Source organism: Ovis aries, chromosome 3 (assembly GCF_016772045.2).
Source record: "Ovis aries strain OAR_USU_Benz2616 breed Rambouillet chromosome 3, ARS-UI_Ramb_v3.0, whole genome shotgun sequence".
In the NCBI taxonomy this organism is placed as follows: domain Eukaryota; kingdom Metazoa; phylum Chordata; class Mammalia; order Artiodactyla; family Bovidae; genus Ovis; species Ovis aries.
In genome coordinates, this window is record NC_056056.1 from 37,667,202 (window position 1) to 38,220,000 (window position 552,799).

General features: G+C 46.1%; 8 protein-coding genes, 1 long non-coding RNA gene, 1 other non-coding gene and 1 pseudogene across 37 annotated transcripts in view; 6 read left to right on the forward strand and 5 right to left on the reverse strand.

Annotated features, from left to right (window-relative positions):
• Positions 1-56,129: 56,129 nt before the first annotated feature.
• On the reverse strand, positions 56,130-276,041 carry GALNT14 (polypeptide N-acetylgalactosaminyltransferase 14). 2 transcript variants are annotated; one of them, XM_012167384.4, is made up of 16 exons: positions 275,883-276,041; positions 132,661-132,830; positions 109,330-109,428; positions 100,743-100,810; positions 98,327-98,392; positions 98,080-98,201; positions 90,428-90,515; positions 89,621-89,705; positions 86,386-86,489; positions 75,612-75,738; positions 73,428-73,520; positions 68,548-68,631; positions 67,926-68,070; positions 57,908-58,027; positions 56,603-56,714; positions 56,130-56,413 (listed from the first exon to the last, which is right to left on the reverse strand). In XM_012167384.4, coding segments are annotated over exons 1-16 (1,614 nt in total). In that variant the 5' UTR covers positions 276,012-276,041; the 3' UTR covers positions 56,130-56,411. The 2 variants fall into 2 exon arrangements, with proteins under 2 accessions (XP_012022774.1, XP_004005849.1); XM_004005800.5 differs by having other exon boundaries at positions 56,130-56,714.
• Positions 276,042-285,161: 9,120 nt separating this feature from the next.
• Positions 285,162-300,507, reverse strand: LOC132659576 (uncharacterized). Of its 2 annotated transcripts, XR_009600136.1 has the most exons (4): positions 300,164-300,507; positions 299,594-299,799; positions 289,615-289,688; positions 285,162-289,371 (listed from the first exon to the last, which is right to left on the reverse strand). It is a non-coding gene; the product is annotated as an uncharacterized LOC132659576 (long non-coding RNA). The 2 variants fall into 2 exon arrangements; XR_009600137.1 differs by lacking the exons at positions 285,162-289,371; positions 289,615-289,688 and adding an exon at positions 291,842-296,446 and having other exon boundaries at positions 299,512-299,799.
• Positions 300,508-306,101: 5,594 nt separating this feature from the next.
• On the reverse strand, positions 306,102-347,020 carry CAPN14 (calpain 14). Its single transcript, XM_060413849.1, has 21 exons — positions 346,963-347,020; positions 334,780-335,051; positions 333,489-333,558; positions 332,513-332,631; positions 332,262-332,398; positions 331,671-331,845; positions 331,003-331,068; positions 328,811-328,896; positions 325,309-325,383; positions 323,663-323,826; positions 322,132-322,310; positions 319,568-319,773; positions 318,130-318,166; positions 317,342-317,398; positions 316,426-316,483; positions 313,766-313,830; positions 311,972-312,040; positions 310,698-310,776; positions 309,775-309,891; positions 309,341-309,396; positions 306,102-307,464 (listed from the first exon to the last, which is right to left on the reverse strand). The coding sequence occupies exons 2-21, from the start codon at positions 335,002-335,004 to the stop codon at positions 307,438-307,440; spliced, it is 2,067 nt and encodes a 688-aa protein (XP_060269832.1). The 5' UTR covers positions 335,005-335,051; positions 346,963-347,020; the 3' UTR covers positions 306,102-307,437.
• Positions 347,021-365,510: 18,490 nt separating this feature from the next.
• EHD3 (EH domain containing 3) lies at positions 365,511-397,468 on the forward strand. The gene is made up of 6 exons (XM_004005802.5): positions 365,511-366,238; positions 378,837-379,013; positions 382,864-382,961; positions 390,796-391,208; positions 391,907-392,071; positions 395,275-397,468. Exons 1-6 carry the CDS (start codon positions 366,012-366,014, stop codon positions 395,800-395,802), a joined length of 1,608 nt encoding a protein of 535 aa, XP_004005851.2. The 5' UTR covers positions 365,511-366,011; the 3' UTR covers positions 395,803-397,468.
• Positions 397,469-449,451: 51,983 nt separating this feature from the next.
• On the forward strand, positions 449,452-456,937 carry SNRPG (small nuclear ribonucleoprotein polypeptide G). Its single transcript, XM_004005803.4, has 4 exons — positions 449,452-449,570; positions 452,320-452,342; positions 453,029-453,153; positions 456,760-456,937. The coding sequence occupies exons 1-4, from the start codon at positions 449,539-449,541 to the stop codon at positions 456,808-456,810; spliced, it is 231 nt and encodes a 76-aa protein (XP_004005852.1). The 5' UTR covers positions 449,452-449,538; the 3' UTR covers positions 456,811-456,937.
• Positions 456,938-457,468: 531 nt separating this feature from the next.
• Positions 457,469-471,387, reverse strand: PCYOX1 (prenylcysteine oxidase 1). Its single transcript, XM_004005804.6, has 6 exons — positions 471,241-471,387; positions 469,921-470,127; positions 468,717-468,891; positions 461,808-462,019; positions 461,305-461,457; positions 457,469-460,871 (listed from the first exon to the last, which is right to left on the reverse strand). The coding sequence occupies exons 1-6, from the start codon at positions 471,359-471,361 to the stop codon at positions 460,213-460,215; spliced, it is 1,527 nt and encodes a 508-aa protein (XP_004005853.4). The 5' UTR covers positions 471,362-471,387; the 3' UTR covers positions 457,469-460,212.
• A 19,727-nt stretch (positions 471,388-491,114) lies between these two features.
• LOC105610456 (glutaredoxin-related protein 5, mitochondrial-like) lies at positions 491,115-494,110 on the forward strand. Its single transcript, XM_015094290.3, has one exon. The coding sequence runs from the start codon at positions 491,143-491,145 to the stop codon at positions 491,473-491,475; it is 333 nt and encodes a 110-aa protein (XP_014949776.2). The 5' UTR covers positions 491,115-491,142; the 3' UTR covers positions 491,476-494,110.
• A 7,314-nt stretch (positions 494,111-501,424) lies between these two features.
• LOC132659524 (phagosome assembly factor 1-like) lies at positions 501,425-507,593 on the reverse strand (annotated as a pseudogene).
• Positions 507,594-507,729: 136 nt separating this feature from the next.
• On the forward strand, positions 507,730-507,800 carry TRNAG-CCC (transfer RNA glycine (anticodon CCC)). The gene has a single exon. It is a non-coding gene; the product is annotated as a tRNA-Gly (tRNA).
• A 334-nt stretch (positions 507,801-508,134) lies between these two features.
• The window catches only part of TIA1 (TIA1 cytotoxic granule associated RNA binding protein), a 53,107-nt gene continuing 8,442 nt past the window's right edge, over positions 508,135-552,799 (forward strand). The window contains exons 1-14 of one of the 23 annotated variants that reach the window (XR_001037475.5): positions 508,135-508,363; positions 518,849-518,951; positions 521,582-521,680; positions 523,658-523,712; positions 523,883-523,915; positions 525,170-525,257; positions 528,410-528,485; positions 534,668-534,776; positions 535,158-535,253; positions 535,353-535,437; positions 535,814-535,937; positions 536,758-536,903; positions 542,970-543,112; positions 543,217-546,413. Coding sequence is in view for 16 of the 23 variants with exons in the window: in XM_012167439.5 (XP_012022829.1) it covers positions 508,338-508,363; positions 518,849-518,951; positions 521,582-521,680; positions 523,658-523,712; positions 523,883-523,915; positions 525,170-525,257; positions 528,410-528,485; positions 534,668-534,776; positions 535,158-535,253; positions 535,353-535,437; positions 535,814-535,937; positions 536,758-536,903; positions 537,828-537,954 (1,167 nt within the window). In the remaining 7 variants the exon portion in view is untranslated. Of the gene's footprint in view, positions 508,364-518,848; positions 518,952-521,581; positions 521,681-523,657; positions 523,713-523,882; positions 523,916-524,021; positions 524,647-525,169; positions 525,258-527,632; positions 527,699-528,409; positions 528,532-534,667; positions 534,777-535,157; positions 535,254-535,352; positions 535,438-535,813; positions 535,938-536,757; positions 536,904-537,827; positions 546,414-552,799 lie in introns of those variants that run through there. The other 22 variants (XR_009599793.1, XR_009599794.1, XR_009599795.1 and 19 more) reach the window with 22 other exon arrangements.
• The window catches only part of C3H2orf42 (chromosome 3 C2orf42 homolog), a 35,857-nt gene continuing 32,296 nt past the window's right edge, over positions 549,239-552,799 (forward strand). For 2 of the 4 annotated variants that reach the window (XM_012167419.3, XM_042248058.1), the window contains exon 1: positions 549,239-549,327. The gene's annotated coding sequence lies outside the window, so the exon portion shown is untranslated. The remainder of the gene's footprint in view (positions 549,328-552,799) is intronic. The other 2 variants (XM_042248057.1, XM_004005808.5) reach the window with 1 other exon arrangement.

The window sequence follows — 552,799 nt, forward strand, 5'->3', positions numbered from 1 at the left end:
TGCAGTAGTCCTGAAGAGCAATAGCTCACAGTCTCTGTGAAAACCAGCAGCCTGGTAGCCACCAGGGCAGCTACTTTGAAAATAACTAAAAAATATAGATAGTAAAAGAAGTGACAAAGGACTTAATTAAGGTATACTATTAGGAAATATTTAACACAAATGACGCAGTAATGGAGGACTGGAGTAACAAAAAAGATATGTAAAAACAAATAGCAAAAGGCAAATGTAAATAATACCTCTTTAGTAATTGCATTAAATGCAAACAGATTTAGCATTAAATATAATTAGTAAACTCCAATCAAAGGGCAGAGATTGGCAGAATCCATAAAATATAATCCCACCATATGCTGCCTACAACAGACTCACTTTAGATTCAAAGACATACATAGGTTGAAAGTGTAAGGATGGAAAAGACATATAATCACACAAACAGTAATCAAAAGAGAGCTGGAATAGCTATACAGTTATACCTGTCTTATTGTGCTTCACTTTATTGCACTTTGCAGATGCTGCGTTTTTTACAAATCAAAGGTTAGCGGCCACCCTGCATTGAGTGTGTCTATTGGCATCATTTTTCCAATAGCATTTGCTCACTTTGAGTATGTTTTCCATTTTGGTAATTCTTGTAGCACTTCAAACTTCTATTGCTATATTTGTCATGGTGACCTGTGATCAGTGATCTTTGATGTTACCATCGTAATTGTTTTCGGGTGCCATGAACTGTTCCCATGTAAGATGGCAAACTTAACTGATGGCTGAAATGACAGCAAAGGATTTAGAATATTACACAAACTTAGTTGATAAAGCAGCAGCAGGGTTTCAGAGGATTGACTCCAATTTTGAAAGAAGTCCTACTGCAAGTAAAATGCAGTTAAACAGCATTACATGCTACAGAGTAATCATTCATGAAAGGAGAAGGTATTCATGAAAGCAAAAGTCAATCAATACAGCACACCTCACGGTTGTCTTATCAGTATTTTAAGAAATTGCCACAGTCACCCAACATTTAGCAACCACCACCCTGATCAGCCAGTAGCCATCAACACTGAAGCAAGACCTTCCATCAGCAAAAAGATTATGATTTACTGAAGGCTCAGATGATGTTTAGCATTTTTAGTAATAAAGTATTTTTAAGTTAAGTTATGTACATTTTTAGACATAAATCTGTCACACACTTAATAGGCTACAGTATACTATAAAAATAACTTTCATATGCAGTGGAAAACCAAAAAAATTGCGTGACTCCTGTTACTGGGATATTTGCTTTATTGTGGTAGTCCGGAACCAATCCTGAAATATCTCTGAGGTGTACCTATACCTTTTAATTTTTTTTAAACTTCAGTTAGTCAGTTCAGCTGTTCAGTCATGTCCGACTCTTTGCAACTTCATGGACCACAGCATGCCAGGCTTCCCTTAAAACTTAATTTTATTATATTCTTTTTGGCCACACCACGCAGCCTGTGGCATCTTTCCTGACCAGGGATTTAACCCGGGCCACCACAGTGAAAGCCCCAAATTCTAACCACTAGGCCCCAAGGGAAGTCTGAGTTATGTCTGTACCATTATCAGAAAATAGACTTTAAAACAAACATGGTTACAAGAGACAATGAAGGACATTGAAATATAAACACTTACGCACCTAACAACAGAGTTCCCAAATGCATGAAGCAAAATATATGACAAATTGAAGGGGAAAATAGACATTTTAATAATAACAGTTGGAGTCTTCAATATCCTACTTTTAATAATGGATAGAACAACTAGACAGAAAATCAATTAAAAAATAGAATACTTCCCTACACAGAACAGCACTACACGCCAACTAGACCCAACAGACATCTACAGAACTTTCTACCCAACAAGAGCTGAATAGACATTCTCCAGACATATAGACATTCTCCAGGATAGACCATATGTTAGGCCACAATACAAGCCTTAATAAATTTAAAAGGATTAAAATCACACAGAGTTTGTTCTTCATCCATGCAGAATGAAATTAGAAATCAATACAAAAGGAAATTTACTAAATTAACAGATGCATGAAAATTAAACAACAAACTCCTAAATAACCAATGAGTCTAAGAAGTCATGAGGAAAATTGGAAAACTGGGAAGAAGGAAAATGAAGATATAATTTTCTAAAGCCTATGTGATACAGCAAAAGGGATGCTTGATAGAAAATGTATAGCTGTGAAGCACTATACGGAAAAAGAAGATTTCAAAACAAAATCCTAACCGGCTACCCTAATTAAGAAACTAGACAAATAAGAATAAACTAAACTTCAAGAAAGGAGAAGGAAGGAAATAATAAAGATTAGAATGGAAACAAATAAAATACAGACTAGAAAATACTACAGAAAGTCAATACAATAAAAATTTGATTATTTGAAAGAAAATCAACAAATTGATTAATTTTTAACCAGACTGGTAAAAAGGAAAGAAGACTCAAAATACTAAAATTAGGAGGCATTGCTATTGATCTTATAATAAAGAGAATTATAAGAGAATACTATGAATACGTGTGGGCCAACAAACTAAAAGACAGAAAAAATGAACATGTTTCTAGAAAGAGACACATTAATTTAGGAGAAATAGAAAATCGGAATGACTTATAATGAGTAAACAGACTGAGTTAATAACAAAAACAATTCCCACAAAGAAAAGCCTAGAAGCAAGTGGTTTCACTGCTGAATTCTAAAAATTTTGAGAGAAGAATCAGCACTAAGCCTTTTATAAGTTCTTCCACATAATAGGAGGGGAAACTGGAAGCTTCATACATTACTCGTAGAAATGTAAAATGATGCAGCTTCTTGGGAAAATAACTAGTCTGGCAGTTTCTCAGAGGTTAAACATTGAGTCACCATGTGACTCTGCAGTTATACCCTTCAGTATAGAATGAAGAGAAATGAAAACATCTTTGTACAAAAACTCGTCTATGAATGTTCATAGCAGCACTGTTCACAATAGGCCACAGGTAGAAGCAACCCAAATGTCCATCAGCTGATGAATGGTTAAACAAAATACGGTGTATACATACCAGGGAATATTGGAGAAGGAAATGGCAACCCACTCCAGTGTTCTTGCCTGGAGAACCCCAGGGACGGGGGAGCCTGGTGGGCTGCCGTCTGTGGGGTTGCACAGAGTCGGACATGACTGAAGCGACTTGGCAGCAGCAGCAGCATACAAGGGAATATTGAACCATGACAAGAAATGAAGTTCTGATGCATGCTACGACGTGGACGGACCTTGAGAACATTATGCTAAGAGAATGAAGCAGACCCAAGAGGCCACATATGCATGATTCCATGCAATTTATAGAAAATGTCAAGAATAGGCAAATTCATAAAGACAAAAATCAGATCTGTGGTTGTCGGGGACTTGGGAAAGAGGGAAATGAGGAGTGACCGCTAATGGATACAGGGCCTCTTCCGGGGATGAATATGTCCCAGAATTAGATAGGACTAATGCTTGTACAACTTGTGAATACACTGAAAACCAATGAATTGTACACTTTAAAAGGTATATTTTATGACACACAAATTTTACCTCAATAAAAATTTAGTTTATGCATTCTGACCAAAAAAAGACAGAGCAAAGATAATAAGAAGACAATACAGTTTTTGTACTTCAGATGGTAAAGTGCCAGTTCTTCTACCAAAGAGAAATTATAAATTCACAAAAAACTAAATCACAATAAACAGAAAAATTGTATCAAAATGCAGTTCATAGAAGGGCATATGCAGATGGCACAACATGTACTCAGTTCACTGATAGTCATAAATTAAAATAACAATGAGGTATCTTCTTGTACCCACCAGACCAGTGGAAATTAAAAGGAACTATCATATCTATTGCTGGCAGCGGTACAGAGAATAAAGAGTGTCCTCAGACACTGCTGGGTAGGATAGTGATAAATTTACAGCTTTTTGGAAGCTAGAAAGCAACAGTCATTAGTATACAAAGTACATATATTCTTTGACCTAGCAGTCTAACTTCTGTGAATCTAGATTATATAAATAAAAAGAAAAGTTTCTAAGGACACAGACATAGGAGGAATATATATATTGTATATATATACACACACACGTGTGTTTACTGAATTGGTTACTGATGTTTACAGTGATCCCAAGCTGAATAGGCTGATACAGCTATACTGTGGATGATTATGTAACAAAAATTATGAATTGCAGAACTACTAGAAAACTTAGGGGAAATTCCATGTGTTTGGCTGAATGAGAAAGGAAAGATACAGAAGGATGTGTATAATGTAATCAATCCCCTTTTAATAAAATAATTACAAAGAACAATATATATATACATATGCATATAGTAAATACATAAATCTATATATGATTCTACTTTTAACATACCTATAATGCAGAGGGGAAGAGATCACTTTGGTGGTACTAGTGGGGAACTTGAAGTAGATGTTACGGAGACTCGTTGGGAGGCTCCTGCAATAGTCCAGGAGCCACGTGATGAAGCAGTTCAGTCGTTTAGTCGCTAAGCTGTGTCCAGCTCTTGCGACCCCACAGACTGTAGCCTGTGGGCTTCCTCTGTCCATGGGATTCTCCAGGCAAGAATACTGGAGTGGAAAGGCCTTGACTAAATCAAGGTCAGAGCCCAGAGTTACAGAGCACATCTCAAAAGCTCTGCTGGAACATCCTCTCTGGGGCTGTCTTTTGGATATTGTAGGCCCTGCTGGCCTTTTCTCCTGCAGATCATGTAACAACCCTTCTTGGTTCCTGCTCTGCAGCCACCACCTACTCCATCTTAGATTTTCTTTTTTCCACAAGGCCAGCAGGAATGAAAGCATCTTCCTAGCTTCTCCCTCCCCCACATCCTGCACCCTCATGGTCCTGAGCATGCCCTCACATACTTCTAACGCACTCCATGAATTTGGACCATGGAATTCCCCCAAAACACACAGGGTCATCAATAAGACATCCAGGATCATAGCCTTGGACTTTTCTCTGCATTTATCCTCAGTCTATGTGGATAATAAAACATCCAGTGGTGACTTTCCTTTACCTCTTCCCTGCCCTCTGAATGTTTTCTGTCTTCATTCTCCTGGGAGTCACCTTCACTCCTTTTCCAGCTTCACTCCTTCTTTAAAAAATTATCTAGAACTTCTGAGTTCTCCTGGAACACCATACACTCCTCCATTCTCCACACTCTCTCGTGTGCAGACCTAGACTAAAGAGTCTCATGTTGGGGGTGGGTGAGAATGTCAGAATCTCGTGGAAAGATTTTCAAAAGACATGCCTACCACTCACCACTCTGCTTCCCTCCCCCATGTGTCATAGGTTCTTGAAAAATGAGCTTTTCTTTTTTAAGTGATAGTATTAAGATGCTACCATCTGCTGTTTTCATTTTACAGACAATGAGGGTAAGTGATCTTCCTAACACCTTCCTTGGTAGTAATAGCACATACTATTCTAGCGCACTCCTAGCTTTTTAGGGGAATTCATCAAAGGCTCTGAGGAGGTACCTTTACTTCTCAGAGGAACTCTTGGGAACCTAATGCCCAATAGCTTGTTTGGGTTTTCACTTTTTTGCAAACAATTGTTGAGTTTCTAATATATGTCAAGCATTATAGAAGGAGTTCCAGGAGAGATACAGAAATAGAAAGATGAACAAAACAGGGCAGCTGCCTGGTAGAACAAAGCCTGCCGTTTCCCATGACTTTCGAGGGCTCTGCATGAACCAGGATGCCATGATGTTTTGACAACAAGGTCTTAGGATGCTTCCCAGGCTTGGGCAGACAGAATCAATGTATGAACACACACATAAAGTGGGTGGGTCTTTAAGGTATTTATGCAGTGAGAGTGATCTTATAGGAAAGAATAGGGGTTCACCAGGTGAAGGAAAAGAAGAGATGAGAATTCTGAACAGGAGAGGAGTGTAAGTGGAGGCAAAAGTTCGGAATGCTTTCAGAGTCACAGATGACAGACTCTGGAGCTAGCCTGCCTGACTGTGAACCCCACCTCTGCCATTCCTTAGCTGTGTGGTCTTGGGCCACTTATTCAGGAAGAGAAGGATGTTTCTGATTCTGAAACAGAGAGGTATTTGTGGGGAGGATGTGGAGGAAGTAGTGATGCTCAAACTGTAGGTTGGTCCAGACTGTAAAGGATCTTACATGAGTCTAGGCCTTAGCTGGGAGCTAGAGTAGATTTTTAAGGTGAGCACTGCAAGGGCAAAAAGATTATTCTTGCTCATTTCTTCATAAGTCCCTGGTGGTTTCCTTACTTGGCAGGGATTTGTGTGAAGCATTTGAAGAATGTCTGTGCGTGAATCAGCCACAGAGTGACGGCAAGAGAAACACACATCTGACATGGGCTGAATCACATATCTCTCCAAAGCAGAGTGGAACCCAGAGAAGGTGGGAGGTATTCCAGGTTGTGGGGGGTGGGGGTGGGTACAGTGGCCCACAAAGCCAATGCTTGCACAGTTTCTGCCTTTCGGGCCCAAGAACTTCTGAAACCTCTGCTCTCTCTCTGCATTTTCAACCTATAAAAACTGCCCCTTTGATCTAAAAGGAAAAAATGGATTCAGCCTCTAGGTTAATGCTGTTGGGTAAGTACTTCAGAGAGGCTATATGACTTAAGCACAAACAGAGAACTAGGCATCAGAAGAAGCAGCTGTGGAGTAAAGGCAATCCACTTAAACTCTATGAATCACAGCGTTCTCATCTATAAAATGGGAGATATAACCCCTGTCCCACACTCCTTCCCAAGGAGGGGACACAGAAGGTCATACAAGGCGAGTCTCCCCATCACTTATCTGTTGCCACATTAGCGATGTTGAACAAAACCCTCAGAAACCACAGCGGCGTACACTGGTAAACACTGAATTAGCTCAGAAGCATGTGGCTTTCAGCTGATTTGGGCTTGGCTACTCCCACTGTGCTTGGTCATATGACTGTGGTCATATGCTAAATGGCCTTCAGGTCACAGCTAAATGGCTCTGCTGATATGAATGAGCTCATTCATATTCCTGGGAATTGGCTAGCCACTGCTGACCTATGATGGTCTTAGGACAACTTGGCTCTGTTCCACAGGTATATTCGATGGCAGAGGGTAGGGCTGGATGAATGGAAATGAGCCTCTGCTTATGTCACGTCTTCTGACAACTCATTAGCCAAAGCAAATCACATGGTTAAGCCCAACATGCAAAGTACGAAGGCATAAGGTGAAGATTCAGGAAGTAGTGAAGAATTGTGGCCATTTCTTGCCATCTACTATGGCCTCTATAAACCATAAGCTATGCAAATAAATGTAAGGTAATATTACTATCCAAACACAATTTAATCAGTGTGTGCTTGTTGAATTGATTTATATGGCCATTGGCCTGTCTCAGACCTGATTACTTCCACAAGTTTTTCCAATTGCCTCATAGTTTTCGTAGCTAGAATAAAACTCCATTTAAAAACTATCTGTAAATTTTTCTTGGACAGCTGAAGCTCTCTGCTTTCTCTCTGTCTGATATTACAGTGCGGGTATGTGTATGTGTGGGGGTGGTGGGTGTTAGTGGTGATTTTCTGTTTCCATTTAGCTTAAGTCATCAGCGATAACTTTAACTTGGCAGTTTCATCAGGGCTGTTTCTAAATGTGCTGACATTTCAATTAAATGTCAGTGGCATCATTCTGTTTACCAGCTGGAAAGATTTGTAATGGGGACTATGGGTAGTGCCAGAGACTAGAGATTTCCATTTGGTGAAATGCCAGCCAATGTCTTTGCCTCTGCTCTACCCTGAGGGTCCTCTCCACATGTGCTTGACAGACTGATTGCTCCTTCAATATGTCCCTGGTGCTCTGGGTCAGGAATTTCAAACTATTCCCCAAATCCTAATGGGAGTGCTTTAGGGGCTTGGTTATTTATTATTTTTTGTTAGAACCTGGAATAAGACTTTTCTGCCCTCCCAGTTTAATTAAGGAATAGCCCAAGTTTGCAGGGCAGGCAATTAAAATTTATTCTCTACAACTACATATATATATGTAGTTGTAGAGAATAAATAAATAAATACACACACACACACACACACACACACACAAGGCTTTTCATTGGGAGCTGCAGAAGAAACTAGTTACTCCAATCCTGGATTATGGATCTAGATTGTCTGGATTCGAAACCCAGCTCTGGCCATTCCCCAGCTATGTGATCTTGGGCCACTTAACCAAGTGTTAACCAAATGTCTGGGTCTCTATTTCCTCCCCTGGGAATGATAATATAATCTGTTAAGGGTTCCGAGGCTTAAATGAGTTAAAATACTTGAAGTACTCAGAGCTGTGCTGAAGTATTAGTTGTTATGCATTATTAATACAACTCGAATAAAATACAGATATAAATCAGATACTGAAGTTGATATAAAAATGCAACTGTCATCCATGGTTCCTGATTTAATCTTATTTGTTAATCAAAACAGTCTCAGTGTTGTCACTGATTGACTTCGAAAAAAAGTATTATTAATTATAAATTATAAAGTAAACACATACGTTCCAGATGTGATTTCATTTGGGGGAAAAAAAATCCTCTGCTGCTTAGAAATTTTGAAATCCCTGTTCTTCTCCATCTCACATGATTCTGAGTTAGAGGCTTGAAAAGCAAATCAGGTGAGTAAGCTCCCAGCCTCCGTGGCCTTGGAGGACAGACCCCAGGTCAGTGCTGAAGTGTAACAGTCCAGGGCTGAAGTCATTCCGCCAAGGCTTCCACTAGCACACCGGGCTGAACTAAACAATTTGTAAGAACATTCGGGGACAATAATCTTCTATGGAAATACACAGTAGTAATTGCCTTGTGCACTGACCAGGGTCTGGAAATTGTCCTCTAAATGGTTGCTAAGGCATGAGAAGCCCCGAAGGTATGTGCAGCTATTAACATCGTTGCTAAGCCCAGTTTTAATATTCTGGTTCAGCAGAACCCACATATACAGCAGGACTCCAGGGGGAGCCATGGCGGGTTCCTGCCTCCCCAAGCCTGCCACCTTGTGGAAAAACTGCTACATAACAACTTGATTCCTCAGGTTAAGGCCGAACCTGGTGGGTGGGTGGGCAAATCCAAGCGGTAGTGGTTGGCCCCCTTTTCTGCCTGGCTGCCATGTGGAAGCTGCCCTAACTCTCGCTGTGCTTGGAGAAAGCCCTGAACAATGGAACAGCAGGGAGACACACTCCAGGGAATGCTAATAGCTACCCGTTTTGCTCAAGGCAGCTCCTCAGTAGATGGAATCCCCCCCCCATTTAACAGATGGGCACCCGGAAGTCTCAGTGACCCAGCAGGGCCTTGAACTAATGGTTTCTGACTCTAAGCCCATTGTGCTTTTTTATTCTCCCAGCTACCCTGAGGGACCGCTTCAAGGAGAAGCTGGCAAGTACTGGAAACTTGAACTTAAAAATGAATGCAAAGCTTGATTAGCTCACATTTTCACTGCTTTTGTTGTTATTATTATCCTGGGGTCCATTTCAGCCATTTCTGGTTTTGCTCAATGCTGTATATGCCCACGACACCTCAGGGAGATAGACTCTCTCCTCTTTCAGTTGTGCCCTTTGCGGGAAGCCGCATACTCCCCTGTCACGGGCTCTTATTTGCCTTTCAGTGGCTTTATATTAATCTACAGAGTAGAAATACTTTATTCTTAACATTTCTGTTATGATGACCATGTATGTTGTTTTTACTTTTTACTGTAATGTATATTGCTGTAATAAGCATCTTTGTGTTTAATGCCAAAACACCTTTGTCAGTATACAGGTATGCAATTTGTGTGTGCGCGTATATGTATATATTCACTGTGGCAAGAAAAAACAGCTCAATTCTGAGAGTAGAGAAGGAATGCAAGCACTGAACTTGCTCAGACACCTCCTTTGACTGAGTGGAGATGAGGGATGGTGCACAGAAGGTTGGTACCAAACTGGGTCAGTGGGGCTTGGATGGCAAATGAAGGCATTGTTACTTTTTATGGGAGAAGGGGTGACACGTGCAAGCTGAGTGGGGATGGGACTGTACATCTGAGGTCAGAGGGTGGAACTGAATGGAGCACAAAAACAAAGGGTCAGGCCCTTACTGCTGGAGTTCTGACAACTCTCTGGGTCTCCGTGTCCTTGTCCAAGAAATGATTGGAAAGGTTAAGGTACAGAGGAAGAGTCCCAGTCTCAGAGCCAGGTAGACCTGGATAGAAATGCTAGCTCAGCTCCTTACCCATCTGTAAAATGGGGAGAATTTTATATATCCATACAATTATGGTGGAGAGAACACAGACCAGTGGTTGCATAAACCTGGATAAGTAGTAACTCTTTCATCCTGTCAGTTTTATGGACTGGAGGTTGCCTAAGCTGTTTTCTAGGTCAGATGTGCCTTGGTTCTATTATGTGATGAGAAAATAATTTAAAAGAATAAGAGCTTAGAAGTTAAATTACTGGTTAATGGATTCATGCTTTAATCTATTTTTAAAAAAATCCTCTCCTGGCAAGAACCTAAAGAGAAAGAATAGTTAGTAAAGGTCCAAACATTTCACTGAGGAAAAACTAATGTTGACTAGAGAGGTTTTCTTTAAAGTGTGTTTAGGTCATATCACTTGATGCCATCCAGGCCTTACAGGTCAGTTCTCACAGTTTCCAGGAGAGGAATGCCATGACATGAGGAATACACCTTGAACTACTTAGATGATAAAAAAAAAAAAAAAGGATTAAAAATCAATAGGCTTTCTGCTTCAAGTCTTCCAATTTTGTTTTCATCTCCCTTCTGTAAAAAGAAGCATAGCCACTGAAGAATAACTGATGCATCTGGGGGTACCTGGTATGTTTTGCCAAGATTATAAGAAAGTTTCTCTGAGCATCACCAACAGCAAACTTCCACTGCATCCCTATTTGGCAGAGGCTGTGATGCTGTACCCTGGGGAAGAGAACATGCCAGAGCTGTGCTGTCTGACATGGTTGCCACTAGCCATGTGAATTAAAACTTCTGCTCCTCAGTCACACTAGCACGTGGCCACATGTGGCTAGTGGCTATTGTATATTGCAGAGCGGGTATAGAGCATTTCCACCATTGCAGAATGTCCTGCTGCCTAGCGCTGCCCCATAGACTAGTTTGCTGGTCCAGAATCCAAGTGTCTGGCTACTGGGGAGCCCAGAGGGCTGGTAGAGATGGTCCAGTCCTGCCCCCAGACCAGACTAGGAGGCAGAAGACAGAGTTCCAGTGCAAGCTCTGCTGTTAACTCATAGGTAGTCTTGGTCTTCAACTAGGGATCACCTAACTTGGTTTACTCATCTATAAAATGGGTTTAAGCACTCATTGAGTCCGTCAGTGAATTATTCGTTTAGCATCTACTAAGATGAGGCCCTATGATACCTATCTGTTGGATTTCTAGCAGCTGATTGAAATACTGCTGTGTTACAGCTCTGCGAGTGAGAACCGCCCAGATAAAGCGCGTCAAGTGCCTTCCCCTGGCCTAGCACAGAGGAGGGCTCAGAGTGCTGGCTGTGCCGCCAGAAACCACTGAAACCAAGTGGTCTTTTCAGAGAGAGCTTTTCAGCTCCCTGCTTCACATTGTGCTGGTCTTCTCACACACTTTACAAGCTGAAAAAGGCTTAAGAGAAGAGACAGAGCAGGGCTACAGAAGCTGTGTGTCTGGTCAAGGTGTGGCTTTAATCTCAGACTACCTCCCCACCTTCCCACCCCCATCTAGTCAGGTTACAGGCTCCAGGAGCCCATGGTAAGAAGCAGTCATTCAGGCTCCCACTAGAGTATCTGATATAGAGGGAGAAGCTGGAGGAAGTGTCTTCACTTTTCATCTTGGCCCAACAGCATCCTAGCCATTCCAGCATCTCCTGTTTGCATGCCGTAGGAGGTGGATGGAAGAAGTGAAACCCAGGCAGGAGAGATGACCAACAACACTCAGAGTCCTTGGAATCGCTGGCACTCAAGCCTCCTATGGTACCCGGGATGAGGATAGTGGTTCAGGTGTCTGACCCTCATGCCCATCTCAGTACTGTCTCCATCACATGTATGCCCAGATGAGGACACCTGCACCCCACAGCCCTGTGCTTCCAGAGGAACATTCTGGGCTGCAAGACAGGAGACCCAAAGTCCCATCTCAGTCCTACCGTCACCCTAACTGTGTGATCTTGGGTAAGTCAACCAACCTCTCAGGTATGTGTATCAGTAAAATGATGATGCCCGTCTCACTTGTGTGTTTTAATGAGAATCAGACTTTTGAAGCTAAAAGGAAAGACTGTGCACAAATTAAAGCCTTGGGCAAAGGTATAGATACTTTGTGTGTAGGATGGGTACACTGGAGAAGGACTGGGGATGCCTGGAGTAAGATCCCAAGTAAGGAATCTGCAGCTTCAGGACCACGGAGAGAAAGCCAAAAGCTAGGATAAGGTTCTCAAACCTTTCCCCTGTCACTAATCTGCAGCTTGCGTGAGTGCCCCAGCTTTCTTCCAGAGCCCTCTGTGGTCATGGAATCTTGGGGACAGTTGGATCCCAACCTTCACCTGTGGTTGAATATCCCAGATAGCATCTCTGCAGATCGCATAGCCTGTGCTTGGATACCACCAGTGACTGAGAGCTCACTGCCTTACAAGTCTGCCCATTTCAACTCTGGGCAGTCCTAGCTGATAAAATAGCAGGACAAAAGGGGTTCTTTTTGAGAGCAGTCTCTAATTTATTGTTAGTGACTTCCTGGACAAGTCAAGTAAAGGAGGATGCTGAGGCTGTCCAGGTTTGGTGGTAGTGTGGTTAATTAACCTTGTCTGCCATGGGTATCCAAGAGGGCAGCTATGGAATGGATGCAACACATCTGCCCCCAGTCCTAAAAGCTCTTCTTTCTATGAGTCATTTCTGCCTCTACTATTGGTCCTTGTTTTTCTCCATAACAAACAATGTCTGTGGTCTTTAGTTTTGTTGTTGTTTGGTTGCTAATGCATGTCCAACTCTTTTGCAACCCCATGGACTATAGCCCTCCAGGCTTCTCTGTCCATGGGATTCTCCAGGCAAGGATACTGGAGTGGCTTGCCATTTCTTCTCCAGGGGATCTTCCTGACTGTGGGATTGAACCCGAGTCTCCTGCATTGGCAGGTGGATTCCTTACTGTCTGTGGCTTTGCCAAATGTCAATCCCCTTCCTTCCTTCCCTGTCCTGCCATGACTTTCTCCCCAGTATCTCGGAAGAAGCTGACCTCTCAGCAGCTCCAGGTAGACCATGATTCGCCTTACCTAACCAGAGTAATCCCATCCTCCCTACACAATAAGTAGTTTACAAATGAGCACGTGGCCCAGTTCCAGCAATGAGATCAGAGATATTCACTGGAGGCTTCTAAAAGCTTTCCTTATTTTCATGAGAGTTAGAGGAAGTCAGCTCTTGCTTTCCTATCGGAAGAGAATAAGAGAGCATACAGCCCATAATGCTACTGGCATCCGTCATAAACATTCTGGAGTCACCAATTCAGGGTAAGGCTGCTAAAGAGTGGAGTGGAGCAATGGAAAGAACCTGAGGCCTAGATTATGTCACTGAGCCCATGAATCACCCGCCCTCAAAGGCCATCTATCTCTGCACCTCCAGTGATGCAAACTACTGTATGCCCTAGCTATGGGAACCTGTTAGAGTTGGGTGTTCTGTTGCTCGCACCAAATTCATCTCCCTTGGGCCATGTAGACGTAACACATCAAGTTCATCTTGGAATGTCCAGCAATGGCCTCTCTGCTCCCATCTTTTTTCCAGGTTCAGCTTCTTTAGTTCTTCATCCACTCCTCACATGGAATGAATGAGAGAGTGATACTCAGTCATGTCCAACTCTACAAACCCATAGACTGTAGCCTGCCAGGCTCCTTTGTCCATGCAATTCTCCAGGCAAAAATACTGGAGTGGGTTGCCATTTCATATGGAATGACTGAGAATATTTCAGCATTTTGGAGACTCTCTTCTGAGTACATTCATATTATTTTAAGTAATTCTTCCCTGGTGGTGCCAGTGGTAAAGAATCTGCCTGCAAGGCAGGAGATGAGGCAGGAGACTGGGGTTCGATCCCTGGCTAGGGAAGTTCCACTGGAGAAGGGAATGGCAATCCACTCCAGTATTCTTGCCTGGGAAATCCCACGGACAGAGGAGCCTGGAGGGCTACAGCCCATGGGGTTGCAAAGAGTCAGACACGACTGAGCTCACTGTACACATTAATGTAACACCTGATACTAGTTTCTGTTTTCCATGCCTAGGCATCTGTGAGGCCAGTAGAAAAGTGAGCACCAGCTGTATACTCTGCCACTGCCGCCTACCGCAGCCCCAGGAACCTGTGCGCTGCTAGTGGTCACATGGGGTTTCTCTTTGCTTGGCTTGGCTAAGGCAGCCAAGTTCTTCCTGGCTTCTGGGTAAATAACTCATGTTCTCGTCACTGCGCGTCACAGATAGAGAGTTTTCAATGGGGTTCAATGTAATTGCTACCATCTATCACTTTAATAGCCTAATGAAGGTAAGATGTAATTAGAAAGGGTGTCAGCGGAATATGGAGTTTGTTTTACAATTATCTATACAGCCAGGGGGACCATCGGCACAGAACATTGCCTTTTAAAAGCCCGAGAAACATGTGGCATAAATGTGCATTGTTGAGTGACTTAAAGGGACCTGTGGTTTTTCTTGTAGCTCCTCTGAATACTGATGCAGGTTTGTTTGCTTTGGACAATAGATGGGCTCAGAAGAAAGTTGCATAAAAAGTGAAAGTGAGTTTTACGAAATCAAATCATTTCCTACATTAACATTGCAAAGCTGTTTCACTTGCCCTGTCATCCCTTGAGTGTCTTGGCTGCCCCTTCTTTGATGAGCAGTTAATGATTTCTAAACAAACATGCTGATAAACCTAGACAGCATATTAAAAAGCAGAGACGTTACCGACAAAGGTCCATCTAGTCAAAGCTATGGTTTTTCCAGTAGGCGTGTATGAATGTGAGAGTTACAAAGAAAGCTGAGCACCGAGGAATTGATGCCTTTGAATTGCGGGGGTAGAGAAGACTCTTGAGAGTCCCTTGGACAGCAAGGAGATCAAACCAGTCAATCCTAAAGGAAATCAGTCCTGAATATTCATTGGAAGGACTCATGCTGAAGCTGAAGCTCCAGTACTCTGGCCACTTGATATGCAGAACTGACTCATTGGAAAAGACCCTGATGCTGGGAAAGACTGAAGGCAGGAGAAGGGGATGACAAAGGATGAGATGGTTGGATGGTGTCACCGACTCAGTGTACATGAGTTTGAGCAAGCTCCAGGAGTTGGTGATGGATAGGGAAGCCTGGCATGCTGTGGTCCATGGGGTCATAAAGAATTGGACATGACTGAGCAACTGAACTGAAACAAATATTATCATCACCTAGACTCACTAGTGAAAGGAACTGGTAGCATAAATTCCTTTTCTTCAAGTGAAGCATTTCTCCCTGAGGGCTTTTTGTTATTGTCATAAAATATACATTTTATTACTATACATTTATAGTAGTAAATATACATTTACTACTATAGGGAGGCCTGGTGTGCTGCAATCCATGGGGTAGCAAAGAGTTGGACACAACTGAGTGACTGAACTGAACTGAAAATATACATAACATAGGATTTACCATTTTAATCATTTTAAGTGTACAATTCAAAGGCATTAAGTATATTCACAGTGTTGTGGAAATGGCACTATGATCAATTCCAGAAATTTTTTATCATCCCAATCAGAAACTCTATCTGTAAAATATTAATTCCCATTTTGCCTTCCCCTTACTCCTTGGTGACCTGCATTCTACTTCTTGTCCTTATGAATTTGATGTTCTAGGTACATCACAGAAGTGGAATCTATGGTATTTGTCCGTTTGTGTCTGGCTTCTTTCACTTAGCATAATGTCATCAAAATTTATTCATGTTGTAGCATGTGTTCCGATTTCCTTCCTTTGGGGGCTGCATAATATTCCACTGTGGGTATACACCAGCTTTTGTTTATCCATTCATCCATCAGTGGACACAGGGGTTGCTTCTACTTTTTTGGCTATTGTGAATAATACTACTATGAACATGGTATACAAATGTGTTTTAGTCTCTGCTTTTAATTTTGGGGGGTATGTATCCAGAAGGGGGATTGCTAGATCATATAATTCTATGTTTAACTTTCTGAGAAACTGCCATATGGTTTTCCACAGTCACTACACCATTTTGCATTCCTATCAGCAATGCACAAAAGCTCTAATTTGTCCACACTCTCACCAACACATTTTATTTTCCATTTTTTAAAACAATAATCATCCTAGTGGGTATGAAGTGTAGTCTCATGTGGTTTTGATTTGCAATTCTCCTCTGGGTTTTCAATCTCCAAGTCCCTCAAAAGGAGCTTACAGGTGATAGTACCCAATGGCAGCAAGGCCTCAGAATTGGGCGCAACTAGAATCAATGCATAGGAGCCTCCCAGAGCCTCAGCTGCCTGGGATGCAAGCCAGGAATTTTCACGTCTCTGTAATAGACAGGTTAAAGCACCACACTAAGAACTGATGCTTTTGAACTGTGGTGTTGGAAAAGACTCTTGAGAGTCGCTTGGACAGAAAGGAGATCCAACCAGTCCATTCTAAAGGAGATCAGTCCTGGGTGTTCTTTGGAAGGACTGATGCTAAAGCTGAAATTCCAGTACTTTGGCCACCTCATGCGAAGAGTTGACTCATTGGAAAAGACTCTGATGCTGGGAGGGATTGGGGGTTAGGAGAAGAAAGGGATGATAGAGGATGAGATGGCTGGATGGCATCACCGACTCGATGCACATGAGTTTGGGTGAACTCTGGGAGTTGGTGATGGACAGGGAGGCCTGGCATATTGCAATTCATGGGGTTTCAAAGAGTCGGACATGACTGAGCGACTGAACTGAACTGATACTCTAATTGGAATAGGGGAGAGAGCCCCAGACTTGAGAATAACCAGACATGGCCCTCAGCACAGTCCTGTCATCAGAGTGGTCTTGGGTTGGTCATTCAACCTCTCCAAATAGCAGTTTTTCATCTGTAAAATGTGGACATCTTCCTCTCAGATTGGTTGTAGAGTGTTAAACAACATAATGATATGGAAGCGCCTGGCACCATTTAGCACATGTAAGGCCCTCAATAAATAGAATCCACCTACAGAGCAGTTCATGATTGTACCTTGACTTCTGGGCTCAATCTGTCCAAAAGTGAACCTTAGTAAATCCCACGAGGGCACAGACTGAATCACACATTCCTCTCAAATCCCACAGGCTAGTACAGCCTCAGCTATATAGGACTCTCAGTTGGTTGCCAAGACTCGTTACTTGTACCATGGCTTTCAATCTAAGACCAAAAGAGGCAAAGTAATAGAAAGAAGGGTCTTCCCTGGTGGCTCAGTGGTAACAAACCTGCCTGCCAAGGCAGGAGACATGAGTTTGATCCCTGGGTCGAGAAGACCCCCTGGAGAAGGAAACGGAACGCACTCCAGTCTTCTTGCCTGGGAAACTGCAAGGACAGAGGAGCCTAATGGGCTACAGTCTATGGGGTCGCAAAGAGTCGGACATGGGAGAGACTGAAAAACAGCAACAACAATAGAAAGAAGGCTAGCCTCTAAGTCAACAGGACGGGTATGGGGGACAGTGCAGGGCAAGCAACTTGACATCAACCAAACCCTAGACCTGAAGAGGAACAGCAGTAGCTCACGTGTGAAGAGCACTGCATCGTCGCCACGGCGTCTCTAAGACACGGTATTATAATCTCCCCTAAGCCTCACAGCAGCCCCTGAGAAAGGGGTCATTCCCATTCTCATTAGGCAGGGGAACCAATCAAAGTTCAGAGAAGTTTAGAGACTTTCCTGAGGTCCAGGATCCTGGAGTCGGTGGGGTCTTCTCATGCAGGGGGCCAGGACCAGCTGATGATAGTTCATTCTGAGCTCCTCAATCAAAACCCATTTCAGATTCCAGTCTGATGACAGGAAGGCAAGCAATAGAGATCAAGAGGCTTTCACCTTCCTCACACCCAGAACTTCATTATCCAGGGAGTTTCCTGGATGATCTGTTCCATTTATGTATAGAAGTTTGCTAAAGTGGCAATGAGGGTTCTGTATCCTCCCAAACATTTGTCAGAATCAAAGCTCAGGGCGGTTTCTCTGGCTCAGCTGTGAGAATGACCTCCCCCTTAATCACCTTCTCTCTCCCCACCCCACCCAGTGCCCCTGCTGCCTTGGGTCTGATTGTGGTTCAACCCTCAGGAAGAAATCGGCAGCAGACAGACCCCTGGATAGCTGAACCTTATTTAAAAGATACTGTCAGAGGGATGAACATCGCCACCAGATAACAATCACCGCAGCTAGATAAATGCCAGGGCTTGTCTCCTGATGGATGCTGTGTGAGGAAATAATAATCACTCACCCTAGCTTTGTTGGATTGCTGCGGGCTCACCCTTGCCAAGGGGCATAGGCACCCTATGGGGACTGAGCCGCTGGGGACCAAGAACAGCCTGTTTGATACCCAGTAGCCCAGACCATGGAGAAGGCAATGGCACCCCACTCCAGTACTCTTGCCTGGAAAATCCCGTGGACAGAGGTGCCTGGTAGGCTGCAGTCCATGGGGTCGCGAAGAGTCGGACACGACTGAGAGACTTCACTTTCACTTTTCACTTTCATGCATTGGAGAAGGAAATGGCAACCCACTCCAGTGTTCTTGCCTGGAGAATCCCAGGGATGGGGGAGCCTGGTGGGCTGCCGCCTATGGGGTCGCACAGAGTCAGACACGACTGAAGCATCTTAGCAGCAGCAGCAGCAGCAGCCCAGACCAGGAGACTGGAGGTGCTAAACGGGCAACGGGGAGGGAAAGAGGCTCCAGCTCCAAACTGCTGTGTGACTGTGGGGTGCTTTGCTGATCTGACAGTGCCTCAGTTTCTCCAGCCTGGACTACCATGGTTGTTACTTGCCACCCCAGGCTGTTTCAGGTGTTCGAGAAACACTTGAAACCAACATTAGACTGTCAAATGGCATTCCCAGCACTGGTGAAGCACCTACATCAGCTCCGTTTTCACAGCTGGCAGGTAGCAGGGGCAGGAGGGTTGGAAGGAGAGATGATGGGGTGGGAGAGAGGCTTAAAATGGGGTTGAGAGGTGATACCCCCTCTCAAGCAAGTGTGAGGATACTGGCAATAAAGTAACTCCCAGGACAACACAAAGCCCAGTTTTCGTTTCTGGATAAAAAGAAGATTTGGAGTCAGATGGTCCTGGATTCCATTCATTAACTGTGTGACTATGAGCCAGACAGTCCTGTTGACTTTCAATATCCTGATTTTAAAATGGGAATATGACCCTGCCCAAGACTGGATTATTGTAGTAGCCTCCTAACCGGTGTCCTGGTTTCTGCGGCACCTGTCTTAAATCAGTTTTTTAAAACTCTGATCAGATCCTACACCTGTGTACTTCATGCCCCCTGTGATTACAGCTTCTGTTCCATAGAGAATAAAACTCAGTCTTCACGCCGACCTAAAAGGCCTCCTGGGATTGGGTCCCATGTTCCCTCTCTGACCTTCCCTCCTTTCACTCATTCCGTGCAGCTTCCATAGCTCCTCACTGCAGCTCAGCACCTTTGCACTGGTTGTTCCCACTACCTGGAAAACCCTTGCCCAGATATTTGTCTGACTCACTCCCTCATCTTCCTCAAGTGTTTGCTCAAAAGTTTGCTTTATAAAAACACCCACTCTCATCAACCTTTTGTGCTCAATCCCCTGCATCCTTCAAGCTCAACCCCTTCTGACTTTCCCAATTCACCTTATCTCACTGTATTTTTCTGTAGTATCTGCTACCTTCAACCACACTAGATACTTACTGTTAACTCCGTAAGTTACAGATATTCATTAGGTTTATTGCTTGTCTCTTCTAAGAACATTTTACTACAGAAGGTGCTGGGATTTTGTCATTTTTATTCAGTGCTGTATCCGCAGCATCTAGAGAAGTGCTTGGCATGCAGCAGATGATCAGTGAATATGTGTTAAATAAAGTGAGTGTTGAATTATGCATGTTTTTCTGGGCTTTGTAGAGGACCAGAAATAACAGGTATAAAACACACAGCACAGGACTGTCCCCAGGCTATGATCTGTCATCATTAGTATTAAATGTGCATGCAAGGGGTGTGGATGTGCTGTGTGTGGTGCTTTAAACTCTGCCTGCTTCATGGATCAACACACAAGACTTCCGGGGACTCATCTGTATATCAGCACAGAAGGTCTTACAAATGCTCACAATGACTCTCTGCACAATGTAATATTATAATAATTCTCACTGGAGATGAGACAAGAGCCTCATTTTGTCAAAGTTACACAGTTGGGGTTCTAATGGAACCACTCCCCACTCCCTAGCTCCCAGTAAGGGGAATAATTATATCTATTTTTCACAATTGGTGGCTCACATTTTAAAAAATGTTTCTTGTTGAAACATTTGAAAATGAACATAAAGAAAATTGAAATCTCCCAACAACTACCACCCAAAGCAAGTAGGATCAACATTTTAGTATGTACCCTTCAGGCATTTGTTTTATATATGTATAAATAAAATTAATATTAATAAAAGTGTGTTCTGTACTATAAATATCATGTATCAACTTGCTCTTAAAAAACTATATTACAGATATTTTTCCTATCTTTGCATTCAGATTGAGTTCATCCTTTTTACTGACTGTGTAGTATTCCACAATCTTAACCAATCTATTGATAGAATTTAGTTTTTCTCCAGTTTTTCCCCATTACAGATAATGCTGCTCATCCTTGTACATATTACTATTTTTGTGGGCTAGAAACCTAGAAGAAGATATTCTAGACTGAAGTACAGGCATATTTTAAATTTTGGTTAAGAGTCTTATTCTCTTATTAGTGAACCACTGAAGCACTTGGACCAGTGAACAAAGTTTCTGTCCAAACTCACCATTCATGGGGAATTTTTCCACACACTTCTCTCTTCAGTTTGAAGGGGAGGCAAACACTTTAGCCTGAGAACATATGTTTAGAACATCTTCCCTGCAGTCTCAGATAACTAACCAATAAATGCCCCATGACCCATTAGGTTCCTACTAGAAAAGCTCCCTGTTTGGCAGCAGATTCTAATGCTTAATAAGCATCCAACATTTACAACCAAGTATAATGTAAACCATAAAGTTTTTACCCATAAAGTTTTAATCCAAAAGAAATTCCTTTCCCTGGGTATTATTTCATTTTCTCAAATTCTTTTTCAACATCTGCTGAGATGATCATATTATTTTTCTCCTCTGTTCAGTTAATGTGATGAAATATATTGATTTTCAAATGTTGAAATAACCTTGCATTCTTGGGACAAACTCCACTTAGTCAAGATGGATTACCTGTTTTTCTGGATGTGACTTGCTATATTTTGTTTATGATTTTTGTCCCTGTGTTCAAGAGGGCTATCATCTGTAATTTTTGTAGAAGCTTTGTCAGATTTTTGTACGAGGCTTATGGTGACCTCATAAAATACAGTGGGGCGTGCTCCTCCTCTATTTTCTGAAAGCATTTATATAAGACTGGTGATAAAACGAACAATAAAACCACCTGGATTTAGGGAGTTTATCGTGATTTTAGCTTTAAGATTTTAGACAAATCTAATGACTTTAATACAGGGCTTTTCAGATTCTCTAATTTGTGTCAGTTTTAGCAAACTTGCATTTTTTAAGGAATTCATTTCATCTAAGTTATCAAATTTACAGGCATAAACTTGTTTATATCTTTATTATAATTTTTATGTTTGTGGGATCTGTAGTGATAACAGACCCCTAATATAGTTTGTGTTTCTCTTTTTTTGATCAATATAGCTAGAGGTTTTATTGATTATATTAATCTTTTAAAAGGACTACATTTATGGCTCTGGTTAGTTTTCTTTATTGTCTGTTTTATATTTCATTAATTTCTGCTCAAATCTTTATTATTTTCTTTCTTCTATCTACATAGGGTTTAATTTGCTCATTTTTTAATGGTAAAAATGTAGATAATTAATTTTAAACCTTTCTTCTTCTCCAATGTGGGTATTATATCAATGAATTTCCCTCTAACTGCTGCTTTAGCTGTATCACACAGTTTTGATACATTGTATTCTTATTACTATTTAGTATGAAATATTTTCTAATTTTCCTAGTGATTTCATCATTGACTCATGACTGATTTAGAAATGTATTAATTTCTAATTATTTAAGCCTGGGTATATATCTTGTATTAGATTTCTGATTTAATTCTGTTGATATTCTAGAAGAATTAAATCTTTTGAAATGTATGGAAATTTATTTTGTGGCCCAGGATGTTTTGGGCCACTGATTTAGAAATGTAGTGTTTAATTTCTAATTATTTAAGCCTTTATATATATATCTTATCTTAGATTTCTAATTTAATTCTGTTAATTCTCTAAAAGAGTTCAATCTTTTTTTAATTTATTTTTTATTGAAGGATAATTGCTTTACAGAATTTTGTTGTTTTCTGCCAGAAGAGTTCAATCTTTTGAAATGTACTGAGATTAATTTTGTGGCCCAATGTATGTTTTACCTTGGTGACTGTTCTCTGTGCACTTGAACAGACCCTGTATGCTGTTATTGAGGATACTATTCTATAAATGTCAATCAAATGGTTTGTAGTGTTGTTCAGATCTGTGTCTTTGCAGATTTTTGTCTCCATTTTTGCCAGTTACTGAGAGGATGATATTGGATTTGTCTAGATCTCCCTTTAATTTTGATATGCTGTATTTTTGTTCCATATACGTTGAAGGTCTGCAATCACAATAAAGGTCTGTGTTTGTGCATACAAATTTATTATTGCTATGTTTTCTTGAAGAATTAATTCTTTTATCATTATGAAACATAGTATTGTTTTACTGTGAACTCACTTTGTATGATATTAATAGAACGACTTCAAAGTTCTTTGATTAATAGTTTCATGCCATTCTGGACTTCTATTTTCAATCTGTTTCTTAATATTTAAAATATGTCCCTTGGTGGATGATATATAATTGGGTGTTGATTTTTATCCATTCTTACAACCTCTTCCTTTTATGTTAAACCATATAATTTTAACTTATGTCAAAATTGATATCATTGAATAAGACTACCACTTTGATATTTTATTTTCTGTTGGTTCGATCAATTTTTTTTTTCTGTTTTTTCTTTCCCGTCTACTTTCAGGCTAATTGAATATTTCTTATTATTTCATTTTAATATCTCTACTGATTTTTAACTTGTACCTTTTGGCAGAAATTTTCTAGAGATTATAATGGAATCTTTAACTGCTCACAGAGATTAAATATTGCACACTGAACGTAAAGACTCTGCAACAGTGATTTTCTTCAGGGTGCTCCTCCCTCTGCCGTTCTTTGACTGTGTGTGCCATGTAGCATCCTGGCACCGGGTCAGTCAGTTTCAGGTATCATAGGCATTTGGTTTGTTCCAAGATGCTAGCTCTGCCTGGCTGCATGCATGCTAAGTCACTTCAGTTGTGTCTAACTCTTTGCAACCCTATGGACTGTAGCCCACCAAGCTCCTCTGTCCATGGGATTCTCCAGGCAAAAATACTGGAGTTGGTTGCCATTCCCTTCTCCATGGCCTCTTTCTGACTCAGGGATCAAACCCGCATATCCTGAATTGCAGGCAGATTCTTTACTGCTGAGCCACTGGGGAAGTTCCGTTTCCTGTCTCGTAGAGATCAAGTAAGGCTTCTCCATGGAACAGGGGCTGCCCATAAGCTTGTGTTTCCTCAGGTAAAGAAAAAAACATAGAGGGACCTGGAGATCATCTTGAAGATCCCCCAAAATATACAAATGGGGTAGTGACCAGGTTCCTCAGGGTCTAACAATAACCTCTGAAGGGCTGAGGACGCACGACATCTGAAAGTTCTGAAGAATGTGCACAGGATTAGGACCAACCTGATCGGATTTATGAACATCTAAAATTAAAAACTAAAGGATAAGTAAGGGGGTGATTCTCTCTCTACAGTAGGACTCCCCATAGGGTTCCTTTAAGCAGTGAACTCCTCTACTGCCATTGAAACATTATTTGGTTTGCAAAATTTTAATTAGACCTTACATTTCCAGAACACATTTACTGTGCCCCCTGGCTACTTTGATTTGATGTAGATTTCATTTGTATTTATTTGAGCATTTAATGTCAGACACTGTGCTGGGCGTTGTGCTCAAGAATACTGAGGTTAATAAGACTCAGTCCCTGACCTCCAGGAGATAGTGCTTCATGGAGGAGCTGGGTGTGTGCCCAGCTAGGTAGAATGCAGCAATGCAGATGCTGCATTACTCTGAGGCAATGCAGAGAATGCATTGCCTGAGGACACAGGCAATGAGGACACAGAGAATGAAGCAGTGACTTCTGCGGTGGTGAGGACATGTATACTGGGAACCTTAACAAAGGAGACGATACCTGAAAAGGAGTTTCAGTCAACTATGAAGGTCACAAATATTTAGTGAGTCCCTTCCTTGTGTCAGGCGGTATGTCAGCACCATCGGAATGACAGTCAGATTTCCTGCCTTCATGGAGCCTACACTGCAGCTATGGAGATAATGAACAAGTAAACAAGATAATTATAGACTGTGAAACGTGCTAAGGAAGAGGAAAAGAAGCTGGTGATCATCCATATGTAGGAGAGACCTATTTTAAATCCAGTGAGTTGGGAAGTATTCTGGGAGGTAGCACTTGAGCTGAGACTTGAAGGATGACAGTAAGTCTCATAGAGGAAGAGCTGGTGGAAGCTCCAGACGGAGAATCAGCCAGTGCAAAGGTCCTGGGGTGGGAAAGAGATCAGGTATCCTGGCATCTGGTCTCGTCACTTCATGGCAAATAGATGGGGAAACAATGGAAACAGGGGAAGACTTTATTTTCTCAGGCTCTAAAATCACTGCAGATGGTGACTGCAGCCATGAAATTAAAAGATGCTTGCTCCTTGGGAAAAAAGCTATGACAAACCTAGCTGCTGCTGCTGTTGCTAAGTCACTTCAGTTGTGTCTGACTCTGTGAGACCCCATAGACGGCAGCTCACCAGGCTCCCCGTCCCTGGGATTCTCCAGGCAAGAATACTGGAGTGGGTTGCCATTTCCTTCTCCGATGCATGAAAGTGAAAAGTGAAAGTGAAGTCGCTTAGTCATGCCCGACTCGTAGCGACTCCAGGGACTGCAGCCTACCAGGCTCCTCTGTCCATGGGATTTTCCAGGCAAGAGTACTGGAGTGGGGTGCTATTGTCTTCTCCATGACAAACCTAGACACCATATTAAAAAGCAGAGACATTACTTTACCAACAAAGGTCTGTAGTCAAAGCTATGGTTTTTCCAGTAGTCATGTATGGATGTGAGAGTTGGACTATAAAGAAAGCTGAGTGCCAAAGAATTGATGCTTTTGAACTGTGCTGTTGGAAAAGACTCTTGAGAGTCCCTTGGACTGCAAGGAAGGAGATCAAACAAATCAATCCTAAAGGAAAATCAACCCTGAATATTCATTGGAAGGACTGATGCTGAAGTTGAAGCTCCAATACTTGGCCACCTGATGTGAAGAACTGACTCATTGGAAAAGACCCTGATGCTAGGAAAGATTGAAGGCAGAAGGAGAAGGGATCAACAGAGGATGAGATGATTGGATGGCATCACTGACTCGATGGACATGAGTTGGAGCAAGCTCCGGGAGTTGGTGATAGGCAGGGAAGCCTGGCTTGCTGCAGTCCATGGAGTCTCAAAGAGTCACACACGACTGAGTGACTGAACTGACTGAGGGACTGAACTGACTGATCCTGGGAAGAGAAGGAGGTTGCTATGGCTAGAGTGTGCTGGGCAATGGGGAAGGCTGCAGTCACAGGGTAAAGAGTTATCTTGCTGCTTTTGGGATTTGGGGAGGTTTTTAAGCAGGAGGAGAAAATTCAATTGCTTTTAGGGTTAGGGTAAAGAATTCTCCTGCAATGCAGAAGACCCCAGTTTGATTCCTGGGTCGCTCCCTGTAGAAGCGATAGGCTACCCACTCCAGTATTCTTGGGTTTCCCTTTTGGCTCAGTAGGTAAAGAATCTGCCTGCAATGGAAGACCTGGGTTCGATCCCTGGGTTGGAAAGATCCCCTGGAGAAGGAAAAAGCTACCCAATCCATTATTCTGGCCTTGAGAATTCCATGGACTATTTAGTTCATGGGGTTGCAAAGAGACAAAACTGAGCAACTTTCACTTTTAGGGTTAGCAAGAGGTGCATCTCCTGGGAACAACCTCAGCACTTTCCATCTAGTTTAGGGCAACTCCACTATCTGATGGATCCCATTGATAGTACCTTGACCTAAAGTTTTGACCTTTTATTCCTTGTACATTTTTGCTTGTACATTTTGTTTGATTTTTTTATAATATTGTTTTAGAATGTGATTTCTCTTTATTACTGAATTCTTGGCACCCCTGGAGATTTTATGCCTGAGGTGAGTGACTCACTCTCACCACCCTAGTTCTAGCTCAGTTTTCTAAGCCCTCACCCTCTTTCTCAGAAGCAGCTCAATGGGAAGGAAGTTGGCTCAGCTTTTATTTTCCTGCCAGCAATTTTAACACCTCCCACCCTGCACCTTTCTCTGGCGTATTTATCATGCCAGCACAGAGGCATGGCTCTTCTCCACCATCTAATCGTTCTCGAACGCAGAGGCTGGAAAACCAGCAGCCATCCTCAGAAACTGGCAACCAAGGAAGGCTTCAAAGCAGACAGACTCTCAGAAACTTGGTGACAAGCCCCACTCTGCAGACCCAAAGAATCTGGCTGGAGTGCCCTCTGTCCTTTGTGGGGACCATCAGTAGTCTTAAAGAGGGGTTTGCTTTCTACTTGGAAGAGATAAAGGAACCGACAGAGGTCTGGCCACCGGCAGAGAAAAATGAAACATTTTAATGAAGTGCCTTTGGTAAGCTTTTAACTCCAAGCCAGGTAGCCACTGGCATGTGAACCTGGCACAGATTTGAATGCCTTTATCTGGCTTCTTCTGAAGCCCTGGCATACTTTCTGATGCTTGGCTAAGTAAGATGCCCTGTGAAATCGGAGCCTGGATTTAAGAGGCTCAAATCCAGGGAGGAGCCCCGGATAGGTAAGGGCACTGGGGCTCAGTTCTATGTGACCTACTTGGCCACTCCTGTTTCACACCTCTAAGCCTCTGTGATAAAATCTGTTTTGTCATTCAGTCACTAAATTGTGTCCAACTCTTTTGTGACCCCCTGAACTGTAGCCTGCCAGGCTCCTCTGTCTATGGGGTTCTCCTGTTGGGTCTTCCTTATCCCCTACTGGACTCTGAATCCTCAAGGGCTTGGATTTGTCTTAATCAACTTAAAAAAAAATCTTACCTGCAGCAGACAGCATATGCCTGGCACACAGTACACCCTTAATAAATTTGGGGTTGACTGAAACTTTGAATGATGCCTAAGATTTAAAAAGAAAATTACCAATGGTGACACAAAGTCCTATGGCAAGGAGGGAGGGGCCAAAAGCACCCTGGGGCCCCTTTAAATTGTACTTAACTTATCAATCCTTGTCTTCTATTCTCTGCCTTCTCGACTGGATTTATTCTTACTAATGAACTCTTCCTCCCATCAGAGTCTAGATTGGAAAATTCTTCATTGTTCTTGAAGAACTTTGAATAACGTCTTAAGTACATTTATCATACTGGAGGGAAGGTTAGATTTACGGAAGAATATGGGTTTCATGCATTTCAGACCTAGTCTTGGAAATTGCTTTTCTTTAAAAAAATGATTTCTTAAGTATGATGTGAATTTTGAGTGCATGAGATATGCATTTACGCAAATTCCTCAAACTCTTGCCACAGTCAGTGTTGACCTCTTTATGGGAAATCCAGTGGGTAAGATGTTGTGTGAAATATTTTTGTGGCACTGATTTTACAAGTCCTCTCTGAGACTGTGGCATTACTCTCTGCTCTTCCTGACACCTTCTCCTCTCCTGGTTTCCATGACTGCATCTCCTTTCTCTGCCCCTCTCAGTCAGTCTTTGCTGTCTCTGTCTCCGTTCCCTCCTCCTGCCCCTTAAACACTGGAATCCCCTGGATTCTCTCCCAGGAGGATCTCACTGCCCTCATGCACTGTATCAATTCCACATCTTTCCTTCCAGCTCCCATCTCATCCCCGGGCTCCAGGTTCAAATATCCAACCTCCTTAGATCACACCACTTGGGTTCTTACTGTGCCTGAAATTAAATTTGTCTGAGAGAAAACCATTTGCCTTTCCTCTCATCTTCCCTGTGGAGAAGGTAATGGCACCCCACTCCAGTACTCTTGCCTGGAAAATCCCATGGACAGAGGAGCCTGGTAGGCTGCAGTCCATGGGGTTGCTATGAGTCGGACACGACTGAGCGACTTCACTTTCACTTTTCACTTTCATGCATTGCAGGAGGAAATGGCAACCCACTCCAGTATTCTTGCCTGGAGAATCCCAGGGACGGGGAAGTCTGGTGGGCTGCCGTCTATGGGGTCGCACAGAGTCGGACACAACTGAAGCGACTTAGCAGCAGCAGCAGCATCTCCCCTAACCTCCTCCCTGACCTGATTCTTTGTCTCCATTAATGACCTCACCACACATTTAGACATGCAGAGCAACCTTCAAAGCTTCCTGCCTGCTCATCTCACATATAGATAAACATTATGGGTTGTTCTTGGGAATGTTTCTTATCTGTGTCTTTGTCTCCATATCCATTATTCCTGCTCTAGCCAAACGCTCACTTTTTTTTTTTTTTTTTCTCTTGCCGAAACACTGCGAAACTCCCTCACAGGTCTTCCTCTCCTTGGTCTCCTTTACCAATCTGCCCTCCACTTCCTTGTCCGTTGCACTGCTGTTTCACTGTCTGGAACCTGCTGCTGGGATCACTGTCCTTCCCCAGCCCAGTGATTGAACTTGAGGCCCCACAGGTTTGGCGGGTGGCTGTGACAATGCTTCCCCTCCCCATGCCCATGACCCACAGATTGCCTCTCCCTTCCCCTGCCTAGGGAGGTGGCAGAAGAGTGTATGTAGCCTTCATCCACACTGGCATGGCAAGAGCTGACAATAAATCCTCCTTTGGCTTTTCTTTAATATATATATATTTATTTATTATTTATTTGGCTGTGCTAGGTCTTTGTTGCAGCATGTAAACTCTTAGCTGTGGCATGCAAACTCTTAGTCGCGGCATTTGGGATCTAGCTCCCTGATCAGGGATCGAATCTGCGTTGGCAATGTGGAGTCTCTGCATTGGGAATGCGGAGTCTTAGCCACTGGACCACCAGGGAATTCCCTCCTTTAACTTATTACCACTGTAAGCTCCCATTCAGTGGGAAACAGAAAGCCAGCTCTTAGGTCCAGCTTCAGAAAACTAAGATTGACAATTTCCAACATATACGGAAATAGAAAAGTATAATAAATCCCAATGAACTACCATCCACCTTCAACCATTTTTAGCTCATGGCCAATCCTGTTTTTTCTCTACTCCCTGCACCCCACCCCCTTCCCCCTTCTCAGCCTGGGTTGTGTGCTCAGTCGTGTCTGACTCTTTGTGACCCCATGGACTGCAGTCCTCCAGCCTCCTCTGTCCAGCCTGGGTTCTTTGGATACAAATCCAAAAGTTGTGTTTTAACAGAGCAGTAGCACCAGGGGTAGGAGTCCTCTGTGAATCACAGCCTTGGTGCCCATGTGGCAGCTCTTGAGGTAAGGGCTCTACCAGGGACTCTGGGATGCAGTCACGGCTAATCAAGGCTCATGACACTTGTTCCACTCTCATCCGTGGTTGACACCTTACAGTCTATGTGGAAACTGAGAGAAGTCCTTGGGCCCTCATGCCAGGACTCCCAACACTGGGGGTTCCTGCCAAGGCCTCCAAGCACTGCCCTCTGCTGGTGGGATCTGGAAAGAAAGTGAAAGAGGAAGTCGCTCAGTCGTGTCCAACTCTTTGCAACCCCATGGACTCTACAGTCCATGGAATTCTCCAGGCCAGAATACTGGAGTGGGTAGCTTTTCCCTTCTGCAGGGGATCTTCCCAACCCAGGGATTGAACCCAGGTCTCCCGCATTGCAGGTGATTTCTTTACCAGCTGAGCCACAAGGGAAGCCCAAGGATACTAGAGTGGGTAGCCTATCCCTTCTGCAGCGGATCTTCCCAACCCAGGAATCAAACCGGGGTCTCCTGCATTGCAGGCAGATTCTTTACCAACTGAGCTATCAGGGAAGCCCAGTGGGATCTGGAGCAGCCAGCAAAGCACTGCTCTCCACCTACCCACGCGGAAGGCCTCACCAGCAGTACAGGGTGCTCAGCTGATTTCTCAGAATAAGTTAGAATCCATTCCTGAGCTTAATGAAGGGCTGAGTGAGAAGGAACAGCAGCTTAACAAAGGGAAGGAACTCAGATTCTGGGGAGTTAAAGTAGAAAAGATGCTATTCAGCTTCCTATGGATCCCTCAGAGGGACCCGTAAATATAGTTAGGGGCAGGAACAAGGGTGACCAGGTCACTGGCGACACAGCAAGGCCATTGGATGAGAGGAGTGTCAGGCCAGAAACTGCAGTGGTGTGCTTCCCTGGGGCCTCAGCATAGCTCCTTTTTTTTTTTTTTTTTTTTGTAATCAAAAACATTTGCAGGGCTCTGGGCTCAAGATACAAATTTGCATATTGCTTTACATAAGTCAGCATATGGAGTTCGCTCACCCCTAACACCAAGAAAGGCAAATTAAATTCAATTAGATTAATTAGTGCAACTGATTGCAAATTGTTTTCAGACCTAATATTAAGGGTGCTGCACATAGGAAATACAGAGTAGATTTTTTAATTGGGAGAGGGGTGACGGAGGGAGGGAGCCAACTTGGGCCGCCCAGCCAGGTCTGCTAGAGAGGAGTGAGGGAAACAGCCAGGGTGGGGAGATGGCATGCCCCTCTGCTTCTATGGGACATTTTAGCCCTCTATCTCCCTGCTCCTTTCTGCCCTCCCCCTTGTACACAATGGCTTAAGACTAGGGCAGATTAACTCCCCTGGGAGATGAAATTTCCAATACCCAATGTTGCATTTTCATGTTTTGAGAGAACCCCCCTCACCAAACTGAATTTTAGGTCCCTGAAAACCTGTATCTGCCCCTGGTGAAAGTGAAAGTCGTTCAGTCGTGTCCAACTCTTTGCAACCCCATGGACCATACAGTCCATGGAATTCTCCATACCAGAATACTGGAGTGGGTAGCTTTTCCCTTCTCCAGAGGATCTTCCCAACCCAGGGATCGAACCCAGGTCTCCCGCATTGCAGGTGGATTCTTTACCAGCTGAGCCACAGGGAAGCCCTCTGTCCCTGGTACTTTCCTGTTATTCCCTCCCTCCCACCCTTGTTGGTTTGCTTCTCTTTTTCCCTGCCTTGTTTCTTGGAATTCAGAGTGGGAGTAAAGGGCTCAAGGGAAGAGAGGTCTTGGGGGTGGGTGTTAGGGACCACCCCTAACCCGTGAGACAGTCCTGATTTCCAGCCAGGCACACACTGGTCTCCAGGCCCCCACCCTGGTCAGGAGTTAACTAGCCCACCCTTATCAGATATCTGCCTGGGCTCGGGGCCAATCCCATGCCTGGGACCTGTTTGGGGCCTGCCCCACCACCAAACACCTCCCTCTCCCCTCCAAAGCCCCTCCTCCTGCCTCCAGCTTGCTGGGGTTGCCCAGTGTACAAGGGGGTTGAGCAGCTGCTTTATGTCCTGGGGTGAGAGGGAACCCCCTGACAAGAGGCCCAGCTCACCTGGCTGGGCCCTGCCATCCTGTAAGCCCCCTGAACTACCAGTTCTGCCTGGCCTTCTTCTCAACTGACAGAAGACGGAGCCTCCCCTTCCCTAGTGGCTGATGTTGCTGAGGTCCCAGCATACCTAGGACAAAACTGAGTCAGGTTCAGTTTTGATAAAAAGAGACTTTCCTTATTTTTGCTTTCCAGGCCTGGCTCCTTTGATGAAAGAGCAGAAGGCCAGGTATCATACTTCCCAGAGCCTCTGCCCTGCTGCCCTTTCATATACTTTCTTAACAAGATGTGATAGAAGGGCTTTCTGTGCGATTAAGTCACAGCTGGTGCACAGGGGTTCCTGGCTGGCAGAGTCCTAGACTCTCTTCCACATGACTCAGGTTAGAAAAGTTCATTCATTCATTCAATAAACATATAATCATTTTGCATGTACAAACACCCTGAGCTGGTGTGAAATGGTTTAGTGGTGAGCCCATCCAGCCTGGTAAGGGAGGTCAAGTCCAGAAATAACCATGATTTGTGACAGAATAAGATAAGCCATCAAGAAAGGCATAAAAAGGTCCTAGTCTGTTTAGGCAGGGAGGGCATATCTGGTGGACAATCAGGAAAGACCCTGAAATGGAGACCATGTTAACTGGCCTCCTGGTGGGATAAGGGGACAACAGGTGGGGCTGGAGGGCAGGGCCCAACATGGATGGGGCAGAAGCCATCGCAACAAGAGATGACGAGAGTCTCGCCTCTGGAATGGCAGCCGTTCAGCTCACCCTTAGGGTTTGGGTAGGGAGGACACGGACAAGTTTGGAGAGCTTAGGAGAAAGAGAAGCCGAGGAAGGAAGAGGGGGAAGAGAGGGTGGGCACCAAGGGGTGCAGTCATCAGAGGCCTCTTGTTCCTTTTTACAAATTCCTTTCCTTTCCAGCTACTCCTAGATGATGGCTAAGAGGGAGGTTGGAAGACCTCAACTCCAGGCACCCAAAGCTTCACTCTGCTCGGTCTGCGCTGAGGCCTCCGTGCATGTTTCATGCCAGCAGCAGGGGGTTCCCGGAAGAGCCCCAGAGGTCCTTCCCTGGGCCTCGGGCTCTCTGAGCCCACTGCCCTGGGCATCTGAGCAGGGCCAGTGGCTCTCCACTCAGGCCACAACCTGTTTTGCAGAATGACGCACCTGCCACGACGCTGCTCGTGGCTGGCTTCTAATAAACCCCATGCTGGTGGGTGCAACGCTCGAGGTAATAATCGCTCTTCCTGGCTCCCTCAAGCCATAGTCAGAATTATAAAGACGCATGAATCAGAGATGGCAGCCTGTAACAAAAGCTTTACCTCCAGCTGTTTTGTTCATTTTCTGAACAACAACAGAACATTCCCTCCATCTCTACCCCTCCCGCCTGTTCCTTTGTGTTTGGGATCCATTATCAGCCAAATGCTTTCATCTAAAGCTCCAGGCTCACACAAGCGGAGGGAGGGAGGCAGACCAGGGACAGCTGAATCACAGGGGCTGACCTATGTGCCATAGTTTCTTGCTTTTGCCTCTCCTCACTGAAAACTGCCTTCCTGGAAAGAGGACCCTAGGCTCTTTTGTGCCCCGTTAAACACAATCCATTTCCCCTGCTGGCTCTGCCCTTGACCCTTTCCTGGGGCTACACCTACTTGAGGAGCCCTGCGTTATATGCCAAGGCTTCACACCAGACCCCCTGGCTGATAACTCGGCTACCGCCTTGTACCAAAGACATGGCCCACATCACTGATACCCCTGTTCAAGTACCTGAGAGTCTGCCTTGGCCTCTGCCTGGCTCCATGGTTGTTCTAACTTCATTTTGTTGTTCAGTTGCTCAGTCATGTCTGACTCTTTGAGACTCCATGGACTGCGGCACACCAGGCTTCCCTGTCCATCACTACCTCTTGGAGTTTTCTCAAACTCATGTCCATCGAGTCGGTGATGCCATCCAACCATCTCATCCTCTGTTGCCCCCTTCTCCTCCTGTCTTCAATCTTTTCCAGCATCAGGGTCTTTTTCAATGAGTCCATTCTTCGCATCAGGTGGCCAAAGTATTGGAGCTTCAGCTTCAGCATCAATCCTTCCAATGAATATTCAGGGTTGATTTCCTTTAGGGTTGACTGGTTTGATCTCCTTGCAGTCCAAGGGACTCTCAAGATCCTTACTTATTCTTTTTTATTTGAGCTTAAATTCATATGACATAAAATTCACCATTCCAAAGTGAGCTGTTCCGCGGCACTGTTCATCCATGCACTCATAAAGCTGTGCAACCACTACTCTGTTGTTCCAAAACATTTTCATCACTCCAGAAAAACAAAAACAAAACCCCGTACCCATGAAACAGTCACATTTCATTTCCTTCTGCCCGCAGTCCCTAGAAGCCACCAAATGTCTGCCTCTATGGATTTACATTGCCTGGAGGATCCCAGGGATGGCGGAGCCTGGTGGGCTGCCGGTCTGTGGGGTCGCACAGAGTCGGACACGACTGAAGCGACTTAGCAGCAGCAGCATGGATTTACCTGTCTTGATATTTCACACCAATGGAATTACACAATATGGGACCTTCTGTTTCCGGCTTCTTTCACTTAGCACAGTATCTTCGAGGTTCATCCCCATTGCAGCATGCGTCAGTACCTCATCCCTTTTTATGCTGCAATAATATCCCATTGTGTGTAGACACCACAATTTGTTTCCCCATTTGACAGTTGGTGAACATTTGTATTGTTTCCACTTTTGGCTATGGTGAATAGTGCTGCTATGAATATGCAGATGCATGTATTTGTTTGAGTAGCTGTTTTCATTTCTCTTGGGTATATATTTAGGAGTAAAATGGCCAGTTCACGTGATTACACTCTACGCTTAACTTTTTCAGGACCACCAACCTGTTTCTCATGGTGGCTGAACCATTTACATTTCCCGTGTGTTATGTAATACAAGGTACAAGTGTTTGATTTCTCCATACCCTTGTCAATACTTGTTTTCCGGGTGTTTTTTCTTTGGTATTATTCTTCTTATTATAGCCTTCCTAGTGGATATTAAGTGGTATCTCATTGTGGTTTTGATTTGCATTTTTCTAATGACTAATGATGCTGAGTGTCTTTTCATGTGCCATTTGTGTTTCCTTTGGAGAAATGTCTACTTTATTCCTTCACTTATTTTTTAGTTAGGCTGTTTGTCCTTTTATTGTTGAGTTGTAAGAGTTCTTTATATATCCTGGATGTGTGTGAGCTAAGTCACTTCAGTCATGTCCGATTCTTTGTGATCCCATGGACTGTAGCTTACCAGGCTCCTCTGTCCATGGGATTCTCTGGGCAAGAATACTGGAGTGGGTTGTCACGCCCTTCTCCAGGTGATACTTCTGACCCATACTACACCCTTATTAGATATATGATTTTCAAATATTTTCTCCCATTTTATAGGCTAGCTTTTCACCTGCTTGATAATGTCCTTTGATCCACAAACCTTTTAAATTCTGGTGAATTATTATTTATCTATTTTTTTCTTGTGTTGCCTGTGCTTTTGGAGTCATAGTCAAGAAATCATTGTCAAATCTGAGGTCATGAAGATTCACCCCTGTGGCTCCTTCTAAGAGTTTTATGGTTTCAGCTCTTATATTTAGGTCATCATTTCATTTTCAGTTGCTTTTTGTATATTATGTGGGATAGGTATTCCTAACTGTTAACCCCTGCTCCCAAGCCCACTTCATCTTGCGATGCAATCTGGGTCCCCTAGCCTGCTGGCAGCTACCCTTGATGCCTGCCCTGCTACATGTTACTTGCCCTGAATTATCTGTTGGTCTGGGACACTCCTTCAGCCTATGTCAGCTTGCATGACAAGCATTGCTTGTCTGGACTGTTACTTCTTGGATTGGATTCCATTAGATAGGACCTCATCTCAGCCAACAGCTAGATGTGTTCCTGCTGGCCATCCCTGTCATAGGTCTAACCCAGGCCCTCTCTCTTCCCTAAGACTGAGCTATCCTGAGATTGCATCATACCACTCTAGCAGTCTTTTGCAACAAAGTCAGGTTCATCAATACGATGCAACTGCCAAGAGCATGGACTCTGGAACTAGAGATCAGTTCCAAGCCCTGCCACTGACTACATGGGTGATTACAGAGAGTTATTTACCCTTTTGTGTGCCTCAGTTTCATCATCTGTGAAATGGGGGAGATTATTACATCTATCTCACAGGGCTGATGTGAAGTTAAATGAGTTAATACATAGGAAGTGTTAAAAAGAGTGTGCCCAGGAATGGATAAAGACGATGTGGTACATATGTATACAATGGAACATTTAGTTCAGTTCAGTGGCTCAGTCGTGTCCGACTCTTTGCGACCCCATGAATCGCAGCACACCAGGTCTCCCTCTCCACCACCAGCTCCAGAAGTTTACCCAAGCTCGTGTCCATACAGTCAGTGATGCCATCCAGCCATCTCATCCTCTGTCCCTTCTCCTCCTGCCCCCAATCCCTCCCAGCATCAGGGTCTTTTCCAGTGAGTCAACTCTTTGCATGAGGAGGCCAAAGTGTTGGAGTTTCAGCTTCAGCATCAGTCCTTCCAATGAACACCCAGGACTGATCTCCTTTAGGATGGACTGGTTGGATCTCCTTGCAGTCCAAGGGACTCTCAAGAGTCTTCTCAAACACCACAATTACTCAACCATACAAAGGAACAAATTTGGGCCATTTGTGGAGATATGGATGGACGTAGAGACTGTCATACAGAGTGAAGTAAGTCAGAAAGAGAAAAGCAAATATGGTATATTAATGCATATATGTGGAACCTAGAAAAACGGTATAGATGATCTTATCTGCAAAGCAGAAACAGAGACAGATGTAGAGAACACGGATACCAAGGGGGAAACAAAGGCTGGAATGAATTGGGACATTGAGATTGACACATATATGCTACTGATACTATGTATAAAATAGATAGGGCTTCCCAGGTGGTGCTAGTGAACCCACCTGCCAATGCTAGCAGACGTAAGAGACCTGGGCTCAATCCCTGGGTCAGGAAAATCCCCTGGAGGTGGGCATGGCAACCACTTCAGTATTTTTGCCTGGAGAATTCCATGGACAGAGGAGCCTGGCAGGCTATAGTCCATAGGGTCGCAAAGAGTCAGATACAACTGAAGCGACTTAGCACACACACATGCATGACATTGGTAACTAAGGAGAACCTACTGTATAACACAGAGAGTGATGGTGACCTAAATGGGAAGGAAACCTAAAAAAGACGAGATACACGTATACACATAGCTGATTCACTTTGCTGTATAATAGAAACAACACTGTAAAGCAAACTATATGCCAATAAATATTAATTTCAAAAAAGACTGCCCAGTTCGCGGTAAATCCTCCATGAGCATCTGCTCTTCTTAAGAATGTCTGAAAGACCACTGGTCACTGGGAAGGCTCTTCCAACTGATTAGAACAATATTTTAGTTTGAATGAGCTCATCGTTTTCCTAGGTCTCAGGTTAGGAGGGGTTACCTACCAGACCAAGGAGGACAATAAACCTACTCGTGCCAAAGGCCAGGGCGAGCAACCAGAAACAAGGAGGGAAGGAAAAGAGAATGAAGTACAGGGCCCCGAATCGATCTTGCTGGTTGCAAAATTCTGTCGGTATCTCCAGGTTAGATAAAACCACAGCATATTCAATGCATGATACCTGTGATCTAATAAAAGCGGCATGAACTGATTCTGCTGAGTTGTCCTAGGTTGTTCTATTTTTTTTTTTTTTTTCTTTCTCCCTGATTTGCCTGCTATTGAGCTCTGGGGTAATCTTGTTACATCTGATGTAATCACGACAGGCAGGTTTGTGTCCCGGGGCCAGAGTCTCGAAGTTCCCCCAGAGTCACCTGTAAAGAGCCTGAGAGGAGGCCCCCTCCCTGTGGCCACCCCTGTGGCTGTGTCCTTTGCAGAGTTTTGGATGATTCATCCTCGGGAGGGAGGTTAGCCACCAGATTTATTGTCTGTCTGAACAGGCTATGTGCAGCGTGACCAAAATGAAAAGGGAAAAAAGAGCGTTGTCTCAGCAAAATCTGCTGAATCAGAATTAACAAGAAAATCTTGTAACTAATGATCAGAGATTAAAATGTACTCGGGAGCTGCGGTGTTTAAGTGAATAGCAGGGCTGCAGGGTGAGAATGTGCAGGATAATGGGACTTGGAATGGCTTCTGTTCTGCGGTGGGAGACTGTTCACAAGCTAATCAAACTAGGAAGGCGGGCTGGTTCCCCAACAACCTGGGGTAACATCCCTGGACAGAATGGCCTTCTCCCCTCGCCCCAGCCCTTTCTTTCTATCAATGGGGCCTCCCCTTTCTAAATATGCCTCGGTTTACAGTCTATGGCCCATTGGATTCTCATGACAACCTCAAGGGACAGGTGAAATGGCATAATCTGACATCTTGCCATTGTACAGAGATGTATACTGAGGTGCAGAGAGGTTATGCCAGGAAGTGGCAGGGCCTGACCTAGGATTCAGGTTTTCAAATTACTGCAATTTCTGCACAAAGGCATCCTGGTAAACACATAAATAATCTCCTCTAGTTTAACTTTTCTGCAAATCTAGATCTTCATGGATTGTGCACTTATAGGGCCACGCATGCTGAAAAATATTGGAGTCTGAAGTGCAAAAGTGAGATTGTTTCCCATATTTTAAATGATAAAAATTGCTTTCATTAGAACTAAAGTCAAATCTTTTCTTGCTTGCCTAACTCTCAAAGCACTTAGTAAGTTTCACAAAGTCATTCAGATCTGGGGCTGCATCGAACCATGAATGTTTTTAGTCTCCGGGTAAATGTCTCAGAAAGCAACGGGGAATGAAAAAGGGTGTAGAGTGAACCGGGCTTTCAGACAACTCTCAGGGCCGCCGAATTACCAAGATCACCATTAGCCACAGTTCACCTACCAGAATAATGGACGCCCTCAAGGGAGGAGCCTGCCTGCAGGTCTACACGCTGAGGGGGTGGCGGGCAGGGGGAGACAGCGTGATTTGATTTGAGTTTTATTTGCAAATGTCTCCCTGGGAAGACAGAGAGGAGGCTGCTGTTCCCAGAGGGGAGAGCTGCTTTCTTTAATTACAGGGAAGCAGCAGGAGCAAACTGCAAGGAGAAAAGAAATCAGTCGGTAGACTGGGTTGCCAGTCTTTCTCTTAGCACTTGGTATTCTTGGGGTCTGGAAGAACAATTCTCCTCTGTGCCTCATTTCCTACATTTCTAAAATGGGGATGGGGTCTTTCCTCGTGGTCCAGGGGCGAAGACTCCACGTTCCCAATGCAGAGGGGTCAGATTTGATCCCTGGTTGGGAAACTAAATCCCACAGGCCGCAACTAAGACCCAGCACAGCCCAGCCAAATAAATAAATAAATGAAAACATTGAAAATAAATAAGTGAAATAGGGACAACCATGCCTCTCTTGTAGGGTTGTCAAAAGTCTCAAATAATATATATAAATTATACATACATATACACACATATGCAGTGCTTATCATAGAGATTCATTGATAATATATGATTATCAGCAGGAATAGTGGTAGTAGTAGTACTTGTAATAGCAGGAAACGTTTGACAAGAATATCCAAGACTTGACTTCACTCTCCTCTAGAAATGCAAAAACATTCTTCCACTAAAGGTCCAGCTGAAACCCCATCTCAGTGTGATGCCTCCCTGAGATGCCAGCCTAAGGTCATCACTTCCTCCTCAGTGCTCTTTGTCTGCAGTGTTCATTAGACCAAATGGCATAATACCCCGTAGCATCCTTTCTAGTTACAGGACCCAGAGCTCAGGCAGATCCGGGTGGGCCAGGGCAGAGTGAGCAAGATACCGGACTTGGGTGTACAGAGAGTGGTGGTGGATGACAGGGAGGGAGGAAATGAGCTCTGGAAAGGGCAAATCAGCCCTCCTGAGTCCAGGAGGCCAGTGTGAGGATGGAGAACAGCCAGATGGGAGGACCACAGCTGAGGGGGGATGCAGAGTTTAAGGTCTGGGATTTAGGCCCTGGCCAGCCAGGGCAGTGGGTTGGTAGAGGTTGGAATAGGCAGGTAGTTTGACTTAGGGACATGTGGCCCAGGGACCCCTCAGCTCCAAATTCAGGCATTCCTTGCATAGGGCAAGGGTGTGCAGACCCTGTCAACTAGGAGGGCCCCAGAATCACTTTGGCGGTTTTCTCAAAATACAGATTTTCAGGCTCCAGAGCTGGGGAGATTCTGATAGAGTAAATCGGAAGAGACGATGGGCCCTCCTGCTCTGTGAGTGCCTGAGCTTACCCGGTGATGACTAAATAAGCCCTCCTCACAGCAATGACCTTGAAACTCAAACGCTTGATGAAGGTTCACCAAAAGGCAGGAGGACTTCAAGGCGTGTGGACCAGATGCTCAGAAAGTGAGCCTGATGAGCCTACAAATACTTAGTGAAGAACATTTTTAAAAAAGAAGGGTTCCAAGAAACCAGGGTAAAATTACATAAAGAGAAAAAGGAAAACAGTCATTTCCTGAAGAAATCTCTGGGAAGAAGTACCACCACCAGGATCCCAGATTCTCTCTTCAGGGTAGTACATCAGACACCCCCCTTCAAACAGACCCATAAAGAATGACCATGTTTGTGTGAGAGTACAGTATGAATCAGGAAGTACTGAATCATATATCCTGTTGGTTGGATCCATTTCCAGGCATTATAATTTCCTCCATGTGAGAAGAGGAGGCTCAGGCTCTAAGCTAAGGCCTGGCCCCTCAGAGGCTGGGGATGAGGGCAGGACCACCGGGAGGACAATAGGGTCAAGGTGCAACAGGTAACCAAACGTATTTATTTCTTCTCCTTCGTAAACATGCTCTCTGAAATGTGGCAGCTCTATTCCCTTGCCTTACTTCCAGAAAGCTAAGCCTGGCATAAATCTCCCAGGTAGGAAACCAATAGACTATTTTCTAGAGAAAATATTAAGAGTCAAGAGCAAACACCTACTGATTTTGACAACTGGAAACCCCGCCCCCCCCAATGAAAAGGCCAAATCACCCTTGATTACCCTGTGGTTCAGCCCAGCAGGTGGCATGCCCTGGCCATAGATACAGAATTACCAGCTGTTTTAGTCTCTCATTCTTAAATAGACTGTTACATCTATAGACCGTTGGAAACGATGAAAATCCTCCAACTTGAATGACAAGGCAAATAAATCCAAAGAAAAATAGAGAATTCCCTGTGGGGCTACAAAGGAGAAGGAGACCATCTAATAATCAAAGGGATAGTATAGAGAAATCTCTAGAAACATATGATATAATAGTCTCCAAGCTGATGTTTGAAATTTTAGAAGATGATCCAAGGGCTTCCAAGGGTGAAATAAACTACAGACAATGGCTGCGTGGATGTTGGTGGATGCTCGGGAGCAGTGTGGGGAGCTGGGAGGCAAGGAGACACTTTGCCATGTGTCTCTTGCCTTTCCGAGTGTCTGATGAGAGAGCTGCCCTCTGTTTTGGATGCACTACCTTTCCAAGCATATTTGAAGAGTGAACAGCTTTGGAAGATATAGTGTTTCTGTCCAGAGCAAAAGGCAGGCACACCCGTTATGAAAGATTTGGATTCCCTAAGCTCAGGGTTCCTCTCTTGTAGCACAACCATTCCTGTGTGTGCAGGTGTCTTTCGGTTCTCTTTGTGCCCTCTATGAGAACTGGGGTTAGGAGAATAGGTGCAAAACTTGCTGATATTCTGGCTTCTCCCACTGCTGTGAGTAATATGCTGTCCTGGTGAAACTGACAGCTAGCTGCTACCTTGCAAGGAGTGTAAAACTTGACCCTTCACAGTTCTGGACAGCGATGCCTTCAAAATTCCGAAGGAAAATAATTTTCATCGTAGGTTTGCATACAAAACCAAAGTAGAAAACAATTGTGAAGTAGAATAAAGACTTTTTACAACTAAAAAGTAGGCCTGTACAAATTCAAAATTAAAAAATACAATGCACCCATTCTTAGGAATGTACTCTATGATGCTGTTCAGTAAAAAAAAAAAAAAAAATGGAGAAAATTAAGAAATAAGAAGATATATGAGTCAGAAAAGAGGGGAAGCAAAATTAGAGGCTGGAGAAAAAAGTTCCGCTAAGCAGCATGCAATGAAATCAATGTTGGAACATTTGAACAGAGGGCGTCTAAGCGAAGACTCTTCAGGAAAACAAAGCAAAAGAAAACAAACAAAAAAGCAAACAAGGAAATGAGGATTTGTTTGAAATTATGGAAAGTATTATGACATATAGAAAAAATTGAGGAAAGGGTGAAAAATTCACAGAAAACCAGGTAAATTGACAACAAATGAAGCAATTATTAATGGTAGGCAAACGAGATTGTATGAGAAAGGAGTTTGGTTGCATTTCACCATTTGGCTCAGTGTGTCAGGGCTGATTATTGATCTTTGCCAAAAATTATTTTATAAAATATGTCACAGGGATAAAAGGAGAGAAATGTAGGCAGCGGTGTGGAAAAATGAAATCTTTATCTACCATGGCCCAATCAATCAGTTCAGTTCAGTTCAGTAGCTCAGTGCAACCCCATGAATCGCAGCATGCCAGGCCTTCCTGTCCATCACCATCTCCTGGAGTTCACTCAGACTCACGTCCATTGAGTCAGTGATGCCATCCAACCATCTCATCCTCTGTCATCCCCTTTTCCTCCTGCCCTCTATCTTTCCCAGCATCAGAGTCTTTTCCAACAAGTCAACTCTTCGCATGAGGTGGCCAAAGTACTGGAGTTTCAGCTTTAGCATCATTCCTTCCAAAGAACACCCAGGGCTGATCTCCTTCAGAATGAACTGGCTGGATCTCCTTGCAGTCCAGGGGACTCTCAAGAGTCTTCTCCAACACCACAGTTCAAAAGCGTCAATTCTTCGGCGCTCAGCTTTCTTCACAGTCCAACTCTCACACCCATACATGACCACAGGAAAAACCATAGTCTTGACTAGATGGACCTTTGTTGGCAAAGTAACGTCTCTGCTTTTCAATATGCTCTCTAGGTTGGTCATAACTTTTCTTCCAAGGAGTAAGCGTCTTTTAATTTCATGGCTGCAGTCACCATCTGCAGTGATTTTAGAGCCCCCCAAAATAAAGTCTGACACTGTTTCCACTGTTTCCCCATCTATTTTCCATGAAGTGATGGGACCAGATGCCATGATCTTTGTTTTCTGAATGTTGAGATTTAAGCCAACTTTTTCACTCTCCTCTTTCACTTTCAGCAAGAGGCTTTTTAGTTCCTCTTCACTTTCTGCCATATCTGAGGTTATTATCTGCACATATCTGCATATCTGAGGTTATTGGTATTTCTTCTGGCAATCTTAATTCCAGCTTGTGCTTCTTCCAGACCAGCATTTCTCATGATGTACTCTCCATAGGAGTTAAATAAGCAGGGTGACAATACACAGCCTTGACGTACTCCTTTTCCTATTTGGAACCAGTCTGTTGTTCCATGTCCAGTTCTAACTGTTGCTTCCTAACCTGCATATAGGTTTCTCAAGAGGCAGGTCAGGTGGTCTGGGATTCCCATCTCTCAGGATTTTCCACAGTTTATTGTGGTCCACACAGTCAAAGGCTTTGGCATAGTCAATAAAGCAGAAATAGATGTTTTTCTAGAACTCTCTTGCTTTTTCCATGATCCAGCGGATGTTGGCAATTTGATCTCTGGTTCCTCTGCCTTTTCTAAAACCAGCTTGAACATCAGGGAGTTCACGGTTCACATATTGCTGAAGCCTGGCTTGGAGAATTTTGAGCATTACTTTACTAGCATGTGAGATGAGTGCAATTGTGCGGTATTTTGAGCATTCTTTGGCAGTGCTTTTCTTTGGGATTGGAATGAAAACTGACCTTTTCCAGTCCTGTGGCCACTGCTGAGTTTTCCAAATTTGCTGGCATATTGAGTGCAGCACTTTCACAGCATCATCTTTTAGGATTTGAAACAGTTCAACTGTAATTGCATCACCTCCACTAGCTTTGCTCATAGTGATGCTTTCTAAGGCCCACTTGACTTCACATTCCAGGATGTCTGGCTCTAGGTGAGTGATCGCACCATCGTGATTATCTTGGTCTTGAAGATCTTTTTTGTACAGTTTTTCTGTGTATTCTTGCCACCTCTTCTTAATATCTTCTGCTTCTGTTAAGTCCATAACATCTCTGTCCTTTATCGAGCCCATCTTTGCATGAAATATTCGCTTGGTATCTCTAATTTTCTTGAAGAGATCTCTAGTCTTTCCCATTCTGTTGTTTTCCTCTATTTCTTTGCATTGATTGCTGAGGAAGGCTTTCTTATCTCTTCTTGCTATTCTCTGGAACTCTGCATTCAGATGCTTATATCTTTCCTTTTCTCCTTTGCTTTTCGCCTCTCTTCTTTTCACAGCTATTTGTAAGGCCTCCCCAGACAGCCATTTTGCTTTTCTTTTCCATGGGGATGGTCTTGATCCCTGTCTCCTGTACAATGTCACGAACCTCCGAACCTCCTTCCATAGTTCATCAGGCAATAGATAATGTCTAAAACTGGTATTTCAAGAAGTAGCAGGATGATTTCAAATGACAGAGGTAAATGCCAGGGGGAACCCCTGGAAATATGAGGAATGGTTTCTCTGAGGGGAGGAAGTGTGTATAGAATGGGGAGTTTCTTTATGTAAACATTACTTAAAGTATTACTTTGATAAAAATTAACAAATATAAATTTGAGTTTTACAAAATGACATAGACAGCTGGCCCAGCCTTTCAGTGGGCTGGATCTTTTTTCAGCCCAACTAGTCATCACATCTCAGCTTTCTTCATCATGAACAAAAATGACAATTTTTAAAATGTGCTATATTTTGAACTCCTTAGTTACACTATATACAATATCATGTTGTGTCCAACTCTTTGAGACTTCATGGACAGTACAGTGCATGGAATTCTCCAGGGCAGAATACTTTCCCTTCTCCAGGGGATCTTCCCACCCCAGGGATCGAACCCAGGTCTCCTGCATTGTAGGCAGATTCTTTACCAGCTGAGCCTCAAGGGAAGCCCATATACAATATCAGTTTCATGTTTTTCTTGATTAGATTTTAAAGTCAGACTTTCTTGGAGAAAAAAAAGGAAAGAGAACAGGGGCCTGGGATCTGGAGTTAAAAGATCCAGCCTTGCCTGTCCACCCCACCCTCCTTACTTGCTGTGTGTCCTTGGGGAAGGTACTGCACTGCTCTGAAACATATTTTCCTGCTCTGCAAGCAGAGGCAAACATCGCCCTCCTCACAAGGTGGTTACAGGCGGGCCTAGGTAAGTACTAAGTCGCTTCAGTTGTGTCCGACTCTGTGCAACACTACGGACCATAGCCCCCTAGGCTACCATGTCCATGGGGATTCTCCAGGCAAGAATACTGCAGTGGGTTGCCATGCTCTCCTCCAGGGGATCTTCCCGACCCAGGGATCGAACCCGCGTCTCATGTCTTCTGCACTGTCAGGTGGGTTCTTTACCACTAGCGCCACCTGGGAAGCCTGGTTACAGGTGGGGAAGAACATTTCACTTCACCCTAGCCTCAGCAAACCCTGACTTCTTGCAAAAAGTAGGCACCACTGAGTACTGATTTGATTTGAGCAAATTAAGAGTGGTTTCTGAAGGCATTTAAAAATAGAAGTAAATGGCTGCTATGATTTGGGGACAGGCCTGCCAAGAAGCTGGAGTTGGATTAGAAATGCTCTTTCAAAGTTCTTTTGTGCCCACTATGCTAGAATTTTCTTTCCTTCTGCCATGAGAATACACAATGCAAGGCAATGCAGTTGCAATTAGACTGGGTAGAGAAGAGGCACCAGTAATTGTACCTATTTCTCCACAAGTGACTTGGTTTCATACTGGAGAATTCAGGTTCGGCCTCACCAATTCCCAGCCGATGCTTCCACATGGGAGTTTCTGGTTCTAGAATCTGAACTATGTCCTGTGGTTGGAACATGACTGCTGGTGCCCACCTTGGTGTTCCTACAGGTTCCCCTTCTCAGGCAACACTTCACAGTCAGCCATTACCCTGAAGCTGAGTCAGTCTGGATGTCCTAAAGCCACCTGCCTGGGGGAGGGAGGTCAGTAGTCACCCCTCTAGGCTCTTGGCCGACTGCCCTGCCATTCTAGAAGGGCCAGTCCTGCTCAAGGCTGAATAGTCCTCGAAGACCTCGGAGCTCCTCGAGACAGTTCTGAATGTTCCAAAGCCCCTGCTGAGTCTGTATTGTCAGTCCGCAGGGCCTCAGTGCAGAGGCCCCCGACTATCCCTCAGAGGTTTTCATTTGCCTTATGATCCAACTAGGGCCTGTCAGTGCTGCTGATGTTGCAAGGGCCTGTTCTGGACAGAAACATGTCTGTGATGCTGGCCTGACTGGTGGATATGGGACTAACCCAGGGAGCAGCTTCACCTGGAAGGTCTAGTTTGGTCCATGCAGGTGGTTCAATTCAACACATACCCTGGGAGGAACATCCGAACAAATGGGAGTGAGGGGCCAGGTACCCGTGCAGGCCATGGAGTAAGTGTTGCATCAGCTGTGCAGAGGGTGCTGTTCCCACAGGAGGACCTGGAGACAAAGCCTTCCATGGGGACAAAAGGTATCATGGGGATGCAGAGGGGATATCTAGTCTCCCCGAGTTCTTCCTGCTGGATGGCCCACAAAGGGGTTCCTAGGAGATGCCTCAGCCTTCCTGCCATCCCATGTTGTCTTCCAACTTCTCAATGAAGTTCATAAGGATAATGCCCCATCTTCCATGACTGCTGGGGCTGAGCCAGGGGCTCTGAGACAAACTTGGTGCAGAGATGCAAACTTGGGTTCCTGGGTCTACAATCCCGCTTCTCTTCCTCTAGTCCCACTGGCCTCACAGCTCAGCCATCCCAGCCTCTGAAGCCTTCCCATCCCTTCCTCTGTGCCCCTTGCCTTCAAGGGATCTCTTACAGCCATAGTCACACTGAGCCGTACACCCTTCCCGACCCTCCCCCGACTCTCTACCCCTGCAGCCTTCACTCTCTCTGAAATAAAGCTCTGTTCTATCCTTCACTTGTTGTCCTTGAGGGCAAGGTCAGTGGCCAGCTCCTGGCATAGCACCTGTCTTATGACAGGTGCCCAGTAAATATTTATTGCTTAGTGATTATCACATGCATTTGGGGGCTGAATTGCTGTGCTTTGAAGACAGCATGGTCACTGAGAAGAGGCAGACAGCTTTGCCACGTAACGGTTGGGCAACCTTCACTTGTTATTTCATTTCTGAGACTCAAGTTCCCCATCTGTAAAATCGAAGAATAACCTACTTCATGGGATGCCGTCAGCATTCCACAAAATAGTGACTACAGAGCCCATAAGCATATAGTTGGCACATAACTATAGCTTCTTAAGGACTTCCCTGGTAGTCAGTAGCTAAGACTCTGTGCTTTCAGTTCAGGGGGCCTGGGTTTGATCCTTGGTCAGGGAGCTAGCTCCCACATGCCGCAGCTAAAAAAAGATCACCCATGCCACAACAAAGATAAAAAATCCTGCATGCTGTAACTAAGACCTGGGGTAGTCAAATAAATAAATAAAAAATAATTATAACTCCCTTAACACTAATTCCCTTCACCCATCCTACCTCACGGAGGATGACTGATGGCTGCATGAATCCGAGGGTCAACATGGCTCACCAGGTGTTAAAGATGTAGAACTACTTAGTTTGAAAACAAGTGAGCCCACTAGGGAGTCGCGCACGAGGGACTTCCCTGCATTTGTAGCCCGTTCTTTCTGGTGAGGAAAGGAACGCCTGCTATTCTGTCCCTTTAGTGAGAAGCAGCATAGCCCTGTGGTTGGAAACCCCAAACCCTGGAGTGGATTTCTTGGACTTGAATCTCACTTCCCCTGCTTATTAACCTTCTTGGCTCTCAAGTCACTCACTTGTAAGATGGAGATAGTAATAGCTGTTATTATATTATGTCACTGCTATTAGGAGGATTAACTAAGTTAAATTCTTTAAAGCTCTTAGAACAATGCCAAGCACAGAGGAAATCGCTGTGTAAGCTGTTGCTATGCTACCAGTCTTCTGTATCTGCAATGTTTTATAATTAAATAATTAAGCCTGGTTATCAGATACTCAATTAAACGTGGGCCCACGAAGGCACTTGCTCAGCAGGCAGAGCAGAATCCATCTGACATGAAGGCCCTTCTCCCGCCTTGCTCCGTCTCCTCTTCCTCCTTCTCCTCCCCTCCCACTCCCACTGCTAGAATCTCCCATAACTGTTGTCTGTTTTCCTCTCTGACCGAGAGTGACATAGCTCAGGACTCATACTCTCTAGAGGCTACTTCTGGAATCTCCATCAGGCTCCTCTTCACAGAATCTCATCCCCAAACCATCTTACCCCAGCTCTGCCATCCGGCTTCCTCCTCCTCTTCCACCCTGGCCAATGTTACTTCCTTGCTCCAACACCTTCAGTAGCTCACAAGTACTTACCCAGTTAAGTTTAGCATCTTCTGCCTGGCACTGGAAGCCCCCTCTCTGGCCTTAACTGACGCCCCCCTCCCCTGGCTCTCTGCTCTCTTCCATGTCTTCTATACCAGCAGCTAGCTGACCTGCCCCACACTCTCTGAAAAAAAGCCCCATCCTTTCCTGCTCCTGCGCTTCGTTCAGGCTGTTCTTACCACCCCTCGAGTCCACCATTTTGAAGTCTCAGGTATGTTTCAAGTTCTTATCACATGGGCTCTTCTCTTCCTTTGAACCTCATGGCTCTTTACTGGAACCTTTTCTCAGATGCGACGTTCTGTCTGAACTGCTTTGGGCCCTTGACATCCTGCCTCCTTGCTCAAAACTGAGTGTCCCACGAAGCCGGTGGGGTGAGATAGATCAGACCCCACTCCTGGAGCAGGGGACCCCACCGGAAGGCAGGTGGAAGCCTGGGGGAGTGAGCACCGGCAGCCACTCTGGTCACAGCGTCCAACAGCATCTGGGGTAACACTAAAACCGAAGGTCACGCCAGGGCCACGCAGACAAGGGAACAGGGGCAGCGTTCAGGCATGACAGCTGAACTCTTAGGGTAGAATGAAGATTCAAACAGAGGCTTGGAAGCCAAGCTGGAGACATTCCTCGGTGTTGGGGGTGTGGCATGACCACCCCGCGGGGGTGGAGGGGGCTTCAGGGGGTGTGGGCCAGGCTGGGCTTCTTCTACCACACCTGACTCACATGCCTGTCCCCTGTCCTTGTCTGTGACACTACGGGTGCTCTGCACAGCCTGGCCTCCCGCGGAAGCCATGGCACACGTGGGGCCTAGCACACGGGTGACAGAGTCATCAGTGTGCACGTGTGAACAGTGAACACACAGGCTGAGGCAGTACCGGGAAAGGCAAATGGTGAACTGCAGGCAACGAACGGCCGAGACCAGCGAGGGTGGGGGAAGCGGGGCGGGGACTGCCATTCCCTCACTGTCCTGGCCGCTCCTCTCGGCTTCCTCCCCTCCTGGCCCATCACCAATTCGGCACCAAAGAGCAAGGTTGTCAAAGGGTTCTCCTGACAACCCCATAGCGGGTCTCAGGCCCCAGTTTGACTTCTAAGTGACCTCTCGAAGACTGAGAGTCAGCCCTCCCCACTCCCAGGCTCTGCTCTGGAAGCTAGTTCTCACAATTAGACCTATGACGATGACCGACACTTTTTGATATAACATGTGCCTGACACCATGCTGAGAGCATCCCATGAGTGACTTCATCTAATCTCACAATAAACATGTACGATAGACCCAACTATTAGCCTGATGTAGAGAGGAGAAAATTGAGTTCAGAGAAGTTAAGTCATTTGCCTCTAGTCACACAGCTGGGAACTGGAAGAACCAGGATCTGAACCCAAGTCCAAGGAACCAGCTACTGTGTTTTAGAGGGGCATGTTGGACAAAGAAAAAGGGGAGACCAGGGTCAAGGGAAGGCTTTTTTCTTTATATCAGGGTAGGAGAAACCAGGACACTATTCAGTGAATGGGGAGCAGGTGGCAGAGGTGAAGTCTTACTTGTAGGAGTGAGAAGAGAGGAGGGTCAAGGCACAATGAGGGGTCGACAAAGACGAGGGGGAGGAGAAGCAAGAGGAGGCGGTGAGCCCTGGGGGAAAGAGGGGGACCTCAAACCCCTCCACTAGCTGAGGAGAAAGTTTTGAAAAGCAACTGAAAAGTGCAAGGCAGGGCAGGAACTCCGCCCTGGATGGATGGATTCAGTCTCTTGGCTGTGGGGCCAGGCACTGCCTCAAGCCCGGGCCAGGTCTGCAGGATGGAATAAAAGGCCCAGAGGAGCCAGCTGCCTCCCCTGCTCTTACCCCTCAAGGGTGGTAAACAAGCACAGCTTTGGCAAGAGCTTGGTCTCTCCAGTGATGCCTGTTTAGCCCCTGGCTTTCAGCTCATACAGGGAAGGGAGGGGCCTATTCTTTCCTCCATACTGGAGACGACTGAAGCCCCTCATTGGTGCTGCCACTTTCTCTTCCAGAAGGAAGGGAGGTACAGGGCATGCCAACGCCTCAACACCTTGCCTGGCCATCACCAGCAGCAGCCCTTCACCCCAGCGCTGTAGCTGGCCTGGGAGGGCTGTGCTCTTGGAGGCTGGAATTTCTCAGGCCATCAAGCGAGCCTTTTGCAGGGGTGCTCCAGGCTCCTCGCTGAGCTGGGCAGTGACTTATTGCAGCCTGTTATCTTCAGCAGCAGGTGGAACATCCTGGGCTGTGCTCCTTCCTGCGAGCAAAGCCAGGTAATATCTACTGCCTCCAATGAATAAGGTAACCAGCCCTTTCATAGCACAAAGGGTGCAGCTCTCACCCAAGGTTTTTTTCCTTTTCCTTTCTCCTTTCTTTCTTCATTATGTTTGTAATTTTGTTTTATTATTTCCCATTGGAAAGCTGTGAAATGAAAATGATGCAATCTACCGCTGTGAAATAATGTCGTGCTCGAGTCCTTTTCCAATAAGCCCTGAGGTTTGCTCTGTGACGGCTTCATTAAATTAGTCAGCTCCATGGCAAATGGAAAAGCGCTCGGAGCTGGGGATTTTGCTAATCTGAGCCAGGCTGCCTGAGACCTTAGACCACCGGGGAGCTCAGGAGGTTGGCTCTGTGTGCTCGGGGGTGGAGGCTCCCGCCCACCGCTGGGGGTGTCCCAGAGGCCGCCACGTGTGCGCGGCTGACAGACCTCTCCTGCAGCACTTCTCTGTGCTCCTCTGTGTGCCAGGCGCTGCCCAGGTGCCATCATGTGCCAAGGGAACAGATAAGTCATGGCCCTGTCTCCAGGAGCAATGTAGGGGGTGGGGAAAGGGAAGAGGCTTATCTCCCACGCAGGTAGACTAGGGTGGAGTGCAGGTTAAAGGGGAGCCTCTCCTTGAAGGCCAGTGGGACCCAGGTTACCAGATGCCAGGTGAATATACCTGAGATGCTTGCAGGGGAGATGCGATTGCACCCCGCTTACCCTCCCACCGCCATCCCCCAGAGTGTATGAGAACAGCGTCTCTCATGCCAGGCTCTACCGCAGTATTAAAGATTTCCATTACTGATAGTTCTTTCCAGTTAGGACTTTCAGTATTAAACTCTGTCATTATGAAGTAAAATATGCACGATCCCTAAATCTATGTGTATTATAACGAGATTTCATTGTTATAAATTTGTCTTCGCAGTCCTCCATCTCTGCCTTTGCTGTCTTTTTAAAACTCTAATGTCTGGTAGCTATAGCCAGGAGGTAATTGGGAAGTGGTACTAAAGAATCACTGGCTTATTCTTTCACTCACTCACAGAAATTTATGGAGTGTCTACACTAAGATATGGTCCCAGAGCCAGTGGGAAAGACAGTGTTGACGGCTAATTACAGCACTAAGGAATTTTGGTCTGAGCTGACACAGGAAGCTCCCTGCCACAAACACATATAAATATTGGATAAAATACAATAAAACAATTTGAAATCACAGCTGCATTTGAGAGGAAGAAAGGAGAAATTCCAGATTCTGAAAATGAGTGGGAATTCAAAGTCAGCGTGGTGAATGAGAGCTAAAAGGGAATTGAAGCCAGATATCTGTTATAACCAGGGCTGGGGTTTCAACACCCAAGAGCAGGCACATAGGAAGCTTCATGAGTGGCTGGGGCCAGAGACGAGACTTAGGTACCTGCTTTAGAAAGTAAAAGTGTTAGTCACTTAGTCATGTCTGACTCTTTGCGACCCTATGGACTGTAGCCTGCCAGGCTCCTGGGTCCATGGGATTTCCCAGGCAAGAATGCTGGAGTGGGTTGCCATTTCCTTCTGCAAGGGATCTTCCTGACCCAGGGATTAAAGCCAGGTCTCCTGCATTGCAGGCAGATTCTTTACCATCTGAGCCACCAGGGAAGCTTTAGAAGAGCTAAACAAACCCCACCTACCTACTAGTTGGCAGGGAAGCAAGACAACAATCTGGGTAAAGATAATCTGCAAAGAATCAAAATCCAAGCCTGTGACAAGCTTAGATGTGGGGTTCCACATCTTTCAGTGGAAACCACAACAGGAAAAATAAGTGTACAAACTGGTTTGAATTCAATGGAAACCAACAGAGGCAAACTTGACCCTTCCCCGAGGTGTACTTCCACAGCCCAGAGGAAACGACGCCCGCTGAGATGAGCTTACACAGAGCAGTCACACAGCACATAAGAAAAGAAACTGCCAAGAGAGTGAGCCTCAGATTCAATATGGCACCCAGCTTGGCCACCTATGCTGACCCCAGGACTACTGAAAAACTTCCATTTCCGCCCATCTACTCAACACCGTCATCCCTCCAACTCTAAACCAGGTACTAGAGAGTTCCTGAAGGGCCTGCCTCTCTCAGGTTCATCAGCGTGTAAAATGCATGCATGAATTTCCTTTCATTCAGTTCACACACCACACCATTTACTTAGCAGCCCATACTGCTCACATCTGTCTGCATTAGCCAGATGTGATCCCTGGTGAGGGGTTTCTGCCACACCCAGTCACCTCCTCACCTGGCAGCGTAATGAGACTGTTCCAGAACAGTGACTCTTCAAGCTCAGTTTCAGGTCTCAATCTTGCAAGCCTGGAAAATGTGAAGAGTAGGGGTCTCTTCTGTTTTCATACACTTGTATCATTAACGAATATTCACCCACAACCACCAGTGACCCACAAAGTGAACTCTCCAGGTTCCTGAAATCTGACATTCAAGCTCAATAATCGGGTTGACCGAGGCCTCTAACTCAGCGCCTACCTAAAGACCTGGCCTCTGGGTAAAGCTTGGCCACACATGCTCTGCCGTATAATTGTAGGATGCAGGCATCTCAGACTGGGGCAGGTTGCTGTCCTATCCGGGTTTCATCAGCTTTGCCTTGAATTGGTGGAGCTTTGGAACTGCTGCTATTCTTGCTTTTAAATCACAAATTACTCTTACTTTGGCTTCATCAGTATCAACTTAGTGAAGAGAGGCTGTTTGGATAACCCTACACAGTCACAGTGATATAGCTATTTATAAGCAGCTATTTGCATCAGTTTTTAAATTCTGCTTTCCACTAAGGAGGCCTTATGATGCACACCCTGCAGCTCAAATGTGAACCTTTGGTATCTCCATTAGCAGAAACTGCCCAGCTCCTTCACAGTCTTTGTTATCATCCTGGAGTCTTTCACTAGGAAGAGGAAGGTAACCCAGAGACTAAGCTTTTCTGCTACATCAAAGCAGCTGCGATTTGAAAAAAATGTTTGCTCCTCTGGGATTCAGTTCAGTTCAGTTCAGCCACTCAGTCATGTCCGACTCTTTGCGACTCCATGGACTGCAGCACACCTGGCTTCCCTGTCCATCACTAATTCCCGGAGCTTACTCAAACTCATGTCCATTGAATCGGTGATGCCATCCAACCATCTCAGCCTCTGTCATCCCTGTCTCCTTCCGCCTTCAGTCTTTTCCAGCATCAGGATCTTTTCCAATGAGTCAGCTCTTCGCATCAGGTAGCCAAAGTATTGGAGCTGCAGCCAGGACTGTTTTTCCTTAGGATGGCCTGGCTGGATCTCCTTGCAGTCCAAGGGACTCTCAAGAGTCTTCTCCAACACCACAGTTCAAAAGCATCAATTCTTCAGTGCTCAGCCTTCTTTATAGTCCAACTCTCACATCCATACATGACCACTGGAAAAACCATAGCTTTGACTAGATGGACCTTTGTTGACAAAGTAATGTCTCTGCTTTTTAATATGCTGTCTAGGTTGGTCAAAACTTTTCTTCCAAGAAGAAAGTATCTTTTAATTTCATGGCTGCAGTCACCATCTGCAGTGATTTTGGAGCCCCCCAAAATAAAATCTGTCCCTGTTTCCACTGTTTCCCCATCTATTTGCCATGAAGTGATGGGACCAGATGCCATGATCTTCGTTTACTGAATGTTGAGTTTTAAGTCAACTTTTTCACTCTCCTCTTTCACTTTCATCAAGTAGCTCTTTAGTTCTTCATTTTCTGCCATAAGTGTGGTGTCATCTGCATATCTGAGGTTATTGATATTTCTGACAATCTTGATTCCAGCTTGTGCTTCATCCAGCCCCGCATTTCTCATGATGTACTCTGCATATAAGTTCAATAAGCAGGGTGACAATATACAGCCTTAATGTACTCCTCTCCCGATTTGGAACCAGTCAGTTGTTCCATGTCCAGTTCTAACTGTTGCTTCTTGACCCTTATACAGATTTCTCAGGAGGCAGGTCAGGTGGTCTGATATTCCCACCTCTTGAAGAATTTTCCACAGTTTTTCGTGATCTACACAGTCAAAGGCTTTGGCATAGTCAATAAAGCAGATGTTTTTCTGGAACTCTCTTGCTTTTCGATGATCCAATGGATGTTGGCAATCCTCTGGGATAGAGGCCTCCATTTGTTTCCCTACATCCTTGGGTGTTTGAGAAAGACCTATGGTCACCTACACTGTGACTTCACAGGGCGAGTAAAAAAGTAATGCCACTTTATCTTGGACAGGAAATAATGTTTCCAGTCACCATTTAGGAAGACCTTCACAGAGAGTGTCATGTGTCAGGCCCAGCGCTGGAGCTGAAGCAAGGCACGGGTCAGCCTTCCTGGCACCAGGGAAGTCCCAGATAGGTACAGATATGGAGGGAGACAAGGACTCAGATGAGGACAGCAGCAGCTCCCTTAGCTATGCTAGTGTAGAATCTGCTCCCCTGACTTAGGGGAGAGGGCACTGGTGAAACTATCTGTTCTTCTCTGCAAGCCTGGTTTAAACCCCATGGACACATAGCTTAAGGAGCCAAGAGAACACGTCTTCTATAGGTGTCTTTACTGTGGGCTTGTCTCCTTTCCACAGTGGGAAGTGACACAGCCCCATAAAAGAGCCAAACTGTAACTAAACATGGCAACAGGCGACAAAGCGTAAACAAATCCAGTCACCAGCGGAGATGCTGGGTGTGCACTTTCAGCCCTTGACTTTCCACAGTAACAGATTTTATAATGAGCAGCTTGAACAGCATCACCGGAGGCTTTCTGGATGAAGGGGAGACAGACACCTGTTTAGTGTATAAGATGGAAGATGGATTCTAAAACAGATCCCAGTGACCCCCACCTCCTGGCACCAGCTCTCTTGTGAAATCCTCTCCCCTTGACTGTGGCTGGGCCTATGACTTGCTTCTCTCAAACAGAATGTGGCACAAGTGATGGAAGGTAACTTGTGAGATGAGGCTGGAAAGGGTAGTCTCTTCCGTCTTGCCGGCACCCTTGCCTTCCTGGCTTGCCTGCCTCCATTGCTGGGCTGGAGAGGCCTATATGGCAGGGAACCGAGGGCAGCTTTGGGCCAACAGTGAGGAACCAACAACCACTGCGACACCTTGATTGCAACCTTTGAAGTCAGCCTGAAGCAGGAGACCCAGTGAGGCCGCACCTCATAGAAACTGTCTGATCAGAGATGCGCTTTGCTTTAAGCTGCTAAGTTTCGGGGTCGTTTGTTACTTGGTGATAGACAGCTAAGACCATTACAAATTGACATGCAGTGAAGTTACCTTGACTGAGTTTCTTTTCTTAAACCCCAGTTACTAAGAATGGATAACCACAGAACCAATTCCCAGACCACACTGGGGGTTTGTTAGCGGAAGAAACTCCTGAACCAATGGCTACAGACTATAAAGTCATCAGAGCCCACAGAGATGCCTAGGGCAGTGATTCCAGCCAGGGAGGAGCCTGGATCCTGCCCTGGATCCACTGCAGCAGGGTCTCCCCAGGCAAAGCCTGGGGTCCCTAAATAGTTGCAGCACCCCTGGGTGAGAGAGACTGTGCCTCCCCTGGGAGGAAACACTGCAACTCCCCTACTTGACATCATAGGAAATGAAGGGTCAGAGAAGTTCTATCTCTTTTCAAGGTTGCACAGGCTGTCGGTGGTGCAGGGTTCCATCTCCCTGTCCTCCTCTTCAGCCACGAGTCCCCATCAGCCCCACGTCCCAATTCAAAGGAGAACTTAACCTAGCTCCGAGCTAACGTAAGTGGAAACAAAATAAGAGACACACAGACAAAACTTCTAAAAGGTTCTTTATTTGTTTTGAAAACAACCTCCACTCTTCATCTTTCACTGGAGTCCTGGCCTAGTGACAAGGAAAGCTGTTCTTCTCTGGCCTCTTTTGTAAGACAGGGGATAAACATCAACACTTGCCATCAGATCTCTGTCTCCAGACACCATTCCGGGGCTCACCTGGCCAGGACTGGAACTTAATGGCATTGAGAACACGGGGATCTGTCTCTAAGTTCCTCCTGGCTTGCATCTTTGCCTGCATCCTCCCTGAGACAACCGCTCCCATCCTGGGGGGTGGGGGGGAGTTCTGCGTCCATCTCCCCATTCAGGGCTTCTGCTAAGCATACGGCCACGTGCAGCCTGGTCTCCAGTCTGTGTCTTACCCAGGGAAGCACCACCCCATGGCCCCTGCTCATTCCAAACGCTTCCTCAAGAGCTCACCAGGTCCCAGTGCTGGCTCATGAGTGAGGACTCACACGGATTGATGACGACTTCCCTGCTAGTTTCAGTGCCATCGCCAAACATGTCTGTGTCCAGGCAGAGGTGGGATGCCATGTGCTCGATGCGGGAGCCAGTCTTGGTCCATTGCTGGAGAATTGGAGAGGGGAGAGGATTAAGTGGGATTCTCTGACTAAGGCCCTAGGTCCTAGCAACAGTATCACGAGTTCCAGTGTTATCAAAAATGTTGACACCACAGGGCTAGTGTCATCCAGAGACTTGACTTCACGGTCTCAAGGAGGAAGAAAGCTGCAACTAATTGCCTTCCCAGGTATTGTTGCTGGCTTTTTAAAAAAATGAATTAGAAAAAGTAAAAGCAAAATCAATATGTTTGCTAGGAAAACTCATTAGAAGGCAATAACTTTCCAAGCACTAGGCCAGAAAATGTGAAGCAAATTAGTCACAGAAGCAATGAAAGAAATGATCCACACTCGCTATCCACACTATCATGAAGAAGTGGGAGAGAGTGACTGGGGGGAGAGGGGCAGCTGGTGAAGCAGGAGGGATGGAAGGGCAGCTCCCTGTGCCTGAATCTCTGCTCCTCCAAAGAGCTTCAGCACACAAGGGCCCAAGCAGAGAGAAGGTCTTGTGTGGCTGCATCCCACACCTCACCACACGAGACAAGGAGGGAGGGGATGGACAGGTACGGGGGAACTACCGCTGACTGGGTGTCATGGATGGATGACTTGGTGAGCTGCTTTAAATGGCAGCCCTGTATGATATACATCACCAGCCTCATTGCACAGAGGAGGAAACTGAGGCTCAGAGACGTCCACGAAGCTGCCAAGGCTCACAAAGCTGGTGAGCCATAAAAATGGGCATTCCTACCTAACAAGACCCAGTTGGTGGGAACTGGGTGATGCCAACGACTTTGCCCCCACAGGAACCAGGCATGCCATGCACCCAGAGTGCTATGAAATTTGTGGGACGTTCTGCCAGAGCCCTAGCAAGGCCCCTGAAGGCAGAGTTTCGAGTCTTGCTCATCCTAGTGGCCCTGCAGCCTCTGTCCCTGCATGCTCTGGGATCCTGGTGGGCGTTTGAGCAGGACTGGGCAGTACAGGACACACGTGCAAGCAGAGGTCCGATGCGGTCAACAGGCTTTCACATGGCAGCTGATGGCTGCCTGGGCACCACAGATGGGACCAGAGTTCCCCTCCTCTCTCCTAGCCAGAAGGATGTCTTCTTTATCAACTCTCCCTCCTCTCTGGCCTCTTTCTTTCCTGCACACAGACTCAGACCTACACAGGTGGCCACCTTCCAGGGTGGATGCACTGAGCACTTACCTGTCTTTTATCTCCATTCTTGCAAAGGACAAGAACCACTGGGGCACCAGGGAACAAGGTGATAACTGACAGGCACAGCTCCTCCTGCAGGATCTGCTGGGTGTAGGTGAAGGCCCAGATCTGGAGAGAAGAGGCCAGGCAGGGTCAGCTCAAGGTGCTTGGAAGCCACCCTGGTGGGACACTACTGTGCCCATGTGTGACAATTAGCACAGCTTGGTACAAAGCACGGGGGTGGGGGTCCTAGGAGGACCCCACTGTCAACAGATCACCTGAGAAAATGCCACTCAAGAGTCAGAGACTCTCAGGTCACACCTCCAGGGAAGTCCTCGACCCTACTCCAATGAAGGGGACCAGCCTAGGGCAGGCAGGTCACCTCTGGGAGGCAAGGGACAATTCTGGGCTTGGGCAGGAAACTGAGCAACACCCCAGCTAAGCGTCACAGCCTCCAGTTTCTCTGTTTCGACGCGTGTCCCTTCCCCACACTTGACATTTAAAGCAGCCACCTGGCAGGTGACCAGGGATCCCCCCACCCCCTGCAGTTGTGTTTAGAACATCTCTTCTTTGAAAAGATGTCCAAATTGGTGCCCTGAGAACATGAGATCTCTGACAACAGGAAGACAGAGGGACAAAGGGAACGAGGAGGTGTTCCGACGGAGGGGTGGGAGAAGAGCAGGATGGAAAGAAGGGAGTCACAAGAAATAAAACTGTTCCAAGAGGGCGCACGCACACCAGTGCTCCAGGGGAACCCAGCACTCAGCCCTGGGGCTCCTGCAGCTGGAGGAGCTGAGGAACTGGAAGGACGAGCAGAGATCTGGTGGCAAATGGGAAGGGGCATTCAGTGAGGCTCATTATGAGAAGAGAGTTCCAGGTGCCACAGACCAGACAGCAACCAGCAGCTCGGGCCACTACCTAGCTCTTAAATCAGGGGCAGGAATGCTGGCATAATAGTTGTCAAACTCGAACCTTCAAGAGGTTTTTCCCCAGGTTGTAAAACAGGGATAGCATCTGTCCTTTGCCTTCATCACAGGATAGAGATTTGTGAATTGGATGCCCTGAGGGGAGCTGCAGAGAGGACCCCAGTAAGCGCTGTACCCCTCCTCTTCCATGACACCCCCACTGTCCAGCCGATGCTCTGTTGCCATAGCAGGCCACCGGTGCCAGGAAAAGACCTAGCCCAGAAAGTCCTCCTGGGGAGTAGGATGGACATAGAGACGGATGAAGACTGGCTGTGAACTGAAAATTCCTGAAGCCTGGCATGGGTCCACGGGGGTTCTTCATACTCCTCCAACGAGTCCTATATCTATTCAAAACTGTTTTATACTAAAAACATTAGGAAATGCATAATACTCCTCTGGCCTTGTGAAATCACCATCTTATGCGTACCATTTGCCTTCCTCCAGGGTTAGCTGAAAGGCGAAGGCACCCACATGCACGGAGGTGACCAGAACCATGACGATACGGCTAATACCAGCTCGCATTTCTTGAGCACTTAGTGTGTACCAGGCGCTGTTCTGGGAGCTTTACACATATTAACTTAATCGGCGACTCCAGTTAGGTAGGTACTGTTACCATCCCCCTTTTATAGACGAGGAAGGTAAAGTCAGAGAGGTCACCCTAAGTCAGTTACAGGAAGTGGCCCTGCATCCACTCTCCCCAACCTCTCTGCTGTTGTTGCCGCTGTTGCTGGAATCATGTCTGGTTCCAGGGCTCTTTTATTCAACTCAATCTCTGGAGAAGATGTCTGTCTCTGAGAGTCCCTCCTCCAGGTTGTAAATATTGCAACTAGAGATCAGTTCCTCCTTGAAAGGAGACAGCTGGTTCTTCCTCTTGGCCAGCTTCCAACAGTGGCCCATATGAGAAGGGAAACCAAGGTCACACCCCATGTTGGGGGCTGGGGAGCGGGGAGACCTGACATTGATGGGAATTGAGCAAGAATATGAGTGGAGGCCTCCTCTCCGCAGACCCAACAACAGACCAGGGAACCTACGCAGCTCTGGCTCCCAGCCTGGGCTGCCCACTTTTACTTCCTACCTTGCCTCTGTCCCCACCATGAACTCCCAGCCTGCACCTCTTCACATGGTCACTCCCCTCTAAGGGGTCCCCTTGGGCCTGGATGTGGGTACTAAGGACACAGTCCATCCTCTGCAAAGGACCCAGGGAGAGAGATCCACATGGGTCCTGAATCAGGCTCAGCAGTGGGCTCTAGGGTGCGAAACATTTGGGGAGAGTAATGAAGAAAGTGGACACAGGTCCTGGGTGTGAGCCCAGACAATCCCCTGGCCAGTGGAGAGGGGAGAGAAGGGCCGTTGTTTATGGGCAGGGCTGCCCAGGGGCCATTTGCCTAGGTCCACGGTACAACTGGCCTCAGTGTTAGACTTCCGCATTGTCGGGAAATGAGGCTAAACACACAGTTAGCGATGCAGAAAGATGAAGCTCATCGCTCTGTCCTGTTACCCGACCACACAGCTTGCAGTGAACCGTGAATTAGCATTTAAAAAATAAACCCTGTAATTATCTTATGATTACTATAATACACCGGCTTTGTGTTTTTTTATATTAAAAAAGTTAACTGATTAAACACAAAAACTTAACACATACCACAATTTCTGGAAACCCATTTTGGCATTTCTTTTTAAGTATCTTAGGGGCTTCAAAACCCAGAAATGCTGGGGATGGCAGGCGGGAGGGTGGGGAGAGGTGGTCCTTGTGCCCCGAGACACCTCCCATCCACAAATGCCTTTTGGGAAGGAACACACATGGTACACTGTGGGGCTGGGGGCTGAGCCGACCAACCCCCAGGGAGGTCAGACAAGGATCGAAGCCCTCACACCACGTGGACTTTCCATTAGCTGGTGCTTTACTGGCATCAGAATAATCCATTCTTGCATTTTCCCAGAGGAGCGCAGAGAAGAGGAGAACGCTTAACGGGAAGCACAACACAGGAGCAGGCAGGGCAGGAAGTGAGGAGAGGGTTTCCAATTCCCATTCTGCAGCCTGTCTAGCTTCCCAGAATGGCCGGTGATGAATGGGCTTATTAAATGAATCTCAGAGTCAGAAATGAATTCGAGAAGGCAGCACTGGTGGCTCAGGCTGGCCTGGCCTTGATCGCCAAGCACTGACAGCTCCTTCTGGGGGACTGGAGAAGTCCCAGCCCCTAACCCAGTGCACACAGACAGCCGTATCCATGGGAAGACCCCAGGGGCCATCCTGGAGGCGGTGTGGGCCACCTTGCCCCACTCCAGGACAGACTGATGAGGAGCTGGAGGACGGCATCTCCTCCTGGCCATTGACCTGCTTTGCTCCTGCCCTGAAAGATGGGGACTGATGATGGTAAGGGTATGGTCCAGGTTGGACCACCTGCCGGCCTTCCATGCTCAGAGGACATCGCTGGAGCTGCCAGTGTGAGTGGAGATGGTAGTGCCTGTCAGTGGGGAGCAGACCTCTCTCTAGTAAATGCCCATCTGGCCACAGCGCTCAGCCTGGGGCTCACCATCCTGCACTGGATGGAGAAGCAGAGAGGGAAGAAGTTCTCATGAGGAGATACCTGAAGGAGCAAAGTTCTGAAGGAAGCAGGCAAGAAGCTAAGTCAGGGGCTCAGCGCAGGGTTTGACTCTAGAATGGTCCAGAGTCACCTCTAGCAGGTAAGAAGCAATAAGTCTAGGGTAGTATTTCTCAGCTCAGGTGCTTTTGCCCCCAGCCACCTACCCAGGAAACATTGGGCTGTGTCTGAAGGCATTTTTTTACTACTACGACTAGGTTGGGGATATTACTGGCTAGTAGGTGGGGCCAGGAATGCTGTTAAACATTCTACAATGCACAGATAGTCCCTACAATGAAGAATCATCTAATACCAATGCCAATAGTGCCGTGGTTGAGAAACCCTAGCCTGGTCTAAGAGCTTGGTCTCTGGAGGCAGGTGGCCCATGTCCTGCTTTAGCAAGACTCTCATATGACCTGGGTAGCCTTGGTCAGTCTATCTAAGCCTTGCTTACACCATCTGTGAAATGGGGGTACTGACATGGTTCAGACGGTTGCTGTGCAGGTGATGTAAGAAGACGCACGTGGAATACCGAGCTACGGGCCTGGCCCCTGGAGCAGAATCTCTGCAAACAATATTTTCCCGACACGTGGGAAGGAGGAGTGGTTGGGTGAGGACAGAAAAAGATTCCCAAGTTGACAGAAGTTAGGGGGCTGTGTTTTCCTTTAGGCAGAAGTGCACCTCATTTTCTGCTGGTGGTAAGTTTCCATTTCAAAAATTCCCCCATGTGGGGAAGAATAAACAATGGAGAAGAAACAGAGGATGGGAGCCAGCCTTGCTGGCCATTCTGTGGTTCGGCAGCCACAATTACGTAATGCCGAGGGGTGCTCCTGTTCTAGGTCTTCCACTTTCATTGTCTACAAGACCCTCACAGCCACTCTGGGAGGCAGGTACGATTTGATGGGAGGGGGACTGAGGTCAACGGTTGCTCTGGGCAATGCCAGGGGACCCCCTCAGTGAGATGGGATCCAAACCCAGCACACCTGGGGCCATGGGCTGGCCTTGAACCTCTTAGGCCACACCAGGCATCATACTGGTCCATCAAACATGCCCTGGAAGCCCACTTCAGACAAGATGTTGGGCATGAACGGGTGGATTCAAGTGAACATTCAGTTTAGCTGACCTCTTGATACACCTGTATAGCTGCGGGATCCCCCAAATGCACTGATCAGCCGTGCTGGGACTCTCCACCACCCGCAAGGACAGAGCTCAGCCACACCCAGGTTGGGGCCCTCTGACCAGGGGAGGCTCTGGGACACGCTCCCCTCCTTTAGTGAAGTTGGGATCTTCACTAGACTTACTCTGGAGTCTTCGTTTCCGATCCATCCTGTCCTTTCCTCCCTCGCTGTGAGAATACACCCAGGACATACTGTGTTGGGTCCTGGAGTGACTGCCGGGGCAGGGATCCTGGCTCGCCTGTTTATGAACCCCCAAACCTGGATGAGCTACTTAACTCTGCGCCTTAGTCTCATCTGTGACATGAAGGTAACAGCAGCCCCTTACATGGAGGGTGGTGCACAGACATGTCCAGATGGTGCTGGCCACGGACCAAGAGCTCAGTTACTGCCTGTTGGCTGTGCTGGTGCAGGACCCCGACAGGAGAGACGGCCCTGGAGGGCTCCCTTTGGAAAACTGCCTTTGCTTTACCTCCCAGGAGTGACATTTGAGAGGCAGTCATGCAGGGGCCACGCACAAGGGTGTGCTGAGAAAGCTGGGGAGGAAGGGTGGTGTCAGGTGGGGAAGTGACTGCTGGCAGCCTGTCCCATGTGTAGACTCATGGAGAGGCGCCAGTGCGAGTGTGGGCTTGCGGGGAAGGGCTCTGATCTTCATCTCCAGGCCCCCCAGCTGCCTGCCTGAATCCTTCACAAGCCGGTAGCCTGAACTGTTGGGCTTCCAGGTAGAAGGACACACTGCCAAGTTTTATGTTTTCCCCATTTCTTTAAATTGAGATATGACTAGATTGGTACATCTGTCGTTTCCTATCCTTCACAAATATTTTCCTAGGGAATCCAATAAAATTGACGCGAAACTTATTACCCAGGAGGCTCCTGGGGCTTCACATATTTACAAACTGATGGTGTATTTCTCTCACTCTCTACCCAAGGTACCAGGCTGCCACCATCTTGAAAACACACTCAGGTTAGCTATTTTGTTCCCAAGGTTGACAAACAAGCGAAGAAAGGAAGGTAAGGCAGGGTGAGGGATGGATGGGGCTGGGGGTAGAGCAGGGTGGTAAGCCGCTGTTGGAGCCAGAAGATAGCCATGGTCACATGGACTTCTCTCAACATCACGGACACCCACGTGCCCGGGGACACGCCACCTGCAGAGTGAGTGGCCAACTGGAAGCAGAGTTCAAGGCCCCAGACCCCCATGCTCTGCTCACAAGTCAAGGACCCCAGAACCCACCACCCAAATGACCCGAGCCCAATTCAGGACGTGCGTGGATCTCTCTCCCTGGGTCCATTCCAGAGGATTGACTGAGTTCCTAGTACCCACACCCAGGCCCTAAGGGGACTGTTTGGAGGAGAGTGACCACATGGTGAGATGCAGGCTGGGAGTTCACAGTGGGGACAGAGGTGAGGTGGGAAGAAAAGGGGGCAGCCCAGGCTGGAAGGCAGAGCCGTGTGCGTCCCCTGGGCTAGTGTGGAGTCTGCAGAGAGCGGGCCTCCATTCACATTCTTGCTCAGTTCCCGTCGATATCGGGTCTGCGCGCTCCCAGGTCCCTGACGTGGGGTGTGACCTTGGTTTCCTTCTCATAGGGGCTGCCACTGGAAACCAGCCAAGAGGAAGAACCTCATGCTGGCTATCTCCTGTCAAGGAGGAGCTGATCTCTAGTTTTAATATTTACAACTGGGAGGAGGGGCCTCAGAGACGGACATCTTCTCCAGAGATTCAGTGGAATAAAAGGGCCCTGGAACCAGTTATGACTCGAGCCGCAGTAGCAGCAACAGCAGATGTAGTGTGGTGGCCAGATTTTCAAATCCTGCCTTCCTTACTTCCTAGCATCTGACCTAGGATCATCTCTCCAGACCTCAGTCTCATTATCCGTAAAATGAGGATAATATCTACATAACTGGGTTTTTATATCGCTTCCTTGACGTGGTCTCTCAGAGGCAGGAGGGAAGGTGAGAGAGTCCGGGTCTGAGGGGCAATGCGACATCTCTGAACGGCCAAGGGATAGGAGAAGCCAGAGACGTGGGAAGGGGGAGGAGGAAAGGAGGGCAAGGGCATTAGCAGGAGGGGTCGGGAAACGGGAGGACAGCTCAGGGAGTCTACGCAGGAAGGAGGAGCAGACACTGAAAGGAAGAGAAAGGTAACCTAAGTCAATCCCACAAGGGTGTACCCTCCATGCACACTCGGGCTCGAACACGCACACACCCAGAAACACATGCATGCACCCCCAGGCACACGCCTGGGGGACCCGTCTGGCTGAAATAACTATGTGGATTTCTCTTCATGGGTTCAACACCTTCAGAATACTTGGACAGGCACCCCAGGCCTGCTGTTGGCTGTGGGCCCTGCTAGGAGAGAGCTGTGTCTAACCTGCGCTTAGTCCCACCTTGTACCCCAGCACACAGCCTGGTGCCCAGGGCACCACACACACTCGGCAGGTGTTATCAGTTGATGAAAACTGAACATCTTCCTAACTCGTGTATTCTTTCCATTTCCTGAATTCGAACTGCTGCCACACACACCCAGCTGTTCTCTCTGAAGCAGAGAGGAGTGACAGCGTGGCGAGATCCTCTAGAAAAGAACTCTTTGCTCACTTGAAGACTGTTTCCATGATAAGCCGTAGTTTCCAACAATGACAGCTCTTTCCTCTCCCCTTCCTCACTCCACCATAATGTCAGCCAGAAGAGGGACCTTTCCTTTCCAGTTAAATGAAGGCCTGGCAGCATCTTCCTTGGCCAGGTTACAGGGGTTGGGGGGACTCCTTCCCGAGACCCAGAGAGCCAGTGGCTACCCGCTGCCACTTCTTATGCAACCAAAGACGGAAGAACCCCTACTCTGCTACAAACAGACAAGGCAAACTTCTGTTCCAGGGAAAGGGGGGCAATGACATTCTGGCTGTTTGCAATCCCCCACAAGCAGGGCCCACACACAGAATCAGAAGAGAGCGATGTGTGTTATCTCCTCACACATTTTATAAAATGCCACTGACAAGCGGTATCATTCTCAGCCATGCTGCCACACTTCAAGCACAGTTGACACCTCTGTCTCCTTCCCCCTTTCCTGTCTGACTCAGGCAGCCCCCTCCCATGTCCTGCTGGAGCAGAGATGATTTTTGGAAAAATCTCGGCAATCTGGAGGCTGGGGGTGGGGGTGTGATGCCTCAAGTGCCAGGCCGAGGCCGTGGGTTTTTGTGGCAGACACTGGGGAGCCACTGAAGGCTGCATGGGGATGGGGAACTATGGTGTGGTGACTACAGGTTACTTGAGGCAGTGGCCATAATCTAACACAGTGGTTCCCAAGCAGAGTGGTCTTGTCTCCCAGGGGCCTTTGGTAAAGCCTGGAGACAGCTTTGATTGGCATGACTGGTGAGTGTGTGGGGTGGGGATGCTACTGACATCCAGTGCGCAGGGACCAGGGGAGCCGCTAGACAGCCTACAGCACACAGGATGGTCCCCACCACAGACTGACCCAGCCCCAGCTGTCAACAGTGCCTGAGGGCTGCTGATCTGGCATGAAGAAGTGAATGCCTGGGCCAAGAACAGCTATTCTGAGGGGAGGAGGGCTGGGTCTTGCAGGAATGGGGGATGTAGGAGAAACAGGAGCCACAGGAGATGATGCACAGGACTGGGAGCTCAGAGCCTGGGAAAGGTGACCACTCAGAGAGAATTAGGGGACGGTGCAATGGCTGGGGAGCCTGATAGGTGCTTGGAGCCATCTGTTGGCTTGAGTTTCAGAGGGGTTTGTCATGGCCGTGGACTGACTCGATCGCCCAGTGTTTGAGAGGGAGAGTCTGGGAGGGTCAGCTAAGTGTAAACCTGCCAGCCTCCATCCATCTCCTAGGCTTGCACAGCTCCTACTCCTGAGGATAAAACTCAACCTCTTCAGCTGGGAAAAGAGGCTGTGATGATGTGCCTCTTCCTCTCCGGCCTCACCTTCATAGCTCCCTCACATTCCACCCCTCTGACTATGTCTTGAAAGGCACTCTGCCTCCCAGGCCGAGGGCGTGGTACACACTGGACTTCCCCGCCTGCCCTTTCTCCCCTTCCTGACTCGCGTGTTTCTACTCATCTCTGAGGACACCACTCCTGCTCAGGTCCTCTGGGAAGACTTCCCAACCCTCATGCAGAGGTTGGACACCCTCGCTCTGCACTTCTACAGCATCACGGACCAATCTCTCTCCAGGGCAGAGATTAGATCACAGCGGCTGCTGACTTGTTCCTTTCTGTGTTAGATCCCTCGAGGGGCCACTGATGCCCATAACATGGCCTTTTGTCTGTCCATCCCCACAATCAGCAGAGAATGTACATGTTTGTTGAGTGAATGAATGAATGAGTAAATTCACGGATGGGTGAAGACACTGAATTTGTGAATCAGTAAGACAGAGGAGGTTACTAAAGCTGAAAGCATGAATAAAATTTCCAAGAAACCACTCGCAGAGAAAAGAACAGTGAATTGAGAACCTTGGTGAATATTCACCATAAGGGTCTGAGAGCTGGGGAGAGGAGCCAGCAGTAAAGACAAGCGGCAGAAAGAACAGAAATGCAGGACAATCGGGATCATCCAGTGTCCCCAGAGCCAGGAGGGAAGTTACAAGATGGACAAGCTCTAATGCATCCAGCAGGCCAAGTGTTACAGAGGTTGAGACAGGCTGTGAATGGGCCAGTGACTTTTAAAAGAGCTCGATCCTCAGAGGGCAGAACACTCACAGAGTGTTGATGAATCAGCTAAGGCACAAGGAAACCTTTCTGAGAAGGGGCGACCGAGGTCCCTCTGGACCTGGGGGATGCAGGAGAGAGCAGCGGTGGAGCCACAGGCCTGCAGAGGGCAGAAGAGCGATGATCAAGGGACCTGCCCAGAGACGGGAATGGTGGACGATGGGGAAGGCCGTACTGCCACTGATGTGACTGCCTGTAAGACAGGGTGAGATCAGCAGGGAGACTCATAGAGCAGGTATTCCATCCTGGAGGCAGTGGCCTTTCTGGTGGCTGTGCTGCCCACCCTGCCTGATCCAGCCCAGGTTTACCAGCAGCAGCTTGGACATCTTCATTCAACTCCTGCTAATTTAATGGTTAATTCCTAGAGGTGCTAAGTTGTCCGGGGAGGCATCGTTAAGAGAAAGCCCATGCATTTGGAAACCTAGCGGAGTGAACCCAGTCCCAGAGTGAGGGGCACTGTGCTTCTCCTGTTCTGATGCAGAGCTCCAGGTATAGCTAGACACCTGGGTCATGCAAAAGCAGGAAGCAGAGGCCAAGCACATTCATATGTTCAAGTATCCCCAGCCATTCAAGTAGTCCCAGGTTACTTTACCTGGGACTTGGCATCCTTGCCTTCGGTCTTGACACAGGGGCTTAACTTGAGGCTGGAGATCTCTTGGTCTTTCTGCTTCTGAGCCTCCAGGCACTTCTGCCTCTGTCGGATACTGCCCTTATGGATGGAAGAGTCCTTGGGCACCCTAGAGGAAGGCCATGGAGGGATGAGAATCCGCGGTTCTTAGGATTAACAGTAACACCAGCTGTTGGAGAGGTTGGGCAGTGTCTGGAAAATGGCAGGGGCATGTCGCCCTGGCTGTGTTACAGTGACTTGTAACAGGGCCTGAGGATGGGAGAGGTGCCACTAGGAATGAGGCAGCAAGGAATGACTCAGGAGTCTGGAGCCTGGAATCAGTGAGTCCATGCCCTGAGGTCACACTCCAGAGCTCAAATCCCAGCAGCTGAGAAATGCTACCAGAAGCCAACCTCAATCCCTCATGCCACCAATGAATAAAATTCTCTCTCTGGTTTCCGGGATAAGCGGAGCCAACTGGTCATTTCAGAACTCCACCTAGTTAAAACCCCTCATACAGATGGCCACGGGCAGTCCCTTCTCCAAACCAAGTTAGCTGAGTGTCTCTCTCTGCAGGCAGCAAAGGCTCAAAGCACAGGGCGGATACCTGAGTTCTGGGTAGACATTCTCCAGGTACCACTTGAAGCTCTGGCATTGCAGGTTCTTCCTCAGGTTCAGTCTGCTCTCGATGCTGGGGTGGCAGAGGCGGGGAGACACAGAGACAAAACACAGCTGGTTGGAGACAGGCTGGGAGGTGCCCCGTGCAGCCCGTGCCCACTCTCTGCACCCACGAATCTCTGGAGGGTGCTGGAGAAATTAACTAAGAGAGATGTTGGGAGCCCCAGAGAGAGCTATGGAAACACTTGGCAATACCTCACAGTGGAGCAGTGAAGACACCAAAGATTTGTGCTTTTACTTGGAAATAGAATTTGGGGCTATTTTTACTTTTCATTAAAAATAAAGCTATAAGAATATTTGGCGTGTTGTTAATAATTCACTGTCAGGGCTCTGGGTCTACTTACTCACAAATCCCTCTTTGGATTCTGCTCTTAAAATACCACCCTTATTCCCCCACCTGCTAAACCCCATCCTGGCCAAGCCAGCCTCAAAGAATTCTCTTTAGCTGGTTCTGGGTTTTGGCCATCACATATTTCATTTTAGTTCAGTTCAGTTGCTCAATTGTGTCTGACTCTGCGACCCCATGAATTGCAGCACGCCAGGCCTCCCTGTTCATCACCAACTCCCAGAGTTCACTCAAACTCACGTCCATCAAGTTGGTGATGCCATCCAGCCATCCCATCCTCTGTCACTTACTGAGTACCTAGTATGTGCCAGGCATTGTGCCCAAGAGGGACCTGATGGTGAGCTTTCAAGCATGAGAGACAGGTAATGAACCAGGTGCTCACAGCCCAGGGTGGATGTGGGGTGGGTGTGCAGGGGCTGTGGGAGCACCTCAGGGGTGGCCCCTTGCTTATCAGGTTGGTGGTGGTTGGGTGGTGATGTGGAAGCTGGAAGGAAAGTGGACATTGTCTAGACAAACCAGAAAGAGGGTAAAGTGGGGGCCCCTGGTAGTGGCAGGGGAACAGCAAAGAGAGATTAGTGCATGTGAAGGGGGAAGGGGTCTATTGGCGGTAGCAGTGGTGCAGGTTAGAATGTGTGTGTGTGTTGGGGGGCGGGTGCGAGAGGGGAGGTGAGCAAGAAGAGAGGTGAACGTGCAGTCATAAAGGTCCTGTGAAATACCAAGAAGGAGCTTGGCCTTTATATTCAGGGCAATGGGCTGCCACAGATGGGTTTGAAACAGAGTATAATGTGGTAGTATTATTCCTTTAAGAGCATCTACTGATGGTGCCAAAGAATTGATGTTTTCAAACTGTAGTGCTGAAAAAGACCCTTGAGAGTCCCTTGGACTGCAAGGAGATCAAACCAGCCAATCCTAAAGGAAATCAGCCCTGCATGTTCATTGGAAGGACTGATGCTGAAGCTCCAATACTTTGGCTACCTGATGTGAAGAAATGACTCACTGAAGACCCTGGTGCTGGGAAAGATTGAGGGCAGGAGGAGAAGGGGACGAGGAGAAGGATGAGATGGTTGGATGGTATCACCAACTCAACAGACATGAGTTTGAGTGAACTCTGGGAGATAGTGAAGGACAGGGAATCTGGGTCTGTGGGGTCTCAAAGAGTTAGACATGACTGAGCGACTGAACAACAATAGCAACTGAAGGTTAATGAGTTTGGTGCCCAAAGCTGGGAGAGCAGTTAGGAGATCACTGTCGAAACCCAGAGCTGACCATGCTTTCTGGCAGGGGAGTAGGATGGGGATGGGAGAGAAGGGACAGGTTTCATTCTCTCTACTCTTCCACCAGTACACCTGATTTCCACATACACCCTGTTCTTCCTTGGCAGCCACACAGAACCAGCCCTGCTTTCTCAAGCCTCACCTCCTTCCACCCCAAAGACTGGACTGGGCGCCCTCATGATACTGGAACTTCTTATACAGCATTAACCGCATCTCCTCACCAGATGCTAAGCAACATGAGAATAGGAATGACATCATTTGAAAAAGGCTAAATGTTTAGTATTTGCAATAATCCAGATGATCAGTTTACGAGTGAGGCAGGATCTCTGGGACTTGGTAATTGTTTAGGTGTCGGAGGACAGGGAGGGAGAAGTCAAGGTTGACACTCAAGATTTCTGGTTTGACAACAGGATTCATGGAAGAGCTAAGGTGGGGAATATGGGGAAAGGAGCGAGTTTAGGAGCAAACAGGAAGAGTTCAGTTAGAACTTGTTGAGTCAGAGGAGCCTGGGGGGCATCCAGGCAGAGATGTCCAGTTGCTATTTGGACATAAGGACTGGAGCTCAGGAGAGGTGCAGGATGTGTTTAATCGCTCTGTTGTGTCCAACTCTGCAATCTCATGGACTGTAGCCCACCAGGCTCCTCTGTCCATGGGATTTTTTTGGGCAAGAATACTGGTTGGATTGCCATTTCCTTCTCTAAGGGCTGGAGCTCAGAGGAAAGGTGCAGGAGAGGGATAGAAACGTGCTTATCAGCAGCACAGAGGTGGCCGATGGCAGGGAAAACCTGGAGTAAAACAAGGGTTTATGACAGGTCCTCAGAGAAGACCAACATACAAGGGTGGGCAGAGAGGGTGCAGCTTGCATCTCAGGATGAGAGCCAAGACTTCAGTTCTAGAAACTGAGATCAGAGGGGTGCCTGAAGAGGTTTGGGTGGGAGAAGACTCATTATCAATGGAGTAATCGAGGAAGGTAAGGGTCCCAGGGGGCCATGGGTGGGCCAGGTGGGAGTGATCGTAGGGGATGGAGGCCATGGCCTCAGCTCACAGTCAGAAGCAGGGAAATGGGAGCCACAGACAGCAATGTGGCAGCTCTTTCATGAAGCTTGGCTCTGAAGGAGCAGAAGACAAGGTAGGTGATGAGCAGCGTTGGATTGAGGGAGAGTTCTTATAGTTTGTTTTCTTTCCTTCTCTGTTTCATTTTTTAAAACATATGTAAGATACAGAATAAATTTAAATACTAATGGGAGCCATGCAATAGAGACAAGAGTGGGGTGATCAGGGAGCGTGAAGGCACAGGGTGGGTGAAGTCCCCTGGAACAGAGGCTCCCACACTGTCTGCAGGTTAGAGTAACCTAGTTGGGGGGGGGTGCATCTTTTACAAATTCTACAGCCCAGGACACAGTCCAGACTCAGTCTACTCTCTGAGGCTGAAACAGAGGCAGCAGCAGTTTTTGAAGCTCCCCGGGTGACTGAGACATGCAGAGAGTCTGGAAACCATCACCCTGGAATTCTGCTCCTTGAGTTGAGGTCCTCAGACCAGCAGCACAGCACCACCTGGGGCTTGCAGAAATGCACGCCTACTGAACCAACATCCACACTGTAACAAGATCCCCGGGAGATCTGTGTGCACATGAAAGTTTGAGAAGCTGAGAGGCAGGAGGAGATGAATCCAGGCAGTGGGAACTTGATCAGTACTGATTTATGAATGAATGCAGGAGAGAAGGGTGCATCTGGGGAACAGGTAGAGGGCTGGCCTGCCACAGCGGGAGGCACCCCTTATTCTTCCAGATAAAAGAGACAGGAGGATAGCGCAGGCACAGGGTGGTCAGGCTCAGGAAGCTGGTGCTGTCTATTTCATCTATAGAACAGAGGTGTCACGTGCTGAGTGGGAGCAGGGCGGACTCCGCAGCTGGGGAAAATGGAAAAGGTACAAATGGAGGTTGAGGGAGAATGTCGGCAGGCAAGGGGGCAGGATTAAGAGCCCCGCGGAGGGCCTCCCTGAGCCGGATGGCCACAGAGGTTTAGCAGCACCAGCCAATACTCCCAGAGCTGTTCAGCAGCCTGCCCACAGTGGGAAACGGCACAAAGTCAGGTTCACCCAAGGTCAAGAGGGAGGCCTGGGAGGGCAGGTAGATGCCCAACATGGCAAGAGATTCAAGGACAACATCTTTTAAGCACTCTGCTTATGCAAGAAAGTAGAACCCAAGCTGGAGAGGGAAGGCAGTGAAGAAAGGAGGGGTGGACGGACATGGCCAATGAACCAGAGGTAAGCTGAGGACTCAGAATAAACACTGTGGGAGGCTCTGAGGAGAAGCGGAGACCAGCGTGGGTGTTCAGTTTCAGAAATGCAAACACTTTGGCAGGCTCGTGATTTAATCTACCTGGGAGTGATGGGCTCGATCGATGGCATGTAGGCTGCAAACATGCCATCTGTTCCACAGCCTTAGTACGACTGAGGGACATCAGATGACAAAAGCCACCAGTTGCCCCCTCTCAAAAAAGATGAATATAACATCAATCAAGTTGCCATTTTTCTCTACTCAAACCAGCCTTGAGTTGGGGAATGCAACATCACAAAGTTTGGGGATCAGACAGGTGTGATTTGAGCTTCTCCTATAATGGTGTGATCCATGGCAAGTACCTGAAGCTGTAGAAGCCTCAGACTCCTTATCTGTAAAACAGGGGTTATTATACCCATTTCTCAGTTTGCAGAGGACTAATGAGGCATCTCATGAAATGGCATCTGGCCCTTAACTCCTCTCCCTGTCCTCTTCCACCCCCATGAAGCTGGAGCCCTGCTCTAGAGATCTACACAGTACTATTCCTCCTAAAAATAGGAGGATTAAGGCTTCAGTAGCTGAGGAGGAGGAGGAGGGAACTCTAATCTAGAGGGAGCAGAGCTGCTTAGCCCAGCATCCCACCTTTCTGTGAAACCTGGAAACACCAGTCCACTGTGCAGGGCATGCTCTACCCACTGAGTGGATGGTCCAGGCTGCCAGGGTCTCCCACAGGCGTGGCCTGGGGCCCTGTGCCCAGGACTAGGCAGGAGCAAGAAGAAAGACATAGGAGGGGAGAACAGGCCCAGCCCTGGGTCTGGAGGGGCTTGGCGGCCTGGGAGACCCTCTCGCCTCGGGCCAGTGAGCTGGGGCTCTGGGCTGTCTGCACAAACCAACTAGGGGAGACACTTACTTGCCAAAGGGCCTCTCCAGGGCGAATGGCCGGGAAGCATAATAGTACTGCTTGTATTCATCCATCCACACTTCAGCTGTCCGCTTGGTGTTCCTGGGGAGACAAAGAGTGTCAGGGACAGGCTATTTGAGAGGACCGGGGACATATCTAGGTAAAATACACACATGTGACAAGTGGGCAGTGTCACCCCCATGGGAGCCACCACGGTCCAGTAACTTTATTCTCCCCAGGGTGCTGAGCCCACCAGTCTCCAAAGGGGCCTCTCCCCCAAGACACAGGATTTTAGTAGTCATGACATACCCTCCTCCCAAAAGGCATAGACCAGAGAAATTATACCAGAAATTGAACTTCCCATGGCTCTCAGAAAAAGAGAAAAAAAGCCAGGAGGAATCTCGTGTGCTCCTTTGGTGCCAATACAAGAGGGGAGAGTGTTGACCATCTCATCTCTGGTCATCTGTGGGCTCCTGTTCTAGAACTCTCCCTATCAGCAAAGGGCGCAGCTCTCCAAGGGGGAAGCCAGTCACGCACGAGATTTGCACAGGCATCTGATTAGCTTGGCGCAGGTGTAAAGAATGAAGTAACCAAGCCATCTTGGTCAAATGTTTGCCAGGACTCTGAAGTTTTATTTATTTATTTTTTAATTAGCTATCTGCAGTGAGTCTGACCCCAAAGGTCACAGAAAAAGAGACAGACATGGAGGATGTTGTCACTCAGCTATCCGGGACACCAGGGTACCAGGAAGAAAAGACACGGGAAAACAATCAGAAGCCCGAGCAGCACCTCCCAAGGCTTGAGTGCATGGACTCGGGGGTGTCACCAAGAGGGCATGGCCTGCCCTTCAAGCCCGTGGACCTGAAGGAGTTTTGCACATGCAGTCCAGCTTTTGGTGCACTGAAGACAGCTCCTTGCCAACTCCCTCCACTGGCCTAACCATCAGCACACTGGATGCTGCCGAGACCACACTGCCTCAAGTTTCCCCTCAACTCCACTGGTGGCAAGCAGGGCCCAGTCTCAAATGCAAAGAACTTTCTAGAGCTCGAGGCTTTGCCCCGTACTCCCCGGCTGGCCCCCACTCCACATCATAGCCCCTTGACTTTCCTGCACCAGGCATCCCAGCTCATCTTTCCCTGTCAAGACCCCAGGCAGCCCTGCCTTTGCTCCAGTCCCTGCTAAGGGGGTTCTCATGACCCTAACCTGCCCAGCATAAGGTCACTGGTCAAGCCTACAGCTCCCCTACACCTGTCCACACCCACACCTGTCCACACGTGCGAGTAACTGAGGAGGAGAGAACCCAGAAGAAAACACTGCAGGGGAAGAAAAACCCTCAAAGAGGCGCTCTGCTCCCCCTCCCTGGACCAAATGAGGGGCAAAGGGCGAAGGAGGAATAAATGGGGAGTGAGGGGGTCAAGTGACAAGAGGACTGGAGAGGAGAGGAGAAGAAGCTGGAGGAGAAGACGAGCAGCAAGAGAAAAGAAGGACAGAGGCATTTCTAAAGAAGAGAAAACAAGCTGAAGAAATCATGAAAAGGAGGCGGGTGTATGGAGGGAGCGAGGAAGCAAGAATAGGCAAGTGGGAGTCGCTGGGTCACTGAGACCCTATGACCTTCGTCCTGTCCCTGGGCAGCAAGTGGCGAGCCCCAAGAAAGGAGCCCAGGGCCTCAGGGACTACGCCAGTCTGGCCGTTTCTGTGCACCCGCGAGGCCCTGGAGCGGTCATCTGGGCTGTATCTACTTGTGCTTCCCCATTCCCGAATCTTCCCCAAGCGCCTTTCCCCTGGTGACCCAGCCTGAAGGTGATCCCTGCAGGGGATCTTCTAGAACTCAGGGGCAAAAGTGGCTGCCCTCCCCCTGCCCCAAAGAACACAAAATACCCAGAGCCCTGAGCCCTGCAGGAGGGTGCTGCCCAGTGACTCGAAGCCCCGAGGCCACAGGCAGGGCCTTGCCAAGCCTGGGAGAAGTCAAGGGTGGAGAAAGGCCTCAAGGCCTCCAGCCTGGACCTGGATGGGCAGGCCTGACCTCTCTCGCCCAGGCTGTGGCCCAGCAAGCATAACACGCAACCCCTGTCCATTCACGACACCCGGGCAGCCGAACCTACCAGAGAACCTGGGAGAGCAACAGCCTATCACCAGAAAAGCCCATGGCCATGCCACCCCCGGGGAATCCGAACCCCCGCAACACACACTCACTTTATATACGTGTTGGCGTTGCCATCTGGGAAAACATACGGGTGCTTCTTCCGGAAGACATGGCCCACTCGGCTGCAGGGGATGATCTCCAGGCTGCCCCCGCACATCCACACCCTGAAGGAGATTTCTGCAAGACAGCGACGCCCCCTTCACTGCTCTGCCTCCTAGACTGAGCAGCACAGGCTGGCAGCACCGAGACACCAGGCGCCAGGGAATCCCAGGTCCCAGGGCGAGGGGAGGGCTGCCAGCAGCCTGCCTGGGGCGCCGACTCCACAGCCAGACTGTGTGCTCCACGGGCCTGCTACCTCGGTTTCCCTGCCCACCACGAGGATGCTAATAACTCACACCTGGGAGGGTGGTTTGCCTTAACAAGGAAACTGGCAGACACAGGGGAACACATGGAGGGCTGTGCCTGCGCCTTTGGAACACTCTCAGGGGCCAGCGGCGTGGGGGCCTCTGTGTGATGCTTTGGCCTGGAACAGAGGAGCTCAGGGACTGAGAGAACTGCTTTTGAGTATATGGAAGGTTTCAGGGTGGAAGATGGATTGATTAGACGAGCTCCTATGACCCTAGAAGGTCAGAACCAGGACCAAGGAGAAAGACTTTTCCACTAGAGACTCTGGGAGAATTTTCTGCTGGTCAAGGTGCAGATAGAAGGGGTTGTCATGGAGTTAGTGCATTTCCCACTCTGACAGGCTGGCAAGCCACATGGCCAGGATGGGACAGACAAGACCAGTTCCCAGGAGGCACCTGGACAAGGTGTCAATGCCGAGAGGCCATTCTATCTCCTGCAAGGACATCTGAATCATAGCCCGGAGAAGGAAGTCTGAGCCATAGCCAAGAGCTGTGAACAACCATAGAAAGTGCTGGAAGCCTCGAAGCTGTTGCTGGGGTGCTCGCCTGGGTAGGGGTTTGCACACAAACCCATTTCCCCGGTTGGCTGCTGAGGCAGGGACCTCGGGGAGGGCGGTGAGGTAGAGTCAGCAGAGGTGGGTGGGCTGAGACCATGCTGGCCGGTGCCCTTCTCCCTCCAAGCTGCTTCCCGCAGGCTTAGGGCAGCGGTCCTGCCCGAGAAGGAAGCGGTGCTATACCAGGGTGGTGGGGGCGGACCCCCTCACTGCCATTGTTCGAATGCTGTGAGGGCGTTCCATTACTGCTTGTAACTTTTCTACAGGTGGGGCACCCCTTTACTGACTGCAGCCAGTGCAGCTGCCCCCTGCACCCCGCTGGATATGCCACGAGTGGGAAGAGCCAGTTTCACATCTGGAATGCCTGCCTGGGCCACGCTTCTACAGTCAAGCTGAAGAAAGAGGAGTTTGCTTCTGGAAGCACTCAGGCTGGTGGGCGACTGCCTCTGGAAACAGACTGGTGTCCACGAGCAGGGACCAAGGATGTGGGTATTCTACCACTGCCCACCACATCTGATGGGCCCTGCCGCTCCGCACCTTGAGCCCCACCTTCCTGGATTTCCTTACCATGGGGTCCTCTCCCTCAGCCTCTGTCCCTCCCATGTCCTACTGTCTTTCTCCCTTCTTTTCAACCCTGCAAGCAAGGGCTTGGATACAAACTCTTCATCCTGATCCTCACCTGCTCTCTCACCCTCTCCCTGTCCCCTCCTGACTCCTGTCTTGTGTCCCTGGGAAAGTTGCAGGCCACGCTTCCTCGATACCTGTCTCTACCTGCCCAGCAGGATAGAGCTCATTCCCAGCTTGCTCAGATTTCCCTCAGAGCGGGGGCAACATGGACACGAGGGTGAGGAAGGGACTTCTCAAGACTGCTGACAAATGATGGCAAGAACATATGGTGGGGAGAGACAGGAATAACTTGGCCCTGAGTCTGCAGAAATCCACTAGCCCCGTCCCTGGGGAAACCTACCTGACCTAGTTGAGGCTGGGCTTCTTCACCTGTCAAATGAAGATCATAAAAGTACACCACAGGGTTGCTGTTAGTATCATTAAAGTAGAACTTCAAGAGTAAATGTGAAAACTCTTAAGTGCAATGGAAAGCTCAGTGACACAAAACACTCCTCTTTAAGTCTCTTTAAGACATGGATGCCAATGACATCACCTGCCTGTGTCCACTATCAACTTCCTAGACAGTTTACAGCTTTCTGCTTCTGCCACAGGAGACGCTTGAAATCTGTGGGCCTAACACTGGAGATTTTGACTCCCCACAGAAGTCAATGATATATGGTAACCTGGCGTTTGGCTGGGGCACTGGTGGAATCGTGGGCCCCAACCTAGTGTTTGCGGGAGATGATGAGTGAGCTTAGCTGATGGCCAACATCCAGCTCTCCACCTTGTAGTGATGCTCGGATGGGTGGGAGGGCTCAGTGCAGCCAACTATGATGGTATGTGTGTGAATTTAGTCCCCAGGGCTAAGATCTACTGGACTCCAATCAACTCCTCTCCAGGATCTCAAGACAGGGTTCGCTCTAGCTCCCAGAAAGGAAAACTCTCACACCCCTCAGAAGTTGAGATAGAGGCCTTGCTTATGGATATAACCTGTGAATTTTTTGCAAGCTTTCTTCCAAAAATATGCATACGTTTCTGTGGTCGCTTCCTTACTTGCATTCAAATGAAACATATGTCCCTCCTCATTTGCAAAATGAATCCCTCCAACCTATGCAGTCTCCACACCCTCAGCTCCCACTAAACCTGTTTCCCTGTGCTTCCTTCACCCACCATTTTGCTTTGCTCTGAATCGATTGCCCCCCCTTCTCCTCTGCCACCATCATGCAGAAATCCCCATCTCAGAAAGTACTGACCCCTGACCCTGGTCCTTCTCTACCTTCCATCTGGGCTCCTGGCATTCTCCACCTCAAGGCTCTGGGTCTGAGTGCCTTGCTGTCCCTGCTTCCTCATCTGGCCCAACCTTCCCTTGATGCTGAGGACTCATTCCCATTCTGCCAGCCCAGCTCTCCTCCGGCCTCCAGGACCAACTCCCATGGCTGCCTGTGGCTCTGTCCAGATGCACCGGATGCCCTGAGATGCAGTACATCTTCTACCCATCAGCTTCCTCCCATAGCCCCCTGCAGCCTGCCTCCTCTCCTCCACCTCTAAAACCCATCATCCCTGCTTGTTTTCCTGTGTCTGTGCTTGGAAACATCTCAGTTCTGCAGACACAAGCCTCAGGAGGAAAGGACCCCTTCATTTACTCCTGGGCTGGGCTTTGCTGGGTCCTCTTCCAGGTAGTAACTTATGAGCTGTCCCAACAAGCCCACTCATGGTTGTGGATGTTATTTTTCAAAGCAGAAGCAGTCCTGATGGGCAGCTAGCATTCAAAGCGCATCTCCCCAGGTCCAAAACTCCTGCCCCTGCCCTGATCCCACCTCCCTCAGTGTGAACACCCACCATCAGCCAATATTGCTGCAGGCACAAAGATACTGACTTCAGGGCACTCACGGATGAACGAGAGAGGCCAATCTATAACCAGCTGTCCCATTTCTACCTCATCTACTCCTTCATCCACTCCTGACAGTTGCCTGTCTCACCTCTCCTTCTGGTTAACTGATGTCCCCAGAGCCTGCAGCCTGAGATGCAGTAAGATCGTTTCTGCTCTGGAGTCCAGAATGTCGTAACCAAGATGACCTGAGCAGCGTGCCTTGCTGTACTGCGGCCAGAGTCAAGGCAGTCTGAGTGAGGAAGCTTGAAGTGTTCAGAGAGGTGTGAGGATGTTTGGGTACCACAATGTGAAGTATTTAAGACCTAGGACATCCCTCTAGTTATCCTATGAATATCTACACCACAACTGCAGGATAACGCTGTGCATCCTCCCAGGACTGGGAGCCAGGCCCAGTGACTCCCAGGTTTATGCCGAAGCCTCTGGGAAAGCCTTGTAATTCCAAAGCCCCAGGCAGTGGGGGCCATAGACCGAGACATAAAGCAGCAGGCTCCCCAGGTACAGCCCTGATCCTCTACTTGTCATCAGCTCCTGCAAAGTCATCACTTTCTCATGTGAAGGAGCAAAAAGACAATGTAGGGAGTTTGGGGGAGGAGGTGGTTCTTACTGAGTCAGCACCCGCATACCCCAATGACAAATGTCATGCAGACCTAAATCCGCTCTGAATTCCAGGCGGGGAGATGTGTAGTTATTCCATCCACACTGGGGGTGCTGTTACCTTATTTTCTTTAAACTTCAGATTAATATTTGGGAAGAAACTGCCCTCCTCACCCTCTCTCTGTTCTCAGCTCTTCCCTTCTATCTCCACATCGACCGATCAGTAGCTTTATCAGTACTCATAGAACCCCAACCCTTTGCCAGAACCAACGTCCACCTGACAAGCCGTGATGGTGGACAGGAGTTCAGGCGAGAGGAGACAGCTCCCTTCCCCAGAATCACACCAAATCCTCTGCCACTTGTCAGCCATACAGGTCAAGGCTGGAATTTCCTCTGATAGCCTGGTTTCTGGACAAAGGCCAAGGGAGCATTAGACCCGGCTCTACTTGAGGCATAAGCCTATATTGAGTGGAGCCTCACGGACTGTACACAGATATCTTTTAATCTAACAGCATCAGCCACTTGGCACTGGACAAGGTGAAATCTTGTGAGGACAAAGGGATTGGGGTGGATAGTGATGAGCAGAAGGAGACAGTCGCTCATAAGTCCACAGAGACAAATGCGATGACAAAGATTTTCCTTTCAAAAAATCTTTACGTTCTTTGGGCCACTTGGCCAGAAACCTCTGTTTTTATTTTTTAATGAGTTCACAGACTTGAGTAGAAGCAATCTTATTGAGCCACAAAGGATAGGCTTGAACCTGAGAGTGAAACTGTGCTTCACATCACCGGGGACAGCCAGGGCTGCAGCCAGGCTCCCAACTTCTGAGGTGTAAGCACAGGCTCACTGCGGTCACCACGGGCCATTCAGCGAATGTCACGGCACACACCCTTTGCCTCTCCACCATGCCTCTGGAAATGGGTGGTCTTAAGGGACCGCACCTGGGTCTGGGGCTTGGCAAGCAGCCCCACCTGGAGGGAAAGATGACTTTTCATCAGACCTGGATGCTCGTCTCAGGTGAGGCCACTTCTCTTCTCTTGAGCCCCTGAACCTGGAAAGGGTGAGGCTGAAGAGAAAGCGGGAGGGATCCGCTGTCGCTGCGGGTCTGACAGGGCGCTCCTCTGACAAGCCTGCTCACGCAGCCCAGAGAGGAGGCAGGCGGCCCTGGGAGCTTAATGGTTTCCACTGCTGCCCTAACAAATTACCATACTAGCCTGGGGTGGCGGGGAGGGCAGGGGTTGGGCGGGCCCTCTGCTGAGGGTCTCTCAAGGCCAAAATCAGCAGGATCGGGCTCCTGTCTGGGGGCTCTGAGGCTTTCCAGTTCACTCAGCTTGTTTGCAGAACCCCGCTGCTCACAGTTGTAGGACTGAGGTCCTCTCTTCCTCCCTGGCTATAGGTCAGGAGCCCCCTTCTTCCTTCCACGCAGTCCCTTCCTCGTCATACCTGGACAATCCTTCCCAGGCTGTGAATCTCTCAACTGCTTCTGCTCCATCTCCTCTCTCTCCAGGCAAAGAAAGTTCTCTGCGTTAAATGGCCCACCTGATTAGACTGGGTGCCCCCGGATAATCCGGGCTGCTATCCTAGCTTAGGACGCAGTAGACATCTGCAAACTCAGTGAGGGAAAGTAACTTTCCCAGGGACACACAGCCAGAGATGACCACAGGATTCACAAGTAGGCCTGTCTGACTGCACAGCCCACGTTGACACACACGTGACCCTCCAAGCCTGACACAGCCTAACGTCCCTGACTACATTCTGGGGATGGGGGAGGTGGTGGCAGCGGCTCCTCTCTGGGACCCACCTTGTCTCTCTTTCCTCGGTATTGTCTGTTGTATCTGCTACGCTTTGGAAGCCACCCACTTCCATTTTAAATCCAGAAATCCCATATTCTCCCCTCATATATGTACCAAGGCCTCCACTTTGGAAATGTACACCTCTTCCCACCATGCACGCACACACACACACACATACGCACAGAGACACATGTATACACACATGCATGTGCACACACACACACACACACACACATTTCTACTGGGCAATAGGTTCCTTTCATCTCTAAAGACCAAAAGCTACAGTGAGTAGATGTATTAGATATTTTTCATGCATCCTGTGTTATGCAAATTAGAGTTTAAACACACAATATTAATGCAAAACAACTTCTGGGGGAAAAAAGGCTAAAAGCCACATTTCCCTAAAGCCTGCTTCTATGTTGAACTGCAGATGTAATTATCAACACTCTTCAGTTCCTCTTAGAAACGCTTTGTGGGAATAATGGCACCAGGGTCGGGCTGCTTGAGTGCATAGCAGGGCTGGCATTCAAGTGGCTGCTGAGGTCGCTCCCAAACGATGAAAGTGAGATGGGCGGGTGAGGCAGCACGCCACTGAGGATGGTCCCAGTCACCGTGGCCGGAGCCTTGTCCAGTGATCTCATGGGCCTTTGTGCTGTGAAATCAAATCAATGCAACAAAAGCAACCACACCTGGAACACAGAAATTTCATGTCTTGGGAAAGAAGAGATATCTCTTCCTGCTGTTATTCCCCACAAAATGAGATATATGGATCAAAGGAACAGAATGGAGAGCCCAGAAATAAACCCACACACCTATGGTCAATTAATCCTCAACAAAGGAGGCAAGAATATACAATGGAGAAAAGATAGTTTCTTCAGTAAGTGGTGTTGGGAAAGCTGGATAGCTGCATGCAGATCAATGAAGTTAGAACACATCATACACAAAAATAAACTCAAAATGGCTTAAGGACTTAAGTATAACACATAGCTCCATAAAACTAGAAGAGAACATAGGCAAAACATTCTCTGCTATAAATAGTACCAATGTTTTCTTAGGTCAGTCTCCCAAGGCAAAAGAAATAAAAGCAAATATAAACAAATGGAACCTAAGCAAACTTATAAACTTTTGCACAGCAAAGGAAATCACAAACAAAATGAAAACACAACCTGTGAACTGAGAAAAAGTATTTACAAACAATGTAACCAACAAGGGCTTAGTTTCCAAAATATACAAAAAGCTCATATAACTTGATATATTAAAAAAAAAAAAAAAACTCGATCAAAAAAGGGGCAGAAGACCTAAACAGACATTTCTCCAAAGAAGGCATACAGATGGCCAACAGGCACATGAAAAGATGCTCAATATCACTAATAATTAGAGAAATGCAAATCAAAACTACAGTGAGGTACCACCTCACACTGGTCAGAAAGGTTATCATCAAAAAGTCTATAAATAAAAATGCTGAGGAAGGTGTGGGAAAAAGGAGCCCTCCTACACTGCTGGTAGGATTGCAAGTAGGTGTAGCCACTACGGAAAACAGTGCGGAGACTTCTCAAAAAACTAATAATAGAGCTACTATATGATCTGGCAATCCCACTTCTGGACATATATCCAGAAAAGATGGAAGACTCTAATTTGAAAAGATCCATGCACTCCATGTTCACAGCAGCACTATTCACAATATTCAAGACATGAAAACAACGTAAATGCCATCAATAGACAAATGGATAAAGAAGACGTGGCGCATATATGTATATACATCTATACATAGATAGAGAGATATGTATATAGATATATATACACACATAATGGAATATTACTAAGCCATAAAAATCGAATGAAATAATGCCATTTTTGCAGCATGAATGGATCTACTGATTAACATACTAAATGAAATGTCAGACAGCAAAAGACAAATATCAATGACCACATATCACAGATGTGGAATCTAAGAAGATTATACAAATGAACTTATTTACAAAACAGAAACTGATTCACAAACATAGAAAACAAACTTATGGTTAACAATGGGGAAAGTGGAGGGTGGGGGAAGGATAAATTAGGAATTTGAGATTAATATCTATACATGACCATATATGAAATAGATAGCCAAAAAGGACCTACCATATACCATAGGGAACTATATTCAATATCTTACAGTAAGCTATACTGGAAAAGAATCTGAAAAAGAATCTATAGGTATACGTATAACTGAACCACTTTGCTGTATACCTAAAACTAACACAGTATTGTAAATGAACTATACTTCAATTTTTCTTGAAAAAAAAAAAAAAAGCATTGCTTTTTCTGGCATGTAAAATGCTATAAAAAAAAAATTGTCCAGAAATGACTTTTAAAGTGCTAGGAGCTGGCTCTAACAAATGGAATGTTGGAATTGGAGAAAACAGTATTTCCTGTGATAGCTGTCTGCAGGGTTCTTTTTTTTTTTTTTTTTTTTGTGGTTTAAAACATTTTGTGATGATTATAAAATGTCTCTCCCACATCTCCCCTGAAGTCTCTCTCTACTTTCCTGTTCCAATCAACACTTGTTAATGCCAGGCCACTGGGAAGCCAACTAGAGGGGATCACCCTGGATGTGAGTAGATGTGTGCCAACACTGCTATAAAGAGATGGTACTGGTGGCTGGGGCTTCCCAGGTGGCACTAGTAGTAAGGAATCTGTCTGCGAGGGCAGGAGACATAAGGGATGCGGGTTCCATCCTTGGGTTGAGAAGATCCCCTGGAGGAGGGCATGGCAATCCACTCCAGAATTCTTGCCTGGAGATTCCCATGGACAGAAGAGTCTGGTGGGCTACAGTCCATAGCGTCACACAGGGTCAGACATGGCTGAAGTGACTTAGCGCAGACGCACTGGTAGGTTGGACCAGAATGTGACATCATTGAAAATAACATGCTGCCTGCATCTACACACGGCTGCCGTGGTAAGGAAGGACCACACACACTTTGTGAGGGTCCACAGGGCAGAACAAGGCCCAACAGATGGAAGCGGGGCTTTGGTTTGACCTAGAAGATTTACTAACAATTCAACACAAACATTCTCAATGACAGAACTTGCCAGATTATGAAGCAGCAAACACATCGTAAGTAGCATTGGAGTGGACACTGGATGACTGCTATCTATCAAAAGAGCTGTAGAAAGGATTCTGTGAATGGGAAGAAAGGCTAGAGCACACCACGAAGAATCATGAGAGGTACTGTGAACATCAGGACATCTGATGGGCTCTGTTCAGAGAGAGAGAGATCTCGTCCCCTTTGAGAACACCAAGGGTGTACCTGGCTCCAAGTTCTCCTGGGCTGATGCAGGGAGATCCCACCTCAAACTCTACTCCAAAGACCCTCATGGGATCCCAGGACTGAGTCCCAGGCAGGATATTTGGTTTGTAGGAGCTGGGATTTTCTTCTTTGTTTGCGGAGTTTCCAATCTGGCCCCCATATGGCATAAGACGGATTTTTCTGATGGATTTCTCTACACGGCCCGGTTTGGGAGAACAGATGTGGCTGGTCAGGCCAACAGCCATAGATTTCCGGGAAATGACTCTTGGTGACTGAGGAAGAAAGCCATAAAGCAGCCTGGAGGCAGGGACGGGAGAAAACAATGGCAGAGGACAATGTCTGGCATTACCACTGAATGCCAGGACGAGCCCCATGGGTCATCCTCCTGGCTCGCACCACTGGCCGGGGGGTGACTGTGCCAAACACGCTCCCTGGTGTCCAGAGAGGGGAAAGCGGCCCTGATATCCCAGACTCTTCCTCTTCCTCTCCTCTGGTTTATGCATCAAATAGTTACTGAAACCTCCTTCGCAGAAGGCACCGTACGGAGCTTGCCAAGAACAAACAGACCAAGTCCCTGCCTTGTACAGCTTACATACTGGTCATCTCTTAGGTCCCACCTGCCGGAGGGAAGGAACAGTAACTAACACGGACTGTGTCCATACGGTGCCCAGAGCTTTTACAGACGTACCTGCATGGATTTCCACAACAACCCCCACGCACCCGTGTGTTACACTTCTAACACATGAGGAAACTGGAGGGTCAGTCAGTGTCATCAGCAAGACGGAATGGACCTCTGACTACTTTCTCCTGTATCTGTATATGGCAGCCCTATGCCACTGTGGCCACAACTGGCCATCCGTTTGCACAGTTCTAGAGCCTGGAACCCCGCTCTTCCATCCCCTTCACTTTGCATCACTTTGCAAGAAAAGGTAAGGGCAAGTTGCCTCCAGAGCTTCTGTAGCAGTCACCCAGTTCTGATTGTTCAGTCGCTCAGTCCTGTCTGATGTTTTGTGACCCCATGGATTGCAGCACGTTAGGCTTCCCTGTCCTTCACTATCCCCTGGAACTTGCTCAAACTCATGTCCATTGAGTAAGTGATGCCAACCATCTCATCCTCTGTCGCCTTCTCGCCCTCAATCTTTCCCAGCATCTGGGTCTTTTCCAATGTGTTGGCTCTTCGCATCAGATGGCCAAAGTATTGGAGCTTCAGCTTCTGCATCAGTCCGTCCAATGAATATTCAGACCCTCCTCATTAACCCAGGCTATACCCCTAGAGCAGCCAACAGATGTGATCCAGATGTTAGTGGCAGTGCTTTCAATCTTCCTCATACTTTATCCCCAGTCTCCTTCCAACTCTAAATTTCCAAAGTTCAGCACTCCTAGCTCAGGTCTGCCCCCAGCCCACCCTCGGACTTGGCGCTCTTCCTTGGTCCTTCTGGCGTTTGCGTCTCAACTTCTCCCTAAGGGTCCCCTGGGCATGTTTCCCTGGTCCTCAGCATCCATGTGGCCCCATGGAAAAACAATCTCCTTTCCTCCCCACTTCCAGCAACCACTCCTCTGATGCCCCACCTGGTCTTCCCCCAAAGGAGTGACCTGCTGCCCCTCTCCCTGGCCCTTATCACAGGCCCAGGTGATCCAAGGACATGGAGACCCCTGAGCAGGCCCCAAGATGCAGAACCAGAGACTCACCGAAGTTCTCCCCGCCCCAGATGTCCATGTCTGTGTCGTATTTCCCCAGGTAGTAGAACCAGGATTTGTCCATCACAAAGAGCCCTCCAGCTATGATGGGAGTCCTATGCAGTCGGAAGGAAAAGAGAGAGGGTCAGTCAAGGGAGGGGGACCACGGTCATGTTCTTCTGCCCTTTCGGTCCTGACGCTGAGGCCATATTCTTCCTGTTTCTGCTCCTCTTCAGAAAGACCCACACATGGTTCACTTAGCCCAAACAAGAACACGCTCTGGGACTTTTCCCATTGACTGTAAATCTATTGACCCTGCAGACAGGCTAATTCGGTCATCTGCACACCTCCTGTGGGGGGTTTCCGAATTTGCTCAGTCCAGCCTTCCCTGCCTCTCTCACAGGCCCTGCCCAGCGGGGATCTCCTGGGAGCCCCACAACGGAGGGCAGGGACTGTGGGCCACTGACTGGGCACAGAAGACGGGCTGGGGCAGCAGTGTGAACGGCACATCTGTTTCTTGAGACTGGTCTCTCTCCCCTCCCTCCCCTTTCCCCTTCTGCTACAGGTTGAATTATGTGCCCTGAAAAATGTGTTGGGATGTTAACCCCCAGTGGGCTTCCCAGGTAGCGAAAGTGGTAAAGAACTCGCCTGCCAATGCAGGAGATGCGGGTTCAATCCCTGGGTCAGGAAGATCCCCCTGGACCCCAGGAGGAAAGCATGGCAACCCACTCCAGTATTCTTGCCTGGAGAATCCCATGGACAGAGGAACCTGGTGGGCTATACAGTCCACAGGGTCGCAAAGAGTCAGACACGCCTGGAGCGACTTAGCGTGGATGCAACCCCCAATACCTCAGAATGTGACCTTATTTGGAGAAAAGGTCTTCACAGAGGTGATAAAGCTAAAATGAGGTCATGGGGCTGGTCCCAATCCAATAGGACTGGTGTCCTTAAAAAAGGAGATACTCAGCTGCAGAGACAGACATGCACAGAGAGAAGATGAGGTGAGGAGACAGAGAGAAAGTGGCCCTCTGCAAGGCCAGGATGGGGTCCGGCACAGCCCTCAGGAGGATGTCACCCTGCTGACACCTCAAACTTGGACTTCTGGTCTCCAGAACTCAAGACAGCACATTTCGATGGTTTAAGTCATGCAGCCTGTGGCGCCCTGCTGTAGCAGCCTTCATCTTCATTCTCTTTCCTTGGGGGCCCCTCCCACCTCCCCTTTCCTTGACTGCTGAGAGAGATTCCAAAGAAGCTACTTGGAAAGGAAAGGGCTACAGAATCCAGTCAAACAACCCAATGAGCACAAGGACGGGTATCTGGGCTGGGGGTGGAGGGTGAGCCCCTGGGACTAGGTCCCTCATTCAGCGGGTCCAGACAGAGAAGGGAGCTTCATGTCAAACAGTCAGTTGATACGGAGCAGGTCAGAAGCTCGGCCTCCCGATGCCATGACATCCTACTGTCCTCTGACGACTGGAAACACTTGTCCTCTGATGAGCAGAGGCATTCCCACAGGAAGAGAACCGGCCCCGAGAACCCCACCCCGGGGACAGAGAAGGGAAACCAGGGCCACCCTGTCCTTGCCTCGGCCTACTGTACATCAGGTGACTCTGGGAGTGTGGTGAGTCCCCGGGGCACCACTGCGCTGCATGGCCCTCAGGATGATCAGAAGGCTCTGCTCTCCCTCGAGGAACAAGGGCTCTACCTGCTGTGCCACGTAGCTCCCATCTCCCTCTCAGCATCACTCCAGATAGTGAAGGCTGGAGGAGGGAGGAGGGTCCGGCTGGTGCTTGCGACAGAGGTTCCACTGCAGGGTTCTCCCAATCTCCACTGTCCGTCTGTCACCACTCAGTTCTTCACAGCCCTTTAGGTCTCTATTTGACTTTAGTTAGTTCATTGAGAGGGCTTCCCTGGTGGCTCAGATGGTAAACAATCCACCTGCAATGCGGATGACCCAGGTTCGATCCTTGGGTTGGAAAGATACCCTGGAGAAGGGAATGACAACCCACTCCAGTATTTTTGCCTGGAGAATTCCTTGGACAGAAAAGTCTAGCAGGCTACAGTCCATGGGGTGGCATAGAGTCGGACACGACTGAGCAACTTACACACACACAGTTCAGTGAGAATGATCAGACATTTATTCAATGCAGGCCCCGAGATGCAGAGGTGTCCCCGAGGAGCCCAGGGCATCTCTGCATTTCTCCAGAAGGAGCAATTCTAGTTCCCTGGTCTTCTCGCCACATCCTCAAGCACTTGCTGGCCTCCTGAGGCCCCACTGGAGATAGATAAGTTTTGGCTTGGAGGTTCCCAACAGGCCTAGGACACGTGTACCCTCCAGTCTTAGGAATATCAAGGCCACACACATGATGCTGAGACCATTACATGGGCGGCCAAGCCCTCAGATGAGCCCGAACCCCAGGCAGCCATCCGACCACTGTGCTGTGGGTCACAGTGGGGGCTGGAGGTGAGAATGTAGGTCAGGACAGGGCCATCTACAGCACCACACAAGCAGCCCAGAGCTGATGCCCCTGTGGTGTTCTCCCATGGGACACAGCAGTCATGTGTGTGAGCACGCAGCAGTGGCCACGCCGTGACAGCAGCCCCTACCCACAGCAATGGCTGACGACCCATCGACCCTCCTGGGCTGAATCCTGACATCCAGGACCTGGAGGCTGAGGAACCTTCTTTCCCCTTGCCAGAGGCTCAAATGGGACCACGTGGAACACTCCAACATTTAGCAGCAAGTGTAAGTACATCAAGGCTTGCCAGGTGGCGCCAGTGGTAAAGAGCCCACCTTAGGAGTTCATAAGAGACATAAGGAACATGGGTTTGATCCCTGGGTTGGAAAGATCCCCTGGAGGAGGGCATGGTAACCCACTCCAGTATTCTTGCCTGGAGAATCCCATGGACAGAGAAGTCTGACGGGTTATGGTCCATAGTGTTGCAAAGAGTCGGACACGACTGAAGCAACTTAGCGCACATGCATGTAAGCACACCATGGCAGATGTGAACGATGCTGAGCCAGTCCTCAGCACAAGTCTCTACCGGCCCCCATCCCTCCAGCAGAAATCTCCACGAGGACAGAAACCTCCTAAAATAAGGGCAAAAGTGGCGCTGGCCTGGCAAAAGGTCCTCTTGGTTTCCGGCCAATCTTATGAGCCTCTCCTCTGGACAGCTTCCCTATAGCATGCGACTGAGGGAAGGGCCAAGTGGTAATGAATCTTCCCACCCCACCCTTGCCCTGACTCACCTAATGGGCTCAGTGGGGTCCAGGCGTCGAGCCTTCTGCTCTGGTGTGAGCTGCTCCCACTGGAAGTGCAGGCTCCAGTCAAACCCTGAAACACAGCATCCACGTGGTTGACTCAGTCTCTCTGATGCACCTGCAAAGCTTGCTCATTCAGGCTCATGAACATATCCAGTTTCCGAGGTGGTCCTGGGATAAGAGGTCTCACCCAGGCCGGTTGGCAACAGAGCTGCCTGATTTCCCTTCCATGGCTTCTTCTCTTTCTCTAGCCCCTCCTGCCTCTCTGAGCCTTCTCTGCTGGGTGGACTTAGGGAAGAAGGGCAGAGGCTACAGAGTGGGAGTTGAGAGACCCCAAGAGTGGTACCCAAGGGGGACATGATGGACAGTTCCAGAGTGTGGCCCTTGGCCATGAGTCTTGGGAGTGGAGGTGTAAGCAGGAGGTCTGTGAGGGGTTGAATCACCCCCGATCGGTCTTTGGGAGCCAGCTGTCAGCCCTGGGCACAACTGTGGTGGGCCTCAAGGAGAGAGAGGCACCCAGTGCTGAGGTGTCAGAACAATGCAGGCCCTACAAGGTGGCGCAGAGGAGGGCCCTGCTTCCCTCCCATCCTCAGGCCCTGGGGTGACCTGCCCCTTCTCCAATCCTTCCATGCACAGTCCCCGTGATCAGGGCCACCCTGCAGCTACTGACATTACAGGATGCAGGACTGGAGGCTCCAGAAAAACCACTAGGAGACCTTTCCTCTCTCTCCCTTGGCAGCAATGACTAGGAGAAAAAAGTCCCTCTGGACGAGGGCATTGGCTAGTCCCACTCACCCCCTCTGAGCTCTGAGGCCGACTCAATGTAGTTGAAGGTGTCCAGGTGAATAATGTCAATCACGGGGCACACCACCCGCGTGTAGTCCTGGAAAACAGAAGGCCTTCACTCAGATGGTGGCATCAGGGAGGCAGGCCTGGGATGGGGGGGTGGGTAGGGTTGGGGAGAGCCGGAGACTGGTTTCAGGGCCTTGACCAAGCACTTCCCTCTCTGCATTTCAACATTTCTCTTGTATAAAGTGGGCCACCAGACACTTTCCTTTACTCCTGAGCGCCTTCTCGTGGCCATGTAGGCATGGTGGGGACACGGGGAGGCTGGCTGGAGTGCGCTGCTCACTGAGGAAAGGGATGTCAGGGAAGAAGGGGGCCCTTCAGTGTCACGGGGCTCTCAGGAGGCAGTGGACACAGTCAGCTGGGAAGGTGACCTCAACAGCTCCCCTCACAGTGAGAATTTCCCAGTACTTAACTTTCTATGCCTATGGTTCATGGGCAAGTTGAGAATAGCGTCTCCAGAGATTCTTAACTTCACTTGTCACCTATGATACTCGAATCTGTAACTTCAGCCCCGATATAGCTCCTCACTTCCCGACTCAGCACATCTAGTACACCAGCCGCCCCTCCGTGCAGATTCACAAAGCACCGCAGGGGCGCCTTCACCCGCCTCCCGGACACGTTCCCTCCCTTGGTTGCCTACTTCTGTCAACACGTCCCCCTTCCTCTCCAGCACTAACTTAAGAAGCCCCACCTCTGCCCATCAACTGGATCAACCCTGCTGACTGTAACTCTAAAACTGCTCTTCTGAATGGAACCTCTCTCTTATCCCCTCACCCCTGGAGTACAGGCAATGGCAATGAACTCCTGGCCCTCCCCCTCCCCCTTCTCACCCCTTCCCCTGTCATTCTACAGGTGGCTGACACACTTGACTTTCAAATCTCATTCTGCAGCTCAACAGCTAAAAACCTGAACTGCCTTGAAAATAAGGTTCAAACTCCTTAGCCCAGCATCCAAGACCGTCAATAATAGGCCGAATCTAGTTTCTGCTGGGTTTCCCAGGTGGCTCAGTGGTAAAGAATCCACCTGCTACACTGTAGGAGATACGGGTTCAATCTCTGGGTCTCGAAGATCCCCTGCAGAAGGAAATGGCAACGCACTCCAGTATTCTTGCCTGGGAAATCCCACGGACAGAGGAGCTTGGCGGGCTACAGTCCCTGGGGTTACAAAAGAGTCTACCACAATTTAGCAACTAAACAATCTAGCTTTCAAGCCTTAGCACTTGCTCTTTCCCCCAGGCTACCCTGCTGATAAGCATCAAAGTCATCAAGGGGATAGTTTCAAAATCTGCAAGACAAATCTATTGGTTCTCAGGGGCCATCAAGGCATTACCTGTAGTTTTAAAAGGCTCCTTACTGCTGGGTGAACACTCCAATACTGATGTGGAGGAGGGGAAACTGGGCCCCAAGGGCAGGATGAATGAGAGTCCAGGAGCTGGGAGGAGCCAACAGGCCTGGACCAGCCAGGCAGTACCACTTTTCCAGTCCCCTGCCTCTCCCTGTCCTGGTCAGCATGGGCAGGCACTTCTGTTTCTCTTGCAGCGATTTAATTTCCTGGTTCAATCTCTCCCCTAAATGAGGCTGTCTTCTTATTTTAAGCTCAGAATCACTGAGTACCTGCCTTGATGTTCACAGACTTAATCTAGCCTCGGTCTCTATACAGGACTCATTCCGATGGTGACAAGGTGCCTTTGAAGCCAACTGGCTCCCGTGGAAGGAAATGCTCATTTTCGGTGCATCGCTTCCCCCTCTGCGCACAGATGCTTCCAGTACAGTCAATGCCGTATCTGACTGGCTGCCACACTGCTCTGGAGCCACTGCCATGGTGTGTCCAGGTGTGTACACACACTGCGTGCACAAACAGCCACCCCCACTCACACCACTGTCTACACAGAGACACAACCCACTCCCGACTTGAAATCTGAAATGTTCTCAGAAGTTCAGAGACTGACTTTCTTCTGTGGGTCTGACAAAGTCCTCTTTTTGCCTTTGTCTGCTGGGTTTGGCCTCTGCAGCTTCACCGAATCCTTAGGTAGGCCCTGGTGTAGCAATGGACTGACCTAGAGATATGCTTAGCCCTTGCCTTAGCCCTTACCCAACCCCTGAGAGGTATCTTCTAAGCCCTTGACTTGTTCTGCTTATAAGAGTCTCTGTTTACCTGGGAGCCCTGGGCTATATCAGACTCTGCTGACAAGGAGATTTGTGGTGAGAGCCTTGGGCCATGTGGTACCAACTCAATTTAACCTCTGGAGGGGCATGGAGACCGTGGCAGTGATCAGTCATGTCTACACGACTGACCTCCAATAAAAACCCTGGACACCAAGGCTGAGGTGGGCTTCCCTGTGTGGCAGTTCTCCATGCGCGTTGACACACGTGCTGGCGGCAGGAAGCAAGTGCTGGCCACACACCAGCTCTAGGATGATCACGCCTGGAACTGTCCCTATGTACCTTTTCCTGCTGCTGCTTTTAACCCATACCCTTCTGCGGTAACACACAGCAACCATGCGTGTCTAGTGGATTACTGAACGTGAGGGCGGTCTTAGAAACCCCAAACTGAAATCCTGTTTTGTTTTTTTTAAAACTTTCTCCTCAATATTTGGAAAGTGAAATGCAAAATAAAATGCTGGTTTTATATGCTCCAGCCACAGACTTCCCCAGAAGCCACCCACGGGCACAGCCTCTGGGGCTACGACAGGCTCTTGGGTACTCTCCTTTGAGTTCTGAGGGTTTCTGCTTGCGTGCGTGCCAAGTCGCTTCAGTCATGTCCGACTCTTTGTGACCCTATGAACTGTAACCTGTCAGGTTCCTCTGTCCACGGGGTTCTCCAGGCAAGAAGACTGGAGTAAGCCGCCAGGCCTACCTTCAGGGGATCTTCGGACCCAGGGACCAAACTTGCGTCTCTTACATCTCCTGCACTGGCAGGCAGGCTCTTCACCACTAGCGCCACCTGGGAAGCTCTCTCAGAGCATTTCTATCCATTATTCCCATCACAACTTAGCTGTGGCAACTTCTTGGTTCAGACACAATGGAGGGCCAGTTAGGCAGAGAGGGATGTTTGGGGCTAAGTGATGTGTGGAGCCAAGACCTTAAGAGGGGGCTGCAGGGGATGTTAGACGTGACCTCTTAAAGCCAGGACACAAGCTTCTTGAATGACCTCAGGGGTCTCATCTGCTCCATTTTTGCATTCCTCAGCAGCCCCTGCCCACCCCCCAGTCCAGAGCCTGCTGGGCAGCAGGTGTTCAGTTGGCACTGGGTGAAAGAGGGCAGCTATGAACTCCCTCTGAGGACACTGTCAGTGGCTGGAGACAGAGCAGGTGGGCCAATTATGGCTGAGCAACATGGCCTCGCCTTCTGTAGGCTCAGAGATGGATGCTGCTGCTGCTGCCAAGTCACTTCAGTCATGTCCCACACTGTGCGACCCCATAGACAGCAGCCCATCGGGCTCCCCCGCCCCTGAGATTCTCCAGGTAAGAACACTGGAGTGGATTGCCATTTCCTTCTCCAATGCATGAAAGTGAAAAGTGAAAGTAAAGTCGCTCAGTCGTGTCCAACTCTTCGCGACCCCATGGACTGTAGCCTACCAGGCTCCTCTGTCCATGGGATATTCCAGGGAAGAGTACTGGAGTGGGGTGCCATTGCCTTCTCCAGAGATGGATGTACTCTCCATAAAGATGCCCAGATCCTCGCAGGCTCCCGCCTGTGCGCCTAGGTGGCTGTATCTTCAAGGCTAGGTCCACAGGTAAGCTCCAGTAGCATCTGGTGGAATGCCTGATAGATCCAGAACAGGGCCCTGCCCTCTCCCCCACACAAATCCAAGCCCACCTCCCACCCCCACTGAGAGCCGATGGCCATCAATCACCCCTACAGTTATGTATCTTCTTTCTCCACCATAATTAAAACCACATTGTGAATGGGCAGTCAAGAGACTTCCAGAGATGACCGTTCACTCATTGCATCCACCAGCATTACTAGAGCACCTATGGGTTAGGGACTGTGGTTGGCACAAAGATGATTAAGACTCTGCTGTCTGGGGAAGGTGGTGCATAGGAGAGCAGAGGATGACAGTGTGGGGTCTCTGTTAGTCTGGAGGGAGGGATGCGGGAGCAGGAGCAGGGCCAGAGACCTGGGTTCCTATTCTGGTTCTGCCATGCAGAATACATTTGACCTTAAAGCAAAGCAGCAACTCTGAGGAGCTCTGCTTCTTCATCTATGAAGCAAAAACAATCTATAATGTGCAAAACTATCCTGCCATCCTCACAGGGCTTTTGGAAGAAAACAAGAGAGGAAAGCATGGGAAAGGGCTTTGAAGCTTATGTAAGCCATTATTTATATCAACTTGCCAAATGCTATTGGGATGGAAATTTCTTAAAAGCTTTTTTTTCCTACTAAAGGAATATGTAGATAAGGAGAAGAGGAAAGAAGACTCTGTTTAAAGAAACCCAACAACGTGGTGCTTGCTTCAAGTATCATCAAGTAATTGAAGAGAAGGAAGGGAAATCAAGGAGATTTTCCATGTGGAAAACACCAGCTGAGGACAGCTTCTGACAGCTCAAGCCCAGCCTCTCTCTTATCTCTATTTTCGAAAATCCCAAACTCCAATTACAGCTGAAAATTTCCACTTGCACTCACAAGATCAAATCATGTCTTACTCTGAGATGAGACACATCCAAAGACATGGAAACAGAGGCTGACACACACCCACACTCCCCATCCGGAAAGGGGTGTCTCAGCAGAACCGTTTCATCATCAAGAGTCGGGGTCTGCAGGGGCAGGGCGGGACCACAGTCAGGGTTTGTCTGAGCAGTCCTCCACTATGGAAGTGTTAGGTCAGACAGCGATGGGGACTGGGAGCTTGGCCCTGGGAGCTGAGCTCACTCCTGGGCTGTATGACCTCTACAGGAGGACGGCTGTGCAGGTGAAGCTGGCCAGGGATGCACAAGAGGACGTTTTTCAAAGAGGGTTTCTGAGGTGGACTCAGAGCCACAGGGAAGGGAACGGCCTCCAGGTTCATTAAGGCTGCCTGAGGATGGCATCCTGCAGGGACACATCAGCTTGGAGGGCCCTACAGATCCCACGCTGAATCACCACCAACCCAGGAATTCCACTCCTTGGTATGTCCCCTAAAGAACTGAAAGCAGGTGCTCAGGGGAAACCTTGCACATGAATGTTTGCAGCAGCATTATCCACAATAGTGAGAAGGCAGAAACAACCCAAATGTCCATTAGTAGATACGTGGATGAATAAAATGCAATATACACTGTGCTGTGATATAATAAGAAATATATTTGGCCTTTGTTCCTCTTAAAACTCTCGGAAGTTCTTAACTAATTGGGGTGACGGGAGGGACTTCCCTGGTGACTCAGAAGTTAAAGAATCTGCCTGCAGGAGACCTGGATTTGATCCTTGGGTTGGGAATATCCCCTGGAGAAGGGAATGGCAACCCCCTCAGTATTCTTGCCTGAAGAATTTCAGCAAGCTACAGAAATCCAGACAGAAGCTATAGTTCATGGGGTCGCAAACAGTCGGACTGAGCAGCTAACACATTCACTTTCACTTGGGGTGACAGGAACATCTTTTCTTCTCATAATGAGCCTCTTTCATTATATCTAAGTTTATACTAATGAGGTGACTCTCTGAAGACGGAGGCTGGTTTCTAGAGGAACCAGCCCTGTGATTAAAGGGCTGGAAACTTCAGCCCCACCCCCAGCCCTCTCACATTTCTTTTCCCATTGACCTCCCTTCTTTCCACCCCCAAGGAGAGGAGAGACTGAGCTCAACTACATAAAGAAGTCTCTATAACAACCCTAAACAACATGGTTTGAAGAGCTTCTGGATTGGGGAACTTAAGCAGGATGTGGATTCCTTTTAAGTGCTCCATCCCCAATTCTTCCTCAAAACCCTGCCCAAAACAAGTGTTCAGTAAATACCCGTTCATTAATTTACAGTCAGGAAGCAAGCACATTTTCCTCCTATTCCAAGTGTATCACTTCCCACTGCATCTAGTTTCTTGTTATCATTCCAAACACTGAGCACCTTACTCTAGGACCACCAGGAGGTGACTGGTGCCCTCTTTGGGTTTGCAATCTGTTAGAAGAGACAGAGTGCTAAACCCAGAAAAGGAAATTGTGGGGCCAAATGGACAATTCTTTCTGGGAGTGATCCTAGCTAGCCACACAGTCAGAAAAGGCTTCCTGGAGGAGAGGAGACATGGATGAGGCCCTGGAGAGCAAGGGGCGGTGAAGAGGAAGGGAAGGGCATCCGGGACAGGAAGGACTTGGTGGGAGATGAAGCACTGGGAATGTCGGGGCACAGTCAGCAGGAGAGAACAGCCCAACTTTGGAAGAGTATTAGGCCCAGGAGGCTGGCTGCATTTACAGATGGAGCACAAGGGAGGGAAAGCTCGGAAGGGCCTCCAGTGCCTGCTAGGCCCCTCGATAGATTGGTCTGCTCATAACCTACCGTGTCTCCATCCAGACCTCTTCACCATCACACACGTGTATGAGCCCTCCCAACTTTAGGGAAAGTGGCCGTGGGATGGGTTGTAACATCGAGGCTCATGTGTGAGAACTCTGTACATCCAGCTAGGTTCTCTCATCGGATGAACAAAGTTGGAAAGGATTTCTTAGTAATCTGAGTAGTTCACGTGTCTCAATTCTTCCATTGCCTGACACTGTCACTTTGCAGGTAGGAGTAAAGGGGTCACCTCGAAGAGCGAGAAGGGAAATAACCACAGCACAAAGCACAAAGGAGATGCTGTTGAGGCGACACTGAAGGTCTCAGGGCTGGTGGTACCAGCTAGGGAATATCAGTCCAAGTTATATCATTGTCCCTGAAGCCGCACCCTCATCTGTGAAACGTATATGTTAAAAAATACCTGGCCTCCCACTTCACAGAGCAGCTGCAGAGTCAGTAACTCAGGGGGAAAATGAGCAGCATGAATGCCAGTCACAGACACTGGCATCTAAAAATGCAGGGCCTTCTGTAGATAGGGGTGGAGGGTGGATAGATTTCGGGGGATATAAAATATTGATGGGAGAATTAAAAAAATTTTTTTTCACTTTCAAGAGGAATAAGAGACACAGAGAGAGGAAGCAGACAGAATTCTAGAATAACATAACAGCAGACAGAGGCAAGGAATTCAGGTCTCTTGGCATCTAGCCCTCTGTGTCTTGGTCTTTGGGTGAAAGTGACATGGCTGGAGGTACAATGGGGGCCTCAGGAACTGGGTAACAAGGCCCTGTTAATTCTTCTGCCTCCTTTTCACAAACGGCACGCATCAGGGCTCCCTTCCTGGAACCTTCTAACATCTGGGAAAAATTGATTCGGGCCATTCTCTTGCCCAGGAAGCTGTGTGCATCATTTTCCAGCTGTTGGTGCCCCACCTGCAGGCCTGCGGTAGGTGACACTGTGAGGTAAAGAAGACATCCTGGGCTTTGTTCCATCACTGTCTGCTGCATGACCCCAGGCAGGCCGCTCTCCCTCAATCTCTTCATCTATAAAATGGGCACTGCAATCTGCTCCCCGCTCCACTTCCCAAGGGACTGTGGGTACATATGAAGCACTGAGCTGGAGAAAGGGGGACACGGAGCACGCCTCGCTCACCTCTTTGACCCTGTGCAGCAGGGGCTGGAGCCAGTCCCTGTTCACTTCACAGTGGCTGTCGAGGAAAGTCAGGGTGGTGCCCTGGGCGATGTCAGCACCTCGGATCCGGGACCGCACCAAACCTGCAGGAGGGACAGTCGGCCAAGGGAGTACCCCCGTCGCTCCATCATCCAAGGAGACCACCTGAACACATATCCAAACATGTCCCCACTCCCTGCCCCGGGCCCACTCAACAGTGCAGACCTACCTTGCCGCTCATTATTGCGTAAGCACTTCACCTTGGGCAGTTTGATGAGCTGTTTGCAGTCCTCGGCTACAAAGACAAGAGGTCATGTGACTGAGCGCCCGGGGCTAGGGGTGAACCAGCAGGGTAGGTGAGGCACCCTGCCTCTCGTCCTCACCCCCAACCACACTGCCCTGTCCTGACTCCAGGGTGCTGTGGGCTTTGGAAGGTGCTGACTTACCACGGCTAACCACATACAGTATGGCCCAGTCTCTGCAAAGTGGCTGTAAGGGACCTCTGGAGAAGGTAGTCACACATTGGCACTTGCGTACTTGCTAGAACACTGCCGGATGGTCACCTGGGGACAGTTCTCCTTTTCTATAGCTTATGTGAAGCATGAGGTGGGAGTCTTGTTCACTTTGGTAGGGTTTAGGAAAAAGATGCTGAGCTCCCGGAGAATGGATGAGACAAACTATGGCGTTTCCTTTCAGCTCACGGACTCATTACAGGAGACCCTATTTATCAGAGTATCTCTCCAGTATATCCATCACGCAGAGCTGGGTCAACTCTCCACGTGGGGGAAATGTGTGGGGCTGAGCAAGAGACCCATCCTGGGCACTCAGCCTGGGTTGTCCTGGCTTGCCTGCCTACCCCAGCACTCTTTTGCCTTACCAGTTCTTGGCTCTGAACTCCGTTATCATAAGTTGTGGTTTTGCGTCGCTGGTTTTACCAACCTTTAGCGTCTCTGCTTGGTTCTGGACTCTACAGAGTGACCACAAAGACTTACAGGGGCTTCCTCAGAGGCAGGTACTGGTCTAAGCACTTACATGTATCAACACATTTATATCCTCATATAAACCATACACATGTTATTGTTATCTCCATTTTATATGGAAACCGATGCACGTAGAGGCCAATAAGTTGCCCAAGGAACATAGCTAGTAAGTGAGCCAGTGACAGGTCTAGAATTTGAAGCCAGGCAGCTGGCTCCAGAGGTGATGCTCTAACTACTGAAGCTGTTCTGCTTCTAAGTAAATTCAGCAGTGTTCCCAATCTCCAGCCTGAGTACCAGCTACCTCCAGACACGGTGAGTGGTTCCCTGCCTCCAACCCCTTCCACACTGGGGAAGGGAGATCAGATCACCAAGTTTCAGAACTCAAGTCCGATATGATCGCCCTGAATCTGGTGCACGAGCCACTTGTGCAGAACTCCCAAGCTCCTAAGGCTATGTTAGGTGCATGGGTTTCCAGCCTTCCGACAGTAGACCCCTGTGTGGTAGTGGCTCCTACTCAAACTTTCAGCCTCAGGGCTGGTGCGGAAAGACTCCACTCCCTTGGGACTCAGAGCTGTCCCAAGAGGCCATCACCTGCTTCCCCTGGTTCATCACTAAGAGGCAGTTCTGCCTGGATGTGGCTGACTGCCTGCAGTGGCACCCAGGCTGTGACGCCAGCTCTTGGGCAGGAATCAGCACTACCTGATTCCTACACACCTAAGCACTACATACCTGAAGTGTCACACTTCTGCAATGGTTGTACCTGTCAAACTGAACACACAGGCATCTGAAAACTCCCGCACGCTTTTCTTGGGGAAAGTGGACTTGGACTGTGAACTTGGGTGGGACCCAGGTGCTTGGGCAGGATAGCTAGGAGGTGGGTAATGACCAGCGGTCGGAAAGTTGGAAGGCAGCTGCTCACTGTGTCATGGCCAAGTGATGGGATGTCCCAAAGACAGAGCCCCCTCTACCCCACAAGTCCTGCCATGAGAATGAGAGGAAGAGGGTAGGTGACCTTGCTCATGCTGGTGGATTATCAGAGCACAGGAGTTGGGAACCTCTATTCACGGGTATTGCTTTAGGGCTTGGGGGCTCTCTGAAGGTGCAGTGTCTCTTCAAGTCCAGGAATGCATCAACAGGTTGGGGGCAGTGAGACACATGCATACACATACCAATCCCTTATACACAACCAAGTGTGTATAAGTCGCTTCAGTTGTGTCTGACTCTTTGCGACCGTATGAACTGTAGCCCACCAATCTCCTCTGTCCATGGGATTCGCCAAGCAAGAATGTTGGAGTGGATTGCCGTACCTTCCTCCAGGGGATCTTCCCAACCCAGGGATCGAACACACATCTTTTATGTCTCCTGCATTGGCAGGCGGGTTCTTTATCACTAGTGCCACCTGGGAAGCCCACCGACCCCATTAAGAACATACAATTCAGATCTGGTTAGGTCCTCAAAGACTCATAGCAGAGGACCTGAGACACTGTTTCCCAAACATAAGGTCATGGACTCCTTGACCCGCAGGGACGCTCAATGTCCTCCACATCTACTACAAACCCAGGCTTTCCTCCATCCCCAGGGAACCTGCAGGTTCACCTTCGCCCATGACACAGAGCCTGGGAACAGACACTTGCGTCCATAGTCCAGGACAACAGTGGTACTTACGGTCATTGCTGAAGTCATCCACTAATATGATTTCCTGGATGAGATTCATAGGGGTGCGGTTTAATATGCTGTGAGATGGAAAGAGGAAAGATCACTGTGACTTCTAGAGTCAAATCTACGTATCAACCTGAGCTTTAAGTAGACGCCATTGTATCTGAAGAATAAAGACTCCAAGCAACCCCAAAACTTGTCTAGTCACATGCTCACCTTTGAGCCACCGGGATATAACTGCGTTGTCTTGGTGAATATCACCAGCACCCACCTAGCACCCAGAGCTCCAGAGCCACCCTCAGTAACCCTCCCTCTCCCCGAAATCCTGAATCACACCAATGACCAAGAATGTGCTGGTTCTCCTTGAAAATATCACTCAGATCACCTTCACCTCTTATGCCTCCATTCTGGTTCAGCCTCTTTTGCCTGTTTTTTTAAAACACATATTTAAAAACAAAAATTTATTTCTTGATTTTTGGCTGTGCTGGGTCTCCTTTGCTGCAGGCAGGCATTCTCTAGTTGTGAGGATCAGGGACTACTTTTCCTTGTGGTGCACAGCCTCACGTTATGGTGGCTCCTCTTGTGGAACATGAGCTCTAGAGTGCAGCAGGCTCAGTAGTTGCAGCGCGTGGGCTTAGTTGCTCAGTAGCATGTGGGATTCTCCTGGACCAGGAATTCGAACCTGCGTCCTCTGCACTGGCAGCCGGATTCTTAACCACTGGACCACCAGGGAACAGAACACTGCCTGTTTATTCTGCAGTAGCCTGACCTGCTGCCAGGCCATCCTCCTGCGACCTTCAGAGTGAGCTGTCTGAAGCACAGATCTTCAATCATGCGACTTCCCTCACTAACGCAAATAGAGAAGTTGGCAAAAAGGCTCCCCACGAACTACACCCCAAACCCTCAGCACGCTCTTCAAGGCCTTTCCCAGTCTGGAGCCAGCCCCCCTTCCAGCCTTCTCACGCCCAGTGCCTTTGTCTGGAGACATCCTGCATCTTACAACTGAGGCCCGTTCCCCTACTGCTGTCACAGCGTGAGATGCCCCTCGTCTGTCACAAGGACCCATTCAGATGTCACTTCCTCTCTAACAGCTTTCCAGTCCACTTAGTGAGAATGAATTGCTTCCTCCTCCAGGATCCCTCAGCCGTTTGTATCTGAAGCTTCCTGCATCTCTCACGGCAGCCTGACTCTGAGGGCTGGTTTCCTGGCCCCTCCAGATGGTCACCTCCCAGGGGCAGTGGCCTCGTCAAGCTACTCTCTGTATTGCCAGAGTGCAGCTGCACCTTAGCCCATGACCGTTCCCTCCAAGGATGTTTCGTGCACACCTACTTTGTGCTAGGCACTGCGTACGTGATACGGATCAAGGGAGACGTGAACCCGGCCCTCAGCAGCTGTGGTCTAGGAGCTACTTACTACAAGCTGTGTGAACTTGGCCAGGTTACTCTCCTGCTCTGTGCAGTAAAGTATTCCTATCCGTGAAACGGGGATAATAAGAGTAGTATCCATCATTCATAGGGCTGTAGGAAGAATTAAAGGGAACGTTTCTAAAGCATTCAGCACAGCCTATGCTGATAACAGTGATAAAAAGCTGTAACAGTTATTACTGTTTTCTGGATCAGCGGTGATTTTTGAACTGACTTCATCTCCCTTCCTGAGCTGGGAATCTGTTGCCTCCAGGCAAGACTAGTTTTCCGTGTTTATTCCGAGTCTCAGTCCTGACTGAGATGGCTGCATCCTGCTTCTCTAAACACACCAAACCATGCGGTTCCTCAGAAACACTCCTGGGCCATGCCACCTACCACAGGGCACCCAGAGCCCCATGTGTAGTGGGGAGGGGTTCAGACAGGCCTGGCAGAAGCGCTCACCAAGCCCTGTTTCTGGTGAGCCGTCCTTTCAAAGCAAGATGCAGAGACTTCCCAGGAGGAGAACTTCCCCTGGAGCTACCTTTATTTATGGAGCCTTAATTCTCACCATGGCAACTAGAGTGAGGTGGAGAGAGGAACCCCAGCCCCAGCCCCTGAGCCCACTGCTGCTGGGAGGTGAACACCCGGAGAGCAGGAGGTGGTGCGAGGGGAACCTCACCACCATCATCGAAAGCAAACATGCCAAACTCAACAACCAGCCCTCCAATCAGAGGGTAAGGGGAGAGGGAGGCAGAGAGAGAAGGAAAACTTGCCGGAAGAATACCCTCTAATGAGGTTTGATTACGGCTGTAGCTTCTCATGCGATTTGCGTCCCCCTCCCCCTGAATCCCTGCCCACTCTTTGAAATTCAAGAGTTCTCTTCTGTGAACATCAAAAGGTAAATCGCGTGCAGCTCTGCGCTGGTTGAACTGAGAGATGATTAGCGAATAAAAAATGTCCAGAGTGTAAAAAAGGAAAAAAAAATAAAAGAACGAAATCGTCAGCAGTAAGTGCTAATTAGACTATTTCCTGGTAACACCTGGCTGGTTTTTGCTCCTCTAAACAGAGCAATTGGAGTGATGGGGGGGGGGGGCGGGGGGTGGTTACCAAAAAAGTGGCTTAGGGCTGGGAGGAACTGAGATGGGCAGGGGCTTTGAGCGCCTGGGGTGGCTGGAGAAGGAGAAAGGTCAAATCCAGGCCAGGGGACCTGGCTTGGGTCCCCAGATGGTCCCCCTGGGTCCTCTCTTCTGCACACCCTACCCTCATCCCTGCCACCCAGACCCTGGGGGCTTACACCTCCCTCCCTCCTTTGGTCTCACCAGTTCTCTGACAGGACACCTCACCAGCCCCTCTGCAGCCAAGCCAGCCCTCCCTTCTCTCCAGGGCCCAGTTTTTCCCTTGCTTCAACCCCACTCTGGCTGTTCTGTGCCCCTTCCTTTCACAATCTCACAGGGAAGTGGGTGCTCGTCTCACGGGCACATCCCGGTCACGCTGGAGCCTGGGAATTATCCAGGAAATGAGTTTCCTATCCACAGCTCACTCTCTGCCAGAAGGTAGCTGCCTGCAGGGTCTACACCTCTGCCCACTGCACCCTAACCACAGCTTCCCCCGCCCTAGCCCCCCAAGAGGCGGCTGGTTACAGCAGCGTGGGAGGCCATGGGGCCTCCACTATCTACGACTGTGTGATCCTGAGCGGGACGCCAGGCAGCTCCCAGCCTTCATTTCCATCTGTAATTACATTTTCCTTGTAAAGGCAGGCGATATTAATACTTGACCTACTTCACAGGCTTTTGTGTGTATGAAATGAGGAAATGTATTTGAAATTGCTTTCTGAACTGCACGGGGCTCTATGCAGGCAGCGTTTATCAGACGCTCCATAAATGCCAGCTGAATGAAGACCTGAGGCTGGTTGACAGTTGAGTTTAGTCATTCTGGAGTCAGGCCATCTTGGGTTCAAGTGCTGTGTCTGGGTTCAAGTGCAGTGTCTATGTATTTGCCATTCACTAGCTGGAGACCTTCAGGAAATATGGAACCACCAGCATAAGCGCCTCAGCAGCAGGAAACACAGGAAACGAACTTAGCACCCTGCCTGGCACGCAGCAGCCGCTCTTGGAATCTGGGGCTTGATAATTGTGATGATACTGTCTCCCTGGTGGCTCAGATGGTAAAGAATCTCCCTGCAGTGCAGGAGATCCAAGTCCAATCCCTGGGTCAGGAAGATCCTCTGGAGTAGGAAATAGTAACCCACCCCAGTATTCTTGCCTGGAGAATCCCAATGGACAGAGGAGCCTGGCGGGCTACAGTTCGTAGGGTCGCAAAAAGTCAGACACAGCTGAGCAACCAAAACTTCACACTTCACTTCTGGTTCTCAGCGTGTGATCCTGGAGCTACCACAGCCCCAGTGTCACCTGGGGACTTGTTAGAAACGCAAATTCCTACTCTAGACGTATTCAGTTGGAATATCTGGGGGTGGGGCCCAGGAAACTGCATTTTGACAAGCCCTCCAGGGGATTCTGATGTCCACTCAAGCTTGGGAGCCATGGCATTGGAACCCTACTGTCTCCCTGGGCTGGAGGTGCCTCATGACACACGCTGTAGCCCGTCCAGGCTCACTCTGTGCCAGGCATTGTTCCACGGCCTTTAACCACCTGCACTCCTTCACTCCTCGCCACAATCCTCTGAGGCTGTTATTAACAGTATTCCTGTTGTGCAGAAAAGGAAACTGAGGCAGAGAGGTGAAGAGGTGCCCAGATGTCACACAGCTGGTAAGGACAGAGTAGGAATATCTGGCCCCAGCATCCAATTTCTTCACCACTTTAATCTGAGAGACTGCTCCTCTAAATCTAGATTATTACGAAAAGCCACAGCGAGGAGAATCAAGATATAAACTGGCCATGTTCCAGAGCTCCCATGGGAGGCAGGGGGCAGGAGGATGCTCCAGAAGGAAAGAGGAGGCCCTAAGTCTCAAATATACACAAGGACTCGTGGCAGCAGCAGTCAAGAGAAACTGCTGTTCAGGGCTTTTCTCTGTCCTTAAGTGAGAAAAGTGCCCTCACTCATCAAGACCGTGACTCTCTCCCTCCCCCCACCGCCCACCCCATCGTGCCTCTGCCTGGCTCTGAGTGGCCCCGTGAGCACCTTCCCAGCCCCCTCCCCTGGCTAATGCAGGAACTTGGGCAGGGATGGGCAGAGGGACCAAGGCCTGGCCAGGTGCTGGGTGGGAGGAACCAGAGGGCAACTCAGTCCTCCCCACCCAGTTCCTCAAGCATCTTTCCCTTGCCAGAGCCTGGCAGCAAAGCCATCCACATTCTAGAGAACTAAAGATGAAAAATGGTCTTCCCTGGTGGCTCGGATGGTAAAGAATCTGCCTGCAATGCGGGAGACCCAGGTTCGATCCCTGGGATTTGGAAGATCTCCTGGAGAAGGGAATGCATACCTATACCAGGTTCTTGCCTGGAGAATTCCAGGGACAGAGGAACCTGGTGGGTTACAGTCCACGGAGTTGCATGACTGAGCAACTCACTCACTCGAAGATGAAAAACACCTTAGAAAAGATTCTTCCATCAATGACAAAAGTCAGACAAGAAGTGCTCTTCATTCAATTCCCTCCCAGTGGCTAGTGATTTATCTGTGCGACAGAACAGGGACTACAAGGGAAGTTTGGATTCCCAAGGCAAGTGACACCTGGCCGTGGAAGTTCCCAGAAGTAATCTTCCTCGCCTCCACCCCTAAAAGTCACTTCCACTCTGCCCACTGATGATGTTAAGACCATCTGTTCACACCTGGCTCTTGGGCCCCCATTTTGCAGTTTTCATGGACCACAGGGTCTGAAGGGGGAGGCTGGCTCACACTGAAGTTCCGGAGAGGCAGAAAAGAGGTCCTGGGCTTGGCCAGCAAGGCACCCAGCAGAGTGTGGTGTAGTGTCTGGCAGGTGATGGGGCCTTCTGGAAAGTATGCCCTCCCCATCCAGAGTGCAGGGCACCAGGGCCTCTGGGGAGGCCCTCCTTCAAGCTGGTGGACAGAGACACTGGGGCAGACCCCTACTGCCCTGGATTCCCCCCAGGAAGCCAGAAACCTGAGTCCTGGCTCTTTCACTTCCCAGCTCTGTGGCCTTGGCCTCCATTCACTATGTGCACCCTGACTTCACAGACCCTGATGGGGCTCCAAATGAAGTGCGAGATGGAATGTGTTCTGTGGACCATAAAACTCAGCATTAATATTAATATATTAATATTGTTATCATAAAGTATCATTATTACTATTATAAAGAGCTGGAGGAACAGCAGGAAGAAAAAGAGAAATACGTCTTAGAGCTGAAAGGGATGAGTCTGGGGGCAGTGCCTGAAGTGCCCCCGAGAACTTAAACACAGCGTAAGGGAACATGGGGGGTCGGGGTCCTCACATTATAACAGCCTCCAAATATTCCAGGGTAATGTCTTCATGTGGGAAATGTGACAGAACTTGAAACATGAACAGTATTTTTATCATCATCAATACCAGTGTGGCTAACAACATGCCCAAGATCACAAAGCTAGGAAATGGTAGGGTGGGGGCTGGACACAGGTCTTCAGATCCCAGGTGGTGTGCCCCTTTAAAAGTGCTCCAGAGCCATACAGACCCAGGAATGGCTGCTCTCGGCCAGCACAGTTCTCAGTCTTTTATCCCAATTAATCAGGGCAGCTCTAAGCTGTAGGACTGATCCAGATGCAACAGGGAGGGTAGGTAAGACATGAATAGGATACAGGCCTTCAGCAACAGTTCACTGAGGATTACGTCTGGGAAAATGCATTAAGAGTAAGAGTTGAGATATGCAGAGAAGGAGCCCAGAAGAGATCCCTGAGGGAGTGTGTGTGTGTGTGTGTGTACTTAGCGGGATGGGGGTGCATGGCCAGCCTAGAAGGTAGGGAGCCTCTCTCGGATGTTCTGGTGTCCTCATGGAAACATCCAGCAGACATGCCCAGATGCGACCTTGCATGGTGGGGCAGGCTGTGGTCTGGCACTGTGGAATCACTTCCCTCTGCCCCCCATGGACCTGGTTTGTCTGCAAGGTTCAGAAACTCCATTCTCCCTTCAGCAGAAGCTGCTGCTAAGTTGCTTCAGTTGCGTCTGACTCTGTGCAACCCCATAGACGGCAGCCCACCAGGCTCCCGCGTCCCTGGGATTCTCCAGGCAAGAACACTGGAGTGGGTTACCATTTCCTTCTCCAATGCATGAAGGTGAAAAGTGAAAGTGAAGTTGCTCAGTCGTGTCCAACTCTTCGAGACCCCATGGACTGCAGCCTACCAGGCTCCTCCATCCATGGGATTTTCCAGGCAAGAGTACTGGAGTGGGGTGCCATCGCCTTCTCCCTTCAGCAGAAGAGACTAGGTAAATCATCAATTGAACCACCGCTGAGCCCTGTGCCCCCACACAACTGCACCAGCTCACAGATCACAAAGGCAGTTTATTAATCTACGTCCAGACTCACGGTGACACCTGACAGTGACTTGGGACATTTTCTTGTCAAAAGCTGAAGCCTTGATGGGAAATCAAATTTGAATCAGGCAGTGGCTTGTGGGGTGAATGCAGAAACCAGGGCAGATGGGACAAGCAGCTGGCAGGAGGAACCAGTCAGTCTGTGGCCAAGGATAGCTGGGCACGGACAGCTGCCCCCAGAGATGTGGGACGTGCCAGGTTGAAGACAGCTCATTTGGTCTGTGCGCTCTTGAGTTTCCAAGGGACACTGCGGCCCTGCATGGTGGACATGCATCATGAGTGACAGGTGGTGCTGAAGACACTGCCCACCATCAGAGTCAGCCTGTTACCAACACCCTCCCAACACCCAGACCGCCCTGCCTGCCCACAGCCATGCCCGTACGGGAAGGAGAGCAGAAGGTGTGGCTTGGTGATGGAAGTGGCAAGAGTTTGGCTGTGCTTGATCGTACTCTTGGCCCACATTTAATCTCACCTCCTTCTCTCTGGGATCAGCTGACCATGTGATGGGCTAGCAGATCGGGACGGGCTGTAAGGGGCTGTGTCCCAGGGACGTGGGGCACTTTACCCCAGGGCCAGCCCCCTGCTCTGCAGGAAGTGTGACTGGGGGCATCCCGGTGCCAACTCCTCCCCCATAGAAGCTGAATGCCACCTCTGGGACTAGCCTTGCCCTGTCAGGCTGCTGAGAACTCTGAGGTCAGAGTGCAAGGGTCGAAACTCTGCCTCACTGTCGTCAGCTGAGCAGCAGCAGGCCTTAATTTAGTGTCTCTGAGTCTCAGTGTCCTCCGCAGTGGCCAGTCCCTGAGAGCACGAGCTCAGGCGCGTCTGTCTTCCAGGGGACTCAGTGACAGTGGTGCCACCTAAGGGGCCAGTGATGCTGAGGACCTGAGTGAGGGGGGCGGGCCAGGTGATGCTGGAGGGAGGGCGGCCATGGGAGGGGCTCCAGAGGAGAGGACGGGGTGCAGCATGGGGAAGGGGAGCTGGCACGACCCGGGTCTTCTGAGAGGCAGAGAGGTGAGGCTTTCCTGGCCAAGTCTCCAGGGCCCCACTGCGTTCTAAGGGGAGTTCTGCTGAGGGCGGGCGCTGCATACTGAAAATCCACGCGGGCCACACACAGCGAGAAAACACCAATCAGAGCAAGGGCCTGGCCCTGATGAGGAGCCGAGGGTGGACGGAGAGGCCTGAGGGGGACCGGGGCTGGAATACAAGGTGACGGGCAAGAAAGCGGACATCAGCTGTTCCCTTCAGGCTGATCTGACCTGCACCACGGTCCCTGGTGGGGATGCGGGAGGCAGTGGAGGGGCAGGGGCTGGGCTGGGCACACCTCGCAGACCAGAGTTCTAACCCCAGCTGAATGCTGGGGGTGGAGGATGTACTCAGCCTCTCAGGGCCCCAGCTTCCTCGCTGGCTGTGAAAATGTGAACTTCCGTCCTAGAGGCAACCTGTGCAGTGGTTAAGGACAAGTGCCTTGGGGTCAAGTCCTCTGACTGTCAGTGACCTTCCATAAGTAGCCTAATGCCTCGGCCTCTGTCTTTCCTCCCATATAACAGGATAAAGGCCACCCTCATAGGAGTGTGAGGAGTGACCACCCTAGTGGACACACGTGGAGTGCGCTGAGCAGCGCCTGGCGGGTGCTTGGAAACACTTGAACCAGTCCCCAGTAAGCAGACACACCCTTACCGAGGGCCGACCCGGAGGCCGACAGACAGGAAGGCTCTTACCTGCGGATGGTTCTGAGCAGGGTGGAGCGGGCCTCGTTGTGGAAGGCGATGATGATGCTGGTGGGAGGGAGGTCTGCACAGTACACCAGCAGGGTGCATCTGGAGAAGGAAAGACAGCAGGGCAGGAAGGACCTTAGAGACAGAGCAGACATAAAGGGCTGGAACCGTGGGCATCACTGGAGTGGACAGATGCCTGGTGTCTGGTGGGGCCACCGCAGCTGCACAGCACCACATAAGACCCCAGAGCCTCACCTGGTCCTACTGCATGGAAAGGAAGCTCTGAGAATGATTACAGCAGGATCTCCTACCAACCTCGGGGAACTTGGGTCAAATTAAGTGGATATACAGGCCATTCTGGGGCTTCCCTGGTGGCTCATATGGTAAAGAATCCGCCTGCAATGCAGGAAATCCAGGTTCGATCCTTGAGCTGGGAAGATCCTCTGGAGAAGGGAATGGCTACCCATTCCAGTATCCTTGCCTGAAGAACTCCATGGATCGAGGAGCCTGGCGGGCTATATTCAATGGGAATGCAAAGAGTCAGAGACAACTGGGCGACTAACACACAGACCCTAAAGAAGGCTGAGCCCCGAAGAATGGATGCTTTTTCCAACTGTGGTGCTAGAGAAGACTGTTGAGAGTTCCTTGGACAGCAAGGAGATCAAACCAGTCAATCCTAAAGGAAATCAGTTCTGAATATTCACTGGGAGGACTGATGCTGCAGCTGAAGTTCCAATACTTTGGCCACCTGATGCAAACAGCTGACTCAGTAGAAAAAAACCTGATGTGGGGAAAGATGGAGGGCAGGAGGAGAAGGGGGTGACAGAGGATGAGATGGTTGGATGGCTGACTCAATGGACATGACTTTGAGCAAACTCCAGGAGATACTGAAGGACAGGGAAGTCTGGCACACTGCAGCCCCCGGGGTCGCAAACAGTCAGATATGACTGAGCAACTGAACAACAACAGAACATCAGTGTGGGACCTCCCGCTTCCCTGAGGCATTGCACAGTGGTTTCTGGCAGCCGCACAAGTCCACGCTCAAACTCAGGCTCCGCAGCCCAGTCTGTGCCGATCGAGATCTCACCATGTTCTGGGCAAGCAGCTCCAGCCCACCACACCGTGCTGATTCCCGACCTACTGCTGCCCCAGTACCTACACCAAAATCTGGCATGTTTAAAGAGGCTGAGCCCTAAAACTCGGCATATGCAATAAACCTGTGTCTTGAAAAGACATTCATTTCCCTGTGTCCAGGATGGTTTTGTATGACAATTATATCTAGGATAATTTCAATTTAATACCTCACTGCAAGTGAAAATTGTAGCCCGCAGCCTGAAAATTACTATAATAATGGAAATAAACACACATAGTGAGGCCGGAGCCACCAGGGGCAATCCCTGGGTAATGCCGCCTCTCTTTTCTCACTGTTCCAGGGGTGGTAAATGAGGATGTAAATAAGAGATGTTTGGCGAGTCAAACATGCCCTCTGCCTGTTTTTCCATTTCTTTCCAAGTGTGGGGCTTTTGGGGTCCAGAGACCCAAGGATGGACTTCAAGGGGACTGTGAGCCCTCTGAAATAGTCTGCAAACTTGTATATGAATATGTGTTTGTTTTTTCCCTGGGAAGATGGTCCATAGCATTCTGCAGATTCTCAAAGAAGCCTGTGCACTGAAACACTTAAGAACCTCAATCCTAGGACAATGGGCCTGACACCCATTTGGCCTCCCTGATAATTCTGAACATTTTTTCCTGTAAGAGCAAACCCTGAACACAGAGGCTCTAAGCAAGGCTGGACGGGCCCCTTTTCCTGCCTTGGAGGCATCCAGCTGGGAGAGAGTGTGGCCCCACAGGTGCTGGGGGAGCAGAGGGAGGCAGGCCCCCGAATGGGGAGTAAAGAAGGCTTCATAGAGGAGGAGGTGCTGTGTCTCAGGGCGACATAGGGATGGATGGAGAGATATGGGGTACAGCATCCCCATCACAGCACAGTTTTTGGACCTGCATGCCAGATGCCCAGGGAAGCAGCTCACAGAATACTGGCCCCAGAGGTCTGGATACCACTGAGCAGCTGTGAGATGGTGGGTCAACCACTCACCTCTCCAGACTGCTGTCTGCTCATCTGTAAAACAGGGCTTGGGCCCACAGCTCTTCTGCTCAAATTTCTCCAAGCATCAGTAATCAGAAGCTTTGATTGTAGCTGACATTCAATAAGTGTGGTTGATTCGAATGAAATGCTGCAAAAATCATTCGGCAGCTGAGGCTCCACTGTGTGGCTGGAAGTTCACATTTATTAATACTTTTCTAAGACTCATCTGGAACTTGGAAATAATTTTTAAGTTGTAGATTTTCCCCCCTAGATTGTGACAATGTTAGGTACTTAGCTCGACAAATAATAACTATCATGATGTTGAACATCACACTGAAGCCTGCAGTCTCCTCCTCCCGTCGGGTGGAGCCAAGTCTTGCATGGGCTGGAAAGGCACCTTCGGTCAGTGGCTCTGCCCTGTCCCGCAGTGGGTGGGGGCACTGGGAGGCAAGAGGCGGAGAAGAGAGCAAAGAACGTAGCATCTGTGTTAGAGAAAGAAACCTGGGCTGTGACACTGATGCAAAGCCTGGATCTGCTGAAAAACTGGCTATGTGCCCTTGGACATGTCCTTTCTCTTCTCTGACCTTCAATGTTATCACCTGTGAGAAGAGGTGAAGACTGCAGAGAATACAGGCAAAACATGTGGTATTTCACAGCTGCTGAATAAATGGTGGTGAGAACTATTACTGTTATGACTACACAGTGGCTGAACTGTCCCTCCAGGCTACGTTCCATGCTTATGGACTAGAACTACAAACTCAAGAGTTCAGCCAAGGAAGGGGCTTGGAGACAACCTAGTCCAGCCTCCTAAGCTGGGCTGAACTTGGTAGCGTAACAGGCCTCCGTGGGCACCTGTGCCACTGTGCTCCCGGGCCTCAGCCCCCTCCAGCCTCCTGTGTCTCCAGGATAAAGGACAGAGGCTCTTCCTGGAGGCAGGGCAGAAGCCCCATGCGAGCCTCCTGTGTGCACAGGCCCAGGGAAGGTGAGCTCTAGGAGGGAGGTGCCTTACAGCTCCTGGCACAGGGTAGTATCTTCCTCCCACCCCTGCTCACAGCTCAAGTGCCTGGACTCATCCTTCATCTCTGACCCTCACAACAGCCTCTGAGAACCTCCACTCCACAGAGGACAACTGAGGCTCGGGATCTCGCTCAAAGTCCTGCGTCTGGTGAGTGGCCGAGATGGGCTGCACCCAGGTTCCAAGACTTCTAACGTGATATGTGTCCCTAGCATCCCTCTGTGACCTCACCCAGGTAAAGGCACAGGAGCCCGAGGAGCTGATGCTGGGCAGGGCCCCCTTTCCCAAGCCCTGTGCACAAGCCACCTGCCTGCCCTCCAATGTCCAGGAGGAGCTGCAGAACCACTTAGGGGTGGGCCCCAGGCACTGGCAGCAACACGGCTGAGGTGCCTGGAAAAGTCCTTAAAACTGGTTGCTGTGAGGAGAGTCAGATGGCGCTGGGCTTTCTGTGAGAGGATCTAAAAGATTAATCAAACAGCGAGATCTATTAGGGGCACCAGGGGAATGGAGACAACTGCCAACACTGAGATCTGGTGCCGACAGACGGACGAGGAAGCATGTTTATAATTTATTAAAGATTCAGGGGTTTTGCTGGAGAGAAGAGCTGTGAGCAGAAAAGATTGGGGGTGGGGTGGAATCGGGAGAGGAAGGGTGGCACCACCGCTGTGTGTGCAGACAGATGCCAGCCCAGAGCTGCCGTCCTGACTGCCACAGCAGCTCCTGAATAATGCACACTTCTCTGAGCTGATTTTCCATGGGTAGTTTCTTTTTTTTTTTTTTTTAAAGAGTCAACTGACTTCATTTCTGCAAGCTCAGGTGGGTCTCCCAGTGCATCCTAACCATCCATTTCTTGAGTGTTCACCATCAGTTATCCACTGAGGATGCTTCCAGAGAGGTGCTCTGAGATGCTAACCCCTGGCACGGGGTCAGAGCTTCTTCCAACTCTTTCCACCTCTCCACCAGCCAATCACTGCTCTGCTGCCTACCCCGCCTCGTCTCTGCACCTGAACAGGTGCCAAAGGGGGGATGTTAGAAACACACCAAGCGAGGATGGCTGTCAGTTAACCCAGAAATGTAATGTGTGCACATGCCTTTTATTTTATTGCACAAGCTCATTAAACTGACAGTGGCCCGTAAACAGAGTGTTCTGATGATCTTCATCCCCATTTTATCATCAGGCAGGAGGGCTCCTGCCAGGCCTGCCCATGGTGTGCCTGCCAGGGCTACAACCGTGGTCCTCTGCTTCTTGGACACACAGTCTTCCCCTGCAGGATGCCACCCTTATGGAAGAAAAGAAGTGGTCATCAATTATAAACATTCAGGATTTCATTCTCGAGTGTAAAAGCAGGAGGGACTGACGGAGAGGCAGACTCTAACTCTGAAGCAGAGAGGACAGCGTAATTACTGTTACTGATATGTCCAGAACTGACAATCCTCTGTGTCCAGAAGGCAAAATCTAGTGTCCCAGAGGGGAGGCTGAGAGCAGTTAGAGAGAGGGGAAAGGTCACGCAAAGACGCAGTGTGACGCAGTGGAAATCAAACAGGCCTGGGGTGGGACACACTGGGCCAAGCCCTCATCACTTGGGAGCTGGAAAGCCACTGCTGTGAAGAAATGATCCGCCTCAGGGAAGGTCTTCAAATGACCATTTAGTGATCCCTGCTCAGGTGCTGTCCTGAGCACCTGCATGTTTAATGCTCGCAACAGCCCTACCAGGGTGGAGGGGGGGTGGCGTGGAGAGGCACTGTATGGATTCGCTCAGGAGGAGACTGAGACGCAGAGAGATCAGGTAACTCACTGCAGCTGGTGAGCCCAGGCCTGCCGCACGTCCACGTTGCCAAGCCACCACCTCTCCGTGCCGCTGGCCGCCAGCTGTCCCTGCAGTGTACTCTGTGCCCTGCGCACTGTGTGGACTGCTGGGCCCACATGCCATCACCACCCCAAGGTGCACTTTCGACCGAGCTCTAGAACCCCGCAGGGAGGGCCAGGTTGCCTGCCATTTCTGGGTAGCCACAGGAAGACCGGGACGCTGCCAACTGAGCTGCCACAGGAACATCCTAACAGAGGCTCCCTAACACCCAGATGGAGCCTGAAAAGGCAGGGGCAGGGAGACTTCAATGAGGCCCTGGGAGGCATGTGAACCTGAAACTCATGTACACCCGTGGCGGATTCATGTCAATGTATGGCAAAACCAATACAGTATTGTAAAGTTAAAAAAAAAAATTAAAATTAAAATAAAATAAAATAAAAAATAAAAATTACTAAAAAAAAAAAAAAAGCTATGGTTTGTCCCTCCAGTTTCTGAAGGTCTAGCACTCACTCCACAGACCAGATCAGGCATATAAAACAGCTAGGTTCTCATCTCCACATGGGCCACTTGCCTGAACTCTAAGGTCACAAAGGCCAAGGGAACCAGGCATAAGATGGAAAGCGGGGGTGGGGCTAGTTTCCGGTCCCCAAGCGAGTGATGACCTAGATTCCCATGCAGCTGGTTGCAGCACAGCCTTCCCTTGCTCCCCACTTTCATCTCTGTCCCCCGTGTCCTCCACATGAGCCCAGAAGAGGCCCCACGGGGACCACATCTCCTCCCCATTCCCCTGCCTCCAACATTTCCCCAAAACTGATGTGTGTGACAAAGCAAGGACAAAGGGGAAGAGCTTTTGGCCCAATGACTCTCCCAGAAAGTCAGCTTCCTCTGCACGGAGACCAAGAACACCTTCTCCATCCCCAGCTCAGTTCTATGCAAGAAAGTCCACTCTCAGCTAGGAGGAAAAGGAAGATGACCTAAACCTATGAAATGCCAAATCTGTGACTGGCCTCTAGGTTCCAACTTGACTCTTCGGAAGCGAAAAACACAAGCAGTCTAAAAAGTACGACAGCTGTAAAACCAGAAATTCCTTCTAATCTCATTTCATGGGCAACACTGATACACTGTAAGGCATGAAATTTTTATTTCATGTCAATTTCACTGGGATTTCACATGCAGATTAATTTGTTCATCCACATAAACATATACTGCTCTGACTCCTTGCCTCCACAGCCACTCTCACTTAGTGTTACAGAAATCCTGCATCTCATAAAAGACGCTTAAGATAACAGTGAGATCTGCAATTCCCTGACCCTGCCATGTTTTGAATTGCTGAGCACATAATTAAATTCTAATGTCCTAGGAGGAGCAGGCAATGGCACCCCACTCCAGTACTCTTGCCTGGAAAATCCCACGGACGGAGGAGCCTGGTAGGCTGCAGTCCATGGGGTTGCTAAGAGTCAGATGCAACTGAGCGACTTCACTTTCACTTTTCACTTTCATGCATTGGAAGGAAATGGCAACCCACTCCAGTGTTCTTGCCTGGAGAATCCCAGGGATGGGGAAGCCTGGTGGGTTGCTGTCTATGGGGTTGCACAGAGTCGGACACGACTGAAGCGACTTAGAAGCAGCAGCAGCAGCAGTGTCCTGGGAAGGAGGTAAATGGGCCAGGGCGGGAAGTGAACTGCTTAGGAACTGGGCTGGGCTCTGGGCTGGGCAGCTGAAGGCCCCCAGCCCCTACCTCCTTGTGGATGGAACCTGGTGTCTTGCTTTTAAGAGACAGACTACAGTTAAAGTGATGGGATGTCACTTTTGTGATTAGGTTTCAAAAGATGGTGACTTCCCTCTTTTGGGCTAGTATGCTTTGCTGAAGCACGCTGCCATGATGAGGACCCTCAAGCGGCAAGGAACTGAGAGTGGGCTTCTGGTCCATAGCCTGTGATGAAATGAATTCTGCCAATAACCATGTCAGTGAACTTGGAAAAGGGCCCTGCAACCCGAAACGTGCCCTGAGATGTGCTTTGAGATACCTGCAGCCCCAGATGACACCTTGAACACTGCCTATTGAGAGACCCACCTTGGCCATGCCTGAATTCCTGAGCCACAGAAACTCTGAAATGATAAGCATTATTATTACTTTTTTTTTTTTTTTGGCTGCACCTTATTTTTTTGGTGGCATGTGGGACCTTAGTTTCCTGACCAGGGATCGAACCCACGTCCCCTGCATTGGAAGTGCAGAGTCTTAACCATTGGATCACCAGGGAAATCCCAATAAACATTATTTTAAGGCACTAAATTGTGTGGTAATTTGTTATGTAGCAACAGACAATTAATACGGGTACCCTTCAGTTCAGTTCAGTTCAGTTCAGTTGCTCAGTCGTGTCTGACTCTTTGCGACCCCATGAATTGCAGCACGCCAGGCCTCCCTGTCCATCACCAACTCCCGGAGTTCACTCAGACTCACGTCCATAGAGTCGGTGATGCCATCCAGCCATCTCATCCTCGGTCGTCCCCTTCTCCTCCTGCCCCCAATCCCTCCCAGCATCAGAGTCTTTTCCAATGAGTCAACTCTTCACATGAGGTGGCCAAAGTACTGGAGTTTTAGCTTTAGCATCATTCCTTCCAAAGAAATCCCAGGGCTGATCTCCTTCAGAATGGACTGGTTGGATCTCCTTGCAGTCCAAGGGACTCTCAAGAGTCTTCTCCAACACCACAGTTCAAAAGCATCAATTCTTCGGCGCTCAGCCTTCTTCACAGTCCAACTCTCACATCCATACATGACCACAGGAAAAACCATAGCCTTGACTAGACGGACCTTAGCTGGCAAAGTAATGTCTCTGCTTTTGAATATGCTATCTAGATTGGTCATAACTTTTCTTCCAAGGAGTAAACGTCTTTTAATTTCATGGCTGCAGTCACCATCTGCAGTGATTTTGGAGCCCAAAAAAATAAAGTCTGACACTGTTTCCACTGTTTCCCCATCTATTTCCCATGAAGTGATGGGACCAGATGCCATGATCTTCGTTTTCTGAATGTTGAGCTTGAAGCCAACTTTTTCACTCTCCTCTTTCACTTTCATCAAGAGGCTTTTTAGCTCCTCTTCACTTTCTGCCATAAGGGTGGTGTCATCTGCATATCTGAGGTTATTGATATTTCTCCCGGCAATCTTGTTTCCAGCTTGTGTTTCTTCCAGTCCAGCGTTTCTCATGATGTACTCTGCATATAAGTTAAATAAGCAGGGTGACAATATACAGCCTTGACGTACTCCTTTTCCTATTACCCTTAGCTCCTGAAAAACCAACTTCACCAGGGTTTCTCACTCCCTGAGGAGTCAAAGGTAAATCCCCTAGGGTACTTAGTGGAAGAGCTATGCAAAGGCATCACAATTCTCCCAGCATGGAACTCCAGAACCTCCACTGGACCCTTCATTCATGCTCTGCTGGCATCAGGATGTTGTTAGGTACGGATTCCTAGGGCCCCCGTATAGAGAGGGACGTTCTTAAGGGGAACCTGCGGGGCTGTTCCAATATTCATAGTTCTTTTGCTGTTGTTCAGTCGGTCAGTCATGTCTGACTCTTTGCGACCCCACGCACTGAAGCACACCAGGCTTCCCTGTCCTTTACCATCTCCTGGAGCTTGCTCAAGCTGATGTCCATTGAGTCAGTTATGCCATCCAGCCATCTCATCCTCTATCGTCCCCTTCTCCTCCTCTATCGTCCCCTTCTCGTCCTGCCTTCGATATTTCCCAGCATCAGGGTCTTTTCTAATGAGTCGGCTCTTGGCTTTAGTTGGCCAATGTATTGCAGCTTCAGCATCAGTCCTCCCAATGAATATTTAGGATTGATTTCCTTTAGGATTGATTGGTTTGATCTCCTTGCAGACCAAAGGACTCTTAAGAGTCTTCTCCAGCACCACAGTTCAAAAGCATTGATTCTTCACTGCTCAGCTTTCTTTGTGGTCCAACTCTCACATCCATACATGGCTATTGGAAAAACTATAGCTTTGACTATACAGACCTTTGTCAGCAAAGTAATGTCTCTGCTTTTAAATACACTCTCTAGGTTTGTCATAGCTTTTCTTCCAAGGAGCAAGCATCTTTTAATTTCATGGCTGCAGTCTAATTTCAGCTCTTGAGGACTTCTTAATATGAATCACAATCCATGCAAAAATTGTTGCAGTGTCTCTCTTCTCACTTCTCCCATGGATGGTGCATAACTAGTAAGTACCCTTCCATGCACAGAGAAGTTAATGCATTTCCTACAATGATGTCAGAGGGCTTAAAGGCCTGATTCACTTGCAGAAGTTCAGTTAAGAAAGATTGACCTAGATGGCATCACAGACATCCCTCCATTCCAAGAACACAAGGCCATTTGGCAGAGCACTTGTACTCAGGGTGGGCCTATTTAGGCCAATAAAAACATTCCCTTGTACCAACCATCACCTTGTTCTTGGTTGAATCTATCTCTCAGGCCAGTTCGAGGTCTGCAGTTCAATTCCCGCTCCTCAGAGGACCCTCTAGATTTCTTAGCCACCTACTTCCATTAGCATCAGGTTTATAAGAAAAACCTACATCTGACAATTCTAGAGCACTTCCACTATCATTATTAACTGCAGGCTGTAAATCAACTGGTGATCTCCTAAGTCAGTTCTGCATTTTCCTGGTGATGTACTATAAGAATGCCCAAAAGGGTCTTTGCTGACAAACTGGGAAGCTAACTGGAGGAGAGAGTCACCAGGATATAAAGGGCCACGTTGTCTGGAGGCCCCCAAAGGCTCGGTCTCTGCCTCCATTTTGCAGCCCAGAGTAGATGGAAGATCTTTCCTTCTTTGGCTCCATATAACCTCTGGACCGCTGCCGTACTGGATGGGAAAGGACCACAGAGCTCCTCTGGTGGTCAGTTCCTACACTGTCAGCTTCTGGACTGTATTTCTAAGAGAAGTCTATTCCTGCTCTGTGAATAAAGTCTGTAAGAGTTGGGCCTTCTCTGGTGGTCCAGCGGTTAAGAATCTGTCTTCCATGCAGGGATGCAGGTTCTATCCCTGGTCAGGGAACCAAGATCCCACATGTCTTTGGGCAACTAAGCCTGCAAGCCACAACTACTGAACCTGTGCACTCTGGAGCCCACACTCCGCAAATAAAACCCGACACAGCCAAATAAATAAATATATATATTTTTAGAAAGTCTACAAGAGTCAGATAAGTTTGTTGCGTGAGAAATACTGGAAAACTATTCTCAAATACCCTTTTGGTGATCCATCCTTGTACACTGAGACTTCCACTAGGCCCTGTTTACCAAGCTTTGCCCTTGCCCTGTAATCCTTCACATATAATGGGAACTCCATATTTAAGGGATATACTGAACCACCTAACATCCTACCACACAGAATTTTGTAGGACACAGATTTTAAAACACACTGCTTCCAGCTCTCTTTTTCTAAGATGTGTAAACTGAGGCCCGGAACAGTGAGTGACCCACCAAGATCACACTACTAGGTAGTGGCCAAGCTAAGATCTCCTAGTTCTTGTCTATTGAACTCACTGTTTCCTTAAAGCACTTAGGCTTGGTTGGGGGTGGGGGAAGGGGGGCGGGTCACAGGCGTGCTTTCAGATGGTTTACAGCAGCCCCAGTCCATACAGGGTTACTGGCCACTGAATTCCAGTGCCCTTTATCAGCCTCTCCCCTCAAAACATTCCCACCAAACTCCCTATTATTTCTCTGTGTCACTCAATCTACACTTGATCTTAGCCAAAAGGCCAAGAAGCCATCCATGTTGCAAAATCTAACAGAAACTTTTCAGTCTTTATCTTGCTTGTCAACTCTGTAGTAGTTAATATTGAAGGTCACACATATCATTAAATGTTTGGTTCTTTGCCCTTGGCTTTGGTGAAATCACCCTAGCATGGCTCTCCCCTCCTTAAACTATTTCTTGGTTTGGTTTTCCTTTTCTTTCTCCCCTCTGAAATCCTGGTGTTCCCCTCCAAAATTCTCTCTTAAGCCATCCTCTTCTCAATCTTCCTTTTCTTTAGATTATTTCACTTGTTTCTAAGCCTTCAGTTTCCTATCTGTTTGCTAATGATCCCAACCCTAACCTTAACCTGATGAACATCTTTTGAATGTTCCCATGTGATGACCTTTTCAGCTGCCCTCTGCCTCTCTCACCTTGTCCAAGTCTGCTGACCCTTCCATGTTTCCCAACTCACCACCTACCATGTGCCCAAATCCAAGAGATATTCTCAAATCCTGCCTCCATCTCCCCGACATCCAATCTCACTAAACCTAGTCCTATCAATCCTTCTTACTTATCTCCTGACCTGGCGGTTTCTCTCTATTCCCCTCATGTCTTTGCTGGATTATTGCAGCCACTTCCTAGCTGACTTTATCCCTATCCAATCTCTCCTGCATGCTGCAGCTAGAATGATCATTCCAAACTGTACATCTTTAACATGTTTCAACACTGCCCAAGTGCTCACAAAATAAAGTTGAAACTCCAAATCACCGCTTACCATCCTTGGTGACCTGGTACCACCTATGACTCCTCCCATCACATCCTCCAATTTTCAGCCACGTTCTGTCTGACCTGCTCTTTCTCCCTCTGGACCTCTGAAGGTGCTGCCCTCCCTCCCATATGTCTGGAATGCATTCTGCTCTTTTCCCAGGCCTGGCTATTTTCTCCTCTTCTAATCCTGGCTTGGAAGGTACTTCCCCCGGAAGCCTTTCTTGACATCTAAGGCTTTTCTAATGTGCTCCCCTAGGACTCTGCACTCCCCCCATCGGTGCAGTTTATGATCAGGCATTGGGAACTACTTCTCTGTCTCCATTGCTGATGGTTAGCTGCAGCGAAACCCAGGGCTCATTTGTAGTTCTAACTTCAGTACCTGGCACGGTGACTAAACACAGTAGACATATATAATAAACGTCTGAATAATGAGTGGGTGGATGAGTGGGGGAGGAAGCAGGTGAAGCTTTCATGGGGTCAAAGCCAGAGGAAAAAATGTCCCTTGCCAAGTGACAGGTTACACCAGCTCAAGGAAGTTGCAGAACTGAAAGTTGGGTGAAGTGCCAAGGTGAGTCCTGCAGAGGAGACCAAACAAGTCACCCAAACTGAGAATGGTACCATGTGGGGAAAACAGGGAGCCTCTGGCTCAGGCTGTCCAGGAAGACCTCTGGGATAGTCATCTTGTGTCTGCGGAGGTTCTGAGGCATTCTCTGTTGCAGTGAAAATACTCAGCTGTGTTTAAAATGCTGGAATGTTCTCCTTGTTCAATGAGTCCTGGGGATGAACAATGCTTCCTTACATGGGAGGGAAGAGACCAAATCCTATCCAGTAGGGCTGCCAGACGTTAGCTCGGATGCTCTCTTCTCCCAGACCTGCACTGTCCAATATGGTAGCCACCAGCCACATGTGGCTATTGAGCACTTGAGATAAATCAGAATGGAGATATACTGTAAGTGTGCAATACACACAAGATTTCCAATGCTGATACAGAACATAAGATATTTCATCAGTAATTTTTTGACATTGATTATATGTCAAAATGATACCCATGAATGGTGGTAATGCTGGTGGTTTAGTGGCTATCGTATCTGACTCTTTGCAACCTCATGGACTGTAGACCTTCAGGCTCCTCTGTCCATGGGATTTTCCAGGCAAGAACACTGGAGAGGGTTGCAATTTTCTTCTCCAGGTGATCAGGTTAAAATAATATATATTATTAAAACTAATTTCACTTAAAATTTTACTTTTTAAAATGTGACTATTAGAAAATTTTAAATTACCTACATGGCTTACACATATTTCTATTAGACAACATTGTCCTAGGTCATTACTAAAGCTTGTACATAACGCAAGTTAAAATTTCAACATTAGTGTCAGACAATAGTTTCTAGATACTGGGTTCTTTCATGTGAGCAAAATAAAATTTTTAAAAATTATCAAGGGCATTATTAGGTTTGCACCATTTTCTTTTGCAGCAAAAATATATTTTAAAACTCTCATCATCTAGCATCATTGTTATTTCATCAAAGAAAGGGAGTTTAAATACTCAAAAGGCCACAACCTCAGAATAATTTAAAGCACTATAAACTGTAAAATTAAATTTTGAGAAAATCTTCCTCAGCATCTCCTCCTTTCCCCAACTCTACAGATCAGATCTGCAGAGATATATCAAATGGCATCTGAAAGCATAGTTCAAGTATTTGTCCCACTAAACAACAATGCACCTATGTCCACCCTCCACAGACAGTGTGGACACTAAACACAGGAGACACGACATCACCACACTTGCTCTGGAACCAACAGCCCCAGCTCCGTTTTTGGCGCTGCTGATATGAATGAGTTGGTATGGTTTTTCCAATCACTAGCCCCAATTTGGGCTTCCCTGGTAGCTCAGCTGGTAAAGAATCTGCCTGCAATGCAGGAAATCCTGGTTCAATTCCTGAGTCCAGAAGATCCCTTGGAGATGGGATAGGCTAAGCACACCAGTATTCTTGGGCTTCCCTGATGGCTCAGATGGTAAAGAATCCACCTGCAATGCGGGAGACCTGGGTTCAATCCCTGAGTTGGGAAGATTCCCTGGAGGAGGGCATGGTAACCCACTCCAGTATTCTTGCCTGGAGAATCCCCATGGACAAAAGAGCCTGGCTGGCTACAGCCCATGGGGTTGCAAAGAGTGGGACATGACTGAATGACTGAGCACAGCACAGCACAGCCGCACTTTATCTCCTCATGCACTGCTGCCACCCCAGCAATCACGTGCTACCTGGGCTTGGGACACACACCTGAGCTGCAGAATGCAGACACCTCTGGTCGCATTTAGACCTCCTAGAAATGACCACGGCTCCACTCTGCACCACTGTGTTTTCCTAGATAACTAATTTTGGTCTTTTGTTGAACAGCCCCTTTGAAGGGAGTGGAACACTGAGGTCTGGTGGAAACCACAGGGAAGTAGCTGCGCCTTTTTTCCAAGAAGATCGGCTGTTCTCAGGAAGCTGCAAAGAGGCTTCTCTTGGGATGCTGCCAGGCCCCATGTCAGTTGGTACCAAGCACCACCCAGATGGTAACCGGGTGCCCGCATATGTGCATGTGTGTGTGCAGGGGAGCATGTTCTCAAAAGACAAATGCAGAGTCTAGCCAGGACCCGGAAGTGTGGAGGTGGGCCAAGGCTTATTTTTGAAATGTTTCCTGAAAAAGATTCCTCAGTGTCTGAGACTAGGGCTTCTCCAAGTCTTATTTTAGTCCTGTTTGAATCACATTACACAGTAGTAATAATAGATAACAGTGACGGAACCCTGTGTCTCAGGTATTCTTCCAAGAGCTTTAAATCTGCACAATCATTCCCTGAGGAAGTGCTCTGAGACCATCATGGAGAAGACTGTGAGGTCAGAGTCAGTAAGCAGCCACATCTCAATGTCACACCAGATGGCCTGGCTCCCAGCTCTGAGCGCTCACGCTCCACTAGAATGCCCCTTGATGGCCAGCCAGCTCACTCACTTGAAAACCTTTGGTTCATAATGACCTTTCTCTCTGTCTTTGCTCTTGAAGTCTGCATGCTGGAAGGTACTGAAAAGATGGAAAATCACAAGTCTGGCTGTCCAGAAGGAAGGATGTCCCCCCTTGATCTTCTCTGAGCTATTTCCTGGTATTTATCAGACCTTCCAGCTAAAGGATCAGAGAAGAGTCATTCCTTCCCTTTACCTGAAGGGGGAAATGTTCCTCTAACTGAAGCAGCTGAGGTAAGATAGCCTAGCGAAGACCCAGCACACAGAGATCTGGAATGATCTGCTTGAAGGCCAAGCATCCAACATCTCTTATTCTCCAGGAACTCACAGCGGTGGCCTTGTGGAAGGTCTGAGCTGAGGAGGTAAAAAGCCAAGACTTCTCATGCCTGCCCACACCCTTCTAGATGGTTGGTCCAACCCCAAGTTAGTCATGCACCAAATTTTACTTCCATCCCTTTATTCTCACTTCCATCTGCCTGAGCCTGGCCCACCCTCATGGTCTGTGGGACTGAAACAGCCTTCTGACTGCACCTCATCTCATCCCTTCCCCCCAACCTTCCGCATTAATCTTCCTAACATTCTGCTTCACATATCTAAGTCTCCTTACCTTTGGTAGTTACCTAAGCTAAACCTTGGCTGCATCCCAAAGCCCCCACCATTGTGTTAGCCCTGCCCAATAGCTCCCTCACCTGAGCCTTCTAGCCCGATAACCCAGTCCACTCCTTCTTGGTCATAACTGCACCATGATCTCCACATGCCTCCCCATCCAGCCATCATCCTTTCTACAGCTGCCTCAGTATAACATTTGTGCAATGCTCACCCTAGGTTAGCGCCTCCATTGCACTTTTCATGGACTCCCTGGCCTCCCTCCCACTTCTGCACAGCTGTGCCATCTTCTCCATGGGTAGTGGCCACGTTTCTACTGCTTGATGTTCCCATGGGCCAGATAGTCAACTGACTGCAGTCACTTTCCTCCTCTCTAAACCCCGGATCATAGCAAAGTTGTTGTGAGGCTTAACTGAAAGGACATATATAAGGTGCCTACCACGTGTCAGGGGAATAGTTTGATCAATAAATGTTGGCTGATTATGGTCCTGGATTTATGTGCTAACACGGAGAATTCTTTGTTGAGTGAAGGTGGTTTTAAATTTCCTGTGATTTGATTTTCTCCCTCTGCTCTGAGGATTCATTCCCACGCCTGCACTTGCAAACCCTGATGTTTTCAGATCGTTTGAGAATGAATCCAGTGGGGTGTTCTTTGAATCCATCAGTCATCAGTTGAGACTGATGAAGCATCTGAGTGCCAGGTACTCTGGGGCTCTGGAGCGGGGTGCAAAGATAAGCCAGCATGCCTGCCCAGGTCGTTCAAGGAGGGGAGAAACTGGGGTAACGGGTGCTGCTCAGAGGTGAGCACGGGAGTGGGAGGTGCTGTCCTACTTGGCCTGAGGGGGCACAATGTCTCCCTGGAGAGGGGACCCCACCCACCCGGGTTCCTGAAAGGTGAGAGAGCATCCCGAGCAGAGAGGGCTGTGAAGATGAGAAGGTGAGAAGGCATGAACCCTCCTGCACAGTCAGGCAGCTGCAAGCCTGGGCCTGGCTGTGGTGGGCGTGGCTTCAGGGGCGGAGTGAGCTGGCAGCAGGGCAGGGCTTTGCATGGGGCTGGATGCATCCGCCTCTGGGAAGCTGTCAGTGGAGGAGGCATGGACGGATGTGGGACCACAGCCCAGTGGGAGGGCGGCTGGGGGCTGCTGCTGTCACCCAGGTAGAGGGGGCAGCAGTGAGCAGGGAGCAAAGTCAGAAGCCAAGAGGTATCCAGGAGGCAGACTCAACAAATCAAGGGTGGGCGAGGAGGGCAGACACCAAAGGATTTGGCTTGAGTCACAGGGTGGGCAGTGGGCTTGCCCTGAGACATGAAAGCAGGCTGGGTACTTGATGTCTTGAGAGGCAGGCTCAACAAGGCTTGCAGCAAGGGGAAAAAAGGAAGTGTCTACGTAATCAATCAAGGAGGGACAGTGAGAAGTGGGAAAACCAGAGAACAGAGGTAAGGAGGCCTGATGGGGCTGGCTTCAGGGTCACTGGGAAGGTGAGGTGAGCGCAGGAGGTGAGAGCTGTTGGATATAATCCGCTTCAACCCAACGTAAGTGGCTCCTCTTACTGCGTCCAGGACACCCAGGACTCCGCAAGGGGCCTCTGCTGACTGTGCCCCTCGCCAGCCCAGATGGAAGCCCGGCTGCTACATGATTCCACAGGTCCCCCAGCAGAGCCCTTCCTCCATCATATCACACATTCCTCAGTGAGTTTTCCTGGCACCCTGGGGCCCGGGGCTCATGTCACTTCATCCCACTGTCTGTCACCAGGACCACACGCGTGGCCTCCTTCCCACAGCTTCTCCCACCCACAGCTGTCATCTCCTCTCTGCTCTTTTCAGCTCTTGTCAAACACATTTTGTACTTCCTGGCCCCCAGCCCTGAAATCACTCCCTCTGCTGGCCTTGGCATCTATCCCTGGGATCTGAAGAGCGCAAATTTTATCAGACGCGGCATTGCGATTGCCTCATGGCTTGTCTCACGTTCTCATTTTCAAAGTAAGTCTGGCATTCAGGCAAGTGAAGTGTTGGGCGCTGAGAGCCAAGGCTGAGGCAGGACGCTCTCTGCACAACTTCCCTGCCCCCGTCCCCTCCACCCCTGCCTACCTAGCTCTCGGAGAACACCATGGGGGGCAGGTGCCAAGCCAGGACCTCTCCAAACTTACCCACGTCACCCCGTTCTCCTGGTTTCAGTCACCCTGTTCTCCTGGTTTCAGTCACCGTCTCTACACCCACCTCCTGGGCCTGCTTTTGCCTACAGCTGTGGAGCAGTGAAAAGACCCCAGGGTCTGAGTGCTAATGCTGGTCCTCAGACTAATACCACTTTGACTGCTCATGACCACAGCTAACAGTCACTGCATGCTTACAAGGAGTTAAAGACCAGGCTCTGCGTTTGACATGGATGGATTTGCTTACCCCCACAGCAACCCTGGGTACCATTATTATTCCCATTTTAAAGATGAGGAAACTGAGGCTTAGGAGTTGAGTAACTCACACCAGGATCAGCTGGTAAGTGGCAAAGATGCTCTTTCTGTAAGTTCACATGGTGAGGAAACCTACCTGCCACTTAGCCAACCAGTAGCCTTTCCCAGGCCTCTGTTTCATCCACTGAGAAATGACAATGGACCCTTCACCCAGAGGGTACTGAGGACATCAAGGGCAGGAGATGTGAGAGGGCTTAGGAAAGTCTCCTATAACTATAAGATGTGATTTTCCTTATCTGAGGGACTCACCACAAGGTTCAGCCGATCACTGAGAAATTGCGGCAGGTGTCCTGAGAGCCCCTGGGCCTCATCGAGCCAGTCCTGCCAGCCTTGTTTCTCTCTGCATTAGGGGCATCACACCACAAGTGTTCTTCAGAGTATTAGTGGGTAATGGTAACTGCACATGCCAGCATCCTGGGTCTTAAAGGGAAAGAAGCCACATGTTCCAACTTCCTATACTTAGACTGAAAAACGTGGGCAGGACAGTTTGCAGTTTGCAGTCAAGTTGCCATCCATGTGACATGTCAACTCCAGGGGCAAACAGTTTTGTTGTCTTTGTGTTTAAGAGATCCTGAGATGTTCAGATAAGTGCAAAGAAGGTGTTAAACCAGCTTACATGTGGATCTCCAGATGGAAGGGAGTCTGGTCACCTCCACTGGGGGGAAGGCATGAGAGGGAGGGGGAGGCCATGCAAGGAAATGGCCACGGCAGCAAGCAAAAAGGACAGTTCTGCGGATTCTGTGGGACCCTTGCCTCCTGCGTGTGAGAAGAAGGATTAATCCAGGGCTTTGAGGAGCAGGGAGGTGCTGCGGAGTCAGAGGGAGCCCTGCATCTGGAAATTGCCTCCAACCTGAGCCACTTCTGGGTCACTGCTGGCTTGTACTGGCAGAGTGTATTCCACCAGCAGCAGAACTAGAGGTCACCTTATTCATAATCTCTGAGCTACTTCTCACTTCTTGTGTGTGTGTGTGTGTGTGTGTGTGTGTGTGTGTGTGTGTGTTTGCACTCGGTTGTTCAGTCGTGTTCAACTCTTTGCAACCCCATGGACTGTAGCCGCCAGGCTCCTCTGTCCATGGGATTTCCCAGGCAAGAATACTGGAGTGGGTTGCCATTTCCTTCTCCAGGGGATCTTCCTGATCCAGGGATCAAACCCATGTCTCCTACATCGACAGGCAGATTCACACTGCATCACCTGGGAAGCTCTCTTACTTCTTACAGGTGAAGAAACATACCCAGAGAGCTGAGGAGTTGGGAAGTAACTTAGACAAAACTCAGCTCTTCTCATGCTCAGTCCAGCTGTTTCCCCCATTTTATCACGCTGCCCAGATACAGGACAAAATGCCAGAAACTCATCAGAAGAGGAGGAGATGACTAAGGAAGGACTAAGAGTCAGGCTTCATGTTTGGTTCCTGGGCAAAGAGCATAGCAAGATGAACAGGGGAGGGGCAAGACCCTTGATCAAGTATGCAAGTAGCTAATATGCCTAGGAAAAGGTACTCCACTTCACTGATTAGCAGGGAAAGGCAGACTTAAACCACAGTGATATACCACTGCTCAGGCTCTAGAAAGGCTAACATGAACGCTTCCTTAGATGTTTGACAATATCTAGAAAAGCTGCCAGGGACACACCCTACAGGAACCTATATGCCTGTTTGCCAGGAGATAAATACAAGGTTACTCATAGGCGCTCTATCAGAATCTCACACTGGAAAATTCTAAATAAACATTATCAGTAGACCAGATATATAAATTGTAACACTTTCCTCCAAAGGAATACTATACAGCAATGAGAATGAACAAACTGTCTTGCAAAATGTGACTGGAATTCACACATCTCTTCCACCTCACCTCCGAGTAAACTCCCAGGTCTAAGACCCAACACCCTACCCTGAGGATGTCAGAGCCTCAGAGCCAAGATCCCACACTGCACTCCACCCCCTTGGGCGCGCTTCCGATTCAGACTGAGCTTGGTCCCCCCACCAGCAGAGGCTCTCAGAATATTGTGCTGCCCAGGGATATGTTGCCTAGGGAATCTCTCAGGGTTGCTACAATGATAAGGTAGGGCCAGTGTGATAGTAAAAGTGGACCAATGTTTACTGAATCAACTAAATTAAGGGAATTAACTAAATCAACTGAATTAAGGGAAATCTGTATGAAACTCACAGAGCAGGCCAGGATTGGGGGTAGAGGGTGAGGGAAGAGCCTGCAGGGGCAGCAGGCAAGAGACGTGGGACCAGAGTGGAAGGAATCCTGGCCCAGAGACGCCTGCTGTCTCAGCCTCTGTGGTCTTTCTTCCCCCGGATCCTGGCGAGAACCCCTTCCCGACCCTGTAGGTGATCCTCAGGGCAGCAGACACGGTTCTCCTGCTGAGATTCCAGGCTGTTGGGAAACTCCTCCCACTATTTCCTTCAAAGCTCTTTGAACCTCTGAAGTGCTCTGGAGTGAAGCGCTCTCAGAACTACTGTCACTAGGCTCACAAACTCCTGTGCTGAAAAATGATGCACAGGAGCGACCAGAATGCAGTGGATGGGCAGGCCTATTTGCAAAGCTAAGTGTCTGTAATGGGTTTCCCCTCCCCTCCCTCCACCTTGATACAGAATCACCAACTCTGTGCTGAGCTAGTGGAATCGCCTTGACTCTGAGGGAATATGAACATTTTTTATGCTTAGCCATTCCAACCATAAAAATTTTTATCCTATTACCACTAAGTGACGAGTACAAGGAGAGAAATGATGATCATCTTCGACAGCCATTCCAACCGAGTAAATACAAGGAAGGAGAAATGCAATCCTACACGGGGCCACAGCCCCTTCATTTCCCAGGATGGAAAAGAGCAAAGGAAAAATGTCTTCCCGGTGAGATGTGTCGAAGTATGGAATTTTCTCTCCAGGCAAGTGATGGGCATCCCACTGTTTGAACCATTTAGCACCACACCGGACAGAGCCCAGGAGGATATGCTGAGCAGAACACTCAGACCCAGCCTGGCCAGGGGGAGGTGAACTAACAAGGCTTCCCAGCTCTCACCAACAACACCCCCCACCAGCCCATAGCTTCTGGGTGCATCCACCCTGCCACCTGCTCCCCTGCAATCAAAGCAACCCCATAATAAGCATTGCCAGGCAACAGCAAAAATATACATGTGCTTTATCAAAATATTTCTCTCCTTCTCAAGGGGTGTGCCTTCACTTAATGGCTTCCTGTCTGCCAGACGTTTTATGTGCTACTTGGATGATGGCAAATCCAGCTGTTGTCACCAGAATGTGCTGACGGGTGGGGGCAGCAGGCCTGGGAAACAGGGACTATTTGCTGGACCAGTCAATGCTTTATAAATAGTGGAACTCCCCTGGGAAATCTTCTCAGACTCACTCCGGTTAGACACTGTCTCTTCCTCACGTTGAAATATTAATGGTGCTCCCACCCCCACCCTACCCCCAACACAGGCAGCCACATCTATTCATCCTTGTGACCACTAGAAATTAAGGCTCTCATCCACATTAACAGAACTATGGGCCTTAGGGGAAATTTTTGATGCTCTGATGAAGCACCCATGTAGTCTTCACATGAGACCAAGGCGGGTGAGAGAGCAGAGTGTATGTATGTATTTATATCTGAAAAAGAGAAAGTCAACCGTGGAAGAAGGAACCCATCACAATTGTGCGGCACTCGGGGAGTGAGAAAGCTTCAAGATTACCTAGTTCAAGCACAGATGAGAAGACAAACCTAAGACAGGGGCAGGGACGGGTGAAAGGCCATTGCTGGGCACCTTGCTCAACTCCTCTCACTGGGCTTGAATTGGGGATGGGGAGATGGAGCGGCAGCAAAGACATGACTGAAGACCCAAGACAGCAGCTTTCTGTCTCAAGACTGTGAAAATGTCAAGTGTTACATAAGGAGTGGGGTGGGCAGGGAAAGGTTAATAACCTCATAGGGTGAATGAACAGATTCACTGGAAGCTGTAGTCACTCATTTCTAAACTATCCTCACCACCTACCCCAGGGACCCTAAGACTCCCATAAACCCTGGGATGGGGAGTTCAAAACCTGCCCCAGCCTATCTCTTACTCTTCAACTCAGTCATTCCAGGCTACAGGTAAACCCCACTGCCTCCCATAAAATACCATGGACTCCATGGGAAAAAGGCCCAGGAGAAAGACGGTGAGCCTGTTCAGTTTCACACAGAGGATCAAGCCCCCCGCCCCTCCGAGGCGTCTATCACATGATGCCCCAATATGACTGGTCTGTCAGGGGTTCCATGCCCCCAGTGCACTGGCTTTTCAACCAGCACAGCGGGTTGTTGGTGAAACCCTCACAGCCTTCCTCCTTTCTCCCCTCCTCACTCCACCTGTGCAACTGTGGATTCCTAGGCCATGCCCCCCAGTGCCCGCCCTCTCAGCAGCACCTGCTCTAAAGCTCAGCTAATAGTTCTGGGTCTCAGGCACTGTCCTAATGCATCCTATAACTCACAATGCAATTACCGTGGTAGGGAAATTGGCAGCAAATTTAATAAGCTCAGCCCCCTCCCACATGCTGTTTCTTCACTCTTCTCTTTTCAGTAATGAGAAGTCTTTAAGGGAAAAGGCCTTTTTCCCTTTAACAGAGGCTATTCTCCTGATTCCTTATCTGAAGCCCATGAGGATGGGAGGGTATGGAGAAGGGGACTTCCTCTAGCTCCTTTTGTCCTGTTTACTCGAATGGCAGATGGGAAGAGAGCAGTCAGTTGTCTTTCCAGGCTTACTCTCCCTTTCATCTGCTCAGCTAACATTTATTGAATTCCTATCACACATCACAGATTTCTCCCCCTAGAGGGCAACTGGTGTCATAGATAGTTGAACCTTAGCTGCAAGGCATGATGGGAAAAGGGAGAGGTTAACCTGTGTCTATGGAGTCGGGTCCCCAGGGTGGGCCAAGAGCTATAGTAGGAGCTTCTTGGTAAAGGTGATGCCAGTTGCCAACAGGATGGCAGCATATTGACCCTTGTGGTTGAAGAAACTGAGAGGAGGGGGCAGGAAGGAACCAGAGAAGCCAGAGGTCTCCAAAGGAACTGAGACACAGCCTGTCTCCTGGGCAGAGGCAGAGGGCTGCAGCGTGTAGGCAGGTAGGCATCTTTATTCCAGGGCCTACTGTCTACTCAAACCCAGGGCCTCTAAGCTGGACCCACCCACCACCCATGGACTTTATCTGATCCACAAAAGGAAGCCACAGCACCAGCTGATGCTCTGTGGTTTACAAATTTAAGCAGGCATCAGAATCACTGGTGGTCCATGTTGAGACACAGGTCACCAGGCCCCACCCCAGAGCACCTCACTCATAGTTCGGGGGGAAAGCTTAGAATCTGCAGTTCTAACTGGTGATGTTGATCCTGGTCTCCTGGAGCACCTCAATCAGTAGTTCTGTGGGGAAGCTTAGAATCTCCAGTTCTAACTGGTGATGCCGATACTGGTCTCCTGGTCTGGGAAACCACACTTTGAGAACTATCGTTCTAAGCCTTTGCTATTCGATGTGAGCCCTGGACCATCCATCAGCAGAACCTGGGAGTTTGACAGGAATGCAGACTCTCAGGCCCCATTGCAGACCTGCTGAATCAGTGTGACAAGAACCTCAGATGATTTAAGTTCAAGAAACACCTGTGGTGGCAATTCTCAATCCTGGCTGCTTAATAGGATCACTTGGGGAGCTCAGAAAAGAGACGCTTCAGCTGGTTGGAGGCTGGGATCCGCATTTTTTTTAAAGTTCCCCAAGTAATTCTTAGGAGATGCCTGCATTGAGAACCGCTGGGACTCCCACTCATGACTAACACTCCAAACCCATTTTTCCAGCATGAACTTGCCCCTCATGATTGTGGGGAGGGGTCGGGAGGAAGTACCTGAAAAGACGAGTGTCTGGGACCACCCGGTTGCTGGCAATCCGCTCACTCTCCCGCTGGTTGAAAGCATACAGCTTATAAGGATCGTCGCCGACACGCCACTTCTTGGCATTCAGATACCGCCGCTCATCAAACTGGTCCCATAGGTCATCCCAGTCACCATCCGAAATCTATGGGACATAAAGGGGAAGTTGGTGAGGATGGCCCCAGGCCCTCTCAGCTCCCTCTGTCTATCAGTGCCCAGAGACCAAGCATGTGCCGGCAAGGTTCAGTGCAAAGATGGGGCAGATGTAGGACATTAATAAAACCATCAGCAGTAATAATAAATGATGATGACGACAATGGCAGCTACCATTTAATGAGTGCTGTACTTATATACCAGGCACTGGGTTAGGACCTATACACACTTTTCTCGTGTGATTCTCATAATTTTAGGCAATGGATGTTGCTTGTATCCCCACTACGCAGACAAGGAAGCCGTCTCAACAGCCCAAGCACCTTGCTCAAGATACCACAATTAGGAAGCAACAGGGCTGGGACTTGGATTCTAGAATACTAACCCCAGAGGCCACCTCTCTGGGGTAATTTGAGACACGTGCTGGAAGGTGCCGGCACAATAGCTAACACATAGTAGGTACACAATGACTGCCATTCCCTGCTCTGCCAAAGGAGGGCAGCAATGGAAAGCAAGCAATCCATCTATAACGGAGGAGCTACCTGCTGGAGAGACACCTTGTGTGTTCCTTCCTTCCTCCAACCCAGGCTGCTGCTGCTGCTGCTGCTGCTAAGTCGCTTCAGTCGTGTCCGACTCTGTGCGACCCCATAGACGGCAGCCCACCAGGCTCCCCCGTCCCTGGGATTCTCCAGGCAAGAATACTGAAGTGGGTTGCCATTTCCTTCTCCAACCCAGGAATCTATAGTTATTTTTAAGAAACCTCCAAGGGGGAGCAAGTAACAACCCTCATCATATGAGGAGACAGCACTTTAGACTGTGTAAAGCGATTTCTGCATTCATCATCTCGATTCATTCTCACGAAGACCCTCTGCAGGGTAGGGAAGACAGTTTCAGAAAGGTTACTGGCTTATCTGAGGTCCCAGGTGGACAGTGGCAGAGCAAGCCCAAGCAGAACTCTGTCTCTTGGACCCTCCAGTGCAGAGGAGGCAAGGGGATTCACACAGGGGGAGGCCGGTTCCTGCCCAGACCCCGGGCTGCCGCCTCTGCCCTGCCCACCCAGCTCTGCAGCCACCAGAGATTCCTCACAGCCAGTAGGGGGTGTGGGCTTCAAGGCCTCTGCAAGTTGGGTGCTTCCCTTGATAGTCACTGCCCAGTGGATGCTAGCACTGCCCCCGCTAGGGGAGAGGCAGTCTGTATCAGCAAAGCTCAGACCTTTTAGGTTCATCAAAGCCAAAAGAATACTGCATCTGGAAAAACCTATTGACCAGGCCCTGACCTGGACTGTGAGGGCCGGAGCCCCGGGGCTGGCATAGTCACTAAGGATGAGATGTTCATTCATGTGTTACTGACCCTTGACCCTGTGCAGGTATCTGAAGCTGCCTGGGTACCACCCATCCCATCACTACCAGGATGCCCTTCTGTCCTCCAGGCACCTAACAGGAGAGCCCAGGGCAGGCACCGCAGACAGCAGTGCAGGCGCTTGGCCCGCACTTGGCAGGTAAGGGGGGCCACTCGTGCCCATGTGCACATTCATCTCAGGCACTCCTCCAGCTTATCAGGTAACTGATCTCTCCATTTCACATGCTCTCTGTTATCTTCTTTTGAAACAGCATTCTCCTGCTAATAGCACAAAATGAAGCATTGGAAACCAGTGATTTTTATCCAATAATTGATTTTATTAATGTCCTGTGATATTGCTGCTACATGGAGACAATGAGGAAGGGGGTTTGAAACCCCAGCCTGGGCTGTGCCGTGCCATAGCCTGACAGCTGTCATCTGTGCTTGGAACATGACCTCAGGGCTACCCTGACATCCCACTCTTGCAGGAAGGGCCATGCAGCTGGCTTATGCCCAACTGAATTTACTGCAAATCTCAAAATAATTTGTGGGCCCCTACAGTGCAGAAAGTGAAGAGGAACTAAAAAGCCTCTTGATGAAAGTGAAAGAGGAGAGTGAAAAAGTTGGCTTAAAACTCAACATTCAGAAAACGAAGATCATGGCATCTGGTCCCATCACTTCATGGGAAATAGATGGGGAAACAGTGGAAACAGTGGCTGACTTTATTTGGGGGGGGCTCCAAAATCACTACGGATGGTGACTGCAGCCATGAAATCAAAAGACGCTTACTCCTTGGAAGAAAAGTTATGACCAACCTAGATAGCATATTCAAAAGCAGAGACATTACTTTGCCAACAAAGGTCCATCTAGTCAAGGCTATGGTTTTTCCTGTGGTCATGTATGGATGTGAGAGTTGGACTGTGAAGAAGGCTGAGCGCCGAAGAATTGATGCTTTTGAACTGTGGTGTTGGAGAAGACTCTTGAGAGTCCCTTGGACTGCAAGGAGATCCAACCAGTCCATTCTGAAGGAGATCAGCCCTGGGTGTTCATTGGAAGGACTGATGCTAAAGCTGAAACTCCAGTACTCTGGCCACCTCATGCGAAGAGTTGACTCATTGGAAAAGACTCTGATGCTGGGAGGGATTGGGGGCAGGAGGAGAAGGGGACGACAGAGGATGAGACGGCTGGATGGCATCACTGACTCGATGGACGTGAGTCTGAGTGAACTCCGGGAGTTGGTGATGGACAGGGAGGCCTGGTGTGCTGCGGTTCATGGGGTCGCAAGGAGTCGGACACGACTAGCGACTGAACTGAACTGACAGTGCAGTGTGCCAGGGAGGAGGAGAAGCGGAGACGGCGGTCCCCTGCCCTCCAGCGGGTTGCAACGTTGCATGAAGATGTCTATAACAGAGGAGGGATAGGAATAGGAACAGCCTCCCAGAAGAAACATCAGATGAGTTAGGGCTTGAAGGATGAGCTGAGATTTTGCTTTGCTGATGGGGAGATGGGAAGGGAAGTGTGTGCAGTGAAAATCCAGATGAGAGATACGACGGCTTAGAGCCATCAGGGAATGGCTAGTTCAGGACTGGGGAAGCCAGAGCTGAGAATGCAAAGAGAGCATGAGTGAAAGAACATTCTGGGACATAGATGGTCCTGTATGAAGCAGGTCGGGGGAAAGTGTCTGGCTACATGTTTAGGAGGGTGGGGGGTGGAGAGAGCTCCGCAAGGAGACCAGCTGAGAGGTGACCTTAGCCCTTGAGCCTGGTGGGAAGGGAAGCCTGCTGGGGCCCAGGTGGATGGTTCCACCCATTGGCTGGAGAAGCTGTTGGTGGGGCAGGCTCTCTGGGGAGGCACGGGGGCTGGAGAGATGACACTCGACCTGTAGAGACAGCACTCGACCGACCTTGGCTTCATCCCCACCCCCACTCTCTACTCACACCAGAACAGGCTCAAGGCCAAGAGGGCACAAGGCCGGGGGTGTTGCTCAGCAATTGCCACCCTAGGGCAGCTAAGCACCCTTGGCATCCTTGGAGATGGCGCCACGAGAACTAAGCTGGCTTCCAGAAATCCTAGAACCAGAGCAGCAGCCAGGCTGGCAAGAGAAACTGAACAGTCAGTCGAGGTGACCTTGCAGGGGACCACTCCCTCAGATAGTCACGGGCATGGAGCAGGTTCACACTTCCCCACACTGGATCCACTGTGGGGATCTCCCTGTCCTGGGAGCTTGGTATTCCTATAATGAAGCCTGGATGCATTAAGTAATGGTGAGGCTGTGTTTAAGACAATGCTACCAGTTGAGTAGCAATTTCTGTTTTACAAAGCACCTTGCAGGTGCATGGCAGAATCCCCCATTTGGATGAGGAGGGGTCAGCTTAGAGAGGTAAGGTGGCTCATCCATGCTTGACAGCTGATAAGTGAAGGGACCCCCGACAGAGTCTCCTCAGAGCGTCCCAGGACCATGGACAGAACAAAGGCGGTCCTCTCTACTGAGGGTGAGTGAGCAGAAAAAGACCCCCTCTGAGGAGTGGGGTGGAGGACATGCCCAGAGGAAGGACCCCAGCCCCTCTTGCCCTACTTGTCCTCAGAATAGAGTGACCACCATCCTCCAAGGACTTCTGAAGGGGCAGTGACTTCATAGGCCGGTTTTGGGGCTGATCTCCAAGCTCTTCAATCCATAAGTTCCACATCTGGTGTCTAAGGGCCCAGAGCATGTACATTGTACCCATGCATTGGGCTCCTTGCTTCCTGGGCGCATGTGAATGCCCAGAAAGCTTCCAAACATGCATTTTCACCCTAACAAGCCTTCCCAGCCCAGGAAGTAGAATGCTGCTGCTCCAAACAAGGACACAGGAGCCCCCAGAGGGCCCACCCCAGAACTGCACCCCCTCCCACGTGGCTCCCCCGAGGCTGCCCTCACTCGACTTTCGGACCAAAATTTATTCAGTCCAGAGTGGGCGTGTTTCCAAAGAGGGGTATAAAGCCACAAACAGAAACAAAGATCATCTTTTAAACAGAAAATTTCTGACTAAGCCAGCCAACCCCCTGGCCAAGACCAGTGCTTAAATAACTTCGCACCAAAATCAAAAGCTCAAAAGCACATCTGTTAAGCTGCTTCATGTCTTTCCTCCCACCAGGCTTCTGTGAGAAATCTGGAACCCCTTCCCTCCATCCTTCCCTGGCCTATTTTCTCTTGCTCTGCTTTCCAGCTGATTATCTGGCTCAGGAATCATGGGGGTAGCCTTCCCTTCTGTTAAGTTCTGAGGCTGCCTCTATGTTCCACAAATGGTTTTGTCTCCTTCCCTTGTTCCCCCAGCTTGGCACTGCTAATTTTCTCTTATTGCTCTAATTCTCTTCTTCTTCAAATGGGAAAATCTCTAGCCCTTGCTAAGGCTTCCATCCTACTCTGAACTGTACCTGATCCTCAAGGAACATCTCAGAGTCACCCTGTAACAGCTGACACCTTGAGGGGCATCCCCCACCTGTCCTAAACATTTACATTTGACCCTCACTGTGTTGTGTGCATTGTTTTAGTCCTGCCCGACTCTGCGACCCCATGGACTGTAGCCGCCAGGCTCCTCTGTCCATGGGATTCTCCAGGCAAGGATACTGGATTGGCTTGCCATGCCCTTCTCCAGGAGTATCCCTGACCCAGGGATTGAATCCATGTCTCTTAAGTCTCCTGTACTGGCAGGCAGGTTCTTTACCACTACGTCACCCGGGAAGTCCACAATCCTTACTACAATGGATATCAATAGGACTGTCCCCATCTTGTACCTGGGAAAACTGAGGCACAGAGAGATTGAGTACCTTACCCAGTGTCACACAGATAGGAAGTGTTAGAGCCAAGACTGAACCCCAGGAAGCCTGGCTTCAGTTCCATGTGTTCAGCCATTAGGTGACTGTGCCTGGCTTCATCTTCACTGCCATTTTCTTGGCTCTTCAAAGACAGTCTATGTGTTTCCCACTCTTTTCCTAGGTCCAGTTCTTTATTTTCTTAGAGATCTTCCTCCAAGCAAAGACATCTGCACACCCTTCTTAACATTCCCCCTGCCTGCTCTTCACTCCCCGATCTGGGCAGCTGTTCTCCTCCCAGCAGTGGCCTTGGTCCTGACAGCCCAGGGCAAGAAAAGGGGGAGGGCTGCAGGCAGATTCCTGGGAAGATGGGAATGTGATAGAGCAGCACAGAGAAGGTCATCATTGAAAAAAATGATAGAACTGATCATTTAAAGACAGTACAGGCACTTCCCTAGTGGTCCAGTGGTTAAGGGTTCATGCTCCAGTCAAGGGGTGTGGGTTGATCCCTGGTCCAGACACTAAGATCCCATGTACCTCATGGCCCAAAATCCAAAACATAAAACAGAAGCAATAGTGTAGCAAACTCAATAAAGCCTTTAAAAATGGTCTACATTAAAAAAAAATCTTAAAAAAAATAAAGACATAATTCATCTATCCAACCAACGTGTGAAACTCCAGGGTAACATTCCGCTGGATCCAATGCACATTCATCCAGTTAGGAACACAGAGGCTCCACGATGCCCACTCCAAGCTTCAAAGGACTATATATAGCTTCTAGAAGTTTTCTTCTAATTTTGAACCAGAATTTGTCTCCTTGTACTATCTCCCTTTGGGAGCTGGTTTTTATCCCTAGGGATATTTGACGCAAATCTGACCTTCCTTTCTCATGTCCTTGAGATACTGAATGGCAACTATTGTGTCCAGGCCCCCATTATGTGACTTGTATCTCAGAAAAAATGACCCAGAGGAGTGCAAAGATCTACCAAAGGATCAAGAGAACACGACTAAGTGAAGTCGGGTGGGATTCATCACGGAATTCAAATATCCTGGAAAGCCTTCCATATGTGTGGAACAAGGAGAGAGGCATTGCTCACTGCAGAGTCTAACTTTCATATGCAGATGGAAGCTGCTCTGTTAAAGTGCTGTTACTCTGATAATGCCCACTACTTACTGGACACATAAAACTACCCATCCCAGCTCCCCTGTCAGAACCCTAGAGGGAGGGGTCCCCCAAATGAGGTCTAATCCTTACAAGCCCAATATTCAACAGAAAATTGCATCCCCAGTCTCCCAGTGAGGAAACAGGCACAGGGAAGATGAGGAAGTTGCTCAAGGTGACACAACTGAGAGCCGTGTCTCAAAGCCCACAGACCCAGCTTCTCGGCCAGCCATGCAGTCTGGAGTTCCCGTACCTCCCTGTACCCAGGGCTACTTCCAGAACTGCAGCCTCTGCTTCCTAGCACCACCCCGGGCACTGCCCCTGCCTTTCACCCACTGGAGCTGTCTGCTTCCAGCACCATGGCAGATCGGATGCCAGGACTTCCATGCTAAACTACAGCCGCATCTTGCATAATTAAAAACAAATGTGGTTTTTAACGCATCACTGGACTTTCTAGAAGGAAAATCTTCACCATGAGATGAGGGATAAGGCCAGGGATAATATAGGGTGGTGAAGCCAGAGGTGGGATAGATGATGGTAAGCAAAGATAACATGTGAGGCTGCCCCAGGGGTAATGGTCACTGAGAAAGTAAAGCCCACCTCCTAAAAGATGGAGACACTGAACCGGAGTCTTCCAAAATTAAGGCTTAGTCGTTCAGTCACGTCTGACTCTGTGATCCCACCAGGCTACTCTGTGGAATTTTAGGCAAGAATACTGAGTGGGTTGCCACTTCCTCTTCCAGGGGATTTTCCTGAGCCAGGGATCAAATCTGCATCTTCTGTGTCTCCTGCACTGCGGGCAGATTCTCTACCTGATGAGCCATCAGGGAAGCCCAGTTAAGGACAAGAACAGGAACTAAATGGTCCCAGGTCAGCTGTGAGCTGGCTCGCAGCAAAGACAAACATAAACCTTATCTGGAGGAAAGCAGTCCCAAGGCAGGCTCCCAGGATTCCCACGTAGCTCACCAAAAGATGAATTCACAGTAAAAAATGATCATACACACAAGGAAACAAGTCACTAGAAGGGACAGTCAGCGGAAACTATAAAGAACATATTCTGATCCGCCAAGAAATTCAGACACAGAAATCACAGTAACAGAATAAAGCATATGCGGCTTGAAATGTGGAGTGAAAAACTAGTGAAGAGCAAAAGTTCTTGGAAAAAGAATCAAACAGACTTTCTAGAAACAAACATATATACATATATATATATATTAATGATTGAAAGTCAAACAAATGCTTACAATCTTCATAGCATTTTCACAAGAACGTCTCATTTATATTATCCCTACTTAGTCAGCAGGCCAGTTAGGTTTGTTCCCATTTTGCAGATTGGAAAACTGAGACTCACCATAGCAAAAGAACTTTCTTGAGACCACATAGATAGAGAGCTCACAACTGAGACTCTAACCCAAGACTGCTGACCTCAAAACCGGTGTTCCTTCCCCATCACCAGATGTGCCTCACATTCACGGAGCCATTTTGCTCCCCCTGCTAGGCAGTCACAAGAATACAGGAGAATCTGTCCACCTCTGTACTATTCTGCTGTCAGTTATTCAGGGAGTGACCTTGTTTTTCCAGAGGGTCGGTCAAGAGAGGACAGCATGATCCCACATCAGACCAACACTGCTAGGTAAGTCCTACTTAGCAAGGGTGGTCTGTGAGAGGAGTGACTGCCAGTAGTAACAGATGCCCCACAGTGAGCAGGATCAGCTCAAACAAAGAGGGAGGGACAAGCCAGCCCTCGTTCACCCCACCTGGGTTCACGACACAGGGAGGAGCTGCAAAATCCTTCCCCTTCATCTGGGGACAGCACATCAATTATGGATTATTAGATAAGATCTCCATTTTAATATTTCCACCATGTATTATCACCTCTCCCTCTCACTGGAATTCTGTCTGGGGAGTTATTTAACTGATGTGCAGAAATCTAAATTTAATTTATTATGATCTAACTCACTTTAGAAGCCAAATTACCCTGCACTGGAGAAGGATCAAGTCAATATCCCACTTGGCTTTCTATTTATCTTCTGCACGGTTTTCTCTTCTCTTTAGAATTCATTTTATCTCGGGTGCTGGTAATAAATTTAAATTTTCCTCAGAATTAGGCAATTGCTCCTTCAATGTTGTAGTTTAATGGTTAGTATTAATTATATGAAAGTCACTCTTAGAGAATTTGGTAGATGGAATGGACATATAATAGAGGAGGAAAGGGCAATTTCTCAGACCAAATGAGGTAGCAGATCATTCAGTAGGAGGAGTTTACTTTTCTATTCTACTGCCTTCTGTCTCTTCTCCCCACTTTCTTTCTTACCCCCACTCCCTCAAGAGCCAGGTGCCAAGGAATGGGGTCTGCTGTGGCTTCTATGAGCTGCTGGGAGGTCTGATGGCCTGGCCCCACATCAAGACCCCTCTCTATTGCTGGATTCAGTCTCATTTGGTCTCTGACCAGAGCCACCAGCGCCTAGATCTCTCCTCCCCACCACTGCCCCAAAATACACACTCACCACATCACAGCTTTGGGAGGTGCTATGAGCCTTCTGGAAGAAGACAAGTTCTGATAATTATTATAATTGCCTGAAAACTCCAACTGTGAAATATAATGTGATTAACAGAATGGACAGAAGCCCAACTTTTGTTTCTGGAATAGGAAAAAAAAGAATCTCATGCAATTTGAGCCTTATATGGAGATTCACTTGCTTGCTAATTAGCGTGAAAGGGAGATGCCAGGGAAGTATAAATCAGCGTGACTGGGCAAGAAGGTCTGGTCCCCCTGCACATGCCAGGGTGGGTGAGCTCTAATGCTATGTGTCTGCTTGCTACCCCATATCTTACTATGCACCTACTGCCAAAGACCAAACCCAGAGCTCCTTTATGGATACGGGTATCTCAGGTCACTTGTTGTTTGCTTGAAGAACACCTCCCAGTTGCTGGTCGGCAGGAAGACAGAGAGAGAGCTGGTCTTAACCGCAGCGTTGATTCCTGCGTCTTCTTTGAGTTCTAAGGTGGAACAGTAAACAGACACGGGAACACAAGAAGCCTCGGTCCCTTCCAGCTCTGGAACCCAGGGAGCAAGAGATCAAGTGCAGAGGGAGCCAAGTAACCACCCGCGGCTCGGGAGGAAGAGGATTTGGTGGACTGCATAGTGGTGCAAAGCAGGTGGTTGTGCCCCATCACCAGGAAGCTGGCACTGGAGGAAAGCAGGCATGAAGAGATGTGTTCAGGAGGGACCAAGGAGAGGGCCTACACCTGGGAGAGAGGACCGGAAGTAGGCTCAGGCAGGGAGGCCCCCAGCAGAACAGAACCAGACGACAAAACTCATTGTCTCTGGAGTGGACAGCTGAGTCGTCGTGGGATCTCAAAAGACTGAGGTCTGACAGGTGACTGACACTGCAGCCATGTCCCAGGGCAGGGGTGCGAGGGAAGAGGAGGCCACTTCTCCTGGGGGAGCCCAACAGCATGGCCATAGCAGGACAGAGATAGAGCCTCATGGTCACTAGAAGCAGGAAAAAAACCAAAATGTTAAAAAACAAGATTTGCATTTCCCCAGTGACAGAAGAGGTCTCCCTCTTCACATGTACAGGGCCGGGAAATATCTTGAGGCACCATCAGAAGGTTCATTAGCCTCAAGGAGTAGCTTTGGAAGCAAGCAGTTTTCAAGGGGCTGGACTGAACCACAGTGTGTGGCAAGGATCACATGTGAACATGCCTTCAGGGACACAGGAAACAGAAATATGAGCAAAGACTTTCCAGGAGCCACACAACACCCGCCTAGTGATGCTGCCTTAAATCTCCCCTTTGGGTGAAACAGGGCTTCCCTGGTGGCTCAGACGGTAAAGAGCCTGTCTGCAATGAGGGAGACCCAGGTTCGATCCCTGAGTCAGGAAGATCCCTGGAGAAGGAAATGGCAACCTACTCCCATATTCTTGCCTGGAAAATCCTATGGATGGAGGAGCCATCCTCCATTGTTGGTGACAATATATGCCCATGGGTTGAGTTTACAGGTTACCAAATTGTGACCCAGGGACAATCATGGAATAAAAGGAAGAGGGTAAAGAAAGATAAAGGAGGGAAGAATGAAATAAAGGGAAAGGTGCTCACTCTACATGTTAGGCTTTCGTGACATCTCTCTCCTTCAAGGGGCCCCTTGTACATTTCAACCCAATTTCACCCAGACCGAAATGCAGCAGAGTTCTAAGGTGCGGGAAGGTGGAAGTGGGCAAAGAAAGGGATGCACAGCACCAGAGAAGATCCTGCAATTCCCCTCAATGGTCCCGAAGATGCCAGAAGAGAGCAGGAGTCAGGCGAGCTGGCCCCGAGCCTGGCTCTGCTACCACGTCCCTTCAACCTCTTATAGTAGGTTTCTCCCTCCACCCCAGGGGCAAGATGAACCTTTACCCCACATGATTTACAGATCTGAGTTAAGTCTCAGGAATAGGACAGGGAAAATTGCTGGGCAAAATGTAAGGCGAAAGTAACCCATTATTATTGTCAGCATTGCTGTGGTTACTATTATTCCTTTTGGAGACAGAATGCTAATGAGAAAATTCACACTTTTACAATTTACACTCAGCTAATTTACGTTCAGCTTCTTCCTTCCCTGTGGCAGAAATGGGGTCTCTGACTACACCTCCTTCCTGTCTGCCTGTGATGAAACAGACAGGTTGCTGATGTTGCCTGGGGCTTGGGAGGGCTCATCCACCCAAAAGCCCCATCTCAGACATGGGTCTGAACACAGAACCATGCAAACAACACAGCCAGGAAACGACTTTTAATCAAGGCATCACCAGCTTGGAAGGCTAGAAATCTAGCTCTGCGAGGCCTCCGTGCAAACTCCCTCTATTACGTGGCTGGAGGTGGGACCTGGGGCAGGCAAGGAAGCCAAGCTGGGCGATTCTGGGTAGAGATCCCGGGATCTCAGAGGTGAGGTCAGAGACCAGGACCTGCTTGAGACGCCGAGGCTCCCATCAGGCCGAGGAGCCTGGGCGTCAGGGCTCCCTGCTCGAGGGCTGGCCCCTCTCCCTCTCCGACGCAGCGGCCCTGGAGCGTCTCCTCGGTGCCTCCTGGGACTTGGCTTCCAAGAGCTGGGATGGCCAGCCCTACAGTCACCCTCGCAAGGAGTGTGTTCACCAGGGTTTGCAGCTCCCCCAAATCTCCCTCTGGATTCTTCTCAGGCCAAGGTGACCTTGGGGGAGCCAAGATGGAAATGGCTGTGGGAAGCTGGGGAAAGGGACCGGCTTGAAGAGGTGACCAATTCGCACACTGGACAGAGCCGCTCAGAACAGCAGCCACAGCCAACAGCTGTGTAGCATTTACCGTGCCAGGCTCTGTCCTAAAAACGCCACTCACTGAGCACTCAGGACAACCTGAAGCAGGTGATACCACCAACCTATTTTAACTGAAGGTGAAACTGAGGTTCGAGGAACTAAAGGGACTCAGTCAAGGTGATTGAAACCAGGGCGGGTAGGCTCTGTCGTGTCCTTCACCAGGACCTACAATGGCAGAGGGTCGTTCGTGGAATGAAGCTTCAAAACCCAGCTCTGTCTAGAGAAGGATGGAGGAAGGAGAGGGGAGGAGGCGCCTGCCAGAGGCCTGTCATACACTTTCCACCAAGGCTATCCTACAGACACCTCCCCTAATGAACAGGTCAAAAGGTGCTAAGCTGGATTTTCTGGCTAGAAATAGTTTCAGAGTTGCGTCCATTAAGCCCTGTCATTCATTCCCCAAAGGTGACACTAGCAAGAAGCCTCGAGCGCTCGGCGGAGAAGAATTTGGTCCTCTCTCGTTGCCTCCGAGGTGCCGGCTAGATCTCCCCAGATACTGTGTGCAGGCAGGCCCCAGAGCTTAGCGCATTTTCTATCCTCTCTATAAATAAGGTGATACCCAGATACCCTCCAGCTCTCTCAAAACTAGGTCAGCTGCTGAATATGTAGGTATAGGGTTGGAGTAAATAACTTTAAAGGACTTTTATCTCCCAGGACTCCATGGGGGCTGCAGGCTGACTTTCAATGAAAGAGGCTCTTTTATGTCAAAAGCAGACCCAGATTACCCGATGTCATGCCCACTGAACTAGGTGGGGGCAGGATGCCCGCCTCCGCCAAGGACAAATTTAGTGCTGCAGGCAACACAGGGAGTGATGATGGTGGTGGACTGAAAAACTGGGAGAAATCCTTCCAAGCCTGACCTAAATACTGACCATCTTTACAGCCTGGCAGGAACCTCATCTATGATATCTTACATGAAACTATAAAGAAGGGGTTTATAAAGCACTTGCTTATATAAATAAGACCCACGGGGGCATTTCTCCCACCCCAGGAAGCACAAATAATCACTCCCTCAACAACATGCTTGTCACTGACCATTCTTGTCCATTCATTCAAGCGCCTGTGGCACAGTCCTTTCTGCAGGTTAATCCTGAGCTGAGAGGGATGTCAAGTGCCAGAGTGACATTTGAAACATCTTCTACCCTCACGCGTCATATTTTAGATTCCACGTGCAAGTGACGTCGTATGTGGTGTCTTTCTCTTTCCGATTTGCTTCGCGCGGTAGGATAATCTCTAGCTGCAGCCACGTTGCTGCAAGTGGCATGACTGCATTCTGTTTTCCTGGCTGAGCAGAGTTCCACTGCAGATTTGTGCCACGTCTTCTTCATCAGTTCCTCCACCAGTGGACACTTACGCTGCTTCCACGTGTTGGCTGTCGTGAACAGTGCTGCCATGAACACTGGGGTGCACGTACGTTTTTGAATTATAGTTGTGATACAAACGAACAGAAATAGACTAACAGACCCAGAAAGCAGACGAGTGGTTGCCAAGGGGGATGTGGTTGGGGGAGGGATGGAGCGGGAGGGTAGGGTTAGCATATACAAGCTTTTATATATAGAAAGGATAAACAAGGTCCTCCTGTATAGCAAAGAGAACTATATTCAATATCACATGATAAACTATAAAGGAAGAGAATATACATATTTTAAGAGAATAGATATACCTGCGCATCACTGAATCACTTTGCTGCACAGCAGTAATTAACACAACATTATAAATCAACTATACTTCAATAAAAAAAGTGGTCTTCTCTTTCGCTTCTTCGGAATAAAGCTTACTCTGACTTTAACTACAAATGGGACTCTCTGGGAATCCAGATTTGCAATTCAGATACATCACGAAGAGATTAATCACTTGGCCAGAGCTGCTTTGGTTTATGTTTTACTGCATAAGAGCACTCACTACAAGATTCCTTTAAGTAATCCATTTCCTCGGTGCATGAAAATTAGACTCCAGTGACAAAAGTCAGTATCTCAACTTCTCCAGAGCACTATTCTGGGAATGAGGTAAAAACCATTAAAGCCCTATTGCCCTGTGCCCCTCCACTCCCTTGCATTCTCAGCGTGGACTCACTCTGGCCCAAGGCCCTGGGCAGGACGCTTTCCTCCTACATGCCTTTCGCTAAGTCTCATTCAATCTCTTCCCCAAAAGAAGGAGTCAAAGCCAATGGCACAGATCTGACTCTCCCGTCTTTCAACACCACCCTCAGTTTTCCAGGGACCAGATTCTCTCTGCAGTGGCTCAGCAGTAAAGAATCCACCCGCGACGCAGGAGCTACAGGAGATGCGAGTTCAATCCCTGGGTCAGGAAGATCCCCTGGAGGAGGGCATGGCAACCCACTTCAGTATTCTTGCCTGGAGACTCCCATGGACAAAGCAGCCTGGCGGGCTACAGCCCATGGGGTCACAAAGAGTCCGACATGACTGAAGCAACTTAGCACAGCACACAGATCCTCTCAGCAGGTTCTTCCATCATCAGGATCTTACATGGGGCGGGGGTGGGGAGGGGTGGGGGGGGTGAGCAGGGGTGGGGAAGGTGGGAAAGGTGAGAGGGTGGGGTTGGTTGTTGGGATCCTCTTATCTCATTTGCTAAGCTGCTCAGCGCCAGGTTCCTCCTGGCCTGCCATCTTTGGACCCATCAAAGAGCCTCTCCAAGCACATTAAACATTAAGGCTTACCAGGCAGCAGACAGGACTGTACCTTCTGGTCTGCGTCTGAAAGTGAGGCTGGGGGAAGCGGCAGCTGAGTCGGGGTGGTGGGAGAGCAGGGTATGTAGAGAAAGTAGGTCATTAGTGGTAAAGACTACAATTTTCAAGTGGTTGTTAATGCTTTGTTTATATGGATTTCTCCAAATGTGACATTTTAATGGCATCATAATTGTGTGATTACAGTGCAGTCGACACCGCTCAGGGAGGAAAGGCAACCGGGACTCCGGCGACCTGCTGGGGGAGGCGGCTCCCTGCGCCCGCAGCCAGGGGGACTGTCTCAGTCCTGCTCAGGCCAGGATGCCTGACGAGCATGGCAAGTGGCTCCCTGGAGGGTCCTCTGCTGGACAGGAGCCATCGGTATCTAGGAGACTTGCGCCCAGCCTCGCCCTTGGACAAAATCGATGCCCAGGGATGCAGGAGAGGAGACGAGGGGAGTTACGCCTCACCCTGGGGACCACCCATCTCACTGCCCTTGTCATTCACTTCTTCATTCATTTAGTCATTATTTCTTGGGCTCTTACTGTCCTCTGAGGTAAAAGGGGATAGATATTCAGACTTCTAAAAACCAATCAAGATAGAGAGGGGGTAAGGAAAAGAAGCCCATGTCAATCGGGTACCCACTGGGCGCCCACCATGGAGCCAGGATTTGACTCCTTCCTCTTCCTTGAATCCTCAGCTGCATCTGCCCCAACCAAAGGCATCCCCTTCTGGTGCTATTACCTCTTGGCTCCCAGGAGCCCTTTCTCTTGGGCTTTTCCTCATCCTCTGCCCTCTTCCCCATCTTCTTTGCTGGCTTCTCCTTCTCCCTCGTTTCTAAACATTGGATCTGCCTGTGGATTTAATCCTGCTTCCCCCTCCCACCTTCATTATATGCTCCTCACAGGCGACTTTTTCCATTCCTATGTCTTTCAAGCCTTCTACAGGTGGATAATTCTCACTACATCTTTCCAGCCCAGATCTCTTCTGAGTTCACATCTAGATTAAACAGATGCCTACTTGCCATGCCCACTTGATGTCTCACAAGTGTCTCACCCTGAGTAGGTCCCATATGGAACTCCCGCTCTTCCCATCACAACCGGTGCCTCCTCCAGCCTGTCCCCACTAAGGAAACAGCACCACCATCTGTAAAGCTGCTCAGCCAGGAATCTGAGTCACCCTTCACACTCCTCTCTCAACATCATCTTTACTCTGATCACTTGTTCCCCCTCCCCAACACAGAGCTAACCCATCACCATGTACTATGGATCCTACCTTCTCCATCCTTCCCCTCACCATCTCCGTCTCTACAACAATGCTCACCACCACTGACTCCTTTGTGAAATACTGACTGCAATAGGCCCCAACTCCATATTCTACTTCCAGCTCCGACAATTCATTTTTAAGAGTCACCTTTATAAAATGACACTCGATCCCCTCTCTCCCATTCTGGCTCAAAATCCCTCCAGGGACTCCCGCTACACTCAGAACACCATCTGCAATCTGCACCATGGCCCTCCAAGCCCTTCCTGATTTGGCCCTGCAAATTCTCCAGCCTCACCCACTTCTCCCTTCCCCTCTTTATTACACTTCAGGCACACTGGCCTGTCTTCAGCTTATAAAACAAGTCAAGCTCTTCCCCATCTGAATTCTGGCTCTCCCGGATTCATCTGTTGAAGTCTTCAATACCTCAGAGCATAACTATGTTTGGAGACAAACCTAGACAGCACATTAAAAAGCAGAGACATTACTTTGCTGACAAAGGTCTGTCTAGTCAAAGCTATAGTTTTTCCAGTAGTCATGTACAGATGTGGGAATTGGACTGTAAAGAAGGTTAAGCACTGAAGAATCGATGCTTTCAAACTGTGGTGCTGGAGAAGACTTTTGAGAGCCCTCCTTGGAAGGAAAGTTATGACCAACCTAGATAGCATATTCAAAAGCAGAGACATTACTTTGTCAACAAAGGTCCATCTAATCAAGGCTATGGTTTTTCCAGTAGTTATGTATGGATGTGAGAGTTGGACTATAAAGAAAGCTGAGCACAGAAGAATTGATGCTTTTGAACTGTGGTGTTGAAGAAGACTCTTGAGAGCCCCTAGGATCACAAGGAGATCCAACCAGTCCATCCTAAAGGAGATCAGTCCTGGGTGTTCATTGGAAGGACTGATGTTGAAGCTGAAACTCCAGTAATTTGGCTACCTGATGCAAAGAGCTGACTCATTTGAAAAGACCCTGATGCTGAGAAAGATTGAGGGCAGGAGGAGAAGGGGACGACAGAGGATGAGATGGTTGGATGGCATCACCGACTCAGTGGACATGGGTTTCGGTAGACTCTGGCAGTTGGTGATGGACAGGGAGGCCTGGCATGCTGTGGTTCATGGGGTCGCAAACAGTCAGACATGACTGAGCAAGTGAACTGAACTGAACTGAACAGCAAGGAGACCAAATCAATCAATCCTAAAGGAAATCGCCTTTCTCAGCGATCAATGCAAAGAAATAGAGTAAAAGAACAGAATGGGAAAGACTAGAGATCTCTTCAAGAAAATTAGAGATACCAAGGGAACATTTCATGCAAAGATGGGTTCGATAAAGGACAGAAATGGAATGGACCTAACAGAAGCAGAAGATATTAAGAAGAGGTGGCAAGAATACACAGAACTGTACAAAAAAGATCTTTAAGACCAAGATAATCACAATGGTGTGATCACTCACCTAGAGCCAGACATCCTGGAATGTGAAGTCAAGCAGGCCTTAGAAAGCATCACTACAAACAAAGCTAGTGGAGGTGATGGAATTCCAGTTGAGCTATTTCAAATCCTGAAAGATGATGCTGTGAAAGTGCTGCACTCAATATGCCAGCAAATTTGGAAAACTCAGCAGTGACCACAGGACTGGAAAAGGTCAGTTTTTATTCCAGTCCCAAAGAAAGGCAATGCCAGAGAATGCTCAAACTACCACACAATTACACTCATCTCACACGCTAGTAAAGTAATGCTCAAAATTCTCCAAGCCAGGCTTCAGCAATACATGAACCGTGAACTCCCTGACGTTCAAGCTGGTTTTAGAAAAGGCAGAGGAACCAGAGATCAAATTGCCAACATCTGCTGGATCATCAAAAAAGCAAGCACATTCCAGAAAAACATCTATTTCTGCTTTATTGACTATGCCAAAGCCTTTGACTGTGTGGATCACAATAAACTGTGGAAAATTCTGGAAGAGATGGGAATCCCAGACCACCTGACCTGCCTCTTGAGAAACCTATATGCAGGTCAGGAAGCAACAGTTAGAACTGGACATGGAACAACAGACTGGTTCCAAATAGGAAAAGGAGTACGTCAAGGCTGTATATTGTCACCCTGCTTATTTAACTTCTATGCAGAGTACATCATGAGAAACGCTGGACTGGAAGAAGCACAGGCTGGAATCAAGATTGCTGGAAGAAATACCAATAACCTCAGGTATGCAGGTGACACCACCCTTATGGCAGAAAGTGAAGAGAAACTAAAAAGCCTCTTGATGCAAGTGAAAGTGGAGAGTGAAAAAGTTGGCTGCAAGCTCAACATTCAGAAAACGAAGATCATGGCATCTGGTCCCATTACTTCATGGGAAATAGATGGGGAAACAGTGGAAACAGTGGCTGACTTTATGTTTTGGGGCTCCAAAATCACTGCAGATGGTGACTGCAGCCATGAAATTAAAAGACGCTTACTCCTTGGAAGAAAAGTTATGACCAACCTAGATAGCATATTCAAAAGCAGAGACATTACTTTGCCAACAAAGGTCCGTCTAGTCAAGGCTATGGTTTTTCCTGTGGTCATGTATGGATGTGAGAGTTGGACTGTGAAGAAAGCTGAGCGCCGAAGAATTGATGCTTTTGAACTGTGGTGTTGGAGAAGACTCTTGAGAGTCCCTTGGACTGCAAGGAGATCCAACCAGTCCATTCTGAAGGAGATCAGCCCTGGGATTTCTTTGGAAGGAATGATGCTAAAGCTGAAACTCCAGTACTTTGGCCACCTCATGCGAAGAGTTGACTCATTGGAAAAGACTCTGATGCTGGGAGGGATTGGGGGCAGGAGGAGAAGGGGATGACAGAGGATGAGATGTTTGGATGGCATCACCGACTCGATGGACGTGAGTCTGAGTGAACTGTGGGAGTTGGTGATGGACAGGGAGGCCTGGCGTGCTGCGATTCATGGGGTCGCAAATAGTCAGACACAACTGAGCGACTGAACTGAGTGACTGAAAGGAAATCAACCCCAAATATTCATTGGAAGGACTGATGCTGAAGCTCCAATATTTTGGCTACCTGATGCAAAGAGTGACTCACTGGAAAAGACCCTTATGCTGGGAAAGATTGAAGGCAAAGGAGAAGAGGGGAGCAGAAGATGAGGCAGTTAGATAGCATCACTGACTCAATAGACATGAATTTGAGCTAACTCCAAGAGATGGTGAAAGATAGGGAAGCCTGGCGTGCTGCAGTCCATGGGTTTGCAAAGGGTCAGATAAGACTGAGCAGCTGAACACACATACAGGGCCTTTAGAGGTAATTGTGGTTAGATGAGGTTATTTGGGTGTGCTCTGCTCCATGTGACTGCATTTGGAGATAGGTCCTTCAAAGAGATGATTAGGTTCTAAAAGGCCATCAGAGTGGAGCCCTAATCCCATATGACTTGTGTCCTTATAAAAGGAGGTAGAGGGATTCCTTGGTGGTCCAATGGTTAAGCATCTGCCTTGCAGTGCAGGGGACACTGGTTTGATCCCTCGTCCAGAAGATCGCACATGCTGTGGAGCAATTGAGCCTGTGAGCCACAACTACTGAAGCCCGCGTGCCCTGGAGCCTGTGCTCTAGCAAGGGAAGCCACCGCAGCGAGAAGCCTGTGCACCACCACAGAGAGTACGCCGTCCGCCACCGCAACTAGGGAACGCCCATGCGCAACAGTGAAGACCCACCACAGCCAAAAAATTAAATAAAAAATAATTCTTAAAAAAAAAAAAAGAGTTAGAAATGCCAGGTAAATCTGCCCTCCTACAGAGAAAAGACCACAATGAGAAGGCAGCCGTCTACAAGCCAAGGAGAGAGGCCTCAGGAAAAGCCAGCATTGTCAACCCCTTGATCTTAGACCTCAGGCCTCCAGAAGTTTGAGAAAACAAACTTCTGCAATTTAAGCCTCCCAGTCTTATGCAATCTGCCTCCCAATTTGTTATGGCAGTTCTTGCAAAAAATACATCATCTCAGACCTCCATACCTGCCATGCTCTCTGCCTGGGATATTCTTCATCTCATCAATTCCTCTTCATCCATTGGCTCTCAAAGCAAGTGTTATATTTTTAAAGAGGGCTTCTATGAATCTTGAGGTTGAAAAAAAGTCCCGCCTATATTCTCCTAAAACCTTATACATCTCTTTCATAGAATTCGGAAGTCACAGCCTATATTAGGCAAAATTGTCTCATTATAATATATATCTCATGCCTGTCTCTCCGACTTGGCCATGCCCTTCTTTGAGCAGGAACTGTTTCTGTTCTGTTCACCACTGTTGGCATAGTGCATGGTACACGGTGCACGTGCGTGCTCAGTCCCGTCTGACTCTGTGACGCCATGGACTGTAGCCCGCCAGGCTCCTCTTGTCCACGGAATTTTCCAGGCAAGAATACTGGAGTGGGTTGCCATTTCTTCTTCCAGGGTGTCTTCTGGACCCAGAGATCAAACCCACAGCTCTTGCATCTCCTGCATTGGCAGGTGGATTCTCTACCACTGTGCCACCTGGGAAACCCGATACATGGTAGGTTCTCCAATATTTGTTGAATAAATGACTCAATGGATGTTAATTATCTCATTCAATCCTCTTAAAATCCCCAATATTTGGATATTACTATTTCCATGTCACACACAAGCAGAGCTAGGAGAGAAGTAAATATGCCCAAGGGCAGTCACCAAGGAAGTAGCAGGACCAAGAGCTGAACCAAAATCATTTACCTACGAAGAACCTGCAGTGGTCCTGTCTTCCCAGAGACGAGGAAGACCAGCAAGGGCTGGGGCCATCAGAGAACGCTGCAGAGAGGGCGAAGCTCTGGTTTGGCCCAGAGAGAAAGAGCAGACTGAGACAGGAGTCCAAAGAGAGGGGAGGTGGGGGTGGGTAGAATGGATGCCCCAAAGGGTTGAGTGTGCCCTCTCTGTCCTCCAGTTACTGTCTCTGACCTCCGGCAAGCGATTATCCTTTCCCTCTCCACTGGGAGAGCCTTGGCTGCCTAGTCTGTAAAATCATGATTCTGTTTTGTGAACAAATAGACTAAGTAAAGCACTGGGCACTGTGCTGTGTACACACGAGCACTCAGTAAATGGAAGTTACAACTCCATTTGTTAGTAAAGTGAAGAAAATATGGTGACCTGTGCAGCAGGAAGTGACTGACCAGAGAGGCATCGAGAACTCCTGGAAGGAGCCTGGAGATCTGGCTTTTAGATCTGCCTTGGCCACTCCCTTGCATCCTTACGTAAACTGCTTCTACTCCCTGGGTCTCTGGTGAGTTTTCCTCACCTGTCAAGTGTAGTAGGAGTTAGATAGAGCAGGCATTCCTAACTATTCTGAGGATACACAGCCCCCTTTTCAATGCGATGGAAGCCCTTTTCCCCAGAGAAATGTCTTTACAGACATAGATACAAACTTCTGCTTATAGTATCAAGGACCCAGGGCCACCCTGGAGCCCCAGGAGGCAGCTGGCTCTCAAGACTAGTACAGAGGTGTGAGCACCTCCCTGAAGATGAGCTCACATGGGCAGACCTGCGTGGCAGAGGAGGAATCAATGATTTTCTCCTCCCCGCACCAAACCAGCTAAATTCCCCAGCTCTGCCTGCCTCTGCCTATCCATGCTGAGCACAGTAATGAGGCCTGCTGTGCAGAGGAACCCCATAATTGGTCCCTGCTCTGTGCTGTGCTGGGAAAACACAACAACCTTGAGATCTATTATCGAGATGTGTAGCCTCTGGCCCTGCCTGCCATCTGGACAGCTCTAGAAACCATCTCCAGAAGTCCACAAGAGAACAGCAGTGGGAGGAGAAGCTGGGTGTTCTTCAGCTGCCCTCAGAAGCTAAGGGTGTCTGCAGTGGGGCAGGGATAAGGAAGGGGAGCGGGTGTCAGCCTGTTTCAGAAACTGCTCTACTGCACAGCGCCCCAGCTATGAGTACAAAAGATATTCCCCTGGCCTTTTTGCTGCAGTTCACAGGGTCACAAAGAGTTGGACGTGACTTAGTGACTAAACAACAACATGGCCTCTTTGCAGAGCTGACCAACAGATACGCTTTAGAGATGTGTTTAATTTTCACACCGCTGCTGGAGAGACTTTTCTAAAATATAGTTGGATCCTAATGCCAGACTGGGGCTTCCCAAATGGCGCTAGTGGTAAAGAATCTGCCTGCCAATGCAGGAGACATTAGCGATTCAGATTCAATCCCTGGGTAGGGAAGACCCCCCTGGAGGAGGATATGGCAACCCACTTCAGTATTCTTGCCTGGAGAGTCCCGTGAAGAGAGGAGCCTGGCGGGCTACAGTCTACAGGGTAGCAAAGAGTCGAACATGACTGAAGCAACTTAGCACCTTTGGGTGAGTCACAGAGTACAGAGGAGGAACGCTCAACTTACTGAAGCAACTAGAAGAGAGAAAATAAAATACCCTCAAACAGCAAAGGTAACCCAACATCAGAAAATCAGCGAACCTGAAGCCGGGGGAACACACAAAAGGGTATTCATTCTTGTTTTTTTTTTTTTTTTTAAGCCCCTGATAAGAATAAAGGGAGGCCTGGCGTGCTGCCGTTCATGGGGTCTCAAAGAGTCAGATGCGACTGAGTGACTGAACTGAACTGAACTGAAGAGTAAAGAATGGAATGTGTACAACCCAAGAGTACACCATGTTCCACGAAAAACTGATGCCGAACAGCTGCCCCAGAGATGCTTCTTGGTTTAGGGATTGAACATAGTCGATCGAGACAGAAATCAGCCAGAACCCAGGCAGAACTAAGTCATCTTCCCATCTACAAAAGGGAAAGCACTTGCTGACCTCAAGCCTCCCCAGAGCAACATTCATCGACAGTGAAGGAACAGACGCAGAGGCTGACTCCAGGTGTGACTGACAGCATCTCCACCTGTTCAAGCACGGAAGGTGAGACTGACATTCCCACCATCAAGGACCTAGGGGATCACAGCACCTCTGAGTCCATTTTGAACAATCTACTGAATCAGGGGTCCCCAACCCTGGACCGGTAACGGCCTGTGGGCTGTTGGGAGCTGGGCTGCACAGCAGGAGGTGAGCGGCGGGAGAAACTTAAAGCATTCTCCCTCACCACACCCCCCACCCAGGTCCATGGAAAGACTGACTTCCATAAAAATGGCCCCTGGTGCCCAAAAGCCTGGGGACTGTACTAAATGATAACATCTAGCCAATGAAGAGACGGTTCAGAATGAAAAGCCCAGGAATGGTGCATAAGAACCAGGATCACACTGAATCTATTTAACAATGAAATTAAAAAGAAACAGCTATGGGAATGGTCATATAAAACTGTGAAAATGTTATAGACTCTGACAATCTGAAAATAATAATAATGTGGATAATGGCTTTAGGCTTCTATCTCTATAAGCGATCATAAAAGCTGCTAATAAGGAACAAAAATAGACCTACATTTTTTCAAGACCTGGACTCTGATGCTAGCTCAGACACTCACTATCTGTGCAGTTTGAAGGAATCTGCTTAACTTATTTGAGCCTCAGTTCCTTTACCTGCCAAATGGGGAGACTCATGTCTATCTCACAGAGTTTAAGGATTCAATGAAAATGCATAAAAAGCAGTGACTTGCACATAATAACTGTTCCCTAAGAGGTGAAGGACCAGATGCCATGATCTTCATTTTCTGAATGTTGAGCTTGAAGCCAACTTTTCACTCTCCTCTTTCACTTGCATCAACAGGCTTTTTAGTTCCTCTTCCCTTTCTGCCATAAGGGTGGTGTCATCTGCATATCTGAGGTTATTAATATTTCTTCCAGCAATCTTGATTCCAGCTAGTGCTTCTTCCAGCCCAGCGTTTCTCATGATGTATTCTGCATAGAAGTTAAATAAGAAGGGTGACAATATACAGCCTTGACGTACTCCTTTTCCTGTTTGGAACCAGTCTGTTGTTCCATGTCCAGTTTTAACTGTTGCTTCCTGACCTGCATATAGGTTTCTCAAGAGGCAGGTCAGGCGGTCTGGTATTCCCATCTCTTCCAGAATTTTCCACAGTTTATTGTGATCCACACAGTCAAAGGCTTTGGCATAGTCAATAAAGCAGAAATAGATGTTTTTCTGGAATGCGCTTGCTTTTTTGATGATCCAGCAGATATTAGCAATTTGATCTCTTGCTCCTCTGTCTTTTCTAAAACCAGCTTGAATATCTGGAAGTTCATGGTTCACGTATTGCTGAAGCCTGGCTTGGAGAATTTTGAGCATTACTTTGCTAGCATGTGAGAGGAGTGCAATTGTACGGTAGTTTGAGCATTCTTTGGCATTGCCTTTCTTTGGGATTGGAATAAAAACTGACCTTTTCCAGCCCTGTGGCCACTGCTGAGTTTTCCAAATTATTAAAAAGCAGAGACATTACTTTGCCAACAAAGGTCCGTCTAGTCAAGGCTATGGTTTTTCCTATGGTCATGTATGGATATGAGAGTTGGACTGTGAAGAAAGCTGAGCGCTGAAGAATTGATGCTTTTGAAGTGTGGTGTTGGAGAAGACTCTTGAGAGTCCTTGGACTGCAAGGAGATCCAACCAGTCCATCCTAAAGGAGATCAGTCCTAGGTGTTCTTTGGAAGGACTGATGTTGAAGCTGAACCTCCAGTACTTTGGCCGCCTCATGCGAAGAGCTGACTCATTGGAAAAGACTCTGATGCTGGGAGGGATTGGAGGCAGGAGGAAAAGGGGATGACAGAGGATGAGATGGCTGGATGGCATCACCGACTTGATGGACGTGAGTTTGAGTGAACTCCGGGAGTTGGTGATGGACAGGGAGGCCTGGCGTGCTGCAGTTTATGGGGTTGCAAAGAGTCGGACATGACTGAGCGACTGAACTGAACTGAACTGAACTGAACTGAAGAGGTGAAGGAGACCAAAGATGAGGTCGAAGCTGGGAATGACGGTGAGCACTCCCACCCCAGTCCAGTCCTCAAGAGGCAAGAGGAGGAACCACCACTCTTGGTCTGGATACTGGCAGGAGACTCTGCATTTTATGTCCGGTACCCCAAGACACAGCAGAGGGAAGCCGTCCCCACAGCCAGACGTGGAGCCCCTAGTTTACAACCAGGCAGAGACAGCAGTCCCCTTTCTCAGGACTGAGGACGAGAAGCCAGGACAGGAAGCCAGACTTCCCCACAGGTGAGGAGCAGGGTAAGAGGTGATGAGGTTCCAGGCAGCCAGTCAGCAGGGACCTCCTCCTGATCTCTGCAGGATCAGCCCCGAGGGAGGGGGCACCCTGGGGAACAGATAGAACGGAGATCAGGAAGCTCAGTTCTAGACCCAGCTGTGGCATTCACTTATTCCTCTCCACACCTCTCTGTGTCTTTCCTCACCCGTGAAGGATGAGGGTGGGAGCAGGTGATCTTGACCTTCTCTGGTTTACTGTAAGCGTAGTCTGCAGAGTTCTGAGCAGACTGCAGGCCCCACAGAGAGTCTTTGTGGCCACAATTGATTCAACAAGCAAACCAAAGGAAGGAGGGGGAAAGGCCAGGAAACACGGGGACTGGAGCATAAATGAGCAGGGGAGGGGATGAGGAAAGGAAGCAGGAAAGGCTAATAATGTTCCCGTGACAGAACCAACCATGACTAACAGCCAGAAAGGGCTGTCAGCTGGCTGCCTGCAGGGAGGACTGGGAGGCACTGCCTTCAACCTGCACAGAGCCCCCTAAATTCCACTCCTGATCACAGAACTGCTGAAAGAAGTCAACTCTACCTTGTTAAAAGAGTCCAAGAAATGGCATAAAAACTGCATCCGTCTATCCTAAAACTAGAGTCAAATCAGGATATTTGACTCAATATATATATACTGAAAGTATATCCCTTTAAGATTTTTATTAATTACAAAAGGGGAAAATGGTTAATTTCACAATGGAGAAAATGGGCAGGTACCACCTTAGCCAAGGGGACAAGGTTAACACCACACTAATAAGACACATTGACAGCAGGTACCCCTGAAATGATGCACCAAGAGTGGCCTCTGTAGCATCCTCACCCAAAGCACAGAACCTCAATCCAGTCAGGAGAAAACATCAGACAAACTCAATTGAGACATTCTACAAAATTACTGACTGATACTCTTCAAAGTTGTCATGGGCACTGAAGACACAGAAAGAGAGAAACTGTCACAGACTGGAGGGGACCAAGGAGACAGGACAATCAAAGGCAAAGTGGGATCTGGAATCAGATCCCAGAAGAGACAAAGGACATTAGTGCAAAAACGGGGGAAGCTTTTAAACTGCAGCCTAGTTTATACTAGGTCTGTAGCTTGGCTAACTGTATTATACCAGTGTTAATTCCCTGGTTTTGATAATTATACTATGGTTATATAAGACGCTAATATTAGGAGAAGCTGAGTGAAGGGTATAGGAAGATTCTTTTACTATTTTGCAACTTTTCTATAAATCTAAAATCATTTCAAAATAAAAAGTTGTTTTTTAAAAAGCCTTCATCTGTCCAAATCCATGGGCCACTGAACTCTGAAATTAATAGTCTTCCTACCTCGTTACTTAAGTCCACTCTACTAATGCCAGACACTCCTGCCCCTGCTGTGCCCAGTGTGTGTGTGTGTGTGTGTGTGTGTGTGAGAGAGAGAGAGAGAGAGAGAGATGCAGGCCTTGGTCTGGCAGCCTGGAAGGCAGTGAAGCATGACAATGATGTACATAGTCCCAAATTCAAAGAATGGAGAGTGTGGGTTCAAAGCCCAGCCTGGACACTTACTTGCTAGATGACCCCTGAAATACTACCCCATCTCTTTGTGCCCCAGTTTCCTCACTGGTAAAATGAGATCTGAACAGCAGGTCCATAGAGAGGATCCCAGGTGCCTTTAGATGCATTAGTGTCCCACCCTGAGCCTCTTCCTGGGCTACAGGATGCTCATCCTTCAGCTGGCTCTTGGCTGCTGATAGCCTAATGACTCAAAGCTGTCTCCTTCTCCATAGAATTCACCCCAGTGAGTAGGAGTCTGGCAGGGTCCTTTTCTGGGAGGAACCCAGAAGTCAGTGACCGACAGGCACAGGGCACCCCAGGCCAGTCCTCTTGCATGAAAGTGGGACCAACTCTGAAGCAACTCCTAATCCAGAGCTCCCTGCAGGACCAGGCTGAAGCGAGGTTTCCAGGGAGTACATCCCTGCCCTGTCCTGCTTCCCCGAGGCCCCTCCCCCAGGAAGCCCATCCCAAGCACATCACTTTCACAAGGGCTCCTGTCTCAGGCTCTGCTTCCAGGGTCAGACTCTAAGGAGATGGATAACATACTGGCTAGATAGCAACAGGACCCCAACACTGACTGCAGACGGAAGAAACTGTGTTATTTCTAGCATCTGTGTGGTAGACGAGACAGGACAGAGGTGAAAAGGTGTGTCCCAGCAGGTGGAATCAGGTGGCTGCCAGGGAATTAGGTGGAGAAAAAAGTTATTCCTCTTTCAAAAAGGTAACCATAGCCAGGTCTTTTGAGAACTATAAATTTCAGGGTCTAATTTGTTACTGACACCTTGTGACCCAAAGTGCCATCACGTCCCTCTGCTGGACTAGGGGCAGAGAGGGGTCAGCTAAGAAATGGAGGCCTGACCCAATCCACAGGCCTACCTGGTGGTTGTTTCTCTGATTCTTCAATATAAAACTGGAAAGGACATATGTACAACAGATAGCAGAAACACCACATTGCTTCTCGGACCTATAGTCTAAGAGCCACTGTGATGGCAAAGGACAAGTGGAAGACTCCGAAATCCTGTTTCCCCTGGGAAATAAGCACTACTCACAAAGCTTTAAAAATGACAAGGCAGTGATGCCTATCTGAAGTGAAGTCGCTCAGTCGTGTTCAACTCTTTGCGACGACCCCATAGACTGTAGCATACCAGGCTCCTCTGTCCATGGGATTTTCCAGGCAACAGTACTGGAGTGGATTGCCATTTCCTTCTCCAGGGGATCTTCCCAACCCAGGGCTCGAACCCAGGTCTCCCACATTGTAGACACACACTTTACCATCTGAGCCACCAGGGAAGTCTGATGCCTATCAATGCTTATTTAAATCACCATCTTACCCTGGCCAAGGCTAAAACCAGATGGATTATGGCAGATGATAATAAACAACCACAGATCTAACCGGATAGTGGACACAAGAGAAAGAGCTATGCCAGAGGTGGTATCTTCACCAGAACAGACTGACACAGCCTTGGGTCACGGCTACTGATCTGGTGATGCTTTTATTCACACCCTTCAAGAAGGACTTCCCTGGTGGCTCAGACGGGAAAGCGTCTGCCTAAAATACGGGAGACCTGGGTTCAGTCCCTTGGTCAGGAAGATCCCCTGGAGAAGGAAATGGCAACCCACTGCAGTACTCATGGACCGAGGAGCCTGGTAGGCTACAATCCATGGGTTCGCAAAGAGTCTGGAGACTCAGCAACTTCACTTTCCCTTTTCTAGAAGGAAGACCAGAAGTTTATTTTCATATGGAAAGGACAACAGCCATACATTGACAGGTAGCTCCAGGGCCATGTTAATTCTCTGTCACAATATCATCCAAAGGACCCCAGACTATCTGGACACACTTCAGAACATCACATTGGTCCATTGCACTAAGGGCATCGTGTTAATTAAGCTAGAAGAGGAGAATTAGCCAGGATCTTGGCAGTCTTGGTGAAACACATGTGCTGCACAGTGTGGGAGATATACCCTACAAAGATGCAATGCCTTGACCAATGGCTAAGGTTCTAGGGCTCCCAGGACCTGGGGACTGTCAGGACATCCCCTCCAAAGTGAAAGACACAGGCTCACACCTTGCACCTTCCCACTGAAACAGAAGCACAGCACTTGCTAGGTGTCTACAGGTTTGCAATCAGTGTATTCCATACTTGGGTATATTGTTCCTACACATTTTTCGGGGCAACTTCAAAGTTTACTGGTTTTAAAAAAGACCTAGAACAAAAGCAGGCTCCACAGAAGATCAAAGCTACATGTCAAGCAGTTCTGACACTCAGGGCGTATAACCTGGAAGAGCCCATGGTACGAGAGGTATTGGCGTAGAGAAAAACACTGCATTAGCTTCTGGAAGGAACCAAAAGGGGAGCTGCAACATAGAACCATAGGACTTGGTAGCAATGTTACATACACCTTTGAGGCATGGAGCTACATGCCAGGAGACAATTCTGGGGTCTAGCAGAAACAGAATATTAAAACACACACACACACACACACACACACACACACACCCCTAACCCTGGGAAAAGCGTAGAAAAATCTAACCATGAGACATGAAGCAGCCACAGAGCCCAAACTACTCACAGTGAACTGGAGAGTGTGAGACCTAGCAAGTGACAAGGTTAAGTAGGCCCCAGAGAGGCCATCACAAAATGGAGCTGGAACACCCAGAACTAGGCTAAAGCATATCCAGAAACAAGCCTGCACAAGCAAGTGGCCCAGACCCCTCCTCCTTGTCATCACTTACAATGACTCCACCCACACTGCTCATTCAGCTCGCCAATCTGGCCTCATGGGGAAAGGGTCAGCATTCCCACCACAGATAAGAGGGAAACTTTCAGTCTTATTCACAGGTTAGTTGGATCCATAGATGGATGCAAACCACAAACAGATTGTGGTTGCATTAGCCACACCCTGATGTGGCCTTGGAACGATGCCAAGGGAAATCCTCCCAGTGGGTAAAGCTGCAGACGAGGCGCCCAGTTCTGCACCTGTGTGGAGTGGCCCAAGGAAAGGACATCCATGGCCTGATGAGCAGTGGTGAACGGCTGAGCTGGTTGGTCAAGGGCTTGGAAGGAGCAAGATTAAAAGACTGGAGACAAGGAGGTCTGGGGTAGAAGCATGTGATGGCCTTATAGACGCTGGCACGTGTGAGGAACTCTCACATGCTCATGTCTACCAAGAACATCCATGGCAGAACAGGCAGTGGCCCTGACAACTCCTCAGAAGCCAGCCAGCCTCTGTCCTCAGCCACCCTAGTGCGTTCCCAACTGGCTCAGGAATGAAGCAGTAGTCATGGGGGCAAAGACAGAGGCTATGTGTGGGTTTAGCAGCTTGGGCTCTCTCTCACCAAGTCTGAGCCAGCCACAGCCACAGCTGCATAGTCAACCTGCTGACAATGGGGGCCCAATGCTGAGCCCAGTATAGCACCATTCATTGGCTGCTGGAGACCAACCAACCACTGGGTGCAAGTTAATTACAGTTGATCCTTAAACAATGTGCATTTGAACTGTAGAGGTCCACTCATACATGGGTATTTTTCAGTAGTAAATAAAATAGTACTATATGATCTGTGGGTGGGATCTTTGGGGATACGGAAGGCCAACCATAAGTTATATTCAGATCATCCCCTGTGTTGTTCAAGGGTGTACACTGCACCCTTCCGCAATGGAAAAGGCAGCCAGAGATTCATCTTTTCCAGAGGAACACACATTCCAGGTATGTGTTTGAATCTCCTGTCCACAGAGCCTTGACTAGTACCACTGCTGAGGCTCACAGAAAATCTGACCTACCAGCAGCGGATTCCCCACAGTGATATCATCCTATACCAAGGGACTTGCTTTATCTCAAAGGGGAAAAGCAGTGTATACAAGACTACAGATCCACGGATCCTAAAACATACTATGCCATCGAAAAGTCATGAGCCCTCGAGAGCATAGCTGAGGCACCAGCATGGTCATGGTGCCCTGAGAAGACAGGACGCCAGTCCTCAGGGTGCCGCCGTGCACCTGTGGCCAGAATACAGCTCTATAGCCAACACTCAGAGTTCACGGATGGATCTGGAAACCGAGAAGCAGGAGTGGGCCCACATGTGCACCACTCCGTACAGTTATGGCTGAGCACCTGTGTGCCAATGGATGCTTCCACCCTTCAGTCCCACCTAAGTGAACAGAGCTCCTTACACTTAGAGCTATGGCTGCCACCCCTTCAGGTTCCATTCCTCTTATCAAGAGACCATCAGGCACAGAAAATAGTTAAATAATCTGACCAGAAGGGTCACTGAGGTAAGGTGACGGGACGGAGCAGCTACATAGCAGGGGAGGGGAGGAATAGGCTTGGCATGCAGGGTGACTCCCTGGAGCATCTCCTGGTACCCAGGTGCTCAGCCATAACTGTACAGGGTACAACCACTGACTTACAGGGTCCTAACAATACAAACATGTCTCTTTCTATTACATCTTTGCTTAGTCTCTCAGTCGTGTCCAACTCTTTGCGACCCCATGGCTGTAGGCTACCAGGCTCCTCTGTCTATGGAATTTTCCAGGCCAGAATACTGGAGTGGGTAGCCATTCCCTTCTCCAGGAGGGGGTCTTCCCAACCCAGGGATCGAACCCAGGTCTCCCGCTTTGCAGGCATATTCTTTACCATCTCAGCCACCAGGGAAGGCCATTACATCTTTAATGACATTCGAATTTACTGCAAGTTATATATATATATATATATATATATATATATATATATATACATGCACATATATGGGGCTTCCCAGGTGGCACTAGTGGTAAAGAACCTGCCTGCCAATGAAGAAGACGTAAGAGACAGGTTCCATTCCTGAGTTGGGAAGAGCCCCTGGAGGAGGGCACGGCAACCCACTCCAGTATTCTTGCCTGGAGAATCCCATGGACAGAGGAACCTGGCGGGCTACAGTCCATGGGGTTGCAGAGTTGGACATGACTAAAGCAACTTTGCACGCAGACATATATATATATACTGTCCATTTTTATGACTACCTAAATTTCCTCCTAAAAAAAAAACACAAGATTTTAACTTTTACCTACAGGGGATCCAGGTTCTTAGACAGACTGATGAAGGTCTAAAGACTGAAATCATATGCCTCAGGTACTGAGTCAGATATGGGTGAGAGGAGAGTAAAGCTCATAACCCTTTCACGGTACCCAGTTTTCACGGGGACCATTCTGCGGGGAAAGGGAGCCGGCTAGCCTCTGCCCCATGGCCTTGCAGTCCACAGAGCCCACTGGGGGAAGACCCAGAAAGCCCAGCAGCCCCTCTCACCTAGGGACATGGCAGCCCGGGTGATGAAACGGTTGAGAGAGAGGGCACTTGATGAAATTAAAAGGCAACCAATTTAAAAGAGATTAAGCAGGGAAAAGGGGATTTAATGATCAGCTTTTGCCACTGTGAACTAACTGAACCCACTGGCACGGAGACTAATGGTTTAATATGTTGTTAAACAAGGGTGAGACGTGTGTGTGAGTAATAAGGGCATCTGTAGTTATAGCGACAAGGGTGAAATTACCCTCCCGCAGGCCCTGGACCCTGGGGGTGGCTCTCTGCTTGCATCCTGACTCAGGTCAGGACCAACAATTCAGCGGCCTCCCAGCTCCAGGAAAAGCAATTTTCCTGAGAAGAAAGGTGCCTGGGGATGTGTGAAAGGGAGAAACTCTTAAAGAGCAGGAGGGCAGGCTAGAGCTCTGGGGCTTCACTCCAGCAGGGCAGCAAGGCCTCTGGGCAGGCCTGGATGATGGAAGGAGGTCACTCATCTCAGACACCCCGCAGCATCAGCTTCGAAGGGCTTTGGAGGAATAATCGCCACTTATCATTCATTTCTGCTGAACAGTCTAGAGGAGTGGACTATTTTCATTCTTCCTTTTTTTTTTTAAGGTATTGGAGACAAGTGATCTCCAATATTGGGCTTCCCTTGTGGTATTGGGAAGGTATTGGGCTTCCCTTGTGGCTCAGCTGGTAAAGAATCAGCCTACAATGTGGGAGACCGGGGTCCGATCCCTGGGTTGGGATGATCCCCTGGAGAAGGGAAAGGCTATCCACTCCAGTATTCTGGCCTGGAGAATTCCATGGGCTGTATAGCCTGTGGGGTCGCAAAGAGTTGGACACAACTCAGTGACTTTCTCTTTCACTTTTCACTTTCATTGGAGACAAATGATATCTGGAACAGTGAAGGCTTTCGGAGAGGGACAGAGTGAGGAGTAAGGAAACGTGTGCAGGTTCTTGGGGATGTGAGAGCATGAGGTCAGGGGTGGTGATGATAAAACACACAATTTTACTCAGCATGTCACCCTCAGGACCACATGGCCTTTCACCATGGCCTGCAGGCCCAAGGTTGTGTGTGGACCCCTCGGCCGTCTGCCTGGCCCAGGCCTGGCAGGGCAGATGGATTCAAAGCAACTGGTCATTAAACGGGTGAATGAACAGTGACCCTGGGCCCCACAAGTAATCGTGTGACAGGACTGGTGATGGACGAGCTAGGCGTCTGCAGGCATGACACTTAGTGCTTTCTTGGGCATCATCTTATATCATCCTCAGAACAATGCCATGAGGTAGGAAAGATTAAGTCACGGACCCAAGGCCACAAGCTGGCAGAAGGCAGTCAGACATTCTAAATCACCACCCTATGTGCCTCCAGGGTGGGAGGGATGGAAGCCCCAAGGATGGGACCTTCTCAGGGTGGAGGCGGCCATGCCTCCACTGGGCCCCCCAACTAAAACTCCGTTGTTATTGTTGTTCAGTCCGCTAAGTCGTGTCTGACCCTTTGTGACCCCATGGACTGCAGCACTCCAGGCTCCTCTGTCCTCCAAAATCTCCCAGACAGTGGAGTTTGCTCAACTTCATGTTGACGGAGTCAGTGATGCTATCTAACCATCTCACCCTCTGCTGTCCCCTTCTCCTTTCGCCGTTAGTCTTTCCCAGCATCAGGGTCTTTTCCAATGTGTCAACTGTTCGCATCACATGGCCAAAGTATTGGAGCTTCTGCTTCAGCATAAGTCCTTCCAATGAATATTTAGGATTGGTTTTCTTTAGGATTAACTAATTGATCTCCTTGTAGTCCAGGGACTTTCAACAGTCTTCTTTAGCAGCACAATTCAAAAGCATCAATTCTTCAGCACTCAACTTTCTTTATAGTCCAACTTTCACATCCATACATGACTAGTGGAAAAAACATAGCTTTGACTAGACAGACCTTTGTCGGCAAAGCAATGTCTCTGCTTTTTAATATGCTGTCTAGGTTTGTCATAGCATTCCTTCCAAGGACCAAGCATCTTTTAATTTCACGGCTACAGAAACTCTAGGTCAACACAAATCAATGCAGACTTAATTTAGAATCAGACAGGTTGAGAATTTGTTGACATCAGAGCTTACTTTGAGTGGATGTTGCTTTAATTTTCATTTGTAAAGAATTCTTCCTTCTGGAATTACAGTTTGACATCTGATGTGTCACTTAGGAAGAACCCAGGGTCACTTGTCCATTCACCCATTTAATGACCACTCATTGAGAATCTATCTGTGCTCTGCAGGGCCTGGGCTAGGCAGCAGGCCACACACACACACAAACACACCATCTGAGTCAGGAGACAGTAGGCCGCACGAAAGGTCATGAAGGTTATGACAGGGCTGGCCTGGCAGATACAAGCATTTCTCCTCGATATTAACCAGCTTTGTCCCTTCCCAGAGGCCAGCACTTGGTCCCTGTGTGACCTCAAAAGTCCAAGCTTGGAGCCTCCATTAGCCCTTCTGTAGAAATCATGATACCGGAGCTACCTAAGCCACAGGGTCACTGTGGGAACAAAGTCAAAAGGTGCATATTCAAGTGCCTTGACAACCTAAGAGCTCTCTACAAGGGTAAGAGAGTATTACTGTGCCAGAATCTAGCATAGAGTTGTACTAGAATACAAGTGAGAGGTCCTCAAACCATCTACCCTACAAACAGCATCCCTGCTGGAGGGGCCAGCGCTGATTGATCAGGGACTGGGAAACAAACACGCTAGACAGACATGTTTCATTGCTAAAACACACAAAGCAGTGCAGGATCATTAGCCGGGATGTGAACACAGATTCATGCTATAGATGTTACATTTTAATTGTGTTCGTTAAAGGGGGATTAAACTAAAGACAACCTACAGTGAAAGCTGTTTTTTGTAAAAGCAGTTTCATTAAAAAAAAAAAAAAATGGCTGCAGTTGTTAGTACCTTCATGTGGGTCAGTGATACCCAGAAAACAGAGAGGCTTAGAGAGAAGCAGGGGACCTCCTACATCCCTTGCCCTCCCCACCATCAAATATTGTCAGAGATCCACCCCCTGGGCAGCATATAGAATTCCTACCTTTGCCTGGAGTTCAAGGTGGCCTTGGGGGTCAGGCAAAGATGGTCTATTTTACAGACCCCCAAGGGACTCAGCACCCTGGGGGAGCTACTTAATTCTCTTCTCCTCAACAGTCATGCTGGATCTGGGGATGGTCCTCCCAGACCCACTTCTCCTGCCCCATGCTGGGGGGATGTTGCTGCTATGAACAACTTACCTTCTGCCTTTTCCTAACCTGCCTCTCGGCTCCCAAGCATCATACAGCCTACAAGATGAGGACAAAGTAGCCCCCACCTGCTGACCCAGAATTCATCTAGCTCATCCCTCCTCTGGGTGAGCCAGCCCCGCCGCTCAGAAGAGAACATGGTGTGGGACAGACAGGCTTCTCCAGTAGCCTGCATGATTCTGAAAAGCCAATTACATGCTTATTACTCCTCTCCAGGAACGAAACCCTCGTCCCCTGTGGCCGGCCCCCTTCCCCAGCACACGCTCGCTTATCTCAGCCATGCGGTCCCTCCTGCCAGCCACTGCTGTCAGAAATGTAGAGTTGGGCTCTTAATCACCTGCCAATGGGCCTAGAGGGAAGGCAGGAGTGGAAAATGCCCATACTGGAGCTAAGAGAGACGCATGCAGGAGCTGGAAAAGCCAGTAGGCGCTGCAGGCATGGGCCCATTTGTAGACAAGGAAGGAACCCCGCAAGGGCCTTGTGAAGCTGGGGTCACAGAAGGGCATGAAGGGAGGAGACACTTTGAAGGAGGTCTGGGCTGGGGTCCTCTCTCTCAGCCCTTTGGACCAAATCCAGCTGCCACCTCCACTGATAAAGTTTTATGGAAACCCAGTCACACCCACTCATTTATACCATGTGCTGCGGGATGGGGGAGCCTGGTGGGCTGCCGTCTATGGGGTCACACAGAGTCGGACACGACTGAAGTGACTTAGCAGCAGCAGCAGCCTTCTCACTATAGCAGCAGAGCTGAGGCCATATGGCCTGCAACGCTTAAAATATCTACTATCTGGGCCTTTATAGGAAACATTTCCGACCCCTGGTGTAGTAGAAAGAGCACTGGCCTGGATCCTGGAAGCCAGGAGACTGGAGGTTAGCGTGCGCTCTGTCCTGTTCTGGCTGAGCGCCCTGCATAGGTCTCTTCACTTCTCTATGGATCGGTTTTTCTCATCTATAGAATGGGGATGTAACATCCACTTTAAAGGGCGTTGTCCTAATTCGTAAAAATGGGATAATCTGTGTGCACAGTGAAGCCTGGAAGGCAGATGCATCAGTAGAAGAGATGAACCTTTCTTTCTCTGTGGCTCTGAAATATACCTCTGCAGACTATTCTCCGTGGGCTAGAATATTTTCAGAGACCCTGACTGTGTTTTGTGAATATGTATATGGTTGGATGACAGGTGTGGGGCAGAAAGGAAAGGAAGAGAAGGGAGAGAGGAGAGCTGTTCTTTGACATCCACTTGATTTTCTCAGGAGAAATATGGATGAGCACTCTAATCAAAGCCCTTTTTCTCGTTTAATGTGGACACCGGCACACTCGAAATATGGCCACAAAGCCCCCAGAGGGTCTCCTCGGAGGCAGATGCTGGGATGTGGGGTCCATCGTAACACCTGGCTTTGGTCAGCCTCCCCTTGGGCTGAGTCTATGGATCATGACCCCAGTCTCATTCCTGCAGTCCTGCTCTCCCCAAGTTCTGCAGTATGACCATTCGTCACCACCACCCTACCCTTCTCAAAGTCAGAATACCATCCCACACGGGGTCTCCAGTTGCCATGTTAACACTTCTGCTAAACAGTGTTTTCACACTGAGCAAATGTATCTTTAGGAGCTAAGGAGATGCCTCAGGGCCCCCGGACAGGTGGGCTGCAATGCATCCTCAAGGCACTCACAGCCTCCTGAGGGAGGAAGGGGGTGTGAGGGTGATCTGATGAGGATCTTTAGGGGTCCTAAGGCCAGAAGAAATCATGACGCCTCCCATGTATAATTCTAAATACAACATGCCACAGTAAAGCTTACAAGTATGTTTACAAGGATATTGAAATGGACAGTAGCTTTGTGGCTCTTCCAATACCAAAATGCTGGGTAAGCTGATGGGAGCTGAATTCCCCCCCTCACTCCCCACCCACAGTGGTCCTGCTAAGCTCTTGCCCTCAGCATGAACTTCATCTGCTTAGTGAAGTCAGCACTGATGATAAAAGTGCTCGGAAAGCCCAGGCAGACAGCACAGATGGCCAAGAGGGACCACTTCCGGGACAGGCCTTGTGGGAATGCTACTTGCCTGCCCTCTTGCCTCCCCAAGGAGTTCCTTCCTGTAATTGCAACCTCTCGGTCTTATCTTACATCATCACAGTTTCCCTCTCCCCTGGATCAGCTCACTAGCACACACACCTAGTAACATATTTGCCATTTTAAAAACACTCCCTTGACCCCTAGATCACTCTCCAGCAATAATCCCCTTGTATGAAAAAAGATCCCATATTTACAGTCTCCTTCCCTTTTCTCTTGAGCCCCACCTCATCAGGCTCTCAGCTCTGCTCTCTACTGAAATGGCCCTTATGGAGGTCAGCTATGATTTATGAGTGAGGTCATCACTCATATATGGAGGTCATCCTTCCACAGAGGTTAAATCCTATAGACAAGTCCTAATTGTCAGCATGCTTCATTCAACAGCATCACTGCACAGCAGCTCCAGCCCTCCCATTGGGGTGCCTTCCTCCTTCACCTCTGCAACACCACTCTTTCCAGGTCCCCTCCCACCTCTCTGACCACCGCTTCTCAGCCTCATCCTCCCAGCCAAGCACTGAAGTGCCCCATTCTGTAGCCAGTCACCCTCTCTTCTGCATCCACACACACTCCCCGCATGATCTCATCAAGTCCCAGGATTTCAATATAGAAATGACTCCTGAATTTATATCTTTACCTCCAACCTCTCTCCCTCTTCATTTCCAACTGCTTACCCAGCATCTCCACTCTAAGGTCTGAAATATATCCTGAACATACGTCCCCGGCCCAAGACCTGATTTCCTCTCTGAACATTGTCCTCTAAGCCTTCCCCGTCTCAGTATGAGGCAAACCCATCCTCCTCGATTCTCCAGCCTTCAATGTATCTGTCATTCTTGACTCCGCTCACTGACAGGAAACTTGAAGTACCTCCCAGGTGACCTCTCAGCAACCCCACTATCACCAGAGCCCGAGCCAAAGTCCCCCTCATCTGAACTCTTCACTGGCCTCCCTGTTTCTCCCCTTTCTCCCTAAAGGTTATTCTCCACACATAAGTCATCAGTACTTATCCTTCAAACATGTAAGTCAAGTCGTGACACACTTCTTCACCAAACCATCTCCTGGCTGAACAGCTCTCTCAGTACCAAAGACCTTACAATGGCTCAAAGACCCCACACATTCTCATCTCCCGCTCCTCCTCCTCAGTCACCCCACTCCAATCATACTGGGGTCCTGGTTATTCCTCCAGCACCCCGGCCAAGCACGCCATGGGGCCTTTGCACATTCCACCTGAAAGTCTTTCCCTGAGATAGCTACATGTCTCACCTCCTCCTGCTTACACCTCAGCTCGCCTTCAGAGGACTTCTCTGGGCTACCCTTCTCTTTATTCTCGTCTATTTCTCTTCACAGCATTCATTAGCACCATGGAGATTTTTATACACCTATTTGCCGTCTCTCTCCTCTCACTAGAATATAACCCCCATGAGGACAGGAACTCAGTGGGTATCCTTAATACCCAGTGCAAGCCTTAGCATATAATCCTACTCAACAAATATTTGCCAAATAAGTGTCAGGTCCCAAAGTATCGATTTTATTTGGAGAAGCAGTGGGGAGCCACTGAAAACTTTGGAGGAGAGCAATTCCACACAGCTGGCTCCAGGACAGCCTTCCCGGCAGTGGTAGTGAGCTGTTGGAACAGGAGAGAAAGAGCCCGCAACTAGAAGTCAGAATATCTGACAGATGTCTCCGCTACACCACAGACTCTTCAGCAGGCCAGTCACTTCATCCCCATTCGGGTCAGGTTTTTCTTTTTTCTGTTTTTATTTTTCCTGTGATAACAATGAAACTAACATTGATCTGAGTATTTATACTGGGTTAAACACTTCAAGTGGCTCACCTAACTTAATCCTTCTTATAACTCCAAGATGTAGGTGTTACTATTGTACCTACTTCAGAGATGGAAAAACTGAGACAAAAAGACTTTTGGTATTGTGAGGGAGTTGACAAGCCTGGATCCCAACGCAGGAGGTCTGATTCCAGAACCGATGAGCTGGATCTCATGATCGGCAAGCCACCCTCCCACCACTAATAGTCTCTGATATGGAGAGGTGGAGAAAGAGTGCACGAGACAGCTACAGAGGCTACCGCAATCGCCCTGATGTGCGAAGCTAAACAGGACCAACCAGCTAAGGCAGGGCTGGATGTGAGACGGGCAGTACCAAACGACAGTCCCAGTTGTGGGAAAACATCACGGACTTGTGGGCCACTGGATGTGGGTGGAGAGAAGAGGAGGCCAGAGACGAGGTCAGCTCTGACAGCTCTAACCTGGGTGGGGAGGAGGGTGCAGGGACCTGGGACAGGAGAAGATCTGGCGATAAGCCGAGGAAAGTAATCGTCAGGCTTCTCCAGAGAAACAGATCCAACAGGAGAGAGGGAGGAATGTTAAGTAATTGGCTCAGACAAGAGTGGATGCTCGAGTCTAAAGCCTGGAGACTTTGGCAGGCTTTCTAGGATAGCATCTCGAGGAGAATTCCTTCTTCTTCAGGAAACCTCACTTGAAGTTTTCTAAAGATTGGATGGGGCCCACCCACACTCCAAAGGGTCAGCGGCTTGACTCCAAGTCTACTGATTTAAATGATTATCATATGTCTATAATACCTTCACAGCAATATCTAGACCAGTTGCTTCCAAACAACTGGACCCCATAGCCTTGCCCAGCTGACACCTGGCATTTAACCATGGCAGTGGGCTTGTTCTCAGACATGCCAAGGGTACAGAGCCAGCCGGAGATCCAAGGGCACCTCCAGGAGGTCATTTCTCCCCAGTGGTGAGGGGCTGGGACACTGGCTTTTCTCCAGATTTGCAAAGGTCAGACTGTCCATCTTGATTCCCCCTCTCCTCTTAGTTTGCCAGGTCCCTGAGGCCTTGTAGAAGCTTCTTCTTTCCCACTATTACGGCTGCTGTTATTATCCTTCTTAATCTTGGCACAAGGATGCCCTGGCTGGCTTCCAAGAAGGAGAATTACTTCTGTCTCCCTTACACTCTCCTGTTGCTTTTAATTGGATGCAGAATATCTTGTCTCCTCTTCCCAGACAGACTCTGGAGTGTGGACTATAATGGTATAAGAGGCCGCCCTGCCTTGGCTCAGAGATGAATGAGGCCGAGGATGGGGTGACTCGGGGTTATCCTGGCCGTTCCATGGAGACGTTTGCTTCTAAGAAGATTCCTAATGCCCTGTGTCTATGGCTTCTCAGAACGGGGGCTGGGCAAGAATCACAGAGGGTTCCAGTCCTGCCTTGGTCACTAATGTGTCAGATGACGGTGGACCAGCCTTTCCCAATCTCTGGCCTTGAGTTTCCACCTGTGGTACATGCTAAGTTGCTTCAGTTGTGTCCGACTCTGTGCAACCCTATGGACTATAGCCCACCAGGCTCCTCTGTCTATGGGATTCTCCAGGCAAGAATACTGGAGTGGGGAGCCGGGCCCACGACACGCTGCGGCCAGTTCACCCACACAGCACACATACCTGCAAACACAGCAAAAGCTAACATTTTATGAATGCAACTCTCCCTTTCTGCCTGTACTGCTTTCTTATTCAATCCTCCACGCGTTTAAAAGAGAAAAAATACAGTTCAGGGATGTGTCAAAATCCATGTTAAACCAACTCTCTGGGCCACCTCCCACTAAACGGGACACCCACACGCTCTCACCAAGACCTAGAGACAAGCTCTGCTCTCAGCATTCTCCTACCCTGAGGCATCACAGGGCCCAGTCAAGAGAGCAAACCTGAAAACTCAGTGGTCCTAGGCCAGTGCACAAGGAGTCTAGACCAAAGGGGTCCTGGGTGAGATCAGCCGACCGTGGCTACTTTAAGAAGAAACCTGGTACATGGATAACGGTGGCTTAACAGTGTGTCCCCAGCCTTCCTTGTGGGACTGGTATAGAGTATCTATTGCCCATTACCTGTGTGTCTCTTTCTCACCACAACTTCATGTGCCCGCACTTTGTGGTTAAAATAGGAACCGAAATGAAATTCACACCCACCGTTGCATACCTGTGTACACTGCACACCTCCATAAACAATCGTCTTTGCCTCTAGAAGGCTGTAGGCAACAAATGCTAAGAGAGTTACGGTGTGCGTGTGTGCATGTGCACGTGTGTGTGTGAATGTGTGGGTGTACATGGGAGTAGGGTGTTGCATGGTGACACCCTTCTCAGACAACAGAGGTCTGCTTAGTCCATCACTCAAACGTATGCAGTGAGGCATGGAACCCACATGAACATGCCTATGAGCCAGATCCTCTTCAGTGTCTATTCTCATCCTCACTGTTACCTGCGTAAACTTTTTCTCACCTTCCTCCTGCTCCCCACTGTGGAAGTCTGACCTCCTCACCCATGAGACTGCCGAGGGAGATAGGCATGAGGGTGCCTGGCCTCTGTGAGGAGCCTTCATGACCAGCACTTAGCTGCCACGGGCTCCCCCACACTACAGTCACTTCCTTCTCCAAGATGCTGGTCCTCTAACCCCAGGACAGGACAGGCTGAAGCTGCCATTCGGCCCAGGTCTCTGTCCTCCTCTGCCATCAGCTGGAGCCAGAGCGGGTCTGGCTCCGGGGCCCAACGTGACACAGCCCTTCACCCAGCCGTGCTGGAGGGTGATGTCAACACCCCAAGGCTGTAGGACCGCTGCCCGTAGCCAGGCCCGGTGACTGGGCCTCCACTGTCTGCCCTTCTCCCCGACGTCTCCCACACATAATAGGCTGTGTCAGAAATACTGCTCCTGTATTATAAATATGCAAAGCTTGGGAGGCAGCAGGCGACGGGGATAAAACACTAGGGATTATTTACGAGCCTCTGGCTCAAACGCTGGGGCTTTATTTGCTTAATGAATGGCCAGGGCCAGCCATCAGCCCGGGGATTTATTTGTCACTGGGAGCAGAAGACACTAGGATGTGGAGATGTAAAAATGACAAATTCCCCGACTCTGCCAAGGTGGTATTTCATTGCCACGATGTCTAGCGGGGAAAGGAAGGTGAGGAGTGGGAAAGGACAGCTCACATGCTAAGTAGCAGTGGGTGGAGAGGAGCTTACAGTTGAGGGATCAGCTGTGTTAGGGGAAAAAAAAAAAACCAAAAGCACTGCTTTTCAGGAGGCAGGTGGGGAACCAGGAATGAGGGTGTCTGCGGCAAGTCTCATGTGTTCCTACAACCCTCAGCGTCCCGGGCGCTCCCTGTGCGCCCACGCATCAAATTGTCCCACCCGAGAAAACTCTAACCTACGTGAAGGGAAGAATACTGGCCCAGAAGAGCAATGGCCCTGCTCTGAGTTTCTCTTCAGCAACTCAAGAGTGGTGTGACCTTGAGCAAGTCACTTCAACTCTCTGGATCTGTTTTCTCATTTGCAAAATGAAGTGTTGGATAAGCTCCGTGACTCTCACACAAAGAACCAAAGTCAGGAACAGCCAGGCTGCCTGTTCACACATATTCTGCCCCGTGCCCCCCACCATATTCACTGCCACAGGTGCCTCTGCCACCTCCATCACCCCCAGTGCCTCCACCACCATCATCCCCAAATGCCTCCTCGTGGCCACCAGCATCCGACCACCCGGTCTTCCAGTAGCACCTGCGTCCTCTGGCAGTGAAGTCATTTGGGCAAAGACTGGTCTTTGTCTTCTTGAGTCTCTCTCCACTTCATTCATTTGGAAACACAAAGTGAAAGTGAAAGTCCCTCAGCCGTGTCCGACTCTTTGCAACCCCATGGACTGTAGCCCACCAGGCTCCTCTATCCATGGAATTCTCAAGGCAAGAATACTGGAGTGGATAGCAGTTCTCTTCTCCTGGGATCTTCCCAATCCAGGGATCAAACCCAGGTCTCCTGCATTGCAGGCAGATTCTTTACCATCTGAGCCACTAGGGATGCCAGAGAATGCTAGAGTGGGTAGGTAGCCTATCCCTTCTCCAGCAGATCTTCCTGACCCAGGAATCGAACCAGGTTCTCCTGCACTGCAGGCTGATTCTTTACCAGCTGAGCTACAAAGGAACAGAACCTCTGACTTTCAGCTGGTCATGCTCACCCAGCTAACGACTATATTTCCCAGCCTGCCTTAGAGTTAGATGGAACAACCTAATGAATAGAAGATGAGTGGATATTATGTGTATAATGTACAGATCACACTCTTTATAAAGGAGATGGGCTGTCCCTGCTCCTCTCCTTCCCTCTTCCCCTGCACTGGGACATGGATGGGATGGTGGTGGCCAGTCTCAGCCGTGGGGACAAGGACGACATACTAAGACGTGGAGAAGCAACACAACAGCTGAGCTCTCCATGTGAGCACACTGTGGATCAGGGCCCACCTTGGACCACCTCTGGACTGTTCAGAGAGAGAAGAAGCAGCGTCTATCTCGATGGAACCACTATCACTTTTGGTGTCTTTATTACAGCAGCTCAGCCCATATCCTAATAGATACACTTACTGTTCTTCCTGGAAGAGAGTCCTTCTCTGCTCGGGGCAGCCACAGCGCACCCACTCTCTGACAAGCACTCTATAAGGGCGCATCATACAGACTGTAACATTTGCATCTTCCAAACAGTGAGCAGCTGGAGCACATGGCTGTGTCCTCTTCATTCTCAAACCGTCCCAGCTTTTTGGCACACCTCTTGAAATCACAATGCATCCAAACATGGTGGTATGTAGTAAAAGGAAGTCTTCACATGCCCTGCCTGAGCCTTGAAAAGAGCTGCCACCCTTCGAGTCTCATAAGGAAATGGGGCTTTGGGTGCAGGATCTTGGCTGTATATCCTGACTTGTAAGAAGGGGCAGAGGCTCCCTTCCTCTCCCCACCAGGGGAAGGAGCAGTGTAGGGGTGGGACATACCCTGGGTAACGTGTTCTGGCTCCAGTAAGTGTCCTCCGGTTGGGACCTGCTGTCCCTGGCATTGTCCAGCTGTGCCCTGCCCCCTCTGCCTCCTGAGAGGAACTCCTTGGAGCTGCCATACTATCTGCTGGGGAACATCCTGCCTTTAGAAGGAGTCTTCTTAGTCCTTCAGGAAGGCCATGCTGAAGCCATGATGGGCTTAGAGACGGATGGATGCTCAGGGCCAGACTCATGAATACAAAGAAACCCTTCAGGTCTATGATGTTGAGACCAGCTCCCTAAAGTGGGTGACTAGTCAAGGGCTCAGGCCCAGAGCCCTTCTCAGAAAGTCTTCTGTACCCACAGTCCCTGGGGAACTTGTTGGCTGGCTTGTTGGGGGTTCACCCACTCGAGATGCCTCCAGCCACTGACACCCCAGAACTTTCATTTCTACCTGAGCGCAGGTTGGGGAAGAGGGAGTCAGGGTGTGGGGATCAGGTAGGGAGACTACCATGCTGGCTTCCAGGATGTCTTGAACAGCAACCAAAGGAGAGGCAGTGTTCATTTCCAGGCTTCAAGAAATAGATGATGCCGGCAGTTCAGGGTAGCTGAGCTTGACTTTTGCTGCTTTTACTTTTCTGGTGCCTTCTGAGGTCCAGCATATTAAGAAGCATCCTGAGATGGGAGGGGAGTTTGGAGGAAAATGGAGACATATCCATGTGTGGCTGAGTCTCTTCACTGTTCACTTGAAACCATCACAACATTGTTAATCAGCTATACCCCAATACAAAATAGGGCTTCCCTGGTGGCTCAGATGATTAAGAATCTGCCTACAATGCAGGAGACCTGGGTTCTATCCCTGAGTTAGGAAGATCCCCTGGAGAAGGGTATGGCAACCCATTCCCGTATTCTTGCCTGAAGAATTCCACAGACAGAAGAGCCTGACAGGCTACACAGTCCATGGGGTCCCAGAGAGTTGGACAGGACTGAGAGACTAAACTTTCACTCCACTTTCAATACAAAATAAAGAGTTTAAAAAAAAAAAAGGCATCCTGATACACAGGAATAAACAACTTCTTCATCCTGGGAGCTGACTCAATTTTGAAAAATATTTTAAATCTTTCTAACAGATAGCAAATAATATTCACTATCTACTTATTTCATGTCTACTTATCTTTGCACCTGATGTGAAGAGCCAGCTCATTGGAAAAGACTCCGGTGCTGGCAAAGACTGAGGGCAGGAGGAGAAGGGGACGACAGAGAATGAGATGGTTGGATGGCATCACCGACTCAAGCAACATGAGTTTGAGCAAGCTCCAGCAGATGGTGAAGGACAGGGAAGGCTGGCATGCTGCAGTCCATGGGGTCGCAGGGAGTCGGACACGACTGAGCGACTGAACTGAACTGGACTGAACTTGAATTGTCATCTAGTAAGCAAATAAGTAGAATAAATAAGTTAAAAAGTAAATAAGTAGATTGTTGTTGTTCAGTCGCTCAGTCGTGTCCGACTCTCTGTGACCCCATGGACTGCAGCACGCCAGCCTTCCCTGTCGTTCACCATCTGTTGGAGCTTGCTCAAACTCCTTTCCATTGAGTCAGTGATGCCATCTAACCATCTCATTCTCTGTCCTCCCCTTCTCCTCCCACCTTCCATCTTTCCCAGCATCAGGCTCTTTTACAGTGAGTCAGTTCTTTGCATCAGGTGGCCAAAGTATTGGAGCTTCAGCTTTAGCATCAATCCTTCCAATGAATATTGAGGACTGATCTCCTTCAGAATGGACTGGTTGGATCTCCTTGCAGTCCAAGGGACTCTCAAAAGTCTTCTCCAACACCACAGTTCAAAAGCATCAATTCTTCGGTGCTCAGTTTTCTTTATAGTCCAACTCTCACGTCCATACATGACTACTGGGAAAACCATAGCTTTGACTAGATGGACCTTTGTTGGCAAAGTAATGTCTCTGCTTTTTTTTTTTTTTTTTCCCAAAAAGCAGAGACAATTCAAGCTCCTCCCATATAGAAACAAAGAGATGCAAAATTATTTTTTTTAAAAAAAAGCATCCTGGGACTGTGAAATTACAGAAGCAGCCCAGAGGTCCACAGAAGCACAGTCACAACTTGCTTCTGCCATCTTCCAGCCAGGGCAGCTGTTGAGAATGTTCCTCCCTGCATCCCCACTCCACCCTCCAACTCTTTCTGGCCCAGGAAGCCCCTGCTCAGCACAGGCCAGCAGCAGCGCTGAGCCATTAAGGTCAGATCAACCTCCCACGGATCTGCCTTGAAGAGCAGAAGATGAGTCCTGCACTTCAGAGCCAGGAAGCCCTGCCTCGGGCAGCACTGCTTCATGCTGGAAAAACAGCTGGGCTCTGCCAGGCTCTGGGAGAGACGGAGCCAGGAAAGGCCGCCTCCCACACCCTAAGGGCATCACTGAATCAGTTAGCTCCCAAAGAGGCCCTGAGCTGGGAGGGACATGGAGTCACACCCACCCCATGGTTAGCTCTATACTGTGGTCAGCAACAGTTAGCTTGGGGAATGGACTGGCAGCAGGGGAGGGGACAGATGGCAGTCAAGGCATCAAGTCACCAAAATGAGCACTGCTGGCTTGCAGTGAGGGTGGGTGGGTGGGGGGCTGCTTCTCCAGGTGCTCAGACAGGCCCTGAAACTTGGCTTTAGGGTGTCTCTAATTTGTGAGCGTTTCCCTCCTGCACCTGTGGATGGGGGTCCCCACCTCTATGTGATGTGTGGCATGGCTCCTCTTGCAAACCCGCATGCACTTGTCCAAGCTGGTGGCTCCCTCATGACCCCAACACTTCACACAGCAGAACCACAACAGAGTTTCTGTTTCAAAATAAAGAGCAATGACACCTCAATGCAAGACTCTGAGACTGTCCCAATTCTCTCATCCAAAGCCAGTCATTTAAACAAACACTCTCTCCCGTGATCTATCTTTCCTTACCCTTGCTGCTCCAGCTAAAATCAGATAAGGCTGCCTTTGCTTCCATCGCTTTCCACAGAAACTCCTGTGTGTAGTTCAGATACCCCATCATCCCCAAACTTGTTACCTTCTCCCTCTCCCAACTCAGAGCTGAGGCTCTGGGAAATCCTGTCCCCAAGTGAGTTCCCACTCCCTTCCCACCCTGAGCTACCTCTGGCCCTAAGGAGATCCATCTCCCAGGTGGCAGAGTCCTTGTCCACCCCACCACCACCCAACTCCTCTCCCTGAGATAGGCAATAGGCAAGTCAGACACAAACGTTGGTTCTGACACCAACTTCTCTCCAGAATTCCTCTCACATTTCCAGCCATTAGCTCAGCCACTTGGATGGTCTCACTACTGAAAACACACATCAGAAACAGAACTCATGATAACTGCAAACAAACCCTCATACTGGTCAAGAGTTTGAACGTTCACAAGTGGCTGTTACACCTCTTTTATGTCCATTATTCCATTTCAATCACACAAAAAATCCTAGAATGTAGGCCAGGTGGGCACTGCTAGTCTCGTTTCATAGATGAGGGGCCTAGGGGCTCAGAAGAATTGCCTAAAATCAAATAGCAAGTCCATGATGGAGCCAAGACTGAACTCAGTCTTGCTCGTTTCTTTACTTCTAGAAGCAAAGATCCAGACAGCCATCAGATCCTATGAAGTCTTCCTTCTGTACGAATCCGTTTTATAGCAAATCTGTCCTTCCACTGCCGTGGCTTGACCCTGGACTTCTGTCCCTGCTGCCTGGACTACTGCAGTAGTCTCTAGCTTCACGTTACTGATTTCATTCCTTGGCCTTTAAAATGCACTGAACTCCCCAAATAATGAACACTGACTCCAGATAATCCTTTAGCATACTTATCTCATTTTTGTTACTCTTCCAGGAAAAAAGTTTCAAGGACTTTTTCCAGCCCACACTTCAAAACAGGGTGCTTAGTCCAGCACCAGGACCTTCCACAAAATGGTACCCATCCTTAGCAGCCCTGCCTGGAGTGTTCCCCTGAGCCTTTTAAGGCTGGGTACTCCAGTCACTGACTTGAGATCTTTTTCTAGTCTTTTGATTGCTTGTCTATTCTCTATTTGACTTATTTCTTTTTTAATCCTTATTCATTTCCTTCCATCTCTTTGATCTGCTTTTTTCTAATTTCTCAAGGTGGAAGTGTAGGTTATTGATTTGAGATCTTTCTTCTTTTTAAATATAGGCATTTGCAGCCATCAATTTCCCTCTAAGCACACTGATTTATCAGCATCCCACAGGTTTTGGTATGTTGTGTTTTCATTTTCACGCTTCTCCAAGTATTTTCTAATTTCTCTGTGATTTCTGCTTTAATTCATTGGTTATTTAGAAGTATGTAGCTTAAATTCCAACATATTTGCTCATTTTCCAAATTTCCTTCCGTAATTGCTTTCCAATTTGTCTCCACCATGGTTGGGGAAATATTTTGCGTGATTTCAATCTTTTTAAATTTATTGAGTTGTTGCATGGCCTGATACATGGTTTACCCTGGAGAATGTCCCACGTGCCCTTGAGAAGAATGTCTATTCTGTTATCGTTGGGTGAAGTGTTCCATAGATATCTGTTAAGCCTAGCTGGTCTCTAGTGCCCAAGCCATTTTTCTTGTCGGCCATCTGCTGAGTTTTCAGTTCTGTTAATTCATATATTTTGGGGTTCTGCTGTTAAGTGATTATGCTTATATTATATTTGTTATGTCTCCCTAATCAATTGACCCTTTTATCATTATAAAATGTTCTTGGTCTCCAGTAAAAATCTGAAATCAAATTTTTCTATTTCTATTCTGTCTGATATTAGTATAGCTCCATTTGGTTACTGCTTGCCTGTTATAGCTTTAACTCTCCTTTCACTTCTAAATGATTTGTGTCTTTGAATAGAAAATATATCTCTTGTAGACAGGATCGTGTGTTTTTTTAAATCCATTTTGCCAATGTCTGCCTTTTGATTAAAGTGTCGAGTCTATTTAAATACAATGTAATTAGTGATAAGGTAGGATTTATGTCTGCCATTTTTCCATTTGTTTTCTATATGGATGTCTCTATTTCCTTTATTTCTCATTACTGACTTCTTTACATTATATGGATGCTTTCTGGTGTACCATTTTATTACCCACTATTTCTTCTTCTTCTTTTTTTGGAACTATTTTTTTTAGTGAGTTCCCTGGAAATTATAATTAACATCTTAATTTATAACAATCTAGTTTGGATTAATACCAAGTTATTTTCAATAGTATATAAAAACTTTGCTCCAATATAGCTTCATTCTCTCCCCTACTTCATGCTATTACTGCCAAACAAATCATATATCTATGCATTATAAGCCTATCAACACAGCTTTATAATTATTGCTTTGTACAGTTGTCTTTTAAATCAGATAGGAAAATAAAAGAATAACAAATAAAAAATACATTTACACTGTAAAGTAACTTTTCCTACTGCTCTTTATTTCTTTGCATGGATTCGAGTTACAGCTCGTGCTTTTTTACTTTTGCCTGAAAGACTCTCCTTAGTATTTCTTATACAGCAGGTCTTCTAATGACAAATTCTCTGTTTTGTTTATCTGAGAATGTCTTAATTTCTCCTTTACTTATTTTGTAATGAATATAAAGTGCTTGGCTGACAATCCTTCTCTTTCAGCATTTTGAATATTCCAAACCACTGACTTCTGGCCTCCAAGCTTTCTGATGAGAAGTCAACTGTAAATCTTATTGATATCCCTCGTACATGACACATCTCTCCTGCTGCTTTAAAAATTCTCTCTCTGTCTTTGACTTCCTATGTTTTGCGGTGTACCTAAGTGTGGATTTCGTTGACTTACTCTACTTATAATTCATTGAGCTTCTAGGATGTGTTGATGAATGTATTTCATAAGTTTGAGAAGCTTTTGCATATTATTTCTTCAAATATTCTTCATGTCACTTTCTCTCCTCTTCTTCTGGGACCCCATTACCCACATGCTGGTATGCTTTATGGCATCCCACAAGTCTCTTATATTTTGTCTATTCTTCGTCATTCTTTTTTCATTCTGTTCCTCAGACTGGATAATCTCAATTGACTTATTTTTAAGTTCACTGATTCTTTCTTCTGCCAACTCAACTACACTGCTGAATTTCTCCAGTGAACTTTTCATTTTACTTATTATACTTTTTAGCTCCAAAATGGCTATTTGGTTCTCATATATATATGTGTGTGTGTGTGTGTGTGTGTGTGTGTGTGTGTGTGTGTACATATATAGTGATATATGTATCACTATATATATATAAAATATCCTTTTACTCATATTCTCTATTTAATGAGACAATGTTCCTATACTTTCATTTAATTCTCCTATGTCTCTTAAATCCATGACAGATCCTCAGACCTATTTCATTAGACCTGTCAAGTATGAGGTGGAAAAAGGTCCACCTTGGAGGAACTGTTTTCTCATTTATCTCCACATTATTTCTGAAACCCTGGAGGGTAACTTAAAAGATGATGCTACAGATATGAAATAGAGGGAAAAAAAAACAAAGCGTATGAATTCACAGTGATTCCATCAGCACCTGTTCAAAACCAGGCATCATGAGAGACACGGGTGATTCAATGATGAAGGTAAGAGTCCCATCTCTGATGCTCAAAGAGATTTCAGCAGGAGAAAAAACTGGCCAAGAGCGATCAATAACCAAAGGCAATATCAGGAGCAGAATCTGCCTGTGCAGACTAGACATAGATTTGGGTTAACTTAGGTCATGATCTTTCAGTTCAGTTCAATCGCTCAGTCGTGTCCGACTCTTTGCGACCCCATGAATCGCAGCAGGCCAGGCCTCCCTGTCCATCACCAACTCCTGGAGTTCACTCAGACTCACGTCCATCGAGTCAGTGATGCCATCCAGCCATCTCATCCTCTGTCGTCCCCTTCTCCTACTGCCCCCAATCCCTCCCAGCATCAGAGTCTTTTCCAATGAGTCAACTCTTGGCATGAGGTGGCCAAAGTATTAGAGTTTCAGCTTTAGGATCAGTCCTTCCAAAGAAATCCCAGGGCTGATCTCCTTCAGAATGGACTGGTTGGATCTCCTTGCAGTCCAAGGGACTCTCAAGAGTCTTCTCCAACACCACAGTTCAAAAGCATCAATTCTTCAGTGCTTAGCTTTCTTCACAGTCCAACTCTCACATCCATACATGACCACTGGAAAAACCATAGCCTTGACTAGACGGACCTTTGTTGGCAAAGCAATGTCTCTGCTTTTCAATATACTGTCTCGGTTGGTCATAAATTTTCTTCCAAGGAGTAAGCGTCTTTTAATTTCATGGCTGCAGTCACCATCTGCAGTGATTTTGGAGCCCCCAAAAATAAAGTCTGACACTGTTTCCACTGTTTCCCCTGTTTCCCCATCTATTTCCTATGAAGTGATGGGGCCAGATGCCATGATCTTCGTTTTCTGAATGTTGAGCTTGAAGCCAACTTTTCCACTCTCCTCTTTCACTTGCATCAAGAGGCTTTTTAGTTCCTCTTCACTTTCTGCCATAAGGGTGGTGTCATCTGCATATCCGAGGTTATTGATATTTCTCCCAGCAATCTTGATTCCAGCTTGTACTTCTTCCAGCCCAGTGTTTCTCATGATGTACTCTGCATAGAAGTTAAATAAGCAGGGTGACAATATACAGCCTTGACGTACTCCTTTTCCTATTTGGAACCAGTCTGTTGTTCCATGTCCAGTTCTAACTGTTGCTTCCTGACCTGTAGATAGGTTTCTCAAGAGGCAGGTCAGGTGGTCTGGGATTCCCATCTCTTTCAGAATTTTCCACAGTTTATTGTGACCCACACAGTCAAAGGCTTTGGCATAGTCAATAAAGCAGAAATAGATGTTTCTCTGGAACTCTCTTGCTTTTTCCATGATCCAGCGGATGTTGGCAATTTGATCTCTCGCTCCTCTGCCTTTTCTAAAACCAGCTTGAACATCTGGAAGTTCACGGTTCACGTATTGCTGAAGCCTGGCTCGGAGAATGTTGAGCATTACTTTACTAGCGTGTGAGATGAGTGCAATTGTGCGGTCGTTTGAGCATTCTTTGGCATTGCCTTTCTTTGGGATTGGAATGAAAACTGACCTTTTCCAGTCCTGTGGCCACTGCTAAGTTTTCCCAATTTGCTGGCATATTGAGTGCAGTACTTTCACAGCATCATCTTTTAGGATTTGAAAGAGCTCCACTGGAATTCCATTACCTCCACTAGCTTTGTTTGTAGTGATGCTTTCTAAGGCCCACTTGACTTCACGTTCCAGGATGTCTGGCTCTAGGTGAGTGATCACACCATTGTAATTATCTTAGTCTTGAAGATCTTTTTTGTACAGTTCTTCTGTGTATTCTTGCCACCTCTTCTTAATATATTCTGCTTCTGTTAGGTCCATACCATTTCTATCCTTTATCGAGCCCATCTTTGCATGAGATGTTCCCTTGGTATCTCTAATTTTCTTGAAGAGATCTCTAGTCTTTCCCATTCTGTTGTTTTCCTCTATTTCTTTGCATTGATTGCTGAAGAAGGCTTTCTTATCTCTTCTTGCTATTCTTTGGAACTCTGCATTCAGATGCTTATATCTTTCCTTTTCTCCTTTGCTTTTTGCCTCTCTTCTTTTCACAGCTATTTGTAAGGCCTCCCCAGACAGCCATTTTGCCTTTTTGCATTTCTTTTCCATGGGGATGGTCTTGATCCCTGTCTCCTGTACAATGTCATGAACCTCAGCCCATAGTTCATCATGATCTTTCGTAGATGTTTATTTCCACCTTTGTTCCACTTAGACTGTGGTGTGGTGATGATATCAATAATATCTGGCCATACTTAGACATGTGAATGGAAGATAAAGGTAGCAAAAGAAGGAGCCAACGTCAGTGCTCAATGCTCCCATGTGTAGGGTGCTGGGCACACTTGCACTCACAGGTGGTTAACAACAGGTGTAAGTGACAGTAATGGGACCTGCATGGGAGGTCCCAGAGGCTTAGCTCCATGTCCCCTCTAATCGCAAGAGAAATTTAGTTTAGAATCAAGTAACAGAAAAATCTTTGCATCTCTTGAGAGACTGATTGTTTCTCCCTTTCTAATAACAGAGTTATGATTCTTCCTTTCTGATAACAATGCTATGAAGCCACATCTCGCTTTTCACTTGAACAACAGAAAGTTTAGAGTCAACTGTGAAGCTTAACTATAGCAATTAGAGCTACTGGAACTTTGAGTTCTTTTCCTGGTCCAAATTTGTTATTTCTGTGTCTATACTGTCACAAAGTTATAACATGTGTGCTGAGCATAAGTCAGTTTATTGATATGTATGACAGAAAAATCACTCTGGCATCGATTTTAGGAAGGTAATACTGAAATAGGCTAAAAAGAACAAGAGGTATTTTTGCTCTCTCACGTGGAGGAGTTTTTGAGAATATCCCCCAGAATGATAGAGCCTGGTTTCTGGAGAAATCTTGAGTGGTAGAGGCTAGGGTTCGGCTCCTCATAGTGCTGGGAGTACCTGACGCTTCCAGCCTGAGCCCTTCCCTGCAGATCATGTGAGCTAGGATGTGACCAGTATAGACCCCAAACAAAAGGGTCCTTCCTCAGCTCCTTGGAACTAGTGAGAACCCTGAGGCTTTTATACAATCCTCAAAGGGAGGGTGGGAGCGGAGCCTCTCAAAAGACAGATTGAATTTCCTGCCAGCTCAGCAGGTGGAAGCTTGGCACTGATTAAATTTGATTTAGAGAAATAAAGAAATGTGACATTTCTTGCACCCTACTGTTGTGGCCTGAAATTTGTACCTTCCACGTGGGATATAAATAAATGAATGAATGAATAAACAAACCAGGGACCAGAGTGCCTGGGATGAATTGCCAATTTGCTGTATTTCTACCATTAGGGCTGTACAACCTTGAAACAGAAGGGCTAATGGAAAATTCAGCACTTAGCATAATAAACACCATCTCTGGGGACTGTCCCTCATAGCTCTGTTGGTAAAGAATCTGCCTGCAATGCAGGAGACCTGGGTTCGATTCCTGGGTCAGGAAGATCCCCTGGAGAAGGAAATGGCAATGCACTCCAGTATTCTAGCCTGGAGAATCCCATGGACAGAGGAGCCTGGCAGGCTACAGTCCATGGGGTCGCAAGCATTGGACACGACTTAGCAACTAAAGAGAGAGAGTGAGAGAGATGAGGACTATAGGCTTCCCTGGTGGCTCAGTGGTAAAGAACCTGCCTGTCAATGCAAGAGACGCAGGTTTGATCCCTAGGTCAGGAAGATCCTCTGGAGAAGGGAATGGCTACCCACTCTGGTATTCTTGCCTGGGAAATCCCATGAACAGATGAACTGGTGGGGCTATAGTCCATGGGGTCACAAAGAACTAGACACAACTTAGTAACTGAGCATGCATGCAAAGGGGATTGTACAGTAAGGATGGACGTAAAAAGCCAAAGGCAGTTACAGACTTTACAAAACTTATAATTTAATGGGGGCAGCACAGGCCAACAGTAAAACATGAATCAGAAAAAGGAAAAGGACAGCTGTACAGTCCTATAGCACATCTTCATTAAGCACTCACTTCACATAAGACATGAAAGAGAAAGGTGAGGATGAAGACAGCTCCCAGCAGGCAGCAAGCATACAGGTTGGGGAGGAAGATTAGGAGAAGCAGAGTAAGGACACACTAGGAGGATACTGGCTATGAAAATAATTTGCATAAAGTGTTGTGGAAAGAGAGGTCATTTCTGTCTGAATAACAGACTTCTTCCAGTAGGAAAGGACGCTTGGGAGGTCTCTGAAAATGGAAAGGATTTGAGCAGAATAAGGCAGGCCAAGGGGCACTCCAGGCCAGGGGTGATGAAGGTGCATTCAGGCTGGTAAAGGCAGGGGTTTGGATGACACACTCAGGTATTTAGTTGCAAGCTAGAGGCAAGGTGATGGGGAGATTACAGATCTTTGAGCAGAGAAGGATCATGATAAGAGTGATGCTTTTGGCAGTTCACTCACATGGCTGAATGGGAAATGATGCATTAGAGAACAAGCTAGAATTGTTATAGGGAGAAGAGTTAAGAAGTCCATGTACCTGAACTATAATAGAGGCAGAGGGTCAAGGAGAGAATGCAGGAGACGCAAGGGAGTTCACAGGCATGAAGTGACAAGCCGGGCGACGAGGGACAGACAGAAGGGCAAGGACAGACATCAAGAGATGACTCTGAGGTTTCAGGCCTGAGTGAAGCAGGGAGTGCAGAGGGACAAGGCTTGAGGAAGAGAATGATGCGCTCAGGTGAGAATGCACTGAGTCTGAGGTCCCAGTGAGCCCTGAAACATATGCCTAGCAGGTGCCTCATGTATGGAGACATATCATATAAGTGTGCAATCAGTATTATACATCTTCAACCTGATCTTTCAAAACTGATAAATTACTGGCGATCCATAGTCATCCAACAAGAGGATTCTCCACCTTACAAAAGCATTAATAATAGAGCACTTTAAGTAGTTCATTCCCCTGGTGAACATAAGACAGGCTTTAATGTTTTTTTTAAAGGTGACTTACACCTCTCTTTTTAAAAACTCTACTGTTAAGTAAAACATATATCTGTATGAATATGGAGTGAACTGGGAGACTTCAGCCAGTTAAAATTAATCAAGGTAGACGTCATAAAGGAGGGGATGAATCTTGAAGAGGGTACTGAACAGGCAGCATTTGAACTGGTGAAGACAAAAGATTGAGGGTTCAAAACAGAAGGGAGGACTGTCATCTCACCAGGATGGGTGGTCTTCCACATTCTCCCCACTCCTCCTCCTTCCCAGGAAGGGAACCAGTGCAGTGGGTGGGGGAGGGGCACCCAGCTCCACCCACAGCCCTTCCATCACCTAGATGGCAATTCCATCCCTCCACCTGCTAAGGGGAAAACCTTGGGTTCCCCAGTAACCAGTCCATCACGAAGCCCTCCTGGCCCTCCCTCTGAAACACACTCAGTATCTGACTCTTCTCTCCACCTCTACTGTGGCTACCATCTTGATCCAAGCCACCAGCATCTCGGGCCTGGATCATTCAATAGTCTCCTAAAAGGTCTCAGGCTTCCCCAGTGGGTCGGGGACAGCTTGCATTCTTGCCCTCCTAATGTCTGTTTTCAGCACAATAGTCAGTTCCCTTTAAAAAACAAGTCAGATCATGTCATTCCTTTCTTTGAAACCCTTTGAAGTCTCTCCCTGCATGCTTCATTGCTCAGTCGTGTCCAACTCTTTGTGACCCCACGGACTGTAGCCCGCCAGGCTCCTCTGTCCACGGGGATTCTCTAGGCAAGAATACTGGAGTGGGTTGCCATGCCCTCCTCCAGGGGATCTTCCCAGGGGATTGAACCCAGGTCTCCCACATTGCAGGTGGAGTCTTTACCATCTGACCCACCAGGTAAGCCCCTGACATCTCTCCATTTCCTTCCAAATCTAAGCCAAACTCCTATTTACAGCTTGATATGGCTCTGGTTATCCCATCTCCTGCACCTCCTGCTACACTCATCCAGTCCACTCCTCTCGGCCAGCTCCTGGCTTTGACTACTCCAACCACACTCTTACCTTACAGCCTTTGCTGTAGTTCTTTTCTCAACCAGAAACACAGTTCTCCAGAGAGCAGCAGATGCACTCCCTCACCTCCTTTAAATCTTTGCTCAAACCTCACTTTCTCACTTTTACCCCATGAAACGCTGTAATCTATTGCCAGCTTCCACCTCAGTATTTCCAAGCCCCCTTCTTGTTCTCCTGTTTCTTTCTTAAAAAAAAAAAAAAAAAAAAAAAAAACTCCTCACATTTATTGACTACCTAGTATTGAACAGGCACTGGGGAAAGTGCTTACACATTTTTGGGGGGTGCTGTGTGGCATATGGGATCTTAGTTCCTCGATCAGGGCTCGAACCTGTACCCCCTGCATGAGAAGCACAGCATCCCAACCAGGGCACTGCCAGGGAAATCCCTCTCCTGTTTCTTTTTTGCATAGCATGACTTCCTTCTGACATACAATATACTTTCCTTATTAATTATGCTTATTATTTATTGGCTATCTTCCTCTGCTAAAACAGAAGCTCCATTAGCATTCTTTGTCTGTTCTGTACCTAGCCCACTGTAGCTGTCCAATAAACAACATAAGAATGAATCAATGAACGAAAGTATAAAGAAGAAAAAACAGTATAATCAAACAAGAAGCGGAAAAACTACAACTTGACAATTCCAGCCAAAAATGCTGCAGTTGAACACAAAGCTAAAGACCCAGTCTGTATGGGCCACATTCTGGATCTAGGGCTTTGGACAAGGTTTTAAAACTCTCTGGGATCCTTCGCCTTACCAGAAGGGATGGACCAGGTGGTTATTTTTTACTGTTTCTCCAAAATTAATGTATTCAACAAATGTATACTGAGGGCCTCCTCATGCTAGGTCTTGTGCATGTGAAGATTAATACAATATCACACCACACTGGTCCCTCTGCACATTCCAGAGAGATCAACATGTAAACAAAGAATTATAATGCAATACAATATTGACATCTATACGAATCACAGGTGCAACCGGTGAAACTGGTACTGGAGTGGACAAGGGTAAAGGATGACCAGCGAAAGGGCCAGCCAGGCTACTGGGTGCCTTCCTGCATCGCAGACATCAGTACCAGAACGACCCACCATCTGGGAACAGTGTTGAGTTTCCTGACTGCCCATTTCATGTACTGGACCCTAAAGTAAGCATAGCAAAGGACCGACAACCTTTTACAAGGTCCTTTGGTTCAGATGGCAAAGAATCTGCCTGCAACGCAGGAGACCCAGGTTCGATCCCTGGATTGGGAAGATCCCCTGGAGAAGGGTATGGCAACCCACTCCAGTATTCTTGTCTGGAGAATCCCATGGACAGAGGAGCCTGGTGGGCTACAGTCCATGAGGCTGCAAAGAGTCAGACACTGCTGAGTGACTAACACTTTTACTTCACTTTAATCATTCAAAAATCAATTTTTTTCAATAATTGTTTCTTCATGTTCCATTAGTAAGACTTTTAAGGACATGCATTGTTGTAAAAAGAAGGCCTTTTGTCCTGACACATCAGAGTTCCCAAAAACATTTGGAAGGACTCAGCAATAGAATAATGCACTGCTCATTTCATCCAGCAGTGGTTTGCAAAGTCAACACACTGCCCTCTTAAAATAAATACATTGCATAGAGCTTGCTTTCCTCTGAAAACTCGTGGTTTGCATTTAAATCAGGTATTATTTTCTTCTTGTGCTGCCCCAATTATTATCATTTACTGACACTACCCCCATCTTCATCAGGACATTGCTTTAAGTATCCTTCTGTGCACAGAATATAAATCAGAGTAAGAGAAACAGATGTGTGGTCTGTGTACTCTAGAAAGCTGTACTTCAAAGTTCCATATTAACAGTGCACAAACCAGAAAGGAGTCTTCTAGAAATTACATACTAGTGACATTCTCTCCTAGGAACGTTTGGGTAGTCAGAAGTATGGGGTGTCAGAGCTAACAAAGGCATTGGGAACCCAAGTCAGTATGCTCACAGGAAGTCACCACCCAGAAAACCTTCAGAAAAGGCCTCAAAGGCTTCCCTGGTGGCTCAGTGGTAAAGAATCCACCTGCCAGCACAAGAGAGATGGTTTCGATCTCTGATCCGGGAAGATTCCACATGCCAAGGGACAACTAAGGCCACGCACCACAACTACTGATCCTGTGCCCTGGAGCCCAGGAGCCACAACTGCTGAAGCCTGTGCACCCTGGAGCCCATGCTCCTCGACAAGAGAAGCCAGTGTAAGGAGAAGCCCGCGCACCGCAACCAGAGAGGGACCCCCGCGCACCACAACCAGAGAGAAGCCCGCGCAGCATCAGAGACCCAGCGTGGCCCAAACTAATACATAACTTCATTAACTTAAAAATTTCAACTTATTTTTAAAAAAGAAATAAAGGGCTTCAAGATGGGAGGAGAGAAGGCAGATGTCAGAGCTGTTGGTATGTCGGCAAGAGAAGAATGACCACTTTGCTGCGGGAGAGGGTTAGGTCCAAGGTGCAGACGAGGATAGACCCACTGAAATATCTGAGCAGCGCCCGTGATCCGGCACATTCAGGAAGATAAGAACACTGGCCCAAATCCTAAACTTTGAGGCACTAGCCATGAGGGGACAATTTCCAGGTCCCAGCGTCTGGGGACCACTGAGGTTTAAAAACAACCAAGGTATCACACTGGGCTCAGACCTGCCAATGAGGAAAAACTAGTCTCCAAACTCCACACGCCTATTATTCAGGCACATTCACAGTCATTTCAACCAAGGACGAAAGTGTTTTCCACTTTTTTTCTTGAACAAAAGCTAAGGGTGGATCCAGAAGGAGCTTCCATGATCCCTCTTCCATTTTGATAAGAAGCTTATAACTGGCCTTTTCTCCCTGGGCTCTCTGGTTAACAGGAAGCTCAAAGTAAAATACAAACTTTCCAAAGGAACCACATGAGACCTCTGGGATTACCCTTGTCTGCTCTTAAGTTCTGACTCTTCTTTACTACTATCTCTTATCCTGTGTTACCATTGTTACTACTGCGTATGGCCCTCCAATCCTTTGTGCAACAAAGCAGAAAAAAATAACAATAACACAACAACAACCATCATACTGGATTTTTACTTAGAAAGTTATGGGCACTCACTAGGCTAAGCTTTTTATGGATTGTCTCATTTAATCCACACAGGATTCTAATGATATAGGTGCTGTTATTATCCACATTTTGCACACACACACATACACACAAATGAGAGTAGGAAAAATAGAAACACCATAATGACATGTCTAAGCACCAGAGGTGAGATGGCTTTCTTGCCCTGGGTTCAGGGTAGTTCTCACGAGGAGAGATGCAGCTGTTTCATCCCATCTCATCACTTCAATGGCAAATAGATGGGGAAACAATGGACAGACTTTATTTTCTTGGGCTCCAAAATCACTGCAAATGGTGACTGCAGCCATGAGATTAAAAGACTCTTGCTCCTTGGAAAAAAAGCTATGACAAACCTAGAGAGCATAGTAAAAAGCAGAGGTATCACTTTGCCAACAAAGGTCCATCCAGTCAAAGCTATGGTTTTTCCAGTAGTCATGTATGAATGTGAGAGTTGGACCATAAAGAAAGCTGAGCACCAAAGAACTGATGCTTTTGAATTGTGGTGTTGGAGAAGACTCTTGAGAGTCCCTTGGACTGCAAGGAGATCCAACCATTCAACCTAAAGGAAATGAGTCCTGAATATTCATTGGAAGGACTGATGCTGAAACTGAAGCTTCAATACTTTGGCCATCTGATGCAAAGAACTGACTCACTGGAAAAGACCCTGATGCTGGGAAAGATTGAAGGCAGGAGGAGAAGGGGACGACAGAGGATGAGATGGTTGGATGGCATCACTGACCCAATGAACATGAGTTTGAGCGAGTTCTGGGAGGTGGTGAAGGACAGGGAACCCTGACATGCTGAAGTCCATGGGGTCACAAAGAGTCGGACACGACTGAGCAAACTAAACTGAACTGAACTGAACTGAAGCACCAGAGACCAGATCTGAGTCTAAACAGGCTGACTCTGGAGCTCATCTCTTAGAGCCTCTACACACACACACACACACACACACACACACACACACACACACACACACACACATATAAACATATGGGGTTTCCCAGATGGTGCTAGTGGAGACGCAGGAGATCTGGGTTCGATCTCTGGGTCAGGAAGATCCCCTGGAGTAGGAAATGGCACCCTACTCCAGTATTCTTGCCTGGAAAATTCCATGGGCAGAGGAGCCTGGCGGGCTACAGTCCACAGGGCTGCAAACAGTTGGACACAACTGAGCAACTGAGCTCAGCACAGCACGTTATATATATATATAAGTCCAGGCATAAAATACTTTGCAGGGCATTGTTTGCAATGCTACTATATCATAGCTGATGGACATGGTATGGAAATCTATGACAGCTGCCTGACTTTTGAATAACACTTGACAGTAAAGGTGAACTGCTGGCCTGCAAAACCAAATTTAGGTCCCATCTATGAGCTATTCAGAGCCCATAGTATTGACTTTGTCTAATTGAATCCAGTTTTGTTGCCCAGTTCCCTGCAGCTCCCGCCATTCCTCACTGCCCAGCTCACTCATTTAGTCCCATATAGTAAGTTCATGGACTTGCTTCAGGAATTTCAAGATATTCTCCCATCTCTCAACTCATGTGGTCTTTGAAATGTTTCTATAGAGGAGGCAAGACAGAAATCAAACCCCCGCCCCTCTTCTGCCAGTGGAGAAACTAAGGCTCAGGGAGGCTGAGCCCTCACCTGGGCATAGATGCTAGGAAGTGATGAGACTGGAAATAGACTCCATCTAGGCCTCCTGCTTCCTTTTGAGGAGCTAAATCTCCCAGGACAGACTGCCCTCCCCAGTGGAACCCCAAAGCGCAGAGGGAGCACAGCACCAGCCACCAACCGGGCTGGAGCACCCCTCCAGGAGAGCACAGAGCAGAGTCCATCCGGCAGGAGGCTGAGAATGGGCCGCACGTAGCTGAGAGAAGCAGCGAGGAGACCTCCCAGCAGCCCTTCCTCCCCCACCACTGGCAAGAGCCAGTCATCCTCTTTATGTTGCTCCCTACCTCATCCCTTCACTATGAGACAGGGTGTCTCTGGGGCCCAGGCTCCATTCATGCTACTTCCTGGGGCTCTGAATAGCTTCAGAATCAGGTCTTCCCAAGGACTCTATATTCTGAAGTCTAGTGGGCACTACAGTAACATTTCCTCCCTCTGTATAACTAAAATCAAATTGGTGGAAGGCCCCAGGGTGTTTCCCAGTCTCTTTCCCACATCCAAATCTATGACAGCCTGGGCTACTGACCTTGAAGGGAGTCTTTCTAGGAGGGTGGCCTCTAGCACGGTTTCCCAAATCTGGTGGCAGGCATGTCAGGACCACCCAGGAGATCTTTGTCAAAATGCAGGCCATACCCCAGACACACTGAAACACAAACTTGGCAAGAAGTCCCTGGACTCCGCATGTCAACCTTCTGCAGATGGGACTCCCTCCCTAAGAGGACAAAGCTGGGGTGCAGTCTTCTCAGCAGTCAGGACCAGAAAGAGGACCCACCCAGCTTTGTCTCCATGCTCATTTCCAGTGCCAATGTCTAACCTATTTGGAGGAGCGCTGGCTCGCAGCCAAGTGCCAGCCCCTTGGGGCTCCAGCTTATGGTCCATAATAGGCGGATTTAGAACATTTTAATCCAAAGCTGCTGAGCATGTGGGATGACTCCAAATGCCGGAGAGCCAGCTCCCAGCTCTCTGGGAGAGATGGCCCAGATGCAAAGACCATGAACCCAGTGGGTGTGGGCCCAGATGGGGTGATCTTCAGAGTCAGGGATACTCACCTGCACTCATCTTTCTTCCTGCTTTCTGTTAGGAACTACAGGCTTGATGCATTGCTGGCTCAATGGCTTTTGGCTAAGGGGTATAGGAATGCCCAGATATACCTTGGACCAGCCCCTTCTCCCCCTGGAGACTCTGATGAGAGAGAATGGCAGAGGGAGGAGAGGGCTTGACTTCATTTGCTGATTAGCTGACAGTCCTCATGGAAGCTGGACTGCAAGGCCCAGACTGGGAGCTCCAGCCTGGAGAGGGCCTTACCCCACCTTCATCCAGTTTTCAAACTCACCACTTGCCAGCCTCTGAAGGCTAAAGCAATGAATGGCCAGGTTCTTAGCAGAAAACGTGAAAGAGAGGGAGACAGAATGCTAGAGATGACCAGGCCTGGGGACAGCCTCCCCACCCTGACACCTGTCTCACCTGCCTCCCCACATTGCTCCCCCATGCTGAGCCCCCAGTGTGAGCCACGGTCTCACCCTCTCTCCCTTGATGTGCCGAGAGCTCTGTGCTGACTCCTTCACTTTATGCTGCTGCTACCACTCTCTTGCAGGCTTCCCTGGTGGCTCAGCAGTAAAGAACCTGCCTGCCAAGGCAGCAGATGTGGGTGGGTTCGATCCCTGGGTCGGGAAGATCCCCTGGAGAAGGAATGGCAGCCGACTTCGGTATTCTTGCCTAGAAAACTTCATGGACACAGGAGCCTGGTGGGCTACAGTCCATGGGGTTGCAAAAGAGTCGGATATGACTCAGCGACTAAACAACAAGAATATCACTCTCTTGACCTTGGGCCAGGTCAGCTCTCTCCCCGAGACCCCAGACAAGCCCCTCGGTCCCTGTGATGAGGACTGAACTCCCCCACGACCAGGATCCAGGGCCCTTCCCCTGACCTGCTCATTCCTACCAGGACCCCTACACTGGACTGATGCCCCGTCCAGCCCACAGACCCCTCTTCCTTCCTTTTCCTCCCTTTCCCTCACCCTGCCTGGCCAGTCTTCCTGCACGAATGAGGAGGGAGCATCCGAGCCATGACAAGTCTCCTCTGCTATCCTCAAACACCCTGCAGGTTCCCGCAATATGTATTTCATGCAGCTACTTCTCTGCACTGTAACAGACCCGTTCCCTGGCTCACTTGTTTGCTGTAGTCGGGGTGCAGCTGTCCGTCTGTCCGCTTCAGCGCCGTCTGTCGTGGGTCCCCACTTCTTAGGCTCTCAGCTTGCTCTCAGACACCACATGCAAATGTGTACTGGTGAACTGCTCAGAGCGGGAATGACTATCACTCCAGACAACTAAGAAAGAGGGCCCAGGGTCCTCGTAAATCCCCAAATCCAGTCGGAGGCTTCTGAGTGCTCCAAGCCAGAGCCGCGCTGATCAAAGATCCCCAGGGACAGTGGGCCGGTGCCGGAACGAGGCGCCGAGGAACCAGCAGGTGGCTGACGCCCTCAGCCATGGAGGACCCGGAACTGGGTGTACACATGCCGGGGTCAGGAGGACAAATGGGGGTACAGGAGGGGTGCGCAATGGGGCGCCAGCTGAGTAAAGGAAGCAGAAGCCACGGGGCAGAGCAGGGTGGACCAGGAGGCCAGCGCTCTCCTTAGAGTGACAAGCCAGCAGGGGACGAAACTGCAAACCTGAGGATCTGTAAGCTCCGTTTCTCCTTCATTCGCGATTCCGCTCAGACCTCCTTCACTGATTCCCTTGTGACTTCACATTAAACTTTACTATAAGGCACAGCTTGTAAACGGCATCAAAACAATTTACTACAGCCTTTATGTGCCCTGGTTTAAATAATAAATAGTTTTATTTCACTCGTCTGTGAAATGAAACTCCTAGGGGGCCAAGTACAGAAAAATAGAGGTGGGAGAGGAGGTAGGGGTGGGGGACAGGAGCAAGAAATACGGCAGTTTTGGGCAACGAGGGACTCCCAGACCCGGCCAGAGGAGAAGCCCTTTCCACTCTGTCTCTGGGCTGCATGTTAAGAGCTGTCCTTCTCGTTCCAGACAAGAAAGCCAGGTCCGCAGGGAAGGAGCCATGTTGATGGGACAGCTCGTCGGGGTCCCTGTAGGGCTCAGACACAATAGGCTCGGGATGACACCCCCAAGGGTACAGGCTGGGAGTCGGGCTGGGGAGGAGGAGGCCACAGGGAGAACTTTGGAGGAATGAGGTTTGGGGCAGGGGAGACATTCTGGGACAGAATTGAGCAGGAACTTGGCGAGGTCCCTAGTGAGTCTGAGGCTGTGGGGACCCTGGCTCCTAGGTCCTGCGGCAATCAGAGCCCTGCCCCAAGACGCAGCAGAAGCCAGTCACTTTGGGGACGCTCGAGCGGCAGGCCGGCACTAAAGCTTCTTAAAGTAAAAATCATTCAAGCTCCCAGGTCTCTCGCTAAACCTGAAGCGTCAGCAACCAGCCAGCTTGTTACTGTCTTTAACGAATGCCTTTCTATTTCCTGCAGAGTAAACAACTTGATTCCATTAGATGTTGTAAAATATTTACCAAGTGGCCAGAGTGGCTTCCTTCCTCCCAGCGTGAACGAGGAAAGAAAGCTCCAGGAAAGGTTAGGCCTCTGCAGAAAGATCAACAGACATGGCCACGAGCTCTGGTCAGTGGCACGCATCTGCCGGGGGAGCGGGGGAGACCTGGAAAAGGTGTGGTGAGAAGCTAGACGCCGACAGACCCAACCCGCCTGGAAAGTGGGGGAGCGCTGAGCACAACGGGGCCCCTGGACGGGCTCCTGAACAGAACCAGTGACGCCCACACAAAGCCCCGAGTTAATGCACCCATGTGGTTTCTTATGCTGACGAAGGTTCCACGTGATGTCAGAGGATAACATTTGTGGGGAACTGGGTGAAGGTACGCAGGAATGCTGTCCTATCTCTGCAACTTTCCTATGAATTGAAAATTATTCTAAACTAAAAGTTTAATTAAAAAAAAAAAAACTGAATGTGCTACCTTCCTGGAGGTGAGGAGTCTCCATCATGGGTGGTGGGTGCGATTTGGGAGCAGCCCACAGTGAAGGGGCCTTCCCTGTGTGTGACCTCACCCCAGGTCCCAGTGACACCCCTCTGCGAGTCTGGAGATGGTGACACCCCTTCACTGGTGCTCCCCAGCTTCATCATTCCCTCACTGAAATAAACAGCTCATATTGGTCTCCTTAAGAGAATGCCTTTCCCCACACTCAAAAGGGACAGAAAGTGGCAAACATTTCAGACATAGCTTAGTGGATATCCCACCCGCCTCTCGTTTTCAACTCAAAAATAATAGCCCATCACTCAGCTACCCACAGCCATGTGCGCCTGGGCTGACGGAACTCCCCCGGGGAGGAGAACAAACATGCCGGCTGCCAAGGAGATACCCTCACTGGGGCACCAGTTAGCGTGGCACAGAGCGGAACCAGCCACTGGGGCGGGCTGCTTTCCTTCTCTCAGCATCAAGGAAACCAGTAACCTCCACGGAGCTGCCGGGAGTCGCAGGTCAGGGTGATGATGTCCTCAGCACCCCACACGGCGCACAGTCACTCATCTCCCGCGAGCCCGGCCCTCCCCACCCACGTAGTTGGGTGGATGACATCCTTGAGGTCACATCCTAGGTGTCACTGGAGGACACACTCAAGGACAAAGTGGGACGTTTTCACTTTGGACAGTTTTTTAGGAAGGAGAGCAAGGAGCAGCAGCCTGGGGCCCGCCGGGCATTCTCCTCCACTCAGCCCGGACACTCTTTCCCTCGGCCTCAGCTAGGCCACTCGGGCGCTTTCTTCAGGCCAGCAGCTGACCCAGGGGCACGCGTGCTCAGGAGCTAGAGAGGCACAGGCTCCAGCAGCCTTGACAGCCAGGCAGCCGATGTGCCAGAAATCGGCGGTTTCTTTGGGAGTGTCTGTCTTTTGCCTTCAAATCAGGGTTGCCAGATTGAGCAAATAAAAATACAGGATGCCCAGTTAAATGTGAGTTTCAGATCAACTACAAATACACTTCGTGTGACATCTGGGATACACTTCTAATGAAAAAATTATTTGTTGTTTCTCTGAAATTCAAATATAACTGGGCGTTCTGTATCTTATCTGACAGCCCCACTTCCAGCACAGGAGAGCCGGGGCCAGTGGTGGGGTGGGGAGGGGGCTGACAGCGTCAGGCCCTGCTGGGCCCCAGCCTCCATGCCTCTCATCCCATTTCCTCACAGCTGGGCCCACCCCTCAGCTGAGACAGAAAGGGTTTAAATAGGTCCAGACACAGCAAAGCATAGCCCCAGTGGTCCCAACAGATCTTCCCTTGGCCCCAGGCCTTAGTCTTGTGATCCCCTTCTTAAGCCTGTGTTGAGGTCCAGTTCAGCCCCTCTTTGAGGTCTGGTGAAGTGAAAGTCTCTCGGTTGTGTCCGACTCTTTGCGACCCCATAGACTATACAGTCCATGGAATTCTCCAGGCCAAAATACTGGAGTGGGTAGCCTTTCCCTTCTCCAGCAGATCTTTCCGACCCAGGAATTGAACCTGGGTCTCCTGCACTGCAGGCAGATTCTTCACCAACTGAGCTATCATGGGGACCTGCCTAAAACACAGGCCCTTTGCCTGAGCTTGGATCGAGGGCCTAACGCCGGCATACTGTGTGGAAGGCCACTTCCTCTTGGGTTCCCCATCCTCCCTGACTGAAGACAGCTACAGCCCCCACACCCTACGCTGCCTGCAGGTGTACACTCACCCACTGTACCTGCAGCGGGGTGAGCTCCCTATGCAAGGTGAGGGGAACTCTTCTCAGCCTGTTCTCCCCACCTGCCCTGCCCTCCCCTCCGGCCCATCTCCAGCTCTGATGCCCGCAGATCAGATCTTAACCAGGTGTGGTGCCGAGCAAGACTGCCTTTGACAGTAGGACCCACAAAAATGCCCCAGGAATCACAAAACCCAGACATCTTGTCGCATCCCCTGAGGCCCCTGCTACACTTGCAGCCTGAAGCCCAGGACTGTCCTCTGCTCCCATTCCAGCCTTCCCTATAGACACGGCTGCTTCCAGGCAGCTCAAAAGTCTGATCAGATTGGCTTCTTAGCTGGCACCCATGCTTTCTTAACAAGGGGCATTAAGATTTCACTAAAGACCTTTCATTTGCCTGCAGTCTTCAGACCACACTCTTCAAGGGACTAGCAAATCAGTCCCTTGAAGAAGGCTGGGAAGACCCTTCCTGACTCCACTTAACAGTCCCCACCCATCTTTGAGCCTCTTTCACTACTTGGCAAGAATGTGCCATCACAAAGCCTGAGCAGAGTGAAAATCAACACTGCCTCCCTCCCTCCCTTCCTTCCCCAACCCGCTGAATTTACTGCAGGCCTCCCCTGAGTTAGGCACAGCATCAGGCTCTGTGGCTACAGGGAAGAGCAAGTCAGGGTCCCCATCTTCAAAGGGGTCACACATTATTTAGGGAGGGAGACAAGGAGACAGACACTTCACAGAAATGTGACAAGTGCTTCAAGCCCCTGGGGTGAGCTGTCTACTTTATCGCTGTTCGGACTTTTTGGAAAAAAAAAAAAATGCTTGGCAATAAGACTGAAGTCATATTTACACATGTGTAGACTTACCAGGCCACTCTGTCAACGTGGCCAAAGGTAACCTTGGCGTGGCTGGCTCCTTCTTGTCCTTCTTGTCTCACCTTAAATGTCTCCTCCCTCAGAGACCACCCCCAACTGCCTGATCTAAAGTGGCCCCATCACTCTCCCTCCCAGCCTCCTGTCCTGTCATTATGATGGCATTTCTCAGGGCCTGGCCTCCCTATTCACTGGTTCCTCCTGCATCCTTGCCTGTCCCCTTTGAAGCTACACCCTCAGCACCCAGCAAGTGCTGCCTCCAGTGAAGTGTAGTGCCCAAACAAAGAACAAATAAACGAACAGAAAGAACAACCACCCAGAAGTTTCCAACCTCCAGGACTCCTGTGAGTTAATTTCCTATATTCCAAAGCCTAACAGGCTTCATCTGTTTGCTTACCCTTGATAAAGCCCCACAAGAGAAATAAGATGTCACCTTTTCTTTGCCTTTGACTACAAGGATCTCAACTTGGTTAGTATTACTGGCTCCCTTGCTAATCAGACACTCTAATTAGTGAATATGTTTTGACTATTAAAGGTGGGAAAACAAAAGCATTATAACATCAAAGCTGTTTATTAAGTGGAAAACATCTTTCAAGACAGGAAACCTCAAAGTATGAAAAGATTCTTGCAGTGGAAGAGAGACTAGGAATAGCTGTCCATTTTCTGGATGGCAAGACTGAGGCCCAAGCCTTACTGAGAGCAAGAAACCTGGGCCAGAGGTCTGCCCAGTAAACCATCAGAGCAAAAGAGGCTGAGACTTGGCCATGAAAATAATGCACATAAAAGAAATCCCGTTCTAGAAAAAAGAGTAATTTACATGAAAGCTGAAATTATTTGCAGCACAGATACTATGAATCTTCAGGCTTCCTGTTGTCAAGCGGCTCATCCATATAACACTGGCAATCCTCAGAAGGGCTAATGAAAATTTGGAAAGTATGCACCCATTAGCAAGGTGCCAGTAAACTGCTTTTCATTTTCCCTAATATTTTAAAAAGCCTAAATGACATGGGCACTAACTCCTCGGAAGCTGACCTTTGAACAGCTCTTTAAATGCTGGGATTAAAGATGCTGGATAAACCACTGCCTTGTCATTTCACTTGATCCACTGACTGGCCATTGCAATGCAAAACTTTTAAGAGTAGAAAGAGAACAGCCCAGGTCAGCTGCGATTCCAGCTGTTGGAGCCAAAGGGGCCATTAGACCATCACCTGCTCTCTGACGTGCCCCTGACACCCTAATGTCTGTTCCACCCACCTGCAGTGTACTGGGTGCTGTGAGTGACCTCCTGTTGTAATGAGAAGCTTTGAATAGGCTCACTGCAAAGGGCAGATACTCCCTACTGGCCAGTCCCTGACTACGATGGCCTAAAGGACTTGAAGGTCTCTACCTGAAGGACGGTCCAATGGATCTGTTTCTTCTTGTGGCTTCCAGAGCAGAGGAGATGAGACCCTGTTAGTGCAGTCACTGGCTGCCTTATTTCTCTTATGAAAAGTGGTCCAGCCAGAGAGGAGCTGGAGCCACAGTTGAACCTGGTAAGAAGACTACGCTGGACAGGAGCCAGACAGACCAGCACAATATGAGAAGCCATGAATCTCTTCCCATGCACACTTCCTTCCAACTAGACTGGAACTTCATTTAGAAGTTAGATGCGTTCTTGAAGACCCAGCTAAAACCTTGAACTTTAGGTCAAATTAAAAGCCCCAGGGCACAGCCAATCAAAGCCGCAGTTCTGGGTCTCAAATATCAGCATGCCTTCAAACCACATTAAAAACCCCAAGAAATGTAGATTCCCAGGTTCCGCTCCCGAAATTCTGATTCAGGAGGTCTGGAGTGGGAATCTACATGTTAATAAGCTTCCCAAGTGATCCTGAGGAAGGCAGGGGATGAACAGACCACACACTGAGGAAACTCTTGAGTTGAAGGTGATGAGCTGGTTTACCCTTGCCTACTTGGTAGGTTAAGGCTTATCCATTCCCACTTTCCCTCCTCAGGACACTTGTCTCAGAATTGTGATCCTGAGAAAGGGTCGGTGTTTGCATCAGTAAATCCAGAGGCAGAAAGAGCCAGAACCATCTCAGAACACTCCTGATTCTTGGCCCAGGGCTCTCAGCCTCTGGACCTGGGGAGCCCCTTGCTGGGTCCTATGACCTAAACCTTAGAAGCATCATCACAATCCAGTTGCAAGACCTATGGCTGCAACAACTTATGTAGGGTCCAGACCATCCAGAGGTTCTGAGCCTTTGGCTGGGGCTACGTGCTGTGGGGAGCCCTTCTCAGAAAAAGGCTTATACATGCACAAAATTAAATGCATAGTGTTACAGAGGAAACATTCTATTCAAATATGGTTTTTCAACAAATCTTAAGTTGATATAGCATATATGTGTTTCTTTATTAATGCATTCAATAAAACCTAGCAGTGGTTTAAGAACTATTATAATTTCAAGGCAGTAACAAGATGGAAAAGGGCTTCCCAGGTGGCTCAGACGGTAAAGAATCCACCTGCAATGCAGGAGACCTGGGTTCAATCCCTGGGATGGGAAGAGCACCTGGAGAAGGGAACAGCAATGCACTCCAGTATCCTTGCCTGGAAAATTCCATGGAGACTGGTGGGCTATAGTCCATGGGGTTGCAGAGTCGGACACAACTGAGCAACTAATCTTTCAACAAGATGGAAAAAAAGTTCAAAAGAGCTGTAGCAGCTGCATCGTGTAAGTGTAAAGCTAGGGCCAAGTTAAGAAGCCCCGTTCAGGCACTGAGGCACCAGGTCTGGCTCCAGGAGCAAAGGACAGGTAACAGCCCTCTTTACAATTGTCAGGAAGGATAGTCACCAGGAGCTTCACTTTTGTGTCATCGCATGACAACTACAGGCTACCTGAGAGCACATGTAACACTTAGCTGAGCTGACTGACATGGTAACGAGGCCCGATTTTGATGCCTGGGAATCAGGTTGGCATCCTGTTATTCTCCATCTGCCCTCAGATAAATACTCTCTGACCATTCCCACCCTGCTCTGCACCATAGGAGCTGACCCCTGCAGACCCATCCTGTAGCTGGGCACCTGCTACAGTAATACCACCATCTCCTGCCCCTCCAGCCCTAGAGAGTAACTGCTTCCTGCTGGTGCTGGCCCCTGGGGGGTTCTCTGTCCCCTGCTGGCTTCTTTACCCTTGCCTACAGCTCTTTACAATGAAACAGTACTCAGTCAAAAAAGAACAAATTTGAGTCAGTTGAACTGAGATGAATGAACCTAGAGCCTGTAATACAGAGTGAATTAAGTCAGAAACAAAAAACAAATATCATATAGTAACACATAAATATGGAATGCAGAAAGATGGTACTGATGAACCTATTTGCAGGGCAGGAATAGAGACTCAGACTTAGAGAAGAGAATCGACTTGTGAACACAGTGGGGGAAGTTCAGTTCAGTCACTCAGTTGTGTCCGACTCTTTGCGACCCCATGAACTGCAGCACGCCAGGCCTCCTTGTCTATCACCAACTCCCGGAGTTTACTCAAACTCATGTCCATTGAGTCGGTGATGCCATCCAACCATCTCATCCTCTGTCATCCCCTTCTCCTCCTGCCCCCAATCCCTCCCAGCATCAGAGTCTTTTCCAATGAGTCAACTCTTCGCATGAGGTGGCCAAAGTATTGGAGTTTCAGCTTCAGTATCATTCCTTCCAATGAACGCCCAGTACTGATCTCCTTGCAGTCCTAGGGACTCTCAAGAGTCTTCTCCAACACCACAGTTCAAAAGCATCAATTCTTCGGCGCTCAGCTTTCTTTATAGTCCAACTCTCGCATCCATACATGACTACTGGAAAACCATAGCCTTTACTAGATGGACCTTTGTTGACAAAGTAATATCTCTGCCTTTTAATATGCTGTCTAGGTTGGTCATAGCTTTTCTTCCAAGGAGCAAGCATCTTTTAATTTCATGGCTGCAATCACCATCTGAAGTGTTTTGGAGCCCCAAAAAATAAAGTCAGCCACTGTTTCCACATCTATTTGCCATGAAGTGATAGGACCAGATGCCATGATCTTCGTTTTCTAAATGTTAAGCTTGAAGCCAACATTTCCGCTCTCCTCTTTCACTTTCATCAAGAGGCTCTTTAGTTCTTCTTCACTTTCTGCCATAAGGGCAGTGTCATCTGCATATCTGAGGTTATTGATAGTTCTCCCAGCAATCTTGATTCCAGCTTGTGCTTCTTCCAGTCCAGCATTTCTCATGATGTACTCTGCATAGAAGTTAAATAAGCAGGGTGACAATATACAGCCTTGACGTACTCCTTTTCCTATTTGGAACCAGTCTGTTGTTCCATGTCCAGTTCTAACTGTTGCTTCCTGACCTGCATACAGATTTCTCAAGAGGCAGGTCAGGTGGTCTGATATTCCCATCTCTTTCAGAATTTTCCACAGTTTATTGTGATCCACACAGTCAAAGGCTTTGGCATAGTCAATAAAGGAGAAATAGATGTTTTTTCTGGAACTTTCTTGCCTTTTCGATGATTCAGCAGATGTTGGCAATTTAATCTCTGGCTCCTCTGCCTTTTCTAAAACCAGCTTGAACATCTGGAAGTTGTAAAATAGATAGCTAGCGGAGAAGATCAAGAGGAAGGGGATATATACATACCTATAGCTGATTCATGTTGTTGTATGGCAGAAACCAACACAACATCGTAAAGCAATTATCCTCCAGTTAAAAACTTTAAAAAGTTTTTTAAAACCTCTTCACTAAGATCCCCTGAGCCACAGTGTGTGCCAGCTGTTTCTTGCCAGCTGGTACATCCCTGCCCTGCTCCATGACCTTAAACAAGGCACCCAATCAATATGAGCCTCTTAATCCATGGAAGGGGAACTGCAGCACCCACTCCTACGGGGGGCTGTGTGGGTGAAGCAGGATGGTGTGTATGGAGGGTCTAGCAGGGTGCTGGCTGGAGAAGCTCCTGGCAAGTCATCTTCATATTAGAGCCAGCAAGGTGCTCCAAGGAGAGGTGACCCTGCTGCTTGTTCCAGGTAAACAGACCTACAGGATCTCCAGTCCAGAATGGTCAGAAGCACTCTGGGAGAGGTCTCCTGGAGACACACAGAGCTCAGAGGCCTCTTGCTCCTCAGAGCACTCAGCAACCAGGGGACCATTCCCCGTGGGAGGAAGAGGAGGAGGGCAGGCTGGGTGCCGGGGAGCCATCTGGCTTAGGGGGTGACACCACTAGATTTCCCCTTCATTTCCCCTCTTCTTCCCACTTCAGTAATACATCCCCACACCTGACAGGTGCACGGAGCTTTCAGAGATGATGCCCATTGGATCTTTACAATATTATAAAGTGAACCTTACTACCCTACATATTTGGGAGTTGAGACAAAGGTCAGGGATATGGAAGACTTGTCCAGCATCATACATCCTCCTGAGAACCAAAACCAGACCTCATCCTTAGACTTTCTTTACCAATGTCTCAATTGCTTTCCCAGCAGAAAGAGCTCAGATAGACTCAACAAAACCCCCACCCTCAGTAAGTCTTTGGGCTGGAAAAACAGCCGCTTGCACTGAGAAACATAAATGCATCAAAGAGACAAGGCTGTCTGTCTACTAGTCATTGAGTGTTTATGGTTTGATTGTGTAATTTAGTGAAAATAATGTCAGGAAAAAGCAGAGAGATAAAAGAAGCATCTTGGTGGTAGGATGGTTTAGTCACTCAATCGGGTTCAACTCTTTGAGACCCTGTGGACTGTAGCCCACCAGGTTCCTCTGTACTGGAGTAAGTTGCCATTCCCTTCTCCAGGGGATCTTCCTGACCCAGGGATTGAAGCTGGGTCTCCTGCATTGCAGGCAGTCTCTACTGACTGAGCCACCAGGAAAGTCCTCAAAGGAAGTATCTTATGTTTAAGTAAAAGTTGGAGAGTTTAAAGCCCTAATTTTTTTTTTTTTTCATTTCACAAGGGACAACATTTTCTTAACCTTTGTTTTAAGGGCAAGTGAGCCTGCCTGGAGTCTCTCCCTTCTTCCTCACCCACCCAGCACTAAGGAGAAAACAGTGGTAGTTTTCTTGGGTTAAAAGCAGACATTGCAGCCCACTCCTTCCTGAATAGAAACAATCCAGTGCTTTCTGTACCTCTCCTAAAATGTGACTTGGCCTGAATAAATATTGCCAGAAATTCAATTTAATGTATGATGTATTGGCGATGCCAAATTATATTCCACCCCCTCACCCCCACCCCTGGCTTTCAACAGGAATTCCCAGCACTCCTTGAACACTTAGCAAGGACGCCACCCCCAGCCTTCTCCCCTCCCCAGTGCTTGAGATGCTTCATGGTCATTAATCCCTACAGCACACCTGAGAGGGCGAGAGGTGTTATTAGCTGTACTTCACAGATGAGGAGAGCAGAGGCAGAGAGAAGCTAAATGGCTCCACCAAGAGTGATGAGGAAACTAGTCTTGCAGCTGGGACTGGAAGCAGGAAGGGCCCAGGTCAGGGGTTTTTCTATCAGGCTGGGGAGATGCTGTTATGATCGTGCAGTTGTTCCAGCAGCCCCTCTCTGCCCAGCATCAATCAGTCCCTCGAGCCTCTGCTTTGCCAACAATCCACATGAGACCTGCAGAAACACCTGCCTCCCACCCAGGGCCTCCTACTGAACTTGGACAGGACCAGTGCTACAGAGGCTTCCCTGGTGGCTCAGAGACTAAAGCGTCTGCCTGCAATGCGGGAGACCTGGGTTCCATCCCTGGGTCAGGAAGATCCCCTGGAGAAGGAAATGGCAACCCACTCCAGTATTCTTGTCTGGAGAATCCCATGGATGGAGGAGCCTGGTAGGCTACAGTCCACGGGGTCGCAAAGAGTTGGACACGACTGGGCGATTTTACTTCACTTCACTTCAGGGCTAAAGAGGCCCCATCTCTGCAAGGGAGAAAGCCCTTCAGTGGAGGGAAGGAGCTGACTACAGACTCTGGAGCTTAACTGGGGAAAGCAAATCCATTCTGAATAAATTGAATCCGCCTTCACAGAGCACAAGGAATCTGTTCATAAAACATTTGCTAACCATTAACTACAGTCTGGCTATTAAACGCTGTTCATAGCAGCGCCTCAGAGGGGTGCCTCCCCAGTCTCAATGCACCTTTAACAGGCCCACGGCTGTCAGCGTGGTTCCTGGGGCCCAGCTGCACATCCCACGGCCGGGGTTGGGTGATGCGTCTAAGTTAAAGAGCTCTCACAGTGAGTCTCGGCATTGGGGCCCAGTGGGGTCACCTCTCTCCAAGGGAAGCCGGTATGGCCCAGGAGACACTCAGTTCTGCAGAACCAGCTAACTCTTCCCAGAGTCTGATTGCACCCCACCTCCCCAGCCAGGACTCCCACGGGGAAGCCCAGGACACGACGGGCCCCAGGACAGATCTGCCACGAACAGGCTGCAGGAATCACAGATTTCTTCCCAGTAGGCTTTTAAGAGCAGACAGGTCTTCTCCTGGCTCTTCGTCCTGCATTTCTTCTCATCTTCCTTTCCATTTCCTTAAGTGTTGATGTTTCTCTTCCCAGCTTTCAAGTGAATGCCCCCCTCCAGTGGCCATCCACACTCAAGCAGTCAGCCATCACACAAATGCCAAACACCACCAGGGCTCTTTCCTGAGCTGCAGACTCCCTACCCGGGGTCCCGCTTGGACATCCCGTCAACCCTGCAAACCCAGCCTGGTTCCAGCCTTATCTCCACCTCCCAAGCCCATCGTGTTCTTTCTCCACCCAGCTCCAAACTCAGCTGCAAGTTCTTTCCTCCATTCAGTTTCTCACACCAGACGTTTGGTCTCTTCCTTAATTTCTCTTCCTCAACCCTCACAAGCAGGTTTATTAATTCTACTTCCAAAGATGTCCAGCATCTGCCTCCTTCCTCGCTCTCATTTCAAATAAAATCATCCCATCCAAGTCTGGACTCCCATCATCCCTCCTTAGGACAGCTGAGTGCCTCTTGCTCCTCACTTCAATTCTCTTCCTCAAAAATGTCACCAGGGTGGTTTCCCCAAAACTAAGGAATGACCATAAATTTCCCCTTCTGGAAACAAACTCTTCAAACTTTCCCCCTTGGCACCCAAACCCTCTGGCCAGTCTCACCTCCAAAGACCCTTCCCACTTACTCCAGAGTACTGTGCAACCTTGAGAGCTCCAGCATCATGATAAATGAAGGGTTCACTCACGCTATTTCCCCTGCCTGGACTGTTCTTTCCTTCATCGCTCATACTTTCAGTCCAGTTTCCTGGCCCTTTCAGAATAAAGTCTTACAACCGACTCTAAACCTGCTTCTTTTCTGAGTATTCATCACTACATCTTATAAACCTGCCCCCATGTACCTACTGTCCCCACTCACACTGAACAGTCCTTGAAGAAAGATCTAAGTTTAAGTTCATTCCTACTCCTAACATTTCATACAGTGCCTGAACCAAACAGGTTCAATAAAATCTTAAAAATGAACTGAATTCCTCCCCGGTAGCACTTGAGAATACTCTTGCCTGGAAGCAAAAGATTTGAAAAGACAGGAGGGGACTTCCAAGATGAGAATTTCATTCTTGTTTCAAACCTATTGGGCAGAGTCCTCTTTCACAGATGGCAAGAGAGGAAAACGGCAAGTTTCCTAGCCAGGTCCACCAGAACATGGAACGGATGTCATATCTACACTGGTGCACAGTGGCTCTCTCCTCTGAAGAACCTGCTGCAAACCCTTGATTCCAGTGGCAACAGAGATTGAGACTCCAGTGGGCACAAATCTGTTTTTGTGCTCCTACTGTGTATACAAATCAAATGGAAGATAGTGTCTGCCCGCATGACTTTCAGGCTCCATGGAGCCAACCAAGACACAACCAAGCGAGTAGGATAATGTAAGTTAATTTCTAGATTATCAGAGCTGGAGACAACCTTCGGGGCCAACTCCTCCAGTGCTTTCCCCTACTGCCCTCAGAGACCCGGATTCTATAGGAGCATGGAGGGAAAACTGGGGCTGTAGAGTCTGTCCCAAACCCTGGTCCCCTAAAACCAAAGCTACACTTTAATCTGGTTCCTATCTGTGACATGGCAGACATCAATGAGATGAAAAGGATTCACCAAGGGTAACGTGAAAATTAACATCTATTCTAATTCCCTAGATCATTCAATTAGCTTATAGAGTAGTCAAGAGTGTATGTTTACATGTCAGAATACATGGCTCAGGGGAAACTGATTTCTATTGGACTGGCAGATTTCAGATCATCCAGTTGGATCTTGTCAGACACCTCTGCCCCTTCAGATCTGAAGCCAAGAGGGTACTTATGTCTCACTCCCCATCCAGCATGGGTCCTCTGCCTTTGCAGCGCTTTCCCACCAAGGCTCTGGCTCAGGAAGTGAACGTCTCTGTCTTAAGGAAGAGCTGTGCTCCCTGTGCTGGGTATCCCTCAGACCTAGGCTCCTGGGTCCTCCGCTGGCCCTGCAAGGCCCAGGCCGCAGCAGTCAGAGCTCTCAGGTTCCGCACCGTACCCAGTGCTGCTTCTCAGAAATGGCTCTGCTCTGAATAAACGCGGTGGGGGAAGGCAAGCAGGACCAAGGAAAGAAGGACTGAGGATATTTTTGAAAACTACACAGCCAGGTCCTCTCCGGGGAATAACTTTTCCTTTGTCTGTATTGATCTCCAGAATAAACAGAGAGGAGAAGGAAGAGAGCGGTGAAAAACTGTTAGCACGGTTAAAGAGATTCATCTCCTCCTTCATTCCCGGCAGATTAAGCGCTCACAGTCTCAGGCTGGCCGTGCTTCTCCTAGGGGACGAAAAAGTGGGGGCAATGGAGGAACAGCTGGAAGCAAGCCCCAAACCAAATTCCTCCTCTCCAGATCAGCCCTGAAGACCCCCTCTGGGCTCCCACTGAGTTAGAAATCTGTGCATCCATCTACATACTTTATCACTCACTCTTTTTTTAACTATTATATGGATGCTTGAAGTCTGCCTGGAGGGCAGAGACAAGGCCTGATTTTTGTTTGCTTTCTATGTTTGTGTTACTTTATATTGGAGCATAGTTGCTTTACAATGTTGTATTAATTTTTTTCTTTACAGCAAAGTGAATCATGTGTGTGTGTGTGTGTGTGTCCCCTTTTGTGGATTTCCTTCTATTTAGGTCACCACAGAGCACTGAGTAGAATTCCCTGTGCTATACAGTAGGTTCTCATTAGTTGTACACAGTTATACACATATCTATTTTATATACGTCAATCTCCCGACTCACCCCACCCTCCCTTCCCCTCTTGGTAAGGTCAGTTTGTTCTGTATATTGGTGTCTCTATTTCTGCTTTGTCAGTAAGTTCATCTGTTTTACACTTCTGTCTCTAAGCCTCCCCCTTCCTCTCCCCTCGCTCCACAAAAGGCTGAGATGACCTGGGAAGAGTGTTGCTATGAGTTAGTCCCGATGCCTCCCTTCTATTACAAGGTTGTGGGAACTTAGGCAAGTCCACTGACTCTCTCTGGCTCCATTTTCTGCACAGGAAAAGTAGGAGAATAATTCTCAAGAGTGGTTAGAATTAAGGCCAAGTCTAGTTCAATGTCTGATAAATCTCAGTGGACAAGACTGGCAGGGTGCTGGGTGGGGTCACCAACATCCCACCAGTAAGAGGCCAGGAGGAAGGCCTGGGATGGCCCGATGCTGCCATGCACCTTTCAGACCATCAACTTGGTAATGGCCCCTCCTGAGTCTCATAGGTTTCTAGGTTCCGCTCACCATCATCAGATTTAAAAAATGATGTGTGAGTCGAAGCATTGTGAAAGGACTCACATTCAAATTGCATGGGAACCTTCTGCTCTGAGAAAGACCACAATCAGTCATTTCAGACATCCTCCCCAGGTGCCCAAAAAATCCTAGGTGTCCAACAAATTTGCCCTGGGCGCCTAAGGGGAGCAGGACAGCAGAGCGGAGGGAGGAGGTAGGCCTGGGTCTGGGTTCTAGCTTTGATACACTCGTGCCAAATAGCCCCACCAACTGCCCCAAAAGGCAGTAGACTGCGATGCCCAGAGCGCATGCCTTCAGCTCAGGATTCAAATCCCTGCCCAGCCTCTCCCTAGCTGTGTGACTTAGAGCAAGTGGCTCAACTTCTCTGAGCCTCCTGTTCCTCAGCTTGCTCCCAGGACTGCTATGTGAGAGAGATGAGATCCTAGGTAAGGTACCTCCCCCAGAGCAGGACATCACATGGCAGATGCCCCCTTCCTGGGACCCCGACTCCCCCCTTCCCAACAACCCAAATGTTCCACTCTGTGTGCCCTCTGTAAGATGCTTTTCACCAACAGACTCCTCAGCTGCACCACCCTTAGGCCACCCCAGGGGCCAGTGCATCACTGTCAGAAGCAGAGGGAAGCATTTGTAACACCTTCCCTGCTGTAAAGCACTCAAGAGCCTGTCAGAAGCTAGAAGAGTGAGGCTGAGGCTGGGCCAGTGGCCCAGTTACTCACAGACTCTGACCAGGACTCCCAGTGGCCACCAGGGGGTGGAGCTGGGGGAGAGGGCATCCAGCCACCTGTTAAGGGTCTCGTTTTGCTGGTGCAAGAGAAATAAGGGACTTCTTTATGTCCTCGAGCTGAGCAAGCAGGGAAGGATCTGTGCAGGGAAGGCTTTAATTAGAGCTCTTCCCCTCAGAAATGCTGACACGGGCTGGACAGGAACTACCTCTCGGCCAAAACATCCTCATCCTAAAGATCTCACTGTAAAGATAAAATCAGCTGCAGATACTGGTTTCTGTGCTGAGCAGAAAGGCCAAGAAGGGGGAGGCTGGGAAGGCACTGGCTGCAGGCCCACCTCACCCACGTGCGGGGATGCTCAGGACTCCCACCCCAACCCCCTCCAGCAAGGGGCGCCCACACCCACCAACACCAGTGATGCCGCTGGATGGTGCCCACTTCCAGCTCAGCCAAGAACTTCTTTCTGCCTCCAGCAGCCACGGCATCATCCTTCCCTCAGGGACTACTTTATCCACTCAGACTCTCTCCCTCCGGTTCCGGGGGAGCAGAGGCACCCTGTCCTTTCTCACCCAGCCACTAGACCTCCCTGGCGATCAGTTCTCAGTTCAGTCGCTCAGTCATGTCAGACTCTTTGCAGCCCCATGGACTGCAGCTCGCCAGGCTTCCCTGTCCATCACCAACTCCTGGAGCTTGCTCAAACTCATGTCCATTGAGTCAGTGATGCCATCCAACCATCTCATCCTCTGTCGTCCCCTTCTCCTCCTACCTTCAATCTTTCCCAGCATCAGGGTCTTTTCCAATGAGTCAGTTCTTTGCACCAGGTGGCCAAAGTATGAGCTTCAGCTTCAGCATCAGTGAATGTCAGCTTCAGCATTCAGTGAATATTTAGGACTGATTTCCTTTAGGATGGCCTGGTTGGATCTCCTTGCAGTCCAAGGGACTCTCCAGAGTCTTCTCCAACACTACAGTTCAAAAGCATCAATTCTTCAGTGCTTAAGCATTCTTTCTGGTCCAACTCTCACATCCATACATGGCTACTTGTGGACAAGGGCAAGGTAAGCTAGCAGGAAGATCCCCTCCAGCCCGGATGATCCAAGCAAAGATGAGGAAGAGAACTGGGGGCCCAGCCTGGCACCCAGATAGGGAGTCCAGAGACTGGAGCAGCAGCCCCCTCTCTGAGCCAAGGATAAGGGTCAGAGGCCCATGAGCTGGTGAGCGCAGAGGTGCAGAATCACTGAGGCCTGGGGTGTCTCCACCGCATCCTGAGGACTTAACAGAACACCGAGCTTCTCCCCGAGAGTCCTGTGACAGGCAGATACATTTGCTCAGGAAAGTGGGGCATATGCAGGTGAGTGGATCTGTTGTGAATCGGGGCAGGATCCCTAGCTCAGCCCCGAGGTGCACTAAGACTGAGGTCGCCTCCCATGCCACAGTTTACCCAGCATCAAGGGTAGGGGAGCCTGTCCTATTGCAAAGCGAGGATACAGGTGCAGATCCCACTCGTGCAGTAAAAATGACCCTCTGTTACAGACGCCGCATTCACCTTCCTCTCTCATCAGCTCACTGAATTTTCATCTACATTTTAGAAAGTGGATGTGACTCACTCCACTTTTTAGACAAGGACTGGGGCTCGGAGGTGCTCAGTGACCAGCTCAATGCCCCCTGTGGCTGAGCCACCTCCAGGCAATCTGGACACATTCAGCAGTAATGTTCCCATGAGTCACATTCTGGAGGAGATGCGAGCAGAAAGGCTGGGGCCATGGCACCTCGTCCCTGAGTCTGCTCTGCCTTCCTGCAGGTGTAGATTCTCCCCGTCTAGACAGCAACAAACTTTAGGAGCCTCCACTCCCCATCCCACCCCCAGCTCTACCCAGAAAGGGGATCCAAGTCATTCCCCAAACTGGAGCCTCTGGTCATGACTGTGGGGCCCAGCCCTGCAGGTACCTGGGTTCTGGCTGACTTTGAAGGAGAATAAAGGGCTGCACCCCAAGAAAGGCCCCTAACTAACAGGATACTCACTTTAAGCGAGCCCCCTTCTCCTCCCAACCCCAGGGGATCCAAACCAGATACTGAGTCACCCTGGGGGTAGCACACGGCCACTCACCACCAGCCCCTGGTATCCCAGGACAGCAGTGGAGCCCTTGGGTGTTTAAGAGGATGCTGGGTTATTCACAATACAATGGAAACAACCCAGGTGCCCACCGACTGAGGAACGGGTGAATAAAATGAGATACATCTATAGGAGGAAATACTATTTCCCAATTATTTATGCTACCATGTGGATGAACCTTGAAAACAAGTGAAAGAAGCCAGTCCCAAAGGACCACACATTGTATGCGCTCATTTGTATCCACGGTCCAGAACAGGCAAATCCATACAGACAGAAAGTAGACTAGTGTGCATCAGGGGCTGGCGGGGCGGGGGTGGTGGGATAAAGATGCTCTAAGAGACACATGTACCCCAATGTTCATCGCAGCACTGTTTATAATAGCCAGGACATGGAAACAACCTAGATGTCCATCAGCAGATGAATGGATAAGAAAGCTGTGGTACATATACACAACGGAGTATTACTCAGCCGTTAAAAAGAATTCATTTGAATCAGTTCTGATGAGATGGATGAAACTGGAGCCAATTATACAGAGTGAAGTAAGCCAGAAAGAAAAACACCAATACTGTATACTAACACATATATATGGAATTTAGGAAGATGGCAATGACAACCCTGTATGCAAGACAGGAAAAAAGACACAGATGTGTATAACGGACTTTTGGACTCAGAGGGAGAGGGAGAGGGTGGGATGATTTGGGAGAATGGCATTCTAACATGTATACTATCATGTAAGAATTGAATCGCCAGTCTATGTCTGACGCAGGGTGCAGCATGCTTGGGGCTGGTGCATGGGGATGACCCAGAGAGATGTTGTGGGGAGGGAGGAGGGAGGGGGGTTCAAAAAAAAAAAAAGAATACGATGGTTGTACGGACAGTGATGGCTGTACGCCCTGTGGATACACTAAAATACTGAACATATACTTTCTATGAGTGAGCTTTATGGTGTATAAACTATATCTCAAGAAAGCTATTAAAAAATAAGAAGATGCTGGGTCATGCCCTTTATCTTCCTTTCTGGAGAGGGGTAGGGAGCAAATCAGTATCTCAGAAATAGCATCAAACATCCTCACGATTATTTACCACCAGGCCACATCAGGAAGGCCAGAGGGTCTGTGTTCATTGGAGTGTATTTGTCCATGGACAGGTTAGATGCTGGCACCTACCCTACAATCATCATGCTTATCACTGCCTGCATCCTGGTTCCATCCTAAGCACTCTGCTTGTATCCCCTCATTTATCCTTCACGATTGCCCTGTAAAGGAAATGCTTTTATTACCCACACTGGACAAACGAGGAAATGGACTTCCGAGAGGTTAAATGTGCTGTCTTGCCCGAGGACAGGCAGACCCAATGTGAACCGGGAGGTGCATCTCCAGAGCCCTCCCTCTTCCCCCTAACCCTGGGAGAGCTCGCCACAGGAGCTGGCCCCCCCACAATAAAAACCAAACTTGCGAAAGGAAGATGTCTTTTTCTTCCCGAGAGGCCTCGGGCAACAACGAGATGGATCTCCTTTTAAATGACTGTCCACTGTTGTGTGTGATAGCTCCTTGGTTTTATCTAATCCTCCTCAGCTCACGTTACTGCTGTCATTTGTCTCCCCCACCCCGATGGCCTGATGAACAGCCTTGCTCGGTGAGAAGCCGGCACTGTGACAGGGAGGAGAGAGATCCATCAACACTGGCCCAGACCCGGAGAAGGAACAAACAGCTTAATCACTCAGCCCACAGCCAAGCCACACTCTCCTCCATCCACCTACACCTCTCCCCGGAGTTCCACAAAGCATCCTCCAAGAGCCTCTGGGAGGAAAGAGACAAACCACCTGAGCGGAGTCCCAGGACGTTCAACGCAATCGTGCATTTAAGCCTGCTTCCCGTGTTCTCACCCACTTGCCAAGTACCAGTTGGAAATCCAGCCAGTGTTTGTCTACCATCCCAAAAGGAGCCCAGAAACAAACCTAGGATGTCAGCTTGAGGGCTATAAAGGGGACACTCTAGGTCCTAACATTCTTCTAAACACAAAAGGATTGTAGAAATCTTGCCCAGGAGGTCCTGTCCTCAGACATAGAGGTGTTTCTGTCCCCTTGTTGGGGCCCTGACTCATAGGCTGTCTACTCCCACCTGCCATTTCACACTGAACTTACACAAGCTTGCAGTTAGGCTCCACAAGCCCTGGGATTCATCTATTTTCTACCAGCCCAAAAACTGCTCAGCAGCAATTTATCAGTGTGCCCAAGGGGAGGCAGCTGACAGCCATGAGCCGGTGCAGCCGAAACAAGCAATGCTGTGAACCACGCTTCTAATTTTAATTTGAAATCCTATATCCTGGAGCTTGAATTTTTTTCAGGTGCATCCAAATTCCAGTGTGTAGCAAATGCCGAAACCACTGAGTGGGTGGAATAATCCAAGATCCTTTGGCCAATTGCAAAACTGCAGGTTTGGAAGTATGGGTTCAATGTTTGCAGGACAGAGGGAGGCGGCCCTACCTGGGCTTGGGCACATGCTTGCAGGAGCAGTAAGGGCCGTCTTTACTGGTAGAGAGATGCCAAGGCCTTCCTTGAACCTGGAGAAAAGTAGAACCAGGGTCAATCAAGGATGCTTATCATGAACCTGAGTCCTTCTTGGACTTGTGCTTCCGCAGCTGTTTCTTGAACAATGTCCAAAGGACAGCGGAGCATAACCGAGAGCCAGAGGCTTCAAGGACAGTCACTTGGATCTAAAACCAAAGGTGGACGGAGAAGCTTCATTCAGAAACTGGTGAAGAGTGACATCTTCTTCCTCATCGCAGCTGTTCCAGGTTCTTTCATTGCCCAGCCACACAGAGTCAGGGCCCAGGAGCTTCTGACTCTGAGTGTCCCTACTGGTCTGTCTGTTCGTACAGAATTGCTGGGCTCACCTGGCCCCAGGAACTTGCCCCACAGCTTCTGAGCTGCTCCCAGGCCCACCTCCTCACCTGGCCTGGTGTGTCTGGGCCTCCCTTGCTCACACCTCTATCTTCCTCTCAGTTCTGGTGTCTCTCCCATCCTTCAGATCCCTCGGTGGGCTTCTAGTCTCTGAGGCTGGACTGGCTTCATCACTGGTAGGTCCCAGTGCAAACAAAAGTGCAGTTTGTTCTGCTCCTTGTTCAAAAAATCATTAAGAATTTCAAAAGCAGACTTGAAGCCAAGCACAGAGCCATGTGCGGCTGCATGAACCACAGCCCAGAAAGCTGGCCATGTTCTGGGAGCTGCCCTGAATCAGACATCTGGACTGGAGGTGCTGAGCACCCCCAGAAGAGGAGCTGTCACCCTGGAACAGTGTGGACTGTGGGGTATAGACTTCATTATGTGTGAGCAAAGAGGGAATTGGGAGGAGCAGAAAGGGAGGTGACAGAGACACGCGGAAGAAGAGACAAACCTGGGGAAAGAGAAGCAGGATGGGAGGACGGAATGGAGGGCATGATCACCTTGTGCTGGGTGGACGGGGGGTGGAGGGAGCCTAGGGTGGCCCTGGCTCAGGGGTGCTCACTCCCCTCCCCTGCTCTAGTTTGCCTGGACAGTTCTGCCTTCCTCGGCTTCCCCCTTAGTGGACCCAGTGACCCAGAGACTCCTGCAGTTGAAGGAGACCTGGAGGACATCCTGTCCCACAACAGACGATGTCCCTACAGGACTCTTCACAGTGTGTGGGGACCAGCAGACTTCCCCTCCCCTTGCAGATGGAGCCAGAGGGTGAGGGAAGCCATTCACACTAGAACCCCAGGCAGAAGTGTGCCGAATGGGGTGGCCTGGCCACCAGACTCCAACCTTGTGCTCCTGCGCCTTGCGCTGGCCTTGCTAACTGTCTGTGTATCTTAAGCCCTACTTTCTCAACATATGATGATAAACTGTCTTGTGCACTTAAACACCTGAGTGCTGGATACATGGAAGAAGATGTGGGTAAGGAAAATACCCAGATTCAGAGGAAACACCAGGAATCAAAGAGACCAGGCAATCTCTGCTGGGAAAATCACCTCTTCTTGGTAATGGAGCTAGCGATCACCTGGGAATAGCAACTTAGGGGCTCTAACTGGAGTCCAACAGCCTGGACCCAACACTCAGCAGCTCTAGGATCTCGGACAAAAGATGTAACTATTCTATGCAGAGTGTGATTCAGAACAAGGCTTCCACCATCCCCATGCATCTTTCACATGCAAATCTGGCTCAAGCATCCTTGAGCCTCCCCCCACCTCCCCCGGCCCCTGCCAAGAAGTGGCTCCAAAAAGACCACTTGACTGATCCTGCAGACAATCGGAAACAATATCAGGGTGGTAGAGACACAGGTTGGAAAAGTGTTTCTTGACTGGTACAGGATGCATGTCACAGCTGGTTCTCACAGCGTTTCCGAGAAATAGAGACGAACATCAGAGAGAGGTCTGGCTGGACTGCACCCAAGCCCAAGAGTGACAGCATGTTTACAAGAGCTATTAGGGGCTGCTGCTCTTCGTATGCTTACGGGGTGATTTACTCCACTGGGGCTGGCAGGCTGCTCCTTTGCCTTTCACTGTTGAATTGATTATTGAATCACAAATATCCCGTTTGCATAACATGAATGAACTTCAAGGCAAGCAGGAAGTACCAAGCCCATGGTAGGAAGATATCTCCCCAACACTGGGCTCTGAGACTCTGGCGGGTTCTACACATGGGTTCATGAATCTGGGAGAGAACTCTCTAAAGTACCCCAGAACTCCGACAGCCATGTGAACTGACCTGTTTGTCAATCTGGCCAGAAACGGTCTTCTCACAAGCAGACCCAGGTCACCCATGGACCAAACCACAATATAGAAGGAACAGCTGGGAGAAGTGGAGGAAAGACTGGGAAGTAGCAGGCAGGGACATGATGCTGCCCATGTGTATTTAGAGGGCTGTCCTGCTCAGGGTTCCCATTTATTGAGCATCCACTACGGTCAGGCACCACGCAATGCAGTCCTTCCAATAAACCTTCCAGGCTACTCACTCTTCTATATGAGCAAATGGAGACTTGAAGAAGTTCAGTGACTGACCCAGGAGAAGTTGAGAGTGCAAACCCACGGTCAGTCCACAGTTCATTTAGAACCAACTCTGCTTCCCTTGTTGGAGAAGGCAATGGCACTCCACTCCAGTACTCTTGCCTGGAAAATCCCATGGATGGAGGAGCCTAGTAGGTTGCAGTCCATGGGGTCGCCAAGAGTCAGACACGACTGAGTGACTTCACTTTCACTTTTCACTTTCATGCATTGGAGAAGGAAATGGCAACCCACTCCAGTGTTCTTGCCTGGAGAATCCCAGGGACGGGGGAGCCTGGTGGGCTGCTGTCTGTGGGGTTGCACAGAGTCGGACACAACTGAAGCGACTTAGCAGCAGCAGCAGCTGCTTCCCTTGTAGCTCAGATGGCAAAGAATCCTACAAGGCAGGAGACCTGGGTTCTATCCCTGGGTCGGGAAGATCCCCTAGAGAAGGGAATGGCAACCCACTACAGTATTCTTGCTTAGAGAATTCCATGGACAGACCATGGGGTTGCAAAGAGTTGGACATGACTGAACAACTAATCCTGCTCCTGTGAACACTCTCTCCATGTCTCCTCATACCCGATGTCCTCTGAGGACTCCGTCTGAGCAATGAGGGAGGGGCTCATAAAGCAGTAACAGTGGGAGGGGAGGGTCTTAGAGAGACGACCACTTAGAATGAGGGTGCTGCCTCTCTGTCTGATGAGCACTGTTGAAGCACTGATGCAAATACAGAAGAAGTACTAGATCGTGTGTGCGTGTACCTGTGTGGATATACACACACAGACTTACACGTACGCATATAGAGAGTGGCCTCAAGAAACTCATAATCCATTTAAGAAAAGAGGAACCAATGAATAATATAATAACACTGTCTAACTGATTTAGAGAGTAAGAACCACATGTAGGATAACTGTATGACTTGTCATCTACACTGGAATGCTCTCAAGAATGAAAGGCGATGCTGCTAATAATTGCACTGGGGAAAAGATATAAATAGAACTGGCCAAGGTGAACCAGGATGCAAGGTCACCTCAGGTAGCTAGATGGTCATAAACCCCAGCCAGACCTACACAGACTGCACTTGCAAGGGTCCTATACAAGTGCTGAGTTCTGCACAGTACCACCCCATCACAGCCTTGTCCCTGTGACAACAGCACTGAATCCTCTGTTATTATTTATAGTATTATAGTAACAATCCTTTTAATAAATGCAGTTTTGCTGATTAGATATGCCTGACACTGTGCTAAGCCACTAGACATCAGTTTGTTTGATTCTCACGATAAGAGAGAAGCATTATTTAGACCCATTTTACAGATAGTAAAACAGGGAACAAAGAGTTTTGGTTAAGTGACATGTCCAGTGGCCACAACAGTGAGTACTCTAGCACTGCCTGAATATAAAGGGCATTGTCTTAATTACAAACTGTAGGTTCTGACCTGTATTCCTCAAGGAGGTTATGAAATCCAATACACACATCCATCTTTCACCACCCACAGCTCAGCTCCTGCCATTTCAGGCAGTTTTCTTCTCTCCATTATAACATCTGTTTCCCTACTTAACATCTGTCCTTGCTTTCCCTTCAGTTATCTCAGGAAATAATACTTTTTCCTTCTCTCTAAATATCACTTTCTCCATTTCCATTCCTGTTACAAATCTCCAAAGATGCTCACTAATCTTGTTTGATAAGCCTGAGTTCCTTCATGAAGGCAAATGAAAGTCTAAGTTGTAAAATAAAATTTAAAATAATAAACAGTTATATCATCCAATAATGGCACTGAAAGTGCCCAGAAGTTTCCTTGTACAATTCCCAGAAATCTCTATTTACCTCTTCATCTGTCTTTAATTAAACTGACTTTTCCCTAGGTACCAGCAAAATATATTCATTTCTCACTCAGTTTCATCACCTTTGGGTTTCATCCCCTGATGAGCTGGGCAGCCACAGCACTGCCTATTTTCCATTGCACATGCATCGCATTTCAGTGTAGGTCTACACTGAAAGGCTATGGTGGACGGGCCGAGGAATGTAAGATTCATCGTGTTGTATCCACGGGGAAGTGTGTACCGGGTCACAGATGGAGTTGGTTCAGTACCACCCTGGGGACAAGAGCAACCAGGGGAGGCCACAAGGCTCAGGTTGGGAGCTAAGGACATTGCTATGTCATGCCAGAAGTGATAGCGCAGGAGCAAAAGTGCAGAGATACAGGCAATCTTAAGAAAAGACTGGCTCCAGCAGAGACTGTGCTAGGTCTGAAATGAGTAGGCTGGAAAAAAGGCCATGACCAATTATATTCATTAGTCAGTAGGGACAACCATCAAAAGTATCAGGTTCTGCTACGGCAGAAAAGTTCAGGCTTGTTAAGGAGGAGAAAACTTGAATGGTAATGATCCTGCTCAACAACTTGCGCGTTTCAGCCAGGCTTTGAAGATGGTAATTAGGTTTGATAACATTAGATACATAAGTTCACCAGGTTTGCCCCTCCATTCCTGTCTTAATCAGCCCTTCCCTTATTAAAGGAACACAGATTGATAAGAAAACCCTATTGTTTTAAAGGTTACCAGAAAATTGCATCCAGAGTTAAAGCCAACTAAATGACTTTGGAAGAAAGGGTCAAGATTGGAATTTCTCATCAAAGCAATCCTGGGAGGATTTGGCCTACTAAAGTTTTCTCTTTCCATTCCCTGGACCCGGGTCAAACCGGCCCACTTACCCTGCTGACATGAGCTGTCTTGGAGCCAGCCTTGCTGCAGTGCCAGGACCAGGGAGCCCCCAGGCTCTGGCTCCTGCCCACTCTGGACAGTGTTCACTCATGGCAAAGATTCAGAAGCTGGGCAGCCTGGTGAGGCCACCAAGACGATCAACAGAGAAGAGACAGGTAAGTGAGGTCAAGGCACGGGACAAGATACAGGCTGGGAGAAAGCGGGTGCCAGAGAGCAGGGCAAAGCAGGGTTAGTGCATAGATCAGAAGAGCACAGGGCTGCGGACGCAGGCACTTCAGGTCCACTGGAGCAGGAAGCTGCATGGGCAGGTCTTCCACTGTGCACGCCCATCCCCGGCCCTTGGAGGGAGAGCAAGGGAGCTTCACAGCGGGCCCAGGGTTGGATTCAGAGATGAGGGGCCCAGATCCTCAGCTGTAGGCCATTTTTAATTCACAAAAACATCAAGAAACAAGAAACAGAAATGCATGCTTTGATATTTGGCTCAAGTGACCACATCTTTGGGAAACCAGCTTGTCTGAACCAAGAGCCATAGCCCAGGCGCCACATCCAGAGGGAAGATGATGGCCAGGAAGAGCTGCTCCTGCAAACAGTCACACGTGCTCGTGCTTGTGCTTAGAAATAGCATGGGAAACCAAATAAAATATATTACCCTGAATAATAGGGAGAATAGGATTGCCAGGTAAAATACAGGAAGGAGCCCAGTTAAGTTTTGGTATAAGTAAAACTTATATTGCCCTATGCAATATCTGGGACATACTTACACTAAAAAAGTATTCATTGTTTATCTGAACTCCAAATTTAACTGGGCATCCCCTAGCTTCATTTGCTAAATCTGGCATCCAGAAAACCATGTAATATCCATTCTATACCTAGACTCTAAGTGCACTTCTGTGAAAGTCCAGCAAAGGACAGCTATAAATAAACAAACGTTAGATGTTTGTATATGGAAATTAGTTTTTAAAAACCATTACTTTCCAGAAGAGGGAGACTAAGAGGAGAAATTACTCAAACCCAAGCATGAATTATTATAAGAAACACCATGCTAAGAGACTCAGAGGACACCGTTTCTCGTCCCAGGCTTGTGACCTACGCAAGCCACATACAATAATTTTACATTAAAGAATTAGTTTGAGGATGGACTAGGAAATGGCAACCCACTCCAGTGTTCTTGCCTGGAGGATCCCAGGGATGCGGGAGCCTGGTGGGCTCAGTCGGACACTACTGAAATGACTTAGCAGCAGCAGCAGGAAATATGTATTTTCTTTCCAATCCTAAAATGTTATGATTCAATTCAATTAGAAGTATATGAACAAGGTGAAACAAATGTATTTATGTTCCAAGTCCTAGAAAAACAAAACTTAGAGGGCACCCGTTTCAGCTTAAAAGATGTGGGTTCTTTCTTTGCAGGTCTCTTCTTTCTTTTTGAACATATCCATCACCTCACATAGTTACTTTGGGGGGAGAAGGCAATGGCACCCCACTCCAGTACTCTTGCCTGGAAAATCCCATGGATGGGGGAGCCTGGAAGGCTGCAGTCCGTGGGGTCGTAAGAGTCGGACACGACTGAGCAACTTCACCTTCACTTTTCACTTTCATGCATTGGAAAAGGAAATGGCAACCCACTCCAGTGTTCTTGCCTGGAGAATCCCAGGGACAGGGGAGCCTGGTGGGCTGCCATCTATGGGATCACACAGAGTCAGACACGACTGAAGCGACTTAGCAGCAGCAGCAGCAGCAAGAACAATTAAGTTTACCCTCTTAGTAAATTCCAAGTATATAATCTAATTAACTAGTCATCATGCTATATATCAGATCTCCAGAATTTCAGCTTTCATAATTAAAACTTTGTACCCTTTGTCCAACATCTCCCCATTCCCACCCTTCCGTAACCACCATTCCACTCTCTGCTCCTATGAGTATGTAACTGTTTTAGACTCCACATATAAATAAGATCATGCTGTGTTGCTCTTTCTGTGTCTGGCTTATTTCACTTAGCATAATGTCCTCCAGGTTCATCCACGTTCTCACAGATGATAGGATTTCCAACTTTCTTATGGTTGAATAACATTCCATTGCATATATAAGCCACATTTTCTTTATCCATTCATCTACTGGTAGACACTTGATTTCCCAGCAGGCACAGAATTCATGAGGTCCTGCCCTAAGAGAAAATGTCATGAGTTGAGGACAGAAATAGGATCAGAAAAGATGAACCCAAGGAAGTTACCTGGACCTCTACTACTGTATGGGGGTCCATCCCAAAACCTTCCCAGGCTGATAAAAGGAAAGAGAATAGCCCTTCCATAAACAGCCCTATTAAGACTGTATCCAATTCCAAAGGTATGTCTTAAAAGGTTTTGTTGTTGTGAAAATACTTTCTGAAAATAAAATCCACTGATCCTCAGGACGACAATTTGTTTCAGACAGGGTAAAGCTCAATTAATCACGAAAGATGCTGACAAAGCTTCATGAAGGTCGTACCAAAGGCTGGCAGAAGTCAAGCACTGGATTCTCAACAACGATTAGGACAAATATCAAGTTTGTGTGATCACAGCTATTTCTTCTCTACAGGTTCAAGTTCAGTTCAGTCGCTCAGTCATGTCTGACTCTTTACGACCCCATGGAGTATAGCACGCCAGGCTTCCCTGTCCATAACCAACTCCCAGAGCTTGCTCAAACTCATGTTTATCAAGTCAGTGATGCCATCCAACCATTTCATCCTCTGTCATCCCCTTCCCCTGCTGCCTTCAAATCTTTCCCAGCATCAGGGTCTTTTCCAGTGAGTCAGTTCTTCGAATCAGGTGGCCAAAATATCGGAGCTTCAGCTTCAGCATCAGTCCTTCCAATGAACATTCAGGACTGATTTCCTTTAGGACTGATAGGTTCAAGAGGGTCTCCCAAAGAAGACAAATTCAGTCTAAACTTTAAAATCACTTGGGAACTACAAAAGTAGAAAAACTTACCCTTTCTTTCCTAATATGCACGTAAGCAGAAAGGAAAGGTAAAGACTGAGTTAACTCCAACTATAAAAAGTGTTTTGGGGTTGGATTTGCCCAAAACAGCCTAATTTCATCTCAGCAAAGACACATTTTTACATTTACAGAAAAAAATAAACATTCAAAAGTGCACATGCTTATTTTGTTGGGAAAATTATACACATTTGTTTGATTAGCTTTGGTAAATAAAATAACCAAGTCATCACTCAAGACTCAGACGTGGCTGCAAAATTGATTCAACGAAATGTCAAAATAAATCACAGCTTAAAAATGCATGGTATGTAACTTCTAAAAATGAAAACCACATCTATCTCTGTCAGAGTTGTGAAGGCTGTGCATTAAAATTATATCAAAAACGAATGCATTTTTGAAGGGAAAATATTGATTTAATCGACTCTTCCTGACTAGTGATTCAAATCATGATTTGAATCAATTTGATTTTAATCAAGCCCACCCTTTCCAAAAGTCATTTATACATGCCTTTGGAGTGCATGATGTTATTTCCAGTGGTCTATTTGTCTCTCTAGTTATAGGATGTTCAGAGTGATATGAAAAGGGCTGTGCTCCCCACGCCTTGCCAACACAGCAATAGCGCAGCCTTCTGCAAGCCCAGACCAGTTGCAGATAATTCCAGGAAGGCCAACCAAGCACCAACGATAATCACTAAGTGACGAGCAGGCAGCCACATGGGATCCGAGTGCAGGTATAAAGGCCAAGCCTCAGGGGTAGAAGTTCAAGTGTGACAATTCAGGCTTTTGTTCAATTCCAGGATGGAAGTCAGGAACAAGGCTGACCTTGGTCCTGGGGGACTGCAGTATTCAGCAGATGTCAGCCATAGCAGGGGCTGAGAGCCAGAGACCGGGACCAGGCAGGATTTTAGGGGGAACCAGAGGATTAGAGAAGCCCCTGCAGGAGGCTGACCTGCTGCTAAGAACATGAATTAGGGGTTCGGGGAAAAACAGTCATGCAGAAACTGACCAGGTAAATTAACTGTCACCTCTGTCTCCGCTTCCTGAAGGGGATTATCGACTTTCTAAAGATTTAGAATGTGTGGCGCAGGTCAACTTGGTACATGGGAAGTGCTCAGCGTTAGTAATTGCTGATGAGGAGACGGATGAAATAGTCCCTGCTAGTGTAACCAACTGTCCAGTTTGCCCAGAACTGATCATTTCCCAAGATGCGGTTCATCCAGTACTAAACCAGGCAAACCAGGATGGCTGGTCCTTCTCGCCCTTCAAACTGATCACAGAGCCTGGGGTGGAGCAGAAGCTGCAGGTGGGCTTAAATGCCTTCAGCTGTGGCCATCAGAGGCCACCAGGGTCAGGGAGCCAGGTACTGCATCTTCCTGGGGGGAAAACTGAGTTTTCTTATTTGCGGATCATGGTCTGGCCTTTCCCGTCACAGTACCTGGTGAAGTGAACGTGGTGAATCAATGATCGTTAACGAGCTGCCCAGTCTAATCATTTCCTCCCGTCGGTTCCAGTTAAAGAAAACAGAACAAGAGGACGGGAGGGAATGGTAGGAAGCCGGGTCTGGCTGCTCCTGGGATCATCGAGTTTCAGCTGGGTCTCCCCGCCCTTCACTGGGTACCTACAGAGCCTCACTCACTGCAGGAACCTGGAGGGTGGTGGGCACTCAGCCTCGTGCATGGCATCCGAGTAAGTGGTGTGACGAGCCCAGAGTTCTGATCTGCTGCCTCCTGGGATATGTCTCTGCAGAGAGGCCTAGGCTCTCGGCTGGGGTTACTATCAGGGAGCCCTGGTTCAGCATGCAGGCCCTGGTCTCCTGAGTCAGGGTCCAAGGCCTAAGGCCTTCCCTATAATCCATCACCAGATCCTAAATGCAACCCAACAAGAGGGCAGTTATACAACCTCAGAGGCTTCCCTGGTGGTTCAAACAGTAAAGAATCTCCTTGCAATGCAGGGGACACAACTTTGATCCTTGGGTCAAGAAGATGCCCTGGAGAACAGAATGGCTACCTACTCTAGTATTCTTGCCTGGAGAATTCCATGGACAGAGGAGCCTGGTGGGCTGCAGTCCATGGGGTGGCAAAGCGTAGGACATGACTGAGCAACGGAGTTCTATTCCCTGTCCTGCCGCTGGCGAATCCCACAAGGGAAACAAGTCTCGCCTGGAGGACGCTTGGTGAGAGGTTGTTGGTGGGAGAAGCTGCCAGGGACCCCTCGGTTCCCTGAGGTTTTAGGGATGGGCTTAGGAACATGATTAGAGGCTGCTGCTATATAGTAAATTCGGAGAAAGCACCCTTGACCGACAGAACTGCACGTTTGCTGCTGTGCTCTGCCATGTCTGACTCTTTGTGACCCCATGGACCGTAGCCTGCCAGGCTGCTCTGTCCATAGAATTCTCCAGGCAAGAATACTGGACTGGGTTCCACTTAATTCTCTAGGAGATCTTCCTGAGCCAGGAATCGAACCCACATCTCTTGCGTCTCCAGCATTGGCAGGCAGTTTCTTTGCCACTGTGCCACCTGGGAAGCCCGAACTGCATGTTTATCACCCTCCAAATTCAGCCTGAGCTAACACACGCCAGACAAGCACTGAGAGCAGCCACCGCACAAGGCTATTTTGCAAATTTTACCCTCATTTAATTCTCAGCATAAGACTCCAAAATAAGCATTACTATGTCTCTTTTTTTTTGGATGAGGAAGCAATCTCAGCGAGGTGGAATTTGAGGCTAAGAGAAGTGAGCTGTTCATGCAACAAAGCTACTGAGGAGCTGGGTGTGCTGGCTGAAGCAAAACCAGTTGATTCTGGAACTTTAAAGATGTGGGTGGGAATGGGGATTAGGAACATGCTCCCAACTGATGGTGGCTGATGTGAGGACCCAGGGACCTGGGGCCAGAGGAAGTCTTCCCTGGGCCAGCCATCCCATGTGGTATTTGAAGCCTGGTTGATGTATCCAGCTCCTCTATGTTTATTAAGCTCTTTGACACCCTGACCTGATGCTCAGCTTGACTGGGTCCTGGGGGGTGGGATGGACAGGGGGCTCCTCTTTGGAAACACTGCTGTGGTACCTACTGAAGGAGAAGCATGGCTTCGTACACCCCACAGGCTAGGCCTGGAATCATGGCTCTGCCCCTTGGTAACTATGCAGCCTTCAGCAAGTCATTTAACCTCCCTGAACCTCAGTCTCTTCATCTATAACCTGGCTCACCCATAGCTGGTGTGACTATTAAAAAATAGCACATTTGACATGCTTAGCACTGCAAGTGGTACAGAGTAGCCCTCCATACATAGGGAAGATTATTTTGAGCAACATTTGCTAACCCACCCAGGTGCCAGGCCATTAAGCCAAACAGAGTCAACGGGCGTCCCCCTATTAACAGCTTTTAACCATGCCAGACTGACCTGTCTAGCTAGGAGCCTGACTTGAAGCCTCCATTCCTCACTCCTGGTCTTGCAGTCATCCCAAAAGGCAAACCAGGATCAGAACAACAAGAAGGGCTTCCAGAGAGAGAGAAGGGAGCCAGTGCTCAGACATAAACTTCAGAGTCCCTAAAAGATGCTCCCAAGCACAGCCACAGAGTCTGCCTCTGCAGTCCCGGGCCTGAGCACTGGTGGCCCCACCAGGAAAACCCAAGCTGCACCCTGACTTCCGCCACCTCCGTCACACTTTCTCCATCTCCCTGTCATTGCTCCCCCACCGCCTTCTAATGGGATCATTGGAAGTCACTCCACTTCCTCTCTGTGCACCGCTGTGGCCCCTTGGCTCGCTTGTGCCTTCTCATCGCTTCTCACTGAAATGCTCAGTTCCTGCCCGTGGGCGACACTCGCTCTGTCACATCCCACCCTGGCCATCAGGCCTTCACTATGTTCCGAGACCTCTGGACACACCACACGATTCCAGGCTAAAGTGTGATTTCTAGGCACATAGAGCTGTCACCTCTTCAACCCTTTCACTTGCTACTACCCTCCAAGTCATTGCCTTTTAGTCTCATATGTCAGCTCAGGCTTACGGGCCTGCCTGCCTGCAGAAGCGGATCCCTCCAGAGCATCTGCTCACAGCATGCTCTTAATCAGCAGGCTGCATGGCTCCCCAGGCCCCTGACCTTTACTTCCCATCCCCCTCCAGACCTTCCTGCTGCTGCAGAATGTGACCTTGAGAAAGTAACTTCAACCCTCTGGAGCTAGGTTTGCAGCTCTAAGGACAGAGTTTTATGAATTATGTTAGAAGGTAAGATAAAAAGACCCTGTGAATGTAGTAATACCTTCAAATGAATTTGTGCCTTATTCATTACAATACCATCGTTTGAAAAACAGTAGTACATAGATGAGTGAGGTCTATTATTACTGGCACACTGTGGCTTCCTGGACCCAGGGTAATAATTCCACAATCCCCCGGGGGTCCACAGCCTGTAGGTTGGCAAACAGAGGACTAGATAATCTCCGAGGGCCTTTCAAGGTCATTAATTCAACAGATACTTACTGAGTGCCTGCCAGGAAGTGTACATTCTAGTTAGAGTGACAGAAAAAAATCCAAGAGAACAAATGAGTTTGAAAGAATGACTAAATTATGGTAACTGGTAGGAAACACAGGACATAAAGAATGAGCAGTGTGAGGGGAGTGGCCTCCTTTAGAGAGAACAGTTACGGAAGGCTTCTTGGAGGTAGTAACACTGGACCATATGGTCTGGACAATGGCAAGACACCAGCCAGGGGAAGGGGTGGGGTGGGGAGAAGGAGAGTAGAAGGCTTTCCAGGAAGAAGAAACAGCCCTTCCCAAGGCTCTGAGGCAGGTGCCAATGCAGTCTGTTTAGGATCTTTATGGCTGCAGATGGGGACATTAAAGGGGCACATTATAGGAAAAAACAATTCCATCTGGATGAACTGACTTCAAGGGTTGTGCATGGCATCCCAACAGCACCATCAAGACAGCTGAATACAGAGGAGGCGAACACCCAATCCAGGAGTCGTCAGCACAGAGATAGCACCTCAAACTCTGTGAACAGTGGTGGAGTTTAGAGAAAGAAAACAAGAGTGGCTTCAGATCAATCCTGAGAAACACCACCACTGAGCTGGTGGAGAGAAGAGCGAGATGAGGAGGGGCAGTCTGGAGGAAGAGTAAAACCAGGACCCAGTGGAGCCATGAAATCCCAAAGAGAAAGGAATTCTGGAAGGAGGGAGCAGCTTCCTGGGTGGAATGCTGCTGAGCAATGGAGAAAGTAAGATGAGAATGGAAAACATCACTGACTTTTGACAATGTGGACGGTGTTGGTGACCTTGACCAGAGGGCCCTTGACCAGAGTGGAGTGGTTGCGGCAGGAGCCACTGGAAGAGATGGAGGCAGAACAGGAGGTGAGGAACTGGGGACACCCATGTGCAGGCAAACCCCTTCCGGAGGTCTGGCTATCAGTAGGAACAGAACAAAGGCACTGACGATGAAAGAGCACGGTAGATTATCGCTCATCAAGCACTCGCTCCCTCTCCCACCACCCACAGGAGAGGAGGTGTTTCCCACCCCACTAACGTTGGACGTGGACACCTGACCTGATCTGGCCAATGAGATGTGCAGACATGCCCTGAACAAGGGCTTGAAATGCGCTTGCCTGATTGGGCCCACTCTCTGCGGCTCCCGCCTTTCTCGACAAGAAGAAGAACACACCTTGGGCAGCTTCTGGATGAAGGAGGGTGAAGGACATGTGGAACAGGCTAGGACACAACCCACAGCTTGAAACCCAGCTTAGATCTGTGGACTCCTAGTCAACACAAAGGCCAACGAGCAAAAGACAAACACTTCTTATATGAATGCCTGAGATACTGTATTTATTTGTTATGCACATGATTACGGATATGACTGACTGACACAAGGGGAAGTATGTGTTCCAATAGCTTTATTTTTTTTTTAAGATAGGTGATACTACAGTATGTTTGTATACTAATGGGAAAATGGTCTACTGACATGAAAGAGGATTTTGCTGCCTGGGAGATGTGAGACAGCTTTGGAAGGGCATCATCCATGAGAAAGCAAGAAGGAAGGAGGTCCTGAGGACAAGTGGGGGTATTGGCCTAAGGTAAGTGGAGGGTGATATAGCCTCCATTATAATAATAGAGAAAAAATGCGTACAGACATCAGAAGATTTAAAAGTCTGGTCAAGGGATGATGAGGAGCTCAGATTGGATGGACTCGAACTTCTCAAGGAATAAAGATGCAAGGTCATTTGTAGGACGTGTCCTTGGTGGTGGTGAGGGGGGCCTTTTTGCCTGCTATATGCCTTTCCTTAAATGTCTAATTTTTGCCACTGATTTAGATTCTAATAAGCCCTGCTCTCCCCTTGAAACATTTTCCCAACTACCCTAGATTACCATGACGCCTCACTTGTCCTACAGCATCTATAATCTCAACCCCCGTCCAATACCGATTAGCTTTCTCAATGTTTCCTGCAGGACTAATGCCTCCCCTTTGCTCTGCTGGACCTGAGCCTGATAAGATATGTGGGCCATGCCGTCTGCTTACCAATGACATAGTGATGGTCATGCTGAGGAGGCTTAATAATTACATGTTAACTGGCTTAAGAAGAGAAAGTATTTGTCTGTCACTGTTTCATCTTCTAGAATAGCTGACTTGGACCAAAACAAATCAGGCAAGACTAGCTGTTCAAGAGTTAGCCACTAGAACTATTGTTTTTGGAGACAGACACATTTTCTGGTTTGGGGTTATTTTATTTCTCACTTCTTATGCCAACTTCCCTGAAGCCTGATCCGTCTTTTTTTTTTTTTTTTTTTTCCTGGACTGCTTCAAAAATTCCTTCATCAATCCTGCCTCGGACGTAATGACATCTTCCCTGGGAAAGCAGAAGGGTTATTTTCCAGATGTGCTTTAATGCCATTGCTTAGAGGGCTTTCTGTTTTATTTTTAATGAAACAAAAGGCAGCAGGTCTGACAGGTGATGCTCGGGAGCCTGTATTTCATACAAGGGGTCCCAGAAATAACAAGCAGCCGGACTGCTTCCTGCATCCCAGTTATGCAGATCTTATTTATACCTGGGAGAGATCAGAGGGAGCTAGCTCTCGAGGGCCTTCCCAGCCTGAGCCAGGGCAGCCGAGTGTGCCTTGAAGTCTCGGTTCAAGGAAGCTGACAGTTTCACAAGGTCCTTCGGCATCCACCAGTTATGTGTGGAGGAAACAGGACTGGTCCAGAGAACACCCCAGGCTGCAGGGCTACCACAGCAAACATGTAAAGCTGGGGAGGCCGCTCACCTTCCATCCCCTGGAGGGACTCAATCTACCCTCCCAAGTTCCCCTCGTTTCCAGATGCCAGAATCATCAAACCCGCCCACCTTCCTTTCTCTACTGGAGCAAAGCATCCCTCAAGAAGGCTTCCCAGATGGCTCTCTCTAGTAGTGAAGAATCCACCTGCGGGGCAGCAGACAGAAGAGATGTGGCTTGAGCCCTGGGTCAGGAAGATCCTCCGGAGGAGGAAGTGGCAGCCCACTCCAGTGTTCTCGCCTGGAGAATTCCATGGACAGAGGAGCCTGGCGGGTTACAGTTCATGGGGTCGCAGAGTCAGACACGACTGAAGCGACTTAGCATGAACACATGCATGTCCCTCAAGAAGCCCTCCAGTCTATGGCTGGGCTGGGTGAAGGTCCCCTCTCCTGAGATTCCAGAAGCACCCTACTCTTACCTTCTAGCCAAACAATGACAATAACATTAGGTATCTAAAGACCTAAGATACCTGAGCCTGAGTATTTAAGGCTCTAATCTCTCTGGGGCTGGGGCTGGGTCTTACCCACCTGTATTTCCCTCTCTAGCAGTGTGCTAGGCACAGGTAGGTGCTGAATAAATGTTTTGCTATAGCCTAAGAGTGGAAGCAGCAGAGAATTCAACCTGCCTGGACTAAACCTCAGCTCTGCCTGAACCATGGAGCCGGAGGCAGTCACTTCATCTTTAAGGGACTTCCGCCTCTACTGTGAAGCTAGATATTTTAATATACACCTCACAGGTTCCGCGAGGATAGAATTAAATAATGTGTGTTCATGAACTGGCTAAGCATTTTACAAGGTAAGTCATTAATAGTGATTCATACTAAAGACTGTAAAGATTAGATTCCCTCACCCCAAAATATTTTCCCTTTTAAACAGACCCTCTGACCTCCCTTCCATTTTGCATGGAGGGCAATATTTCCATCTTCATCAATGGTGATATTTCCAGCATGGATGAAATACCATGAATTGTATTTTTTTTTTTTTGACTGAAGGAGATCCTCAGATCTTAAATACAGACATAGACCAGAGGTCAGCAAGCTATGGCCCACTGCCCGAATCTGACCCACCACCTATTTTTGTATGAAAGATGAGCTAAAAACAGTTTTTACATTTTTAAACAGTTGGAAAAACAAGTCAAAAGAAGAGCATTTTGTATATGAAATTCAAGTTAGTGTCCATAAAATAAAGGTTTATTGAAACACAGCCATGCTCTCTTGTTTATATATTATCTGCGGCTGCCTTCAAGCTACACCAGCAGAGCAGAGTAGCTGCAACAGAGACCATATGGCCTGTAAAGCCAAATTATTTACTAACTCGTTCTTCAGTGGAAAAGTCTGCCAACTTCTGATATAGACTGCTTTCTACTTACCCCAAGGCTACTCCAGAAAAAGATCTAGAATGAGTCTCAATTTGACTCTGAAAATTCTACTTTAATAGAGGTATGGGCAAAATGGATCACATTCAGGCAGTCAACAGGGAATGTCCTGGGACTCAGACACATGTCACAGGAAAAATGGCTAGAGACATAAATAAAGGGGAAGCTTCAATTATCCAACGCGCTATTAGGAAGAAGGAAGATAAGGATCTTTCTCCATGGCTGTAAGAAGTAAGTGAAAGACTGAAGACCTATTTCAGCTCAACCTAAAGAAGCATCCTGGCTATCGGTGCTGCCTCAAGCAATGAGTTCCCCATCATGACATATTCTCCAAGTAGTGAATATACAATGTCGTGAATATAAAATGCAGTGATCAGTGACCAGCACCTGTTCATCTTTTAGAAGACTACTCATCTTACAGAGGCTTTCTTAATTACACCACAAGCATCCGCAGGGTAGAATATTCCCAGAGGCCATGTTTGTACAACAGAGAAGGCCATGCCACTTCTGGAAGCAGTGCCTGGGAACTCCGGCCTGCACATCCTGAGCAGGGCCCAAAGACATGGTATGTTGATTCCACACACCAGGCCTCTGTCTCTCCTCTTTAGGAGGAAGATAACGCGAATCTATCATACCACACTGCTGCAAAGAATAATGAATAGCAGTGTTAACAAATGACAAGTGCTACATTTCTTATTATTATCTATCATGTATACATCACTTTATTTCTGTAGCATCCAGCAGGTGTTGAATGCAAATGGACTGAAAAACCCTTTTGCAGACTTGCAACCTCTTATAAAGAAAAACAGCCAGGAACATAACAGTAAGGCTGCCAGGTTATTCCAAGACCTATGCTGAGCAGGACTTGAGAATTCCCTCCCAAGCATGTTGATGGGATGGAAGCCCACTGAATTCAGGTCATTCACATTTGTTTATGGTGTAATAAGATCTACCCCGGCTGCAAGCTTTAACCTGGTCCCTTCAGAGACCGAAGCTATTTGTGAAAGTGGCCGTGGGCAACATGTGGCCAGAAGCACTTGATCACTCTCTTTGCAATAGGATGTCCTTGAACTTCCCTTGATTCATTTTCATTGCACATGCCAGACTTTACCACTCCTCAGGTATCTCTCAGCTTCTCTGCTCTCTCCATTTTGCTTATGGAGAATGGAGGTTTATGATTAAGTAATTTTCCCATAGAACATGAGGCTGGTATTGAGACTGGAAGGCACAGGCTGCCTCTGATCCAGCAATGATGTCCCCACAGACACTGTGGGCAACGTGCTGGTGAGGAGCAAAGACTGGAGTAGAGGCAAGTGGGCTCTGGTTCCTCTGCCCCAATAACACGGGACCCCACGTGGGTCATTTCTCCTCTCTGCCCTTAGTAGCTCATCTGACCAAGGAATGGATTGGACCAGAAGTCAGGTTAGAGGCACGGGGGAGGAGTATCAAGGTCAAAATGAGAAAGAGGGTTGGACACTGATACAAAAGAACCACCAGGTAAACATCAAGTCTCAGGTAGAATCAATGAGCATATTCTGGCTGAGTCACTGAGCGTACAAATAATGTGCTGAGCTAAAGAGGGATGAACAGCAGAACAGTCATGGCTGGGGAGGGAGGTGGGGAGGGGCGGTTCAGGAGAGAGGGAACATGTATGCCTATGGCCAAGTCATGTTGACATATGGCAAAACCCATCACAATAATGTATTTATCCTCCAATTTAAATAAATAATTTTTTTTAGCTCAGAAAGTATTTGAAAATAAGTTTAATTATATTATTATAAATCAAGCTGTCATAAAATGTTTGAATAAACCAAGAAAACTACTACAAAAGAAAAAAGAACAATCATGGAAACAACTGGGAGTGGAAAAAGAAAGGTGGCAAAACCAGAGATGACTGCATCTTGGCAGACATCTCTCACTGCAATAGCTTAACGTCATCAACACAAAACAAGGCAGGGTAACCACTTGGATCCCACCCAGAACTCAGTGTCCTTGTTCCAGGTGTGCTAACAAAGATGCCTCAGCTTGGACAACAGAACAGCCACAAGCTGAGTATCTGCCACAGCACGGGCCCTGCATTAAGCTACTCCTTTCCTGCATGCATGCTCAGTGGCTTCAGTCGTGTCCGACTCTTTGTGACCCCATGGACTGTAGCCCACCTGGCTCCTCTGTCCATGGGGATTCTCCAGGCAAGAACACTGGAATGGGTTGTCATGCCCTCCTCCAGGGGATCTTCCCGACCCAGGGATTGAACCCGCATATCCTACCTCTCCTGCATTGGCAGGCAGGTTCTTTACCACGAGCGCCACCTGGGAAGCCCACTCCTTTCCTACCTAGGCTAACTGAACACAGGGTAAATCATCCTAAAAAAAAAAAAAATACATATGCCAAAGTCCCCACTTCCACTTATAGGAAAATGGTTTCTGCCTCAACTTCCTACGTTTTACCTTTCACCAAGATGTTCTTTGGTCCTGAGAAGGTCAACCTGCCAGCTCATCAGGACAAGCAATGATTACATCAGGTCACTGACAAATTTTACAGCTCTTGACCCTCCATAGAGGGAATGCAAGCTAGCTAAAAAGAGAGGAAATTTTATTTCTGAGACTAGTTATTTAATATCCTAATCTTTCCCAGGCTATCTTCCATAGTATTTATGGAATATTTTCAGCATGGCAACTCCTTTATCTAAAACAAGTTCCCAAAGTAGCTGACACTTATGACCTAGAAAAAGTCCCTCTTCCTTTCTGTGCCTAGTTAAATGTGAGGGATGGGACCTGTATTCCTTCTCTATGGCTGCCGTAACAAATTGCCAAAAATTAGTGGCTTAAAACAATGTTTAATTTATTCTCCTGCAGTTCTCCAGGTTAGAAAGCTAACACAAGTCAGTGAGCTAAAATCAAGGTGTCTGCAATGGTGTGGTCCCTCCAGATGCCCCTAGGGGAGAATGGGTTCCCTTCTCTTCTGCAGGTTACAGAGACCACCTGTATTTCTTAACTTTGTCTTCTATCTCAGCCGTCCCCAACCTTTTTGACACCAGGGACCAATTTTGTAGAAGACAATTGTTCCATGGACTGGGGGGTGAGGGGTGGTTTCAGGATGATTCAAGGGCATTACATTTATTGTGCACTTGCTTTCTAAGCGAATGCCACTGCTGATCTGACAGGAGGTACTGGTCTGCAGCCTGGAGGTTGGGGACCCCTGCCAAAGCCAGCCACACTGGATTAGTCCTTCTCACACCGTCACTCTGACCTCTCCTGCCCCCTCCGTCCCCTTTAAGGACTCTTGTATTGATATTTACATTGGACTCACCTAGATAGCTTCCCTGGTAGCTCAGAAGGTAAAGCGTCTGCCTCCAATGTGGGAGACCCAGGTTCGATCCCTGGGTCGGGAAGACCCCCTAGAGAAGGAAATGGCACCCCACTCCAGTATTCTTGCCTGAAAAATCCCATGGACTGAGGATTCTGGTAGGCTACAGTCCATGGTTTTTCTTGCAAAGAGTGAGACAGGACTGAGCAACTTCACTTTCACTTTCACCGAGAAAACCCAGGATAATCTCCTTATTTTAAGGTCAACTGATCAGCAATTTAACTCCCCTTTGTAACCTAATACACATATTAGTATGTAACCTAACATACTCACAGCTTCTAGGAATCAAGACGTCTTTGGATTTCAGTCTTCTGCCTGGCTGTGTCCCACTGGAAGTTTCCTCCTAAAACCATACTCCTCTTTTCTTGCTGTTAGACTCCACACCATCAAGTTAGTCCTGGGTCTAAGATCAAGGAGAAGCAGTCAGGATCCTCTAGCTGGGGAAGGACTGGGGAGAGTCCCACTGTGCAGTGTGGGTGCGAGGTATGCAAGGTGCCTATCACAATATGGAAGCTTCTCCCCAACCTCTTGAGTCAAATCCAGCAAAAGGGAAAACATGTTTTCCTTGTGCCCTAAGAAGACATTTTTTAGGGCACAAGGAAGGAGAAGAGAACTAAAGATTACCTGAAAGTCTTTGAGGCACGGTGGACATTTGTTATGTTTCAGTGGACATTTGTTATATTTTGGCCTCATGCCAAAATTTATTATATTTTGGCATCTATTTGTCACCTCTCAATGTGTTTTGGGGACCATTCCTCTCCGCACACTTAGACCACATGTTTGCTCCATCCCCCATCCTCTACTCCAAGGGCAGAGAACTAACTCCTCCCATGAGTAACTATTGAGCACCTGGGATTTGTTCTTGGCATCAGAGGTGCAGGAGTAGACAAGCCGGATGAGGGCTCTTCAGTCACAGAACTAAAAAATAAACAAATGAACAACAACAATAACAACAATCCAGCAAGATCTTTCTGAGAGTGTTATGGGCTATGAGAAAATAAAATAGGGGTTTTGTTACAGAGAGAGATCAAGGGTCAGTACAGTGTGTCTCTGTGGACAGGATGAAGGAGGCCTAGTACTGGAGGATGAATGCCCCTGTGTTAGGACACTTGGCACGTGGACAACAGGAAACAGAAGAATTAAGCGCCGACTCGATGGACGTGAGTTTGAGTGAACTCTGGGAGTTGGTGATGGACAGGGAGGCCTGGTGTGCTGCAATTCATGGGGTCGCAGAGTCGGACACGACTGAGCGACTGAACTGAACTGAACTGAAGCTCAAAGTCCAGATAATACCCAGCCAAGACCTTTGTGATCATGGGGAAGGGGAAGATAGGAAAGAACCCAGAACTGGCAGGTTCCAGCTCAGAACCTCAAGGCCTTTGTTCGAGCTCAGCACTGACTAGCCGAGTGACTTCCACGAGGACCAGTGAATTCAATGATCCATTCCACACCTGCCAGTTTACATCCTAGGCTGCCTTATGGTCAAGACTGGTATTAGTCATCATTGTACATCTCTATTAAAAAGCTGCAAAACAAGCATCTAACACTTGATCCACATCCACACCAAACCGTCAAGGGAGATGCAAACCGCACACTCAGCAACTGCACTGCCTTCTGCAAACAAACACTCCAGTGCCTCATAAAAGGCAGTGACTCGAGATGATGCTGACGTTACCTGAAAAACTCACAGTGGACTCAGAGCTCTGCCTCTACCTTCACGACTTATTAAGGGGGGAAATGTTTAGGCAAATTACATCTTGTTGGAGTAGAAGCAGATGTAACTGTTCTGTAGGTGGGGGATAAGAGGATGTGCATTTTGTGATATAAATCTATCAGTGAATATGTCATAATCCTATTAGTAAAATAATCCCTTTAAAAATGAATGCATTTACATGTTGGGGGGAAAAAGGCACACAATGAAAAGTTTCCCTCCACCCCTGTCCACCCTTAGTTCACATCAGCATCCCTAAATGCAAACCACTGTTAGCCTGTTACATATCCTCCCAGAATTTTCCATGCATATAGAAGCAAATGTAAATACATATCGAGTTATATCAGATTTTTCTTCTACAGCTTCTGGGTTTAAATCTTGGTTAGAAAAGCCTTCTCTGTGTTTTCTTTTGACGTCGTTATAGTTTTGTTTTTACATTTAAATCTTATTTTTGCTTTGAATTTTATCCTGGCATATCTATGGTGTTCCAATTTTATTCTTCTCCCATAGGGATCTCTTTAAACTTTTAAACTTTTCTCCAGTGACTTGATATGCTACCTTTATCAAACACTTTTATTCTGTTTCACTATCTGTGCACGTGCCTACGACACTGTTCCATGAATGAGTGCAGGTGTGCAGTGTGCGCTTGGTTGTGTCCAACCCTTTGAGACTCACCAGGCTGTAGCCCGCCAGGCTCCTCAGTCCATGGGATCTTCCAGGCAAGAATACTGGAGTGGGTTGCCATTTCCTCTTTCAGGGGATATTCCCGACCCAGGGATCGAAACTTCATCTCCTGAGTCTCCTGCGTTGTCAGGCAGATTCTTTACGACTGAGGCACCAGGGAAGTCCCTCAATAAATGAGGCATTGTGATAAATCCTAATATCCGGTAGAGCCAGTCTTCCCACACTGTTTTTCTTTTTCAGAATTTTCCTGACTGTTCTTATTCATTTTTTATGTGAATTTTAAAATAAACTCACCTATTTTTTTAAAAAAGGGATCTACTGGTACTTTTATTTAGATTGTATTAAATTTATAAGGAGAATGACATCTACTGTTTTCCCATCAGTGAACATGAGCTATCTCTCCATTTGCTCAAGGTTCCTTTTGTAACCTTCTGTAATACTTTAAAATCTTTTTATATACCCTGTGTATCTTCTTGCTAAGTTTTATTACCATTTTATGTCTTTTGTTGTTATTATAACTGAGGGCTTTTCCAATGTACATTCTGTTTGACATCTGTATATATGCAAGGTATTGATTTCTATTTACCGGTTTCTGTATGTTGCCATTTCATGGGATTCTTTTACTGTCTGAAATAGTTTTACGGTGATTTCTTGCATGTTCTCCAGTCATGCAGCCACGTTATCTCACATAGTGACTATTGCCTCCTCCCCATTTCTCTCTTCTAATTTTCTCTTATCTAGTTGCCCAGGAAAGTATCACCAGCTCAGTGATGAATAACAGTACTAATAGTAGAGATCTTGTTCTTTTCTTTCGTAAGAATTCCTGTAGCATTTCCCCATTAAGAATGAGGCTGGCATTTAGTCCGAAATAAAAGTATTTTTATCATGTTAAGAAAGTACCCAGTTGTTCCTGTTTTCTTATATATGCATTTTTTATAAAACATGATGAATGAGCTTTCTCAAAGGCTTTTCAACATCTATGAAGATAACCATATCTTTTTTATTGGAATATAATGCTTTACAAAGTTGTGTTAGTTTCTGCTGTACAATGTGAATCAGCTATATGTATTCATATCATCCCTCCCTCTACAGCCTCCCTCCCACCACTTCCACCCCATCCAGGTCATCACAGAGCACAGAGCTGAGCTCCCTAAGCTATACAGCAGCTTCCCACCAGCTATCTATTTTACACATGGTAATGTATATATGGAAGGAAAGTTATGACCAACCTAGATAGCATATTCAAAAGCAGAGATATTACTTTGCCAACAAAGGTCCATCTAGTCAAGGTTATGGTTTTTCCAGTAGTCATATATGGATGGGAGAGTTGGACTGGGAAGAAAGCTGAGCGCCGAAGAATTGATGCTTTTGAACTGTGGTGTTGGAGAAGACCCTTGAGAGTCCCTTGGACTGCAAGGAGATCCAACCAGTCCATTCTAAAGGAGATCAACCCTGGGTGTTCTTTGGAAGGAATGACGCTAAAGCTAAAACTCCAGTACTTTGGCCACCTCATGCCAAGAGTTGACTCATTGGAAAAGACTCTGATGCTGGGAGGGATTGGGGGCAGGAGGAGAAGGGGATGACAGGGAATGAGATGGCTGGATGGCATTACCAACTCGATGGACATGAGTCTGAGTGAACTCCGGGAGTCGGTGATGGACAGGGAGGCCTGGCGTGCTGCAATTCATGGGGTCGCAAAGAGTCAGACACGACTGAGTGACTGAACTGAACTGAACTGAACTGAATGTATATAGGTATGTCAATGCTACTCTCTCAAGATAACCATATCATTTTTCTGCTAATGTTCACTCGTGTAAAACTATATCTTCATTCCAAGACTAAAATTCGCTTGATTATGATTTATTAGTCTTCAACTGTATTGCTGAAATTGCTTTGCCATTTTTCCCAGGATTTTTGAATTGATATCATAAGTGGGATTAGTCTTTGTCCTTCTATTTGTGCCTTCTTTGTTAGATTTTGGTAACTATTTATCTTGCTTGCTTATGCTCTGGGATGTACTGGAATTGCCTGTTTCTTCAAGGTTTGATAAAATTTCCTCTGTAAAACCATCTGCATTGTTTTTTTCTTTGGGGTGGAGTATCCCCATTTGAAAAGGAATTTTTGTTTGTTTTTTGTGTTCTGCCTTAGACATTTTGGATTCTTCTCTGAGGTCAGTTTGGTGAATTTTATTTTCTTGGAAAATAATACAGTACACTCAGACTTTCAGATACATCTACATAAATCTGAGCAAAGAAGCATTTGTGGTTCCTTTAACTTTCTCTTTTTGTCACTATTTCCCACATATCATTTCTCCCACATATCTCTGCACTTGTTCCCAGAAACTAGCAATTTATCTATTTCATGGTTTTTTCCCCAAAACCAGGTATGAAATTTATTCCAACTGCTTTGTTTTCTAACTCCTTAATTTTTACTTTTATCTACTTCTTCCTTCTGCTTTCTCTCTACTATAATCTTTTTATTCTGTTTTAACTCCTTGACTTAGATGACTTAATTCATGTGTTTTCATTCTTTTGTATAAATATTTAAAGTCATTATTTTCCCTCTGAGTACTGCTTTAGCTTTATCACATCTGTCCTGATTTTTAGTGTTTATATCAGTTGCTGTTTTCTAGAAAATCTGAAATTTCCGTTTCCATTTTCCTCTTTGAGCCATACATTGAAGCTGTCTTTTTGTTCTGATTTGATTTTACTTTTAATGGAATGGCCTTTTCATTTTCTGAGTTAGCATTAGTTTCTAGCTTAATTCTGCTTAATCAGAGAATACCATTTGCATTTTTTCTTTAACTGGGGGGATTTATTGAGGTTAACTTTGCCTGCTAATATATGGTCAATATCTGTGAGTGTTTCATGGGCCCTTTAAAGGTGCGTTCTCTTCACTTAATCTCCTGGGTCTGCTATTTATCAATCAGATCTGCTTTATTGCTTATGTTAAGCAGGTCTTCAATATTGATTTTCATTCTTGTCCAGCTATCTGGAGACTAAAGCATGCAAATTAAAGTGATCTGTTACTACTGTGCATTGGTCTATTTCTCCTTACATCTCCTGACATTTCTTTTTTCTCTATAATGCTGTTTTTTTATTGTGAAATGCACAGTTTAGCATAATGAAATTCCTTTATTTCATTTAATGCATTTTAACTTGGGCTTCCCTGATGGCTCAGGCAGTAAAGAATCTGCCTGCAATGCAGGAGACCCTGGTTCGATTCCTAGGTTGGGAAGATCCCCTGGAGAAGAGATAGGTTACTCACTCCAGTATTCTTAGGCTTCCCTGGTGGCTCAGCTGGTAAAGAATCTGCCTGCAATGCGGGAGACCTGGATATGATCCCTGGGTTGGGAAGATCCCCAGAGGAGGGCATGGCAACCCCTTCCAGTATCTTGCCTGGAGAATTCCATGGACAGAGGAGCCTGGCAGGCTACAGTCCATAGGGTCACAAAGAGTCGGACACAACTGAGCAACTAAGCACAGCACACACTTTTTCTGATGTAAGCCTGTGATTATTACTTTAGTTTTATGCTTGCTTTTTATTAACCACTTTATTTTCCTGGTGCTCCTTTATACATTCTTCCTGTAGTTTCAGCCTTTCTATATCACATTCCTTAGGGGTATTGCGCTAAACAACACAGAGTTGGGTTGTGATTTGTTTTCCTATCTGAAAATCTTTTTTAAAATGTGAGTTAAATTCATTTATATTTAGCAATATGACAAATGGGTTTGTTCCTCATTCTCATTTTATATCATGTTTCTTGGCTTCTTGGCATTATTTTTAGTCTTTCTGTGACTGTTTATCCTGTAGGATTCTTCTGGGAAGGTTCATGTTTTTATTCTAGTGGTTACATTTCATAACTATAACATTATACAATAATCTTAATCTTTGTCTTTAGATGTGATTTATGAGTCCTATAGTACAAGCAAAGATAAAATTGGTGTATTTCCTCCTTTCCCTTTCACTTCCCTTTCCACAGAGGCAGAATAGCAAAGACATGGTTGGGGTGGGAAGAGAAAAAGACACATATCCCTGGATGTCGGTTATAAAAATTCACTGGGATTTAACACAGTGGCAGCTGCACACAGGGAGGGAGATGACAAACACGTTACAGAGCCCCTTGGGCACCATTTGCTCTGGCTAGGCTGTGTTTCTCTTCCATCACCTGATTTTAGTCAGTAATATTATCGCTCGTAATGTTTGCCATTTATTGTTAAATATAATTATGCTTATATTACTTCATTTGTCAGCTCTAAATTTTATTATTTGACTCCCTGCTAGTATTGAATGAGGCAGACAACTAACTTTCACCCCTTCCCCTTCCAGTATTTGTTGGCTGTATTATTTCTGCATTATCAGGGCACAGAACATTTACATTCTCCTCTGTCGCTCTAATCCTTATATTTGTTTTAGTTTTAGATTGACGGTTGGAACTACTCATTGTTCACCCTCTGTCTTCTCTTTGTTGGCTGAAGTTCATCCTCCACTAGTTTGCTCAGGAAGCGCTCATGGGAACAATATTCCCTGAGTTATCACATGCTCAAAACTGTCTTTATACGTAAAAGACAGCTAGGATGGATGTAAATTTTGGCTCATATCCTTTTCCCTTGCTTATCTTGTAGACGTTTCACTGACTTCCAGGAGTTTAATGCTTCTGCAGAGGAAGCTGGGGCCAATCTGCTATTTGTCTCCTCTTAAGTGACTTGATTTCTTTGCCCAGATTCTCCATGAATTCCTTTTTCCTATCTTTTTTCCCTTGTCTTTCTTTCCTTTCTACCTTTCTTTTCTTTTATTTCTTCCTTTCTTCTCTCCTTCCTTCTTTGCAACTGTCTTTTTCATGGTCCTTTTAGTAATTTTGAAGTAATCTCAAACCTTGGGCATTCCTGGTGTCTCAGATAGTAAAGAATCTGCCTGCAATGCAGGAGACCCAGGTTCCTGGGGGTCAGGAAGATCCCCTGGAGATGGGAATGGCTGCCCACTCCAGTATTCTTGCCTAGAGAATTCCATGGACAGAGGAGTCTGGCAAGCTATAGTCCATGGGATCATAAAGACCCAACTGAGTGACTGGCATTTTCACTTTTCACTTTTTCAAACTTAAAAAAAAAAAAGAAAACTACAAGAACAATACAAACTCTTAGACCCTCCCCACACAAATTATCTAAATGAGGACATTTTATTGTACTTTTCCCATCTGTGGAAAGATATTTTTCTTTTGACATGGTGTCTATCACCTCTAAATACATGTATGCATCCCAAAGATAAGGATCCTTCTCCTAAGTATAACCACCATACAAACCCTTCCAGTCAAAAATTCAACACTGATATGGAACAGCCTGATCCACAGGCCCAATCAAATTTCTCCAGCTGTCCTAACAAAGCCTCCTTTCCCTTCCCAGTCTAGGATTCCATCCATCAACATGTATTCTACTTAGCTGTCAAGTCTTATCAGTTTCCTCCAAGCTGGAACAATCCCTCAGTCTTTCTTTGTTTCTCAAGTCCTTCAAAGCTTCAGTTTCAGACCTTTCATTCTGAAGGGCGATGGTACAGTCAGTGCTTCCCCATGACCATGCATTCTTGGCAGGAATACAAGAGAAATGATGCCGTGTTCTCAGCGCATCACATCCAGGGTGCCCTAGGCCAACCCACTCCACCACTAGTAACACTAACTTTGATTATCTGGCCTAGGCAGTGTCTGCCAGGTTTTGCCACTGACAATTTACCATGTTTCCACTGTATTTGATTACAGTTTGGGGGGAAGCTATTTCCATTTGCCAGAAACACTGAGTCTTATGAAATCTCCATCCACAAGACTTAGCATCCATTGACAACTCCTGCCTGTTTAAACTATCATTATGATAGCTGTCAAGTGATGAATATCTATTTCCGTCATTCCTTCTATGTTTCTCAGTTGGCATTCTGCTATAAGGAAAATTTTCCCCCTCCCCCCCTACTTATCTCTTTATCTATATATTGACTGATTCATCCATCCATCCATCTATTCATTCATTTATAACATGGATTCCTATTTTATATACTAGGTTGTAATCTGATACTCATTATTTACTTTGATGCTCATACTGTCCTCAATTTGGCCCATAGATGCTCCAAACAGGTTTCTGTGTCCTTCTGACATGTTACAATCTTTTCCAGACTTTCTGAAAAACAATATTTCAGGTTCATTTTACACTTTCTCTGCCCCATCCCTTAAATCAGCCATTTCTCTGAGGAGCTCCAGTAACTCCTAGTGGGAAATAGTACTTAGAGACCAGGATCCAAGTGTTCAGCGTGCAGTCACTGCTGCTGCAGTTCTACTGCCTCCAGACCATCTCAGCAGAATGAGCTCGGAAATATATGTATGTATGTACGCACAGGTATACACACACACATGGATACTTCTAATTCCATCCCAGCACCCCAGGTTCTTTCTAGCTCTCCCTCATTACTTGTTTATAAATCTTCTCCCAAACAGTGAAAAACATGGGTCCAATTAGCCTCTCTATATATATTCACTTGCTCAATAAATTAATTCACTTGCCCCATAACTAATCTCCCAATCATCTGGCCAGCTTCTGTGCCTGCCAGCTCCACACCTACTCTCTACTCTGCTGTGAAGGGGAGGAGAGGACACGGAAGAAGAGGGGGAGGAGAGGACACGGAAGAAGAGAGGGAGGAGAGAAAGAAGGAAAGAAGGGACTGGTCTCCTTTCTTTAATGCCTATAACTTTCAAAGGCTATATCTTGGTGTTAACTTTTCTGGGTAATTTTCCCCCCAAAGCCCAAATTTGTGTTCTTTCAACATTTAGATATTAAATCGTCTTGTATATCATGAAAGCTTTCTTAATCTATATTTTAAATATGTATTCTATTCAGTTGTTTGTGTTTTCCTTTAGGAACTTAAATGATGCTTCTGTTGGATTTCCTACATGTCTTCTACTTTAACCATTTTTTTTTCCGAATCTTTATGAGCACTTCCCTTATTTCAATTGCATTATTCACTGTCCTCATTTCTATTATCTGTGTTCTGCACTGAATTTTCTAGTGTCTATTTTCCCTTGAGGTCCTTCCCACTTTATCTTCATTTCTGAGATAGATTTGCCTTTTTTCTCCTATTTCCTCCTTGAGTTCTGACAGCTCATGTTTCACCACCTCTTGCCATCTTGTCATCCTTTCTAGAATTCTTGTTTCTGCTTTGTAGTTTGGTGTTTTTTTTTTTTTCATAGAAATGATTGCTTCACTGGGTTCTTTAAATTCATGGTGAAACACCAGTCAGAATGTCTGCGATCCAAAAATCTGCAAGCAATAAATGCTGGAGAGGGTGTGGAGAAAAGGGAACCCTCCTACACTGTTGGTGGGAATGCAAACTAGTAGAGCCACTATGGAGAACAGTGTGGAGATTCCTTAAAAAATTGCAAATAGAATGACCCAGCAATCCCACTGCTGGGCATACACACCAAGGAAACCAGAATGGAAAGAGACACATGTACCCCAATGTTCATCGCAGCACTGTTTATAATAGCCAGGACATGGAAACAACCTAGATGTCCATCAGCAGATGAATGGATAAGAAAGCTGTGGTACATATACACAATGGAGTATTACTCAGCCGTTAAAAAGAATTCATTTGAATCAGTTCTGATGAGATGGATGAAACTGGAGCCGATTATACAGAGTGAAGTAAGCCAGAAAGAAAAACACCAATACAGTATACTAACACATATATATGGAATTTAGGAAGATGGCAATGACGACCCTGTATGCAAGACAGGAAAAAAGACACAGATGTGTATAACAGACTTTTGGACTCAGAGGGAGAGGGAGAAGGTGGGATGATTTGGGAGAATGGCATTCTAACATGTATACTATCATGTAAGAATTGAATCGCCAGTCTATGTCTGACGCAGGATACAGCATGCTTGGGGCTGGTGCATGGGGATGACCCAGAGAGATGTTATGGGGAGGGAGGTGGGAGGGGGGTCCATGTTTGGGAACGCATGTAAGAATTAAAGATTTTAAAATTTAAAAAATAAAAAACTAAAAAAAAAAAACATAAAAAAAAATAAAATAAAATAAATTCATGGTGAAAGACTTCACTGCAATTATTTTCATCTCCTCCTTACATTTACCTGGGAATGTTCCTTATTTGGGGTACTTTTTACGGCTACTGTTGATATTTTTTCACTGTAGAACCTTTGCTTCTATTCTACAATACTCTCAATTTCTTATTTCTCTTTTACTACTTACTGTTGTATGAGTGGACTTTCTCTGACCAGCTTTTTTGCAGGAAGTTCTTGAGGGACAGACAGAAGAACCAGGGTAACCCTTCACTATTTTTAAAAAACAAACAAACAAACAGCTCTTTGTGGGAAGGGATAATGACTGGATGACTGGGGAGAAATACAAGGAGATTTCTCAGGTGCTGAAAATGCCTAGATCGTGAACTGGGAGATGGTCACACAGTGTACACATATATAGAATTTCATCAAGCTAAAAAATGGTTCCATGCTTTAGTGCATGTATGTTAGATCTCAAGAAAAATGTAGGTAAAAAGGAAGGGAGGGAGGAAGAGAGGGAGGGAAAAATGATGTTTTTCTGCTGCAACAGATATTATTTTCTGCAAATAGGTCTTTCTGGAGGATCCTTTGTATCAATCCACCTCCTCTGCTTTTCTAAAGCAAAACAGAGGACCAAGAGTCACCTTCCTTCAGTTCGGCTCATGCCAGTCCCTGCCCAATATTTGCAAATAAGGGATACAGCTGGGGCTCTTTGGGATGCCCTTGCACCTCCAGGACACATATCTTGCTGACACTCTCTGCCATCTGCTGCTCTGAGGCCCTCCCGTTGCTCTTCTAAACCCCTTCAGATCTGCCAGTGGCCTCTCTTGAACCCAGCTGCCTGGGTAGCCCTTGCACATATTTCAGATTTCACAGATTTCAGACTATCCCTATTCTCTAATTCCACCTGAAATGACACTTAGCATTTTTAAGTTATTCTCTATGTTGCTTTTGTACAATATCCAAGAATGGAAAGCAAAAGAGGGTGTCTTGCACAATCATATGCTGGAAGTTCCACTTGCCTGTTCTACTGGGTCACCACAACATCTCAAACCTGTCACCCCGTGAGCCTCAGTGTCCCCGTCAGCAGAATGGGCAGAAGGAACAGCTGTCCTCCCAGCTCCTTCCGAAGATGATGAAAGCAGAGCATGGGAGTTGCAAATGTGAGGCAAGTTTCCCTGCGGTTAGGAAGGGTGCTCTCCATGGTGCTGATCATCTTACCTCCCATCCTACCTCCCTTTCAGCACCAGCTCTTCTGTAGACCACCAGGCAGGGAATAGCTGGTTCTTTAGACTCCAGACTCTCACCACCTCCCCAACACCACCCACACTCACACCCACAGACATAGCAGGTTCTTCAAAATACCAATTTGCTGGCTGCCCTGTCTCATCTCCCTGGCTGGCTGCAAAAGGAGCAGTAGGAATGTGCCACTACTTGGCACCATCCTCCTGGCTGTGAGCAAACACGGGCTCCCTCAGCCAGGTGGTGTGATTCAAGAAATACCAAACTTATGACCCCACATGAACCCCAAAGTTTCAACTACAGATGAGCAATGTCAAATCACCAAGGCCCCAGGACTCTGCCGTCACCGTATCAGTCACAAACATCACCCTTAGTAATAGAAGTGGCAGATGGGAACATAAATTCTTCAAAAGCAATTTGCTTGCCAAGGACTAGAGAACATATGAATGAAGTGTGAACAGTAAATTTTTTCAAGTTGGGAGGCTGGACACGTCACCCGCTCAGCTATACAAACAGGCTCTAGAAGACCCGACCCAGTTTTCCGTCCAGCTGAAAATCTTCCTCACTGATTTCAAGGCAGATATAAAGGTTTGTTCTCTCTTCTTTCTGCTCCCCTTCAAGGAAGGCTCAGAACTACAAGCATGAAACGAAAGCAAGGCAACATGGGGAGGAACACTGGGCATACCATTTCTCCAAAAGAAGGAGGATAAAAACAACCCTTTGATAAAACAATCCTTTGAAATCATATGCCCTCATTCAGAAGGCTCTGTGGAATGGGAAGAGCTTCCTTGGGGAACGAGAACTATACAAGTGTTCACTGTCTGCATGCTCCATGACGGTTTTCATGGCTGGAGGGTGCAGCGGGCCCCCCAACATCTCCCTCAGCTGCTCCCACCTCCCCCCTGAGCTCTACACTGGATGAAGGCCAATGTACCCAGCTTCAAACAGGCAGCATGCAAAGAACTTGGACTCAGTGCCAAGAGGCCAGGTTCCAGGTAAGTTCCACCACCAACTAGTGAGTACTCTTGTGCTGTGCTTAGCTGCTCAGTCATGTCTGACTCTTTGTGACCCCACTGACTATAGCCCGCCAGGCTCCTCTGTCCCTGGGGATTCTCCAGGCAAGAATACTGGAGCGGGTTGCCCTGCCCTCCTTCAGGGGAACTTCCCAACCCAGGGATCGAACCCAGGTCTCCCACATTGCAGGTGGATTCTTTACCAGCGGAGCCACCAGGGAAGCCCAAGAACACTGGAGTGGATAGCCAATCCCTTCTCCAGGGGATCTTCCCAACCCAGGAATCAAATCCAGGTCTCCTGCATTGCAGGTGGATTCTTACCAACTGAGTTACCAGGGAAGCCCCGAGTACTATTGCGAGGGTACCATTTCCCTAGTCCCGACACCTTCAGATGTAAGATGAGCAACTAGGTCTGATAAACCCAAAGGCTCCCTGCTTCAACATGTGAGAATTCCAGTTTACTCCCCAGAGCCTGTCTGTTATGTCATTCCCAGCTCTGATCCCCCTAACCCCACACTGCAAGGGAAGGCCTTATGCTTTCTGAACCAGCCACGACTTCTCCCAGGCCTGGAATGCAGCTGTCGCCGTGGCAATATGCAGTCATTACTTCAAAACCGACAGAGATGGCAAATGGCAGAGAAAATAAAATTCAGCAAACTCTTACTGCAAAACCAAACCCACAGATGAAAGAGTGGAGGAAGTGACTGCCTAAGTAGCATTTCTCTAAATTGCCCACCTTTTGCTTCACCATGAGAAACAGACAACAGAAGAAAACCACCCATGGAGCCAGAAAACACATCACCCCTTGTTCTCAGATGAATTCAGGCAGCTAATAGCGCCATACTTTTAGAAAACCGAAGACAAGGAATCTCAGGCTTAAAAGGAGCCTGTCAGAATGTGAAATGATGCCCTTTCTCCCTCCTTGAAAGTGTAAACTGGTTTGGCCCGAATTATGTCCAATTAGGGCACAGTGAAAATGAAATACACATAAGTACACGTACACAGAGATGCTTGCGCCCTGGCCTGGCCCCTCCGTCCTCTGGCAGTGAGGACAGATTGGAATGGACATGATGCGGTACAACCATTAAACATCTCTCCAGCTTATTTGTGTGCAGTGTGTCTCAATAATGTGTTATGAGGTGTGTTTGTAATTGGCTACTGCTGATAGCGGTCCTTGAGAGGGAAATGGAGTGTGTCTAAATGCAGACAAAGCTACTTAGCACACCAGGACAAGATGGGACGCTCCTCACAAGGTCCAAATGGGATACTCAGGGTTTCTTCCACCCATAGCTGGGGAGAGAGAAGAAGGAATAATCTGTCTCAATTTTCTCAGCTCCAGAAACAATATTTATAAAATAGAAGGTGATTTCAGAGCTCATTTATTTTCCTGGTTCACAGTCCCCACTCTTTGCTGACATCATTTTCTAACCAATTTTATTTCCAACAATTGCAGGAACAGCCTCAATTCTACTTGAAATCGTTAAAAACAAATCCATTCTTTCCTTGTCTTTGAGCCCCATCTCTTTAAAAAAAAAAAAAAAAAAGGTTTAATTTCTGCACTGCCTGTCTTTGAAACAATAATCCAGGTGTCTGAATTGCCAGACTCAATCTTTCTTTCTCCCCTTCTTACTTCCTCAATCTCTTTATTCACTATAGACACAAAGAAGCACACAAATATCTCCTCCTGGCCCCCATTTTCAGATACTCCATTCATCAGGTCAAAGGCTGTCTACCTGCACTGACCCCAAAGAACACGCCTTCCTAAACAGGCCAAGGATTTAAAAAGTCACGCAAAGAAAGAAAGAACCCTGCTTCTTACCCAGAAGGTAGTCTTTAATGAGCAAAACAAAAGCAGAACGGGAGATACCAAGCCTGGTGCTGGCTTCCATGAATACTGTGGCTGTGTGCTGGCAGAGGGGACCGTTAGCACTGTCTCCCCTGGGCTGAGTGCTGGGAAGGAGTGACTGCACAGGGGCTAGATGCTGGCCCTCCCTCGCTGTGTCTTTGCCTCGACCCCCTGCAGAACGGCCATGGAAGGAAGACATGCTCTGTCTTGAGAAGAGCCATGTTAGCCCTGGCAACCATCACATTTTTTTTCTTAAGTGTTCAGAAAGCCATCTGCTTGAAAATCTGGGGGGATTAATGTCAAGCTGATTGGTCTTTTTCTCTGAATGAGAAAACTGACTCACATCAACTCTCCCGTAGGCACTCGATTCATAAGGGGAAAAAAAATCTCCAAGTCAGATTTTCAAAGATGTGACTCAACCCGACTCATGTGGGTTAAGGGAACTTGGACTGTAACTCCAAACCCCTGAATAGCTTGGAGTCAAGGACTTTAGTCCTCCCTGGTGTATGCAGGCCATTTGTAGGACACAGCTAGACAAACCATCCCCTCGCCCAGTAAAGCAAGAGAACTGAAACCCGTGGGTGCTCCAAAGTCTCAAAGGAACAAGCTGGGGTGAGGCAGAAAACACAAGCAGGCCCCCTGCTTCCTTTCTGAAGCCCCAGGGAACCATCTAGGCTGCAGATGTGGAAATGCTATCACTGAGCTGCCCAGAAGGCAGACCCCAGGACTCTGCAGAAGCGACCCCTAAGGACATGCGGTCCTCCCAGGGTGGCTACCCTGCAAGACTTCACAAATCTCCAGGGATAAGGATCAGGGCTAAATTTTTATTCCCACAAGGCTGAGTTCCTCCCTGGACACACAGCAGATGTTCATCTAAACGTTTGTAGAATTTAATCTGTTCACTAAATCAATGGCAAGAAAGTCCCTCTCTGCTGGCTTCCAGGCTAGTTTGACTGGGACAGCTTTCCTGTCCACCCCCTGTGTGGTTTTCATCCAGGACTTCAAATCACAGCCCATCACACTGAAAATAAACTATCATAGACTACCCAAAGCTCACCCTTAAACCTAGCCCTCTGGAGACTCCTGAAGTGTACCTTGAGAGCTTCTGTTTCTTTTTAAAATGAGGTGAGTTGAGGCAGATAAGTTGATATTTGCTTTAAGAGAGAGTTTCAATTTGATTTTCTCTTCCTTTGACTACATCTGTTTTGCTTCTTTCTTCTATCTTATTTGCTTTTTATTTTTAAACTAGGCCACCAGAAGCACCATTAGCAACAGGACAGTCCCCCACACAGCTGTTGCCTCTACCAATGAAGCTGGGCACCTTCTCTCTTTACAGCTCTGTGTGTTTTCTTCATCTTTTCTTCTTTGTATGCCTCCTTGTTCCACTGGGGACCTGAGCTACTATTTCGAGCCAATTCTGTAAAAGGCTGTCCTTGGGGAGACCACCAGTGGTCACACTCCTGCCCATTCAGCAGAAGGTCCTTGAAGCATTCCTCACAGAGGGCCAGCACAGGGCACAGGGTAACCAATGTACCCAGTTGCTTTCTTATTCCGACCACCATTTGAGTAAATTCTGGGCAAAACCTATGCTTTTCAACCACACTATCACATGGGAGTTGGGCCTCCTGCCCAGCAAATAAATCCTGCTGGGCATTTATTGACCTGTGACCTTGAACTAGTCACTTCACTTTTCATTCTTGCTCTTTAGGTAAACTGGGGAAACACTGCTTAACATAGATCATTGGGTGAAGAGTAAACCAGATGAGTGGGAGGGCACTAGGCACACTTTTTTGTATGGAACCAACGTTTAATAAATTCTGAAAAACACGAGGATCTCTTGAATTCTTCGTAAGGTAGGCTTTGTGACAGGTCATGGTCTTCAAGGGAAAATGGCCAACATTCATGACCTAGGTCATATTCCAGTTCTCCAAACCTAAAAGGACATCTGATAACATCTTGACCAAAGAATTTTCCAGTGATCCAGGGTCCACTTGGCATCCTGTCCACTCTATGGAGCAAGATCCCATGTCATTTTCATTATCTACAACACCATTGAGTCTGGCCCTGATTCTACTTCAAACCTCCTACTTCCTGCGAGCCCCAATTACTCCTCTTTGATCCTCAGGTTACACCAAGTCCTCCTTCCTCTGAGAATCCCAACTCCACATGCTTCTGGAACTCTTACTTTGTGGTAGACTAAAGGACCCCTTAAGGAAGCAATTTTGGTCTAGATAAATTCAGCCAATCCAGTGGTATTATATGCAGCTACTGTAAAACACAGTAACATTTTCCAATGCATAGAAATTCTTTCAAAACTAAAGTAAAACCCCGTCTCCTTGAAGGTGTGGGTGTGGGGCAGGGGCAGTGTTCAGTCATGTCCAACTCTCTGTGACCCTATGGACTGTAGGCACCTCTGTCCATGGAATTTTCCAGGCAAGAATACGGGAGCAGGGTTGCCATTTCCTTCTTGAGGGGATCTTTCCAACCCAGAGATCGAACCTGAGTCTTTTGCATTGGCAAGCAAATTCTTTACCCCTGAGCCACCAGGGAAGCCCCTCCTTGAAGATAGCAAGATACAAAAGTCGAGACAAAGACTCTGTCTTCTCATCTTCCTCCTAGAACTCAACTGCTTCACAAAAAGACCTAAATTTCAAAACAATGTGCTAGAAAGTTTCTGAAAACTCACTGCTGAAAATTCAGGAGTTGATGAAGCAATTTTAGACGATGGTCTTGAACCTGCCCCCGCTGACAGCTGGAGTTGTCTCTCTCAATGCCAATCCGAATAACTGCAGGCTGCCGTCGTGAGCCTGCCAGTCGCTGAGGCCAGCACACAGGTGTGGTCTGGAGTCTATGACGAGAGAGACCTCAGGTCCTGCAGAGCTGGATGGAAAAAGTGATGCAGGGTTGAAAGAGAGCCTGGAGAGCAGCAGAAGAGAGGCCAGAGTGAGCTCAGAGCTCCCAAGATCCTGTGGGCAGCCTAGCCCAGAGCAGGATGGACCCCAGGAGCAAGGCAGCTCAGTTGGTGTGAGTGTTCAGAGAGGACCTCCTGCTCTGTGGCCCAGAGGAAGGGCTCTAAGCTGAACAGTCCTGCTAAGTCCCCTCTAGCCTGGAGCCAGAGCAGCTCAGGAGTTCCTTCTGGTGTCTCGGGGAACTGGCTATCTGTCAGGTGGAACCGCTCCAAAGTACAGGAGCCAAGACTGTAATCCCATCACCGCTGTCTGCCGCTCTCACCTGAAGGCAGCGTCTCATCCAACAGACAAAGGCAAAGAGTTGCCCACAGAGGGGACCTGAAGCCAGAGAGATGAATGAGCAGAACACAGAAGGGGAAGTCTGCTGATGAAACAGAGATGCTGGAGAAGGCAAGTGAAAGTTGCTCCGTTGTGTCTGACTCTTTGCAACCCCATGGACTGTAGCCTGCCAGACTCTTCTGTCCATGGAGTTCTCCAGGCAAGAATACTAGAGTTGGTAGCCGTTCCCTTCTCCAGGGGATCTTCCCAACCCAGGGATCAAACTCAGGCCTCCTGCATCACAGGCAGATTCTTTACCAACTGAGCCACCAAAGCCAAGAACAACACAAACAAAAATAACAGCACTTACTGATGTTCCAACGGCACCAAAAAGAGAAGACTTTTTAGAACAAAAAATCATGATTTTCAAAGTAAAAATCTCATCAGATGAATGCGTAAGGGAATGGTTACAGTACTGACCAGAATTGGGGGCTCAGAAGATCAAATAGAAAAAATTAAAAAATAAATAAGAGAAACATACAAAGAAATAATAATTAGGGAAAAGAAAAATTTGGATAGCAGATCTACTCTGAAGACCTAATCTGTGAATAAGAGTAATCCCAGAAGGAGAAAAAGGAACAAATAAAAGAACAGACAAGAATTAAACAAATGAAAGAACAGGGTTTCCCTTGATGTCTGCAAATGGAACTGAGCTTCTTGCAGGAGTCTTGGGAAAAGACTTAACCCAAAGTATGTTAAGTTCTGAAGGTAAGAAGGAAATCTTACAGGCTGCCAGACAGAAGGAATAAGTAACTTACAAAGGAAATGAAATTAGCTATTAATTACCTGCCATCTGCAAATGGGAACCTAGAAGACAGTGGGAAACCATCCACAGACGGCCAGACAGCTAAGCCAGAGGTTATCCCGCCTGTCTGACTGGGAGGATGTTTGTGGATATGCAAGCACTCGTAGAAAATATAACTGACATACCCCATCTCAGGACGATACTCAGGTCAGAAAATGAATGAGTTCAAACAGAAATCTCAAGATGAATGAGATGAAGAGAAAACAGTGGTGAATGATGAACTGTGTAATTTGCACAGTTGACTCTAAACAGATAATATAAAGTAACAAAACTGACAGAATACTTGAAAAAGAGACACTCTGCAAAGAGAAAATTGGCATTTAGTTCTAGAAATGTTAAATTATCTTAGCAAAACCTAGAAATTAGTGGCGGTGGGGAGGGGGTGAGTAAAAGTCTTGTAAAGGTCCCCCCTATTTAAGTGTAAGACAGAGTAAAGCAGTACAAGTACTCTTACAAGGCTTGATGTATTAGATTGATAATAAATGAGTGAAACATTTTTTGTGGGGAAAACTCGTCTGTATCTTGTTTTTATAGAAGTACTTATTTGAATGTCCTGAAAAAGAAGGTAACAGTCAGTGTCGATGGTAAAGTAAGATGTCTAGATTCAAAAAGGAAACAGAAATTGAAATAACAACTGGCTAGAATAGTGACAATAATAAAAAGGAGAAAGAAAAATAAGAAGTAAATATTCAATATATCAATTATTTCACTGATTATGACATGTTGAATATTCCTATTAAGATACTAACATTTTCAGATTGGATTGAAAAATGAAAATAGGTATTCAAGGGAATCAAGGGCTACCACTTAAGAAGTTAACAGCTTCAGAGCTGAGTTTTTATGTATCCATTAAAGTACAGATATGTCAAAGTTATTTAAACTATTATGTTAACTATTTAACATTTAAAAAGACACAAATCTCTCTAATCAACTTTATGGAAGCAGTATTCTCTTAAATTTGAAACCTGATAGAGTACCAAAAAAACTATAAATCAATCGAATTCATGAACATAGCTGTTAAACTTCCAAATAAATGCCAACAAATAAAATCCAGTAGCATAAATAAAAATAAACTATAACTATGAAGGGTTTATTCCAGGAAAGCAAGGATGGTTCAAAAATAAAGAAGTCAAAACAATTCACTGCATCAATAAAACAGAAAAATTATTATATTGCCTGGAGAATCTCAGGGACAGGGGAGCCTGGTGAGCTGCTGTCTATGGGGTCGCACAGAGTCGGACATAACTGAAGCAACTTAGCAGCAGCAGCAGTAACTTACAAAGAACTCATTACTGACAACAAAAGATAAACAGCTCAGTGGAAAATGGGCAGAGGATATGAAAAAACACTTCACAGAATAACATATCCTTAAGAGCAATAAACATGTGAGAATGTACTCAACCTCTCTAGTAGTCAGAGGAATATAAAATTACAATAGGATTCAATCTTACACCCAAAATGGGCAAAAGGAAAATGAAAACATTCATGCTAAAGGGGCTACTGGGGAAAGAATACTCACTTTGCTAGTGGAAAAGTGAATTATTACACTGTTTTTAAAAGCAATCTTAATATATCTATTAATATAAAAATTAGATTCCCTTTGACTCAGAATTCCCACTCTTCCAAAGCTATCCCATAGAAGTAAAAGCACCAGTATGTAAGAATAAGTACGCATAGATATTTACTGCAGCACTGTGTCGTGACAAGAGATAACAGACAAGACAGATAGCCATTACATGGAAGGGTTGACTGGAATAAGCCACTACCATACCACAGAAGACTATTCAGTTATTAAAAATAATGACCTGAGGATTTCTAAGATACATGGTCAATGAAGGATAAGATACTAAGAAGTATGTATAATATGATCACTCTCTTTCTCTCCTTAATAATGATCAAAATAGATCAATAAATGTTTATATATGTTTACATACTGACTAGAAGGTGCACAGAGAAAGATATGGAAGTTTATACATCCAGGTTGTTCAGTTCCGTTCAGTTGCTCAGTTGTGTCTGACTCTTTGCGACCCCATGAACCACAGCACACTAGGCCTCCCTGTCCATCACCAACTCCCAGAATTCACCCAAACCCATGTCCATTGAGTCGGTGATGCCATCCAACTATCTTATCCTCTGTCATCCCCTTCTTCTCCTGCCCTCAATCTTTCCCAGCATCAGGGTCTTTTCAAATGAGTCAGCTCTTCACATCAGGTGGCCAAAGTATTGGAGCTTCAGCTTCAACATCAGTCCTTCCAATGAACACCCAGGACTGATCTCCTTGCAGTCCAAGGGACTCTCAAGAGTCTTCTCCAACACCACAGTTCAAAAGCATCAGTTCTTTGGCACTCAGCTTTCTTTATCGTCCAACCCTCACATCCATACACGACTACTGGAAAACCATAGCCTTGACTAGATGGACCTTTGTTGGCAAAGTAATGTCTCTGCTTTTTAATATGCTGTCTAGGTTGGTCACCATCTTTTAATTTCATGGCTGCAATCACAATCTACAGTGATTTTGGAGCCCAGAAAAACAAAGTCAGCCACTGTTTCCACTGTTTCCCCATCTATCTGTCAGGAAGTGATAGGACCGGATGCCATGATCTTAGTTTTCTGAAGGTTGAACCTTAAGCCAACCTTTTCACTCTCCTCTTTCACTTTCATCAAGAGGCTCTTTAGTTCTTCTTCACTTTCTGCCATAAGGGTGGTGTCATCTGCATATCTGAGGTTATTGATATTTCTCCCGGCAATCTTGATTCCAGCTTGTGCTTCCTCCAGCCCAGCATTTCTCATGATATACTCTGCATATAAGTTAAATAAACAGGGTGAGAATATACAACCTTGATGTACTCCTTTTCCTATGTGGAACCAGTCTGTCCAGTTCTAACTGTTGCTTCCTGAACTGCATACAGGTTTCTCTCTCTAAGAGGCAGGTCAGGTGATCTGATTGATATTCCCATCTCTCAGAATTTTCCACAGTTTATTGTGATCCACACAGTCAAAGGCTTTGGCATGTCAATAAAGCAGAAATAGATGTTTTTCTGGAACTCTCTTGTATCCAAGTTGTTCGTTTGCTTATTTTAAAGTGGACGGGAGATGAGTGGAGGGCATTAGGGAGAAGATAAACCTAAATTAATCAATCAATTAATAGACAGCAATGAGAAATACGTGGGCCCCCCTGGTGGCTCAGATGGTAAAGAATTCACCTGCAACACAGGAGACCCGGGTTCAGTCCCTGGGTGGGAAGGTCCCCTGGGGAAGGAAACAGCAACCCACTCCAGCATTCTTGCCTGGAGAACCAAGGACAGAGGAGCCTGGCAGGCTACAGTCCATGGGGTCACAAAGAGTTGGACATGACTGAGTAACTAACACTTTCACAATGAGAAATACAACATAGACAATACCCACTTATGTAAATCACCCACTTTGATGTTTTAAAATTTTTTAAATAGATTTCTTGCTTTTGAACTGTGCTGTTGGAGAAGACTCTTGAGAGCGCCTTGGACTGCAAGGAGATCAAACCAGTCTATACAAAGGAAATCAGTCCTGAATATTCATTGGAAGGACTGATGCTGAAGCTGAAACTCCAATTGTTTGGCCACCTGATGAGAACTGACTCACTGGAAAAGACCCTGATGCTGGGAAAGATTGAGGGCAGGAGGAGAAGGGGACAACAAAGGGTGAGATGGTTGGATGGCATCACCGACTCGATGGACATGAGTTTGAGCAAGCTCTGGGGGTTGGTGATGGTCAGGGAAGCCTGGCATGCTGCAGTCCATGGGGTCACAAAGAGTTGGACACGACTGAGTTGCCGGACTGAACTGACCTTGCTTTTAACAAAATAGGATGGTACTATGGAGAAAAGTTTGAATCCTTTTTTTTAAATTTGGCACATCACATGTCCACTGGGTAGGTCCTCCCCTAGTCTAGTTTCCCAAGAAGATAATCTGGAGAGAGATACAGTGGACTAGCCATACATTTCATCAAATGCCAGCAGGGAAGGCATCAGCCTTTGGGTTATCTGGTATATATAAGAAGAATGAAATCTCCCTGGCCTTGATCTCAATCCATCCTCCTGGTAACACCAGCTAGGACGTCTTCACTCCTTGATCCATCAATGAATACATATAGACTCAGGTCTTCTGAACTCAGAAGACGTCACTATTCTAGGCAACTTTTGGCCATGGCCCTGCCAAGACCTCATTCAAGATGGAAAAGATGACGGTTCCATGAGGCGTTACTTTAAGAGCAGCTACATGAACTAAAGATGAAAATAGGTGGTCAAGAAAAACCAGAATCAGCCTTGACGAGAAATACAGAACACAGCAGCTCTCATTTAGGCCAGGGAGTAAGAGAAAGGGAATGCCATGTTCAAGTTTCACGGAATTGCCCCTTTAAGATCAATTGATGTACTCCAAGCAGTTAAAAATTCTTAAATTAAAAACATTTCTTGAACAAAGTCCCCAGTGAGTAGACTATAACATTCCCAACTGAAGAGATCCATTTCCTTTCATACACATTCACATCTGAGAACAAAAATAAGCAAATGGCTTTATTTTCAGACTCCTCCGCCATCTGGGCTGCTCCTGGTTTGCGTGGACCTCTGGCCACTCTTGCTGAGTCCCACTAACTTAGGAAGAACTTCTCCACTCCTGCCACCCACACAATCGCCCTTTCTCTAAATTCCTTCAGAATTTCTTCTTGTTCCACAGGAAGATATCCTAGGTTTGCCTCTGCGTTGTACTGGCCATGTCCCCCACCTGCACCCTAATACACTACGGTAGTGGAGTAATGTACCAGGATCCTCATTTGCATCCGTCCTCACTGCATTCCACCCGCTCACTCTCACCCCAGCCCCTACCAGCCCCCAACCTCAGCATATAACCCGGACAGGACACTCCCTCCCTCCCAGGGAAATGGTACATAAAAGCTTAGGTATGTTGAAAGAATGAGTAGCCCAGAAGGTGATGGAGAAAGGGGATTCCTCCAGCTTGGCAAGATAACAAAGGTAGCCAGTCCTGAAAGTGGTGGGTACCCCAGGGACAGCAAGGTCCAAGAGGAATGGCTGTGTGATGCCCCAAGGGAGGCTGGGCCTGGGGTTCCAGGCTCCCCACATCACAAGGAACCCACCAGCCCGAAAGCATTAAAATGATGATGTTACAGACATGACTAGGATGCTAAAAGGGTCCAGGCTCTCCCCATGTCACCAGGCAATGAGGAAGCCTTCTCGACCCTTGTGAACCTGTGATAGATGTGGAATCCCCACTTCAACCCAGGGGAATGGGAGGTCAGAATCAGGCTGAATTCAATAAATAGGGAAATGTGGCACCGACTCCAGACCCCAGTCCGTGAAGTATGATTCACACTAGCTTTTTGTGAGCAAGAGTGCTGTCATCTGATACAGGGCTCCTCAAAGGCTAATCGCCCAGATACCACCTAAGCATCTTGTTAAGATGCAGATTTTCAATCAGTAGCTGTGGAGTGGCCCGAGAAACTGCATTTCTACCAAACTACCACCAAAACACACTTTGAGAAGCAAAGGTCTAAGGCAGGGATTAGCAAACTTCTCCTAAAAAGACAGTAAAAATTTCAGCTTCATGGCCCACCTAGTCTCCATCTCAGCTATCATCTCTGCCACCCACAGGCGGGTGAGAACAGCCACAGACAACACATAATTGAGGGTGATGGTTCCCATAAGACTATATTTATGGACACTGAAATTTGAATTTCAGATAATGTTCATGTGTCACAAAATATTTTTCTTTCTAGTTTTTTTTTCCAACCACTAAAAATATTTTTTAAAAAACATTCTTAGCCCACAGACTAAGCAGAGGAGGAGGTGGGGTCTGAATTTGGCCCATGGGCCAACCCTGGTCTACAGTATCCAAAACAGTATAAAAGCCACAATAGGCATCCTTGACTAAATTAAAGTGGGTTGCTCAGTTAGCCTATTTTTCTATCCCGAGACTGGTTTTCCTTTTCCATTATCCTTCCACTAGTGCTGTGCTTTTCAAAAACCAGACACTTTGGGGACAAGTGGGTCCTGGCAAATGGACTTCTTCAAAACTCACTGACCTGACTTTAAAAGGCCGCCCTAAATCCTTCTACTTCTAATAAGAGGCCCTGTGGAATAACAGGTTCCTGTTTTAGTGAAAGAGCTTTAAGGAGGAGATTAAACTTCAACCACAGTTTTCTGAGCTAACAGCAGACTGACATGATCAGGGGAAGAAATTCAACCTTGCAGAACAACTGCTAGTAAATTCAAAAGCAATTGTCTCAAACTTCTGTCTGGCGAACCCGTGTAAAGATTCTCTCCATTTCCCTCGGCCTTACATCCCATTTTAACTCAAAAGACAGAAAAGACTTCCAGCCATCTTGCAGCCCCTTTCACCATTAAACAGCCATCCCAGGGCCACAGTTCTATCTTTCCAGGAATAAAGCAACACTCCTTAAAGTCCAAGAAGGAGTCAGGGCTCAAGAGACAGAAATAGCCAGGCACCAGCTGGGGGCCACTGGGCCGCACTCTACTCTTCTCTAAGAATTCATCCAGGGCAAGGCAGGCAGAACCAGGCTCAGTTATCTCCCACACCCTGCACAGCACTTCACACCCAGCTATGCCCATATAGGTTTGCTGGATGAACAGATGAGCTTGACCCCATGGCCTGGTATAGGGGAACTGGCCCACTCTGTCTCCCCCTGTTTGACAAGCCTCTCTCCCCATGATGAATGGGTGCTCAAAGGGAGATACTCCTTCAAGGAGATCATTGTCTTTCTCACTTGCTGACTCCTTCACTGGCACCCCTGCGTCAACCAGACCTGTCTTGGCTCCAACACTTACGAGCTCTGTAGACTTAGGCAAGTTCCCACTGGATGCTATAAAACCTCAAGTTCTTCATTGGTAAAATAAGAGTAATCAATACATCATCCAGAGAAACTATTCAAAACAGAACATCTGAACAATCTCTATGGCTCAGACACTGTTTAATCAGAAAAGTGCCAGTCTTAAACATCAAGTATGACTGCACTGGGAAGTACCAGCTAAATCTCGCCTGCCTGTCTTGCGGTAGGCCTTGGAAAGAACAAACACTTAACACAGATAGAGCAACTTGCATTTCTCCTGACAGGCAGCTGTTCACCCTCTCCCCAAGGAAGCTTCTCCCTCCTAGCTTGTAATGGTGGTCACAAACAAGTTCCATCACCAGCACTTCCTGCAGGACCCCTGACAGTCACTTTCACCACTTATTGAGGGCGTGGCCAGAGCTGCCCTCTGACTCCTACCATAGCCAGCTGCTCCCTGCAGACATCCCAGGGCGCTCCCAAGGGCTCCTCCCACATGGTCCTACCCACAGAACACACATCTGCCCTGGGCACAAGATAGCTAGAATCTCATTCTACTGGGAATGCATTGTCAACCTACTTGTAGGAAGATGGCTTACTTGCTGGGGAGGGTGGGAGCAGACACTCGAAGCACCCAAATGCCCATTCCATCTCCTCAGATCGGGAAGACAAGGACCAAACCTCAAAGTGCCAAAATTAACTCCAGCACATATTTGACAGGGAAAAACATACAATCTCTTATGAAAAGAAAGTGTGAAAGTAAAGTCGCTCAGTCGTGTCTGACTCTTTGTGACCCCATGGACTGTAGCCCACCAGGCTCTCTGTCCATGGAGTTCTTCAGGCAAGAATACTGGAGTGTGTAGCCATTCCTTTCTCCAGGGATCTTCTCAACCCAGGGATCGAGCTCAGGTCTCCCACATTGCAGGCGGATTCTTTACCATCTGAGCCACTAGGGAAGCCCATACATCCCCTTACCCCTTATTAAGACGTTGTGCCCCTTGGGAAAGACCTGGATCCTGCTCTGGAATAACCCTGACTTCTCCCCTGAAAACACCTAACATGTCTCACATAGGGTCTGATATGTGACACTCAATTTGTCAGCATTCTCAACCCCTTTTGAGACCGGAAAGAAACAAGAAAACCACTTGGTCACAGCTGAGCAGACAACGATGCTTATTATGACTGAGGAAAATGGGAAGTCTTGGCACAGAAAGGGAAGAAAGGAAATTGCACATTATAAAAAGGAATATATATTTAAAAGTAGGAAATATCATAAATGCGGCTTATTCATGGTTAATAGCAGGTATTTGTTTTTGGTGCTAATAATCTAATTAGTAGTCAATCCAGAGTATCCTTTATTATCAGCTGATCCATAATTACTGCTCCATGCTGAGTATTTTCCCGGCACATGATAGCTTTCAACTCCTCAATACAAACAACCAAATAATTGGTGCTATTATGCTGAACACAGGACTATTCCTCTCTGAGGGGTGCTGTGGGGGAGGGGTTGTTTTCCGTTCAAGACAGCCTTTGCATTTTCAGCATCTGTTGATTAAGTCCAAGCCATCCCCTATTTAATCAGTCTGGAGGCATACCAAAAGCTCCTTCACACTCTCAAGAATGTGACAGCTTGAAGACATCCTTTTTTAAAGTTTAACCCTTGGACCAGAAACATCTCCAGTCCTCTATAGGTTGGACATGTTCACAGGGGATAGCAAACAAAGCACAGTATATTTCTCTTTGAAAGTGTTGTAAAGTTCCTCCTTGCCTGTTGTTTTAAAATGACTTGTCCTGGAAAAGATAGCTTCTGATATACACTATTTCATTCAATAGCTTCTGGTCGCAACAAGATGTGTGTAATTCTAGGAAGCAGAACAAAGCCCAGCTATAATGACAGGTTGCTAAGGGGAAAATACATTCAGCATCTCTTTTAGGAGACCAGATTTGGTGTGACTATGAGGGGAGAGAAAGAGGCCGGGGTGAGCATGGTGAAGTGGGAAGAGGTGGTTCTGGAGCCAGACAGATCTGGGTTGGAATCCACTTCCTCCACTGGTAAGTGGCATGACCTTGGGAAAGTCACTTAACTTCCCTAAGCCTTGATGTTGCTCACCTGAAGAACAAAACTACCGACACCTACTGTATAGGGCTGTCAGGAGGACAGATGTCTGACACAGGAAGCACCTGGCACGCACAGGAGCTCGAGTTCTTAGCACTCTGCTCTTTTGCTGGGTGGGGGGTGGTGGGGAAAGCTAGTTTTCTACAGGCCAGTAGCTTATGCCATATAATTCCATCACTGTAAGTAGGGCTTCCCTGGTGGTTCGATGGTATAGAATCCACCTCCCAATGCAGGAGACAACGGGTTCGATCCCTGGGTCAGGAAGATCCTGGCCACTCCCGTATTCTTGCCTGGGAAATCACACGGACAGAGAAGCCCAGCGGGCTGCTAGGCTGTCCATGGGGTCGCAAAGAGTTGGACAGGACTGAGCAACTAACCAACAACAAATATAACTAAGCCTCCACATCTTAACCATAAGAAGGTAGATTTCAGCCCAGATTCACTATGGAGCAGCTCCAACAGCCGAATTCCTACTGGCAGTCCCCATTGCCTGGGTCTCCTTTAGAATTCCCCTCCCTGATCCATCTTCCTATGATTCAGCAACTAAAAGGTTAACTCTTCCAGGTATGGTATTTCGGGTGACTGGTACCTGTACCACACTAGCTGTGAAACATCTCCCTGTACGTAAAAGGGAGTAGGAATTGGGATATTGGGAAGATCTATCAAGACAGTTCTCTGTTCAGAAACAGAAGCCAGTGGCTACAAGAAGAATGAAAACTTCTGCACCCTGACCTCAAAGGAGGTGCTAATACGCAGAGTCAGAAGCCACCCACTCAGTCCATTCTTCTCTTTTCGAAGGTCTTATTGAGGTGGCATATGCAAACAGAAAAGAGCAAGCATTCAGCGAATTTCCACAAAGCGAACATACTCAAGCTACAAGCACCCAGATCAAGAAACTAACAGGGTACCAATTCCCCAAACGCGCCCTCCCCGCTCCCCCGCCCCACAGATTCCCTTCTGGTCACTGAGGCCAACCAAGGGTCACCATGAAGCTGACTTCAAACACCACAGATTAGTTTGGCCTGTTCTTGTGCTCTAAGTAGAATTCCACAGCCAATTCATCAGTCGGGAAGATCCACTGGGGAAGGGAGAGGCTACCCACTCCAGTATTCTTGGGCTTCCCTGGTGGCTCAGCTGGTAAAAAATCCTCCTCCAGTGCGGGAGACCTGGGTTCAATCCCTGGGTTGGGAAGATCCCCTGGAGAAGGGAAAGGCTGCCATCTCCAGTATTCTGGCCTGGAGAATTCCATGGACTGTACAGTCCATGGGGCCACAAAGAGTTGGACACAACTGAGCACTTTCACTTTCTTTCCACAGCCTGAAGGCCAAATCTGGCCTGCCACCTGTCTTAGGACACCCTGCAAACTAAGAATGGCTTTTACATTTGTAAATCTTTGACAATCACACCAAAAGAGATGTATTTCATGAGATGGGAAAACTACATGAAACTCAAGTTTCAGGGCCCATAAATAAAGTTTTACTGGAACACAGCCACACTCATTTCATTTACATAATGTCTTTCACTCCACAATATCAGAGTCGAATAGTTACAACAGAAACCATACAGTCTAAAAAAAAAAAAAAAAAAGATTGAGTACACCTCCAACATATGAACCTTCAAATCGCAAACTTTCAAAGATGCAAACGTGCATTCCATCAATGTCAGGCATGAGCGAAATGACAGCTTGCCCTGTCTCCTTTTGCTGACGGTCCTTCAGCTCTACCTTCTCTCACCTCCTCTCCCTCCTCCAGCCAGTAAATCTTCTTGCCTGTTCACTCGATGCCAGCCCCTGTATGCCAGTTGTTGTATACTGTGCTTTTCAAAGTACTGTACTGTAAGATTCTCTGTCTCTTTGGTCGCTAAGTTGTGTCTGATTCCTGTGACCCCAGAGGACCCCTGCCAGGCTCCTCTATCCACGGGATCCTCCAGGCAAGAATAGTGGAGTGGGTTGTCATTTCCTTCTCCAAATTAAAAATGTTTTATTTTTTTGTTTTTTATGTATTATTTATGTGAAAACCATTATAAACCTATTATAGTACAATACTATATAGCTGATTATGTTAGTTGGGTACCTAGGCCAACTTTGTTGGACTTAGCAATCAAACTGGACTTAGGGATGTGCTCTCAGAATGGAACTTGTTTGCATATAGGGGACTTACTGTATCTGACCCTTTACAGAAAAAAGTGCTGACTTTAATTGGAATGCAAGGCGTTCGTTTTAGCAGAAAAGCTAAAACCTGAAGCGAAAGCCATAATCTCAGTGTTAAGAGAGGCAGGGAAAATTACAGAGAGTTTATCTGATCCAGAATTAAACAAATGATTAGAAAACCATCAGGACTTTTGAGCAGAGAGGGAAAATACCAGAGTTCTCTAGGTTTATGTTTCCTTTCATTCTTACTCCAAGAATATCCTTAAAAAATATTGTCCCCGTTAATGTTGCCATGCGCTGCAGAAATGCACAAGAGTGGAAAAGTCATGTTTCTGCTCAGGATCCTGCAATACAGACTGTGACATTCAGGCCACATCACAAAAGCATTACCATGAGCTCTCTAGTAGCTCACCAGAATTGCAGACAAAAATACCAGGATGTCATAACTTTAAGCATATACATGGGCAGCAAATCCCTTACTCACACCCAATCCCCAAAGCAGCCACCAAATGGCTGAACCGTGGCCCTTCAAGGCCGAAGAGCAGGACGCAGGCAGGGCGCCCTCTATCTTTGAGCCGTGAGGCTCTCTCCGGTGATGCTGGGTACCTTCCAAAGTCACTTCCCTGGAGTCACTCCCCCATTTACATGCCTCACATTTCAAATAGGATGTATGTCTTAGATTCTTTCAAATGACATTTTTCCTCTTAGAGGAGAATTGCTTCTGATTGTTTAAGAACCACATTCATCACGAAACGGATACAGATCAACAGTTTCCGTCTTAATTGCAGGATCCCATTGACTTCTGAGTTGAGCAGCCTCCTGAATGACAGCAGAGCTTCATTTCCTGCTGTCAAACCTTGCCAATCTTGGGTGGGGGTTTGGGGTGGGGGGTGGTCACTAATAGAAAGACAGAGCCAGTACCGACAACAGGACTGAAGGGGCACGAAAGCCTCTCTCCACTTCTCCCAGGATCACGAGTCTGCCAGTCCAGCCCAGGATCCTCCCCAAATCACCTGCAGCATGTTTCTGTTGGGTCTGAGACTGAGTTAAACTTGGCCTGTCCTGGGAGAAAACACAAAGTCCTGGTGGCCCTTCAGAGACAGGTTGTAGAGTTCCCTTAACCTGACCCACCATTCCCCTTTACGTGCAGAAAGGCAATGCTGGTGTTTTATCAGAGGTGGAGAGGTCATTTTTCAGCAAGAGCATGAGCTTTTTGTCCAGATGAAAATATACACAAAGCACGTACACATATAAAAGAACTGCCACTTCCCCTGGAAAAGGAAGCTAGCCGGACATTGAGCATAGGCATGATAGAAACAGCACAGGCTTTACAGTCAGAAGAGTGAGTTCAAGGCCACACAGCGGTTGGGCGAGCTTGCCTGTCTCCTCCCTATTGTAACCTCAGTTTTCATCCTACTTCAGAGAACGAGGGTAACAATAACACCCACCACACGTGGTTGCAGGAAGAATCAAAGGAGGCATTTGTGAATAAAAATGCTCTGTAAACTCTGTAACATCACACGAAAAGAAGGAGGGAGGAAGGTCTCTCTTAGCCTCCAGTTTCTGATTCACCTTTAATCATTCAGGACTTTGAGCAGTCCCTCTGCAGGTGAAGACCACCAGCCCACCACAATCAGGACCTGTCAATTCAGCACTCGGCTGGCAGCTATCAACTGCCCGCCTATTAACAGCCAATTATCTGGGTGGCTTAATTAATCCGTGGACCACGTGGTCTGATCTCCCAGAGATCCTAGAAAACAGTGAGCCTGAAACACGAATGCCAGCTAATTTCTCAATGACCATCAGGGAGTTTGGCCTCCACGATGCCTACACACTACAGCTGCAAGTGATGGGGGCATAAATATTGATCGGCTCAGTTTCTCTGTGGCTAGGGGTGGGGGGAATTTAATGATTAGAGTGCTCTCAGAGGAACAACGGGAACTACATAAATCCCCAGCCTGGGCCATTAGAGGGAAAAACATCCTAATTTCCAAACCTTAGTGACGACTGAGGCAAGGGACTGACTGCCTCTTGGGAAAGAGCGTGTCAAGATGGGCCGGTCCTACCCAGCCTGGAGATGCTCCTCATGCTCTCTTGGCCGTGAATGCGATGCAAACTGGGTTCAAACAACGTGATCGTTAGAAAGAGGCAGCTGGGTGGTGGCTGTCTTTGGCTGGGCACTCAGATCCAGTGGCAGGAACAAGTGCCTGTGCTGCTTGGCCCTGTATTTCCTTGAAAGATCTCTGTAGCGCTCACAGTTAAGAAGACAAGTGATATGAGGAGAATTTAATTATTTTTTTAAGTGCCTAATCTTGTTTCTGGGAAATGGTAGGCAGAAGAGACTCTGTACTTGAAATCGGCTTTGTCTGGAGGCAGTGGTCCACTGGCCCCTTAATTCCAGCCAAGAGGGCTTGTGCTGATATAGGGCGTCTGAGCAGAATGGCTCAGGGTGGCCAGAGCAGCCACGTCCCTCCTTTGGAAAGAACTGCCTTTGCGTCCAGACCAGCAGCTAGGCAAGCCGCTCCTGACCTTGGTCGGAGCCTGCAAGAGGTACTAGGCTCCCAGGCCTCCAGACTTCTTTCTGGGACTCCTGACCAAGTGCCCTGTGCCTCTCTGCTCCAGGGCCCTCTTGCTTCCCAGAAAACGTGAGTAAGAGAAGGAGAAAGAATGTGATGAAGGGAGGAGAGAAGTGATGGAAAGGAAAGCAGGAGGAAAGAGGACTCCCTGGGAGGCATATATACCTTCCTCTCACTGTAGACGTATCTTCCTTCCTCTTGCCATCAGCTTCCTAGTGTCCATTAGGTCCTGTGATGGCGGCAGCTGCTACCGAATGGAAAGGCTGCTGCCCCAGAAGGTCATTTCAGGCCATTTATCCTCAAATACCAAAATGCCAGAGCCAGCAAATTTCAGGAGCTTCTGCAGAATTCCCCAGGGTGCCAGTGTACACGTGAGTGTGCATGCCCGTGCTTTTCACTGTCCCAAAGGGGTTCTTTCTTAATCAGCTCAACATCTCAGGACTCAGAAGCTGATTTAGTGTTTGGTTAATCTAGCGTTTCTGGTAAAATAATTAAAAGATAAGTAATAGACTCAGGGTATCCGTGGTATAATTATTTAAAGCCATGAGGTTTCACTTCAGAGTTATTCACAAGTAACGCAAAATGACTCAGACTGCTGGCAAGGCAAGTGGGAGATGGATAGATAGGGCTGTAGCATGCTGCTCCCTTTCACAGATGATGAGACTGAGCCCAGAAAAGACTATCTGAGTGATGTCTGGCACCACCAATGGCAGAAAGAGACACCTGGGCTGCCAGGTGTATTAGAAAAACCAGAAGGCAAACCCACACTTGACTATGACATGATAGGAGCTGCCACGAGAGGGCTGGGGTCTCCATTTTCCGACCCTGGTGCACAGTTTGAGTCTCTGAGGTCCAGACAAGGAGGAAGGCCAACTACCCAGCTCCGGGTCCCTGCGGGCAAGTGGGAAGAGGCAGCAGCCAGCTGTAGAGACTCACTTCCCCAAACAGATGGCAGGTCTATAACACTGATCTCAAGTGGAATGTGTAAAAGTCATAGCAGGGTTCACAGACGCCCCCAGAGAGGGGAGCTGTGGGTTTGTCCCTACTTTCTAATTCAGATTCCTTTTCCGAAAAATACATCAGGGACTTCGAAATGCTCTGGAAGAATGACATAACTGTAAATGTTAGAAAGTAAACAGAGGCACAGAAAAACATTTCTTCAATTTCAAAATTTGTTCCTGGGTGCCTGATAATGCATAAGACTATTTTGGAAATTTGGGATGGTAGAGGTGTGGGAACAGGTGCAGGCAGAGGAAGCAGATGAGATGGCATGTGAACCTGGCCCCGTAAAGATCCTGGGCCTTAGGCACCAGCCAAGGGCAACCTCATTCTGTCCCTGTTGAGCTAATAAATGACCTCTTATGAGTGGAGATTAGCACTTTTAAATGATACAAACAGATGAGCAACCTTGGAAAAGGGTAGTCTCTAGACAGGCTGGGGAAGCTTGTGACAGGGACATTAATTTCTCCTTCCTTTCTGGTTTTGTCCCTGTGTCTTCTCTGATTGCAGCAAGTATCATTCTGGGCCTCTGGGAAATCTTGAGACAGGGATTCCTGGTCTTTGTTTCCAAAAGCACCAGGCAACTTAGGAGAACAAGGGTTTAGGTACAGAGAGGGAGAGAGATATCCCCAGACTGACCCAAAGAGATTCCCTTAAAATAGATCTGTAGGTCCCTGGGATGCGGCCTGGGGGAGAATACCAGCTGGGACAAGGATACAACCCCAGGCAGGCCAAAAATGACCCAGGGAAGAGAAATTCCCACCAGCGTGATGGGGCTGATCAAGGCAAGAGAGGAGTACAAGGGGAGCTCAGGGTTTGGTTTCTCTTTTGGGAGGTGGCAGGCAGGGGCAGTGGTTTGTTTTGTTTTGCTTTAAGCTTGTTAATATCTAGAAAGCAAGGCATGCTATTTCTTGAATACCTGGAGTTCTAACCTGCTAGTCTCATATTTCCCAGCTTCTCACAGTAGCCACATCTGGGCCTCGAAGGCAGCATCATCCCCGCCACCTTCTCCAGGAATTGCCTTAGATGGGAAATCAGCACAGTGCCCAGCGTGGGCACCAGCACACGCAGGCACGAATGTTCACGAAGGATGAAGGTTCATCTGAAAACGAGCTGTTTCTGGTTGTGCCAGAGTTGAAATTCCCTGAACAGAATCCAAAATATGCCCACGGAGCTTCAGCGGATTATTAGGGCCTCTCTCTCTAAAACTGATGAATTTGTGTGTGTGTGTGGAAGAAATTATCTAATAAATGAGGAATACAATAACAGTGCCATATACATAAGGCGTGTGCAGTATGCAAATATTACAGAAAACAAGCTCCTTTCTGACAGTGTTTGCCATATTTCTAGCACAGCACAAATACATTTACATGGCCTGAGGCACATTACTCAAAGCCTTTACATTTCCAATACCTTCCTCCAAAAGTACCCTCAGGTCTCAAATTCTTCTTTTACTAAGCCCTAAGCCCCTGGCCTCGGAAAAGGCAATGGCACCCCACTCCACTGTTCTTGCCTGGAGAATCCCAAGGACAGGGGAGGCTGGTGGGCTGCCGTCTATGGGGTTGCACAGAGTCAGACACAACTGAAGCGACTTAGCAGCAGCAGCAGCAGCAGCAGCAAGCCCCTGGCCTAAATTTAGTTTCTTGAAAATAAGAGAAAAATTTGCTGTTTTAAAAAAAAAAAATTCTGTCAGTTATTGTATAATTCTCCAAATGGCAAACAAATGATAGAGGAGAGAAGAAATGGAAACATTTTTCTGTCTTTTTTTTTTAGTGGTACAGTACTTATTGCTAAAATCCTGTTTAAATGAAAGCATCAAGCTTGTTACATGATTTTCAATTAGGAATTAGAGCTTTGCTGAACTTGGGGGTGGGAATCCCCATAAAAATCAAATCAACATTGAAAAGTCAAACTTAAAGAAATCTTTATTTGAGCTATTAATAGAACAGCCCTTCTTGAAACTAAGAAAAAAATCCAATTAATTTTCTTAAACCAAGGATGCAGCCTGGCTTCTCCGTATCACTTGGATTGTGACGGGGCATAGGTTTTATTTTATTATCAGGCCCACTTTGGAGAGCCCACTGCCAGGTGAGTGAGGATATGTCCTAACAGTGAGGAAGACAGTCAGGGCCTAGTCCCCAGCAAAGGCAACTGGCTGCATGGAATGGACAAGCTGGGAAGTCCCCAGCCAAGGAGCCCGGGCTGCAGCCCTCTCCTGTCCAATCCCTCCACCATTTCAACTTCTCTAAATATTTCAGAGGGAAGGGAGCCCACTGCTCTTGCTTTGGAAAATAAACTGACCCCTCTACCACACTGGGAAGAGCCCTAGGCAGAGTCCCCATGGCTTCAGACACATCCAAGGCAAGAGCTCTCTCCCCAGGACTGGGCAGAAGCATCGACTAGAGAAACCTGGGATACTGAACTCACCCAACAACCAAATTTTTTGCCCTACAATAGACAACTGTCCTTGGATAACTCTTACTGTTGAGGAAACAATCTCTGCCCTGGCAAACGATTTCTAGACCAAGGGTGCTGCAACCACCCAATGACGCTGCAGCCTGCCAGCAGGGTTCACTCTGTACAGCCAGAAGCGCTTCCTCAGCCCCAGATGGCTTCCTCCATGGGCAGGGCAGGATTCCCTCTGAGATGGTTTCCCCACAGATTGCACCAACCTCCCTGGAGCTCCACAAAGACCAGCACCTCGAGATGAGTCATGAAGTGCTTGGAAAGTAGGTGGGCACCGTGCAGCTATAAACATCCCTGACCTCATCCCATCATCCACTAGCAAAGACCCAGGCATCCAAGTGGCTTGTGGCAAGGAAGGAGCACAGGGTGTGGGTGGTTGCCAGGATGATCCAATTCCATTCTTGTGCTGATGCTGCCACTTAATTATAGCCCTGCTATCTTGGGCCAATTGTTTAACCTCATTACTCAATCTCATGTGCATTAAAGTATGATCTGCCTTATTGTTTGTGGTCATTGTGAAGCTTAAATGAGCTAATACATGTGAAACGGACTTTGTGAATTTGTAAAATCCAATGTAAATGCTAGCTATTGTTATTTCACATGAATGCACATGCTCACACAAGCTTGGACCACCAGGAACTCAAGAAGAATGAAATTATTCGGCCATATTTACACGGGGCCCACTGAACCACAAAAAAAAAAAAAAAAAACCCATAGACTTGCTATTCTTCATCTAGCTTCCAAAACCATCCATCAGTAGGCTACTTCAGATTCACGTGGGGCCCTTGTAAAAAAATATATATATATACTGATTCTAGGACCTTCTACCAAAACCCACAGAATCATAATCTCTGCAGTAAATATAAAAATGTGTATATTAAACGAGCTCTCTTAGGTGGTTCCGACATGGAGTCAGGTTTGGAATCCTACTGCACTCCTTGGGACCCAACATGCAAATTTCCTGATAGATCAGTGATGGGAACAACTGTTGTGGCCCTGAGAAGGACCTCTCTCTGTCTCTCCATCCCTCCCCTCAGATACATACGCACCAAGATACAGAGGGGTGCTCATCCACTAGACACAAAATACACCCACGAATATACACAACATATATAAGCAGACACACAAAGTCGTAGTACAGGTGAAAGAGAGAAAGAAGAAATAGACTAACAAGAAAGGGTGACCAACAATAAGAAGTATCAAGATTGTTAAAGTCTAAAGAATTCATGGTTATAAAGGAGACAGAAAATGGGGCGGGGAGATGTTAAGACAAAGAGCAAGTGGTCAAAACTAGGAGACCCCTGTTCCATGACTGCACAGCACTATATCTGACATTAGACCACTGCCCCCACCCCATCCCACTACTCATTTGTTTGCAATTCTGCCTCAGCCAGGAAGTTGTGAGAGCCACCCCCAGACGGCAGAGGCAGAGTGCGCTCCTCATAGCAATGCCCAAACCCAGCACAGAGCCTGGCCTGTGGCTGCACTGGATAAATGTGCGCTCAACGCACGGCGGGATGAAAAGAAGCAGGTAAGGAAGAACAACAAAGCCCACAAAGGAAGAAACAGATCTCTGGTCTCAGCTCCCTGGAGTAAACTAGAATAAGCAAGCTTAAGGTAATGAAGTTCAACGCAAAACAGAGTTCATGTCCCCGCAGGCATCATTAATTGCATCACAAGGAGCAGAACCACCCAGGGAAAAAGAGGAAAAGCTCCCCATATCTATGGGCGGGTCTGAAGTGAGTGAGAAAATCGATCCAGTGTGATGAAGGCTATTGGAAGGCATCCATCTGACCTTGTCACTCCCCTGCTTAGTGCAGCCTCAAGGCCCCTGGGAACCCTCAAGGTGCTACCCAACAGGACTCTTACACATTACCCCCAACTTCATCCCCGCCATCAGCCACATGCTTTGACGATCGAATTGTGCCAAACTCACCCAGCATGCTGTGTCATTCCTCTCGGCCTGTTTGGTGCAATTAACCTCTACCAGGAATGCCGTCCCTACCTAGTGCCAAACCTACTGTTCTTCCCTCTCTACTCAGTTCCCTGTGCCCTCCTCCTCCTCCTCCATTAAGTCCCCAGGCCCCCATGACACCTAGTGCACACTGTATGGTCCTGGTCCATTCCTGAGCAAATCCCCTGCCCACAGAGAATAGGTTCTGCATCTCTGTACCCACAGCAGCTAGCACACTGCCTGGCACACAGCAGATCATCAATAAATGCTTGGGGAATTCAATCGAGCATTGGCAAGATTTCAGAATGTAAGTGCCCAAAGACAGTTAAAAGGCAATCTCAGAGGCAACTTGATATAGTGGAAAGATTCTGAATATCGGAGGTCTGAGTTCAAATCAGTAGCTCCTAAGGCAAGACTGAATCAGTTTCCTAATCTATGGAATAAGGAGAATCCCACCCAACTCCTACAACTATTTATGAAGCACCCACATGTACCTGGCACCTAGTCAGTCCTCTGCACTGTACTTACTCCCCTTTCTCCCCATTATTTTCAGTCTCCTGCTTGGGACCATAAGCTTCTCCAAGGGCTCTTTCACAGTTACTGGACGACCTCTCTGGACCCTGTTCATAAATGTTGCCTGGCTGGTCAGGAAACCCCCCTGAGGCTCCCTTCTGTTGTCCCACGGCCAGGTCTGTGGAAGAAGAGACCGAGGAATGGGGGCTCTGAGTAAAGGTTAAGACTGAGCCTGCAGGGACAGCCCAGTGGCTCCGCTCAGATGAACCGCCTGGGCAGGAGTTGGAAAAGCCACTTAGACTCTCATTTTCCCAACTCCCCACCAATACCAAGGCGTCTGTTTTTACAGGCTCTTTAGTGATGTTCAGGGCACATTCATTTCAACTTCCAATGCAGCTGAAGAGATCGAGGACAATTATAAAGCAAGGGTTGCGACAGGCTGGGTGGGCCCGGGCGGCAGCCGCCCGGGACGCTGCAGGGCGCTCGCCCGCGCCGCACACGCGCGCGCGGAGCACCCCCGGGCCTCCGGCCTCCCCTGCTCCGGCCTGGCAGCTGCGGGAAGCAAGGAGGTCAGCGCGGCCGCCAGACTTCTCTCGGGCGCCAAGCGCCGGCCGGCCCTGCCACCCGACCGCCACCACCTACTATCTCGCAGCGTCCACGGACCACCAACCCCCGGGCGGCTCGACCGCTGCGCCCCCGCCGCCCCGGGACCCAGGCGAGCTGTACCCAAGTTAAGAGCCCCGCTCCGCAAGCCAGCGCGCGCCCGCCACCCACACCCACTCCCACTTCCACACAGCGCAGGGCCGGGGATGCCCCCTGGGCTTTTGTAAAATCCAGAAATATCACACTGTAGCCGCATCCGGCGCCGGGTTACCTGCTCGCAGCACCCAGACCCCCGCCCTGGCTTCCCGGGAGCCCGCAAACCCCGCGCGCGAGCTGCGCGCCCTCCTGCCAGCCACTGCCCCGCGCTTGGCGCGCAGCCAAACCCCGTACCTTGGGGGTCTGCACTTCGGGTCCGGTCGGAACCTCCAACTTCTTTTTGGTTACCCAGAAGAACAGCAACACGGTGATCCAGAGCACCCCGAAGATCGGCAGCACCAGGCGGCGACTCAGGCGCCGCATGGTCCCGCTTGCCTTCCTCTTGGCGTCACTGCGCCCCGGGGGCACCCCCTGGCGGTCAGGGTCGGCGGGGCAGGTGTCCTGGAGAGTACCCTGCTCCCGCGAGCGCTAGCCCCGGGATCCGGAGCGGAGGAGGTCCGGCGGGAGCCTGCCAGGCGCCGCACCCGCTCGGGAGAGGAGCGAGCAGAAGGGGGGACCACGCGGTGCCCCGAGGCGCGGCAGGCGAGGGCCGAGGGGCCGCCAAGCTGGACAACCGCTCCAGCCGGAGAAGCGCGGTGCCCGCCGAGATGCTCCCCGCGCCGCCGCCGCCGCCGCGAGGGAAACTGACTCGAGCTGCGGGGAGGGAGGAATCCGAGGCTGTGCCCGGCACCCCGCGAGGAGCTCCAGCGGGGAGTGGAGGGAGGGAGAGATGGGGGAGGGAGGACCGACAGACAGACCGACTCCGAAGGGGAATCCGGGCGGGAGTGAGCTGGGCTCTGAGAGCGGGCGCTACCGCCGCCCGCCCACCGAGACACCGCCGCGTGCTGTTCTGGGGCCGCCCGCGCCGAGCCCCGCGCGCAGCTCGGGGGCCATCCTGGGATGGGGCGGGGCGGGGCTGGAACGGTGCGTCCGCGAGACCCGCCGCCCCCAGCTGCACGCCGGGACCCAAAGGCCAGCCTGTGCCGGAAGGAGCGGTTCTTGGGAGGACTTTCCCGCTCGCCGCGGGGGTCTGCCCGTGGCGCTCGTAGCCTGGTCCCGCTCTCTGTGCACCCGCCCTAGGGGAGCTGGCTCTGGGACCTTAGGACACTGGCAGGCCTGCTGCCTCACCCGGGGGTCACTCTCCTGGCTGTTCAGGGCCAAGGCCGAGTTCAGCCAACTCCCCAGGGTGTTTCTCTGCCTGCCTGCAGCTGCCTGGCAACTTTTTCTGCTTAATGGGAACACTGAGTTGGTCTAAATTTAACTTTAAAGAAATCCTTTTAAAAATTAAGGTGCAATTACCTCCCTTAAGAGTTTTCTCTCCCTAAGGATCAGGGCTCTGTGTTTGCAGAAAGGGAGTGGGGGTGGGGTCCAAAGTTGGGTCAACCATGTGGTTGACACTGCAAAGTCAACACTGCAAAGTGACTTGGGGGGAGGCGGGTAGTGGGTGCAGAGGGCTATCTTTCAAAAGCCCTTTTCCCCAAATGCCTTTTGGAAGTGCACCCTTCTTCCTCTTGAAGATTAAAACTACTTGGGTCCAGAGGCAGAGCACAGTCTGAACTGGATTCCTACATGGGCCTCAGCTAGGCTGGAATGATGCTGATAACACTGGATGAGGGGTTCCTGGCCCCAGTCAGCCGCAATAGCTGTGTGAATCATGGAGACCCCAGGAGGCTTAGATTCCTCATCTGTAAAATGGGGACGATTTACAAGTGAATGAATAGTTGTGAAAGCTAAGTGCAAGGTGCTGGTGTTACTTGATCATCTGATCCCTGAAAGAGGGGGAGAACGACACCTTGCTCTCCCTGGGGAACAGTGCCATCTTATGTGTGAGCCTGACTTGGAAGAATGCTTATCTCATCAAGTTGTTAGTGAGGTGAAAGTGATGCACCTAATACTGTGGCCATCATCCTCTTTGCCTCTCCCCACAGGGCCCAGCATAGGAGGCAGGCCAGGTGTAAAGTAGGGCTCCAGAATTCACTCTTCAGGAAGACAAAGCCAGCAAAAAGTGGAGTCAAAAATGGAGGCATCTGCCCCTGTATTTGGTACATTGTCTTTCAGTCACAGAACAGTCTTTCCTCCTAGCCCCATCTTGGCTAGGCTGTAGGTAAGAAGTTATGGGTGGGAACAAAGATAGAAAATAAAACAGCCCAGAAAAGCTGAGCACTCTTGCCAGCCCATCTCAAGATTCAGCTGAGCTCTCAGACCATCACACAGAACCATTTGCCTGTATCAGAACTCTGTACTCTGAAAGGTGGGGGTAGGCCCCCCAGCCACTGCTTTGGCTGGGCAAAGGTCCAGGTAGATCACGGTCTGGGAAGGCTGGGGGCAGCAGCAAGAGAACCCCTCTCTGCAGTATCATGAGCTTCCTGGATCCCTTCCAGCAGCCTTGCCCTGGACCTGCGGTGTGGGGCCTGCAAAGTGTTCTGCGGCAGGCTCTGCAGGGGACCCCCAGGCAAGTCGCTGAGATGCTGTCAGCTCCAGGCAGGAGCCGCAGCTCCGTAGTCCATTGCTCAGCGCTTTGTGGTGCTGCTTCTGAGTAACAGATGGCAAACAGTTACACAACACCACCGCCAAGCTTTAGAGATGGTTGCAGCAGCACACACTGCCTGCTGCTGAGGATGTAAGGTGCTTCGTGCTGTCTGGCATCTGGGGAAACTGAGGTCCTGGTTCTCCCATGGCAGCTCCATCCGGGGCCTGCGATACCTGGGAGTGCGGTTATCAACTTTCAAGGTGCTTGCTTCTTAATTACTACTTTGTCCTCCATTCAAGTGGAGGAGATTCCCTGGGCCTATGAAAGCTGTCAAGAGAATCCAGTTTTGCAAAGTGTCATTACCTGATCCAGCCAAAAGCCATATTAGTTTGGGTTATCAAGCCAGTCACTGTCATTAGGGTTGAAATTGATTTCAGATGGGACTTCAAACATCTGGAAGCCAGGTTGAGTCTCCATGCAGGGCCCAGCCCTTTAAGTCTCTCCCAGCCTATCCAGGGATTCCCCCAAATATTTAAAACTTTAATAACCAGCTTAAGTAATGCAGAGCACAGCTGATCCCAGTGGAGGATTAGTTATCATTGGTGATTAATCCAAGTGACTTTTTTCTCATCACAGTCTATATGGTGAAGAAAAGCTCCTAGCAAAAGATTTAACATGACAGGAAAATAAGGAAAATAAGTACATTCTGAATTAGGACTGTCCTATTGCCCTTTAATGGTCTACCCTCAGGTCTTGATAGTCTGGAGCAAATTCCTCATTTCCCAGGGTCTGTTTCCCATCCCTAAGGTCCTGCCCTCTCAAAGGCCTTCTAGCTCACACCTATGGGGTGGTAACCTTCCTCATCCCTGAATTGAAGCTCTTTTTTTTTTTTTTTTTTTTTTTGCCACTGTCAATTGGCAAGTTCTCTCCTAGCAGCCGAAAACATTAGAGACTGAATTGGGTATTGGAGCAGATGTGAGTCATCCGCGTTCGTATAAAAACTATGGAATAAAACCCATTATGGCCCGGGAACACTATGTGAAGCAGCATATGGAGCCAGTGTAAGCTGGGAAGAGGAAGAAGCTGTGAAGTCCAGGGCATATGCTCCAGCGCCTTTGGCTGTGGGTTTTCACACTTTGCTTCTGGTTGCCTTTAGCTGTCCTCCTGTCACTCTCACTCAGCTCACTGCAGAGACTGCGGCCTTTTGTTCCTTTCGGATCCGATTCCCCACACCCCTCCTCTCTGCCCACTGCGTGACTTCAGTGAGAGTGTGTGTGTGCGTGCGTGTCTTCCATCTGCATGCTTATTAGACCTGCCACCACCAGCGAGATGCCCTCTGTGCCCAGCCTAATGAGACTGCACCTACAGAGGCCCAGCAGCTTCCTGTTGAGAACTTTACCCCTTCTGGGCCACAGGGAAATGTAACTGAGAGCAGGGCAGATTGGAGCACAGTGATGAGCTGACACACAGGTATGCCGGCCCAGCACTGACAGAGGTCTCCAGCAGCAAAAGGTACAGCAGTAAGAATTCAGAGGTGTCTGCCTTTATTCCACAGTCGTACAAACACGAGTCTTTGCGCCTGTTTTTGCATCCTGCTTTGTTCAAGTTCTCTAACCTGTAAATAATACATCAGCTCCCTTTTTCTCTGTGTTCCTCTTCTTTTTCCTTGCCACTGTAGATTCTGTCAAACTGTACGTCCCGTGTCTCCTGCAACTCCTTTTTATAAAGTGAGTGATAGGCTAGTTCAGGCCATGTGGTAAATGAGAATGAGCTGTTACCAACCCTCTTACTTCCTCTCTATGCCACGTTGGTGAATCTTTGTCAAAAGAATAAAGCCAACCGGCTTTTCCTCTTATCTTCGCTGAGTAGATGGGTGGCTTTATCTGAGGGATCTGAGCCTCACCTTTCTGGATCTTTCTCTATCCATTAAACACCTCCTTTCACCACCCTACTCCCCTCAACCCCTCCTTTCCTTTTATTCCCCTTCTGTTCCACTGTATAATTTGCCTCCTGGAAAGGGATTTATATCTTTGCATTTCAAAAGCCTGCTCCTTTCTTTCATTATTTGAAATGCCCCCAAACTTTCTTTGTTCCTCACCCAAATGCCAAGTATAAAACTCACTTTTGCTGCAATGATATGCCTTTGCTGGTTGTGAAAGTGGTGTGATCTTCAGAGCTGGTGTCCTGCAGGGACCTGAGCCAGGGACCACCCCTCCCTCCATGGAAAATGTAAAGTTCTAACAGCATGAATGGATGACCCAATTAGCTTAAAGAAAAGTAGAGGGAAATTCTTTAACCTGAATTACCTAGCAGGGTCTCTGAAAGAGGGGAACAGGAGCAGAAAAACAAATGGAGAGATCCAAACAGAGATTTCATTCATTCCCCAGGACCCAAATTTCAGAGAGCCACATCTAATAGTCACGTGCATCATCTCTGAGAGTCAAAGACAATCTTGTTGTTTAGTTGCTAAGTTGTGTTCGACTCTTTGCGACCCCATGGACTGCAGCACATCAGGCTTCCCTGCCCTTCACTATCTCCCTGAGTTTGCTCAAACTCATGTCCATTGAGTCAGTGATGCCATCTTAAGTTTAGAGCATCAGTGAAAGGTAGAAGTGGATAGGAGAGATCAATTCCTGGAAGAAATGGAAACAGGATGGATGAGTCCTCTCCAATCTGGCAGGAATTTCAACAATGAGAGGAGCCACGCATGTCCCAGGGGTAGAAATGAGACGAATCTGGCTCCCAAGACAACCTGCTGTGGCCAAAGGCAGCTTTTTGTAATCAAGTCATTAGGAAGTGTTGGACATTGAGCAGGGTGACCACACGCCCCAGTTTGTTTAGGGAAGTATTTTCCTGGCATAATTATTAATAGTGCCCCCTTTCACTTTTAAGAAATTCCTATTTTAGGCAATAAATCAGATGGCCACTCTAATGGACAGGGGGATTCCACTGATGTTGCTAAAAGAGGATTGATCATTTTAGGTGACCAAAGGGTCTTTGCTGTTCGAATTCTTTTGTGTATGTGCTGAGCTTGGGGTAGCCTCAGTGTTCCTGTGGGGCACTGTCCTGAGTGAATGATATTCAAAACATTTGTTCAAAGGAGAGAGACAATGTGGACATACTGAGCTGGCTTTAAATGGGAAATCATTGTGCTACCCACATCAGTCAGTGGATGTCTGATCCTATCCACCCAACTGAAGGCACTTTATCCACCTAGAAACTCACACATCTCAGGAAACATCATGGCACGGATGTCTCTTCAAAGGACAGGAGGTTCCTGACATTGGATTCTAATTATTCCTCCAACTCTCTCTTCCTCTACCCACATGCCTCTGTGGGCCATGAATGAACGAAGTGGGATGAGGTCGGGGACAGCATAAACACAATGAAAACAATGGGACTGACATTCAGCTTGTTGGAGACACAGTGGGAAGTGGTGGGGTCTATTTAGGACTCACAAGAAAGTAATCCTAATTGATCATTACGCGTGAAGATGAAGCAGTACCAGAATTTTCCAACATCTCAACAGAAACACAAGTCCAACTTCAGGATATATCTTGGATTTTAACTGTTGTAAACTAATTCAATTCCCACCCTTCCTCCAAAATAATATTAGGTAGGCTAAACTAAACAGATCTGCAGACTGGATCCAGGCTGCTGCCTGCTTGCCAGTTTACAATCCGTACTCAGGCAGAAATGTTTCAATAAGCACTGAGATTTCCTGTGTACCATCAGTCCACTAACTTAGAACAGACACACCCAGTGAAGACAAAGGAGAAATAGTGGATCAAACTATGTTAGAACCAGAAGGGGTCTTGGAGACCATCTACTTCAATGCTTCTTCTTTTGTAATTGAGGAAAGTGGAGCTTAGAGAAGCTACCTGATCTATTTCCAGCAAGACAAGTTCTTCAGTAGAGCTTGCATTATAACACCTCTACCCCAAACCCCTAATTCTCCCAAGTGACACCCCTCATTAGGTTCAACAGACGAAATGAAACAGGGAGCTGAGATGTTTCGGGGACTAATAAGCCCAGAAGTTTCAGGTAATCAGCCAAGCAATCAACAAAGATATTGTACACATAGATTCTGGGCAATTTGCTGTAAGGAATACCAATAAATACCAGCCTGTTCTCATCTCCTCAAGAAAATGTAAGCTGGTGATTAGGATGCGGGCTTGAGTGCTGAAAGATCTAGTCCATCCTCTCAGTTTCCACTGAGTTCCCACTGAGTAATGATAGGAACTCCAGGTAGAGGTGCTTCAGTCTGCCTGAGAATGAGCTAACGTTGAAACCAGAAAATCGTTTTTGTAGCCATACTCTGCACCTGTCTTCAGATACCCTTGCTAAGTTCTGTACAAATATTAATTAAACATAGATTATTTGAAAAGTGCTTTTAACATTTGAACTCAACAGGGCTGCCTCAGAGGATGATATTAAAACTAACCCCCTGTTGGCAGGATGCTGTTTATAAAAAAAATAAAAACTCTTTCCTTTTGCAGTTTTCCCCAACATAGACAATTTATTTTGCCCATCCTCTGGCTAGCTCACCTTTTGTGTCATCATTTTCATGAGACAAGTGAAAATAATATTTCCCTTGTGCTCCTTAGAGCCAAATCCCTTTTTTTTCTGGCTTGATCCAAAGAAGGTGGGTTTGAGCAGTAATAGATGCCTGATGTACAGGCCAAGCACAAATTCTCAGGGAGAAATAATGCATCTCTTGGGGGAAAAAAAAATAGCTTATACTTATGAGGTAGGAGATTTTCAATTTATAATGGTTTTCTATTTCCTTCAATTGCCGGGATAACTGCATAACAGAAAGGTTAGGTTTTCCATATATAAGGCAGACTTGCCTCTTGGATCTGGAAGGTAGATTCAAAAATGATGAGTGATAAGCATCCCTCTGCCTCCCCCTGGACCACTGTCCCAGGGATTTTGATGCAATGCAGATCAAAGTGTTAAAATCCATTACCCAGAGAGATGGCAAAGTTCCTTTCAGTGACTTCTTCCCCCATCACTGCTCTGAGGCCTGAATTCCAAATTGATTTCCTTAATAACTATTAAAGATCTTTTTAATTAAACCAGGCATCCTCTTCCTTGGCAAACTTTTCTCGATGACATCTCTGGTTAATTAAAGGTTTAAGCTGCAAAGACGTATTACATAAGAACACAGGAAGCTGCTTTGTGGCATGCCTGTAAAAGACCCTGCTGGTTCCTGCTGCAGAAACCAGGGCTGCGGGGAGGTTCCTGGCTTCTTTGAGGGTGGCGTAAGGCGTCCCAGGAAGTGTTCATAAGACAGGTAGTTGGGTGAGGGGGGAGTGTTCTTTTTTTTTTTTTTTTTTTGGTTTCCCAAGGTTCAATTTCTCCTTTTAGGCTTGCATGTAAGTATCCATCAAATGTTTTTCATTAAAAGCATGGTTCATTTGGATCATAGTTCACTGATACTAACAAGAGATTTTTTTATCTTTTCATCCAAAATTCTTGAGGTAGGAATATACTTGGTAATCAGAGAACAACAAAGAAAGCCTCTTTTCTCACCAACAAAACGCAGCCACCTCTATGATAGACTGCATCAGGTTCTAGTAAGAGGGGGAATAAATTATGTATGTGTTTACAATAGTATATTGCTCTGATCCATTCACCTTCTTTGTCCTGTTTCCTTTTTATTTTTCACTTTTTCCCACCAGGACCCCTATTTAAAAAATGATAGAATAGAGTGAGATGTGCAGGATATCATTAAGGAACACAACTCTGCTTCCTGCAAAATTAAATAGCTCTTCAGTTTGGAATCAAACCCATGAACTTGGCTTTAAGATCATTGTAGTCTAAAATATGGCTCTCAGATATAGATGTGTCAGGATTACCTCTGATGGCTATTAAATCAGATGCCTGTGTCTCATCCTAAGCCTGCTGAAATTCTCTGGGTGGCGTTCCTTGGCACCTTGGTTTGGGAACCACTGTTCTAATCAATACCTTCAAGTTGAGTCAATGTCACCTCTAGATCTGCCTGGAAATATTAGAGATGGTTTGACATTCCAGTGCTTTGGTTGGATAGATGACTCAGACAGAGACACACAGCCACGGGAAATAGAACCTCACCAGTACTGCTGAGGAAAAGTGATTCCAATTTGACAAGACACCAAGCAGGGAATTAAGAAGATTTTTCCACTCACACATTGTCGTTGGTCAGTGGCTCACAGCTCCACATCAATGGGCTCAAACCATTAGAGAAGATCAGGATCACCTGGAAAACTTGTTTTACTAGTCATTTTATTAAAAAGTACTCTCAAACATATAGGAAGTTAGACTAAGAGTCTACTCAACCGCCAGGCACAGATCACACGTACCCCCAAGACTCAAATATTAACATTTGACCATATGTGTGTATACACACACAAGCCTGCAGCTAAAATTGCTGAACCATTAAAAAGTAAATTACAGACATGATCTGTAACACCTAAACAATAACTCAGAAACACTGTGTCACACAGTCCTCCAAATTAATGACATCCTGGCCGTAACCCCAACATTATGATCACACCTAACTGAAATAAAATTATGGCACTGGAGAAGACCCTTGAGAGTCCCTTGGATGTCAAGGAGATCAAACTAGTCAGTCCTAAAGGAGATCAACCCTGAATATTCATTGGAAGGACTGATGCTGAAGCTCCAATACTTTGGCCACCTGATGTGAAGGGCAAACGCTTTGGAAAAGATCCCGATGCCAGAAAAGATTGAGGGCAAGAGAAGCAGGGGGCGACAGAGGATGAGATGGTGGGATGGTATCACCAGCTCAATGGACATGAGTTTGAGCAAACTCTGGGAGATAGTGCAAGACAGGGAAGCCTGGTGTGCTGCAGTCCATAGGCTCACAAAGAGTGGGACCTGACTTAGGGACTGAACAACAACAACTGAATTAAAAATAATTTCCTAAGATCATACAACACTCAGTTCATAACCATGTTTCTAGGAAGTTAAAAACACAAAGCAAAACTGAAAAGCAAACCTTTCTGATCAGATTCCCGAAAAAGTTTATTCAGGTAGGTGATGATTTTTGATTGAATGATGAAGAGGTTTGTCTTGCCAATAGCCGAAATGCAGTTTACTTTTTGTACTTGAAAATTGCTTGGTGATTTGCAAGGCACCTAGTCATTATTTCATGATGTTCTTAGCAGTTGTTCTTATCTAAAGTAGATAGGAGTGGTGAGGCAACTGGGACCAAGAATTGTCACGACGTGCCCAGGTCCTGCAGGTGGATCTCAGTGACAGCTTGGACTCTGACTTGGGGTAGTAGACACAGCACTGACCTAAGAGCCTGGAATTGGGAATCCTGGTTCTCCTACTGCTTCTAACCCTGCCTGTGGAACTTGGAGCATTAGGCCAAACTTCCCCAGCCTTCAGTGTCTTCACCTGTAAAGTGAGGCACTAAGTTAATGGTCTCCAAGGTTCTTTCCTACTTCAATCTCTCTTTGATTCAGTGCCCTTCTGGCCCCTCCTCCTAAACCTTTGGCTTATCTCCATTTGGTTCTGCAGCAGATGTGAAAAGGGGTAAATTGAGTCATAGGGAAATACTCATTAATAAAACATTGATGAGAAGAGATGTACTTGACTAAAGTCTTCCTGCTTGCTACGGCCAAGTAGGTCCAGGTCCTTCAAACTAAAGGAGGGTATGAGCCAATATCACAAAACTTCAGTAAGTCAGATGGGACAGAGGATGTGTGAGGAAGATTCTTTCTTCTGTCTGAGCCGGGAAGGCAACTCCCTGGAGAGAAGCCATTGGGCCGAGATGCTGAGCAGTTGCCTCTGATGCCGACTGCCTTAAAGCAGCATGTGTTAGAGAAGACAGTGAATCTCTATACAGGAGCAGGGGCCCACACATCCTCTTCCTCACTCCTTGAAAAGAAAACTGCAAAAACCTAAGAGAATATTCCTGGCAGAGTCCACAGCTTCTAAACAGAAAGGGTAGGTTCAGCTAGAGAACCCCCCATTTCATTAACAAGTGACCCCAGCTTTCCCACCCTTCCCTGTATAACAAGGGCTCCATACTGCCTTAACCCCCTTCCTGGTTCTCCCAAATCCCCTGGAACTGGTCCACGGCAGACCTGTGGTCTGACAGGTGAGGACTAGAGCTATTTAAAATTCTTCACTTGGAGGAGACGTTAATTTTATATGTATCATGTGAATTTTTTACAACCAGAACATATTCATGCATTGCTTATGTAATTAAAAATAAATAATTAAAATCTTTGACGGCTGATGGGTTTTTCTCTTTGGCCTCTCAAAGACAAAGCAATCCCCAGGGTGCAGCAAATAGATCTGAGGTTTTCACGGGTGGTGTGTATGTATGTGTGTGGGGGAGAGAGAGATGAAAGGGGAGAAGGTGGTATAGGCTCACATTTACAGGAACTGAATAGAAATGATCCAGTAATGCTCACACAACAACTATAAACATATTTAAGCACTTACGTACAGACCATGGGTACATTAACAGGCAAATGAAAACTAAGGCTACATCACTACGGTGGAAGCTGGACCAGTGATGGGAGGTGGGAGAGAAAGATGTAAAGAACCAACTCCTCTAATTCAGTCTATTTTTCCCCCAACTTCTCTCAGAATATCCTCTCCTTTTTTGCCCTCAGTGCTCCCAGACCTGTCCAGTTGGGAGTCATGTCCTCATCATGTCACTCACAAAACATCTCCCACCAAGGCTCTGAGCATGCTCCTTCTGCAGAGTCCTTTTACCTCATTAGGAAATTAATCACCACCAGCAGCCTGTCCTGGCCACCTCACCTCTGAAGATGCCCTCTCCACCGTGGGAGTCTGATCTGGTCCCAGCCCGCTCGAGCATTCTGGCCACTAGCCCCAGATGTTGAATTGCCATCGATTTGTGATGACTTGTATACTTAAGCTTTACAATTTGTGTGTATATGTTAATAGTTGGTATGAATACAGCAACTTTTTGTTTTTTAAAGAAAGCAGTCTGTCCCTGTCCTTTAGGGAAGGAGCTCACTGGCGGTCAGGGTGACTGCCCTCAGATGACAGCATCCTGCCATCTCACAGAGGGGAGGTAATATCGAGAGCTTCTCTCCTGAAGGAGTCACACACTAGAGTGAGCCCTCCTGATGGAAAGTCAGATGGGAAATGACCTCCATGCTTAGCTGCTCGATGTCCTGCTTCTCACTTAGCCTGTCCTCAGAGGGTCTCTGGTGATCTGGTTTTAATGACACACTGCATCTCCTGAAATCAGCTGAGGTGGACAGCATCCCTCAAAAACATGGGACTGGAAAGGACAAGTTCTAAACCTCGAGGTTGAATAAAAGGCCTTCAGAACAACAAATGCAAAGAGGGGGCAGACAGGCCACCTACACCTGGCATGACAAGATGTCAAGCCAGTCTTAGCGGCTTGACTTAGCAGCTAAGCACACAGGGACCAGAGTCAGAGCCCTGGGTTCTAATCCCACCTCTGCCATCAGCTGCAGACTTTTGTCAAGCTACTGGATCCTTCTGGCCCCCAGTATCCCCAGGCCAGAGTTGGTCAGACAGACCTCTGCTTGTAGTCTAGGATTTGCTGCTTCTTAATTGTGTAATGTGGGCATGTTATGGAGCCTTTCTAAGCACCCGTGTCATCATCTGAAAAAAAAAATGGCATTACAAATAGCTCCTTGCAGGGTTGTTGTCAGGATTTAGAGACAACAGATCCAAAGCACCTGGTGCAGAAGGCAATCAATACACTAGTCATCCATCATCACCACTCACCACCATGCGAGGATGACTCGACAAGCTGTCACCCTGAGGGCAAGGACCGTGTCTTCTGACCTTGGCACCCCGCCCCCACCACTTAGTGACATGATGAAAATACTCAATGCTCCATTTGTTTGATGAATTTTTAAAAGCCAGCATCTCCTTTCATTGTATTGACAGAAAGAAGGACTCTGGAAAGAGATGCCAACTCCCCAGTGGCACCAGACATGATAGATTGGCAGCTCTGGAGGGTACGTGACTCTGTTTGGCTACCTGCATCTGAACCCCGTTCTATTTAGGGGGAATTCCCTCCCTGATAAGGAACTGAAACAGCCTGTCTCAAAAGAGTTGAAAAATACCAGCACATCCTTTCCCAGCCTCCCTTGCAGCTAAAACCCAGATTTATGCTCTCCTGATCAGACCACTTGGCCAATTTTTCACATGGGAGCTGATGAGACAAAAGAAAAAGAACAAAGGGGTGTGGGTGCCATGACGGCTGAAATGCTGAATTCCTGGCACAGAAGAGGCCTGGTACTCACAGCAACAGCAGAAGCTGAGTACCTGCACAAAAATGGCAGTGGTGCAAATCTGGTATCTAGTTGTGTGCTCATCAGACCAGAGCAACTGGAGGCAAACCTCGCAAAGCTTAGCCCTGGTTCTCTGCGAGCTTCCCAAATTCCTTTTAGTATTCTGCTTCTATCCGCCAGAGTAATCTTCTGGAGCTTGCAACCCAGAATTTGACTGATCAGACAACATGCTTAATCTCAGGAGTTGCTTCCCCATCTTTACAATAAAGTTAATTCCTTAGGGATAGAAAAAGATGGCTTATGTTCAGTGCCTGGCATCAGAGAACTCAAGAAATACTGTTTCCCTTAAACACAAGTCCAACAGCAGTCAGAGCCTCAAGCTACACTGTTTTTTATGTTCCTTTTTGACACTAGGGTATCTGTGGTATCTTGGGGATCCACAGAGTTCTAGAGAGGTCCCATCTTGTTGGTTGATTCTCTGGCTAGACTGAGATCAAAAGGCCAGAAATGAACTGTACCCCAGGTTTACATGTAGAATCACTCAGAGCCATCCAGAGTGATGGGACCAGACTCCAAGACAGGACTAGCTATTGCCCTCAGTTCAAAGAAATCACGACTAATATCTCTAAGTTCCCTGGAATCCTTCAGATGAAACGGGTGGATCCCAGCATGAATAAATACCCTTTTAATGCTTTCAAGATTTTAATTTCTTCCATTTTCAAAATTTGCTAAAATTGGGATAAGAAACAGTTACATTTATTATCTCTTATGCTCACAGACTGGTTTCTGTCCCTTTGTTAAGGCGCCTGCACCTCAAGGGAACCGGCACCAGGTGGAGATAGAGAGCCATGTGTTCTGACTAAGGCGCCTTGACAGAAATTCGAGGGTGTGACTTGTAACTGCTTTAGACTCACCTTGTGGATTTGTAGATGACTTTGAAATCCGATAACTGCAAGAAAATGAAAGCCACTCAAACTGGCTTAAGCAAAAAGGGGTGATTCACTAGATGTACAGCAGGGGATCTCATAGAACCCAAGGACAGTAAGGACAGCCAGATCTCAGAAGAATCCCTCTCTCCTTTTCTGTGGCCAGAGGAACCTTGTCCCTAATCCTCCCAGCCACTCCCTTCACTCTTTCCTCCTAGCTCGCTACCTTTATTGTTCCCTCCTTTCACCTCTTCTGTCCTCCTTACCTAAAATAGCAGCCTCTCGATTCCATCTATCTCTCTGGTCCTGGTGACTTTCTTTTTCTTCATAGTGTTCACTCCTGCCAGAGCATAGAGTGCACGTTTATTTATTTTATGTTTCCCTTTTGCCCCACCAGAATGTAGACTCTACGAGGAAATGGACTGTGGTTTGCTTATTGCTGTATCACCTGTGGCCTGAGGAGGGTGCAGTGCATAGAAGTAACTCAGTGAATAGCTCTGAATGGGTGGGTGGACGAAAGAATGAGTGAATAACCCTTGCCTCCCCTGCTGCCCGAGTGCTGTTCTCTGTGTCTGGGTGCTCGTGCAGACATGGCTGCCTAGCACAGGTGTCCGTGTCCTGCCCTCCCCACTCAGGCTCCTGACTAGCAACTAATTCAGTTTCTTAGTGCAGTTCTTGAAGATAGAATCTGATTGGCTGTGCCCAACCTATAAATGAGTTCCTTAGGAGTCCACCCAAATCCCAAAGACCTTGGGTTGCATAATGGGGTTCAGAGCACCAAAAGGCAGCCAGGACTATGGGCAGAAATGATTTGTATTCCTATGTTAAAAACCATTATGGGCATGTGCTAAGTTGTGTCCAACTCTTTGTGACCCCATGGGCTGTAGCCTGCCAGGCTCCTCTGTCCGTGGGATTCTCCAGGCAAGAATACTGGAGTGGGATACCATGCCCTCCTCCCCGGGGATCTTCCTGACTCAGGGATACAACCCCCATCTCTTATGTCTCCTGCATTGCAGGCAGGTTCTTTACCACTAGCACCACCTGGGAAGCCCATTATGGGCACAGTCTTTGTTTAATTGTGTGTACGTGTGTGTGTGTGTGTGTGTGTGTGTGTGTGTGTGTAATCACAAAAACCAAAGAGTGATTGCCCCAAATAATCCATGAGGAACTTGAACAGTCACTCCTTGTTTTCTGTGATGACATGCATACACACAAAATTAAACAAAATCCACGCGGTTGTGTCTTTCTTCATGAATTCCCAACTGTTTCTACAAAAGCCCTTCTAAGTGATCTTCTCAGGAGCGCTGATTGGAAGGCTAAACTTTGCATGAAACCTGGACCCCAACTCAACCCCGAAGCAATTAAGCTTTTCCCTTGACAGACCCTTCGTGCTGTGGTTTCCTTCTGTCCCAAGAAACCCTCAACCATTTCTCTGCTGAACATCCACTTGATTATGAGCTGAACTCCTTTCGTCTGTAACTCCCCGCATCATCAGTTCTCTCTGTGTCTGGTCCCAGTTGGCCTTAAACTGAGACAAAGCCTCTACTGTGAAACTCCTTGTTTCTCTCTCTCCCACCCTTCACAGAGGAAGGAAACACCCCAGCCAGCTTCCTCTTCTCTAGAGGCTAGAATAGGGTGCAATCACCGCAATGTTAATTAACTAGCAGACTCTTGGTCTGGTTGCCCTGGTGACGCTCGCCGAAGTGTCAGAACCCTTCCAGAACAGCACGTCCAGCAGGCAATTAACAGTTTTCTTCACACATATAAGCCAAATGCAAGAGCGCCTGGTACAGAGATGGGCACCCAGGGACTCTCCATAAGCACCTGCTGACTAGGTGACAGTGCCTTGGCCAACGGTGACGGTGCCTTAGCCAACAAGGACAGTGCAGGGTCTGCTGGCTCAAACATCTGAAGGCGTTTAGAGCTGGTGGCTGAGACACCATCCAAGGGGACTAGCAGCCAGTGTGATTTTACAAGAGCATCAGCGTGGTGCTAATACCTTAGAAATAACCTAGAAGAACAGGGGAAATTCTGTATAAGCCCTTTGCCAGGCCAGGCTGCCCTTGGACTGGAAGAGGGGAGAGCTAGGTTGATTCCTTCTGTGCCTGTCAATGCCACGACCATCTCCCAAGGCAGCAGCAAAGACTTTCCACATTGAACCTCAGCCTCAGCAGTTCCCCCATAGCAGGCTATGAGCCCAAGTCGTGCTGGGTCAGATATCCAGTCAGGAAAGTCTCCCTCACCCAACTGTGAGTAACAGAGAATGCTGACTTTATACATAAAGACAGGAACTGGCTTTCAGCTTAGCTAGACAAGCATGATATTTCCAGCCTGCTTCTTCTGAAGCTATGTTTGTGGCTCCCATCTTTAAGAAAGGTGAGTATACCCAGGTTCATCTCAAATTCAAATGTAAACTGTTTGCTCCATGACATGCCCAGTTGCTTCTCACACTTCTTTTTGAAGATAAAGAATGAATGAGACCCACTCAAGCTGGCCTACTTAAAGGAGAGTTTATTGAAAAGATATAGAACTCACAGCCACCCGACTCAGGCAAAGAAGCAGCTAATGTCATAAACACCAGCAGGATGATGGAGCTGGGGCTGAGCCAACTGTGCTCCAGATGGGAAAAGGGGGTGGGTTTGGAAACCACGGAGAGCGTGTGGTTTGCCGAGAGAGACAATGAATGTACATAACTTATTTAACTTAAGTTATGAGTTAACTTATTTTACATGATATGCAGAAGCTGGTTGGAGAGAAGGGCAACGTTAACTCTATGCAGAGAGGGAGTCACAGAGAACATGGCTTGGAACTGGGGCTTATTAGAAGGTGGATAGATGTAGATCTGCAGGAATGGAGGGGAATGGGGACTCAAATGTTGCCTGGGGTATGTTTCAGGCTGGAGGACGAGTTGTCACACTAGTGTACTTTATACATAGCCTTCTGATTGCCCAGCGAGGAGTCAAACTTGAAAAAATAAATCAGGTAATATGGAAAGTGCGGGAGGTACTCATTTAACTTTGACCAGTGTGCGTCGGGTGTCTCTTCTGTGACAGGCACCGTGATTCACCACAAACCCACAGCGCACAGGCACGGCCCTGAGGGTGCTTAGGGTGCAAGCTCACCGTCTTTACAGCCTGCGGAACAGTCTCCGAAAGCAGAGTCTGAAGAACACCTGGTCAGTGTCACCTGGTCAGCTTTGGGAATCCAAACACAGATTCCCAGGCTTCTCCTGGGACAAACCAAGTCGACTCTCTGAACTAGATCCCCAGAATCCTCCTTTAAAGCAAATCCACCAGAGTGTGTATGCGTCTCAAGCACGAGAATGGAGTGAGGGGGCAGAGGAGAAAATAAGTATTTTACAAGTGACTGTACACCAGGCGTGGCAAGCATTTTACGCAGTAATTCCTGTAATCCTCCCAGTGACACTACAGTGTTTATATTACTACCTCCATTTTATAGATGGAGAGAGGTTAAATGTTTTAGCTAATGATAAAACGTGTAGGTTAGAAAATAGAGGTTCCAAGAAAATTTTTTAAGTTCAGTACAACAGTTAAAACATTGAGGCGGACCACCATGTTTTAGCTCACCCACAGAATGCCATCAGTCGTTTTGATGAAAATGCCAGATGAAGATTTACAGATGATTTTCCCAACAGAGACAAGCAGGCATAGCTCCTATGGGCAGCTCCAGGACAGGGGACATAGTCAGGAAGGAAAAGGGAGAATCAGGAAAGAAGAACATCGACTGCAAATTGGAAAACTGAGTCAGGTAAATCCGAAGATCACCACGAAAGGGCCACTGGAGGACTTCACGTGCTATCACTTGGTAAAGTCATTGACTGGCAGGTAAAACTGCCTCCCTAGCACTGAGACTCTGTGAGAATTCACTGGCCCAGAAGTACAGACCCTGCAGAGTCACTTCTAATAGGGAGAAACAGTAAGCAAAACTATCAACACCCTTTCTTTCCCCTCCACTGCCATTTCAATATAACTTCCTGGGTCGGGCAATCCCTGATCCTTCCTGGATTGCAGACCATATCCACCAAAGCAGACACAAACCCAGGGAACCAAATCTGCAATGAAGCCACTGAGAGTTATAAGGAGAGAATTGCCAGGTAGAATGAGCAGGCTTGAGACTGCCGTAGACAACAGCGGAGGTTTAATTTCATCGTGCAGGGGAAGACTGGCAAGCATGTCCCAACAGGCACGGATTATTGCAGTGGAGGTGAAATATTTCATAGGATATTTTCAGACAGAGATGCATGCAGAGGAAACTGTTCCAAATATATATATTTTAAAATATCTTTGCAGTAACAAGCTAGGTAGGAGCATGTGGGTAATTGATACATATGCATGAGAGCATAATTAAGAACTATAAGACCTGGAAGATTTTCAAGCTCTATGGCAATTATAAACTATGAAAAAATACCCTTCCTTGGGGTGTAAGGCTATTATTCAAGCATCTCGCCTCATTATCGTCGCTGAAACTTACATAGCACTGCACAGAAATGGAATAAACAAGGGGTGAGTTGTCATAAACTAATAATGACTCCTGGCTTTGTGTTTTTCTGAGAGTCTTCCCACACAAGATCTTACTGGATCCCTACATGTATTAGTTTTCTATTGCTGCTGTAACAAATTACTACACATAGAGAGGCTTAAAATAACCTTTTTTTCTCTTAAAACTCTGAAAGTCAGAAATTCAAAATGAATCTTGCAGGGCTACATCAAAGTGTCAGAGGGGTTAGGGAGGGTTTTCCTTATGAAAGCTCTGGGATAATCTGTTTCTTCCCTCTTCCAACTTGTAGTCCTTGGTCTGTGGCCCCTTCTTGCACCTTCAAGGCCAGTCACACAACATCTCCTGGTCTCTCCCTGCTTCTGTGACCACATCGTCTTCTGTCCCTCTGATCCCCTGCCTCTTCCTTACAAAGATCCCGGCAATTACACCAGACCCATCTGCATAATCCAAGATAATCTCCCCATCTCAAGGTTTAATTTAATTCAAATTACAAAATTTAATTACATCTGCAAAGTCCCCTTTGCCATATATGGTCACACAGTTACAGGTTCCAAGGGTGCAGAAATCTTGGGGAAGAGGGGGGCATTGCTCAGGTAACCACACTCTAAAAATCCTATGAAGCAGGCACACCTAAATCCCATTTTGCAGAGGAACAAACTGAGATCCAGAAGGCTTCTTGACTCGCCTTTGTTGGGTAAGCTCATTCACGTGTCCCACCAACATTTACTGAGTATCTTCTGTGTGGCAGATGGTTATATACACAGCAGAGGAAAATCTACCTTGAGGAGCTGGTAGGAACAATAAACAGTTATTTAAAGACTCACATAGATACAAATGGGCTTCCTAGGTGGCACTAGTGGTAAAGAAGCTGCCTGCCAATGCAGGAGGTGGTGAAGACATGGGTTCGATCCCTGGGTCGGGAAGATCTCCTGGAGAAGGGCATGGCAACCCACCCCAGTATTCTTGCCTGGAGAATCCCAGGGACAGAGAAGCCTGGCGGGCTTCAATCCATAGGGTTGCAAAGAGTCAGACACAACTGAAGCAGCTTAACACACACGCAGGCTCATAGATACAGATATATTGTGCTGTAAAGGAATGGGAAGGTAGGAAAGAAAAGCGGCAGAGGAATCATCATTTAGATTTGTGGGGAGTAAGGACAGGGGAAGCCTCCCTGAGAAAACAGTGTTTATGCGAAGACCTGAAGATGTATGGGAGGAGATAGCCAAAAAGAGGGGGGAGCAGCATTTAATTTTGAGGGAACAGAGAATGAAAATTCCCTGATGTTGGGAGAAATCTGTAACAGCAGGACAGACCAGCATAGTGAGAAAACATCACCTCTGCCTGGAAGCATTTCCTGAATCTGGACCATGGATCCCCCCTGGACTGACATGACCGCTTGCACTGTCCCCTTACCAGAATACCATGCTGACTTCTCTTTAACCAGACTGAATGATGGAGAGCAAGACTGGGTCTGTTCATCTCTGAATACCTAGCCTGGCACAGCTCTTGGCATGAAGTAGGTTCTCAATAAACACTCCTAGGATAAATGAACAAATAAGTAATGTATGGCATTTGGATCCTTCTCTGTCTCAGGACCTGCAAACTCAGGCCACAGGCCCACAAAGGCAGAGCCCCCCAGCCCTTCCAGATACACAGGCTCCCGCGGCAGCTGGAGGCCTCCCCCAAATGGAGAAGGTGGTAGGAAAGCTGATTTGCCCATAAGTAAATAACTGTTGTAATTATGGAACATTATTCTCAACAGACCAGCAGACGGAAACCAATTTGCATAACAGACACAGTTATTCATGGAAATGTTTGTGATTTATCTACCAAAGCAGATGAAGACCCTAAAATGAATGTGTATATGCCAGCACCAAGAAGCTAAATGCTCACTTCCTCCTCTTCTCAGAACGGTACCCACGCACTGCCAACAGGTCACATTAGGCATCTTCAGATCTCTTTACATTGGGGAGCTCTGGAGAAAGTGCAGCTCTAAGAGGGAGAAGAGGATGGATGCAGAAATGTACACTGACCAGCATTCTCCTTTATGCCAAGAGGTGAGGGCTACCAGTGCCCAACTGATGGGTACCTTATATGACTCTGGTGTGTTCTGGAAACCTATCTCTGGAGTGCATCTTGGAAAGAAGCAGGGAACAAATGAAATCTGGCAAAGTAAAGTCGGTTCTTAATAACATCAGAACTTTGCATACATCAGAATCATTTTAGTGATTTTTTGTGTGTGTGAAAACTTGGACTTTCATGTCTTGGCCCCAGAATTTCAGATTTACGTGGTGAATGAAGGCGCCTCCCTGCATTCCCTGAGAATCAGCCATTCTGAAGTTCAACCCACAGAAAATTGTCTATAAGCTGGGAGAACATGCCATGCCCTGAAAGTGCCACATGTTAAAATGAAGAGGGTGATCTATGGGCCCCTGAAAGCTGTGCAGCTAAAAGCCCCAGGCAATCTGATATAAGGGCACACTGGTCGCACACACTGAGGAGGTAACCAGGTCCTCTGAAAATGAAAGGGAAAGTTGCCCAGTCACGTCCAACTCTTTGGGACCCCATGGACTATATAGCCTGCCAGGCTCCTCTGTCCGTTGAATTTTCCAGGCAAGAATTCTGGAGTGGGTTGCCATTTCCTTCTCCACAGCATGTCAATTACCCAAATCCCAGAGTCCACTTGTCTAAACCAAGTAAACAATCAAGAACCTCAGTTCTGAAGCAAAACTGAGCTCCTTTAAAGACCACTTCCCTTATGAATGGGGGTGAATAGTGAGAGCTCTTACAAACCATTAGGAAACTAAGCTGCAGGGGACAAGCAGGTACTCCCCAAATGGAACTTCAAAAATGTGGGAGTCTGAGGGAGAAATTCACACTTGAAGATAAAGACCTGGGGTTGACCGTTAAGGTCATTTCTTCTAGAAAATTAATTTCTAAATGCCTATTCACTGAGCGCTGAAGAACTGATGCTTTTGAACTGTGGTGTTGGAGAAGACTCTTGAGAGTCCCTTGGACTGCAAGGAGATCCAACCAGTCCATTCTGAAGATCAGCCCTGGGATTTCTTTGGAAGGAATGATGCTAAAGCTGAAACTCCAGCACGTTGGCCACCTCATGCGAAGAGTTGACTCATTGGAAAAGACTCTGATGCTGGGAGGGATTGGGGGCAGGAGGAGAAGGGGATGACAGAGGATGAGATGGCTGGATGGCATCACTGACTCGATGGACATGAGTCTGAGTGAACTCTGGGAGCTGGTGATGGACAGGGAGGCCTGGCGTGCTACGATTCATGGGGTTGCAAAGAGTCAGACATGACTGAGCGACTGAACTGATTCACAACATTTAATTGCTTGACTTATAAAAAAAATAATTATTTTTGAGGAGTGGAAAAGCTTTCTGTTTCAAAATCCCAAACTTAACTCAAAGGCTGGCCTTCCTTAAGGCCCCTGCACACTTTCTATTGTTTTTGGCTTAAAGGATATTTATGTAAGCTCCCATGGGCTGCCAGCAACATTAAAGGCAGCAGTTATTAGTGAAATAAACCAACACACATGGTGCTTTAAGGGTAGGACAGATCACAGAGAATCTCTTTGATCAAAACTAATGGGAATCTACACTCCTGATGGGGATTAACTGTCTAAAAGGAAATATTTCCTGGAGTAAGTCGGGCTGGGGCAGTGACTGAGAGTTTGCCCTGGTGAATTACAGGCCCTCCCCACAGGCTCAGGGAAGCAGCCACTCAAAAACGCAATCAACGTATAATGATCTGTAAACTTAGCGCAGCCTGCGACAGACGCTCCATGTGTTCAGATGGAGATGATGTCATACAAGCGCCAGCAGATGGATGGAAGTAACTGACAGCTGATGGGGGCGCAGCGGGAAGGCAGAGCCCGCCGCGGTTGTGGAGCGCTGTCCAGAGAGACGATGGGAGTGCGCATCTGGCAGTGCAAATATTTAATCACTCAGAAGGCCTGTGCAGCAGGGGCACAGGCTTGTCTCACTCCCTGGGCTTTAAGTCTGTTTAGCCATTTAATGACCTGTTTGCTTTTCCAGGTTCCCAGAGGTGGTGCTTCTTGGAGGGTGGACATGAGCATTTGGTCACCCTAAAGGAGCCTCCTCTGGGTGGATGCATTTCCAGAATGCATTACAAGGACATGAGCAGGCACTGGGGACCCAGCTGTCCAGAGACTGGTCTCTTCCGGGTGACCCGGGGTTTCTGACCTGAAGCATCTTGAGCTGTGAGAGTCACACTACCATACAGCCCCTCGGAGGCCCAGACAGGAGCTGATCTCTTCTCTTCCTCAACCTCCCACTACTTCTTAATAAAGGGACTTCAATCATGGCTCACACAGTAAAGAAACTTCCTGCCATGCAAGAGACACAGGTTTGATCTCTGGGTTAGGAAGATTCCCTTGGAGACGGAAATGGCAACCCACTCCAGTATTCTTGCCTGGAGAATCCCATGGACAGAGGAGGCTAGCAGGCTACAGCCCATGGGGTCGCAGGACAGGACTGATGCTACTTAGCATGCTCAGAGGGCTGGTCTTGTGTAGTGTGAGTCAGAGGGGTTGGCAGTGGGGTAGGGGCCTCGCTTGTTCACCGAATGCCCCCATTTGCTCCTGAAACCAAATGCCTTCTGGTTGAGGGAGCGACACTGAGGAGTGAAGGGCAGCTTGAAGTCGCCTCCTCTTCCTTCTCCTCCTCTACCTCCTGTGGGAAACCCCTGAGGAGGGATGGCTGGGCAGGGCACAGGTTCTGGGGAGGCTGCTGCTCCACCCTTGCCTGTCCCAGAGCCACGCTGTCCCTGTCACACCCTCAGCGTGGCCTTTGTCTGTGTGTCTGATGACATGATGTGGGACAAGGCAGCCTCCTTGCTGCTTTCCCTCCAGAACAGCTTGATCTGCAGCTGCCAGGATGGGGTTGACAGCAACTTGTCTGGAAGGGCACCAACCTGGGGTCAGGCCCTTCTGGGAGTCTAAGAAACCTGAGGAGAAGGCCCAGAGAGAGTTGAGTCACAGGGACCTGGCACTTCCTGTGGACCCTGAGCAGGTCACTTACAATCTCTAAACTCTTCCCATTTCTACCCCTGCCAACCTGTCCTCTGCTAAGCTGCTAGAACAATCTCTCCAAATCACCCTCTATCCTCTACACCACTTATCATAATAACACTTGTCCCTCTTCTGATGAATCCACTTTCTAATCTTCGGTCCTTTCCCACGCCATTCCTTTGACCCAGCTCAACCTCTACCACATCCTCCAGGAACTCTTCCAACACTCCCTGAGTGAACCTGAGCTCCCCAGGTGTGTTCTTACCCCACAACACTGAGCTACTTTCTAGTATTTTCCTCCAAGCAGATTGCAACCTCCTTAAGGACAGGAGCTAAATTTTCATCTTCATATGTTAGGATCTAGGCCAGCACCTGTATGTCTACTTAAAAAAAAAAAAAAACCTAAATAAGAAAATAAATCGAGTAGAGTGGGTAAGGGGCTTCCCTGGTGACTCAGATGGTAAAGAATCCCCCTGCAATGCGGGAGACCTGGGTTCAATCCCTGGGTTGAGAAGATCCCCAGGAGGAGGGCATGGCAACCCACTCCAGTATTATTGCCTGGAGAATCCCACGGACAGAGGAGCCTGGCAGGCTACAGTCCAGAGTGTAACAGAGATGGACACGACCGAAGCAACTCGGCAGCAGCAGCACAGAAGGTAAAATAAAGTAAATAAATACCTGCCTTGTTTGTACTTGGGGTTATTGAATAAACGTCAGCTGTTTTAAGTGCATGGTCAGGCATCATTTTACTAATGAGGAAACTGAGGCCCAGAGTTTAGGTGACTCAGTACATCTCACAGCGAGTACATGACGGAGGCGGGACACTGGCCCAGGTTTCTTTGCTCTCTGACACGTAGCCTCTTCAGGATGATGTCCACAAGAGTCTGCGGGAAGGCGATGGTGAGAAAGTTGAAACACTGGTCAGGCCGATGAGGACAGCAGGAAATTCTGTCAGGTGGTTGCTGAAGTCACTTGACTTTCTGTCCTTTTAGGACAAGGGGAGAAGGGTGGCTGGATCCCTGGGATGCTGCCCACAGTGTATTCTTGGGCATCATTCAGCACTCTGCGTGCGAGCTGACCCACCTGGACCAGGGGTGCGGGGGAGCCCCGAGGGACCCCTCCACCCACCACACGTGCAGACACAGTACCCGCATGTCAGCAGCTGGGCTAGAGAGTTGGAAGCACGCAGTCCTCCCACCCCCAGCGCCCAGTCCCCGCTTCTGGCCCCAGGTGTCGTGGGGGGATTACCTTGCTGCAAGGATAGCGTCCAACTCCACTGCCCACAGATCACCAAGCCGAAGGGCTCTCAGACCAAAGCAAGAGCCGTAGCTCACGTGGGTGACTGGATCAATTTAAAACACAGCGAACGCAAGCTGGGGAGAGACGCTCAGGATATTGTGAAAGGACCACACCACCGAACCCTGGGTGTCCTGTCTGTCTGCCATATCAGCCCTTCCTGCTGTTGGTGTGGTCACAAGCGACAGAGCGGAGGCTTTGAGTGAAAGACAGAAGGGTCTGGGCCCAGCCACACAGGTGCTCTATCAGTGAGCCTCAGGCAGAGACAGCAGGGCACAGCTGCAGATCATCAGCTTAGTCAGCTGAAAGCCGAGGTGCTTATCTGCGTTTCCAGGGGTTAGAATGGGACCAGATGGGCGTCGCCAATGGGCAGCTGATTGAAGATCGAGTGTCTCATGGGTCTCGTGTAGGTTTGGCGTAGCCTGAATATTTGATGCTTCACTTGCCTCATGTATATTTAGTGCGAATCATGAATATTCAGAGCCCGCTCTTCTCCATCCCTTCCTATCTGCGCTCACACTGTGGTTCACTCTCTTTATCTCCTTCTAATTGGTCTTTCAAGCCATGTGCTTCTATACTAATTTTTAGCTATCCTCCTTATTTGTTTGGTTCCCTTACTTTCTAGAGTAGAATCAATTATTCTCAAATAATCCAGCAAACACACATGACTCCAGGTCTATGCACTAGAATAGTAGCCCCCACTTTACAATTTGCAATTCTCTCTTACACTCACAATCTTACGTAATCTTTGCCACCATCCAGGGAGGCGGAAGTCACCATCCCAAATCAGAAGATGACTATACCAATTCTCAGAGAGGTCGAATACTTTCCTAAGGCTACCCAACCTCACCTCCAGTTTCTGGCAGAAGGGACGTAAGTTCACATAATCTGGCTTCTGGTCAGGTGTATTGCCCTTTTACTAGCCCACTCCTGAGTCATTCTTAATCCCTAAGGACCCAACTTTCACAGCAGAACTTGAAGGATTCAGAATTCCTTTCAGTTCCTGAGCCTCCAGCCCCACATAGCCTGATCTGAAGAAACCATTGAATCTGGGAGCCTGGGTGTCAGACACACATGTACCTGGGCAGCAATGAACAGCCCTGCGCGACAGTCTCTCAGTCCCCTTTCCAGGCATCACCTACAAACCAAACTGCAAACACACGACCTTCAGAGTCCCCAGGAGGGCTCCCTGTAGCTCCCTCCTCTAGACGCCCTGCCCACACCCAGAACACCATGGTCCTTCTAGCATGAAAGTCCTGGCCAAGGCCCTCTAACAATCTCTGACTGCTCTGATTCCTGGCCAAAGACCAGGAAAAGAATGTTCTATATCCATCAACCATCCAAGCTGTACCCAGAGAACCCCAGACCATGCAAAATGGGAGTCAGCCCTGCTGTGGGGCCTGAACAAGCCCACTTCTCTGGGTGTGTGTGAAACCAAGGGTGAGAGAGCAGAGGGGCTGGCCCAGGGCTGCAGGCTGGTCTGCCCGCTCTGCCTGAGCAAGGCTGCTGCAGCCGCTGTGCGGCCTTGGCTGGGCTACCTCTCCTGTTACTGCTCAAGAGCAATTTGGCCATTAACTGAGTGAGTGGACAGTCAAGCTCGATGACAGTCCCTCTTGGGGGTGACTTGATGTGAAAGTCAAAACAAAGACAAAGATCATTTTGATCCTTTCATTCGGCCAAAAGGAAAATGAATCATTCTTTGTATGAAAGCTCTGAAAGCCATATTTTCCAAGCAGAACTGAAGCTTGGGTTTCAGGCATCAGAGCCCTGAGGCCTCTGGTTTGCCCTGGTTCAGAAACCACTTGCCTTCATGCCTGGGGGAATCCTGGGGTCACTGCAGAGTGGAGATGGCCCCTCCTGTGGGTCCACGGTAAACCATAGCAGAGGCCTGGCTTGGTGCTAAGCAGTTCACCATCGTAACCACACATGACATGTGATCCACACCATCCTGTGGACCACAGAAACATTGGCGACTCGCCAAAGGTAACTTATGCTAGTAAATGGAGCCAGACTCAGGCAGCCTTTTTTTTTTTTTCAAGCCCAGCCTGTGCTCTTGGCAAATTTATCTCCAGCCAGAGGCAGATTTAGAAGTTACACAGTCCAGCCTCCTCCAACTGCACACATAACTTTTGTAAATAGTTGAATTAAGAAATTAGGAAATGCATCTAAGGCCTCTTGGAAAGCTTTCCAGAACAAAAAACACCCAGACTCCCCACCCAGGTGAGCCTGCTCCTTCCACCTCCCCTCCCTGCCCGTGTTGGGCTGCGCGACTGCTGGCCTCATATACTTCTGCCAACAGGGGAAGCTGTTGAGGCTTAGGCTGGAGATGTCTCAACAACCAGGACCGGCCCCCTCCCACTGCCCACAGAGCGGCCACTGAGACCCTGAAAGCAAAAGTCTCTGGAACTTTCCCCAATTGGTTAATACCGCTGAATTCTAAATGTGTAAGAGAAAATGATGCCAGAGTCCCCGGAATGTCAAGATGTGGAAAGTGTTTTCAGATAGAGCTTGATAACGCTTTTCACAGGCGGTCCGAATTGTCCCCATGGTCAGCATCAGCACACAACTAACCCTTATGCAACATCTGAGGGACCTTTCAGAGAAAGTCGTTTGTCCCTAGGCAAACTTTATGTACTAATATTTTCAGCTAGAAACTTGAATAGATGCTGGCTTTTTAAATGACAGGATTCACCTGAATTGTTTCAAAAATCATCCATTCATTCAATGAAAACCAAACTTGAGTTAGGCAATAAGGCAGGCGCTGGGGTCCAAGGGTGAGAGAACTGGGTGCATCATCAGCGATGCATTTGAAACAAGGGCTTAGAAGCACAGCCTGCTCTTTTTTTTTTTTTCCCCAGAAACGAATAAGCTGTAAAACGTACTTCACTGTAAAATGAAGTACAGTGCAACAATTAGAACCTAAGCAGAAAAAGGAGGCAAGAAAAAGGGAGTGAACCCACGTGGGGCTGAAAGTGGCTTTTTGAGCTGAGTCAGATATCAGGACTCTAAATCAGCCAGGGTGTCCCGGGCTAGGGGCTGAAGATGTTAGTGGCAGTCCAGTTCCCAGGAAGGAGCCCGAGCATGGGAACAGGGCGCCATCTAGTGTCTATACAGCCTCAGTACATGCCACAGATGGCTGAGCGCCACCCCACCCCCCCACCACCGCCCCCACCCCTATCTGAGAAATCAGGTTGAGCTCACATCTTTTTTTAAATTTTTTTATTTTGTATTGAGATACAGACAATTAACAATGTTGTCATAGTTTCAGGTGAACAGCGAAGGGACCCAGCCATACGTGTTGGGGAGGGGGGGGATGTGTTCAGTTGCTGTCATGCCTGACTCTTTGTGACCCCAAAGACTGTAGCCCCTGCCAGTCTCCTCGGTCCACAGGATTTTTTCAAGGCAAAAATATTGGAGTGAGTTGCCATTTCCTCTTCCAGGGGATTTTCCTGACCCAGGGATCAAACCTGCATCTCCTGCATGGGCGGGTGAATTCTTTAACCCTGAGCCACCTGGGAAGCCAGCCATACATATACATGTATCCATTCTTCCCCAAACTCCCCTCTCATCTAGGCTGCCACATAGCATTGAGCAGAGTTTCATGTGCTGTACCGTAGGTCCTTGTTGGTTATCCATTTTAAATATAGCAGTGTGTACACTTCCATTCCAAACTGCCTACCTATCCCTTCCCCCTCATCCTTCCTCTCGGCAACCCTAAGTCCGTTCCCTAAGTCTGTGAGCTTGTACTTTTCAAGTGCTGGAACAACTGCTGGTCAGCCTGGTCTCCAGAAATTGCTTGGTCTGTGGTCCAGAAAACCCCTCGCTGACAACCTGGGGTTCTGATGAGTAAACCTTCTCCTGCTTCCGAAGTTCAAGGGGAGCAGAAGGCATCACCTGTGTCTGTCTGACTTGAGAGGAGCTTTCATTACAAGAGGGCCCCTTTCTCAGAGGTGCCTAGAGTTGGACCCCTGGCGTTGGAGACTGGGCTGGACCTCCTGGGACCACACTTCAAGGAAGGAGTAACACATCCAGGAGACGCAGGTTCCATCTCTGGGTTGAGAAGTTCCCTGGAGAAGGGAATGGCAACCCACTCCAGTATTCTTGCCTGGAGAATTGCATGAACAGAGGAGCCTGGTGGGCTACAAACAGTCCATGGGATCGCAAAGAGTCAGACACTACTGAGTGACTAACAGTCAAAATCATAATCACAATCAACACATTCAGAGAGGAGATGCAGAGGAAGAGGAAAGTAAGAATGGAGTGTGAAACCTTGGGCATTCCAGGAGAGTGGTTGTTATAAGTGACCATGTCTTAAAAACATGACATGTTTTTTTATGTTTTATTTTTTTTTATATTTAATAAATACATTATTTATTTTAAAAAATAAATAATATTTGTAAGAAAAAATCTGCTCTGCCTACGAAAAAAAGAGGAGCTTCATTTACTGAGTGCCTATAGCATACCGGCATTATTTAGTCTTCATAATCACCCAGTAATGTAGACATTTTGGGCTCCATTTTACAAATGGTAACCTGAGGTCCAAGGTCATACAGCTAGACTCTTCCTGCCCAACCCCTCCCCATTTTCATTGCTGTTGGACTTTGTACCCCTTCAATCTTCAGAACCCTGGGTGGGAGGGTAACTCGCGCACTATGGCCAGCAACATGACCCCAGAGGGCCGTCTCACCAGAACTCCCCGAGAGCTGGACACACAGCTTGCTCATCCCCAAGCCAGGCAGAGCTGGCCTCCTCTCACCTACCTAGGGCCCACGGAACTCATTTTTGCCTTTTTTTCCTAAATATAAAACCTTATATTCCATTGGGAAAACATCAGCTTGGAAATCCTAGAGGTTAAAATCATTTCTCTAATCCAGAGTAACAAGAGTAGGAAAGCAGTGCTCTGTACAGTTGGCAACTGACCACCCTGCCCTGGGCCTTAACTGGCATCTGGAAGGTTCTCTGTGGTGACTGAATTTTCATTAGAGGATAATTGCTTTATAATATTATGCTGATTTCTGCCATGCATCAACATGAATCAGCCACAAGTATATATATATCTCCTCCCTCTTGGACCTCCCTCCCATCTCCCACCCCATCCCATCCCTCTAGGCTGTCACAGAGCATTGGGTTGAGCTCCCAGTCAGCGACTGAACTTTTATACAAACCATGAGAAAAGGGAGAAAAGAAAAACCAGAATAAAGAAATAAACAGGGTAGCTACTTTAGTCCCTTTTCTTTTATCAATAAGAATCCTTTTTTTTTCCCCCTGAGATATGAAAGCTTAGGACAGGCTCTCTTGGCATGCTCTGCCTACTTGGGCTGGTCTTCTGGACAACCCAACCCTTTGGACTCCTGCCATCACCTAACACCTGAGGACTGGCTCCTTGCTCCTTCGTTGCTGGACTTCTGGATTGCACGCTTTCCACCTGTTATGACAAGCTTGGGCTTTTGACTTCTGGAAATCGCTGACATCCAGCACTCAGATCTTCAGCATGACTTCATCCTGACCTTCAACAGTCTATCCTGCCCTAGAGCTTTACTTGTTCCCATGCCCTGGGTGACACCAGAGGGGAAGGGGTTATGTGGGTAGGGACGTGGCTTTGCCCCTCATTTCCAGCTCTCAGCTTTGGGAGGCACAGAGGGAATCATTGGGGATGGAGGTCAGCAGGGCCCAGGGCATCCATGAGTCAGCACAGAACACAACGATACATAAATTCAGGGGAGTGGAGGTTATACATGAGTGACAGGAGGCCATCTCAGACCATCACCAAGAAGCTGAAAGAGGGACTCTGTCAGAATTCATTTCAGCGTTGATTCCATCTGCACCAGCAAAACCATCACTCTGCAACCCACATGTCATGAAACCTTCCCCAAAAATCTGCAAAACTGCCTTCATGGTACAAAGCAATAACAATTTAATTAAACCAAATATTTACAATGGCAGAATCTAAAGATAGAGATATTGATAAATAAACAAACATAAAACTCTGTAAAAAAAATATAAATACAGGATCACTATTTATAAAATCAGTAATACTCAAGTAGTAGTATACATGGCACTTTATAACAAACTGTTGTATTTTTCATCACTTGGAATAAATAAAGGTTTTTCTAAATAAAATGCTTTTCTACTCCCTGAGCCATTCTTTGAAAGAGCTCCCTCTTTCTTCCATACTGCCCATCTACCAGGCTGTCAAATTTCCTTTAGTTCTGCCGAAAGACACCCTTTGATCTCCCCCTTTCAGCCTCCTCCTTTAATCTGCTATGGGCCTGGAAACCAGGCAGTCCCGATGGTTAGAACAGTTTGTAAATGAATAATAAATAGAATTTTAAGAATGACTCTAGGTTGCTAACTTATAAATAGAATGTATGGCCTTGGAAAATGGCCAGTGCTCTGGTTTTCCATCTGGGTTCTGGGTTGGTAGGGATCCCATGAAAATGAGGTATGAACATAGTTTAAAAAAAAAAAAAACAGATATACTGACCATTTACTGATTAACTCTATGATGTAGCATGGATTTGTTATTTTTCTTTGAAGTAGATCTGATAGCCCATAGGTCAGGTAAACAGACTGACACCCATCGTATGCAGAAAGCCCTTTAAGAAGCTGGATGTTTCAAATCTACCGGTACACACCAAATCCAACTATCTGGAGATATTGTTAGCAGAAGATCACTCAGGGACCTCAGAGGCCAGGGCCAGCCCATGCCCCCAAACCTTGCCGATTCTATTATTTTCTGCACTCTTGAAAGTGCAATATGGGTCTACTCCACCCCTAGACAGTTAAAACTTAGCCTATGCTGCTACCAGTTTATAGATGCCAATTTACATATGTCTATAAACATATCATTCCCTCTTCAGATCTTGAAACCTAGACGCTTACCCCAAATATGATGACATAGCACATCTAAGGTCATTTAAGTTAGACTCCCATGGAGGCCGTATCATACAAAGATAAGCACACCAACCCACAGTCAGCTCAGGCCATGTCTCTGCTTGTGGTTGTGGTCATTGGGGAAAAGAGCTGGTCTTGACAACCCCAAGGCAATCTTTACTCCCTCACTTCTCTTTTTGTATGCTGCCCATCCTCCCAGATTGAGACGGTGATAGCTGGAGACACGGTCCTGAAGAAATGTAGGTGGGTTGAACATGGGTTGGTCCCAGCTAAAGGCCACCCTTGGTCCATATGCAGAGTCCTCAGTGAGGATCAGTGAGCTTCCAGCCTTCTCAGCAGTACAGAGCCATCATTAGCCACTGGAATAATGGGGAAGCAAGTTACAGTCCATTCAGAGCGATCTCTGACATTCAGTTAAGGATGCTTCATCTCTCAGTCACCTGGTGACTGGACTTGGGGCCTCCTCCCTCTCACTCCTGGGAAGCCATGGAGACAGGACATTAATGGATGGCTTAGCCAGAGGGACCATACCATCTGGTGGTAAGTATAAATCAACCTGAAATATAATCAACCTTGACTTCTCCTGGTGCCTGTGAATGATGATAGCCAGAGATGCTGGTTGATTCTATATTCAATTCGCAATGCAATTTTCCCCCACGAATTCAATTTGGCACGCTCTTGATAGCAGTGCGCAGGTGTGTGGACCGACTGGGCAGCAGAGATCCATTAGAGCATATTCTGCATGTTTACATTTATGAGCCCATTGGTCTGACAGCTTTATGTGTGCGTAATGAATGGTCCCTCTAACTCACACAGTGGGGATCTCTGGAGAGGCCACACCCCAGACCAGTTACATTAAAAGGGTGATGCTGATGCTGGTGATGATGAAGGTGATAATGGTGACGTTGCCAAAGGGATCAGAGAAAACCCCAGAGTGAAATCCCAACAAGTTGGCTGCTACTCCCTTCAAACCTCCTTGAATGACTTTGAGGATCTCCTTAAGGAACCAGAGATGGTCAGGGCTGTAGAGACTCTTACAGACCACCTCGCTCAGCCAGCTCATCTCACATATTGGGAAGTTGAGGCCCAGAGGTGTAACATGATTTGCCCACAGATGGTTACAAGGGGTGCTGTGGCTTATAACAGTCCATTCTTTTGTTGTGATAGCACATTGCTTTTTAGAAGCCTCCTCAAGCTGTGGGCTATCCCGTGTCGATTGCCACACTGACATCGTCCTGCTCTCTCAGTGCTGAGTCTGCTGCTATGGATGGACTGCTTGAGATCAGGAGGTGGTCTTGGGGACCTTTGCTTGGGGATGGGCTCAGGAGTTCTAAAACCATTGCCTCTCTAGCACCATCCCACCTTCACATTCAAACATGTGAGTGATTGAGGGTAGACACACTGTGGGTCCCTATATCTTAGAAAGTGAAAGTCACTCAATCGTGTTCAACTCTTTGCGACCCCATGGACTATACAGTCCATGGAACTCTCCAGGCCAGAACACTGGAGTGGGGAGTAACCTTTCCCTTCTCCAGGGGATCTTCCCAACCCAGAGATCAAACCCAGATCTCCCACCTTGCAGGCAGATTCTTTACCAGCTGAGCCACCAGGGAAGCCCACCAGAGAACCTTCTATATCTTAGAAGGTTATTCCATAAAATGGACATCTGGGGTCAAGAGAGAAACCCCAGCTTTTATCAGTCCCTTCCTAAGCAGCTCAGACAGAGAATGTGTTTTATTTTTTTTTGGCCACCCTGCATGTGGTATCTTAGTTTTCAGCCCAGGGATTGAACCTGAGCCCCCTGTAGTGGAAGCACAGAGTCTTAACCACTGGCCTGCCAGGGAAGTCCCAGAGAATGTTTGAGAAAGAAAGGGCAGATGATTCAACTCCAGACTCCAATGTCTATGCAGCAAACACCGTCTAACACCACATCTGGCCCATAGAAGGTGCTCAGTAAATCCATGCAACCCGAGTCGCCGGGGAAGATAATCAGTGTCAGACACTGTTGTTTTCCCCTCAGCGTATCACTTCCGTCATTCAACAAATCCTTGTACCTTCCCTGGCACACAGCAGGTGCCCCATCAAAACAATGCCTGAATGAATGAATGTAGTGCTGCCTCCTGAACTCAGCAGAATGAAGGGTCCCCAGCACCTTTCTCCTTCACAAGACCCTGGACCCGCACTGGCCACCACTGCCTAAGATGATGAGACTCAATCCCGTGGAGAAGGTCTTACCTCTGGCTTCTGGAGGTATATCCCTTTGCCGTCTTGGGTCAAGTTTTGGAAGACATCTGTGAAAATGCAGCAGAAAGGAACACAGGGGTGTGTGTGTGTGTGTGTGTGTGTGTGTGTGTGTGTGTGTGTGTGTGTGTTGGAAACATAAGGGACTAGCTCCTCCCATACATCCCCTCACCCAGGAACCCAAGTTTGGCCTTGGTGCAACCACACATGCCACGCTTGTTCTAAGCAAGCCACCCACACCTCTGTCCTGGAACAGGCAAGGCATCCGTGAGTTTGGGGAGATGCAGCCAGGTTTCACAGAAACAGAGCCAGCGTTCCCCAGAGTTCCCTGCACTGGCAGAATCCTCTTTTTGCGTGAACTGGGGATGGGTGGGCAATCCATGGGGAGAGCAGAGGAAGCCTGGGTCCACCCTCCTTCCCCAGCTCACCCTCCATGTTCTCCACACGCAGCATCAAGTGGACAAAGCTGACGAAGTTCATCTGGAGGTCGGGGCCGCCATAGCGGATAAGCATCAGCTGGCAGACGCCATCACTGAGCACGATTCCTGCATGGAACACAGGCTCCCGCCGTGGGTGCTGGGACCTCACACCTAGCTCCCCTGCTACCTGACGCCCCTAAATTGTCCCTCCACCTCCGGGACCTGAATTCTGATAGCCCGGGGTCTTCTTTGACAGGGTTCATTGTGAATTAATTACTTATTTTACTAATCTTATCTTCTCTCCATTCTCTGTCCCTGTCCCCTAGGCAACCAGGAGGGTTTCTTGATCAAGCGGGTTACTGGCCTTCCAGGCAGGAGGCCGTCTGCTTAGTGGTCAAGACAATCTGTTTTGGAGTCTGGGAGTCCCGGAGGTAAGCCCCAGGTGACTTAACTTATCTGAGCTGCTATTTCTTCCTCTGTAAAGTGGGGATTATGACAGGGTGTTGGCAAAGACTAAAGTGTGGGTGTGTGCCAGCCCTCAGTAAATGTTAGCTGTGAACATACTGATAATCCGTGTTTTAGTTAATCACAGATCCGCATCTTTGGGCCTCTGAACCTCAGGGAGTAACTCTGCTCTTTAGAATGACTGTTAGGCTTCCCTAGTGGTTCAGTCGGTAAAGAATCTGCCTGCAATGCAGGTAGGCCCGGGTTTGATTCCTGGGTCAGGAAGATCCCCTGGGGAAGGAAACGGTAACCTACTCCAGTACGCTTATCTGGAAAATCCCATGGACAGAGGAGCCTGGCAGGCTGCAGTCCATGAGGTCACAAGAGTCAGACACGACTTTGTGACTAAACCACCAGCAGGACGTCATGCACCCCAGCCCCACCCCTGCCCCACCCCCAGCCCCCCTCCGGGCCTGCTGTGTACCTACCTGCCTCCCTCATGGCAGCCCGTAGTTGGGCCCAATTCAGGGATCCTGACTGGTTAGTGTCTTGCTTGTGGAAAACCTCCTGGGAAGAACACAAAGCAAAGGCTGAGGAAGCCAGCCATCTCCAAGCACCCTCTGAGAGCCCCTTGCACCCCAGTGCCAAGCCTGCAGGACTGCTAGTGGGCGTGAGGCTCCATCTTCGGGCCTAGCTGCCCAGACAAGAACAGGCTGGGGTCTCCTGGCTGGGATCCCACCCCCTGTCCCAGTTGTCCTTTACGCTGTAAGAGGGGGCAGTCTTTCTGTCATGAGGGATGGAGAGTCAGGATACAGGTAAACAGGCTTAATCTAAGCGAATCATCCAAATTTTGAAGGGCTTCCAACCTGATGACTCAGGAGACAGGAGGAGGGTGGTGAGCAACAACTGGAAAAGTAGGCGGGAGCCAATTTATGAAGGACTCTAAATGCCATGCTAAGGGGTGTGAACTTGATCTGAAGGCCACGGGGAGTCTCTTCCTTTTAGTTAGGAAGGAAGGAGGCAACATGATCGGATGTCACCTTCAAAATCCAGAAGACTATTGCAACAGGCTCCCTGGGTTTGGAAGAGAAAGGAAGAAACGCTAGAAGCACACTTGGGAAGACTGAGTGAGCGGTTGGGTAGTGTCAGGCAAGGGTATTTTCCTCGGTCCTGTCTCATCTCAACAAAAATTGGAAGCAACGGACATTAGAGCCCTCAGCATGTCATAGCTCTCGGACAGACCGTGCTATAGCTCTCGGGTCTGGGAAAGACCATGTTATAGCTCTCAGGTCTTGAACAGACTGTGTTATAGCTCTTAGACAGATCAGTGTTATAGCTCCGTGTTACAGCTCAATTTTATTTAAGAAAATAGCAGGAAAATACATCCTTGAGGTGTGAGGGCATGCCGACCCAAAGACGCAAAGGGATGAGAGAGGGAGGCCCGACCCTTTGGCTCCTCTTTTATATGCTTTTCCTCCCGCCGCCCCCCTCCCAGCCCCGGGCCTGCCCTCTGTAAATCGGGCCGGCCAGGAGTGCTGTTTGTTCTACCTGAAGCCCTCACTCCAGCCCTCAGACCTTTCTTTGTTCTATTTTCGCAGGTTTTCCCGTCATTGTCCTTTAGCCACCACCATTCTGGACTCTTGTTTCCTATTCTAACTACTTAACAGTAGAGAGGGCTGAAAGGGAGAGGTCTCGTACAAGTTTTGCAGAATTGCCCTTTCTGCACCGTCCTGCGGGAGGCAGGCTAAACACTTGTTCTCACCTGGTAGAACATCAGCTGCTTCCACAGGTCCCTGAATTCCTGGATACTCACAGTGCCGGATGCGTTAAGCTGAGAGCAGGGTTAAGGTCAAAGCCACCACAGGAGTTTCATGCCCACCTCTGGAGGCAGTGATGGGCCCTTCACAGAGCCGCGGGCAACTTGGGACACCACAGTCAATGTTGGACATCCCTAGTTGGCCTCCCCTGACTGGTCTGTCCAGCCCAGGGCTCCCTGGCCCTTGCTAGGAAAGGACAGAATGAGTTGGAACACAGCAATGCTAGGAGGAGAGGTGGGAATGATGGTGGTGATAAGAGTTTCCATTTAGTGAAACAGGGTGTTCTGATGTGGCCGATTTGATACAGTTTAAATAAAACATAGTAAATATTTTATCACTATTGTTAAAACTAACTTATGGATGGATTCAGGCACAAGGGTGGATGAGGATTTTTATATTTAGTCATTTTGTGACAAGTTAACAGCTGAATGGTTGGCTCTGTAGACCATGTCCAAGTCCCCCCACCTCAGAGAGACTGGGTCAGAAATACCACCACACACCAGCTCTATTGGAGCCCTACGGTGGGCCTAGCGCTGAGCTACACACTTGACCTATGGAACTTCATTTTCACCCAGCAGCTGGGGTAAGTACTAACTGCCCCCTGCTCTGAATGATGAAATGAGAGCTCAGCAAGTATGATCTCGTCCAAGCCCATACATCTGGTGACAAGGCTGGGACCTGCCCCAAAGCCTGCACACCTGACCACCATCCCCCATCGCCCCTGGCCTCTGCAAAGTTGCTAACAAGATTCTATTTGCAACCCTCTTCACACTCTCCATTCTATATGCCTGTCTGTAGTGTGGGTAATTAAACTCCAGTTAACTTGTCCACTTCCCTGGTGGCTCAGATGGAAAAGCGTCTGCCTGCAATGCGGGAGACCTGGGTTTGATCCCTGTGTTGGGAAGATCTGGAGAAGGAAACGGCAACCCACTCCAGTACTCTTGCCTGGAGAATCCCACGGACAGAGGAGCCTGGTAGGCTACAGTCCATGGGATCGCAAAGAGTCAGACTCGACTGAGCGACTTCACTTTCGCTTAACTTGTCCACTTAGAAAATCAGAAGATTTGCTAGAAAAACCACAGGGTTGAGAATGAGGAAAACTGAGTTCTCGGCAGGTCACTGAACTCCAAGCTCTGGTTTCCTGATCTATAAATGGGGGCAGCTGCTGCCCCGTCAGCAAAAGGAAAACTCAGAACCTTGAGGCTCCTTTAAAAGCTTCTTGTCACCCAGAGAAGTGTTACTATCCACCACCCTGCAGCTGCCTCATCCTCACTCTTCAGAAATAAACTTATTGTTATTAATAACAAAGTCATTTCAGTCATGTCCAACTCTGTGAGACGCTATGGGCTATAGCCTGCCAGGCTCCTCTGTCCATGGGATTCTCCAGGAAAGAATCCTAGATTGTGTTGCCATGCCCTCTCCAGGGGATCTTCCTGACCCAGGGATCAAACCTGGGCATCCTGCATTACGGGCAGATTCTTTATTTCTGAGCCACTAGGATATTGATCACTTATTCAATGACTCAGTGACAGTTCTGTCCTTACTTAGCATTTCATCTTATTTGCATACCAGTCCTACAGAATAGGCTTTAACACTACCCCCAGGCTACACGTGAGGACTCTGTCACTCCTCAGAGCCCTAGTTAAGTGCTAGGGCTGGATTTCAACGCCAGGCAGTCTGGCTCCAGGGCAAAGCTCTCCAACAGCAGAATGCATCTACCCACAAACCTGGCAGGATACATCCAGCAGGGCCAGGATACCCTGACAGGCCTCAAGGCTGAAGAGAGGCTGTTTGCTTCCTAGACCTGTGAAGGAACAGAAAGAGTCTGCATGGGAGTGGCCCTGGGACTGCAGGGAGAGGCAGTGCTGTCTAGGCCCTTCGGAGCTTCCAAGGAGCATCATTTATGTTGAGGGTGGGGAGACTTACAGCAGTGGAGACAGAGAGAGAAGGCTTGGCGAGTGGGGGCGCAGGGGGTGATTCCTACCCCCAAGGAAAACAGTAAAACCCTGCAGAAAACATTCTGGCTTACACAGTGGGGCAGATGAACATGGCCCTTTGCACCTGGTGAAGTGGCAGAAGGTGACATTTTGTAACTGGGGGAATGGCAGAGGCAGGTAGCCAGCTAGTCACAGACTACCCAGCCTGAAAGAGCAACTTGTTCAAGGTCCCACCCAAACTGGGAGATAGCCTCAGACATCTTGACAGTGCTCCCGTCAGTGATGGGACCTCTCTTTTTCAAGTGAATCCATAGCTCCAAGTCAGGAGAAATTTATTTAATTCCAAAGGAACCTCTTTTCTCATTCACTCACTAGTCCTAGTTTTACCTCCAGAAAAGCATAAATAACTATCTGCCCCCTCCTCGACCTCTCCCCTCCATTCTAAATATCTAAACATTTATCCAACGCTTCCCCAGATGACATGGTTTCCAAACCCTCACCTCCCTCTTCCATGATCTATGCTTTGCCAGCATCTCCCTAAAATGTGATACCAAGACTGGAACACACGCCTGCAGCTACAATTGGATTAAGCAGAGTACAGTGGATCTATCACTTCTAACATTTTCAGTCTGCATTTCCCAAATTAGGTTCCAAGGGAGATGTTTTGCAGAAAAAGGGTTTTGAGTTCAAATACATTTGAAATATTTTGTATCTACAAGCCTTTTTCCATTATCATGTACCTTAGCACGTGATTGGTATAGAGGAGTCAACATTGAAATTTTGTTTAACGCAGAATTACCTAAGTTCAGTTGACAGTAGAACATAACCCCTTATATTTCACAGAACACTCACTAAAACCTAATTTCCTAAGCACAATTGACTACAGAACCTAACCCTTTTTATTTCGTGGAACACTCACTAAAACCTTTTGGTTTCTAACATTTCTTGGAACACGATTTCAAAAACATATCTAAAGCTTCCATTAAATACTGCCTGAATTTCGATTAGCTTATTTAGCAGCAACTTAAAACTATTAGCACATGTTAAGCTCAAGGTCAACTAAATTAACCAGATATCTTTCAAATAAACTGCCACAAAGATGAGGTCTCTTCTGTTATGAACTTGCGCAACCAATTTTTTAAAAATTACAAAATGGCAGTTTTTAATTATCACCCTGACTGCATTTCATCTTTTTGGCTTGGGCACAGCTTGTGGTGAACATTCTGAATTTCAATTCTGTTGTCTATTAATGATTCCTCCCAGCTCTGTGCCATCTGCAGATCTGATAAGTCTTCGTGTCTTGTCTTCCTCCAAGCCATTGATAAAAGCTGAGGACGTGTAGGGGGACCAAGGGCAAAATACAGAGATTCATCCAAGTATCTAAACATGTAGACTCTGATCCATAATATAGAATTATTCCTCTGGTTTCATATTTATATAACTCTTGGGATTGATGCTAAAATTTTGAATCATATTGCTACTTTCCAACCCCCACTTCATCACTTGCTATGAGAGACTTTACCAACTATTTTGCCAAAATCTATAGTAGCTCTTTGATCTGTCCACCAGAAATCCTCTCATAGGAATAAATGAAAGCAATGTGTCCATCCATTCTTTTAAAAATTTAAGTGTGCAGAAGCCATCTCTTTTAGATAATTTCCATAGAATTTTTTTTTTTTTTTGATGAGGGGTAGGGAGGGGGCGCATCTTATATTCTATCATTTCTAGAGCCTTGCCTTCTGGCTGTTTTATGATATTCGAGTGTGGTTTTGAGAAACCATCTGGAAATTATGCAATTTCTGAGTTTGTTAGGGTTTGAAATCTTGGCTTCGTATAAAAGAGAAGCAATCAAATACCCTTCAATTGTTTGGTTTACTTTTTTCATTTTGAGGTTCATTCTCTTGCCTGGAGAAATTATGTTCTTCTCATCCAAAATCTACATATAAAATACTTTTAGATGGGCTTTAAACTTTCCTGATGATTTATGCCAGTCTTCACACAAAGGCATCCACATCAAAGTTCTCCTATATGACGTGCTCCCTTCTATCAGATTTTTGTAGGTTAATCAATTTAAATATGAGCTCATCAGAGATCTCCCTGGTAAGCTACTCAATACTTAATTATTTATTTGCTGAGTTGAAGAAATGAGTGCTATTCGTCCACAAGGACTTTCTAAGCCAAAAAAGGAATACTCAGCTATTCTTTGCAAACTAGCAGAAATCTTTATTTTCTCTACCATGTATCTCTACATACCCAACTAAGCAAAAAAGAAAAAGAGCTATTTTCCCAAGCTGCATAAATTCCTCTACCTCTGTCAGACCACACGACCCACCCTGGTGTAGGACACAGCTGCTGGGGAGACCAGTGGGCATTCACATGGCCCACTAGGAGAAAGAGAAGCAGACCTAGCGTTCAGGAAAGTCATGTCCCCTGAGTCCAACAGGAATGACTGAAATACTCACCTGACCAGGGCATGTGGTTCAGGATATTCTGCAGTTGGATCGCATTTATTTCTGGATACTGAAGTGGAAGCAGAGGGTCAGGAGAAAATCATCATTCCTAAAGGCTCATTAGATGTAGAACCCACAGATAAACAGGACTGGGAAAGGCCTCTCCCACATCTGCTTAGCACAGCACATCTGCCATTTCTGGGCAGAATAAGTGACACTGTTTTCTTACACATAAGGACATGACTAGACATAAAATTAAATCCAAAATTTCATAAGAACTTCAACAACAGTTAACTGGGTGTCAAATTCAGAGTGCCCCACCAGGGCAGGACTCTTCAGAGGTAGACTAATAGAGATGTTTCTCAAACTGGGTTCTATACAGATGCTGCAAAAGTTTAGCAATTGAGTTTCAATTTTATTCTTATTTAACTATCCTTAGCCAAGAGTCCAGATTTCCATTCTAGACTTCATCAGAAGCTGCTCTTTACATGGACATTTGACTTTAAAACATGTTAATGAAATGTAAGTACCATAAATTTGAACTTATAAAATGGATATGATACCTTTATATGTATCTGGATTTTTATATATCTTAGGATTCTCTATGAGATTCCATTTGATAAAAGGACTGCAGCAGAAAATGTTTAGAAACGCCTGGCATGGAAGAAAATTCTTAAAAACAATACACAGAAGATTTTGATGTAGCCTCTCTGACTATACTAAGCAAATGCCAGTGTGAAAGTGAGAAAAGATGGGAAGGCAGGCAACTTGCGAATTAAATCAGGAGTGTTACTAATGCAGGAAGTTCATGTTCTTGCAGTTTTAATGACATCTCTCAGATGTCAGACCCAGATTTCTTGCCCTGTTCCTAACTGGGTTTGGCTCCGCAGTGTCCCCTGCTCCTCACTACCTCCCCTGGTCAACTTACCTTTTCAAAGAGTTTGGTGAAGAATTCATCCTTCCCTTCACTTTGGTCTACAATTTCCTATAGAAACAGACATACAGAAGGACAAGGTCAGTCCCTGGACAAATGGACTCTCATGCATACACTAATGAGTCATGGCCTCCAGGCCTCTAAAATCTACAAACTTGACCTTGAGCACCGCTTTAAATTTTCTGCCATAGCCTTCACATACATCTCTTGTTTCTCTAACCCTCAGTGGCTTGGGGGAAGTAGCAAACCATGAAAGAGGCGAAGAAACACCAGGTAGAGAGAAATAAGAGCATGGATGTGTAACTCATGCACAAGGGCTCTGGGCCTTCAAGACCAAGGACCTGATCAGAAGGGCAGTTCTCCTGGTACAAAAACAGCAGAATCAGAGGACTTTTGGGGCATGATAGATAACACAATGTATGTGCCATAGAGGCTTCCGCAGTGGCTCAGCAGTAAAGAATCTGCCTGCAGTGCAGGAGACAAGGAGACTCCAGTTCGATCCCTGGGTTGGGAAGATCCCCTGGAGGAGGAAATGGCAACCCGCTACAGTATTCCTGTCTGGAGAATTCCATGGACAGAGGCTGCGTCCATAGGGTCGCAAAGAGTCGGACACAACTGAAGCGACTGAGCACGTACACGTGCGCCATAGAGTAGGGCCTGCAGGACCTACGACCTCGTCCCCCAAATCCTAAATGTGAGGGGAGAAGCCTACCCCCCCCCCCCCCCCCCCCCCCGGCTTTGTGAACAGATCCAGTCACATGCAAATCCACCTGAAAACTCACCTTAGAGAAGATGACACTGGAATTGCTGCCAATTTCACTGAGAGGGGAGAAAAGACAGACTTACTTCTTGGGGATAGCCTGGGAGCCTTTTGGCCAATACCCTCCCTCATCTTCCCAGCTTCTTAGCTAATGCACCATGCGGGCCTTGCTCAGCTCCACCTCATGCCCCACCTGCCCTTGCAGTGTGCAGTTTGGCGCACAGCTCAGCACTTGGCTGTACTTCTCCACCTGCCCTGCGCTCTTACCACCTGCATTTGCTCAGGATGAGTCCTCTACCCCGACCCCGTGTGCCCTTTCCTTCCCCCCCAGCCCCGTCCTCATCTAACTACTTCTACTCACACATTAAGACTCAGAAGTCTCACAAGGCAGTAAGACCCAGGACCAAGTTAAACTACCTATGCCCAAAACATGAAGGAAAAAGAACTGGGTCCTAAGGACTGAAGGGCAGTCATGCCAAAACAATCCTTGGCAAAATACAGGCCTACCTCATTTCACTGTGCTTCGCTTGATTGTATTTTTCACAGATTAAAGGTTGGTGGCAACCCTGTGTCAAGTAAGTCTATGAGAGCCATTTTTCCAACAGTATTTGCTCACTGCGTCTCTCTGTCACATTTTGGTAATTCTCACAATATTTCAAACTTTTCATTATTGTTTTATTTGTTATGGTGATCTGTGGTCCGTGTTGTTATTATTGCAAAACGATTCTAACTCCTTAAATGCTCAGACAATAGTTGCCATTTTTAAGCAATCAAGTATTTTTTACTTAAGGTATGCACATTGGGGTTTTGTTTTTTTTTGACACAGTGCTATTGCACAATACTATAATACAGTATAAACATAATTTTTATATGCACTGGAAAACCAAAAACCCCTGTGACTCTTTTTAATGAAGTATTTGCCTTATTGCAGTGGTCTGGAACTAAACATAAGATAGGCCTGTTATAAGTTTGGCTGGGGTGTGTGTATATTGAATTGTCTGAGCCTGATAGTTGATGGCAGCCTCCCTCATCTGAACAATCCCAGTGCTCCTGTAGGAATCACCACCTCCATGAAGCCACCCCTGCTTCCCCTAGGACCATGGGAAGTTGGCTCAGATGCTCCTCCTTGATGTCCTCCTAACACCCTGGGCAAATAAACACTTGCCCCAGACAAAGTGTACCATAAATAACTGCTCACATATCTACATCCTTTCCAGACTGAGCTCCTGGAGGGCAGGGCCCAGGCCTGTTCTAGCTTTTTCTCTAGCAGAGTGTTCATTTGTTAGGAGAGTAGGGAGGAAAAAGTGAAGGTGTCTCCATGCAGAGAGCTGTCCTGCTCTCGGGCTTGCCCTGTCTGTCTTCTGTGTGGTCACAGAGACCCCATCCTCCACCATTTTCCCCTTACTCTCCCTCCCTTGGCCCAAGTGGACCCCAATGTCCAGGAGAGGCCTGGCCCTTACTAAAACACGTGCTTCCTGGAGAAGACTCTGAGGACGAACTCAGACTCCTGACGGGCCTTAGATGTGCAGGGCACGATCACGTACGTCCCTGGCTCCAGCCACAGCTCCTGGCTCACTTCCTTCTCTGTGAGAAACGTCGCAGGGCAACTCAGGGAAGCATTTTTCCAGAAGAACTCAGAGGGCAGTTTCTTCTGGGCATCGAAGCTCTATAAATGGAGGACAGAGGGCAACAGATGAGGTGATCACCCATGTCTTGTGGTCAGGCCTGGACACCTTGTCCAGGAGCCAGGACTAAAGTGGCCTCTGATTTGCCAAATGCCACCTCCCCCAGTGGAGGGGTGAGGAGTGGAGAGAAAACACCAGGACATGTCCTGAGTAGGCACCTCTGCTGGAACCTTACATGAGGCTGAATACATAGGTCATTTGATTTAACTTTATGTTAAAACATCATGCATAGAATGAGGTGAGGAAGGTCACTATGTCTACACGTCCACGTTACAGTTGAGGGGCTGAGGCTCAGATAAGTTAGGTCATCTGCACAGAGTTACCCAGCAGGTAAGAGTCTCTGCCAGAACAGGAATTCAGGGCAGCTAGGCCCCAGTGCCCATGTTCTAGATCCTTCCTGATGCTGCCTCTAGGTATGCGCTATAGTTTCAAGGTTGATTATGACCTGATTATGGTCACAGGTACACACATACCACCAGCCTCCATACTGGTCACCTGGCCATTCCATACCATCTCAGGGAAAATAGCCTCATAAAAGGGAAAGAGGACTGGCCAAAATCCAGAAGACCCAATCAGAGGTCTGGTTTGTGTTTTGTTTTTACAACATAAATTTTTCTCTCTCTCCCTCCCTCTTTTATGTCCCCCTCTGGCCCTGTTTGCCTCTCTCACTTCCTCTTCCCCCGGCTCTCGTGCAGGGCTATGGAGGGATGGGTGGTCCACGTGGGGACGCATATATTTGCTGATAAAGACACTGCCTACCACATAAAGACATTTCCTAGATTCCACTCAGGGCTGGGGAAACAAAATGTATCTCCTGGTCATGCTTGCTTTCTTATTGAGACAATGAGAGCTAGAGAATCAGTCCATTGCTCTCTTTGCCCTGGTTTCCAGGAATCTCAGAACTCACTTTTACAATCAATTGTAGTAGCTATCCTATGTATAGTGTTCCTGGTAGAATCAATTGCTTCCTTCTCCCTTGTCCATTTATAACTTTTTTCTCACCAGTTGAATTCTATAACTGGTTCATGGTTTTGCTCTGTTTACACTTTTTATTCTAGGTTGACCTAAATTCTATTTAGGAATAGGCTTGATATAAATAAATTTTTCTTTTTAAATTAATAGGTAACTTTGGGAGCACACAGTATTCCCTTGGGAGAGAAGAAGGGGAGGGGGGGGAGAAAAAGCCCAAACCGAACTAAGACACCCAACACAAAATGGTTTCTTTATAAAAATCCTTTTACTCTAATCAGTCTAATCTGAGAAAATTAAGTTTTTCACTCCTGTTTTCTTTGCGAAACAAAATAATAGCTGCCACCCTTCAGAGGCCAGGAGAGCCCAGGCCTTCTTAACTGATCCCTCTAAGCTGCCACTGCAGCTGAAACACAGAGCTATCCTTGACCTCTGCCTGCGTTTTCTGTTTGGTTTCCCAAGCCTTCATCCCTGATTCCTAGGCGGTGGGTTGCATGCTCTCCTGTTGTCCCCCCTGTTACAGATCTATTTTATGATGGGCTTCATAACTCAGGCAAGATTGTGATTTATCATTCTTCCTCTGCTGTGACAGTCTGAAATATTTGCCCTAGGTATTTATGTAGAGATTTAATAAATTCTAAAATTTATTGGTTCTGCATCAGGCTCAGACCTCTCTGTGGAGGCATAGGGACTTTAGGGGGGTCCTTGGATAAAAAAGAACAGCAGATGTTCAGCACTTGCACACACAGGCAGTTGGCATTATTGCCCGCCCTTTCCAGAGCTCCTTACATACGGCTCCTGCAGTCACAGTGACCCCGGCCACGGGGGACATCACTCCCAACCAGGGCCAGCGGGCCAGTGTGCAACTCACCTGGCTCATCTGAAAAACAAAAAAAAAAAGAGGCCTCATGAGGTGCTGAATCCAGCTCTTTCACAAGCACAAATTCTAGCAGAGGCTGACTTACAAGAAGGCTCTACCCAGAGGCTACTACCCCTCCCAGAAGACCTGCTGTTCTAGTCAGTGACATTTTAATCCATCATTAGAAATTCTGGAAAAGGGTGAGGCAAGGTAAGCTTGGCTTGGGAAGAGGCAAAGGGAACCAGAATTAACTGTATCAGCTGTGTGCCAGGTACAGTGCTAAGCACTAGCCAAAGGATTTTCTTCTGCTCCACCCTTTGCATAATTATCATTGTCCCCATTTTACAGATGGAGAAACTGATGTTCAAATGCAAGGAGGGGGCTTGTTCTAGATCACGTATTCCCAAGGGACAGAGACAGGATTTGTACCCATGGTGGACAAAGGAGGTGGGCAGACAGAGAGACAGATGGTAAAGGGCACAGGGACCAGGAAGAAAGGATAAGACCCCACGAGAGGCCTACTGACCCTGAAGAGGTAGAAGCCAATGGCGAGGTGAGGCTTCCGGTTGCGGTGCCTGTGTCTGGGCTTCTGGAGCAGGGACACCAGCACACTGCAGAGCGACCGGGACCTCCTGCCCTCCTGGGGCCTCCAGATGGACAGCAGGAACTGCGGGTTCTTCCAAAATGTGTCTGGGGCAAAACACAGCAAGGTGAGACAGGTTTCCTTAGTATCCTGCTCGCCAAACCACAGGGAGGGGCACAGATCCAGGGCACCTGCCTGGGATTCCCACTTCAGGGCCATCTGGACAGAGCTGGGGCCTCTCCCACCATAGCTCTGTCCCTCTCCCACCCACCTTCTCCACCTCGGGTTCTTTTGTGGACACACAGACCAAAGGTTGCTGCTGCTGCTGCTGTTGCTGCTGCTGCTGCTGCTGCTGCTGCTGCTGCTAAGTCACTTCAATTGTGTCTGACTCTGCAACCCCATAGACGGCAGCCCACCAGGCTCCCCTGTCCCTAGGATTCTCCAGGCAAGAACACTGGAGTGGGTTGCCATTTCCTTCTCCAATGCATGAAAGTGTAAAGTGAAAGTGAAGTCGCTCAGTCGAGTCCGACTCTTAGCAACCCCATGGACTACAGCCCACCAGGCTCCTCCGTCCATGGGATTTTCCAGAGTACTGGAGTGGGGTGCCATTGCCTTCTCTGAGACCAAAGTTTACTCTCCCTGTATTAATAGCTTTGGCCCAGCACACTGCCTGGCACAGACTTTGTGTCCTGTATGTTCACTGCCTGGGTTGGTGACTGTGTTAACTAACTGGAGAGAAGATGCTCGTGGTGCCAGGGCAGCTGCATTTTAATGGAGACCAAGCCTTAGCTTATGGGCAGCTTCAGCCTTTGGGGGGACACTCAAGGGGAGAGAAAGTCAGAGCTGAGAGGGAGAGAAAGTCAGAGCTAAGACCGCTGTGACCTTGCTGAAATCCCACCCTTCTAATCTTTCCTGCCATGGAGATGGCTCAGTACCTCCACTGTGGAGAAAGGGATGCAGTCCCCAAACCACTCCACTTGGAGAATGTATATATGTTCATCTCTTGTACTTGATGGCCTGAGAATCCTTGACTTTGTTTTTCTATCACACTCCAAGTAAGGAGGGCCTGATACATACAATATAAATACTAATTTCAATCCTGCCTGTTACCAGGTTGTTACTTCAGCATATCAAAGGCCTTGTCTGAAAACCACAGAAAGATGTAACTTTTCTATTATGCATGTGCACCTGTGGCCTCCTGGTGTTGGTTGGGAAAGAGAACCCACCCTCTAGAAAGCTGCAACCCCAACAGATGGGCCGCTTGACAGAGTTCTATGCCTCTGTGCAAATTAGGACAAAGGTGTCCCATCTTCCCACTGGACACAGCCCAGGGCCAGCACACAGAGCTCGGCCAGCAAAGCCCCCTACCTCCTCAGCCAGGTGCCCCGGGCAACGGCTCTGCCCACAGCCCCGCCTTTACCTAGCCGCGAAAGCCTCTGGCTTCCATATACAGACTCACCTCGGGGCGACTTCATCTGGCCACCAGCAGTTCTCCCATTCTCCCATCTCCCCTCCAGCATGGTGTACGACCACTTCTGGCCCACCTCCTGAGTCAGCAGGCCTGGGCTCAGTTTACAGATGACCAGAAGCATGAAATGTGCTTTAAAGTCCCGCAGTGACATCCTGTGCAGAGGATGAAAGAAAGACAAGAAAGTGTAGTCGCTCAGTCACGTCCGACTCTTTGCGACCCTGTGACCTATAGCCCACCAGTCTCCTCTGTCCATGGGATTCTCCAGGCTAGAATACTGGAGTGGGTTACCATTTCCTTCTCCAGGGGATCTTCCCGACCCAGGGTTCAAACCTGGGGCTCCTGCATCACAGGCAGGTGCTTTACCCTCTGAACCACCAGGGAAGCCCGTGGAGATGCCATCCAGTCATCAGGACCAGTGGGAAGCTGCAGCCAAGGACCGGGCGCCCAGCCCTCTCCAGTCCCAGGGCCCCATCCTCCTGCCCTCATGCAGACCCAGGCGAGTGGGGCCGGCTGGAGCAGCGTGAGGATCTATCAGCAGCAAGAGGTGCTACAGAGAAACCCTACTCTGTGGCTGAAAGCAGCCTCCAACAATGGCTGCCTGAGGGCAATGATCCTGTGCCACTGATGGCGGTGATGAAGCAGAACTGGGATATTCACAGCTGTCCATTGATTTAGACATGTTCAGTGAGAATCACACAGATCTGTTCCTTGTCAGCTGTTGATTAAAAAAATCTCTGCCCCTACAGGCTAATGTTATGGCCCGAGGCATGCCACCTGAACCAGCAAATAGTTTACTCTCTGTAACAGGAAGTAATAGTATTTCCAGGGCTCTTGAGTTCAATGACCTCTTTAAGAATAAGTCTGAAAAGGATTGGTAAGGGGAGAAGAGGGGCCTGTGGGACAGGTTGGAAATTAATAGGAAGGGTGAAATGTGGAGGAAACAAGGAACAGGTGGGTCTCATGTCAGATACCCAGAAGCAGCATCAGCTCAGGGCATCTGGCAGCCATTCATAAAAACAGGTGAGAGGCTTTGGGGTGGGTAGGGTAGTACTGCTTTGCTCTGGAGGGCACAGGTGCAGTAGCTTATAGTTTGGCAAGAAACAGCAGTCAGAGAGGAGGTGGTGGCCACCCGCACGCTCTGCCCTGAGCACCCACTGAGCTCCATGCCACAGGTCTCTGCTCTTATCACAGAGACTGTGGATGTTGGATTGCCCGGCTAGGCTGTGAGCCCCTAAAGGATCTTCTTGATCTCCTAAAAGAAGTGCCTGGCATATATGCTGCTGCTAAGTCACTTCAGTCGTGTCCAACTCTGTGTGACCCCAGAGATGGCAGCCCACCAGGCTCCCCCGTCCCTGGGATTCTCCAGGCAAGAACACTGGAGTGGGTTGCCATTTCCTTCTGCAACGCATGAAAGTGAAAAGTGACAGTGAAGTCGCTCAGTCATATCCGACTGTTCGCGACCCCATGGACTGCAGCCTACCAGGCTCCCCCGTCCATGGGATTTTCCAGGCAAGAGTACTGGAGTGGGGTGCCATTGCCTTCTCTGCCTGGCATATATGAGGCACCCCATAAATGTCTGCTGAATGGATGTCCTAATGTAAGCCACATGTGTCCTGATTCCCTGCGTCAAATACCAGAATTCTCCATCATTATCTTTTCTCAGCAGCAGAATCTTCTCCTTGGGGCTCAGTAGATCCCACATACTCGAGCTGAAAACAGAAAAGAAATGTTTTCATGGGGGAGGAATGGATTACAAAGGACATGCAAGAAATTCTTCAGTAAATGCTCTATAATGCTCTTAGTTGCTCAGTCTAGGCACATCACTTGAGCCAAGCTCTGGACTAGGCTCTTGACATGTTTTATTTTATTTAAGGATAACAACAACTTTACAAACTAGGGATTTTTATTGTCAGTTTTGTGTGTGTGCTAAGTCGCTTCAGTTGTGACCCACTCTTTTGTGTCTCTATGAACTGTACCCCTCCAGGCTCCTCTGTCCATGGGATTCTCCAGGCAAGAATACTGGAGTGGGTTGCCATGCCCTCCTCCAGGGGATTTTCCCGACCCAGAATCAAACCCATGTTTCTTGTGTCTCCTGCATTGGCCAATGGGTTCTTTACCACTAGCGCCACCTGAGAAGCCCCACTGTCATTTTTAGAGGTAAGGAAATTGAGGTTAAAAGAGATCAGGTCACTTGCTTGAAGCCACAAACTTATTAAATGTCAGAACTACCACCGAATCTATATTGCTATTTCTTTTTTTCACAACCCTTCATTTTGGACTTTATTTCTGGCCATAAAAGAGTAAGGCTTTCATGTATCACTTCCCCACTATAAACAGCTAAAAATGGGACAAATACATGAAATAACAGACAGCATGTTTTGGACACAGACGGCAGGCAGCACAGACCTGTGACCTCAAGAGGAGGGAGACAAATGAAGCGAGCCCTAACACTGGCTAGACTCCTGCCTGAAACTAATTCCCCAGACAGCGATGCAGGGGCATGGACCCTGAAAGAGCCTGGCAGTCTTGCTAAGTGGAGGAGACAGAGTCTGAAGTTCAGGGAGGACAAGGCAGCTAGAATTTGCTGGAAACAGTGCCCAAGAGAAGAGGGCTACTTAAGGAAAGAGCTCCAGAGAACTTCATAGGGGGTCCCTTGAGTCTTTGGCTAAAATAAAATCTGTGCATACATGAAATGAAACCCCACAAGACTGGATTATACTGAGCACAATTCCCAGAGTTGACACTAGGTTGGAAATCATTTGAATTCCCACCAGCCAGGGTTAAAAGACCTTACAGAATACATGGGGTCTTCAGTAAAGAACCCAAAGATTCTACACCTTAATAGTGAGGTCAAATTATCCCCTCAATATAGTTTTTCCTAGATCTGTCCTAAAAGAAAACTTCGAAGTATCATTTTAATCCCTAAGCAACTAAATTTACAATGTCCAGCATCTAATAAAAAATTACTAGGTGTATGAAGAAGCAGAAAATGTGATCCATGACCAGGAATAAAAACTGACTTAGAAATAGGAGAAATATGATTGAACTAGTCAATAAGGACATTAAAACACCTATTATAAATATGCTCCATGTTCCCAAAGATGAAAAGCTAAGTGAAAGATATTCTCAAATGGTATCTCTAGATTTAAAAAATATTTATTTAAAATGAAAACTACTTTGGATGAGACTAACTACAGATTAGACACTATGGAATAAAGCCCATCATTTTATTTAATCCTTATCACACTTCTGGCTCAAAGAAGATTGCTTAAGATCACACAGCTAACAAAGTTAATTTAACTCATCATTTTTTCTCAAAACAAGCACTTGTTTTCCTAAACAAACTACTAGCAAAACCATTATGCTGCTATATTTCTGTAACACTTTAAAATTTATATATATCTTTGGATGCCATTTTTCCACATAGACCCAGTCCCTCTGGCAATTCTCTTTATTAAAATATAATAAATAGAGTGCCATACAACCTATCAGGAGTAAAATTCCACTTACTTTTCTGAGCCTTCAATTTTTCACCCATAAAAATGATTCAGTGATAATGTACATGTGAAAATGTTTCTGTACTCTTAAGTGATATGTGAAAGTGAAAGGCACTCAGTTGTGTCTGACTCTTTGCTACCCCATGGACTATACAGTCCATGGAATTCTCCAGGCCAGAATACTGGAGTGGGTAGCCTTTCCCTTCTCCCGGGGATCTTCCCAACCCAGGGAGCCAACCCAGGTCTCCTGCATTGCAGGCAGATTCTTAACCAGCTGAGCCACAACAAAAGCCCAAGAATACTGGAGTGGGTAGCCTATCCCTTCTCAAGTGAATCTTCCCGACCCAGGAATTGAACCAGGGTCTTCTGCAGGCAGATTCTTTACCAACTGAGCTATCAAGAAAGCCCCCAAGTGATATGTAGAGTTAAGTATTATAAATCTTCATTGCCAGACAGGGAAGGACTATAACACTTGGTCTGCCTTTCTGCCTGTGCCCTATGCCAGCCTGTAGCCTGTAAAGCCCACAGGGTTGATTTTAGGCAGAAACAATAAAAAAGTAGGCATCTAATCAGAATGCCCAGAGGTCATTAAGTGTAATTAGAGTATAGGGGCCAATCCTGATCTGTCTGACCCTGACTCGACAAGTCCAAGTGTACATTGACTAGAAAGAGCACCAGACTAGTCATGCTGTGAGACCCTAAATAATTCACTTAGTCAAACCAGTCCATCCTAAAGGAAATCAGTCCTGAATATTCATTGGAAGGACTGATGCTGAACCTGTAGCTCCAATACTTTGGCCACCTGATGCAAAGAACTGACTCATTGGAAAAGACCTCGATGCTGGGAAAGATTGAAGGCAGGAGGAGAAGGGGACAACAGAGGATGAGATGGTTGGATGGCATCACCAACTCGATGGACATGAGTTTGAGCAAGCTCCAAGAGTTGGTGATGGACAGGGAAGCCTGGCATGCTGCAGCCCATGGGGTCACAAAGAGTCAGACACAACTGAGCGACTGAACTGAACTGAAGCATCAGTTTCTTCATAAGTAAATGGAGATGAAATCACCTACCCTATAATAGTGTTGTTTGGAGGACTCAATGAAATGATCAAAATTCAAAAGTTTAGCACAATACTTGCAAGCTCTCAATAAATATTAACTTTAATTATTATAATGAATGAAGTAAAATTGTTAGTCATTAAGTTGTGTCTGACTCTTTGCAACCCTATGGACTATAGCCCACTGGCTCCTTTGTCCATGGGATTCTCCAGGCAAGAATACTGGAGCAGGTAGCCATGCCCTTCTTCAGGGGATCTTCTCCACCCAGAGAGCAAACCTGGGTCTCCTGCATTACAAGCAGATTGGTCTGTATATTTAGGCATTGTATATGTATGTGTGTGTGTCTGTGTAAATCGCTTTGCTGTACACCTGAAACTAACATGACATTGTAAATCAACTATTATTCAATTTAAAATAATAATAATTATAAACATGAGGGACTGAACCACACAGTCTAAAAGCTTTCCTGATTCAACCTGAGACCAAAAGCATGCACTGGAATTTGTGTGCCAACAACAAACTTCTTTGCAGCCTTCACCTACCCCATCCTCACCCCTCCCAGCCAGCCTCAGATGTTCACCTGTCACTCCAGTCTCCTCTCCACTCTATCTTCCCCCAGGGGTTCCGGAGCCTGACGAGATATTCAGGTCCATGGCTGGTGGTCACCTGCACAAAATGAGAACCAGTTCAGGTGGCTGGGCTGAGGGCCAAGAGCAAATGCTGCAGATATCTGAGTGAGGTTCATGCCTGCAGCTGAGACCTTGAAATGAACCATCAAAGGCCCTAGGAGCTGGCAGAGGAGAAAATGGCTCTGCTGTTTTACTTGCTGTGAGACCTAAGGCAAGTTACTTAACCTCTCTGTGTCTGCTTCCTGATCTGTGAAAAGAAATTAGTGATCACGTCTATTGCATGAGTTGAACATTCAAAGATACGTCTACTGAGAATCTGTCAATGTGATCTAATCTGTAAAAAGGGTCTTTTCAGGTATAATTAAGTTAAGGATTTTGAGACGAAATCACCCTGAATCAGTGGCAAACGTCCTTACAGAAGAGAAAGGGAAAGACAGAGGAGAACGGCATGTGAAGACAGAGGCAAAGACGAGCTATGCGTGTGAAGCTGGGAAAGCTGGAGACACCCTGCGTGGGAGCAGGTACAGAAGGATTCTCCCCAAGCCATCAGAGGAAAGATGGTACTAAGGACACGTGGATTTCAGACATCTGGCTTTAGAAAACACTGTGAAAAAAGGCATTTCTCTTGCTTTACATCTCCCAATTTCTTACTAAAGTACCTAACTCATAGGACTGTTGTGAGCATTGAGTTAACACTGATAAAGCAGTTAAGACAGTATCACACACTAAGTGCTAAATTTTGTTAATTAAATATAAAATCATAAAAATAAATATTTTAAAGTATGAATTTTGTTATCTAAACATGAAAAAGTTCTTAACACACCAAATATGATTGATGGAGATCTAGGAGATGGAAGTCAGGTGTGAATGGAGCTGAAAACATCTGAACCAGAGTTAAAGGGAATTGGAGGGCTTTAGGGAAGTCGCATCCTCTACAGAATAGCAGGAGTTCTTGAAGTTCAATCTGCTGATTCCTTATCTCCATGCTCTGCTCCTGCTGCGCCCTCCACTACTGCTGCTGCTGCTAAGTCGCTTCAGTTGTGTCCGACTCTGTGCGACCCCAGAGACGGCAGCCCACCAGGCTCCCCCATCCCTGGGATTCTCCAGGCAAGAGCACTGGAGTGGGTTGTCATTTCCTTCTCCAGTGCATGAAAGTGAAAAGTGAAAGAGAAGTCGCTCAGTCGTACCCGACTCTTCGCGACCCCAGCTCCCTCCACTAGGAAGGCCCTTTTCCCCTGACACAAATCTACTTGTCTTTTAGGGCCAACTCAAGGCCACCTACCCTACAAAGCCTTTTCTGATTTCCCTCCAACCCAGCCAGATAAATGTTCTCCCTACCTCTAAACCCCAGAAGACTTTCATCGTTGCTTCCTTCTTTCAGCTTCTACTTTGCTTCCCTATAGATTTCAAATATGATTTGTCTCCATACTTGATGGTAAGCTCTTTGGAGGTAGGGTCCCTGTCCCTGTCCCATCTTCCTCTCAATGTTTAATAAAGCTCAAAAGGTAGAGAGCATGGAAGGAAACTGGAAGATTGTTGAAAAGGAGCATGTGGGAAAGAAGCAGAAATTTGAAGGGAAACCCCAGACAGAAAAGTTATCATTTAGCAGCCCAGGGCAAAGCGAAGCTCAAGAAATGGTTACAAGACACAAGAGGGCTGTGTGTATGCTTGGTCACTCACTCATATCCGACTCTTCGCAGTCCCATGGACTGTAGCCCATGAGGCTCCTCTGTCCATGGGATTTTCCAGACAAGAGTACTGGAGTGGGTTGCCATTTCCTTCTCCAGGGGATCTTCCCAACCCAGGGATCGAACCCACAGCTCCTGGGTCTTCTGCATTGCACGCAGATTCTTTTACCTGCTGAGCCATCAGGGCTAGATGGCCGACTGGCCAGGGCTGCCCCATGGCAAGAGAGGCTGGGATGATATTGGGAGGCAGCAAAGCCTGAACCCACCATTTTACCCGAGAAAAGTGGCACAGAGGTCTGGGGAGCCCACCGCCTGCTTCGGCAGGCCCACCAGAGAACTGACCCCTAGACTGGGCACAGATAGTAACATTCACCAAGATGATGTAAGGCATTGGGAAGAAGCCCTGGAGAGAAGGGAGAGGCGGAAGGGAGACAGAGGAGCCGGGTTCCACTCACCTTCCTGATGCCTGTGAGTGTGTAGGCATGGCCATCCACCAACCCATTCTCCAGCACCTGCTCATTCTGCAGAGACAAGGAACTCCTGTCAGTGCTCTGTGGGGTACAGCCAACCTGGAAGTCGGGGAGGCCTGCTGGCTGGAGCAAAGGTTTATGGGAAGGGTTGGGAGAGACCTATGTGGTCTTTCCCTACAGTTTTCAAAGCTCTTCAGCACCCACAGTCTTATTTGAGCCTTTGAAGAAGTCAGGGTGCCATTCTTCAGTGATTAGCACCCTGCTTTCCAGAGGGCAACTCAGCTCAGAGCTGCTAAGTCATGTGGGGCGACACGATGGTGGAGGCGGGGCTAAACTGAGGACTTCCTACTCCAGTTCCAGGCTCTTGTTTGTTATGAAATCAGACAGTGATAGCTAGCAGAGCTGGTGAACTGCCTTGCATGTAGTTGACACTCAAGAAATGTTAGCTCCCTTCTCTGCACACCATGTGTATTCTACGGGGTTCTTGCCTGCCCCAGGGGCTCAGCTCTGCTCGTTTAGTTTGAACATCAGGACTCTGGGTGCGGGAATTGGGGGAGTCCGGGGCATACACTGAGGCAAGAGCAGCAGCTGGTGGGTGAAGGGAAGGGGAGTGGGGGAGGACGCTGTCCTGCCAGGGCACAGCCCAGTCTCACCCCGCAGTGGGTCTGGCAGCCAATCAGGGTTCTGCTGTAGATGGCTCGGGTTAGGACATCCCAGAGGTTGTCAGGGGCTTCTGCCAGGTTGATGGTCATTGTCACCCCTCCAGTGAAGTCCACAAGGGCTTCAGACACCTGTCCACACTGCAAGTCTTCATAGGAGCCAGAGAGCCTGCCCAGGAAAGGAACAGACGTGAGAGAAGGAAGAGTGTTTCTACTGTACACAGGACAGTCCAAACAAGTTTGAAGAACCCCCTGCTTGGTTATTCCCAGGGCATGTGTCTGCTATCCCTTCCTCCCATCCCAGGGGCAGAAAAAGAAATACATACTCAGTTTCTATCCCTACTACATAAGTCCGTCCATCAGGGAAAGGTAAGATTCCAGAAAGGTTGTTCCGATGGGGTGACCCTTACAGAAGAGACCCTTTTGTGTCACTTCTATATTTGTTGAGCTATGCCTCAGTATCTCACTTGATAAACTTCCCCTGCCTCCTCTTGCCTTTCCTCAATGTTGATGAGAGAGAGACAGAGACAGAGGAGGAGGGAAGGGCCAGGAAGGAAAGGGGAAAGGTTTGTGCGGTTGTCTTACTTAGCATAGGCCTTTTCCAGAAGAGCTCCCCAGAACAAGTTCTTGTAGGTGGAAGAGACAAAGACCAGCTGGCCAGCTTCATTCACAGGCAGTCGGTCATCCACCACAACCGGAACCCACTTTCCAAAGTGCCAGAACTGGAAGGAGAGAAGGCCATGGAGGATGGTTAGCCCAGGGAGCAGAGATGCGACTCTTCCAGAACCCTCTTTTCTATGGCCTCCTCCAGGCTGGGGCACCCAGAGTACACTCACCCAGAACTGGAAGATGCCAGCATACTTCTCCGTGAAACTCTGATTCAGGGGAACAACACGACTCAGGATGTCCTGGTGCAAACTCAGAGCTTGCAAAGCTGCCAAGAACCAGCAGTCACCTAAGCCAGAAAGCACATGAAATCCACATGAATCTGCTGGACACACATGCGAAGACCACAAGTGTCTGCGTGGATGTACTGTAGAGGCCTGCACAAGCTACCAGTGCCCATGTGAATCTACTGAGGACTAATTGCAGGCAAGAAATGCCTGGTCCCAGCTGCTATCCTCTCTGGACTTGTGGCCTAGTTTAAGAGAAGGGAATTCTGTATCAGAAAGATGGTGAGTGAGCAGAGCAAGGGGTAGGGAACATTGTCTGGAAATCAGACTTGACACCAAGAACTGAACCATATTCCTAGACTAGTTTTTAGCTTCCCATGTGCCCCTACATCAGGAACTGGGACCCAAACCCAACCAAACTTTTCTAAATCCTGCTTCTGTAACTGATTTAGGCACTTCTGAGAAAACTTCAACCCTTCTGGACTCCATTTCTCTGTCTGTGAAATGGGTTTAACTATACACGTGCCTTCCCTCATGGCCAAGGGTTTTTCCTCTTCCTCTATAAAGGAAGTTGGGTTGAAGATAAGTCTGCTCGGATCCTAAAGCATCTAGTGACTGGTATGCCAAGAAGGACTCATTACAGGAACTATGGTAGAGTGAGTCCCAAGATGAAACCCAGACCTGGAGACTGGTTAGGGAGGAGGATCGTTAGGCAAGGTGTAGCGTCCCCATGTTCCCATGCACCCTCAGAGGACCAGTTGTGATTGTTCCCCCATAAAATGACAGCATGTCAAGATGGAGCTCAGGGTGGCCATTTCCTCTCTTGGGATCTCTCAAACCCCCTCCTCCCCACCCCACTCTGCCTTGGCTGGGCTGGGCTGGCAGGTACCAGGTGTGTCTCAGGGCTGTGCAGACTTACCTACCAATCCCTGGCACAGATACAGCCGTTTGGCCTTGGCAGAATAGAAAAGGGGGTTGCTGTGCAGCTCCTGCAGGAACAGACAGAAATGTCCTTCTGATGGAGAACAAAGAAGCCCCTCCAGTGACCATAGTTTCCCATGTCCCCGAGCTAGACTTCTGGGCACATAGATACAGAACATGTGAAAAATCAGGGCTATTCCGGGATTCTGCCCACTGTATTTCTCATTCCTTCTTGCTGCTTGTGTTAAGAGAGAGTGCTAGAGAACCCTGGGTAGACAGTGAGAAGTAGCACTTGTCCCTAAAACACCTTTTCTTGGAGTACCTGTGACAAATGGAAACATCTGTTTTCTGGGGTGTTCTCACTTTTCCTGGAGATCTTTTCATTCCCATTATTCTCCCTGCTACTCTTCCTTCCCACCCCCAACCCCCAGTCTAAGGGGTCTCCTTGGCTTCCATGCTGAGATGCAGGCAGGGGTGGGGTCAAGGGGAGAGTGGGGCAGAGTGTCTCAAGGGGAGACAGTCTGTGCCCCATGGCGTACCCTAAATCCCTCTGTCTTTTCCTGGGCACCATTCCACAAGGTCTCCCAGCAAACGGGAGACCTGGGCACCACACCACAAGGTCAGGTGCATGACAGACTCGTTACCTCAGCAGTTTCCTAGATTCTCCAGGAGGAGGAGAGTCTTGGCTATCATCTAGTGTAGGAGATTTACTGGGGGATTTACACTCAGAGGGACTTGGTGAGTCTTGGGGTTGCAGGCTCTGATGGGGTTGGCTGATAGGGGACAGAAAAGGGGAGGATTTGTAGCCCGGAGTGATTTCGTTCTGTTCACCACACATCTTCAAATTGTTAACCAAGTTTGGGGGAGCTGGGTTGCCTTTCAACACATTAAGAAGTTGCCTTTTAAAGGAACTGTTGATGCATTTCATGAAGAAAACTTTTGTAAAGTGATTAGTAGCTTCTTCACCTAAGTGTTTCATGAGCCAGATGAGCCAGATTTGGGAAGGGTAGTATTAAACTTCCTCTCTGATAGATGGTATTGGTCAGTCAGATAGAGCCAAGCAGTACATTGAGATATATTTCTGGCTGTGACTGTTGTGTACTTCAGGGCAGAGGGTAAGGGAGTGCTTAGACCCCTTTCAAGATCACCCTGGATTTTCTCTGGAAAATGGGAATGTGGGGACTTCCCTGGAGCCCTTCACATGGGGATCAATGACAGTGAGTAAGCCCTGAGCCCTGGGAAGATGGTCTGGGCTCACACTGCTCGCGTGGGGTCCGGAGGCCCCTTACCGGAGGCCGCCTCCACTGCAGGCGGCTTGGCAGCTTCCGCAGCAGGGGCCCGCTGCCGATGGAGCTCAGGGTGGCCGGGAAGCTCTTGTCCTCAAAGAGACAGCCGTCCCTCAGGCACCTTTCCTTCAGGGCCTCATAGTCCTGTCTAGGGGGCTGCGAAAAATCGCCCGTTGAGTCCTCGCACCCCAGCTTCCAGTTTCTGCAGACAGGAAACCACATGGCCATGGCCGGGACCACACAGACCCCAGGGCCCTCTGGACAGTCTCCGGCACCTGAAACAGAGAGCAGAGGGTGCCCAGTGTTCTCACGTTCTGTTGAGGCTTTGCCAGGCTTCCCAGGAGGAAGAGGAAGATGGAGGGAATGTGCTGGTGGTGCAGGCAAGGTGGCGGGGGCGGGGGCGGGGGGAGGCTATGAGAACAGGACTGAAGCACCTGGATTATCCCCATCCCAGGTAGTGGGGGACCTGGAGCGCTGCTTGTTTAAGCGTGGGGGCTCCTGGCGGGAGGTGGGGGCTCCTGGCGGGAGGTCCAGGCTCCCACAGGGAGTCCTGTGGGAAAGGAGGGCCTCCCCAGTCTCAGGGCTGAGTCCTGGGCCCCTGATTGTGCCAGCATCACAGGGATACTCCCGCTTAGTGGGGACACGGGGAGGAGAGGCGCAGGAGTGAAGGTCCGCTCGTGGACGTGGGGGTCCGTGTGCTACACCTGGAGACGGCAGTGGCTGCCCCTCCTCTGCCCCTCCAGGGAGTCGGAGACTCTCCCTCAGCCCTCTGCCTGCTCCCGTGTCCTCCTCCATCTTCCCTGAAAAACCGTATCTCTTGCTTTCCTCCCTTTATACTCTCTTCAAAACTACTTCCTTGAAGACATTTTTGGCAATGTGAAAAAAAAGTCACACATGTAGGGGCAAGCACCAAGAGTTGCCTGAACCTAGCTTTTCACTCTTTTTTCTTATCAGTAGAATTCCAGTTTTGGCTGCCCAGCTGCAAAATTTTATTTCCCTGAGCTTCTTGGCGGACAACGGGGCCACCATGGCACCTGGTTCACAAGGTGGCAGTGGAGGCGGTCCTAAGATGGCAGAGGAGGAGGACGGAGAGACCACTTTCTCCCCCACAAATTCATCAAAAGAACGTTTAAACGCTGAGTAAACTCCACAAAACAGTTTCTGAATGCTGGCAGAGGACATCAGGCACCCAGAAAAGCAGCCCATTGTCTTCGAAAGGAGGTAGGAAAAAATATAAAAGACAAACAAAGAGACAAAAGAGGTAAGGACCAAGCTCCGTCCCGGGAAGGGAGTCTTAAAAAGAGAGAAGTTTCCAAACACCAAGAAACACTCTCACTGCCGAGTCTGTGGTGAGCCTTGGAAGCACAGAGGGCAACATAACAGGGAGGAAAAATAAATAAATAATTAAAACCCACAGATTACGAGCCCAACGGTAACTCCCCCATGGAGAAGCAGTGCAGATGCCTGCACCCACCACTAGCAAGCGGGGGCTGGGCAGGGAGGCGTGGGCTGCAGTGCTTACAGTAAGGATCTGGCCTGAATGCCCCAAGGGCAATCTGAGCGAACTAACTTGGGCTAGCAAACCAGATTGTGGGATAACTACCACGCGAAAAGCCAGCCCTAACCTAAGACATCACCAGGCCTGCGCACAGAATAAAGGACTGAACAGAGATAGCCGGCTGCAGACCATCCCTCCGGGGACAGGCAGCCAGAGCCGGAAGGGGGCAATCGCAGCCCCAGAGAGACATCATCTACAAAACTGCAAGCAGGCTTCTTTGCTAACTAAGACTTCTTGGGGTTCTGGACGGTCAACATCCGCCTGAGAAGGTGCGCCGGTTGTACACCCAGAAAACCAAGCGGCAGGGACGGGGGAGGAGATAAGTCGCAGCGACCGCGTTTGCCAGACACCTCATCACCTGAGCTGCTCGGACCTGGGAAGGGCACAAAACGCAGGCCCAACCGAGTCTGCACCTCTGAGGACTACCTGAGTGCCTGAACCTGAGCAGCTTAGACCTGGGAGGTGCATGCAGCCCAGGGCCGGCCTCGGAATGTTCCGGGTGGAGCAACCTAGAGCCTGAGCAGTGTGGGCAGGGAGGGCACACGCGCCGTGAGTAGGGGCAGGCCCAGTGTGGCTGAGGCACTGCGAGCACACGCGAGCGTTATTTGGTTGAAGCATCCCTCCCTCCCGACAGCACAACTAAACAAATAAGCCTTAAAAAAATGTCCACCACTGCCCCCTTTGTGTCAGGGCAGAAATCAGACACTGAAGAGACCAGCAAACAGAAGAAGCTAAAACAGAAGGAACTTCCTTGGAAGTGGCAGGTGCTATAGATTAAAACCCTGTTGTTAGTACTGACTACATAGGAAGGAAATGACCCCACAATACCCAGAACAACACCAGAGAAAGTCCTAGATATATTTTTGCTATTTTTATGATCATTCTTTTTTTAAATTTTTTAAAATTGTTAAGTCCTCTATTACTCCTTTAATTTTCACTTTTATAACCTACTATTACTTTGCAAAAAAAAAAGACCCTATTTTTTAAAAGCAAACTTCATATATATATGTATTTTTTATAATTGTTGTGACTTTGTTTTTTTTTCTCTCTCTCTCTTTTTCTTCTTTCCTTTAATATTGTATTTTTGAAATTTCAAACTCTACTCTAGATTTTTAATCTTTGCCTTTTGGTATTTGTTATCAATTTTGTACCTTTAAGAACCCAATCTTCAGTACCCATTTTTACTTGGGAGCGAGATTACTGGCTTGACTGCTCTCTCCCCCTTTGGACTCTCCTTTTTCTCCACCAGGTCTCCTGTGTCTCCTCCCTACCTCCTCTCTTCTCTACCCAACTCTGTGAATTTCGGTGTGTTCCAGATGGTGGAGAACACTTAGGGAACTGATTACTGGCTGGATCTGTCTCTCTCCTTTTGATTCTCCCCTTTTATCCTCCTGGCCACCTCTGTCTCCTTGCTCCCTCTTCTCTTCTCTGTATAACTCCGTGAACATCTCTAAGCAGTACAGTTGTGGAGTGCACATAAGGAAGTGATTACTGGCTAGCTTGCTCTCTCCTCTATTGATTCCACCTCATCTCATTCAGGTCACCTCTAACTCCCTCCTCCCTCTTCTCTTCTCCGTGTAACTCTGTGAACCTCTCTGGGTGTCCCTCACTGTGGAGAAACTTTTCATCTTTAACCTAGATGTTTTATCAATGGTGCTGTATAGAAGGAGAAGTCTTGAGACTACTGTAAAAATAAGACTGAAAACCAGAAGCAGGAGGCTTAAGTCCAAACCCTGAGAACACCAGAGAACTCCTGACTCCAGGGAACATTAATTGACAGGAGCTCATCAAACGCCTCCATACCTACACTGAAACCAAGCACCACCCAAGGACCAACAAGTTCCAGAGCAAGACATACCACACAAATTCTCCAGCAACACAGAAACACAGCCCTGAGCTCCAACATACAGGCTGCTCGAAGTTACTCCAAACCCATTGACATCTCATAACTCATTACTGGACACTTCATTGCACTCCAGAGAGAAGAAATCCAGCTCCACCCACCAGAACACCAACACAAGCTTCCCTAACCAAGAAACCTTGACAAGCCACCTGTACAACACCACCCACAGCAAGGAAACTCCGCAATAAAGAGAACTCCACAAACTGCCAGAATACAGAAAGGACACCCCAAACTCAGCAATATAAACAAGATGAAGAGACAGAGGAATACCCAGCAGGTAAAGGAACAGGATAAATGCCCACCAAACCAAACAAATGAGGAAGAGATAGGGAATCTACCTGATAAAGAATTCCAAATAATGATAGTGAAAATGATCCAAAATCTTGAAATCAAAATGGAATCATAGATAAATAGCCTGGAGACAAGGATTGAGAAGATGCAAGAAAGGTTTAACAAGGACCTAGAAGAAATAAAAAAGAGTCAACATATAATGAATAATGCAACAAATGAGAACAAGGTGGCAGTGGATGTCTATTAGGTGGAGCTTTTGGAAAGCTGTAACTTCACTAATGAAAAAAGATAGTCTCAGGACTTCCCTGATGGACCAGTGGTTAAGAGTCTGCCTTCCAATACGGGGTTTGATCTCTGGTCCTGGAACTAGGATCCCATTTGCTACTACTGAACTCATGTACTGCAACTACTGAGCCCAGGATCTCTGGAGCCCATGGGTAATGAGGAGCCCAGGCACCACAATGAAAGATTCCACATGCTGCAACTAAGACCCAGTGCAGCCAAAAATAAATTTTAAAAAAATTTAAGCCTCAATGGGCTCAATTTTATTTCCTCCCACCCCCTTTCCTGGAAACTGGATGTGATGCCTAGAGATGGAGCAGCTGTCTTGAAACTATTAGGGAACAGCTGCACACTAGAAGGGGTCTGGATCTCAGTGACTGCTTTGAACAAAGCACCAGCTTTGGGTGGTTTGCCTCTAGATGTCCTCTTACATGAGAAGGATAAAACTTTGGCTTACTTAAGCCATGGTAGTATCCAGACTCTGTAAGGTTTTTTATGTCAGCCACTGTCCAGATGCCTGCTATGCATTTGCTCGAATGCTATGCTTCAACCATAGCATTCTCAACTGGTACTCGATAGCATATTAAATTTTACATGTAATTTTTAGGGGATCAGTGGGTCCCTCCTTTGAAGCTAATCCATGAGTTTCATATTAAGAGCTCTGCAAGCCATAGCCCTACCCATCTAAATATTCTAGCATATCCTTGGATCTCCTGCATCTATTTTTGTGCAGTTGTGATTGGTTAAGTCAGTGATTTTATGGCCTCTATTATTTGCACTCTTATCCACTTAGAAAAAGAAAATGTCAAAACCAGAATAAAATGCCTTGAAAACATGTTGTCTAGTATTTCCCAAAATTATGTTAGCAGTGGGGTTCTGTCTTCACATGAAAGAAACCCCACAGAAACTCCAGGGTGGAGACTTGAGTTTGCAGCTTGGACCCCAGTGCATATTTACAAAGTTTCTCATTGTATGGTATGAAAATCACCAGCCTTTTCTAGTCTGCCTCATTTTCCAGGCGTTAAAACTGAAACCTGTTCACCCATTCACTCATCAAAAATTTTGTTGGAAACTTGTCATCTGCCAGGCTTGAGCCAGGTACCATTCTCCAGAAATGGTCCCCATCTTCATGGCTCTGACAGTCTAGCGGGGGTTAAATGACCTTTCCAGTTGCACGAGGAAATTGAATCAAAGCCCAACCCAGAACTCAGGACCCAGGACTCTGATTCCCATTGCAGTGCTCAGCCCTCGATGCCAGGAACTCACATTTGTGTGAAGTATAGCCCTTGGGACAGAACGTATTTGCAGTAAAAGCCACCTACACACAGTCAAATGAAGTCTGAGTATTCCCTCACAGCTATAGAAGCGACCCGAGGGCCCTCTTCATTTGTCAAGATCTTACCCATCCTCCAAAATCCAACTTGATCCCTCCTCCAGGAAGCCTTCTTTGAATGTCTAACCATCACTGAGCTTCCCTCATCCTGACTACCTTCTGACCCCCTACTGCCCTCTACTTGGTGCTTCTCAAATTATCATTCATGAAAGACCTGTATTCTTTTATTTCCAATTTGTCACAGAAATCTAATTAAAATAAATTAATAGAAACAGAAAATTTTAAAGAATAACACAAAATGCAAGGCCTCCTTTTAAAAAGAAAATTCAGATTCAACAGAAATAAATTTTTTTTGGTCAATTGCTATAAAAGTTTCTAAACACTGACCTTTGTTTTACACTTAGCTCATCATGCATTGATAGTGACCTGTTTGCAGAATGGCCTTGTCCTTGGATCCCACTATGGGCTCTGTACTGAGTGATTCATGCACTGAAAGCTCTCCTGCCTGATACCAGTCTTTTATCCCCAGGGGGTTAATGCTGGTGCAATTCTGTTAGCCTCACACCCTCACCTCCCTCTGAGGTTAGGACACTCTGATTCCTGAAGATTCTCATTTGTCACAGTTGCTGGCACACCTCCTGGGGGAAGACTCAGTCCTCTCCTGAACCTGGGTTAGAGGGATCCAAAAGCAGTTAGTCTGGTCTTGTGTTCTTCTGTGCTTTTTCCTTCCTGGTATGGACTATCAGGCAAAGCTTCCTCCAGCCCACCTCCTTCCCAACAAGTTTCTTCCACCATTTACATTTGTAAACATCAGGCACCTAAAGGCAAGTTCTTACTTTTTTGTCCTTCACGCACAAACAGCCATTCTTCACTGATTGTGACATGACAAGTAGTAGCGGGTCCCTTGGCTTCAGAACCCAGCCCAGGGTCATGACCTCCTCATCAAGTGCTGACTCACACTCAGTTTCCTCTCTGGGCCTGAAAACACTGCATCTCAACACAAGCCTCGGTGTCTTGCGGGGCTCAGAGAACAACATGCCCTTCACAAGATACTCCTGCTCTAAATTTCAGGATGAGGCAATATACATATATATCTTTAAAGAAGTATTTCTAAGTCACCTTCAGGAGAGTCTAGACCCACATGCAGCTTGTTGGAAATTCTTGTGTGTCTTCCATGTATAACAAGCTGTTCAAGAAACTGGCTTATTCCCAGATTGCCACAGCTCTCCACAAAGGGCCAAATGGGTCTCGGTCATATTTGGAAATGCACTTTGACCACTGTGAGTGAGCAGTGTTGGAGCAGGCCAGTAAAACAAGATCATGCAGATGAACAGAGGCTTGCTAACCAGGGTGCAGATATTAGCCAACGAAACCTAAAGACATGCTGTCTGGCCTGAGCGCTTCCTTGGCTCCCCAGAGGGAATTGGACCTCTCTGTCACATTCTTCAGGTCAGGATCCATTTGAACTCAGCAAATCAATAGTCAGAACCTCAATCTTCACCTTGCCTTATTGGCTATACCTGCCTTCTCAGTAGATGTTGGGGGTAAGAGAGAGCTTTATGATGGGGAGGAGGATCCCTGGTGCCCATGATCCCAAAGAGGGCTTAGAACAGTAATGAGCAGCAGCACTGGGTGAGACTCTGGTTTCTTCCATGCCTCGGGTCCCTGCCCTGATGTTCATTCAGATGTTTGCTGAGGACCTACTGTGTGCAGGCACAGCACCATGTCGTATACATACACGTGGTTGTTGACCCACCAGTAAGGGTAGAGTCAGGGCTCTGGAAAGGAAATGAAATAAGTACATCCCTGCTCACAGGTACTGTGGACCTGTAGAATCCTCCTACAGGGTGACTGATTCCTGGAGAGTTCTGGCATCTCGCCACAGCCCGCTGAGTTACCGAAGTAAAACTGGAATAGAAACCTAAGCTCCTTGCACAATGGCCCTGTCTACATGATAAAAAGCATCGGATTGAAAAAATGATCAATATCATTCTCTTGACAGTTGGAACAAAAGAACAAGACTAAGAATCAGTCCTGCCTGATTTATCTTGGGCAAAGCTATCCTTCTTTTGTGTAACGGTCATTGTACAGTGTTCATGGTGTGCCAGATTTGGAATTAGAAAACCCAGAGGTGGCTGGGTTTGCTACCTCTTACCGTGTGGCCATGGGCAGACACTTTACCATCTCCCAGCTGTCTGGCTTACCTGTAAAATGGAGATGACATATCCTGTGCCCACTCTCAGGACTCAAAGAGACAACGATGTGAAGCAACTTGAAAAAACTCTAGAGCGGGGAATGGCATTCTGTGATCCATGGGTCAAATCTGGCCCACCATTGGTTTTTGTAAACAAAGCTTTATTGAAACACAGCCATGCTTACCCATTTATGTATTCATGGCTGCTTTTGCAACATACAACAGCAGTTGAATAGTTGGAACAGAGATCATATGACCCGCAAGTAAAAATATTTAAGGCCTAGCCCTTTCCCTCATAGTTCAGTTGGTAAATAATCTGCCTGCGAGGCAGGAGACCCGGGTTTGATTCCTGGGTCAGGAAGATCCCCTGGAGAAGGAAATGACAACCTACTCCAGTATTGTTGCCTAGAGAATTCCATGGACAGAGGAGCCTGCCAGGCTACAGTCCATGGGGTCACAAGAGTCAGACACGACTTAGTGAATAAACCACCACAGCCTTTTATAGAGAAGTCTGCTTTAAAGCACTATCTAACCCAGATGGATTGTTGCTACATGGCGCTAAGCACAGGGGTAAGCTCCAAGGAGGAATTCACAGAATAAAATGTGGTTAATTGAATTAATCACTGAGAATTTATCTTAATGCAACAGAATTTTATCTCTAATTGATTCATTGGGTTTTTTTTTTTTTTAACAGACTCTTAACATTTTGAGTTACATTTGTGTCTCAAAAAGACTTAAAGATATAGCTTGCCATTTCTCTCTGCTAAAGTCTGGTCTCTAATACATTTTTTACAGGTGATGACATCAGGCATTCCTGAGCAGATTTCAGGTGGCTTTGTGGGTACTGATGACGAATAGGAAAACCCATATCTTTATGTACAGATCATGATCGGTTCATGAAAGAGGAAATGATTTTACAAAATTAATGATTGGAAAGGATCTTGAAAGTTTTTACCTTTTTAGACATCTGTCTGAATTTAGATTGCATTTTTAATAGAAAATCCCAAGACTTTGTCTTTCAGGAAACAATAAAGAACACAGTCCAACTATGAACTATTTTGAAGGCAAGAATAAGATTTGTTTCCTGGATTCGCAGAGCCCAGTCATGAACAAAGAAATGGCTGATATGTGTTTGCTGACCAGCTGACTGAATGAATGAATCAATGTTTCATTTGTAAAATGTAAAGAATCATAAAACCTGCCCTCCCCACCCCTCCGAGTATGAAGCTGAAGGAGAAAAGGACAGGAAAACTTTTTGTGAGACATCAACTGTGTGACTGTTCTTCTGTTTTTCTGATCACATCCCTGGGACTGGTTTAGGCTGAGACTTGGTTTCAGTGGCCTCCCTAACAACACCCCTTCTCATACAGGTTGGCTGTAGGGGGTGGTATGCGGGATCTAAAGCAAAGTGCCCTGAGGCACAAAGTAAAATCAAGAGTGGCTTCAAAAAGCAAAGAAGTCTCCATAGCAACCAGGCACCTGGAGAGGATGCTGGGTTTGGGGTTGGTGGGGAGAAAAGGCCAGATGCTCCCTGCCTTCACTGGTAATGCTGGGGTGATTACATGCCTATGTGAAGATGTAAGAACTTGGCTGATGGAGTTCCCGGCCCGCTCTCAGCTGCCTCGTCTTCCATCTGACTCCGTGAGACACTACACTGCCACAGATCTTTGTAGAAGTGCAGATACCCCCAGAACGGGAGTGTACACCCTAAGTTTCCATGTAACTTTCCATGGGCTTAAGAATCTTCACTTGGCCCCTGCAGAAGGCAGACCCTGATATTAGTCACTCTTTGCAGCTGAACTCAACATCAGGCTAGAAGGAATTTGGTGTCCTGAGCAGCAGTTCCAATGGCTGTAGCTGCCCAGACTCACTAGGGTGAGCCCTGGGGCATCTTTTTCACACATCTTCTTTCACTTTCTTACAGGCTCTTAGACTGGAGCCTCATGGGGTCACGCTCTTGCTCTCTTGCCTGCTTCTGCTCTTAGAGTTCCCACCCCAGGAAACAGCAGCACCCTGGTCTTAGAGCCTGATTTCTCCACCATCTCCCACACTTCCACCATCTCCCATACTTTTGAAGAACCAACTTTTTTGATCTTTCTCCCTTCTCGACATTTCAAAACACATCTCAATAGGAAGGAGTTTTAAAACAGATGTAAATGAGTTCTTTTTTATTTTCAGAAGTATTTGCATCTGAAGAGAGTCACAGGCTTTGAACTGCATTATTTGATTAAATAAAAATAGATTTCCTTCCCCTCCTCCATACAGAGGGTGGCCTCAAACCCACGGGGGCTCTCTGGGTTTGGACCTCTTTCTGGGTAAACAACCCACAGCACACACCCTCTGCTCTATCCCAACACACCTTTCAGTCGCACACAAACACAAGATGTGTCTTGCCCTCTCTGGTTCAAATTGCATCCATTCTTCAAAGCTCAGCTCATTTCCCCTCATCCACAAAGGCCTTCTCTGGCCCTCAGGCACATTTTTGCTTCTCCTCACAGCTGAGTTACCTGACAGAGGCACAGAGTTTTTACACCTCAGGAAAGGTACTCTCAGGGCCTCTGAGCTTGTGTGACTGCATGAGAAGGAGACTGTCGTAAAAGGAGCAGCCATGAAAGAACAACCCTGAATCTGTTATGACCTGGGGGGGGTGGGGGATGATGCTGGGTAACAGCACTTCCGGCCCCCAAAATCCTTGGTCCTGGACTCGAGAAATGGATGGCTCAGGCTATGATTAGCACTACTCCAGAAAACCAAGCTATGCAGTTAGACACCTGGGCAACACTTTGGAAAAAGGAAGCCAATCAAAAACATCTTTGGGGGGACTCCCTGGCTGTCCATTCTGCACTGCCATTGCAGGGGGCACGAGTTTAATCCCTGGTTAGAGAACTAAGATCCCACATGCTGCACGGTGTAGCCAAAAATAAACAAATAAAAATAAATTTAAAATAACAATCCTTTGGAAAAAAATCTTTTTGGAAAAAAATCTTTTGGGGAAAACTATCTGGCAGTCAGTATTAAAAGTAAACATATATACATCCTCTGACACAGCAATCCCTGGATATTACCTAATAGAAACTCTTGGACTTGTATACCACAAAACATGTACAAGGAAATTCATAACAGCATTATTCAAAATAGTCCTGAACTGAGAACTCCCCACAAGGCCATGAACATGGATAAATAATACTGGGGAACATTCACACAATAGAATGCTACAAAGCATGAGAGTGAACAGCCATGAACTACACCCAACCCTACAGATGAAAGTTACAAACTCAGTACAGAGGGAAAACAACCAGACATGGAAACTCTATGATTCTATTTACATAACTTCAAAAAAAAGGCAAAACCAATCTATATGTTAGAAATCAGCTTGGCGGTTACCCTCGAGGTGGAGAGATTTGTCCCCCAAACAGTTGTGCAGCTAATAGTTATACCAATTCTATTCCTTCCTACTGATTGTTGCGATGGTCAGTAGAGAGATTTACAGTGGAAATTAAAGAGAGATAGATTCAACTTGTTAACCAAGTCTTTATTAGACTCTTCTCCATGGGCCCTCGATGGCAGGGGTGCAGGATGAATCAGAATTTCCGCTCTCAACTACATCACAGGCCCAGAGAGAGGGCTGTTTTCTCTTCCCTGTGAAGCTCACTCTGTATAATGGTCAGTACCCAGCCCACCCAAGAATCCTCACTCTCAAAAGTTAGAGATACCCTCCCACCCTGCCAGATCCAGAAGATCACCCCAGACTGAGACACTTAGGTTCACTTCACTAGCTCAAAGTTAGAATCACAGTTCTAGCCCCGAGCTCCTATAGACTGGACCTGCCATGTCTGGAACAAAAATATTTAACCAGTATCCAGTCTGTGTCTCGCAGTATCTCCCTCTGCCTTCATGGGACAGACAGACACGCTGAGCTGAGAGCTAACCACCTCCCTCCACAGCCATCGCCAGCCTCCGATGCCTAGAGGCCAGCAAAATGCTTCAGCATTGTAATTTCTAGATTTCTCGTCTAAGCCAAGGCCACCTTTTAGCACCACACTGACCCCTATCACGTGAGGGACCATTTCACTCTCGCAGAAGGTGAGCATCATCATCAGTGTTTCTTCACATCTGATTTCACAGAGGATATCAAGTCAACCTCGCTTCCTATTAGCACCCAGAGAGCAGCCTGCCTTCCGGAACATCAGACCCCACAAGGCCCGAGGCCCCTTCCAGCTCCCTCCTCAAATTGAGCAGGCTCAGAAGATCCCTGGAAGGGCCTGAGCGCTGGGAAATGACAGCAACTTGCAGCATTGCTAACTCTACCAAATCACCATGGATGGAAATTAGAGCTGGAGGGACCCCAGGAATCACCCAGGTCCAAAGACCCCCTCATCTGAATGAGGAGACAGAGCCCAAAGGGCTGAAGTCTACTGTTCTTGGTTACACGGGTGAGCAGACGCAAAGCTGAGAACACAATTCAGATCTCCAGATGCCAGAGCTCTGCCTATATAGACACTCTGACCTGCAAAGTTCATATCAGGAAAAGCCACTACCTCTCCTTTTCTGGAATCCAGAACTCACAGAGGACCTGAGGGGCTCTAGGCTAGATTGGACCTACCTTTGAAGCCACAGAAATTTACCTGCACAGAAGATCTTGTTTCTTTAAGCAACTGGACAGGCTCTAATCCCAATGCAGATAGAACTCAGCTGCCAGAGATAGCTCCTTATATAACCAGTCCTTTCTAGGCACAGGTGTTGGGCTGAGTCTGAGTTCCCGCCTCCCGGAGCCTTGGCTCCTCCCCACCCCCGCTCCTTCCCCCTCCTGCCCAACTTCTCTGAAAGGGTGGGGAATGCCCCGGGCTTTGTGATGTTATCATACAAATCCAATCATTTTCTTGAGCTAACATAGGAACAGAACATGTTCCAGTAATGCCTTGAGAAGGGTTAGTCATCTTCTCACTTCCAGTCTCGGGAGGGTATGTGACGATATGGCTTAGAGCATTATTTCATTGCAGGAAATAACACAATTCTTATTTTCTTTTCCGGTCTTCAGAGTTTGATGCCGCAACCAGGGACATTTCCCGCTGAGGAGGAACTTTGCGACTCCTTTTTGCTATTGAAAGAGCCCCCCCTTCCCTTCCCAAATCTACTCCCAAGTCCCACTAGTCTGCCAATTTGGTCTTTGTGGTTTTGACTACCGAAAGCTAGAAACTGTGACCCCTATTGACTGTTTCCTTCCATTTCATACTGGCTATCCCTCCAAACAATTCCTGTCACTCACGTGGCTGCTCTTTTATGAAGACATGTCCTGGGTGCCCACCATGACTTGCACAGATTTTCATCACAGTGTTTAAGACAGTTCTAGCTTGTCTGACTCCATGCACGCACATCTTGGATCCCTAGGCCCCAGAGCAACGGCTGGCACCCAGTGGGTACTCAATACCTGTCAATGGAATTAAAGGGCCCCTTGCCTCTAGAACTCCTCCCTCCTCTCCCTTCCTACCTGCTTCTCTGCAGTGGCCTTTAGCCCTGACTCGAATCTCTCACACCTTGCTCCTTCTGTGCAACTACCACCGCACTCACTTTAGCAATGTTTGTTGTTGTTTTTAGCCACTCGGTGGTGTCCACCTCTTTCATAACCCCATGGACTGGAGCCTGCCAGGTTCCTTCTGTCCATGGGATTTCCCAGGCATGAATACTAGAGTGGGTTGCAATCTTTCTGATTCAGGAATTGAACTCGTATCTTCTGAATTGGCAAGTGGGTTCTTTAGTGCTGACCACCAGGGAAGCCCCATTTCAGTAATACTGGTGAAGAAAAGAATACTGATAATATTAGCTGTTATGGGCTCGATATTTGTATCTTCCTCAAAATTCATATATGGAAACCTTATAACCCCACCTGCCTGAATGTGAAGTCACTTCAGTCATGTCTGACTCTTTGCAATGCTACGGACTGTGGCCCTACAGGCTCCTCTGTCCATGGGATTCTCCAGGCCAGAATACTGGAGTATTTGGAATAAGGAAAGAAACGAGTCTGCAATGATGTGGCCCTAATTTGATAGGATTAGTGTCCCTATAAGAAGAGACATGAGAGGGCCACACTCACTCACGTGCTCTCTCTCTCTTTCTGCCCTGAGGAAGGGCCTTCTGAGGATGCACTGAGAAATGCGCTTCTATGAGCCAAGGAGAGCATTCGCATCAGAAGCTGCCCCTGCCAGACTTCATCTGGGATCTCTATCTTCCAGAACCACAGGAAAACATATTTCTGTTGTTTAAGTTACCAGGTCTGCAGTATATTAGCATGGCAGCCTGAGCACATTAAAGCAACAGCCAACATTTACTGGCACGGCTGACATCCCAGATGCCATGCTAGGCACACTGCATGCAGAATCACTGAATCTTCACAACTTTTTACCATACCCGTTTTACAAAGGGGAAACTGAGGCCCAGAGCAGTGACTTGATCAAGATAACTATAACTAGTACACAGCAAAGGTGTGGTGACAAAGTCCCAGGGATGTCATATTCCACTAACTTTTCATCATGTTGATCAAGAAAGTGTGTCTCCATCACTCCGAGTCAAATCCAAAGCTTCGAACCTTTGGCCAGAACTCATGTTTACAGAGCCATCCCCTCCTCATGATATCTGGTCTGAAAGTGGTGTGGGGTTCACAGGAGCAATGGTTTGGGGAGTCAAAAGACTAGGGAGTAAAATTCTGCTGGTTTAGTTAAGGAAAGTTTGATTTTCTTTTCTGAAAAATCAGTTCATCACCAATTTAAGGCTCCTATCAAGGCATGAATTCAAACATGTTTTATAAAATATACAGAGTTCATTATTAGAGAAATGCCAATCAAAATTACAATGAGGTACCACCTCACACTGGTCAAAATGGCCACTGTCAAAAAATCTACAAACAATAAATTCTGAAGAGGGTGTGGAGAATAGGGAACCCTCTTGCACTATTGGTGGGAATGTAAATTGTACAGCCACTATGGAGAACAGTATGGAGATAGATTCCTTAAAAAACTAAGACTAAAACTACCATACGATCCAATAGTTCCCTTACTGGGCATGTACCCTGAGAAAACCATAATTCTAAAAAACACATGTGCTCCAATGTTCAAGGCATCACTATTACCAAAGCCAGGACAGGGAAGCAACCTAGATGACAACTGACAGATAAACAGATTAAGAAGTTGTGGTAAGTATTTACAATGGAATATTACTCAGTCATAAAAAAGAATGAGTTTGTGTTAGTTTTAGTGAGGTAGCTGAACCTAGAGCCTGTTATACAGAGTGAAGTAAGTCAGAAAGAGAAAAACAAATATCATATATTAATGCATACATGTGGACTCAAGAAAAATGCTACTGATGAACATATTCACAGCAATCTAACCATTCTCTGCATTGATTCCTTTTTTGTCATAAGAGTAAAACAAGAAAATCAGAAACTGTTATACTAAGTGTTACTTCTGGCAGCACTATAGGTAGGGATTTAAAGTCCTAGCGTTTATGGCAACACCAAAGCTTCATAAAATAAATTGACAAGTTCTCCAATGTTTCTTCCTGCTTGATCATTATTCAGTTAGTTGTAGGTCTTTAAAACTAAGATCCAACAAAGAAAAGAGAAGGGATTTGATTTGCGAGTGGAAGAAAAGAAAAGGAAAATTGGTGGTTCCATATACAACTTTTAAGCATTATAAATTTTTCCAAAAACCAAGATAATAAAAAGAAGCTTTGTGGGCTAGCTCATAAATTAAAAGTCATCTCCAAGGTTCCAAAGTAAATTCTAAGACCTAAGTTATTAATTTCTTCACACTGAAAATATACTCAGAATGTCATAGGAAAATATTCTTTAAGAAACTCACTAGGAAGTTTGAAAATAAAAACAGACAAGGTATTTTTTCAGCAGGAGGGTGTTTCCCTAAGTTGTCAGAGACTTAATTAGAATTTGAAGGACATTGATTTCTAACCCATAACCTGAGTGAACTTGAATTGTCAAGGTGTGCTGTATCTGGGAAGGGCTTGGGGAGGCCCCAGGAGTCATTCAGATCAGGGAGGCAGGGCAGGCATCAGGGCAGAATGGTCTGGAATGGGTGAAGGTAAAAGATGCAGAAATATACTGAGATCCAGCTCTAGGCAGGCAGCATCGGAAAGGGTCGAAACAGCGTGGCAACCTGACCACAGGGCGCAACTGGATTCCTGAAAAAGTAACGGATGTATGGCTGACCTCTGTCTCTTAAGGCAGAGGGTTTAGTGTGTGTGTTAGTCGCTCAGCCATGTCCGATTCTTTGCGACCCCAAGGACTATAGCTGCCAGGCTTCTCTGTCCATGGGATTCTCCAGGCAAGTTTACTGGAGTGGATTGCCATTCCCTTCTCCAGAGGATCTTCCCAACCCAGGGATCCAACCTTGGTCTCCTGCACTGCAGGCAGATTCTTTAGCATTTGAGCTATAGGGAAGTCATGGTTTAGGATGTAAGGCAATTGCTTATCAGAAAACCAAATAAGAAAAGAGCAGAATTATTGAACCAGATGTCAAGAGCCCATTAAATACCCAGATTAGGCCCTGGTTATTTCCACAGTCTTGGGGCAGAATGGGTTGCTAAATGATGTGAAATGGGAGCAGAACCAAGAGAACCCTCCATCACCCTCCATTCGGGTTACTATCTTCCCTACCTTACCTTCTCTGACCTAATATTGGTCCAGGGGAGCAAGTCTGTGTAGCATGTGGGATCATACTGGGCAATGCCTGGGACACATGTATTTATGACATATATATCATATATGGTACATAACATTTCAGTTAGACAGGAAGTGCATTTTGGCATTTCTCTAGCAAGTTCACAAAACATCCATTAATCTAGCATGCTGATCTCTTTTTTTTTTTTTTAACATGCTTTCCCCCATGACCTTTGGCAAGAATTTGATAACCTAACTCATGAAAAGATAGGCATGACTGATGACAGTTAAATTGTCAAATGCCAATGATTCAATGACAAAACATAGGCCTTGAAACCTAGAACTTCATCTATTAACAATAAGCCTAGGGGAGAACTTCTTCACATGATGGGCCTTCCTGGTATCCCCCTCAGATTATATAATTATGAAGTTATGAATTATTCTTCCAAAGACTGATCGAAGAGAGAAAATAAGCAAACAAAAAAGTCTACTTTATGATTTGCTTTTTCATTTCTTTTTTAGCTTCTAGTCTGGTTCCCAGACAAATAAAAATGTTGTCTAGACTTTTTTCTTTCAGTGCCTCACAGGGTGCATTTCTTGTTTTCTGCTTCTATTCTTAATTGTGTTAGGAATTATTAAACTTGTCCAAATTGATACACAACTACAGAACATATTGCCATTCTTCTTCTCGACCTTTATTTTGTTCCTGACATCACTTTCCTGTGAGTGTCTCACAATTGTGCCTCTACTTATCTATTGGTGTGGGTTTGTTTATTTTCCATTTGACTTGTACCCTCGACTATAGCTATTGGCAGTACATTTGTCTGCCATTATATTGCTCGTGGCAGGGAAAATTAATTGCTAAGGAGAACAGTGTGGTTTCTATATTTCCTTCCAAGAGGTAGTGGCAAGGTTTCTATCAAGAAAGAAGCTCTGATGGTAAATAAACCATGACTAATCTCAGGGATACAAACTGAGTAAGACATGGTGCCTAATCCATGAAAGAAAGGGGATCCAAGAAGATCCAAGAAAGAAACGGGAAAAATTCCCAAGGCCAGTAGCATCCCACCCAGGGTGATGACTCCATAGAACTGCTGATACAGTAGCTCTAATTCTTGAGAGTTCTGCCGTACAAGACCCTCTAAAAGTGGTGTCTCTAGCTTGGAGGCTTCCAGGTCGCCAATCAAAGGGAACCCTCACCTTAACAACTGTGTCTACTAGCTATCCTCAATCTTGCATTTTCTTAAAATAAGGGTTTTTCTCTACATCAAAAAAAAAACAGGCTTTTATGGAATATGTGGACTCAGGTTTTCAACAGGACATTGGCAGAGGTTTATATTGAAATATATTTTTCTCCTATGGGCTTAGAGGAGCTAAAAAGCCTCTTGATGAAAGTGAAAGAGGAGAGTGAAAAAGTTGGCTTAAAGCTCAACATTCAGAAAACGAAGATCATGGCATCCGGTCCCATCACTTCATGGGAAATAGATGGGAAACAGTGGAAACAGTGTCAGACTTTATCATTTTGGGCTCCAAAATCACTGCAGATGGTGACTGCAGCCATGAAATTAAAAGACGCTTACTCCTTGGAAGAAAAGTTATGACCAACCTAGATAGCATATTCAAAAGCAGAGACATTACTTTGCCGACTAAGGTCCGTCTAGTCAAGGCTATGGTTTTTCCTGTGGTCGCGTATGGATGTGAAAGTTGGACTGTGAAGAAAGCTGAGCACCAAAGAATTGATGCTTTTGAACTGTGGTGTTGGAGAAGACTCTTGAGAGTCCCTTGGACTGCATGGAGATCCAACCAGTCCATTCTGAAGGAGATCAGTCCTGGGTGTTCTTTGGAAGGAATGATGCTAAAGCTGAAACTCCAATACTTTGGCTACCTCATGCAAAGAGTTGACTCATTGGAAAAGACTCTGATGCTGGGAGGGATTGGGGGCAGGAGGAGAAGGGGACGACAGAGGATGAGATGGCTGGATGGCATCACCGACTAGATGGACGTGAGTTTGAGTGAATTCCGGGAGTTGGTGATGGACAGGGAGGTCTGGCGTGCTGCGATTCATGGGGTCGCAAAGAGTCGGACACAACTGAGCGACTGAACTGAACTGATGGGCTTTTTAGGGCTTCCCTGTTGGCTCAGACGGTAAAGAATCCACCTACAGTGAGGGAGACCTGGGTTTGATCCCTGGGTTGAGAAGATCCTCAGGCGGAGGACATGACAACCTACTCCAGTATTCTTGCCTGGAGAATCTCCATGAACAGAGGAGCCTCAGGGCTACAGTCCCTGGGGTTGCAAAGAGTCGGACGTGACTAAGTACTCAAACACTTGGCACCACGGTTCCATGGAAGCATTTGTACACGCCTTTCAAAACATAGAAGATCAACTATCCTTTTAACCCAAGAACCTGATCTCTGAAGCCTGAGTGTCTGGACTTTCAGAGATGAGGCAGCAGCTCTGAAAACATTAGTCACTTAGTCACCCTCAGGTCTGAGCCTCCTGAGTACCTGTCGTGTTTTACCTTGATCTGCCCTTTCTAGGATTTTGGAGTCCGTGTCCTAGAGAGAGCTTGCGCTTAGAGCCAGAGAAACCTGGAGTTTGAACCCAGCTCCAACCACTTACTGGCTCAGCTTTAACACCTCAGTTTTATCTACAAAATAGGGATAATATGCACCTTGTAACATAAGTGGGAAAATTCAACTATTCATTTCATAATAAATACAAAACATTAGTCCAGTGGCCAGTCCATAATAATAAGTAAATTGTGTTAAAATAATAATTATGATTGTTCTTTAATGATTGGATTTAATGGCTACAGAGAGCTTTAGGAAACTCTTAACCCCTGGGCCTGAGTGTGAGCTGCCTACAGCATATCCAGGGAAAGCTCAGACAGGAGACAGGAATGTTTAAGATTACTGGCATACAGATGGTAACCAAAATCTTGCAAGTGGGTAGTATCACAGTAGTAGATTAATTATTTCTGGCTCGTCCTATACTCATATTCTTTGCCCTCGCAGGGAATAGTTCTCCAAATACAACTTTAAAAATCTCAGTTCCTAAAATTATTCATAATGCAACATATGAATGTGATTGGTTCCCTTACTGTTAACCATACCACACCAGACCGCATCTGGGTATATCAATTGGTTTACCTACACTTCATAAAAGCTGTGGCGCATGCCCTGCTCTGCTTCGTTCTAGGGACTAAGTTTCTGCTCTACTCTCTGGGAGAATCATGAGGTTGAATTGTCATGAAAACGAAGTAAGCCATCTGTCTAGGAACAACTATCATGGTGCCCACCATTATAGCAGGCTTTCAGGCAGCACTGATAGTCCTCATCTCCTGTGTTTGTGTTCATGCAGCTCAATCTTATAATTATTTTTGGCAGCTACATTTAGTGTTGACTCACACTGAGTTTGCTGTCAATGTAATCTCATGTCACATGTTAAGACATGTGAGTTCTGTCTTATCCTACAAAAGGAAAACCCACTGAGAAGATCCTAGACTGAGCTTCAGTATCCTTATGGCTATCATAGATTTCACTCCCCAAACCTATTGCTCCTCCTGTGCTCTCAGTTTCCATTCACAGCATCACCATCTACCCAGGCTTCTAAGAAAGAACACTCAGAGCACATAACACAAATATGTAATTATGTATATAAAGTTCTCTATATACAAAACACAGTTCAGTTCAGTTCAGTCAGTTGTGTCCGACTCTTTCTGACCCCATGAATCATAGCACGCCAGGCCTCCCTGTCCATCACCAACTCCTGGAGTTCACTCAAACTCACTTGCATAGAGTCGGTGATGCCATCCAGCCATCTCATCCTCTGTTGTCCCCTTCTCCTCCTGCCCCCAATCCCTCCCAGCATCAGAGTCTTTTCCAATGAGTCAACTCTTTGCATGAGGTGGCCAAAGTATTGAAGGTTCAGCTTTAGCATCATTCCTTCCAAAGAACACCCAGGACTGATCTCCTTTAGAATGGACTGGTTGGATCTCCTTGCAGTCCAAGGGACTCTCAAGAGTCTTCTCCAACACCACAGTTCAAAAGCATCAATTCTTTGGTGCTCAGCTTTCTTCACAATCCAACTCTCACATCCATACATGACCACTGGAAAAACCATAACCTTGACTAGACGGACCTTTGTTGGCAAGTAATGTCTCTGCTTTTGAATATGCTATCTAGGTTGGTCATAACTTTCCTTCCAAGGAGTAAGCGTCTTTTAATTTCATGGCTGCAATCACCATCTGCAGTGATTTTGGAGCCCCAAAATAATAAAGTCTGACGCTGTTTCCACTGTTTCCCCATCCATTTCCCATGAAGTGATGGGACCAGATGCCATGATCTTCATTTTCTGAATGTTGAGCTTTAAGCCAACTTTTTCACTCTCCTCTTTCACTTTCATCAAGAGGCTTTTGAGTTCCTCTTCACTTTCTGCCATAAGGGTGGTGTCATCTGCATATCTGAGGTTGTTGATATTTCTCCTGGCAATCTTGATTCTAGCTTGTGCTTCTTCCGGCCCAGCGTTTTTCACGATGTACTCTGCATATAAGTTAATCTGTCAAATCTAAGAGGATGCTATGTGCCTGACGCCAAGAATATTTTTTATCTGACCAAGAAAAAAAAAGCATAAGTGTTGAAAGAGATCACAATTCCAAAGCTAAGGAGATGAAAGATAGTTATCAGAAAAGCACTGACATCAGGAACAAAATAAGAAGTCTCTTTTTAAAATTCTCAACATTGTTTTAAAATTTCTGGCAAAATATGAAATATAAATATAAACCTAAATGGTATTAATAAAAAAGAAAAACACTAGTTGATCCTCACTCAACTTGAAAACAGAATAAACTAAAAAGTACTATATAAATGAACATTTAGTAAAAAAAAAAAAAATACATAAGATACTTTTTAAAGTAATGGCATTCCTATATATAGCACTAAGTGTGTGTGTAAGTTGGTCAACCATGTCTGACTCTTTGCAACCCCATGGACTGTAGCCTGCTAGATTTCTTTGTCCATGAAATTCTCCAGGCAAGAATACTGGAGTGGGTTGCCATTCCCTTCTCCAAGGGATCTTCCTGATCCAGAGATTGAACCCAGGTCTCCGACATTGCAAGTGGACTCTTTACCATGTAAGCCACCAAGGAAGCCCAGACAGCAATAAGCATTTTGAAATTATCATAATAGAGATGACTTTCATAGTAACAATAAAAATATAAGATAACTGAAAATAATCTTAAGGGAAACTTTTTTTACTTATTTGAGGGCAACTACAAAAAGTTTACACAAATGTAAAACAGTAAATGGAAACTTATATCATATTCTTGGGTTGAAAATTTAAATGTTAAGATGTTAATTCTCCAAAAATTAATTTATAGTTTTATTGAGACTCTGATAAAAAAAAAAAACCAATGATCTTGTTTTGTGGGGGAGGACAGAGACGAGAAGAAGGTAACTGACAAAACATCTTTAAATTTAGTCTGGAGGGATAAACACAGAGACAGAAGATGAATGTCCTTATTGTGAAAACAAGGAACAATTTTCAAAACAACGAGAAAAACACCAAATATTTTTAGAAAAATGAAGGACAAACAAAAGCAGACAATCACAGAAGAAATATAAATGGCTTATAAACAAAAATTTCAAACTTTTTTGTAATAATATATACACTCCTTTTTTAAAATGAGCTATGTTCCACTTTGAGATTGGTGAATTCATTTAAATGATAACATACAGTGTTAGAAGGGGGGAAAAAACCATAGGAACTCTAACATCATTGCAACAGAGATACAAACTGTTGTACCTCTTTTGAAAAGCAATTTGGTCTAAGTATCATTCCCAGTGGTTCCATTTATAAAATATATTTTAAGTAAATAAAACTGTAGACGAAGAACTATGTACAAATGTGTGCATCTTTTGGTGAAACACAATAGATAACTCTGAAATAGAGCTTTCACTAATGCTGGCAATTAATGACTTACATGCTCACAACTGAAGTGTGGTTAATTAAATCATGGAATCTCCATACTGTTGATTATAAGCCTTCATCCCAATTTAACTATTCAAATAGATTCCCAGGATATGTGAAACACGCATGGTATAATGTTGACTGGGGAAAAAGTAGAGGATAAGTAAATATCTATCAATATACATGAGATGGAAACTAAGTTATCCCAAATTTCATAATTACTTTTCAATTAGAAGGAACAAAAGAATAAGAGGCAGAGGAGGGGGAAGACAGCAAAGACAAGAAGAAAGTGAAACTCAGATATTGTTAAAACGACTTAGTAAGGGAGAGTGCATAGTCATACCAGATATTAAGATGTATCATATAATCACAGTAATTTAGGTGGTATGTTACTAAAAATAGACACATAGCTCACTGAAACAGGATAACTCTGACATAAGCTTTAATTATCCAATAATTTATAATGATGTATCTTTAGGAAGACTTGGCAAACCAAAAGAGAACAGAAGACTATTTAACAGAGAACTGTAAAGAACCTGGAAATAATTTTGAATACATCACCATCCCACAACTTTATACCAAAACAAAAAATCTGATAATGAATTTTAAAGTTACATATAAAAATTTCAAACTACAGAATAATTTTGAGAAAAATTCAAATTCCTGAGCAGGAGAACTCTAAGTTTAATGTAGTAACAGAAGAAATCATAAAGAATAAAACCAATAGCTTTTCCTAGAAAACAATTTTCAACTTCAATAAGTAAAAAAAAAAAATTTATAAGCAAAACACAAACTAAAATAAAAATAGATACAATTCTTAAATAGAGAAAAATTGAGATAGCAGTTGCTGAGTAGCAGATTTTTAAAGACTGGAACAGCCTCTAACGTCCACTACTGTCTGTTTTTGTATTTTTAAATAATGCCCACTCCTATCTACTGCCTTTATCAGGTTCCTTCTGCTGGTTCTTTTTGTGATGGTCATAGCCTTGCTGTTTTACATTCATGGGCCAACCGCAGGCAATTCACAGTTCCAGTCTCTCTGTTCATCAAGAGCCACTTCCACAATGAGTCAAATTTGGAGCCTGAATCAGCCCTGATTTAGAGTTTAAGAGAGATGAGAACGCAGCCTTCCTCAAGGAGCTTCCTCTTCCTCTCCTCATAGGGAGACAGGCAAAATTTACCACCTAGGAAAATGCTCAGGACTTGTGCTGGTTCCAGAGTCCCTCTGGATTCCTGTACTTCTGTCGTTTCACTGCTTTGTCACTTTTATGATCCAAGAGGGGTTGTTTGTGGGATGGTGCAATCAAGATACCACCTGCCAGGACAGAGTAATACCTCTGGGCTTGGAACCGAGAACTGGCTTCTTTTTGCTTTCATCAAGAAGCTCAGAGCTGCACGTGCTGCTCGCCTCTAAGGAGCCCTGGATGAGTTCATCTCCACCCAACATGATCCCTGCACCCGCTACTTGCCCCCTTCCCCTTCCATCTAAAGCCTCAAAAGTTGAATAACTTTTCAGAATTCAGGAGACTTGGGTAGGCTGCCCCACATCTTTTGTGGATCAAGGAAAAAGGAAGTAGGATGTTAGATAGCTCCACAGAGGATGCCTGTGTAGGCAACGCTTTCAACCTCTCTGCGCATGAATGTGCCTCTCTAGGAAACATTCCTATCTTCACTTTCAGCATTGCTGTGAGGGCCAGATGCTACGAGGGCAATGCCCACCCTCTAGAAACACAAGTGCTATGAAAACAGAGACTGATGATGAAGGTGATGAGGTTTTCTAATCACAGCTCATACCTCATAAGTTACAAATGTCTTGCCTTTGGGAGATGAGGTTCTCAGAGAGAAAACTGAGCTGTAGGGGCTCATCAAGCAGACATTTTAATAAAGCCAGACATCTGCTGCCTCCCACAGTGTGGGCTTTCCTGCTTGTGATGTTGAACTTTTCAGGTGAGCTTCTGCCTGGTACACCTAGGGATGAAACTATCTTTCTGCCCATGAGAGCTGCTGTATATGACAGTCTCAGCAATTAACTACATGTGGCAATAAAGGTACCAATGGGGCAAGCTGTTCAGGGACAACTGAACAACTGGACTCAGCCTGTTACTTCATCTCCTTTTCTGTTTATAAATTTCTTGAGTACAATTCCTCATCTCCTTATTTTTATTCTAGACTTCCCTTCCTTTGTATGCAGCTGGTTTTCATTCATTCAAGGGGAAAGTGAACTACTGTTCCTTGAGCATAAACTACTGTTTATATATACTTATTTATGTATTTATATATAATTGTGCCATATATAATTATGTCTGTAGATAGATATTTATACAGAGATTATAAAACTGTATTAGGCCCTTAACCTACATTGTGTCCATTTTTCCCCACAACAGCATTGTACAGTCATTCTTAGACCCAGTTTCACACATGAGGATACTGTCATAAAAAGAAGTTAAACAGCTTAGCCTAATTCTCAGTAAGAGGAATTGGCTGAGCTGATGCACTTTCCTCTTCAACAGAGCGCAACAAAAGGAGTAAACTAAGGTGTACACACCTGGGAGGGGCCAGGCTGGGAGAGGCTCAGGTTCTGGGGTTGTGGACACTGGTCCCCACTTAGACTGTCGCCCTGATTTCTCTAACATCCCCAAGTTAGAGCCAGGGCACTTTTTTTTTTTTTTTTAATTCCAGGTTCCCAATGTAGTTTCCATACTCTCATCCCTCTACTTCTAAAGCGACTTTGGTGGTCTTGGTGAGAAAGGAAAGGAAAAGGGGAAAAAAGGCAAAAGCCCAGTTTAATAGTGCCACCCTCAGGGGCCTATAGCAACTGCCACAGATGCCACTATTAGCAACTGCATTTCTTGGACCCCATGAGTCACCCTCAGTTACAATACAAATGAACCAAAAAAAGTTACTCACTGATGATGAAATTAACTTGGCTTATTAAATCGGTCTAGAACACAAGGCAGTACCCACAAAATGGGTAAAAATAACAGATTATTATATTAAGAGCCAACAATATACCCTGAGCACCGTCAATGGATCAGGCAGCCATTGAGCAGTAGACATGTGTTGTCTCCATTCACCCTAAAAATACACTCTTACTCATAATGGAGCTGAAGCTGGAAGAGTGAAGCCACTTTCCTGAGGTCAGTGAGGATGTGGGGGGACAGGGACTGTGGGCTGGCTGCCTGGGAACCTCAGGGTAACAGAATATAGGAGCCAGGTGGTGTGTTTAGGAGCAGCACGTGGTAGGAGGGAAGCAGCTAGGAGCCAGATGGGGCTGAAAGCAAATACTGACAAAATGTTGAGTAGGAAAATAATAAAGTTTCAGGGGACTATGTGCCGCAGAATATGCTTTTTAGAAAGTTCTAAAGCATGAAACCTCAACAATATGCTATTGTTAATGATAATATTAATTTAAAAACCAAGGGAATAAATTCCATAGTGACTAGCTCTGGGGTAGCTAGGAGACAGGGACAGAATAATGGAGGAACACATAGATACATGCAAATTACTGCTAATTTTTCCAGTTCTCAGACTGGATGATGGGTACACCAGGGGTTTATTATGTTATTTAAAAGTGTGTTCAACAAAAAAAGAAAAATGTAACCAAAAAGCCAGGTATAAGGAGTTTGTCTTCAATCAAAATTATGAAAAAAATCTAATTTTGTGTACCCAAGGAATTTTCTTTGATTTAAAATTTAAGAGACATGGTATTTCACATGCTTCGCATCATAGAGTACCTCGGGTTTTCTTTACTCAGCACTATGTTTTGGCATCAGACCCCGTCCCCGCATTTTCTCATTTGTATACTATTTATTTTATTATGGGCTTCCCTGGTGACTCAGATGGTAAAGAATCTATATGAAATTAATTTTATCATATAAACATGGCACAATTTGTCCACTTTGTTGGTGAAGAAAACTTCACTGTTTATAATATTTTGCTGTTAAAAACAGTGCTGCCCTCAACATCATTCTCTCCCTATGCACCTGCACACGGACAAGAGTCTCTCTAGATAAAGTGTAGGTGTGGGATTGCAGAGCAAATGGAGGACACATATACCCTGAGCTTCGCCAGGCAATGCCAAATCATTTCCTTAGGCATTTATGCCAGTGTCTACACATCCACCAGTGATGAGCGAGAGTTCCCATCGCTCCACATTCTCACCGTCACTCAGTATCATCCAGTGTGTGGTTTTGTCCATTTTGGTGTGTGTGAAGTGCTGTCCAATTGTGGTTTGGCATTTTCCTACCAATAAGGTTCAACATCTTTTCTTGCTTTTATAGGGTAGGAGTCACATAGTCTTTTCTGTAAAAAAAATCTTCGTGTCTTTTGTTAATATATTTTTTTCTGTTGGAATGTTTGTCTTTTTCTTATAGATGCACAAGCAATAATTGTACATTTTGAATGTTCTTTGGTTGGTTTCATGTATTGCAAATATCTTCACATTCTGTTTTGTATTGTCAGTTGAATAATAGTGACTTAAGTTTACTACTACCAAATGTATTAATCTCATTTGCAATATGCACTTTGGTGTCTTCAGTCGCTCAGCCATGTCTGACTCTTTGTAACCCCATGGACTGCAGCACGCCAGGCCTCTCTGTCCATCACCAACTCCCGGAGCTTGCTCAAACTCACGTCCATCAAGTCAGTGATGTCATCCAACCATCTTATCCTCTGTCGTCCCCTTCTCCTCCTGCCTTCAATCTTTCCCAGCATCGAAGTCTTTTCAAGTAAGTCAGTTCTTCATGTCAGGTGGCCAAAGTATTGGAGGTCCAGTTATAGCATCAGTCCCTTCAGTGAATATTCAGGACTGATTTCAATTGACTGGTTGGATCTCCTTGCAATCCAAGAGACTCTCAAGAGTCTTCTCCAACACCACCAATCAAAAGCATCAGTTCTTCTGAGCTCAGCTTTCTTTATGGTCCAACTGTCACATCCATACATGACTACTGGAAAAACCATAGCTTTGACTAGAGGGACCTTTGTCAGCAATGTCTCTGCTTTTTAATGCTATTTAGGTTGGTCTTAGCTTTTCTTCCAAGAAGCAAGTGTCTTTTAATTTCATGGCTGCAATCACCATGTGCAGTGATTTTGGTGTCTTCTTCTTGACTTTATAAATGCATTCTCTACTGCAACTTCTGTATATATCAGGTTTCCATTTGCCGGCTATTTTACTGGGTCCGTCTTCTCTTGGTCTATCTCTATGCTAAAACCTCAGCACCTTAACCACTGCAACTTGATAATGACACCTACTAGGGCAAGTTCCCTCCTCTAACTGTTGCTATTGCTGTTGTTGCTGTGTTCCTCCTTTTTCTCCCCTCCTCTTCCTTCTACCCTCACACTTGCCTCTCTTCATTCTTCTTCTGGAATACCTTAGTTATTCTTGGACTATTTACTGTCTTATATACATTTTAGAATCATCTTGTTAATTTCCATGGAAAACCCTGTTCAAATTTTAATTTAAATTCTATCAATTATTGAATCTAGCAATTATACTGTAAAGAATTCACATCTTTCTTACACGAAATCTTTTCATAATTGAACATAGTACATCTCTCCCATTTATTTAGAATTTCTTTCATGTCTTCCCATTGATTTTTATCATTTTTCATTTAACAGTCTTGCACATATTTTGTCAGATTTATCTATAGGGTATTTTTTTTTCATAGCTTTTTCAAAAAGCTCTCCTTTGTAGCTCTTTATTGCTAGTATATAGACATGCTGCATAATTACTTGGTTCTTTTTTAAAAAGATATATTTCCCAACTCTTCGGGCTTCCCAGGTAGTGCTAGTGGTAAAGAGCCCGCCAATGCAAGAGACATAAGAGATGCAGGTTCAATCCCTGGGTCAGGAAGATCACTTGGAGGTGGGCACAGCAATCCACTCCAATATTCTTGCCTGGAAAATCCTATGGATATAGGAGCCTGGCGGGCTAAAGTCCGTAGCATCCCAAAGACCTTCATCAACTCTTTACCACCAAGAGCTGGAGTAACATGTATCAATGTGTACTGAGTAAATTAGGTATTCAGGCTGATGTTGAGTTTTACACAATATCATGGCTGTACTAGTTACTAAAATATTGAAATATTTTCAATAAAGGACCCCCCTGACTTCCCTGCTGGCACCCTGGCCATCCTGGCCTCTCTCCACGGACAGACCCAGACCTCCCCATCACCCAAACACTACTAATGTGGTTTAACATCTTATATTTATAGGACAGTCTTGTAGTCTCTTTTTATAAAAGGAATTTTGGAGTCTTCTGCTAATTTTTTCTATTGGAATTTTTTCTTATTAAGACAGGCATTAATTGTATATTTTGAATGCTCTTTGTGGGTTTTATTATTGTAATATACTTTCACTCTTTTTTGTATCTCTACCCAAAATGGGCGGGGGGCCTTAGGCCCTGCTTCACTGGAAAGATAGACTAGTGTTCCGATTGCTCCATTCCTATGCCATCTGAGTTGTTAAAAATTTTGAAAGTTGCCTTGTACGCTCACATGCCAGTGCTAAAGTAACACCAAGGGTGAAATATTCATCTGCGTGGTTTCTCAATCAAGGTGCACAGAGCTCAGAAAGAGGAGATCAGCTCTGGCGATCTGAACTGTAACCAAGGAGATGCAAGCCAGCACCCACCTCTGAGGATCCCCACCCGAATCCCTGCACCTCGCCTCGCTCCTCCCCTTGGAGTTCCCACAGGCACCTTGAGCACATTTCAGACTTTAAATGCCAAGCCTGCTCTCTTCCTGACTCCAAACTGGTGGAACAGTGTCTCCAACCACCTTGCCCCCAACAGTAGGAAACTCAGAATTATCCTAGACTCTGACTTACCCATAGTACTGCTTACCAAGATCTGTCAATTCTATGCCATTAAAAAAAAAATCCTAAATATAATCTTTTCTTCATCCCAATTACTCCAACTCCTGAATTTTTGAATAGTTTCCGAATTAGTCTTTTGGCCTCCAGCCTCTCTTGTTTCTCCAGTCCCTCCCCTGCACCGCTACCCACATTAACAGTCCCACCTGGCCCATGAGCCTACTCTGTTTCCTCATCTGTGGAGAGGAGTATGTGGAAGCCATCTGCCCTGGCAGCAGGGAGTGTTTTGTCACTGGTGCAAATATAAATCAGATCGACTTTGAGTTGGTTTTATTATTGTGTTTAAATTCCCTACAGACAATGCACCCTTTTTTGCCTACACCTGCCTGGCCAGCTGTTCTCATCCACTTCTCCTTGGCATGAAACTGGAGACGTGATCTGCCCTATAGAGCTGCTGTGTGCTATGCTTAGTCATTCAGTCATGTCAGCTCCTTTGTCCATGGGGATTCTCCAGGCAAAAATACTGGAGTGGGGTGCCATGCCCTCCTCCAGGGGATCTTCCCAATGCAGGGATCGAACCCAGGTCTCCTGCATTGCAGGTGGATTCTTTACCATCTGAGCCACCAGGGAAGCTATGAAGGTTAAATGAAACAATACCTGAAGGGAACTTAGCCCAGGCCCCTTCACATGGTGAGCATTTGGTCCATGTTAACCATGATTAATAACAACGTTATTATTGATTCCTTATTCCTTCTGTGATTCCTGTTTCTGTAAAACCTTTTCTGCCTGGCCTCAGTCACTCCCTCCCATCCTCCTGAATTCCATACTCTTGGTAGCAAACTGTTGACTCTGCCTTCACCCACCAAGTTCTTCCATGTTCCCCTACCTTTGCAAGTGCCCTTTACTCAGCCTGGAATGTCCCCCTTCTTCTCTATGGGTTCATCATTTAAGATCCAGCTCATAGTCAGGCTTTCTGTGACACCTTTCTCAAATTATCCAGACAAAAAGGATGTGGATGCCTCCTCCCACTATGCACCCAGGCCTTCTGTTCCTATCTCCTCTTAAAACCCGGCCTGGCTGGAGTTCCTGGAAGAGAGAGACTCTATGTGCTTATTTTGGTGATCAAATTTGTAACCACAGTCACCAAAATCGTGCTGTAATACTGGCTTAATATTTGTGGACGTTTTGCTTATTTTGTTCGATTTTATTGGAAGGAATGAACAAATGAATGAATGAGAATAGTTTAACTTCACCTAGACCAAGCAAAAAGTTTGGGTGGTGATAGTGTTGGTCATTTGGGGCGGGCTAATATTGGACTCTTCCTTCCATGCGCCAAGAAAAATATTACCTAACAATAGAGAACCTGTCATCCTAAGGAACTGAACTCAGTAAAGGGAAGCCTATATTTAAGAGCAGGGAGAGTGTGAAGCAGGTCAACTCTGTCTTCGCAGCTGTCCCTGAGAGGGCGCTGTTCCCAAATTAAACCTCCAGAGGCCGGGAATGAAATACCAGAGCGTTCCCACAGAACTCAGCATCCCTCCCTTCCCATGCAGCGAGCGGTCGCGGGTCCCCAGTGGGGCCACTGCCCACAAACATGGCGGCGCCCTGCTCAGCTTCTCCCCGCCGGGGCCGCAGGGCAGCGCCAGCCTTGCCAGTACTCGGGGACTTCCTCCGCGAGCCGGCTTCCTGCACGGCTGGCATTTAAACCCGCGCCTGGGGCTGCGGGCTGCGGCTGCAGATGCTGAGCTGTCCGCGGGCTGGGCAGCGCCGCCGCCTCCTCAGAGCCTCCGGGGCGGGCGGGAACAGATTAGAAGCATCCCTTAACTGCACTCGAGCCAAAGTGGGAGAGAGCTGGGGGAGACCGGGGGACCCGGCATCTGACATTTTAATTGCAGGTTTGACTTTTTTCCCAAGATCGCAGCTCTCCCGCCCAACCCAGATATTTTTCCTCTCTCCGGCCTTGGTTGCTGGATGAAGCCGGGGCTGGGCTTGGTCCCAGGAGCAGGGGAAGAGCGCGTTCGCGGTCCCACGCCGTCGACCCGGGGACCCCCGAGCCCTGCGTCCTGGCCATGGTGCGGCTGAGCCCGGCGCTCCGGTGAGGCTGCGGCGCGGTTGGGAGCCCAGCGGGCCCTCCCTGTGGGACACCTTCCCCAAGGACCCGGGGTCGCAGACTCCAAGCCCTCTTGCTGGGACTGCGCACCGGGGGCGAGCAGGCGAGCGGTGGCCGCGATGTTCAGCTGGCTGCGCTCCGACGACCGCCGGAGGAAGGACCCCGAGGTCTTCCAGACCGTGAGCGATGGGCTCAAGAAACTGTACAGGACCAAGCTGCTGCCCCTGGAAGAGCACTATCGCTTCCACGAGTTTCACTCTCCTGCCCTGGAGGATGCCGATTTCGACAACAAGCCCATGGTGCTGCTGGTGGGCCAGTACTCCACCGGGAAGACCACCTTCATCAGGTGAGCCAGCCACGGTACCCCAGCAGCCCACCCAGCTGCCCAGCGCTAGACCCTCTGCTCTCTCCCGATGTCCCTCCTGGGGACAAGAGATAAGTCTTCACTTGAAATCTCTGAAGAAATCCTTGTAGGGGGGTTGTCCAAAACTTACCCTATAATTTCATTGGATGGTCCCTTGCTCCATCCTACCTAGCACCTCTCCACTGCACTCAGCCCATGAAGTGTAAAGTTCAGAGCCATCCCTATGCTACCCATTTTATGGATGGTGAAACTGAAACCCACGAGGCACAAGTGAGATGTATCCTGGTCACAAGAATACCTTAGGCTGGTGGGGGTGTCTGACACCATCTCCTTGTAGGGACATGTGCTTGATGGTCAGGACCAATTCCCTTGCCTTATAAAAGCTTCAGTCACTCACATGGGGGCTTTACAGTTGCAGCTGAGGAGGTGGGCCAGGGAGCCCACTTGTCCTTCTTTCATCAATTTCCTTTTCCAATCAGAGCTCTTTACAAATATCTCTCGTCGACTGGAGACAGTGTCTAGAGGCAGAATGCTATTTTGTTTCCTGTTGATCTTCGTGGCTCAGTAATCATATTAAAGTCTTTTGGAGGTGGACAGAATATTGGCCACGGTCTCAGGCCACGGTCTCATCCAGCTCCTTGACTTGGCAGGCAAGATAACTGAGGCGTAGAGAGGTTAAATGAATTGTCCAAACCATATAACAGGATGGGAGGCTGACCTGGGATGCGGTCCTAGATGCATGGGAGGAGATGGTTGGCTCAATGCCTATAACTTTGAGGGTGAGTCATCCATCCCCTTGAATTACAGAATCCTCGGGCTGTAGGGATCCTCAGGAAGTCAGCTGGCCACCCGGCCTTCACGCTTATTGTCCACCAGAGCGATAAGGACCTTTCCTATCTTTAGAAGACAGGCTTCTCTCCAGCCCTCAGGCCACATAGCCTTCAAGGCCAGGCCATCTTCCTTGGTCTCATTCACACATTCACAGGCCTGAAAGCTGTTGAGGGTGCTCTGTGTTGAGTGGCCCTCTGTGTTGAGAGTCAGGCTCATAGAAAGTGGTGATGGATTCAGTTCCCCTCTGCCCCTGCAGAGTCAATGGTGCTCATCTCCTATGGAAGGTTTCAAAGCAGGGACGCTCTTGTTTCCATTCATTGACCTGCAACATGCAAAGCACTGTGCTTTGTTTGGTGAGGAGAGCAGAAAAGTTCACAGTCTAGTTCCTGATTTTCTAGATTCAAATCTTCCCTAGTGCTAAGCTTTTAACACAAGCCTTCTGGGAGCAGGGCACACACCATATTAACATGACATGTCTGAACGGGACATCAGCTGAGTTTTTCCTTGTGGGGTGGACAGCCTTGGAGTCACTCAGCTTGAGGGGCTGAGTGATTTCTAAAGTTGGGTACCCAGGGGGATTGTTGGCTTTTGGAGGTCTTATATTGTTAGGACCCTTGCAAAGGGTCCTACCTGCAAGGACCCTTGCAAAGAATCTAATTCATTGCTTCTTAACTTTTCAAAAAGTCTGTGAACCCATCTTTACAAAAAAGTCCCTACATCCCAAATTTACATATAATTTTGGGAGTCCAAGCCTTGGACCTTAGGGCAAAAACCCCTGATCTAATCCATCTCCCTTTTTTGGTTAAATGCCCATTGCAGCCAAAGATACTTCAGAGCCTCCTGGTTCTGTGCTTTGTAACATGCATCTTCCACCTGGCCCCATGGGAAGCACAGGCCATTTACAGATGGCTCCTGCCCATCACGTGGCCTTCCCCAGCCCTCTGGCCACACCTTGGTTATAATTCTTTGTAGGTTGTTTAGAACATCTCCTTCCTGTGGCACCAGCACTTACTGCCTAGCTCCCTGGGTCCTTGCTTGGGGGTCTCTGCTACAGGAGCTCCCAGTAGACATTTGCAGAATGGGAGGGGAGGTGGGGAGAAGCCAACATCCCCGAGGGCAAGATCCCAGAACAGCAGACGTGTTTAAGTGCCTCTTGTCTGAGACACTCTCCTGGCTTTGCCTGAGTCATGCTGGCTGTTAACTGGGTCTAAGAAGGTGGCAGAGCCGAATTGCTATAGATTACTCCTTATCTGAGGGAGACAGGAAGGCTGGGAGAGGCAGAGCCCTCCTCTTTCTTATCCACTGAGTACAAGCGTTCACCCTCCCCACTCATGTCAGTAACCGAATTTAGCTTGTGCATCAAAAGCTGTCTCCCTTTGAGAGAGAGGATCCCAGCAGGGGAGGAGGGGTGGCAGCACAGGGAAGGCCTCCAAAACCAAATTACATATTTTCCTTTCTTCTCATTAAATCCACTGAACAGTAATTTTTTTTAAAAAAAAAAATTGGAAAATGCAGACAAGAGTAAATTTGAGGAAGATGAAAAAATGCCCCATCATCATCCTACAACTCAGGGGAAACCATTTTAAATATTTTATATATAGTTCAGTTCAGTTCAGTTGCTCAGTCGTGTCCAACTCTTTGCAACCCCATGGACTGCAGCACGCCTGGCTTCCCTGTCCATCACCAACTCCTGGAGCTTACTCAAACTCATGTCCATTGCCCTGCCAATGCAGGAGACATAAGAGACTCGGGTTCGATCCCTGGGTAGGGAAGATCCCCTGGAGGAGGACATAGCAACCCACTCCACTATTCTTGACTGGGAAATCCCCATGGACAGAGGAGCCTGGTGGGCTACAGTCCCTGGGGTGGCAAAGAGTCAGATACAATTGAAGCAATTTAGCACATATATATGATGTATGTATATAATATATGTATATGTGTATATAATACATATTATGTCTTTCCAGTATTTTCAGCTATTTTATAACACAGTTGAAATCATGCCATAATGTAATTTTGTATGTGGATTTATTTCACTTATAGCATGAACATTTCCCGAGTAAATTTTTAAATCTCTGTAAGCATTATTTTTAAGAGCTGCATGATATCTCACTGTATGTATATGCAGTTATTCAATTAACCAATCTACTTCTTTTGAACATTTGAAGTTGTTTCTAATTTTATTTTGTGCTATTATTGTAGGATCAATCTGACTGTCTCTGTGCATAATACTTTTCCACATATTAGGCTGTTTTCTCAGAGATTCCCAGAAGTGAAATCACTAGGCCAAAGGTTGTAGAGAGTTTTGGTTTGTTTGTTTAATTTTTTCTGACTTCTTAATCTTGGTAGTAAGAGTCACATTTTTAAGTTGCTTTTCAAAAGAGCCAGTTGATACCACACCCCCTCCCCAAACCAGAGAAGGTTCCACTTGGGGCGGCTAGGAGCACCTGGGTGCAGAATCCAGCCTGCCTTCACAGCTGCAGCCTCTCCCTTCCTCGCTTCTTGCCTTAAGTGCGGCCATTCACATCTTGTATTCCAGCCTGAACCTAAGAGGGGCCCTTCCCTTGGGAATAAAGACTTGCCTCTTCATCCCCTGGCCCTTGGCCTTCTGTCTCCTAGTGTCCATCTCCTTTCAGTTACATTTCCTTGCCTCAGGGTCTATTTCTTGTCTCAGGAAGAACATGCAGAAAAGGACATTCTTCTAATAACTAATTAATGTGCTATGATCTCTGCCTGAAACAACTTCACTGGCCTAAGGCCCAGCAACCCAGGGTAATAAAATAAACAATAAATTGGCCGGGTGGCTGCTTCCTCCAACACAGGCTGCCTCTTCCTAGTACAGTAGCTCTGTGTCCTTCTGGCCTGGCAGCCTCTCCTCCTGCCTCTGCTGTTTTTCTCTCTTCATTCTTCCTCCCTCTGGCCTGCAATCTCAAGTCCCTCCTCCTTTGCACCGTTTGGCCCCCTGGTCACAGAGATGAATGGCTGGCTGCCCCAGGGGCTATAAGGTCCAGGATCCCAAGGCCTCAGAGAGGGCCTCACTGGCCTGTGGCCATGCTGTAGTAGAGGGCCTGGGACTTTGGGTGTGGGGCTTGGGGCTGCTGGAGCTGAGTGGCCTGGGTCTCCATAGGGAGAGCTCAGCTGGTCTTGAGCATCTCCCGGCCCTTCTATAGCATGACTGAGCCTCTACAGTATGAACGGGCACATGGTGGGGAGGGGGCCGGGTGCCTACTCAGCTGGTCCTTTTGACCTCCCCCTTTTTCAGGGGGCTCTTTGCATCCTCCTGTAAAGGTGACTCAGCATTTGCCTGTGGTTGTACCCTCTCTCACCACCTCTCTGGCTTCTCTGCTGCCTAGGCCTCACAGCAGCATCACCCCCAGAAAGGATGATTCTCTAATAAGCTGAAGGACTAGTGAAGGGGCCCCTTTCCATTCCAGTAGAGCCACTGTCCTCTGCCAGGCCATCCCGCTAGCCACAGCCCCTGCCGCTCCTCACTCCTGTCACCCACCTGAGGTCCATGGACATCCTTTTCCTGTCAGGGCTCTGATCTGCTAGTCCATAAGTGGGACTAGGTGGACATCTGCCTGCCTCTTACAAGGCCTGAGTGTTACTCAAGGGATCAGAGGGCAGAGCATTGGTCTACCTCCTGATGTCTGGCTTAAGATCTGTCTTGAGAGTCTGGCACAAGCTGGAACCAAGATTGCTGGGAGAAATATCAATAACCTCAGATATGCAGATGACACCACCCTTATGGCAGAAAGTGAAGAGGAACTAAAGAGCTTCTTGATGAAAGTGATAGAGGAGAGTGAAAAAGTTGGCTTAAAACTCAACATTCAAAAAATGAAGATCATGGCATCCGGTCCCATCACTTCATGGCAAATAGATGGGGAAACAATGGAAATAGTGACAGGCTTTATTTTCTTGGGCTCCAAAATCACTGCAGGTGGTGACTGCAGGCATGAAATTAAAAGATGCTTGCTCCTTGGAAGAAAAGCTATGACCAACCTAGACAGCATATTAAAAAGCAGAGACATCACTTTGCCAACAAAGATCCATCTAGTCAAAGCTATGGTTTTTCCATGTATGGATGTGAGAGTTGGACTATAAAGAAAGCTGAGAGCTGAAGAATTGATGCCTTTTAACTATGGTGTTAGAGAAGACTCTTAAGAGTCCATTGGACTGCAAGGAGGTCAAACAAGTCAATCCTAAAGGAAATCAGTCCTGAACATTCATTGGAAGGACTGCTGCTGAAGCTGAAGCTCCAAACTTTGTGAAGAACTCACTCATTGGAAAAGACCCTGATACTGGGAAAGATTGAAGGCAGGAGGAGAAGGGGATGACAGAGGATGAGATGGTTGGATGGCATCACCAACTTGATGGACGTGAGTTCTAGTGAGCTCCGGGAGTTGGTGATGGACAGGGAAGCCTGGCGTGCTGCAGTCCATGGGGTCGCAAAGAGTCGGACACGACTGAGTGACTGAACGGGACTGAACTGAGAGTCAGGTGTGGAGGTCATCAGGGAGAAACAGGACTGGGAGAAGGACCTCTGGGGAAGGGCTCATCCCACTCCCACTGACAGGAGAATGCAGCCATAGGAAGAACATGGGAAGCTCAGCAGAACCCAGGCTCCACCCATTCCAGCCAGGAGACCTTGTTAGGAAGGATCTAAGCTTTCTGAACCTCAGTGTCCTTATCAGTAACATGTGAATAATGGCAACTACCTCATAGGGTTATTTAGGCCAGCCTGTGTCAGGGGCGGTTAGGCAAGGCAAGGCTAGTAGAAGGTCTGGCTACTGGTCTGGCTACTGGTCTCCTTTGCACTTGGGTCACTTTGTCCCCTGGTAGAGGTTTCTGTGTGCCAGGGACAGTGGTGACCACTCCATAAAGCAAAGAGCTGACTCAGACCTCAACTCAGCCATTGAGTCACCCATCTCTTACCTCGCTTTGTGTCCTTGGGGTGATTTACAGTCTCCCTGAAACCCTGTGAGGCCAACCAGACAAGTAGTATTGTCTTGACCCCATTTTAAAGCTGAAGTACACGAGGTTTAGAGAGACCAAAGATAGAGACATATAATGCAAACAGGGCTCCTTGGTGGCTCAGATGATAAAGAATCTGCCTGTAATGCAGGAGACCTGGGTTTTACCCCTGGGTCAGGAAGATCCCCTGGAGAAGGGAATGGCAACCCACTCCGATAATCTTGCCTGGAGAATTCCATAGAAAGGGGAGCCTGGTGGACTACGGTCCATGGGGTCAAAAAGAGTTGGACACAACTGAGCAACTAACACTAACTAACCTAACCCAAATACCTGTACCACCAGCAGAAAGTGATGTGTGCCTTTAGTGTCAACCTCAAGATATGCAAATTAAGAGCTATGTGGATTTTCACAAAGGTGCGAGGACCCTGGGTTTGGAGTCCATCCAGGTAGAAATGCACTGGGTACTTACAGACACGTGTTTTCTCTAATTATTATCTGTGCCAATGTGAGCCCATGTCTGGTGTAGCCATTGCTTTTCCAAAACTCATGTGTGTCTTTGCAAAACCTTCACTCTGTCCCCCGAGCTAGTAAGAAACCCAGGATTAGCCCCACTTTATAAAAACTGGGGAAACTGAGGCAGTGGGCTCTGGAGGGACTTGTCCAAGGTCATATCTGCAGTGAAGCAGCCACCCATCAAGGCACATTCCCTAACTGAGCTGAGGCATCGGGTCCAGCCCAGCCACGGCCTCGGGCAACATTGCTGGCGGCCCCTGTCCCTCTGTTCCCCACCCTGGGTGCTGTCCCAACCGCAGGGAGGGTTGGCCCCACTGTTGCAGAAGCAGAGGCCCCAGAAGCAGACTAGGTTGATTCTTGGCTACACCTCACCCTGAGTGCTCAGGTGCCAGTAAAACAAGCCACATGCTTAGATTGCCAGGCAAGCAGGATGCTGAAAACTGAGGGAGATGATGTTAGGAAACAGTTTGCTTAGGAAAAATAGTCCTCATGGGGAAAACTGGAATTGCATTTGTCTTCCTTATATCCGTTTTATTTCTTTTACATTGGATGGCAAGTCAGGGAGACACCCAAACCTTCTCTGCTCTTTGGGCCTCTGAATATTTATATTTGGCCCTGAATAGGGGCAGTCTCCATCTCCATTTGCTCACCTGCAAAACTGAAAGAACTCAGCCATCCTGCAGCACTTCCAGGACCGATTGAGTGGAATAATTCAGGGAAGGGGCACAGAAGAGCACCTGGCTCACAGTGGGTGCTCTGCCCACCAGCCCCTCCTTGTTCTCAGGCTTCCCCATCTCCGCTGCTCCCACTCAGGCCTGAATTAACTTTTCTTTTTTTACCCTGCCATCGGAATGTGTTTGCCTGGCAACAGAGGCGATCTGTATCTCTCCCCACAGAGAAAGCAGCTATGAGAGCCCTCAATAGGATTTCCTTTCTGGACACAGTGCTGGCCTTGTTAAGGGGGCCCTCGGGGCTGCAGGTCATACCCAGATGTCCCTGAGAATTTACCCAGCCCCGGGTTCTCTGCTTGGCTTGACTGTGTCCCTAGATTTGCTTTGGAACTCACTGAACTCTGTGTTTCTCCAGACCCATGTGTGGTCAGCAAATCCAAGGTCATGTGGTTTTAGCCGAAGGGCTCTTGCTGGGCCACTTGAGGCTCTGGAAACATCCCAGGAAGTGGCCCTGGCTATGCTGGGGAGCATCACCCTTTGTTCCTCCCCATGGAGCTTACCAGGCTCCTCTGTCCATGGGATTCTCTAGGCAAGAATACTGGAGTGGGTTCCCCTTTCCTTCTCCAGGGGATCTTCCTGAACTAGGAATCAAGCCTGGGTTCTCCTGCATTGCAGACAGATTATTTACCATCTGATCTTGCAACAAATAGTTTGATCTTTGGGATGGTGATCTAGGTGCTAGGTACTGGTTTATGCGCTCACGGTCTATAACTGATTTAACCCTCAGAACATCGGGTGAGATGGATTTACCTATGAGGCCCATTTGATGGTAAGGGTTATAGTGCTCACATCAGAGGAAACATGAGATGAAACGAGATAATTCATGGACAGTCTGGAACACGGTCTGGCACAAGTGCTTAATAAATCAGAACAATGACCTCCCATTATAGAGGAAAGTACCGAGGTTCACAGAACCGAGGTTCTGAAGGTTAGAGAAACCAGGTCTGCTGGCCCCAGGCCCTGAGGCTCCCTGCCTCTCCCCTTAGGCTCTGAAGGAGAAGATGTGCTTGAGAAAGAGGAAACCCTGTCCACGGGCCGATGGGGTGATACATTCTCATCACAACCCAGCTCTCAGAATGGGCCTCTGATGGGAGGAAATCCTGTCTTCACACCCAGCTGTTGGAGGGAGATGAGGGGCTTCACCGACCTAAAACTGCCGGTGTAGGTGGGTGGCCCCCAGACAGCATCTCCTCCATGGCAGCTCACCTGCTAACTCCTTGGGGAGCGAGCCCCGTGGCAACTGAACTTCCCTGGAAGCACAGAGTAAACTAACAGCTCAGAACACAATGAGATGCCCATGAGCTGGAAGAAACTCCAGCCAGTTTCCCTGGCTGCCACCTGCTGGGCAGAGGGTGGGCACGGGGCAGGGGGTGGGTGGTGGTGGCAGAGAGCATTTCCTTAGGGTAGAGACAGTTGAAGAGCAAAGGATTTGGTGTTAGACTGATAAGGGTTTGGGTTCCTGCTCCACTATTAGCTCTTTAAGGTGGAGTAAGCCCGATAACCTTTCAAAGCCTTGAGTTCTTCAATACAGCTGTCCCTCGTTCCTTGGTGTTCATGGAGCACTGGTTTCAGGACCCCACCTCCCTTGCAGATGCTCAAGCCCCTGCAAGTATAAAATGGCACAGCACAGCAGACCCTCTGGATCCATGGGGTCCACATTCAACAGTTGGTTGTGTTCTCAGATGTGGAAGGCTCAGATACAGAGACCCCAATTGAACCTACTAGGGCTGCTAGAAGGAGCTACCTTCTTGAAGTGATGAGGGTGATGTCTGCCATGGACATGCTATTGTCGGTGGTGCTATCTGCATAATGACAGTGTCCAGAGCAGGCTGTCAACCCCGGCTGCAATTTGAATTGACTAGGGAGTTCCTGAAAAAGACCAGTGGTCAGAGCCCCATCATGGACCAGCAGGTCAGAACCCCTGGGCTGGACCCAGCATTGTTAGCTGGAGCTGCACGGGCAGTGGCTGAGGCCTACTGGCCCAATAGTTCCCAGGCTCCCTTCCTGGCCAGCAGTCTCTGACTTGCCATCTCTTCTCCTAAGGGCTCTTTGACTTTTCCCTCTGGGCATGAACATGGCCCCTTAAGGTTTAGGGGGAGGGACTTGGCACACGCTGAGGGCTCACCCAAGGGTCTCTGTTTGTTGGGCAACCCACCCCTTAGCTTCTTGTCCGTCATGGCCCCTGGGACACTCCTCTGGCCAGTCCCAGCCCAGGGCAGCACTGGACTCCGCTGCCCGCAGTCCTGCTGCTGCTAAGTCACCTCAGTCGTGTCCGACTCTGTGCGACCCCATAGGCGGCAGCCCACCAGGCTCATCCGTCCCTGGAATTCTCCAGACAAGAACACTGGAGTGGGTTGCCATTTCCTTCTCCAATGCATGAAAGTGAAAAGTGAAAGTGAAGTCGCTCAGTCGTGTCCGACTCTTAGCAACCTCATGGACTGCAGCCTACCAGGCTCCTGCACCCATGGGATTTTCCAGGCAAGAGTACTGGAGTGGGGTGCCATTGCCTTCTCCGGCCCACAGTCCAGCCTTAAGCAATTTGGGCTCAAAGCTGTTCTGAGCTCCTGCCAAAGAGTCCGGTTTTCCTTCCAATTTGTTCTCTTCATTCTCTGGCTCACCATGGGCTCCAAAGGGGGCTGTGGAGAGGGGTGGTGGCCTCAGGGTCTCAATGCTCAGGCCTCAATTCAGTTCAGTTCAGTTCAGTCGCTCAGTCGTGTCTGACTCTTTGCGACCCCATGAATCGCAGCACGCCAGGCCTCCCTGTCCATCACCAACTCCCGGAGTTCACTCAGACTCACGTCCATCGAGTCGGTGATGCCATCCAGCCATCACATCCTCGGTCGTCCCCTTCTCCTCCTGCCCCCAATCCCTCCCAGCATCAGAGTTTTTCCAATGAGTCAACTCTTCGCATGAGGTGGCCAAAGTACTGGAGCTTCAGCTTTAGCATCATTCCTTCCAAGGAAATCCCAGGGTTGATCTCCTTCAGAATGGACTGGTTGGATCTCCTTGCAGTCCAAGGGACTCTCAAGAGTCTTCTCCAATACCACAGTTCAAACGCACCAATTCTTCGCCACTCAGCCTTCTTCATGGTCCAACTCTCACATCCATACATGACCACAGGAAAAACCATAGCCTTGACTAGACGGACCTTAGTCAGCAAAGTAATGTCTCTGCTTTTGAATATACTATCTAGGTTGGTCATAACTTTTCTTCCAAGGAGTAAGTGTCTTTTAATTTCATGGCTGCAGTCACCATCGGCAGTGATTTTGGAGCCCCAAAAAATAAAGTCTGACACTGTTTCTACTGTTTCCCCATCTATTTGCCATGAAGTGATGGGACTAGATGCCATGATCTTCATTTTCTGAATGTTGAGCTTTAAGCCAACTTTTTCACTCTCTTCTTTCACTTTCATCAAGAGGCTTTTACGTTCCTCTTCACTTTCTGCCATAAGGGTGGTGTCATCTGCATATCTGAGGTTACTGATATTTCTCCCGGCAATCTTGATTCCAGTCCAGCATTTCTTCCAGTCCAGCATTTCTCATAATGTACTCTGCATAGAAGTTAAATAAGCAGGGTGACAATATACAGCCTTGACTTACTCCTTTTCCTATTTGGAACCAGTCTGTTGTTCCATGTCCAGTTCTAACTGTTGCTTCTTGACCTGCATACAGATTTCTCAAGAGGCAGGTCAGGTGGTCTGGTATTTCCATCTCTTTCAGGATTTTCCACATTTTATTGTGATCCACACAGTCAAAGGCTTTGGCATAGTCAATAAAGCAGAAATAGATGTTTTCTGGAACTCTCTTGCTTTTTCCATGATCCAGCAGATGCTGGCAATTTGATCTCTGGTTCCTCTGCCTTTTCTAAAACCAGCTTGAACATCAGGGAGTTCACGGTTCACGTATTGCTGAAGCCTGGCTTGGAGAATTTTGAGCATTACTTTACTAGCATGTGAGATGAATGCAATTGTGCGGTAGTTTGAGCATTCTTTTGCATTGCCTTTCTTTGGGATTGGAATAAAAACTAACATTTTCCAGTCCTGTGGCCACTGCTGAGTTTTCCAAATTTGCTGGCATATTGAGTGCAGCACTTTCACAGCATCATCTTTCAGGATTTGAAGTAGCTCAACTGGAATTCCATTACCACCACTAGCTTTGCTCGTAGTGATGCTTTCTAAGGCCCACTTGACTTCACATTCCAAGGTGTCTGGCTCTCGATTAGTGATCACATCATCATGATTATCTGGGTCGTGAAGATCTTTTTTGTACAGTTCTTCTGTGTATTCTTGCCACCTCTTCTTAATATCTTCTGCTTCTGTTAGGTCCATACCATTTCTGTCCTTTATTGAGCCCATCTTTGCAAGAAATGTCTTTGCAGTCAAAGATGGAGAAGCTCTATACAGTCAATAAAAACAAGACCAGAAGCTAACTGTGGCTCAGATCATGAACTCCTTATTACCAAATTCAGACTCAAATTGAAGAAAGTAGGGAAAACTGCTAGACCATTCAGGTATGACCTAAATCAAATCTGTTATGATTATACAGTGGAAGTGAGGAATAGATTTAAGGGCCTAGATCTGATAGATAGAGTGCCTGATGAACTATGGAATGAGGTTCGTGACATTGTACAGGAGACAGGGATTAAGACCATCCCCATGGAAAAGAAATGCAAAAAAGCAAAATGGCTATCTGGGGAGGCCTTACAAATAGCTGTGAAAAAAAGAGAGGTGAAAAGCAAAGGAGAAAAGGGAAGATATAAGCATCTGAATGCAGAGTTCCAAAGAATAGCAAGAAGAGATAAGAAAACCTTCTTCAGCGATCAGTGCAAAGAAATAGAGGAAAACAACAGAATGGAAAGACTAGAGATCTCTTCAAGAAAATTAGAGATACCAAGGGAACGTTTCATGCAAAGATGGGCTTGATAGAGGACAGAATTGCTCAGGCCTGAAAAAGAGCAAAGAAAAACACATATACCCTGGGGCCACAGCCTAGTGGCTGTGCTAGAGGGTGGGACTGAAAGTCTAGGGTGGGATGGGGATCCTCTTCCTAGTGTGCCCCTCACACGCTTTCTATCATGTATGAGCTATCTTTACATTAAATGACTGCCTAAACAGATCAATAACCACCTATGGCCAGCCAGCAGAGCCTCGGGGTGGTCTAATTCTAACCACATCTGTATACAGGTACTTTGGCAGACTCCCATTAGCTGTGAAGTCCACAATATTCTGTGTAGGAATCAGTTTTAAGCCATGCTTTATTTCTGAGCCAAACCTTGCTTGTCCCACCCACCCCTCCACATCATGGAGGTGAAAAGAAAAGGACCAAGGACAGATTTGATATTTTAAGTTCAACTGAAATCCCACTTCCTCCCAAAGGTCTTCGGATTCCGCATCCATGAAAATCTCTCCCTTCTGTGAAATATCCTTGATTGCCCCTCCACCGTGACTCACCCCAGCATCTACCTTGCTGTGGGCAGGCGGTGCTGATCTGCCCACAGCATCCCTGCATAATGACTGTGCTCCCTTCCACCAGGTATCTCCTGGAACAGGATTTCCCGGGTATGAGGATTGGGCCTGAGCCGACTACTGACTCCTTCATTTCGGTGATGCAAGGCGAGGTGGAGGGCATCATCCCTGGGAACGCCCTGGTGGTGGATCCTAAGAAACCTTTCAGGAAACTGAACGCCTTTGGCAATGCCTTCTTGAACAGGTGGGTACAGAGGGAACTCACGCATCCTGGGTGCTCTCTTTTCTCCTTGGAGTATGAAAGGGCAAGACCCTGTATCTTTTCCAGACCTGGAATCTCTCTTGATTGTCCCTTTCTTAGTGGGAATGAAACCACCATTGATTAGGGATATGGAAGCTGCTAACACTGGCCTGATTTCTCCTAATCAAGTTGGGGGAGGGATCCAACTAGTTAAATCCCATCTCTAATCCACACCTCCCTCCAGGAAAAGCAGAGAGGGCTGCCCTCTGTAGTTCCCAGCTTTTGCCTATCCTTTTGCCTGGCTGGAAGGGCTTTTCAGCCAGCTAGGAGGAGGCAGAGGAAGGTTCCTCCTGTGTTGGACATTTTTTTTACTTGATGGCAGGGACCCTGGACTTAAGGTAGAAGCCCTGGCTTGGATCACTGTGCCTCCTACTAAACTCACTATGTGACCTTGGACAAGTCCCCTCCCCTGAGACAAGTCAGCCTGTAAACGCCAGGGTCACTGGGTCAATTTGAGTGGAAGAAGCTCTAGTGGCTGCTCCGCAAGCTGACCCGGGCCTTTCTGTTACTCTGCTTACCTAGAGTGCAGGCTAATTCCCTGATCAGGCTTAAAATGTAGGTCCGCACCACAATTTTGCGTGCATATTGCATTAAAAAAAAATTTTAAGCTACTTTCTATAATTGAAGGCATTTTGAGTAAAGGTAAAGACTATGGGCGTTGGGTTAAGAACCCATCCAATAGCACCATGCTCTTAGGTAGATTACCTAACTGGTCTGTGTCTGACTTTTCCCATCTGTAAAATAGGATGAGAGTAAATGTCCTCCTCCAAGGCAAGAGGACTTTGTGAGAAAGTTGGCATTTGACACAGATATTCAATGATGAGTGAAGTCACATGCAAAGGGTTAAAAAAAAAAGGACATTTCAGGAAGAGAAAACTGAAAAAAAAAATGTATATATATATATATGTGTGTGTGTGTGTGTGTGTGTGTGTGTGTGTGTGTATAGGCAGAGAGGATTCAAAGAACGTGGCTCAATGCAGGAACACTGTAACTTCTCTGCTGGAGCCTCCACAGCTGAGTGACAGATGTATACATGAACTGTTCTCTGGGGACCGGCCAGGCACATCCCCTGGGAGGAAAAACAAGGAGCAGGGCAGGGCAGGGCAGGGAGTTGAGGAGGCCCTTCCGTGTACCACCAGCTTCACTGCAGCCACGTACAGGATGGCTATACCCCAGGTGCCTGCTTCCTGTCCTTGTACTGCCCAGGGGTCCTATTCTCCCCCCGACATCTCCCTTCCCCTTCTCTGGGGGGTGTCCCAAGCCTTTTCCAGGCACCTCAGCCTCCTCTTGCAGTGGATGACCTTGCTTTCCGTTCTAGAGAAGATGGAATCCCGTATCCCTGGGTTCCCTGCCGTTGGTTTGGTTCCAGTCTGTCCATAAGTGGAGCCTGTTAGCGTCAGTGCCCCCCCCCACCCCCGCCACGCAGCCCAGGGATCTGCACCCTCTTTTACCCTCAGGTCTGCCGCTTCCCCACCCCCGCCAAGAACCCCCACCCCCAGCCATCTTCCAGGGACGGCTCTGTCAGTTACTCCTCTTCCTGACAGCTCCGCCCTCCCTTGGCTCCTTTACCGCAGGGAGCTATCTTCTTGAGAACCCTGCAGCAGGCCCTACTACCCCCTCGCTTTCCTTCCACAGCGTCTGGGCTTCACCTCCGCACTCCTTCCTGCCCCCCACCCTGTGGAACACAGCTTCCTCGTCACAGCTGCCCATGTGAACATTGTCCGTGACCTCTCTGTGATAAGCCGTGAGCACGTTCGGTCCCCACCCCACCTCATCTCTCAACCACCATCCCCTCTCAGCTCCTTGGCCTCCTCCTGTCTCCCTGGCAGACCCTCTCCAGTCTCCCCCAGCCCCCTTTTGCTCTGGCCCCTGTGACCTGGTGTCCCCCTCGGCTTCTGCCCTGCTCACTCCATGCACCTGGCCTGGGTGATGCTCACCTAGAGCCCTGGCCCCAAACACCAGCCCCATCTACATGACCTCCTGGTCACCAAGTGACAGCAACCCTGCTCAAACTGCTTTCAGCAAAATGTGGAATTTATTGAGGAATGCTGGAGCGTGCCTTAGAACCTATGGACAAGAATCTGGCTGGGCCCAAGGCATAGAGGGAACCATGGGCTTTAATAGGACAGGGGCCGCGCCATGGACTGTCTAGCACAGTGCCAGAAACACAGCACGTGCTTCGTAAATATTTACCAAATGGATCTGGAGAAGCTGACAACCACCGTATCAGATTGTATCACTCTTTTGCTTAGAACGTTCCAATGGATTTTTACCACCCTCAGTATAAAATCCACATTTCTTAACATGGCTTTCAAGGCCCTTATAATCTGGCCCCTACCTCCCTGTCCGGCCACGTCTCTAGCTGCTCCAGCCATCTGGTTCTCATCTCAGTGATAGTGTCCCCTGGCCTGGTGCCTACACACACACGTACGTGCACACACACACACACACACGCTCCCCTCGCCCCTCTTATTTCCGTGTGGCATCTCCACCTGCTTCTGTTAGTTTCCTAGGACTGCCAGAACAAATTACCATGAACTAGGTGGCTTTAAAATAAATATTGACTCATAGTTCTGGAGGCTAGAAGTTCAAAATCAAGGTGTTGGCAGGGTCATGCCCCGTCTGAAGCCCAGAGGGGAGAATCTTTCCTTGCTTCTTCTAGCTTCTGGTTACTCCAGGCATTTTGTTTGTATCAGAATAATTCCAATCTCTGACTCCATCTTTACATGGCCATCTCCCTGTGCCTATCTGTATCTTCACTTAGCTACACACATACACACACACACACGCTCACACACACATACACCCTGGCTTCCTGCCTGCACCCCTGTCCTCCCAGCAAAGCTGGTCACCTTTTGAGGTCTTACTTCAGGTTCTGTCTCCCCTGTGTGGCTTCCTGGACTCTTTCCCATGCATCCCTGGCCTCCTCACCTGACCTGCATTTCTGCAGCCACCTCACTGGAGAGCAGAGGCTCCCTTCCCTGTCTGTTCCCAAGACAGTGGGACTGTGAACTGGAACTGTGATGGTCAGACACCTTGTCGGCTTCCACCAAAAATGGCATTTAAGAGAGAAGGCTTGAAGTAAGAAGGATCCAGCTTAGGTTTACCAGTTTATATTTGGAGACTTTGGTATGTAACACTGGAAATGTTTCCTTGCTTAAGGCTTGAGAAGGAAATGGCAACCTACCCCAGTATTCTTGCTTGGGAAATCCCATGGAGAGAGGAACCTGGCGGACTACAGTCCATAGGGCCACACAGAGTCGGGCATGACTTAAGCGACTTAGCGTGCATGCACGCTATGCTAATAGCAATATTTGGTATTTGGACAGCCTCTTAAAAGCCCACATAAGCATTCCTGCGTGGTGTGGCCCATTCTTCAAGTCCAGTTGTAGTGTCTCCTCCTCCAGGAAGCCTTCCTTCCACCTTGGATCTCCTGAGTCCTTCATTTGACCTCTTGGGGGTGCTGGTCCCATGGTACCTATGTCCTTCTGCACACCTCCACTATTCTACCAGACTGTGCTCCTGGTGGGGCAGGGTTCAAGCGCTGGACATCCTGGTGTCCCTGCCAGCAGGGGCTCACAGACATAGTCCTACAGCTGCCTTAGGATGCCCCCGAGAGCTTCCTCCAAGTACAGATCCTGGGTCCACTATGGGGGTTGGTCTAACTTGGGCTGGGAGTCTGCATTGGAACCTCTGCCCAGGGCAGGAGAGGTTGGTATGGGGCCAAAAGGAGGGTGCCTGAGAGGCAAGGGCAGAATGGCGGCTCACCACGGGTCTCTTCCCACCTATGCAGGTTTGTGTGTGCCCAGCTGCCCAACCCCGTGCTGGAGAGCATCAGCGTCATTGACACACCAGGCATCCTCTCTGGAGAGAAGCAGAGGATCAGCAGAGGTAAGCGAGGCACCTGGTAGGCTTGGCCCTGGCTCTGTGTTATATTCTTTTCAGAATGTTCTCCGGCTTCTATACCAGGATAGAGGTTCCTGGGGCCTTGCTGTCTCCTGATGAGTCAGCACTGCCTCGTGTGCTATGTGGGGTGGTCCTAGGCAGGGGCTAGTACCAGAGCTCAGGTCCATTGTCACTCAGGAGCAGCTGGCCTCAGGCTTCTCATCTGTGAAATGGACATATCAGTGTCTGCCTTACTCGCCTCATTGGGTTTCTTCCTGGGCCAAACCCTGGCTTGTTCTAAAGGTCCTGCTGTCCCTGTCCCAGGAGCTGGCAGCTCTGCAGGGAGGCAAGTACGGGCAGAGGACTTCAGCCAACAGCATGAGGATGACAGTGTGCTTTGGGGTGTGAGAGCAGGGAGCTGGGTACTTGAAAATGCTCATTCCAGCAGATGTGGGTGACTGCTCATTGAGGGAGGTCCCTGGTATGGGGTATCAGGAGCCTGAACTCAAGAGCCAGACCACCAGCGTTCTGAGCCTGCCTCTAACACTTCCTGGCAGGGTGACCTGGAGGGTTTCTTTCCTTCAGCCGCCTCATCTGTAGAGTAGAGGACATAAGTCTATCTACCTTCTAGGGTTGTTTGAGGATTAAAAGAAATAACACAAGTGAAAAACCTCCTGTCTGGCTCATAGCAAGTGCCCGGTAAAAATGAGTTCTTACCAGTCATCACCACCACCAGCATCATCGGGGTTTTCCTAGCTCTAAAATACTAGATGGATACTGCAAAAGTCTTAAAGCTACAGCTTAGGACCATGCTCCCCCAGCCTCACCAGCCACACCAGACTGTGTGCCCCAGATGGCCCCCTACCATTTCTGTGCTGATGCTGTATTTCTGGTAAGAAAAGCTGATGAAGCCATGCCCACCCCAGTCCTGGAGCTGGGAGCTGGGCAGGAGCCAAACTAGCACTCTGAAGGCAGCTTCTGGGAAGGGAAGGCTTTGCACAGGCAAGAGTTCTCTGGGCAACCTTCGGTGACCACCCACCTTCCTTCCACACATGCCTGGGGTGAGGTGCATGTATGGTGGTGCAGGGGAGAGGCGGACATAGAACCAATGGCCTGGCGGGGAGGGACATCTCACCCCCTCCCTCTGGTCTACCTGCCCTTTGGAAGCACTCTGTTCAGGGCCCCAGTGGGGTGCAGGGAGCAACTTGGACAGCTGCCTTGCTTCTATTTGTTTCCCTAATTATTCCCTTCCTCCTGACCAGTCCCTACCATCACCCCTTAAGTCTTCCTCTAGGCTCATCCTGAGTTTAGGCCTAAAGGGGATTTACACAGATAGCCTGTGTCTCCTCGAAGAAGAGAGAAGACAAAGTTCTCCCCCTGAACTCCCCAAGCATTGGGTTCCTACAAGTACAGCCTGACCAGGGGTCCAGAGAGGATTCTAGCCTTTGGGTTTCCAAGGGCACTGGACTGGGAGTTTAGAGCATTGGGTTTTAGAACCTGTGGGTCTCAGTAGGTCACATTTTCCCCTGAGTCTTAATGTCCCTGTGAGTAGCAAAGGGTAATGATACCCATCACCTGACCTCATGATGTCCACAGACAGTGATGGAAACTTGAACATCAGCTCTGGAATGGAACATCAGAACTGGAGCTCACAGTGAGCTCCCTTCTTTCGTCTTTATCTGACACCCAGGGCCCTATCAATAGGGCAGCAGCAGGACAATCTAGCAATACAATGGCCTTCCTTGCAGTTGTGCAGTGCACTGCCTGTGCAACTGTACATGGCAGCCCTGCTTCTAGAGATGCCTGCCTTCCTCAGCTTCTGTTACATTCTGTTCTTTTCCTATTCCTCTTTCTCCTGACTTTGTCTTTGGACCTCAATGGCTTCTCTACAGTAAACTGGGGGCTCAGTTTTCCTGCTTTCCCTTCCTATCCCCTTCCCACCCCATGCCAACTGCCACCAGGTCTCGCCCCACTTCTGGGAGAAGTGATAGCCCAGTGTGTGTCTCTGCAGACCTGTTTGATCTCTGCCCTCCTGAGCCTAGATTATAAATGCAGCTGCTGGCAAAGTAGCCTGGGATAAAAACAAGAGCTGAGAGCTGAGCTGCCAGTCCTGCATCATCAGCCTGGGGCAGGGCTAACCTCAGCACTCCACAGAGACCAGGAAAATAGAGGGTGGGTATTGGATACCCTCAGATATCAGGGGCACCCCAGATAAGGAAAGTTTCTAATATGAAGACCTCCCCCCCTCATCCCTCACAATCAGCCATAGAATTAGGTAGTTCAATGTTTACCTGTATACATATAACCCTCTATCTATATACATCACACCTCCCTCCACACACCCACCATGCACACACACAGGTATGTGCACAGAACCAAACACTCTTCTGTGGCCTTTCGCCTGGGCTCTCAGAACTCTGGGTTTGGCCACAGTACAGATTTGGTGCTTCTTGCCTTCCTGCAGCCCAGGGTCAGGATAGTCCATGGATAGCCCAGCAGGTGCACACCAGACTAAGGTGGTAAGTCAAGCCTGAAATCCAGCCATATTCCGCTCACTGAGCCTCATGCCAGGTTCAAGGCTGTGTCTCACCAGGGAAACGGGGCATCGTCATCACATTTACACTGAGCCTCTTCTGGGCCGAGGCCTGGTGTGCCACCTCTCCCAGAGGCCCCTCCCAGGCCTCAGACTTCACAGGTGGAGCACTCAGGCGCCAGGCGAGAGCTGGGCCAAGTGTGGTCCTTGTTCAAGGTGTGGCCCCTCTGCCCAGATCTGAGGGTGCCTTGTGTGCCTTGTGGGAGAGCCGGAAGCAGGGACGTCCGGGAACCTGAGCCCGGGAAGTCCTGGCCCACACTTGTCTCTGGAGGCAGATGCTTTGGGGTGGGCGGGAGAGGGGCAGGGAGGCAGTTGCTGGAAGTGACAGGATGTGTCCAGCCCGGGACTCATTGCTGGGAAGAAGCGAGGATGCAGCGGAAGAGGAAGGCTCCGGAAGCCTGAGTGTCCTCACACTTGGGAACCACATTTCCTGTCCACCTCCCAGCTAGAAACCCCCACAGGCCCCACCTTAGAAAAGCAACCCCACAGTGCACTGCACACATCACTCCAGCGGACCCCATCCTGTGCAGGTGAGCTCAGCAGGGCTGGAGCAGGAAAACGCTTGCCCAGGTCACACAGCTGGGATGGGAACTCTGGTCTCCTGCTTCCCTGTCGAGTAGCTTCTCAGCACATTAGCATGGCCTGCCTGCCCACGAGGAGCTCAGAGAAGAGGAATGGGGCATGCTGTCACCTGGAGACCAGGGAGCACGCTCTCCTCTGCAACTTTCCCCTGGGGACCCCGGAGTGTCAGGGCCAATCCTCACAGTCTCCCATCCCTGGCCTGTTCCTGGCGCCCTCACTTAGGGGCCTCCAGGCCCCCGGACCACATTCTGTACATACACACCTGTAGGGTTGTCACATGCCAGGGTGGAGTAGCAGAGTCCCGAGTCCCTTCAAAAGGGTGCACAGACACCATGTGGCCACCTGGGAGGCCTGGGACAAGGCTGTTCGGCTGCTTTTCAAGGTGACTTCTGGGAGGCATGTAGTGTGGCCTTTGTCATCTTAACTGGTCCCACACTTTGCAAACTGATACCTTCTAATTTCTCTTTCTCTAAGATGTCTTTAAATCTTGGCAGATTCTGGAACAGGACCTTTTATGTACCCACCTCAAATAAGCTCGGCGCCTGGAGCTCCAGCCTTGCAGGGCTCTGAGCCGAGAAGGGAACACAGAGGGGAGTGAGGATCTGGGTCCTAGCCCCAAGTTTACCCCCAGCTGGCTGTGTGAGCTGGGGCGAGCCCCTTCGCCTCTCTGTTCCCTCTCCTTCCCTGTTAGATGTGTCTGCCTGTTTACCTCCTGGCACACGGAGAGTTGTGGGAGTCAAATGAGACTGTGTGGCTGAAAATACCAAGAAACGTGCTGCCTTGTCAGCACCCTTGCCCTGCCTCTCAGGCTGTGAAGGAAGCTGGCTGATGACTAAGGAGTTGCTGCACTTATTGTTGTTTGTCTCATTGATTTCCTCCTGCCTGGAATTACTTAGAAATGCTTTCCTTCCAGTGCCCTGGAGCCTGGGGTGGGGGGCGGGCCTGCAGGCTACCCATGTTCTGCTCCAGGGGCCTGTTCACCCACTCTCCCAGAAAAGGCAGACTTGCTACCTGTAATTCCAGGACGGCCAGCTTCACTATCAGTCTTCCAGAGCTTGAATCTCCCACCACCCACCAGTCCACATTTCATGAACCCTTAGCTACTGCAAGGACTTGAGAGCCCTGTTGTGGGTCTCTGAGCTGTTCCCAGAACCAGCAAGGGAAAGGGGGCTCGTCACCCCAGATGTTGCAGCAGAGCCTCCAGACTGAGTCTGGGCCCTCCCCATGGCTCTCTTGTAACCATGGTTCTACCATTAATCCCCCACCAGTCAGTCATTTTTATCCCCATTTTACAGCCGAAAAACTGAGGTTCAGACTTGCCTAAATCCACACAGAAACTAAATGGGAGAGCAGCCCATTCCCCTTTCCTGAATAGGTCTACTCCGTGCTTTTCTGATGCTCCCATTCCTGGATCTGCATAATCTCAGTCTACAAAACCAATTAGATACCCAGCCTGGAGCCCGCGAGGCTCTATAGCCAGGATCAGGGAGGCTGAGCTTCAGAGAGAGCCCGCAGAGTCATTGCTTGACTCTCATTTCCTCACAGCCACACCTGGGGAGGAAGCTTTCTCAGCATCCCCCTGCTGGTAATTTGATAGCCAGCCCTGCCAGAGCAAGCAGAATTTGCAAAAGTGGAAGGATGAAGAGGAGGCCTCCGTGCATCTGAAATCCTAGAAAGGGTTCCCAGAAGCCATCTGCCTACCCTCAGGCAGGAGCAGCCTTCATATGGGCACCCAGGACATCTAAGACAGCAGCCCCCAGCCTTCCTTCCCCCGGATTAACAAGCAAAGAGACCAAGGACCAGAGAAGGAAGGCTTCTTGCCCCAAGACACACAGCAAGTTGATAGCTGAGCAGAAACTAGAGGTGGGCGTGTCCAGACCAGTGCTCCTCAGATGACCCCTTCAGAGCACACCCAAGTCATGGGCACTCAGGCTTGAAAGAAGCTCCGCACAGAGGGACAGAGCCATAGGAGCAGCCAGGGTCACAGGCAGTCTCACCTGCGTCCTCGTTGTTGAATGGATCCTCACAGCCAGCCTCTGGCAGGGTGTGGTGGGTTCTGTAAGGTAAAGGAACTAGAGAAGGCAAGGTTCGGAAAAAGGAGGAGACCAGCACTTGATCGGAACAGACCACCTTTAATGAGGCGAGCAGGGGCAGCAGTCAGATTAGTGAGCTCCTGCGCTAAGTCAAGAAGACAGTAGGTATATAAAGAAAACACAGATGCAGAGATACATCGTTTTGAGGGGTCTGTTTTTCCTCATGATTATTTTTGATTAGTTAGCTTTCAGCAACTGGTGCGAGGAATTCCTGAGACCGGCCAGAGACTGGGATTAGCTGGGAACTGAACGTAATCAATCTTAATGTCCATTCCTTTCTTTGGGGGAGAAAGTTCTTTATTCTGTATAGAATGGTGGGGAGGATCTGGAGGGAGTTTTAACTCCAGGCTATTTTGAGCCATGTAGCTTTCCTTCAGGTTGCAATTCAGAGACCAGGAAACTGAGGCCCAGGGATGGCTTATTCACTGTCCCTGGGATGTAAAAGGCAGAACAGCTCTCACATTTCAGTTCTGAGCAGCACATGCTGATAGAGCACCTACTGTGTGCAGGGGACCATGCTGAGCACAGGGAAGCAGAGGAGGATGAGCAGGCCCTGCCCCGCCAGCTCCCAATGCAACGGGGGGACAATGCATCCTGATGGTTCCCTGGGTCAGCCAAGAGGCCGGCACCTGCCTGAAGGGCACCTGACCCAGCTGTAGGGACAGGCACGCCCTGTTCTGGCAGCACTGACTGGGGTCGTCCCTTTCTTGCCCCTCCCCACGCGGGGTCCGGTCAGGCTTCTGAGATTTGCCCCACTCCCTCCAGGTCTTTGCAGCAGAGCCTCCTTGTGCAAGGCTACCGTCATTGTGGACTGGCGAAGGCTCAGAGGCCAGGAGCCTCTTCCCTGTAGCTTCACTGGCCCCTTCAATCTCCCTAGCCCATGGAGGGGTGGCTAGAGAGCTGGGCTTAGAGCCAGAAGACCTGCGTTCTGGTCCTGAGCCCTGGGCAGGCTTAGCGGCTTGCTTTGAGCCATGTCATCAAGTGTCCAGGACTAGCTGCTCTGACTGCCCAGCTGATGGTGAGCAGTTGCCACCAGCGGCCACATGAGGTGTGCTGAGCAGTGAGGGCTGAAATCTGCCTCACAGGAGGGAGGGACATAGGGAAAAGGCAGCCTGCTCTTCACAGCTGCCCTCCCCATAGCCAGCACCACCATAGCCAAAACCTTTCTGGCTAGATTTGGGAGCAGGCCTCAACAGAAGGGCAGAGGCCGCTGAGCCCCACTGCCCTCCCCAGCCACGGCGGAGGGCAAGCTTGCTGGTTCCAGGCACTGCAGCAGCAAAGTCGCAACCTATTTTCCAGGTTCTTGGGGCACTGGGGCCCGGAAGTCAGTTTGCCTTGATTTTCTGAGACCTCTGCCCCACTTCCTATCTATGGCTCTGAGGGGCTGCCTTCTGGAGGTGAGGTGAGCCAGGCGCCCCCTACCTGGCTGTGCTGAAGAAGATTAAATATAGCCAGAGCCAGCCCTTGGAAGGGATGGGGGAGGGAGTGAGTGCAAGCTGCAGGCCTCCCTGGAGCAGGCGGGCATGGACCTTGGGGCTCAGTGGGAGCTGTGAGTCCAGCCTGGGCACAAGAAGGGGAGAGGGAGGCAGGGGGCTCAAAGGTGCAGGACCACTGCCTGCAGGACGGTGTAGGGTGCCCAGGGCCCCATAGCCAGGTCTAGTCCTGAACACCCCCTCCCCAACACACACACACATACACACACACCAGCAATTGACTCTCCCCTCATCTCTGAGTCTCTCCTCTGGAAAGTGGGACTGTGCCTGCCTCACAGGGTGGTGTGGGGGTGAATTGAGGTCATGATGTGAACTGAATCGAAGTCTGAGGCTCTAACAGTCTCTCCAGGGGATTCTGCTGAACTCACGCTGAGGACCTTGTTACAGGCGAGCAGAGCTGCTTGCCTCTCACTCGGTTGCAAAGCAGTTGCCGAATGACTCTCCCTGGTCTCTAATCTTCCTCTGTGAGGCAGGGGGGGAACTGCTGGCTTTTTCCTTTTGGCTCAGTCTCCCACTCAATGGTGGCAAAGAGCTCTGGGACCCCAAGGTCTCTGCATGTAAAACCCTGTGGTGTTGGGAGCCAGGGTCTTTGAGCCCACCCAGAACCTAAGGAAGGGCTCCTACCGCCCTGCCAGCGGTGTGGCAGTGGGGAGCGACAGAAGGCCCAACACTTCCACCTTTATCCCAGCACTGCTGCTCCTGGGCTGTGTGCCCTCGAGCAAGTCACTTCTTTACCTCTCTGAGCCTCACATCCCCATCTATTGCCCTTTGTATGGAAGAGGAGACTGAGAGGTGAAGCTGCTTCCTCTCTAGCTGCTAGGTGAGCTGAGCATCTCTGGTCCTTAAAAATCTATTAACTAGATACTATTCATATGCCCATTTATAGATGGAGATACTGACTCAGAGACAGTCAGTAACTGGGCCAAAGTTTCAAGGCCAAATAGTGAAATGATGGAGGAGCCAGAGTTGAACCCAGATCTGACTCCCGAGACCATGTTATTTCCACTGCACCGCCGCCTCACCCCAAATCCCTACCCTTCACCCCAAAGGCCCCACCCCCTGACTCTGCTCTGCCACAGGGTACGACTTTGCTGCTGTCCTCGAGTGGTTCGCCGAGCGGGTGGACCGCATCATCCTGCTCTTTGACGCCCACAAGCTGGACATCTCCGATGAGTTCTCAGAAGTCATCAAAGCCCTCAAGAACCACGAGGACAAGATGCGAGTGGTGCTGAACAAGGCCGACCAGATCGAGACGCAGCAGCTGATGCGAGTGTACGGGGCCCTCATGTGGTCCCTGGGGAAGATCGTCAACACGCCCGAGGTGATCCGGGTCTACATCGGCTCCTTCTGGTCCCACCCGCTTCTCATCCCAGACAACCGGAAGCTCTTTGAGGCCGAGGAGCAGGACCTGTTCAGAGACATCCAGAGTCTGCCCCGAAACGCTGCCCTGCGCAAGCTGAATGACCTCATCAAGAGAGCCAGGCTGGCCAAGGTGAGGCTGCCTCTAGGAGAGGGGCAGCATGGGCAGGGCCGGTGGTTTGGGGTTGAGGTCAGCTGCAAGGGGAGAGGGCTACTGCCTGCAGCCCTGAGCTACTGTCTGCCCATGTGAGGATGTCCGGTAGTCACTGCCTTGTGAGCATCAGCCATGCCACTCGGAGGGGGTGGGGCTGGGTAGTATGGTGCTTACGATGACATGCCCTGGCATCAGATGGCCAGATTGGAGTCAACTCCATAGTTTACAGTGTGATCCCAACCTCAGCAAGGCCCTTAGTTGCTCTGTGCCTGCTCCCACATCTGTGCAATGAAAGGGTTAGAAGATAACATAGAATAAAGATGGCAAAGCCCTCATCACAGTGCCTGGCATCCTCACAAGTGCTTTGTTCGTGTCAGCTGTTGTTACTGTCTTCCTCATCAACATCATCACCAGAATTACCATCCCTATTAGTCTTGACCTTAACCTCCTCACAAACTCCCCTTCCCCCAAGATCTAGTGAAACAGCTCAGTGCTGTAAGCAATGGAAGAGAAAGAGGATGGAGACAAATTATTTCAGAAGTAGGAGCAGGAGGAAGAGTTTGTAGAAAAGATGGGGTGAGAGGTGCCCTGGAGGGAAGGCAAGAACTTGATCTTGATGGTAAAGGAAAGAACTAGAGGTCTTAATCTGAAGGCTTCTCCTTGCCCCTGTCATTCAGGTTCACGCCTACATCATCAGCTCTCTGAAGAAGGAGATGCCCTCCATGTTTGGAAAGGACAACAAGAAGAAGGAGCTGGTGAACAATCTGGCTGAGATTTATGCCCAGATTGAGCGGGAGCACCAGATCTCACCTGGGGACTTCCCCAACCTGAAGAGGATGCAGGTAACCAGGGTCTGGGGGCTCCAGGAAAGGGACGAGCTGGCTGAGCATCTCAAACTGGGAGTAGACCACCCTAGGATGTTCTGGGGAAACTCAGCCCAGAATCAACAGGCAGGCAGGTAGCCCTGGGTATGCCCTTCCTGCTGGGCTGACACTGGCCCAACAGGTGCCAGGCCTGGGCCCTGGGAGAAACATGGAGCCCTGGTGCTCGCAGTGGGCAGTGGTGTTAGAGGGGGCTCTGATACCTCCAGCTTATGACCTTCTCCTGTCCTGGTCACCACCGGTTTGGAATCCCCACCGCATCATGTGAGACAGGACAAGTTGCCTGACAAACATGCTCTTGGCCCTTCATTGCTTAAGTTTACTGCTGAGATCTGCCTTGGCAGTGATTTGAATATACGCCACCGAGAAGCAGAAGTCTGCACAGGAGTTTGTCATCTTTGGGTTGCACCATGGGCGCCTCTCTTGGGCCAGGGTCAGCCACACATAGTTTCTTATGTCCCCAGAAATAACCCTCTGGGGGAGGCATTTCATCCCCCTTTCACAGGTGAGCAAACTGAGGTTTACAAATGTAATTAACCTGCCTGTGGTTTTAGTAATGTTTACATAGGCTGCAAATAGAAACCCCAGGAGCTGTCCAAGGTCTAAGCAAAAACCTACCACACCCTGCTAACTGGATCCTCTCTAACCTTCTGTCTCTTGTCTACATGTTGAGGGTACAAAACACCACTTTATATGGATATTGTGAGCAGAAATCAGGTTAATGTTTGTAAGGCAGTTAGCATGGCCTGGTACAGACTATGCTGTTTAAATGCAGCAGCAAGTTAGGTGAGATTTCACCAGTAGAGGAGGCAGGGAGATGACCACAAGGAACCTACCTCTACATGATTTTTGCAACTTTCCATGATTCTGTCATTATTTAAAAAGGAAATGTTTTCAAGAATTAGGGGATTAGGAAAAATAGCAGATGTAGTAGTAATATTGTTTTTGCTCTTGTTGCTCAGAGGGTTTTAGAACATTAGTGTAGTCCCAAAGGTATGCGTTTTTGCTTTCCTATCTAGTAAAAGAAAAACAGAGACATCCAGAGTGTGCAATTGTTCATATATCCATTCATTCCTATAACTATCCACATCGAGCCAGTCACTTGTTTCAGAATTGTTTTCACATAATTTGGGCTTCAACTTTCAGTTTCTCTTTCTGTTAAGAATTTCATGCTGCTGCTGCTAAGTCACTTCAGTCGTGTCGGACTCTGTGTGACCCCATAGACGGCAGCCCACCAGGCTCCCCTGTCCCTGGGATTCTCCAGACAAGAACACTGGAGTGGGTTGCCATTTCCTTCTCCAATGCATGAAAGTGAAAAGTGAAAGGGAAGTCGCTTAGTCGTATCCGACTCTTCGCGACCCCATGGACTGCAGCCCACCAGGCTCCTCCGTCCATGGGATTTTCCAGGCAAGAGTACTGGAGTGGGGTGCCATCGCCTTCTCTGAAGAATTTCATGATCTGTAAGCAAATTTTGGGGAAGATGACATTTGAAAGGGATCATATGACTTTTTAATGTGAGGAATTCTTTTGCAACACAGATGGTTTCACCTTCTCGCTTGTTTGCCCATCTGATGTCAGGTTCTGTTAGGGATACTGGTTCAGCATGTAAATAACTGTACTGTGGGGACATATATGTGGGCTGATGGGAGTACTCATTTTGACCCCTGGAAGACACTGGGACCCCTAGTTGGGAGCCCACAAAACACACCTTGACATGGACAGGCTGGGAGAGGCAGGAACCAGAGAGGTTGTGCCCAAGGGCAGGAGAAAGGGCTTGTCTGCTCCACCCTCCACATCCCTCCCAGCCCCACCCTGGAATGGAGGTGAGGATGCCCAGGCTCACACTTGGTCTTGAAATATAGCCATGGGTGTTTTCTAAATTCTTCTGTAGTGTGCTTGTCCTGAGACTGTCCCCTGTAAACTGGCCTCCTCCCAGTGTCCCGAGATTGCTGTGGCCAGAGCCAGGGTGGGAGCTGGAAGCTCTCATCTTGTTGTTATAGCGGCCAAGGAGAATCTGGGGATATTTGAGACCTGGGACCTTTAAAAATGGCAAAGACATGCAAAGCAAAACACATCTCTTTTACCACGTAGTGTGGTGGTCATGGGAAGGCAAGGAAGGGAGCTTTTATAAAACCTGCCTACCTGCTCCTGCCTGCTGAGTCAGAACCCTCAGGGAAAAGCTGATCATTGAAAAATTTCTCCAGATAATCCCTCAGGCATCCTGATTAAGAACTACTGGCTTGGGAATGACCTTTGGCCTCTACTGTGATTTATTTCTCATTGCCTGTACCTCCCTTTTTCCTTCCTGAATGGTGATAAAATGTGATTTCCCACTCTCAGAAGGTCATGAGGAAGAGAATGAGCTCATGTAATGGAGTGTGTTTTCAAGTGTAACCCTTATTGAAGTAGGGACCCACATGACTCAGTCTCAGAGGGATGGAGCATTCAAGAGCCACTCACTGTTCAATCAATAGCCAAAAGGAACTTAGAAATTTAATGACTGTTGTCCCCTGGTATGCACATGGCATTGGTTCCAGGAACCTCCACAAATACCAAAATCCATGGATGCTCAAGTTCATTATAATATAAAATGATGTAATATCCATAAAAGCAGAGCCCTCAGATATGGAGGCCTGACTATTTGCTTCCTAGAGCACTAAAGGAATCCAAACAGATCAAGGTGAAGTGAAAGTGAAAGTCACTCAGTCATGTCCGACTGTTTGCAACCCCATGGACTATACAGTCCATGGAATTCTCCAGGCCAGAATACTGGAATTGGTAGCCTTTCCCTTCTCCAGGGGATCTTCCCAACCCAGGGATCGAACCCAGGTCTTCAATTGCAGGCAGATTTGTTACCAGCTGAGCCACCAGGGAAGCCCAAGAATACTGGAGTGGGTAGCCTATCCCTTCTCCAGCAGATCCTCCCAACCCATGAATCAAACTGGGGTCTCCTGCATTACAGGCAGATTCTTTTCCAACTGAGTTATCAGGAAAGCCCCAGACAGATCAAACCAGTTGTTAAATCTCTTTCTTCTCCAACCCCTGCCATTAGCCTCTCTCCTGAAAAATCCACCAAGAGTCAATGTATCTTTTGTCTCTTTCTCTCATATCTTTTCTGGGCCCACTGTCTTCTGTCCTCACCTTTTTTCTCTCTCTCTTCCCAGGACCAGCTACAAGCCCAGGACTTTAGCAAATTCCAGCCCCTGAAAAGCAAGCTGCTGGAGGTGGTGGATGACATGCTGGCTCATGACATTGCCCAGCTCATGGTGCTGGTGCGCCAGGAGGAGACCCAGCGGCCCGCCCAGATAGTGAAGGGCGGAGCATTCGAGGGCACCCTCCACGGCCCCTTCGGGCACGGCTACGGGGAGGGGGCCGGGGAGGGCATCGATGATGCCGAGTGGGTGGTGGCCAGGGACAAGCCCATGTACGATGAGATCTTCTACACCCTGTCACCGGTGGATGGCAAGATCACAGGTGCCAATGCCAAGAAGGAGATGGTGCGCTCCAAGCTGCCCAATAGCGTGCTGGGCAAGATCTGGAAGCTGGCTGACATCGACAAGGATGGCATGCTGGATGATGAGGAGTTTGCACTGGCCAACCACCTCATCAAGGTCAAGCTGGAGGGGCATGAGCTGCCCAACGAGCTGCCCGCCCACCTTGTACCCCCCTCCAAAAGGAAGGCCACCGAGTGATGGGAGGCAAGGAGGTCCAAAGCAGGCAGGTGTTAGAGGAGATGGGAGAGGCGATCTCTCTCTCACACACACACACATACATACACACACACACACACACACACACACACACACACAGATGTTGAGACCGGCACTGCAGATAGGAGGGAACAGGATCCCCAGGTTTCCAGGACACATGTCCAAGTGCTCAGAATTGGCTGAAGCACAGAAGCACCCAGGGTCCCAGGAGTCACGCCTCAGTCTCCATCCCTTTCTCTCCCTGGTCCCACTGCCCAGAGACCCACCTTCTCCTGTGGAGGCCGTTCACTTGGCCACAGATGGCCCACCCACCTCCAGATTCCCCAGACCCAGAGCAGATGGAAAAGGTTTTTCACTTAATAGACAATCCACTTTTTTCTATGCTTTATCCCCACCTCTTTGACTTGCTAACATGAAATCTGCTCTGGGGCCAGGAGATGGGAGGGGAGGGGGCCTCTGTAGGGAGGGGAGTGAAGGGGGAAGCGTCCTCAGGGAACCAGGCCCCAGACTTGAAGAGATGTAGCCACAGCCATGAGCCCTCTTTCCCATGCTGAGGCTCTGACTGCCTCGGCAGACCTGGCTTAAAACTTGCTTGCGCTTCCTCTCAAAGAATCCCAGAACCAGAGGGAGAAGGGAAAAACTTGGCAGGAAAGAAAGCGAAGAAATTGTCCTGTCATCTGTTGCTCTCGTAGCCAGTCAATGGCGGTTTTATCCCACAGACTTTGTGAGATTCCTGTTTTTCCCACCTGGCCTCTGTGTGGATGCTTGTACTTGACACATTTATCCATCCCTTTTGAGTGCCAGGAGCTGCATCCAGAGCTTCATATATCTTATTCCAAGTTGTCCTTAACCACTCTCCAAGGAAGTCTGTGTTAGCCCCTCCCATTTGAGCCTGAGACTCAGTAGAGTTCAGGTGACCCTCCCAGGTCACACAGCTCACATGTGATGGAGCTAGGGCCACAGACTCTGCCCTCTGCTGTGATGATATACAGGATCCCTGTGTTTCTGGCTAATGACAAACTGTGAAGAGTTAGCTGAGCACGCAGGCCCCTCACGGGCTCCCAGAGAAGGCTGGCAAGGGAGAAGGGCCCGCCAGCATTTGGTGGCCGTCAGTCTGACCATCTGTCACAGCACAGAAGCAAACCGTGCCTTCTGGCGTTGCGCCCCATGTTCCCAACCTCACAGAAGCCCAGCAGCAGCAGCAGGAATGTGAGCTGGCCTGTTGGGTGCTGTTTGCCTCTGACTCTGCTCCGCCTCCCACCCCGCAGCCTGAATCATCCCAGCTCAAATGCAGCCTCCAACTCTTCTCAAGTGGGACCTCCTGCTGACTGTCAAGAAGGCCAGTTTGAGAGGTCTGAGGCCATGTTCTCTGCAGGACCCACGACTCTGCAGTGTCTGGCAAATCCCCACCATTCCTGATGCCCTACAGCTGCCCTTATAGTCTCTCCCTCGGCTTGCTTTGTGGCCACTGAACCAGTCCCTTTGTACGCTATACTCCTACTGTGATGGAAAACAAAAACAAGTATAAGTTATTTTGTATCTATGTTCAGACTATATAGAGAATATTCTCTGTATCTACTATGTGCTTACTACTGCAGTACACTTGTCATTAGTATTCATGTTAATATAGCACATTTATCCTTTGGTATCTGCTTGGCCATAGAGCATGATTCCGTGGGAGGCTGACGGAGAGGAGTTGGGTTCTTAACTCGGGCATCTCTGGCAGAGGATCGGGGCCACCCATAGCCAGCGTCCGCAGGTAGCGTCCCATTGGCCTGGTGCTTCTCCAGGCCCACTGACTACCCAGGCTCTCCCAGTGGAACCACCTTGCCACTCTGGAGGGAAGATGGTCCCCAACTCTTGGGCTTCCTTATGCATCCACACATTTCTCTTTCTCATGAAATGAAGACCAAAGGAAAACCAAGGTACAGAGGTCCAGCCTCCTCTAATTCAGGTGCCAAGCCCAGCAAAGGACCATTTCTCAGCTCTATGCCTTTATTTCAACTGAAGAGGAATGGGAAGGACAGCAGAGTGAGGGGAGGTTTCTGTCTGTATTTTAGGTGGAGAGGGGTGTCTGTTGGTCCCCTCACCCCACCTTTGGAAACACACATGTGCCACTTTCCTGCCCTTCCTTTCCCTGAGTCTCTCCCGTCCCTTCTTCAAGGCTCCACCCCGGAGAGATCTGGCAGGCATGGGAATTCCATGTTGACACTTCTCCCATCTCCTGAGAAAGAGGAAATGGTGTTTGAGCCTTCCCCCCAGAGATGAGGGGACAGATGGGGAACACTTTCTCTGGGGCTGTCCCTCTGCCCCTGCTCTGCCTGGACCTATTGACCTCTCGCAGTCTCTGGGGGCTTGGGGAACTCTCCTGCCTCAGCCTGGAGAACATTTAAAGTGGAGGGCAGAGACTTGTCATGGCAGTCTCACCGGCAGGAAGCCCTAGAGGCCCCACAGGCCTGGCCTGCCATTCCCCACACTCAGTCTGGACCACAGAAATGCTCAGATGGAAAGAGCCACACCCTATGCCCCGTCCCCAGAAAGCCTGTCCTGGCACCTGAGTGCTCAGTCTTGTACGGGGAACACTACTGCCATAGCAGGGCCTGGCCTCAGTTTGCAGAGTGGTGAGAGGTTGCCCTGCATCACCCCATTCCCATCAGTCTCCTCTGTTCCAGGAGCAGACATTTGTTTACGTGTTAGCTGATTAGCAGAGCCATGTTGGGGGAACAGACTTATTATCCCTGTGAGATGCTAACTAGCCTCTGTACAGATTCAGTCTTACTCTCTAATTTGTCCATCCATCCATGCCTTTATCCATCCCTTTTTCTGTTCAGAAGACACTGAGAATCTCCTGCAGAAAAGACCCCAAGATGAGATTCAGACATCCATTGAGCCATTCAAAAATACTGAATACATGCCATCTGTGTGTGTGGGGGGGGGGGGGACAGTTCTAGGTGGATCAAATCAAATCAAGTTCCAGCTCTCAGAGAGCTCACAGCCTAGATGGGGAAGTGAGACACTTATACAAATATCGATAATACAATGAGGGACTATGACAGGTGCTGGGATGAGGGTGGGCAGTCAAAGTGGGGGCTAATGAGAGTCAAAAATGGCCTCCAGTAGTGGGGGAGGGTGGAAGACGGTCAGAGAAAGCTGAGGGTGAGCGTGGGGCTCTTGAGCTGAACCCCAAACCTCCTGGGGTCTGCCTCTCGGGCCCATCGTCTCCCTTCTCTAATCCAAGGAAGACAGGGTTTTTCTACAAAAATAAACACATAGCATTCCCAGCCCACAAAATCATGACAGACTCAGAAAAATTGATGTATTTGAGGAAAAGCATGATGAGAATTTTGCCCCTGGGGACTGTGCTGGTTTTCCACAGGCCATTTCAAGTAAAAATTTTATCAGTATCTTTAAAGTTGAAATTTTCAGTGCTTGGAGGGACAAAAAAAACGATAATAGGGAACGTCAGCAATCCTAGTTGGACCATGAGGGAAACAGGAGGAAGTAAGGACACAGCTCTCCCCATCTCCCTGTGGAGGTAATCAGTGCTCCCCACACTGTGGTTCTTGGGCCCTCTAGGCACAGGAAGGACTGAACTTTCTACCCCTTTAAAGTTAGGCTTTGGCTGCCAGCTTATGATGGTTGGCAACATGACCCTTCTGGGCAGAAACAAGCATGCCATTTGCCACATTCTGCTTCTCTTGCCTGGCCAGGAATGCATGTGGGAGCCTTGGTGAGCCCAGGTCCCTGGGTCTCTCTAAAATCCCTTACCAGTCTGCACTGGACAGGTGGCATGAGCAAGATACAAACTCTAGTCATTTAATTTTAAGCCACTGACAGTCATGGGCTATTTCTCATCCAGCATTACCTAAACTATCACAGCCAAAATACCTGCTAAGTTCTTTCCATAGTTCAGTCCACTGAGTAAGTGTAAAGGCAAGTCTTCTAGGAGACTGAGATTCTGCTTTCTCAAGAACCAAGGTCACCTGAAGCTGAAGGCATAGGTGATTGGCACCAAGTCCTTTAGTGTCTGAGGCATTTGCTGTAATGTTCCAGCCCCAGTCCTTCAATGTCACTTTTTAGGCTGAAGAACTTTGCACTAATGGAGGCAAATACTCATAGGACCTGTCTTCTTTCTGTGATTAGATACACACTGAGGATTGACTGGGTGTTTGTCTGCCTTGAGTTAGACAGAGAATGCACAGGTTGGAAAGAGAAGAACTACAATTCCTAGACTCCCTTGCAACCAGGTTCACATCCTTAAAATCACATCCTTGTGATTTTAAGTCCTGCCAACCAGATATACTCAAGGGAGAGCTTGCTGAAGTGGATCATGCCAGAGGATGACCCAGGAGCTAAGACAGAAGCTTCCTGACTTTACAGCTTCCTTTTTGTGCCCAAGAAGCTAGAAGACTTGCTTGTGATGTCAGATGAAACAGTGGCCTGCAATAGTGACAGGAATATAAATGATCATATGCCACCTAACTGGGTGCCTGAGCAGTGCTGAGATGTGCAGAGAGGACCAGGCTGCAGCAGGGGAGGCTTCCTGGAGGGGTGCGTGTGTGTGTCACTCAGCTTGAAAGGGTTAGAAATTTCGGTCCTTCCGTACCTAGCGTACCCAAGAACCACAGTGTGTGTGTGTGCATGCGTGTGTGTGTGTGCGTGTGTGTGTGTGTGTGTGTGTGTGTGTGTGAGTGTGTGTGGGAGGATACCCTGAAGTGGTTCTTGCTGGATAAATGAGCAAGAGAGGGGATGATAGGGCTTTCTAGAAAGAATAATGACTGGGGAATTTTCAAAGTAATAATCTCTTTCTAAGAATCTAGGGGGTATGAATGTATGCACTCAGAACACTTAAAACTATAAAATAAGGAAATGTTTAAAAAAAAATAGCAGTTCTAGCTCCTCCCATAGAATTTCATGGGTAGAGTTCCCCCCCCCCACCCCCGCCAGGGAAGCGTACATGCATGTCAGCTTGTAGCACATCGTTACCCAAAGAAGACACAGGAAGTGCAGGGCCTGGGACCACCTGAAGTCCAGCATCAAAATTAACCATGTGGCCTCTCTGTGCCCCCATTCATCTTCCCCCTAAGTAGGAATCATTTTAATTATTTGGAGATATCATGAGAACACAAAGAAAGTTCACCAGTAACATGCACACTGTATATGCAAGCTTTGTTGTTATGTGCTGGAAGAGGCCCAGTTCATGTCTCACGGAAGAGGCGAGACTCCTATGCACAAGGGGGAAGGAAAGCAACCAAGCCTGAAAAGGCACAGAGAGAAAGGAGAATGGACAAGAGGTGTGGAGGAGCTGGGAAGCACAAGGCTTGCAGTGCTTGAATAGCTGAAAGGTGCCCTGGGCCTGGAGACTACCTGTAGGGACCCATAGGCCCTAGACCACTGTGGCCCCTGCCACTGGCATAAATGCAGAGCCCTGCATCCCTGCCTGGACTCCTGGCCACACAGTCTGGTGCTGACAGAGGGCTGTGAACAGTCATGGTGCACTCACTGGTGGGCTGAAGGGGCAGCATGACAGCCTGGCTCCAACACAGACCACCCATGGATGCCATAGGTCAGAGAGGTCAGAGCAGATCCTCCAGGGTATTGAACACAGCACCCAAATGTCAAATGTTTATCTTCATTCACAAAGTCCCAAAATCACAGCACTGGGTAAGATGAAGTCTCCTTTCCTGCCAGCCAGTGTTTTTTTAAATGGCATCTCTTAATGTTGGTTTGAGACAAGGAGCTAAGAGAGTAAGAAATACCAGGTTAGAGTAGAGAGGAGATGACCCTCATTGTTTCCCAACCCCACTGTGGGATGGGCCCAGGATTTGGTTCACCTTCGAGAGAATCTCAGACACACTGGTGTAATGATGCTGCGGGTGAAATCTGACTTTAGTCCAGGGCTCCTTTTTCACAGCCCACTTCCTCTCTTCTCTTTCTCCTGCTCTCCTTTCCACTCCATCCAGGTTGCCAGAGGACCACTGCTTCCCATCTGGTCATTCTGCCCTCTCCAACACACACACACACACCCCCTTACTCCCAACAGCTGGGTCTGTTCCCTCTCTCGGGGCTGGGTCCATGGGGACCACTGGCTGATTGGAGGAACCGAGAGTCTGCACCTGTGACCATGGGGCCAGATGCTGTGGCTGTGACTCTGGTCACAGGCATGAATCCAGCAGCATGGCCCAGTGGGAGAGGGCCTGTCAGTCCAGCAAAGAAGAAGGCGGGAGATTCAGGGTTGGGTGGGTATTGGGACACAGCTGCTCCTATGGAGGCTTCCCCTCTGGATCTCATCTGCTTCCTAAATGCCTCTACAGCTTTCTCAACAGCACACAGTAATTCCCCTCATTCCAAAAAGTTCTACCCCTCAGGAACAGGCCATGGCATGAAAATAGAGAACTGTAAAGAAGTCAGAGGGTGCTTCTTGCCCCAAGAAGAGTAACTGTCCAAGCCCCAGAGCAGATGTAGCTTGTCCTCTTGATCTCCTGGCACATCCAAGGGCCACAGGAAGTGAGGCCTGAGATAATAGCAGCCCTGACCTCTGCAGTGACATTTCCTGGAACTTCTTGAGATGAAGAGAAAACAAGCAAACTGACTCCAAGCTGCCGTGCTTGGTCAGACGTCACTCCCCAGCCCTGGGGATTGACTGGACATCTGGTTTGGAATCCAGGTCTCATGGTCTGTGTACAAGCAAGCCTGCTCCAGGCACCAAGGATTTCAATCAGGCTGCCTCAACTGGATAAGGACAAAAATCTGCAAGCCAGGCTTTTCTAAGACCAAGTTCAAACACTCCCCCAAGCAAGTGACTCTTCCACCTCCACAGCAGCCCCACCTGCATATCCCTAGGGCTTTGGCATCTCTGTCCTCAGCCACCTCCTCACAGCATTGTCATTTGCATCCTTGTTGATTCTCACCATCCAGGCAATCAACTCCTCCCCAGGGCCTGGAAGGCTTAAGCTAAGCACAGGGCAGGGGTTGCCTTGCTGAATCACCTGGATTGTCTCAAGTGCTTATGTCCCCAGCTGCAGGGCTGCCAGCTGCCAGCCCTTAACTTCAAGACATCTCCAGAAATTGTCCTTGGTGGCAGTGATCTGCCTCCCACGATGCCACCCCCTCTTCCCATGGACAGCCACACCAGTGAAGGTCAATGAGGGGCTATAACAGCCTGGCCCCACCTGCAACAGTTCTGAAGGGCCCTCTCACTTTAGAACTCCACACGGGCTCAGCCCGCCCCTCGTGACCACATCGCAGCCCAACACCTCCCTCAGCCTCCTCCTGTATCTTTCCCTTCCCCTTTCCAAGAGCATCCTCCAATAAACCTGCTGCGTACTAAACTTGAGCTTCCCTGGTGGCTCAGTGGTAAAGAATCCGCCTGCCAATGCAGGAGATGGGTGTTTGATCCCCACATCAGGAAGATCCCCTGGAGAAAGAAATGGCAACCCACTCCAGTATTCTTGCCTGGGAAATCTCATGAACAGAGAAGCCTGACGGGCTACAGTCCATGGGGTTGCAGAGTCAGACACAACTTAGCAACTAACCAATAACAACAATGCTAAACTCAATCCCAGGGATGGATACTTCCCAGGGAAGCCAGCCTGCCATAAAAGAAAGGGTCTGGCATAGAGAAGTTGCTCGATAAATACTGGTTGGCACAGTTGAACAGTCAATGGTTCAGTGATAAATCCAATCAGAGATTGGTCTCATGGGGACTAGTGAGTTGACCAGGCAAATAGAAGAGTCAGCCTTCCCAGAAAATAAGTGCCATGTGGCACCAAACCTACTTGGCACACCACGGTGAATTACTGGGAGAAGCTGGCACCATGGAATGCAGGGAAAAAGGTGAAATGGTTCCAGAGTTACACCTCAGGCAGCTCAGCCAAAGGGTTGTTTATTAGTGATGAGGAGAAGGGCCATAGGACTCTCCTTAGTATAATGAAATCATTTTTTCCAAATCACTCTCAATCTGTAATTTCTTCTTTTCTTACTAAAAGCATGTCTCTCAGAGAGAGATGGGGATCCACAGATGATGGAGAGAGCATACTTTCCAAAAGGAAGCATTAGAGGGAAGGACACTTCCTTAGGAGCTGGTTGGTGAAGATGCTGTCCTTAAGCAGAAGTCTAGAACCACTGCATAGAAACTTTTCCACATTAGCCGTGAAAGCCCTAGTGATAAGGATGAGATTGCAATTTTTAACTGCAGACTTGTAGGGTATAATAGAAGATCAGTGGATGAAAAAGAACTGGGGCAACAAAAGAATATCTGATGGGGATCAGCATCTGCAGAGCTGGTTTCCACATCCCAGTGGCCACGGACAAGTAGCAGCTGCCTGGAACACCGATGGGAGGACCCAAGGTAACTTCTGTGACCAGTCTACTATGGCTTTGCGGTCACAGAAAGGGGGAACAGTAGGACATCCCTCCTAAACTGTCACCAGTGCCTCAGTGAAGAGGCATCAAATTTAGCACCAGGGCCACTTTATATATTATGTGTAGTTTTTTAAATAAATAACATTCCCAGGGGGCACTAGTGGTAAAGAACCTGCCTGCCAATGCAGGAGATGTGAGAGATGTAGCTTCAATCCCTGGGTCAGGAAGATTCCCCTGGAGGAGGGCATGGCTACACGCTCCAGTATTCTTGCCTGGAGAATCTCATGGACAGAGAAGCCTGGCAGGCTACAGTCGATAGGGCCGCACAGAGTCAGACATGACCAAAGCAACTTAACACATATGCATATGCTAGACATAGTTAATAGCTTAATGAATTATGTTGATCTTATTCCATAGTCTCAATCATTTTATCATCTTGGAAAAGTCTTGAGAAAAAAGGAACCTTTTCAGGTACTTTCAAGCAACAGGGTGACCTCCAGTGAATTGCTGTGTGAAGACCATGTTGGTCAGAGAGGACAGGCTGGATAAGCAGCACCCCTTGTAGGACATGCCTCCATAAGGCCAGTTCCTGACTGTGTCTGGCCTAGGCCACAGAAGCACAGGTCCTGGAGCTGAATGGGACCTTGGAAACCATCGTGTCCAGCCAGTCTCAGACAGGCATCTGCGGAGCTCTGGATCTTTACAACTATCCATCAACACCCGCATGTCTCGACCAATCCTTTCTGGATGTGCTATCTTTCACAGTCACAATATCATTTTCATAACACTTGCCCAATCGACATATACCCAGAACTGCATCTGTGGGATAATGTGGGAGCAAAATATGCTTGTGGAATATGTGGGAGCAAAATATGCTTGTCAGAACCCATAGAAGGTTCAACACTGAGAGCGAGCCCTAAGGTTAACTGTGGGCTTTGAGTGATATGATGCGTCTGTGTGTGTTCATCCACTGTCACAAGCATGCCACTCCAGTGGGGCTGTTGAGAGTTGGGGAGGTTGTGCGTGTGGGGCTGGGGAGTGTATGGAAACTCTCTATATCTTCTGCTCAGTTTTGCCATGAACCTAAAACTGCTCTAAAAATAAAGCCAATTAATGAAAAAGATTGCTGGGAGAGATATCAACAACCTCAGATATGCAGATGACACCACCCTTATGGCAGAAAGTGAAGAGGAACTCAAAAGCCTCTTGATGAAAGTGAAAGAGGAGAGTGAAAAAGTTGGCTTAAAGCTCAACATTCAGAAAATGAAGATCATGGCATCTGGTCCCATCACTTCATGGGAAATAGATGGGGAAACAGTGGAAACAGTGTCAGGCTTTATTTTGGGGGGGCTCCAAAATCACTGCAAATGGTGATTGCAGCCATGAAATTAAAAGACGCTTACTCCTTGGAAGAAAAGTTATGACCAACCTAGATAGTATATTCAAAAGCAGAGACATTACTTTATCAACAAAGGTCCATCTAGTCAAGGCTGTGGTTTTTCCAGTGGTCATGTATGGATGTGAGAGTTGGACTGTGAAGAAAGCTGAGCCCCGAAGAATTGATGCTTTTGAACTGTGGTGTTGGAGAAGACTCTTGAGAGTCCCTTGGACTGCAAGGAGATCCAACCAGTCCATCCTAAAGGAGATCAGCCCTGGGTGTTCTTTGGAAGGACTGGTGCTAAAGCTGAAACTCCAGTACTTTGGCCACCTCATGCAAAGAGTTGACTCATTGGAAAAGACTCTGATGCTGGAAGGGATTGGGGGCAGGAGGAGAAGGGGACGACAGAGGATGAGATGGCTGGATGGCATCACTGACTCAATGTACATGAGTTTGAGTGAACTCCAGGAGTTGGTGATGGACAGGGAGGCCTGGTGTGCTGCAGTTCATGGGGTCGCAAAGAGTCGGACACTACTGAGCCACTGAACTGAATGAAAAAGAAAGAAAGAAATCAGATCCCTCTCTGCCCACATGGTACTCTGTAGCTGAATGTCACAGTGAAGGAAGTGCTGCCTGGCATGAACTCTGGGGTCTGGGTTATCTGGTTCCCTTCCCATCTCACTGAGACAATAGTCAATGATTGCTAGGTGTTAAGAAGGGTTGAGTTTTGAGCTGAGGGATCCGGGCTCTAGAGAAGAAAGATTTAAATAGATGCTTATTTTATGTACACACTGCTATATTTTAAATGGATAACCATCAAAGAACTACTCTAAAGCACTTGGAACTCTGCTTAATGTTACATGGAATCCTGGACAGGAAGGGAGTTTAGGAGAAAATGAATACATGTATATGTATGGCTGAGTCCCTTTGCTGTGCACCTAAAATTATTATAACATTGTTAATCTGCTATACTCCAATACAAAAAAAGTATATAAAAAAAAATAGGTGCTCATTTAATTAGCTGTCTGCAAAGCTGCAGCTTACCTTGGGAGCACTTGGTCCCCTGGTCTGCATACCTCCTTTCCAGCCCCTCCCATTTCAGTTCTACCATTCAGGGCCTGCCTTTCCAGCATGACCACGTTTTGAAACCATCATGTCCCATCATTTCTCTCCGTGTTGGTCTCATTTGATCCAGGAATGGGAGGAAAAAAAAAAAAGACTCAAGATGACTTATTGTTGAGAGAAAAGGAGATAAGTCACGAGAAGGAAAAGAGTTTTTTTTTTCCTTACAGCTCAGGAAATGCAACTCTCTAGATAAGTTTCTTAAAATGCACTCTTTCATTTTCTTCTAATACAAAAGCAAAATTTCCCTTGAAAACTAAATGTATCATTCATGTATCTCAAACCAGAGTCTTTTTTTTTTAATAAAAAAAGCAGATTGAGGGGTGTGGGGAATATGATTGATTTCAACCCACGCCCTCTCTCTGTGAGCATTAATCAAACAAGGATGAAGAGTAAGGCAATCCTTCCAATGCTCTTCCCCTGACTTCTTCCCTCTGCTCGAAAAGATTTCATACAAAGTTATTTCAGTTATTGTAGGTTTTGGCCCTAATTCAACAATTTTTCCAAATGTTAGCAGTATTACTATGTCTACAGGGCTTCAGCACTTGTGTGTGTAAGAGAAAGAGAGCAGCTGAGAATCTTTGTGTGTGTGTCTGTGTATGTGTGTGTTGATGTTTGTGTTTGTCCTGTTTCTCCAGTGATACAACAGTTTTGAAGGGTACCTGAGAACAACTTTGCAAAACAGAACCTTCCTATCCTGTTTAAGAAATTCCAGTTTTGGAAAGGCACCACTGAAAAGTGCTTCCAGCTGAGCCATTTGAAGATGCAGGACAGTGTGAACCTATTACAAACCAGTCAGCTCACGCAGCCACCAAGGCCATTACCAGCAATTCTGCAGCCCATCACCTGTGCAGGCTGTTCTTTGAGCCACATCCGTCAGATGTAAGGCTCTGCGTCCTTTCCTCCCCATGCCACCTGCCAACACTCTCCCGTAGAAGGCAACACCGCAATATATCCACCCTGCTTTGTTACTGCCTTCCTCTCTTTTCAGCCCTGGTCACAAGTCCTCAACCATCTCTCCCTTTCCTCACTTGATCCACCCACAAATTCAGCACCTAATAACATAAGTCTGAGCTATTTGTTAAGGGTCTCAAGTGTCTTTATTTTGTCTGTCGAGCAGCTCTAAGCTATCGTGAGCAGGCTTGCATTTCCTATTCTTGTTGCTTTCTCCCAAACTGCCTGGACTAGTCAGGGACAACAAGCTGGCATTTGGAGCTGGACAGAGTGGCAGAGGCCCAGTGAGTGGATCCCTTGAGGGCTGCCATCCGAGAAGCCTCCAGCCTTGCATGGACTCAGATGAGACTTGACTGTTACTTGCCCCAGGTTGATATCCATGAAGTGTCAGGACTGGGATTAGCCATGGGAAGGGTGGCTGTTCTTAGGTATATTCTTGTTTTCTTCCCCTCTCTAACTGGAGAATTTTCAAGAGAGATACAACTTTGTCTACTTTTTATATCCCCCCAAAAAAATGCTTTCTGAAGAAATGAAGGAATATTTTTCATGAAAGGAGCCAAGGGCTCAAACTCCTTAGGGAAACATTTAGAATATAGAAATCTGAGATTGTTTACATATAGCTCCACTACGGACCAGAAGAGTAGACAAATTATTCTCCAAAGTCCTTTCGGGACTTGTGACACTGGTCACTAAAACAGCTTAGTCAGGCTGCCGACCTTGTTCAGGTCTGAAATGTCTCGTGACCCATCTGATCCATAGCTGTTGACATTGTACTGTCACGGTCTTGCTCCCTTCTACACCTTAATTGCAGTGGAAAGAATAAGAAGTCTCTGATGCTTGAAAAGCCTTTCATCAGATAGCAGCATTTTTTTTTTCTACATTAACAATGCTCTTAGGACTGGACAAGCTAGTCCTTGTCTGTCCCCACCAAGGTTCTGGCAGGTGACTAGGAATTTGATTCCCTGCTTGAGAGGAAGAAGGGCACAAGGTCAGGTGAGGAGAGCTCCTTCTCACCCCAATGTAAGGACAAGAATTCTTCTCCCAAGACAAGGATGGGATGTTTCCCTCAAATGCTTGAATTCTTGCCTAAGGCATATCCAGATTTACTTCCATGCCTTTGGGTAGAAATATCCCATTCCCACGTTGGACTTCAGATAACAGCTAACTCCAAATACACGCACACCAAGAGTAGCCAGCTCTTATGAAAATCTACTAAAGAGGATACCTCTCTCTCTGGAGCACAGACTCTCCGGTCCATGCCGTCCCTACTCAGTTGGCCGAATAGATCGTGTCACCTACCTAACTCTTTCAGGCATCTTGCAGATCAGCGAGAGCACAGGACCAAGACCTGAGCCTGGAGGGGCATCCCAGGAAGGCAGAGGGAGCAGGGGGTACAGTCATTCCCTAGACCTGAGACAGGGCAGCAGCAGCTTCAGAACAGGAAGGAGAAGACAGGATCTCAGAACCCAGCGGCACTAAATGCAATGGAAAAGCTACCAAACACAAAGACTGGTGAAGTTGGATAGGGGAGGTTCAGGAGTCACCCAGAAGGGGGTGGGGACATAGGGAGATGTTGGGGAGGTTTAGCAATCTATAAACAAAGAAGAATGGAATAGGAGCTCAAAGGGAAGCAGAGGACTTCCCTGGTGGTACAATGGATAGGAATCTGCCTGCCAAAGCAGGGGACTGGGGTTCAAGCCACATGAGCAGGTCAACTAAGCCCAACTAAGCTACTAAAGCCCGTGTGCCCTAGAGCCTGTGCTCCGCAACAAGAGAAGCCGCTGCAATGAGAAGCCTGCACACTGCAATGAGGAATAGCCCCCACTTACAGCAACTAGAGAAAGCCCTCGCACAGCAAAGAAGACCCGGTGCAACCAAAAGTTAAAAAATAAAAGTTTAAATATATATATATAAAGGAAGTTGAATTGTTTCACAAAGAGGATACATGTGCACAGGTTAGGAAGGAGTCAATGGTGGGGGGAAAATATTTGATGACCTACCATCCTGATTTGCCCTTAACTCGACAATTTCCTGGGATATGAGACTTTCAGCATTAAAACTAGCGAAGTCCCAAGCAAACCAGAAAGAGATGGTTATCCTACAAAATTCAGATGGGTCAGTATGGGGACGCAGAGAGAATTACAGGATCCTGGGAGAGGTAGAAAGACTGACCTGGAAAGGAAGGCTTTCTCTACATCAATGTTTATTCCACTGGGAAGTATCTCGGTACACAAAGAACACTTGGGTACATTCTCAATTTCTTAGTTAGCCTGGCTCAGGGCTGAAGGCTTAGTGTCTTCTGCTATTCCCCATTGAAGCTCTTGGTTAACTTGTTCCAGCTATCTTGAACCTTCTGGTCACTGACCTTTTAGCTTTCTGCCCTCCAACTCAAAGTCAAGCTTTCACTGTTAGTCTTCGGCCCCTGATGCATAAAGCTCCGTACAGCCAAGGTCCCAGGCCCGGCCTCTGCTATGGATCACATTTTTACAACATGCTGCCTGGGCAGCAAGATCTCAGACCTGTACCATGTGATAGGGGTGGACTTGCTAGAACTTCCACCAACCTTCTCTCACTCCCATCTGGCCACAGCCCTGCAGAGCCCACATTCTCACCTCCCCCAGCCTCCCCCAGCCTGGGTCCAATTCTTTTAACAGTGGTTTCACAGGAGCAGGATTTAGGCACACAATTCCTTATTAGTGCATCTTTTCTTAGAATTTAGGAAATTCTCCAAGGCTGACACATCTCTCCCCTTTATATTTGTCAGGAGTTAGACACAAACAGGGTATCCTGAAAAAAAAAACAGAACTAAAATAGCTTCTGGCTCTGCTATTACTCGAGAGACTCTGGGTAAGGAATTTCAGTTTTCCAAGCCTCTATTTCTTCATCTGTAAAATGGGTCTACAATGCCTATAACTTAGAAGCCTAATTCACTTCAGTTCAGTTCAGTTGCTCAGTCATGTCTGACTCTTTGTGACCCCATGGACTGCAGCACGCCAGGCTTCCCTGTCCATCACCAACTCCCAGAGCTTACTCAAACTCATGTCCATTGAATCAGTGCTGCCATCCAACCATCTCTTCCTCTGTCATCCCCTTCTCCTCCTGCCTTCAATCTTTCCCAGCATCAGGGTCTTTTCCAATGAGTCAGTCCTTTGCATCAGGTGGCCAAAGTATTGGAGTTTCAGCTTCAGCATCAGACCTTCCAATGAACATCCAGGACTGATTTCCTTCAGGACTGACTGGTTTGATCTCCTTGCAATCCACGGGACTCTCAATTCACTCAGAAGGGATAAACAAAAACAGTTTGCCAATTCTTGTTCCAGCTATTTACACTGTAAATAAGCTAGCAGCTCCAGAGGTAACAATGAGCTGGAAAGACATCTGGAAAGCCAGCAATAAATAACTGTTGAGTGAATGAATAAATGAATGGGTATGGGATTTTAATGTGCTCAGACCTGGGGAGAACCTAAAAATCGGTCAGTGCTAACCAAGTATGAAACTGGAGGGGGCAGTCCCAAGTTCACGGAGGTGGAATTTGAAGAGACATGAAGACAGACAAGCTGGCCGGACACCAGACCCAAACACAAGCCACAGAGGAGGCCTCGCAGCAGAGGGAACTGCCTTTGCTGTGAGAAGCCTCCTTAATTTGGGGCCCAGCATGGCTCAACTGCATGATCCACTATCCCAGCATCACGTACACAGAGACCGCTGGAGATAGAAGAGGTTTATCTCTAATGTATGCCTGTAGAGCACACAGGTGCACGACGACAGAGTGCCAGTCGATGGTGAACTGGTAAACACGCCACTTTCAATGGAGGCCATTTAAAAATCGGCTAAAAACAAAACCTTCACCAGCCTGACAAATACCGATAAAGAAACCGGCTCAGAGAGAGGAAAAGCCTGCCTATTTGTGACAGCCCAACAGCCGGGACCTAGATCTTCCAGATGCAAGCATTACATCATCCAGACCACAGAGGGAGAAGAGAGTCTGTGGACAAGGCCAGTTCTAGCACAAAGCTTCTGCCTGTGACCCTCAGCTTGAGCTGAGCTTCAGACCGCTTCCAGCACTGGCCTTGTCCTGGTGCAGATTCCCAGATTAAAGCGCAATCAGGAACATGCAAGGAGCCAACATGAGGCTGTGATGGCCACAGAAAATGACGCACAGAGAGACTAGCTGTCTTAGTCTGCTTGGGCTGCCAGAATAGACTATGTGGTCTAACCAACAGAAATGTATCTCCTCACAGTCCTGGAGGCTGCAAGCCTAAGGTCAAAGGCATGTTCATTTCCTCTGAGGCTCCTCTCTGCTTGTCTTCTCCATGTGTCTTCACGTGGTCTTTCCTCAGTGTGTGCCTATGTCCTGATTGTCTCTTTTTATAAGGACATTGGTCATATTGGATTAGGGCCCATCCTAATGGTGTCATTTAATGGTAATTACCTCCTTGAAACCATATCTCCAACTACAGTCACACTCTGAGGTCCTGGATGTTAGGACTTCCTGTGAATTTGGGGGGTAGGGGACACAGTTCAACCCATGACACTGGCTTTGGTAGAAATCAATAATCCTTCAACATTTGAATGAGATCAGTCCTCTCTGGCATTGTGTATACTAGATGTAATCAAAAGAGCTTCCGGGAACCGAACAAGGGGGCTCGACGTGTAACACTCCAGCAAAGCTCTGATAATCAACCTCCCCACTTTCAGACACAATTTTTTCATTCTAGAATTATTGTTTTTAATTGAACCTACTGTGCCTGTGCCTGTGTATTTCAGGCACATTTGATGGGCAAAGTCAACCTGGCCTGGGCCCGCAGATAACTCAGTCTATTGAAAACAATTCTCTGGTTCCACCCTTTACTACTTATGTGACTCAGACCAGGTTACTTACCCTCAGTGAGGCTCATCTCATCTGGGAGATGAAGAAAATAACACCCATAATTAGAGAAGATAATAAGGTATAGAGAGGGTCTATCGCAACATGTGAAATTCATGTGTCCTCAATCAACATAAGCCTTCTACTTCAAGTCCTACTACTTAGCCTTCCACACAAAATAATCCACACTGAGGAATTAAACTTTTCAAACTTGAAAAGTGACATCTTTGTTTTTGCCTAAATTTGGTGCTTCCCATCCCAGGGCAAGACAAAACAGGACCATAACTTACTAGTGGAGACAATGAACATGTTATCAATAGAAAGGCACATTCTGAGATAATGAAGGTCCTGCTTCCCAGGGTCCAGCTCATCCCTCCCGCTTCCAACACGGAGTGGGTGGGGAGGTGGGGGTGGGGGGCATCAAGGAGGGACTGGCACCATCTTGGACCATAAATCACTTCCAAATGGTTCCTGGAAGGCACAGACCCCCAGAGCTCTACCTTCCATGCAGCTAAAGAATTTCCTGCCAAAACGGATAAGAATTTCCTGTTTTGCTTTTCATTATTACTTTAAATAATCATATTCAGAGTCTTGGAGGACTGCAAGCAGCAGGGGCTGGGAGGGCCTCATCAACATCTTTTCTGGATTAACTCTGGACGGTTGCAGCCACTTGAGAAATGTCAAGCTGAGAAAAATGAACGAAACTGAATGACAGAGAAGGACAGCTGATGCATGGGGTCCCCTTTGTTTGGCTCTGGTCATTCTTTGTGCCTTTGACCACCACTCCAGATCAGGCAGGAGGGTCCACACTGATTCTCCCCTTTAAGTTCAGAGGGAGCCCCTACAAGCCCTCAAGTTTACCGCCCTTCCTTACCAAAAAGGCCCAAGTGTCCTTAAAAGCATGAACCTCTGGGGAAGCTCCAGACAACTCATAAACTTATCACACCTGCCCTGTAGGGTGTCTGCTCCTGCCCAGAAAATGCAGGCTGCACAGCCCCAGGTCTAGGGAGCTGAGACCTGTGCTAGGTTCCTTCCTGGGTAGTCTTGCTTGCATTCATCCCATTCCCCTTGCTGCGCCCACCCTACAATAAAGCCTCAGGCCTTAGGGCCTCATCATCTCCAGCCCCAAGGACAGGAGTGGCCTCTGTCCACCCCCACCATTCCCAATGCTATTCCTTTCCCTGCTTCTCTGGAACTGCTGGTACCGTCCACACAGCTCTCATACATTCACAAACCCGCTCAGAAATGCCAAGGCCAAGCAAACAAGGTGAACGCCCCTTCTCCTGGCACTCAAAGTCCTGCGAGATCTGGTCTCAGGTTTCTCTCTTATTATTCCTCCCTTCATGCACCTACACTTCAGCCAAGCTAGGCAGTTACCCATGAAGTTCACATTTCTTGTCCTTTCCTGCACCCCTGCTTCTGACCCCACCACCCCTTCTAGATCCAGCATGCTCCAACCCCTGCCTCTCAGAGCGCAGCCTCTTCCACAGGTCTCCCCATCAGGCCACTTCAGGCCAGTGCTCCCCTCCCCACTGCCCCACACAGCTCTCTGCATTGTTTTGTCATAATGTAAAGACCTTATGGCTGGTAGGACTGCTGCCAAGTATCCCCATTCTCCCTTTCTGGGCATTTGGTGGGCGACCTTGCGACTTGCTTTGGCCAACAAATGTAGATGAAAGTGACCCATGATCTTTTGGGTAAAATCTTGAAAAGCTGGTGGGTATCTGCTACATTTTCCTCCCCAGGAAACAAGTGTCAAGGAGAGGCTTACATCAGCCCGAGACCTTGCTGACCTGCTGTGATCATACAGTGGGAGTGAGAAAGTCCCTTGCTTCTTAAGCCACTGAGATTGGGAGATTGTTTGTTATCACAGCAAAAACTAGTTTATCCTGACTGCAATTATATCAGGTCTAAGAGACCATCTAGTCCAAGGACTGCTTTATAAACAAGGAAACTAAGGCTTCAAGGAAGTGGAAGGACTTGCCCAAGGTCACATCATCAAGCAGTGACTCAAGTCTAGCGCCAACTTCCCCTAGCATCCAGTCCAGTGCTGTTCCCACGACCCCAGCCTGCAGGATCCTAATAGCAGGAATCCGGGGATCTTGGCCCCTGCCCTCCTCTACTTAGCTGTGTGATCCTGAGTAAGTCGTCCTTCTCACAGACCTGTTTCCCCACTTCTAGAATGAGAATATAGGACAAAAGCCCCTTCTAGGAGTCTTGCTATGTACCCCTCTGTGTTCACAATGGTACCCTGCATCTGTGGAGGATCATCCAATCATGCCATGGGCTTATCCCCTCTCTCCTGGGGAGTAACCAGGCCTCCCCCAGGTGGGGCATAGGTCAGACTGTGTGCACCAGCTCATTCTTGAATTACCCTTCCCATAGTTCCTCATCCAGCTGCCCTCAGGTATGAGTTTATGCTTGACTCTCATCTATCAGGCCCTGCCTTTAGCTGGAAGTCATTCAGATAACACTCACTGTTGTTAATTAACCCCATTTAAGCTCTTGGCCTTTGACAATACAGTTGATGAAAGATATGAGCTTGTCTATTCATGTATATTTGCTCCTTTTGGTTTTTTCTCAGCACACCCCAGTTCTTGCGAATACTGTCAGCCTTTAAATAGGTCATCCGGTTTATAATGCTCTTAATTCCTTTTCTTTGTCTCTTGATCTGCTTGACATGAAAAGGACCAATTCTTTGGAAGGTAAGACAATTACGAACATTTGCAAACATGGCAGACCATCTCATACTCTTGGACGTGGTGCCAAAAGTTGCGGGAGCCTGGCAGCTATCAGCCACATACCTGACATTCTTATGGGATTGGTCAACCCAGGGCAGGAAGGGTCTCAGAGCAGGCTGACCTCTTCCTCATACTGGTGGCAGAGAGGGCAGGTCATGCCCTGGTGCAGTCCTTCCAGAGCAAACATTTTACCACAGAAGTTAAGTTGTTCACAAGGACACAGGCAGTCTTGGGCCTCCTCTTTCTGCCTTGGCCACCTCTGTGAGGTACATTAGGGCAAATGACCAACGAGCAGCCAGAGGCAGGGGCCCTGCAGCCACTTGGAGTCTTCCAGTAAAACTTCCTTTCACCTAACCTCAGGCTAGTTAACAAACAAGACCCAAAATGGGAAGGAACCCAGAAAGTTTCATTTAACCCGCCCATGAGAAGCATACTTCAACTGCATCTGTATTTTAAATATTCTAGTAGCCACATTAGTAAAAAGCAACAGATAGGTTAAACTAATTTTAATACATTTTTATTTACCCCAATATATCCAAAAATTATCATTTCAATATGTAGTCAATATAATTATTATTAATGATAAAGTTTACACATCAGTGGAGAAATAACTCCAGAAAGAATGAAGGGATGGAGCCAAAGCAAAAACAATACCCAGCTGTGGATGTGACTGGTGATAGAAGCAAAGTCCAATGCTGTAAAGAGCAATATCGCATAGGAACCTGGAATGTCAGGTCCATGAATCAAGGCAAATTGGAAGCGGTCAAACAAGAGATGCCAAGAGTGAAAGTTGACATTCTAGGAATCAGCGAACTAAAATGGACTGGAATGGGTGAATTTAACTCAGATGACCATTATATCTACTACTGTGGGCAGGAATCCCTCAGAAGAAATGGAGTACCCATCATGGTCAACAAAAGTGTCCGAAATGCAGTACTTGGATGCAATCTCAAAAACGACAGAATGATCTCTGTTCGTTTCCAAGGCAAACCATTCACTATCACAGTAATCCAAGTCTATGCCCAACCAGTAACACTGAAGAAGCTGAAGTTGAGTGGTTTTATGAAGATGTACAAGACCTTTTAGAACTAACACCCAAAAAAGATATCCTTTTCATTATAGGGGACTGGAATGCAAAAGTAGGAAGTCAAGAAACACCTGGAGTAACAGGCAAATTTGGCCTTGGAATGCGAAATGAAGCAGGGCAAAGACAAATAGAGTTTTGCCAAGAAAATGCACTGGTCATAGAAAACACCCTCTTCCAACAACACAAGAGAAGACTCTACACATGGACATCACCAGATGGTCAATACCAAAATCAGATTGAGTATATTCTTTGCAGCCAAAGATGGAGAAGCTCTATACAGTCAACAAAAACAAGACCAGGAGCTGACTGTGGCTCATATCATGAACTCCTTATTACCAAATTCAGACTCAAATTGAAGAAAGCAGGGAAAACCACTAGACCATTCTGGTATGACCTCAATCAGATCCCTTATGATTATACAGTCGAAGTGAGAAATAGATTTAAGGGCCTAGATCTGATAGATAGAGTGCCTGCTGAACTATGGAATGAGGTTCGTGACATTGTACAGGAGACAGGGATCAAGACCATCCCCATGGAAAAGAAATGCAAAAAAGCAAAATGGCTGTCTAGGAAGGCCTTACAAATAGCCCTGAAAAGAAGAAAGGCGATAAACAAAGGAGAAAAGGAAAGATATAAGCATCTGAATGCAGAGTTCCAAAGAATAGCAAGAAGAGATAAGAAAGCCTTCTTCAGCAATCAATGCAAAGAAATAGAGGAAAACAACAGAATGGAAAAGACTAGAGATCTCTTCAAGAAAATTAGAGATACCAAGGAAACATTCCATGCAAAGATGGGCTCAATAAAGGACAGAAATGGTATGGACCAAACAGAAGCAGAAGATATTAAGAAGAGGTGGCAAGAATACACAGAAGAAATGTACAAAAAAGATCTTCATGACCCAGATAATCACGATGGTGTGATCACTCATCTAGAGCCAGACATCCTGGAATGTGAAGTCAAGTGGGCCTTAGAAAGCATCACTATGAACAAAGCTAGTGGAGGAGATGGAATTCCAGTGGAGCTGTTTCAAATCCTAAAAGATGATGCTGTGAAAGTGCTGCACTCAATATGCCAGCAAATTTGGAAAACTCAGCAGTGGCCACAGGACTGGAAAAGGTCAGTTTTCATTCCAATCCCAAAGAAAGGCAATGCCAAGGAATGCTCAAACTACCGCACAATTGCACTCATCTCACATGCTAGTAAAGTAATGCTCAAAATTCTCCAAGCCAGGCTTCAGCAATATATGAACCGTGAACTTCCAGATGTTCAAGCTGGTTTTAGAAAAGGCAGAGGAACCAGAGATCAAATGGCCAGCATCTGCTGGATCATGGAAAAAGCAAGAGAGTTCCAGAAAAACATCTATTTCTGCTTTATTGACTATGCCAAAGCCTTCGACTGTGTGGATCACAATAAACTGTGGAAAATTCTGAAAGAGATGGGAATACCAGACCACCTGACCTGCCTCTTGAGAAATCTGTATGCAGGTCAGGAAGCAACAGTTAGAACTGGACATGGAACAACAGACTGGTTCCAAATAGGAAAAGGAGTACGTCAAGGCTGTATATTGTCACCCTGCTTATTTAACTTCTATGCAGAGTACATCATGAGAAATGCTGGACTGGAAGAAATGCTGGACTGGAATCAAGATTGCTGAGAGAAATATCAGTAACCTCAGATATGCAGATGACACCACCCTTATGGCAGAAAGTGAAAAGGAACTCAAAAACCTCTTGATGAAAGTGAAAGAGGAGAGTGAAAAAGTTGGCTTAAAGCTCAACATTCAGAAAACGAAGATCATGGCATCTGGTCCCATCACTTCATGGGAAATAGATGGGGAAACAGTGGAAACAGTGTCAGACTTTATTTTGGGAGGGCTCCAAAATCACTGCCGATGGTGACTGCAGCCATGAAATTAAAAGATGCTTACTCCTTGGAAGAAAAGTTATGACCAACCTAGATAGCAAATTCAAAAGCAGAGACATTACTTTGCCAACTAAAGTCCGTCTAATCAAGGCTATGGTTTTTCCTGTGGTCATGTATGGATGCGAGAGTTGGACTGTGAAGAAAGTTGAGCACCGAAGAATTGATGCTTTTGAACTGTGGTATTGGAGAAGACTCTTGAGAGTCCCTTGGACTACAAGGAGATCCAACCAGTCCATTCTGAAGGAGATCAGCCCTGGGGTTTCTCTGGAAGGAATGATGCTAAAGCTGAAGCTCCAGTACTTTGGCCACCTCATGCGAAGAGTTGACTCATTGGAAAAGACTCTGATGCTGGGAGGGATTGGAGGCAGGAAGAGAAGGGGACGACAGAGGATAAGATGGCTGGATGGCATCACTGACTCAATGGACGTGAGTCTGAGTGAACTCCGGGAGATGGTGATGGACAGGGAGGCCTGGCGTGCTGTAATTCATGGGGTCACAAAGAGTCGGACACGACTGAGCGACTGAACTGAACTTACATTCTTTGGAATAGTCTTCAAACTCCAAGTGTGTTTTACACTTACAGCCTACCCCGTTTGAGACCAGTCACAGTTCAAGTGTTAGTAGCTGTTTGTGTCTAGTGGCCTCTGATTAAGAGTACAGATCTAGGTAAGCCTCTTATCACTAGAGATGAGGAGCCTGAGGCTCTGAGATGAGAAATGAATGACATCAACAGACAGATTAAAGCCCTGGTGTTTGCAACACCCATTTAGTGTACTACTAAAATATCCCAAACTAGAATAAAACAAAAATACCCCTCAGTGGCAAATAAGGCGTTAGTTTATACAGACTCCAAACAAAATATTAAGGGTACATTGGCAGATTACAAGAAGTCATGTGACTTTCAAGTTCAAGCAAGCTAGGCATTGAGGGAATTTCTTCCTGCTCTCTGAGTGGGGTAGGTATCTGTGCTACAGTTAAAGCCAAGCAAAGGCAGCTGCCCCACAAAACAGACAGCTGCTCCTTCTAGGCAAAAGGAATCCTGGAGGGCTGCCACTCAGCCAGCTGGCTGCGCCTACACTAGCTGCCACTGAATCCATTCACCTGCAGCAAGATGTTAAACAAAATATTGGTGGTAGAGAGAAAAGAGCTTGTTCTGGAATCAAGTTGACCCAAATTCCAGTCTCTGACCACCTCTATGAGCTTCTGCATTTTTCTCTCTATAATGAGGAAAATGCTGATAATATTTTAAAAGGATGGCTGCTGGGGAAACTGAACAGCCTGGCCCCACTAGTAGGTCCTGGGCCCACAGTCAGGCCTCAGTACCCTTTAGCTTTCCTTCCCTGGTGGCCCAGAGGCTGGTTCCTTACAGCAAATCAATGCCATTCACCTAACTGCTTTTGGGAAAGGGGTTCTCTGGCATAAGGGCCCCTCTTGGTCAGGGTCATTTAGCCAGCTATGGATGTGAGAGTTGGACTGTGAAGAGGGCTGAGCGCTGAAGAATTGATGCTTTTGAACTGTGGTGTTGGAGAAGACTCTTGAGAGTCCCTTGGACTACAAGGAGATCCAATCAGTCCATTCTGAAGGAGATCAACCCTGGGATTTCTTTGGAAGGAATGATGCTAAAGCTGAAACTCCAGTACTTTGGCCACCTCATGCGAAGAGTTGACTCATTGGAAAAGACTCTGATGCTGGGAGGGATTGCGGGCAGGAGAAGGGGACGACAGAGGATGAGATGGCTGGATGGCATCACTGACTCAATGGACGTGATTCTGAGTGAACTCCAGGAGGTGGTGATGGACAGGGAGGCCTGGTGTGCTGCGATTCATGGGGTCGCAAAGAGTCGGACACAACTGAGCGACTGAAATGAACTGAACTGAACTGAACTGAAAGTACTTCTAACTGGACCTATCTCTGTGTCTTAACAGATGTCTCTGGAGCATCTTTCTAGGTCCAACCATGACGTGCATGGAGTGTTGCCCTCCTAGAGTCACAGGTGGTCCTCCTGGCAATATTGTTACCTTGGGTTAGAGAGAAAACCAAGCTGGGATGTCATAGCCCTTTGTTATCCATGCCTTCTGGGGGCCAGTTTCAGAGGAAGCCAACCCCAGGAGAGAACCCCAGGACAAATGTTTGGGAGAGGAGCACCTCAGTGGGGGCGTCAGTTAGTGCCCAGGTTGGATATGGGAGTGCCTCTCTCTCTCCCCCTGCTGTATTTCTAATTCTAACATCAAGTAAAAATAGAATTTCCTGTTGATCTGATAAGAAATTCCTGTTTTCCCAAGGAGCAGGGCAGACTATATCGGGGGCATGGACAGCAAGGTTTACCAACTACTTCCGAGATGGATGACTACAGAAAGGAGCGGCCCAGTGGGCCCTGGTTCACATTTATTTATTTTTAAAATGTAAAGACAGCTCATACAAAGAAGAATCACAGGCTGTGATTAATGAGTTCCTACATACATTGAAGACCTTGGCTGGCTTTGGAAAAGTTCTTTCTGCTGGTTCCCTGGAGCCTGGGTATTTTTAGTTGCCAGATGCAATTTGGTCCAGATTCTCAGGCTGAGATGCTAAACATCACACATGGAATGTGGAGTATCAGGGTGGCAACCTGCCCAGGGTATGTGGATACCAGGCCCCAGCCTTTGCCCCAAGCCCCTAGTCACCCCAACTTGCGCTCTGCTCCTGGGGGAGTCCAGAGCCTATGGCTCAGCTGTCGCCACTGCACTTCCTTCTGCATAAACAGTTCAAAGGGTTTGTCCCTAGTGGACATTTGAGGCTTTGGGGTCTCCTAGCATCCACTTCCCATTCCTTCTGTTAATGGCTCACCCATTTCCACTTGGAGAATCACCTCTTCTCCCCAGCTTGCAGCCTTGATGGAACTGTCAGTCAAGGATTCTTGCCCTCCCCTGCTCAAGTGGCCCATCAATCAGACCCTCTCCGGGGGTTTGGAACCTTGAGTAGAGTGATGCAAAGACAGAAGAATGTCCATTACCCATTGACCCCAGCAGTCAGCCTCTGACCCCTGGACCCTAGGACCCTGTCTGGCACCTGCCCTTTAGAACCTGATTGTTCATTCCTCCTGGGGTTCCCAGGTGGCACAGAGGTAAAAAGAGATGCAGGTTTGATCCCCGAGTCAGGAAGATCCCCTCGAGGAGGGCATGACAACGCACTCCAGTATTCTCGCCTGGGGAATTTCATGGATAGAGGAGCCTGGCGGACTACAGTCGATGGGGTCACAAAGACTCGGACACAACTGAGTGACTAAGCACAGCACACACACACTCCTTCCTCCAATTCTGCGGGCTCCCCAGGTGCCTTCTGAAGACCCATTTTCTGATACTTATAAGTAAATCACTGCAACAAACACACCAGAGTACTGACGGTGAGTCAGAGTTGCCACCTTGCGTGTCTCCTAACAGAGAAGTACTAGTCATAGCACAGATGTGTGATCCTGGACTGATGTAAAAGCACGCCCACACCAGACAGCTCCTCAGCCATTTAGCCGCTCCATGAGCAAGGCGAGCAGCCATCACAGCACCTTTTGAGAAATGAGGAGGCGGACTTTCAGGGACCCACCCAGAATCTACACAGCCCGGGGACGGAAGAGCCATCACGTAAATGCTTGTCTGTCTCCTGCCCCCAACCTAGGATGTTCTCTGCCAGACTGTACTCTTGCCCAGCCTCTTGAGATGAAGTGGAGCCATTTCGCCGGGTTGGGGGCTGTTTGCTCTTTAACCTCTTCTGCCTATTGATGCCAACATCTTGGCTTACCAGTAACTAAAACTGGGAAACTAACCCCTGAGATATATTTCCCAAAGTCTGACGTGCATCCAAGCAGAGCACCCATAAAAACACATCAAAGTCATCTTTAAAACGTCATCGGGATCACGTGTGCATGTTCCTATTGACTCTTCACAACAGCCAAAACATGGAACACTCCAAATGTCCATGAATGGATGAAAGTGAAAAGTGAAAATTGCTCAGTTGTGTTCGACTCTTTGCAACCCCATGAGCTATACAGTCCATGGAATTCTCCAGGCTAAAATACTGGAGTGGGTAGCCATTCCTTCTCCAGGGGATCTTCCAAACCCAGGGATCAAACCCAGGTCTCCCACATTGCAGGTGGATTCTTTATCAGCTGAGCCACAAGGAAAGCCCACACACTTTGGTATATCCATACAATGGAGCATTATTTTACCATTTAAAAAATAAAGTACTAATGTACTCTAGTGGATGAACCATGAAAATATACTAAATGAAAGAAACCAGGCACAAAGGGTTGCATGTTATATGATTCCACATATATGTAATACTCAGAAGAGACAAACTCAGAGAGAGGGAAGATCGTTGCCAAGTGCTGGAGGAGAGGGAAGGATGGGAAGAAACTGCTTAACGAGCACAGGGTTTTAATTTAAATGATAGAAAATTTTGGAACTAGATAAAGGTGGTGGTTGCACAACATTATGAATGTTCTAAATGCCCTGATTACTCACTCTAAAATGGTTAGTTTACGTTTTGTGAGTTTTATCTCAATAAATCGTATAAATACTTCAGTAGATAAAATGAGAATAAAACAGATTTGAGCAAAATAAGAATATTGGGAGCCATCCTTTCTTTTAATTCCTAAAAGATGTTTACTCCTTGGAAGGAAAGTTATGACCAACCTAGATAACATATTCAAAAACAGAGACATTAGTTTGCCGACTAAAGTCCATCTAGTCAAGGCTATGGTTTTTCCAGCGGTCATGTATGGATGTGAGAGTTGGACTGTGAAGAAAGCTGAGCACCAAAGAATTGATGCTTTTGAACTGTGGTATTGGAGAAGACTCTTGAGAGTCCCTTGGACTACAAGGAGATCCAACCAGTCCATTCTGAAGATCAGCCCTGGGATTTCTTTGGAAGGACTGATGCTAAAGCTGAAACTCCAGTACTTTGGCCACCTCATGCAAAGAGTTGACTCATTGGAAAAGACTCTGATGCTGGAAGGGATTGGGGGCAGGAAGAGAAGGGGACGACAGAGAATGAGATGGCTGGATGGCCACTGACTCAATGGACGTGAGTTTGAGTAAACTCCGGGAGTTGGTGATGGACAGGGAGGCCTGGCTTGCTGCAATTCATGGGGTCACAAAGAGTCGGACACAACTGAGCGACTGAACTGAACTGAACTGAATCTCCCTGACTCCTTTCTCTTCCTCAGTCATTCCTCACACCATGTTTTCCTCATAACTTTTGCTCTCTCAACAACGCCCAGCAACACTTGGGATGAAGTGACTTGAGATGAAGACTCAGCTGAGTGTTCAAAGTCTTCCAACCTCGACATCTGAACTTCCAACATCCCCTCGACTTTAGCCAGACTGCTCTCCCCTCTGTCACTGGTCACTGACGTATCTGAGCTCTTCCTGAGCCCAGCTCCCCTAAGAGATGATGTCTATGAACCTTCATCCTCTATAAAAGTGGGTGCTGACTATGATCTGATGATGACAATGAAGATGATACAGTTAAACCACTGCTGCTGCTACTAACAATAGCTTCTCATCTGCCCCAGCTCTCCTAGGCATTTTAGAGTGGGGTGAGGATTTGTTGCTGTTGTTTAATCACTTCTGTCTGCTCTTCATGACCCCACAGACTGCAGCCTGCCAGGCTCCTCTGTCCATGCAAATTCCCAGACAAGAATACTGGAGTGGGTTGCCATTTCCTTCTCCAGGGGATCTTCCAGGACCAGGAGTCGAACCCACATCCAGAAGGATTCTTTACTACTGAGCCACCAGGGAAGTCCAGGGTGAAGATGGTTCCCATCAAATTGAGATGCTTCTCCTGAGCTGCTTTTGTGTGGGGCGGGCTCTAGTGTTAAGTGTTGTGGTGACTATTTCTTGCCTTTTTTCCTTCTGCAGTAGATACAGTACAGCTTTCTCTCACTCTGCATTTCTACCACGATAACCTCTACTCCCTTTTGTTTTACATTTCCCCTTAACCTCTCCCCTGGTTGATACGTAGAATTTGGTATTTGTATGACCTATTGAGCCTGGACAATGGGGCATTGAAGCCAAGATACCAGGACAATCACCATCTATCAAGAACCTTCCTATGTGGTGGTGCAGTGTGTTAACAGGCCAAGAGGCCCTAAGAAGAGGATAAAACAAGATCTCTGAGAACAAACATCTTGGATTTGTGGGCAAAGGGCCATGGATGGGCTGGCTTCCCCTCTCTGTTGTTGCGTGGAGGATGTAGCTGAATTAGATCAGGGGAGGGGCTGGATGCAGCCAGTCGTGGTGGTGGTGGTGTGGTGGTGCGTAGTCATCATGTTCGACTGTTTGAGACCCCGTGGACTTGTACCCACCAGCCTTCTCTGTCCATGGGGTGTTTCATGCAAGAATACTGGAGTGGGTGGCCACTCCAGGGGATCTTCCTAACCTAGGGATCAAACCCACATTTCATGATCTCCTGCATTTGCAGGTAGATTCTTTACCACTGCACCACCTGGGAAGCCCAAAATGTTGGCATGGGGGCATCACTACTGGGAGTATGTAATTATTTGTTTGAGGCTTTAGCTGGTTGAACGGCTATATGTGTATCTGTTTCCTCCCGATTGATAGCTTTTGTCAAATGTACACCTTTGCACAAGGCTGTGAGCTGCCTAGCCTGGGGTCAACAGGCATCTTGGAATCAAGGAGCACTAAGATTCTGAGAGCTGAATTTCAGGGACAACATGGCCATCAAAAGAAGAAAGGGTATTCCAGGAACACTTCATATTCTCTCTCTTGTGTAGTATTGATAATAATTGTAGCTAGAAAGAGATCCACATTAGAGGTGAGGAAACAGACTCAGAATTTTAGCCAAGCCACATACCTAGTGCCTGTGGAAGGTGAACTGAATCCCAAGGTCTCTGCTCTCCCCTCCACTCTAATATCAGTTCCCCTCTTCTCTACTTATTCATTCCTTAGAGCTCTTCTGAAAATGATCTGGCCTAAGATTAGCTGCCTCACATGTAGGATCTCTTTTCGGGACTCCTACAGTAAATACAGTACAAGTGAATTGTGTTACTTACTTGAATATTTATTTTATAATCTTCTAATCTATTCTCACCTGAGTCTCCTGATGAGTTAGCAAGGAAGAATCTTTAAAAGAATGACGCAGATAGGACAGGACAGAAACTGGTTAGAACCAACCAGCCTCAAGCTGGCAGAGATTTGACTTCCAGTAGATCTGGAACCTCAGTATATGCTCACTGTAATACATTAGCATCTAAATGGTACACCTACAGGCACCATGATTCTGAAGTAAAACGCCAAGCAGTGAGCCACGATGCAATTCCTGGAAATCCCTGCCCCTTCCCCAAAATAATCCTTCCGCTCATCAGCCCCTGAAACTACCCAGCCCATAGAAACTACCCAGCCAAGATTCCATGGCTGCTCTTTCTGAGACAGACCACACTCTTTGTCTGTGGACTGCATCTTGCCCTCAATAAACCTGCTCCCACTTTATTCCGGCTTTTTCTTGAATTCTTTCCCACAGGAAGTTAAGGACCCTCACTTGGCAGCCGATCCCAGGGACTCACCCAATGCCTCTCAAACCCCGTGTATTTCTACAACACTATATTTTGTATTTATTTCAAGCATGTGTATCTGTATCCTTGATAAAAGCACAGATTTCTTGAGAGAGGACAACTGCTCTGCTCCCTCCTGCCCAGCCCTGCCCAGAAAAATACTAAATAAGTAGAAAATGACCACTCTGCCCTGGGACTGGAAAATTTAAATGGTCCTTAAAGATTGTTCTCATCCAGGCCCAGACCACTCTAGAAACTCCTCAGTGATCACATGAGCAAATGAAGAATGAAATATATTGTTTCAACTGACTTCACTACCTCTAGTCCCTTTTGCCCTTAGATGGCAATCTGTCATTTCTTCCAGGAGAAAAGAGGGTTATTCTTTACAGGGTTTTGCCTCTCGAAATTCCAGAGTTGGCAGTCACCACTACCGAAATTAGTTTAGGGGACATACTGACTCTGCTTTTAAAAGCAATGGAGGTTCACAACCCCTTATCCTAAACTCTCAGAACCAGGTGTGTTTTAGAATTCATAATTCTTCAGATTTCAGGAAGATGATGTGGTGCCTATACAGTATACCCTGTAATGACCCCAGCAGGCTCCAAAGCAGCACCTCATTAAAAGTGAAAGTGAATCGCTCAGTTGTGTCCGACTGTTTGGGATCCCACAGACTGTGGCCTGCCTGGCTCCTCTGTCCATGGAATTCTCCAGGCAAGGGTACTAGAATGGGTTGCCACTTCCTTCTCCAGGGGATCTTCTTACCCAGAGATCGAACCCGGGTCTTCTGCATTGCAGGAAGATTCTTTACCGGCTGAGCCACCAGGGAAGCCCAAAACCTCATTAGCATTTCTAAATAAAGCATCCCACATCAGGAGAGGTTTTGCTTCCAAATGAGTTTTGACACCAAACACACAATTTTCAGAACTTTTCAATTTCAGAATCATATGCAGACCTCTCATAGATAATAATCATTCAGTGTTTATTACATGATAGACATCCTGCTAAATGCCTACTATTAGTTACTTCATATAATCCACCAACAGCACTAAGAGGTAGGTTCTCATTTTACTTCCATTTCACAGATGAGGAAACTGAAATGTAAAGAGGTTAGCGACATGCCCAAAAATCACACAGAGAGTTAGCCTGGGAGGAGAGCTCCATGAGTAGTTAAAGGCACCACCACCCATTCCCTCTTCTCTGTAGTCCCCTCTGGAGGTGAATAGGATGATGGACCTAGCGGAAGCAAATGATTCCCATGGGTCCCAGGCTACTGGCCTGGGCAGATTTCACCCACAGGCCTGGAGAAGCAGAGCCTCAGATCTTGAAAGCAAAAGACAAGAGGAAATCAGCCACCTTCCTGAACTAACTAAACCCCAGCCTTGACCATGACTGAGACAAGCAAGACATGAGCATCACCTGGCCAGGAGGGTCCTCAGAGCACAGGTTAAGAGCAGGAGGTCTGAGTTCAGCTCGTGGGGGTCAAATCCCATAACTAGCTGGGGGATGCTGGGCAAACTTCCTTCCTTGTTAAGTTTCAGTTCCCTCTTTTGTTTGATAAGATTTTGTGATGCTTCTTCACAAGACTGTTTGGAAGATTAAATGAAACAATTCACGGAAACAGAATGCCTGACACTGAGTGGGTCCTCAATACTGGCTTTAAATACAACCTGAAATAGAAGAAAATAGGATCATAAACTGAGATAACCCAAGAGGAAAGGCATGGATTCTCTGATCGTTCAGTACAAGTGCCCCATCTGAATCATTTTGCTGCTAAAAACACCCTCGTTTCACAGTCCTTCACCGCTCAGCCGCACTAGACTGAGGGTTTGAGATGGCAAGAGCAATGCCATGGGGGCCTCCAGAAGTCAAGCATATCCAGAACCGGCCAAGTAGACTTGGTGTGGCTGTTTTACATGGGCTCAGGTGAAAGGTCGGGGTTATGGTGGCCTGAGCTGAAGCACAGCAGCTCCAGCAAAGACCTTGACCTGCAGTCTCTGAGCAGGCTCAAAGACAAATGGATCGGTCACTACCCCTGTCAGCTCATTCTTCACAAACATCCTGGAAGTGGCCGTGATCGCCCATGGGTTTCCTCTGTACCCCTGAGACAATCTGAAATAATGCTCAGTCCTCACTGATAAACAGTTTGCCCTTCCCCCACCAAACACGGGCCATCAGAAATGGCCACCTGGGGCAGCAAAACCAGTCGGCCTTTCACCTGGCCCCTGAGGCTCCAAGATTTGTCTAAAAGGGAAAGTGTTAGTCACTCAGTCATGTCTGACTCTTTGCAACCCCAAGGACTGTAGCCCACCAGGCTCCTCTGTCCATGGAATTCTCCAGGCAAGATATGGGAGTGGGTAGCCCTTTCCTCCTCCAGGGGATCCTCCTGACTCAGCAATCGAACCTGAGTCTCCTCCACTGCAGGCAGATTGTTTACCATCCGAGCCACCAGGGAAACCCAAGATTTGCCTGAGGTGAAGCTAACAAAGCCACACTTCACAGGATCTTTCAGAGCCAACCCTGACATCACCTTAGGGCCGGCCATGTTCTACAAAACACTCACTCGCTCATGGAGACTTCACGCCTGAGAAGCCTTCGGCTCACCCACAAACTCACAGCCAGGCACAGGCAGCAGGCAAAGTTCCAGGAAGGCGGGGCATTTGACCACACACTGCTGTGTCCCCAGGGAAGACTGCATTTGGCAAAGGAAACAGGTGCTTAACAAATGTGTGCTGAGTGAATAAAGAAAAGGACACGCACCTCTGGGACGGTGCAGCGTGCGGCTCAGCTTCCCCCCGGGGGTGACTCTGCCTGGTCCTCCCCATCCTGGCCGCAGCTCCTCCTGGCCGGCCTGGGAGCTCATCTGAGCACAAGGCCCCACACCTGAGGCTGGAGGAGTCTGCCCCCACTGGCCGCTCTGACAGTGCTGTCGGGTGGGGCCTGTCAAGCCCCTCTTTAAATCTCACAATGTCTCTCTCGTTCCACAGACAGACCTGCCATTAGGAGAGTTCCAGACCAGAGCTCAGCTGCTCCAAAGAGCAATAATTAAATCAGCAGACTGTGACGTCTGCTTTGGGTTCCTTTCACACCTGTCTGTTAGCGGGATTACTGGCTAAAACAAAGTCTTGACTGGGCCCAGACTGGTGGGCATCCGATACAAATATCCAGAAAGCCTGGGGCCAGTGGGGAAGGAGGCTGTGGCCACGTGCGGGCCAGCTTCTAAGACCCACACAGCAACTCACTGACATTTCTGGGGGGCTGCCCTGTGGCCCAGGGGAGCTGCAGGCGGGGTTGGAATGAAGGAAGAGGATCGCAGTGGGTTATGGATATGGGCCGGGAATATCGCTCCCTTCTTGAGTATTTACTGAGTTCCCCTGAGCTGCAGGGCTGCACCGGCTTCTCTCTCTCTCGGTTTCTTCGTCAAGTGGCCCAGACTTCAGCAGTTTCTCAGGCTGACAAAAGCAGTGTGTGTGCCCGAGAGAGACATTCCGGAAAAACCTGTTGACTGGGCAGGGGCAGAAATGGGTGACAGCCCAGGTTAGAGGCTCTGCTGCTGAGTTCCCCTCCCTTCCTTGCACAGCTCAGTGACCCACCCTGGACAGTGTCCTGGGTTTGGGGCAACAGGCTCAGGGGAGCGAGTAGAAGAAGCCTCTGGGCTCCCAGGGGCTATGGAATTGGGGGTCAGCTTATCGTTTTCCTCTCTCAGGACCCCATGGCCTTCTGTAAATGACACTGTTGACTGAAAAAAGATGCACAGCTTGAGAGTGGGTGAGTTGTTTTATCTGGGGCAAAATGAGGACTGCAGCCCAGAAGGCAGCACTTCAGATAGCTCTGAGATGGCTCCAAAGAGGCAGTGGAGGAAGATCAGTATATGAGATTTTGGTGACGGAGGAGTTCAGTGCAATCAAGCACTTACTTTACAAGAGCCTTTCTCCTAGTCACGAGGATCTGATGTCATCCTGAAGGGATTTAGTGGTTTTCTAGATATGAGGTCATGCAAGGATCGGGATCATAACATCAGTTCCTGAAAATATGCACCTATCTAAAGACCTGTCCCACCAGGTTCCCTGGAGCAGAGAGTGCCTCACTCCACCATGAACTCCCTCACGGGGTGCTGAAGATCAACAGCTGCAGCAGCACGGGGCTCGGGTTCCACATAGGCAGAAGGCAAAAGCGCTTGTTGTCCAGTCACTGGCAGCGCTCTTAACAAGAGCCAATTTGTGATTGACAGTGCCCCCTTGTGGTCATAAGTTAGACCATACTTGGGAAGGAACTTCGTGACCGTTTTGTCCTGCGTTGCCAGAAAGGCTCCTTCCCAGCTCCGAAGATTTTAACAGATGGGACAGTCAATGTGCTATTATTGGACTAGGTCTTAATTGTCAAAGATCTCTCTGGACACCTGTCTTCTAGTTATGGTCCAGGAAAGTATTCCCTCTCATTGCATCTTCCCCTCTCTAGAGTTAGACAGTTACGATCATTGATCACATCAGTTCAGTTCAGTTGCTCAGTCATATCCGACTCTGCGACCCCATGGACGGCAGCGCACCGGGCACATACCAAGCTGTATATTTGATCAACTGTGTCAAGTCTAATCATTATTTTCATTGAAGGCTCAGTCATACACTTGGTAACACAAGAAACAATAATCTTGTAAAATAGGCAAAATACATATAATATCGCTAATAACATTCATGGAATTATAAGTAAATATTTCAACCATGAGCCTCCCACGCCAAAGCAGTTTTTAAAAGGTCGTCAAGACTAGGGAATGGATCACTTAAGGCAGAAATCTGATTTTTTCATATGGCTCATCAAATGTGTTACATTAAGTAAAAGTCGCTCAGTCGTGTCCTACTCTTTGCAACCCCATGGACTTTGGCCCGCCAGGCTCCTCTGTCCATAGAATTCTCCAGGCCAGAATACTGGAGTGGGTTGCCATTACCTTCTCCAGGGGATCTTCCCAACCCAGGGATTGAACCATGTCGCCCACATTACAGGCGGATTCTTTACTGTCTGAGCCAAGATTCATCAGGTATGAAAACAGCATTTTGTTTGAATTATAGTACAAGTACCTCCCTGAGATGCTGAAATGTGTTAAGGAACTTGCAGTTTTGTAGCACCGTCTTTCCCATCATAGAGGTCTCAGAATTCGATAGGCTAATAGCCCAGTTACTACCATCTAAATGCCTCAGAGGTTAAAGCGTCTTCCTGGAATGCAGGAGACCTGGGTTCGATCCCTGGGTCGGAAAGATCCCCTGGAGAAGGAAATGGCAACCCACTCCAGTACTCTTGCCTGGAGAATCCCATGGATGGAGGAGCCTAGTAGGCTACAGTCCATGGGATCACAAAGAGTCAGACAGGACTGAACAACTTCACTTTCACTTTCAAAGCTTATGAAAGTTGTTAAGGCTTTGATATGGCCAATTACATCTCCAGTCGCACTGAAGGAACAACAACAACAACAAAAAAAAAATAGCTGCTAAATGGTCTTACTGGCAGAGTACAGGTGTCTTTTAACTCATCAAGCTCACATCAATGTTAAGATCATCTCGAGTTACCTCTAACTTGTAACGTATACGACCTTGAGTACATGGGAATACCAGGCTACACCTTCCTATCCATCCAGTTAGAAACCAAGCCGTATACGAGTACCACAGATCCACTGAGTTCCTTACCGCTTGCTCTAAGGGTGACAGTAGGCATAGTTCATAAGGCACTCAGCCTGGGTCATTCTTGGTGTGATTTAATTGCTGCTAACACAGAGGAACTTTTAAACTTAAATGACCATAGGCCTGATGTTAACCATATAGATCCATCCCATAATTGTGGGAGTTTTCCTTTCAGTAAACGAGAGGTTGTAGGTTTTTTTGATTGAGACTCAGGTCGTTGCTCTGATTGAGTGTCCCTAAGAGAAAACTTAAATCTATGGCCAGAGTCAGAGCAGGTATTATTAACTGGCCAGGTGAGAGAATCCCTTCTAGTAATATCTTGAATAGATAGAACAGAACTAAATTCTCTTCTAAAATAAATTTCCTGGGGGGGTGGGTATTCAATCAGAGTCCTGGAGGGGAGAAATCCACCAAGGTAACCCAGAAGTACTAGACACAGGTAATTGGCCACAACCCAACAATTGGATTGAGTTTTAAACTAGCATGGAATCATGTCCATGATAGAAAATGTTTGACTGATACTCAGAGGTCCAAGAAATCAAGAAAGCATTATAAATGATCACACGAATCCAGTCCAGCATCTTAGGCAAGCTGTCACTCACGATGTCGTCTTCTCACCCTAGTGTAGTGCACTTTCCTCTGTTTGAGCATCATTTTAAGGTGAGATTGAGGTCAGCACTCCTCTCTATAGACCAGTCTGGTGTAGGGGCCTTTGGAAGTGGGAATTAATCCAAGAGTCACTTTCCCTTCAATTTCACTGTGCATGAGCTGGGGAAGAGTATCTGATTAAAAGGTCCTTCCATCCAGGTTGGAGACCGTTCCTTAAATCATGTCTTTTTCCTGCACAGAGGCAGATGGCAAATGCCCTTGTTGTTCATTCATTGGCAACGCTCTTGGCAAGTGCCAATTTGTACTAGACAACACACAACCTGGAATTTCGGACACTCCCAGCTGGTTGTCCAGGAAAAAGGGAAAAAAAAAAAAACAAACCACAGATGGCCCACTGAGCTCTGCCCCATTCCAAGTTCCATAAACACAAATGATCAAAAATACTTGGGGCCCTGGAAAGGATGCCTTCTGCACCAGGGCCCAAGGGTGAGGCCACAGGCTCTGAGACAGGCAAGAGCAGCATCCAGAAGGGGAAGTAGAGGCATGGTCACCTCCCATGGGAGCCTGGGGGTCTCTCATCTGGGGGCCTCTGGGGAGGAAAGCTGGGAGCAGAAGCATCTCTGGAGCTCAGAAAGGCCTAGAAGAAAATGAGAGAGAAGGCCAGCTGATTCTCACTTAGAAAGAAGTCCAGCAAAGGTCTGTCATGGTTTTCCTTGTAGCTCAAAGTTGTAATGAAATAAAAAGCAGGAAGGCCTGTCATTATCATCAAGGGGGTTTTCTAAAGGGGAACTTCTACCTGGGACCATGGAAGGGGCTCCATTGAATGATCAGCTGCAGCTGCCACCTGGGCACATTGAGTTTTTGTGCCACAAGGCTGGAAAGCAAGGAGTGGACTCACTGCCCTGGCAGGGTTGACTGACATGGTCACAGGAGGCGCACAGGCAGCTGTGGCCCAGTGGGAGCCAGGAGGGACAGGTAAGGGCACCAGGCCATTCCCTCAGGTGCCCCTTGGTACTCTGTGCCCCAACCTTGACAGTAAATGAAAAATGAAGTAGTCATGGTCTTTGAAGAGCACTGATGAGACTCAGACATCTCAGGGATAAGGATCTCTCTGGGTCACACCACCAGGGAAGCTGCTGAGACCAGCAGAAGGGCTGACTGAGGGCATGAGCAACTAGGAGGGAGATGTGGGCGTTAGACGTAGCCATGAGATCAGCTGGGGTTTGTCTCATTTCCTCATGGAAGTGTCCCCCAGGGAAAGAGACCACCAGAATTCCAGAGGATCTGCTTCCAGAACTTACAAGTGGGTCTGAGTGGTACAAACCTGGACCATTGAAGCTGCTGTGATGAGCAGCCCAGATGCCCCTTTAGGGCTAAAGAACTTATTCCCTCAGCTGCTACAAGCGCTACCAGCTGAGAACCCCCTTCAGCATCGCCTGGTGGTAGAGGGTTGCTTCACCCCAAATCACACCCTCTCCCTGGGACAACTTGCACCCAATTTGGCTTGATTCCGGAGGATAAAAGCCTGTACCATCACCACCACTCAGGATGACTCTGAAGGTCTGAGCTCCCCACGGGGTTGGGGCCATTGACAAGGGCTCTGTTACCACTGCACCTGCCCCCACTTTCCCCTCAGCCCAGTCCTAACCCTTCCTTCCGCAGATGTCCATCCCAAGAGCACCCCCTAATCAACCTTCCACTCTGCATGCTGGTCCCGCCTCCATCTGGTATACTGGCATACAGCCAAGCACCCCAGCACATGTCTGGTAAAATAAATACACCTCCTGAAGTTTGTTCACTCCGTATGCATTACTGACTGATGCTAAAAACTTAAATATTATTAGAGCAGATTGAAATGATCCCCTCCTCCATATACACCAACCTCAGGGGGAAGCCCTGCAGTCACCTCCAGAAAGCCCTCGGGGGTTCTGAAAACCAATAGTTTAGGTCCTCGCTCAAGGCAGAAGGGAATCCCACAGGGACACTGGCCCAATGCCAGAATGTCCACATCTGACCTGGCTTCTGTAACAGTGAGCTGAGGCGTCCGCTTGCTCCTCTCACCGCCTCACCCTCATCCATCTGAACTACCCGGCCTCCTCCCCAGGTGGTGTAAGAGAGCAAGTGAGATCTTCAAATATTGTATTTGGAAGGACATTTTAAACAGTAAAGGGCTACGCAAAAATAAGAGAGTATCATTTAGCAGATGGCCCATGAACTGTATTCACTCACAGCGTGCATGGTTGATTCTGGACATTCATTCCCTGCTGCTGCTAAGTCGATTCAGTCATGTCCAACTCTATGCGACCCCAGAGACGGCAGCCCACCAGGCTTCCCCATCCCTGGGATTCTCCAGGCAAGAACACTGAAGTAGGTTGCCATTTCCTTCTCCAATGCATGAAAGTGAAGTCGCTCAGTCGTGTCCGACTCTTAGCGGTCCCATGGACTGCAGCCCACCAGGCTCCTCCGTCCATGGGATTTTCCAGGCAAGAGCACTGGAGTGGGGTGCCATTGCCTTCTCCAATTCATCCCCAAGTGCTGGATTAAACAAGACATGAGTATGACCTGCCCCTAATACATCCACCATCTCAAATAAAATAACAAATGTGAGTGCCTTGAATATCATCCTAGCGTGTATAGGTTTGCTAAACTGTGGGTGGGTGGGGGGCTGCTACGAAGGGTGGACTGGAAGCAGAAGGGAAGACACTGAGTTCCACGCCTTCTCTGCTTACGAACACAGAAAGTCAAAGTGCCAGCCACTCGGTTGTGTCCGGCTCTTTGTGATCTCACGGACTGTAGACACCAGGCTCCACTGTCCATGGATTTCTCCAGGCAAGAATGCTGGCGTGGGTTGCCCTTCCCTTCTCCAGCAGATCTTCCCACCCCAGGGACTGAACCAGGGTCTTCTGCATTGCAGACAGATATTTTTTACCATCCGAGCCGCCAGGGAAGCTCCCTACTGACTTGATGGCTTTGGGCAAATCGCCTAAATTTGCCTCCGTGAAACGGGACTGGCGGCCCAGGCTTTATTGCCCTTGTGTGCTCAGTCGCGTCAGCCATGTCCAACTCTTCGCACAGCTTACAGCGGCCTGTGGACTGTGGCCCACCAGGCTCCTCTGTCCATGGGGATTCTCCAGGCAAGAATATTGCAGTGAGTTGCCATGTGATGGCCCAAGCTTCACCGTCCTTACAGAGTTTTAACTTTATTTTTCTTCTTTTGGAAAGTCAGTGAAAATATGTGTTTGGAAGCATTTGGGATAAATTGAGGCCAAAAGACAAAGTCCTTACCTCTTGTAAGCAGAGAAGTTAAACTGAACCCAAGGCCTTGACTCCCAAGTTCAACCTCTTTCCACACTGGGTCAGATCTTAGGACTAAAAATAACAATGCTGCTGCTGCTGCTGCTGCTGCTAAGTCGCTTCAGTCGTGTCCGACTCCGTGCGACCCCATAGCCGGCAGCCCACCAGGCTCCCCCATCCCTGGGATTCTCCAGGCAAGAACACTGGAGTGGGTTGTCATTTCCTTCTCCAGTGTATGAAAGTGAAAAGTGAAAGTGAAGTCGCTCGGTCGCGTCCAACTCTTAGCGACCCCATGGACTGCAGCCTACCAGGCTTCTCCATCCATGGGATTTTCCAGGCAAGAGTACTAGAGTGGGGTGCCATTGCCTTAGGAACGGCAATTACCACTGTGATCACCACCGACTTTAAAATAACCTCAGGTCACTTGGCACATCTGTGTTCATTAGATGGCCCCCTGGTGGCTCAGAGGTTAAAGCGTCTGCTTGCAATGTGGGAGACCTGGGTTCGATCCCTGGATCGGAAAGATCCCCTGGAGAAGGAAAAGGCAACCCACTCCAGTCACTCCACTCCACTGAGTGACTTCACTTTCTTTCTTTTCTTTCCTGAGTTGAGGGAGCACAGCCTAGTGAGAGTACCAAGGTCTCTATTTCAGGCCCCGCTCACCACCCACCTGTGCTGCCAGGTACCCTTAGGCAGGGCACAACGTTGGCAGCCCCAGTGGTTATCACCCAAGTTTTGAGTTGTTTGGCACCAGAGTGGCTGAGTGCTCAACCTTTCTCTATTTTGAAGGCTGTCCCCTCGCAGAGCAGTGAAATCAGTGAGCCGAGAGAGACATGCCAACCTGACAGGCATGGTGTCACCCTTCATCCCTGCCTTTCCTAGGACAGCACAAGGCAAAGGAGGGTGGCCTGGAAGCAGAGGGAGGTGAGGAGGGGATGGAGAGCCCAGCAGGTGGTCGGGACTTCATCGTGGGAAGCTCTCAGCTTACAGATGCCAGCAGGGCATTGTCAAACTTCCCTTAGGGAGGGAACATAGGGGCACGGGAGTTTTGAATGCTCCCTGCATTTCGAAAGGACGTCTCCATTCCTGTTGTGAACTTTCCCCCACAGCCGGGAGGTCTGGCCGCCCACAAGGCAGCCTAGAAGCCCATTACGCCACTGGGAAGAGGAGCCAAGACTCTGGGGTGAGACAGGAGGTGCCTGGTTTGCTTCCAAACTTCCCTGCATACAAGCCCAGTGGCCTCCCTTGCCCTTTCTCTCTCCACGTATCACACACCCCTTCATTCTGGGTGTGGACCAACCGCATCCTGCCTTGGCAGAGAGAACCCAAGCAAGACCTGTGACACACAGGTTTCCATCCACTGCCAGCCTCAGATGGAATAACTCAACAGCTGGCGAATGTCACGTAGTAATTTGTTGATGAAGGCAATCAGCAGGGATGCCACCCTGTGTGTTTCTAGGTCAGAATGAGTTTCTGGATCGGTGGGGGGGTTCGGGGGAGAGGTCAAGGTGTTACCTGAGAACACAGAGTTTCAAGTCAGCTTACCTGAATTCAAGTTCTGACTCAGCTACTCACCCATCCTACTCGAGAATTAAGTAAGCTAATCTCTTGAAGTCTATTTCCTTATCTAGAAAATGGGATTAATGCTCACGTCATAGAGTCACTGTGAATTAAAAACAAAAGCATTTGTGACGTACAAAAGGCTGCACTGAGGGGGGATGGGGTGAAAGTGAAGAACATGATATTTGGGGTTAAAGAGCTCTGTGCTGGATCGCAGTTTCACTGTTCACTCAGGCTGGACCTTGGGCAGGCACTGAATTTTTTTTTTTTTCTGATGTAGACTTTATTTTTCAGAGCAGTCTTAGGTTCACAGCAGAGCTGAGCAGGAATTATGGAGACTTCATGTCCCCCATGACCCTAAGTCCAGAGCCTTGCCATCATCACCACCCTTCCCAACGATGATACACTTGTTAGAAATGAGCCTACATTGTTACCCAAAGTCATTATCACTCAAAGTCTATAGTTTGCATCAAGTTTCACTCTTGGTGGTATGCCTTCAACCACTGTCTAATGACACATATGCCCCAGTGCCGTATCACACAGAACAGTTTCACTGCCCTCAAAATCTCTGCGCTCTGACTCTTCATCTCTCCCTCCTTCCAGCCCTGGCGACCATTGGTCTTTTTACTGTCTCCATAGTTTTGCCTTTTTCAGAATGTCATGTAGTTGGATTCATATCCCATGAAATCTTTTCAGGTAGACTTCCTAGTAATATGCATTTAAGTTTCCTCCATATCTTTTCATGGCCTGATAGCTCACTTATATTTAGCACTGAATAGTAATCCATTGTCTGGATGTGTGTGTGTGTGTGTGTGTGTGTGTGTGTGTGTGTGTGCGTGCATGTGATCAGTTGTGTCTGACTCTTTGTGACCCCAAGGACTGTAGCCCGCCAGGCTCTTCTGTCCATGGAATTTTCCAGGCAAGAATACTAGAGTGGGTTGCCATTTCCTTCTCCAGGGGATCTTCCCAACCCAGGGATCAAAGTCACATCTCCTATGTCTGCTACGTTGGCAGGCAGATTCTTTACAACTGAGCCACCTGGGAAACCATGTCAAGATGCACCATACTTCATTTATCCACCCGTCTACTGAAGGACATCTTGATTGCTTCCAAGTTTGGGCAATTATGAATAAAGCTGCTATCAACCTCCATGTGCCGGTTTTTGTGTGGAAATATGTTCCCAGTTCATCTGGGTAAATACCAAAAAGCACAACTGTGGGTCATGTGGTTGCTATAACTTTTCTGAGCCTCATCTTCGTGACATTTGATTGAGCTACTGCACATGAAACAGTTTGCACAGCGCCCAGCACATAGGCAGGACTCAACCAGTGGGAGCTTTGTTACTCTGCTCAACTGTCAGTGAAAACACTAATGCCTGGATGTGAATCCAAGCACTGTCTGAGGGGGATGACATACGGGTGCGCCATTGTCATGGATCGTCCCTCTAGAGTCCAAGAGGGCACAGAGCAACACGAGATGCTGGAAGGCTACTGGACTGAGGACCACCCCCACTGAAGAGGGATGTGGCGGCCTCCTGCACTGTGGGAAGACAGGAGAGAAACCTTCTGTCCTACAGGAACGTCTGTCCAAGTTCAGCACATCGAGGTATTGGGGGATCACACAACCTTAGAGGTCGGCTGTCCTCCACTGTCTCCTTCCCAAGTTCACTCTTCAGACAGCTTCTCACCCGTTCCTCCACCTGGCTCATCCAAAGCGAAGCCCTGCCAGCAGCCAGAAGTGCAAATGTGATGAAAACAAGGACCTTTTTGTTTTCCCTTTTCACCTACTTCCTGTGTGCTCACTTCATTGTTCCCAGAATTTACCAGGTCAGAATTACCAGGAACTCTCACTCATGCAGGCTTTTTCTTTTGTTTTTGCTTCTCTTACCGCAGAGTCTTCCTGGGGTCTAGACTTAAGCCAACAGTGCTTCTTTAGAAGCCACGTCTTTGGTATTTCTGGGGAGAGGCTGAGTAAGGGGATGGGATTGAATGACGAAATGAGGCTCTGTGTGTGGCGTGTGGTTTTCAGAAAGCAACTATGCTGTAGAAAGGACTAAAGATGTTCTCCAAGCCTCCAGCCCTGGGCTATGTTATGTGGAAACAGCAATGGTGATTATGCTTTGTCTGGGCTTCCTTCTCTGAACTGCTATGGAATGATTAAGTAATCTGAGTCAGAACTGGATCCGAGCCTTCTAGGAGCTGGAAAGCTGGAGTTTTAGCCAATGATGCTTATATAAAGTAAGTCAGTGCAGGAGGCTGCCATATGAGAGCAAGCCTGCTGTGGATACCACTCTAGTGATATCACCTGAGCACATCCAATATGTCACCTTCAAAACAAGGATGTCAAATGCGACGACTTTTTGATCTCTTCTTAGACCCATTTTTTAAGACTTTTCCAAATGACCTTAGCACCAGCCAGTAGAAGTTATTGCTATGATGGACATGTTCACTAAAGCTACACGGTCCAGTAGTGGCAGCCGATAGCCCTGTGTGGCCACTGAACATTTGAAATGTTCCTCTTGTGGGCAAACAACATTTTTTATTGAATTTAATTTTAATTACTTTAAGTTTAAGTAGCCATAATGGGCTGGTGGCTACCATATTAGTCAACACAGGTCCAGCAACCTGTATTCTGTTTCTTTTAAACTACATATTCTGTCAATTCTACTTAAAAATGGTATCATAAATTTGTCCCCTTCTTCTCTGCCGGGAGCCAGCACGATGAGTCCTGCCCATGGCAAAGGTCATGAGATTAAGGGGTCCAATAGGCAAAGGCAGGTCGGGCCTTAAGGGAGCCTTGCTGAATTTTCTCGAACATCTACTCCCAAAACCAGAGTCTGCCTGCCTTATTGTACTGTGCTTTCCACTCTTCTGACATAACAGGGGGCTATCCCCGACCACCTTTCTCTGGAAAAAGTTAACTTAGAGCTCCAATTGACAGTCTCCTGAATATAAAAGGAGTGTTTCAGTTCAAATCCCTTTGATGGCTCTCTAACTTGCCCGACAGGTTTAACTACACTTGTGATTGTTTACGGCCCCCCCAACGGCGAGAGGCACGAAGCTTAAAGCATCTTAAAGATACAGAGCCCTTTTCTAAAAAGCTAAAAATTACATTGGTGATGGGTTTCACTGTTGAGTCAATGACTGCTGCCAGGCCTCCATATTCTTTATCTTTTAGGCACCTGAAGGATATTAATCAATGTAATTGGGATATAGAAAAAGGAATATAGTAGTTTTTGATGTTAGCAACACTAGACTTTTGAGTTAATTAATTTTCTCTTTGTTATAAATCACTGTACTCCTCTTTCTTTGTTATAAATTGTTGTATCCTTGCTATGTAAGAATGTAACTTTATTTAGTGCTTTCTGAGAGTGGTACCAGACTTTGGGAAGAACAACACTCTTAAGGCAAATAAGTTTTCTGGTTGACAGACCCTTATCAGAAAAGGGCCGTAAAATGCTAATAGGCCTTCTGGCCAGAAGATGATGTAAATCACCTAAGACTTGTGTATACAGCTAGGTATGCAGAGAGAAAGCCTGGTCTTGATAAGAGTCAGGGCTGCTGACGCTGCATAACTTTGTATTATCCATTGATCTCTATGTACAACCAAAAGTATAAAAAGCTTTCCCAGACAATAAAGGATGGACCAGTCACTGGAAAGACTGGTTTCCCCCGTGTGGTCTTTTCTTCTTCTCTTCTTTTCTGGCTGAATTTCCATCTGGGGCGTGGAGGCTCACCATGTATACTTACTTGCCCTGGCTTCTAAGACCCACGCGAGAGGGAGCCCAAGGCAGGGCCTAGCACTTCTCCTTTCAGATTTCCACCCTATGCTGAACCGTCACCATCCCCTCCTCCCTGGTTTCTTTTTTTTCCTACTTTCACTCTCTATGATTCTTTTGGAACAGTGAAGGGTGAGCTTCTTAAAACATAAAATTTATCAAGATACCCCTCCACTCAAAACCATTCAACAACTTCCCCTTTGCAATAAAACTGAAAACCCCCCATGAGGTTTGGACACCCTGCTCCCCTTTGCGGCCCAATACTAGGCTCCAGGAAGCCACCTTTTCCAGCTCAGGTCCTTCGCACAAACTTTTCCTTTGTTCTGGAGCTGGGCTGTCCCATACAGTGGCTGTAGCCATATGTGACTTTTTTTTTAACATTTCTTTACTTGAGCCAGGTCTTAGCTGCAGTACGCAGGAACTTAGTTGCAGCAGGCGAACACTTATTTGCAGCATGCGGGATCTAGTTCCCTGACCAGGGATTGAATCCAGGCTCCCTGCATTGGGAGCACAGAGTCTTAACCACTGGACCACTAGGGAAGTCCCTATATGTGACTTTTTTTATACATATACTTAAATAATTGAAATTAAATAAAATTGAAAATTCAGTTTCTCAGTCCCACAAGGCACATTCAAGGGCTCAGTAATCACATGCGATTCACTGGTACCATACTGGACAACACAGATACAGAATATTCCTCTCATCACAGAAGTTCTGGGGCCTTCTTCCCTACACTGGAGCTTGGCTAATTCCTACCCACCTTTCAAGTCTCAGCTGAAATGCCACATTCTCAGAGAGGCCTTTTCTAATCCTCCGATCAAAATTAAGAGTCCCTGCTTTCTTTTGTATAGAGCCTGCAACTTTCCTTTTTACTTTCCTTACAACTTTCCTAACTTTCCTTACAACTGTTTCAAAGTTGTAGTGACCTGTGTGGTTGTTTAATGTATGTGTCTATTAAAATCTAGAATAATGTCTTATTGGTTTTCCAGTCAATCCTTGGGCCCTACCTCAGTACCCGAATAGCAGCTCATTCACATTGTGTAGGTAAATGAAATAATGAATAAACGTATAGATGGATAGAGTGGCTGCATATTACTCGTCTTTCGAAGCACCAGGGGGACTTCCCTGCTGGTCCAGTGGTTGAGACTTTGCCTTCCAATGGGCAGGGTGCAGATCTGATCCCTGGTCAGAGAGCTAAGATCCCATAAGCCTTGCGGCCAAAAAACAAAACATAAAGCAGAAGCAATGTTGCAACAAATTCAGTAAAGACTTTAAAAATGGTCCACATCAAAAGAAAAAAAAAAAAAAAAGCACTAGGTAAAGAGCCAGAGCTTAGGAACCACATGGTCCCGGAATGAAACACTGACTTTCATCCTTACTATAGCCTGTCAGCTCACCTTTCCAAGCCACCCTCTATCCACAAGTAGGAGGGAATGCCGTTGCCCATCTCGGAGCATTGACATGAGCACAGAGTGGGCTAGATGGAGGCCTTGGCCCAGAGTCAAGAGTTGTGTGGACGTACATTCCTTCTTTTTTATCACTTCCCCTGGGTCCTTCCAGCCCTCTCTGGGGTCTTCTCCCCTCTCACACTGCATGTCTGGCGTTGATCTCTAAGTTTCTCATTCCTTGGTCCCATTCTCTCTAAGAGAACTTTGGCTCTCTTTAAGCTGCCACAACTCAAAGGATCAAACCAAAAGACTTCAACAAAGAGAGCCCACATCACTCAGGCCCTTCTTCGCTACCCTCCCTGTCTCTGATTGTAAAAACCAGTCTGACTTTCAACACACCCCAGACTCATAAAGGCACACACCAGTCTGGGAAGGCTCTCAGAATAGCAGGTACACAAGCATGTGGCCTGGAGTGGGTCCACTCTAGTACTAGGTGTTCTTGGTCAATTTGTATCTATGAACCACCTACATCAGTAGCAACTAATTGTTTAAAACTCAGATTCCTGGGTCCCCACTCCTGACCCATTTAATCAAATCTCTTTTGAGGGGGGCCAGTTCATCCTAAAGGAGATCAGTCCTGGGTGTTCATTGGAAGGACTGATGTTGAAGCTGAAACTCCAATACTTTGGCCACCTGATGCGAAGAGCTGATTCATTTGAAAAGACCCTGATGCTGGGAAAGATTGAGGGCAGGAGGAGAAGGGGATGACAGGAGATAAGATGGTTGGATGGCATCACCGACTCAATGGACATGGGTTTGGGTGAACTCTGGGAGTTGGTGATGGACAGGGAGGCCTGGCGTGCTGCAGTTCATGGGGTCGCAAAGAGTCGGACACGACTGAGCGACTGAACTGAACTGAACTGGAAGCTGCATTTTCAATAGCCAGCTCAGGTGAGTCTATTGCTCTAGATTAAGTCTTCTTAATGTATAATATTATCCCATCAAGCTCTGGTAAGTTTCTTCTATAAGTCACTCACTGATCCTCCCTTTAATTTGTACACAATTTTATTTTTATATCAAAATATTATTACCAAATACCTACCAAGTGAGTTATTAAGTGAAGTATTATATATATATATATATATATATATATATATATATATATATATGTGCATGTGTGTGAGTATATATATACCCATGTAAGCTCAGTTGCTCAGTCACGTCCCACTCTTTGCGACCCCATGAACTGTAGTCCACCAGGCTCCTCTGTCCATGGGATTCTCCAGGCAAGAGTAGTGGAGTGAGTTGCCATTTCCTTCTCCAGGGGATCTTCCCAACCCAGGGATCAAAGCCACATCTCCTATGGCTCTTCCGTTAGCAGGAGAGTTCTTTACTGCTGAGCCACCTGGGAAACCCTATATATATATATATATATACACACACACACACACACATACACACACACACACGTGTATATATAGGGCTTCCCTGATAGCTTAGTTGGTAAAGAATCCACCTGCAAAGAAGGAGGCCCCTGTTCGATTCCTATGTTGGAAAGATCCACTGGAGAAGGGATAGGCTACCCACTCCAGTACTCTTGGGCTTCCCTTGTGATATAATATATACACAAAATCCCTCTAAAATTTGCTTTACAATATCATAATCAGGTTGGTTTTACATGTGACAGTATAAAGGGCAGCTGGAGGCAAAGGCATTTAGCCAGCTCTACACTGCACTCAGCTATCATCAGTCCTTCTTACTGGCTTTGCCTCCTTCAGTCAGAACTGCCCAGTCCTCAGATACCTGCTTTCTCCAAGTACAGAGTTTCTCCACTTACCACTTTCCCCAGGACCCATGCTGGAAAAGCACAGCCGGCAGTCCCAGGTGGGGGTTTCTCTGATGCTCAGAAATAACAGTCAGGAGCATCCCCAGCCCCTATCTTCTTGACTCTTCCCAGTCCTACACAAGAAATCATGGTGCATAGCAGCAGCCCAGAGCCATCTAAAGATCTCCCTGGAAGAGCTGTAGGTTCAGGAATGCTTCCTGCATGTTGTTCCCAGTTCTGCGTCAGGCTCCAGGCTGGGCTGTCACACAGGGGACCTTAGACTCTCACCACGGAACCAGCTTGCACACAGGCTTGACTCCTGGGTCCTTCGTGCAGGTGAGAGAGCAGACGGTGGGAGCTGACTCAACTGAGCCTCCCACAGGGACCCCTCCCCACAATCCCTCACGGGACATCATTCCCTGGACAGCCCCTCCTGTGCCTTTCTTCCTATTTTTCCTCCACCTTATCACATTTCTGTTAACTTGCACAGAAACAGCAAGATCCTGCTGGTTTGCAATTGCAGGACACATTTAATTTTTTTTTTTTTTTAATTATTGAGCATCATTTATGTATGGGCTCTCCAGGTGGCGCTAGTGGTAAAGAACCAGCCTGGCAGGCTGCAGTCCATAGAGTGGCAAAGAGACACAGCTGATGCGACTCAGCACGCACCCATGCATTTATGTATAGTGAAGTGCAGAGCTCTTGAGAGCACCGTCCCATCCTATGAATTTGACAGATGTCTGATCCACAACCCATTTAACAAACAACATTTTCATTGCCCCAGAAAGATCCCTTGTGCCCTTTCCCAGCCAGTCCCCACCCTCCAGAGGAGAGTGCAGAGGAATGCACTAAGTTTTAAGATCTCCTTCCTGGTTTGTTCCTGTAGGTAAAAGTATTCCATACACTTTAATTCTGTACATTTTTTTTACTATGGAAAAAAATACAATGGCTGTTACTTGTCATTAGGTTTCTTTTTGGATTTCTTTTTTTGTATAACATAAAGTTATACTCAATTACTTTCTGTAACATATAAATAAATGACAAGTATTAATAAATAATAATAAATCAACAAAAAAGAAATAGGGGAAGGCCAGCTGGGGGAAAAGCAGAGAAGCAAAGCAGGAGGTGGAGCCAGTGAAGGACTCTCGGATACCGTCACTGTCCTGGCTGAAGCCCTTGGCAAAGGTTATTCTCCCTTCATCCCATTGAAGCAATGCGTCTTAGGCTGTTTTCCTTTTCCTTCCAAAGGAAACGGCCTCGAGAGAGGCTCTTGGGAAGCTCCTGCACATGTCTCTGGTGGCCTCTCTTCCCAGGGCTCACAGCCTGTCCCCCTGTTCTGCCACCCACAATACCTTGGGCTCACACCCACCTGAGCACCCACTATCCTCAGCAACGCTCAACCACGGCTCCAATGCCCCCAGCTCATGCTGCAGCGCAAAAGTCCTAACTGGAGCCCTGGGTACAGCTGGATCAAGTTAATCACAAAACAAGACATACGTGGGAATAGCCAAGCGGTCCCACTGAACAGCCAAGAGGTCCCACTGAAAGCACAGGCAAGAAGCCGTTCATCCCAACAGTTGTGACTGAGCCCAAACTCCTCTCTAAATTCATGCTGGGAGTATGAAGACATCCTGTCCAACATGTCTGCAAAAACAACCCTTGTTATGCCCATCTCAACCCTGTTTATGATGGTAAAACCTCTTGGGAGCAAGCCAAATGTCAACATTGGGGGATTCATTAAATAAACCATGTTGCCATCCATATAATAGGAAACTACATACCCACTAAAAATAACATTGAGGAAGAATATTAATAGACATAGAAGCTGAATGAGTATACTGCTAAGATTTAAAGGAGTCTCACAAACAGTGTTAACAGTTGTTCTGAGTGTTAGGATTATACGGGTAATCATCACATTCTTCTGCTGATTTGTCAGTACTTTGTTCAAATCCTGAAGGATGATGCTGTGAAAGTGCTGCACTCAATAGGCCAGCAAATTTGGAAAACTCAGCAGTGGCCGCAGGACTGGAAAAGGTCCGTTTTCATTCCAATCCCAAAGAAAGGCAATGCCAAAGAATGCTCAAACTACCTCACAGTTGCACTCATCTCACATGCTAGTAAAGTAATGCTCAAGATTCTCCAAGCCAGGCTTCAGCAATATATGAACCATGAACTTCCAGATGTTCAAGCTGGTTTTAGAAAAGGCAGAGGAACCAGAGATCAAATTGCCAACATCCGCTGGATCATGGAAAAAGCAAGAGAGTTCCAGAAAAACATTTATTTCTGCTTTATTGACAATGCCAAAGCCTTTGACTGTGTGGATCACAACAAACTGTGGAAAATTCTGAAAGAGATGGGAATACCAGACCACCTCACCTGCCTCTTGAGAAACCTATATGCAGGTCAGGAAGCAACAGTTAGAACTGGACATAGAACAACAGACTGGTTCCAAATAGGAAAAGGAGTACGTCAAGACTGTATATTGTCACCCTGCTTATTTAACTTCTGTGCAGAGTACATCATGAGAAACACTGGGCTGGAAGAAGCACAAGCTGGAATCAAGATTAGCAGGAGAAATATCAATAACCTCAGATATGCAGATGACACCACCCTTATGGCAGAAAGTGAAGAGGAACTCAAAAGTCTCTTGGTGAAAGTGAAAGAGGAGAGTGAAAAAGTTGGCTTAAAGCTCAACATTCAGAAAACGAAGATCATGGCATCTGGTCCCATCACTTCATGGGAAATAGATGGGAAACAGTGGAAACAGTGTCAGACTTTATTTTTGGGGCTCCAAAATCACTGCAGATAGTGATTGCGGCCATGTAGAAATTAAAAGACGCTTACTCCTTGGAAGGAAAGTTATGACCAACCTAGATAGCGTATTCAAAAGCAGAGACATGACTTTTCCAACAAAGGTCTGTCTAGTCAAGGTTATGGTTTTTCCAGTGGTCATGTATGGATGTGAGAGTTGGACTGTGAAGAAAGCTGAGCGCCCGAAGAATTGATGCTTTTGAACTGTGGTGTTGGAGAAGACTCTTGAGAGTCCCTTGGAATGCAAGGAGATCCAACCAGTCCATTCTGAAGGAGATCAGTCCTGAGTGTTCTTTGGAAGGACTGATGCTAAAGCTGAAACTCCAGTACTTTGGCCACCTGATGCAAAGAGTTGACTCATTGGAAAAGACTCTGATGCTGGGAAGGATTGGGGGCAGGAGAAGGGGACGACAGAGGATGAGATGGCTGGATGGCATCACCAACTCGATGGACATGAGTTTGGGTGAACTCCGGGAGATGGTGATGGACAGGGAGGCCTGGTGTGCTGCAGTTTATGGGGTCACAAAGAGTCGAACACCACTGAGAGACTGAACTGAACTGAACTGTGCAATGATTGTGCTGTGTGCTGTGCTTAGTTGTTCAATCATGTCCGACTCTTTGCAACTACGTGGACTGTGTCCAGGCTCCTCTGTCCATGGGGATGCTCCAGGTAAGAATACTGGAGTGGGTTGCCATGTCCTCCTCCAGGGGATGTTCCCAACCCAGGGACTATGAATATTAATTTTATTTATTAAAGATACACAGCTTTATACTGTTAAATATGAAGGAACAAAGCATAGACAGGAAGTGTAGAAATGCTACAAGAGCAATTTTACTTAAACACTAACAGCGAGAAGTAGAAAAGACATACAGTTATGACCCCTCTAGAGAAAATGCAAGGACTAGGATTTTGAGTACCAAGAGAACACAAAATATATGATGAGTTTAAGTCTTTATTATTATTTGTATTTAAATAGAGTTATTTCTGAACATTAGAAATGAATCTTGTAGAACCATCCCCTACTGAAAACCACCAATGCTTTTTGATTTTGGCCTAAATCTTCTATAATCCCAATTGTATTTGATTCATAAATGTGGATGTATCTATCTCTAGTAACTAAACAAGGAACAAGTTGGAGACCAATTGTTACACTACACTCTCGTCTTGAAAATCAGTGCCTCAAATTAGAGTTCATTTGCCTGCTGTACTTCATGTTGTATATAGAGGGTCTGCTGCTGCTGCTAAGTCGCTTCAGTTGTGTCTGACTCTGTGCGACCCCATAGACGGTAGCCCACCAGGCTCCCCCGTCCCTGGGATTCTCCAGGCAAGAACACTGGAGTGGGTTGCCATTTGCTTCTCCAATGCGTGAAAGTGAAGTGAAGTCGCTCAGTCGTGTCCAACTCTTAGCAACCCCATGGACTGCTGCACACCAGGCCTCCCTGTCCATCACCAACTCCCAGAGTTCACCCAAAGTCATGTCCATCGAGTTGGTGATGCCATCCAGCCATCTCATCCTCTGTCATCCCCTTCTCCTCCTGCCTTCAATCTTGCCCAGAATCAGGGTCTTTTCAAATGAGTCAGTTCTTCACATCAGGTAGCCAAATTATTGGAGTTTCAGCTTCACCATCAGTCCTTCCAATGAATATTCAGGATTCATATCCTTTGGGATGGACTGGTTGGAGCTCCTTGCAGTCCAAGGGACTCTCAAGAGTCTTCTCCAATACCACAGTTCAAAAGCATCAACTCTTCGGCGCTCAGCTTTCCTTATAGTCCAATCTCACATCCATACGTTACTACTGGAAAAACCATAGCTTTGACTAGAGGGACGTCTGTTGGGCTTCCCTTGCGGCCCAGCTGGTAAAGCACAACACAGGGAAGGACAATAATGGAGGTATTGGCTCACACTGGCCAAAGAAATATTAAGGGCCCACTCCTCTTAAAGCTTATTTTCATTTAGTACATATGAATAGGAGAAATGTTGCAATTCACAAACACAAGGGATTGACTAGCACCCTTCAGAAGCTAGAGGCGCTGGCCAATTTTACAGAAGATGCAGTGCTAAGTCTCTTCAGTCGTGTCGAACTCTTTGCGGTCCTATGGACTGTAGCCCGCCAGGCTCCTCTGTCCATGGGCTTCTCCAAGCAAGAACACTGGAGTGGGTTACCATGCCTTTCTCCAGGGGATCTTCCCGACCTAGGGATTGAACCGGCGTCTCTTTCGTCTCTTACAGGCGCAGGCAAATTCTTTACCACTAGCGCCACCTGGCGGAGAAGGCAATGGCAACCCACTCCAGTACTCTTGCCTGGAAAATCCCATGGAGGAGCCTGGTAGGCTGCAGTCCATGGGGTCGCGAAGAGTCGGACAGGACTGAGCGACTTCACTTTCACTTTCACGCATTGGAGAAGGAAATGGCAACACACCCCAGTGTTCTTGCCTGGAGAATCCCAGGGATGGAGGAGCCTGGTGGACTGCTGTATATGAGGTCGCACAGAGTCGGACACGACTGAAGCGACTTAGCAGCAGCAGAGGCAGCAGCGCCATCTGGAAAGCCCACAGAAGGGAATGAAGGGGGATTTATGAAGGTCCTCCGTCCTAGCCAATCACTAGCTACACAACCGGAAGCTTGGGACTGATCGACAAACGCAGGCTTTCCCTAAGTATCGCGAGGTAAAGCGGGAAAGTGACCGACCATCGATTGGTTAACGGGATCAGTGACGTCAGACGCAAAGCCCCGGGCCTGCCGCTGGAGCGTGAGGGCCACTCGAATTCCGTTTGGAGGCTTCTTTGATCTCTCACAGTAGACATCATGAGCAAAGCTCACCCTCCCGAGTTGAAGAAGTAAGTATGCGTGGGGCCCGCGCCCAAATGGCCGCTTCCTTGTGTGCCTCGAGTTCCTTCGTTCCCCAGGAGTGTGCCTGGCGTGCGTATTCTGGGCCGCGGACGCCGAGATCCGGGCCAGTGTGGCGCGCTTCGGGGCCTGAGACCCCCGCAAAAGTAATATTTCGGCCGGGTGGTTACGGATACCAAAGCCAACAAGGCGCCACCATCTGCTGACTTCCCGAGCCCGAGCTCCCAGCTCTGTCTCCCGGACCCTTTCCCTCGTTACTTGAAGGTCTCAAATGCCACACTTTGTTGAACATCTTGAGTAGCAGCATGTGTTCGATAAGGTGGCTGGAGAGTGATTCTATAAAGGAACCAGGGAAATGGGTGTTTGATAGTATCTGAGGAATCAAAAGCCACCTTAATCTTAGACAGTATTTGTAGCTGTGTCTTTGAACTTTAACTTAGAAATTATATTCCTTTTTCTTGATTTCTTGTTCGTAGGTTAAATTTGAATGTCGTGTGATATCTACTCTGTTAACAGAGCTGTGTGAGAATATTCACGTTTCTAATTAGAGAAGGTTTTAGGTTGTGTGGGGGGGAATGCGGTTGAACCCAGTAAAATCGACTCCAAGTAGGTTATTCCTACTGTAGATGACACCCAATTTAAAGTTTTAGCGTCCTGAATCACTCTTGGCTGAACTTAGCAAGTTCCATGTTTCCTGAGTAACTTCTCTGTCGTCTTTGTACTATGTAATGCCAGAATTCTGCATTTATTAGTTGGCTAGCAGCAAGGGTGGAAAATTGATCCAGGAGTCAGTTTCTGAGGCAGCCCACCTGGTCTGCCTTGTGTACAGTTAATTTATGCTTGCCCCATAAAGAAGTCAGACTTAAGGGAAAGTTCATATTTAATGATTTTGTATTTAAATGCACATTTGTATTGAAGCCATATTTTGTGCAAAATCTCCGTGTATATTTTAGTCTGTTAATTAAGACAATTATGAAGCCATTTGCCTGACATTAAGAAAAAGAGAGATTGCAGTTAGTGAGCTGGTGAAATCTTAAAATGTCTTCTGAATTCATCATGAACTGGTGAAATTATTTAACAAAGGACCATTCTCTACTTGAAGACTTCCTTTTGACTAAGACATTATTTGAGAATTTCAGAGGCTGAAACTGGTTTTAACACCTTTCTTTGCTTATCTAGATTTTATGAGTTGTGAAATCCTGTCAGGTTGACCTCCACAATGGTTGTTAGTATTTTTCTTCCTTTACATTTCTCACAGATACCATCTTTAATAAGTGTATACCCTTCTCCTAGTTTAGTATGACTCGGTGGTTCTTAATTGCAGGAATGGGAGTCTGGTTCTGCCAGAATCTAGTAGGTAGAGGCCAGGGTTGCTGCCAAATGTTCTACAGCGCACTGGACATCACTCAACAACAGAATTATCCGGCCCCAAGTAGTCAGTATGCTGAGGTGGAGAACCCTGGCCCAACCAGATTCTTCCTAGTGCTCTTAAAAATGGATGACAGAGTAGTCTCTCTGTTTTTTTTTTCCTTCCAGTTTTCTTGAGATATAATTGACATACAGCACTGTGTAAGTTTAAGATGTATCGCATGATGATTTAACTTACACACGCCACAGTTGTCTTGCCCGCAGCTGATTCTGCTGCAGTAACTTAACTGCTGTCTACATAGAGTGCAGACTTCTTAACCCAGCGTTTAGGGCCCTCCATCTGAAATCCAGGCACCAGATTCTACACACATTAATAGTTGAATACTGTGTTCTCCAGCCAAACTGACCATTTGATTTTATCAGACTTTTTCACTGCTGTGTGACTTACAAAATTTCATTTAAATTTTCTGAGCTTCAGTTGCCCGTCTATTAAATGGTAATTATTATTAATTTATATGTTATGTAATTTATGGGCTTGCCAGGTGGCGCTAGTGGTAAAGAACCTGCCTGCCAGTGCAGGAGACATAAGAGAGTTGAGTTTGATACCCGAGTTGGAAAGATCCCCTGGAGGAGAGCATAGCAACCCACTCCAGTATTTATTCTTGCCTGATTTATCTTTGAATTCTCCCATGATATACATTAAAATTGAATGAAGATTCACATTTTTTAGCCTGTAACTGGAAGAGGTAAAAACTGGTTTGACTACATGTATTCATATTATTCTATGCTGATGATATGGAATTTTATTGTTTAATTCAAATTATTTAACTTCAAAATATGTATTTTGCCAAAGTGAACTTCTGTGTTGAAGAATATCCTGAACACTTAAGATTGATGTTTAACACTAAATAAACAACACTACTTATTGTCTCAAATACAGAATAAAATACCTGTTGGATTGGGTATGGTTTGATTACCTTCTGGTTTCTTCACAACTTTGTTTGGTTTTGAAAATAACCAAAAATATAACCGAATCTTTGTTTTTCTGTTAAGCCTGTAAATCCTGTTGTTGAAAATTAGGTCAGTATTAAACAACAAGAATGTTACTGTAGTTCACGTCAATATAGAGACTCAATTTAATGTACATTAATATGTTCTAAGCTCATTCCATTCTTTATTATCTTCCCCTTCACAAGTTACATTGCTCAGTTAGTATAAGTACTAGCTGAGGTAGCCCATCATTCTCATCCTTTACAGCAGTGCAAAGCTTTTAATTTTTAAACTTCATTATTCCTGTTACATAAATTTAGCAGATTATATTGACAATATCTAAAATTAGTTATATAATCTTTACCCCTTTTGCTTTTTCAGATTTATGGACAAGAAGTTATCATGTAAGTCTTTTTGGTTTTTTATTTTCAGGGTGTTTTTTGAATATTAAATTAGTTTTTACATCTGCTTTGGTTGTATATTTTATTATTATTAATAATGTTTTGAGAAACTTTATAAAAATTCAAAGCACACAGATCTCTAATTCACATCCATTAAGCAAGCAGGTTTATCAGAATTCTAACTAGATAGCTTTATTTTCTTAATTTCTGATATTTAGTAAGTTTCACAATATTTCAGACTTTTATTTCATATAAGCCTTCTCTCACTTTGATAAACATTACAGGATTTTATATTTTATATTTGAAAACTTAACGTTTTTTCCTTTAAACAAAGAACAGATAAGGAGTAAAAATCTGACCTGCACAGAACTCGAAGTTTGTAGGGGTTAAGACCATGGCTTTAGAAACAAGCAGCCTTCAGTTTGAATTCCAGTGTTACCCTACAGTAACTGTGTAATCTTGAATCAGTTACTTAAAAATATTATAATTCAGTTGCTTCATAAAAAGTCAAGATGATTCTACTTTATAGGATTCTTGGAAGCTTAAATGTGGAGGTAAATGTAAAATGTTTAGCCCAGTGCTTGGCATATAGTAAAGATATATCAGGGTTTTCTCTCACTTTATTTTTAATGAAGTTTAGTTGATAGTTAATGGTCAGCTTTATTAAATTCCTTTTTCCTTTTACATAGTGAAATTAAATGGCGGCAGACATGTCCAAGGAATATTGCGGGGATTTGATCCCTTTATGAATCTTGTGATAGATGAATGTGTGGAGATGGCAACTAGTGGGCAACAGAACAATATTGGAATGGTGGTAAGTACAAATACAAGATCTCTCTTAGAGATTTAAGTTTTCTTTTGGATTAAGCATTAGCATCCCTTCTATCCAGCCCTTGGATTAAACTGAAGTTAGGCAAATTACAGGCAAGATTAGATATTCCAACCCCCTTTTAGTTTAACTTATGGAGGTTATTCAACTGTGGTAATACCCCAGTTACCTGTAGGTTAGATCTGAATCTTACACAGAATCCACTGAGGTCCTTGGACTTGAAATAGCTGTTGGAATTATTTTTGTGCTTTATTCTATAATGAGGCCCATACTGTTCCTTCATCAGAGCCATAGTGAAGTCACTCAGTCATGTCCAACTCTGCGACCCCACAGACTGTAGCCTGCCAGTCTCCTCCATCCATGGGATTTTCCAGGCAGGATTACTGGAGTGGGTTGCCATTTCCTTCTCCAGGGAATCTTCCTGACCCAGGGATTGAACCTCCAGGTCTCCTGCACTGCAGGCAGATGCTTTACCATCTGAGCCACCAGGGAAGCCCCTTCATTAGAGCAGTAGTATAGAGGGTTTTCAAGTTCCCCAGGTGATTCTAATGTAAGCCGAAGATTAACTGTTGATCCAGAGCTTTTACAGTTAATTCTTCAATGAAGAGTTTTTGTTTTTGTTTTAAGCAAACAAATAAAAATTATGCTGAGTTCACCTCAAAGCAATTGAAACTATATCGAAGGGTGCTGTTTGTGTTTGTGTATGCTGTTACAAGATCTTGTGTAATTTTAATGTGTGCTGAGGATTACTACTTACCAAACTTCAATGTTTATGCATTCCCAGAAGGTTAATTACCCTTTCCAAGGCTTGTGTTATTGCTTGTTTCAAGTATATTTCCATTATTGCATTTTGAAAAGCAAATCAGACAGGGTTTGAAAAACAACTTGGAGTCCCTAGATATGAGTCTCCCTGGCCTCTTGCACACATTTCATGTAGATGGACCTTCTTGTCAGGTACAGTCCCCTTGAGATTCTGTTGAAAATGAATACAAGTCTGGCAAATCATTAGCATTTTCTTATAAAAGAGAGTTTTAAAAATACCCCAAGATTTCCCTCTAGCCCTTCCTTTTACAGATTAGGAAATCTTCATTCTGATAGAGGGTAGATTAAAGTTTTGGTTCATATATCAAAAGATTCACAAAAAAAGAATTAAAAAGGGAATTGACATTTAAAGTTCTAATTTGAGGAAATAACTTTTGAGAATGTGTGGCACTTTTCAGAATTTTTATTAGTGAAAGTATTGGTGTTATTCTTATAATTTTCCCCCTTATTTTGATGGGGTTAATTTTCCTTACATGGAAACTGGTCCAACTTACTGTGATAGACAGTCTGTTCTTCCATCTCTGATGCATGTTCTGTGACTAAAATGTAGGTGCTAATTCTTATGGCTGAGTTAACACTTTGAACATGAAATAAGGATAATATATCAATTTTATTTAATTAAAAAACAGCCTAAAGAAAATGCAAGAATGGTTTTTCTAAGGGAACGGAGGGAAACTAGTTACTATTTTTTCAATCCACTGGCTCAGACTCTGCTCCCAATGAGTGGGGCCCGGGTTAAATCCCTGGTCAGGGAGCTAGATCCCAAAAGTCACAACTAAGACCTGGTGCAACCAAATAAATTAAAAAAAAAAATTTTTTTTTAAGAAATTACTTAATACAGGATCTGTCAGGTGGATAATTACCTAATGATGTCTCAATTAGCCTCTACTGAAATATAACCAGAGTAGTCAGTAGCCTTACCTCTGTCTTATTTCCTTAAGATTCCACTCCAAGGTTCCCCTAAGAAAATACTAAAAATTGTGTAGTTTTTGTTGCTATGTGTTTCAGGAGTTCTTACTGGCTTTGTGCGTCTGTAGCTCCAGTTTAGGTTTGTATTCTTTATTAGACAGTTACGCCCCTTCATGAAAAGGCCTGGGCAACACTTTGCCAAAACTTAGTACTCAAGCCCAATCCAAGGAGCAGTATGGAATTCTGGACCATGGTTCCAGTTTGATCTGGAATATGGGGCATCCAACACAGTGGGAAAAGAGGAAGAGCCCTGTGAAGCAGAGGTGTTCACGACGAGCCTTAATTCCTGTGTCTTATGCGAGAAGGCAAAGTATGTGATACATTTTAGAAAACGTTGAGGAAAGTGGCAGTTTTATTTTTATATTTTAATGATGCCAAAAAGAAAAAGCCCACAGATCTGAAAATCTTAATTATCTGAAATAACTTCTCTTCACCACCCACCACTTCTGGGGAAAGTGTCACAAATGGACAGGTTCAGAAGGAACTAGGAAGAACGCTACTTGGTTTTTAAGTTTTGATTGGTGAGAAGTCATGCTCATCTTCTGTTGCAAATAAGCCAGCAGTTTAAAACCCTTAAACACTAGGAGTCATGTTGTTCAGGTGTCTTCATTTCTTTTCCTAATTTGTTGAGTGAGAGTCTGTAGCTTCTTCCAGTCTCCATTGTCATTTTCAGTGCAGCTCTATAATTCTTTGCCACTTTCTCACCATAATCATTGCTGTTTGTCTCTGCCAGGCTCCCCAACACTTTCCCACCTGTCATGGTCCTTCCCAGCCTGTCACCTGCAGTAATCAGATGCAGGTCATCTGGTTACTTAATTGAGCCTTTCCTGAGCCTGCCACTGCTTTAGGCACTGAGTAGGTGCACCAAGCAAGTCCTTGCCCTCACAGAAATGACACTAGATTGAGGAAGACAGTATATAGCAGTGTGTGTAATAAATAAAGCAAGTAGAATGAGAGGAGAAAGGAACAAGGTATAGCTATTTTTATGCCAGCTGCCTCCCAGCATAGCTCCACTTTGAATCTGACTCACCGAAAGTCACTCAGTCGTGTCTGACTCTTTGTGACTCCATGAACTATACAGTCCATGGAATTCTCCAGGCCAGAATACTGGAGTGGGTAGACATTCCCTTCTCCAGGGGATCTTCCCAACCCAGGGGTGGTCTCCCACATTGTAGGCGGATTCTTTACCAGCTGAGCCACCAAGGACGTCCATGAATACTGGAGTGGGTAGCTTATCCCTTCTCCTGCAGATCTTCCTGACCCAGGAATGAAAGGAACCAGGGTCTTCTGCATTGCAGGTGGATTCTTTACCAGCTGAGCTACTAACAAAGCCCGGAATCTCACTCAGGATGCCTCCATCCTGTCCTTTCACTTGTCTGGCTCTATTGAACTGATTTGTGGTTGCATTGCCTACAGTCCACAGGGCTCCTTATTTTCACAGTCCCCTTCCAGTTTGACTTTTCTATCCCATTTTACCAGCCATTTCACCTATGCTTCATGAGTATCCTGACTTACCTTATTTCATAGAAGATCCCCAGGAGTAGGAAATGGCAACTCGCTTCAGTATTCTTGCCTGGAAAATCTAATGGACAGAGGAACCTGGTGGGTTATAATCCATAGGGTCGCAGAGAGTCGGTCACAACTGAGCATCTGAGCACTCACACACATTGACTAGGGGGAAAAAAAGCCTCACAAACTGACATTTAATAAAACCATTGATGAGTTGATGAAAATTCTTTAAATCATCATCGATACATCTATTGAACGAATTGTGTTCTTTTCAAATTCATTTTTTCTTAGGTAATACGAGGAAATAGTATCATCATGTTAGAAGCCTTGGAACGAGTATGAACAATGGCTGTGTTCACCAGAGAAATCAACGCTTCCATGTGTCCCCTCTCCACATATTATTACCAGAAAAATTGGGTTGTGTACATTTTCTTAACTTTTTTGTTAAATAAACTTTTGTAATAGCCAACAATGCTTTCTTAGCTGTTCTCAACTTAGAATATCTGCTCTTACTCTGATTTTTTTCTGTCATGACCTGTTATTGGTTGAGACTGATTAGTTCAGGTTTTTAATACATTAAAATAGAAAAATCTTATTAAATATGAAACATTGGCAAGATGCCCTCTTCCCATATCTTTTACTACTGAACAAAGTTAAAGAAGCTGCAAACCTGAATGGGTTTCTTCTAAAACATTAACTGGAATTTTCAAAGTTATTGCAATAACTTGGACAGACTCTGACTTTTTCACATACATCTACATTCCAAGTACAGTTTCACTCAAACAACATGGGTTAAACTGTGCAGGTCCACTTATATACTGGTTTTTTCCAGTAGTAAAAATACTACAATACTACACCATCCATGGTTGAATCCACGGATTCCAAACGGAACAGAGGAACTGCATATGCAGAGAGCTGACTGCTCAGACGGTCAGCATCCATAACCCCCCCAGTGTTTTAAAGGTCAACCATATAGTACAACAGAAGTAAAACACAAAAGTAATGATGTCATTGTTTTATTTTGAACATAAGTGGGAAAAAATTTTGAATACAAGAATAGAAATACAATTCCAGAGGAAAACATTCCAGTGCATTGTGGTTCTTTGTGGGGTAGAAGATGGTGATAATGCTGCCCATAATATACTCACCTAGTTTATAAATTTTACGGTGCAAACTCCAGTAAGAGAATATCACAGACATGGATCATAAACCTAACTTTTAAAAAATCTATGAAACAAATGCTTAAATTTATTTTTGTGATCTAATAGAAAGCCTACAAATCATGAATCACTTTAAAACTAGAGAGTGGGGTATACACAGTATGTGAGGTACTTACAAACAAGTATGCAAAATGGTATTCCCTATTTATAGGAAATGTTTACAGAAAAAATATAGCTAGAAGGATCAAACTAGAGTTGATGTGAAGGCCATACATTTTTATTTTTCCATTCTCCCCTTTAAACCTTCCCTAACATTGCAACCACATAAAGTTGAATTTTAGAACTGGTAGAATTTCTAAGTGTGGCTCCTAACCGGCAGCATCACGTAGGACCATAACAGAAATGCAATCTTTCGTATGCTACTCCACACCTAATGCAACATTCTAGGGGTGAGGCCAGCCATGTTTTAACAAGCCTTCCAGTAACACTGGAGCAGGACTTGCATAATCTTTTCCAGTCTCTTCTGTAAAAATTTCACTTGAGTAGCCTCCTGGGATAGTGGGCCCTGACAGGGCCTTCTTCCAATTAAATCTTGAATTCTGTTAGTTGCATTAAAATTAATATGCTTACTATATGGATAACCTTTTTGCTCTTTAACAACTTCAGATGCCTCATTGGAAAACAATCAGAGTTGGGGTTTGATATAACAGCAGTATTTTAAACTGGTGTTCTAAAAATATTTGCCATTGCAAAACAAGTCTACAGATGTTAGAGACTATTCCACTAGAATTCACCCACTTTTAGCATATACACAACAGTGCTATACTCTACATACTGTCTTCTTTAAAACCACAAAAGGAAAAAAGGAATGCCTCTTAACATACTTAAGAATAAAAATAGTAAAAAGCTAACTCTGACAAACTATAAATTTAATTCCTGCCTCTACATCAAATATCTTGGCAGTTTTATCAACATATTCACAATTATAGAGAATAAATCACTTTAAGAATCAATGTTCTTTTTGCTAAAAGGAGCAACTGCTATAATCCGGAGGAGGACTTTTTTAAAAAGACAATATATGTTAACTTGGTTGCAGTTCAGTTACTTTTAGAATTCACAAGTTTTTACTTGTCCTTTCCAGTGACTATAAGAACACTCATGATCTTTGTACAGGTGGAGAATCGGGTCTCTTGGCTACATCCTGGAATCATTCAGGAAGCAGTCCTACAGGTGATTGCAATGTATAGCTGAAACACCACCTCAAAACAAGATTTCAACAACCTATTTCTCAATCAAAATGCTACAGTACCTTCAGAAGCATTTAACAGTTTGAACACAAACTGGATCTCATCAAGTGCGGGGTCACTGAATATATTCTAGTGCCAGAGGCTCTAGAGTCATCTAAGTCGCCTCTGCTGTGAGACTGTCGATGCTTCCTACTACCAAGACTACTAGAGTTCTCACTGAGAGAAATCCTTTGCAACGTGGATTTGCTTTGATAATAGACTGGGTTTCTCGGGACTTTAAGGCACTAAAAACCCTTTGAAAACATCATAAACCCCCCCATCAGTGACTCTAAACCCCAGTTGTCCGACTCTTTGCGGCCCTGTGGACTATAGCCCACCAGGCTCCTCCGTCCATGGGATTCTCCAGGCAAGAATACTGGAGTGGGTTGCCATGTCCTTCTCCAGGGGATCTTCCCGACCCCGGGATCAAACCCAGGTCTCCCGCAGTGCAGGCAGATGCTTTAACCTCTGAGCCACCAGGGAGGCAGTTGTACATTAGGAACTCTAAGAAGCTACAAAAAGCTGAGGTCCTATCCTCAGTCCATTAAACTAATCTCTGTTGTGGGGCTTTATCACCATTTTTCAAAGCTCCTCAGGTGACGGTTTGATAATAGAAGACAAATTTAAGAAATTTCTTAAATCAATAGCCTATACTTGCTTTTCATTTTACTTGAGATTTTTGTGTGACATCCTTATACTACGCTAAGACTCCTGAACTTCACCCCTAATGAAATAGAGACAGAAGCAATCAAAAGAACATTCTGAAAGTCAAGGCTTCAAGCATGGGCATATGTCCTTTGCAAAATGTAAGTTACTAGAGCCAGGCATAAGATACCAGTTCCCATGGTAAATTTTACCTGAATGAAGATCACATCCAACTGTGAAACGCAGATGAACTAGTCCTGAACTAAAAGGTAAGTCTTCCTGAAGGGCTCAGCTTAAAATGCTTTAAAGTTTTGTTCAAAATCCAGGGCCCATCCCAGACCTATTAAATCAGAACCTCCAGAGGAGCTAAGAGAATTCATATGTCTAACAAACTCCAGGTGATTCTTATGATCAGACAAGTTTGGGAAATGCTGCTGAGGGATATTCAAGAGTTGACTTTTGAAGATGCGATAGCTTTACCTTCATGCTTAATTAGAACCTTGCGTTTCTCATGACTCACTGGGATTATTCTGTTAAATGATAATGGTGAAATATCTGATTCAAAATCATCTCTGTTCAGACTATGTTCTTTTTTTTTTGGCCAGTGATATTCCATTTGGAACCAGGAGGGGGATAAAGGAGAGAGTGGTATTTCATAGTTCCGTTTTAAGTCTCTCATATAAGTCCTCTTGGTCAATCATGTGTGTGTTCCCATTCCAGCGGTGATAGGCGAGGAGAGCAGCATTGTAGCCTGCAATGGCACTCATTTCCATGGCACTTGCTGCAAACTCTATGCCGTTGAGGTAATAAAGTCGATCATGGAGTATGATGGAGGGGCATTTCTCTGGAGGCGTATAATGAGGGTATGCAAGCCATGACTGCTTCACAGCATAATCGTAGGACACAAAGAGCTTTAAAATTTGTTCTTTAGTAAGTGGTGCTGCAGAAAAGATCTTCCAGACATGTGCTATATCTGCTTTTGGCTGAGGATTACTGTCTTCTTCTACAGGGGACACAAGCCCAATGCTGTTAATGAATAAATCTGGATTATCAGTGGTTAAGACTGTACCAAGATGAAACTCATTTAAGGCTCTAGAGCTAAAGACAGTGGAATTCAACTCCCCTTTAATTAAAGTTGTCACTAAAGGTTCGTAGTGTTGATGGAATTCCTCAATTGGAGGATCAAAGTTGAGAAAATTTATATTGGACATTTTCTGATTCAATGGAGTGGCCACCAGGACGATGTCATAGAAGTCTGAATGAGTCTCAGATCCAGTTTGGTAGACCACTTCATACACCTTTGAGGGATTTCCTAGAGGAAATAAGCATTTTTTTTTAAGTGTTTCTACCATACTATATGTTATACCTTCTAAAAATAATTCTATACCTTAATAGTTTCTCCATAATTCTAAGGACTTAAACAAGTTTTATCCCTTAAGATAACTGACCCCTGCATTTGTATTACATTGAGGCCAGTTTTCTACTTGGAATGGAAATAAAACCTGTCAACAGGTACAAAATATGAAATGTTTACTTTTGAGGATGAAATTCTTTTTTAAATCCAAAAAGTCATGCCACTGTGCTTGAGCACATGTGTATCTATTTCCACATGACACACAACACCTAACCTCCAATTTAAAATTTCATTTGGAACTGAGTGAGAGATGGAGAAACAGGTTTTTCTCCCTGAGCAATTATCTTCTGCAGGGGAAATTAGGAACAATAAAATAGGACTTCAAGCTTACCTGTCTGCTTGGTCCTTGTTTTCTCCTCTATGGACATTACTAAGCCTGATACAAGATTGCTTCTGGAAGCCTGAAGGAGCCTTGAGCAAACAAGTTTATTGCCACCTTTTACTGCCCAAAGGCCAGGATCAGTACCGGACATTGACACTGCCCCTGTCGGCGGCGGGACAAAACGTGTTAATTCTGACTCTGTAAGGGGCCCTCTACCCACTCTCCCCTCCCGAGTAGCTGCATCTGGCTCCAACTCTAGACACTGCCAAATGACCCTCAGAGCAAAGTTTCCCCCAGGTGAGGACCATTCAACTAATAAAATCCAAAGACTCTGTTCTCATAAAAATGCTCATCTACACATGCACAATTTTGCCAACATTTTCATTGTGTCTGAGGTTTCACAAAGGAAGGTAGTCATCTCCAAATCATGGCCTAAAGTAAGGAGCCACCAAAGCATCAGGTAAACCACACTGTCAACTAATGTCCGTTAACTATTCCAAGCCCTGACTTACCTACAAAGCCATTGATGTTTGTGGTTTGGCCATAATTTACCCTCATGACAGGAGTAATAATTTCATCAAGGAACTTCTCAGAGAAGCCTGCTTTCTGCAAGGTTTCAAGAAGTGACCGGTTAAATAATCCAAGATAGTCGTCCCCTCCTAGGGAATGCAGTAACTTTTCTACGCTACTGAAGGCATAGTCATGAGACTGGTAGCGGTAGATCCTTTTGAATAGAAGAGAAATGGCCATTAAACACCAGATAGTGGAGAGGGTACATACAAAGAAGGAAAAGAGCATCCTGTTTCCTTCGGACGAGTCCATACCAATCCTGTGAGATGCGTCTTCCCCAGGTATCCCAGAGGCTCCTGGCCTCCCTTTCCCTCTATCTCCTCTGGAGGAAGTCCACTATCCTTTGAATTCACTCTTCTGCATGAATATGGTCACTGGCATCACCTTTCAAAAAAGTGGGTATGTCTTGTTCTCATTCATCTTCCAGCACACTTAGACATGTCTAAAATTAAACTTTACCTTTCCACTAGGCTTGATCCTCTCCTCCTGCCCCCAATTCCAACCAAAACAATGGGTTACTCCTAACATTCTACACATCATCCTCAGTTCATTTAGTTTTAAATTTAAACATTTCATTTCTCCTTTCTCCTTCACCCATTTAAGAAGGGAAGCTTATCAATCTTCCTAACATCTCTCCTGTTATTTCTCATCTCCCTGATCTTAAGTGAAGATCTTATATTCAAACTGCTGCTGCTACTAAGTCGCTTCGGTCGTGTAGACTCTGTGCGACCCCATAGACGGCAGCCCACCAGGCTCCCCAGTCCCTGGGATTCTCCAGGCAAGAACACTGGAGCGGGTTGCCATTTCCTTCTCCAATGCATGAAAGTGAAATTGCTCAGTCGTGCCCAATTCCTAGCGACCCCATGGACTGCAGCCTACGAGGCTCCTCCGTCCATGGGATTTGCCAGGCAAGAGTACTGCAGTGGATTGCCATTGCCTTCTCCATTTATATTCAAACTACTAACATGAATAACTAATTTATCTGCCTCTAGTTTCTTTTTATATAATTTTTTTATATTTGTTTGTGTTAGCATATGGAGCATCAGTTTGAGCCAGACACTGTTCTAGATGCTGAGGATACAGAGGTCAATACAACACAGAAAGAAAAACTGCTGCCATAACAGAGCTTTTGTTTTAGATGGGACAACAGGCAATAAAATAAACACAAGCAACTTACATAACAGTTTGTGCTAAACTGCTTCAGTTGTATATGACTCTTTGGGATCCTATGGCCTGTAATCTTTCAGGCTCCTCTGTTGGTGGGATTCTCCAGGCAAGAGTAATGGAGTGGGTTGCTGTGCCCTACTCCAGGGGATCTTCCTGGCCCAGGGATCGAACCCGTGTCTCTTACATCTCCTGTACTGGCAGACAGGTTCTTTTATCAAGGAGAAAAGTAAACCAAAAGATTGGAAACACTTGGAGCTGGCAGAGAAGCAGAGAGATCCAGGAGAGCAGGAGGAGGCACAGACAGAAAAAAGTAGTGGAGGTGGGATGAAGGACTTCCAAAATGGAGTAAGGACCTTACAAAAATCTGCCCCTACATAAAAGCAATGAGAACACTGGCAAACACTGTCAACATCAACTTTTTTGGAACTCTGGAAATAAACCAAACACTTGCTAAAATCCCAGGAATATTTCGATGGCTGACTGTAAGAACAAATGAGCCTTGTGGTATTTGAACTGTCCCTAAGCTCATTCCCATCTTGCTAGCAACAAGGTTGCCTTCAAAATCAGCAGCCTTGCAACCACAATACCTGTGAAACCAGCAAGCTGGCAGCCACAGAGGCGATAAGACACGTTTAGAGCATCCCCAAATTCCCATTGTCAGAGAAGCGCCACTATTTGCCTTATCGTGACTTGTTCTTTTTTGATTAAAAATTTTAAAGGATATAGTCCATTTACAAAATTGGGAAAGGAGTTCATCAAAGCTGTAACTGTCACCCTGTTTATTTAACTTATATACACAGTACATCATGTGAAATGCTGGGCTGGATGAAGTTAAAGCTGGAATCAAGACTGCCAGGAGAAATATCAGTGACCTCAGATATGCAGAAGATACCACCTTAATGGCAGAAAGTGAAGAGGAACTAAAGAGCCTCTAGAGGAAGGTGAAAGAGAGAGTGAAAAAGCTGGCCTAAAACATTCAAAAAACTAAGATCATGGCATCCAGTCCCATCACATGGCAAATTGATGGGGAAACAATGGAAACAGTGACAGACTATTATTCTGGGCTGCAAAATCACTGCAGATGGTGACTGCAGCCATAAAACTACAACATGCTCTCTCCTTGGAAGAAAAGCTATGACAAACTTAGCATATTAAAAAGCAAAGACACCACTTTGCCAACAAAGGTCCACAGAGTCAAATCTAAGGTTTTTCTGGTAGTCACGTACGGATGGGAGGGTTGGACCATAAAGAAGACGGAGCGCCAAAGAACTGATGCTTTCGAACTGTGGTGCTGGAGAAGACTCCTGAGAGTCCTTTGGACTTCAAGGAGATCCAACCAGTCTAGAAAAAGGAAATCAAGCCGGAGTATTCTTTGGAAGGATTGATGCTGAAGCTCAAATACTTTGGCCACCTGATGTGAAGAGCTGACTCAGTGGAAAAGACCCTGATGCTGGGAAAGACTGAAGGCAGGAGGAGAAGCAGACGACAGAGGATGAGATGGCTGGGTGGCATTATTGACTCAATGGACATGAGTTTGAGCAAACTCCTGGAGACAGTGAAGGATGGGGAAGCCTAGCGTGCTGCAGTCCATGGGTTGCAAAGAGTTGGACATGACTGAGCAACTGGATAATTCCACGTACAATTACAAAATATTGGCTACATTCCCCATGTTGCACAATGCATCCTGCAGCCTATCTTACACCCAATACTTTATACTTTCTATGCCCCCACCCCAACATTGTCCTTCCCCTCTCACCACTGGTAACCACTAGTTTGTTCTCTGTATTTGCTCTCTGTATGTGTGAGTCTGCTTCTTTTCTGTTATAGCCACTAGTTTGCTGTATTTTTTAGACTGTTTATGTGTGCATGCTCAGTCGTGTCCAACTCTTTGAGACCCTATGGACTATAACCCATCAGGCTCTCCTGTCCATGGGTTATTCCAGCAAGAATACTGGAATGGGTTGCCATCTCTTTCTCCAGGGAATCTTTCTGAACCAGGGAGCGAAACTGTGTCTCCTGCATTGGCAGGAGGATTCTTTACCACTGGGAAACCTTTTCTTTTCAGATTAGGGCTTGTCTTTTTTTACCTCACTCTATACACTGAGCACATCTGTCAAAAACTTTTGTTGCCTGAGTTTGTGATACCAAGTGGGACTAACAAGAGGCTTATCAGAAGATTTTAAGAAGAAATACTGGGGAATGAAAAACTCCAATTCGTTTCCAGGGACTTAGAAGGCCATGCCCATGTACAAGACTGTCACATGCCCAGGAGAGACCTGAGAAGGCCCTCGTCTGTCACCTTCGGCTGACCTTGAGGCTTTGAGCAAGCCAGAAGTAAAGGCTAGAACTATAAATCACCTGCCAGAGCACTGCAAGCAATCCTCACACACAAACACTTGAGTAGTCAAACATGACAAAGAATACTGACTTCACAGAATTAGTTCCAGAATCACTAACAAACAAGCAGCAACAGTAACAAACCCCGGGGTGCGCGGATTTCTGATGTCCAGAGTTACTATTCAATATTATTTTAAACGTCCAGTTTACAACAAAAATCAACAGAAATCCTCCCTAAGAAAACCCAGACAGTGGACCTGCCAGACAAAGACTTTAAATCAGCAACTATAAATATGCTCAAAGAAGTAAAAGAAGCCGTATCTAAAGAAGTAAAGCACGTATGAAAACAACATAGATAGGGACTTCCCTGGTGGTCCAGTGGTTAATACTCTGGGTTCCCAACGTAGGGGACACAGGTTCGATCCCTAGTTGTGGAACTAAGATCCTGCATGCCACACATCTTGGCCACAAACAAAGAAATGTAGATTAGAACAAACATAGACTGCTAATAAAGAGAAATAAATAATAGAAAATAAAAATAAACCATGGAGTTGAAAACAGTAGATAAAATTTAAAATGAGATGTAAGGGAAATGTAAGGGAAGTCACGGTTCCTGACTCCTCTTTGGCAACCTCTGTGGCTCCTAATCCTGGTTTTTGTGACACAGGTGCTACTACAAGCATTTAACAACTGGATTGAGGGCGAGAGGAAAAGGGGTGACAGAGGATGCGATGGTTCAGTGGCATCACTGACTCAACAGACATGAGTCTGAGCAAACTCTGGGTAATAGTGAAGGACAGGGAAGCCCAGCATGCAGCAGTTCATGATGTTGCAAATAGTCGGAAATGACTTAGTGACTGAACAACAACAACAGCATTAAACAGAAAGCAGACTGATTATATCCCTGGAACTGAGTCGAGACTCCCTGCTGAGGGCAAGGAAAAAGATTCCTGGGGAAGAGAAAACATGCAGGCAGAAGCTGTTTTGTAAGACCAGCAGTATTTCACTATTTAGCAACTGGCACATGATGGCTCAATACTTGCCCTTTGTCCAACAGGGTATGATGGATATGATAAAATTATCAAAATAAGATCTGCATGTTCCTATAGAAAGGAACAGAAATGTGTGGCCCTTTAAACAACATAACAGCACTCTATAATCAAGTATCAAAGATACATGGCAGGGCAGTGGGGGAGGGCGTAATTCCATGCTTTGGATTGTTTTATAAATCAAAAATAGTATAATATTCAGGGAACTATATGCAATGTATGTGTATGTGCTTAGTCACAGCTGTGTCTGACTCTTTGTGACCCCATGGACTGTAGCCTGCCAGGCTCCTCTGCCCATGGGATTCTCCAGGCAAGAATACTAGAGGTTGTCATTTCCTTCTCCTGGGGATCTTCCCAACCCAGGAAGATAGATTCTTTACTATCTAAGCCACCAGGAAACCCCACTATATGCAAAATCTTGTGATAAGTCATAATGGAAAAGAATATTAGAAAAGAATGTATATATGTATTAATAAATCATTTCGCTGTACAGCAGAAATTAACACAACATTGTAAATCACTATACTTCAATTAAGTAATTTTTTTTTAATTCAGAGGATAACTGGTTTACAATGTTGTATTGGTTTCTGCTGTACAACAACATGAATCAGCTGTAAGTATATATACATATATCCCATCCCTTTTGAACCTCCCTCCCACCCCCTTATCCCACCCTTCACATTTTAAAAAAATAGATAATCTATGTATCCCCTCCTCGGGCCTTTTTCACAGTTCTGTAGTACACTAAATTCACTTCAAAAGTGATTTCTTAATTTCTCAAAGGGCAATTCTCTACATGTCAAGAAAACTGATTCACGCAGGCGAGGCTGTATCTCAGGCGATGTGAACTTGCCTTTCCTGTTGAGGATGCAGCGACATGCCACCTTTCTCTAAAAAGTGACTAGCTCTACACAAACTCTATACGTTTTCCTAGTGAACTGCTTGTCTCTCTGCTAGTATATATATTCTTTAAGGGCAGGGGTATGTTCTAGGTTCTACCTCTTCAAGACTGAGACTACTGCCTGGCACATACTAAGCACTCAATATTTGGTGAATGAATAAACGAATGAATGACTACTTTAGAACAACCTGCACTATAGCTGACCTTTCCAGTAACTGGAAAGATGTTCAGGGAATTAACCTCAGAATGATGCTTAAAAAGAAAGAAATCTCCAACTACTACAAGTTACAAAAACTAGAATATATATTTATCTTATTCAACTCTTACAAGCTGAATTTCTCCGAGATCTAAAACTGTAAACCAGCATAAAAGTTAGCACATGCCAACAACCTTAAAAAAAAAAAGTTTATATCATACTTGTATATGTACAGTTGAGTCCCTTCGCTGTCTACCTGAAACTATCACAACATTGTTAAACGGCTATACCCCAATACAAAATAAAATATTTTTTTTTAATAAGCTATAGTTTTCCAAGTCAGAATGGTTTTCCTTTTAATATTCTCTTGGCTGAGCCGTATAGCATGTGGCATCCTAGTTCCCCAACCAGGGATCAAATGTGCGCCCCCCACATTGGAAGTGTGGAGTCTTAACCACTAGTCCACCAGGGAAGGCTCTAGACTGGTTATTTTATGTTATTTTGCTTACTTACCAAAAGAACTTTTTGAAAATACAAAAAAAAAAAAAAGAGAAGGAAAAGAGGCACCTATATTCTCACTATGCAGGACAGTGTGGGAATGTAATACCTTAATTTAAATTCTTGGGGCACAGAACTGATATGCTATTTCAGGCTGCTGGCTCACTGAAACATCATGTCACAGTTAAATAAAGCTCATTTAAGTTTTCCACAAGCTCTTGTACGTATCACCTCACCCATCTACATACAACACTAAAACAGTTCAGAGATTAAGAGGGAAGACTCTGGAGCCAGACTGCCTGGGTCAGAACTCCAGCTCCACCAGTTACTAGGCAGGTGGACTTGCATGCCTAAAGCCTCTCCATGCCTCCACCTTCCAGTAACCTACAAAAAGCAGCTAGTAACAGTACCCACCTCAGAGAGCTGTCGGAAGACATCAAGGAGTTAGTATGTGTAGAGTATTTAAAAGTGTCTGACACCATTAAATAAGTATTTGCAAAATATGTTTTCAGAACCAAAAATAAATGACCCTTTCACGTTCCAAGTGGATAAAAGCCCTGCATATCATATACAAAACATTTTTCCTAACGACCTTACAAATAAAATAGGCTTTGTGGTTAGGTAGAGAACTGTTCCAAAAAACTGTAATTCCTACAGATTATTTAATAAAAGGTCTTAGGTTAAATGGAAGAGAAAAAATTACCTCATAAACTTGTCTAATATATCCTCTACCCACATGTGCATTCGGAGGGACTGAAATCCATAGTGCCAAATTAGTTTAATCATGTTAATTATAAACCAGCTGCTCTCCTCATATACCAGAGTCTCTCCATTATACACCCCCACTAGGCCACTAGGGCTCTGAACAGCAGAGAGACCTGCAAAAACAAAGAAAGGGTAACTAAGTCAATGGTTTCTGTACTGATCAAATGAGGGAAGGTAATCTGAAGCTATGGGGGACACTCTAAAATGAGTGAATCTGGGCTTCCCCCAGTTCTCAGGAAACATGTTAACAGAGCTCTATCTTTAGAACAGTGTGTGATATTCTAGACATCAGTTCAGTTCAGTTCAGTTCATCACACTGTCCAAAAGCAGATTTCCTTAAAGATAGGTTGGATGATCATGCAGCTATATCAAAATTAGAAACTGGCTATATTTAGTCTCAAAAGACTAAAAAAGGCAAAAGAAAAAGCCAAAGGACAGCTGAATTCATCTTAAAATCAGAAATGTCAGACATGACTTTTGCAGCATAAATTGCTCCTGGCACACACTTGCCCTTGTGGAGCGAAGAGGCCCTGGAAGCATCCACAGGAAATGTGGAAAGCAGCTAAGGAAAATAGGATTTCCATTCCTGTGCAAGTCCTATTCTGTGTAACTCAATACTTCTCCTAACTGGAAGGAGGCCAAAATTACACAATATTCCCTGAGGAGGGCCTGCAGAGGCCCCCCAGGCTTCCCCCACAACCTGTCCAATGCCTCTGCTGGTCAGATGTCCCAAGTTCCAGGCACATGTTTGCCCCTACAGCTGAGTGACTTTAAGTCAGACACCTCAACTCTCTGGGCCTCATTTCCACAGCTGTAAAATGAGCATGCTAGGTTTTGCTAACTCAAACCACTCTTTGATTCTTTAACACAAATCCAGAATATATAAGAATCAACAGCAGCAACCATCCTCAACCCACGCCCCATGGCTGTAATTCCAGATAACTGAAGATATACTGTAGTGTCCCATTACAGCAGAGCAGCTCCTAAGGCAGTGCCAATTTGCTCGTAGGAAAGCGAGGAAAGCAGTTTAACCAGCTTCACTGTAAAAGACAATTAATAAGGCAGAAAAGTTTAAGTTCCCTATCTGATAACAATATCCATGCACTTTGAAGTCTGCTTTGCTCTCAGACCAAATTACATACCCAGATCCTTGACAAAACGCTTCATGTGCAGATTTAAAGGATGGATGACAGAACCTCCTGACTCAAATTCTTGCCCCTGCACATTGAAGGTGGCCAGACGGCCTCCCACCTTTCCTTTTTCGAACACGTCAATCTTCACATCTTTCCCAAATTTCTGCCGCAGATAATAGGCTGCTGAAGTGCCACCAATTCCAGCTCCGATAACCGCTATGGTGGGGATAAAAAGGAACAGGGTTTTTTCTCTTACCAGCTTCGCATGTTTGTTTTATAAAGGCTGTAAATCAACAACCGACATTACCTAAAGCAGTTATCGACAATTTAGGGAAGCATGGGGAGGTGGAGGCAAGGGACAGTTGCAGTGAAGACAGAAGGAACTCTAAATCTGGACAGACACTGCCCCCAGACAACAGTAGAAGAAGACTGTTACATTTTTTTTCCCCCAGCCAGATGCCCCAAGCCTCTCACAGTTCGTTGCAGAGGCACCAAGTGGCCCGCACACTCTCCTTTGTGCCCAATGCAAGGGAACAGAGGAGGTGGGGCCTTTACAGCACGCATTTTAAATAAAGTGGCCGCCATTTTTGCCTAATTTGTTCTGTCCCGTTAATAGCTTAATGATCCCAAAGAAAATGGGTTAAAAAGGAATAAAAATAAACAACAACAAAAAAAGGCAAAACAAAATAAACAGGGAGCAAACTACCAAAACGAATCAAACTAAAAGAGTGATTGTTTCCGCTGGGTAGTTGTCCTAGGTAAAGTACTTGTGCAAGCCGGAGGCCTCTGCAAGCCGGCCGACTTCAACAAAGCAGACGGCGGAGAGGTACCCCAGCAGCCCATCACCGGAAGCACACGAGGTCAGCCTGTTTGCGCTGCTAGGCGTGCTGTGCCGGCGTGTGCCTCTCATCTGCAGAGCGAAACTGGCCAGCCGCTCCCTGAGCAGCCAGAGGACCGGCCTCCGAACAAGTGTAGCAAGGGAAGGCCGTGGGAGGGGCCTTTGCTTCCTTGGGGCCCCAGGCCCCAGGGACAGGGGCTGCAGGGACACCGGGCGCCCGCCTACGGACTGATCTGTGTCGCCCCCACCTCCACTGCCCATTTCTCAAGTGGGCAGGTCTCCACGCCAGAGAAAGGGCGTTCCCTGGGGCACTGAAAGCGGTTCGGAGGCGCGAACCGGGAAGAGCACCACATTCGCAGCGGGCTGGTTCCCCGCGACCCAGCGGGCGCCCGGCCTGCAGCAGCTGGTAGTGACCTCCCGGCGCGGGGCGCACTCCCGGCGCGGGGCGCACTCTCGCCACCTCCGCAGCGCGCCGCCTCTTCCTCGCCTACCGATCTTCTCCGGCGGGGCCCGCGGCTCGGCGCTCCCAGGGTACCACCAGCTGCACAGCAGCAACAGCCCCAGCCCCAGCCGCAGAGTCGAGCACGCGAGCCCAGGAGCTGCGGGTTCCATGGCTCTCCAAGCGCTGCGGTCGGACTGGAGCGCCAGGCTGCCACCCGCATTTGAGTCTGCGCTCTCCGCCCGCCCCGCCCCCTGGCTGGCCTCACCCCTCCAAGCCCCGCCCAGGTCCGCTCCCACCCTACCCCGACTCCTCAACGCAGGCCCCTGACACCCCAGGGCCACACTTCCCTCCTGGAGTTCCCAACCGGATGGTCTGGGTACTCCAAGCCGGCCCTGCCCCATCCCCCGAAACTCACCCTGCTTCAGGGAGATACCAAAGGCCCCAGAGGAGGCTCACCCCAGCTTTTAATTTCTTCAGCTGTGCCCTCTTCTGTCCTTACAATCGCTCTCGCTCAAACAATGGGCACAGCTAATCGCTGCCAAAAACAGACCAGTGGTGCAAGAAATACTTGACTGAGTGATTACTAGGTTCGGAACTGCTGGATATGGGATGGATGCGTAAATGATACTAACAGTGACAGTGACGGTCGCTCAGTCATGTCCGACTCTTTGCGACTGCATGGGCTGTAGCCTGCCAGGCTCCTCTGTCCATGGGATTCTGCAGGCAAGAATACTGGAGTTCGTTGCCATTCCCTTCTCCAGGCGATCTTAAAAGGAAAAACGGGGGAGCCCAGGGATAGGATAAAGTGAAAGAAGTGGAAACATTGTGCCAGACATGAATAAAAATAATGTATTGACCTCATATAATAGAACATTATGCAAGCATTAAAAACACTGTAGGATTTATATCGTCCTAGTATTAGGTGAGAAAAGCTGCTAACTGAGTGATGGGTATTATATGATTCCGTTTCTGTAATTAAAATACCCCTCCCAGCCAAAAAAAAAGGAAAAGAAAAGAAAAAAACTTGTACATGACCACGAAGAATAGTATGGATGGAAGGAAAACAAGTTGGATAAAAAGAAAGGTTAAACTTGGAGAAAGGAAGTAGAAAATCCACTACAAAAAAAGGATTCATTTATTGGACATTTATTGAGTTCCTTCCAAGTGGCAGGCTGTGTTCCAGGTACTTGAGAGAAACCAGTGAACAAAATAGTGTTTTTAAAAAATATTAATTATAATGACACAGACATTCTAGTGGAAGGAGACCGATGACAACTAGAATAAACATGCAAATGATGTCGTGTGGGGAAAGAGAAATGGGGAACGGCTTGCAATTTTAAATAGAGTGGTCAGACAAGGCTTCATTGAGCAGAATGGCATTTGATCAAAAGTAAATGGCTACCCACTCCAGGACTCTTGCCTGGAGAATTCCATGGACAGAGGAGCCTGATGGGCTACAGTCCATGGGGTCACAAAATGTCAGAAACAACTGAGTGACTAATACTTGCAGTAAGTGAGAAAGTGAGCTAAGGAAAGAAAGACCTTTCTAAGCAAGGGAAAAGCCTGGCGTGTTTGTGGAACAGCCAGTGGAACACAGTACAAACAGAAACGGAGGCGTTAATGGAACAAGATGCAAGTCACACAAGAACTAAACACTTCCTTGTAAGAATGAGCCTGGCTTCCCTTAAAGTGCCTATTTGAGAAAAACTCAAGGCTGCCAAAAAAATTTAGTATTGGTTCCAGGTAACAAATGAAGATAGAGAGCTCCTATCTTCTAGTCTTAGTGGAAGGACAGGAGACTAAATTTGATAAGGAACAGTTAACGAAAGCAAAGTGATTTCACTTGCCTAATGGCTGCTTCTCAATTTTTGTAATCTTTCACTTCCCTAACTCTACCAGGCCCATGCTAATTCCCCAACTTCCATCCCCTCATTCTCCTTTTAAAACATGAGATCATCTATGTACAAATCAAAGTTGATTTCTACAATTCACACTGGACTTTTCCCTATTGCAATAGTATACTATTGATTAAAATTTAAATACTGATAAGTGTCTGAGTTTGTATTCATACTGCACTTCTCCCCAGTGAAATAGTATATTACTGATGGCAATAAAAATGTAACTAGTATATGGCTTTGTTCATCTTTGACTCAAATTGATAACACTACCACATCTCCAGGTATTTTTCTTCACTGAAATTAACTCGAAGAAATTCATTTTCATATGTTCTTACTTCCACACATCTCATTTCTTTCTTGTTCTAAATAGTATAAATGATATTTATTGCCTTAGGTAAGATAAGGAAATTCAGAGGCAATATGAGAAAAGATAAATGTTTGATTACATAAAACATAAAGATTTTCAGATGGCAAGAAATAGAATTTTAAAAGTTAAAAAAAATACATGAGAATTAATATTTGCCTCTAAAATGACAGACAAGATGGTAGTTTATATCACATACAAAGGGTTCCATACTCAATATAAATACAGACTAAGTACATAGTTAAGTAAATCAAAAAAGAGAAAGCAAGTGTCATTGGTCAAAAAAGACATGTTCAACTCCAGTAGTAGTTTAGAAGAATGCAACTACAAATAAGGAGAAACCAACTTTCATCAATCATATTAGGAAAAGTTAATAAAAATAACACCTAAATGCAGAAAAAACAAGGCAGAATAGATATAGATCTCAGGTACTATGTTTGTTGGAGTGTGAGTGACAAAACCTTTTAAAAACAATCATTTATTATGATACATATAAAGATAACATTTAATTCATAAATCCCATGTTTGGAAATCTATTCAAAAGAAATTAAAGAATCAGTCATAAGGATATATCTTTTCACTTTCATGCATTGGAGAAGGAAATGGCAACCCATTCCAATATTCTTGCCTGGAGAATCCCAGGGACGGAGGAGCTTAGTGGGCTGCCGTCTATGGGGTTGCACAGAGTCGGACACGACTGAAGCGACTTAAATTAGCATGCTCACTGCAACATTGCTTGAGGGCCAGGATTGGGCGGTAGGGAGGAGGAACAGGCATAAATACTATCAGACATAAGGGAGAGATTCACTGCAACACAAAAATTAGGGGGAATTTTTAAAAATAATTTTATTTATTTGTTCTATTTATTTTTGGCTACGTTGAGTCTTCATTGCTGCACGGACTTTTATCTAGTTGCTGCGAGTGAGGGCTACTTTCTAGTGGCGGTGTGTGAGCTTCCCACTGTAGTCACTTCTCTTGCTGTAGAGTGACTCGGGCTATAGAGCATGGGCTCAGCAGTTGTGGCACACAGGCTCAGTTGCTCTGTGGCATGTGGGATGTTCGCAGACCAGGGATGGAACCAGTGTCTCTGCACTGGCAGCTGGATTCTTTACCACTGAGCTACCAGGGAATGTCCAAAAACTGGGGGACATTTAACACCACACTCACATCAATGGACAGATCTCCAGACAGAAAATCAGTATGGAAACACTGGTCTTAAACAACATGGTAAACCAGTTGGATTTTATAATTATATTTAAAAAATTGTATTCAGAACAGCAGAATACACATTCAAGTGCGCTTGCAACATTCTCCAGGATAGATCACATAATAGGCCATAAAATAAAAGTTTACAACTTTGAATCATATCAAACATCTTTACCAATTACAACACTATGAGACTAGAAATCAACTACAAGGAGGAAACGTGCAGAAAATACAATACAAACACATGGAAGCAAAATAATACGCTACTGAACAAACAATGGATCACTACAGAAATCAAAGAGGAAATAAAAAAATACCTGAAGACACATGATAAAACAAAAATGCAATGACTCAAAAGCTATGGGATGTAAAAAAGCAGTTGTAAGAGATAATTATATAGCAACAGAAGCCTACCTCAAGAAACAAGAAAAATCTCTAATAAACAACCTATACTTACATCTAAGGAAACTAATAAAAGAACAAATAAATCTAAGGTTAGTAGAAGGAAAGAATTAAAAAACTCAGAGAAGAACTAACTAAGTAGAAACTAAAAAAAAGAAAATACTAGTGAAACTAACATCTGGTTCATTGAAAAGAGAAAACAAAATTGACAAACCTTTAGCCAGACTCATCAAGAAAAAAAAGAGAGAGGGACCGAATAAATAAAGTCAGAAATGAAAAAGGTGAAGAAATGAAAAGGGTGAGGATATAACTAATGCCATACAAATACAAAGGATCATGAGAATGTCTGAGTGCTAAACCACTTCAGTCGTGTCCAACTCTTTGTGACACTATGGACTGTAGCCCACCAGGCTCCTCTGCCCATATGATTCTCCAGGCAAGAATACTGGAGTGGGTTGCCACGCCCTCCTCTAGGGGATAGTCTCCACCCAGGGATTGAACCCACATCTCTTATGTCTCCTGCCTTGGCAGGCGGGTTCTTTACCACTAGTGCCACCTGGGAAGCCTTCAAAAGAGAGTACTAGGAACAGTTATATGCCAGTTAAGCGGCAACCTAGAAGAAACTGACAAATTCCTAGGAATGTGTAATATCCCAAGACTGAATCAGGAGGAAATAGAAAATATGAAAACAGAAAATATACACAAGCCAGTTATCAGTAATGAACCTGAAACAGTAATAGAAAAACTCCCAACAAATAAAAGTCCAGGACCAGGTAACTTCACAAGTGAATTCTACCAAACATTTAGAGAACAATTAACACCTCACTTTTAAAAATTTTTTAATATTTAAAAAACTATCCTAAAAAATTGCAGAGGAAGGAGTGCTTCCAAATACATGTCAAGACCAGTATCACTCTGAAAACAAAACACACAAAGATACCACACCAAAAAGTATAGGCCAATATCACTTATGAACACAGAGGCAAAAATGCTCAAGAAAATATGACCAAACTGAATTCAACAATTACATTAAAAATATCATACAGCGTGATCAAGAATTTATCCCAGGGATGCAAGGATGGCTCAGTATTCAAAAATTAATCTATATGACACACCATGTTAACAAATTGAAGAATAAAAATCATATGATCATCTTGAAAGATACAGGAAAATTTTTTACAATATCCAACATGCATTTAGAATTAAAAATCCCAACAAACTGTGTACAGAGAAAATAAAATTCAACACAATAAGGGCCATATATGACAAGCCCACAGTTAATATCACACTCAACAATGAACAGCTGAAAGCATGAACAGCTGCGATCAGGAACAAGGAAATTGCTCTTGCCACTTTTATCCAACATATTAGTGGAAGTTACCCCAATCAGACAAGTAAAAGAGATAAAAAGAATCCAAACTGGATAGGAAGATGTAAAATTATCACTGTTAGATAACACAACACCATATACATAGAAAATCCTACAGGAACTACTAAAGAGTATGAATTTAATACAGAGACATATGTTGAACTTCTATTACTAACAACAAATTATTAAAAGAAATTAAGGGGAAATCCCACTTACAAGCACATTAAAAAGAATAAAATACCTAAAAATAAGTATAAATAAGGAGGTAAGAGACCTGCACTCAGAAAATTATATGAAACTGATGAAAAAAATTACAGACAACATGAACAGATGAAAAGATATACCATGCTAATGAACGGAACAATTTCATATTGTTAAAACGACTGTTACTACCCAAGACAATCTATAGAATCAATACATTGCCTATCAAACTACCAATAGCATTTTTCACAGAACTGGGACATAATTTTTTAAATTTATATGGAAACACAAAACATCCTGAATAGCAAAAAAAATATCTTAAGAAAGAACAGAATTTTAGGTGTCATGCACCTTGACTTCAGATTACACTACAAGGCCACATTAATGAAAACAGTATAGTAATGACATACACACACAAAAAAATACATAGCTCAATGGAACAGAATGGAGAGTCCAGAAATGAACCCACCCGCATGGACTATTAAATGATGACAAAGGAGGCTAGAATACACAATGGGGGAGAGACAACGTCTTCAATAAATGACGACAAGAAAACTGAACAGTGACATGCAAAAAATCAAACTGGTCTACTCTCTCACTCCATACACAAAAATAAGTACAAAATGAATTAAAGACATAAATGTTAAGACCTGAACCATAAAACTTCCAGAAGAAATCATAGGTAGTAAGTCTTTAATATCTGTCTTCACAATATTTTTTATATGTCTTCTCAAGCAAGGGAAACAAAAGCAAAAATAAACAAATGGGACTACCTTGAAGTTAGAACTTTTGTACAGTGAAGCAAACTGTCAACAAAACAAAAATGCTACCTACTGAATCAGAGAAGATAGTTGCAAATGCTATATCCAACAAGGGGTTAATATCCAAAATATATAAAGAACATATATAACTCAACATTGAAAAAATAATGTCTGTTCAGAGCCTCTGCCCTACTGGAAAATGGGCAGAGGCTCTGAACAGACATTTTTCCAAGGAAGGCATACAGATGGCCAACGGGCACATGAAAAGGGGTCAACTCTGCTAATCATTAAAGAAACAAATCAAAACCACCATGCAATCACCTTATACCTGTCAGAACGGCTATTTTTAAAAAGACAACAAATAAGTGTTGGCAATAACAGGCATGGAAAAAAGGAAAAAACAGAAATCGTCTGGAACTATTGGTATGTGCTAAGTTGCTTCAATTGTGTCCGACTCTGCAACCCTATGGACTGTAGCCCACCAGGTTCCTCTGTCCATGGGATTCTCCAGGCAAGAATACTGGAGTGGGTTGCCATTTCCTGCTTCAGGAAATCTTCTCGACCCAGGGATGGAACCCACTTCTCTTACCCCTCCTGAATTGGCAGGAAGGTTCTTCAGCACAAGCGCCACCTGAGAAGCCTGGTACTGTTGGTAGGAATGTCAATTGGTATAGTCACTGTGCAAAACTGTATGGAGAGTCCTCAAAAAATTAAAATAGAATTGCCAAAGAATCCAGCAATTTCATTATTGGTTATTTATCGCCCCAAAATGAAGACATTAATTAGAAAATATGTATGCACTGCTAAGTTCATTGCATCATTATTTATAACAGCCAAGATATGGAAGCAAGCAAAGATTAAAAAGATATGGTACATATACATTCACACAATAGAATATTATTCAGGTCAGAGTTTAAGTCTGATAAGTACCAGTTAAAGAAAACAGAAGAGTTTCACTTAGACTAATCCCTGCTTCCCAATTTTTGTAATCTTACATTTCCCTGACTCTACTAGGCCCCTGTTCATCTCCCTCCCTATTTCCTCATTCTCCTTTTAAATCAAAATATCACCCCTAAAAAAAAAATATCACCCCTGTACAAGTCAAACCTGATTTGTACAATTCACATTGGACTTTTCCCTAGAGCAACAGCATATTGCTGACTAAAATTTAAACATTAACTCGAGTCTGGCATTGTTTATCAATGACAGCCCTCAAGTCAATAATTCCAACACTGCTCCATAGGCTTTTTGGTTTTGGTTTGATTTTTGTTTTGTTTTTGTCTTTGAAACTACCTTGAAAGAATTTCATTTTACAACTTCTAATTTCCACACATCTGATTTTCTTCTTATTCTAAATAGTCCAAATGATATTTATTCTGTCTTAGGAATAAAAGGAAATTCTGAGGCAATATGAGAACATATTTGATTACATAAAACATAAACATTTTCAGATGGCAAGAGATAAAATTTTAAAAGTTAAAAAATGCACGAGAATGAATATTTGCCATCAAAATGGCAGGTGAGGGAATCCCCTGGTGGTCCAGTGGTTAAGAATCTGCCTTGCAATGCAGGTGGTGCAGGTTTGATCCCTGGTTGGGTAACTAAGATCCCACATGCCATGAGCTTCTAAAGGCCCATGCGCCACAACTACTGAGCCTGCACACGCCAGAGCCCATGTGCCACAACTAGAGAGTCGACATGCCACAGCTACTGAAGCGTGTGCTCTCTGGAGCCCGTGCTCCACAACTAGAGAATCCGTGTGCCCAGTGCAAGACCTCACATGATGCAATGAGTGTCGTGCATACCACGCCGAAGATCCGACACGGGCAAATAGATGAATATTTTTAAATGACAGATGAGATTGCAGTTTATATCACAAACATGCAAAGAGCTCTCCAAATGGATGAGAAGGGTTAAACAACTCAATATAAATACAGACTAAATACATGAGTAGGGAAATCACAGAAGAAAGAGCAAGTACCACTGAGCGGAAAAAAAAACAAACCCACACATGAATGGATGATAACTCCAATAGCACTTTAGACAAAAGCAAATTCAAACAAGAGATACTAGTTTCATCATTTATATTGGCAAAAATTAATGATAAGAACATCTTAATACAAGAAAAACTGAGGTGGACTGGGTGGGGTTTTCAGATACTAACTATTGGTGTTATGGATGACTATAACTTTTTTTGTGTGTGTGTGAATATGCTAGTTGCCCTTTATTTTTTTTTATTTATTTTTTTATCTATTTTTTAAATTTTAAAATCTTTAATTCTTACATGCATTCCCAAACATGAACCCCCCTCCCACCTCCCTCCCCATAACATCTTTCTGGGTCATCCCCATGCACCAGCCCCAAGCATGCTGCATCCTGCGTCAGACATAGACTGGGGATTCAATTCACATGATAGTATACATGTTAGAATGTATGGATGATTATAACTTTTTAAAGACAATTATTTAGTAAGATATATATAGAGAGAGATACCATTTAATTCAGAAATCTCATGTTCAGTAATTTATTCAACAGAATTTAAAGAATAAGTCTTAAGGATATATGTTCCAGGATTCTTAATGCAACACTGATTTGGAAGATATATAATTCAAACAGATATAAAGGGGGAAATTGACCAAAACACAGAAATATTGGAGACTTTAACACCACATTCACATCAATGGACAGATCTTCCAGACAAAAAACTGATAAGGAAACACTGGTGTTAAATGACACAGCAGATCAGTCAGACTTAATCAATAAAAAAAAGAAAATTGCATCCAACAACAGAACATGCATTCTTTTCAAGTGCAAGACAGGTAACATGGTAGGTCACAAAATAAGTCTCAGTAAAATGTAAAAGATTGAAATCATGTCAAATGCCTTTTACAACCACAACACCATGAGACTAGAAATCAACAACAATGGAGAAATATGCAAAAAAAACCCCACAATACACACATGTGGAGGCTAAACAATATGCTACTCAAAGACTAAAGAAATCAAAGAGGAAATAAAAAAAAAAACCTGAAGACAAATGAAAAAACAAAAACACAATGACCCAAAAGCTATGGGATGCAGCAAAAGCAATTTAAGAGGTAAGTTTACAGCAATAGAAATCCACCTCAAGAAACAAGAAAAACCTCTAATAAACAACCTAACCTTACACCTGAGGGGACTTCTGAAACAACAAACAAATTCAAAGTCAGTAGAAGGAAAGAATCATAAATTTACAGAGCAGAATTAATTAAAAAGAAACTAAGAAACAATAAAAAATACTAGTAAAACTAAGAGCTGGTTCATTGAAGAGATAAAACTGACAAACTTTTAGTCAGATTCATCAACAGAAAGAAGAGAAAGGGATCAAATAAATAAAGTCAGAAATGCAAAAGGAGAGGATATAACCAATACCACGGAAATGTAGATGATCATCTGAAAGCAGTATTAACAACTATAGGCCAATTAAACAGACAACCTAGAAGAAACTGACAAATTCCTAGGAATGTGCAATACTCTAGGACTAAATTAGGAAGAAATAGAAAATATGAGCAAACAAATTACCAGCAATGAAATTGAATCAGTAATAGAAAAACTCCCAACAAACAAAAGCCCAGGACTACACAGTTTCACAGGTGAATTCTACCAAACAGAGAACAGCTAACACAGCCTTCTCAAACTACTCCACAAAATTGTGGAGGAAAGAATGAATCCACTTTTATTCTGCAAGGCCAAGAGATAAGAAGCCAGAGAAAGCTATCATAAAAAAAGAAAATTACATACAAAACAAAAAGAAAGAAAATTATAAGCAAAAAAAGAAATTAAAATTATAAGAAAATTATAATTATAAAATTAAAATTATATCACTGATGAACATAAAAATGTTCGATGAAATATTAGCAAACCAAATTTCAACAATATATTAAAAGGACCATACAGCTTGATCAAGTGGGCTTTATCTCAGGGATAGAAGCAAGGTTTAATATCTGATAATCAATTATCTATAAGCATCTGAATGCAGAGTTCCAGAGAATAGCAAGAAGAGAAAAGAAAGCCTTTTTCAGCGATCAATGCAAAGAAATAGAGGAAAAGAACAGAATGGGAAAGACTAGAGATCTCTTCAAGAAAATTAGACGGAGAAGGCAATGGCCCCCACTCCAGTATTCTTGCTTGGAAAATCCCATGGATGGAGAGAGATTGGTGGGCTGCAGTCCATGGGATCGCGAAGTTGGACACGACTTAGCAACTTCACTTTCACTTTTCACTCTCATGCCTTGGAGAAGGAAATGGCAACCCACTCCGGTGTTCTGGCCTGGAGAATCCCAGGGACAGAAGAGCCTGGTAGGCTGCCATCTCTGGGGTCGCACAGAGTCGGACACGACTGAAGTGACTTAGCAGCAGCAGCAGCTTGGTTCTCAAGATGTAGCACGCAGCAGATTCACCCAGAGGGCTCACAAAAACCCACCCCCAGAGTTTTAGATCCAGTAGGTCTAGGGTGGGGCCTGAGGACTTGTGTGCATCCAATAAGTTCTCAGGTTTTCTGGAGACCAGACTTTGAGAACCACTGGCTTAGGGAAAGCAGACAGACTGTCATTGAGATGGGAAGTCAGAGGTACAGGTGGAATCAGAAACAGCAGTTCAGGTACAGGCAGGTGGGTGGGGTGGGGTGGGGATGGGGGCACTCGTGGGGAGGTCACACTCGGGCCATGCGATCTCAGCTGCCCTCCTCCTGGGGAGGCCTGAGAACAGTGGAAAGGAACACTGGGCTGAGCACCCATGAAGCTTGGTTCCTGATGCTAGCGCTGCCGTGGACTGCTTTGTGAGGGTAAAAGGAGGAGGGGACCGTGGGGGCGCCGTCAGGTCACCTGCGGACACAGCCCCCCATAGAGAGCGCCAAGGCCACGTTTGTTTGAGCAGGAAGTCTGGTTGACAGATGCGTTTCCCTGCTGCACCGTGAGTTCTAATCCAGTCTGTCAATCCAGGTGCTTTTAACTTTGATTCCTTAGGGCCTAAAGCTACTGGAGAAACAGTAAGGCCTTAGTAAGTGGTGGACAGAGTAATTTTCAGGAGGACTTAAGACAGATGAAAAAGCAAGCAAGCCCTCTGGCTTGCTCAGTGCCAGCCTGGCATGCCCGTTGGGTGCCTGCTGGTGCTGGTTCAGAAGAGCATGTCGAAAGTGGACATCTGACCTCCTGAGAAAAATGAGAAGTATCCTTAGCACACCCTCACTGATGGAGCACTAGAGAACTCTGACCTCGTTTCACAAGGAATCTCTGTGATGACCTCACTCTAGACCGTGGTGACAGTGGTCAGGACTTCCCAGGGCCGGGGTGCAAGCCTGGAGGGCTGCAGGGACATGAAGACATGAGGCTGGGCCAGCATTTCCCTGCTGCTTAGGGGCTTTCCCTGGCTTTCCCTGGCTTTCCCTGACTGCAAGACAATGTTGTCCTCACACCGGGCCAGCCGCTCTACCTGGCTGTGCTGGGAGACACACTGCATTTGAGTTTTTGCTTTAAAAAAAAACAAAAAAAACAAAAAAACCTTTGTAGGTGAGACATGTACTGAAGTAATAGTTTAAGTCAGCATTTACCTGTCCCCGCACCCCGCAGAGACTGTCCTCTGAGCCCCTCTGGAGATGGGTTTGTAGAACACAGTCTGGTTTCCTTCCATCCCTAGATCCTGAGCAGGGACCGCCTGCCCTTACTGACCCCAGAAGAAAGAGTCTGAAATGTGACTTTCAGCTTCATGGTCCCCCAAATGAGAATGGAACCCAAATCAGAAGCGCCTGTTTCTCAGAATCCCTGCTCCTTGTTGTGGTTTATTTCCAATACCAGCTTCAGGATTTATAATCCACAGTTGGAATGTGTCAGTCACGTAAAAATGGGAAGTTACTATTTTGGGTCTGTTGTGTCTTATTTGTTAAATAAAACATTATTATGGAAGAAAAAAAAAGAAAGAAAATTAGAGATACCAAGGGAACATTTCATGCAAAGATGGGCTCAATAAAGGACAGAAATGGTCTGGACCTAACAGAAGCAGAAGATATTAAGAAGAGGTGGCAAGAATACACAGAAGAACTGTACAAAAAGATCTTCATGACCCAAATAATCACGATGGTGTGATCACTCACCTAGGGCCTGGCATCCTGGAATGTAAAGTCAAGTGGGCCTTAGAAAGTATCACTACGAACAAAGCTAGTGGAGGTGATGGAATTCCAGTTGAGCTGTTTCAAATCCTGAAAGATGCTGCTGTGAAAGTGCTGCACTCAATACACCAGCAAATTTGGAAAACTCAGCAGTGGCCACAGGACTGGAAAAAGGCCATTTTCATTCCAATCCCAAAGAAAGGCAATGCAAAAGAATGCTCAAACTACCACACAGTTGCACTCATCTCACATGCTAGTAAAGTAAGGCTCAAAATTCTCCAAGCCAGGCTTCAGCAATATATGAACCGTGAACTTCCAGATGTTCAAGCTGGTTTTAGAAAAGGCAGAGGAACCAAAGATCAAATTGCCAACATCTGCTGGATCATGGAAAAAGCAAGAGAGTTCCAGAAAAACATCTATTTCTGCTTTATTGACTATGCCAAAGCCTTTGACTGTGTGGATCACGATAAACTGTGGAAAATTCTGAAAGAGATGGGAATACCAGACCACCCGACCTGCCTCTTGAGAAATCTGTATGCAGGTCAGGAAGCAACAGTTAGAACTGGACATGGAACAACAGACTGGTTCCAAATAGGAAAAGGAGTACGTCAAGGCTGTATATTGTCACCCTGCTTATTTAACTTCTATGCAGAGTACATCATGAGAAACGCTGGACTGGAAGAAACACAAGCTGGAATCAAGATTGCCAGGAGAAATATCAATAACCTCAGATATGCAGATGACACCACCCTTATGGCAGAAAGTGAAGAGGAACTCAAAAGCCTCTTGATGAAAGTGAAAGAGGAGAGTGAAAAAGTTGGCTTCAAGCTCAACATTCAGAAAACGAAGATCATGGCATCTGGTCCCATCACTTCATGGGAAATAGATGGGGAAAGAGTGGAAACAGTGTCAGACTTTATTTTGGGGGGCTCCAAAATCACTGCAGATGGTGATTGCAGCCATGAAATTAAAAGACACTTACTCCTTGGAAGAAAAGTTATGACCAACCTAGATAGTATATTCAAAAGCAGAGACATTACTTTGCCGACTAAGGTCCATCTAGTCAAGGCTATGGTTTTTCCTGTGGTCATGTATGGATGTGAGAGTTGGACTGTGAAGAAGGCTGAGGGCCAAAGAATTGATGCTTTTGAACTGTGGTGTTGGAGAAGACTCTTGAGAGTCCCTTGGACTGCAAGGAGATCCAACCAGTCCATTCTGAAGGAGCTCAGTCCTGGGCGTTCTTTGGAAGGAATGATGCTAAAGCTGAAACTCCAGTACTTTGGCCACCTCATGTGAAGAGTTGACTCATTGGAAAAGACTCCGATGCTGGGAGGGATTGGAGGCAGGAGGAGAAGGGGACGACAGAGGATGAGATGGCTGGGTGGCATCACTGACTTGATGGACGTGAGTCTGAGTGATCCCCGGGAGTTGGTGATGAGGAAGGCCTGGCGTGCTGCGATTCATGGGGTTGCAAAGAGTCGGACACAACTGAGCGACTGAACTGAACTGAACTGAATCAATCATAGGGTATACCACGTTAATTAAAAAAATAGAAATAATATGATAATTTTATAGATGGAGAAATATCTTTTGACAAAATTGAACATTTGTTTATGATTAAATCTCTCAACAATGCATGCTTAGAGGAAACATACATCAACATAATAAAGGCCATATATGACAAACCCATAGTTAACATCATAGTCAATGATAAAAAGCTGAAAGTATTTCCTCTAAGATCAAGAATAAGACAAGAATGAACACTCTTGCCACACTTATTGAGAGTAATATTGGGACTCCTAGCCACAGCAATTAGTAAGAAAGAGAAATAAAATAAATACAAATTGGAAATGAAGAAGTAAAATTGTCAGTTAGCAAATGACATGATACCACACACTGATCATCCTAGAGACAATACCAGAAAACTACTAGAACTCATCAAAGAATTCAGTAAAGTTGTAGGATCCAAAATTAATATACAGAAATATGTTGCATTTCTAAGACCTAACAACAAACCACTAGAAAGGGAAGTTAAGAAAACAATCCCATTACAGTTTCATAAAAAAGAATAAGATATCTAAGAATAAACCTAAATAAGAGGGTAAAAGACCTGTACTTGGAAAATTATAAGACAATGAAGAAAGAAATTGAAAATGACACAAACAGATGGAAAGATATATTATGTTCATTGGTTGGAAGATTTCATACTGTTTAAATGACCATACTACCCATGGCAATTTATGAATTCACAGTAATCCATATCAAAGCATCAGTGTCATTTTTCACAAAACTAAAACAAATAATTTAAAAATCTGGATGGAAACACAAATGACTCCAAAGAGACAACCAGTCTAGAGAAAGAAGAATAGAGCTACAGGTATCATGCTCCTTGCTACAGAATCACAGTAATGAAAACAGTATGGTACTGGCACACAAAAAAACAGACACATAGATCAATGGAACAAAATAGAGAACCCAGAAATGAACCCACACTTATACGGGCAATTAATCTATGACAAAGGAAGCAAGTATACACAATAGGGGGAAAACAGCCTCTTCAATAAATGGTTTTGGGAAAATTGGACAGCTACATGCAAAAAAATCAAATGCAACTACTCTCTAATACCATGCACAAAAATAAATTCAGAATGGATTAAAGACTAAATGTAAGACTTGAACCATAAACCCTAAACCAGAGGAAAACATAAGCAGTAAGTTCTTTGACATCAGTCTTAGCAGTATTTTTTTGGATATGTCTCCTCAGGCAAGGGAAATAAAGGCAAATATAAACAAATAAGACTATATCAAGTTACAAACTTTTGCATGTGAAAGAAAGTATCGATAAAACAAAAAGGTCATCAACTGAATGAGATAACATATTTGCAAATGATATATTCAATAAGAGGTTAATATCCAAAATATACAAAGAACATAGACAACTCAACATTTAAAAAAAATTCATAATGGGTAGAGGCTCTGAACAGACATTTTTCCTAAGAAGACATACAGATGACCAACAAGTACATGAAGAGGGTCAACTTTACCAACCATTTGAAAATGCAAATCAAAACCACAATGAAATATCTCCTCACACCTGTCAGATGGCTATTATAAAAAAGACAACAAATCACAAATGTTGGCATGGATGTAAAGAAATAGGAATCCTTGTACAGTACCAGGGAGAATGTAAATTGATGCAGCCACTGTGGAAAACACTACAGAAACTCCTCACAAAATTAAAACAGAACTACTATCCAATTCTAGATATTAACTAAAGAAAATTAAAATACTAATTAGAAAACTTGCATGAACCCCTATGATCATTACAGTATTATTTATAGTAGCCAAGATACAGAAGCAACCTAAATGTCTATCAATAGATGAATGGATAAAGAAGATGCGGTATAAATAATGGAATATTTCTCACCCACAAAAAAGGATGAAATCTTGTCATCTGCAACAATATAGAGGGACCTCGAAGATACTATGCAATGTGATATAAGCCAGACAGACAAAAACAAATACTGTATGATTTCACTTATATGTGGAATCTAAAAACAAAACAAAACAAGGAATTCCCTGGTGATCCAGTGGTTAGGATTCCACAGTCTCACTGCTGAGGACCTGGGTTCAATCCCTAGTCAGGGAACTAACACCCCACAAGTCATGCAGCAGCCTAAATAAATAAATAAATATAATTTTAAAAAATAAAAGCCAAAACAAATGAACAAGCATAATAGTATCATAGAAACAGACAGTTAGCAAGTGGTTGTCATTGGGGAGGGACTGGGGAGAGGAAAGAAATAGGTGAGGGCGAGTAAGAAGGTATACACTTCCAGTTGCGAAATAAATGAGTAACAGACATGAAACACACAGTGTGGCGATTACAGTCAAACTATGTGGTATCTTTGTACGTTGACTTATGACTAGAATTATTGTGATGACTACTTTTTAATGCCTGGAAATATTGAATCACTGTTATACAGCAGGACCCAACAGTGTTGGTATTGTACTGGTATTGTATCTAATAGTAACAGTATTACAGGTAAATTGCATTTCAAAACAAGCAAATTCTTAGAAAAAGAGATCAGAGATCAGAGGTGGATACGGAGAGGGAATAGTGGATGCAGTCAGTAGTTAAGTATGAACATCCAGTTCCAAAATAAATAAGTAGTAGGAATATAATGTGCTACATGATAAATATAATTAACACTGCTCTATGTTACATATGAAAGTTGTTAAGAGGATAGATTCTGAGTTCTGGACACGAGGAAATACATATATTCTTCTGTTTCTTTAACTTTGTATCTATATGAGATGATGGATGTTTCATAAATTTACTATGATCATTACCTCATAGTGTATGTAAGTCAAATCACTATGTTGTATACCTTAAATTTACACAGTGCTCTAAGTCAATTGTATCTTTAAGAAAAAAGTGAAAAAAAATGCAAACAAGACATGAGCATAGTTACTAACAGCTCAAAGCTGCATCTTTGGGATGACCCTGGTGCCCTTTTTAGTGCTTGAGAAAACACAAAGCTGCCGAAAGAAATTACTGTTTGTGGGAACTTCCCTGGTAATCTAGCGGTTAAGGATCTGCCTTGCAATGCAGGGGATATCGGTTCAATCCCCGGTCAGGGAACTCAGATCCCACATGCCCTAGGACCAACTAAGCCAGTGCACTACAACTACTGAGCCCATGCACTGTAACTGGTGAGTCCATGTGCCTCAACAAAAGATCCTTCATAATGCAATGACCATCCCACATGCCACAACCAAGACCCCACACAGCCAAATAAATAAATATATTTTTAAAAAAGAAATGAGTGTTTGTTCTGTTGGGACCTAACAAACGTCATGCTAGGCTTCAGGGACTAAGGTAGGACTCACGGGAAAAGCTGAGTCATTGCCCAGTGAGGTCATCCCCACGGATGCCAGGACTTGTCTAATCAGCATACTCCCCGTAACCTGGTTTGAGTTTATCAGGACGTAAAAGACATCCGCCTGCAGCCAATAGCCAATTAGTAAATACTAGGAAACTCCTGCAGCCAATCAGCCCTTGCCAACTCTCTGTTCTAAAACCTATAAATACTGCTGTAAATCTGGGCTTGGGGCTCCTTGCTCCACTCCACTGTGTTGGATGTGGCGGGAGCCCTAGCTCGAGCTAGAAATAAAACCCCTTCATGCTTTTGCATTGCTGTGGACGTCTTATTCTCTCAGTTTTGGGGACTCGGATTCTGGGCATAACAGTTCCAGCAAACACATTGAGTATGTGCATGCCTGCTGTCGCTAAGTCATAGCTGACTATTTGCAACCCCATGGACTGTAGCTCAACCAGCTCCTCTGTCTGTGGGATTCTCCAGGCAAGAATATTGGAGTGGGTTGCCACTTCCTCCTCCAGGGGGTCTTCCTGACCCAGGGATCAAACCCGCATCTCCTGCGTTGATAGGCAGATTCTTTATCACTGAGCAACCTGAGAGATAGAGCCCCTATCTTCTAGCCTCTTAGGAATGGTATGAGTCTAACTACGATAAGCAAAAGTTAAGGAAACCCTGTGAGTTTCACTTGAATTAATCCTTGCTTCTCATTTTCCAAAGCTTTACTTCCTTGACTCTACTGAGCTCCTAATCATTCCACTCCCTATATCCTCTGTGCCTTTCTAAAAGAGCAGATCATCTCTGAACAAACTGAAGTGAAGTGAAAGTCGCTCAGTTGTGTCCAACTCTTTGCAACCCCATGGACTATACAGTCCATGAAATTCTCCAGGCCAGAATGCTAGAGTGGGTAGCCTTTCCCTCCTCCAGGGGATCTTCCCAACCCAAGTGTCAAACCCAGGTCTCCTGCATTGCAGGAGGATTCTTTACCAGCTGAGCCACAGTGGAAGCTCAAGAATACAGGAATAGGGCACAACCTAAGCTATCAGGGAAGCCCCTGTACAAACTGAAATTGATTTCAATTCACATTGGAATTTCTGTATTGCAATAGTATATTACTGATATAAATTTAAACTTAGTGTCCACATTGTATTCAAACTGAACCTTCCCCTATTGTGATAGTATATTATTGACTACAATTTAAATAATATTGTCCAACTTTTTTTCATCTTTGACAACACTGATACTTATAACTCTGCCAAAGCTCCACGTTTCTTTCTTTCAAACCATCTTGAAGAAATTCATTTTCTACCTTCTCATTTCCCCATAGCTCATTTCTTTCTTATTCTAAGTAGTCTAAATGATTACTTACTCTGTCTTAGACAACGTGTTGCAGCCTGGTGGGGCATAGACCAGGACCTGCCCCATGACTGGAGGGTGCGGCAAACTGTGCCCTCCTGATTGTCCTAGCAAGCATGCTGAAGGGACATTTTTGGGGCGGGACATGCTCTCTGCTCCACTTCACTGCCTACCCCTGTATCCGTCCTCAGGGAAACAAAACAAGATATTCCTGATCAACAGCAGAGCCTTCGCTAATCAAACTCCCCAGTATAGCCATTCCCTAATGATCTCACGTGACTTCTGTTAATAAAAGAGTGGGCTGAAAGGAGCCATTCTGTCTTCCTGCCATGGAGAGCAGGAAGGCCCTGACGCCCCGATTGCCAGATTATATGTGTCTGTCCTTTCCATGCGCTTGCCCCTGTTTCAGGTCTTTCTCACCCGCTGTGCTGGATGCAGCAACAAAACAGAAAATTCAGAAGCAATATGAAAAGATAAACACATTTGATTGCATAAAACTGAAACATTCTCAGATAGCTAGAGATAGAATTTTTAAAGTTTTTAAAAAGATATGAGAAAAAATCTGTCACTAATGTGACAGGCAAGATTGTAGTTTATATCAGAAATATACACAGAGCTCTACATATGGATAGAAAGAGGTAAACAACTCAATGTAAATACACTAGGTATATAAAAGGCAAATCAAAAAAGAGAAAGCAAGTACCATTGGTCAAAAAAACACACATGAAGAGATGCTAAACTGCAGCAGCAGTTTGAAAGTGAAAGTCACTCATTCACGTCCGACTCTTTGTGACCCCATGGACTATATAGTCCATGGCATTCTCCAGGCCAGAATACTGGAGTAGGTAGCCTTTCCCTTCTTCAGGGGGAATCTTCCCAAGCCAGGGATCGAAGCCAGGTCTCCCACATTGCAGGCAGATTCTTTACCAGCTGAGCCACAAGGGAAGCCCAAGGGAAGTAGTACTTTAGATGAATGCAAATTCAAACAGGGAGATACAAGTTTTAATTGATCATATTAGCAAAAATTAAGACTAAAAACAATTTAATGCAGAAGAAAGTGAGATGAAGTAGTTGATGATCTCAGGAACTGACTTTGTTCATGTGGATGTGAATGAATAAAACCTTTTAAAAACATTAGTTATTAAGATATGTAGAGAGAGATACCACATATTTCAAAAATCCCAAATTTTTGAAAAATTTCCAAATAGGAAATCTATTCTATAGAAATAAAAGGAATGAGGGAGAGCTATTCGGAGCCGGTCCAATGAGGGCCTCCGGGGGGCGGGCCGAGTCGCCGCGGGCCGGGCCCGGGAAGGCTCCGGCTGGCTAGTCCAGGTCGCCAGCGGTCAAGAGCTGCGGCCAACGTGCTGAGATGAGCGGCTCCCTGGGCCGGGCGGCGGCGGCGGCGGCGACGGCTCTGCTCCGCTGGGGGCGCGGCGTAGGCGGCGGCCTCCGGGGCCCGGGCGTGCGGGCGGCAGGCTTGGGCGGCAGCGGCTCGTCGGAGCACTTGGACGCGTTGGTGAAGAAGGACAAGGTGGTGGTCTTCCTCAAGGGGACGCCGGAGCAGCCCCAGTGCGGCTTCAGCAACGCCGTGGTGCAGATCCTGCGGCTGCACGGCGTCCACGACTACGCGGCCTACAACGTGCTGGACGACCCCCAGCTCCGGCAAGAACTCTTGGTTTTGGCGGGTGGAAATGAGGAGTGAAGGCAGCTTAACATTACCAGAAGAGTTGGGATCACACATGTCTATATATAGCGTTCTGCCCTCCTGAGAGCGGGGAACGTGTCTTTTGTGACTCCCGGAGCACTGTGTGTGTTGCTTATACAAAGCGAACTTTCAGTGAGTGTCTCAATGAAAACTGCTTCTTTTATCATTTTATCATAAACTCGTAAAAACATTATGGACACTGGAATTTCTGCCTGTTCAGATTACTCTTATATTCTTCATGTAAAGAGCAGTGTCTGTTGAATGAATAACCATCATCCTTTGTTGAATGGTTCTTAAGCATTTGAAAATACACTCAGCCTCGCCAGTGTCCAGGACTTTAAGGATAGTAAAGCTATGATGTTAGCAAGAAGTCAGATCAGGAGTGTGCGTACGTGTCTATGGAGGGCGGGTTGTATGCTGCAGACAGGGAGATAACGTGTGCCCACCCTCTGGAGGAGAAACTCTCAGTACCCGGGCAGGTTGAAGGTGAACCGACCTGAAGACCCATCTGTTTCATGCTCGAGTATTTAGTCTACAGCAGGGATCGACAAGCTTCCTTTGTGAAGAGCCAGAGTGTAAATACTTCAGGCTTTGGGCGCCCAGTGGTCTCTGTTGGCGCCTGTTCAGCTCTGCCGTTACAGAGTACTGCAGTCAGGGACGACGCCTAGATGAAGGGGAGAGGCGGAGTTCCAATAAAACTTTACTTATAAAAACAAGGAATTGGAGCGGACTTGGCCTGAAGGCTGTGGTTTGCCTCCCCTTGGGCTGGAGAGACCGTCCCCTGCCTGTGAACTCAGAGACTCCTGTAAGGATGTGCAACTTCTTCGTAGTAATGAAAAGTGGGCAAGAAAGGGTCTTGGTCTTTTAGCAGCAGAGTGAAGAAAGCAACTGTGTCATGTGATGGGAAACTAAGCTATGGTTAAAAAATTAATTAGATCTAGGTGTATTTAATCTGACTGAATCTCAGAAAAGACAATGTTTAGCCCAAAAGGTGGCTCAGTGGTAAAGAATCCACCTGCCAATGCAGGAGACTTGGGGTCAGTCCCTGGGTTGGGAAGATCCCCTGGAGAAGGAAATGGTAACCTGCACCAGTATTCTTGCCTGGGAAATCTCATGGACAGAGGAGCCTGGCAGGCTATGGTCCATGGGGTCGAAAAAGAGTCAGACTTGACTTAGTGACTAAACAACAACCAGTTACAAAAAGGTAATTGTGACTTAATTGTGTGTATATAAATGTTCAAAATGTGAAGCAGTCCCATGGATTGCAGATCTGTGTGTCATGCAGGTGGGGCTCACAGGTAGACAGGAGTAACCGATGCCAGCCCCCGGCCAGAGGCCACCTCTGGTGGTCAAGAACCTGGCCTTTGGACTCCCAGGCACCGGGACGCAAATCTGGCTCCACCATATGCTAGCTCTGTGACATTGGTCAAGTTATTTAACCTCAGAGCCCTTATTTCTTCATCTGTAGAATAAGGACAGTTGTACATACCTCTGTGAAGATGAAATGAGATTAGATGTGTGAACAATGTAAGAGTATGAAGCTCAGGAACCCGTAGCTCAGGAAATGGTGTTTTTATTGCTGCATGGCCTGCTTCATTGGTGTTTTCCCCGCATTCTTTCCCTCTGTTTTCCCCGCTGCATATACTGTCAGAAGAGCGTCACTGTGAGTGGGGTAGACGAAACTGACGTGGAGAGAGTAGCCACCGTGCAACTGGCACAGTGGGAGCATAATTTCTTTCACCAATTTTAACTTATTTAATCTTCATAATAAATCTGTGAGGCAGAGTTATTCCCATTTTACAGAAAAGGAAACGAAGGCTAAGAGATGCGATTTACCTGAGGCTATATTTACAAGCCAGCCAGCCAGGCTAACCCCTGAACCAAAGCCTTGTTACCTCTTGTGTGCCCGTTCAGTCGTGTCTGACTCTTTGTGACCCCGTGGACTATAGCCCCCCAGACGCCTCTGTCCATGGAATCTCCCAGGCAAGAACGCTGGAGCGGGTCGCCAGTCCCTCCCCCAGGTTCCTTCTTGGCCCTGTGGTTTACTTTTCTTCTCTTGAAGCTCTGCTATTTTTGATGCTTTGAGCTCACATTATCTCAAGCAGTCCTACCTGCTTAAGTCCTTAAGTACTCCCAAGTTGGGGGATATGGAGAACTACATGACTCCAGAGGAGGTGACGTAACCTCTCCAAGGAGTAGAGTCCCCTAATTGGCAGAGTTGGAATTAACCTGCGTCAGACTCTGAAGCTCGTGTCCTGAAAATCTGCCGAGAAAAAGGAAAACTGTGATCACGGTGCTCTTATGGTTGATTGTCCAAAGCAGGAATGACGTCCAGTGTTCTGAAATGTCAAGAATTTTAGAAGCACCTTTTGAAAGTTCTGGAAGGGAATTTTCTAGAACATTTCCTCCCCTCTGACTTGATACTTTGGAATATTAAAATTTTTGGTGGAGCAGTGGGTGTATGTAGAACTGATTTTGTAAGAGACTCCCAAGTCCCAGTCCTGGTTTTACCTGTTATGTATCTTTGCATTCAGCATTTTCTGTCACAAACAGAATCACATTTTATCATCTATAAAGTATGGTTATCATTAATATCCAAAAAAAAGAAATAAAAGAGCTAGTTACAAGGATATATATACTAGGATGCTTATTGCAACATTATTTGTAGTATGGGGGGGGGGGGCGGGAAACAGATGTAAAATAATAACAGACCTAAGGAAGAAATTGACTGAAATGCAATAATAGTAGTGATGTTAACATCCCACTCACCAGGACTTCCCTCATGGTCCAGTGGTTAAGACTCCCACTGCTGAGGGCCCAGGTTTAATACCTGGCTGGGGAACTAAGATCCCGTAAGTCAAGCAGCACAGCCAAAAAACTAAATAAATAAAATGACAAGAAATAATAACTGTTTGTGAGGATGCAGAAGAAAGGAAACCCTTGTACACTGTAGGTGGGTATGTAACCTGGTGTAGCCCCTGTGGTAAACCATTTGGATAGTAAAAAAAAAAAACCCACCAGCTGTGCAACACGGCCCAAAACAACAAAAAAAAATTACAACAGAACTACTATACAATTCAACTGCTTCACTTCTGAGTATTTACCAGAAAAAAAAAATCCAAAAAGATATGTACACCTTCATGCTCACTGCAGGATTATTTACAAATAGCCACGGTATGGACCCATCTTAAGTGCCCATCAATAGATGAATGGATTTAGAAGAAATACTGTATGATTACACATATGTGTGGAATCTAAAAAACAAAACCAATGAATAAACATAACAAAACAGAAACAGAGTTGTAGATACAGAGAATGACCAGGTAGTTAGTTGTCAGAAGTGGAGTTCATGGGCAGGAGTGAAATAGATGAGTGAGATTAAGAGGTACAAAAACAATAATAATAATAATAACAGTGGACCTTGAATGTATGTCAATGAATGCTATTTATGGTCATTTATTCAATTTGCCATTGAATAAATTGTGGCATATTCTATGAACTCTTTGCAGCTGACTCTCAGTACTCTGCAGGTATCCCAATGAGTTCTCATACTGAGATCTTACTGTTTGTTTGTTTTTAAATATTTACTTATTTGGCTGTAGCTGCAGCCTGTGAACTCAATTGCAGCATGTAGCATCTAGTTCCCTGACCAGGCATCGAGCCCAGGACCACTGCATTGGGAGCACAAAGTCTTAGCCACTGACCCACCAGGGAAGCCCCAAATCATATCAAATGATGACTTGAAAATTTTATTCTTGGAGACTTAAGGGGCACTGGTACGTTTCTTAGGCAGGGACATAGTGGAATCTGAGTGGGGTGCTCAGGGAAACATAGTTGGCCATGTTTTTGTTTAATCTGGCTTAATTGAAAAACAAGTAGATACATGGTCTGAACAAACAGCTAGTGAAATGAAAGGTTGAATTATTCTGCTCTGAAGAAAGGGGACATTTGCTCCTTCTGGCCACAAGGTGTCCTCAGGCAACTGAGAACCTAGTGGAAGCGTCTGAAGATCAATCCTTCCAACGTGGACCAGTCTCACAGGGAATCCCAGCACAACCATTAAGGAAATGCTGCTCATCCTGAGACGCACGATGTAAAGATTGATCATCTAGTGCCCTGAGCACCCAAAGCAGTTTTAAACTACCAGAGGGAAAAACAGAGACATGTCAAAAAGTCAAAAATCCAAGGCTAACTCTTTGGGGAGCTTAAACTCAGAAACAGTACACATCTGATCCACCACACTCTTCTCAGAAAATTGTTCAAATCGTATCTGAGTTAGGGTACCAAATTAATAATAGGAAATTGTCCCTCGAAAGCCTAACAGCTCGCTGACAGGCACCTATGGGAACCCCAGTAGGGCGTATGCACAACACTTATGGATAGGGAAGTCTGGTGTACCACAGTCCATGGGGTCGTAGAGTCAGACACGACTGAGCAACTGAACTGAACTATGGATAAAATACTTGCAAATGCTTATTTATTTGGGGACTGAAGGATGTTGTGCCTCCAAAATGACTAAGATGGGGCTCTTCTCACCTTTCCAGGCTGGCTTTGCAGATGCAGTTACATAATGCCCGCTTGATCAACATCTTTTCAGAATTCAGACCCTAAGGGAACAAGTTCTTCTGGAAGGAACTCGCTTTTCTCTCCCTAAGCCTTGTTTCTACCAGGGCTCTCAGGAAGGCTTACCTTACTCCTATCTAAACCATCTGCAATTCCTGAGACTAAGAAGAAAAAAATGGAAAAAAGATCTTTTAAAACTCACGCAAATAAAATTAACTACTCCAACTGTTGAGGCTTCCCAGATGGCACAGTGGTGAAGAACCTGCCTGCCAAGGCAGGAGACAAAAGAGATGTGGGTTTGATCCCTGGGTCAGAAAGATCTCCTGAAGGAGGGCATGGCAACCCAGTTCAGTATTCTTGCCTGGAGAATCCCATGGACAGAGGAGCCTGGCAGGGTTCCACAGAATCAGACACGATTAAAGCAATTTAGCATGCAAGCACTCCAATTGCTATTTACAAACTAGTGAGTTTATACTGTAAAACCTGATTCATGACTAGATTTGAAAATTAAGCCATGAAATCTCTGGTTGTGTCTGTCTATATACGTGTGCGTGCTCAGTCACGTCTGACTCTGCGATACTGGAGTGGGTTGTCATTTCCTCCTCCAGGAAAGGATCAAATCCGTGTCTCCTGTGGCTCCTGCATTGGCAGGTCGATTTTTCCACCACTGAGCCACCTGGGAAGTCCTGTATGTGTGTAAGTTATAGATATGATATACCTTTACTGTGAATGACTTTACCAAAATTAACTTGTAAATTAACTGCATTTAATTGGCTTAAAGAAAATTAAACTCTTACGTAAATACTCAGAAACAGAAAAGAAATTAACTCAAATGAATTTTAGGTTCATATGATTTGAAAAATACTCAAAAACAGTTTTCAGTTCGGTTCAGTCGCTCAGTCGTGTCCAACTCTTTGCGACCCCATGAATTGCAGCACGCCAGGCCTCCCTGTCCATCACCAACTTCACTAACTCCTGGAGTTTACCCAGGCTCATGTCCATCGAGTTGGTGATGCTATCCAGCCATCTCATCCTCTATCATCCCCTTCTCCTGCTGCCCCCAATCCCTCCCAGCATCAGAGTCTTTTCCAATGAGTCAACTCTTTGCATGAGGTGGCCAAAGTATTGGAGTTTCAGCTTTAGCATCAATCCTTCCAATGAACACCTAGGACTGATCTTCTTTAGGATGGACTGGTTGGATCTCCTTGCAGTCCAAGGGACTCTCAAGAGTCTCCTCCAACACCACAGTTCAAAAGCATCAATTCTTCGGGGCTCAGCTTTCTTCACAGTCCAACTCTCACATCCATACATGACCACCTTGACTAGACAGACCTTAGTCGGCAAAGTAATGTCTCTGCTTTTGAATATGCTATCTAGGTTGGTCATAATTTTCCTTCCAAGGAGTAAGCATCTTTTAATTTCACGGCTGCAATCACCATCTGCAGTGATTTTGGAGCCCAAAAAAATAACGTCTGACACTGTTTCCCTATCTATTTCCCACGAAGTGATGGGCATTACTAGAAGTCAAATAAGGTCTTATTATATGTTAAAAAAAAATTACCAAGAAAAATAACTTGACTTGATGAAACCAAGATTCTTTCATCAATTGTACTGTAATTAGATCTTTAACCACCCCTTTTAAAGTCTTTTGTCATTTAACAGACAGCTACTGTTGCTCTCTGATGCTTTGGAAAAAGATGCTTCACCTTCAAGAGTATTCATAGTAAGGACCTTTTGACAAGTACAGGTTTCTAATAACTTTCAAATCATACCACTAATCTGAACAAAAATTAAAGAGTTCTAATGGAAAACTGATGATGGTTTCATAAACCCTTAACAGACAATCAAGATCACCAAGAATTAGCTACAACAGGACTGAATGAACTGATGAATATGGTTATAATTTTTATGACTTTTTGTCTGAAATATTATTGGCTTTCAATATTTCTTTTCCAGTTTGAAGGAAATCTTTCCCCTTAAGCTAATAACGACTTATAGCAACTTGGTGTTAGTCACTCAGTCATGTCCAACTCTTTGCAACCCTATGGACTGTCCATAGGCTCCTCTGTCCATGGAATTCTCCAGGCAAAAACAGTGGAGTGGGTAGCCATTCCCTTCTCCAGGGGAACTTCCTCACCCAGGGATCAAACCCAGTTCTTCTGCATTGCAGGCAGATTATGTCTGAGGCACCAGGTAATTCTGTCGGATTACCATCTGAGGCACCAGGGAAACTTGTACCTTTTTAAGCAGAATTTAAATATTTATCCTTTCTCCATAACTGCTCATTCCAGAATTTGGAAACTCTTGGTGAATATTCTTATTTTTAGGCAATATAGTTATTTGAGAAGTTTAATAAGAATTTGTCTTCCTTATAACAGTGCATAATTGGAAACACTGGTAATATTACTTTGGCTTTTATTTGAATGTCGTATTACAGGGTATTTATAGAATCAAATACGACCAAACAGCTTAGAAGAACTAACGTGAACTTTGAGAGATCTGTATGCAGGTCAGAAAGCAACAGTGAGAACTGGACATGGAACAACAGACTGGTTCCAAATAGGAAAAGGAGTACGTCAAGGCTGTATATTGTCACCCTGCTTATTTAACTTCTATGCAGAGTACATCATGAGAAACGCTGGATTGGAAGAAACACAAGCTGGAATGAAGATTGCCAGGAGAAATATCAATAACCTCAGATATGCAGATGACACCACCCTTATGGCAGAAAGTGAAGAGGAACTCAAAAGCCTCTTGATGAAAGTGAAAGAGGAGAGTGAAAAAGTTGGCTTCAAGCTCAACATTCAGAAAAGGAAGATCATGGCATCCGGTCCCATCACTCCATGGGAAATAGATGGGGAAACAGTGGAAACAGCGTCAGACTTTATTTTTTTGGGCTCCAAAATCACTGCAGATGGTAACTGCAGCCATGAAATTAAGACGCTTACTCCTTGGAAAGAAAGTTATGACTAGATGGCATATTAAAAAGCAGAGACATTACTTTGCGAACAAAGGTCTGTCTAGTCAAGGTTATGGTTTTTCCAGTGGTCCTGTATGGATTTGAGAGTTGGACTGTGAAGAAAGCCGAGCGCCGAAGAACTGACGCTTTTGAACTGTGGTGTTGGAGAAGACTCCTGAGAGTTCCTTGGACTGCAAGGAGATCCAACCAGTCCATCCTAAAGGAGATCAGTCCTGGGTGTTCTTTGGAAGGAATGATGCAAAGCTGAACCTCCAATACTTTGGCCACCTCATGCAAAGAGTTGACTCATTGGAAAAGACTCTGATGCTGGGAGGGATTAGGGGCAGGAAGAGAGGGGGACGACAGAGGATGAGATGGCTGGATGGCATCACTGACTTGGTGGACGAGAGTCTGAGTGAACTCCAGGAGTTGGTGATGGACAGGGAGGCCTGGCGTACTGCGATTCATGGGGTCGCAAAGAGTCGGACACGACTGAGCAACTGAACTGAACTATGACACCATAAAGCCCCTTGGAAAACAACCTGGTACTCTGCTTGCAGGGTTCTCAGCAGCCTTACTAGGTAAATAAAGAAGTCCACCTCCTGGCTGGTAAAGGAATCTCCAGATATTCTGGAGACCTCTACAAGAAATCTATAGATACCTCGCAGTCAGAATCTAATAGCAAGCCCTTGAGGTGGCTTTCCTACCCTTGAGAATCCTTTTAAATGTTCAGCTTGAGATTCTTTATGAAAACTTCCAGCAAAGCCAATTTAAAGAGCCTATAGAATCAACTGCTGCTGCTAAGTTGCTTCAGTCGTGTCTGACTCTGCAACCCTATGGATTGTAGCTTGCCAGGCTCCTCTGTCCATGGGATTCTCCAAGCAAGAATACTGGAATGAACTGCCATGCCCTCCTCCAGGGGATCTTCCTGACCCAGGGATCGAAGCCACATCTCTTATGTCTCCTGCATTGGCAGGCAGGTTCTTTATCACCAGTGCCTTATGTAAATAATCAAGACAAATTTATTGAAACCAGGCTTATTTTGCAAACAAATTAGTCTTAATTTGGCTATATTTGGTGGAAATGAGGATAATTTTATTTTTCCAGATATCTATTTTTTAAATTATTTTAATTGGAGGCTAATTACTTTACAATATTGTAGTGGTTTTTGCCATACATTGACATGAATCAGCCATGGGTGTATATGTGTTCCCCATCCTGAAGCCCCCTCCCACCTTCCTCTCCATCTCATTCCTCAGGGTCATCCCAGTGCACCAGTCCCAAGCATCTGTCTCACGCATGGAACATGGGCTGGAGATCTGTTTCACATATACACGTTTCAATGCTATTCTCTCAAATCAGGAAATGAGGATAATTTTAGAGAGAAAAAAAATTATGTTTCAACAATATAACTTTGTGGATATTAAATTCTAGTGTTCAATTTTTTTTTTAATTTACTGCCTAACATTCATTTCCTGAATGGCTTCTCATTACTATGCTATACTATTGTTAACTTTAAAATTTTCAAGGGCATTCTAAGTTTCTTTCTGAAGCTTATCACAGTAATCTATCTTTGGGTGAAGATCAAGTACCCCATGCATGACCTGCAGTCAGGCAGATTATGCATACTAGGAAAGGCATTATTTAAAGGATTATCTCCAACCTAGATGGAAGATCCTCACCAGGTATTCTTATCTAACTCACATACAGTAAAACTGAAGGAAATGGACTTTTGGATTCTTATTTCCCACTTCAAAAGGGTCCTGCACTGGGCTGGTATATAGAGAGACCTGCTGACTTCAACTCACTTTAATATACTGTTCACATAGAAGGGAAATGACACCCACACTAGGACAAGAAGACAATATCAGAGGTAGACAGCTATCCTAAGATGCTGGACCTGACTTGTATGATCATTTATAGTTTTTTACCGATTTCTTGGACTTTTGTATGAACCAACTTTTTTCTATCATGAACACAAATCCTATGTAGAGTTTTAAATTAATTCAATTGTTTTACAGTCAATAGCCTATGTCCAACTTTTCCAAGTGTACCGTGGTGGACTTCTCTCCAAGGCTCTAATTGGATGACGCTTAGAAATTTTATTTTAGAAGAAAGATACTCTAGGACTGTATAAGCTACTGCTGATATCACTAAGTGGGACTCTCTTACCCAGCCAGTTAATGACATTTGTCTGGAGTATGGCCATAAATACTCTTTTTCACTAGATGCTAAGTATATTAGTTAGCTCCTACTAAGATCCAGTGAACTCATGGAACAAATTTATGGCCTTGGCTCTCCCCAGGCTGGTTAGAAAGATGCCCTGTTAGTTTTACTCATGCTCAACATCACATAGAGGTAGCCTTTGAAACTGCCCGTCAATCTGCCTTTAAAGTGAACACACAGGCATCAGTCTTCCAAGGGTATGATCACTTAGTCAACAATATTTATTCCTTCATTTGAAACAGATGTCATTATTCACAGAGACGTTAACAAAACTCACCCAGAAGCCTTAAATGATAGTAACCAAGCCATTAGCTTGCTTAATTCAGAAGTTTCCATGAGAAAATCCCACGGCCCTTGATATTTTAACTGCTTCCCAAGAGGCTTCTAATATAACCCATATTGTGACACAAATGAAGACTCCAATTTCCATTCTGAATGACCTTCTTTCGAGTTTAGGGGAGATGTGAGGAAAATGGTTTGGTTTGGGAAAGAAGAGGTCATATCTTTACTAACAGTATTGTTACTCTTTTTAACATATTTATTTATTTGGCTGCACCAGGTCTTAGTTGCAGCACAGGGCATTTTCAATTTTCATGTGTCTTAGTTGCAACATGAAGGATGTAATTCCCTGACTAGGGATCGAACCCAGGCCCCCTGCATAGGGAGCACAGAGGTTTAGCCACTGGACCACAGAGAAGTCCCTGGCATTGTTATTCTTGATGGTAATTTTGATTACAGTTTGTGTGACTTATAAAGTGATGGCTTCCTGCATTTCATGCTGTGTATCACCAACTTCTACTAAGACAGTAACATCTAAACTGCTTGAAATTATTGATCACATCTACAGTTCCTTATAAAATAATGAACATTCACAATGTATATACAATGTAAAATTGGCTTAAGTTCTATTGGACAATTTGGATTGACTGTCAGTCCTTGCCAGACATTCTACCAATATGTACATGCATATGTGCTAATTCACTTCAGTCCTGTCCAACTCTTCTTAGACACTATGGACTATACCCCACCAGGCTTCTGTGTCCATGGGATTCTCCAGGCAATAATACTGGAGTGGGTTGCCATGTCCTCCTCCAGGGGCTCTTCCCAACCCAGGGGATGAACCCAAGTCTCCTGTGGCTCCTGCACTGCAGGCAGATTCTTTACCACTCAGCCACAGAGGAAGCCCCTCTATTAGTACTGCTGCTGCTGCTAAGTCACTTCAGTAGTGTCCGACTCTGTGCAACCCCATAGACGGCAACCCACCAGGCTCCGCCGTCCCTGGGATTCTCCAGGCAAGAACACTGGAGTGGTTTGCCATTTCCCTCTCCAATGCATGAAAGTGAAAAGTGAAAGTGAAGTCACTCAGTCGCAACCCCATGGACTGCAGCCCACCAGGCTCCTCCGTCCATGGATTTTCCAGGCAAGAGTACTGGAGTGGGTACAATCCCCCCTAAAAGGAAAGAAAGAGCAGGCTTTTAGAACCAGGAATGGAGGGATATGATGGACCTAGAGCAGGTAAGCAACCATTCTGGGTGGCATCAAGGGACCAAATATTTGATTACCAAATGCATTCTATCAAAAGATTAAGGATCAAAAGAGGGAGTTGATGAAATAAAATCATTTTTAAGGCACGATAAAAAAAATTTAAACATAAAACTCTCTCTGCTCACTTAGGCCACTACTTCTCTTTAGTGTGCACTGTGCTTCTGTAATTATGTGTTAACCAGATTTCCGTAAAAGACACAGGAATTCCTGCTTGATGGTAAAGAGCAATTATTTCTGGCACCAGAAGAGTAATTCCTTAGGATATAACGTGAGGGATTGAGCATGGGGGTGTTTTATTTCTTTTCCTTCTCAACTGAAGAGGGTTTTCATTTCTAGCTCAAATGTTCTTCTTATTTTATTATTATTATTATTATTATTGGGGTGCACCATATACCATGCAAGATTTTAGTTCCCCAACCAAGGATTGAACACGGTCCTGGGCAATGAAAGCACTGAGTCCTAACCACTGGACACAGGGAATTCCCACATTTCTTTCTTAATCCTTAATCTGCATCTGTATATGCAGATTTGGACAATGCAAACTGTCATCATTTGTTTTGTCTTCAAAATGTATATAACTGTGCATTCTTTTTTTTTTTAAGTGCTAACATTCCAGCAACAGCACAAGGTGAGCTGTTGCTGAAGCTATAGGAGGAGGACTATGGGCAAGGCATGAGGAATGTTCCCTCATTCTAGGAGGATGGGGACAGCTCTGGCTGCCCCAGAGTGGGATGTGTGAGGGTCTTTGGCCAGGCCACAGTCTACATAGGAAAACAATCAGTCACAAAGTTATGGGAATGCCACACAAGCTTGGCTATCAGCCCGGGCACCACAAAGGAGCCCAGGGCAGGTCCTCTGCACACTCGTTGTTAAAAACTCTGCAAGGTGAGGCTGTAACATGAGTTTATTACAAAAGAGTTGTACTTACAAAAATCTGTACACACAGGTGAAAAACTCTCAAAATTCTCATCTATGTATCACAAGTTGCTAAGCCAAAATATTAAAAACAGGGTTAAATTATAAACTTCTCAATACTTTTCAAAAGGATTAATTTTTTAAAACACATATGCTACTTTCTTCAGCAAATCCCACAGAGAGACTAAGCAGCCCAGCCCTCCTTAAGCCCCAGAGGCCTTGCACCATGAATAGGCCTGGCCAGGAGACACTGTCCAGAGTCAGGGCAGGAGAGCCAAGCCCACAGTGCAGAACAGAATGCTGAAACACACACAAAAGAAGGAAGATGTCTTTAGCTAAAGCCTTGGCATTAAATGAAAGAGGCAAACAGGATGGAAACATGCAGTCCTACCAGCCAGGTTGGGGAAGAGTTAGGAAACAGGCAACCTTTCAGGCTGACTTCAAGAGCAGTGGGAACCAGGCCCGGGCACATACCTTGATGGTAGAAAGTTGTGTTTCAACCAGTTGGGTGTGCCTACTAGGCCTGGCAGGGAGCGCATACAAGAAAGAAACAGGGAAGGGTAGGTGGGCCATCCTGGCCACAACCAGCTCATCAAGTAACTAATGTGGATGTAGTGCAAAAAAAAAAACCACCACTAAGTACTATGGGCATGCTCCCTGCTTGCCTTAGGTCACATGGCCACATTGGGCCAAAGGCTGGACCTTGTCCTTATCCTGAATGCCTGTGTCCTCAATCACAGAGAGTCCCAAAAAAGACTTTTCCCAGGGTGTGTGGGACAGGAAAGCAGAGCCCTGTCTCCTTACATGTTAGTTGAGAGCTCCTGGGTCTGGGTATCAAGGTGCAGCATTGTGCTTCTCTTTGTAGTCTGTGTCCCCTGTTGGCACCAGCAGGTGAGAATGGGGGACAGAGGAATATCTGGACCTCTCACCTCATAGCAGAGCACCCAGCCTGAGCCCCACCTTAACATATCCCAATAGCCCTTCCACACTGGCGAGGTGTCCAAGAAAACCCACAGGATGGCCTGCTGAATAGTATGTGATACACAGTTTCATGGAGGAGCATGGGTCCTGATGTTCCTAGGGTACAGCTCCATGGTTCTCAGGTGGGCACCAGGCCTGGAGGGCCATAGAGAGTCACCAAGGCAATGTGGTTGTTCTGCCTGACCTCAGAGACCATCTGTTTAAGGCCAAAGCAGAACGTGGAGCCAAATGGGTTGGAATTGTTTGGGCAGGAGGACTTGTGCAAGACAACAGGTTTTGTTTGGTTTTTTTTTTCCCTACAGAAGCTCCTGAATGTTGTCCCACTTGCTGTAGGTCATGTGTGTTTCTGTCTGACCCTCTGTGTTTTCTCTCTTTACAGTTAGTGGAATCTTGACTTCACTGTAGTGATACATATTAAAATTATAATGTTTAGGGTAACTGGTGTGTAGGACAAATCTCTTCATTTTGTGTATATTCCCATTAAAGCAGATGTTCATTCTGAGAGTGAAGTAGTTAAAAAGCAGTCATGGAACTTCCCTGGTGGTTCAGTACCTAAGAACTCACCTTCCAAAGCAGGACATGGGTTCCATCCCTGGTGGGATCCCACATAGCCCAGGGCAACTAAGCCCATGTACTCTAGAGCCTGTGCTCCACAACAAAACAGTTCACAAGCTGTAAGGAAGACTCAGCACAGCCAAAAAGAAAAAGTAGTCATTACACTTGGATGGAATTTGCTTGTGCGGCGAAGGAGAAAGAATCTTCATCTTGTCTTCTGACTTGTAGAAGACCTTGTGTGGAGAGTCAAGCGTGCTAAGAACATCTTGGCAGGAATCGCCAAAATATACTAAGATTTCAAATACCTGCATCTGGGCCATCTGGTATAAGTTGGGTCCACAACCTGTGGCAAGTAGGCAAAGTTGTAAACCTGAGGATCCACTTTCATATCAAAGATTATCTACACTCTCAGCATACATGTTGCCCAGGAAACATCTCAGGGGCATCATGGGAGCCTTGGTATCCTGTAGGCTGTTTCCACTGTACAAGTACATTCATCTCACAGTTGCTCTGTAGGGTACCTGGAGAGAAGCCAGAACATGGGCAAAATTGGGCTTATACTTGGGAAACTTGGTGCATGAATCTAGCTGAAAAGAGAAAGACAGTTCTCTGAGGTTGAGCTGAAAAAGCTGTGCAGTGGAGTTGTCCACTCCAGGATGGGTTGCACCGAAGACTGGTCAATCTGCTCAATTAAAATGCACACCACAATAGTTTAACTGTACTTTAGTCAAGGGATACATCTGAATCACCTTAAGTCTCTGACTGAAATCTTCAAACAGTAGTTTGATCCTCTGCTAAGTCAGGTTAAGGATGATGTCATGCTTAAAAGAGGAGACCAGTGCCAATACCTATTGCTCTTTTCCCAGAGAGCGCTCAGGCACCACCTCCAGATCCACCATTGATTGTGCCTGCCAGGCCGGAGTGGCCTCCTAAGGCAGTACACAAGGGCTGGAGCTCCCCCACCAGCAGCAGCATGGGGCAGCCCTGTGCACTAACTGCTAATGGGCAGAAAATGCTCAGAGTTTGCTGAAAGACTGTCTCCTAGGTTATAATCCTCTTGATTATAAACTGGCTTGAATAAAATTCTCTATTTCTTTTTTTAAAGTTACTTATTTATTTAATATCTTGCTGCAGCAGGTCTTAATTGCCATTTGCAGGAGATATATATATATATATATATACACACATAATTTTTAGTTGTGGCCTGTGGCCTCTTTAGTTGTAGCATTTGAATTCTTAGTTGTGGCACATGGGATCCAGTTCCCTGATGAGGGAACAGAGTCTTAACCACTGGACCACCAAGGAGGTTCCTCTATTTCTTTCCTAGATTAACCATTAATCATTTTTTTGTGGACAATGTGAAATGTTCAGAACAGGCAAATCTATAGAAAGGGAAGATTAGTGGATTGGGGAGGAGGAGTGAGATGGGGTATTGGGAGTGACTTCTAATTGGTAAGGGTTTCCTTTGTGGGGGGTGAATGTTTTAAAATTGATTATAGAGTGGCTGCATACCTCTGTAAATATATTAAAAAACCATTGGATTATACACTTTTTTTCCTTTGACTGTCCGTATACAGTAACTCAGTTTCCAGATCAGGGATTGAACCCAGGCCATGGCAGTAAAAAAAAGCCCAGAACCCTAACTTTAGGCCACAGGAAATTCCTCAATTATACATTTTAAAAATTTGTATTGTTCACCCTTAAAATATTATTATTTGATGTCTTTGAATAAAATCCCAAGAATGTACCACAGATTCTAAATTTAATTTTAAAAATGATTATCTAAAAGTGCTGCAGTCTAAATGAACTACTTCAAAGAAAACATCACATTTTGGGGCATGTACATTTCCCAATGTTTAAAATTTTTTTTACATAATTTAAAATGCAATACAAAATGCATAATGAGTATACTGACGTACATTTTTCTGCCTCCCTGGAAGAGGATAAAAATTTGTATATCTTCTTATTCCTTCAGTTTTAGAATTCTTGGATTGATCTGTATTAAATAACTGTTTCTTAAATATTTTCCAGTGTACATTGATTATACCAAGGAAATTCAAATATAAAGAAAAATTCCTCAAAGATCTGGATATATTCCTGGCTCAAAAATTTGGTTAACACCAAGAAGACAAATTCTTAATGAAACTCTTACCTTTTTTTTTTCCGGCTTCGCCGCGTGACTTGGAGAATACTTAACCAGGAATTAAACCTGATTTTGGCAGTGAAAGCATGGAGTCCTAAATACTGGACTGCTAGGAAATTCCCGGAAACTCTTTTAAGTTAAAAAAAAAATTTTTTTTTTTAAGTGAGATTTTTCCATACAGAAAAAGTAGGAACATCCATTCAACCGTACCAAAATGAAAGAAATCATCTTTTACCTGAAAAGTAACAGATTATACAGACTTTCGGTAAACTCTTATTTTTAAATGACTAAATCTTCCTCACTTGGGAACGAACGTCCGCGTGTACTTGGTTCTAAGGTATTTCAACGGCAAAGATTCTCGTCAGCGCCGCTGGTGTAGTGGTATCATGCAAGATTCCCATTCTTGCGACCCGGGTTCGATTCCCGGGCGGCGCAGGCTGTTTTTGTCCCCGCTTTGCGTAGTTTTTAGAGTCTTTCTTCTTCTAGAAACACAACTTTTCATTTCCATGAAGATTTATATCTTACTATATATCACTGTTGACACATTCGAATCTGAAGGTGCAATTCAAAAATGTTTACTCAAGTCATTAAACAGTTAACCTTTACGCCTGCGCAGTCTGAGACAACCCCCTGGCGTCGATGGAAGCACGGCTGCGCAACAAGTGAATATAAGGACTGAGGTGTAGCCTGGCGGCCAGGAGGTTGAAAGTGCAAAATTCTTCTGCGCCTGCGCGGCCCGGGTCACTTCCCTGGCTGCTCCAAGGCTCCCGGCTCGCCGCCATCTTGTTTTGGGTCTTCATTGTTCGCGCTGGGCCCGGCAGTTTAGTGTAATTGCCGCCGAAGAAGGAGGCGGGGTAACCTCCGGTCAGCCGAGAAACCCGGCTATCCCGCAGCCATAGCCAGTCAAAAGATTTGTGAGGTAGTAAAGGGTAGGGAGCTGGACCTGGAGGCGCCGCCGCGACAGCAGCAGCCATGGAGGACGAAATGCCTAAGACTCTGTGAGTCTGGGGCAGCGATGAGGGGGGCGGGATGGTGATCGTCCCGGAGCGAGCCTTCGGCTCTGCGCCGCTCCCCAGCCTATTGTTCCCCGTGGACGCCGTGCTATCAAGGTTACTCTCTGGCGCTCACCTGGATGTCTAGGGACCGAGACCCAGGCAGTGAGGACGAAATGGAAGATGGGGCTCAGCCTCTAAATTAGTCCATACACCGTAACTGCCCCTACAGCGTGGCCTTTGGCCTCGTCCCGGGCCTTCGGCCTGCAGAAAAGACTTTCATTCAAACCTCTTTTCAGAACTCGGCCAGCCTTTTTGTCCCATGCTTTCTTTCTCTCCCGTATCCCCTCCCCGCTTCTCGATTAACCTATTCTGATTTTTACAGCCGTCTCGCTTTCATTTTACTTTGATTTTCTCCAGATACTCTTCCTTTCATTTTCTTTTCATTGATAAGAATTTTTGTCTTGAAAATCCTTGTACTCATTTTCATGGGTGTGAACTTTATTCTCGCAGTTGCCAACTGGGAAAAAGTCAATTGTTTTTTCTTAAACTTCTCTTTGGCTCTTTTTCTGTGGCAACCCCCCATCCCCGATCAAAAAGCCCCAAATCGGACCCCCTAAGGATTTTGAAACTGCTTTTTAAAAATGGAACTCTCGCCCGGAGATATATATCAACTGAGGGGAAGTGGATTTAATGCTCTTTTATCTTCGCTTGCTACTTTTTTGATTGATATGTCGTTGAAGGAGCGGGGAGTTTTTAATAAAGCAACAATTGATAAGTACCTTAACTAAAATGTTAAGTCACCTCTGTGAATTTTTGTAGTGTTAAGTGGTCTTAGTTTGGGATCATTTCTTTGTAGCGTAGCTTTCCCCCCGCCCCAGGCATTCTCCTTTGTTTTTCGAAGTACTATCCGACGAGGTGATCCTGCCTTTGTTGCTTTTCTCGAAAATAAGAAAAAGCCCAATCAATTTTTGACGTAGCTTTCTTATTTTTATTTTTAGAATACTGGCAATTTGAGAACCCTCTGCATTAAAAAAAATACACTCTTGGGTTTCTTTTTGCAACTCTGATATTATAGTTGTTATGAAATACAATGTAGTCAATTATTTTTTTAGCGCCAAAAAATAGTTTTGTAATCTTTGGGAAATATAGTCACTCTTCTTAATAAATACGTACAATTTTTTTTGCTAGTTTATTTCATGTTAGTGACCTTTAGTGTCTTTTTACTAGGATGCAGCAATTAGCACATGACTTTTGTTTTTTGAAAGATTGTATCTGTAGATGAATACTCCCTAAAAAAAAAAATCATTAACCCCATAGAGTTTATGGAACCCTTTTTTCCCTTTTGCCTCTTCACTACAAGTATGATATCCAACAGCATGCTAGATTAAGAAACTGCCTGTCTTTTTATATTATAATGTCTTCAAGGTTCTTATTTCAAAATTTTTAATTTCAGAAACTGCCAAAAATAATCTGAGAACTTAATCTTTTTAGTATGTTGATTTTGGAATATCAAATAATGAAGACAACTTCAGCTTTCCCAGGCCAGTCTACAAAAGCATGCAGTCCTAGTCTGGGGACAGAGGACCAGCCATTGTGGGAGAATTAATGAAGGAACTTTTATTCATTGTTCACTGTTAAGCCTTTCATGTGCTTGTTTAATCCTCATCAGAATTCTGCAGTAAATGTGTCCATTTTGCATTTGAGGAAAAGCTAAGATTAGAATTTAAGTAAATCATCCGAAGTCATGTACCTCAGCCTGCCACTTTGCTGTCCTCAACTTTGACTCCCGTTTATGACTGAATTTGCCTTTATACTACCAGAACACCGCATCCAAGAATCTTTTCCCCAAGTTGTCCATATTTTAACATTTCCTAATATCTCCTTTGCTTCTACCTTTCTCAACCAAAGCTCCCATTCTTCCAGTCAAACCAATCCTGATTAAATATTAGAGTAGGTGCTCATCCCTAAGTTTTGCCAGCAGCATTTTTACTTTGAATACAAAATGCTTGTGTGAATAACCTTGGGAGTCAGAGACTCTTAATATGTTCTTAGCAATGTCTGATCCATGGTAAGTGATCAATAAAATTGTTTTAAAAACGGGTACAGTTTCAAGCAGTGAATCAAGCTTTTACTCATTCTTGAGGGTAAGGTAGTCTGAATTTCAGTATTGCCTGTGTACCTAAATGGCTCAGAGGAAATATCTTCATTTGCCCCAAATGCATGTTCAGCACTGCCTCTTTAGAGACCGCCAGGATTGTTTTTGTCAGCATTACTCTGGAAATGGTACAGTTTACCCTTGAACAACGCAAGGGTTAGGAACTGTAGCCCTTGAGCAATCAAAAATCCATGCATAACTTTTACAGTCGGGCCTCTGCATCTGTGGATTCAACCAGTTGTGGATTGTGTAGTACATATTTAGTGAAAAAAATACATGTACATGAATGGATCCATACAGTTCAAACCCATGTTGTTCAAGGGTCAACCATATTGTGAGAAGTGATTTGATTCGGGATAACGTTTTGAAAATGATAAAGCTACAGGAATTGCCAGTGGTTTGATGTTGAATGTGAGAGTGAAGTCGACAATAACTTTAATTTGCAAATGTGTAATTATCAGTCATCTAGAATGTTAGTTTGTTGTAAAATAAAATTAAAAATGAGAACTGCCTTGAGAGCTTGGATGTCTCAGTAAGTCTTCTGAGCATGTTTGCGTGTGCTCAGTTGTGTCCAACTCTGACCTCATGGATTGTAGCTCGCCAGGCTCCTCTGTCCGTGGGATTGTCCAGGCAAGCATACTGGAGTGAAGTTGTCTCCCATCTCCCTCATCTTTTGCGTTGCATACTGATTCTTTACCTCTGTGCCACCTGGGAAGTCTTTTCTTCAGACTGATTTGTTTACAATTGGCCCTTTGTATCTGCTGATGTGAAACCCTTGATATGATAAGCCAAGGTAAGAGACTTGAGCGTCCATGGGTTTTGGTATCCATGGGAAGAGGCAGGTCCAAGAACCAATCCCTTCAGAGTAACAAGGGATGGATAACTGCATATGGTCTGATATCCAAGTGAAGGAGATGCCAACCAATAAAATTAGAGGGTTTCTGCTATCATGCAGCAGTCTTTTGTGAAGAAGAGACAGTTGTTATAAGGTTATGATACTGGCATATAATATTTATATTATGTACTACGTGGCTCTTACCAAGTTCCATCCTCAACTTCAGTGGAGCTTGCTAGATTGTTCATGGAGAGATTAAATACCATCCGGCAAGAGCAGAATCATCTCCCCAACACATGAGAAAAGAACAGACACTGGCCTGTACCCATTTTATCCTCCTCTGCCTGTCCAGCCCATCATGGCAGCAAAAGGTGTCCCTCCTCCCATCAGAAGCAAACCCCAGGTAAAGGACTTAAATGTAAAGGAAACCAGAATATTGTCTTGAGCTGCAGACACTTTGGGGCTTCGCAGGCAGCTCAGATGGTAAAGAATCTACCTGCAATGCAGGAAACCTGGGTTTGGTCCCAGGGTCAGGAAGATCCCCCAGAGAAGGAGATGGCAGCCCATTCCAGTATTCTTACCTGGAGAATCCCACGGACAGAGAAGCCTGGCAGGCTACAGTCCATGGGGTCGCAAAGAGTCAGACACGACTGAGCGACTAATACATACATATGTACTGTGTACAATAAGTGTTTACTGTTGTACATAATTCCTTTTTAATTGAGATATAATTGATACACCATATTATATAAGTTACTAGTGTACAATTTTGAAGGTTATACTCCATTTATAGTTATAAAATATATTGCTATTTTAATATAAAATGTTGACTATATTCCGTGTGGTGTACAATATATCCTTGTCATAATTTCATAATTAGTAAGAGACATACACCTTTACCCCTGAACTAGAGTAACTCCAGCAAAATGGATTAATTTTCCAACACATTGCAAATGTTCAAAAATAATTCTAAGAGAATACAGTTGCCTCTTGTAAATTTTAATTTTTTTATTGGAGTATAATTGCTTTACAGTGTTGTATTAGTTTCTGCTGTACATCTGAGTGAATCAGCTACAGTTATCTCTTAAACAAATATTTATAGAACACCTAAGAGTATTCCAGGCAGAGTTCTGATAGTAGATATGAATGAAAATATGTCTCTACTCTTACAAAATTTATCATTAGATTAAAACCTATTTATTCATGTTTTTCACTTAAATTTTCAGAGGCCTCATATCAAATTCTACATTTTTATACAATGATTGTGGCTCAAAACAAACCCAATACAGCATTCTGCCTTGCAGATTTTTCTTTGTAAGTTAAATTTTCTAGAGCTGTACTAATAAATGCTTAAAATGTTTTAGATTCCAGTGTTATAACTATTTGAACTTAATATCACCTTAAAATAATGTATATGTTAAATTGACATGAAGTCCTATCCCAGAGCTGTCAAGTTTTCACTGGCATTGATGACTGTTTCCATTGAAACGTCTCAGGTAACTTTTTATTTTGAAAAATTTAAAACCTATGGAAATGTAGCAAAAATAGTGCATTTAAGACATAGATAGATACCTTTCATGTGGAATTACCTATTGCTAATAGCCACATTTGCTGAACCATTTGAGAAAACATCAATACACTTAGGGCTTAAATAAATCTAAAAATTGGGGCATTCTCTTATATAACCACAATATAATTTTCATACTAAGGAAACTACATTGATAGAGTGTTTTTAACCAATACATAGTTCATATTTTATCCAGTTGCCCAAGGAGAACGTTTACTTTCCAGTTTTGTGTGAGATTGGTGCATGATCTCAGAGGTGATGTTATAAATATCAACATGAGATACTTCAATCTAGGCTGTTAACAAGTTCATGGAACACCTAGAAAAGGATATTTTAATGTTTTTGAATAAAAAGCATCTTGAAAAACTATAACTACATAAATGTAAGAAATTTACATTTTGATTTAGTAGTCTATTCAACATGGTGACAAGAAATCTTGGTTTTTAGCTGCTGCAGAATCAATTTTGGTATCCATTAGAATTTCTTTAAATGCATTGCTGCAAAAAAAATTTAAGCATGAAAGGAATTTGTTTTAAAAAATATATATATATACTGGGGCCATACTCTTGTCTGTGAAGTGTTTCTCTGTGAATAAATCCACTTGTTACCTGTCACTTTGTCTCACTGAGTTCTTTCTGCAGTGAGACATCAAGAACCTGAGCTTCATTAGGTCCTTGAACCAGGTCCACTTGGAGGTTAGAGCTGGGAAATGAATGAGATACACATGACCAAGAGTTTCACTGATAGTTCCAATTCTAGTCTGATGCTACGGAGTTCATTCTGTTCTTTCCCCTCTCTGTATTCGTAACTCCATTCTCCCAACAGTGAAGAACTTGGCTTCTATTGCCAGTATATATATTACCAGTATATTTACTTATTTGCTCAGTCTTAGAATTTCAAAAAGTAGCTTCAGAATTGTTCAATCATGCTGCTTAAAAAAAAAAAAAATATATATATATATAGAGAGAGGACACTTTCAGAATTTGGAGGAAGTTTATGGAACCTGGCTTAGAAAATGTTCAGGAAAGAGAGACAACTGTCAGGCCCACAGTCCTAGTCAAGCTACAGACCATCCCAGAAAGGATACTCCTACCACATACAGTGAGGGCCTGATATTACAACTTCAGCTTCCACTGGACATGGGACTCTGCTGCTGTTTGCCACCAAAGTGGATTCGCTTCAGTTTCTGCTTCTAACCCCTGTCTTTGTCTTCTGTGTTCAGGGCTGATATCTCTAACATGACCTCAGTTCATTTCATTCACTCAGTCATGTCTGACTCTTTGCGACCCCATGAATTGCAGCATGCCAGGCCTCCCTGTCTATCACCAACTCCTGGAGTTTACTCAAACTCATGTCCATCAAGTCGGTGATGCCATCCAGCCACCTCATCCTCTGTCGTCCCCTTCTGCCCCCAGTCCCTCCCAGCATCAGGGTCTTTTCCAGTGAGTCAACTCTTCGTATGAGGTGGCCAAAGTATTGGACTAGCCCAGACCATATGCATGGTAGACTATGTAACCATATTTAGCCTTTCATCTTTTGAAAAGGAGTCAGGCTTTGCCATAGGGTGAAGATTTCTCTAAATGTAGGAAGATGTTTGGCAGCCTTGAAAGAAAAAAACCTTACATATGTAACTTAATCTGTGCTGTTAATAGGAAATCCTTTGCTTAAGAAACAGTAATATGTGACAAAGTATGGGATAACTAAAGAAACTTGTTTTATAAAACTGAGACTTACATATGTTAACTTAAGGTTTATTGGTGTCAAAGGTTGAGAGCAAGTTGTTTGTATAACTTGCTCTGAAGAGATTTAATAAACAGCTGTGTGAAGTTAATTGATAAAGGCTCCAGGAATTTACATTATATAGCTGGCCACATTAAATACAAAAGCTGTACAGACCTTAATGCTTTTTATAGTAGCTTTTATTATTAGCTATCTTCAAACTAGGAAAATCACTTAGAAATTTTGAGTTTCTGAGAAAAAATTTGATAAATTTTTTTCTGAGAAAAATCTTGAAGTTTTGCAGAGTAAATGACAGACTCCAGGTTCCCTACATACTGTCAGTTTATCACTGGATTACCTAGCTTTAGCAAAGTAGATGTTAGAATTAAATTTTCAGAAGAGCCATTTTTTCCTTTAGACATATGCAGTCCTTAGGGTTTCTTATAGGCACATGAGTTGGGTAAAAATAGACAGTGAAGAGTTAAAGAGATGGTTCAGAGTTTTCACTTGACCTTTACCGTTCCCTTAATGTTAAGATCTTACATAACCATAGTATGATTATCAAAACTAAGAAGTTAATAGATTGGTACAATACTATTAACTGCAAGTTTTATTACTGTTTTCCCCAGTTTTTCCACTAATGTCCTTTTTCATTTCCAACATCTAATCCAAAATACATTGTGTTTAGTTGTCATGTGTCTTTCCTTTCCTGTAATATGTGAGGAGATATCTTTCATTGTGGCACTTATGAAGGGTACTGTTCCTCCTCTGTATCCTTTCAGTTCAGTCGCTCAGTCGTGTCCAACTCTGCAACCCCATGGACTTCTGCAACCCCATGGACTGCATGCAGCACGCCAGGCTTCCCTGTCCATCACCAACTCCTAGAGCTTACTCAAAACTCATGTCCATTGAGTCAGTGGTGCCATCCAACCGTCTCATCCTCTGTTGGCCCCTTTTCCTCCTGCCTTCAATCTTTCCCAGCATCAGGGTCTTTTCTAGCAAGTCAGTTCTTCACATCAGGTGGCCAAAGTATTGGAGTTTCAGCTTCAGCATCAGTCCTCCCAATGAATATTCACGACTGATGGCCTTTAGGATGAACTGGTTGGATCTCCTTGCAGTCCAAGGGACTTTCAAGTCTTCTCCGACACCATAGTTCAAAAGCATCAATTCTTCAGTGCTCAGCTTTCTTTATAGTCCAAGTCTCACATCTATATATGACTACTGGAAAACCATAGCTTTGACTAGACAGACCTTTGTTGGCAAAGTAATATCTCTGCTTTTTATTATGCTGTCTAGGTTGATCATAGTTTTCCTTCCAAGGAGCAAGCGTCTTTTAATTTCACGGCTGCAGTCACCGTCTGCAGTGATTTTGGAGCCCAAAATAATAGTCTGTCACTGTTTCCATTGTTTTCCTATTTGCCTTGAAGTGATTGGACCGTATGCCGTGATCTTATCTCCACTGTATAGTGACTACCTTTTTTCTCAACATACCCTGTCAGAATTGAGTCACTGAGAGTTGCCCACACTCAAGGAGAGGGAAGTTAAGGTTCACTTCATAGAGGGAGGTGTATCAAAGAATTCTTAGCTGTAACATTATTACTAAGGTGTTTTAATGATGATTTCCCTCATTTCTGGTACATTTATTAATTAGAATTCTGTAAGAAAAAGCGATTTCTCACCCCCTCCCTAATCTAGGATTCAGTCAAAGATTATTAATGGTAAATATTGTTGTCAGTGTCTTTTAAGTCCCTCTTAATCAAAAGTAATCTTTTTTTTTAAGGACGGTAATCTTTAAGATATCAAATAAGGCACCTTATATAATATCCCAGATCTGAATTTGTATAATTGTTTTATATGCTCAATATCCTGTAAACTTAGATCTGAATTTAAGCTTAGCTAAATTCAAGTTAGATCTTTCTGACTTGAATATTTCATACATGATACTGTATAATTCGTATTGTATACACAATGTCTCATTGTTCGTTCATAACATGATTTAAAGTTTGATCACCAGGTCAAAGTGGCCTAGAGATCTCACTTTTTTCTTTTATTTTTTATTGAAGGATAATTGCTTTACAGAATTCTGTTGTTTTCTATCAAACCTCAACATGAATCAGCCACAGGTATACATATATCCCCTGCCTTTTGAACCTCCCTCCCATCCCCCCATCCCACCCCTCTAGGTTGATACAGAGCCCCTGTTTGAGTTTCCTGGGCCATACAGCAAATTCCCGTTGGCTATCTATTTTACATATGGTAATATAAGTTTCCATGTTACTCTTTCCATACATCTTACACTCCTCCCCTCCCCATGTCCATAAGTCTATTCTCTATGTCTCCATTGCTGCCCTGTAAATAAATAAAATTTTTCTATATTCCGTATATGTGCATTAGAACACGATATTTATCTTTCTCACTCACTTCACTCTGTGTAATAGGTTCTAGGTTCATCCACCTCATCAGAACGGACTCAGATGAGTTCCTTTTTATGGCTGAGTAATATTCCATTGTGTATATGTACCACAGCTTCCTTATCCATTCATCTGTCGATGGACATCTAGGTTGCTTCCATGTTCCAGCTATTGCAAATAGTGCTGCAATGAACAGTGGGATACATGTGTCTTTTTCAACCCTGGGTTCCTCAGGGTATATCCCTAGCAGTGGGATTGCTGGGTCATATGGTGGTTTTATTCCTAGTGTTTTTTTTTTAAGGAATCTCCATACCATCTTCCATAGTAGCTGTATCAATTTACATTCCCACCAGCAGTGCAAAAGTGTTCCCTTTTCTCCACACCCTCTCCAGCATTTATTGTTTGTAGACTTTTTGATGATGGCCATTCTGACCGGTGTAGAATTCTCACTTTTAAGGTGAGTTTTCCCTTTGTGTTTGTTAAGTAATCTATGTGACATCTTAGGCACCCTGCACATATCTATTTTCTTACCAGCCTTTCACCTAAGTTTACATCTATTGATGGTTCATGACTGAATCAATGATTTCAGTAGGGTTTGCACATCATTAATTTAATGCTGTCTGTCTGCAATTATTGTCTAGCATTTTTCTGTAAAGGAATTGTTCATTGTTCTTAAGACTCGGCACTTCTCTCTTTGCCATTTTAGTTTACAATTATTGTCTAGCATTTTTCTGTAAAGGAATTGTTCATTGTTCTTAAGACTTGGCACTTCTCTCTTTGCCATTTTAGCCTATTCCTATGCCTTCATAGTAAGCATTCAATAGTCTGTTGAATGGGTAAATAGAAGGAAGGAATTGAATCCACACTTTCTGGTACATATAGGTGTTTTATTTTTCTGGGGAGAGGGTCCGTACCTTTCATCACATTCCCTGAAGGATTCTTAGCAGAAGAATTAAAACATCTACAGTTGTTGGCAGACTACATTCTCTGATTTCAGAAGTAATTAAACTAACATACCTGGAGGTAATCTCATTTCAAAATCCCATTTTGAATATTTATAAACCCTTTAAATAAGGATCATCCTCCTCCCTCCTAAAAAAGTAAGGTTAATCCCAGTCATGTTGTCTTGTAATACATTATTTACAGTAATTTTTGTTAGTCACCAACTTACATTATCTGTTAAAAGTCTCCTAGAATCTTTCTACTCCCTTTCTGCTTCCACTGATCGGTGATATTTATTAAAAGGCTTCCCTTTCTTTTGTAAGCATGTATAACAGTTGATAGTGATTGATTCATCTTTCAAAAATATGTTTACTGTCTAAACCAAAGTATACCTCAATTGGACACTTTTAGGACAATCATGTGAATTAAACATTGAGGAAATTTTATTTAATGTTCTCAGTAATACTGTAGAAAGAGAATAATTGCAGAGTTTTCTAGGATTGATTGTATGAACTGTTCTACATGTCAAATGATTCATTTGAGGTATTTTAGGCATATCTTCCTAAGGTAAGCCTAGAAACTTAAATAGAAGCAACAGGTTTTATTTGTGCAACCTTCACTAAACACAGATACTTACTAGTTTCCCTCTGCTAACTGTCTAGTATATTTGTAAGTAACATATATTACATCTGTTTTGTAAGAGATTTTGAAGTTTTCAAACTTTTATAAGTTCCTCAATAGTGTAGTACACAGCAAAGATCTGCCTATTCCCCCAATTTATTGTTCAGTATTCAACTTTAGGAACTGATTTAAAAGAAGCAAAATTTTAAGTGGTGAATTGTTTTTCTTTGTGTTTCAGATATGTTGGTAACCTTTCCAGAGATGTCACAGAAGCTCTAATTCTCCAGCTCTTTAGCCAGATTGGACCGTGTAAAAACTGCAAAATGATTATGGATGTAAGGGTATTTTACTTAGTTAACTTTCTTCTTCTTTTTTTTTTAGTACATTCTTTAAATCCATTACTTCCAGGATCTCCTAAGTTGGTTTATACAGTGTAAATTCATAAAGGTTTAAGTCCATTTTGGCCACCAAGTTTGTTTTACTCTGTAAAGAGAGACTAGATCTAATCATTTCCAAAACAGATGAGAACTATATGTGGGGCTCTTGTTTTAAAATGTATTGAGGCATCAGAATTGTTTTGTTATGTGGTGTCAGTTGATTGGCAAATATAGAAATTCAATTATTAATTAAAATGGGAATTAGGCAGAAGAAATAATAGACTTTGATACTGTGAAGATGTTTTAAACTTTATTTTTAAAGGTCACAATTCAAGTTTTTCTTTGATTGTGGCAGTGCCTATTCATCAGACCTTACTGTATAGAAAAAACATCAATTCACTCATGTAATTGGTATTAATCCTGAGTCATAATATGTGTAAAAAGGCAGCTTCAAATTCTCTTGATGAGAAAAACAGTACTAAAGAGAAATCCTTTTATCCCATGGTCTTTCCTGCATTTAAACTTTTAAGTTTTTGTTTCTCCAGGAAAGAAAGTCATTATGTATCAGTATCTACTACTTTCTCTTCTATTATATTCCAGTTTAAAACTTTTTTTAACTTTGTATTTTTAAGTAATTATTTAGCCAGTTGGCTTTGGTCTTGTATTTTAAAATGTCGAAACTTCTCCTAATGTGGCAGAGTCACCTACACACAATACAGATGGATTCAACAGATGTTTTTATTCTTTACACTCTTCTAAAATGTTCTGTTAATCATATTTAATATCTGTATGCCTTTGGATAATAAATAAAAGATTCCCGTACCCATAGAGAAAGATAAGAGGGAGATTTAAAGGGAAATGATGGAGAATTTAAAACCAGTCTTTCCTTCATCTGGGTCTCCTTCCTTATCTTAGTAGTAGCATTTACGAAATACTTACTGCCTATCATTTTCATACTGATGCCTCATCAGAAATACTCAACAGAAACATTACAAAGCAAATGTTATTCCTGTTTAATATATACAGAAATGAGGCAAAGCAAGGATGTAAATCCAGATTGATCTGTTCTCTCCATTGATCTATAGGCTGCTATTCTCTGTCTAGGTCTTTCTCAATTTTCTGGTAAAGACCGCTAGCACAGTGTTAGTGACTGCTGCACCTACAGAAAAAGACTAGCTAGGGGAGCCTCTGCCACTTTGTATAAATTGGACTTTCGTCACTCAAAGACTTAGGTTGACTACTCTTTCTCCTGCTTCTTATCATTATTTTATTATTATTAAAGTCTAAATTCCAGTCTGTTCACACTGTTGGACTGATGTTCATATTTATTAATTTTATACTCCATAGAGGATGAATTGGAGAAGGAATACTCCAGTGTCCTTGCTTGAGAAATCCCATGGACAGAGGAGTCTGGCAGGCTACAATCCATGGGGTCACAAAGAATTTGACATGACTGAGTGACTAAGACTTTAGAGTACAAAGGCTGATAATGCATATGCTTAGAATTTTTTTTAATCTAAAAAGTATAGTTTTTATTTTTCTGGACACAAGTGAAATGAACATTCTTATTTATTTGATTGCCATACTCTTAGATGTAAGCCACTTTTTTAACCACTTTTCTGATTCTGATGCCTGTCAACATGGATCTTGGTAGTAAAACTCCCATTAAGAATAGCATTAGTTTGAATTACACAATTTTAAAAACACTTATATATTCTCTAATGCTTTTAAAAATAAGTAATGGATAGTTTCAATGTCATCAATTTGGTGGTTGCCTCTTTACTCTAAAATTCTTTGAAATCATTGTCAGGGACACTTTTTTTAAACTGTTAATTGCACATGAAATAAAATGGCATATTTCTTTATTTTATTATTATTCTAGTCTTTTGAATTAGTTTCTCATTTTAATAATTCTGCTTGGGCGATTATGGAAAGAATTTTAAAATGGGCTATGAAGCCATTTGGTGTTTTACACCAGGAGGTGTGAAAATATTGGGTATTTTTTTCTACTTCCTTATAAGAAAACATCCAGGCTTTGCCTGTCATCAGGCTTCAACCACTTCGAACACCAACAGAAGAGAGGAGAGAATTTCTTTCTGGTTGCACTGCACGGTGGCTTGCATGATCTTAGTTCGCCTATCAGGGATTGAACTGGTGCCCCCTGTAGTGGGCTCACGGAGTCCTAACCACTGAACCACCGGGGAATTCCCAAGAATGCTTTTTAAAGGCCTTCTAAGCAGGCAGAAATTTTGAATGTCAGAAAGTCCACGTTCTAAAACCTATTCTAAACCTTTACTTATCTGAAAATGTCTTCAGTTTTTAGTAATAGGTTTAAGAAGGTTAATTAGAACGTTTAATCATTAATAAAAGATTAAATTACATATAGTAGTATAATACAGGCTGTTGAAGAAGATAGCTTTCTGTAAAAAGAGTTATTTTTTGTTGTTGTTTAGTGTCTTATCTTAAACATTTACTTGCAGAACAGCCCCTCATTCTCCATGGCCTGATACTGAGCTGTATAAAACTTTTTATAGTTTTAAAGTAAGGAGAGTATATAAGGCATAAAACTGACTTTTGTGTCTCTTCTTCAACAGACAGCTGGAAATGATCCATATTGTTTTGTGGAGTTTTATGAGCATCGTCATGCAGCTGCAGCGCTAGCTGCTATGAATGGGCGGAAGATAATGGGTAAGGTAAGCTATCGTAATTAAAGAAGGTGACATGCACTGGAAAATTCTAAGCTGTAAAAGGTTTTATTTCCATTTTAGAAGCATTGTATTTGTTTTACAGAAAACAATCACAGTTAATATGAAAAAGATTGGGTAAAGCTTTTAGAGTATGTGTGTTTATGTTAGTATTCTTCATGGTGCCTTGCACATGGTAAATACTGCAGTAACTGTTGAATTACCAGGCTTTATTGAAACATATAGGAATGCTGACTACTAATGGGGAAGAATAAAAGAAAAAAAAAATTATTGGTACTTTAGGTAAGTTCTGTTCAGTTCAGCTCAGTCGCTCAGTCGTGTCTGACTCTTTGCGACCCCATGAATCACAGCACTCCAGGCCTCCCTGTCCCATCACCAACTCCCAGAGTTTACCCAAACTCATGTCCATCGAGTTGGTGATACCATCCAGCCATCTCATCCTCTGTCATCCCCTTCTCCTGCTGCCCCCAATCCCTCCCAGCATCAGGGTCTTTTCCAATGAGTCAACTCTTCGCATGAGGTAGCCAAAGTATTGGAGTTTCAGCTTCAGCATCAGTCCTTTCAAAGAACACCCAGAACTGATCTCCTTTAGGATGGACTGGTTGGATCTCCTTGCAGTCCAAGGAACTCTCAGGAGTCTTTTCTAACACCACAGTTCAAAAGTGTCAATTCTTCGGCACTCGGCTTTCTTCACAGTCCAACTCTCAAATCCATGCAGGACCACTGGAAAAGTCATAGCCTTGACTAGACAGACCTTTGTTCGCAAAGTAATGTCTCTGCTTTTTAGTATGCCATCTAGTCATAACTTTCCTTCCAAGGAGTAAGCATCTTTTAATTTCTGCATGGCTGCAATCAACCATCTGCAGTGATTTTGGAGCCCCAAAAAATAAAGTCTGACACTGTTTCCACTCTTTCCCATCTATTTCCCATGAAATGATGCAGCCAGATGCCATGATCTTCGTTTTCTGAATGTTGAGCTTTAAGCCAACTTTTTCACTCTCCTCTCTCACTTTCATCAAGAGGCTCTTTAGCTCCTCTTCACATTCTGCCATAAGGGCAGTGTCATGTGCATATCTGAGGTGATTGATATTTCTCCTGGCAATCTTGACTCCAGCTTGTGTTTCTTCCAGCCCAGCGTTTCTCATGATGTACTCTGCATAGAAGTTAAATGAGCAGGGTGACAATATACAGCCTTGACATACTCCTTTCCCTATTTGGAACCAGTCTGTTGTTCGCTGTCCATTTCTAACTGTTGCTTCCTGACCTGCATATAGGTTTCTCAAGAGGCAAGTTAGGTGGTCTGGTATTCCCATCTCTTTCAGAATTTTCCACAGTTTATTGTGATCCACACAGTCAAAGGCTTTGGCATAGTCAATAAAGCAGAAATAGATGTTTTCTGGAATTCTCTTGCTTTTCCCATGATCCAGCGGATGTTGGCAATTTGATCTCTGGTTCCTCTGCCTTTTCTAAAACCAGCTTGAACATCTGGAAGTTTACAGTTCACGTATTGCTGGAAGCCTGGCTTGGAGAATTTTGAGTATTACTTTACTCAAAAGTAAAGTGTGAGATAAGTGCAATTAGGCAGGTTAGTTGAATGTTAATAGAGAAGTTATGTATGGTTAGGCTTTGTTAATATTTGCAGAAGTGTACATTAAAAAATAAGTATTGAAGGGAAAAATGAAATAATTCTGATATTATGTCCTTTCTACATTTTTCCTAATGTTAAAATGCCTTTTCTTAAAAAAAAAAATTGGCAATGATAACAGATGGTAATGACTTTTTTAATGTCCTTACTTAATGAAACAAAGTTGTTAATTCTTTTTTAAAAAGTATTGAAATTTTGACCAGAAAATTTTGAATGCTTCTTGTCAGACATATAGCTTTGTATTCATAGATGCAAATCTTGTAACACCTGATTATGACCTTTATTTTTATGAAATATAAATGTAGAAAAAATTTTTTTAGGAAGTCAAAGTGAATTGGGCAACAACTCCCAGCAGTCAAAAGAAAGACACAAGCAGTAAGTATATTTTATACTCTTTGAACTTTTGTGTTTATTGTACATAGTAGTTTTCTTGTAAAGCATATAAACATCATGCATTTGCAGTAATGTTTTGATCGTTATCCTAAGATATGATTGACTGTGTTTGTGTTAATAAATTTAAGAACAAATCTAATCTTTGTCATCAGGTAGTACCGTTGTCAGCACACAGCGTTCACAAGGTAATTGTATCTTCTTAAACATAAAATGAAATCTCTTGAAAGGGTATTTATTCACTAACCACCTGAAGTTTTTTTTGTTTGATGTTGGGGGGAGCGGGGAGGGGAGGGATCGTGTTTCTATTTGTCTCTCTGGCAATATTTTTCCCCCTTTTTCCCAGTATTGACCAAGTGTGGCTTGTCCACTTCTTGGGTGCTATTTCAAGTTCTCTGATTCCCCGCCTTGGTAGCCCCTGATGCCTTAGAAATACTTCACCACTGAAGGGCAAGATACCCTGTTTCCTTGAGGTCAAGTTCTGTGATTCATACCCAGATCTTATTGCTTGAGTTTCACTTGAAACTGTGTCTCCCAAATGGCAACCTAATATGTTGCTTAAGGCCTGCCAAGTAGGGGTAACTTTTCTTTCCAGATATACTTTGTCAGAATTGATATGTATGTCCATTTAAAGTGTTGATCCAACTATTTTGTATATTTAAAGTGTTTCTTTTTTTTTTTTTTTTTGAGCATTGTCTTTTTAAGAAAACTTCATATATGGGATCATTATTTCTCTCCAGTGCTTTTTTAATGACTCTGATATAAAGTGAAGGGATTACTGTTTTCATTCTGTTGCCTTCAGTCTTAGTTCACTTGCACATGGATTCACATAAACTGAATGGTGTAATGTCTGGGCAACCAAAACTGTTGGCTTTTGAGAAAACTCAAATACTTTAACATCAAACTGTTGCAATGCAAGGTATTTCTTTGATTGTTCTTCACAAAATACGGTTAAACCAAGTATATCTCATAGCTAGCTTCAGTAAACTGTCTTAACTGAGGCAAATCTAGCCTAATAACTCATAATACCACTATTTTAATTTGTTTAGATTTAATGTAGTGGTAAACTGAATGAATGTGAATAATTACTATTAGAATGGTAAATAAGTCATTTATTTATATATATATATATATTTTTGCAAAACTTGTTATATATTACTAGTTTATTTTGGCCAGTATAATAATTGGTTATAAGTAGAAATGTAACTATCAGTCTCCCATTAGATATATCATAGGAGAATCTTTCCTGTATTGTCATCTTGATTCATTATTCATTATATTTAAAACTGATAGAATTTGTCTAGATGTAGGATAGTGTTTTACTTATACTTTATTGTAATACATAAATTATTTTAAGAATACTTTATTAAATAGATCTTAGCATTTTTTTAAATTCTAAAATTGTATTTTTCTTTTCAATTCCCCTTCCTTTCCCCTATAAGATCATTTCCATGTCTTTGTTGGTGATCTCAGTCCAGAAATTACAACTGAAGATATAAAAGCTGCTTTTGCGCCATTTGGAAGAATATCGTAAGTAACAGAAGATAAATTTAAAAATGCTTTTAATTAAAAACAATCTTATATAGAAGTAATTTGAAAATCTGTTGTGAATTTTTTTGGACATTAATTTTGACACCTGAATGTAATGTATTAATATTCACTTGAATAAATGTATTGTTTAGAGCCTATTCAAGCAGTTAACAGCCAAAGATTATTTTCCCTTGATAAATCTTTGGTCTTCAATTATCTTAATTTTTTTTTTCAATTAGCATTAGCTTTTAAGAGACGAATGTGCTGTCCTGCATCCTGTTTCTTGTATGAGTGTCTTGCTAGCCTGGTCATAATCTAGTGAACTTGTGCTGTGATTAAGGAGTTTAAACCCTTTGGCACTTCTATGATACCATGCATTTTCTGTTAATATATTTTAACAAAAAGAAACCTTAATAGTTTAAAAAGCAGTTATTAAATGTTAATTCCAGGATATCTGTCCTTTTGTTGTTATTGTTGCTATTAACAACAATAATAATGCCTCTTAGTATTTTGTGAAGCACTGTATTGCTTCCATTGTTATTAATTGTACAGTTTAGGCCTGTTACAAATAGCTCACTTGAGTATCATAAAAGAACTTTAATATTTTGAAAAGCATGCCTATAATAGAGTAAGAATAAGTTGATTATTGCACTTTCTTAGAAGTAATTGTTGAATCTAGAAAACAAAGTTTTTAGAGTTTCTGGTTGCTTTATTATTGGTATTCCAGCTAGAAGAGTAGAAAAAAGGAAATGCTAGCTTTGATTTAGTTTGATGGACAGACCAACAGCAGAGAATGAGAAGGAGACTGGAAAGTAAATGCTGGTGGTATTGATGTTAAATTTGGGAATTTTCATTTGAAGAGTTTCAATTCACTGGTAGGAGGATGAAAATGGATAGTGACCAAAGAATGATCACAAGTAAGGGGCCAACTTTAAAAGCAGTCACAAGATTAGAGTTTATAGGTAGGCTCTTCTTTTAGGTGACATTTTTCTTGATCTCTTAGAACTGACTTTAGGGAAATAAAGTTCTAATTTCTTGATTGTTCTTTTTAGTCTGTTTTAGGGTTTTGATGATGGTTAGCTGGCTTTCGGATACCTAGATTGGACAGTCTTAACCTTTGACCTCTTAAAGGCGCTATAAGTTTCTGTATGCAAAATTTTGTGCTTGTTTTCATTTTGGTGTATAGTATCTTTGTAAATTTTTTCCACTTTAAGCATAGTCACAGGACTGTAAAGGATTAAAGAACTCTGATCTGCATCTTTGCTACTTCTTCCTTAGAGAATTCCTTCAGATAATATAAGAATCAAGGCTAACATTTCCTAAAACTTAACTTTAAGAAGAAAAGGCTTTTCTAACATTTTAACAGATTAAATGCTATATTATTAAATATTTAGATTTTGATTGAAGTCGCTTTTCTGAAAGCGTGAATATTTAGTTTGGGGTTAAGATAAAGATTGTTTAACAATTGGCGAGTGTAAGTTAAATGACATCCAAATTTTAGTAATTTCATTACGTTTTAATCAAGAATCAATAATTTCTTTTTGTTAAATATGTTGGTATCATAATTGTAGTCTGTAAATTTTCTTAGAGTCTACTATGATTACTGATGTATATATGATTTTTTCTTGATAAGACCTTTAAGTTTTATAATTTTCAGTTGAGATAATGTCTAAGCTTTAGGTTATTCTAAGAGTTAGTGTTTCTAAATTTGAAGGAACCATTTTCAGTTGGTAGCATCACTTCTTGATTTTTCTTTTTAATTAAAGGAGATACATTGATAAATACATATATTGAGAGATTCTCATGATAGTCAGGTATTGTCTGTAGATTCTGCAACAGTGCTTGATTTAAAGAAGTTGTGTAGTAAATGTTGGCCTATTAAAATATTTGGTATAAAATTACAGCACTTTCTTTCCCTAATTTATACAGCTTAAATTTTTCCTGTTCCTTGAGTTTAGGGTAGTCTAACAGATTTTGCTGTAGAAAGAGTTAGCTACAAATTAAATGCATGTGTACCATAAGTATTTTTACATATTGAGAAGTGACTTGCATTAGTTTTCCTCTTTCACCATCACCTCTTTGTCATTTTGACCCTAAGCACTTAATAAATCACTCCTAAATTTATCAAAATATGCTTATGTATACTTTAATATAAAATTATATTGCATGGCTTTCTGACTTGGGTTTTTGTTGTGAAAGTGCCTGTTTTGTTCATGTGTCCTGAGAGAACAAGCATTGTGACATACCTGGCTAACTTAAAAGCAGATTGCCTGCGAAGCACAATTTGAGTCCAATTTTTTGAGGTATGGAGTTTTAGCTATCATGGCTGGGTTTTTCACTCAATCTCAAATAATAGGGCTCTGGTTATTTTGCAGAGTATCTCTGAAGAATGGACAGAATTGCCCTGGCTAACTACAAGCTACGGTTCACAGTGGATAAATGTTGGCGTGCTTTTTTACTTTCTGACTTTTTAAAATTTTGCTTTTATATCTTGTAGTTTCCAATCAATCTTATTGCTATTTTAGAATTTAGTATAAAATCTTATATAGAATAAGACTAAAGTGTGTGTCTAGTATTTTTCTTCAGTAGTTTAACATTTCTGAAAATGTCAAGTTCTCAAAATTTACCCATAGTTCAGAAGGGGGGTGTGAACTGATCTGAGAAAATGAAAAAAATTAATTGAGTTAGGGAATATACAACTTTTTCATTCTTTTAGTTTCCAGTTTTCTATTTTAATTTTTTAATGATTAGGTAGTATATAAGGTAGTATATAGTGTAAAATAGCAAATTATAAATTGCATGGTTAAAGAAAGCCATTCATTTAGTGTGCCAGTGAACCCTATAAATTAAGTAATTTATGTGAATAGCTGCTTTTACCATGCTTAATATTTAAAAATGTAAAAATTTTTTGAAGTGGGAGGCAGTTTCTGTAAAATGTATACATATATATTTAAGAAGTTTTTGATTTGCATGTTTATAAAATTAAGCCTCATTTGCTAATACATGATAAATTTTATAGAATAAAAGGTAAATTTGTATTAAAGGTTCATTTTAATGAAGATGAAACATGAAAATGAATTGTGTATGAAATTCTCACTTGATACCCAGAGGAAAGTTTGCAAACCTAAACTTCTGATTGTTTCTGATTTCAGAGATGCCCGAGTGGTAAAAGACATGGCGACAGGAAAGTCTAAGGGATATGGCTTTGTCTCCTTTTTCAACAAATGGGTGAGCTCAATAAAAAGTGCATGTGCAATATAAGAAAGAACAAAAATGTTCTTTTCATTTCAGTTATTAGTCATTTCTGTCATCTACCATTTGTTCATATCACTGATAATTAGTACTCTTACTAGAGGATACCTTCTTTCTCCTGTTCAATTATTTAGTCAACATTTATTTAGCACCTTGGGCTTCCCTGGTGGCTCAGATGGTAAAGAATCCCTCTGCAATGCAGGAGACTGGGGTTCGATCCTTGGGTCAGGAAGACCCCCTGGAGAAGGGAGTGGCCACTCACTCAGGTATTGCCTGGAGAATCCCATGAACAAAGGGGTCTGGCAGGCTACAGTCCATGGGCTTGTAAAGAGCTGGACACAACTGAGCAACTAAGCACATGTATTTAGCACCTGATGCATGCAAAGTACTGAGGAAATGTTTTCAGAATATAAAAAGTAGAGGTGTTTAAATCATCATCCAAAGATAGGATAGATATTGAGTATCTCATATATATTTGATTTGTTTTCTCCCTGTTTTATATTCGCATGTTAATGTAAAAGTAGCTAATAAAATGTTCCAGTGGATCAGAATTTTTCTAAAAAGAGTATATTAATGTATTTGAAAATGTCTCATCATTTCCTTCATTCAGTAAACACTATTGAACATGAATTTGCATAGGCTTGCAGTTTCTGAGTTTTGCAGAGAAAAGGAAGGATAGCATTGTTTAGAGGTTATAGAGAAGGAAAGGCTTATGTTTATGACAGCTGTATAAAATCTTTGGTATGTTCTCCATACAATGTAATACTGTGCTGTTTACAAAAGGAAAATGAATGAGGAACCTCTGTAAGTACTGGTTATGGAAGGATTTCCATGGGATATTGTCAGGTAAAAAAACTTTGTGTAAAAAATAAGAGAGTATATTATATGTGTATGCATGGCAGGGGGCAGGGTGGGGGTGATTTCTTTTCCCCCTGCATCCCCCCTGCAGAGATTAACAAGACACTTGTAAGGTTTCCTGTTTGTGGGCTAGGTAATGAGAGGCACATGGGCAGGAGGGCAAGACACTTCTAGCTGTATTGTACTATGTGAAGTTTGAACCTTGTAAATATATTACTAATTCAAGTAAATAGGTTTTTTAGTGTGATAACTCAAGATTCCAAACAATTAAATGCAGAGATATCACACTTCTAAAAATATAGGGGTGGATGGTAGCAGAATTTATATGCATTAATCCTGGATTATACACTCAGGTTTCATTAACCTTTAATTTTATTGTATTGCCTCTATGTTACGATTGTTTGCCAGTGATAAGTGCAAAAATACTGTATTTTTTGGGCAAGAGTGCCTTAGAATGAGCCATTAAAATTTTTGATACTATGAAATGTATTTTAGAAAGGATTTTCTTTAGTAAAGGGAATATTTGAAATAGATATCATTTCTTGATAACTTCAGGTGAAACTTATCAGCATCATTTATTGTACCAGTTCCTTCTGAGTTTTTAAAAACATCTGTTTGCAGTTATGCCAACTAGTGTCAAACTGTCCTATATTTTCTAGTTCCTGTGTCTGCTCATATTGAAACTAATGTCTGGTTATTCCTCCCTATCCAGATATTCACTATAACAGCCAGCTTGCAGCCATTTTACTTTTCCAGAATTGACTTTTCAAATAAAAAATCAGCCCTAAAAATGTTAACATGGCCTTTTTCTTTTTAAATTAATGTCTGTGCTGGGTCTTTATTGGTGCAAGAGGGCTTTCTGTAGTTGTGGAGAGTGGGGGGGCACAACTCTTTGTTGCGGGCCCTCGAGCACACATATTTCAGTATTTGTGGCACACGGGCTTAGTTGCTCTGCAGCATGTGAAGTCTTCCTGGACCAGGGATCGAACCCATGTCCTCTACATTGGCAGGTGGATTCTTACCCACTGCACCACCTGGGAAGTCCTTAACATGGCTTTTAAGTTAAGGCAAAAGAAGGTAAAATGCACTGTAATTGTGTGTCAGCTGTTCGCATAGTGGCATCGTATCTTTCAATCAGATTCTAACTATCATCTTCCTTTCATGAAGTGAAAGTGTCTTCTCAGAAGCAGGTATTAATCTAAGAGGTTAGGAAAAATCCGTATATTAGAAGAAAAACTGCAAATGGTAAAGCATATTGAGAGGTGAAGATGTAAAAGCTGTCATGTATGGTCCCATCTACTAGATGTAAAAGGAGATGAAAAAATAAAAACTATGAGACTGTAACTAGTTCTTAAAGCTTTACTGTTAATCCCAGCATAATATTTAGGGAAGGTAGAAGAATACCTCATGCAATGAATTGACAGTCACATTTACTTTAAAGGGTTGATAAATAGGTTGTCAATGTTTTGTAATACTTGGTGATAGAGGTTGAGCTCTTTGGGTGGAGTAAAAACTCATTTTTTTGCATTTGGGATTATGGAATATATTCCCCTGCTATATGTCACTATTTAATGCAGAGTTAGTATGAAAGTCAGATATAGCAGAGGATGTCCATGTGTGACCTCTGTAGTCACCAGACGTGGATTATAATCCTGACAATCATCACAGTTTGATTTTCCCAAATTTATATTTTAGTTTTTATAAATTTGTGCTATGTGCTTGGCAGGCATTCTCTGGTGTTGCAAAGTGCTACAGCGCTGATTGCAGTTGCCCCTGGCTCCCTTGCCTCTCCTGTGTTGTGTGTCCTAGGCAAACTCCAGTACTGGTTGAACATACCTCCCTGCCTACTCTGAAGTAACTGAGTGTTGCTAGAGAGAAACTGAGTCAGCTGGTTTCACTTCTAATTTAGCAGTTACACATAGATAAACACATGGCTCTGTCTTTGTAAACCTGTGTTTCTCTAGTAAAATTGATTTCCTGTTCTTTGAAAAACTATTTTCATGCTCCCTCATTTTTCCTCAGATATTCCTCGCTCTTTTTCTCCATCATCACCCTGAGCTTCAAATGAGAAAGTAAAAGCTATCACACAGAAATGCCCTCAGCTTTCTACCACCAAACCTACATTAAATACTCTCACCTCCTCCCTCTTTTCTGCTGTTGCAGTGGAAGAAGTCTTTCCTCCACTGTAGTTGTATATGAGCATGTGATTATATTTGTTTTCTAGGGCTGCTGTATCACAGTAGCTGAGTGAGTTAGAACAAGAAAAAGATTCTCTATGTTCTAGAGGATAGAAGTCTGGAATCAGGTTGTCATCATGGCCATGCTCCATCTGAGGACGCTGGAAGTGTCCTTCCTGCCCTCGTTAGTTTCTGGTGGTAACTGGCAGTCCTCGGCATCCTTGACTTGCAGCTGCATTGCTCCAGTCTCTACCTTTGTCTTCACACACGACCCTCTTTCCTCTGTATGTGTCCTTGTTAACTTCTCATCTTCTTACAACAGCCCTTCTTTAAAAGGGCTCACCCTAACTTGTATTACCACATCTTAACTAATACACCTGCAAAGACCCTATTTCAAATGCAAATGAGGTCACTTTCACAGTTACGAGGCTGGATAGATAGGACTTCATATAAATTTAAGTGACAGTTCATCCAACAACAGATAGTTGTTAAACATCTTACAGAGTTCAGACTGGTTAGTGTGGAAAGCAATATTTGTTTTTTCAAGAATCATTTCCTTTTTACGTGTCTTAAGAACACTTTTAGCCTTAAATTTACCTGTTGTTTTGTGCTAGGTTAAGCGCACATTCGACCAAAGCTGAACCCCACGTCCTTTTCAGTCTACTCTTACGTTGGCTTTATTCTTACTCTACACCAAGCCTACTCTTTTCAGGTTCACCTATTGATTTCTGCTTGCTTGGCTCTCTGACAGTACATTGTTGTGGGTTTCTTCCTTCATCACCAGCTATTCCTTCTTGGTCACCTTAGCTCGCGATTTCTCCTTTATCCAGTTCTCACATTTTGCTGTTTTTCAGGGCTCTATCGTAGGACGCTTTCTTTTCTCTCCAGTCTTTCTTCGTGGCTCTGAACCTTCTATCTGCAGCTCCATTTACTTCACACTTAACTAACAAATTATCTTCGTTTAGCTGTCTTACACATATCTGAAACTTAATGTGTCTTAAATAATCGTTTCTTCCTCAAACTTGTTCCTCCGCTGCCTCCCAGGCTTCTCATTTCCGTCAGTACTAGCACCGTCCTCCCTGCTGCCCAAGCAGGAGCCTAGGAGTTGGCTTTGATTCCTGCCCTTTTAGTTACTGTGCACACGGCCCCCCCCCCACCCCCATTCTATTGACTCTTCCTTTAGGTTACATCACTGCTACTGTATTAGTCCTGGTCACCGACATTCTTTTTTAATCTGAATATTACATTAGTCTTATAAAGTGTCTTTTTACTGTCTTATCTCCCCCAAACTGTTCTCCTTAAAACATAAGGATGGCCTTCTTAAGACATAAATTGGATCATGATAATCTCTTACTTAAAATAATCAGTTTTTTCTTCTCACACTTTTCCTTTTGGCACACTAGATTCCAGTGATACTAGTTGTGTTTCACATGCTTCTTTTAGATGTGTGCCAAACTCTTGCCTGCCCTAACATACTTGCAGTGGTTTTCCCTCTACCAGGAACACTCTGGGTTTTTGACTTTTCTAGCTCCTTTTCCTCAGCTTAAAAGTCATTTCTAAGAGACCTTCCCTAATTGTGCTGCCCTAAGGTAGATTCTTCTTTTTTCAATATAAATTTATTTGTTTTAATTGGAGGTTAATTACTTTACAATATTGTATTGGTTTTGCCATACATCAACATGAATCCGCCACAGGTATACACATGTTCCCAATCCTGAACCCCCCTCCCTCCTCCCGCCCCGTCTGGGTCATCTCAGTGCACCAGCCCCAAGCATCCTGTATCATACATCAAACCTGGACTGGTGATTCGTTTCATATATGATATTATACATGTTTCAATGCCATTCTCGCATATCATCCCACCCTCTCCCTCTCCCCCAGAGTCCAAAAGACTGTTCTATACATCTGTGTCTCTTTTGATGTCTCTCATACAGGGTTATCGTTATCATCTTTCTCAATTCCCTATATATGCGTTAGTATACTGTATTGGTGTTTTTCTTTCTGGCTTACTTCACTCTGTATAATTGGCTCCAGTTTCATCCACCTCATTAGAACTGATTCAAATGTATTCTTTTTAATGGCTGAGTAATACTCCATTGTGTATATGTACCACAGCTTTCTTATCCATTCGTCTGCTGATGGACATCTAGGTTGCTTCCGTGTCCTGGCTATTATAAACAGTGCTGCGATGAACACTGGGGTATACGTGTCTCTTTCAATTCTGGTTTCCTCGGTGTGTATGCCCAGCAGTGGGATTGCTGGGTCATAAGGCAGTTCTATTTGTAGTTTTTAAGGAATCTCCACACTGTTCTCCATAGTGGCTGTACTAGTTCGCATTCCCACCAACAGTGTAAGTGGGTTCCCTAAGGTAGATTCTTATCCCTGTATCTCAGCATGGCATATTCTTGCTCTCAGCCTTTTGTTTCTGTCATGGCACTTACCATAACTAATAATTACTTTATTTGTCCCCTCCAAAAAGTGGAAGCTCCCTGGCAGCAGAGACCGTGTCTGCCTCTTTGACTGTATTCCCAGCACTTGACGTTAACTGCTGTCTAGAACATGATGACTGCTCAGTATTTACTTGTTAGATGAATGAGTAATCAAATGCTGTTGTTGAAAGCTTGTTGGATTGTATAAAGTGAGATTTTCATCCATAATAGTCTGGGTTGTTGGGTGAACTTGACAATGGCTACCTCACAGGGGCTTTTGGGCTCGAGTCTTTCAGGTGATTAAAATTCCCACAGGACTTCCCTGGTGGTCCAGTGGCTGAGAATCTGAGCTCCCAGTGCAGGGGGCCCAGGTTCGATCCCTGGTCAGGGAGCTGGATCCCACATGCTACAACTAAGACCCAGAGCAGCCAGATAAATAAATAAAATTTTAAAAATAAAATAAAATTCCCAAAAGCCCTTATGAGGTAAAAGAAAGACAATTTAAAAGCACCATTGTAAAATAAATAAAAGCACCATTGTATTTTAGGAAAGCTGTCATATATTGTGTATATCATAAAGTATTCCATTAAGAAAACATTTGTGGAAAGCAACCATGAGTTTTCTCTTTTGCAAACAGTTGTTTAACTTCAACTAACAGTGGCTTCTTTGTCATTTCTAATGTTGTGTGGAACAGGATGCTGAAAACGCCATTCAACAGATGGGTGGCCAGTGGCTTGGTGGAAGACAAATCAGAACTAACTGGGCAACCCGAAAGCCTCCAGCTCCAAAGAGTACATATGAGTGTAGGTGTATTGGAGAAGAAAAGGAAATGTGGAATTTTGGAGGAAAAACACTAGATTTTAAATGTTAGAGCTGTTCCCGGAGACTTATTGCAGAAATAGATGAGAAGCAAATCAAGACTACTGTTCAAAAATGTACTTAGTTTTCATTTTTGTAATTATAAATATTAAGTAATATCTCTAATGTCAAGTCTCCTGTTAATTAGAGAATACTGAGTAATATTTAGACATTCTTCAGGGAGGTTTAATCCTCAATCAAATTGTAATATGTATTAAACAAGCATTTTGATCAAGATAAATATTACCATTACAGTAGTATAGTTAATATTGCTTTCCTCTTTCTGAACATTTTATGAACTAAAAATATTAAACTTTTCTCCCCAGCAAACACCAAACAGCTATCATATGATGAGGTCGTAAATCAGTCTAGTCCAAGCAACTGTACTGTGTACTGTGGAGGCGTCACTTCCGGGCTAACAGGTATGGGGACTTTACCTATGTGGCATCTTAAGGTTAATTTTAAAGTACTTGATATTTGTAGGATTTTAATGCGATATGGTTTTGGATTTTGTCTAACAGAACAACTAATGCGTCAGACTTTTTCACCATTTGGACAAATAATGGAAATTCGAGTCTTTCCAGATAAAGGATATTCTTTTGTTCGGTAGGTGTGGTTTTTAAAAAAACTTTTACCTCCAGATCATTTTTGAACTTATAACTTAGTGGTTTTCTTTAAAATTTACTTTGGTTATGAAGAAATAGAAATTTCTCTAGCTTTTATTAAATTTGCCACAATAACTCCTTCCTTCTAATACAAAGGCAAATCATTTTCTATTAAGAGAATTTTCTCCAAAAAATGAAAACTTAGGCCATTTTATTCTCTTATATTAACTTCCTGTTTTACCTCAGGCCCAGTTTGATTTTTTCAAATGTTTTATTTATAAGTACCTTAAACAATTTATATTGTAATTCTTAATATTATTATAATTGTATTATCATTGTAATTGTAATATCATTGTAATTCTTAATATTTTCAATAGGTTCAATTCCCATGAAAGTGCAGCACATGCAATTGTTTCTGTTAATGGAACTACCATTGAAGGCCATGTTGTAAAATGCTACTGGGGCAAAGAAACTCTTGATATGATAAATCCTGTGCAACAGGTGAGAGGGTTCTTGACTTTGCAAAGTAATGGCTGGACTAATAGGTATCTTTAAATGAAATTGTTAATGTTTCTAGCTACAGTGATGGCATATAGGGGCTCTTCCTACATGTATATTATAGTTCCAGAGTGATGGTTCATGGATGCCGTGGTGAAATGGTGAATGTGACTGCCTCAACTGACTCATGCTCACACCACATTGAATTTTTAAATGTTCTAACAAACCTAACAGTATTAAATTTTTTTCTAATTCTTAGTAGACTTACATACTATTTGGAGAACTCACAAGCATGTTTGAATTCAGTTGAAACAAAAGCTATAAATATATTTAGGACCTTGGCATTTTCTTCCAGATTTTGCCACCTTTGTTTTTCCAGGCAGCTCTAGTAGTTCAAACTTGATCCCACAAACATGTCTATGAGGAAATAGTAAATGAAACATCAAGATAGGATTGAGAAAATCCTAAACTATATAACTTTCTTAAGTAAACTGAATATATATAGTCTTCATATCTTCCTTATCTAAAGGAAACAGTCATGGATGATTTACAAAACACTTATATGTTCTCTTGAGTTGAATGTTTATTTCTAGGGCATTACCTGCTGGCTCAAAGAATATGGCATTTAGAGCATCACTGTAGAGTTGAAGCAGTATGACCTTGCTGCTTTTTAACATTGACAACTTACTCTTGCTTATCCTTTAGTTTTCATTGTAATGATGACCCTATGTGTTATGGTTATGTATTTGTGGTATATAAGGACTGTATATGCACCTATAATTTCAAATAATACTAAATTATCTGTTATAACTTTGCTTAATAGCAGAATCAAATTGGATATCCACAAGCTTATGGCCAGTGGGGCCAGTGGTATGGGAATGCACAACAAATTGGCCAGTATATGCCTAATGGTTGGCAAGTACCTGCATATGGAATGTATGGCCAGCCGTGGAACCAGCAAGGATTTAAGTAAGCACACTTGTTCTTTTCCTTTATTATTAACCTTTGAAAATGTCAAGAACTTAGGAAGAGATTTTAAGTAATTAGCAGGTAATGTGGCCTTCTATCTAAAGCATAGCATTTTAGAGAGCTTTTTACTTTATAGTTTTAAGTGTATATCTTTTAAAAATTGTCTGCAAATGTGTTGCTTTGATTTATAACCAGCATTATAAGCACTTTGGTAATGCTTGAATGATTCAACAAGTATTTAAGTAAGAAAATAGTAACTTAATAGTTGTTAAGGTTTTTATGTGACTAATGGTCACTAGTCTTTCTTGGATACAGTTATTTTGATCCTAGTTGCTTTTATTCATTAGGCTTTTTTCCTGTGCAAAAGGGTTTATTCGTACATTGTTACACAAAAGCTTTATACATCCTGAATTATGCAGTTTTACTTAAATTTCTGAAAAAACACTTTGCAGTTTTTATTTAAAATGAATCTTGCTATGTTGAAATATTTATAAGCTTACATATACTAATAAATATTTTAATTTCTTCTTTGAGTAATATAAATGCAAGTCCGTATTATACCAGATGATCAAGATTCTTTCAGACAGTGGCTTGTTCAATGTATGTCAAACCCCAGGAGAACAGTTCTGAGATTAGAGATGAGTTTTTCTGAGTTCAAAGGGAATAAATGTTTATAGATAAAGGGTATTTTCTTAGCTGTAGTTAAACTAACAGAGTTAAACTGTACAAATTAAAGCTACATGGATGCTTATTTTTAAAAGAAAAACCTTTTGCCTTTGCTTTCTCTGACTTAAACAATTATTCTTATATTTGGGCTTAAGGAAAAGGATATTTCCCACATATGTGTAATTTCTTCTTGGCATTACATTTTATTTTAATCAGTGGATTTCCCTTCCCCTCTGCTTCTTTCACATTCTCCACCAGTCAGACACAGTCTTCTCCACCATGGATGGGACCAAATTATGGAGTGCAGCCACCTCCAGGACAGAATGGCAGCATGATGCCTAATCAGCCTGCAGGGTATCGAGTGGCAGGGTATGAAACCCAGTGAAAAAGGACTCCAGAATCTAAAGTCAGGGGCTTAAGGCTACAGGGAGTAGTAAAGCCGTTGTTTACTTACAGATTTATCAAATCAGTCAGTGCAAATGCCAGATACAGTGTATTTATTTAAAAGATTCATTTTTCAATCATGAAATTACTTATCATCCACATTGTTTTAAAAAGAAACAAGATGCTGGATGTCTGCCAATTTTTGCCTTCATTACCTTTTTTAATAAAGATTCTCAGATCCTTGTTTCAAATACAAATGCAGGGATTGCTGCCACTTTTTTTAAAATTGAGGCAGAAAATTGCACAATGTTGGACTTTTTTCCACTGAAGTAGTGTGCAGTTCTAGTTTGCATTCCTGATATGATTTAAAACATGTAATATAAAGATGTAAAAAAAAAAAAGAAAAACCAAAACTGTGCAGAGTCTAGAAGTTCTTTGTAATCTTCAGCTAATGCACAATTCTGTTTTAGGGTTTTTTTTGAAATAGACATTGTTTGAGCTGTCCCATCGCCACGGTTTCCCTCTGCCGTTTTTAAATATAAATTATTAGTTTACATCATTTTTGTATCTACATTTTTTTCACAAATTTGTCTTGCCTTATTAAAGTTCTGTAAAATACACTTAAATGGAAAAAAAATGATGTTCATTTAGATTGAAAACTTTTCTCAGATGGATTGATAATTGTATTCATCTTGTGTTTTATATGAGAAGGTGCCTCAAGAATTCCCTGTTGAGTCTGTTTAAAAGGGTTTTTATCTTCCATGATAAACTTTGCTGTGTACCAGGAATTATAAAAACAAAAACTTGTTACTAAAGAAAATCTCTGAAATGTGATAAGTTCTTGTGAATCCATGTTAATTTCATATGTCAACTTCTATATTTACATGTATTATTTCATTATGTAAAATGTTTTAGCAATTTAATATTTTGCACAGTTACCACACTTTGTATGTCATTTCCTCCTTAAAGGCATCATGCAGAGTCGACAGGAGATTTATAAAGTTTTGTTTGCATGTGAATATGAAATACACACTTTGGTAGTCTTTGAATACAAAGTCATCAGCTCTTGTTTTTCCAGAATTTTGAGACACAAAGTTGTATGTAAAAGAATATATTAATTTGCCATATTCTAGTTATATTTACTCAAAAAGAGTAAATCAGCTTGATTTTAATATGTACAAATGATAGCTGTGAAACTGTAGAATATCCTTAGGTCAGGCATGGGGGTTCCTTGTGAACTCCAAAATTAGCCTGAATGACCAGCCGGGCAAAGCATTTTTTAAATGTTCAGAGGCCAAAAGATAAACAAACAAACAAACAAAAAACCCTTGAAATCCTACCTCCTTAGACAGCCTTTGAAGAGGAGAAGCCTCAGTGCAATCATTACTTTGATTCTTTTGGTACCTGTTTTCCTGGAGTTCCCAGTTTTATTTTGGGTTGGCTCCAAGCATTAAGAAGTTTAATCTTTGATGGCATTGTTCTAGTTTTGAAATTTCTAATACGTTTCAGAGTCTCTTAGAACAATAGTGGGAGATTTTGTTTTATTTTGTTTTCAATAAAAGTCACAAACTCTCCTGTTTGACTCACAAAGGAAAAGGATCCCCACTATACCTATTCGGATGCTTGGTTGTTCTTTTTAAGACCAGAGAGCTCCCCGTATTTTGTTTAGGAACAGAAAAGGCCCGTGGAATCTTAAGAGATTCCTGGCCTGTATTCTCCAGGTAGCAGCATAGGAGCCTGAACTGGTCTCTAAGCCAATACTCCAGTAAACCAGAGCCCAGGAAAGATAGCTCATAAATGTATAATTCTCTGGGGCTCAATTCTATGCAGTTGTAAACACTTGGAAATTTTATTTCCTTGTTAACTTCTACAGATCAGGGCATGCAACCAAAAGCAGCTTAAATGAAATACTCAAAAAATGAAATAATAGGATGCTGTTTTTAGATTCTTCTGGTTTATGTTCCTGTTTTAGGACCCTCATTGTTTTTCTCATATTCAAAAAAATTTTATGTCCTATACATCTGTGGACTGCAGGGTAAATTATTTGGGCATAAATAATCTAAACAAAAGTGTAGTTTTCCTTTCATTTTGACTATATCAAGTAATAACACTTTTTATTAGCCAATATTTTTTTAATGCACAATTCTAAAATGTACAGACTACTTTTTGAGAAGAAAGTAGTATTACTCAAAGGGTTACTACTGAACAAATTTGCAATTCAGGAACATTGCTAACTTTGCTTTAAATCTTATCCTCAGTGTTAAATCATTTTAAAAATTAACAGTCTAAAAATCATACTGGTATTAGTATCTGGTAAGGAAATTACAGTTTTTAAAATGAATTCATTCTCTGCAATATGCATTCAGATTTTACTTTAAAATACATCTGGTACTGTAAAGAACCTGAAGTGGTTCACACTTAAGGGGTTCATTAATCCAGTATTCTTTGCCCTGACTGTTTGGATATTAAAGTTCCTTTATGTTTTCTATAACCTTTGGGATCTTCTTGCAGTGATTATTGTGTGTGAGATTTTTTTTTTTTTCTTTTTGGTCTAGCCATATTGTTATATTCACTCAGGTATTTGTTACATTTCTTTTTAATCTTATTCCAGAAACCATGCTTTGCATTGGGATACCGCAAAGAATTGCTGTAGAAAACTTATTATATGAAATCAGGATCTCATTTTCCCTGTTGATATTCTCTCCCTGTGGAAAATGAGATTCACATTCTAGTTTTATTCTTGTTTTGTTTCTGTGCTTGCTCAACTTCCTTTTGTTTGTGTGTTAAGAGTTCTATTACTTTGGAAAAGGCGGTTGATAAGGACTAGTTTGCATAGAGAATTAGAATTGAGTTTACTAAGAGATACAGGGTGCTCTTGAAGTTACAGTTGAATTGGAAAAATAAACTGTGTTTGTAGGAAATAAAGAGCAAACCCTTTCAATGAAAGAGTGATGATTTCTAAACACAAAATCTTTTTTGTGTACAGGATTATTGCATTTTTTCCAGTGACTACATTTTGACTGTTTAGAACTTGAAGAACATACCTCTAAAACAACAAATTTTAATTTAAGAACCTTGAGTAAAATGTATATGAATGAGTCTCAGTTGAGTAGTACTTTACCCTATGGTCTCTGAAGTTGGAGGCTGAAGTTATTCTAATAGTAATTCACCTAAAAAAGGACAAAGTAGATTTTTGACTCAGGGTTAATATGCTTAAATGAGTTACTGCACAGAATGTAGGAGTTAAGCAGATTTACATACTAGATAAATGAGATGCCTAGCTTATCTGTTTTCAGCTCTAGAAGACCAATAACCATACTTAAACATGCAAGATTTAGAGGCTCCTACTGTGGAAATACTAAGCTGCTCTTGAGTGAAAAGACAGATGCTAATATTTGAAGGTCCTCACTGACTCAGTGGACATGAGTTTGAGCAAGCTCCGGGAGGTGGTGAAGGACAGGGAACCCTGGCATGCTGTAGTCCATGGGGTCGCAAAGAGTTGGACACAACTGAGCAACAAAACCAAAAAGTAACTGGCCACCAGTCCTCTTAGAGTGGAGTGTGTTGACCAGTAAGCCCTGCCCATGTACACAAACCTTCCAAACAGGTTTTTAGTGCTTCACTTTTCAATGAAGTGAGCCAAAGGTCACCAGAAATTGAGAAAAACTTTGACTGCAAAAGGTAGAGCTAAATAGCAACTCTCAAGAATCCAAAAACTTATACTGTATTTAAGAAATTAGAACAGAATCCTAATAAAATGTCAAAATAAGAAATGAGAATAAATTCAGTGGGAGTATTAAAAGACAAGGAGATGTTCTGGAACAGAAATCAAAAGTAGAAAAAATAAATATGGATCAATTCAGGAGGTTTATAATATAAAATCAATAAGTGTTCCAAGAAGAAAACAGAAAATAGGGGAGTGGGTAGAATTAATTAAATAAAGGAAAATTTCCCTAATGATTTTTTGAGTTTTAAGATTGAAGAAAGGCTAATGTTGAGTTTGCACAATAAATAGGAAAGATTCATATGAAGCCATACCACTATAAAATTTTAGGATGCCAGGTCTATAAGGGGCCCATCCTAAAATTTACCAGATAGAAAAAGGGTTGAGAAAAATACCCAATGACAACAATGAACCTAGGAATCAGTGGGGCACTGTCTTCAGAAGTGTAAATGAATTATGGTCATGGGTCACAACAGAATAAAGACTAGATTATGTAAGTTCACAGAAGACTGATTCTCAGGGATAAACTGGATAAATTCCATCAGAACAAGAATAAGTCAGGAAAAAAAATATGATGTAGTACCTAGAAACAGGATCAAACAGGAGTGAGATAATAGGAAGTTTTAGGATTACAGTTGTGAAGAGACCTGGCAGCCAATCCAGATTGACGGTCAGCAGGCCAGACTTGAGGCTCTCTAGAGGTCGGGCTATGTATTGTGAGAAGCTTCACAGAACTATGGAGAATGTGAGAAGACTTAAATACTGGAAAATCAGGCAAATGGGAAGAGACAAGCCAGGGAAAACACTGTGTAAGAAAAGAAGCATTCCCTGAGCCAGGTGCATGCACCAAGCTAATATTTCTTGCTTTCCTGAATTATATTCATAAATATTTGTACTATCCCACTGCTTTGGTTTTCTTTGGCAACTCCAATTATATGTTGGATTTCCTTTGCCAATTATATGTTGGATTTCCTCATCAGTTTCTATCATTTGTTCTTAATTATTTTTTATCTTTTCGTTTGCCTTTTTTTTTTTTTTTGGCACCGTGACGTACGGTATCTTAGTTCCCTGACCAAAGATCAAAGCCGCGTCCCCTGCTTTGGAAGCGTGGAGTCTTAACCATTGGACCGCCAGGGAAGTCCCTGCATTTCTCATCTCTAATCTGTGTTCTTTAACGTGCTTCCTGTGGTATCCCGACTCAGCTGTGTTCCTTTTAATGTAACCTTCATTTCTGGGGGAAAAAAAATTTTTTTTCTGTTTCCTAAATTCTACCAATTTCTGTTTCACTTTAGGGACAGCTCTTCCCTGAATTCTTGTATTTCTTAGCTGCATTTGCTTCATTAGATTTTTAAAATTTACATTGGAATGTCAGTGTATTATTTTCAACTGCTTTATGGGAACATTTTCTTGTGAGTTTTCTCCGGGGAAACTCTGGGTAAGTTTTGCTGTCTTTCTTATTTTTAATTACAGTATCTTGGTACAAATGCTGTGCTTACACCTATCTGTTTATTCATATTTGAAACGGTTGTTTTTTTCTAGACCAAGTACCAGCAGGAGGATGAAGGGGAAAGACCCTGTCAGGGTTTCTTACCTCCCTTTTCTGTGGCTACAATGAATTGTCTCCTTAAAAGTGTAGCCATGGTTCCTCTCTGGGATGAGGCCCTGTTCAGAAGTTCTGTGCCAGCTGAGCACCCTTGATTCCTTCATGTGCTCCATTAGGTGACAAAACTCTTGTCTTCAAGGAGATCCCCTAACTTGCTTTCTGAAAGACATCTCCCCTGGATCCTTTAGGCACTTAATACATCTTCCCTCCCTGCCTCTTCCAGTACTCACATACTAGTTCAGTCCTTCCGACAGCTGGCTCCACTCACGGTTTGGCTCTCAGACTGAATATTTGCAAATGATTTCTGAGGTCTGCCACTACTGGCCCCTCCTCACTCCCTGTCCTTCCCCCACAGCACTCAGTTGGCCTCCCATCCAGTACCACGCTTCTTCTCAATGTGGAATGTGTTGAGTTTTCTCTGTATCCCTGGCTTCACTTAAGATACTGCTTGTGGGAGTTGGTGGTCATAGGTTTTCCTTATTGCTCCCTGTGGTTTCCAGGAGAAGGGTAAAGATCCAGGTACCAGACTGCTAACCTTTCTGTCAGAATCAGAAGCCCAAAGGAATCTTTTATAGATGTAGATCTGATCATGACTCTTCCCTTCTTGAAAGTCTTTGCTTCAGATTATATTTAGGATGTAATCTAAAATGGGAAAAGACCATGATGCTGGGAAAGACTGAGGACAGGAGGAGAAGAGGGCAACAGGATGAGATGGTTGGATGGCATCATTGACTCAGTGGACATGAGTTTAAACAAACCTGGGAGATGGTGACAAACAGGGAAGCCTGTCATGCAGCAGTCCATGGGGTCACAGAGTCTGACATGACTGAGAAACTGAAAAACAATGACCAAAATCTTTACTTTTTTTGTTTTTAGACCAAAATCTTTAATACGGCCTGCAGTTGTCTTCTAAAGTAGTCTGTGTTTATCCAACTTCACTGCAAGCCACTTTATATATCAGAATCCCATCAGGAGACAGAGGGAAATTTTAGTGTAAATAGTGAAAAATGGTTAGCCCGTAGAAGGAGTCCAAAAATTGCAAGTGCAAAAAAAAAAAAAAAAGCTACTACTTCTGAGCAGAGTGGACAGTGCAGAAGCTAAGAGTTTAGGAGGGCACTTGAAATTTCTAACCTCTTCAAAGTGGGCTTGATTATTGCAGGAACCTGCAGCCTGGTAAGAAACATGCCAGAAGGTGTGGGCCAGACCTGTCCTTAGAAGCTGCCTACCATTGGCCAGAGTTGATCTTTAGAAATGGTCCACCAGGTGAGGGAGCTAGGGTTGCCAGATTTAGCAAGTGAAAGCACAGTCCCAAATATTATATGAAACAAACTTAAAAAGTTATATGATGTTTAACTGGAATCCATGTTTAACTGGGTGTCCTGTATTTTATGTCAGCCTTTGAGGGTGTTACAGGCTGGTGCATCCAAAGCTGCCATAGAAGCAGCTGCAAGTGAGGAAAAGTGTAGCCTGAGGGTGCAGCAGGGGCAGGTCCAGAGAACCACTGAGGGGAACACCCCTGGGTCTTCTGTACACTGATGCATTGGATTGTACACTGAATACAAAGATTGAACCAGAACCCATAAGGAACATTCCTTCCTGTCATTGCCTTGCATGTTCCTCTGGTTCCCTGTTGGCAGAGCCTAATACTGAGCCAGCTGGCACAGGTGAAATGCTTCACAAAGCAAGGCATAGCAGAGGGGGTTGGGGATCAGGACTCCCGTTGCAGAACCCTGCCGTGTGAATGCCTTTTGTCTGTCTGCTGTTTGTCTTCAGCTCTCCACTTAAATGTCTCTTCCTCTAAAACTTCTTCCTTTCTCTACCTACAATCTAAATCAGGAGCCTCTCAAGTCATCTTTTAGTTTTCCTTTAGAGCATTTGTCATAATTTTAAATTATGTATTTATGCGATTATATCTTTAAAATCTGTGTTCCCCATTAGAAGCTGGTGACTGTTTTCTTCAGTGCTGTATATATACCCTGTAGGTAGTAAATCATTTAATTAATTTAATTATCTCAGTCTCATTTTAAACAAATGGCTTTCTGCTGTGTGCTGATAAAATACTGGGTATGAGGTGATAAGAGCTAAAACTAAAGGACCAAACCAGGGCCAGTTTTATGAGATCTGCCTTCCAAAATATGGGGTGTAGGCACGTAAGACATTGAGGTAGAAATATCCAGTCGATAATGATGTAGAATTTGGAAGGGAGATCCAGGCTGGAAAAGAGAAGGGACTTATCAACATTTAGGTGGTAGTTCAACCCAAGGAGTGGCAGTCACCCAGAAAGACAGTAGGGTGAGAAGAGGATTGAGGGCAGAACTCTTAGGTCTGTCTGTATGGAAGTGGCAGAGACAGCTAAGCTTGCAAAGGAGAAAGGAAGAGCTGCCTGACGCGGGAGAAATACTGAAGGCCCATAATGTTGCAGAGATGAGGAAGGAAACAGCTCAAGGAAATAGTAGTCAAGGGTCAAGTGTGGCAGAGGGGGGAAATGTTCACTGGATTTAGCAATAAAGAAGTAATTGGTGACTTTGAAAACTAACACTTGCAGTGAAATAGTAGGAACAAAATGTGGATGCAGTGGGTTAGGGAGTGGGAGGTGGGGATGTTTAACTAGTGCAGACTGCCTTCCTGATTTAGTGGGCTGTAGAGAGAAGGAAGCAGAGAGGAAGGAGCAGATGGGTTTAAGAAAGCAATAATTTTTTTAACATCTCAAAACAATAAGTTATGAATAAATCACAAAGGTAAGTAAATGATCACCAAAAACAAAACCTCTACTGTTCACCCATTTGGAAATACACAACAAAAAAATACCTCTGTTTTATATTAAAAACTAGAACAGCAGTTCAAGAATGTGTTTGTGTGCATGTGTGTACTGTTTCTCTAGGATACTTAGAATTGAGAGATGGATTAAAGAATTTAAAGTGTAAAAATTGTATGATATATATTGTCAGATTGCCCTCTTAAAAGCTGTATCATTTTACACTCCAACCAAAAATGTCTGAAAGCACCCATTTGCCCCGCTTTTACAAATGCTGATTGTTATTAAGCTTTCATTTTTGCCAATCTGAGACATGTAAAATGATCTCTTCTATTTCCCTGATTGCAAGTAAAGTTAGTGATTTTTTTCCCATGGTAATTGGTTGTTTGTGTTTCTTTTCTGTGACTTTTCTGTTTATGTCCTTTGTCCGTTTGACCTCCAAGGACTTTTAGACATAGTGATTGCATATTGAATAATAAATAGCTACAGGAGCCCATGCACCTAAAGCCTGTGCTCCACTGCGAGAGAAGCCACCGCAGTGAGAAGCCTGTGCACTACAATTAGAAGCCCCCACTCACCACAACTGGAGAAGTGCCCTCAGAGCAATGAGACCCAGTACAGCCAGAAAAAATGTTTTGTTTTGTTTTGTTTTAAGAAATATGATCATAGTATCTTATGTTAAGTGACAAAAGCAAGTTGCAGGTAAAAGATAACGTTTATCTTTGAAAGTAATAGAGGAAGTTTTGAAAACAATACTTTTGAACTAGACATCTTTCTTAACTAAGTATAACTAGAGTGAAAGCCAGTTTCATGCAAATGGAGAAACTAGAAACATTCTTAAAGTCAAGAGGACAAGATTATCTATTATTACCTTATTAATTTATTATTTCCAGGACTTACCTGGTTGTCCAATGGTTAAGAATCCACCTTCTTTGATCCCTGATCAGGGCACTAAGATCCTACATGCCTAGGGGCAACCAAACCCACATGCTGCAACTGCCGAGTCCGTCCATTCTAGAGCCCGTGTTCCCCAAGGGAAGCCCACACGCTGCAATGAAAACCCAGGAGAGCCAAAGAAGAAAGAAAAATAAAAATCCCAAACCTATGGCAATTAGAAAAATACTATAAAAACAATGAGAGAATTAAGTGGGGAAAAAAAAAATATTAGCATACTGAAATAAAGAAGGCCCTTATTTGTATAAAGCCCTTATTTGAAGAAGGAATTGAAGAACCCAGCATGCCTGGATTGGAAGAAAGAAACCTCTTTTAGAATGAGGTTGTTTGGAACATACATATAATGTGTATCAGCTGAAAACCCACAGATCTCTTAGGATGCATTTGGGCAATTCCATTGGAAAAAAATTTAAACGCTCTCTTTACAACAGAGTCTCTTAATTGTGACGCTATTAACATTTTGGTCCAGATAATTCTTTGTTGTAAGGGATGTCCTGTGCATTGGAGGATCTTTAACACCTGTGGCATCTACTAGATGTGTAAGCAGTGCTCCCAACTGAGAACAATGGCTTTGTGTAATCACTTGGCACTAATATAAACACAACCAGACGTTGAGACCCCACTGTATTATTAGGTGATCATTTAGATGATCCAGGATATACTTAAAAAATTTTTTTTGGCTGCACAGGCTCTTCATTGTATAGTGTGGACTTTCTCTAGTTGTGTGTGGGGGCTTCTCTCTTGTGGCACATGGGCTCTAGGGCGAGTGGGTTCAATAGTGCAGTGCCGGGGCTTAGTCCCTCCATGATATGTGGGATCTTAGTTTCCTAATTAGAGATTTAACCCACCTCCCCTGTATATAGGAAGGCAGATTCTTAGCCACTGGATGGCCAGGGAAGTCCCGATCCAGGATATTCTGATGATCATTTTAAAACTTGAAATGGAAAGACAAAATTGGAAAATAATTCGTGGAAAAGAAAAAATGTTCCCTTCTCCCCCTACTTCCAGATTAGGAAACAACATAGCAAATCTTAATCACAGAAGGGACCCCTTCTCTTATTAATAGTTAAGAAGACTAAGGTTGTGCCAGCGAAAGAATGTCACTCACCATCTGGCTCTGTAAGGATTAAGTCATTAGCCACTGCAGTCACTGACCTTCAACACACCTTGAAGGGAGTTCAGGGTGGAGATCAGAAACAAGGCACTCTGTGCTCTGGAAAAATTGGGAGAATAGGACTTCATATGGATATTCAGATTTTATGAACCTAGTTTCCTGCATCTTTCCATAATTAGCAAAACACTAAAATCATTAACTAAGATACCTGTGCTTTGTCACCAGAAGCACCCCTCTACCAACGTGTGCTTGATGCACGTACCCCTTCTCCAAAATCATAGATGTGCTAACCTCCCCCCCAACCTCTTCACATCACTTCCTCAGAGTTGAGAGACTGTCTCATTGACTACAGTCCTCAGTATGTCCCTGAATATAACAAACACAGCTCTCACCTTTTTATTTATTCATATTATTTCATTTGACAGTTCTCAGATGACCAATCCACAGTGCAATGATTAATAAGTAGCAGGATGAAGGCTAAAGGTGCAGGAAATCTCATTCCGGGGTTTTCCAGTACATACAAGCCTCACCCTTAACACATTTGTACTCAGCAGCTATTGTCAACAAAGAGTATGTAGATTTATTCTGCAATTCCATGGACCAAAACTAGGTCATGCCGGAACTCAATTAACTCAATTCCAATCCCTCCTAAGGGAAAACGTTCAAGTAATACGTCGGATTATAATTAAGGGAGAAAAGGTAACTTGATACACACAAGTGATAGAAACAGCGAATACTTTGGTGGACAACACTCCCTTGACAAAACACTAAATCGGAGAGGACGTTGCTAAAAATATAGAAAATCTGACTTTTGCATCAATGACGGATGGAATTCTACTCAGAAACAGGACTCACTCAGGCCTGAACTAGCCATGACCAGCCCTAGAATTGGCTGTGCCTTCCAGTACCAGCAGAGTTGTCCAGAGCACGCTTGCCATAGCAAAAAAAAAAAACAAAAAACAAAAAAACGTGGTACAACCGCCTGGTAGGAGCAGGTTCCACCACCTGATTCCGCAGCAGTTGTCCGCTGCCTCTAGGTCGAGTAAACTACAACTCCCGTCAGACAGCGCGAACTGAGGCGGGGCGGCTCTGACCAATAACGACTGTCGTTACAGCGAACAGTTTGGCCGCGTTTGTAAAAGGCCGCGGCAGGCGAAGAGAGAGGAGGTGAGGGCGGTCATCAGCGTGGGAGCCCGGGGCCGCAGGGTGGGGGGCGCAGGGCAGGTAAGGGGACTGTGTTGACCGAAGGCGTGGGCGGCAGTGGGACAAGGGCGTACAGCTCGGAATCCCGGCGGATAGCGTTTCCCAAGAGCAGGGTGCTGGCCGAGTGATGCTTCTACTCGGGCCTACTTAAGACCGGAAGTGAGCGGTCGCACGGAGAGGATGCCGGGAAGTAGGTTCCCGGGTGATGCGTCTGGGGACGGGCTGCGTCCTGGAAGCCAGGTGGAAGGTGCGGGATGTGCCGGCCAGGTGACAGGGGATCTTGGCCTTTCTCCGGTGTTCCGAGGCAGCGCAGGGCAAACGGAAGCAGCCTGGACCTGAAGTTGAGAGTTCTGGCTCTAGGCTTGCCCCTTCCTGTCTTGTCTGGTTGGACAAAAGAATCCAGCAGATTCCAAACTCACCTTAGATTCTATTTAGAGGCTAGCCGAGGAACAGGAATCAAATCCCTGCTTTCTCTAAGCCACTGGTAAAATAATACCAGTTTCAAAGGATCGTGGTGAGCATTACAGGAGTAAATGCATGGGAAGGGCTTACTTGTACTCAATAAATGTTAGCAAGTTTTATGTTTTATTCATGGTGCTCGTTCACTTACTGTGCTTCACAAGAATTAAACAGCATTCAGCGAACTGAATGTAGCTCTACAGCCAAATGGCACATGAGTGAAAGCCCACCACCACAGGGAGTGTTCGTGGGGTAGCTCTTCCAGCCCCAGTTCCTGTACACCATTCGAGGATGCTGTTTAGAAAACTTGCCCAGAAAAGAAGACCCTTAAGGCAGAGCTCAAATACAGATTCTTTATGAATCTGCATTCCTTCTCAGGTGGGACTCAGCCAACACTCAAATTCGGACTTGAACCCAAGATCCCTGACTTAGGAGGAAATGGGAACTCACTATGTTGATCTTTTAACTGAAACCGTTCAACTAGTGTCAGGACTTAGTGAAGCTCAGAGAGTTAAGTGTGAGGCAAAGTGGCGGGTAAAGAATGAGTTTATTAGCATAGGAGGCTTTTGAAATATACAAGCAAGCCAGCAAGGGAGCACAACCCTGAGAACTATTCAATAGGGCTGCATTTTTTATAATCAAAGGAGAAGTGGGGAGGAGAGAAGACCACCTTCCCCATTCTTGGACCTGCATCAGGGCTTACATCATTAGTTCCTACTTCGACCCTCTCTGGCCTAATTGGGACTGTCCTGGTGCTAATTAAGTCATTTGTATATTAGCAAAATGCTAGTAAATTATACTAAAATATAGTGGGATTTCTAAACTTAACTAATTCTCCTCCTCTATCCGTGTCATTTACAAATTGTGTTACTTGTTCATGTATGCTTTCTCTAAGAAGTAATACTCGTGTTCAGTTGCTAAGTCGTGTCTGACTCTGTGACCCCTTGGACTGTAGCCTGCCAGGCTTCTCTGTTCATGGGGTTTTCCAGGCAAGAATACTGAGTGAGTTGCCATTTCCTCGTCCAGGGGATCTTCCTGACCCAGGGGTCAAACCCTCATCTCCTGCATCTCTTATGTTGGCAGGCGGATTCTTTACCACTAAGCCATCTGGGAATCCCAAGTGATACTAGTACAAGTTTAAAATTCAAATTTTACAAAACAGTGATATGTGCATATCCCTCCCTCTTTCCATTTCCCGAGTCCCCCAGTCACTTCTTCTGAGGCAATATGTGATATAGATGTGTGTCTTCCCTGTTTCCTTTTTTTTTCTCTTTTAAACCAGGAGTATCACGTTAAACACAAAGTTTTATACCTTTTTTTTTAACTCCACAGTGTATCTTGATATTTGTTCCTTATCAATACATATAGAACTGATACTTTTTAATGACTCTGTAGTAGTATATTTTATAGTTACACGATGATTTGTTTAGTTAGCTCTTAGACTGCTGCTGTTCCCGTGCAGTTATGGACAACCTTGCATGGACTACCCCTGTGCATGTTTCGTGTTCATGTGAGACTTGAACTCATGGAATCTTAAAAGTGGAATTGTTATGTCAAAGGGTGTTTTAAGTTTTATTTTATTTACATCCCTTTGAAGACGATATTGCAGTTTACACTCCTACCAACAATGCAGAGTGTGTTTCTCCACATCCTCCTGTGATAACATCTTTTTGTCACTTTGCTGAAGTCTTGTTTTAATTTGCTTCTTGCTTATTGCAAGGTTGAGTTTTGGACATTTAAAACTTTTTTATTTTTAATCCCCTGGTTGTCTGGTGGTTAGGACACTGTTCTGCCACTTCTGAGGACCTGGATTCAATCCTTGGTTGGGGAACTGATCTCACAAGCCATACCACCAGAAAAAATTTTTTTTCTTTTTTTTTAATAAGCTGTCTTTCCATGCCCTTTACTCATTTTTTCTAGTGGGATTTTCTTTTTTTATTGATTTACAAAAACTCTTATTTTAGGAAATTAGCCCTTTGTTATTTGCATTTCAAATATTTCTTTTTCCCCATTAAATATAATTTTTACTTTATCTTGGACTATAGTTGATTTACAGTACTGTGTTTCAGGTGCACAGCAAAGTGATTCTGTACACCCACACACACATATGTATATACACATACATATATCCACTCTTTCAGATTCTTGTCCCATCCAGGTAATTAGAGAGTATTGAGTAGAGTTCCCTGTGCTATACAGTAGGTCCTTGTTGATTTTCAGTTTTATCCTTTTGTTTTTAGTGGCAGATTTATTGAAATATAAATCATATAACATAAAATTCACTCTTTTAAAATGTTACATTTGGTGATTTTAGTATATTCACAGAGTAATGCAACCTTCCATCACCCCATAAAGAAACGTCACACTTAATAGCAGTCACTTGTAATCCCCCCCATTCCCCTTAGAGCTTAGCAACCACTCGTGTCTCTGCATTTGTTGATTCTGTATATTTCGTTTAAATGGAATCATACAATGTATGGCTTCTTATGTCTGGTTTCTTTCATGTAGCATAGTATGTCAAGGTTCATTCATCCATGCCATAGCATGTTTCAGAACTTCATTCCCTTTTATGGCCAAATAATATTCCATTGTATGGATATATCACATTTTGTTTACCCATTCATCAGTTGATGGACATTTGGATTGATTCTACTTTCTGGCTTTTATGAATACTACTACAATGAGCATTATGTACAAAACCACCAATTTTCTAAAATGGTTGCAGCATTTTATAATATTATCAACAATGTATGAAGGTTCCAATTTTTCTTTATCATTATTATTGTCTGTATTTTTTTAGTCATCTTGGTGAAATGGCATCTCGTTTTGATTTGCATTTCCTTAATAGCATGGTTTTGAACATCTTTTCATGTGTTTATTGGCTATTTGTATATCTTCTTGGGAGAAATATCCATTCATATCGTTGGCTCATTTTAAAATTGGGTTATTTGTCTTTTTACTGTTAACTTATAAATGTTGTTATATATTCAGGATATAAGTCCTTTATCATATATATTACTTGCAAACATGATCT

Excerpts from the sequence above, each read along its gene's own strand:
- GALNT14 (XM_004005800.5), bottom strand. The coding sequence starts at position 276,011 with ATGCGGCGCCTGAGTCGCCGCCTGGTGCTGCCGATCTTCGGGGTGCTC. Across the intron at positions 98,393-100,742 it reads GGATGACTTCAGCAATGACC|CCGAGGACTGCAAACAGCTC; the intron begins GTAAGTACCACT and ends TTGTCTTTGTAG. Across the intron at positions 90,516-98,079 it reads TGCTGCACAGGGTCAAAGAG|GACTACACGCGGGTGGTGTG; the intron begins GTGAGCGAGGCG and ends TCTGTTTTCCAG.
- PCYOX1 (XM_004005804.6), bottom strand. The coding sequence starts at position 471,361 with ATGGAACCCGCAGCTCCTGGGCTCGCGTGCTCGACTCTGCGGCTGGGG. Across the intron at positions 461,458-461,807 it reads AAACATCAATGGCTTTGTAG|GGGCAGTGTCAATGTCCGGT; the intron begins GTAAGTCAGGGC and ends CGCCGCCGACAG. Across the intron at positions 460,872-461,304 it reads AACAAGGACCAAGCAGACAG|GAAATCCCTCAAAGGTGTAT; the intron begins GTAAGCTTGAAG and ends TATTTCCTCTAG.
- SNRPG (XM_004005803.4), top strand. The coding sequence starts at position 449,539 with ATGAGCAAAGCTCACCCTCCCGAGTTGAAGAA. Across the intron at positions 452,343-453,028 it reads TATGGACAAGAAGTTATCAT|TGAAATTAAATGGCGGCAGA; the intron begins GTAAGTCTTTTT and ends CCTTTTACATAG. Across the intron at positions 453,154-456,759 it reads AGAACAATATTGGAATGGTG|GTAATACGAGGAAATAGTAT; the intron begins GTAAGTACAAAT and ends ATTTTTTCTTAG.
- CAPN14 (XM_060413849.1), bottom strand. The coding sequence starts at position 335,004 with ATGGCCATGTGGTTTCCTGTCTGCAGAAACTGGAAGCTGGGGTGCGAG. Across the intron at positions 312,041-313,765 it reads GTATCCTGGCCCTGCTGGAT|CTTAACGCATCCGGCACTGT; the intron begins GTATCCTGCCAG and ends CCCTGCTCTCAG. Across the intron at positions 310,777-311,971 it reads AGCAGCTGATGTTCTACCAG|GAGGTTTTCCACAAGCAAGA; the intron begins GTGAGAACAAGT and ends TGTTCTTCCCAG.
- EHD3 (XM_004005802.5), top strand. The coding sequence starts at position 366,012 with ATGTTCAGCTGGCTGCGCTCCGACGACCGCCGGAGGAAGGACCCCGAG. Across the intron at positions 366,239-378,836 it reads GGGAAGACCACCTTCATCAG|GTATCTCCTGGAACAGGATT; the intron begins GTGAGCCAGCCA and ends CCCTTCCACCAG. Across the intron at positions 391,209-391,906 it reads AGAGAGCCAGGCTGGCCAAG|GTTCACGCCTACATCATCAG; the intron begins GTGAGGCTGCCT and ends CCTGTCATTCAG.
- LOC105610456 (XM_015094290.3), top strand. The coding sequence starts at position 491,143 with ATGAGCGGCTCCCTGGGCCGGGCGGCGGCGGCGGCGGCGACGGCTCTG.